The 474,493-nt window shown below is 34.9% G+C and overlaps 2 protein-coding genes, 1 long non-coding RNA gene and 1 pseudogene across 8 annotated transcripts; 2 read left to right on the top strand and 2 right to left on the bottom strand.

Moving 5' to 3' along the window:
* Positions 1 to 30,745: 30,745 nt before the first annotated feature.
* On the top strand, positions 30,746 to 63,896 carry LOC141447026 (basic helix-loop-helix ARNT-like protein 2). Its single transcript, XM_074114166.1, has 2 exons — positions 30,746 to 30,900; positions 52,093 to 63,896. Exon 2 carries the CDS (start codon positions 52,210 to 52,212, stop codon positions 54,193 to 54,195), a length of 1,986 nt encoding a protein of 661 aa, XP_073970267.1. The 5' UTR covers positions 30,746 to 30,900; positions 52,093 to 52,209; the 3' UTR covers positions 54,196 to 63,896.
* An 88,264-nt stretch (positions 63,897 to 152,160) lies between these two features.
* Positions 152,161 to 223,591, top strand: LOC141447031 (uncharacterized). 6 transcript variants are annotated; one of them, XR_012454083.1, is made up of 7 exons: positions 152,161 to 154,138; positions 154,881 to 154,947; positions 155,216 to 155,428; positions 195,744 to 195,807; positions 217,000 to 217,196; positions 221,192 to 221,350; positions 222,302 to 223,591. It is a non-coding gene; the product is annotated as an uncharacterized lncRNA (long non-coding RNA). The 6 variants fall into 6 exon arrangements; XR_012454084.1 differs by having other exon boundaries at positions 152,161 to 154,142; XR_012454085.1 differs by having other exon boundaries at positions 152,162 to 154,138; positions 154,886 to 154,947.
* Positions 223,592 to 229,756: 6,165 nt separating this feature from the next.
* LOC141447022 (death-associated protein kinase related-like) lies at positions 229,757 to 449,292 on the bottom strand. The gene is made up of 6 exons (XM_074114164.1): positions 448,581 to 449,292; positions 238,706 to 238,918; positions 237,465 to 237,603; positions 234,366 to 234,492; positions 234,000 to 234,228; positions 229,757 to 232,625 (listed from the first exon to the last, which is right to left on the bottom strand). The coding sequence occupies exons 1-6, from the start codon at positions 448,703 to 448,705 to the stop codon at positions 232,412 to 232,414; spliced, it is 1,047 nt and encodes a 348-aa protein (XP_073970265.1). The 5' UTR covers positions 448,706 to 449,292; the 3' UTR covers positions 229,757 to 232,411.
* An 11,377-nt stretch (positions 449,293 to 460,669) lies between these two features.
* LOC141447666 (U6 spliceosomal RNA) lies at positions 460,670 to 460,783 on the bottom strand (annotated as a pseudogene).
* Positions 460,784 to 474,493: the final 13,710 nt, after the last annotated feature.

The following is a 474,493-nucleotide window of genomic DNA, read 5'->3' as shown; positions in this document are numbered from 1 at the left end:
GGAAAGCGAATGCTGAACTCGAAAAGAAGAATTTACAGCCAACTTTAAAGGGTTTTAAAGCTGCACCTCCGGGTGGAGGTGGGTCAGTTCTGGTTTGGGGCTGGATGTCCGCATCAGGATTTGGAGAATTAATGTTTGTTGATGGAGTGATGGACAAAATGGTTTATAGTAATATATTAAAAAATAATTTGAAAAAAAATGCCAAAAAATTGGGTATTTTAGGGTCTTTTAAATTCTACCAAGAGAACGACCCCAAACCTACGGCTTGGGTGATACGCCAGTGACTGTTATGTAATTGCCCAAAAGTATTCCAAACCTCTCCGCAGTCTCCAGGTCTTAATCCCATTGAAGATTTATGGCAATATTTAGCCAGTGCTTTAAGTAAACGAATAATATCTAACAAAAATGAATTAAAACGATGTTTCCTGGAAGAATGGGAAAAAAACACCACCTGAATTAACCAAAAACTTGTTTCACCTATGCCTGATCGTTTGAGGGCTATTGTAAGTCAAAAAGCAATTATTAAATTATTACCAACCAATTATTAAATAGTAGGAGATTTTAAATATTGAACATTTAAACTCTAGCACTTCTGGTGTCCCAATATTTTTGAGAGCCTTATTTTACACTTTTTCAAAAAGTGCTACCTAACAGTTTGGAATTTCATCGATTTATACTTATATATAATTTCTACAGATGTTGCTAATGTTATTTAAAAAAAAAAAAATTCCAAACTTTTGTATGTTGTTTTCATTTTCCTTTTAAATCATTTTGTAATAGGTGTCCCAATATTAATGGGAGTCACTGTAAATCGTACACCATTACTTTATAGAAAACATTCAATCCTGTGACGCGCAAATGAAAGAGGAATTACGACAGATTTTAATTATTTGCCCGGCTTGCCATCTTAAGACAGAATTTCTCATGTACTTCAGCTGTCGGTTAGCTGACACAAATAAAACCTTAACTTGAATGTTTTAAAGAGATCTTACACACTACAAAGCCCATCAAATCAGCGTAAACTAAAATTTTTACTTTGATATTAATAGTCAGTTTTTTTTTTTTTTAAGATATAATGGTTGAGTAAAGAAAACTAATAGTAATAACTTATGTTAATCAAACTAACAATAATTTGAACTTTCCCTTTGGTGAAGAACTAAAATTACACAATAAGATCTAAATGCAGCACACATAAAATTGCGAAAGATCAAAAACCCTGAACTGTACTGTTGAGATTATTGTTCTTTAATGGGCAACGGATGGTTTCGTAGTCAACACTCGAAATCTATTATACATTAAACTAAATGCCTTTAATGAGGGAAAAAAGTGTGGTTATTAACATAAGAATGAGAAAATACAAACATTTACGCGAAATTAATAAAGATTTCGAATAGAAATCAATTACACGTTTAATTGAAGACATAATGACTTGCTAATGTAAAACAATATTACAGATTTCTTTGAAAATTCAACAAATTGTTGCCTTACACATATATCTTTTAAGAAAACTATTAAATACCTACGTGTTATTTTTAATTCAAAACCATTTTAATTTAAAAATAACAATTATATGTTACCAATTAAAAAAATACAAGCTAAATCGTATACGCACCACTTCAAATAAAAGAACTGAATATGTTTCTTACTTATAAGTAGCTCGCCCTAAGTGATTTCCACGTGTAAACCTAACCTTCCATTAACTTTAATGTTATAATCAGAATGCCAACTTAAAAAAATAAAATTAAACTATTAATTATTTTTAAATTTTACTCACTAAAGGGGCATTTTATCTTTTAACTATTTTACATTGTTTCTGCTTCCACTTATATTTATTTCTTTTCCGTATCTCTTTTTTTTGGCGTAATACTCGAACCCTATCTCCTTTTGCCACTACTTTAATTCTTTACTGTCTCAATTTATCGCAAATTAAGATGGCAAATTTTCCATTCTCCATCTTCTCAAATATCTGTTCTTTTTATTTCTTCCTATTAAGAAGCACATCTGTGGAAAGGGAGAGGGGAGAATTTTCTCAATTAAACGCGTTGTTTCGAACGTTTCTGTATGCCAGAATTTTACTGCATCAAAATAGCATTTTTCTTGGGAATTTCTTAAAATAAAAATTAAGTCCTACTGTACCTGTTGAATTATTTTGGTCCTGTACCAAATATATATATTTTTTAAAAAGTTTTTAAAGTTTAAAAGAATAAAATTCAAACAAATGAACAACTAATGGTTTATTTAAGGCTAAGACTTCTCGAGGATTAATAGTGTTCAGCTTTATCATTTATAATTTATGGACGTATTGCTTCTTAATTAGTCTTAAAAGAATTTCACTCATTAGGATTATTTATAGCACAGACTGTATCTCTAAATGAGGTTAACAAGAAACTGGACTGATAAGAACGTTGGAGATAATATCCAGCATACATGTCGATAATGTCGGCAGCTCTTGTAAGGAGTATGGCATCAAATAGAGATAAGTTGAAGCTTTTAAACTCAAAGAATTTTGTAATAAATTGAAATTTAGAAATAAGTTAACCAGATTGTCTCCAATTGTTGAAAAAATCTAACTTTATTGAAATTTACCACTGCAGATGCGATTGTATCTGCAATAAGTAACTGATGCAAATAACTTGTGAGGAGTGCACCAGCTGTTGGTGGCACTTCTCCAATGAATCAATTATTATTGATCTTCATCGCCAAGTAAATCATGAGACTAGCGCCGTCTGTGCCAACATTTGAGGTTTTCTGGAAATTTCAAAGATTAAAACTAGCTAATAAGAGGGAGCACTAGGTGTTTAGCACAAGTAAGGAGGTTAGAAGTAATTCTGTTCTGGAGTTAAAAGAACAAAGATTGGGTCGTCGAATAACCCTGAATGGGCAAGAACAAGGGGTTAAAATTTCACAGTACCTTCCAAGCAGAAATTCATGGCAAAGTAAGAAACGTACAGTTTAACCTCAACAGCAAATGGTTTTCCTCGCTGGAAAATGGTTACAGAATTCTTAAATGCCAGGACACCTTTCTTTAAAGTTCAGTGCTCTCACATCACCATCTTAAAGAGGAATGGATTTGCAAGATCAATGATTTGGCAAGAGAAGATAGTCACATTATTTTAGTTCTAGGTGTAGGCAACAAACTTTTTCAAGAGTAGCCGAAGAAAGAAGAGCAGATCTGCAGAGTTTACTCCAACCTCACAACCGAAGTTGGCAAAGACCCTGTCCACCCAGCTAGTCGTGACTTGTTCTAAATCCTCCTCCCCAAGAGACTCCCCCAAGCTGAAGGATTTCCTTCAAGGCATTGTCTAAGCGATTGAAAAAATCTGGACTTGAATCATAATGGTTCCTAATTCTGTGTAGAATTGGAGATATCTTCATACATTTCCCAAAAAGAGAGCTATTCCATCAGTCATGTAAGATTTAGAACCATCCATGTCTGGATAATATACCTGGATTTCGTTTCAGATTATTCTGAAACCGCAAAAATCTTAACCTGGAGGGTAGTCAAGAGCAGTGATGGCGAACATAAGACCCGCGCAAGCATTTTCACTGACCCACAATTGATAGGCAACCATTTGTTTATTTACGCGGGTTGATTTAGAATTTCTAATTGTGGTGGATAATTTATATTCTATCTGTATTTTTTTTCAATCACGCATTGACACAAAAGCAATTTAAATGCTATCTATAACCTTTAGTTTGATCATTACAGTTCTAAAACGCAAATGACGACAAATGCTTTTGTAGTATTTGAAATAAAGCAAAAGTGTTTACAAAATATCAAATAAAATGTATAATTTTACTCATATTTTGTTTGTAAAAAAAAATCGACAACCCAAAGCAAATAACCATATTTAGATTTTTCTTCAGATAAAACACACTTTTGTAAGGTTTTGTTCAGGTTATGTTTGTAAAAAGAGACTTCCATAGCACTTGTTTCGTCCCGTTTTACCCGTTAAGTCAACTGAACTTTTAAAGATGTTTTAGTTTTGAAAATATTCAGTTTAAAATTTTTAAACTTAACTCTTGTACAAAGGGCATTAGTGACCCAAGAGCTGGAACTAAAAAAAAATGAACAAAATTTGACCCACGTCTCAAAAAGTTTCGCCATTCCTGGACTAGAGCCTTACTTAGTAATAGGGCACAATACGATATCTTGTAAGATCACAAAGCGTCGTAACTGCAAACTTCACAAAATAATTATTCTATTTTTCTCTGTTCATAACAAAAATTAAAAGAATATTTAAAAATAAATATCAGTAATAAACATATTTTGTAAACAAATTAAGGTTTTCTAGACAAAAATAACTTTGTTATTTGTGTCAATACATTTTTGGAAACCCTTTCTAATTTTGAGGGCGCCATTTTCTTTTTAAGGACTAATTAACTTTGGGATGTACGTGAGGAACACTATTTACTGTTCTACGCATTACCAAGGTCAAACATTACATCTAAATACTATAAATAAATATTTATCAAACTAACTAAACCGGTTTTTTCTCAAAGTCTGTTAATATTAATAATTAATAAAATTAAACAGCTACTACTAAAGACCAGCTGTTTATTTAGGATAACTATTGCCTACTGTTTTAAACACAAATTACGAAATAACTTGGCCACATTACAGTGAAAACAACTAGTACGAACCACTCACAAGACTTTGTCTTAACTTCAGTTCTCTGCAACTGTAAGAGGCAGTATTCTAAAAACACGGAAGTTAGTTTAAAACACTTTAAGTTCCTAGAAATGACAATTTAGAGCAGAGGGGTCTGTAAACTACAGCTCGCGGATAAACATTTGGATTTTTTATTGGTTTATTCCGATTTATAAATAAATAATACAAAATAATAATAAGATTTTTTAATTAACGATCAATGCAGAAACATAATGTATCTCCGCCGCAATGAAATGTGCTTGACACTTTTCTGTAAGAACTAACCAAAACTTAACGTACGTCTAATAACAAGCTTTACGCCATAGATATCTCACTTCACCGGCTAGCTTTAATACGATAATATGAGAATGCATTCAAAACTACAGGACATTAGTTTTATGCTTTGGGACAGCTGATGCAGTAGAATTGAAAACTTCGTTATTATCAGCTGATTAGTAAATGAAATTTATGCATTAAATTGATGCGTTGATTTTGTGAATGAAATTATCAAAATTTATAAAATATTTATTTTAAATTTATTTGAATGCATTCATTCAATACTTAGGTATTCATTCATTTGAATACTTGAATGGAAGTAATGATGAATATTTTAGTAAGATTATTTATCTTACACTTTTTACACTTTTAACTTGTCTTGAAGTCGCCTTGCTTTATTTAATTTTAGACTTGATAAATAATTATATTTCTTTATCTGGCTGTTTTTAGTTCACAATAAAGGTCACATCTAATCAGCAATAGATGTGGTAAATTTAAAATATATATATGTATATATTTAATTATTATAAAAAGTAATGTGGTTTTAAATCATAATAATTAGAAGGAATTTTATACAAAGAAAGGAAATACATAAATTAGTTTTCTAACACCCAGAAGAAGAAGTACTTCAATCGTGTTTCAATTTCAAAATTGAAACTATGAAACTTTATAGAAATAATTGTGTTAATGGTTTATAGAATAGGAAAAACGGTTATCACGAACATTTACCACTCTTTCAAGATAGGTAATCTGAACTGAAATAAACAGGCGAAGCTTCGCATTCTTAAGACGAAATTAAAGAAATTAATGCAGACTATGGAGATGACGTACCTTAAAACAAGGAGGTAAGAGCAAAGACAATCGCCGTAAAAAAGTGCTTCAAAATGCGGGACACCCTACGACAGTAATGGCGAACCTATGACACGCGTGTGTCAGAGGTGATACGTGAACTCATTTTAGGTGAAACACATCAGCAGAGACAAAAAAAACTATTACGTATATAATTTTAAATAATACTTAGGCAATTTATGGAGTACTTTGTAGAAATTACTGTTTAATTTTTTGAGAATCAGGATCTGGTAAACTTTTCTTAGATCAGTGATCATAAAGTGGGCCATTTAATAAATCTTTTTTTCTACTATGGTTGCAAATATCAAAATGATGAATACTTTTATAAGTGACACGGCACCAAAGTTCAGGTTTTTCAAAATTTTAACCCGTCGAGCTTAAAAGATATGCCATCACTGTCATACGATAAACAGCCAAATAAAACTGAAGAAGTGATAGAGCAAAATACACTGCTCCACAAAAAAAGTGGCGTACTTTAAAAATGCGTTATTTTTTTTCTCTGTAACTTTTTTGTTCTACATTTTATTTTAGTTAGCAAATATAAGAAGTATAAAGTTACGTGAGGGCTAAAATAAAATAAAAAATGATCTAAAAGAAATGAAAACCTTTAATTTAACAAAAAAATACTTCTCAGCAAAATATGAGTTAAAAAAAAAATGTATTTCTTCCGATTAAAAAAAGAGAAAAAGAATTTTAGTAACGTGTATTGCTCGCATTACTGCATCCAACCTCCTCGGCATACTCCTTATTAAATTTCTCACGAAATCTTGTGTTAATTCCCCCCATATCTCCACCAGAGCACCTCGAGACTCTTCTAAGCTCCTGGGAGGATTATTTCTCCATCTTAATCCCCTACCCAGCTCATCCCAAAGATGTTCAATTGGATTTAAATCCGGGCTGCGTGCTGGCCACCTCAAAACACGAATGCTAGTGTCCTGTAGATATTGAACAACACAGGCGGCAGTGTGTGGCCGGGCATTATTTCGCATAAAAATAAAATTCTCCCCAATAAATGATGCATAGGGTATCACATATTGCTGCAAAATTTCCCTCACATACAAATCTGCATTCAAGATTGCCCTGTTGAACATGTGGAGCTCAGTCTTAGCCTCCATAGAAATCCCAGCCATCACCAGCACTGAACCACCTCCGAATGGTAGTCTACCAGAAATATTGCACGGAGCGTAGCGCTCCCCAGGCCTTCGGTAAACTGGGTAAACCCATCAGGTGCATAGAGAGTAAAACGGGACTCGTCTGAAGTGAGAACGTTTCTCCAATCGTTCTCAGACCTGTTGCGGTGTTCCCTAGCGAACTCTAGACGGGCTCTCCGATGGTCTACGGTGAGCAATGGTCCCGTGGCTTGCTTCCTAGAGCGTAAATTCATTTCAGCAAACCTTCTTCATACGGTTTTGGCACTGAGTGAAACTCCACGAACAGTTAGCAGTGTTTGAGCTGTTTCAGAAGCAATTGATGTACGATTTCTTAGAGTGTGAATTCTGATAAATCGGTCATCAAGTGCTTCTGTGGCTCTTGGTCGACCCGAACCTTGTCTGCGAGTGCAGAGGCCTGTCTCCTGGTAACAATGGATGGCTCTACGGACGGTGGTCTCAGGCAACCCTAACGTTCGAGCTGCGTACCGCTGACTCTGTCCATCCACAACTAATACAATAATACGGGCCACTTGCTCTGCTGTTATTCAGAGTTTGCAATGCTTTCAGCTTGAAAAAAGTCTAAACGCAACTATAGAGGTCAATAAATTTATTTACTGTTGAGGTAAAGTTCATGTTGTTGTTTACACAAAAAGACCGAAGGGGATTAAACGAGGAATTGCTTCTCTATTTACGTGAAACTTAGGACCTTGATTCGATTAATTGTTCCCTGACAGTTTATGAAAATAATTAAAACTAATAATCTTTACTCAAAATGTGATAAAACATAAAATAAACGCTTTTTTCAAAGTGCGCCACTTTTTTTGTGGAGCAGTTTAGTTTTTAACCCTCAACTGGGAATCGTCGAGTCAAATTTGACCCACGCGTTTTTCTTTTGTGTGGCATTTTGTAGGAATTAATTATAAACATCTCCCCTTCTCTGAATTCTCCACTTTCATCCTCACCAACAATCGACCATACAAATCAGTCGTTCTTCGAGCAGTGCAAGTAAATAAAATATAAGTTTTGGGTCAACCCTTATACAACTATGTAAAATGTTAATTATGTATACTAGAGTTTTAGAGCCAATAAAATGAAGCGTTTTATACTTTGAGTATGTGAATAAAGCTGCAAAATTTCTCACTATAAGTAACTATTCATTTTTTCAAAACATTTTTAGTAAATTGTCTGCAGAAGAATTAATATTTTGTTCGTAAAAACTATTGAATAATTCTGTCTACAAATTAAAAATATTGATTAGAATTATTATACAGTAATATTGAAGGTTTGAAAGTGCATATTCTTTCATCATATTAACGTTTTTATTAATGCGTATTAAACACAAATACCGTAATCAATTTAATAAATATGAAAGCATTACCTACATGATTATGTAAAGACGTGTCTACCTTGCATTAAAAGAAAAAAAATGCTGTCCCCTTAATTTTTGTTTGCTAAACGTTAAAACTGCATTTAGTGATGACTTTATTTTATATAAAATTTTATAATGACTAAGCAATAATACTGTGAGTACAATGGTGCTGCACTCTAGAAATAATCACTTTAAACTTTATCTAACCTTTATAAAAATTCAAATAACATTGAAAAACAAAAAGAAGGAGGGTAACTATTGACCTTAATGCTGCATAAAAAGTGAAGCCATGGTACTTAATAAGTTGAAAGTCTTAAGTCACGATATTAACACCATTTTGTACAGTAAGTCGAAAAGTTTTTAAAGTCCACCTTGCGGAGAAAATACCGTAAGATTTTTATCTGCATTAAAACTCGATTTTTATTAGAGCATTGGCTTCGTTATAAAGGACCCTGCTTAGTCGATAAACTTAACATGCAAGCTTTAGAAGTACATTGCTTTTTAGATGTGTTAATAATATAAATATTTCTTTGTTTGTTTTTAATGAGTTCATATTTTGAACACTATTCACTTAATGGAAGAAGTAAAATGAATTTTTAGTCAGGATTGTTACTCTTTACTTTTTAAAGAAGTAAGGCTTTATTTACTGTTGACTTAAAGCAGAAACCCTGACTATACTACACTATAACCTGATCAGTTCCTTCCCTTATTCGTTGACAATGATAACCTTGATTGCCGACCAATTGTCGCAGTAAATGATAACTTTTCTTTGGACTTAGCTTTTGACTAAACGTTTGGTGGATAGAAGTCGAAAACTGCAAGAAGAAGAACATTTTAAAGGGCAACACATCAATTAGTGTCAGAAAGGCTGCGGAGAGGATTGGACAGGGGGATATTTCGACTCCAGGAGATAGAAATCCAAGTCTTTCGACTCTATTTTTTTTTTTTTTTTAACTCCTTTCCCAATTTCCAAAACTTCTATCATATTGATGAAAGAGTATCTTTGGTTTGATAGCTATATGAGCAGAATAAATTATCACCTATGCAGTGGACATCGAAAGCGCTGTATGGACACCCTGGTGGAAAAAGGCCGAGGGGCAGACCGCGAATAGGATGGTTGAGCGACGTACAGGACGATTTGGAGGCTCTTGGTCAGCAGAGATGGAGAACGTCAACTAGAGACAGAGATAGGTGGAGAGCAGTTGTGGCTGAGGCTCGGGTCCTTCATGGACCGTTATAGCCCTTGAGTAAGTAAGAAAACAGTGGACTTCCATGAAAAAAGATGTCTGATTTAAGTAAGCTCCAGATTAGCTAGAAATTAGGGGCACTACTTATATTTTGAGCCTTGGCAACACTGAGTGTTGTCAGGTGCTATCCTGACGTTTCCACTTGAAAGTTTGACATTTTTGACCATAACCTTCTTCAGAACGTTTTGTTATTTGAGCGCGATTTTTGTTGTTTACAATCACTTGAAAATTGTGTCTCAGCGAAAAAATGGAATTAACTCGTGAAAATTTTCGTACAATGATTTATTACGACTTTCGACGTGGATTATCAAGACAGGAGTGCATCGATCAACTTACTTCCACTTTTGGCGATAAAGCTCCATCCTTTGCCACTTAACGAATTCAATAGTGGTCGTCGTTCGCTCACCGACGGAAGTCATGAAGGTCGTCCAAAATCAGTTGTTGTGTCAGAAAACATTGATGCTGTACAAAAACTAATAATGCAAGATCGTCATGTGACATACTTTGAGATTGAGGCAACCTTAGGCATTAATTCCACCAACATGTATAAAATATTGCATGATCATTTAGCCGTGAAAAAGGTTTGTTCTCGTTGGAACCCACATACGTGTGACAAAATCTCAAAAAGATGCTCGTGTTGATTGGTGCAAACAAATGCTTAAGAAATACAATGGCGGTGCTTCAAAAGACGTGTATAAGATTGTAACAGGTGACGAATCATGGATATACGCGTATGAGCCGGAAACTAAACAGCAGTCGATTGTATGGGTGTTTCAAGCTCATCGAAACAAATGGTCGCCTGTTTTTTTCGGAAAAACTGGTCATGTGGCAACAGTGCCTTTAGAGGAACGTAGAACGGTCAATTCTGAATGGTACGCAACCATTTGTTTACCGGAAGTCTTCGATGAAATAAGGAAAACAAACAAGCGCCGTCGGATCATTCTTCATCAAGACAATGCCAGCTGTCACACATCTCGTAGAAGTAATGCATTTAAAAATATTTACTTGTTATCGACTTTAGATAGAAAGATAATGTCCAAGTAAAAAATGCTCTAAAAATGGAAGAGTCTTCCGATATGCAGAGCTTAGTTATGTGGAGCATTAATATTTATATTTAGATTAAATATCTTACAATTGTACATCACCATTTTGGAGACCCAATTGCTTAAAAATGCTTGAAATTTTTATCAAAATCTATACAATTTAAAGCAAAGATTGACCTGGGGATTGGTCACTACCTAGACTACCATGTCAAGCACGACAGAAGCTGCAAAGATCATTTTAAACTCGTTAAGGGGATTGTATGGTGGTAAAGATACTGGATACTTTTGTTCGGAAAATAGTTGATGAATTTTTTCTCAATAAACCAGCCAATCTGAGTAAATTAAGAGGAAACTTTTCAAGTTTTCAGAAAATTCTCCGCGTAAGTGTAAATTCTTAAGAGAATAAAAAAATATTTAAAACAACTGAAAATATTTACCACACTTTTAAGTTATAGTTGTTTATTAGTCAGATTGGATCAGAAATCCTTTGCATACTTGATAAGGCTTCGCCGGTGAAGCCTTCCTCTTCTGCTTACAAGTTATTGGATCTACGTACAGTGAAATGCAATATGTCTGAACTAGAAAAACTACAGAGTATATTTTCTTTTTATAAAACTACGTAAAATTTACCACTTCTCTTGCAACGTGTGATTATTAAAGTTAAATTTCTTTAATTACAGTAATTAATATGAAATGTAATTAATTAAAACTAAGTTAAAAGTAAAGATAATTGTCAACAGAATAACTGACGCTTTATAAAATTAAAGTTTATCCAAGCTTATTACCAACTAATCAGTAAGCCATATTAATTTAAACTATTGTAATTAAAGTACATTATCTGTTTGGCCTCTTCTAAGCGGGCTCCGAGCTCTTTTTTAAAAACAGAAACAAACGATCCATATTACCTCTCGCTGGTTAAGAAATAGTTAAATTTTTTTTTCTATTAGAAAATTATCTTATTTGGCGGGACAAAATATTGCGCGTTTTGTTTGTTTATTATTTCACTTAATTGCTAACAGTTTTTTGTTGCATTGTTTATCAAATATGTTCATTAATAGATACGACTTGAAAGCTACTCCTTACGTAAATAACAATTCAATTCAGGAAATGGCGGTTGAATCTAAAGTTTAGGGGTGTTTTTTAAAAAAAGAAATAACGCTACAAATTTTGTTTCCGAAATTAACGAATTAAGCTGTTCCATTCAGTTTGTTCTTGTTAAAAATACATATTATATGTATTATATTAAAATACATATTATAAAAATACAAATTATGTTTAGGTTCAAATTTGAAAATCAGCAGAATTACAATAAATAAAAGTAAAATTGTAACGGTTTAAAGAATTATTATTAACAGAAAACTTATTATAAGTTGCGATTAAATAAAAGTGGAAATACCAGATTGCAATACTAAACTAACGGAGGTTATCTTTGTTGTAGCTGATTCCACCTGGTAACAGTGACACCGGTATAACCTGCCCCATAAATGGATATGCATCCAGCTGCGTTATTATCAAATTATAAATCCTTTATTTATTTCCCGAAGGAATAAGGCTTTTTAGATATTGATAGAAAGAAGAAGTTGATTAAAAAAATAAATATAATTCTACTGTCAGAAAGAATAATTAAAGTTATTAATAATACGTAAATTAAATTTATTAATTAAGGTGGCAGCGTTTGGGCGTGTCCTAAAGTCTACACTGATGGCTACTGCTGCTTTCTCTCGTGTAGTTTGGTTGGTCATCCTGTGTCCTGGAGAAATTTCAACTAAAAGATAATTTGGCCTGTTTTTTTTGTTTTTTTTCTTGCCAACAGAGGCGCCAAATTTTAATTTATGTGTCTACATTTTCTTGTTTGAGTCGTCAAGAATTTTTTAATTCTAACAGACCAATAACCTTCAAATTTAGAAACTTTAGTGGAATAATAGGCTATTAAATTAAATTACATCCTGAAAGAAAAAATATATATATATTTTTGGCGTTTATTCGTGCTACAATCAGCGCGTTGTCGCTATAAGTAACAATGGTAACAGAGTAACAAATGTTAAGGTAAGGAGTGGAGAAGTTACACCCAGTGGTAACACACCAAAACATTAGACTATTAATCACTCTTCACTTGAGAGGAGATCACGAGGCCACTGTCTCTTAAGGCGTCTTGTCCGGGTTGTCAGGAAGAGTTCTAGAAGAAAGATTTTGAGTTAGAGTATTTATATGAGATTGCAGGCTGAAGTGGAGTTTTCTGTATCGTGTTTTCAGCAATTTGGGTGATAAAAGGAATGTTAAGGCCAGTGTGCATAGTCCAGGTTGGGAGACATAAAATGGAGCGTTTACAGTAGTTCGAAGTATTTTAGATTGAAGGGATTGAATCCTTTGGAGATTGGAGCGTTTGGTTGAATCCCACAGCTCTATTCCATACGCCCAGATGGGTTTCAAAATAGAAGTATAAATCAGTCTTTTGTTGTCCAGAGAGAGTTTTAATCTATCGTCTAAGAGTCTTTTAAGTAGTCGATAGCGTCTGTTTAGTTCTGTTCATTTTAGTCTAGTGTGGGGGGCGCAAAAAATAAATTAATTAATTAATTTAAACAAAACTTTTCCCCTGGTACAATGCAAATTTTAGATGGTTGCAGAATTGCATTATGAGAATGAATGAAGAGAAAATGAGAAAACGAAGGGAAGGGGAAGAAAAAATTTGAATGAATATAAATGCGAATTAATCGAACTTTTATCGATTTAATTAGTATAATTTGATACTGGGAAATAAATTGGAAAAATCGTGAGTTAAAGAAAATTAAGAATAAAATACAAGGAACACTGTCTAAACACCGTAAGAAGCTCTTAGGAAGAGAAAAATCTAAGGGGCCAGCAGCTGGATTCGAACCGGTGATCTCCGCATTGGGAATCCAATATGTTAACCATTCAGCTAAACCCTTCCCTTCTTTCAATTATATTTTCCGAACCTACATCTAGTAAGCCAAAAATTTTTCGAAGTATATGATTGCATGTTTTTTTAGGGAGTTCAAAATTCAGTGTTTGTGAGTTTGTATGTGTATGTAAAATGAATGGTGTTATCGTGCGTTTCATTTCAATGTAACTACAGCTCCACACTGTGGCGTGTGTTTGTAGTTTAAGTATAGACTATAGTCCTCCGAACTTGTAAGTTAAAAAGCTGTAGCAGACTTGCTGGCGGCCAGTCACTCTCACTATGTATATATATGCTGATCTACATGGCTCTATAGCACGCTAACCTTGCTCTCGTGTGCAAGACTACGCTGTCTACATACATACATACACACGCAGACCAGTTTAAAGCAGTCTAGTGTTATATTGCAGGCTTCACGCTGCAGGAGGTGATGAATTAGAAGTAGGCTGTGACTTTACTCGTTGGTAGTATTCACGTCAACCTCTTGGGACAAACATTCACCTACGGAAAAAAGAGTTCAAATGGGGAGTAAAAAAATTAGAATTATTAAATATTGAAAGTGAGATAATAGGATATAAATACACAGGGTGTATAGCATAAGACTACCGTTACTTCGAGAGGCGATTCTGGGCTTCATTGAAAAAAATCAAACCATATAAACTATGGCTCGATTCGGCACCGTTTTATAGATATTTTTAATTTTATGTTTTTTTCAAGGTATTACTACTTTTTAGCAAACAGTTGGCCATATTTCTCAAACTATTGAAGCTACAGCAATTTTAATAAGCTCATTAGAAAGAAAGTTAAATTTCCTTTTAAATAAGCTAATTTATATTTCAAAATAATAATATCAAATATTTCACTTTGTGGCCCAAACATAAGAAATAGCAAGTTTCTAATTTTTTCCCCAAAACTTTGACTTCATTTTTTCTCAAAAATACTGTAAAAGTTTAAAACGTGCACTATTCATGAAAAACATCTACATACAAACACCTTTCGAAAGGTATACAATGCATTGGGGTTTTAAAAATTGATACAGAAATCTGTGTTTAATTGCAAAAAAGTAGGCCTCAAAACAGCGTCGGCATTATAAAAGGAATTCACCTACCATAAAAATATAATTGATCAGAATCATCATTTTTTGCAAACGTGTAATTTAATAATTAATTAATTTAAGAACTATATTCAAAAATATAAAACTTACTTTATAAATAATAAAATAAAAAGAAGAAAATGGTATATGAGTTTAAATGAGTGTTAGGTACCAATTTCGAAAAAAAGGATTTTCGTTTAACGAGTTTAGAAGTGTGTTAATTATAATAGTTAATTAAAATAGTTAATTAAAAAAATTAGCTAAATAATGTGAATAAAAAACAGATTTTCTTGAACTACACAATAAACTTTTGGAACTAGGAGGTGGTGAAAAGCTAATAAATAGAAGATTCCAAAAACCTTGGGAGGTGGCTGAGAAAAACCAAGGGTAGCCCTGAATATGATGGATATCTCAAGGGTAGGCAGGACTTTCTACAAGTTTCGTGTTATGTTCTACACTACCAATAAGGCTAATAGGCTAATAGAATCTGATAAGATAGACTTTTACTCCAATAAGCCTAGCACAAATTCTATTTTTGAAGTTAAGCGGTTAATGTGTGAGTCTATGAGTCTACAAAAAACGAGAAGCTTCAAATAAAAAAAACCCAAGCTAAAGAAGTTTGAACTGAAGCATTTAATCTTCATAGTTCACTAAACTGACTGCCAACAGATCTAAAAGCGTGTGAACATCGATCCCTCACACAGCCGAGTGTAGGGGCCCTTATTAGCACACGTGTTTATCACGTGTGATTCTTCAAAACCCAACCATTTGGTCTATCTTATACTTCGTATGTCTGTTTGTTTTTTTATACTCTCAATGTATTAAGACCCACAAGTCGGGTCTTCATTCATAACACGATATTATTATTGAATAACACGTGACTATTTTAACGGAAGGAATACTACTCTCAACTCAAAAATTTATTGTTAATAACGCAAATAGGTCTAATTGGATACCGATAGAAGTTTTTTAATTAAAAAAAAATTATAAGGTTCCATTATCACTACTGATCTTTATATCTTATTTATTTAACAAAAACTTAGCTGTGATCATGTTATTCCGTTAATTTTCGCATGTATATGTGCCGTTTTAGTTAAAGCTGGCCACTTTTAAAGGTATGGCCCGACCATTTACTAGCTATAACATAAAATAATGCGAAAATGCCTAATGCAGCTGAAATATAGCGGGCGCCATTTCGGCGGAAACCATGACCCAAAAAAATTTCAACCCTCAATATCTTTTCAATCTAAGGATCTATCCACATAAAAACTATAGCTTATAACTGAGGAAAATAAAGTGTATAAAACAGCAAAATTTCATACTAATATGTTGATTGCAGAAAGTGGTGATATAGCGGGCGCAACTTCGGCGGAAACCATGACCCAAAAAAATTTCAATCCTCAATATCTTTTCAATCTAAGGATCTATCCACATAAAAACTATAGATTATAACTGAGGAAAATAAAGTGTATAAAACAGCTAAATTTCATACTAATATGTTGATTGCAGAAAGTGGTGATATAGCGGGCGCAACTTCGGCGGAAACCATGACCCAAAAAAATTTCAACCCTCAATATCTTTTCAATCTATGAATCTATCCACATAAAAACTATAGCTTATAACTGAGGAAAATAAAGTGTATAAAACAGCAAAATTTCATACTAATATGTTGATTGCAGAAAGTGGTGATATAGCGGGCGCAACTTCGGCGAAAACCATGACCCAAAAAAATTTCAATCCTCAATATCTTTTCAATCTAAGGATCTATCCACATAAAAACTATAGCTTATAACTGAGGAAAATAAAGTGTATAAAACAGCTAAATTTCATACTAATATGTTGATTGCAGAAAGTGGTGATATAGCGGGCGCAACTTCGGCGAAAACCATGACCCAAAAAAATTTCAATCCTCAATATCTTTTCAATCTAAGGATCTATCCACATAAAAACTATAGCTTATAACTGAGGAAAATAAAGTGTATAAAACAGCTAAATTTCATACTAATATGTTGATTGCAGAAAGTGGTGATATAGCGGGCGCAACTTCGGCGGAAACCAAGACCCAAAAAAATTTCAACCCTCAATATCTTTTCAATCTATGAATCTATCCACATAAAAACTATAGCTTATAACTGAGGAAAATAAAGTGTATAAAACAGCAAAATTTCATACTAATATGTTGATTGCAGAAAGTGGTGATATAGCGGGCGCGATTTCGGCGGAAACCATGACCCAAAAAAATTTCAATCCTCAATATCTTTTCAATCTAAGGATCTATCCACATAAAAACTATAGCTTATAACTGAGGAAAATAAAGTGTATAAAACAGCTAAATTTCATACTAATATGTTGATTGCAGAAAGTGGTGATATAGCGGGCGCGATTTCGGCGGAAACCATGACCCAAAAAAATTTCAACCCACAATATCTTTTCAATCTATGGATCTATCCACATAAAAACTATAGCTTATAACTGAGGAAAATAAAGTGTATAAAACAGCAAAATTTCATACTAATATGTTGATTGCAGAAAGTGGTGATATAGCAGGCGCGATTTCGGCGGAAACCATGACCCAAAAAAATTTCAACCCACAATATCTTTTCAATCTATGGATCTATCCACATAAAAACTATAGCTTATAACTGAGGAAAATAAAGTGTATAAAACAGCAAAATTTCCTACTAATATGTTGATTGCCGAAAGTGGTGATATAGCGGGCGCGATTTCGGCGGAAACCATGACCCAAAAAAATTTCAACCCTCAATATCTTTTCAATCTATGGTTCTATCCACATAAAAACTATAGCTTATAACAGAGGAAAATAAAGTGTATAAAACAGCAAAATTTCATAATAATATGTTGATTGCAGAAAGTGGTGATATAGCAGGCGCAATTTCGGCGGAAACCATGACCCAAAAAAATTTCAACACTCAATATCTTTTCAATCTATGGATCTATCCACATAAAAACTATAGCTTATAACTGAGGAAAATAAAGTGTATAAAACAGCAAAATATCATACTAATATGTTGATTGCAGAAAGTGGTGATATAGCGGGCGCAACTTCGGCGAAAACCATGACCCAAAAAAATTTCAATCCTCAATATCTTTTCAATCTAAGGATCTATCCACATAAAAACTATAGCTTATAACTGAGGAAAATAAAGTGTATAAAACAGCTAAATTTCATACTAATATGTTGATTGCAGAAAGTGGTGATATAGCAGGCGCAACTTCGGCGGAAACCATGACCCAAAAAAATTTCAACCCTCAATATCTTTTCAATCTATGAATCTATCAACATAAAAACTATAGCTTATAACTGAGGAAAATAAAGTGTATAAAACAGCTAAATTTCATAATAATATGTTGATTGCAGAAAGTGGTGATATAGCAGGCGCAATTTCCGCGGAAACCATGACCCAAAAAAATTTCAACCCTCAATATCTTTTCAATCTATGAATCTATCAACATAAAAACTATAGCTTATAACTGAGGAAAATAAAGTGTATAAAACAGCAAAATTTCATACTAATATGTTGATTGCAGAAAGTGGTGATATAGCGGGCGCAACTTCGGCGGAAAACATGACCCAAAAAAATTTCAACCCTCAATATCTTTTCAATCTATGAATCTATCAACATAAAAACTATAGCTTATAACTGAGGAAAATAAAGTGTATAAAACAGCTAAATTTCATAATAATATGTTGATTGCAGAAAGTGGTGATATAGCAGGCGCAATTTCCGCGGAAACCATGACCCAAAAAAATTTCAACCCTCAATATCTTTTCAATCTATGAATCTATCCACATAAAAACTATAGCTTATAACTGAGGAAAATAAAGTGTATAAAACAGCAAAATTTCATACTAATATGTTTATTGCAGAAAGTGGTGATATAGCGGGCGCAACTTCGGCGAAAACCATGACCCAAAAAAATTTCAATCCTCAATATCTTTTCAATCTAAGGATCTATCCACATAAAAACTATAGCTTATAACTGAGGAAAATAAAGTGTATAAAACAGCTAAATTTCATACTAATATGTTGATTGCAGAAAGTGGTGATATAGCGGGCGCAACTTCGGCGGAAACCATGACCCAAAAAAATTTCAACCCTCAATATCTTTTCAATCTATGAATCTATCCACATAAAAACTATAGCTTATAACTGAGGAAAATAAAGTGTATAAAACAGTTAAATTTCATAATAATATGTTGATTGCAGAAAGTGGTGATATAGCAGGCGCCATTTCGGCGGAAACCATGACCCAAAAAAATTTCAACCCTCAATATCTTTTCAATCTATGAATCTATCCACATAAAAACTATAGCTTATAACTGAGGAAAATAAAGTGTATAAAACAGCAAAATTTCATACTAATATGTTTATTGCAGAAAGTGGTGATATAGCGGGCGCAACTTCGGCGAAAACCATGACCCAAAAAAATTTCAATCCTCAATATCTTTTCAATCTAAGGATCTATCCACATAAAAACTATAGCTTATAACTGAGGAAAATAAAGTGTATAAAACAGCTAAATTTCATACTAATATGTTGATTGCAGAAAGTGGTGATATAGCGGGCGCAACTTCGGCGGAAACCATGACCCAAAAAAATTTCAACCCTCAATATCTTTTCAATCTATGAATCTATCCACATAAAAACTATAGCTTATAACTGAGGAAAATAAAGTGTATAAAACAGTTAAATTTCATAATAATATGTTGATTGCAGAAAGTGGTGATATAGCAGGCGCCATTTCGGCGGAAACCATGACCCAAAAAAATTTCAACCCTCAATATCTTTTCAATCTATGAATCTATCCACATAAAAACTATAGCTTATAACTGAGGAAAATAAAGTGTATAAAACAGCAAAATTTCATACTAATATGTTGATTGCAGAAAGTGGTGATATAGCGGGCGCAACTTCGGCGAAAACCATGACCCAAAAAAATTTCAATCCTCAATATCTTTTCAATCTAAGGATCTATCCACATAAAAACTATAGCTTATAACTGAGGAAAATAAAGTGTATAAAACAGCTAAATTTCATACTAATATGTTGATTGCAGAAAGTGGTGATACAGCGGGCGCAACTTCGGCGGAAACCATGACCCAAAAAAATTTCAATCCTCAATATCTTTTCAATCTAAGGATCTATCCACATAAAAACTATAGCTTATAACTGAGGAAAATAAAGTGTATAAAACAGCTAAATTTCATACTAATATGTTGATTGCAGAAAGTGGTGATATAGCAGGCGCAACTTCGGCGGAAACCATGACCCAAAAAAATTTCAACCCTCAATATCTTTTCAATCTAAGGATCTATCCACATAAAAACTATAGCTTATAACTGAGGAAAATAAAGTGTATAAAACAGCAAAATTTCATACTAATATGTTGATTGCAGAAAGGGGTGATATAGCGGGCGCAACTTCGGCGAAAACCATGACCCAAAAAAATTTCAATCCTCAATATCTTTTCAATCTAAGGATCTATCCACATAAAAACTATAGCTTATAACTGAGGAAAATAAAGTGTATAAAACAGCTAAATTTCATACTAATATGTTGATTGCAGAAAGTGGTGATATAGCGGGCGCAACTTCGGCGGAAACCATGACCCAAAAAAATTTCAATCCTCAATATCTTTTCAATCTAAGGATCTATCCACATAAAAACTATAGCTTATAACTGAGGAAAATAAAGTGTATAAAACAGCTAAATTTCATACTAATATGTTGATTGCAGAAAGTGGTGATATAGCAGGCGCAACTTCGGCGGAAATCATGACCCAAAAAAATTTCAACCCTCAATATCTTTTCAATCTAAGGATCTATCCACATAAAAACTATAGCTTATAACTGAGGAAAATAAAGTGTATAAAACAGCAAAATTTCATACTAATATGTTGATTGCAGAAAGTGGTGATATAGCGGGCGCAACTTCGGCGAAAACCATGACCCAAAAAAATTTCAATCCTCAATATCTTTTCAATCTAAGGATCTATCCACATAAAAACTATAGCTTATAACTGAGGAAAATAAAGTGTATAAAACAGCTAAATTTCATACTAATATGTTGATTGCAGAAAGTGGTGATATAGCGGGCGCAACTTCGGCGAAAACCATGACCCAAAAAAATTTCAATCCTCAATATCTTTTAAATCTAAGGATCTATCCACATAAAAACTATAGCTTATAACTGAGGAAAATAAAGTGTATAAAACAGCTAAATTTCATACTAATATGTCGATTGCAGAAAGTGGTGATATAGCGGGCGCAACTTCGGCGGAAACCATGACCCAAAAAAATTTCAATCCTCAATATCTTTTCAATCTAAGGATCTATCCACATAAAAACTATAGCTTATAACTGAGGAAAATAAAGTGTATAAAACAGCTAAATTTCATACTAATATGTTGATTGCAGAAAGTGGTGATATAGCAGGCGCAACTTCGGCGGAAACCATGACCCAAAAAAATTTCAACCCTCAATATCTTTTCAATCTAAGGATCTATCCACATAAAAACTATAGCTTATAACTGAGGAAAATAAAGTGTATAAAACAGCAAAATTTCATACTAATATGTTGATTGCAGAAAGTGGTGATATAGCGGGCGCAACTTCGGCGAAAACCATGACCCAAAAAAATTTCAATCCTCAATATCTTTTCAATCTAAGGATCTATCCACATAAAAACTATAGCTTATAACTGAGGAAAATAAAGTGTATAAAACAGCTAAATTTCATACTAATATGTTGATTGCAGAAAGTGGTGATATAGCGGGCGCAACTTCGGCGGAAACCATGACCCAAAAAAATTTCAATCCTCAATATCTTTTCAATCTATGGATCTATCCACATAAAAACTATAGCTTATAACTGAGGAAAATAAAGTGTATAAAACAGCTAAATTTCATACTAATATGTTGATTGCAGAAAGTGGTGATATAGCGGGCGCAACTTCGGCGGAAACCATGACCCAAAAAAATTTCAATCCTCAATATCTTTTCAATCTAAGGATCTATCCACATAAAAACTATAGCTTATAACTGAGGAAAATAAAGTGTATAAAACAGCAAAATTTCATACTAATATGTTGATTGCAGAAAGTGGTGATATAGCGGGCGCAACTTCGGCGAAAACCATGACCCAAAAAAATTTCAATCCTCAATATCTTTTCAATCTAAGGATCTATCCACATAAAAACTATAGCTTATAAATGAGGAAAATAAAGTGTATAAAACAGCAAAATTTCATACTAATATGTTGATTGCAAAAAGTGGTGATATAGCGGGCGCAACTTCGGCGAAAACCATGACCCAAAAAAATTTCAATCCTCAATATCTTTTCAATCTAAGGATCTATCCACATAAAAACTATAGCTTATAACTGAGGAAAATAAAGTGTATAAAACAGCTAAATTTCATACTAATATGTTGATTGCAGAAAGTGGTGATATAGCGGACGCAATTTCGGTGGAAACCATGACCCAAAAAAATTTCAACCCACAATATCTTTTCAATCTATGGATCTATCCACATAAAAACTATAGCTTATAACTGAGGAAAATAAAGTGTATAAAACAGCAAAATTTCATACTAATATGTTGATTGCAGAAAGTGGTGATATAGCGGGCGCGATTTCGGCGGAAACCATGACCCAAAAAAATTTCAACTCACAATATCTTTTCAATCTATGGATCTATCCACATAAAAACTATAGCTTATAACTAAGGAAAATAAAGTGTATAAAACAGCAAAATTTCATACTAATATGTTGATTGCAGAAAGTGGTGATATAGCGGGCGCGATTTCGGCGGAAACCATGACCCAAAAAAATTTCAACCCACAATATCTTTTCAATCTATGGATCTATTCACATAAAAACTATAGCTTATAACTGAGGAAAATAAAGTGTATAAAACAGCAAAATTTCATACTAATATGTTGATTGCAGAAAGTGGTGATATAGCGGGCGCAACTTCGGCGGAAACCATGACCCAAAAAAATTTCAACCCTCAATATCTTTTCAATCTATGAATCTATCCACATAAATACTATAGCTTATAACTGAGGAAAATAAAGTGTATAAAACAGTTAAATTTCATAATAATATGTTGATTGCAGAAAGTGGTGATATAGCAGGCGCAATTTCGGCGGAAACCATGACCCAAAAAAATTTCAACCCTCAATATCTTTTCAATCTATGAATCTATCCACATAAAAACTATAGCTTATAACTGAGGAAAATAAAGTGTATAAAACAGCTAAATTCCATACTAATATGTTGATTGCAGAAAGTGGTGATATAGCGGGCGCAACTTCGGCGGAAACCATGACCCAAAAAAATTTCAACCCTCAATATCTTTTCAATCTATGAATCTATCCACATAAAAACTATAGCTTATAACTGAGGAAAATAAAGTGTATAAAACAGCTAAATTTCATAATAATTTGTTGATTGCAGAAAGTGGTGATATAGCAGGCGCAATTTCGGCGGAAACCATGACCCAAAAAAATTTCAACCCTCAATATCTTTTCAATCTATGAATCTATCCACATAAAAACTTTAGCTTATAACTGAGGAAAATAAAGTGTATAAAACAGCAAAATTTCATACTAATATGTTGATTGCAGAAAGTGGTGATATAGCGGACGCAATTTCGGTGGAAACCATGACCCAAAAAAATTTCAACCCACAATATCTTTTCAATCTATGGATCTATCCACATAAAAACTATAGCTTATAACTGAGGAAAATAAAGTGTATAAAACAGCAAAATTTCATACTAATATGTTGATTGCAGAAAGTGGTGATATAGCGGGCGCGATTTCGGCGGAAACCATGACCCAAAAAAATTTCAACCCACAATATCTTTTCAATCTATGGATCTATCCACATAAAAACTATAGCTTATAACTAAGGAAAATAAAGTGTATAAAACAGCAAAATTTCATACTAATATGTTGATTGCAGAAAGTGGTGATATAGCGGGTGCGATTTCGGCGGAAACCATGACCCAAAAAAATTTCAACCCACAATATCTTTTCAATCTATGGATCTATCCACATAAAAACTATAGCTTATAACTGAGGAAAATAAAGTGTATAAAACAGTTAAATTTCATAATAATATGTTGATTGCAGAAAGTGGTGATATAGCAGGCGCAATTTCGGCGGAAACCATGACCCAAAAAAATTTCAACCCTCAATATCTTTTCAATCTATGAATCTATCCACATAAAAACTATAGCTTATAACTGAGGAAAATAAAGTGTATAAAACAGCAAAATTTCATACTAATATGTTGATTGCAGAAAGTGGTGATATAGCGGGCGCAACTTCGGCGAAAACCATGACCCAAAAAAATTTCAACCCACAATATCTTTTCAATCTATGGATCTATCCACATAAAAACTATAGCATATAACTGAGGAAAATAAAGTGTATAAAACAGTTAAATTTCATACTAATATGTTGATTGCAGAAAGTGGTGATATAGCGGGCGCGATTTCGGCGGAAACCATGACCCAAAAAAATTTCAATCCTCAATATCTTTTCAATCTAAGGATCTATCCACATAAAAACTATAGCTTATAACTGAGGAAAATAAAGTGTATAAAACAGCAAAATTTCATACTAATATGTTGATTGCAGAAAGTGGTGATATAGCGGGCGCGATTTCGGCGGAAACCATGACCCAAAAAAATTTCAACCCACAATATCTTTTCAATCTATGGATCTATCCACATAAAAACTATAGCTTATAACTGAGGAAAATAAAGTGTATAAAACAGTAAAATTTCATACTAATATGTTGATTGCAGAAAGTGGTGATATAGCGGGCGCGATTTCGGCGGAAACCATGACCCAAAAAAATTTCAATCCTCAATATCTTTTCAATCTAAGGATCTATCCACATAAAAACTATAGCTTATAACTGAGGAAAATAAAGTGTATAAAACAGCAAAATTTCATACTAATATGTTGATTGCAGAAAGTGGTGATATAGCGGGCGCGATTTCGGCGGAAACCATGACCCAAAAAAATTTCAACCCACAATATCTTTTCAATCTATGGATCTATCCACATAAAAACTATAGCTTATAACTGTGGAAAATAAAGTGTATAAAACAGCAAAATTTCATACTAATATGTTGATTGCAGAATGTGGTGATATAGCGGGCGCAATTTCAGAGCGAATCATGACTAACAGCTAATCTCTACCGTTCTCGGGAAAGGTAAAATGGAATTTCTAAAAGTAAATGTCATTAATGTTAGATCATTACTACTAGCTTAATGTAGATTTTGGCACTTTCTATTCTATAAATAGTTTAAACGAAGACTATGGTTAACTTGTTGTAATTCGAAACTGAAGTGGAAAACTGCAAATATGTTACGCTACTGTTCTTGGTGATTTTATTTTATTGATTCTACTTTTCGATTTTTATTTAAATATAAAATTTAGTTAATAATTGATGTAATATCGGCGACGTATCGATGGACACGTATGTTGTCTTTTACGACTATTTACGAAAATTTGAGTTGATCTCAAATCCTGCATTAAGCAAGATGATGAGCCCAATTAGTCATAATTCAAATTCAAATAAATCATGTTATATTTCAAAAATGTTGAATCTCATAAAAAGGTATTTACTGTTATTTTAAGAATAACATTATTCTGATTTCTTTAAATTGAGAATACTTTAAATTGAAAATAAAATTAAAGAGAACCTAAATAATAATAATTAAATTTTTATTCAGCGCAATAGAGGGAGAATTGTCGAGAGAATGGTCATTCAAGAGGAGCAAACCGTTCCTTAAAGAGTACCTTGTACAGATATTTACATTTAGAGTACACCCATAGCAGAGTCATGTTAGGAAATTACAGATAATTACACAGAATATCTCGTGCTACTGCAGTAGTTAGCTGCAACCATTTGTTTACGAGCTGCTGCACTTGTATTTTGTTTGAATACAGAGTATAATGCACTTTAATTGAATACTATTTACAGACTACAATGAAATTATGATTGTTTGTAGCTTGCATTTTATTTCCTCATAGTTTTGTCATTTTATTAAGAACGATTTTAAAATAATTTTATAGCAGTATCATTCTTAATGTGCTTCAATGTACGAGGTCTGTAATAAGTAATAAGACTGATTTTTTTATTCAAAAAGAATTATAATTCTATATTGTCTCCTTCAAAATAACTTCCTTCTGAAGCCACACAGCGCTGGAGACGTTTCTTCCACTCCTCACAGCAGTGTTCGAACTCCGATACTGGAATAGCCTTCAGCTGGTCGGTTACAGCCGTTTGAATGTTTTCTACTGGTCCCAAAATGAGTTCCCTTGAGGTGATTTTTCAACTTCGGGAAGAGAAAAAAGTCACAAGGACTCAAGTCAGGCGAATAAGGAGGCTGAGGAGCCACAGGAATGTTTTTACTGGCCAAAAACTCTGGTTTATTGAAATTGCTGTGTGACAAGGAGCATTATCGTGATGCAACACCCACTTGTTCTTGATGTTTGGTCTCACACGAATGTCCCTTTTTCGAAGTTTTTCAAGAACCTCTCGGTAAAAGTGTTGATTGACCGTTTGTCCTTGAGGTAGAAACTCTTTGTGGACGATTCCGTGGATATCGGAAAAAAACAAATCAGCAAGCATTTGATCTTCGACTTCGCCATCCTTGCTTTTTTTGGGCCTTGGAGAGGTTAAAACATGTGTGGCTTCAGAAGGAAGTTATTTTGAAGGTGAAATATAGAATTGTAATTCTTTTTGAATAAAAAAAATTTAAAAAAATCAATTTCATTACTTAATTTACAGACCTCGTACGTTCGCGATACTTCGAAGTTCACAAAAATTTTCGCGTCAAACAATAAACTTTATTTAACAGTTCAAGTTTATAAATCCAATTTTTAGAGAAAACTGCGACATTAATTGTGCTATTACTGAAGATTGCTTAGTTCGTAGAATTTTTCTCACTCTGCCACAAGAGCTTGCTGATATTGCTGAAGCTGGTAAGGTGGTGGAAATAGCAATCGGTACGGTTCCATTACATTGCAGCATGTATGGTGAAGAACTGGAAAATTCAAATTAACTTGGATAAATGGATTGTCATATGTGGTCGTCGTTGGCAGTTCCTGGAGGAAATGTGAATGCACTGTAAGGGCAAGCGTTGTCCTGTTCAATCTTGACATCCTGGCCCACAATAAGACTCCGATTTAACCTCCAAGAGTCGCAGCAGTAGCATGCTTTAGCCACAGCACTGGCCATAACTCTCTTGCGGGATAATTTTCACAAAATTTTGGGTGTTTTAGCGTTTAGAATTCAATTTTGACATTGTTTAGCGTTAGAATTCATCCAGAAAACCAGCCATTCTATTCATCGGACTGCACGCTCTAATGGCAGAAACACCTTCAAAGACGTAGAAAATTAATTTAGTGGGCCACAAAACAATATTCTATACAGGGTGTATACGGAGGAGTGGTCGAAACTTCGGGAGGTGATTCAGCAGCTCAAATGCAACAAAAAATATTCTCTTCACTTTGGCCCGATTCTCAATAGTGTCCAAGATATTTGCATTTTTAACTTTTCCGTCGATATTCGCGTTTTTTTCACCATAAAAACGGCTTGTAACTTTTTTATCTTTTATCTTACAACAAATCTGCTTATTCCAAACGAAAGAGCATTAAATTTCCTATAAATTTGCTCAATCCAGAGCCTCAAAACGTTTCTTATAACAATGAAATTTTTACTTTAATGTCTAAAAAATTCGTTCTTGATGATTTTTGTTAAAATTTTCAACTGCATTTTTTTCAATTATTAATGAATCAAGGAGTCGCATAATTTCAGAAAAAGTTGCGCATTTATTGAGCTTCAAGACCACATGGATTTTTTTGGTTTTTAATAAAACCCTACCCCGAACAGAGTGGGTGTAAATGCAGAAAACTGGGATTTTGCGTAACCGACTCTTCACTACTAATTTACTCAAATGTCAATTTTTGGAGAAGGAACAAAAAGAAAAGTAACCATTTTAGTTTTTAACAATTATTATTTAATAAAACGGAAGTAAAAAATAAAGTAGCAATAAAACGCAGTAGTTGACTACAATTGTTTGTGCAACTTATTTTAATGATATAATGGAGGTTTTTTTTGATCAAAGTTAAATTTAATGCTCTTTCGTTTGGAATAAGCAGATTTGTTGTAGGATAAAGGATAGAAAAGTTACGACCCGTTTTTATGGCGAAAAACGCGAATATCGACGGAAAAGTTAAAAATGCAAATATCTTGGACACTATTGAGAATCGGGCCAAAGTGAATAGAATATTTTTTGTTGCATTTGAGCTGTTGAAACACCTCCCGAAGTTTCGACCACTCCTCCGCAAACACCCTGTATTTTATGCAGGTCTGAACAAGAAAATATCGCCTTTATCTATTGTATTTATTTGTAGGGCAATAGTTAATTCAGGCATTCAAATTTCTCTGAATACACCCTTTTATTTCCGTTATCTGGCAAAGTCTCTTGCCGAATGAGGCACTTACATACTTTCAATTTTGTGATTTGTTATATTCATAAAAAAAGGGTAATTCTGATCAAAGCTTCACAACTCCTTGCAACTGCCTCAATTTGAATAAAGGTGCCCTATATCCGGAAGTCTCCTGCACATTAATAATACTTCTATTTTTTATCAAAAAAAAAACGCTAAATAAAATTTGTACTTAACCAAAACCGCAATAACGGTAATTATGTCTTAATCCACCAGTTGTTTGGCCCTCCTAGTTTTAAAGCTACTATTTCCGATCAAGCAACAGTTGTTATTGTTCCATTGTATACATCCAAACGGGAGGGATGAAGAAGTCAAGTAACCAAACAGTGTGGTTCCCCTTCACAGCATTCTGTCCACATGATGAACCTCATTTTAAAAAACTGTAAAGGAGGGGTTACACCATTACATCATGGTGAACAATATATGAAACTTAACCCAACCAGACATGTGTTTATAGTTGAATAACCTTATCTATAACCTCTCCTTTTCCACAGCTGTAGCTCTGTTGTTTACAATAATTCTTGATCCTGACTTGAACAATCTAGTGTGGAGACTCTAATGACTTTCTCTTAGTGTCTCTTTCTCATGGTTCTAACTTGCAACACATTCGCTTGACGTAATCTTTAACAGTCTCGATTTTCTTTGACACGCCTAATTGTTAGCAAACAGAGGTGCACCCTAGAATTTATTCTAGGTAAAAATGAATCACTATTCTTTCATTTACTTTTTGAATAGATAGTTTTTTGGGAATGTGTTTTACAAAATAAATTGGGCTACACGATCTAATTAGGTTAATAAAACAATATTAATAATTCTTAAGCATATACGTTTTGGTGCAGTTCCAAGGTAGATTTAGTCTGCAATGTAAATCTGAAGGAAGAGTTGTAGTAGACATGTGGGATCAGAGGGTTGTAGTGACTGCGTAGATTTGAGTGGAGTTTTGTGAATCGAGATTGGGGCTACTTCAGAGACGAGAGGAATATTTAGATCAGAGTGTATAGTATGATTGGAGACGTAGAAGGGAGCGTTAACTATTGTTCTTAGAATTTTAGACTGTAAGGTTTGAAGTTCGGTTGATATTCGATTTTTTGGCACTTCTGTACAGCTGCATTCTGTATTGGGGCTAATAAATATCGAAACTGATGCTGCTACAGAAAAACTATGCATGCGCCAAATCCTAACGACCGACAGTTGTGCAGCGTAAAGCCTTCTCTTTCGATTGCAGCGTCTCACGTGTTTGTAGAGAAATCTATCTGACCGGAACCGTCGTTTGTGTAAGAGGTGTTAGTTTCGTTTTGCCGAAAACATGATACTACACATGTAGTAGACCAACGAATTGTCGTGAAATTTCACATGAAACTGGGTAAAACCGCTACTGAAACTTATCTTTTATTACAAAGAAATTTATGGCGATGAATGTTAATCACGTGCGCAAGTTTTTTGTGTGGTTCAAGCGTTTCCAAGATGGCTGAGAAGACGTCGGAGATGATGACCAACCAGGGTCGCCCTTCCACGTCCAAAACGGATGAAAATATCGATTATAATTAATCAAACATTACTACCGTGAGGTACTTGCTCAACTCCGTGAAAGAGTAAGGAAAAAACGACCCGTTTTGTGGAAGAACAAGTCATGGGTTCTCCATCACCTACACTGCATTGTCTGTCAAGAACAGTTTCTAGCCAAGTACAACATCCCAGTTTTAGGCCATCCGCCCTATTCGCCTGATCTGGCCCCAGGTGACTTTTATCTGGTTCCCCAAAGTGAAATCTGCATTAAAAGGAACACGATTTCAGTCCGTTGAAGCTGTGAAAGAAAAAGCGGCAACCATCATGCAGGAGCTCACAGTAAAAGACTTCCAGCACTGTTTCGAACAATGGTAAATTCGCATGGAGCGTTGTAGGGATAGAGGAGGGGTGTATATTGAAGGTGATAATAACTAATTATGTATACATTTAAAATAAAATGTTTTACAGCAATAGTCTCGTTATTTAATGGCCACACCTCGTGGAAGGTGTAGTTTTCTTTTGTTCGTCACAGTCAGTTGTGAACGTTAGTTTTTTTTATGTTTTTTAAAATTACGGTTGAAGCGAATACAATCTCAAATTCTTTAAACCACTTTCCTTACAAAATTTCAATTCTCAAATCGACCTCATCATTATATTTCTTTTTTGTCAAGGGTCGCAATGAAAAAGGTAAAAATACAAATGAATATTATTCACAATTGACCCCAAAATGTGAGTAGATATTTAACTTGTAAATATATTTTTTAATGATTAGTTTCGAGATAAATAAACTATAATTAGCACGTGGCTATTTCTGGTGGACATATAATTATTTATGACTTATTTGACAAGAGTATAATTACGAAATCTCAATAAAGTAAACAAAGAGATATAACGCTATTAGATGGTTTCTTAATTCAATAATTACTCTTTGTTATGAAGAAGATATTAAAATGGCTACATACTTAGGACGTTAAAAGTAGTAAAACCGGCCAGTTATATAATAAATAAATATGATAGTTTTTTATCAGACAAAAATACAGCACACTCTAGTGGGAACATAGAACTAAAGGAAGGATCATACTGTAAAAATAAACCCCCACTACTTGCCTTTTATACACTAACAGCGCCACCTTCGTTCTACTGATTCCACTAGCTCAGTATTGAGTGGGTTTTCGTACAATTAGTTTGCAGTCCTTATCATTTAGTAACTGCCAGCCGGGCTCTTACTACTAATTTTGTAAGTATACTATTCTGCTTTCATTTATTTTTACTTCATTTATTTTTTTTTTAAATATAAACGAAAAGCCACCATTCAATGTGATGTTGCGTAATTACTAGTAAGGATGTCAATTGGGTAAAGGTCGGACGTTTTAGTTTGGAGTGGGGATGAGTTTATATGTGTCGTGTGTTAGTAGGTAGGGGGGGGGAAATGAAATGTAAGAAACGCATGTGCAACCCATTGTAAAATGATTTGTAAAACAGGTTTGAGCGCGATATGGTTACTTAGCGTACTAACGGACATCTACTTGAAATGTATCCGGCGGGCGTTAACCTTGTGCGCACGCGCCACAACTTTACACCTTTCTAGAGAGAGAGAGAAAGAGAGAAAATGAGAGAAAAAAGGGGGAAAAACCACGCCCACTTTTAGAGCCTAATGTGGAAAATTTGACATCCCTACTTTATTTTGTGGGTGTGGGGGAGAGCTCATTTTTCAAAATTTTTTGGCCCCCCCCCCACCGTAATCTCATCAAAAAATAAAAATTACACTTCGTCCATTTTTTTTTTTTTTTTTTTCCTCGGTTAGTTTATAATCAAATCTCTCTCTTGTATTGCAACCTCCCCAAAATTTGGACATGGAAATAACCGTGATCCGTCTCAAATTCACCAAATTATCCAAAATTGAATTTATACTCTAGAAATACGAATTTTTGAGATTTTCCGAGTCTATAATTTAGCGTACCTCAAACGGAAGTAACTTGACTAGATTTTTGTCCAAATTTTTAGATACCTTATTTCCGGGAACATCCAATTTGAGAGCAGTTATGTGTATGTGGTGGTAAATATGCTTCATTCTAAATTTTCATTTTAAAATAATTTACGTTCCCGAATTTTAAATATATATATGTTATCTTTTTGAATAAAAGAGTGGCGGGTAGGTTCCCACTAAAGTGCCACCTTCCTGTAAAATGTACTGTTATACTGAGGAGGAAATATGAGTAATTAAAAATGGAGATAAAAGAAAATTAAACAGGATGTATCACATTCTTCTTCTACTTCTTCTTCAACTTCTTGTTGGGCACCGCAGTCCAAGGAGGACCTTGGCTGCCTCAATAATCTTGGTGCCATTCGTCTGTCTCTCTTGGGCCGCTCTTCCCAGTCTTTCTTAAGCCCAAATCTCCTAAATCCTGTTCAAATACTGGCCAGCCATCTCATCCGGAGCCTCCCTCTCCTTCTAGCTTCTCCTGGTTGTCCAAATAAAGGGTTTCTTGGTTGTTTATTCCTCTCCCATTCGTTCCCAGAGATCTAACCATCTGATCCATCCTTGTTTGATAAGGCCAACTAGGTCCTGGATCAGCGTAAAGATCTCTGACCTCCCTATTTTGGTTCTTATCCTCCACCTGTCCTCTTCCTGAATAGGGCCATATGTTCTTTTTAAAATTTTCCTCTTCCAGACATTAAGAAAGCGTTCATCCCTCCTTAGTAAAAGCCCACGTTTCTCGCTTCCGTACATAACAATAGTTCTCAAAATTATCTTGTAGGCATGCAAATTTGGCTTCTCTCGATAGAGTTCTAAAGCGCAACATCTTCTGTAAGAATCAGAAGCTCCTATTTCACCTGACGTAATTCTTGCTTGTATTTTCTTGCTATTATTATTATTACTATTATCACATTCCTCAGTGAACAGTTCTCGTACTTGAAAATGTCTCCTTACACTTTTCTAAAAACATTGTAGATACGGTTTCAAGCATTTATTCACCATTTTTTTTTTTTAAAAAAAAACTTATTGTCTTTTGTATTCTTGTTTATCTTTTGCCCGCCTTGTCCACTTATTTGAGGCCACAGAACACAGAGTAAGTTCGTCACTCCATCTAGTACATTGCCAACCTATTGTTCTTCCTACCGGATACCATTCAGTCGCCAGTTTGGTCAATCTAGCTTCCATGTGGCACAAAATGTCCTGCCATTGTCCTCAATTTTAGCATTTTCACTGTTAGAACAACATTTACTTCTTACTTCCGTTTTTTTACCCGTTAATTACTTAACTATTTGCTTGTATCTTTCCATTTTTATGCCAAGCATACTGTGTTCCCTACTTTCATTCTGTGCGCAGCTATTTATCTTTGTAGATTCATTTTGATCGTGGACCACGTCTGTGCCTTGTAGGTTAGACAAGAAATTACCTAAACCATTGAAAATTTTCTTCTTCGTGGTAATATGTTGGCTTGAAAGTATATTTAAATGACCAGTACTTACTCAAAAGTGACCAGTCCTTACTCAAACAAAAGTGACCAGTCCTTGCTTAAACTACGTGACCAGTACTACTACCAAACTAACATAATTCAAGCGTATATGCAGATAACTGACAAATATTTATCAATACAAGGCCAATGTTTTTTTGTATTTTTTACTTCGATCATTTATATATTATTTTCTTTCAACCAACTGTAACGATGTCCCTGGACATTTTAATAATTAATATCATAACAGAGTTAACGAGTAATTCTGGGTAAAATCGTTACAATTTCTAATATTGCTGGATTTACTATTGGGATTGCCCATATTTCGGAAGAGATGCAATTTTGTTGATAGAATCTTGAGTTCTCTAGAGAGATTTATTGCATTGTAACTTATGCACATTGCATTTCATGACTTAATACAAATAAACTGAAAATGACGTCATTATGTGTACATAGTTTTGCTATTAATAGTCAAGGCAAGCGATTGCATATTTATTTTTTTATTTTTTTTAAATGAATTTTATGCATCATTATGCACCATTGATTCACATTAATTTCACCTTTATTTTTATGCAAATTATTGTGATTGCGTTGATTTTGGGTTCCACAATATGTGTTCTATGCTACAATTTGTTTTGGTACCTCTTTATCTGCTTTTAACTGGGATCCCAATCAAAATGAATTATGACACAGTCACAGAACTGTAATTTAGGACTCATTCACCGAGAAAATATGATGGCCTGGATAAAATCAAATGTTTTGCTCAATTTGAACTACAGCAATATTGCGTCCGATAAATATATATAATTAGCATTGTTACAAAATGCTGACTGCAACAAGTGCATTTTATAAATTAGCTAAATCACAATGCACAAAAAGCAATGCTATTAATATGCGTATATTGAAATTACATAATTGTTGCTTAAGTTGCTGGTTTACACTGTAACTCAATACGAATATGGTTTTTCTATTTCTTAATATTAATTTTAAAATGACTGATTGGAATGATTATGATGGTTGATGAATGATTGTGAAACCGCTTCAAGAAGAATTTAAATCAAAAAGTATTGTTCACTCCATTCGTCTTCACGTTTGTGAATCTTCAGATTTGTTCAGTGAATATTCAAAATTCTTCACGCTAACGTTTCGAATTCTTCACTATAAAGAATTCGATGGTGCTCCAGAATGTAGCCTTTGCCCCAAAATCAGTCCATGGTTGTGAACAATGGCAGCATGTTTATGCTATCTCTAATCATCGTCTTATCCTGCAATCTTAAGGAGGGTATTTGATTATCAAAACCCATTCCTCTTTGTTAGCTTGTCCCCTTTTATGTATCTTAAAGGTTGTCCATGTATTCTCTAACCCAAAAGTGTAAATGCTGTAACTTTTAACTACATAACTTTAACTAAATTTTAATGATAAGTATTAAGCCAGAAATTTATTAAATTATTCCCGTTGATAGATACAATCCTGCCAATGAATCTCAATCACGCCTCATTTATGCCTAACCTACTTTCATTTATACTAACATTCCCGCTAGTAAATACTTGCATACTTCATTCATTCCTGGCTGGAGTACTTGATATTCCTCTCTCTTTGACAGAAGTTTAAAATCTAAATTTTATTGTACAAATTGACGCTCTTTAAAGAAGAAAATAGTTCTTCTGTAAACGGAGATTCTTTCTTCAACGTGGCGCCCTAAGTCTTGTGCTAAGCCAGCTAGTTCTCTTGCAGAACTTGTCTTCCTGCAAGAATTTGGGCTACTGTTCATCTTCTTTTTTTTTTTTGCCTTTATTTTGGCATAGGCTTTCGCCATACAGCCAGCATCGTCTAGGTGCTTATCACTAGAATATCACTCACTCTCCATTCTTACTTATAAATACATTCGCTTCACACATTCATCCCTCTACTACATACAACTATTTACATAAACCTTACAACTAATGGATGGATCAGTTCTCTATATTCCTGCCATCCTTATAGATTAACCGAAATTGAAATCACGTAATCGTTCTCTAATCATTTCCTTCCATTCATTCTAATCGGCTATAACTTTTAAATACATTCATATTTCATTGCTAGCTCTGCTTCAGATTTAAGCATATATATGTTGGTGGAGAATATTATGTCTTTGTAGCGAAATGGTGCATCTAAATACCTGTGTATATCGTCAAACATTCGTTTCCTTTCTACCACATAACGTGGACATATCACTATTATATGCTTGAAATCCTCGTTCTCATTGCAATCTACGCAAAGAGGAGAGGACCTTTTGTTGATCCTGTGAAGATACGATCCACAGGATATTACGATATTAGTGACAGTTCCCTTAAACCATGGTTGTCTAGGTAACTGATGTGCCATAGTTAAATAGAATCTATCATTACATCTATCTTGGTCCTTGCGACAATTATTTTACTGAATTTATATTCATTTCTGTGGCAGATTATTGACGGAAATTTCTATTAATTACTGGTGCATTATTGCTGGTGTTTGTGGATGCACAGGTGTTGGTGTAGTGGCTTGAAGCGTCGCTTCTTAAGTGAGAGGTCACCAGTTCGAATCCCGCTTGTAGGTACATTTTTATTTGTTAGTGGACAAAAAAATGTTTATTAGCAATGTATGAGCTTCTGCTTCAGTTTGTATCACCTAATTGGTAGTGAGGACATCAAGGCTTGGGCATACAGAAAGCGGCCGTCGCGGCGGTCTGCGAGATATGGGGACGACACACAGGACGCGATATCTTTGTTTGAGCGGTCCAGTTTGGTCGCTTTCTTCTTGAGAAGTAGTAGTGCGTTTTCTTGTTCTTTGTTTTAATTTTTATATATTGGAGTATGAGCTCGGACAAAGAGCAACTCCTTCTGCTATTAGCTTTGCAAAACAAAAAGACGAAGTTGGGTGCATGAAATTAATAAGAGAGAACAATTAGGGGAATACCACCGCTTATGTATTAAACTGGAGTCACATGAAGATAGGTTCTTCTAGTATTTTCGTATGTCGCGGGAATGAAATAAATAATGAGTAATAAAGTTTCTTAACATTGGAATCTTTATTTCGTATTACTAAGTGGCAAGGCGGTCACGTTGAAATCTGTAATTTTGTACTACCAGATCGTTGCTCGCCGCGACAGACCGCTTTCTGTGTGCCGAAGCCTTTAGGCCTTCAGGTCTAATTGTATTACACTATGTTGCATATCAACTGTGTCAAACAGAACGCGGTCTACCGCTGCGGGCTAGTCTTTGTCGCGACGACAAACGATCTGGTAGTACAAAATTACAGATTTCAACGTGACCACCTTGCCAACTTTGATCAAAAATGAGTGAAGAAATTAAAAAATTTTATTGAAAATGTGCGCAAATACAGATTTTTGTTTGACGATTCTCATGGACATTATAAAAATGTCACCGATCTTCATGTGACTCCAGTTCGATACATAAGGCGGTGGTATTCCCCTAATTGTTCTCTCTTCTTGCTGATTTCATGCACCCAACTTCGTCTTTTCTTTGCAAAGCTAATAGCAGAAGGAGTTGTTCTTCGTCCAAGCTCATACTCAATGAATAAAAATTAAAGTAAAGAACAAGAAAACGCACTACTACTTCTCAAGAAGAAAGCGACCAAACTGGACCGCTCAAACAAAGATATCGCGTCCTGTGTGTCGTTCCCATATCTCGCAGACCGCCGCGACAGACCGCTTTCTGTGTGCCCAAGCCTTTTGGTCCTATCTGAAAATAATTGGTGATTACTTTATTAGACCGGTTTACCCCGGCTTTCGAACCATGGCCTTTTTTTTCTGGTTTTAGGTTTCAAAATGGAGCCACATTTTTGGCTCACTTTCGTTAATTTTTATCGAGTCTTTTCCTAGTGCTAGTTGGAGGAGAGACACGCTCTGTTTACCTCTTACGATTAACAGAAATTACTGAATTATTTACTATGCAGTTGTGTGGAATGCAAATTGGATTTTTCCATTCGAGTTTTGGTGGATTTCAGTGCAAGAATCCGCTGAAGGTGTCCATCTTAGTCTACATTCTTAGATCATTGCCAGAAATGTTCACTAGTGCACTTACAGTGATTATGTATTGCAAAGGTAAATAACTGCATTCAATGAAAGTGGTGATGCCAGTTGCAAGCCAGATTAATTTTTTTGTTCTTTCTCTTCTTTCTTTTTTAATGACTCAGCTCAATTGGTTGAGCGGAAACTCATTAAGCAATATTTTTTTTCCCCTTTCCAAGTGAAACATGTTCATAATCTGGCCTTGAAGTAAGGTAGGGATTAATTATTCAATTCACCTTTTTAACATAATTATATTTCCTGCAGTTGTAGAGACTGTGGTGTAGGGTTATACTATGTCCTGTCCATGTTTAAAATTATACAAAAATATCAATAAAGGATCGAATTATATTAGACTACCTGGTTATTTGAAGAGAAGACAGCTTATTAATTTGTAACCACAGTTCAATAGAGATAAGCTTAAAGTGGTCAAAAAACAAAAGTTTTAATTTGTCATCTTAATAATATCCAATCGATCAACAGCGTAATAACTCTCTTATGCAATATTTTCAATTCTCATATTGTTACACAGCATTTTTATTACATTAGTAACAAATATTAAAATTTGTATTCAAGGAGAAGCGTTTCTTTTAATAACTTTTAATTACGCTGTCTTAATTTTTATTAACCAGTTTTTATAGCTTTCATAAAAGTTTAAGAAATTCAATAGTAATTATATAGTGCATAATGCAACTAGTATAATAATCGGGGGGGGGGGGGCTGCAATATTAATTTCAAACATTAATTAATTCTTTGAGCTCCATTTTGTTTAAATTTTTCCCACTTTGCTATAAATCAGTGTACGAAATTTGGCTATTAAATAACGAGACTATTGCTGTAAAACATTTTATTCGTATTTAGTTATTATCACCTTCAATATACAGCCCTCCCCTATCCCTACAACGCTCCATGCGAATTTACCATTGTTCGAAACAGTGCTGGAAGTCTTTTTCTCCGGAGCTCCTGCATGCCGCGTGCCGCTTTTTCTTTCACAGCTTCAACGGACTGAAATCGTGTTCCTTACAATGCAGATTTCACTTTGGGGAACCAGATAAAATTCACATGGGGCCAGGTCAGGCGAATAAGGCGGATGACCTAAAACTGGGATGTTGTACTTGGCTAGAAACGTCCTGGACAGACAATGCAGTGTAAGTCGGCGCGTTGTCTTGATGGAGAACCCTGTGACTTGTTCTTCCACAAATCGGGTCGTTTTTCCGTACTCTTTCTCGGAGTTGAGCAAGCACCTACCGGTAGTAATGTTCATCCGTTTTGGACATGGAAGGGCGAGCCGGGAAGTCATCATCTCCGACGTCTTCTCGGCCATCTTGGAAACGCTTTAACCACTCAAAACGCTTACGCACGTGATAAACATTCCTCGCCATAAACTTCTTTTAATAAAAGATAAGTTTCAGTAGCGGTTTTACCAAGTTTCATGTGAAATTTCACGACAATTCGTTGCTCTACTACATGGGTAGTATCAAGTTTTCGGCAAAACGGAAACTAACACCTCTTACACAAACGACGGTTCCTGTCAGACAGATTTCTCTACAAACACGTGAGACGCTGCAATCGAAAGAGAAGGCTTTACGCTACACAGCTGTCGGTCGTTAGGATTTGGCGCATGCATAGTTCTTCTGTAGCAGCATCAGTCTCGTTATTTAATAGCCACACCTCGTATGAGCCAGTTCTATCGATATTTTTAAAAAATAATTTCACCCTATTAAGGGCCTAAACTATTTCTATTTAAAATTTTTCCAAAAAATTTATTTTGATGAATATAAAAAAGAAACAACCCTTTAATTTTTCTGATCTCAAAATATCATAATTATTTTATTTTTACATATTTTGCTTTCCGGTTTCTACGTCTAATAAAATGTCTACTCCAAACTAATAATTCTACCTCTGATAATTGATTGAAAGTTCGAAACCGGATAGGGATTCGAAAAAAACAAAAACATGCGTCAGGGATAAAAGTAGCGGATTTTTAGTTAATTAGTTCGTGAAAATTTTAATTTAAATTAAGATTAGAGAAATTCGATTGCAAGGGGGGGAGATCTGCACACTCCAAAATTTTATTTTCACAAATATGCAGGAAAAACAATTATTATTTCAGAATTCTCACGAAATCTTGTGTTAATTCCTCCCATATCTCCACCAGAGCACTTCGCAACTCTTCTAAGCTCCTGGGAGGATTATTTCTCCATCTTAATCGCCTACCCAGCTCATTCCAAAGATGTTCAATTAGATTTAAATCCGGGCTGCGTGCTGGCCATCTCAGAACACGAATGCCAGTATCGTGGAGATATTGAACAACACAGGCGGCAGTGTGTGGTCGGGCATTATCTTGCATAAAAATAAAATTCTCCCCAATAAATGGTGCATAGGGTACCACATATTGCTGCAAAATTTCCCTCACATACAAATCTGCATTCAAGATTGCCCTGTTGAACACGTGGAGCTCAGTCTTAGCCTCCACAGAAATCCCAGCCCACACCAGCACTGAACCACCTCAGAATGGTAGTCTACCAGAAATATTGCACGGAGCGTAGCGCTTTCCAGGCCTTCGGTAAACCCGTCGCCTCCCATCAGGTGCATAGAGAGCAAAACGGGACTGGTCTGAAGAGAGAACGTTTCTCCAATCGTTCTCAGACCAGTTGCGGTGTTCCCTAGCAAACTCTAGTCGGGCTCTCCGATGATCTACGGTGAGCAATGGTCCTGTGGCTTGCTTCCTAGAGCGTAAATTCATTTCAGCGAACCTTCTTCGTACGGTTTCGGCACTGACTAAAACTCCACGAACAGTAAGCAGTGTTTGAGCTGTTTCAGAAGCAGTTGATGTACGATTTCTTAGAGTGTGAATTCTAATAAATCGGTCATCTAGTGCTTCTGTGGCTCTTGGTCGACCCCAACCTTGTCTACGAGTGCAGAGGCCTGTCTCCCGGTAACGATTGATGGCTCTACGAACGGTGGTCTCAGGCAACCCTAACGTTCGAGCTGCGTACCGCTGACTCCGTCCATCCTCAACTAATGCAATAATACGGGCCACTTGCTCTGCTGTAATTGAGAGTTTGCAATGCTTTCAGCTTGAAAAAAGTCGAAACGCAACTGTAGAGGTCAATAAATTTATTTACTGTTGAGGTGAAATTCACGTTGCTGTTTACACAAAAAGACCGAAGGGGATTAAACGAGGCATTGCTTCTCTATTTCCAAGAAACTTTGGACCTTGATTCGATTAATTGTTACCTGACAGTTTATGAAAACAATTAAAACTAATAATCTTTCCCCAAAATGTGATAAAACAAAAAATAAACGCTTATTTCAAAGTGCGCCACTTTTTTTGTGGAGCAGTTTATTTGTTTGTAACGTTTTTAAGTTCTAAAAGTTAGTAAGTTGCGATAGGTTATTGTCACTCCAGAAAATTTTGGAGTGTTTGATTTTATTTTTTTAAATTTAGAACTCCACTATTTGGTTGGCAGTGTGGTTGCTGCCAACGAACAGCATTCCATCTTCACAACCTCCTTACTGCATAGTCTTGTCGTCTTTTAATAGATTTCTTAGCTCTAGCGCTGGAAAAAACAAATGCACGGGCCTAAGATTTCTAGCGATCCATGTCCTCGTATTATACTATGTTCTATGTCTAAGCCAGAAAGCTAAAGCAAACCTTTTAGAAGTATGGTGGCCTTTATCATTAGTATTATTATTATTATACACATTCTGCAGCATCCCAAGCCCTCAAGTAGGCCTATCAATTTTAATAATCAACAGTTTACCCTTATTTCCTCTTTCTTTATTACAGAAGATATTGCTTTCGTTCAGAAGTTTTCGATTTTTTTTAGTTATTCGCCGGAAATACCCCTTTCAACGTCCCCTGAGTCCGGAAAATTGGGTTTTTATAAGTTGGTCTGCGCATATGAATTGGCTCATCATAATGTATTTCGACTCGATTTCATTTTACTAAAAAATAAAAACGTTTTTCAGAAATCTGCCAAACTAAAATTGTCCTTAACTAAGTAGAATTTTAGAATACTTTTTACGTAATTATAGGTAGAAAATGCTTCTTAAGGCAGTTCTGGGAATGAGGTGAATTTAAAGGCTTTTCCTTTAACGTGGCCATTTTAAGTATAATGTGCGCACAGAAAACTCACAATATTTATAAAAAATTACAAATTAACAAACTTGTAGGCACCATTTTATTGTACAATTTTCTTGATTTTTTATCGAACAAATTCTAAGTTGCATTGAAATTGCATCGCTGCAATAAATAATCGTATCTTTTTTTTATTAAAATTAATTTCCAAATTGATCCCCTCCTATTCACCATTTGGCCATCAAAACCCAAAAACTATACAGCACATAATAACCTTCATTAACATAACCTGATGGCCAAAAATTATCCTTCAACAGTCCAGCAACGGATATTAACCATGCTGCAGGAATCCCAACTTGCAGTTTTAGTGTGACAGACACAGATTGTGTAAAGATCGGAACAGTGTTTACTGGCAGGACATATTCGTCTTGACGTTCTACTGCATGATAAGGAACGGAGAAGGGAGAATGATGGTAGAAATTGCTGCCCGTCCACACTTCTTTCAAGTTTTAGGAGAGAAAAACACAAAATTATGCGGAACCCAGGATAAACGAAAGGGCATACTAAGGGTATGAAGTAGTGGCTATGCGGGTAGTTCCCTAATAGTATTCTTTTGACGACTAGCATTTGTTCCACAGAAACTAGGATTGGATCCTAAATTTGTGATCAAAATGCAAAAAGCAGTGATGTTTTATACAACATGCTGTATTGTCAGCAAATTTTTTAGGTGACCCATAATAATGTGCCATAATATTGTTATTACAAACCAGAATATCTTAAAATTAGAAAAGAAATAATATTTCAGGGAAATGGATTTGCCTCAGTGGTTAGCGAAAAATCTCGGATTCGAAACCAGCTGCTGGGCATTAGATTTTCTCTTCCCTAGGAGCTTATTACCGCTCAGTTACCTTCCGGTGATGGGAAAAAAAACTCCGGGCGCTGATGACCACAGATTTAGTCGCGCCTTAAGATTAGAAAACAAATAAATACTTTTTTAAATATTTAAAATATTATATTATTAAATAAATTATTATTTTTTGTCTTTTTAGTGGAAATAAAATATTGTGTAACACAGAGTAATGCATTTATAGAGTTTCTGGTTGATAAGAAGTGTTTGTTATCTACCAGTTTGTCCCTGAATTTCAAGCCTGTTTCCTCATTTCTTATCTTTCAGCCATAACTGGGCGGTTAAAGATTATTTGTACCCAATATTCCCATAGTGGGGAAACATGTTTTTCAACATTTTATTCTAAAAAAAAAGAAATCAAATAATTTTTTTGAAAAATCCATTGCAATTACTACGAGGGTCGTTTGAAAAGTCCGTGCAAAAATAAAAACTACTTAATTTTTTGGGGTAAACCTTTTTTATTTTTCAACATAGTCTCCTTTTAGGCTTATACACTTCGTCCAACGCTGCTCTAGTTTGTTGATCCCTTCCGAATAATAGGATTTGTCCAAGTCTGAAAAATAGCCATTCGTTTCTGCAATCACCTCCTCGTTTGAATAAAATCTTTTTCCCGCCAGCCATTTCTTCATATTGGGGAACAAATAGTAGTCCGAGGGAGCCAAGTCTGGAGAATAGGGAGGATGTGAAACGAGTTGGAACCCTATTTCCATTAATTTTGCGACCACAACTGCTGAGGTGTGAGCTGGTGCGTTGTCGTGATGGAAAAGGACTTTTTTGTGGGCCAATCGTGGGCGTTTTTCTTGCAGCTCGGTTTTCAAACGGTCCAATAACGATGAATAATATGCACCTGTAATAGTTTTACCCTTTTCCAGATAGTCGATGAGGATTATTCCTTGCGAATCCCAAAAGACAGTCGCCATAATCTTTCCGGCCGAAGAAACGGTCTTCGCCTTTTTTGGCGCAGATTCCCCCTTGGTAACCTATTGTTCAGATTGTTCTATAGTCTCAGGAGTGTAGTGATGTAAGTATTCATGTTTCATCCACAGTGACGAAACGACGCATAAAGTCCTGCGGATTCTTCTGGAACAGCTGCAAACCGTCCTTGCAACACTTCACACGATTTCGTTTTTGGTCAAGCGTGAGCAATCGCGGCACCCATCTTGCGGATAGCTTTGTCATGTCCAAATGTTGATGCAAAATATTATGTACCCGTTCATTCGAGATGCCCACAGCACTAGCAATCTCACGCACCTTCACTCTTCTGTCATCCATCACCATATCATGGATTTTATCAATGATTTCTGGAGTAGTAACCTCAACAGGGCGTCCAGAACGTTCAGCGTCACTTGTGCCCATATGGCCACTCCGAAAATTTTGAAACCACTTATAAACTGTTCTAATCGAAGGTGCAGAGTCACCATAATGTTTATCAAGCTTCTCTTTAGTCTCCTGAGGCGTTTTGCCTTTCATAAAGTAGTGTTTAAATCAACACACGAAATTCTTTTTCGTCCATTTTTTGAAAATCACTCGACTTCCTCGATTCAAACGAATGCCAAACACAAAGAAATAGACCGATCTGGCTGAAACTTGGTGTGTGTTCTTCCAAGAGATGCTACTAACTAAACATAACCTCGATACGCGCCAGTGGTGCTATCTCTCTGACTTTGCTTGGACTTTTCAAACGACCCTCGTATGTGCATTCATAAAAATTAAATTTTTCACTAAATTGGGAAGTGCACCCAATTTAAATGCACATTCTGGAGCTTGTAAATGACAACTTAAAGCTTAACTTCACCCTTTGCATCTCCTTAGTTTTACGTAAATTCCTGGTCACAAACTTGCTTACCTGTTAACGCTGCAGGTTGAGACGTTTACAAATCAATCACTTGCAGGTGCATATCCATTGATGTCTTCAACACCTCATCCACACTAGACCCAGGACACAGTTTAAAAGATTTTTACGGGGGAATAAAAAATATAATGATGTGTTTGACGGAATTATGAAAATATCCGGAACAATTTGCGTCATTTGATTCACACAGATTAGAAAGAAATCATGCCCATCTTTTAATAAAACACTACCGGATAGCACTCCCGGGGATTTTAACACTCCAGCATTCCCCCGGGGATTTTAACACTCCCGCAACTCCCTGTAACAATAAAACCAAAAAATATCAGAATTGAATTGTATTTACATTGATTTTGAGAGAACAGTTTTTTTTTTAATAAACTGAGACGCCAAATTGAAAAATCTTCTTAAGCAGATTAAAGAAAACTGCCTTTAAAAAAACATTCACAATTATATTCGATGGATATAATTAATATATCTCGTTAACAAAAACTTACAGTTTAAAAAGTTAAATATAAGGGTTGATTAAAATTTGCTGACAATACAGCATGTTGTATAAAACATCACTGCTTTTTGCATTTTGATCACAAATTTAGGATCCAATCCTAGTTTCTGTGGAACAAATGCTAGTCGTCAAAAGAATACTATTAGGGAACTACCCGCATAGCCTCTACTTCATACCCTTAGTGTGCCCTTTCGTTTATCCTGCGTTCCGCATAATTTTGTGTTTTTCTCTCATAAAACTTGAAGGAAGTGTAGACGGCCAGCAATTTCTACCATCATTCTCCCTTCTCCGTACGCCAAAAGGTACACACACAAATCAGCAAATAACCAAAATTTCATTCACATTTCAGTCATTTAGAAACGTTCGAAAGAGCTTGCTTTCTATTTAAATTTTCCTGCTTTCTATTTAAATTTTCATTAATATTGTTCAGAATTTATTAGCCGTTACAGACTCTTGTAGTACTGTATAGCATTTAACTTAGATTTTTTGTAGAATAGAATAGATTAAATTAGGGCGGCCTCAAGGCTTACGCCACTGCGACCCTTTTGGATCTTCGAGGGTCGTTTGAAAAGTCCGTGCAAAGTCAGAGAGATAGCACCACTGGCGCGTATTGAGGTTATGTTTAGTTAGTAGCATCTCTTGGAAGAACACACACCAAGTTTCAGCCAGATCGGTCTATTTCTTTGTGTTTGGCATTCGTTTGAATCGAGGAAGTCGAGTGATTTTCAAAAAATGTACGAAAAAGAATTTCGAGTGTTGATTAAACACTACTTTATGAAAGGCAAAACGCCTCAGGAGACTAAAGAGAAGCTTGATAAACATTATGGTGACTCTGCACCTTCGATTAGAACAGTTTATAAGTGGTTACAAAATTTTCGGAGTGGCCATATGGGCACAAGTGACGCTGAACGTTCTGGACGCCCTGTTGAGGTTACTACTCCAGAAATCATTGATAAAATCCATGATATGGTGATGGATGACAGAAGAGTGAAGGTGCGTGAGATTGCTAGTGCTGTGGGCATCTCGAATGAACGGGTACATAATATTTTGCATCAACATTTGGACATGACAAAGCTATCCGCAAGATGGGTGCCGCGATTGCTCACGCTTGACCAAAAACGAAATCGTGTGAAGTGTTGCAAGGACGGTTTGCAGCTGTTCCAGAAGAACCCGCAGGACTTTAAGCGACGTTTCGTCACTGTGGATGAAACATGGATACATCACTACACTCCTGAGACCAAAGAACAATCTAAACAATGGGTTACCAAGGGGGAATCTGCGCCAAAAAAGGCGAAGACCGTTCCTTCGACCGGAAAGATTATGGCGACTGTCTTTTGGGATTCGCAAGGAATAATCCTCATCGACTATCTGGAAAAGGGTAAAACTATTACAGGTGCATATTATTCATCGTCATTGGACCGTTTGAAAACCGAGCTGCAAGAAAAACGCCCACGATTGGCCCACAAAAAAGTCCTTTTCCATCACGACAACGCACCAGCTCACACCTCAGCAGTTGTGTTCGCAAAATTAATGGAAATAGGGTTCCAACTCGTTTCACATCCCCCCCCATTCTCCAGACTTGGCTCCCTCGGACTACTATTTGTTCCCCAATATGAAGAAATGGCTGGCGGGAAAAAGATTTTATTCAAACGAATAGGTGATTGCAGAAACGAATGGCTATTTTTCAGACTTGGACTAATCCTGTTATTCGGAAGGGATAAACAAACTAGAGCAGCGTTGGAGGAAGTGTATAAGCCTAAAAGGAGACTATGTTGAAAAATAAAAAAGGTTTACCCCAAAAAATTAAGTAGTTTTTATTTTTGCACGGACTTTTCAAACGACTCTCGTATTGTGGCTCCCCTCACTCTAAAGCTCGCCCTCCAGACCTGTCCTTTTGATCAGACTCTTAATTCTGGAGAGTGGCTCCTGGGTAAAGCTCACAGGCCATGGTTTTTCCTGATAAGCCTCTCACACTGACACAACAAGTGCAGTGCCGTTTCCTCTTCTTCCTGAGAGAACCTACAAAGGCTATCATCTGCCAGGCCCATGCGATGCATGTGTTTTCTCAGCCTGCAGATTTATTGTAAATTCTTTTTTTAATTTTTTTTTTTTTTAAATATTATCTTTTAAATAAAGTTGGTAGAACTAAAAATTTAAAGAAAATTGCTGAATTGTTTTTTCAAGTTATTTTAAATTGCTGAAAAATAACAGCTCAAAACTAGCATTTCCGTTGGGAGAATTTTGACCAAAACTACATTTGACTTTATTGGTTCTACGTAAACAAAATTTCAAATATGGGAAACCTGTGATTTTCCTTTTTGGATTTCCTATTGACTACAGACATACATACTGTCTCACATCCATTATCTCCGACGTCATCCATATCATCCGTTTTCCACGTGGTAAAATTATAAATTGTGATATTTGCTGTATAATGATGATTTGCTGACGTATTTTATTGATTTTAACAAAACGAAGAAAAGATTATTTAAAAAAAACACCATCGCCAACTCCACTGTTAATCAAAAACTGTATCTCCGTGCTAATCTTATCTGGAGAGCACCTATCAAAACAAATATTAATTTATATTATTATCTAAATAATAAATTATTTGCCTTTTCCGATTCATTGGTTTGTTATTTGCAATTGACGCGATTTATATATTAATTAAAAAAACATAAAGAAAAAACAAATTCCTTTATTCGTGCCTAAGGTGGAACAAAAAGTCGAAAAACAGTTAATATCTTGGTTAATTTTAGACTCTGGCCATTTTATTTTGGTGTCTGATTTATATTTTATTTTTTAACTTTTAATATTTTAATTTAAAAACCAATTTTTGTTTATATAAAATAAATCCGTACGATTTGCCGTTTATAAACTTACTTTTTCTAAATAAACATAATTTATAAAATATACGCAATTATACGAGTTAATTTTTAGTGACTAGATATCAGATAAAATGCCATAACATTTGTACATTTAGCACACATATGTCTGATACTTAAAATTTTATTAAACAATAAAACTTTAGTAAAATAAAGCTAATTATAAATTAGTGTGTACTAAAATACTCTGTAGATTGTGTAAATTATCTTTGGGAATTTCGAGTTTCGCGTTACACTTTGTTAAGAGGGATATCTTTGTATTAAATGAGGGGAGGACTTCATAAATGATTTTACGGGGGATATCTTTGTATTAAATGAGGGGAAGGCTTCATAAATGATTTTAAGGGGGATATCTATGTATTAAATGAGGGGAGGACTTCATAAATGATTTTACGGGGAATATCTTTGTATTAAATGAGGGGAGGACTTCATAAATGATTTTAAGGGGGTTATCTTTGTATTAAATGAGGGGAGGACTTCATAAATGATTTTACGGGGGATATCTTTGTATTAAATGAGGGGAGGACTTCATAAATGATTTTAAGGGGGTTATCTTTGTATTAAATGAGGGGAGGACTTCATAAATGATTTTAAGGGGGTTATCTTTGTATTAAATGAGGGGAGGACTTCATAAATGATTTTACGGGGGATATCTTTGTATTAAATGAGGGGAGGACTTCATAAATGATTTTAAGGGGGTTATCTTTGTATTAAATGAGGGGAGGACTTCATAAATGATTTTACGGAAGATATCTTTGTATTAAATGAGGGGAAGGCTTCATAAATGATTTTACGGGGGATATCTTTGTATTAAATGAGGGGAGGACTTCATAAATGATTTTAAGGGGGTTATCTTTGTATTAAATGAGGGGAGGACTTCATAAATGATTTTACGGGGGATATCTTTGTATTAAATGAGGGGAGGACTTCATAAATGATTTTAAGGGGGTTATCTTTGTATTAAATGAGGGGAGGACTTCATAAATGATTTTAAGGGGGTTATCTTTGTATTAAATGAGGGGAGGACTTCATAAATGATTTTACGGGGGATATCTTTGTATTAAATGAGGGGAGGACTTCATAAATGATTTTAAGGGGGTTATCTTTGTATTAAATGAGGGGAGGACTTCATAAATGATTTTACGGGGGATATCTTTGTATTAAATGAGGGGAAGGCTTCATAAATGATTTTACGGGGGATATCTTTGTATTAAATGAGGGGAGGACTTCATAAATGATTTTACGGGGGATATCTTTGTATTAAATGAGAGGAGGACTTCATAAATGATTTTACGGGGGATATCTTTGTATTAAATGAGGGGAGGACCATAAATGATTTTAAGGGGGATATCTTTGTATTAAATGAGGGGAGGACTTCATAAATGATTTTAAGGGGGATATCTTTGTATTAAATGAGAGGAGGACTTCATAAATGATTTTAAGGGGGATATCTTTGTATTTAATGAGGGGAGGACTTTATAAATGATTTTAAGGGGGATATCTTTGTATTAAATGAGAGTAGGACTTCATAAATGATTTTAAGGGGGTTATCTTTGTATTAAATGAGGGGAGGACTTCATAAATGATTTTACGGGGGATATCTTTGTATTAAATGAGGGGAAGGCTTCATAAATGATTTTACGGGGGATATCTTTGTATTAAATGAGGGGAGGACTTCATAAATGATTTTACGGGGGATATCTTTGTATTAAATGAGAGGAGGACTTCATAAATGATTTTACGGGGGATATCTTTGTATTAAATGAGGGGAGGACTTCATAAATGATTTTAAGGGGGATATCTTTGTATTAAATGAGGGGAGGACTTCATAAATGATTTTAAGGGGGATATCTTTGTATTAAATGAGAGGAGGACTTCATAAATGATTTTAAGGGGGATATCTTTGTATTAAATGAGAGTAGGACTTCATAAATGATTTTTCCAATTGTCCAGTTAGTGCAGTTTAATCAATTACTTAATCTGCATCAAGGTAAAGGCACTACATAAAGTTATTAGCCATCCAATGATAAACTCTTTCACAAAAGTTTGATAAAAGTCAATTGAGGAAGTCTTGAGGTTATTGGCGCCTTCAGCTGTGGTCTCTAGGATTGCCTGGGACACGATTTGTGTGGAGGGTTTTAAGGAAGAGTTTGTAACGAGCAAGGACTAGATCTTTGATGCAAGGAATATTCAGATCTTTCTGCAGGGCAAATTTTGATTTTTCACGTTTTTTGTTTTGGTTTTTTTTAGTTAAAAGTACTGGTAAACATAGATTGCTTTAATTTGATTGGAAGAGTTTGGCCATAAAAGTAAGATAGCTGAGAATGCTTTCTTTTTTTCAAAAAATTATGAATAAAGAATATAAATAATTATTATTTGCCCTTGTTCACAAATTCGTTCCCCCCAAAAAACCAAAGGAACAAAATAATGGCGCATAAATTGTCAAGAAATTTGTGAACTTTTTTAAAATATCTTTCATATTCTTAATTTAAATACAAATTTGGTTTTTATTTAAAAAATTTAGAGTTAAAAAAAAATATATATCGAGATAACAGAAGGTAAATAAAGACAACTGTTGAAACACTGCGTCTAGATTATTATTATTATTGACCTAACCTAAGTCATCCCAATTTGCCTTGATTGAGAGACAAAACGCGCAGTATTACATGCCTTCTTTTTCATAACAAGGTTATTTCAGTTTTTATTGTTGAAAACAATTCTTTATCCAGTTCGTCTTTTTATTTTTATGTTTATTGGAATTTTTTAATCCAATATATTTTATTTCGAAATTTAAATAATCTACTTTTCGTCGCAACACTCTTTTCAATCTAACTTTTTTACCAGTAGTCAATGTATCTTCTAGAATATCTTCTAGATACCGCTATCTAGAAACAGAAGATTTACTTGGAATCCTCATACACGACTAAAGAGAACAGAACTCAGCAGACGCTTCTGACAACTGTCAAGACTATTAGACAACAGATCAAGACTATGGACAATAAAAGACTTATTTATGTAGGTGTATTAAAGGGCCTTCGCCAAGGGTGTCAAACTCAATTTGAACACGGTCCAATTGGTGCTACAGACAAGATTCACGCGGTCCACATAACTTTTACAAATTTTATTAAATTTATATCCTGAAGTGGAGGATTTAATGAATATGGATAGAATAATTAAAACACTATATAATTGTATTTATAAAACGAAAATTATTTTTTTTTACCTCGAAACTTGGCAAGCGATTTCCTCGTACAAGTTTTGCTATATCTGCGATTCAAAGACTGAGAACGTAAGAGTATATTTTGGGAATTCCTACTTCTTTTGGTCTCTTAAAACGGGATCACACTTGAAGTCCACTTAGAGTGGCAGACATATCGCTTCCAAAAGCCGCCGGAACTGAATCAGCGTGTCTATACAGGCCAGACAGGTAAGACACTGGGCCAGGTGTTTACTCGTCTTCAGTAGCTAAAGGGTTAACGTGGGAGGGAATTGTGTCTTCGATAGTGCCTCGACTCCCCTAAGCGCTATTTTCTTCGTAACAACTTTTTTTTCTATTTTCATTTTTATTTCAGAACCAAGTGGGCCACAAAAAATTACCAGTTTGACACCCCTGGCCTATGCCATCGAACTTATAGGGTTCAACCAATCGATCAAATCCCCAAAGGATCAAAACCATTCACTCAGACTTAAAACATATCAAGTTGTTGAAACCCGTTACTGAAAATTCCATCATTATAAGCAGTCTCATCACAATCCACTGATATACCACCTATCTTCCAGAACATTTCCAGATTATTACTTCTAGACGTCATCGTAAAAGGATAGTGAGGCCTCGCGAGCTGCTCTACATCATAATCAATCTCAGCATCAATGAGAGTCAACAGATAGTACTTTAGAGTTTGGTACTCAGTCCTATTCTAGTCACATTCTTTCAGAACACTTCCATATAACACTCTTAGACGTTGTCTTAAAAGACACAGTAGCCTCGCCATCTCCAATGTGACGACAAGAGTCAAATAGATAGTGAAATGTTGGTTTGTTACCATTGGATAACTTCTCCACTCTGACATTATCTGAGCCTTTACTTGAACATAGACATTATACAATATCCTTGTTGCTTGTAACGCAATAAATACTTAACTAAATAAACGATAAAAAATAAAATTAGTAAACGGAACATAGCTATAATGCAGGTAATGTGATAATTGGTCACTATAGCGATTTAAAAAATAATGATGGCCATCTTGAACAAGTTTTATCAAAAAAAAATAGCAGTTCAAGCGGTCAGTTGTCAGTAAAAATTGTGACAAGATTTTCAGGAAACGGTATATCTGTAAGTTGGTTAAAGTTTCTGTACCTCTAACACTAGGTTTAGATTCTTTTTTTGAAGAAATGCAAAAATTTAGTGCCTGTTGGCACCTTAAGTGGTGGGATGGCTGTTTTTTGTGCCCCATAAGTACCCAAAACTTCCGCCTGAAGACCATTTTGTGTCCTTAATCCCTTTCAGGATTTTTTTTTTGTTTTTTTTGTTTTACTTAGTCAAAAACTTAAAATTTTTTTTCCCTCGCTTTTTCATCGCATTATTTTAAATATAATTTCTGTGTTTAAATTTTTTGGTATTATCTATTTAGAAATTAAGTAAATTTATTACTAAATAATAAAGAATATTCCTTAATTTGTTTTTACTCTCAGATATGGACGCTCCAGCATGTAAAGAAGACTTTGTATAAAGAAGACAAGGAAAAAAAAGGGCAAACTAATAAAAATCAAAGAAAAAGAAAATTAAAGGTTATTAAGGAATAATAAGAGATGGAAAACGTTCAAGTAGATTCGAAAATAATTGAGGCGCACAACGAAAATAGTAATCGAAAACGAGATAAATTAGGTATATTAACGGATTCGAAAGAAATATTAGTCGAAAAAAATAAACTAACTACAAATTTACCAATTGTAATTAATAATAATAATATTAGTAACCCAAAGGCTGTGTCAGAACCAATAAGGGATAATTTAGGAATTAACACTAATAGTGGTATTTTAGCTGAACTGAAATTATTTAATGACCATGATTTAAAATTGTTAATAAATGACGCTGATGGATTTTTATTTATTGCTAGATGTGATAATGGACGTATAATTTATGTATCTGATACAATAATGAAAATATTATATATACGGCAAGATGAATGGGTGAATACAACCTTATTCGCTCAAATACATCCGGCCGATGTGAATAAAGTTAAAGAACAGTTTGTAATTAAATTGGGTGATCAAGAGAAAGCAATTGTCCAAGAAAGAGACAATATAAGGAGAACGTTTACCTGTCGTATGAAATTACGCCCTTTAAATGGACGTGGTAAATACAAACATTTGCCAAATATAAAAAACAATCTATGTTACGCTGCTGTACATTGTAATGGATACATTAGGCAATGTCCCGTTATAAGAACAGAACAAGAGTCTGAAGAATCAAAAGAAGATGGTAGATCACCAAATGAAGATCGTTACTGTTTTGTTGGCCATATAAAGTTACAACAAACTACATCTTCAGTGCCAAATAATGTAGAACTGGACACATTTATTCAACAGTTCACATCACGTCATTCGTTTTGTGGAAATTTTATATTTGTTGATGAACGTGTTACTGCAGCTCTTGGTTATACAACGGCCGAACTGCTAGGTAAAAGTTTTTTCGACTTTTTCTATCGTGATGATTGTCGTTTTATAAAAGAGACTTTTAAATTTATACCGTCGTTGAAAGGTAAATCCATGACGGTCACTTATAGATTTTGGTCCAAGTCTGGCTATTGGGTTTGGCTGCGCATCAATATTTACGCTTTTGTTAATCCATATAATAATGAAATGGAACATATAATTTGTGACTGCACCGTACTACCACATGATGTTGGCGCTAGTATGGATAATAGATTACAATATTTTAATATGGCTTTCCATCGAGGTGGAAATAGGCAAAAAGAGCGTTCATCACAAGCAGAATCTACCATATTGTCCACAGTAGCTGATCTAGCTACAAACGATTGTGGCTTTTTATTGCCTGATCCAACTTTCAATGCAGAACTCTACGCAGAACCAATTATGAACGGTAGATCTACGCAATATAATGACTGGACGAATGCTATACCACAATTCAGCGACTGGACACTACCACAAGTAATGGAATTGTTACCACAGCAACAGGAGAATTGGCCATTTTGGACAGAGACTGGCAACGATGTTAATCCAGTATTGAACACTGAACAACAACCAGAATTATGGCAGTTTAATGAGGATAATTTATGGCAAAAACCATATTTAGACAATATATGGCCACAACAGTACTCTAATATAGAGTTCAATAGATCGAAACTAAATAACTGGAATGATTTAGAAAATTATTCAGAAAATTTTACATATTTACCAAATTCAAGATCAAATCTTGATGATTTCAACAGTAATAATCAACGTCTATGGTACGATGATCCACAATTATGGCCACAAAATTTACCACAAATAGCCCAAAATATTGATCTAAATACCATGAAATCATTGAACGAAATTGGACAATTAAGCGTAACAGATACAGTAAAATCAAATAATTTACCATGGAAATTCAACGATGACAATCTACAGTTAACAATACCACAACAATATACAACATTGCCACGTGTTGATACAACAATCAAATCAACAATAATAAGTGATCAATCAAAATTATTACAAAGATTGCCAGATCTAATTGAACAAGTTTTACATGTTGATCAACCATACAGGCATGGTGAACAGAATGAAGCTTGAAGTTAATAATAAACGTTTAATTCCACTTAATTTTGATTTTTTGTTTTTTGTTTTTATATTTTAACTTTTGAAAAGTATTTATTGTTTTACCAAATTTAGGTAAAACAATAAAAACCAGTTCCTTTCGTGCCTAAAACTTTTTTAATACCAAAATGTGTTTCAAATTTATAAGTCGCTTTTTCTTCAATTAAAAAACACACCAGCAATAATTAATAAAATCCGTCCTGTAATTTTTTTGTTTTATAATTATTATTAAACTAATATTATTTTGTAAAGAAATAATGGTAGCTGATCTCGATACTTAAGTTTTGAACAATCAATATTATCCCATAAGATTTATTGCATATTATTTTGTAATATAAATAATATGGTCAGTGTTTTCTTTTAAATACCACTAGGCTGTGTTTGGAACCAAAATCTACCCCAATGTTAACCATTTTTTATATTTAAATAAAAATAAAATTTTATATTTTATTATTATTATTTTTTATTTAATTTTTAGATTTATTTTAAATCTAAAATTTACCATGTTTAAATAATTAGTATTCTTACTAATTCTTATTTTTGTATAAGTATTATAGTCAGAAATATTTGTTTTCCTACAATAAGAGATATCATTTTATGTGTTATTTGAAAAAATGTATTTTTTCTTTATTTATTTTGGCAAATAAATAATATATATTTTTGTGTTTTCTTTTGTTTAAATTTTAGGTGTATGCTAAGTACTTTTAAATATATAATACATTTTACTTTATTTAGGTAGCCGAAATATAGTAGCATCTTAACTAGAAGATTTGTTAAGAATATCATTTTTGGGTTCTTTCACTTTCATTTATTTCTCTGCTGAATTCCATTTTTAGAAGATCTGTTAAAGTTTCTTCTCTAGTACATTTTGGGGTAAATAGATACAGACTTTACACATCTGAGTTTGAAGAAGAAGAGAGAATTCTCTGAATAATGTGCCCAATTATTTACCTAAGTCGTTATTTTTCTTAGCCCATTCAACTTTCTGAAGTATGTCTAGAAACGAACAAGACTTTAAAATCTAATTCGAATTTGGAAGGAGAGAATTTGTGTAAGAAATTAATTTTACACAAGAAATAAACAAAGGATAGTGTGGTTGGACCAAAATCAGCAGAAGAGATGATTCCAGATCAGGGCGGAGATGTAGATAATGAAAAAATTTAAACAACATTTTCTGTACCCAATTCTGTTCAGTTTAATGATACTAAAACAACCTGGTTCATAAGATGTGAACTAGTAACTATTTAGAAGGCCCTCCACAATGTGACCAGATGCGAGATATTCGCTCCAAAAAACACACGAAGGGGGAAATCTTCTTGCTACTCCTCCATCTCGATGGCAACCCGGGCTTTCACCTATGACTTCCATAGTCTCTCCATTGGCCTTTACGCTTAGATACCCTCTTTTAAAGGAGTATGGAAGTCTTAGTTGAAACCCAGGTTACCTTCCTTCCTTCCTCTTCGGCGCTACAGTCCTAAAAGGACCAGGGCCTTCTCAACCAAGGCTCTCCACTGAGATCTATCAAGAGCAACCCAGGATACCATTGTGGTAAAATGAAAGGTAACCATTTTATTACGCTCAGGTTACCTTCCTTCCTTCCTCTTCGGCGCTACAGTCCTAAAAGGACCAGGGCCTTCTCAACCAAAGCTCTCCACTGAGATCTATCAAGAGCAACCCAGGTTACCATTGTGGTAAAATGAAAGGTAACCATTTTATTACGCTCAGGTTACCCCTTCCTCATACAGTACAAAGCTTAAATCCTGCCCAAAATGTGTAGATATCACATGTTCCACATATTTTTGTTTTTAATTAAAATAAGAAATATGGGTATTGCAAGGCAATGGACAAAGTAAACTTTAAATTTAACGCAATTTACGTGCTTTTTTGGAGTTTAATTCATTTCAACAAATCGTGTTCTACATATTTTTGTTTTTAATTAAAATAAGAAATATGGGTATTGCAAGGCAATGGACAAAGTAAACTTTAAATTTAACGCAATTTACGTGCTTTTTTGGAGTTTAATTCATTTCAACAAATCGTGTTCCACATATTTTTGTTTTTAATTAAAATAAGAAATATGGGTATTGCAAGGCAATGGACAAAGTAAACTTTAAATTTAACGCAATTTACGTGCTTTTTTGGAGTTTAATTCATTTCAACAAATCGTGTTCCACATATTTTTGTTTTTAATTAAAATAAGAAATATGGGTATTGCAAGGCAATGGACAAAGTAAACTTTAAATTTAACGCATTTTACGTGCTTTTTTGGAGTTTAATTCATTTCAACAAATCGTGTTCCACATATTTTTGTTTTTAATTAAAATAAGAAATATGGGTATTGCAAGGCAATGGACAAAGCAAACTTTAAATTTAACGCAATTTACGTGCTTTTTTGGAGTTTAATTCATTTCAACAAATCGTGTTTTCTAATTTGTCCACATCCTTTGGCCCTACGTAACCCAGATGTGTAGGAGCAATGGCCAGAGAACTGCTGCTAGGTCCTTTGCTTGGGGTCAAAGGCGTGAAATGGCCAATGGATAAGATGGTCTAATGATTTCCGAAATGGCCTAAACACAATTCACAAAGTAGGCAATTCTAGGCTAGGAAACCTAAGCGAAACCTTCAGGTCTTGACAGGAAGAAAAGCTACTCTATTCCTGCGACTTCCTGGCACTCAAATATCCTTCCAAATATATGACAAAAAATTAACTTTCAATTATTTTACTGACTTCTGAAATTAAATTTCGTTGAAATACAAGACGTTTTTCATCGGTCAGACTTCTATTAGCTCAGATAAATTAACTTCATTATGAGACCAAATTAAAATATGCACATTAATCGACAATTTTTTGAATTGCTTGAAAAGGAAATTTATCGTCAAAACTTCCATTTTTATAGGAATTCAAATGCAGGTAACGTTCGAGGGGGTACCCAAAAAAAACCGGAATTATTTTTTAAAAGCTATTTATTTACAAATTTTTTACAGAACAACCTTATCCCCTTCAAAATACTCTCCATTACAACTAATACATTTGTCCCACCGGTGCTTCCACTGTTCGAAACATTTTTTGTAGTCATCTTTAGAAATGGCTGACAGCTCCTTCTTCGTTTTTTTCTTGACCTCTTCAATTTTGTCAAATCGGTGACCTTTCATGCCCTTTTTCATGCGTGGAAATAAGAAAAATTCGCACGGAGCCAGGTCAGGCGAGTAAGGTGCGTGGGGCAGCGGAACCATGCCATTTTTAGCCAAAAACTGTGTAACAGAGATGGCTGTGTGTGCAGGTGCATTGTCGTGGTGGAAGAACCAGTCTCCTGTTTGCCACAAATCGGGTCTTTTTTGGCGAACACTATTGCGCAATCTTTTCAAAACTTCCAAATACAAGGTTTGATTGACGGTCTGACCTGGGGGGACAAACTCTGAATGGACTACGCCTTTGGCATCAAAAAAGCAAATCAGCATTGTTTTGATGTTTGACTTGACTTGACGACATTTTTTTGGTCGGGGTGAAGATGACGTCTTCCATTGGCTCGACTGTTGCTTTGTTTCTGGGTCATAACCATAGCACCATGACTCATCACCAGTAATGACCTTTGACAGAAAGTCTGGATCAGATTTTTGCCGAGTAGAAAACAAAATTTCAGAGCTGCACGTTGTTCACTTAAACTTGCCATCATAAAAAACGAAAAAAGAACAAAACAGCGCTGGTAAAAACAATCACTGCAGATGAACAGAACAAGCCAGGCAGACAACACAGGCAGGACTGAACTGGCAAGGAATTGCGCTATACACGTCTAGCGGCAGAAATGCGTACTACATAAGCTCCATGCGCGGCAACGCAATTCCGGTTATTTTTGGGTACCCCCTCGTATCTTGAGCACCTAAACTAAGAAGTTGCCATCTTTGATTGGTGTATTTTATTTTATAACGGAAGTAAGTCGATGTATTCTATCTACCTTCCCTAGTCAGATAGATCTTCTAAAAGTGGTATTTCATGGATTAAATTAATTTTTTTCTCATTTAAAAAATGGTATAATTTCTGAGCCATTTTTAGGTTAAGATTCTACCATATTTTTCTTTTTTTTAAATGTTTTTATAAATACGCTAATATCTGTCTTTATAACCAAACATTCACATATCCTCTCTTTTTTCCTTTATATTAAAATCTGATTTATTTTTTATTTCTTAGTGTTTGTGTGTTATCTATGTCATATAAAGGAATAACTGAAGACTGAAAGCAATAAAATGAATAAATAGAAGGAGAATGTTACGTAAATATGAAGCAATAATAACTTCATTTTCATAATTAGTAATTATATAATAGTCTTTGTTTTTATTGAAGGGTTTTTGGGTTTTGTTTTTTGTTTTGTTTTGGTTTTTCACGAATACAGAAACAAAAAATTAAAAAAAATAATGGTGTTAGTTTGTTCATGTTTAAAGGATTTGTAATAATATTGGGAATGTGGAATTCATTTTGTAGGTAATTAAAGAGGTGGTGTCACTTTAATGGCTGAACTGTTTGTCTAACGGGCAAAGTGCTCCTGTCTTAGAAAACGCAACTTTATAAGCTCAGGTGATTGGAGAAGGCCCCACAGAGCGAACATTCTGGCTTTGTTCTTCTTTTGACATTATTCAAAACAAATATATAGCTTTTCCAAAAAACGAAGGTCGCGGGAATAGATTGGGTGAACATATTTTGTCTCGGTCTCTGTGTCTGTCTTAGTAGCGCTCCCGGGTTCTAATGTTTTGGGGGTTCAATTTTTGGAAATGGAAGAAGGCAAGTTCGAGCGGATATCCGTGAGTGACCCTTACAGTGACCATGAAGAGAATGTTTTGGCAACAATGATCTCAAACTTTACAATATCATTTAGTTATCAAGAAATAAGGACTCAATATAATGACCATTCTTCCATAACCACTGCTTAATATCTTTACAAAGAAACTAGCGACAACAATTAAATTTCTTCTTTTGCTCCCCAAGGTGATTTCGAAACGTGCAAGGAAGGTTTTTGATTAACCCAAGGAACGGATCCTGCTTCCAAGAGCTGATGCCGAAAAAGGGAATAAGTAAGAGTCTAACTGCTTGTACTTCTGGCAGAAGTAACCCCTTTTACTTCAGCTAGATTTTAGCTTTGCTCAACTTATCGTTTTTTGCGTACCCTTTTTTTGGGGGGGAATTTTCAAATTGCCAAAAAGTCTCACATCACAAACGATTTCAACTCCATCAAACATGGAAACTTTTGCTGCCACCATTGACGCGTACCCTGACCTTCCATCCTTAAGACTCTGCGGCGGTTACCTGCAAACTCGAAGGGCATTCGGCCTTGATTTGGGTCTTTGAATTTTGCCCCATCCCAGTTATTAGCGTGTTTAACCAACCATTAATGGGTGTAGACTTGGATGTACCGTAATCTTTCTAGTCTCTGGGTACCCGATATAAGAGAGTTATCATTTATTTCGCTACATGGTTTCATAGAAATTGAATTGTCCAGTCCAAGATATCCAAAGACCCATAGTCTTCCACTTGTGTGGAAATTTAAAGTAGCTGGCATTTCCCAGTCTAGAAATCTAAGCAAAATCCAATCTTTGGTACACCTCTTAATGTGACACGTAAATGAAGTGAAAAAAATCTGAGCGCGTTACGTGAAACTACTTCTTACCTGGGATAAATAAAATAATAATCAAACTTCAGAAATGAAGAACTTAAGACGTAGCCAAAAAATGCTAAAGAAGCTAGACACAAATGTGTTTTTACCTCTTAAGTTACAAAACAATTAGAGCCATCTTAAGTGTCCAACCTCCTGACACAATTTGTGCAAAATAATTTTTTCTTTTTCTTTTATAGTGGGTATTAGATTTGTAGAAATTCTTTCAGAAAGAAATAAAACAATTATTAGTCATTTTTATTATTGTATAATTAATTAATACATTTTTATTATTGTATAATTAATTAATACATTTTTATTGAATGTAATTTTATTTATGGGTTATTTATAGTTTTGTTTTGTGTGAATTTTCAGTTGAAGTCAATTAATTAGAAAAAAGAGAAGTTACGTTTATTAGTCAAAAATTTTTTGAATGCTTTGTTAATATTTTTTAGTGAAATATTTTTAATTAAAAAATGTTGAAAATAATTACTTAAATTAAAAAAAAAGGCTTCCTTGGCCACACCAGAAAATTTTACTAAATTTTTGGGACAAAGTCTCTACTTTATTAACTTTTCTAAAATGAAAACTTTGTTTATTAATCAGTTGTTCTAAAGTTAAGACTATGCCCAGAAATCTGGGATCTTATTTTGGTGTTTAGAAAACTTATTAAAACTTCAATAAGGTAAAATTATACTGGCTTGACTACCTCATTAATTAAAAAATGGTTAATTAATAAAATTACACTATTTTTTCTTGTTAATTTGTGAAAAAGGAAGTTATAATAATATGATGTAAATAGTTATTTCTGTTTTTCTTCTTTCAATTTTGGATTAGTTATTGCTAAAAAAAACAGTACAGAAATTTATATAAATTGTCTAAAATAAGCTCTAAATTTCAATTTTAGATATAGTGTCGTCGATTGTGAAAAAATTTCTTAGTAACAGATTATATTTTCAAAAAACGTTTTGGTAATCTTTGTTTGCATTTGTAGCAAGAGGCCCTTTGTCTTAGATGCATGCACTTAGATCTGATCGCTGCTGGTAACCCATTACGGGAAGTAAGAGCAATTATCTTGAATGAAATCATTTCAGTAGTACAAGCGTTTGATCATGAAATCTGAACGGTGTTGATAACTTTTAAGAGTACGTGTTACATAACTCTAAATTGCTAATACCCAAATAGTTCTAGCAGGATTTTGCCCTTCTTCAAACCAAAAAAGATTTATTGTGGCCTTCCCATTTCTTGTACAGGATGAATCCACTTCAATCTTAGATGATCTGAGAGAATTCAAAGAAGGTAATGTGTTCTTCACCAGTAATTGATAAACACTTTATCGTTTAATTTATTCAGATACCTGAATCTTCCTTAAATAATGGGCATCACAGTCAGTTAGTAGTTGAATTTGGAGACCACCCGCCATCTATCCACAGTATCTGCCAGTACCATCACGTTCTTAGACCCTACTTCTTAAGGTGCCTCTTGACTTTTTTTAATCGACTATTGTCTACGAAAAAAAGCTGTCGAATTTGTTGGCGGAATTTATATGTATTCAGGCCCGAGGCCTTCCCTAAAATCTGTTACGGTCACCCCTAAAACAGATCTTCGCCTATCCCCAGACCAGGAAGAATGGTCCCAGAGTGTCTTGTCACTCTGGAGATGGCTCCTTTCTCCATCAATACAAGGAAGCGTAAGCGATGGATTATTATTCAACTTGCAGCTTTCTATCATTTCCTAGCAATTTTTTTTACCTCTTACCGGATGTAAAAACTTTGCTTCTCTCACAACTTTTAGGCTCACCTATTTCCGTTCACTACGGATACTTTTCAACATCAACAAGATCCAATTAGTGAAGTGAAGATAAAAAAAAAAAATTGTCAGTAAGTGTTATGGTTTTCTCAGTATTTTGTATAATTTCCTACTTAGACGCGGCACACTAAATTCTATATTTAAACCTGTCGTTTTCAGCCCAAAGGTTTTCAGTTTTAAAAACAAGACGTTCTTTTCTGAAATAAATAATCTAGGAACTTGTATTTTTATGCAATTATGTGCAGTTATTTTTTCTTTGTGGAATTCTATTTCTCTTCTTAAGAAATCACCAGTTATTGGGCTTACGCTTCGGAATCCCTTCCATCGACGGAGATTTTTTTGGGTTTTATCAACGAGTTATACTTTCCTTCTACAGTCCAAATAGATGTACTGAGTTACCTACACTCATTCTTCAGCATTTCCCAAGATTCTCTACAGAAAGTCTTAAGAAGAGTGGTGGGAACCAGTACCCCAGTGGATACGCAGTTGCTATTCATGTTCTCCCCGCTTCAATTGTCCTCCCAACATATTCTGAAGAAGACCATAAGGATTAGGTAGATAATCTCCAATTTTGGAAACTACCTGGGTCCTTCAAGGAAGCCTTAGAAAGGATGGAAAACCAACAGTTAGGGATAATTGGTACAAACACACCATGAGAACTTAGTCTGACAATATTTCTGTCCAATAAGTACAAATCATACTTTATCTTGTTTTCATAAAATTTTTGTTTTTAAATTCGATATATTTGATGATGCTTATTGTATTTAACTCGAGTAAATTATATTAAAAATTGGGTTATTATTGAAAGAGCTTAATTTGCTATTATATTGTTATTTTTATTTTTTTGGAAGGTGAAAAGCAAAGAAGAATTATTTATTCAGTTACTGTATTGTTTTTCTTTATTGACTTAAATTCAGACTGATTTTGGATTGTCCTCAACTTCAGAGTTTGATAATGATTGTTTCCGTTGAGTTGTTGAGAGAAGGGATGCACTTAAAAACCAGAAAGCCCCATTTTCTGAATAATTTGTGGCAGTAAAAATTTAAAAAAGGGGCCAAAACCAAAATTCAGAATCAGCTGATCAGTTTTTAATTATTGTATTTTTTGTTTTGTTTTCAGCTAACCTTGTAAGTTTGAAAAACAGAAAATTAATAATTCTTTATATTAAGTTCAAGGGAATATTATGACGATTAGTATCAATAAAAAATTGAGATATTTATAAGACAGCTAAGAAAATTCGTTAACACAAACAAATTGTTTGAAATTTGGCATAAATCCTCTTTAACTTTACCAAATTTCTATTAAAAATTTTATTAAAGTAACTCTGACGTTGTATGCGGGGGGAGAAAAATTCTTAATTTGGGGGAATTTCGGGGAATAAATTGTGCCGAATAAATTCTTTGGTTATGAAAATGATGTTGAAATTGTTTTTTTTTAAATGTTAAACACACAGTTGCGGATTAAATTTAATTTGTAATTGAAATTTTCAATTAAACATTTAATTGAATTATTTATTTTATATAATGTAAAATTGTTTATAGTTTAAAGAACATTAAAATATATATATAAAAAAGTGATGAAAATTATTACAATTTTCGTTACAGTTACAAAGAGATATTTTTTTGTCATTAAACAGCTCGTAAAGAAAGAAATATTATGTAAAGCTTCTTCTTTGTTTCAATTAAATGAGCTTGGCTCTAATTAATTAATCAAATCCTCAAAATTAATGCCTAAATTAATGCTTAATTATTGAATTTCAATTAAATTTAGCTTTTAGCCGTCACAAACTTTAGAATAATATATATACGTCACACATTTTTAGTAATAATTATAGTATTTTCAAGAAGATGAGTATTAAGTTTAAGTATGAGGGCTGTGACAATTTCCCATATTTTTTTTTGATGTTTTCATCCTTCTTTTTTTTGAAAATATAATTAATTAATACTTAAGTTCAGTTACCAAAATATGGTAATAATATTTTATTGTTAAAAATGCAATGCCTGTTTTGATCGTATATATTTTTTTCCCCAAGTTAACTTTTGTGGAATAATAATTTTTTCGCTTCTCGAGTCAAAATGTTTTCTCTAAATAAATTTTTGAACTGTATCCTCCCCACTCTAATTAAGTTCACAATTTAATATTTATAAAATTTTAGTAAAGAATTGTATTTTTGTTTGTTATTATAATTATTATTAATATTTTATTTAATTTAATTAATTTTTTGTTTAGTGCTCAATAAAATTAATTTAAAAAAAAAATGTGGATTCTAATTTTGTTAATTCTGTGTTTTTATTTAGTTAATGATCCCTATCCTTGTAGTTTTAAATAAAATTGACAAAAAAAAAAAAAAACTCAATTAGAAGTTGTACATTCCAGATATTGGCTTCAAAAAGCTCATTTTTAGGAAAATATGAGGAGGATCAATGGATAAATGGGTCACAAGAGAAACATATCTAACTGAAAGAGAATTAACAGCTTAAAATAAGTAAATCAATCTACAAAAATAATAGAATTAAGTGGTTAATGCAATGGATTCCTAAACGGAACGCTTCAAGTTTATTTGGATAACCATAGATTTTGTTTTCTTTTAGAGGTTCCTTGTCCGGGAATCAGGTAGTACACTAAGAAGGTTCCAGTAGCTGAGTGACCTCAAGATGATGACGTCATTTATTCATAAAACGTAATAATAGAATTAAAAGAATGTTCAGTTTAAAAGGAAGCAAGACAGAAGTCCCTTAAAAGTGGGAGTAAAGGTAAGCTCCCTGCATGAAGATCATGCCAAGATATTTGGCACTTTGGCTGAGAACTACACTATAACATGCACATGCAGTTTTACAAAGCCGGCGGCTTGTGGCTAATAACAGAATAGCCTCAGTTGTAGAGGGAGTTTTTTTGTTTTTTCAAATCTACCACAATATTATTCAAAACTCGAGCAGTTTACTGTAGTAAATCCAGCAACTATGAGAATGTACGAATAATGGCCAGGTTTACACATCTTTTGGCCTTGGTAAATAACTGGAAAAATAGCTTAAGCAAGAGCACAAGAACTGATCCCATTGGGGAGATCTGCTGATATATTTTGGGGGTTATTGCAGTTAAAGGATACTACAAAATTTACGGTTGGAGAGATAGCAGTTTATTGTTTTAACGATATAGGAAAAGAAGTTTGCATTCTATTAGCCGGTCAGGTTGATCTAATAAGATCAGACTTACGTGCCATTAAGTACCAAAAATGCCTTTTTGATGTCTATCAAGATCATACCTACGAGGGTCATTTGAAAAGTCCGTGCAAAGTCAGAGAGATAGCACTACTGGCGCGTATCGAGGTTATGTTTAGTTAGTAGCATCTCTTGGAAGAACACACACCAAGTTTCAGCCAGATCGGTCTATTTCTTTGTGTTTGGCATTCGTTTGAATCGAGGAAGTCGAGTGATTTTCAAAAAATGGACGAAAAAGAATTTCGTGTGTTGATTAAACACTACTTTATGAAAGGCAAAACGCCTCAGGAGACTAAAGAGAAGCTTGATAAACATTATGGTGACTCTGCACCTTCGATTAGAACAGTTTATATGTGGTTTCAAAATTTTCGGAGTGGCCATATGGGCACAAGTGACGCTGAACGTTCTGGACGCCCTGATGAGGTTACTACTCCAGAAATCATTGATAAAATCCATGATATGGTGATGGATGACAGAAGAGTGAAGGTGCGTGAGATTGCTAGTGCTGTGGGCATCTCGAATGAACAGGTACATAATATTTTGCATCAACATTTGGACATGACAAAGCTATCCGTAAGATGGGTGCCGCGATTGCTCACGCTTGACCAAAAACGAAATCGTGTGAAGTGTTGCAAGGACGGTTTGCAGCTGTTCCAGAAGAATCCGCAGGACTTTAAGCGTCGTTTCGTCACTGTGGATGAAACATGGATACATCACTACACTCCTGAGACCAAAGAACAATCTAAACAATGGGTTACCAAGGTGGAATCTGCGCCAAAAAGGCGAAGACCGTTCCTTCGGCCGGAAAGATTATGGCGACTGTCTTTTGGGATTCGCAAGGAATAATCCTCATCGACTATCTGGAAAAGGGTAAAACTATTACAGGTGCATATTATTCATCGTTATTGGACCGTTTGAAAACCGAGCTGCAAGAAAAACGCCCACGATTGGCCCACAAAAAAGTCCTTTTCCATCACGACAACGCACCAGCTCACACCTCAGCAGTTGTGGTCGCAAAATTAATGGAAATAGGGTTCCAACTCGTTTCATATCCCCCCCATTCACCAGACTTGGCTCCCTCGGACTACTATTTGTTCCCCAACATGAAGAAATGGCTGGCGGGAAAAAGATTTTATTCAAACGAGGAGGTGATTGCAGAAACGAATGGCTATTTTTCAGACTTGGACACATCCTATTATTCGGAAGGGATCAACAAACTAGAGCAGCGTTGGACGAAGTGTATAAGCCTAAAAGGAGACTATGTTGAAAAATAAAAAAGGTTTACCCCAAAAAATTAAGTAGTTTTTATTTTTGCACGGACTTTTCAAACGACCCTCGTATATCAATGGGCGCCTAGTACGCAGAAGGTTGACCACCCTTGCTCTATTCTAAACTGTTTAGTAAACCTCTGATGCTAGATGAAGGTCTGAAACTGGGCAGGTGTACAGTAAACATGCCTGCTGCGACCTATAAAATCCGGATATAACCCAATACTGCGGACCTAACCATATTTTCAATACTTTTCAATGGTAAGTGACCGTAGAATTTTTACAACATAGGACAGTTACAGATCAATGAAATTCATTATCAAAAGTCAAATGTCAACAATCCTTTCTCAGTAAATGTTAATAAGGAAGTGTCCTTCCTTGCAAGTCGTAATGAAGCTCAAACGGAAATTGTAGGACCAAAGGTAGTCCAAGAGCCTGGTAAGGAGTATTCAAGGAAAATTATTAGAAATGATAGAATCAGGAATGAAGAGTAGATTTGCGTTGGTTGAACGCCTCAGTAAGATCATTACGGATCAAGAGTGGTAGTAGACCTGACTTAAATCCAAGTGAACTGTAACAAGCTTCTAGGAAGAAAAATTCTAAGAGCTAGCAGCTGGATTCAAACCCGGGATGTCGGGCTTAGGAATCCAGAGTACGCTAAACCACTGAGCTTCAAAAAAATGTGCTGCAAAAAATGGAGGAAAAGAAACTTAGATGGTACGGCCATAAAAAAACAGAACGTTAGATAAAAGAATGGCTAAAGAGATCCTAGATTTGGAAGCCGAAGAAAGATATGGAAGATAGGGCAGACACAAAAGGAAGAGTAGGTAGACAGCGTCCGAGGAAGCCTTCAAGGGTTGCAGACTGAAGAATAGGATATCCGGGATAGGAGTCCTGTTGGAAGTTCAAATTAAAAGAAATAGTTGGTTGATTTTTTACAGTTTAAATTATTTCATTTTATTGTTTTAATGTAAGGCGCGCCAAAATCTGAGGTTTTTTTGGTGCCCAGAGATTTTTTTTCAGTGCACTTCCGGCCTCTTGACAGTGTTTTCTCGTTACAAACAACACCGGACAGTGGAGCTATTAGATGCTCCTAGGAATAGAAAATTGTAAGGGCTAGATTCGAACCTCCGGGATTTTTGTCGTATGTATTATCGCTTGCTACATTTATTTTATTTATTTATTTATTTTTCTTTGTTATTGGCCTCTTGAGCTAGCAAATCAGCCATTTACCTTCTTCTTTCGAAGCTTCTTTAGTATTCTGAATATTTATAGAGTTATCTTGTTGTTTGTTATAAACTCAAAGAGCTCTGTGTAAATGCTGCCATCATCAGCTGCCAGAATAGTATTTAAATTGGCAGGTAAAACGGACATCCAGTCGCTATCACAGCCCTCCACAATCGTTCTCTTCCTTTAGTATTGTTAGCACCTTCCAGGATTAGATGGTTGTGGCGTCTGCTATTATTCCAGAAGTACAGGAACACTGGTGCGTTGTTTCCACCCCAATCCTGGGCTAGATGGTGCGGCAAATAATTTGAGATTAAACCTCATTCTAGTGACTCTGCTAACAAACTTCCTATTGTTGTTCTTATATCTGGAAAACCAAGGTCTTTTGGGGACACTAGATTGGATGGCTGTGTAGAATTGGCCTTTTCTAGCCTTTGACAATTCGTATATCCGCTGCCATTCTGTATAGAACTCCGCTTTTGCATAATTTTTAATATCGGAGACTACCATTGAGTATGGGAGATGCATGTTATAGGGAGATCGCTTCCTTGGCTTCATCCATCCACAATTTCATTTCCTCTCAGACCTGTGTGGCCACTTAATCCAGATTAGATTTTAGTTAAAATGAGTAAAATCTGCACATTTTGTTTTTTTTGAAACATTCATTTTCTTTCTAAATTCTTCATTTCTTACTTCTTCAAGCCATCAATATTCGTGCTGCCCATTTTTTTCATCCCATCTCGATGATGATCTAATATTTCGTCCGACCCCGTTTAAACCACCACAAAAATGTGCATATTCGAAGTAAACGGACATTGGAAATCTACACAATTATCGAGGAAGTGGGGATGAAAGGAAGTAAAAAAATTAGTTTTAGAAACGGAGACTATCTTTCAAAAATGTTGTATTCTTGATGCTAGCTTTTTAAAGCAATTAGATTTCTCTTTCTCATCAGTTAATTGAAAGATTAATCACAGAATCCATCAGCAGGATATGATTAAACTTGTTTAAAACATCATTAAGTGAATATTATTTTCAGTTCTTGTTAATTAGTAATAAATAAAAAACTAATTAAGATAAATGATTTAGTTATCAATATATTTTACAACAAATTAATGGATATTAATACAGAAATTTTTATAAAATATTGATTAGTTAGTGATATTTTATTTAAAATAGGATATTATTCAACCATAAAGACACTGTTGACCTCTTCTTCCCCTTCACTTTGTGAGTTTAAGAGAGGATGACGTTAACAAGTAAAAGGGTTATCTAGTTTATCTTCTATGTATACTGAAGATAGATGGAAAGACTTCGGACCCATGGGTCATGGTTCTGGTAATAATGGGCGACCTCCGCTCAAAGATAAAACTATACTAACTATAGATTTCATATTTATTGTATATTCTTTGATTTATTTTACATTTATCTTAGCTTTTATTACTAATTAATAATCATCTTATTGTTATAATTGATGGATTAGAAGAAAACTATGCATTTCTATGATGTCAGATGGGAAATGCAGCATTTTCTAAATTTTTTTTTTTTTGCATATTACGTAATGAGTTAGGTCTATACTGGGTGTATATGGAGGAGTGGTCGAAACTTCGGGAGATGATTCAGCAGCTCAAATGCAACAAAAAATATTCTCGTCACTTTGGCCCAATTCTCAATAGTGTCCAAGATATTTGCATTTTTAACTTTTCCGTCGATATTCGCGGTTTTCACCATAAAAACGGGGCGTAACTTTTCTATCCTTTATCCTACAACAAATCTGCTTATTCCAAACGAAAGAGCATTAAATTTCCTATAAATTTACTTAACCCAGAGCCTCAAAACGTTTCTTGTAACAATGAAATTTTTACTTTAATGCCTAAAAAATTCGTTCTCGATGAATTTTGTTAACATTTTCACAACTGCATTTTTTTCAATGGTTAATGAATCAAGGAGTCACATAATTTCAGAAAAAAAGTTGCGCATTTATTGAGCTTCAAGTCCAAATGGATTTTTTGGGGGGTTTTTAATAAAACCCTACCCCCAGAACAGAGGGGTGTAAATGCAGAAAACTGGGATTTTGCGTAACCTGTCTTTTCACTACTAATTTACTCAAATGTCAATTTTTGGAGAAGGAACAAAAAGAAAAGTAACCATTTTAGTTTAAAACAATTATTATTTAATAAAACGGAAGTAAAAAATATAGTAGCAATAAAACACAGAAGTGAAAAAGTACTATAGGGAGGTGTCTAGCTAAAATTGCTACAAAAATAGTTCGAACTATTCAAACAAGGAAGTGGGAAAGAATTGTGGCAAATTTTTAGTTTCTTGACTACAATAGTTTGTGCAACATATTTTAACTACATAATGGAGGTTTTTTTCATCAAAGTTAATTAATAATAATTCAAAACTAAAATGGTTATTTTGTTCCTTCTCCAAAAATTGACATTTGAGTAAATTAGTAGTGAAAAGTCTAAGTGAAGTTACTCAGATTCTGATTTTTCACGAAAATCTCAAAAAATAAAATGTGTTTTGATATTTCGTTTAGAGTAGTACCAACTGAGAACGACAAAATATAGTTTTACTCAAAATCATCGAAACGGAAGTGCCACTTTACTAAATTAATGTTTCAGTTTTTTGTTTTTGTTTTGGATTGTCTTAAGAACAGATATTTCCGGGATTCAAAAACTCAACTCAAGAAAATATGCTCTATTACAATATCCTTCTCTTACCAGATGAAGAAACTGTAAAAATTTATTTAAAGCTATAAAAAATAAAGATATCAATTTTAGAGGGGCAGATTAATGTTCATTTTTTATATAAAAAAAATCATAAAATATCTTTTATTACCTATTTCTGTAATTAATGTCTCTCATCACGTTTAGCTTACATTCTATTTATTTACTGCAATAAATTTAAATTATTTCACAGAGTTTTAAAGGTGTATTTAGTTCCAGAAATGGGTAGTGGGAGATTTCGTTAAAAAATAAAAGAGATTTCGAAACGTAATTTTGGGTCCATTAACATAAGAAAGAAATATGAAGCAGTTTTTTTAAATTTTTGTATATTGTGATTGATTACGGCCGGAAATGACTAGTTTTAAGGAACAGAACAGCAACGGCTAACTTCCGATTGAATACACACAAGAACTGATTACCAAGTTTTCGATCGAAGTTAAGTCATCTACAGAGCACGCTGTAAATGAGTTGGAGGATTTTGTAACAAATACTAATTAGAAAATAAGATTTTAGAGTAAAAGAAGGGATTAGCTGGGTGGTTAGTGAATACTGTATTCCATCGCGGAGTTCACAGGTTCGAATCCAGCTGCTGGCTTTCTTAGATTTTTCTCTTTCTTGGAGCTTCTTACAGCTCACTGTCCCGGTGATGGACAGTGTTGTCTGTAACGTGCGCCAATGACCATATACGTAAACATGCTTTAAATTGAGAAAATTTAATTATAATTTGAGATAAACCGTGGAAGATAAGGGAATAGAAACTTCATAGTGAGACTTCGCACTCTCTACGTGAACCAGGGAGTGACACCGGTCAGTTCAGAAGAGAGAGGTTTTTGTACAAAAGTTGAGATCAGCATGAAGAGAAAGGTTTTGTGACGTAGAAGAAGCATCTTTCTGTCGGAGTAACTCAAATTGAAATGACTACGAGTTGTTATACGTAAGGAATCATGAAGAGACGTAGAAGGAGCTTCTTTCTGACGGAGTAACTCAGATTGAAATGTCTGTATAGTTCGTATTTTTGCCGATTTTACGACTTGTTGTACGTAAGGAATGTTTAAATCAGCACGAAGATAAAGTTTTGTGACGTAGAAGGAGCATCTTTCTGTCGGAGTAACTCATATTGAAATGTCTATATAGTTCGTATGTTTCTAGGTTTTACGAGTTGTTATATGTAAGGAATCATGAAGAGACTGGTTTGTGACGTAGAAGGAGCTTCTTTCTGACGGAGTAACTCAGATTGAAATGTCTGTATAGTTCGTATGTTTCAAGGTTTTACGAGTTGTTGTACGTAAGGAATCTTGAGATCAGCTTGAAGAGACTAGTTTGTGACGTAGAAGGAGGATCTTTCTGCCGTAGTAACTCAGATTGAAATAGTAGTATATAGTTTGTTTGTATGTTTGTCGTTTGCTTTAGTTTTGAATCTCGTGTTAAATTTCTAATTTTGTACTATGAATAGCTCAAGTTTGCGCCCCAGTCTGTTCAAGGAAGACGTTCGTTATTGTAGAATACCGGAGGCAAGAGCCCCAGGCGAAGAATAAACGTGGCATTTTTGTGGATTCAATTTGTGCCTCCATTATGGACGACCGTATAGTGAGCTCTAAGAAGCTGTTGGTAAGAGAAAATTTAAGGGCCATCAGCTGGGATTCGAACCCAGAATACCTGCATGGGAATCGAGTGCGATAAGCACTAAGCTAAACTGTTTCTTTTTGTTTGAGTTGCTGATACATATCCAAAGTCCAAACGTAAAACCCATTTAAAAAAAAAAAATCGATCACAATATTCCTTCTTATCATTAATAAGTTAAAAAAAAAAACAAATATATAAATAAAAAATTAATTTATCGATAGTGAAAATAGGGAAGTTTTTTGAGATAGTGGTGGGGGGATGGAATCGAGCTGTTGTAGTATTTGGTGCCCTGAAGTCGGGACGAATGTCGCATGATTGCTGACTGTAAAGTATATTCCCCCACTCCTTATATTATATCCAGTAGTAGTAGAGGAGTTGGCCACGCCACTGCCATCATAACTGCTCTAGTCTGGCCCTCGAGACCATTGCCTTTGTTATTATTATTTTATGGAAATTATAGAATAATTATTGTATTATTATTATTTTTTATTGTTTATTTTAATAAAATAATTTTAGAGTGAAACTTTGTTGCAATATTAGTACTTAAATTCTTTTGTAATTAATTATTTCTTTTTTTGGTTAATCTTTTTGATTGCGTTTTAAAGTGCGTGAAAGAAGCGCGAGTCTTTAGCGGTCTAATCCAGAGTACGTGTGCCTTATATATCGTTATTAATTGAATGGACAAAAATGGTTTAAATCGACTAAATAGAAGAAGAAGAAGAGGAGGAACAAAACAGAAAGATTAGAGGGGAGCCACATCTAGTTAAAACAGTAAGTGACTGCGTGGTACGTATGTACGTGAAATGAAACCGACCCCATGTTGGGTTCACATTCTGTGGCCAATAGTGGGGGGGGATAGTCCACTAGTCAACTAGACAGGCGCTTTGCCGTCTAAATTTCCCCCACTACATTCAATTTTATTTCTATTTTTTTTTTTAAATACTATTTCTATTTTCAATTCTCTCTCTCTCTCTGTTTCACTGTATTTCTATCTCTTTTTAGCCTTTTTTTTCTCTCTCTCTCGTTCTTATCCTGAAGACCACAACAAGTCCTAAGGCGGGACCCTTTCAGTAGTCTTTGGGCTGGCGATCCGAGTGTTAACTAGTGCTGTGGGTGTTTAATAGTATTCCACTAATTCACTACGGTATATAGGCCTTAGTGTTATAATTCAAGTTTTCTATTTTTTAATGTCCATCGTTTAAAAGTGTTAATTTCTACAGATTTTTTTAATTTTTAATTTCTTTTGAGGGTAAGTAATTTTCTTTTTTTATCTTTTTTTTTAATTTCAATAAAAAATTAACTACAAATATATATATATATTTATATTCAATGCTTTAGCTTATTATTTATTCAGAAAATAATAATAATATTTAAAAGAAGCATGCGCTCTATCTGAAAAAAAAAAAAAATATACTGTTCCCCAAATCTATTATTGGTCAAGAGATATAGCCTCTTGCCTCCTATAGGACAGGCTAAATCTAGACACCCGTGGAATACCAAACAGGTCCCCTTAGGAGGCAAAAAAAATAAAGAAGAGATTCTGGCGCGCGGGAATTTTTCCGTCTCTTCACCATGTTGGGTGTCCCCAGACAGGACTTAGCCCCGCTACCCACGCATTCTTTTATTACTATTTAAAAAACTAATTTCTTGAAAAATAAAATAAATAAATTAGATCTAATAATACTATGTTTAATGAAAATTTCATAATTCAATATTTTATTAGTTAATTTCGTTAATAATGTATGAAAGATGGGTACAATTTTCCCCCCCCCCGCAATGATTCCAAATTTTATATCTGATTTATTTTTGAGCATTTCCCAAAAATATATTTTTATTTTACAGCTACGTATAGCGTTGAACTTTTTATTGATAATATTTCATTATAAATAGAAAATTCGGCACTACACAGTATGGTTTTCTCTATTTCACTTCCTGTAGCTTGCAATTGTGTCTATTTTTAAATTTTTTTTTCACCAGCTATACAAAATTTTGAGGTATCCCTAAAAGTAAAAGATGTTTTTAATATGGATTTTAGGCGTTATCGACTACTTAAAAGACTACTAGACCATCGTTCAAAACTTTCACTTAATAATAAACGACTGATTTACAATTCCATACTAAAACCCGCCTGGATGTACTGGTATTGAACTGTGGGGTCCAACGAAACGCTCCAATCTTCACAGAATTCAATCTCTTTAGTCTAAAATTCTCCGCATTATCGTTAAACAGCTCCATTTTACCTTTCAAATCTAACCATCCATACAGACCTGGAAATTCCCCCTTTGTAGGTCCAGGTTGCACGAACTCGCTGCAAAAGTTTTCATCAGAACTTGCACTCTCATTCCAATCCTCTTGTCCGCCATTTATCATCTCATCACTATCCAGATCATCCTCCCAGACGATTGAAACGTCAGTGGCCTCGCGATTTTCTCTCTTCTGAAGAGAGAAACTAATCCTAGAGATGACTTAGGGAGTGTTATCACTGCGGTAACTTCTCCCCTCAATTAGTGAGTTTGTAGTGGTATCAGTTATTGTCATTGTTACTTACAGCGTGCCTAGCGCTGGTGTAACTTTACAAATAAATTCAAAAAAAATATGGATTTCACCCAAGTTTCGTTTTTGGTGGGAAGAGGAATTACATTTTTTTTTTTTTTTAATAAAGTGGCTCTTTTATATTCAATACACAGATCTACTTGAAAAAACACATATTTCTGGGTATTTTGAGAGGGTTTTTTGGGGGGTAGAAAGAACGTAAAGTGAGGGATTCAAGGCATTATAAAGATTCCAATTTAATGTATATTGGCTATTAAGAATCAAATTACTGGCTGTAATGCCAAAGAATTTGAAGGAAAATCTATAGATTAGAAGTGAATTTGACCTGATCAATTTTTATTTTTCTCCCCCATAACCTTTTGTAACAGGATACGCGCCAAATTTTCATAATCTAGTTATAGCCGGAAGTAACCGTATTTTTTTTTTTGGAACCCTTCTAATTCCGAGATATATTTTTTTTTTAATCTAAATTCAAAATAAAATAAAAAAAAAAAAATCGCAGTAACTTTAAACTTCGTTTGGCTCTTACCATGGAACCCGCTATTTGTAAACTTAGCGGTCAGAAATCATGAAAAACCGGAAATTGCTTTTCACTTGCAAGGAAATTTCTATTTTTTACTATTTTTTTTTTTTTTTTTGGAGAATTCCTCTAAAATTGATTTTTCTTTTAACTTGACTTCTTAATTTCCAAAGTAATTTTGGAATTTTAACCAAATTTATTTGCAAAAAAATATTCCCAAGGAAATTCGGGATTAAAAGGGTATTTCTATGAAGAGAAGATAGATATGCCGCTAAAGTGCCATTTGATCGTAATGTATGGTTATACCATTTAATTGAATTGATTGATTGAATAATTTGTTTTTGTATGAAATTGATTTTACGTCTGTTCCTCTGTGTATGTTAAGCTCCCCCCCATTTTTGGAGTGTTCTTTCAGTGAGAGGGGGGAAGGATTTCAAATTTTTATAATTATTAGTAAGAATTTTTGGAGTTACAAAAGAAAAACAGTGAAAAGCCTTGAAAGCAAAAGTGAGAGTTCTGTGGGTGTGACCAGTTTATAAATGTGAAGGAGATATTTTTGTCCGCCTAATGGCTAAAGATAACAACCTGATAACTGTTCTTGCCCGCAGTTACTCCAAAAATACGTTGAATTTCCCCCAAAATCGTAAAAATCAAAGATAAAAGATAAAGCTCACTCTGGCAATAACTTAAAAAAAAAAATATTTTTCTTCTCGAGATTTTAGAAGAGTTTTCTGCGATAAAAATGGTACTTTACAAAAAATTCCAACTTCCCCCACTCTTTCTCTTGAAATCAAAAAACGAAAATAAAAGATTCTAACAAAACTGATAAGTTCTTATCTGAGTATTTATAATACAGGTTTTTTAGATAAACGTCATAGTTTGTTCAAGAAAATCGCCAAAAATTGAAAAAAAAACTCAATCTGAAAATTGTTATTTTCTTTGAATTTCAAATTTCGGCAACTCATTTAATTAGCCTAAATTGAAGGATGCCCCTAAAGTGGCACTTTGACTTCATAAAAATTGTCCTTAATTATATTTTTTCCTCAGAATACAATTCAAAATAATTTTAGGACTTAGGATGGAAGATTTGTGAGGAATAGGTCAAATAAAACAACTCGTCTTTTTACCAACGTTTACACAAATATATTGTCCTCTTCACGGCCTAGATATTACACATACAAAACAATTTACAGAGTCAGTAACAGGCCCTGAAGAGGACAATATATTTGTGGAAACGTTGGCAAAGAGACGAGTTGTTTTATTTGACCGATTCCTCGCAAATCTTCCATCCTAAGTTTAACAATTTACGGACACGAAACCAATATATTCATTCAAAATAATGTTTAGGTTTTTTTTTTGCATTTTTTAAGGCAACGTTATGAAGGTATCCTGAATCCCCATAGATGATTCCCAAACACGAAGCTTGATACCCATAATCCCTCATAGTCTCCATTCATCTTCTTTTAGGAAGGTAAACTTTTTACTTAGTCCTTAAGTAACATAATCCATTGATATTTTTGGCTACTTACAACAATTTAACTTTTTTAGCGACAACGTAGTCCGCTATCTTGGGTTTTATGCCGACAAAAGACTTACATGGAACCCTCATACATGACTTAAGAGAAAAGAACTCAGTAGACGCTTCTGGCACTGTAAAGACTATTAGACAACAGATCAAAACTAAGTCTAGACAACAAAAGACTTATGTAGGTGTATTTAAAGCCCGTCTGGGTCTACGGTTTTGAACTGAAGGGTTCAAACAAACGATCAAAACTACGGAGGATTCAGTTCTTGCAGTCTTAAAATTCTCCTCTCTATAGTTAACGCTCCTTTCTATGTCACCAATCAAACTATTCACGCAGACTTACTTGCAAAACTGAAGATATTAACTTACAATCTTATCACAATCCATTGATGGAACATCTTTCTTTCAGATAACATTTCTAGACAGTCTTAGAAGATAGTGGCGATCTCCTCTCTGATGGCGAGAGTCCAAAGATTAGTAAAATGTTGAAGTATTACCACTGGGTGTGTTCAGGACATTATATATTATCCTCTTGGCTTCAAACGCAGTAAATGCGTTGATTGTAACTAAATGAATGATTCATAACGTGACCGAAGTAGCACAGTCTCATCGTACCAAACGCGAAGGATACTATGTACTCCTCCGGCTCTTTTTCCTCATTTCACTGTCAGGGATTGTGCTGCAAACGACAATCCTGACAACCCAGAGGTGCATATCAGGATGCTGCTCTAACTGATTTCTACTATTTATGAGTGAACATCCAGCTGTAGTGTGCATAGCTAATTTTATTTTATTTTTTGGCTCTACACGGTATTGACAGTCCTTAGAAAGGAGTTTGATGCACCATTAATCTTTCTTCTTTTTCCGATTTTGGGGAGTATGACTGTTTCTTTTCCACCGGTGGAATAGATGGCGACATCCAGGTAATTAAACTCACTGAAGGATCGTATATTTTATGTTTCTAAGTCCCAAGTATGTCCAAATGGAGGGGACATGCGCATTTCTATACATTTCTTTTTTATTAATCAAATGAAATTTTGTAAAACTAAACGTGGGTACAAAGAGAGACTAAGTTCCAAGTAAATCGCTGGAATCGATTTCAAGAAAATTTCTGATGAAAACTTAAGAAAAGGGAGTTTTCCGCTGTACGATCACTGTACTTCCTTTTAGCTTGGAGTAAGCGGAAGTAATATTAGTTCACAAGGATTTCCCACTCATCCCATAAAAAATAACTTTAGAACTGCCCTTTGTGTATACACAAACAAAGCGCTTTTTCGTTATGATAGGTTTCGAGTTACAACTAAGTTGCATTGTTTCACATCTGCCTGTCTGTTTCACATATGCTCCTCTAGAATAACTTTTTTAACTTCTCTCTTTTTTAAAAAAATTAAAAAAAAAGAAAAAGAAAATTCTTGTGCGAACAGTGAGGACCACATTCTCCTGTTACACTTATAGTAAATTCCCCCACGAAGTAGCTAAACGTAATATAACATTTGGAATAACGGTGATTTTCTGTTTTATAAGATTTAATTCAATTTCTTAAGTCCTATGTACAGCCAAAGAGATTCGTAATTCGTAATAAAGCGGGCTAATTCTCTTTGTTCGAATATATAAACCAGGTGCCTGCATTTAAAGTGAATTGTTTGTTCGCTTACTTTGCAAACAATTATCTAGAATGTGCTTATTGGGTATTGTTGTACTTTGGAGTCTGTTCGTGGCTTGGTACTATAATTTTTTTTTTTTTTTTTTTATATCTTTTATTTGAAATTTACACCTGCACTCGTGCAGTACAATAAGTAAATATGCTGTGCGTACAATAAAAATGGCGTGGCAATCATGAATGATGATCATCCAGTGATGACCATCATTAGTCTACCAGTTGGTCGCGGGGCCAACGGCGCCTCAGCCGTCTTCGGGGGTTGGAGGGAAGTGTGGTTGAGAATAGGCTTGCAGCTAAAGGATTAGGGTGAAATGATAGTTTTTGGTGGAATGCGTTGTAGCGGGTTTTGGCAAGTTCTGGTATAAATGGGGGAATTTACTATAAGTGTAACAGGAGAATGTGGTCCTAACTGTTCGCACAAGAATTTTATTTCTAATTTTTTTAAAAAAGAGAGAAGTTTTAAAAAAGTTATTCTAGAGGAGCATATGTGAATTAAATGTTCTTTTTTCAACATGATTCATGTTAATTGAACCTTTTTTGCTTCTTTTTTATTTTCAATTTATTTTATACAGGGTGTTCATTTTAAGACGGCTCAAATGCATTTCATGCTTAAACGGTTAATCTGAGCGAAAAATGGTACAGGAAAAAATTCTTCTGCCACATATTTAAGAGATCAATATTTCTCAAGTAAAGGATCAAACTTACGTATTCCTTAATTCATCAAATAATGCACTTTACACAACTTGTGCAGCATGTACTGTGCCTTCAAAAGGTGCCTCCTCTGGCTAGCTAGCCAGTTTAGCCAGGAGGTTAACAACTGCTCACTGTATCTGAGGAGGCACCTTTGAAGGCACAGTACATGCTGCACAATCTGCGTAAAGTGCATTATTTGTTAAATTATGGAAGAAGTTTGATCCTTTACATGAAAGAAATCAGATGTAAAATTAATTTTTAGCCATTTTGTGTATGCTTGAGGACATCTAAAGCTCTTAACATTTGATTTTTCTTAGAAAAATCACTCGAAAAACAACTTATTTCCCGATATCAAGAAAAATACTAGCTTTACTGCCTTGGCAATATTTTCAGTAGAAAGGGGATGAAAAAATACATAAAAATGACCAATCGCGTGCTCTTCTTTCTCTTTGATAACAAGTTAAAAAATTGAAATATGATTAGTAAATACCAGATTTTGAAATGGCCTAGCACCTTTAATTTTAAAGATATCGAATTGCGGTTTCCGGTTTCTTTCATAACTTTTTATACTCTTTAAAACTGTGTACATGAAAATGGGGGTCAACTGCGAACCTCTTACATTTGGACGCGCGTCTGCCGCGTATGCGGGCAGGAATCTAAAATCAAGTCACATATTCTGAAACTAGAGGTGGCGGGCAACAAATTTTTCCTCTACCATTTTTCGCACAGATTAATCGTTTAAGCATGAAATGCATTTGAGTCGTCTTAAAATGAACACCCTGTATTATAATTTTATTAAGGTAACTTATCATTTATTATTTTTACGCATTGTAATCAAAGAGGAATATAAATATATTTCTTTTCAAATTTGTTTTAATTTTAGCAGTATACGAGGGTCGTTTGAAAAGTCCGTGCAAAGTCAGAGAGATAGCACCACTGGCGCGTATCGAGGTTATGTTTGAATCGAAGAAGTCGAGTGATTTTCAAAAAATGGACGAAAAAAAATTTCGTGTGTTGATTAAACACTACTTTATGAAAGGCAAAACGCCTGAGGAGACTAAAGAGAAGCTTGATAAACATTATGGTGACTCTGCACCTTCGATTAGAACAGTGGTTTCAAAATTTTCGGAGTGGCCATATGGGCACAAGTGACGCTGAACGTTCTGGACGCCCTGTTGAGGTTACTACTCCAGAAATCATTGATAAAATCCATGATGGATGACAGAAGAGTGAAGGCGCGTGAGATTGCTAGTGCTGTGGGCATCTCGAATGAACGGGTACATAATATTTTGCATCAACATTTGGACATGACAAAGCTATCCGCAAGATGGGTGCCGCGATTGCTCACGCTTGACCAAAAACGAAATCGTGTGAAGTGTTGCAAGGACGGCTTGCAGCTGTTCCAGAAGAATCCGCAGGACTTTAAGCGTCGTTTCGTCACTGTGGATGAAACATGGATACATCACTACACTCCTGAGACAAAAGAACAATCTAATAAATGGGTTACCAAGGGGGAATCTGCGCCAAAAAAGGCGAAGACCGTTCCTTCGGCCGGAAAGATTATGGCGACTGTCTTTTGGGATTCGCAAGGAATAATCCTCATCGACTATCTAGAGTAGTGTAAAACTATTACAGGTGCATATTATTCATCGTTATTGGACCGTTTGAAAACCGAGCTGCAAGAAAAACGCCCACGATTGGCCCACAAAAAAGTCCTTTTCCATCACGCACAACGCACCAGCTCACACCTCAGCAGTTGTGGTCGCAAAATTAATGGAAATAGGGTTCCATCTCGTTTCACATCCCCCCTATTCTCCAGACTTGGCTCCCTCGGACTACTATTTGTTCCCCAATATGAAGAAATTGCTGGCGGGAAATAGATTTTATTCAAACGAGGAGGTGATTGCAGAAACGAATGGCTATTTTTCAGACTTGGACAAAGCCTATTATTCGGAAGGGATCAACAAACTAGAGCAGCGTTGGGCGAAGTGTATAAGCCTAAAAGGAGACTATGTTGAAAAATAAAAAAGGTTTACCCCATTTTTGTATTTTTGCACGGACTTTTCAAACGACCCTCGTATTTGTGTAAATTATTTGTAATAAAAATAAAATACGTAATATCTATAAAAGTTATGATTCACACGGAGACAGGATATTTTTTAAAAAAAAACATTATTCACGTTTAGGGTGCCTCAAATTTTTTTATTTCCGATTTAAATTCAAATTTGAGAAACTGCTCAACTGCTACTACTTCCTGTCACGTGAAAATAAGCGGAAGTAATAAAATATAAGGCGTTTAAACTTTATCTTTAAAAAAAATTACTTTTTGACAATATTTTTAAAAATTTGATAATAATTTACAGCCAGAAATTGATAAAGAATTAAAGATAAACAAAATTAAAAATAAAAGAAGAAGCTTAGTATCGAGTGACGCCTGCAGGAACCCTGCCCAGCTTCTAAATTGGCTACAACTAGACTCTCCCCTCTACCAGCAGTAAATTCCCCTCCGATATTGTATAGAATATCGGTCCTTCCTTATTCATCTAGTTGGATTTGTTGCACGCACAGATGCACGTGCTAAATAGGTAATAAAACTAAAATCAAAAATCAAAGAGAAATGTGTTTGAAATCAAATGTAAACGGTTCTTTCTGACGTAACGGATTTCATTAAAATTCTCTATATCATATCATTAAAATAATAATAATAATAATAAAAAAGGGAAGGGATTAGCTATGAGGTTAGCATACTGGACTCCCACGCGGAGGTCCCGGGTTCGAATCCAGCAGCTGACCCTTAGATTTTCTCTTCCTAGGAGCTTCTTACAGCTCACTGTCCGGTGATGGACAGTGTTGTCTGTAACGAGAGAACACTGTCCGGAGGCCTGCAGTGCACTGGAAAAAGCTCCGGGCGCTAATGACCTCAGCTGTTGATGCGCCAAAAAAAAAAAAAAAAAAATAATAATAATAATAATAAAAAGTTAGGTATATAATTTATATATTTTATCTGCATCGAACTGTGGAGGTTCAACCAAACGCTCAAATCTGCAAAGGATCCAGTACTTGCAATCTGCAATTCTTCGCTCTACAGTAAAAGCTCCTTTCTACGTCACCCAATCAAATCATTCACAAAAACTTGAACATTCCTTTCGTGCAACACAAGTTGCTGAAAACACGTTACAGAAAATTCCATCTTAACATTCAATCACATCACAATCCCACTTGTACAACATCTTATCTTCCAGAACATTTCCAGACAACACTTCTAGGACATTCTTAAAAGACAGTGTGGCCTCGCGATCTCCTCTCTGATGAAGAGAGTCAGTAGAATTTAAGAATGCTATTGGAGTGTTACCGCTGGGTAACTTCTCCACTCTGATAAGAGTGAATGTTATTTATTGTTATTATTGTTGCTTATACGAGTGTCGTTTGAAAAGTCCGTGCAAAAATACAAAAATGGGGTAAACCTTTTTTATTTTTCAACATAGTCTCCTTTTAGGCTTATACACTTCGTCCAACGCTGCTCTAGTTTGTTGATCCCTTCCGAATAATAGGATTTGTCTAAGTCTGAAAAATAGCCATTCGTTTCTGCAATCACCTCCTCGTTTGAATAAAATCTTTTTCCCGCCAGCCATTTCTTCATATTGGGGAACAAATAGTAGTCCGAGGGAGCCAAGTCTGGAGAATAGGGGGGATGTGAAACGAGTTGGAACCCTATTTCCAATAATTTTGCGACCACAACTGCTGAGGTGTGAGCTGGTGCGTTGTGCGTGATGGAAAAGGACTTTTTTGTGGGCCAATCGTGGGCGTTTTTCTTGCAGCTCGGTTTTCAAACGGTCCAATAACGATGAATAATATGCACCTGTAATAGTTTTACCCTTTTCCAGATAGTCGATGAGGATTATTCCTTGCGAATCCCAAAAGACAGTCGCCATAATCTTTCCGGCCGAAGGAACGGTCTTCGCCTTTTTTTGGCGCAGATTCCCCCTTGGTAACCCATTGTTTAGATTATTCTTTGGTCTCAGGAGTGTAGTGATGTATCCATGTTTCATCCACAGTGACGAAACGACGCTTAAAGTCCTGCGGATTCTTCTGGAACAGCTGCAAGCCGTCCTTGCAACACTTCACACGATTTCGTTTTTGGTCAAGCGTGAGCAATCGCGGCACCCATCTTGCGGATAGCTTTGTCATGTCCAAATGTTCATGCAAAATATTATGTACCCGTTCATTCGAGATGCCCACAGCACTAGCAATCTCACGCACCTTCACTCTTCTGTCATCCATCACCATATCATGGATTCTATCAATGATTTCTGGAGTAGTAACCTCAACAGGGCGTCCAGAACGTTCAGCGTCACTTGTGCCCATATGGCCACTCCGAAAATTTTGAAACCACTTATAAACTGTTCTAATCGAAGGTGCAGAGTCACCATAATGTTTATCAAGCTTCTCTTTAGTCTCCTGAGGCGTTTTGCCTTTCATAAAGTAGTGTTTAATCAACACACGCAATTCTTTTTCGTCCATTTTTTGAAAATCACTCGACTTCCTCGATTCAAACGAATGCCAAACACAAAGAAATAGGCCGATCTGGCTGAAACTAGGTGTGTGTTCTTCCCAGAGATGCTGCTAACTAAACATAACCTCGATACGCGCCAGTAGTGCTATCTCTCTGACTTTGCACGGACTTTTCAAACGACCCTCGTAACGCAAAATGCGTTGATTGTAACTAAATGAATGAATAAAAAAAAAATTATCTAAACGTATTATAAAATAAAAATTAGTCGGTATTGTGCAATAAAGGAAATTTGGAGAAACATTCCTGTATTTAAATAAAAAGACAACCAATGCTCGTAAGACTTAAAACTGAGAAAAAACATCTTTCATTACGTAGCACAGTAAATCATCTAACTTACAATAACAACAGTTATGCCAACTTACTGCAAAACATGTAAAAAAAAAAAAAGAAAAAAAAAAGCATCTTTCTCACAATTGGCAACACTGACCTGTTCACAAACCAGAATATTTTAAAACTAACTCAGTACTCTAAGCAGTCAAGACAAAAGACACGCCAACCTTTGATGTTAAAAATGATATAATCGTCAACAAGCATGATGACCCTTGACCCTAAATCGAAAGTTTCGCCAAAAAGTAAATTCAAAATTATAACTAAAATTGGCAACAATCTTTCTTCTTTGTTCAATTTCCTTAAGTTTTGGCAGAAAACAATGCGCTTTTGCAGGTAGTTCCAGAATTTGCATATTTAAGGGCTATCTCTAGGAAAATTAAAATAAAAGTTATTGTTTCTTAAAATACTGTTACAGGTGTAGCAAACAATTTAGGATCAAACGGTTGTTTAATTGTTTCGGGTCTGTTAGATTTTTTTTGGATTTAATATTGTTCTTTACTCTTTATATACAGGGTGACCAGAGTTATATGCTCCACCCACTTTTTTTTTTAAACGGCGGGAAATTTCGAAAAAATAAAAAACTCGTATTTAATCATTTTTAGTCTAGTTTGTTTTCAGTGATTGACCCATTTTTTTAAACCCCTGTATCTCGAGATATAGCATCCAACTTTTGTTTTTCAAACGGAACGTTATATTTTTTGTTGCATATTTTTATAGTATTTGAGCTCCTAAAGAAAACAAAACAAAAATTTTTGAAATCGGTTAGGTTTTTCAAAAGTTATGGTAATTTAAAATATGAAAAACAAATTTCAGTTTATTGTCAAAATTACGTTATTTTTTTTTAAAGAATCTGTTCAAACTGGGCACAATCAACGGATAGGCAAGCCAAAGCTCTGGACTCCCACGCTCTGTAGCAGCACTTATGGTGGCGAAGTCAAGATCTAGGCAGGCTAGAGTAATTCGACATTCAGGTTGTTTTTTCTACAAACGTTTGGTGTGGAGTTTTAGGAAATCAACCAATCGGCCCATACTTCTACAGAGAGAACTTAACGGGTGCAAGGTATCCAATTTTTTTTTGAGATATTTTGCCAGTTCTGCTTGAAGATGTTCATCTACAACGTCGGCTAGATATGTATTTTCACCAAGATGGTTGCCCGGCACATAATGCGAGAATGGTTCGAGGTTACCGGGACCGAAATTTCCATGAAAAGTGCTTAGGGACTCATTGTCCCATCCAATGGCCACCTCGATTTCCGGACTTAACCCAAATGGACTATTTTTTGTGGGGATACCTAAAAAATAAAGTGTAAAGTATCTTAAATCCCGTGGCTTCAATCGATGATCTGAAACGTCGAATAACTCTAGCCTGCCTAGATCTTGACTTCGCCACCACAAGTGCTGCTACAAGCAAAACGTGGGAGTCCAGAGTTTTGGTTTGCCTATCCGTTGGTTGTGCCCAGTTTGAGCAGATTCTTTAAAAAAAATAAGTAATTTTGACAATAAACTGAAATTTGTTTTTCATATTTTAAATTACCATAACTTTTGAAAAATCTAACCGATTTCAAAAAAATTGTTTGTTTTTTTTAGGAGCTCAAATACTACAAAATTATGCAACAAAAAATATAACGTTCCATTTGAAAAACAAAAGTTGGATGCTGTATCTCGAGATACAGGGGTTTAAAAAAATGGGCCAATCACTGAAAATAAACTACACTAAAAATGATTAAATACGTGTTTTTTATTTTTTCGAAATTTCCCGCCGTTTAAAAAAAAAGTTGGTGGAGCATATAACTCTGGTCACCCTGTTTACAGCAGACGTACCTCAACATCCAAATACCATTCTTTCTACCTTTGCTGACGATACTGCAATCTTATCTCCTCATTCCGATCCTCTTATCGCTAATCGGGCTCTAGAAACACACATCAACCACTTACAGGACTGGCTTCTTAAATAGTGAATCAAAACTAACGTTACGAAATCAAAGTTTATAGTATTTACTCTCAGACGGAAAATGCTACCTCCCATTATCTTGAACCAACTGTGGACAAAGTACGCTACCTTGGGACTGCAGCTAGACAAACGGTTGACATGGAATCCCCCATACTAGATTGTAAAGACAAGAAACTAACCAACGCTACAAAACTTCTCGCCAGACTATTTGACAAACGTTCGAAACTTAACCTACATAACAAAAGACTCTTATATCCACTGTTATACGGCATCGAAGTATGGGGGATCGACTAAGCGAGTTCCAACTCACTACGCCTCCAGGCATTACAGTTAGAAATACTTCGAAATCTACTTAACGCTCCGCTCTATGTGTATCTAACCTCACTATCCATAATGATCTCAAAATTCCATTCATTACAAATCTTGCTAACACTCGTTTTCTTAAATTCATCATTCCATTCTACAGCAGCTCATCCTAACCCTCTCGTAGAACACCTATCTTCCTCCACATTACCAGAGTAATCTTCTAAGGAGATTGAAGAGAAGATGGCCTCGTGATCTTCTCTTATCGTGAGAGCAAAGCACATTACTGGAGTGACACCACTGGGTGCCTTCTCCACTCATGATTTTCTTTTATTTCTTTTTTCTTTTACCATATTTGCTTGTTGCAGTGGTAAATTACAATAAAAGATTAAACAAAACAAAAAATATTGTTCTTTAAAAAAATCAATGAAAATAATGTAACTTATAAGTATTGTGGTACTGGGTTCGATTCCCGGTCTTAGGCCTTGGATTTTATTTAATGGTTAATAAAAGAAATTTATAGTAAAGTATGTTTGCTAGTCGCCTCTGTCCACGACACCCAATTGGTAGTTGGACGTAAAGCCCGCCAAAAAAATAAATAAATAAAAATGTAACTTATAAAGGAGAGAGTTGGCCAATGTAGAAATAAGATACTTCAAGATTTTGGTCTTCAATTTATCTGGGGAAAAAAAGCTGCGATGAATCCCAAAATTGTCACCATGTGCAATAAAGAGAATCACTTTTTGATGTAGATTATTTTTGATATTAATTCCGCATTGAGGTTCCTCCAAAAATGTACGTTTTATGATAAACTTTAGAGAAATATAAGATTAATCAGAGATTGGTCTGGGTTTTTATTTAGTTTTTCTTATTCAAGAAAGTTTAGTACAGTTATTTTCAGGACATAATTTAATATACAGATTCTTTCCGATTCTTCCCCATTGTTATACTGTCTAAGAATAAAAATAAAGCAAAATAAACACTATTTCCATGATAATTACGAAAACTAAGACTACTTCCAAGACGTAAGCCAGGCCTTTGACCGTGTTTGGCATCCTGGATTACTGTTCAAACTAAAAAAGCATCTTTCCTCAACTACCTCATTCTGCGCTCCTATCTTTCAGATAGGTTCTTTCAAATTAGTACTGGCTCGGCAATCTCTCCTTTCTCCACAGTGGGGGCGGGAGTGCCGCAGTGGAGTATACTTGGCCCCGTTCTCTACACAGTATACACATCAGACATATCTGTACAACCCTCTACACTACTCTGTACATATGCAGACGACACAGCCATACTTTCCACAAGTACACATCCTACATCAGCTTCATACAAATTACAGACACACTTACATAAAATAGAATCCTGGGCAAAGAAGTGGCGGATTAAAATGAACCCACAGAAATGCCAGCATGCCACGTTTACTCTCCGGCGGGGCTCTTGTCCACCTGTCCTCTTCAACAGCAATCCTCTTCCTCATACATATCTGGTGCGCTACCTTGGGCTCTACATAGACAAGCGACTCACGTGGAACCCACACACTAGACTTAAAAGACAAGCTATGACAAAACGTGCGAAACTACTTTACAGACTTCTTGGACGACGCTCCAAATTACCTATTGAACTCAAACGATTAATATACAGTACTATCCTCAAACCAATGTGCACTTACAGGACTAGAGCTGTGGGGTTCAGCCAAACCTACAAACGTACGGACTGTACAAACATTTCAGTCAAAACTCCTCCGACAGATAGCTGACGCTCCTTTCTACGTGACTAACCTCACTCTACACAACGACCTCAACATCCCCTTCGTACACCAGTTAGCCAAGACTAAATATCAAAAATTCCATACTGCTCTCTCCACTTGCTCCAATTCTCTAGTACAGTCTCTCGCCTCCTCTGATATTCCTGACAATCCTCCTCGCCGACTGAATCACCAGTGGCCCCGCGACTTCCTCGCAGTCTGAAGGCCTAAAATAAATATCCTGTAGAAAGTGCTGCCGCTGGGCAGTTTCTTTCCTCCTGCCTTTCACGCCTCTATACTTCAATCTCCTTATTTACTTATTGTATAGTGTATTATACAGATTGTAAATGGCTAAATAAATTAAAAAAAAAAAAATGTAAAATTATAGAATTTATTAATAGTTGCCAGCAGGAATATTAAAGAAACGTTTTACAATAAGGAGGACAAAAAATAAAACCCGTTTAATGGGAATCTCAGGAGCTGGAGATATTCTAAATTTAGCGTTTTTAATGGGTGAGCGGTGATTAAAAATAAAAGCAAGAATTTCATTTTTTGTCCGGAAGGTTGAATAAATTTTTTAATAGCAGGCTATAATTTAAAGTAGGCTTCAGTGCAAGTCAGTGATCAATTAGTGTAGGTTAGATTTAATGAGTAACCTGCTTTATTTTCTCGGAGAATTTTTTTTTTTTAATCCTGATGCTGCGGAGAACCAGTCATTGGCGAATTTTACAATATAAATTAGCGATTACTTTAATTTATCTGATTCTAATTTGATTTTGACTTCACGCGCTTTGTACGAGATTCTAAATTGGTGTCAGTTTTTTTTTTTTTTGGAATTAAGTTTTCGCCTGAAGTGTATAATTTGAAATGCCTTGAGAGACAAATCGAAGCTCAATTATCTCAGTATCTACTCTGAGTAGTGCTACTGCCACAATTCGGAAGAATATGTAAGCATTATTCATAAGATTCGGGCTGAGAAATCACGAGAAAAGTAAAAGTAATGTAAAGTAATCGCCTATTTTTTCAGGCGAGCTTTACGTCCAACTACCCAAATAGGTGTCGTGGACGGAAGCGACTAGCTAACATACTTTACTGTAAATTTCTTTTATTAAACATTAAATAAAATCCAAGGCCTAAGACCGGGGAATCGAACCCTGTACCACAATACATATTAGCTTTACAGGTCATACCTCTAACCGCTCGGCTACCGTGAAATCATGAGAATGGATAAAGATCTGAACGAGTGGTTATTTACCTAAACCAAAAGAATGGGATCTCCCAAATCCCTCTTGATGCGTACACAAAATGGATCTTCAACTGTATATCTATTGTATGGATTACTTATTTATTTAGATGCATCTTAAGGTGGCACGATAGCCGAGCGAGATAGAGGCGAGACCTGCGAAGCTAATATGTGTTGTGGTACTGGGTTCGATTCCCGGTCTTAGGCCTTGGATTTTATTTAATGGTTAATATGAGTAATTTATACTAGAATTTAGGCTAGTCTCAAAAATAATTTAAACAGAAAAAAAAAACATTTTATTTAACAATCAGCTTATTTCTGGTTTCCAGATTCACAAAAGTAACAATAAAGTAATCGCCTATTTTTTGAGGCGGGGCTTAAAGGTCCAACTACCAATTAGGTGTCGTGAACGACATACTTTTCTATAAACAATTTTTTCTAACAAATAAAAAGTAGTCATACGTAGGATTTGAACTGGCGACCTCCAAGACACAAAGCCACACTCTTGACCACTAGACCAACACCTCCCACAAAAATAACAATAAATTTTTTTAGTAATTTAGGCCAATAATCATATTCAAGAGTAAGTCTGTGTTAAATTTGATAGAGTATAACCTACGCAAGTTTTGGTTTTTAGTTTAGATCGGCCTTCTTTCTTTAGATTTAGATTTTAACGGGCGGGACGGGACCTATACCCCACGGCACCGCAGCCACAAGAGGCTTATTGTGCCTTCCCCTTTTGAGTCTAGTAGATGAAACCTCCCCTTCTAAGAAGGTTGAGGGCTTTCCCTACCAGTTCCTTCTGCGCTATAATCTTCTTTGGTCTCAAAGTCCCAAAGATGTCATAGCGCAGTCTCTCGAATAACAGGTGAGAGGCCGTTTCTTCCTCTTCCTGGCACAATCTGCATAGCGGTTCCGAGCTAATAAGCCTGTAATCAGAGTGATCTGACTTTGTGGTTCTTTGTTTACACAACAAGAGCATAACACTCTTGCCGTGTTTGACCCCAGGAAGCATCACCCAGTTCTTTTCGTGTTCTCTCCAGATCCAATCTCTGAGAGCCTCACGAACTGCACCCCTAGTGATCCCCAGGACAGGCTCCGGGCCAATGAAAGGAGTGTTAGCTCCATTCCTGGCCAGTAGATCAGCTGTCTCATTCCCCTTAATCCCCACATGACCCGGCACCCATTCTAACCAAACTTTATTGTGCCTAGCCAGAAGTTCTAGGGCGTTTCTGCATTCCCAGACCAGAGAAGAGGTCATTCTGAAGGCCTTCAGCGCGGCCTGGCTGTCCGAAAAGATGCGAACCTCCCTATCCCTAAGATTCATTCGCCTACTTTCTTTGTGGAGTCCTGATGGTCTTGTTTAGAAATTTGTGGTCTTGTCTGTGAAGTCTTTTGTCGCGGGTACTTCTAGCAATTCTAGGGGTGCGTTCATTTCATATGAAAGCAAGCTGTAGGAGTTATGCAGTACATACTTTGTTCTGGTATGCTTGTGTACTAGCTAGCTTAGGAAAGCATAAAGAACAAGACATTCGGGTCGTTGTTTCTTCAACTATGAACGAAAAATGGGGCACTACATTTTCCCCCAACCCCGCACAATTTAAACATAAACTTCAATTTAAAACTTACACGCTCCAGCCAATATCAGGTTCCTAATTATTATAATTCAAAGGTGAAAACTATATTCTTTAAAAAACTATAGAGATTATTTATTAAAATGTACATGGTTGGGTTTATCTCAATTATAGTAAGTTTTAGATTTAATTTAGTAGTAAGTGTTACTAAAAATATTAAAACGTGTTGATTAAAACTACCGCCATGTTTGTCTTGAACGATTGTTTCAGCTGTGACTAGTTGACACAGGTGTCAAACAGTGGCGCCTTCTGACAGCAATTATATGGCGCTAACCGTTCTGTTTGGTAAACCTTCAATAAATTGCTCGCAAAAATAAATAAATTTACTAATACTAATAATAATTATTGTAAGTCACTTGATGAATTTTGTTCAATTAATTGTCTTCTAAAAAAGTAAATTTATATTGAAAATGATCTTTTTTTTTTTAATTTATTTCGTTATTTACAATCTGTATAATATAATATACAATAAGTAAATAGGGAGATTGAAGGATAAATGGATACGTGAAAGGCAGGAGGAAAGAAACTGCCCAGCGGTAGCACTCTCTGCAGAAGATGATCTTTAGGCCTTCAGACTGTGAGGAAGTCGCGAGGCCACTGGCGATTCAGTCGGCGATGAGTATTAGGGATGTCAGAGGAGGCGAGAGACTGTACAAGAGGATTTGAGCTAGTCGAGAGAGCAGTATGGAATTTTTGGTATTTAGTCTTGGCGAGTTGGTCTATGAAGGGAATGTTGAGGTCGTTGTGAAAAGTGAGGTTAGTCACCGTAGAAAGGAGCGTCAGCTATCTGTCGACAGGAGTTTTGATTGAAATGTCCTGTACTGTCCGTATGTTTGTAGGTTTGGCTGAACCCCACAACCATATTGAAAATGTAGTTAGATTTGGAATGGTTGATAATATTGCTGAATTTTATTCGTCATAGTTCGCTAGTTATTTGGGGTTTTTTCGTATAGCAGATCAGTTTCGAACTTTTGCCCATCATAGAGTTTCATTAATTAACTTAAACTGTATTATCGTATCACAGTACACTTGCTGAAAACATTCCGCCATTAATATTTCATTTTTTTTTGCCTTCTGAGCTTAGCAAATAGCCATGCACTTGAAGAATAAGTAGTGGGTCTACAAATAAAATAATGTGAATATCTTTTAGTTTAAAAACTTAATGTTGGCAATTATTAGTTTAAGTTAGTAAGTTACACTAATTGTACTAACTGTAGTGGAGCAAAATAAAAAAAAATCCTAAGGCAAAAACTATTTTAATAAACAAAGCACTTTTTTAAAAGAAATTTAAGAATTTTTAGCAATGACATCATCTCATTAAACGGGCCAAAGTTAATGGAGGAAGGAAACGAACAGTAAATGGCGTGGGGCTTGCTTTTTTTTCTGCGTGTAAACTGGCCCATTGTTTTCATTGTATTTTAACTGACTGACGCCCATATAGCTAAACTATGTCTTCCTGAATTTTATGGCTTACATTTCTGTTAGGAATTAATTAAAAATTAGGGTTTTTAATTAAAGAAAAAGTTTTCTAGTACTTTAGTAAGACAATTTTTTTTTTTGGGGGGGTATAATGGCTCTAGTTGTGTTTTTGGGAATATTTCAATTTATTTTGTTATATAACAGTGCAGCGATTTAAATGGCTGTGGCTAGATATTGATAAGAATGGCCACAAAATATTTGTAACTTTTCCTGTGTTGATAAACTTGCAAAGGAAGCCCACCAATATTGGGGGAAATGGCTAATTATAAATTACCACACACACCGATATCAAGTGTACAATTGCAAATGGCAGACAGATTACAGTAATGGTAATAAAGGGAGATTCTATAAAAACTATGGCAGATCAGTTATCTAGACAACCATGGTTTATAAGGGAACTGTCACTAATAAATGGGTTGTTACGACAATAAGCAGGCTGAGAGCGAACCACGCTGTGTGCGGATCGTATCTTCACAGGATCAACAAAAGGTCCTCTCTCCTCTTTGCGTAGATTGCAATGAGGAGGAGGATTTCAAACATATAATAATGATATATCCACGTTATGTGGTGGAAAGGAAACGAATATTTGACGACTTATACAGATATTTAGATGCACCATTTCGCTACGAAGACATAATATTCTCCACCAACATCTATGTGCTCAAATCTGTAGCAGAGCTAGCAATGAAATATGAATGTTACTTAAAAGTTATAGCCGATTAGAATGAATGGAAGAAAATGATTAGAGAAGGATTACGAGATTTTAATTTCGGTTAAGCTGTAAGGATGGCAGGAATATAGAGTACTGATCCATCCATTAGTTGTAGTTTATGTAAATAGTTGTACATTAGTAGAGGGATGAATGTGTGAAGCGTATGTATCTATAAGTAAGAATGGAGAGTGAGTGATATTCTAGTGATAAGCACCAAGACGATGCTGGCTGTACGGCGGAAGTCAATGCCAAAAAAAAAACAAAAAAAAAAACTTTTCCTGGCATGTAGAGAGAGATGAGGAGACGTCTTAAGATGGAAGGACAGACAGCGTCCTGGTAGTTACGGAAAAATGGAAAATAAGTGCATATGCCAGATAGATCAGCTGATTGGCAGTGGTAGCAGGTCAAGAGCATCTGTATACTCCCATTAGAAGAAGAAGGAAAAGCGTCAGATTCCACCAAATGGTTACTCGGAAAGCGGAAGTAAGCTACTTTTAGATCGAAGCAAATCAACTCACTAATTGAGGGGAGAAGTTACCCAGCGCCAACCTCTCCCTAAGTAATCTCCAGCATAAACTACTCTCTTCCGAAGAGAGGAAATTGTAAGGCCACTGGTGTGTTAATCGCCTAGGAGGATGAACTGGAAGGGGATGAGATGATAAATGGTGGACAAGAGAATTGGAATGCGAACTGTAAGTTCTGACGAAAGTTTCTGTAGTGAGTTCGAGGCAAACCGATGTACAAATGGAATTTCGGTGTGGATGCTTGGGTTTGAACCATAAAATGGAGCTTTAACGATAGTGTGGAGAATTTTTGGCTGAAGAGACTGAATTCTTTGAAGAGTTTCGTTGAACCATATAGTTCAGTACCGTTCTTCCAGGTGGGTTTTAGTATAGGTGCGCAAATCTTTAGTCTTGTTGTCTTTTAAGTGGTCGATAATGCCGCCTGTTATCCAGTCATGTGTTCGGATTCCAAGTCAATCTTTTGTCTAAAAATGCAGCCCAAGAAACGGAAAACATTAAGCAGGAGTTACATTATCTAAAATTGTTCTTTATAGGCGTGGGGACCTAATTCAACCTAGAGAACCCCGAAATAAGTTTGATGGAAATCCATAGAGGTTGGATTAGATTAGATTAAATTAGGGCGACCTCAAGGTCTACACCACTGCGACCCCCCTTTGGATCTATTGTGGCTCCCACTACTCTAGAGCTCGTCCGTTTAATCAAACTCTCAATTCTGGAGAGCGACTCCTGGGGTAAAGCTGCACAGGCCTTGGTTTTTCCTCCCCGAGAAGTAACATCCTTAGCCCAGACAAACCCTTCACACTGACACATCACGTGCAGTGCCGTTTTCTCCTCCTCTTCCTGACAGAACCTACAAAGGCTATCATCCGCCAGGCGTCCATGCGATGCATGTGTTTTCTGAGCCTGCAGAGTGGCCAGTTAATTAGCTTAGAATTATCCTTATAGCCCCACACGGCCTTGACGGAATCCATAGAGGTTGATTTCGATGAACTTTTCAAAGAACTGTTCAAAATCTGTTCTATAAACTGGTTGGATTTCCGGTTGGCTTATTTAAACTATGGCGGTAGGTTTAATCGACTAAAAACTGCACACCAAAAAAGCGTACTGTTAAAAAATAACCCAACATTGACATTATTTTTTTCCTTTTCTATTATACGTAAAGGGAAGGGATTAGCTATGAGGTTAGCATACTGAACTCCCACGCGGAGGTCCCGGGTTCGAATCCAGCAGCTGACCCTTAGATTTTCTCTTCCTAGGAGCTTCTTACAGCTCACTGTCCGGTGATGGACAGTGTTGTCTGTAAAGAGAGAACACTGTCCGGAGGCCGGCAGTGCACTGGAAAAAGCTCCGGGCGCTAATAACCTCAGCTGTTGATGCGCAAAAAAAAAAAAAAAAAAAAAAAAAAAATAGGTAAGAATTCTTATCTTGCAACAAACATAAATCGAATAGATTTCTCGATAAAACGTTGCCAGAAATAGGCAAAAACGGTATTTTATCTAAAAAAGCTTATGATCAGGTCCGATAGTGTAACCTAAAGGTAATAAAATTTGAACTTATCTCGTTTTATTCGTTATTTTTTTAAATTTTGTGTTGATCACATTGTTCTCTGACAGATATACAGGGTGTCCCCAAGCTATATGGATAACGACTTTTTCTCGGAAACTAAGATAGCTAGAAAAAAACTAAAAAATACGTGTTCCCTTAGTTTTTTGATAGAAATCCAAATTTACTTTGTAAATTTTTTTCGGTACTTCCAGAAGCGAGGTACAGGCACCAACTTCATTTTTTCAAATGAGAAGGTGCGGTTTTTAATTCAGAAATAGATTCCTCTATTTTTTTAAAGAAAAATTTACTTGAACGGTTTTTTTCTGTGAGCGATATTTTAGAAGTTATGAATGAAAACATGATTCTTATAAGGAATGTCAAAATGATAATATTATAACGGTTTTTTGATAGAATAAGAAGAAAAGTACTATTTTATTATAAATTTTACTCCTCATTAATATTACAAATCATGCTCGAAATGGCCTCCACCATTAGAGATGCATAGACATGCTCTTTCCTGCCAATTGTCCCTTACTGCCAAAGAAATAGATTCGGCTTTAACCGACTTAAAGGTATCTATTATTCTCTGCTTTAGTTCATCTACAGATGCCATCCCGACTTGATTCTGATACACCTAGATTTAGAAATGCTTTTAGATAAGCAGAAATAAGGAAAGAAAGAAAAAAGTTATGAATAATCACCTTGTTTTTCAGGTATCCCCAGAGGAAATAGTCCATAGGTGTCAAGTCCGGTGAGAGAGGTGGCCACTGAATCGCCCCCCGTGTCGATATAACACCATCAGGCATGTAAAGAGATATCTCGATAGGCAATTTGATGGGCGTGTTATATGGCGATTCAGTAGCCACCTCTCTCACCGGGCTTGACACCTATGGACTGTTTCCTTTGGGGATACCTGAAAAACAAGGTGATTATTCATAACTTTTTTCTTTCTTTCCTTATTTCTGCTTATCTAAAAGCATTTCTAAATCTAGGTGTATCAGAATCAAGTCGGGATGGCATCTGTAGATGAACTAAAGCAGAGAATAATAGATACCTTTAAGTCGGTTAAAGCCGAATCTATTTCTTTGGCAGTAAGGGGCAATTGGCAGGAAAGAGCATGTCTATGCATCTCTAATGGTGGAGGCCATTTCGAGCATGATTTGTAATATTAATGAGGAGTAAAATTTATAATAAAATAGTACTTTTCTTCTTATTCTATCAAAAAACCGTTATAATATTATCATTTTGACATTCCTTATAAGAATCATGTTTTCATTCATAACTTCTAAAATATCGCTCACAGAAAAAAACCGTCCAAGTAAATTTTTCTTTAAAAAAATAGAGGAATCTATTTCTGAATTAAAAACCGCACCTTCTCTTTTGAAAAAATGAAGTTAGTGCCTGTATCTCGCTTCTGGAAGCACCGAAAAAAATTTACAAAGTATATTTGGGTTTCTATCAAAAAACTAAGGGAACACGTATATTTTAGTTTTTTTCTAGCTATCTTAGTTTCCGAGAAAAAGTCGTTATCCATATAGCTTGGGACACCCTGTATCCATATAGCTTGGGACACCCTGTAGGTAGATATATATACCAAAAAAAAATTTAATCTACTTGTGTAATTTACTTTATAAAGGCTTTTTAATGTTTTTAAATTTAGTACTAAGTCGTAGTTTATCTCAAAAAAAAAAATTATATATCTTCTTTTAAAGAAGTTTAGTGAAACGGAGAAAAGAGATGCGGGCTGTGTATTTATTTTTTTGTAACTTTGGACTTAATGGAATTTATTAGAGTAGCCGATAATCTCTTATAAACCAGGGTTAGATATGGAGGAGCTGGTAGAGGGAGGACCAGCAAGTGGTTACTGTTGGAGGGGGATAGAGATACTTAGTTCTACTCTGGCCATTACGTGAACAGTGTGAGCCTCTAATCGCTTTTAATGAGAACTACGTGTAGACGTGGCTTTTTTTTATTATTTTAAATTAATAATGTGATGTATGCTGCTAGAGGCAGTTCTAAATATTTTAGGATTAATAAATAGAGGTGCGTCTCTTAAGAAGTGAGTTCGGCTGATTTTATTTAAATTGAATAATAGGACTGAAACTAGCTTCAACCTTTTTAGTAAGTTACTTTTTATATATATTTATTTTGGCTTTACTTTCTGTTAAAAGTCTTTTTTCATCTTTTTTTTTAATTGAATGGTATGCATGATAAGCATGAACCCAAAATTTAAATTTGATATTTCCCATAAACATTCTGCTTCCACTAGGGAAACAGGTTGCCTCAAAAAAGTGGTACCCTTCTATTGTAGAGAAGCTACAAACTATTTTAGTAAACATTCCGAGTTTAAAATAAATTAAACAAATCAATGGAAATTTTGAGAATTAATAAAGTTTTCAATTTACAAAAGTAACCTTTACACAGTAATTTACTGTGGTGAACAAATAATAAGGATTAGCTGTTGTGTGGTTAGAGTGTAATACTGGATTCCTTTGCCAGAGATCCCGGGTTCGAATCCAGCTGCTGGCACCTCAGATTTTTCTCTTCCTAGGAGCCTATTACAGCTCTCACTGTCCGGGTAAAGACAGTTTTTCTTTCTCTGTAACTTTTTTCGGCATTGCACTGAGAAAAAAAAAAAAAAAAAAAAAAAATAGCACCGGGCGCCAATGATCTAGTAGATGTTGGACGTGTCTTAATTTTTTAAAAAAAATTAATATTTATGGATGCCCCCCTCAAAGAAACCCTAGGGTACCCTGGAACGTTGCGAGGGGTTCCACAAGTGATCACTATTTGCTCACCAAAAACGCCCGTAAAATAGAAATCATCTATACAAGGAATATTTCATGTAAGAACAAGGTAGTGGACTGTCTTATTAAAATATTAGATTAATATAATATTTAAGTAAAACAATGACAATATTAATATAAATTGGATATAAAAAAGCAGTTGATTGTAAAGAATAAATATAAATTTATTATGGATAAAATAAATTCTCGAAATTCGGTAAAAGTCACGAGCTTCAAATACACCAATCAAGGCGCCTTAATTATTATGAAATTTAAAAGTTATTTATTCATAAAATGTATTCTAGAAAATAAATAAAATAAAACCTGATTCTCTACCTCCACTATACAATTGCTTTATTAAGATGTTTGTATTAAGATTAAATAAAGATACAAGAATAATTTTGGGGAATTTGAGTAGAAAAAAAGCTTTGATAAACTATGTTATCTGCTACTTAAACATGAGGTTACTTCAAGAAAGACCCTGAGCTCCAAGGGTTCCTAAAAGTGTGAAAAGGTTGAAGACCCCTGGGTGTTCAGTTTAAGATTGTAGGTTCCAGACTTTTTTTAAAGATGAAATTTGAGAAAGAAATTCTCAAAACCACAGTTTTATTAAAACTATACAATTTTATGAATTACCAACGAGTGCAATATACCAAACTTTCAAATAATTTGTAAAGAATTCCAAAAAGTATGGACGGACGTATCAAGACAAACTTCTATTTATTTTCCCTCCATTGTTAATGAGTTTTTTAGGAGACATCTCATCCGTTATATAACACTTGATGCCATTTTGTATTATTTCAAAAAAAAAACATCATAACTTCGTAATTCAACACATTAGGCTTTTGCAATTAACACTCCACTTAATTCTATAATTATAAGTTTGCCATCACTAGAAGACCTTTCCCACTGATTAAGAAGCGATCTTCTGGCATTATCCTATTATTATTATCATTTATTATCGTTTTCTTTCTTTAATTTAATAAAAACGCCGCTTTTTGCTTCTTCCCCTATATAGTAGAAGCTACAGCGATCGTCCTGGATTATCTTTTAAGAGTTTTTCATCTGCAAAATATCCTTTTTGAGGTCCTTGGAGTTACAAAAAAAAAAAAAAAAGAAAGGATTTTTAGCAAACAGGAAGTGGCCCTTTTCTGGCTCTCCTTTTCCATTTCCTTTCACATGCTCATTGCCAACTTGATCTATAACTTACAAAAAACAAGAAATCCCCAAAAATGGAGTTAAAATTAACCTTCCCTCTAATTGTACAATTTAAATATAATTTAGTGGCCACATTATAAGTGTGTTATATTAATAGTAACTAATTAAATGTATATAAAAAACGTTAATTTTTCAAGAAATTTCGTATAACGAAAGTGTTTCTTTAACTTAAAAATAATATTGAGCAAATTTTGGGGGGTTTAAGAGAATTTTTGGGTTGAAAATAATTCCAAGAAATTCAATTTAAATTTTAAATTAGAAAAAGTCATGTGAGTATTTCTCACCTGACACCTTATATATAATATATACTAAATTCTATATAATATATTATATATACTATAATAATGTTACAATTAATTCTTCAAAAGAACATGTACGTATATAAAATTGCCAAAGTTGTGTGTTTCTCAATGTTACGCCTTTTCGTGCATTTTTAGACGATCAACCCTTATACAACTGTCATACCGGACAGTTTTAAACTAAAGTTAAAGCAAAATACAGTGCAACCTCGATTAACCGGCCCTCGGTTAACCCTGGATTCGGATTAACCGGGATGATGTTGAGTCATCATAAGAACACCTGGATTGGCGCCCAAGACAAAAGTTAATTATCGGTGGCGTCAGGAAAATTTTTTTGTCTTCCTACTGTAACATAATTGTAGGCGTGGCAGTAACTCTTTTATACCTGATTTTCTTGAAGGGTCCTTGAATTTTTTTCACGATAAGGACATTCCAACCAGTGGACAAAGTTGTGCTTTTTAAATTGCGTACACTCATCACAGAGAGTGGTCGTTTGATAAAGAAAAAAAAAATCAAATAACACTTGGAAAGTATTTTTCAAAAAGTTGAACGGCGAAAAATGAAAAATTTATAAAAAAAAATAAAAAAATAATTGCCGTCTAAGATAGGAGTTGATCTCTGGGACGAAACAGTAATGTATTACTATGTAATACTGTGTATTCGGTTTAACTGGGATTTCAGTTTTCCGGGGTGGTTATAGCCGGAGGTCAGCCCGGTTAATCGGGGTTGTACTGTAATTGCCTATTTTTTTCAGCCGAGGCTTAACGTCCAACTACCAAATTAGGAGTCGTAGACGGAGGCGATCATAACTTTACTGTAAATTTCTTTTATTAACCATTAAATGACAGTTTTAAACTGTATGTATTGTCTTTTGTAGAATTAATTGTAACATTCAACTATAATAATGTGTATTAAAAAATCATTAAATTGATGTCTTTGAAATTGCCATCATGTGCCGTAATTGATTTTTAATAATTTCGTCGACTAAAGTCAAAAAAATTCTCACGTCTCGCTTATACGAAGCTTCTATTTACTTATCTTCATTTTTCTGTTAAAATAAATGCTATTGCAAATCTTTTACATTACACTGCTTAGTCCTACCTCTCTGATAATGGATGGAAATCTGTGTAACCGGGACCAGGGATACCTGCTGCGACAGGTGTTTGTTTGCATTTATGAAGCTTTTTTCTTTGCGCAGAATTCATCGCTTTGAAAAACAAATATTAGGCTACGTTTGGATGTTAATAAAACTTGATTAAGTTTCGTTTTCTTGACGGTAGTTTAAATTTAACCTGCTGTTCGTACCAATCTCGTTTTTTTTTTCTAAATCTCTCTCAGTGAATGTCATGACATTCACACATGATATTCAGGTCAAGTTTTACCAAAATTTTGCAAAACTATGTGAAGGGATAATTATTATTAATATTTTATGACTTCCTGCCCAGACAGTTCTACTTCCGCCCTGATTTCTGATAAAGAGGATATATTTCGATTGTGTACAAAATTTTCTATTTTAAGTATTGCCTAGAAATATTTGTTTTGAGTCCCCCTAAGTCCAAAATTTGGTTTTTACTAATTGGTGCATGTGCTTGGTAAGCCGAAAATCTTTATGTTTGCCCAGTATTATGAGCAGCGCATCTCAAAAAAAAAAAAAACGGAAGCAAGTTAAAATTTTATAATATCTAATTTAGGCGCTACCATTGGATCGGACAATAAACTTTTTTGGACAATATCAGCCAATCAGAGCACTACTTTCGGAATTTTTTTCCACCCTGCCACCCTGATTTTTCTCAACTTTTTCTCGCAAACGGCTCCTATATGGTTTTTCTCTTAACTCAATCGCAGTTCAAGTGATTTTATTTTACGAAATGCCCTGGATAAATTTGATTCCGACTCCGACCCATTTATTTCTGACCTTGCCGAGTCCCGCTACATCAAATTCAGCTCCAAACTTTACCTACACCATAATTCCTTAATCAGCAACCTGTCCCGCAATAACCTCCCGTCAATTCCTCCTCGCAGAATCCTGGACGAGAGATAAACAAGATCATCCTTTGTATTCAATTCATTCAGTATTTTACTTTAACCGACTTATGATGGTCATCGATGGATGGCCTTCATTCATGCCCTTCCAGTGATTTTATTTTATTTAAATTTTTATTTATTATTTTATTTTGTTTTATTGCATTTTTATTTCTATTTCATATTTATGCTGTACTTATACGTCATATTTGTTTGTTGCGTCAATGCGAATCGATCAATAAAGGAGAAACAAACAACTGGGCCAATCCTCGTAGAATCTAATCAAAACGATGAAATAACCTGGTCGATCAAAATAATTTTTTTTTGTTTTTTTCTAGTAAAAAAGGGGAAAAAACTGAAATATCCAATAAAATGATAAAAAAAGAGTCCCTATAAAAAATGGTTTTCATTAAACGATCGTAGGAACTAATGATCTAAATTTGAATAGAATTGGCTTACGGGAAGAAAGGACTATTCAGTTGTTTCGTTAGTAATATTCACTCTAAGGGCTTGGTCTAGTGGTCAAGAGCTTGGCTTTGTATCTGAGAGATCACCGGTTCGAATCCCGCGTATGTCAACTTTTTATTTGTTATAAAAATTATTTATAGTAAAGGATGAGCTTCCGCCCCACGACACCTAATTGGTAGTTGAACGTTAAGCTCCGCCCGAAAAAAATATGCGATTACATTAATTTATTAGCATCTAAATTGATTCCAATGTTTACAAATTTTGTTCTTGTTACATACATTTAGGCCAATCACTTTTTATGTTGAACATTTTATCATATAGGTAGAAGATAGGAAAGCATTATGCATTTAATCATAAACCATAATTGAAATTGTAACTTCAATCTCACACCATCTGTTATGTTAAATTATTCTAGTATATTTTTAAGCTTAGTTTGTAAGTAACTTTTTGTACAAATTTAAATTGTAATAATCTGTGTATGTGACGCTCTCATAGAATATAATTATTTTTGTAAAGAAGTTAAACTTTGACAGTAATAATTAATGGGCGTAAATTAGTAGTTCTATTCGATAGACTGCTTCAATAAGATAGCTTCTTTTCAGCTCTCTCATTACGAAAATAGTTGAACAAGCGTTTCTTTTATAGAACTATAAGACAAGCAGTTTTTTTCTTTCATTTAAGAACAAGTTTTGCTTTCGTCTTTTTTCACCGGACAGAGTTCAAAAGTTTATTTCTCTGTTGAACATCAAATTGATCTTTTGAACTGTAAAGAAATAACATTTAAACATTTTGAACTGTAAAATTTGTGCCCAAATTTATTGTTGAATTAGTTTTATTTCTTAAATATTTTGTCTGTTTTTAATTTTTTTTTAGCATTTTTGTTAGAAGAAGCTTTTTAAATTATTATTTTGGTTTAAAGAAGAATTGTGCTCAACCTATGGAAGAGAGATTATGAATCCCGCGGATCTGTTTGCATCTTACCGGGCAGCATTAGATGGGAATATTTATTTTTCTAATACTGTCAGGTAATGATGTCCTCAGGTCCACGCCAACTACGCCATCCAATTGGACAAGAGATCAGGTTTTTTTTTGTTTTGTTTCCCCTCCTCCCTTTGAAGAATGTTTGCCATTGGACAGTTATGAATTGTAAATAAGGACAATAACAGCCAAACAAAACAAGCATACTATAATGTAATAACCAATAAACACTTGTGTAAATATAGAGAGAGCCAAACTGGTTCTCATGCGAGCAGCTGGTAGATCCCGGCCGGTCTAAAGATGTGCTCCCCTCTACAATTGAATGTAATCACACATTGGATAAAACGCCAGTCTCTAAGTTCCGCTCTCAGTGCCACTTTAATTCTGTTAATTGTGTGTTCCAATATACTTTTTTTTTGACTTGTTTAGCTGTATTATCAAATATTATTTCTTTATAAATATCTAAATTTACACAGATGACTGCCTCATATTTAAGTTATTCTTCTATAATAAGAAGAATATATTTATAAACTTGCATTAAATGATTAATTTATTTTCTCTATTTCTAAATTTTGTTCAAATTCGGGAATCTTTTTCATTTTACAATGAATAAAGGGCGCCTGATTAAGACATGGTTCTGATATTCACATTTAGGCTAAATCAACAGAAAGTGTGGCTTTATTAAGGCTAATTAATCTTCCACCTAGACGTTAGCTACCTCTATAAGGAGAAAATACAATGATAGCCTATTTCAGTAAAGAGAATAACCAATTCATTACTGACTTGAAAACATCTGTAGAAGTAGTGTTAATGGTGGAAACTAAAGCAGAATCCTTCTAAAACAGAAGTAAAAAAAATCATCTCCCATCTTGGATGCCGGTATGAAGACCTACTGAACAATTAGGAAATTTCTTGCTAACAGAAGGATCTAGAAGTGGCGTAATTCCTGATGTACAACTCACCTAGAGTTGTGCTCATCAAAGTCAAAACTTCAGCAAGCATACACTCGACTGAAACACAGTTATAACCCCCCTATCAATTAACAGAAACACACTGTTAGCACAGTACTGTCCTACTCCTTAGACCTCTTTTAACCTTAGCCTGCCCAGCCTGAATTACAGCTAACAACACTCTGACGAAAAGACTACAGACTCATCAAAATAAAGTATTGTACATCGAATTGCATTGAACACCCTATGGTTTACTGGGGACATGATAAGATGGAGCTGAATCCAAAAATAGAAGCAAAAATTTATGCGTTCGTAGGTTCCAAAATGAAGAGCAACGTCTATTAAAACTCGAAAACAAGGAGCATAATCCTAGCATACCCAACTCTAACAGAGTTGGGGGCAGCCACGCTTTCGTACCTGAAGTGTGAACTATTAATTCTAAATCTAATTTTTATGTTAACCCAATTTAATAATAATTTGTTTCCATTAATTCAACAAATTTAGCTTGTTGCTAAGTTATGACTAGCAGTTGTGAATATATTAATTTAAATAAAAGTTAAATATCGTTAAAAACTGAGAGCTATTAAATAAATAAATAAAAAAGAAAAAAATGGCTGTTATATTTAATTACACCATTAAGGAAGTTCTCAAATAAATTGTTTAATAAATTAAATTTTTATTTATTACAAATTTTATTTTTTATGTCCCGTATTCAGTATCAATAACGGTGTAAGATATTAACAGTACAGCTTAAAATATATTGTCTGAATATTTTGATAAAAAGTTAAAAATTGTAATTTAAATGGTAATTTCATGGCGGAATTTCAGAATTCATCAACAATTAAGTACGAGACTACGCTATGATTACAAACAAAGAGTATGTCCTCACAAAAAATATATATACATATTATTATTATTATTTTTTTTTTTTTTTTTATGATTTAAGGCGCGTCAACATCTCAGGTTATTGGCGCCCGGAGCTTTTTTCAGTGCACTGCCGGCCTCCGGACAGTGTTCTCTCGTTACAGACAACACTGTCCATCACCGGACAGTGAGCTGTAAGAAGCTCCTAGGAAGAGAAAATCTAAGGGTCAGCTGCTGGAGTCGAACCCGGGACCTCCGCGTGGGAGTCCAGTATGCTAACCTCATAGCTAATCCCTTCCCTTCCCTTATATTATTATTATTTAGTTTGTGTGCTATAAATATACCAAGTTCAAAATAAATAAGTAGTTACTTACTATAAGAACACTTGAAAAACTGTAAAATGGATTTTGAAACGGGGATATAGTATTTCAGTATTTCCGGTTGACCAATTATCTTTAAATACAGAATTTTTGTTTTAAATTTAATCCTAATTAATGTTAAACAAGAAGTAAGTCCATATATTACAGCGAACTGGCATTCTGCTGGACTGACCCACCACCCCCTCCACCAAAAGTGACCTTAATCAAAGTATTAGAGAAAAATGTTTCCTATAAAAGTTATAGAGCTATTTGTGAGCTATAATTATACCAAGTTTGGAGAACATCCAAGAAGCGGTTTTTGAAAAAAAGGTAAAAAAGTAAAAAATCTATTCAGTAAAGTGGTATTTCCGGTGCACCTATTTTGACCAAACATTTATCGCAGCTTTCGCTGGTGACACTTGAACGAAATATCAAATTTCAAGTTTCTACGATTTTCAGTTCCAGAGATATAGTGAATTAACTCAGTACAGAACAGTAAATTCAGTCCAAACCTAAGCCATCAAAGACCGATGGGTTAGAGAACCTCAAATTAGCTGGAAAAAAGAGGAGATTTCTAAGAATTACTGAATCTCTAACCAATCCAGCCTTAGCCGTGTTGTTTTAACATCACATTTCTCTCTCTTTTCTCTCTGACAAGCCGAATGTAATCGGTTTTTGTCGGCAACTTTCGGTTCAATAGACAATTTTATTTCTAATTTAATAATTAACTCCTACTGTGCATACTCACACGACTTTTTTTTTGTATTACATACACAATTAGATTTTTTTGTAAACTGGAATTTTTACCAAATAGTCATTTGAAAACAAGGATATGCTCTTTATTTTAAAGAAAATTAGGGAATTTTAACTTTTAATAGGAATGGAGAAAAAAATTGCCAAAGCTGGGTGTTTTTTAACGTTACGCTTTTTCTGGCACTTTTTGACGCTTTACCAGTCATTAATATGTAACAAGACAAAAAACAATAAAATATTGTGAACTTACATAGATAAATGACTGATCAATCGGCCATATATTTACCCACCTGTAACAAAACAAAACTAAATGTTAGTAAAGTAATTGCCTATTTTTAACTTCTAGCTACCAATTACATTAGTAATTGAGCTCATTAAAACATATTGATGACAACAATAGAAGGTTGGGTAAAACTATTTATTCTTTTATAGATATGAGTGAGGTTATGCATTTATTTTAAAGAAAATTTTATGAAAATGAAGAAAACAAAAATTGTATTAATTTGATTATTTTCAACATTTTCACTATTCCATGCAATTTTTGATGATCAACTCTTATACAATTGGCTAAAATTAAATTATTAATTATTAAAGGTGGGGATTAACATAGTGGTATACGCTAACCACTGAGGTAACCTCCCTCTATTAATGTTTAGATCTACTATGCACAGGTCCCGGGTTCGAATCCAGCAGCTAGCGCTCTTAAATTTTCTCTTCCTAGGAACTTCTAACGACTCACTGTTCGGTGATGGACAGTTCTTGTTTTGTAATGGGAAGAACACTGCCCGGAAGTCCGGTAGTGCATGGGTAAAAGCTCCGGGATTAACATAGTGGTATACGCTAACCACTGAGGTAACCTCCCTCTATTAATGTTTAGATCTACTATACACAGGTCCCGGGTTCGAATCCAGCAGCTAGCGCTCTTAAATTTTCTCTTCCTAGGAACTTCTAACGACTCACTGTTCGGTGATGGACAGTTTTTGTTTTGTAACGGAAAGAACACTGCCCGGAAGTCCGATAGTGCATGGGTAAAAGCTCCGGGCGCCCCAATCATTGAGGCGCCTTAAAGCAGAATTTTGTTCAAATTCGAGCATCTTTTTCATTTTACAATGAAAAAAAGAAGTCTGATTATGACATGGTTCTGATATTTACATTTAGGCTGAATCAACAGAAAGTGTGGCTTTATTAAGGCTAATTAATCTTCCACCTGGACGTTAGCTACCTCTATAAGGAGACAATACAATGATAGCCTATTTCAGTAAAGAGAATAACCAATTCATTACTGACTTGCAAACATCTGTAGAAGTAGTGTTAATGGTGGAAACTAAAGCAGAATCCTTCTAAAACAGAAGTAAAAAAATCATCTCCCATCAAGGATGCCGGTATGAAGACCTGCTGAACAATGATTAAATTTCTTGCCAACAGAAGGATCTAGAAGTGGCGTTATTCCTGATGTACAACTCACCTAGAGTTGTGCTCATCAGAGCCAAAACTTCAACAAGCATACACTCGACTGAAACACAGTTATAACTCCCTATCAATTAACAGAAATACACTGTTAGCACAGTACTGTCCTACTCCTTAGACCTCTTTTAACCTTAGCCTGCCCAGCCTGAATTACAGCTAACAACACTCTGACGAAAAGACTACAGACTCATCAAAATAAAGTATTGTACATCGAATTGCATTGAACACCCTATGGTTTACTGGGGACATGATAAGATGGAGCTGAATCCAAAAATAGAAGCAAAAATTTATGCGTTCGTAGGTTCCAAAATGAAGAGCAACGTCTATTAAAACTCGAAAACAAGGAGCATAATCCTAGCATACCCAACTCTGTTAGGTATGCTAGGATTAATGTTAGGTACGCTTTCGTACCTGAAGTGTGAACTATTAATTCTAAATCTAATTTTTATGTTAACCCAATTTAATAATAATTTGTAAATAAATTTAGGAAATCCTAATAAGTTAATAAATTCCATATCTATAAAATTAATTATTTCTATTTAATAATGGCTGCACTGCCAAGAATTATGGCCGTAAAAAAAAAGTTTCGCATGCTAATTTTAGGTTACAATATTTACGTGCTTATTTCCATTTCAAAATTTAAATAAGCATACTGTTATAAAGTCTTCCGGACTAATTAAATTCAAAAGTAAATTAATTTATTATATTTTTGATGCGATTAAGGAGGTCCTGCTTTTTGATAGAGCTCAGTAAATAAATTACAATATACATATATACATAAATTTTTTGGTTTAAATCCAGTTCTGGATGAATATATTAAAATTTTCAAAATAATGTATCGATGTGGCAAGAAACCAGTCTTTTATTTAATATATTATCTACTTCACTTTTTGTATCTTTCAGTTTTAGATATTTTTTTTTGGAGCAAGAAATGATTTTTGAAAATGGCAGGTGGTTTTTTTGTTTTTTGCTTATTTATTTTTATAGTCGTATAAAATAGACAAATTTATGTTACAAGTTTTTGTAATGAGGTTATTTTTTGTTTTTGATTTTTTGTATTCCCAGCTTCTCCTCTACATCAATGCTTTAACAGCGGGAAATATGGCAAGTCTTCGTGATCTTTGCTTAGTATAAAAATTACCTTTGACATGAAATTTGTTTTATTAGTTCACCTCAACTGCATGAATCTTCTCAGAGACTGTAAGATCGGAAATTTTTGCAATTATTAAAAAAAAAAAAAATTACTGAAGTAAAAACACACTATTTTACTGTGTAATTTCATGTTAACCTACTTTTCTTCAATATGGGCCTTACACTCAATGGGAGCCAGTGGGGTGAAGGAGAAGGTGTGCTAGCGCTCAGGTAAACTGACATCCACAGAAATCAAAAGAAGAATCACGGCAGCTAACAGGTGTTATTTTGGTTTGCTAAAATACATGAAAAGTAGGCTCCTTTCTAGACAATCCAAATACACCCTTCAAAAAACCCTTATCCGTCCGGTACTTTACGAATCGTGGCTATTAAATAACGAGCCTGATACTACTACAGAAGAACTATACGTACATGCGCCAAATCCTAACGACCGACAGCTGTGCAGTGTAAAGCCTTCTCTTTCGATTGTAGCGTCTCTCACGTGTTTGTAGAGAAATCTGCCTGACCGGAACCTGAAGTGTTTGTGTAAGAGGTGTTAGTTTCGTTTCACCGAAAACATGTTACTACACATGTAGTAGAGCAACGAATTGTCGTGAAATTTCACATGAAACTTGGTAAAACCGATACTGAAACTTATCTTTTATTAAAAAGAAATTTATGGCGATGAATGTCAATCACGTGCGCATGTTTTTGAGTGGTACAAGCGTTTCCAAGATGGTCGAGAAGACGTCGGAAATGATGACCGCCCGGGTCGCCCTTCCACGTCCAAAACGGATCAAAATATCGATTATAATTAATCAACATTACTGCCGGTGAGGTGCTTGGCTCAACTCCGTGAAAGAGTAAGGAAAAAACGGACCCGATTTGATTACTGCAAGTAGGTGAAAGTGATGTTTAAGACATGAAGGAAAAACAGTTATTATTAAACAGTTAGTTATTTATAACTATAAATAACATCAATTAAAGAGTTAAAAAAATTTTTAATCTTAACGAACACCTTAATATAAGGTAACCTTGGTTAAAACTTGTCTAATTTATTATACACAATAATGCAGTCGACAATTTATGAATTACTGCACATGCACCCAACAAAATAATTTCATGTAGTGATTATTCTTTAACTTAAACCAAAAATTAATAAATAAATCCTTCGTATTATTATAATTATAATATTATTATAGATTGAAACAGTTAAATAACTTCATGGACAAAATCATAAATAAGTACCGTATTTAACCTCCATTTAAACTTTTACTTTTATAACCTTCAAAACCCAATAACATATTTAAAGATAGTTGGTATTTTGAAAAGTAAAATTTTTATTTTTATAGTCTTTGTAAACGCATCAATTTTCCCTTTTCCCTTATCTTTAAAAACCTATGCATTCACTAGACATAGGGTAAAGTCGGGTGAGATGGCCAATCGGGAGAGATGGCCAACAGCCGAAATTTAACCGAAATGTCGTCCGACGGCGCTGCGTGACCTCCCCAGTGATGAACCTTCATGTCTGACTACAGTGCGTTTATTTTGGTCTGCGTCAAAGCGTTATTAATTAACTCAGAGAATAAAAACATTATCGTCTCAACAAAAAATTTTATGATAGTTGCATATTGCGTGCTGCAGTTGTATGTGTCGAAATTTAGTGTTGTTTTCTACATATTAGGAAAGTGCAGTATACGAGGGTCGTTTGAAAAGTCCGTGCAAAGTCAGAGAGATAGCACTACTGGCGCGTATCGAGGTTATGTTTAGTTAGTAGCATCTCTTGGAAGAACACACACCAAGTTTCAGCCAGATCGGTCTATTTCTTTGTGTTTGGCATTTGTTTGAATCGAGGAAGTCGAGTGATTTTCAAAAAATGGACGAAAAAGAATTTCATGTGTTGATTAAGCACTACTTTATGAAAGGCAGAACGCCTCAGGAGACTAAAGAGAAGCTTGATAAACATTATGGTGACTCTGCACCTTCGATTAGAACAGTTTATAAGTGGTTTCAAAATTTTCGGAGTGGCCATATGGGCACAAGTGACGCTGAACGTTCTGGACGCCCTGTTGAGATTACTACTCCAGAAATCATTGATAAAATCCATGATATGGTGATGGATGACAGAAGAGTGAAGGTGCCTGAGATTGCTAGTGCTGTGGGCATCTCGAATGAACGGGTACATAATATTTTGCATCAACATTTGGACATGACAAAGCTATCCGCAAGATGCGTGCCGCGATTGCTCACGCTTGACCAAAAACGAAATCGTGTGAAGTTTTGCAAGGACGGTTTGCAGCTATTCCAGAAGAATCCGCAGGATTTTAAGCGTCGTTTCGTCACTGTGGATGAAACATGGATACATCACTACACTCCTGAGGCCAAAGAACAATCTAAACAATGGGTTACCAAGGGGGAATCTGCGCCAAAAAAGGCGAAGACCGTTCCTTCGGCCGGAAAGATTATGGCGACTGTCTTTTGGGATTCGCAAGGAATAATCCTCATCGACTATCTGGAAAAGAGTAAAACTATTACAGGTGCACATTATTCATCGTTATTGGACCGTTTGAAAACCGAGCTGCAAGAAAAACGCCCACGATTGGCCCACAAAAAAGTCCTTTTCCATCACGACAACGCACCAGCTCACACCTCAGCAGTTGTGGTCGCAAAATTAATGGAAATAGGGTTCCAACTCGTTTCACATCCCCCCTATTCTCCAGACTTGGCTCCCTCGGTCTACTATTTGTTCCCCAATATGAAGAAATGGCTGGCGGGAAAAAGATTTTATTCAAACGAGGAGGTGATTGCAGAAACGAATGGCTATTTTTCAGACTTGGACAAATCCTATTATTCGGAAGGGATCAACAAACTAGAGCAGCGTTGGACGAAGTGTATAAGCCTAAAAGGAGACTATGTTGAAAAATAAAAAAGGTTTACCCCAAAAAATTAAGTAGTTTTTATTTTTACACGGACTTTTCAAACGACCCTCGTACATTAATGAATCCTAACTTCTAAAACTGTCAAAAAGTATGCGATGAGTTATGTTTATCATAGTGGCCATCTCTCTCTAGCATTCGGGACAGATGGCCATCAAACAGTAGGGATAGATGGCCAATTATTTTTACTTTTTTTATTTTTTTGAATATATTGGTTTCGTGACCGTAAATTACTAAATTAAGGATTTAGAATTGGCGAAGAATCGGTCAAATAAAAACAAGAACTCGTCTTTTTCGCCAACGTTTCGACAAATATATTCCCTTCTTCAGGGCCTGGATATTACCAATACAAAAATACAAACAATTTAGAGAATGAGTAATATAGAAAATCAGTTAACAAAATTAACAATTAACAAAAATGTTAAACACAAAACATCGGAAAAACCAAACTTCTGTGGCGGTATCTGTGTGTATTGTTTTATAGTGTTCCATTTTTTGGGCAATTATGTTGACTACTAATTCTGTATCTATACAGGGTGAACCAGTAAGTATTGTCCATAGGCCTACTGTGTGTAGTACATCTAAAGTGGAGTTCAATGACGTATTGGCCAACTTCATATTTTCCACTGTTCTTGAGTGACGTCACTTTTAATTATTTTTTTTAAATCATTACTTTTTTCCAATAAAAATGTTATTACTCAGAAAGTTTTAGTCCGAATTCGATTCTGATAACCCGGTTAGAAAGACAGATAAATTTTCTAAAAAATGACACCATTTTGAAGCATAATTTATTCTCTAAACAGCCTCAATCTTCCTCCGAATATTGGGAAAATAAAAGTAATCGAAATTTTTAAAGAAAACTCATTAGGCCCTTATGTGATCATTATCAGACCTAGGTGCTGGCACTTTTTTGTAAAAGTTTCCTTGTCTAATGGGCTTTCAAACGGTATATCATTTTCCAGGATTCCTTTTATCTTCATATGAGAAATTACGTTTGTTTTGCAAGAAAACGTGTTCACGAGCACTCAAGAGGGTTAATTTATCAAGTTGTTTAATTCATTGAAAACTCTTCTAGATGGACCAGTAGTCAATTTTTAAAGTAGATTGTCTTAAAATAAGGAAGTCAAAGGTTACAAATAGCACTTTATATATATATATATATATATAAAACCGTGTCATCAGAATTGAATTCGGACTAAAACTTTCTGCGTAATAACATTTTTATTGGGAAAAAAAGTAATGATTTTAGAAAAAAAATTAAAGTGACGTCACTCAAGAACAGTGGAAAATATGAAGTTGGCCAATACGTCTTTGAAGTTCACTTTAGATGTACTAAACACAGTAGGCCTATGGACAATACTTACTGTATAAGGGTTCGTAAGGGTTTTGATAGAGGAAGCTCTTTAAGCTACTGCAAAAGAAGTTGGTAGCGCATCTTGATTGCACAGTTTCAGAGAAAAAAGTACCTGAGACAATGCTATCTTTTGCAAAGCAGATAAAATGATGGTATTGGCTAAACGGTTAACCTTTTCTATTTTTCTAAACTGCGTAATAGATTGATTATTTTGCTAGCTGTTAATGTAAAACTGATTGTTAATCTTTATTTTATGCATGAGGTGAATGAACTTTTCATATAACATATCTTGTTTAAATTGTGCTTTAAACAGTTATAGCATCTTGAAACATATCTTAAACGAGAGGACGAGTTTTCTGTAATCATTTCAGTAATTAAAAAAAAATAATAATAATTAAAAAAAATAATAAGCTCAGCATTTAGATGAAAAAGCTTCAAATTGAAGATTAGGTTAAGTTACTGAATTTGGAATACGAGGGGGTACCCAAAAATAACCGGAATTGCGTTGCCGCGCATGGAGCTTATGTAGTACGCATTTCTGCCGCTAGACGTGTATAGCGCAATTCCTTGCCAGTTCAGTCCTGCCTGTGTTGTCTGCCTGGCTTGTTCTGTTCATCTGCAGTGATTGTTTTTACCAGCGCTGTTTTGTTCTTTTTTCGTTTTTTATGATGGCAAGTTTAAGTGAACAACGTGCAGCTCTGAAATTTTGTTTTCTACTCGGCAAAAATGCTGCTGAAAGTGTTTTAATGTTGAAAACAGCTTACAAAGATGACGCTATGGGAAAAACTCAAGTATACGAGTGGTTTACTCGGTTTAAAAATGGCGACATGTCGATTGATGACAAACCTCGTTCTGGACGGCCATCAACTGCCCGAATCGACGAAAATGTTGAAAAAAATTCGAGAGCTGGTGTTCACAGACCGTCGACAGACAATTGATCAACTGTCAGAGAGTAGTGGGTTATCTTGGAGCTCGGTTCAGCGAATTTTAACGGAAGATTTGGGGATGAAAAGGGTTGCTGCCAAGTTTGTTCCTCGAGTTCTGACTGACAATCAAAAAGAACATCGAGTTGAAACATGTCGTGCTTTGAAACAACAGCTTGAAACTGATCCAGACTTTCTGTCAAAGGTCATTACTGGTGATGAGTCATGGTGCTATGGTTATGACCCAGAAACAAAGCAACAGTCGAGCCAATGGAAGACGTCATCTTCACCCCGACCAAAAAAATGTCGTCAAGTCAAGTCAAACATCAAAACAATGCTGATTTGCTTTTTTGATGCCAAAGGCGTAGTCCATTCAGAGTTTGTCCCCCCAGGTCAGACCGTCAATCAAACCTTGTATTTGGAAGTTTTGAAAAGATTGCGCCAATAGTGTTCGCCAAAAAAGACCCGATTTGTGGCAAACAGGAGACTGGTTCTTCCACCACGACAATGCACCTGCACACACAGCCATCTCTGTTACACAGTTTTTGGCTAAAAATGGCATGGTTCCGCTGCCCCACGCACCTTACTCGCCTGACCTGGCTCCGTGCGACTTTTTCTTATTTCCACGCATGAAAAAGGGCATGAAAGGTCACCGATTTGACAACATTGAAGAGGTCAAGAAAAAAACGAAGAAGGAGCTGTCAGCCATTTCTAAAGATGACTACAAAAAATGTTTCGAACAGTGGAAGCACCGGTGGGACAAATGTATTAGTTGTAATGGAGAGTATTTTGAAGGGGATAAGGTTGTTCTGTAAAAAATTTGTAAATAAATAGCTTTTAAAAAATAATTCCGGTTTTTTTTGGGTACCCCCTCGTACAGTCGAGCCTCCCATAAAGGGACACTCTCACTAGCGGCCACCTCCAAACAGCGGCCACTTTGCTTTCCCCCGCCAGGGTCCGTTATTGAGAGGTTCGACTGTATTTGATTAACTTGAGCTTTAGAAATTAAAATTGTCAAATTTTTGGTTTAATATTGATGATAAATGTCCTCAAAACCAGATAATATTGCTGTTGATTAGTTGCTACTGTTATTTGCATGCATTTTTATTAATTTATTAAGACCGTACAATTTATTAAGACCGTACAATTTATTAAGACCGTACAATTTATTAAGACCGTACAATTTATTAAGACCGTACAATTTATTAAGACCGTACAATTTATTAAGACCGTACAATTTATTAAGACCGTACAATTTATTAAGACCGTACAATTTATTAAGACCGTACAATTTATTAAGATCGTACAATTTATTAAGACCGTACAATTTATTAAGACCGTACAATTTATTAAGACCGTACAATTTATTAAGACCGTACAATTTATTAAGATCGTACAATTTATTAAGACCGTACAATTTATTAAGATCGTACTGTATTTAACTTTGGATCAAAAAATAAGAACTTAATGGTCGCCACGTTAACAATTTCTGCTGTAAGTAAAGTAATGGCTATTTTTGCAGGCAGGCTTCACAACGTGCAACTACAGAATTAGGTGTCGCAGATTTGAAGCGTTTAGCTGCATAAAAATACTTATATTAACCACGGTATCGGAGTGGTTAGAGGCGAGACCTGCGAAGCTAATATGTATTGTGGTACTGAGTTCGATTCCCGGCCTTGGATTTTATTTAATGGTTAATAAAAGAAATGTATAGTAAAGTACGTTTGTTAGTCGCCTCCGTCCACGACACCTAATTGGTAGTTTTTTTTTTTTTTTTTTGTATTAACCATTAAATAAAATCTAAGGCCTAGACGGGTGGGAATCGAACCTACTAAACCAACAATACAGCATAGCTTTTTCGGGTCTAGTTTCATAACCGCTCGGCTACTGTGGCACCTGTTTTCTGTTGTAATATTTATGTATTTTGTCATGAAAAGTAGTATCATCAAATCAAGACCCGCCGCTCCATAATGTATTTATGTAAAAGGCCACTTCAAGTTAACAAAATATTTAAATTCAAACTTCTTTTTATTTTTAAGAAATATATATATAGGAAAGAATTGAAACTAAAATGAGCACGAGGACACACCGCCTTGTGTATTAGTTAATAGTGTATTCAAGTCCATACATGTTGGCCCATCAATTTGTCTGTATGTTGTGTAATGTATGCGTTGTGTGATGTTTGGTATATTGTATTTAATGATATGTATAAGTTATACAGTAAAATTCAGTGTCATGACCGAGAAAGATAGCTAGCCTTATGTGTTTATGTGTGCCAGAGAGAGACAAAGATAACCTAACCTGTCCTTTTTATAAACTTATATTGATTTTTATTTCAGTGTTTTGTATTAACCATGAGGCAAACATCAGTCTGTCTGGAAAATGTATCATACAATCGCTTTTATCGGTCTACCATTTTTTTTTTTCTTTCAAACTATTACATATTTAAGTATATCCGTATATTTTTTGAAGATCTTAAAAAAAGTTTAATGTATGAAAATGTCCGCTTAAACTGTTTAAAAATAAAAAAGAAGAATAATGGAGATTTAAGCACACAGTATTTTGTTTGACCGTGAACTCTTTTCAGTATAAACAAATCAGCCTAAACTTACTCATCTTAATAAATAATAAACGGTTTAATAGTAATTCTTTTTTGATCCATTATTTGAGACGTTCGCTGCACAAATCGATTAACTCCGCTTTTTGGAAATATCTTAAATTTAAGTTTAAAAGCACTTGGTTTCAGTCCATAGCTTTTTATATTTATAATAAATTTCCCCAAATAATAAAGAATAATAACATTAAACGACAACAATTTTTGGATCATTAAATAATAAATAATTTATTTCAGAAGCCATTTTGATTAACTCTGTGCTGTAATGTAAATCGTTGCAATAATTCAACTCAAATTCAGTAGCAGTCGCTGAATGATAGCGGTAAATTTATTTGAATTTATATTATTATAAACGGAATTTTTTTTTAAAAAAAGCAATGAACATCATTTCACCGCAATTCTTAATTTTTTGTTTGTTTTATGGAGTTAATCGGGTTTTGCAGGGAACAGCTCATATAATTGAAGCAACTTCAAGATTCAATCAAAAACGTAGGCAATGATGTTTGCTTAACTTATTGGCATTATTGGAAATAAAACTATAAAACAATAAAATTTAATCAATATTATGTAGCGAAACCAAGGAGTTAAATCATGCGAGCTGGATTGCGACTCTAGGAAACAAAGTATTTGTCTACTACAATATGGAATAGACCAACTAGTTCGAGCAAACGCTTTACAGATTCAAGTTGAAATTTTCAACCATTGATGCTTATCGCAGTTAAATTTAAGTAGCCATACTTTAATTTGAAATTAAATGAGACTGCATTATTTTTGGCGCAGATTCCCCCTTGGTAACCCATTGTTTAGATTGTTCTTTGGTTTCAGGAGTGTAGTGATGTATCCATGTTTCATCCACAGTGACGAAACGACGCTTAAAGTCCTGCGGATTCTTCTGAAACAGCTGCAAACCGTCCTTGCAACACTTCACACGATTTCGTTTTTGGTCAAGCGTGAGCAATCGCGGCACCCATCTTGCGGATAGCTTTGTCATGTCCAAATGTTGATGCAAAATATTATGTACCCGTTCATTCGAGATGCCCACAGCACTAGCAATCTCACGCACCTTCACTCTTCTGTCATCCATCACCATATCATGGATTTTATCAATGATTTCTGGAGTAGTAACCTCAACAGGGCGTCCAGAACGTTCAGCGTCACTTGTGCCCATATGGCCACTCCGAAAATTTTGAAACCACTTATAAACTGTTTTAATCGAAGGTGCAGAGTCACCATAATGTTTATCAAGCTTCTCTTTAGTCTCCTGAGGCGTTTTGCCTTTCATAAAGTAGTGTTTAATCAACACACGAAATTCTTTTTCGTCCATTTTTTGAAAATCACTCGACTTCCTCGATTCAAACGAATGCCAAACACAAAGAAATAGACCGATCTGGCTGAAACTTGGTGTGTGTTCTTCCAAGAGATGCTACTAACTAAACATAACCTCGATACGCGCCAGTGGTGCTATCTCTCTGACTTTGCACGGACTTTTCAAACGACCCTCGTATATAAATATATCTATTTATATATATATATATAGAGAGAGAGAGAGAGAGAGAGAGAGATCATTTTTATGAAAAAAATATAAGTATTCGATGAGTTATTGGGTGGGGATGAATGGAGAAGGTGGTTGCATTTTTATCGATTATACTCGGCACAGTTAAATTATACTAACCGCGGGTAAAATATTTCTTTAATTACTTTTTACCTTCCGATTTGCCATCTTAAAGTAGACAATATATCCGGCAGTGGAGCCCACAGTTCGAAATAATCCCTCCCTATTGTCAAAGCACCTCCTCTTCCCAATTATTTTCAAAAAGAAGTCAGAAATTTCCGCACTTTAATTTTATTTTTGACATTAGCGGCACATTTATCACCAAGAAATGGTTCATCAGAGAGCAGTAACACTCATTTATTTAACAAATAATAATAAACTAAGGCATTTACGTAATAGACTAAAAACTAATATAAATCTCATAGTCTTAATTAATAAAATAAACTTCAGACACAACAGTTACTGTTAACGATAAGTGAGAGCCTCTATTCCCGCAATACACAGCTGTAAGCAATGCCTTGCCGATCTGATTTACTGGCAAATTCAACTGTGTTAAATGCAATCTGGGTTGGATCTGCAGTGCACTGCATAATAGACTTCCTTTTTCCTCTCATACCTAACTACCGGTTTTGTATTTTTATCCATATTTCTGAGATTGGTGCATTTTTTTTTGTTTTTTTTTTATTTTATTTCCACAAACTAGTTTTCTATTACATTTCTCCACGTTGTTTCTTGATCTAGACCAGGTCTCATGATAAACGCTTCAATTTAGAGATGGTATTCTTATGTATTTGAAAGGTAAGTGTCGTCCAAGAATCCGCTCTACAATCAACAACACTTTCATTATAGTTTTTAACAGCAACAGAAATTTATCCTTGCACCAATTGCAGAAAACGTTCAGTTGAATTAGTCTTGTTCCATCAGGAACCAGCATATGACACCATGATACTGAAGCATCCCACTTCAATTATGTTACAGCCAATCCCGTTTAGCTTGCAGTAAGTAATACTCTTCTTCAGTTATTGATGAATTATTAACTGTTAATTTAAATTATGTTTATTTTGTAAATAACGAAGTAAGAAAAACGATAGATCGGTTAGGCTAACCTATTCGTGTTTTTGTTTTTTATAAAAGCCCGTGTGTTTTATTCATTTATGAGCTGGTTAAACCGTTACATCTAAAATCTACTCGATAGATTGCAAACTCTATATTTTGGCGGAAAAATAGCTTGTTTTATTTAAGTTTCTCGTCTGTAGACGTGATCAGAAAGTAGACCTGTTGCTTTTTATTGGGATTCTAGGCTGGGATTCATGTACCAAGGAAGAAGTTTTTGATCTACTAAGGGGAGTTAGCTGGTCCCAGATAGTCGATTTCGTGAAAAATGCTTTAGCTTGTTTTTGCTGTTGTTCTTCTTCTTCTCATTGGCGTTTTGTACTAATGCAAGTGTCTATCTTTATAGTTATCCCTTTGGATAACTGCGAAAAATAACCATAAATTAGAGAAATGTAGCGTTTAATGTGTTACTGAATTACTGTTCATTATTTTTGTTGACTGATTCATACGAGGGTCGTTTGAAAAGTCCGTGCAAAGTCAGAGAGATAGCACTACTGGCGTGTATCGAGGTTATGTTTAGTTAGTAGCATCTCTTGGAAGAACACACACCAAGTTTCAGCCAGATCGGTCTATTTCTTTGTGTTTGGCATTCGTTTGAATCGAGGAAGTCGAGTGATTTTCAAAAAAATGGACGAAAAAGAATTTCGTGTGTTGATTAAACACTACTTTATGAAAGGCAAAACGCCTCAGGAGACTAAAGAGAAGCTTGATAAACATTATGGTGACTCTGCACCTTCGATTAAAACAGTTTATAAGTGGTTTCAAAATTTTCGGAGTGGCCATATGGGCACAAGTGGCGCTGAACGTTCTGGACGCCCTGTTGAGGTTACTACTCCAGAAATCATTGATAAAATCCATGATATGGTGATGGATGACAGAAGAGTGAAGGTGCGTGAGATTGCTAGTGCTGTGGGCATCTCGAATGAACGGGTACATAATATTTTGCATCAACATTTGGACATGACAAAGCTATCCGCAAGATGGGTGCCGCGATTGCTTACGCTTGACCAAAAACGAAATCGTGTGGAGTGTTGCAAGGACGGTTTGCAGCTGTTTCAGAAGAATCCGCAGGACTTTAAGCGTCGTTTCGTCACTGTGGATGAAACATGGATACATCACTACACTCCTGAGACCAAAGAACAATCTAAACAATGGGTTACCAAGGGGGAATCTGCGCCAAAAAAGGCGAAGACCGTTCCTTCGGCCGGAAAGATTATGGCGACTGTCTTTTGGGATTCGCAAGGAATAATCCTCATCGATTATCTGGAAAAGGGTAAAACTATTACAGGTGCATATTATTCATCGTTATTGGACCGTTTGGAAACCGAGCTGCTAGAAAAACGCCCACGATTGGCCCACAAAAAAGTCCTTTTCTATCACGACAACGCACCAGCTCACAACTCAGCAGTTGTGGTCGCAAAATTAATGGAAATAGGGTTCCAACTCGTTTCACATCCCCCCTATTCTCCAGACTTGGCTCCCTCGGACTACTATTTGTTCCCCAATATGAAGAAATGGCTGGCGGGAAAAAGATTTTATTCAAACGAGGAGGTGATTGCAGAAACGAATGGCTATTTTTCAGACTTGGACAAATCCTATTATTCGGAAGGGATCAACAAACTAGAGCAGCGTTGGACGAAGTGTATAAGCCTAAAAGGAGACTATGTTGAAAAATAAAAAAGGTTTACCCCAAAAAATTAAGTAGTTTTTATTTTTGCACGGACTTTTCAAATGACCCTCGTAGTTTCAATAGGATGAATAAAATAACTGCCATTTTCAGTCATATTATGCCGAGCTTTCGACCTAAGCACTGAGTCCATGGTCCATGTGCGGACAAGACAGAAGACACATCAACCTTTAATGATGTAAAATAGTACATTGTAAATTAGCCCTAAAGATGACCTAGTCCCTTGGTCGAAAGCTCCGGCATAATGAAACAATATCTGAACTGGCAGTTATTTTTTTCATCCTATTAAGTGTTACTGAATATTTTTATTTCTAATACAGTCGTACAAGTCGAGGATGATCTAGATGCCAGTGGATGGTATACAGGTTTACCGGTAGACGTCAGTTTGTCTGTAATGCAGTATTTCACTATTCTAGAGCTGCTATAACTGGGAGCAGGCCCAAGTTCCAGATACAATTAGCAGCCGCAATGGATTCAACATCACTGTGTAACATGCTGTGCTCATTTCCAGTCAAATGTTCTGGCTAGTAATTTTAGGATTCAATCTCAGTCATGTTGGGTGTAAAGTTCTGCTGTTCGCTGACGGAAATGCAAGACAGAATAACAGAAAAGAATTTGCCCTTCTTTGAACTTAAGTGAATTTCTTTTCCATTTTTTTAAAACTAAATTTTGGTTTTATATTGGTTTATCAAGTCGAAGAGAATGTGTTACTCAATTAGTTGGTAGCCGCAGTCGCATTGCCTCTTTTTTGCCAAGATGGCCGCCTTGTCGTTAAGTACAGTTATTAAGAACGATTTGATTTATTTTCCATTTATTTATTTTAATAAATAATTTTTTTCTTTTTTTTTTCATTTGAATGTATTTATTTTATTATTAAATATGTAAATTTGTATTTCTTCATTTCTGTCTCTTGTTTTCCTTTTTCTAACATATTATCATTGTATTTGCATAATTTGAATTCAATTTTATGTAATTTTATCTAATTTTCCTCATGTTAAATGAAAACAGAGACCTGGACAGACGGATGTAGTCCTGTTCTTCGAGTTGTATTATAGTTTTATAGAAGTATTATATAATCTATTTCCATTTAATTAACACATTTCTATTCTAATTAATTAAAAGAATATGATGTAGCGCAGCATCTGTTGCGTTAAACGTTCAATATGAAGATTTTTATTTTGATTTTGAGCTAATCGTTAATCAAGCCTAAACCTGCACTCAGTTTTATCACCTTTTCCAATTTAAGACCCACGTTTTTTATTTTGGTAAAACATTTAAAAAGTTTTTGAGGTAGCAAAAACGAAACTGGTATTGGAAGATCAACCAGTTGTTCAGGCATATAAATGGGTTTAAGTTATGGCCACAACATTTTGAATTTGAGCAGGTGCTCCAAAAAAAAATACAGTTTAGTTCCTGCCTTAAAAAAAAAAAAAGCAACCAGGATTTTATAAAGCCTGGGACAGAAAATGTTCTTTTTAAAAGATATAACCGAGTAGAAACTGAAAAACCAGTTCTTCTTATCCTTGGAGGACCCTGGCCTTTCTCAACGATTCATCCGCCACCATCTCTATCTTCTGCTCCTGTCTTTCATCCTCCCCACCCTCTAACCAACTCAGACCAACTTGAAAATTCATTTTAAAAAAATTGTTCGCAGCAATAAAACTGTTTCTGAATCACATTACGAATTGGTTTTGAAGAAATTGATAATTTTATAAAATTCATTTCAACAAAATATAAGCACCAACTATTATTTGTTATTACCACTATTTAATTATTTAAAAGATAGTTATAATCTAGTTTGAACTAGTTTATAGATTAGGATAACAGAAAAGATACCATATCTAAATCTATGATGGAAATTTCCATATTTTATTATTGATTTTAAAAATCTAATTAAAATAAATAATTTGTAAGATAAAATATTTTTAATCTAATATTTTATCTAAAATAAACAGTTTATTCTATTTGAGGAATAAATAGTTCACGTAATGTGTATTATTTATTAATACATGAAAGACAAGAGATCAGCTATGAGGTTAGTGTATTGGATTCCAACGCGGAGGACCCGGGTTCGAATCCAGTTGCTGACCCTTAGATTTTCTCTTCCTAGGAGCTTCTTACAGCTCACTGTCCGGTGATGGACAGTGTTGTCTGTAACGGCAGAATACTGTTCGGAGGCCGACAGTGCATTGGAAAAAGCTCCGGGCGCTAACAACCTGAGCAGTTGAGGCGCCTTAAATACCACAAAAAAGAACTACAATGAAATAAATGCGTGGAATAAACCTTATATTGTTACTTGAAGTATTTTAACTAGTGAATTGTTTGGGCCGTATTTCTCAATTTTACTGTTTTTATTTTTGTATTAAGTGAAAAACTTGTGTTTCTAACCGATCGCAGCATGTTTAATTGTATCCCTGATCGGTTTCTCACTTTGATCCATCTTCAGGGGCAGATAAATCAATTTGGTGTAGAGATTTTGACATCACTTATGTTCCCATCTCGCACAGTACTTGCAGACTAAGTGAAGGGAGATTAAAGAGTCTGTATTACGTATTATTCCAAGTTTTAAGGAATTTGTTAAGGAAACATTTTGTTTTAGGGTAGTGGAGAAGAGGACATCTTTGAACAGTTTTAATTTCTCGCCAAATAATTAAAACATTTATGATTGGTAATTTTCTCCATATGTTGGTGGTAGACCTGTTGTATAATTGACAGAGTTTCCCTTCGTTTTCATTGTTTGTAAAGTCAGAATTGAGGAATGTTTTATTTTGTAAGGTGGAAGTAAAAATTTTTGTTGCAGCTTTGGAAGTGTATTGCGAAGATTATAGTGGACAAGGTGTAAGTATTGCTAGTCCATATTACCATTTGGAATTCGTATTTGTAAACCTAGTATTTACAAAAGTCTATTTGCTTGCAAAAAAGTGTAGGATATTATATTTTCTTTTATGGAAGGAGAGGGGCTCCACATTTCAACATCACAGTTAAAATGTGCCCTATCGACCTGCAAGTTTGTGACTTTTTTTGGTTTATTCGCAGAGAAGGGGAAAGTGGTCCAAACCTACCATTAAGAAGCGCAACAAACCGAATATTTTGTTCAAACTTCCTAAACCGGGTGTCCCGAACTGAGTCATTTTTGATTTTTGAACTAGATTTCAGTGGTTTAAAAGAGAAAGTAATGTAGTAGTGAGAGAAATAACTGATAGAAGGTAGATTCAGAGTAAAGTAACACAACATTTGACACAACATTTTTAAATTAAAAAAATATAGATATGTACGTAAAGTACCAACTGTTTATTGATATAGATCTGTTAAGAAGACTTGAAAGTTGTAGAAAACAAAATAAAAAGGTTCAATAATACGATTCTGTTCAGAAAATTTAAATTCTGTTCAAATGTGCAACACGATACAGAAAAATCCACTTCAACCTGCAGTCTCATATAAATCCTCAGGCTCAAAATCTTTCTTCTAGAACTCTTCCTACTCTGCGTTTAGTATATTGATAATGTTTCAGAATCGTAATGTTGGAGTTGTATTTTACAAAAGGGGGCTCCCAAATTTAAGCAGAAAACACGCAATTATACTTATTTCATTTGGGCTAGGAAATAATTATTATTATATAAAATATTGATGAATACATGATGGTAATAATTTAACTTCAATAAATAGAATACTTTAAAAAAGTAAAGAACACACAATATGCTAGTATATTTAAGCATTTTCTTTTGGTCAACATAAATGAAGTCGAAATCTTTACATCACGCTGATTAGTCTACCTCTAATGATGGATTAAAGTATGAAACTTTGTTTTCCTATTTATAAACCGAGAATATTTTAAATGAACTGCTACAATTTAACTACCCTCTTTGATTGGGACGTAAAAAGAGCTCAGGTCAAAAACCGTATAAATAGATAAGTCGTTCGAGATTTTGCGTAGGTTGAGCCTGTATTACATGTGTTAATTTTGCATCTAATTATTTATTAGTATCTAGTTATTTACCGATTGCTTGAAAATATATTTTATTTTAACAGAAAATTTAAGTATGTATTCATAGAAATTTAATATATTTTTTTGGGGGGGGATTATAATGAAATAAATGGTTGGGTTAGATATAGTGAGGAACATATGCGATGGTAAAACATTAGCATAATGATTAAGTATGCATGGTGACATGTTTATGAGTCATGTTAAAAGGGTGAAGAGAGTGGGTTCTACAGGCAGACAGAACGAAAATGAGGTAGGTGTTATTTAGGGTGATAGTTACTGAGTCACTCACCAGACCGCAGTATGGCGAAACATTGATTCATATTGTTGTAGATTAACTATTAACAGCGGCATTATTTTTTTTTTTTTTCGATCTAACACTTCCACTGGTGGTTAGTAACTTGGTCGGTTGGTTAAACTGATAAATTCTAAGTTCTCTTTTCCCTACAATACCTAAAAGACTCAGACGAAAGATCAAAACTCTCTCTGGACAACAAAAGACTAATTTATACTACTCGTACTATTTTAAAAACCATATGGGCGTATGGAATAGAGCTGTGGGGTTCAACCAAAAGCACAAATCTCCAAAGGATTCAATCTCTTTTAAGTCTCCTACCTGACCACACACTGACCTTAACATTCCTTTTATCACACAAATCGCTAAAACACGATACAGAAAACTCCATTTCAACCTGCAGTCTCATATAAATCCTCAGGTTCAAAATCTTTCTTCACGAATTCTTCCTGATAACCCGGACAAGACGCCATAAAAGTCAGTGGCCTCATGATCTCCTCTCTAGTGAAGAGAGTGACTAACAGTCTAATGTTTTGGAGCGTTACCACTGCGGTAACTTCTCCACTCGTTTACTTCTACCTCAAAATCTTTCTTCTAGAACTCTTCCTGACCACCCAACTAGACGCCTTAGCAGACAGTGGCCGCGTGATCTCCTCTCTAGTGAAGAGAGTGACTAATAGCCTAATGTTTTGGAGTGTTACCACTGGGTAACTTCTCCACTCGTTTACTTCTACCTGCAGTCATACGCAAATTCTCTAGCTCCAAATCTTTCTTCTAGAACTCTTCTTGGCAACCCAACAAGACGCCATAAAAGTCAGTGGCCTCATGATCTCCTCTCTAGTGAAGAGAGTGACTAACAGTCTAATGTTTTGGAGTGCTACCACTGCGGTAACTTCTCCACTCGTTTACTTCTACCTCAAAATCTTTCTTCTAGAACTCTTCCTGACCACCCAACTAGACGCCTTAGGAGACAGTGGCCGCTTGATCTCCTCTCTAGTGAAGAGAGTGACTAATAGCCTAATGTTTTGGAGTGTTACCACTGGGTAACTTCTCCACTCGTTTACTTCTACCTGCAGTCATACGCAAATCCTCTAGCTCCAAATCTTACTTCTAGAACTCTTCCTGACAACCCGACAAGGCGCCTAAAAGACAGTGGCCTCATAATCTCCTCTCTAGTGAAGAGAGTGACTAACAGTCTAATGTTTTGGAGCGCTACCACTGCGGTAACTTCTCCACTCGTTTACTTCTACCTCAAAATCTTTCTTCTAGAACTCTTCCTGACCACCCAACTAGACGCCTTAGGAGACAGTGGCCGCTTGATCTCCTCTCTAGTGAAGAGAGTGACTAATAGCCTAATGTTTTGGGAGTGTTACCACTGGGTAACTTCTCCACTCGTTTACTTCTACCTGCAGTCATACGCAAATCCTCTAGCTCCAAATCTTACTTCTAGAACTCTTCTTGGCAACCCAACAAGACGCCATAAAAGTCAGTGGCCTCATGATCTCCTCTCTAGTGAAAAGAGTGACTAATTAAAACTGTCCGGCAGGACAGTTGTATAAGAGTTGATCGTCAAAAAACTGCACGAAAAAGCGTAACGTTGAAAAACACCCAACTTTGACAATTTTTTTCTCTTTTTCTATAAAAGATAAAATTCCCAAATTTTCTTTAAAATATAGGTCAAACCCTCCTTTATAAATGTAATTTTTTTGCAACAACCCAGATCTGATAGATTTTGAGAAAAAAGTTGCTGAAAATAAGCAATAGTCTAATGTTTTGGAGTGTTACGACTGCAAGGCACTTCTCCACTCGTTTATTTCTTGTTTGACGTTAAAATCTAAAATTCTCAGCTTGATTTTCTTAATAATTTACTTAATTTAAGTTAAAAAAAAATACAAAAAGTTAATGTGGAGGCAATAATTAATTATTAATTAAATTAAAAACCAAACAGTAGTCAACAATTTTTTTAAGCAAAAAAGTTCATTAATTGCAACCATTAACAAAGATAATTAAAAATAAAACGCATCAAATAATTATAATTGTGAAGACACAATATACTGGTTTGTGTATATTAATAACTAGGCGCCTTACTAACACTGAGCACAGCACGCAGGCCTTGGGATAAAAATTGCTCTGTATTCTCATGCTACAAATATTTCTCTCTTTAATGTAAACAACGAGTTTTAGATCTATTTCAGACTGTCTCGGACTTTATAGTGAAATTCAAGTAAATAATCTGCGAAGTTTTTGTAAAGTTATGACCCTAAAATTAAATATTATCTATTTTTTATTTTTTCGGAGCATCGACTGCTTCAGCCATTACTGCCCTTGATAGCCTGTTCTTTTCTCGCAAAATTTATCGCTCACGTTTGGATTCAAACATTCCAGTTGAATAGCCGTTTTTTCCCCCAACTTTCGGCATCTTTTTTCCTCAAAATCTACTAAATCTGGGTTGTTGCAAAAAAAAAAATTACAGTTATAAAGGTCAAAGTCAAAGTTGGGTGTTTTTCAACGTTACTCTTTTTCGTGCACTTTTTTTGACGATCAACCCTTATACAACTGTCCTACCAGGCAGTTTTAATACACCATTTCATTTGGTGGAACCACCAGGGCATAAGAAATTGATTCCATACTTATCCCAACCATATCAACGATACTTATTCGATGACAGTATGAGATCATGAGTATATTTAATCATTCTTTTTATATCTAAACCAATAGGGGTTATGAAAGAAAAGGGATTAGTTCAATAGTTAGCGTACTGGGTTCGAATCCAGTTGCTAGCTAGGACCGTAATGGCGAACCCATGGCACGCGTGTCAGAAGTGATACACGAATTCATTTTGGATGACTCGCATCGGCTGAGACAAAAACTTAGAATACTTGGGCGATTTGTGGAGTACTTTGAAGAGATTAAAGTATTTATTGAGAATTAAGATCTGGTAAACTTTCCTCAGATCAATGATCATGAAGTGGGTCATTTAATAAATCTTTTTTTCTGCAACCATGTAGGGAAGTTCTCATTACTCAATTAAAATCAGCTGTGTAATGCCCAACTTCCCACACTAGTGAGGGGAAATTCCCATTAGTGTCACTTTCCGCACAAGTGAGTGGAAAAACTTTATTGTGCTTCCTTGATATAAGAAGTTTTGTTATTAACATAAATATTTTCTGTAAAACTTTAATAAGCTTATTTAACGTAACTAAATAATTAAAAAACGAACATTAAAAAATAAAATAAAAATTGAAAGGAATATAGAAATAAAAATAATACTTTAATAAAGGGAAGGGATTAGCTATGAGGTTAGCATGCTGGACTCCCACGCGGAGGTCCCGGGTTCGAATCCAGCAGCTGACCCTTAGATTTTCTCTTCCTAGGAGCTTCTTACAGCTCACTGTCCGGTGATGGACAGTGTTGTCTGTAACGAGAGAACACTGTCCGGAGGCCGGCAGTGCACTGGAAAAAGCTCCGGGCGCTAATGACCTCAGCTGTTGATGCGCCAAAAAAAAAAAAAAAAAAAAAAAAAAAACTTTAATAAATAATTAGATATTTTTAATTATAACAGTTAAAAAGGTTATAGTGTTACCTTATAGAAATTCAAAATGGATTCTAGTGATTCCCGTTTAGAAAACACTCCTCCATCAATAAAAGAAACAGCAGAAAATGTAATAAGTAATGTGAATACGTAAGTAATGTAAATAATTGTAATATAACAATAAATGTTTATAATAAATAAATTACTTTTTGTAGACTGTAAAAATGAAATTTTTAATTTTTTTAGTTAATAAATGGTTGCAGAAAAAATATAATATTTAACTCTAGTGTAAAGTATTTTCCTCATACTCGGCAATTTGCACTTGCACTCGCATCGCTTCGCTCGCTCGTGCGTGCAAACCCTGCCTCGCGTGAGGAAAAGTACTACTTTCCACACTTGTTAAATAAATAACTATTTTTTTTTTTGCTATGGTTACAAATATCAAAAAAATTATGAATATTTCTACATATATGTGACGCGGCACCTGAGTTAATTTAGGGTTTTTCAAAATTTTGACACGTTAAGCTCAAAAAAATCGCTATCACTGTCCTAGGGAGCTTCTTACTGACAACACTGTCCAGTAAACGAGAGAATACTGTCACAAAAACGGCAGTTTCACTGGAAAAAAAAACTCTAGGCGCAAATAACCACAAATGTTGACGCGCCTTTTATTGATTTACTCGTATTTAATTTAATTTTTTTTAAGTGTAATTGAAATCCCTTTGGATTAAATAATATTGTTTTATATTCTTCCATTTTGTGCCATTATATTCAAAATTATCATCAATATCAATAATATTGAAAGACTGCAAAAACAGATACGAAGACGTCTGGGACTTCAAGTAGGAAGGGAATATTCAGGACATTGTGGATGGTGTGATTCCACACATAACAAGAAGAGTATTGTACTAAGGATTGTGGATTGTAGAATCTGCTTACGATTTAGGATGGAATCCTTTAGTTGAATCCTTTAGTTCAATGCTATAAGGTAGGTTTGATTAATGAAGATTCAAATAAGCGGCTTGCTTTGTAATGATAGTCTAAGATCTGTTGTATAGTTGTAGTTTTAGTTTAGTTGGTTAAGTAAAAAAAAAGATATCAGAGTGTCATCTCGGCCACAGTTTACCCAGATAAAATTCCACGCCACACTAATTCATCTAAAAGCAGATGTTAGCTTCGCAGAACAGGACTTCAACTTCTTGCTAAATTCTGCAAGAATTTCTCGCACTATTCTACGCTAGCCAACATTTTTAGTGCAATCATAAAAAAATCTTTTGGATGTTTTGGTTAACAATGTGGAAATGTAGTTTATAGCATACGTAACACTTAAAATGCACTTTTAGAGCACTTCCCAAAGTGCTTTTTCTTTTTTTTTTGCAAGTATGCAAACTTTATCCACTCACATTGTCAACCAAAACAACCTGAATATTTTATAAACTATAAAATAGTTTTATCAAAAGTATTTTTTTTTTGTTTGTAAAATATCTTTTTTGGGGGGAAAATTATTAATAATTCAAAAGGTAATTCCTTGGAAAGAGTTTCAGAGCAGAAACACTACCCCAAATTGCTCTACTCTGCCATGGAAATCACCTTCTGTCCAGAAAAAATGTGCTGTATCACCTACATATAGACAGTTCCATTAGAAACAGGTCATCTGGTTCAAGGCGATAAACCACTGATAATTACCAAAAAAAATCTAACGCAGTAGCCTCAACATTTAAATAAAAACAAAAATCTAAGATAACTAAAGAATAAAACATAATTTTCTCTGATATTTCTAAGAAATTAATTGATAATAAAATACTTTTAATGGCGACTGATTAGATTTTAAAATGTAATCAAATTTTAATTCAACTATTATTTATTTCGATTAAAGAACTCGATAACTATAATTAAAAATTAAATAAAAAAAAATATGAATCCCATTTTAAATAATAGTTATATGGTTAAAAGAAGTTATTACAAGTTTATAGATAAATTTAAATAAAAAATATGGCGCTTGTTAGTTTATTAACACTAAATCAACTAATAATATTATTACGAATATAACCTTCTTGATAACCTCTTCAATTTTTTTTGTCTGTGTTAATAATATTGTAAACACATTATCATAGATTCTATTAGAATAACTCGTTATTTAATACATTTTGTTGGAGTTCACATCTTTTATCAGTTCTTATTTTTAAACTAATGGGAAGAGATATTATTTTTAACAATTTAGATAAGAGACTTCGATGATGCCCAAAGGAGGAAGTGGCTATCAATTAGGGGAGAATAACGGAGGTCATTATTACTTCTTCTTCTTTTATCCCAAAGAGGTCATTGAATCTAAAGTCCATGTCTCACATCTAAATTATAGTAACTTGAAAGCAGGTTCTTAGATCAGGGTAGATTTCTAGATTCGAGGAAAGGTTTAGAAGAAGAAGAACTGTGAATAGAAACATATCCTGAACTTATATTGAGTTCAAGTTAGAGAGGAGATAAGAAAGAGGCGATCCAATTGCTTATACTACCACTGAATAGAAGGATCTGGCAGAGTTCGAAGACTAGCCCTTGTCGTATCTCCTATAGCTACTTCTGCTAGCCCTGTTTGGATTTCTAAGCCCTAATTTGGATTCGATAGCCTACTGAATTACCTACAACGATAAACTGATACAGTTAAAATTGAAAAAGTGGGTAGATTCTGACGTGTATACACGTCAAACCAAATCTCTATTACGGTGCGTTCGACGTGTACACTCGTTGTGAAAAATATAAAATTGCCATTAACTATAAAAACTTGAAATTTTAATAAAATACAATAAGAATATTATTTGGTGGGATGTTTCTTTTAGCTTACCAATAGAACTTTAATACGGAGGGGGTTGGAGGGAGTCAGCCAAATGATGAGTGGTTGGTCCATGTTTGGTCTCCGCATTAGAGATTGAGGAATTACGCACACAAATAGTAGCTCTCAACCCTTGTGCAATGCCGTTTTTACCTCTATTAGTCAGAGGTTCAGACCTCAGTAAGAGCATGATTTCATTTTGCACACAGAATTCAAAGCTCTTGGCGTCCCTAGTTAACTAGGAGCAATGCATAACGTGAAGCGGTGCAAGATTTTTGAATGAGCACAGAATGCTCTGGTAATCTGTAAGCCCCCAGAGATTGCAGAAAAAGTCGCTTGCAGTTGACTATTAAGACTATTGTAAACTTTTGGTTGTTTTGTCCTGCGTTCGGACTTGTATACACGTCATTGACTGATTTTAATTCCGCACACTGTGGCGGGTTTTTTTTAGAACTGAATTCCACTCTTAACTGGTTAAGAGGTTGGAAAACCAAAAGCAACTTAGGAACCTAAAAAAAAACATTTTCTGGTTTTGATAATCCAACTAATGCTAATTTTTCCCTAAACGAACATATTACCACCATAATTATCTAGCTGACTGACTGAAATATCGTTCCAACGGCTAAAGAGTTTTACCAATAAAACTGAGAAAACTCTGAATCGTAGATTTATGTGTAAATTATGAAGAAGTAGAAAATAAATTTATTATCCTGGGATATTGTCCCTAAGAATAAATACATGTGCAGTTGGAGGACCTATTAGTTTGGCCTAACTTTTAAATATTTATAAACAAAAATAAGTATTTACAAAATTGAATAATTAAAATTAATAAAATAAAAGGATACAATTATAATTTCGGAGGAAGCTAGTTGGAAAGGAGATAATTAAACAGGAGGGATTTAAAGGTGGAAAGGGTAGGAGTATGACGGACAGATGAAGGTAAGGAGTTCCAGAGAGAGGTAACGCGAACTGGAAGGATTTGTCACAGGATGAGGGAATATAGAGATCAGAGGAACGAGATCCAGTACTGCGAGAATGGTTAGAGGATTTGAACTTGAAGAATTGGGAAATATATGATGGCCTTTGAAAGGAATTTAAGGAACAGTTACGGAAAATTTTACATTTTACTTAAAGTATTGCGATCAAATTAAAATTTTCTAGAGTTTTCAGCTGATATAAGCGTTTGAAATAGTTATTTATTTAACAAGTGTGGAAAGTAGTACTTTTCCTCACACGAGGCAGGGTTTGCAAGTGCAAATTGCCGAGTGTGAGGAAAATACTTTACACTCGAGTTAAATATTATATTTTTTCTGCAACCATTAGGGTTATTAACTAAAAACAAAAAACTAAACAGGAATCACTAGAATCCAGTTTAAATTTCTATAAGGTAACACTATAACCTTTTTAACTGTTATAATTAAAAATATCTAATTATTTATTAAAGTATTATTTTTATTTCTATATTCCTTTCAATTTTTATTTTATTTTTTTAATATTCGTTTTTTAATTATTTAGATAAAATAAATTTAAATAAGCTTATTAAAGTTTTACAGAAAATATTTAATAACAAAACTTCTTATATCAAGGAAGCACAATAAAGTTTTTTCACTCACTAGTGAGGAAAGTGACACTAATGGGAATTTTTCCCCACTAGTGAGGTAAAGTTGGGCATTACATAGCTGATTTTAATTGAGTAATGAGAACATTCCTACATGGTTGCAGAAAAAAGATTTTTACCCTTGTTCTCATTTTTTTAGACATTTATATTTACCTAAGTTTATACAAGAAATTATGGACATAATTAAATTTGTGAAAAATTCGCCTACTGCCAGTAAAACACATTCTCCGTTAGCAAGTCTTGGAGCTAGCAACCTTTTTGGGTGGTTTATTTCTGAAGAAACGAGTTGAAGAATCAAACTGACAGAACTGTAGGTAGGGTAAAACCCATTTAATGACTTGGAAGATTGCAAAAGTACCTTGTAGAACTTTATAAATTTAGTTTTGATTACTTAGTAAATAGAAAGGAGTATCGGGTATTGATGTAGGGTTAGATTTGGTACAAAGAAGAAGGGCATCATTAACTTTTTTATGGTTTATTAAGGTTGAAACACTATAGTTCAGTAGCATAGGTTTCATTATCATTAAATTGATCAGCTGTAAGGTATCATTTAGTTTTGATCACCTTCTAAGTAGCAGTGATTATAGTTTAAATCGTATCTTGCCTTTTTAATCTTGTGTAGGCGTTCCTAATGAATCGTATTTCGATTAATAATCCCAAATAGCGGGTACGTGGGCAACACAGTTGGTAGAGAAGTAGCATTCAACCGGATACAATGGAGCCTAGCTACAATTCTGTCTTTCAGTTCAAGTTATGTATTGGCTTTATATTTGATTAATTTTCTGAACAGTTTTGCGGAGCATTTTGATGGGTTTTTGAAGGTTTTTGTAGTCAAAGAGTGGGATTATTTTGTGGCAAAGGGTGAAGTATTGTCAGCGAAGGTAGAAATTAGAATATTTTTGACGTTTTCCTGTAATAAAATACTTAAAGCATCTAAAGTATGGCTCATAAATAGGAATTCAATTTTTAGGAGTAAAATTTAAAGCAAATGGATTGAGCGGAAGTTGTTATTTTAATGAAATTTTTTGAATTCTTAATTGATTTTTTCAAAGCAATTTACGTCAAAAGAAAGTTCTTGTCAGTGTTGGCGCCAGATATATTTCTTAAAAAAAAAAAAAAAAAAAAAATTAATTCTGTAAAGTTGGCAGTAATGGATCAATAATTAAATACAGTAATAACAATAAAACTCGCGTGGAGCTAATAAGTGACGTAGGCTGTAACACGCCAAACAAATATAAAATTGCACTACGCTCTTTGTCCTTAAAGTTTATTACAGTGCCTTCTAAATAAAAAATATATCATGGCACTATCTGTGTGTGAAGATATAGAAGGCTTATCTGTTTATTTGTAACAAAAATTAAATGATATCAAATTGTGAAATAGCTTTTCTTAATTTTTTAATTAAAAATAAAAAAACTACGCGTATAAATGGCGACTGAACTTGAAAACTGTTGAGAAACTGTTCAAAATTGAACTGCGGGTTGTAACTTGTTGATCTTATAAGTTTAATTGCTTTAAATTTCTTTTTAGATAGCTCTTTAGATGAAATTTTTTCTGGGCTAATTGCGCTAAAATGTTTCCGTTACTTGTAAAAATATCTGATGTGAACATAGACATTCGCTGACTTATACCCACGTTGAAAGCGACATAAATTGTTTTATAAAAATATTTAATTCACTCTAATAATAACTCTCGGCAAAATCAGATGAGAAAAACTGAAACTATCTCTCCAAGAGTAATTAGAGCTCCAAATTGAAAAAATAAATTAATTGCTTTTTAGAGAAAATGCTCCGAATGTTTTTGATTTTATCTGGGACAGAGGACTGATTAAGCTTTATCAGGCAATCGTACGGAGGGCATAAGATTGAAAGCAAACACAAATTAATTTGTTGTTATTGTTGTTCAACGTCTGAGCGCGTTAAAAGTAAAGTAAAGAAGTATCGCTTATTTCTTCAGGCGGGGCTTAACCTCCAACGACCAATCAGGTAACGTAAACAGGGGGGCAGAAGCTTCTACATTTCTATAAACAATTTTTCCTAACAAATAAAAAGTAGTCATACCCGGGATTCGAACTGGTGATCTCCTGCACATAAAGCTACGCTATTGACCACTAGGGCTGGAAACATAGTGGAGCGGCGAGCAAAGCGGCGATGATAGCTGCTTCAGATCAAAGAGAGCGACGAGCAGCGAGCAAAGAGTCGCATGCACATAGTGACCGAGTTTAGTCGCGTTCTCCTTTTGACAAAACAAGATGGAGGAACTATTTTTATATGAAAATTCTTCGTTGAAACTTTGGTATTTGCAGCAGCTTAGTAGTAGGAGCTGCAGTGTACATGACATAAATAAGTCTAGAAATGAACTTGGTGAATTTCATCACTTGTACCAACAACTTCGGGAGCATCCTGGCAAGTTTCATGCGTATTTTCGATTGTCTACTCGTATATCAACATTTGATTACATACTAGCCCAGTGTAACCCCATTAATCAAAATCAAATTTTATTGTTTATGAGTAATACAGCTCATAACATGAGTTAGGCACAATATAGAAAAATTAACTATGTAGTTTATTTACTAAATACAAATCTGTGTATCCCCATTAATCCTAGCATTTACTTTAAGATAAGAAAATCAAAATAAATAAAAATAAAATAGAAATATATGCAGATAAAAAGAAATTAGTCAATTAAAAAAACACAATAATTTTATTAAATCACTACACCATGATTTGTCGTAAATTAATGTTGTTCATCTGAAAAACTGGAGTAGTACGATGCTACAGAAGAAGGATTGGAGAATTCGTTCTGATCAGAAGTAGTAGGGCGTGAAAATGTAATTTAATTTTGCCTAGTATTTAGATGAAAGTTAGCATTAAGGGATTGAGAACCAAATTAAATGTAGCAAAAATTACCTGAATTCTCCATTAACTACTAATTGTTAATTAATTTAAACTATTAATTATTAAAAACTATTGTAGTTCACAAATACTATGGCCCCACAGAGGTTTCTTTAAACAAACTAAACCAATAATGTATCAATATCCATAACCTTTGAAAAATAACCTTTACAAATTGAGCGCGATGAGAGCGAAGAAATCAAACATGTCATAACGATTCGCTCTACTCTCTAGAGATAGCGTTGCTCTATCTTCGCTTTGCTCGCCACTATGCGCGGTCCCATATGTTAACTTGTGTTTGATTTCGCCGCTTTGCTCTTCGCTATCATCGCCGCTTTGCTCGCCGCTTTGCTCGCCGCTCCACTATGTTTCCAGCCTAGACCAACACACTAGACCAACCCACAAAAATAACAATAAAAAATGAGTAAATAATGCCAATAATCATACTCAAGAATAAGGCCTTGGGCATACAGAAAGCGGTCTGTCGCGACGGGTAGCAATCCAGCGGTCTGTCGCGGCGGTCTGCGATATGAGGACGTCACACAGGACGCGATATCTTTGTTAGAGCGGTCCAGTTTGGTCGCTTTCTTCTTGAGAAGTAGTAGTGCGTTTTCTCGTTCTTTGTTTTAATTTTTATATATTGGAGTATGAGCTCGGACGAAGAGCAACTCCTTCTGCTATTAGCTTTGCAAGGTAAAAAGAAGAAAAGACGAAGTTGGGTGCATGAAATCAATAAGAAGAGAGAACAATTAGGGGAATACCACCGCCTTATGTATCGAACTGAAGTCACATGAATAAGGAACGGATTTTTATGTATTTAAAAATGCCAAATATTTAATTAAAATATGCATTTATTTTCGTCAATTATGTGGAAAATATGTGATTTTCTTAAAATATTTTCTGGAATATTTAAGTAAAATGGACATTTTTTTTATGAAAATGGATTTTTTTTTGGGGGGGGGGGCAAGTTATAATTATTTATACAAGAAAAGAACATTTTTACAATTATAAATAAGTTTGTGGAAAGGGATATCTGCTCTAACCAAAGCCCGACACAGATCTGTACTCAGAGTAGACTTACTTGATGATGGAGATGTAAGGAAGGCTTGATAAGACGTCCTCTCTTTCTTTCTGTTTTTATTCTCTATGTGCGATCCGGTGGCAATATGTTGGGTGACTCGGGATCGTTGAGAGCAAGAAACGCGCTTGTCACAAGCTGTGCAATACAAAATGTCTCCATCACTTCGAAAAAGTTCTGCTGGAAACTCGCGAAGATATTTAGCAACCAGTTGTTTGTTTGAGGCCGATGTTCGTGGCATTTCACCCAAAAAAGAATACACTAAGTGACCGAACGAAATGAATTGGCCACTTCAACGAACGAGCTGAAAGAACAGACAACGTCAGACAACTTCAAAGAACTAACAAGTGCCCGTCACTGTTTAGCAGCATTCTGTGTAAATTACAATAACCATTGTACCCACTGTGATTCACAGCCCTGCAGTCTGTGGTTCACATTTCCTGTCAACCACCTCCCAATTATGAAAATATGCCCAAAATTAAAAAATATGTACATATTTTGATTAAATATGTAGAAATATTTATTTATTTTAATCAAATATGTATAAATATGCGATAACATCCAAATATGTGGAAATATGTGAAATAAAAGTAGACTCAAACGGCTTAAAAAGTGTCAGTATGAATACTTCTAGTTGAAAAACGTCTGTAAATTGCCTAGAAAAAAATATGTAAATACATACGAATCCGTTCCCTACACATGAAGATAGGTTCTTCTAGTATTTTCGTATGTCGCTAGAATGAAATAAAAAATAAATAATAAAGTTTCTTAACATTGGAATCTTTATTTCGTATTACTAAGTGGCAAGGCGGTCACGTTGAAATCTGTAATGTTGTACTACCAGATCGTTTGTCGTCGCGACAAAGTCTAGCACGCGGCGGTAGACCGCGTTCTGTTTGACAGAGATGATGCAACATTGTTTAATACAACTAGACCGCCTCAGAGATCGTTGCCCGCCGCGACAGACCGCTTTCTGTGTTTGTTTTGTGGTTTTGTAAGGTGCGCAACAACAAGGGTCTTTTGCACCTTCACTATACTGCAGAATAGACAATTTACTACACAGCCTAATCTACACCTAGTCAATCTAATCGAAACTAACCTAGTGGTTGCCCTAACTCGTATTTCCTTCTAACCTAGCTAACTAATGTTGGGGTGGAGTACTCGATATTCCTCGCACCCCATAGAGATCTAACCTAAATTTTAAAAAACCTATTTACACAAAATTTATATATACACTCATACACTCATCTTAATAGGTACATTCACCCCAATAAATACGTAAATGCTTTCTGTGTGCTCAAGGCCTAAGTCTGTGTTAAATTTGATAGTATAACCTAGCCAGTTATAACAGTAGTAGAACACTTAGGTTCTACTGAACATAGATCGCTAGTCTAATTTGAGCACGTCAACATTTGAGCTTATTGGCGCTCAGAGCTTCTGTCAGAATGTGCTCGTCCACCGGACAGGGTTTTCTAGTCACCGTCATCACTGGACGCAGTAAGAAGCTCCTAGAAAGAGAAAAACTCGTAAGGACATCCTCCTTAATTTCGTATTTTTCATAAATGTTACTCAATGATAGAAATTAAAAAAATAAATCAAAACCATCAGGGAAGAGCTAAAATGACAGGTTAGCATGCTGGATTCCCTCGGAAGATCCCGGGTAGCGAGAGAACATTGCTTGGTGGCCGGCACTTAAAAAAAACCAATGACCTCAGACGTTGACAAAGCCTTGTTAATTGAGTTGCCAAAATGCGGCTGCAAGGAACGTAACTCGTAACTATTGTGGCACTTTAAACCCAATTCTCGGCCCAGAAATAGTTCTATATTCCCCTTAGAACTACTATGAAATGATTGATCCGAAGGTTGACTATAAAAAAAATTATGAAAGCTATTTTCTAGAGAATTGCAAAAAAGAAAAAGAAAAAACTTGAAAATTGCTGAATTTTTCAGCAATAAATAAGCTAACCTTAAATCTGAAATTTGTGGTTTTGATTTATACTGAACTATAATCGGACAGGCGCACGTACAATGTAGAAAAATTTATTAAAACCACTTCTTAGAATTCATTCTAAATGTTAATTTCCATTAAAATCAAAATCAGAAATCTGCACTATTGTTTAACTTTCTTTAACAAAAGAATAAGAGAAAATTAATAATAACAATAATAATAACAATAACAGTAACAATAACAATAATAACCATAATAATAATACTAATTATAATAACAATACTAATAATAATTAATAATACTAATAATAATAGGTAATAATATTAATAATAATAATAATAACTTGTAAAAGTTTTAAATATTATTATTTCTTTTTGTTTATCGAATTATCTTTCAGAGTTCTCATTTTATCTTATCAACAAACAACATGTCTTCTCAAGTAAGTGTCATAATTATTTAGTACCAACCATTATTGTCATACTGTTTAACACACACTCTTTACAATAACTCTCAGAAAGCTTATATCTTACTGTAGTAATTTTCCTTCTCTTTCACTCATACTCCTCATATACACGTACAGAGAGAGATAGACTGACAAACTGGTAGACAATCTTTTTGGTTACATTCAAGGACTATTTATACGTTTATTAAATTATTTAACTTATTAGAGAGAGAGAAAAGTATTATTGTTATCTTTAAATTTATTAAAATTGTCTGTTTACCCACAATTTATAATATTTTATTTACTTAGATCTTATGTGATTTGTATTTTTTTTTTTTTTTTTTTTGTAATATTTACTTTTGACTTCAAGTAGCAGAATTTTTGACAAACAGAAGTACGTGATCTTCTAAATTCAAATTGTTAGTTACAAAATCATCAGTTAAAGTTAAAACGAGTGTTTAAATTGCAAACCAGAAAAGGTAAAAAGATAATATAGAAGGGCAAAATTTTGTTTTAGGAACAGGCCATAATAATTTATTTTTAAGAAATTTACACCTGTACCTACAGGGTACAATAAGTAAATGGGATAAGTGTATAAATAAATAGCGTGGCAGACGTGAATGACGGTCATCCAGTGATGGCTGCCATTAGTCACCCAGTTGGTCACGGGGCCAACGGCGCCTCAGCCGTCTTCGAGGATTGGAGGGTAGCGTAGTTGAAGATAAGTTTGCAGCTAAAGGGTTGGGATGAAGTGAGAGTTTTTGGTGAAAATTTTTATATCGAATTTTGGCAAGTTCGGAGATGAATGGAATTTGGAGATCTGTATGCATTGTGTGTGGTTGCTAGCATAGAATGGAGCGTCTACTATGGCGGCGGAGTATTTGCGGATTGGAGTGTTTGCTGCCTATTGATGTTGGATTTTTTTAACTGTTCCGTAAAGTTCGAGTCCTGAAGTCCATATTGGTGGTGAGAAGAGCTGTATAGAGTCGTCGTTTGTTCTGTAGTGAGAGTTTTGAGCGTTTGTCGAGTAGTCTGGTCTAGAAGTTTGTATCGTTTGTTTTAGTTCGGTGCGTTTAAGTCTCGTATGGGGGTTCCCAGGTAAGTCTCTTGTTGTCTAGGTACATTCCAAGGTACCGCACATGGTCGGCTGGTGGGATAGGTGTATTATGTAAGAAGAAAGGTGGTGGAGTTTGACGTTTGAGTGTGAAGACATTTTTATAATATCAAAATTAATCTAATGCGATGTATGAAGCTGCGAGTGTTTTGATAAATAGTTCCGCCATAATTTTTGGTCCAAATTGGGGACGTAGTTATTCTTAAGAGTGAATTTAGTTGGTTCATTCGTCAATCTATTTCTGACACAGCTTTTTCTAAAGTTACATTATTGGAAAAAGTTGTTCACAAATGCCTATATGAAGTGTAATTGTTATTTTTAATTTTTTATTTTTTTTTATTTTTTTTTATGATTTAAGGCGCGTCAACATCTATGGTTATTGGCGCCCGGAGCTTTTTTCATTGCACTGCCGGCCTCCGGACAATGTTCTCTCGTTACAGACAACACTGTCCATCACCGGACAGTGAGCTGTAAGAAGCTCCTAGGAAGAGAAAATCTAAGGGTCAGCAGCTGGATTCGAACCCGGGACCTCCGCGTGGGAGATCAGTACGCTAACCGCATAGCTAATCCCTTCCCTATTTTTAATTATTATTATAAAATATGTGACAGGTCGGATTGAACCTTTCACTGGGCCGTAGTTGGCCCTATCACTGATATAGGCGATGATTCCTAAGTTTATGTGGCTGAATCGACGGAAATTGCAGCATGACACGTTTACTCTTCGTCAGGTCTCTTGTCCTTCAGGACTTCTTTGACAACAACCCTCTTCCTTGCAGAGATCTGGGGCGCTAGCTTGGGCTCTTCATGGACAAACGACTCACTTGGAACCCTCACACTAGACTTAAAAGACAAACAATGACAAAACGTGCGAAACTGCTTTACAGACTACATGGACGACGCTCCAAATTACCCATTGAACTCAAACGCTTAATATACAGTACTATTCTCAAATCTATGTGGACTTACAGGACTAGAGCTGTGGGGTTCAGCCAATACCTACAAACATACGGACTGTGCAGACATTTCAGTCAAAACTCCTGCCGACAGATAGCTGACGCTCCTTTCTACGGTGACTAACCTCACTCTTCACAACGACCTGAATCGCCAGTGGCTCCGAGTCTTTTTTGAGGTCTAAAGATCCTCGTCAATATCGATACCCTGAAGAGAGCTCTACCGTTTTGTAGTTTCTTTCCTACTGCTCTTCACCTATCATTTATATCTTCATCAGATTTACTTATTTTATGAATTGATTACACAGATTGTAAACTGCTAAAGAAACAATTGTTATTTTTAGTGCGAAAAGTTTATTTTTTTTAAAAAAGTCTATTAACTAACTTTTTACATGAATTTTTTGATAAATAAGATTCGAAACCTTAAACCATTAAAACTGCACGTAATAGACAGGTTCACTATTTCTGCAACATTATGACTTTTGCAAAAAAAAAAATTTTTTTTTAAAAAAGACTACTTGATTCTATGATATTTGCAGACTGGGCGAAAATGAACAAAGAGATGTAGTTCTATTTAAGGGCTAACACAATATTAAATTATTTGCAACAAACCAAAGATACAAAATAAAAATAGTTTATGAAGGTATAGAGAAGAAAAGAATAACAGATATAAACACTACTTCAAGGCCACCCTATACTTAAATATTGTAATAAAGGAAATATCAAGTAACCAGTGCAATAGAAATCTTCTGCCATTGTATTGTGATTTACATTCAGGCTCAGCTGATTGTTTATATAATGAAAAATAGTTTTTTTTTTTCATTTAAATTTTAATAAAAAATTACATTTTGGCCTGTTACTGTACTTTAAAAAATGGGTCATTCCATGTCAAATCAACACGGGGTCTGAACCTCACCATCTCGGATTTTCTTGAAATTTGGCACATGTCTACTATTGGTATAGACTTGGAAAAATATGAAATTTTACTGTAATATGTCAACTGGTTTATGAGTTACAGGGCTGTAAAGTTGCCAAAAATGGGCTGAAAAACAGGGAACCCCGTGTTTTTGAATTACTGTAGTAGCTTTCCTAATTGAGCTACAGACTTGGGATTGGTGTCATTTTATAGCATATATAATGCCCTTTCCTGTGATATGCGACATCATATGGGTTAGGATAATTAAAGTTTGTTAAATTTTAATTTTAATTTTTTTAAAAAGTACATATTTTAAAATTAATTCCATGAAAAGCTAGTAGTGTTATGAATCACTGGGCAAAATATTAATTTGGGACGACAATGGCTTCATTGTTAAAAAAAATTAAGACTAAAGCTCCAATCCGATTAATTCAACTCTGAATTCATGTTAATACAATAATGCTAATAATAATTCCACTAATAAGTCCAAAGTAAAACATACTGTTAAGTAATAGGATCTCTTTATTATTTTAAGCTTGAAAAGGCTTCATTTGTTTGACATGCCTCACTTTCTAGTAGGACATATGTAAGTTCTTCCAGTCAGAGTCACAGGATCAATTTTTATCAAAACATCCACTACTGAGACCCAAAGAATATCGGCATTTCTAAGATGCGAGATGATTTAGAGGGTCCAGCTGGATGAAGAAAAGTTACTTTTACTTCATCAAGTTCTTCATTTTTCTCTAAAACATATCCAAGCCACCAGTTTCTTTATAGACTACACTGATATAACCTGATATGTCGGCTAATTTTAGTTTATCAGGGAATTTTGAAACTTCCATTTCGCAAGCTTCTGAGTTCATAGAAAAGTTTTTAACCAATATTTTGGATTTACTTCAGGGAATGAAAGCATGGTATTGCTGTGTTGTTCCTTTAATAGCCAATGCTTGAGCAAACCGATTTTTTAAAAAACACTCAGATTCAACATAGTCTTCCTGGGTTGAATATGCAAAGTCTATGTTGGTGATATTTTCTACTGCCCACTCAAAAAGTTGTAGTGAAGTTTGGATTTGATTTTCATAGGGTCGTTGCAAACTGGCACGAGCTGCCAGTCTCTTTTCCGAACCCCCTACGCCAGCACAAGGCCCTTTGCCGACTTAAAACAAATTAAAGAGGCTGTTTGTTATCTCAGCCAAAGAAGACTGTTCTTGAACAAAGATATTGAATTGAATTATTTTTGTATAATTTGATTAACTGCATAATTTCATTAAAATAATGTATTATAATTAATATGATTAATTACTGTAATCATAATTATTTTTTTTTTTTTTGCGCATCAACAGCTGAGGTTATTAGCGCCCGGAGCTTTTTCCAGTGCACTGCCGGCCTCCGGACAGTGTTCTCTCGTTACAGACAACATTGTCCATCACCGGACAGTGAGCTGTAAGAAGCTCCTAGGAAGAGAAAATCTAAGGGTCAGCTGCTGGATTCGAACCCGGGACCTCCGCGTGGGAGTCCAGTATGCTAACCGCATAGCTAATCCCTTCCCTAATCATAATTATTAATTCTAAAAATGATTTCAAAATCAATATTTTAAATCTTAATAATTATGATTCATTGATTCATTATTACTATTTTCAATTTATTAATCACTTTAATTTTATTAAAATATATTTTCCACGAAAAGGAGCTTTAGACTTAATTTTTTTTAACAATGAAGCCATTGTCGTCCCAAATTAATATTTTGCCCAGTGATTCATAACACTACTAGCTTTTCATGGAATTAATTTTAAAATTTTAAAATATGTACTTTTTAAAAAATTTAAAATTTAAGTTTTAAATTTAAATTTAACAAACTTTAATTATCCTAACCCTTATGGTGTCGCATATCACTGGAAAGGGCATTATATATGCTATAAAATGACACCAATCCCAAGTCTGTAGCTCAATTAGGAAAGCTTCTACAGTAATTCAAAAACACGGGGTTCCCTGTTTTTCAGCCCATTTTTGGCAACTTTACAGCCCTGTAACTCATAAACCAGTTGACATATCACAGTAAAATTTCATATTTTTCCAAGTCTATACCAATAGTACACATGTGCCAAATTTTAAGAAAATCCGAGATGGTGAGGTCAAAAATGGCCTTTTTTTGTGTTGATTTGACATGGAATGACTCAAATGCAATAAAATTACAACAAGGAATAGAAACGTTTTTACAATTAGGCGTTAAAAGAACAAGATATTTGAGACCTATTTGTGGGCACCTAGAACTAAGCTATTTATTCAAACTAATGTTTTTTGAACAAATTTTGTATACTTTTCAATTTATTTGTGCATAAAAATAATGGTCATCCAGTGATGGCCGCCATTAGTCACCCAGTTGGTCACGGGGCTAACGGCGCCTCAGCCGTCTTCGAGGAAGATTGGCGGGTAGCGTAGTTGAATACAAGTTTGCAGCTAAAGGGTTGGGATGAAATGAGAGTTTTTGGTGAAAATTTTTATATCGGATTTTGGCAAGTTCGGAGATGAATGGAATTTGGAGATCTGTATGAATTGTGTGGTTGCTAACATAGAATGGAGCGTCTACTATGCGGCGGAGTATTTTGGATTGCAGTGTTTGTAGTCTATTGATGTTGGATTTTTTAGCTGTTCCGAAAAAGTTCGAGTCCGTAAGTCCATATTAGTGTGAGAAGAGCTGTATAGAGTCGTCGTTTGTTCTGTAGTGAGTGTTTTTGAGCGTTTGTCGAGTAGTCTGGTCTAGAAGTTTTGTATCGTTTGTTTAGTTCGGTACGTTTAAGTCTGGTATGGGGGTTCCCAGGTAAGTCTCTTGTCTAGGCACATTCCAAGGTACCGCACATGGTCCGGCTGGTGGGATAGGTGTATGATGTAAGAAGACAGGTGGTGGAGTTGGTCGTTTGAGTGTGAAGACTATGTATTTAGACTTAGTTGGGTTAATTTTTATACGCCAGTTTTCTAAACAAGTTTCTATTGAGTGAAGGTGGGACTGTAGTGAGCGTACTGCGGGGATAGGGTCAGAGTGTGTGGAGAGAATGGCAGTGTCGTCAGCGAAGGTGTAAATTGGTCAGCGAAAGGTTGCTCTTAAGTAGAGGAAACAGAATCAAATAAACAACTCTGGTGTGAACGCCGGAAGTCTGCTATCCGAATCATAGTAACGGAAGTGGAGGCCACGAAGTGTATCTCACATCTAAGGGAGCTTTCATTTTTTTATTTTTTTTTATTTTTTAAATCAATCAATTGATTAAATTTGTTCGTATTGATTTAGGTAAGAACAAAAAAACAAAATTAATTTGAATAGAAGTTATAATCCTCCATTTCTGCCAGATAAGGAAAGTGAAAGTTTCCATGTTGACCAGTAATTTCCTTTTGAGCATAATGACGTAGGAAAAGTTTGTTCTGTACTCCCCCTCTCCCCACAATGACGACCTTCTTTAGTGACGTAAACAAGGTCGAGGGTTAATCTATTGCATAAAAATTAGTATTTCCACGCCATAAGGTGTGGGTGGTTTAATTGTTTGGCTGATTAAATTGTTTTTATTCATTTTTTTGGTTAAATTTTAGAACATTCTTATTTCGGACGTTAGACAAAACAGATGCCAACAGACGCGGGCTTAACACACCTGGAGATATTGCCTACATAATAGTTAAGGGTATTAACTCCTGCATAATTTTTTAAAGCTTAACTCTATTTTAATATTAATTTTATTATAAGCGGACGATTATTCTCTATCTCCATTATACATTATTCTGTTAATTATTCTGAAATAGCACTTTAGAAGAACACATCCTAAATGCCCCCTCTCTCTGTCTCTCATACACACGCGCGGAAGTTGTTATTAATAACGAACTTTATCAGAGACAGTTTGAAATAAATGTTTTAGATCTACAATCAATTTTGTTTTCAGTGTTCCATTTTCAAAGAATTTGTTTTTTTTGCTACTACCGCCCTTTGGACATTGTTCTCTCGTTACGGACAATCCTGCCCTTCACTGGATAGTGAAAGGTAAGAAGGTATGTGAAAAATCTTAAAAAGCCAGTAGCTGGATTTGATTCCAAAATCTTCGCTTTGGATAAAATACTTTTGTTAATAAGTTCCAAGTATAGGAAGTATTTACGGTTTAAGAGAACTGTCACTAATAAATGGGCTGTTACGACAATAAGCAGGCTGAGAGCGAACCACGCGGTGTGCGGATCGTATCTACACAGGATCAACAAAAGGTCCTCTCTCCTCTTTGCGTGGATTGCAATGAGGAGGAGGATTTCAGGACATATAATAATGATATGTCCACGTTATGTGGTAGAAAGGAAACGAATGTTTGACGACATATACAGGTATTTAGATGCACCATTTCGCTACGAAGACATAATATTCTCCACCAACATCTATGTGCTTAAATCTGTAGCAGAGCTAGCAATGAAATATGAATGCATTTAAAAGTTATAGAATGAATGGAAGAAAATGATTAGAGAAGGATTACGTGATTTTAATTTCGGTTAAGCTATAAGGATGGCAGGAATATAGAGTGCTGATCCATCCATTAGTTGTAAGTATGTATGTAAATAGTTGTATATAGTAGATGGATGAATGTGTGAAGCGAATGTATTTATAAGTAAGAATGGAGAGTGAGTGATATTCTAGTGATAAGCACCTAGACGATGCTGGCTGTATGGCGGAAGCCAATGCCAAAAAAAAAGGCTAAAAAAAAAAAAGTATTAACGGGCAGATGTTGGTGTTTTGAGACCACAAAACTGGATTGGGACACCCCCAGTTCGAATCCCTTAAGTTTTGTTAAAAAATTAAATTAAACAGTCAAAATGGAGGGGAATTAGCTATACGGTTAGAGTATTGGATTCCCACGCGGAGATCCCCGGGTTCAAATCCAGCTTGCTGGCCCTTAGATTTTTCTCTTTCTAGGAGTTTCTTACAGCTCACCTATCACCGGTGATGGCTAGTGTAGTCTGTCATGTTGGAGGCCAGCAGTGTACTGAAAAAAAGCTCCGGACACACAGTAAATTATGAGCTGCCGTCCCCATCAAAGACATCTAATCGATAGCTGGACATTAAGCCTAGGCTAAAAAAAAAGGCGATTACTTTACTTGAAGTGTTTAGGGATTTCAAAAAATCGGCTATTTATACAGAAAATATAATATCGAATTATTAGCCGTTTTCATTCAATATTGTTTTGAAAGGTTAGAAAATATTTAAAAGCAGATCTTGACTACTATAAATTATTAAAAATACTAAAATATCGATTAGAATTTACATCGAATAAAGAAAATATTAATATCGATTAGGCGGTAGAGGAAAAAATAAAATTCTAAATATGAACTAGCGAACAAATGAAATCAAATTAGGTTTAAAATAGGAAGTCTTAACTGTAATTCTGACTGAAACAGAATTTCAAACCCACATACGCGCGTACTGAAAGAGAATAGTTATCAATTATTTGTTTCAGTTAATAATATTTGGTTCATATTTAGAACTGTTAATGGAATGTTTAGGAAGCAATTTTGCACGTGGGATGTAACCTAGAAGAGGATGCATATTTGTCTCAGTACACGTGGGCGTTTTATTCCTTTATAACATTTGATATTCTTTATATATCCAGACTAGTTATCTTCCAATATAGGCAACATTGAATAAAATTTAGATCTAAGATATGGTTGCCAGTGCAAGACTTGTTTTAAAATGTAAAAATAGTGTTCTAGTCTTTGGTATTTATTTATAAAATTATGTTTAATCGTTCGGGAATTTCATTCTTAAAATTATTAATATATTTATCGATTTTTGAAATTTAAATCGATTTTTGAATTTTTGTTTTATTAACTGCGTGTACAAAGGAACTATTTCGATCCTGATAATTTTTCGAAATTGAGAATCTAGGACAGAAGACCGAGAGGAAGAAATAATAGTAACCTGGGAGGTAAACTTGGAGAGAGGTTACTAGAAAGAAAGGTTAGTGATGGATTCATGGAGGGCCAAAATCCAAGTATGGTGAGGTATGGGCTGTTCTTCAGTAAGTACTTCAGGAAATCCAAGTTGAAAAAGACACGAATAAAGACGATGATGTGTAGAATCACTAATTGACTCACTAGTCAATTAAATAGCTACATGTAAAACTCTCCGGTAGGACAGTTGTATAAGGGTTGATTGTCAAAAAGTGTACGAAAAAGCGTAACGTTGAAAAACACCCAACTTTTGACAATTTTTTCCCTATATGGACAATTTTTGTCCATAGGCCTACTGTGTGTAGTACAACTAAAGTGGAGTTCAATGACATACTGGCCAACTTCACATTTTCCACTGTTCTTGAGTGACGTCACTTTAATTTTTTTTCTAAAATCATTACCTTTTTTTCCATTAAAAATGTTATTACTCAGAAAGTTTTAGTCCGAATTCGATTCTGATAACACGGTTAGAAAGACAGATAAATTTTCTAAAAATTGATACCATTTTGAAGCATAAGCTATTCTCCAAACATCCTCAATCTTCCTCCTGGATACTGGAAAAATAAAAGTAATCGAAATTTTTAAGAAAACTCATTAGGCCCTTACGTGATCATTATCAGACCTAGGTGCTGGCACTTTTTTTGTAAAAGTTTCCTTGTTTAATGGACTTTCAAACGGTATATCATTTTCCAGGATTCCTATTATCTTCGTATGAGAAATTACGTTTGTTTTGCAAGAAAACGTGTTGACGAGCACTCAACAGTGTTAGTTTATCAAGTTGTTTAATTCATTGAAAACTCTTTTAGATGGACCAATAGTCAATTTTAAAGTAGGCTGTCTTAAAATAAGAAAGTCAAAGGTTACAAATTGCACTTTAAACATTTACTTCTGATCTCTCTGAAATATTTGAGAAAATGTTAGGAAATATTTTTATAAACAAAAATTCTTTTTTTGTGTGTGTGCAATTTGTAACCTTTGACTTCCTTATTTTAAGACAATCTACTTTAAAAACTGACTACTGGTCCATCTAAAAGAGTTTTCAATGAATTAAACACAACTTGATAACTAACCGTTTGAAAGCCCATTAAACAAGGAAACTTTTATAAGTGCCAGCACCTAGGTCTGATAATGATCACGTAAGAGCCTAATGAGTTTTCTTAAAAAATTCGATTATTTTTATTTTCCCAGCATTCAGTGGAAGATTGAAGCTGTTTGGAGAATAACTTATGCTTCAAAATGGTGTCAATTTTTAGAAAATGTATCTGTCTTTCCAACCGTGTCATCAGAATCGAATTCGGACTAAAACTTTCTGAGTAATAACATTTTTATTTGAAAAAAGTAATGATTTAAAAAAAAAATAAATAAAGTGACGTCCCTCAGGAACAGTGGAAAATATGAAGTTGGCCAATCATCACTGAACTCCACTTCAGATGTACGAGGGTCGTTTGAAAAGTCCGTGCAAAGTCAGAGAGATAGCACCACTGGCGCGTATCGAGGTTATGTTTAGTTAGTAGCATCTCTTGGAAGAACACACACCAAGTTTCAGCCAGATCGGTCTATTTCTTTGTGTTTGGCATTCGTTTGAATCGAGGAAGTCGAGTGATTTTCAAAAAATGGACGAAAAAGAATTTCGTGTGTTGATTAAACACTACTTTATGAAAGGCAAAACGCCTCAGGAGACTAAAGAGAAGCTTGATAAACATTATGGTGACTCTGCACCTTCGATTAGAACAGTTTATAAGTGGTTTCAAAATTTTCGGAGTGGCCATATGGGCACAAGTGACGCTGAACGTTCTGGACGCCCTGTTGAGGTTACTACTCCAGAAATCATTGATAAAATCCATGATATGGTGATGGATGACAGAAGAGTGAAGGTGCGTGAGATTGCTAGTGCTGTGGGCATCACGAATGAACGGGTACATAATATTTTGCATCAACATTTGGACATGACAAAGCTATCCGCAAGATGGGTGCCGCGATCGCTCACGCTTGACCAAAAACGAAATCGTGTGAAGTATTGCAAGGACGGTTTGCAGCTGTTCCAGAAGAATCCGCAGGACTTTAAGCGTCGTTTCGTCACTGTGGATGAAACATGGATACATCACTACACTCCTGAGACCAAAGAATAATCTAAACAATGGGTTACCAAGGGGGAATCTGCGCCAAAAAAGGCGAAGACCGTTCCTTCGGCCGGAAAGATTATGGCGACTGTCTTTTGGGATTCGCAAGGAATAATCCTTATCGACTATCTGGAAAAGGGTAAAACTATTACAGGTGCATATTATTCATCGTTATTGGACCGTTTGAAAACCGAGCTACAAGAAAAACGCAAACGCCCACGATTGGCCCACAAAAAAGTCCTTTTCCATCACGACAACGCACTAGCTCACACCTCAGCAGTTGTGGTCGCAAAATTAATGGAAATAGGGTTCCAACTCGTTTCACATCCCCCCTATTCTCCAGACTTGGCTCCCTCGGACTACTATTTGTTCCCCAATATGAAGAAATGGCTGGCGGGAAAAAGATTTTATTCAAACGAGGAGGTGATTGCAGAAACGAATGGCTATTTTTCAGACTTGGACAAATCCTATTATTCGGAAGGGATCAACAAACTAGAGCAGCGTTGGACGAAGTGTATAAGCCTAAAAGGAGACTATGTTGAAAAATAAAAAAGGTTTGCCCCAAAAAATTAAGTAGTTTTTATTTTTGCACGTACTTTTCAAACGACCCTCGTACTTCATACAGTAGGCCTATGGACAATACTTACTGGTTCACCCTGTATAAGATAAAATTCCCAAATTTTCTTTAAAATATATATTAATAATAATAATAATAATTAATAAATAAATAAAACTGTGGATACTAACGATATCAGCTCTTGCTAGGCTTTAATTAAATAAAAAATGCTTTACACATGCCCCGATATTTAAAAAAACTCACGATATTTAAAAAATAAATTAAGAAAATATAAAAGTAATTTTATAAATACCAAAATGAGATAAGTTTTAGTATTTAAATTCAACCATAATCATAATAGATGAAATAAAATAAATAAATAAAATCTCTCCAGTTATGCAGGATGTCCTGATTGAATAGGGCACAGAGCGCGGGTCATTCATATGGAACTGGTGCAGTTCATAGATTGCTGTTGACTGGAACACACCCTCTTTGTACTAACTACTCCCTTCCACAAATTATCTTCTGTGTAAATCGGGTTTACTCTGGGTACACCTCTACCACTATTTGTTCGAATCTACTACGCTAGATTGATCAATTTTATAGCCTATTGTTTAATAATAACTACTATTACAATAGCAATAAAAGGCAAATGTAATTTTGTTTACAGTAGACTGTAATATACGGTACTTTATGATTTTAATTTTTGTAAGTGCATTTTTTTTTTTACAAATAATTATTGTAATTTTTTTGGTTGAGCTCAGAGAACCATATTGAAATGAAGAAGCTCTAAAGTTAAAACCCCTTTAACTTCTCACTACTTCAGAAAAACAATCCGGCCGGCCACCGAACAGTGCTCTCTCGTTACAGACAACTTTGTCCATCACCAGAAAGAGGAGCTGCAGGAAGCTCCTAATAAGAGGAAATCTAAGGGCTCCAGCAGCTTGAAAACAAACCCATGGATCTCCGAGTTGGAATCCCAGTATACGCTAACCACTTAGCTAATCCCCTCCCCTCGGCCGAACTGAAGTAAAGGTCGCTAGCAGAATAATGATAAGCTGTGAGGGAAACCTGAGGAAGAATATGGGAAAGAATCTGGGATTAAACCCAAGAACAGAGGCAAGAATTTCTATCATTTGAGTTTCTCTCATTATTTTTTAAAAACTTCTCTGAATTTGAAAACAAATAAAAAGTTCAATATTTTGATAATCCAATATTTCTTAATCCTCTAAGTTCATTCTTCACGGATTGATACTTTAAGTTCATTTATTTTAAGACTGCCTAACCAGGAATGAAATTAAAATAGAATAGAAAAATTCTGTATTAACACATTACAGGGGTTCTGTGCTAATGACATTTAGATAATCTTGAAATTAATAATACGAGTCAATTTAATTAATAATAATGTCAATTCTAAAAAGTAAATAAAATACATGAACTCAAATAAATTTGCAACTGACGTAATAACCAAAATAACAGTTCTGATTCCAGTATCGAAGAATAATAATAATAATAATAAATAGAAAATAATATTAAAACAGATACAATGTAATAATAATAAGTAAGGAACGGATTTTTATGTATTTAAAAATGCCAAATATTTAATTAAAATATGCATTTATTTTCGTCAATTATGTGGAAAATATGTGATTTTCTTAAAATATTTTCTGGAATATTTAAGTAAAATGGACTTTTTTTTTATGAAAATGGAATTTTTTTTGGGGGGGGGCAAGTTATAATTATTTATACAAGAAAAGAACATTTTTACAATTTATAATAATTTATTAGGAACAAAATAATTTGTTTTTACAAGTTATAATGATTTATACAACAAAGAACATTTTTACTATTTATAAAAAGATGTGTTAAATTTTCAATTTTGAAAACTTCACTCTTCGAAATTGTTTGCAACCACATGAAATTTCAAATGTTGGAACGTATAGTGACGACGATCTGGGAGTGAGATGGACTTGTAACGACTAAAATCCTTTGAAATGAGGATTTTTACGTAAGTTTGTGGAAAGGGATATCTGCTCTAACCAAAGCCCGACACAGATCTGTACTCAGAGTAGACTTACTTGATGATGGAGATGTAAGGAAGGCTTGATAGGACGTCCTCTCTTTCTTTCTGTTTTTATTCTCTATGTGCGATCCGGTGGCAATATGTTGGGTGACTTGGGATCGTTGAGAGCAAGAAACGCGCTTGTCACAAGCTGTGCAGTACAAAATGTCTCCATCGCTTCGAAAAAGTTCTGCTGGAAACTCGCGAAGATATTTAGCAACCAGTTGTTTGTTTGAGGCCGATGTTCGTGGCATTTCACCCAAAAAAGAATACACTAAGTGACCGAACGAAATGAATTGGACACTTCAACGAACGAGCTGAAAGAACAGACAACGTCAGACAACTTCAAAGTACTAACAAGTGCCCGTCACTGTTTAGCAGCATTCTGTGTAAATTACAATAACCATTGTACCCACTGTGATTCACAGCCCTACAGTCTGTGGTTCACAGTTCCTGTCAACCACCTCCCAATTATGAAAATATGCCCAAAATGAAAAATATGAAAAAATATGTACATATTTTGATTAAATATGTAGAAATATTTATTTATTTTAATCAAATATGTATAAATATGCGATAACATCCAAATATGTGGAAATATGTGAAATAAAAGTAGACTCAAACGGCTTAAAGAGTGTCAGTATGAATACTTCTAGTTGAAAAACGTCTGTAAATTGCCTAGAAAAAAATATGTAAATACATACGAATCCGTTCCCTAATAATAAGAAATAACCAAATAGTGTTACAGGAACGGAATTATTAATGGCTAATTTTTAATATTTCCTAAAATAACTGTTTTGTTTCTGTACCAAAAAAAAGACAACCTGATGATTATTTTATAGATTCACAGAAGGCAGATACATCAAAAGAGTTCACAGTTTAAGTGAAACCCTTGAACTCCTCGGGTACTGGGTGAACCGCCACCCAGAAGACTGGTACTCTAATGTTATGTAAAAATGAAAAACTAATAACTCATTTTGATTTGTGCAGCAAATGTATAAAGTAGAATTAGAGAAATTAGATGCAAAAAAAAGTCTATTTTTCTAATTAGATTTTCTTCGAACCTTATTAGAACCTCTCTCTATATTGGAGGGGATATATTTCTATCAGTTCTGGGAGCTGTGTTGTGTTGGTTGGTTAAAATGTGGTTTGGTTATCATTATTTGCAAAATGTTTACTGCTATGTTCACTTAGAATTTTAATATTAAGCAAGTTCTCAGTGACAATCAGTTACTTATTGGTCTACTTGGGTAGAGCTACCCTTTAAGTAAAGCAGTAATTGCATCAGTAACATTTCATTGATTGCTCATGAAAATATTAAATTTTTGAATAATTATTACCATTTAAATATTGTTAATAACTATTAATTCTCTTATTTTGTACATAGTGTTAACTTCAAATAATTTAGGAGCTTACTGACCTTACACTTATGGAAGATTAGATCTCAGTAGCCTTTTGCAGTCTGGTAGAAGATGGGATTGGATGATGATCAATCACAAACACTTCACTCAAAACACCCACATCTGTAATTAGAAAAAGAGAATTTCATTTATCTTTGCTGAAAAAACAGAATCAAAGTTAAAAGAAGAGGCTTCAGAGTAGAGGATTTCTTAGCCTCTTTTGGAATTTTCTCGAAGTATGTATGTACCTATATATTAAATTTTTATTTTAAGTGACTCAAAATCTCATTTTTAAATTTTATTTAAGCTCTTCTCAAGTTTTAATTTATTTTCCTGAGATACGAGACTTCAAGCAGTCACAAGTTTCTGTTTATAGCCTTGGACTCCATCCTTGGAAATCCATTTAATTTAAAATTATATTTATGTTAAATTAAAATTCATTAGCAAAAGAAGAAAAAAAAAAGATCCCACATCCTTCAATGCATTTCATAAACTGGAAATAAAAGCCGATTTAAATCATAAGTTATTATCAATTATTATTGCCAGTTTTATTATAATGTTAAATTTACTGTCCCTAATTTATATTCAATGACGTCACCATTCTTTTCTTTTTTAAACATCAGATCACCTGTTTAAAATAGAACCATAAATAATTTTACTGAAACTAAAAGAAACAATATTTAGTAGCCAACATTATCGTTCCTATAACTAAATACATTTAAATTTAATTTTTAATAAAATGTGTGACCTACTTATTTAACTTTGATAATCTTTAAAAAAAAATTAGAACTCCATTATGGCAGTTCGTAATCAGTTTACTAATTCCTTCACTATTGCCAAAAACAAATAACCTAATATTAAACCATTCTTTGAAGCTTTAACACTTGTAGCCTATTTTTAACAAGAAACATGTTTTAAAATATCTCAAATTTACTTTTCAAATTGAAAAATCAATTGCACTTACATAATTGGTACAAGATCAGTTCCTGACGTCACGAATTCACTGGCGGACAATGATGGCGGGCGTGAACCAATGGTAATTAAGGTATGCTAAATTATTATTTAATTAAAAAATTAACATAATCGAAAAACAATTATTTTATAATAATTATTCAATAATAGTAATTTGAAAAGTATTAATAATTATTGTTAATTATAAAAAATTATGCGAAAAGTTTTCACAACCAAATTTTCAAATTATATAATTATTACTATTATTATTGTTATCATCTTTTATTAAATATTTTTTAATTTAATTAAGAATATAGAAATAATTTTTGTTAATTATTTCGATTTCGTTGCATTGTTTCTAGATGTGGGCCATTCCATTACTGCTGGAGCCGCCACATTGGAAATCATTTAGGTTAATCAGTAATCTTTAAATGTGTTTTAATCAAGCTCTTAAAGTGTAATATTGTAAAGTTTGTTTAAAATATCAATACAATTAGTTTTTTTCACACTGTGGTAGTTGTTGTCAAATATAATGCTTCAGTGACTGGTGCTGTGTGCAGAAGATCACAAGATGGGTATGTAAAGATCAATTTTAAATACAGCTTCTGATTAAAAGGTTACTTTTAGTGCTCAACTATTGTTGTCTTGCCTTTTTTTTTTGCCAAGAAATTATTTTTTTGTGCGTCTTAAATGTATTGGTGGAAATGATTCAGTTGAATTAGGGCATCCAGACTTGGATGTAGAGTTACTAATTCTGTACACTGGCTTAATGAACTAAAATGGCCATAAATAAGCCAGGATTATAGAAATTTGTCGATGAATAACGTTCTCTGCTTATTATTTTTCAACATAACAAGCTAACAGATATTTATTATCTAATCAGGTTATGATTGAAAACATTAACACCTTTTCTGACCTATATTATTGAAATATTGCATGAATCGCGTTAAATTGCCCATTAGAACAATTGTCAACTTTCATGCTCTTATTCTTCACTTATACAAAATTAAGAAAATGAATGAAAAATCAAAACCAATCAAATATTTACAAAAAACACACTTCTTATGTCTGATCAAATCTTTGATTAATATTGATATAAATGAATATAAAAGCAGTTTTCTTAGCCCCATTGAAGATTTAATAAGATCTGTAGAGAAGTATTAACATTAATACCCTACAAATCATGTTTTAATCATCATCTAGCCCAATATCTGTACCCAAAAAAATATTAATAGATAAAATTTCAAATCTTTAAAATTTTCTCTGAGGGTATTTAGAAATTCTCTTTGACCCTAAGTTAAAATTTAGGAGGAACTTTCATATTGAAGAGGAGACTAGTTATGGTATCGAAACTAAGTTGTCTGAAAAAATGAATTGTTGCTGGATAACTCCAATCATCTATTCAGCCTTCGCTGTCTTCAGGAATCGTTTCAGCAGCAATCCTGTTTTACTAATTTCCAATCTGCTTTCAACATTAAGTTTGAAACATATTTCTGGAATTTATGGTGTCATCTGAAAAGGTGTCTATTACACACCTGCAATAAGGGCAGCTGTAAGTACATTTTAATTGCATATGTGCATACTTTTTGGTTATAGAGCAACCAAAAGTCTTTGGATCTATTACTGTACTTCACCTATCATTTCGAGTTGATCCTCGACAGGTCTCTCATATCATATCTCAACTCTATTCGACAATTTTGGTTAGGATCCATGCAATCCCAAGTCTCTTCTCTTAGTCAACAAAAGATTGCTCTCTTACACCATTATCTTGCAGACTTTTCGCGTCAGACTACCTCCAAAAATCGCCTCTTTTGGTCTACCATTTTACTAAGGAAGAAGATGTGAAAGCAGGTAACCATTGCTCTCTGTCTTTTAAGGTATCAAACCGCAATTGAATTTTTGGCCCAAAGATGTATTTTTTTAAAAGAATAATCCGGTAAATCTGTTTTAAAACCAATAATTATACGGCCATTAACGCTAAGACTTCTGATTTACCTAAGTAATAAAATTCAATAACGTTAACATCTTATCTGCTAATGATTTGTCATGTAGTTCGAAAAAGAAAATTGGTGACTAATCTATTACTAGAGTAAAAATAGTGGGTCGCATTTTGAAACATTGTCCCAGCATCCCTTCTATAAATAGAACTGACATTAATCTAGTGAAAGAAGATAACTTATACTCATCATTGATGATTAATGTAGATGTATTTGTCCCTATTATTTTGTATTGGTTTACTATTGGATGCGAAGAACAAAATGTAAAGTATTTTCTAACGTTTGCAAGTCAATGTCACATAACCTTTTGGAATTTGATAAATTCCTCGACCGCCTTAATCTTATTTATCTAAAATCTAAAATATATTTACTCTCGTAATCTTTATAACGTTACAGTAATCAGTATTTTTACAATAGACTAGTTTATAATGCAACAAATGAAACTAATGATCGTTTTTTTTTACTATTTCCCAGCTCTCTAAATATGCATACGTTCCAAATTCCAGATAATGCCTTTCTGGATCAGTTGTTTAGAAGCAGGAAATCATGGGGTATCAGAATCTAGACGGTTTCCATCTAATATTTATTAAAAATTATGTTAATATGCCTATGCTTGTTTAAAAGACCCAATTTAAATCTGATTATCGTATTAGCTCCCAGATAATTGGCAATCAGCTTCTGGATTCTGGCTTGTTTTCCTCTACTTTGGAAGTTATCTCATATTAAACAGTCTTCAAGTCTGGTTAACAGATCAGAAATAAGAAATTATAGATTTTTTCTTATATTAATCTGTTCTAATATACGAGGGTCGTTTGAAAAGTCCGTGCAAAAATAAAAACTACTTAATTTTTTGGGGTAAACCAAATTTTATTTTTCAACATAGTCTCCTTTTAGGCTTATACACTTCGTCCAACGCTGCTCTAGTTTGTTGATCCCTTCCGAATAATAAGATTTGTCCAAGTCTGAAAAATAGCCATTCGATTCTGCAATCACCTCCTCGTGTGAATAAAATCTTTTTCCCGCCAGCCATTTCTTCATATTGGGGAACAAATAGTAGTCCGAGGGAGCCAAGTCTGGAGAATAGGGGGGATGTGAAACGAGTTGGAACCCTATTTCCATTAATTTTGCGACCACAACTGCTGAGGTGTGAGCTGGTGCGTTGTCGTGATGGAAAAGGACTTTTTTGTGGGCCAATCGTGGGCGTTTTTCTTGCAGCTCGGTTTTCAAACGGTCCAATAAGATGAATAATATGCACCTGTAATAGTTTTACCCTTTTCCAGATAGTCGATGAGGATTATTCCTTGCGAATCCCAAAAGACAGTCGCCATAATCTTTCCGGCCAAAGGAACGGTCTTCGCCTATTTTGGCGCAGATTCCCCCTTGGTAACCCATTGTTCAGATTGTTCTTTGGTCTCAGGAGTGTAGTGATGTATCCATGTTTCATCCACAGTGACGAAACGACGCTTAAAGTCATGCGGATTCATCTGGAACAGCTGCAAACCGTCCTTGCAACACTTCACACGATTTCGTTTTTGGTCAAGCGTGAGAAAATCACTCGACTTCCTCGATTCAAACGAATGCCAAACACAAAGAAATAGACCGATCTGGCTGAAACTTGGTGTGTGTTCTTCCAAGAGATGCTACTAACTAAACATAACCTCGATACGCGCCAGTAGTGCTATCTCTCTGACTTTGCACGGACTTTTCAAACAACCCTCGTACTTAACTGTAAATTGTATTTTTTTTTTTAACATAACAAAATCAGAAGCAAATCTTGGTAATGCTTTGATTTGTTACTTGAGGAATTTATGTGACCATCCATTCTTAACCATCAAAAAAACCCTCATTTTGAAATGTAGAATGTTGATTTGGATTCTATTTTGCCCTGTACATACCACTTCTCTTGTGGCTATTCTGAATACAAGTTCTTGCAGCATGTCGTTTACTAAGTTCTTATCTGTTTACAACAGAAAATCTACTCACTGAAGTCCTGTGTAAAGTATCATATTACAATTAGTTCCATTCTGGTTCCCTTTAGACAACTCACTACTTTCTTGAAAATATTGGAAATGAAGAAGCTACAATTGATATTTTACGAGTAGGTATCTTTCAGTTCGTACTTAAACATTCTCCTAACGCTTCTAACTTGGAATCAGATCAATACAACCCAGAGCCATTTTTTAAAAATAGAAAATAAAGTACATAAAAGTCATTTCTCTATTGGGATCTGTGAATAAAAGGCATTATGTTCAACAGCAATTGTGCACCAAGTGCAATAAAAGATGGTTTGAACAGATAATAAAAATACTGGTGTGCTGTGAATATTATCAGGTGCCCAATCATGACTTGACACTTGTTTATTTTATATAGGTTTATGTTTGAAGTATTTTTTATTAGTATTTATTATTTTCTAAATTAATTTAATTAAAAAAGTAAGTTCATACAAATCAAACAATACCTGCAGAATAATTATTAGAATAGGAGAAATTAAAATAGTTAAAGCTTATGTGCTGATGCATAACAATTAAATAGCTGAGCTAGCTATTAGTTGATCTTATCACCACAGTGTGTCGCCACCTGTAAACGAATATAAATAGTAACAGTTCAATCAACCGGCCAGCCCTGCCACCAATCTAGCAACAAGATGTCGCGACTGTTCTGTCACCAGTTACATACGTACGCGCGCGTGCGAGCCCCGCACAAAATAAGCATCTGATTATTATACATTGGTTCTATGTACTTTTACCACAATTTTAAGCAGTTTCTCTTTGATTTCTTGTTTTTCTTTTCTTTTCTCTTGGAGTTTGAAACCAGTATCACCATTGTGCAGATTTTTCCGTTTTGATGTCTCCTAATTGAAACAAATTAATCAGCATATACGTCTGTCAGTTCAGAGTGAACTTTCATATTTCATGTTTGATACTTTATTCATTCGATTCTTTCTGATTCGATTCTAACTGATTCGATTCTTTAGTTATTGGAGATTTTCTTGCAAACAACTCCTATTTTCACTAAAGTTACACAATCTACACTGCCGACTTACCTTCTAACCTTAATACCTCTATTTACACCTTCGATGACGACACTGCCATTCTCTCCACACACCAGGGGCGGCTCTAGCTCGTGTAGCGCCCGTGTGCAATGAAACCCTGGCACCCCCTAGGCCTGACCCCCCCCGCTTTATAGTATAAACTTTAATTACGTGAAATAAGGTTGATTTTAAGTTGAACAAAATGGTCGAAAAAGGAGCCGATCGCGTTTGACACCGCCGCACTACCGGCGCCGCGCTGTCTGGCCGCTTCTAAACTTTAAATACGTGAAATAAGGTTTATTTCGAGTTGAAACAAAATGTTCGAAAAAGAAGCCGCCCATAGGGCGCTCGCGTTTGATAACTGCCGCCACCGCACTGGCTGGCCGCTTCTGTCATATCATTGTTGTACCATGATGGTCCAAGACGATGCTCTTAGCTGTCTCAGGGAGCGCCGCGGCGCCCCCTGAGACGGCGGCGCCCGTGTGCATTGCACACCCTGCACTATAGGTTAAGCCGCCCCTGCCACACACTCAGACCCTATCCTCGCAGTACGCTCACTACAGTCCCACCTTCACTCAATAGAAACTTGGCTAGAAAACTGGCGTATAAAAATTAACCCAAGTCTAAATACATAGTCTTCACCCTCAAAACGTCAAACTCCACCACCTGTCTTTTTACATCATACACTTATCCCACCAGCCGACCATGTGCGGTACCTTGGAATGTACCTAGGACAAGAGACTTACCTGGAACTCCCATGCGAGACTTAAACGTACCGAACTAAAACAAACGATACAAACTTCTAGACCAGACTACTCGACAAACGCTCAAAACTCACTACAGAACAAACGACGACTCTATACAGCTCTTCTTACCACCAATATGGACTTACGGACTCGAACTTTACGGAACAGCTAAAAAATCAATCAATAGACTGCAAACCCTACAATCCAAAATACTTCGCCGCATAGTAGACGCTCCATTCTATGTTAGCAACCACACACAATACATACAGATCTCCAAATTCCACTCATCTCCGAACTTGCCAAAATTCGATACAAAAATTTTCACCAAAAACTCTCACTTCATCCCAACCCTTTAGCTGCAAACTTATCTTCAACTACGCTACCCTCCAATCCTCGAAGACGGCTGAGTCGCCGTCGGCCCCGTGACCAACTGGGTGACTAATGGCGGCCATCACTGGATGACCGTCATTCACGTCTGCCACGCTATTCACATACACTTATCCCATTTACCTATTGTACCCTGTAGGTACAGGTGTAAATTCAATAAAAGGATAAATAAATAATAAAAGGAAACTAATTACTCAAAACGTTAACACATTTAAAATACATTTTATATCATACGATATTTTTTCTAGTTTGCCCAATAGTTTTGAACGATAGCGTAGTTCTTTTAATAGCATATTTATTTTATAGTAGCATATCTATTATAAAATATTAACAATTCGATTGGATGCCAAGTACTCGTTTTTGGAAATATTGTTAATATTAGTGTTTTGTAATATGGTAATTATCAGCAAAAATTAAAAATGCAATAAAGCATCATTAATTAATTAATAATTAATTAGATATCGTTTTTTTAAAACAAAAATGTTATCAGTTGCTGACAGAAACGTGGCGAGATTTACCAAACCGAGCGCCTTAATAACACGAACAGTTAAGAACTCTACGAGTTAAGTGGTACATACAACTTGTTACAAGTGTGCACTAGAATACCACCATTGCCGGGGGAGCCTCCAGGGAGAGATAGTTGTGGGGATAGAGGATATGGTCCATAGATATGGAGCGCTGTGTAGTTAAGTGTTGCACTCTAAATATAAGATAGTGTGCTGGATAGTGTTCACACTAAATAGTTTGAGGCGGTGGGGCGCGAACAGACCGATGTTGTTGTATAACTCGACGTCACCCTTCTGCCTTCTAATCACATCTCCAGATACCAGCGTATTCTTCGAGTCTCTGAATTTCAGTTTTTGTAATTTTTATTTTATAAAGTGTATGGAAAAGAAAGATAATTTCTAACTTCAGTCATAGTTTCAAGATTTAATTTGAGTTAAACTAAATTTAAGTTGTAAAGAAAGTGCCTATTTTTTCAGGCAGGCTTTACGTCCAACCACCAAATTAGGTGTAGTGGACGGAGGCGACTAGCAAACATACTTTACTGTAAATTCCTTTTATTAACCATTAAATAAAATCCAAGGCCTAAGACCGGGGAATCGAACCCAGTGCCACAATGCATATTACCTTTACAAGCAGTGATTCTCAACCACTGTGCCGCGAATGTTTTGAAGTGTACCGCCAAATTTTAGAAATGCATTCAATAAAAATTATACACGGTGTTCATTTTAAGACGGCTCAAATGCATTTCATGCTTAAATGGTTGATCTGAGCAAAAAAAATGGTAGAGGAAAAATTTATTGCCCGTCACCTCTAGTTTCAGAATATGTGACTTGATTTTAGATTCCTGTTCGCATACGCGGCTGACGAGCCACCAAAAGTGAGGGTTTGCAGTTGACCCCCATTTTCATATACACAGTTTTAAAGAGTATAAAAAGTTATAAAAGAAACCGCAGTTTGATATCTTTAAAATTAAAGGTGCTAGGCCATTTCAAAATCTGATATTTATTAATCTTATTTTAATTTTTTAACTTGTTATCAAAGAGAAACAAGAGCACGCGATAGGTCATTTTTATGTATTTTTTATAAACTTATCCAATTTCAGGCCAACTTATTGCAAATTGTAGTAACAATTTTGAACCCTTAACACTCAAGTTTAGATATTCATCTTGAATTTGTAAAAAACAAAAAGAAAAAAAAATGAGGTAAATTTTTCTGGTTTTCTTTTAAATTTTGAATTTTTGGTTCATCGATAGATCAATTAAATTTCTTATCTTCAGTTTTATTTAGATTAAATATATATTTTTTAAAAATCTTTTATTTGAATTTACTAATGCAACGATTGTTGCAACAAGCAAATATTGGTACCTGATAAAAAAAAATACGGTGAAAATCTCGAGTGGGGAAGGCACCCAGTGGTGCCACTCCAGTAACATGCTCTTGCTATAGTGCTCTCACGATAAGAGAAGATCACGATCACGAGACCATCTTCTCTTCTAATCTCCTTAGAGGATTACCTGGTAATGTGGAGAAAGATAGGTTGTTCTATGAGAGGGTTAGGATGAGCTGCTGTAGAATGGAATGATGAATTTAAGAAAACGAGTGTTAGCAAGATTTGTAATGAAAGGAATTTTGAGATCATTATGGATAGTGAGGTTAGATACACATAGAACGGAGCGTTAAGAAGTTTTCGAAGTATTTTTGGACTGTAATGTCTGGAGGTGTAGTGAGTTGGAACGCTTAGTCGATCCCCACATACTTCGATGCCGTATGACCAAATAGGTCGCAGTAACAGTAGATATAAGTGTCTTTTGTTATGTAGGTTAAGTTTAGAACGTTTGTCAAGTAGTCTGGCGAGAAGTTTTATAGCGTTGGTTAGTTTCTTGTCTTTTCAGTCTAGTCTGGGGTATTCCATGTCAACCGTTTGTCTAGGTACAGTCCAAGGTAGCGTACTTTGTCCACAGTTGGTTCAAGATGATGGGAGGTAGGATTTTCCGTCTGAGAGTAAATACTATAAACTTTGATTTCGTAACGTTGGTTTTGATTCTCCATTTGAAAAGCCAGTCCTGTAGGTGGTTGATGTGTGTTTCTAGAGTTCGGGTAGCGATAAGAGGAATTTATTATTATTATTAAATTCTATTTAAATTCTGTTGAAAAATATTTATAAAAATTTCAACAAACTTGACAGCTTCGCGACTCACTAAAAATTATTGGGAAACATTACCACAGCTACAGAGGACCTTCAAAAAATATCAAAGCAGATTGATTCAACAATGCCTTCGAAATATCGTCATGACTTCTTTCCAACAACAACAACAACAGCCATCTAAATAGGAAATAACTGGTACATAAATCATCAAATTGCAGGAGGAACGGAGCAAGGTCCACACAATCTGTTTCCCCAGCCACTCTTAGCCCATATCATTACACACCCCATTCTATGGTGGCATGGTTAACTGAGTCATATGAGGGTCAGTTGTTTACGAGACCCGCATTTAATTCAGTTTATTCTCGTGTTGAGTACCCTATATTCACCACTTGTAACTTTTTTAGCACTCAATCCCTGGGTCTCTTGCTTGCCCCATTACTAGTTATTCCACACTATTAATGACCATTATGTCCTTATTATCGTTCAATTACCGTTACTGTTCGCTCAATAAATAACTATTTGTAATTATTATTTTTTTTAATAAATTCGCTTAATTGACAAGGATTAAGTAGCAAACCTTGAATCCTCACATGTTGAGGATAAAAACATATTTATTTTAATTAATAAACTACAAAAATTAATTAATTCCATGAATAAATTTACAGCGGTTTCCCACAATAAATTATCAAACTGCAAAAGCACACTTGATGCCTTAATCCAGGGACCGACAAACTTTTTTGATCATGTACCCCTATATAATTTTTCGAAATCTCCATCGACCTCCATAAAAGTAATTTTCAGTTAATTAAAATAAAACTATCTATTAGATGTACTGTGTTGGTACATTTATTTTATGATTTTAAACATTTATTAAAGTAATTTTACATTCTGTAACAATAGTTTTATGAAAAATAAGGCGCCACGGTAGCCGAGCGCGCTAAGAGGCGAGACCTGCAAAGCTAATATGCATTGTGGTACTGGGTTCGATTCCCGGTCTTGGCCTTGGATTTTATTTAATGGTTAAATGAGAAATAGTGAAGTACGTTTGTTAGTCGTCTCCGTCCACAACACCTAAATTGGTAGTTAGACGTTAAGCCCCGCCTGAAAAAATAGGCGATTACTTCACTTTTACTTTTACTGGCTTTTCAAATGGAGAATCAAAACCAACGTTACTAAGTCTAAGTTTATAGTACTTACTCTAAGACGGAAAATCCTACCTCCTGTCATCTTGAACCAAACTCCTATACCAACTGTGGACAAAGTACGCTACCTTGGACTGTACCTAGACAAACGGTTGACATGGAATACCCCAGACTAGACTGAAAAGACAAGAAACTAACCAACGCTACAAAACTTCTCGCCAGACTACTTGACAAACGTTTGAAACTTAACCTACATAACAAAAGACTCTTATATCTAATGTTACTGCGACCCATTTGGTCATTCGCACAGAAGTATGTGGGGATCGACTAAGCGTTCCAACTGACGACGCCTCCAGGCATTACAGTCAAAAATACTTCGAAAACTTCTTAACGCTCCGTTCTATGTATCTAACCTCACTATCCATAATGACCTCAAAATTCCTTTCATTACAGATCTTGCTAACACTCGTTTCTTCAAATTTCATTCCTCTGCAGCAGCTCATCCTAACCCTCTCATAGAACTCCTATCTTCCTCCACATTACCAGAGTAATCCTCTAAGGAGGTTGAAGAGAAGATGGCCTAGTGATCTTCTCTTATCCTGAGAGCAAAGCACGTTACTGGAGTGACATCACTGGGGGCCTTCTCCACTCATGATTTTCTTCTATTTCTTTTTTCTTTTTTCCATATTTGCTTGTTGCAACAACTGTTGCAGTGGTAAATTGCAATAAAAGATGTAAAAAAAAAACTTTTATGAAAAATATCTTAATGTTGAAATTTAAATACCTTATTATTTATTAAAATAATAAGTAATTATGAATAAGTAAAGCAACTTCATTATTGCTTCTTAATTAATGAGATGGGTGTGCCTGGTGTTTCTTTGCAAGGTTCGCTATATTGGGTTCGAAATTGTTTTTCCATCGACCCCCTGGCTCAGATCGACCCCTACTTTTGCTAAATAGACCCCTGGGGGGGTCTATATAGACCACTTTGGCGACCTCTGCCTTCATCTATCGGGAACTGAATTACCAGAAGCTTTTGCTCCCCAAGTGTAGGGCGTTACCATTGGTTGTAATTAAATAGACGAACTCTTTTAAAGCTAAATTCGGTAGCTTAAATAAATTTGTGCTGTTACACGCAGTAGCGCCGCGTAGGTACTTCATCTGGGTCGGCTGTAGCTAGTAAAACTTTTGCCAAAGTAGTCCTCTGGTAAGACTCAGGCTCGTATCGTAGCCATAAAATTGCCGGTCATATAAAAACATGTTGGGAGATACCTCCCACTGTAGAAGAACTTATTATTCTTCTTAAAAGGCGCTAGAAACTCATGTAGAGACTTGGCCTCCTCAAGACGGAGCCGTCCAGGCATCTCTTTCCTGCGCAGCCATCCTACAATTTCGAAATCCCAATGTACTTGCAGCATCCTTTGCCACACTATCCTTCCAGCGCTGCTTCTCATATTTCTCATATTAACCATTAAATAAAATCTAAAGATCTAGACCGGGAATGGAACCCACTAAAACAACAATACATCTTAGCTTTGCGGGTCTTGCCTATATCCGCTCGGCTACCATGGCGCCTTAAGATCCATCTAAATAAATAAGTAAGCCAGACAATAGATAATACAGTTAAGATTCAATTTGAGGATGCATCAAGATGGTTTCGGGAGAACCCATTTTTTGGTTTAGGTAAACCAAATCTACTCGTTCAGAAAGCTTTATCCATTCTCGTGATTTCAGGCGCCACGGTAGCCGAGTGGTTAGAGGCGAGACCTGTACGAGGGTCGTTTGAAAAGTCCAAAAAAGGCGAAGACCGTTCCTTCGGCCGGAAAGATTATGGCGACTGTCTTTTGGGATTCGCAAGGAATAATCCTCATCGACTATCTGGAAAAGGGTAAAACTATTACAGGTGCATATTATTCATCGTTATTGGACCGTTTGAAAACCGAGCTGCAAGAAAAACGCCTAAGATTGGCCCACAAAAAAGTCCTTTTCCATCACGACAACGCACCCAGCTCACACCTCAGCAGTTGTGGTCGCAAAATTAATGGAAATAGGGTTCCAACTCGTTTCACATCCCCCCTATTCTCCAGACTTGGCTCCCTCGGACTACTATTTGTTCCCCAATATGAAGAAATGGCTGGCGGGAAAAAGATTTTATTCAAACGAGGAGGTGATTGCAGAAACGAATGGCTATTTTTCAGACTTGGACAAATCTTATTATTCGGAAGGGATCAACAAACTAGAGCAGCGTTGGACGTAGTGTATAAGCCTAAAAGGAGACTATGTTGAAAAATAAAAAAGGTTTACCCCAAAAAATTAAGTAGTTTTTATTTTTGCACAGACTTTTCAAACGACCCTCGTAAAGCTAATATGTATTGTGGTACTGGGTTCGATTCCCGGTCTTAGGCCTTGGATTTTAGTGGTTAATAAAAGAAATTTACAGTAAAGTATGTTAGCTAGTCGCCTCCGTCCGCGACACCTAATTGGGTAGTTGGACGTATAGCCCGCCTGAAAAAATAGGCAATTACTTTACTTTTACTTTTCTCTTGATTTCTCAGCCCGAATCTTATGAATAACGCTTACATATTCTTCCAAATTGTGACAGTAGCATTACTCAGAGTAGATACTGAGATAGTTGAGCTTCGATTTGTCTCTCAAGGCATTTCAAATTATATACTTTCGACGAAAACTTAATTCCAAAAAAAACTGACACCAATTTAGAATCTCATACAAAGCACATGAAAGTCAAAATCAAATTAGATTCAGATAAATTAAAGTTATAGCTAATTTCGTATTGTAAAAAGCCACACAATTCTGACGCTTACGAAATAGTGTTGTAAATACAATCGTAGTTTATTTTTATTACTTGAATACAAGCGCACCACGAGAGAGAGAGGCTGGGAGGAAGATAGAGGAAACAAGTATTAGGAATGCAGGCAGGTGAATACAAAAAATAAAATATTTTATAAAATAAAAAAAGTAAAATGTAACAAAAAACTAGCCTTTATAATTCCTAGCGAGTTGAATGCAATAAATATCTGACACAATCTTTAATATTGGAATTACACGTCACTTCCTTTTTGAAGAAAATTCCATTTTTTGAATTATTGAAGACACATTTGTGGAAATCAGCCTCAGTTTTAGGTAGACTGAGATTTTTTTTTTTTAAACTGGTTTTATTTTTTAGCTTCTTTCAAACTTATTCTACTTCTTCTTCTTGTCTACATTTTTGTAATCATTTCCATCTAGCTGCCTCAATTTCGTTTTTTCCCTTTTTCTGTTTACTTTGTGTCCCCAATTTAATAACAGTAATAAAATAGATCTCGACACCACCTCGTCCATGGGCTTTATCTAAATGGGAGGCTTTTATTTATTTGATCATTTTATTTTATTCAATTTTTAAAACTATCGAACGAAAATAATGGACAAGTTGACTGGAACAAGACCTACGAGGGTCGTTTGAAAAGTCCGTGCAAAAATAAAAACTACTTAATTTTTTGGGGTAAACCATTTTTATTTTTCAACATAGTCTCCTTTTAGGCTTATACACTTCGTCCAACGCTGCTCCAGTTTGTTGATCCCTTCCGAATAATAGGATTTGTCCAAGTCTGAAAAATAGCCATTCGTTTCTGCAATCACCTCCTCGTTTGAATAAAATCTTTTTCCCGCCAGCCATTTCTTCATATTGGGGAACAAATAGTAGTCCGAGGGAGCCCAAGTTTGGAGAATAGGGGGGGATGTGAAACGAGTTGGAACCCTATTTCCATTAATTTTGCGACCACAACTGCTGAGGTGTGAGTTGGTGCGTTGTCGTGATGGAAAAGGACTTTTTTGTGGTCCAATCGTGGGCGTTTTTCTTGCAGGTCGGTTTTCAAACGGTCCAATAACGATGAAAAATATGCACCTGTAATAGTTTTACCCTTTTCCAGATAGTCGATGAGGATTATTCCTTGCGAATCCCAAAAGACAGTCGCCATAATCTTTCCGGCCGAATGAACGGTCTTCGCCTTTTTTTGGCGCAGATTCCCCCTTGGTAACCCATTGTTTAGATTGTTCTTTGGTCTCAGGAGTGTAGTGATGTATCCATGTTTCATCCACAGTGACGAAACGACGCTTAAAGTCATGCGGATTCTTCTGGAACAACTGCAAACCGTCCTTGCAACACTTCACACGATTTCGTTTTTGGTCAAGCGTGAGAAAATCACTCGACTTCCTCGATTCAAACGAACGCCAAACACAAAGAAATAGACCGATCTGGCTGAAACTTGGTGTGTGTTCTTCCAAGAGATGCTACTAACTAAACATAACCTCGATACGCGCCAGTAGTGCTATCTCTCTGACTTTGCACGGACTTATCAAACGACCCTCGTAAAGCTTCTTAAAAATAGTCTCATCCAATCGAAATCTAGAAACGAATATTTTTGTTTTTGTTTTTTTTTTTAATCGAAAAAGAATATTAAGAAAACACAAAAATTTGGTGCGACTACTCGATTGACTTTTCTCGCTACTATTTTAAAGATTCTATTTCGTTAATTTTCTTTAAATTCCGAAAATTTGAGTAATATTTAATTTTTATCAACATTACACAGTTTTTAAAACCCATTCGCTGCCAACCACGAATATACTCGTTGGTTGACAGGGTGTTACGCATTGCCAGCACGAATTTACTCGTGATACTTTCAATATATTCTTTATGAATATATAGTTTTCGTGACCGCAAATTGTTAAACTTAGGATGGAAGATTTGCGAGGAATCGGTCAAATAAAACAACTCGTCTCTTTGCCAACATTTCGACAAATATATTGTCCTCTTCAGGGTCTGGATATTACAAATACAAAACAATATATACCTGCTTCTCCATTTCTGGCTCTTAGTTTCTGTAACTCAACCAATCCGCATAGCCACGTAAGTGTCAATAATTATAAAAAAAAATTATTGTATTTTACTGTTTATTTTTATATTACTGATTTTTACTGTTTTTCCTATGCTACTGACTCTGTAAATTGTTTTGTATTTGTAATATCCAGGCCCTGAAGAGGACAATATATTTGTCGAAACGTTGGCAAAAAGACGAGTTGTTTTATTTGACCGATTCCTCGCAAATCTTCCAACCTAAGTTTATATTCTTTATATTATATTATACTTTATATTATAAAGATTTGTTTAGTATTATTATTTGGAATAATGGTATTATTTGGTATAATAGCATAACAATTTGTGTGATTCATTTGTTTTTTCGCTTAAACGTGCGCCAATAAGAAAAAGGATATCGAGTCCTGTTGCATTCCCATTGCCAACCACGAGTATACTCGTGTTTGATTTTTATACATGTAAATGATTATTTATGATTTATGACAAAATATGTGTATTTATCTTGAAATAATAAAACAGATAAACAATAACACTCAAAATAGAAATGGCAAAGCGAATAACTTCGTACAATTTAGGCTTGGCAGCGAATGGGTTAACTGTACATTTCACTGAAATATAATTTTATTGGGAAGCCGATTCACAGCCACTTGCCGAGAACTGTCGCAAAAGTAATTTTTATTGGAAACGTTTTTTATAAAGAAAAAGTTAAAAAAAATCTACGTAAATATGGGGAAAAATCATTAAAAGTTGACGGAATAGCCAATGGAGCCATTTTCTTGATGGTGAATGCAATTAGGAAAGGGATCAGCTATGCGGTTAGCTTGTTGGATTCCCACTCGGAGTTCCCTGGTTCGAATCCAGCTGCTGGTCCCTAAGATTTTCTCTTCCAAGGGCTTCTTACAGCTCTCACTGACCTGGTGATGGACAATGTTGTCTGTAACGAGAGAACATCCGGCAGTGCACTGGAAAAAGCTCCGGGCGCTAATAATCTCAGATGTTGGTGCGCCTTAGATTAGTGTAGATTATCGGGGTGGGACCTATGCCCCACGGGACCGCAGCCAAAAGAGGCTTATTGTGCCTTCCCCTTTGTTGAATCTAGTAGATGAAACCTCCCCTAACTAAAGAGGTTGAGGACTTTCCCTACTAGTTCTTTAAGCGCTACTATCTCCTTTGGTCTCAACATTCCAAAGGTTTCATAGAGTAATCACTCGATTACAACGCAATCGAACAGCCAGAGAGAGGCCATTTCCTCCTCACAATTTGTTCAACGAATCCGAGCTAATAAGCCCCCACCTTGTACAGATGACTATGCCCCATATGTGTACTGTCCAAATGTATTAGGGTGTAACAGCGTAATGTTGCTCATGTTCATGTTGTTAGCCTGGGTATACCCAAGCAGGGTCACCAAGTGATGCGCCTTAAGTTATGAAAAAAAAAAAAGATTATTGAGTAAAAAGTTTCGTGTCTCTGACCGGTTTTGGACTAACAGCCATGATCAGTGCTAGATTATCAGAGCTTGGTGTACAGTTTTCGATGTCATTTATGTTTCTTTCTAGCACAACACTTGCTGATTCACACCAATACTAAATACTTCAAGTATTGGGTCCAGAAACAGTGTAGTGTGAGACGGAAACATTAAGTGAACCGGAAATGTTTATAGAAAAAGCGATTAGCCTAACTCTGATGATGGCCATAAAATGGTTGAAGACACAATAAAACACGTTAGGACCGATAAAATCAAAAATATTACCCCTCAATGCGGTCCTAATCCACATTTTAATCTTAATGTGCTTAACAATTAGCTTACTTCAAAGAAATTAGTTTATTTTAAGCTCCCTCATGAAGTAAATAAAGGGTTTACATATCTGCAAGTTTAATAATAAAGAATTAAACGTAAGGTTACTCTCTCTTTAACTTCAAATAGAGCAAGGTGTTGTTATCTTGTTCGAGTATCTAGATGGCGGATCGCTAGCCGTCGGCTTTGTTTTTACTTCCTTAAACAGACTAATTGGTACTTTAGCAGCGGCACATAAAGCTCGCAGCTTTACTTTATATAGAGCTTGCACCTATTTATCTTATTTTTAAAACTAATCTAATTATATTCTATCAGATTAATTTGTTATAATGCACCTGACGTTTTTCAAAGCAGTTTGGTAAAGGTTTTTTTCCCTTTACAGCCACTCTTGGTTAAGTCAGTGATTAATTGTTTCTTGCACCTGAAAATCAAAGAGAGGCGAATCTTTAAAGGCAGATCTTTAGTTATTTTGCTTACATAGTGACTATAACTACTTCTGTACGGCGATTGTCGAGCTAGTTTGGTTTACAGCTGTTTAGATCTGTAAAAGAAAAGTCTGATTTGGACACTACGCTTGCTTTACAGCAAATAAAAGTGAGATAAAAAGGATCTTGTAAGATTCCAAGTGGTGACCAAAATGAATGAAGTATTAGATTTAAACTTAAGTTGGCAACATCGCTTGATGTTTGAATTCACTTGAAAATGAAGGTTTTGTTCATGTCAATTTGCAGATCTTTAAAATCGAATGTCAAATTGAGAAAAATGAGCATTTTAGACAGTTCCTACTTTTTGCTTGCTCGTCATGAACGCAAGCAACGATTTTTTTTACCAAATCGTTACTGGCGACGAAGAATGGTGCCTGTATATTAACACATTACCGACCGCTCAGAGTTGCAACTGAATATAGTTGAATCATTGTCTGAATCTTCCAAATTACTCACTGAATCGCTTGAAATTATTCTACGAGTAGATCTATTTCCTGATTTGGTAATCTCCCCATCATGGATTTCAAAATTGTCTTCTGAACATTCTGATGCCCAGTATCAAGATGAAATTCATTAAAAGCGTCTTCAATATCCTGGGACATTTTATTAAGGTCTTTTATTATATTACAAAGATAAATTACAAAGTAGATAAGGAGTTGTTATGTTCAATACAAAAATTGTAAGACTAGAATTGTAGATGACTATGCTATCAACAGTGATCCAATATGGCGTATATTTGTTTGAAAATTTCATGAACCGTTTATCAGCATTGTCAAACGGGTAGATTTCCCCGATCGGTCGTGCACTGACATTTTACAAAACGGGGAGATTTTCCCGAGTAGTCGGCAATGTTGTTAATATGAAGCAGCGCAAGGAATGGCTTGGCCCCCGGTAAACAAGCGATACCACGCGTGAAACAAGATCTTCATTCGCGTAAAACGATGTTGGTGCGTATGGAGGGACTGGAAAGAGATTATACATTATGAATTGCTAGGAAGGAACCAAATGGCCAACGCTGTACGCTATGTTCAACAGTAGGAAAGACTCAACACGGCTATTCAAGAATAAAGCATGGAGTTCTTCGCCTGCCCTCATATCGCCAATATGACCAAGGAAGCCATTCAAACGTATGAAGTGCTGCCTCACCCGCCGTACTCTCCCGATTTTGGCACCATTGGATTTCCACCTTTTCCGATCTCTTTCAAATGCTATGCGCAGAGTCTCGTTCAATGCTGATGCATTATTGAGAGCTTGGTTGAATTCATTTTAAACAGATTCGAAACTGGGTGATTTCTACCAAAAGATATTGAAAATCTTGTTGAACGATAAGAAGAAGTTGTGAACAACACGAGAGAATACATTATTGATTAATGTGTGGTTAATTTTTATTGAAAAAATTACACTTTTAAAAAATTTCAAAATAACGGCGAGAACTTAGTTACCAACCTAATATTCTCCAATCCTCCGATCAATATATAGTTGTTCCATTCTTGATAATTTGCCTAAGAAGTATGCCAAGAAAATTTGTGAATTTGGAGACATGAATTTATAGTTTAGGAAAATCTTGTGTTCTTTTTTTAATGAAATCCCAATTTCGAAACTTTTACACGCTACGAAATTGGATACGACTATTTCTCTTGCGCAATTTAGAAGTTCTGAAATTGGCCAAACAAGTTCCTTTATCGTTGAATGCAGTTTACAATTACTTGAAATGAACCCACACGATTCCTTCCTTTTCATTCTCGCCTTAAGGAATCATTGTAAAATATTAAACCACATAATGAGCCTAATATTTATTGCTTAGTTGTAATACATACGTGAATTATAAATGTGAATAATTTTATAAATAATTTATATGGCAGTCTAATTAGAGAAAACTAAATATGCAAATTAAGAATATATCCATGAGACAAGTATTAATGGCGCTTACCCCCTCCTTCCTGCGTTATTCTGCATAATCTATAATATTTTCTATAATTCCAATAAATTTATTTATGTTCTCTTTTTAGCAGATTTGAATTTATTATATTCAAATATGGAGTTTGTACTCATTTATTTCAATTATAAACAATTCAATGAAGAATTCGTTTATTTGTTTTGTTTTTTTAATAACCTGTCAGACGTATGGCGATTTTGCAGTTGATGTTAATGCATTTGTTGGTAAAAAAAAAAAAAAAATGGCCGTCGCTTGACTGCAGCTAAGCATGTCTGCAACAGATTTTAACGTGGGCATCCGCTAGTGAGTTCAAGTAACTTCTCTTCTTCCCCATACCCTTCCATTGTCCTTTATTTCTTGTGGTTGTTCTGGGTACTAGTTTTGAGTGTAAGTTCTCCTATCTGCTGTCCAAATTTGGGCTGTTTTGAGGTAATTTGAGCAGCCGAGAGCCAATTATTTAGCACAGACCGATTCTACATACTCGCTACTCGGCTTACATTGTCCCTGGCGGCTAATCCATGGGTTATTCTTTCATCTACTGCCGTTAGAGTTTTTCGGCTGAAGAGATAAATAATTACTTAGGGCTAACAAATGAATCACAAGAAATGCCTTAAGTAACTACTTAGTCTGGGATTAGAATCGGGTTGATTTTTATTTTATTTTTTACCAGAAATATCCATTTTGAAGCCCTTTGGATCCGGATCAGTGGATTTTTACAAATTATTCCATAAAGGGCCCTTAATGGGATTTTGGGTTGTATAAAGTACCATTATACCTAATTATACTGTCTTACCACTTATATGATTTCTATGAGAATCAAATTTGGGGTTAAATTTCTCAAATTTAAAGAATATCGATTGATCGAAAGTGCCACATTTCTGAGTAATATTTTTTGCCTACAGAATTTGGAGATTTTTACAATTTTATTTAAAATATTATTCTCGATTAAGGGGTACCTCTGAGAAATAGCGATATGTAATTTTCCTCTAAAGTAAGGCTTCAAGCGAGGAATCGGTCAAATAAAAAAACAACTCGTCTTTTTACCAACGTTTCAAAATATATATTGTCTTCTTCAGGGCGCTTCTTCAACCAGCATAGCCACGTCCTGAAGAAGACAATATATTTGTCGAAACGTTAGCAAAAAGACGAGTTTTTTTTTTTATTTGACCGATTCCTTGAATCCTTAGTTTAATAATTTTCGGTCACGAAGCCTATATATTCATATTTCCTCCAACGTGCCATTTTTGTGTTATGTACGGTTCCATTTCTTCTTTTCTTCCTTTGGCGCTACAGCTCTTGCAGGACTTCCTTTAGCAGGAAGTTTCCAACCATATCTGTCCGTGGCTTTCCTTTTCCACTGTCTGACCGCGCATCACCTCACTTGCAGCCAATGTAACCGTTGGCCGTTCTCCAGGTCTTCTACCTCCAGGGAGACTTTCATAGACCTTTCAAAGGGACTCTTTCCATACTCATTCTTTGGTGGTGACTCAACCACTGCAACTTTCTCACTTTTATGGCAGCCACAAGTGTCTCTTTGGTCTCACTTCGACGGTACCATTATTGAGAGTTTATTGAGGCGTCACAGTAGCCGAGCGGTTAAAGGCCAGACCTGTGAAGCTAATATGTATTGTGGTACTGGGTTCGATTCCCGGTCTTTAAGTCTTGGATTTTATTTAATGGTTAATACAAGAAATTTACAGTAAAGTATGTTTGCTAGTCGCCTCCGTCCACTGTCACCTAATAGGTAGTTGGACTTAAAGTCCTGCCTGAAAAAATTGGCGATTACTTTACTTTACTTTGAGAGTTTATTGTGTTCTTAAAATTTGGAGTTGGAATTCAATTTTTCTTTATCAAAAGTGTGTCTTTACTCAAAGGGTTGTTCACTTCCTGATTTTTTTAAATAAATGGCTCCTAGAATTACATATAAATTTCGTTGGTACGTACGTTTACATTTACTTATTATTTTAAATGTTCATAATTTGAGGAGAAAGTTTAAGTTAGAAAATTGAGAATAGTCGTGTTGATGGTTCATTACAGATTTCCATTGCATTATCTAAAAGCTAGAGCTATGATATAAAGTTGAGTGTTTGAGACCCACTGTTTCAAAAAAAAAAAACCTGCACAGACCAGATTCTTATTTTTAAACTAAGTTAGTACCGCGATCACCCCCTTAAGAAGCTATCCTCATAACTTAGAGGGGGCCACTCCTTGTTGTAAATGTAAGTGAGTTGTGCGGCTAGTTTCGAACCGGTTTAGCTACCAACAACAAGGTCGCGCGTCGTTTTTGCGGTTTTAAAAAATAATTTAATAATAAATTTACATTCGTGCTTGCAGCGTGTGTTTTTTGATGGTGGAAAAAAAGAGAAAACTATGGGAGATTAGGGTTTTGTAATAAATGAAAATATTATTTTTATATTTCCGTAAAAATAAACAACAGGCTTTCTTTTTGAAACAGAATGTTCTTCAGATGAAATACATCTACCCGTTAGTGAACTGGATTCAATATTCAATTCTAAATGTCAGGCATCTCTTTCATGCTCTCTAGATAGCAGAATTTTGAAGTCCAGTTTCTTTAGATGGGATTCATTTTTGCACATCTTTATCCCTAATAGCGGAAGTAAAAAAAAACAAATTGAACTGATTTTTTTAAACTGAGTGAATTAAATATAATTAAAAAGTGTGGGAATATATTTTCTTGTAAAACATGCGTATAACTTCGCTAAGCGAAGTGCTGTAATAATTTAAAAATTTTTAGGAATTTAGCCTGGGAATAATCCGTGTAGGGGAACCACTTTGGCTGATGTAGGGCAGGAAATTTTAAGATTTTGTTCATTTTCTTTATATTTAAAATGGCTGTATCTCCGGTCTTATTAATGATAGACCTGCGATAATCTGTAGAATTATAGTACTCTTTTACCTTAACATTTGTGCAAAACTACAGCTTTCTATCTCAATTTTTGAAAAAGATATAGGGCAGGAAATTTTGAGATTTTGTTCATTTTCTTTATATTTAAAATTGCTGTATCTCCTGTCTTATTAGTGATAGACCTGCGAGAATCAGTAGAATTATAGTACTCTTTTACCTTAACATTTGTGCAAAACTACAGCTTTCTATCTCAATTTTTAAAAAAGATATAGGGCAGGAAATTTTGAGATTTTTTTCATTTTCTTTATATTTAAAATTGCTGTATCTCCTGTCTTATTAATGATAGACCTGCGAGAATCTGTAGATTTATAGTACTCTTTTACCTTAACATTTGTCCAAAACTACAGCTTTCTATCTCAATTTTTAAAAAAGATATAGGGCAGGAAATTTTGAGATTTTTTTCATTTTCTTTATATTTAAAATTGCTGTATCTCCTGTCTTATTAATGATAGACCTGCGAGAATCTGTAGATTTATAGTACTCTTTTACCTTAACATTTGTGCAAAACTACAGCTTTCTATCTCAATTTTTGAAAAAGATATAGGGCAGGAAATTTTGAGATTTTGTTCAATTTCTTTACATTTAAAATTGCTGTATCTCCGGTCTTATTAAAGATAGACCTGCGATAATCTGTACAATTAATGTACTCTTTTACCTTAACATTTGTGCAAAACTACAGCTTTCTATCTCAATTTTTGAAAAAGATATATGGCAGGAAATTTTGAGATTTTGTTCATTTTCTTTATATTTAGAATTGCTGTATCTCCGGTCTTATTAGTGATACACCTGCGTTAATCTGTAGATTTATAGTACTCTTTTACCTTAACATTTGTGCAAAATTACAGCTTTCTATCTCAATTTTTGAAAAAGATATAGGGTAGGAAATTTTGAGATTTTGTTCAATTTCTTTACATTTAAAATTGCTGTATCTCCGGTCTTATTAGTGATAGACCTGAGAGAATCTGTAGAATTATAGTACTCTTTTATCTTAACATATGTGCAAAACTACAGCTTTCTATCTCAATTTATGAAAAAGATATAGGGCATGAAATTTTGAGATTTTGTTCATTTTCTTTATATTTAAAATGGCTGTATCTCCGGTCTTATTAATGATAGACCTGCAAGATTCTGTAGAATTATAGTACTCTTTTACCTTAACATTTGTCCAAAACTACAGCTTTCTATCTCAATTTATGAAAAAGATATAGGGCATGAAATTTTGAGATTTTGTTCATTTTCTTTATATTTAAAATGGCTGTATCTCCTGTCTTTTTAGTGATAGACCTGCGAGATTCTGTAGAATTATAGTACTCTTTTACCTTAACATTTGTCCAAAACTACAGCTTTCTATCTCAATTTATGAAAAAGATATAGGGTAGGAAATTTTGAGATTTTGTTCATTTTCTTTATATTTAAAATGGCTGTATCTCCGGTCTTATTAATGATAGACCTGCGAGATTCTGTAGAATTATAGTACTCTTTTACCTTAACATTTGTCGAAAACTACAGCTTTCTATCTCAATTTATGAAAAAGATATAGGGCATGAAATTTTGAGATTTTGTTCATTTTCTTTATATTTAAAATGGCTGTATCTCCGGTCTTATTAATGATAGACCTGCGAGATTCTGTAGAATTATAGTACTCTTTTACCTTAACATTTGTCCAAAACTACAGCTTTCTATCTCAATTTATGAAAAAGATATAGGGTAGGAAATTTTGAGATTTTGTTCATTTTCTTTATATTTAAAATGGCTGTATCTCCGGTCTTATTAATGATAGACCTGCGAGATTCTGTAGAATTATAGTACTCTTTTACCTTAACATTTGTCCAAAACTACAGCTTTCTATCTCAATTTATGAAAAAGATATAGGGCATGAAATTTTGAGATTTTGTTCATTTTCTTTATATTTAAAATGGCTGTATCTCCGGTCTTATTAATGATAGACCTGCGAGATTCTGTAGAATTATAGTACTCTTTTACCTTAACATTTGTCCAAAACTACAGCTTTCTATCTCAATTTATGAAAAAGATATAGGGTATGAAATTTTGAGATTTTGTTCATTTTCTTTAAATTTAAAATGGCTGTATCTCCTGTCTTTTTAGTGATAGACCTGCGAGATTCTGTAGAATTATAGTACTCTTTTACCTTAACATTTGTCCAAAACTACAGCTTTCTATCTCAATTTATGAAAAAGATATAGGGCATGAAATTTTGAGATTTTGTTCATTTTCTTTATATTTAAAATGGCTGTATCTCCGGTCTTATTAATGATAGACCTGCGAGATTCTGTAGAATTATAGTACTCTTTTACCTTAACATTTGTCCAAAACTACAGCTTTCTATCTCAATTTTTGAAAAAGATAGGGTAGGAAATTTTGAGATTTTGTTCATTTTCTTTATATTTAAAATGGCTGTATCTCCTGTCTTATTAGTGATAGACCTGCGATAATCTGTACATTTAAAGTACTCTTTTACCTTAACATTTGTGCAGAACTACAGCTTTCTATCTCAATTTTTGAAAAAGATATAGGGTAGGAAATTTTGAGATTTAGTTCATTTTCTTTATATTTAAAATTGCTGCAACTCCTTTCTTATTAGTGATAGACCTGCGAGAATCTGTAGAATTATAGTACTTTTTTACCTTAATATTTGTGCAAAACTACAGCTTTCTATTTCAATTTTTGAAAAAGATATGAACAGGAAATTTTGAGATTTTATTCATTTTCTTTATATTTAAAATTGCTATATCTCCGGTCTTATTAATGATAGACCTGCGATAATCTGTACAAATTTATTTCTATATAAAATTGTCACTCATTATTTTTCTTCTTGTACTAAACTTGGTAACTCGCCTGACAGTCTTAGACCTAGGCTACTACACATTTTCAGGCGGGGCTTAACGTCCAACTACCAATTAGGTGACAGTGGATGGAGGCGACTAGCAAACATACTTTACTTTTAATTTCTTTTATTAACAATTAAATAAAATCCAAGGCCTAAGACCGGGGAATCGAATGCAGTAGCACAATACATATTAGCTTTACAGGTCTCGCCTCTAACTGCTCGGCTACCGTGGCGCCTAATTCATCTATATAAATAAATAAGTAAAGAAAAAATGTTTATAATAATACTCGGACCAATTCTTTATACTGGAAGTTACCAACTGACTCAAACTTGCGCTGTTCTGCATTTAACGTTGACTATACTGTCATTCTATTTACAAGCTCGGACGTCACAACAGCATCCTCTCACCTGTATGCTCATCAGCTAGAACCATGGGGGCAAAAAGTGTTGAATCGAATTTAATTCACAAAAATAAGCCAATAGATAGCTTTTACTCTACGACGTTATTATTCGAGTAAAATTTAAAATTTTGAAAAAGCTCTTTGATCTAAAATATTTTTTGTTTGAATAGATTTCTCTCCGAAGGGTCATTTTGAATACAATTCTGATCGTAGTAAATTCTTTTTAAAACTAGAATTACTTCAGGCATTCAATAATCAGTATATCTTGAATTTAATTCAATTTGAGCAGCAAGATATTTAAGATGCTAGTAGGCCACAATAGAATTTATAAATATAAATAACTTCAGTTGATGTGAGCCATAGATCTCTTGAGTAGAGGTGTTTATAAAAGATATACAGAAGGTCATTGTCATGTATAAATCGAAACGATGAATCAGTTTACGTTTATAACGAATATCGATATTTCATGTTCCGTAAATGGAAGGGCGATGCACCCCTTTAGTCTAGGCTATGTTCACTGCATACACAATAGTCTGACTTCACTAACATGTCTTAATGATCGTACATCATTTCTCAGCCTTGTAATAAGCACCTAACTGTTCAAATTATGGATCTTCTGTCACAGGTGTAAATCTTCTACAGTAATAAAATAGAAATTAATAAAATTAGTTAATATTTATTAACATGCATCATCAGAGTCATCTTTATCTTTTTAAGGGAAGAGCTTAGATCAAGATGAATTCGCGCAACTATAAAAAAACTAATTCTTTATTTTTCAAATATAAATTTATTTAAGATATTATATTTGGATATTATATTTTAAGATATTGTTTTTTTAAATTACAAAGAAAATGTTAACAATGTGTTGGAGAAAGGTTTCGGAAGTTGGAGATATATCTGTTGGTTTAGGATAAGAAGTCGAGAGTTAGGAAATGCAAAAAACAATCGATTTTGTGAAAATTATTCGGAAAAGTGAGGAACGAGGAGATTTCGGTGCAAGGTAGTGTTTAGAGACAAAGTAAGAAGAAGTAAGCGATCGACGGAGTGTTTTTTTTGATTGGAAGAATTGGATTTTGTAGATATGAGAAGCTTTGGCTGAGCCTAAGTTCTATTCAGCATGTCCAGACAGGTTTGAGTATCATGGAGTAGATTAGTCGTTTGTTGTTTAATTGAAAGTTTAGATCGCTTGTCGAGAAGTCTAGAGAGAAGTTTGAATCGTCTCAGTTCTTTCCGTTTGAGTCTAGTATGCGGATTCCATGTTAGGGGTTTGTCCATGAAGAGTCCCTAGGTAGTTAACACAATCTGTTGTGGGAAGAGGAGTGAGGTTTAGGTAAACGGGTGGAAGAATAGTTCGCCTTAGGGAGAATCTAATGTACTCGTAATTACATTTTCTTTCATTGATTTTAATTCTCCATTTCTTTAGCCAAGGCTCCGGAGATTCTAAATGGGATTGAAGGGAGCGATAGGCAAAGACCAATAGAGGATTGCCACGTCATCGGTAAAAGTAAAAAGTAAAGTATGAGGATTGTTAGGGATATCAGCCGGTATAATATTTACATGAAGTAAGTTTATTTTTTAAAGTCATGACATTATTGATCTGTAAATATTGTCGTGTAATATGGCTGGCCTACAAACATTGTTGGTCACTTTGATATCTGCGCAAATAAAAAAGCTCAGCTTGGGTGGCGGGTTCTCATGCGAACTCTCAGATCACGCGATTTTATAAAAAAAAAAAAGCTTTTTGTAAATAATAAATTAATAAAAAAAAAAAAAATTTTATTCTTTTCCAAAATTATGCATTAATTTGAATTCACCCAAATTTTGCTTGAAATAATTGCGTCTTTCTTTGGCTACATTCATATTTTTTGTTTATTTAGGTTTGGATATTCTGCAACTGCGCGGTCCGTTTATGTTCAATGCTCTTGTCTTCTTGGGTTTTTTACTGTAAAATCCACTCTTTTTAAGACAACACATATCCCACAAATGAATCCAGGAATTGTTTTTTCTAATTACGTTGCTCCATAAAGCTGTTTTAAAAACTTCTCTGGCTTTTACAATGTTAGAATCATTCTTTAAACTTTGTATTTAGATGTTTGATTGGGTAGCCGATCATTGAATACACATATTTAGCGCGTTAATTGGTTAATGTTGTGCATTAATACAATAAAATAAATTTAGATAATTCCAAATAAAACAAAAAAAGGTTTATTCTATGGAAATAATTCATTTCGTGAGTTGGAGACGTTAACAATAGAGACTGTCTTAACATAGGCTGCTCGCATTGTTCGGAGTCACGACAATTTTTAAAGAATATTATGTATATATATATAATTGCTCTAAATGGTGAAGTAAAGGACGTTATTATGATCATTAAAACTTCTAAAAAAATTATAGTATAGTATTTCTGTGATATGATATCGTTGTCATTGGTTAGTAAAAAATTACACGCTTTAAACTTCATGCTTCGTAAAAAAGTAAAGTAATGACTATTATTGTAGGCGAGGCTTTACGTCCATCTAACAAACTAGGTGTCGTGGACGGAGGCGACTTGCAAACATACTTTACTATTAATTTCACATATTAACCATTAAATAAAATGCAAAGCCAAGACCGGGAATCGAACCCTGTACCCACAATACATCTTACAAGCTTTGTGGGACTTGCCTTTGACACCTCGTCGCTCTGCATGGTGACTACCGTTTTCAGTGGAGTAATATTAAGGCTCTTTCTGAAGATGTCAGAGGAAAGGTTAATGAGAATTTGGTGGAGTTGATTGAGGTGGGTTTCTCTTAACAGTTGTGTGGACCTAAGCTGGCGGATGTAGTCACGAAGTGGGTGTGGCAATCGGGGAATGATTTAAAGTAAAGTAGTACCTATCACTGGCACGCATTACGCAAAACTACCAAACTTCTCGTATAAACCATTAAATTAAAAACTAAGGCCTCCTAGACCGGGAATCGAACCTACTAAACCAACAATACATCTTAGCTGTGCGTGTCTAGTCTCTTAACCCGCTCGGCTATTGTGGCGCCTCTCAGAAATGATTATTTCTTACTGAAAACTTCTCTCGCTGTATCTGGAACCTTCCAGATCACTTAGAGGATGAATTAGTGAAGGGTTACTGTGTAAAAACATTGCTTAATGCTTGTTATTTCTCTGAGTGATTACTAATTAATTTTATTCTGATGGAAATATAATATTGTTTTGATTCTAATTTCGTTGTCGGTGCGTAACTTCTCCCCTCAGTTTAGTAATGTCAATATTAGTGTCATCTTCTCTAATAGTGCAACTGCAGCTGGTTTAACTCTGTAAATAAATTATATGAATTAGTCGAAGTCAAATTATTTCTGAAGCCAGTGGCTTGCTCGTCTTTCAGCGCCGCATCGTTCAAAAACCGAACGTGTGCAACGCACCTAATTCAGACAGTTAACTGTTATAACCACTTTCTAGTTAGGACTCCATCAAAATTGCCAGTGTCTTTTTAAAAAAAGTCCGATTCAGTTCGAATATTTGACAAAATAATGGATTACTATTTTCTTAGTTAGAGCCAGAAAATACAATAATGTATTAATTTAAAAATAAATATACGCCAATAACATGTTTAGAAGTGATATTGGAAGTGTTAGCTTGTAAAGTGTATCCATCACGAGAACAGTTCAGACGAGATAAAGTTTGAAAAGATTGTAATCTAGTATGATTGGGGGTGTGGTAGAGGAGAAGTGCAGTGCACTGGCACACGAGCGCGCCACTGACAGACCTGCTGATATCTAATTGTAGTGACCGGCCCCCGTTTTCTCCTATCTATTTATATACCACTAACCTAGCTCTGTTATATACCAACTGCACCCTGTTCCATCTTGTTGTACAGACTCGCTAACGGTATTCTAACCAACACTTCGTACTGTTACCATTGTCATTGTAAATTGGTAGTATTATCATCACAGTGTGAGCGTATATAGTCAATCGTACCTGAAAGTTGTTATTGTAGCGTATAACCAATAGGTTTTATTTAATTGGTCTTAATTGGCTATAAAATGATTGATGAATTAGTCTCAACATCTTGGATTCTTGTTAGTTCCATTCTTGATCAAGAAAAAATCTGGCGTTTTGCGCCAATTTCTCAAAAAAAAAAAAACCACTCAAAAGTTTTTCTTTTTGAAAAGTTTTCCCGAACGTTTGGCTCTATAGAATGCATTCCACTGAATCGTACGTTTTTCTTTTTCCACTTATTTAAGGCGCATCAGCATCTGAGGTTACTGGCGCCCGGAGCTTTTTTGCAATGCACTGTAATACTAGGAGAAATTAAAAAAAAAGAAAAATTGTTGAATGATTTAGGACTCTGATGCTATATATGCAACGTATCTGCACCAAAGAATTAACACTAACCTGACTACTCGCTAATGATATAGCCAAAGGTACCAAGATCACTGATATTGCGTTAAGAAAACAAAATTAGAAAGGCAACAGTTGGTAAACCCTCAACTTTATAAGATCTAAAAGCTGTTCCATCCTTGAAAGAGATAGGCGATGTTAACTCTAAAGTAGGGTTTGCATCAAAAGTGTAGCGTTTCTAGGGTCAGATTATAAATTAAACTTCCGTAGTCATATGACACTGGTCACGGACAAGAATTTTTTTTTTAATCATTTATTGTAATTTACCACTGCAACGGTTGTTGCAACAAGCAAATATGGTAAAAGAAAAAAGAAATAGAAGAAAATCATGAGTGGAGAAGGCACCCAGTGGTGTCACTCCAGTAACGAAGTGCTTTGCTATACTGCTCTCACGATAAGTGTAGATCACGAGGCCATCTTCTCTTCAATCTCTTTGGAGGATTACCTGATAATGTAGAGAAAGATAGGTGTTCTATGAGAGGGTTAGGATGAGCTGCTGTAGAATGGAATGAAATTTGAGAAAACGAGTGTTTTAGCAAGATCTGTATTGAAAGGGATTTTGAGATTTATTATGGATAGTGGAGATTAGATACATAGAACGGAGCGTTTAAGAAGTTTTCGAAGTATTTTTGGACTGTAAAGTCTGAAGGCGTAGTGGAGTTGGAACGCTTAGTCGATCCCCATACTTCTGTGCCGTATGACCAAATAGGGTCGCAGTAACAGTAGATATAAGTGTCTTTTAAGGTTAAGTTTCGATCGTTTGTCAAGTAGACTGGCGAGAAGTTTGTAGCGTTGGTTAGTTTCTTGTACGTTACCTAGGACTGCATCTAGACAAACGGTTGACATGGACTCCCCCCAGACTAGACTGAAAAAAAAGTATTTAGAAAAATACATTAACTTGAGCATCTTTATCTTTAGAAGGCGTCCAGTACTAAAAGTGATTCTTAGCAAATATACTAAATACAGTTCATGCTAAATATAATCCGATAAGGAAATCTGAATAAATAGATGTTTTATGTATGGAATATATTTAGCTAGATAACAACTATAAAGGATACCATTCATAGAATTTATTTCTATTTGAATCTAAAAATAGAATCTCTATTTTCACGCGAATTGTTCTAATTTTATGGTTAGCTAGGTGTTTTTCTTAATTTTACTACCTCGGTACTGTTCCATTAACCTAAGCCAAGTAAAGGAAGTCAATATCCTTTCTGGATTTCCGGTGCCCAGAGGATTCATAAACGGAAACTAAAGCTGTCTTATAAGAACTCCGTATACAATCTTTTCAAGGACTTGGTCTACGCACAAGTACCGTGGAACGTTTCGCGAAAGCTTCTCTTGCCAATTTCAGATTTGGAGACTCGGTCAGAGATTTAAAGAACAGTGTCTTCCCAGTTCTTCCAGGAGTTATGCCGCTTACATTGACCCTGTTGGGTTTCTTGTCGTAGGAGATGGTTTAACCAAGATCTACTGGAAATCCGAGTGCTGGGTGCCCAACGACCGTACTAGAAGTCTTTAGAAGTCCTTTTCTTGCCTAAATTTAGGTAATCCCCGACTAGAAACTTAGCTCCAAAAGCTACTCCTTCCTACCAATCCATAATAGCACCACAGCCATACAAATCAAGCTAAAAATCTCGAACATATTGAGTAAATAATTCCTGTTGTCAAGGATATTTTCATACAATCATTTGTCCTGAAATGTTTTTTAATGAGGTGTTGGTTCTTCTCCCTTAAGGGCATCAAGTGCATTACGATCCAATATCCGACCTTAGTTAATAGTGATAAAGACTACAATATTAACATTGTTTCTCCGAACTTATTTAACAGTAAATTAAAGCGGTGGGAGATGGCAGACTTGATCCATCTACAGCTGGCTGAATACAGTTCTTTCTCGTTTAACAACTGCTTTTTATTTAAGAAAAATACACTTATTAATATACTTACAATAAAGCTCGAATTGAACCACATGGTTCAAACTGTACACTGAAATACCCCTTCTGTACACGTGTTCAAAGACCAACACGTAGAATACAACTGTTTTTGCTGGACATTCGAAGTGCTAAATCCATTTGTACTACGACCCTGTGTGGTCATCCTATACAAGTATTTCTGTTCGTTTGTATTTCCGCTTTGTAATTTGAGCATCACCGATTATGCTGATGTTGATGATTTCAATTTTTCTGTGATGGCAAATTAAAGACGTTGTAACAATAATAATGTAATAATTAGAGAAGGGATTAGATTACGCGGAGACCCAGGGTTCGAATCCAGCTGCTGGCTCTTACATTTCCTCTTTTGAGAAGCTTACTGTCCAGCGATCGACAATGTTAAGTCCACTGAAAAAAAAAAGCTTCGGGCGCCAATAACCTTAGACATTGATGCGCCTTAAAATAATAACTAAATAAATAAAATAATATTTATTTATTAATTCCATAATAACACAAAAAAAAAGTTGTTTGAACTTTGACTTAATTTTAGAACCATTTTAACGCAACTCAAAACGGCCTAAACAAATTTTTTTGAAATAAATACGATGTTAAAAGAAAATTTAAAATGCATTTTTTTTTTTAAAAAAAAAAAACATTTCTTGACAACTCATTGTCTCTGACTACCGTAAGTCGAAGGCCATTTTGGTGTCATTTATATGTTAACTACATCTTTTGGTATTTGTTTAATTCAGTCTAATATACAGGGTGAACCAGTAAGTATTGTCCATAGGCCTGCTGTGTGTAGTACATCTAAAGTGGAGTTCAATGACGTATTGGCCAACTTCATATTTTCCTCTGTTCTTGAGTGATATCACTTTAATTTTTTTTTTTTAAATCATTACTTTTTTCCAATAAAAATGTTATTTCTCAAAAAGTTTTAGTCCGATTTCGATTCTGATGACACGATTAGAAAGACAGATAAATTTTCTAGAAATTGATACCATTTCGAAGCCTAAGTTATTCTCCAAACAGCCTCAATCTTCCTCCGAATGCTGGAAAAATAAAAGTAATCGAAATTTTTAAGAAAACTCATTCGGCCCTTACGTGATCATTATCATACCTAGGTGCTGGCACTTTTTATAAAAGTTTCCTTGTTTAATGGGATTTCAAACAGGATTCCTTTTATCTTCGTATGAGAAATTACGTTTGTTTTACAAGAAAACGTGTATACGAGCACACAACAGTGTTAGTTTATCAAGTTGTTTAATTCATTAAAAACTCTTTTAGATGGACCCAGTAGTCAATATTTAAAGTAGATTGTTTTAAAATAAGGAAGTCAAAGGTTACACTTTAGATGTACACACAGTAGGCCTATGGACAATACTTACTGGTTCACCCTGTATACTCAGTCTTTTATTTTTAATCTTTAAAAAGTAGCTTCAAAAGTTGAAAAGTGTATTTTGTCAGGACTTGGCCCACAATTACGTGGGTAACATTGTAAACTGTAGACAATACGATGTCACACAGACGGGAAGCTGACATCACACGTATAAAGATTTATGGGTGGGTTAATAGTAAGAAATAAAAAGAGATAGTGTGATGGTTATATATATAGACAAGCTAGTAATCATAGGGCAGCTATTAGATTACTGCGGTAAGCGGAGGTAAAATACAACTACACTATAAGTAATAGATGGGTGCCCGAGTTGTTTCGAGCCATCTAGACTTTGGGTCGGGTAGCCTGTAATTCTGGTAATTGAACAGAAATCTAACAGCATCTATTATATGGGTCAACAATAACACGCGAGTAACTGGGGATATGAATTTTTTTTTGTTGTTGTTTTTTTTTTCTTTACTTACTATATTAAGGGATCCATTTTCTGAATTGGTAAAGGTGTGAGCAATTTTGTAATTAATGTAAAGACCGTTTGCTGTTCACTTGCTCTTATCATTCTATAAAGGAAGTCCTGCAATAGGGCAGAGTTATCGTCAACAACTATGAAGGATTTGGCCACAGTAGAACAAAGAGAAAAGAGGTTTCGAAATTGTCTTTGTCCCCTCTTTCTGTGTTCAGTATGGTCAGCACATCTCAAAATTAAAAAGTTTCCTGTAATACACAAAATCTAAAATCTGCACAATACCCACCCTTAGAATAGGGAAGAGTACAATTTGAAAAATCTATTCAATAAAGACGAAGTTCCGTTGACGATACTCTTTGATTATGGATTATTCTTTAAATTGTAATTAATATTTAACGGGAGGTAAATCCATGCATTACAGTAAATGGAACTTCAGAAGCATTGCCATCAATCCCTTCTTCCCCTCCCAAAAAAAGTGCTATACACGCAGTATTTCAGAAAAAATGTTTATAACAAAACCTGTGGTACAATTTGTGTGCTATAAGTTCATCTAGTTCAAAAGACATCAGTAGTTACTATAAGAACACTTGAAAAACTGTAAAATGGATTTTGAAACGGTGATATAGTATTTCCGGTTGACCAATTATCTTTAAATACAGAATTTTTATTTCACATTTAATCCCAATCAATGTTTAATAGGAAGTAAGTCCATATATTACAGGGAACTGGCATTCTACCGGATGTATTTCCCCTCCCTCCACCAAAAGTGCCCTTAATCGGATTATTACAGAAAAATATTTTAGATAAAAGTTATAGAGCTAATTGTGAGCTATAATTATACCAAGTTTAAAGAAAATCGGACGAGCGGTTTTTGAGAAAAAGTTAAAAAAGTGAAAAATCTATTCAGTAAAGTGGTACTTCCGGTAAAGCTATTTTGATCAAAAATTTATGGCAACTTCTGTTGGTGGTACTTGAATGAAATACCAAATTTGAAGTTTGTGTGATTTTCCGTAACTAAGATATAGAGGATAAACTGACTACAGAGAGTTAAATTCAGTCCAAATCTAAGCCATCAAAGACCGATGGGTTAGAAAACCTCAAATTAGCTGGAAAAAAGAGGAGAATTCTAAGAATTACTAAATCTCTAACCCATCCAACCTTAGCCGTGTTTTTAACATCACATTTCTCTCTCTTCTCTCTAACAAGCCGAATGCGATCGGCTTTTGTCGGCAATTTTCGGCCCAATTGACTAAATATTAACTATTTAATACTTTTAATTCCTACTGAGCACACTCTCACGACTTTTTTCTCTTGTTATTTCCAACAAGCCGAATGCGATCGGTTTTAGTCGGCAATTTTCGGTCCAATTGACTAAATATTAACTATTTAATACTTTTAATTCCTACTGAGCACACTCACACGACTTTTTTCTCTTGTTATTTCCAACAAGCCGAATGCGATCGGTTTTAGTCGGCAATTTTCGGTCCAATTGACCATAAATATTAACTTTATTTAATATTATTTCCTGCTGAGCACACTCACACGACTTTTTTTCTTTTTTCATTTGTAACAAGCCGAATGTGTTCGGTTCTTGTCGGCAATTTTCGGTCCAATTGACCGTATATATTAACTTTATTTAATATTTAACTCCTGCTGAGCACACTCACACGACTTTTTTTCTCTTTCATTTGTAACAAGCCGAATGCGATCGGTTTTTGTCGGCAATTTTCGGCCCTATTGACCTTAAATATTAACTTTATTTAATATTTAACTCCTACTTAGCACACTCACACGACTTTTTTTCTCTTTTATTTCTAACAAGCCGAATGTGATCGATTTCTGTCGGCTAAATGCAATGTATAGTGCCCCAAAGTGCCCATTCTGCGGTTACTCCTATACTTCTACTATGAAAAAACAATAGTTCACAAAGATCTTGAACAATATCGGTATCAAGCAGCTCCCTTTTACCGAAACAAAAAAACTTTTTCTTTTCTTTATTATCAGGGGAGATTAATATAATTTCAAAATAATGTACGGAAATAATAAAGAATAAATTAATTTATGTATTTTTTTTTTGCATTAAATATGTACACGCTAGGATTAAAACTGTAAGGGCCTTAAATAGGTGATATGAAACAGTTGACCCAATATTGTGAGGTCACGAAATATTTGCGTGACACTTACTAATTATTAAAAAAGTCTGTGTGCATTTTGCGCATATAAGTTTGTGGGTGTGTGTGTGTGTGTTTGTGTTTTCTCTTACATGCAGTTTTCTCATTTCTGTTTTCACTTTATTTATTTGATTTTTTTTTTTTTTTAATTTTTGGTTAATTTATTGGTACTGATTAGATTCTCGACAATTTTGGGTCACGGATTACCTAAAAACTATTTGTAATGCAGTTTTAGAAAACTGCGTATGCGATATATGATGTTTATGATGTTACTTAAACTAGGGGAGTCAGAGATTACTCTTTACTTGAAGTCAGGGGCGTATCCCAGAATTTTTTTTTTAAATTGAGGTTTTTGACGTCGCTCAGGCGTTCGACAGGGTGTGGCACGAGGGGCTACTGTTTAAGCTGAGGGAGATTCTTCCTCATACTTACTACCTCATCCTCAAATCCTACCTAAAAGATCGATATTTCAGAGTCAACTGTTGAGCAGCAGACTCTGATATCCATCTAGCTCGAGCTGGTGTTCCTCAGGGCAGTGACCTAGGTCCTCTTCTTTACTCCTTATAATACAACAGATATAACATCCTCTCCACCTTTGCTGACGATACTGCAATCTTTTCTCCTCATTCCGATCCTCTTATCGCTACACGAGCTCTACAAACACACATTACTAAATCAAAATGTATAGTATTTACTCTCAGACGTAAAATCCTACCTCCCATCATCTTGAACCAAACTCCTATACCAACTGTGGATAAAGTACGCTACCTTGGATTGCACCTAGACAAACGGTTGACATGGAATCCCCATACTAGACTGAAAAACAAGAAACTAACCAACGCTACAAAACTTCTCGCCAGACTACTTGACAAACGTTCGAAACTTAACCTACTCTTATATCTACTGTTACTGCGACCTTTTTGGTCATACGGCATCGAAGATGGGGGATCGACTAAGCGTTCCAACTCACTACGCCTCCAGACATTACAGTCCAAAAATACTTCGAAAACTTCTTAGCTCCGTTCTATGTATCTAACCTCACCATCCATAATGACCTCAAAATCCCTTTCATTACAGATCTTGCTAAAACACTCGTTTTCTCAAATTTCATTCCCTTTACTCATCCTAGCCCTCTCATAGAACACCTACCTTCCTCCACATTACCAGGTAATCCTCTAAGGAGATTGAAGAGAAGATGGCCTCGTGATTGGTCAAAGCCAAAGAAGTTCATGATTTTAAGCCACTCGTGTAACTTTACCAAAATACAGTCAGAAATAGTCTTGTGAGTGTCCACCCAAGATACATTTCCTAAACTACCATGTTTTACCTTCATCTCCCCTCTACCGATTAAGGAAAATTAATATTAAATCCATTTAACCTTACGGGGGACACCCTATTTATTTAGGTCGACTATTAAACTTACTAGGGATTGCGTGAGATAACCGAGTGGAAGGGTATCGTAGCGTATACTAGGCGCCATATTACTCCGCTCCCTAACCACGCTATACGTTACACTTCATATATATATATATATATATATATATTCAAATTTTACAGTGTACTGTTCTTGAAACCGCAAACTGTTCCATTTTGCCAGAGACTGTATTAAAATTATTTAGCTGGAGAAAAAACAAAAAAAAATACAATAAAAATGGGAAATCTCTTCCATTATGCAAAAGTTAATGTTAGTGTTGGAATTTAATTGTTTTGAAAAATAATGGCGTTCTAAGTTCTGAGAACTATTATTAGGGAAATTCTGTTGTTTTTCATTCAGAAAAATTGGTAGAAAAACAGTCCGATACGATACTACTAGTTTTCCCTTACAAATCGCCTAACTCCTCGAAAAGTTGCACTGTTCCTGACTATTATCCTGACTATAATGCAAGTCCTTTCTTTATCTACTTCCCGATCCTTTAAGGATTTTTCTTCTTTTTTATTAGAGGAACTCCGCTCGAGGAAGGATCACGATAGAAGCTTTACTAAGTCATACTATAATATTCTGGCCAATGTTATTCCCTAAGAGATCTTAGAAGCGAAAAAATCTCTGTGTAATGCACCATTTGTGAATTTGTTCACTACACAAATCGATTTTTTGGAAATATCTTAAATTTAAGTGCCGAAGCACTTGGTTCCAGACATAGCTTTTTATATTTATAGTAAATTTCCCAAATAGTAAAGATCAACCACCATTAAACGGCAATTTTTTTGGGGGCCATTGAACAAATAAATAATTTATTTCAGAAGCCATTTTGATTCAACTCCGTGCTCTGATGGAAATCGTTGCAATAATTCAACTCAAATTCAGTGACAGTCGCTGAATGATAGCAGTAAATTTATTTGAACTTATAAACTTACTTACTCTAGGGCTATAACGGTCCATGAAGGACCCGGTCCTCAGCCACCACTGCTCTCCACCTATCTCTTTCTCTGGCCGACGTTCTCCATCTCTGCTGACCAAGGGCCTCCAAATCGTCCTGTACATCGCTCAACCATCCTAGTCGGGACCTACCCCTCGGTCTTTCTCCACTACGGTGTCCATACAGCGCTTTCCTAGGACCTCTTGTCTCTTCCATCCGTTGCTAATGTCCCAGCCATCGCAGTCTACCAGACTATAATAGCGGCTACTATATATGGCTCACCGAACAGTTCAACGACCTTTCGATCATCCTGATTTTATAGCCATCTTGCGTCCTTACAGATCTGAAAATTCTTCTTAATACTTTTCTTTCCTACCTGCACAACCTTTGTTCGCCCATTTTGGTTAATACCCATGCTTCCGAACTTGAGGTAACGATTGGACGCAGTGTCGTCTGGTAGATTCTTATTTCTACTGCTCGAGACAAGCATTTCCTTTAGAAATCTGGCTGCAGCGCCCAGAGATATCTATTGTCGGCTGCGATTCTCTCACTTAGATCTTCCCAGACACTGTTATCAGAAGTTAAAACTGCCACCAAGTGCTTAAATTCTTTCACACCTTCAAAAGAGTACTCCACCACTCATAGGTACCGGAATATTCTTCTTCTCCTTGTATTGACCATGTACTTGATTTGTTAACCTCTGAACTAAATTCCTTAGCAGCCACAACCAGCTCTAGAAAAGCTAATTTTAGCTCCTGCTGCGACCTTACTATTTGGCATAAGCTATTACTTGCACCATTCTATTATAAAGATAGCCACTAAGATTGGTTGACAACCTCCTCATTATAACTCTAACACTATGTTAAACAGAATAAAAAGAATTCCAAAAAAAAAAAACAATGTACATTATTTCATCGCATTTCTCCCACTTTTTGGTTTTATGGAGTTAATGGAGTTGTCCAGTGAATGGCTCATATGATAAAGGTAGTCTGAACTCAGATCGCCGAAGACCCAGGTTAGATCCAGCTGGTTTTGCCAGATGGTCTTTTCGTGGTCTTAGAAGCCTCTTAAATATAGTACTCATCCGGTGATGGCCTAATTTTCCTTAAAATTAAGATGATCCTCAGGCTTCCGGAGGCTAAATTCACACACTCAGGATTAATGTGCTAAATTACATTAAAATTTCGTTCTTACAAAAAAAGAATTATGAAATCCTATTGCGTTTCGAATTAAAATTATAAATGAAATGTTTGCTTTTCAGCAGTATTTTTTTAATTTTTCAAAAAAAATTATATAAATTTTGTTAGTCTGTCAGTAAAAAAAAAAAAAAAAATATCTTTAGAGACTTCGCCATTAATAGAGCACACAAATCTAAACTTAAATGTGGAGCTACATTCCTGTTACTGTAACTTAGCTCCTATTGCCCACTCATCCAATCTAAAAATAGAACGCGCATATCTACAACCGGCTGTAATATCGCTTCCTAGACAGTCACGCCACAGCCTTCACAATAATTATTCTTGATCGCTCCACTATGTTGTCATTATTAACGTTGATATAACGATTCAGATAAACAATAGTTCAATGTATTCTCTGTTTTTTTTATATATAATAAGACAAGAAAGAAGATTTTAAGAAATAAGACAAGATAAACGATTGGAAATATTCCGTGATTATTTTTTTTAATTTTATTTTTTAAATATTGGTTTGGAATTATGAATAAACATCGACTTTAAGATTAACTTGCCTAGAATCAATACATTAATATTAACTAAACAAACTGGATACATCGGGTAGAGAATATGAGTTTTGAAGATTCTCATTTGAAGGACCATCAATTGCAGCAAAATTTATTTGCTGTTGTAGCTAGTTTCTCGTTGATGAGTACTTTGTGGTTACTAGTTTGATATGCTTGTGTTTTATCCCCTTGGCGATCCTTGGTCCTTCAAAGGACCTGCGGTTCCTCCACTACTCTTTACCATTGTTCCTTCTCCATCTCCTCACACCGTGTCTTCGGAAGACTTCCTCCAAATCATCCAGCCATCTTTTCCTGTAGGCGTCGTCGTGTTTCTAAGTCCTCCTACCTTTCAATAATTCTCTCAGCTGGCATCCTCTCCACATGTATCCCTGCCGCCTCAACTGATTCTATCGAATCAGAATCTATCGGAGTTCTGCAATCTTTTTGCCTCCCAGGGTCCACCCCAGGTAGGTCCCGTATATTCTTCTGAGTACTTTCTTTACCCATATATTGAACATTTTCTTTGGTAATTATTCAAGCTTCACCGGCCATAGGTGACGATTGGCCAAATTACTGTTTTATATATAAGAATCTTCGCTCAGAGTGTCAATTGTCCCTCGACTTAAGTGGCTTCTGGAGTGCAAAATAACATTTGTTTCCGATTGTTACTCTTGCTTTAATTCCTTCCATTCCCTCGGTAACGAGAGTTCCCAAATATTAAAATTGATTTAAAGAAAAAGATCTTTGGGAAGACATGCCCTCTCCAAAAGTGAAATTTTCAATGGCACGCTACTGGAATTTTTTCAAAGTGTATTTTATCCCCAGGAATATTTAAACTTTTCTTGTCATTTACAGCTATCTGACAGTAAGCCTCGATCTGTCCAATAATAGTACATTAATGCACAAGGAAAAAATTTCATCTTGAGAAAATTTATATAATTATAGGAAAAAATATGAGATTATGATTAATTATGAAATGAAAAATCAAACATCCCTGAGGTGCTTTGCAGGAGATCTTTACTTTAAAAATTTATATATGCATAAAAACTTCTGTTTTTAGCTTTATTATTTTGCGAAGTATTTTCAAAATATTGTCTGACATATCACTCACAGCATGAAGAAAATACATTCTACTTCCCGCAAAAAAAAAAAAAACGCAAAAAAATTGTGGGAAAATTTCCTTATTATAAAATAACATTGTTTGAATTAGTTTTTCTTTTTACAGGTTCTGGAATTGCAGTTTTAGCAGTGCATCCAGTGTCCTGTTTTATGCAGCCCAGGATTATGAGGTAAAAATGCATATTTTCTTGCTTGAAAAAATTGTGACAATGTTCAAAATATTTCGCTATTTTTTAAAATTCTAAAATTTAATTGAAATTACAACTGTTTATATCATAAACTATGTTATATTAACATTACGCTAATTTTTTAATTAAAATCGATAGATCCGTTTTCAAGTAAAAATTACGAGGGTCGTTTGAAAAGTCCGTGCAAAGTCAGAGAGATAGCACTACTGGCGCGTATCGAGGTTATGTTTAGTTAGTAGCATCTCTTGGAAGAACACACACCAAGTTTCAGCCAGATCGGTCTATTTCTTTGTGTTTGGCATTCGTTTGAATCGAGGAAGTCGAGTGATTTTCAAAAAATGGACGAAAAAGAATTTCGTGTGTTGATTAAACACTACTTTATGAAAGGCAAAACGCCTGAGGAGACTAAAGAGAAGCTTGATAAACATTATGGTGACTCTGCACCTTCAATTAGAACAGTTTATAAGTGGTTTCAAAATTTTCGGAGTGGCCATATGGGCACAAGTGACGCTGAACGTTCTGGACGCCCTGTTGAGGTTACTACTCCAGAAATCATTGATAAAATCCATGATATGGTGATATGATGACAGAAGAGTGAAGGTGCGTGAGATTGCTAGTGCTGTGGGCATCTCGAATGAACGGGTACATAATATTTTGCATCAACATTTGGACATGACAAAGCTATCCGCAAGATGGGTGCCGCGATTGCCCACGCTTGACCAAAAACGAAATCGTGTGAAGTGTTGCAAGGACGGTTTGCAGCTGTTCCAGAAGAATCCGCAGGACTTTAAGCGTCGTTTCGTCACTGTGGGTGAAACATGGATACATCACTACACTCCTGAGACCAAAGAACAATCTAAACAATGGGTTACCAAGGGGGAATCAGCGCCAAAAAAGGCGAAGACCGTTCCTTCGGCCGGAAAGATTATGGCGACTGTCTTTTGGGATTCGCAAGGAATAATCCTCATCGACTATCTGGAAAAGGGTAAACCTATTACAGGTGCATATTATTCATCGTTATTGGACCGTTTGAAAACCGAGCTGCAAGAAAAACGCCCACGATTGGCCCACAAAAAAGTCCTTTTCCATCACGACATCGCACCAGCTCACACCTCAGCAGTTGTGGTCGCAAAATTAATGGAAATAGGGTTCCAACTCGTTTCACATCCCCCCTATTCTCCAGACTTGGCTCCCTCGGACTACTATTTGTTCCCCAATATGAAGAAATGGCTGGCGGGAAAAAGATTTTATTCAAACGAGGAGGTGATTGCAGAAACGAATGGCTATTTTTCAGACTTGGACAAATCCTATTATTCGGAAGGGATCAACAAACTAGAGCACCGTTGGACGAAGTGTATAAGCCTAAAAGGAGACTATGTTGAAAAATAAAAAAGGTTTACCCCAAAAAATTAAGTAGTTTTTAGGTGGTACTCTAGATAAAGGTTGTACTTATTCACTGCCCTATCCTGAAAAGAATTGCTTAAAGACGCAGTTTACTATGTGAATATTAATTCAGTTTTCTCTTAAATAATTCTGGTACCAATTTTTACGAAATAGGAGAAAAAAGATTAATTTTTTTTTATATAAAGTTTATTATTTATAGTTTTAATAATAAAACAGGCAAGAAAAGGAAATAGTTTTAAACGGAATAATAGTAATATAAAAACAGTTTTGATTAGTTACGTTGTTTAGCCGGAAGTTTATAGTTTTGTACGAGTTATAGAGGAGGCGGATGTGAGTAGGCTCGATCTTCTATATATTCAGACAGACATTTATACCAATTGTCAACACTGATAACAATCTAGAAGGCTTCTTTTGTCAGCATCATTAAGACTCTTACAATTTGTGTCATCTAGGAGAACTACTAATACGTGTTTTTATTCGTGCATTTATTTTTTAAGATTCTTTTTTGGGTTTCTGTTTCCATTTTAGGGCATCAGAAAATGGATGTTTTCTTTTTTACTTTATTCACTTATTTTTTGAGGATGTAGAGCGATTCTGTCGAACTTTACTACTCAAACTCCTTTATTGCCTCAACAAAATCAAAATTTTGGTTATCTAACGAAGTGAGATATTCAGGCAAAAATTATTCAAGTCTATCACCATTAAATGATTTAAACAAAATATATCAGCTATTACCTAGCAAGAATTGTTCTTGTTATTACATATTGGCATCAAAATATACTTATAAGCGAAAAAATGTAAAATTGTAATCAATTTATGTGCAAAATTCATGCTCGTAATCTACATGATTTTCCTTAAAGCAGTTTATGAAAGAAAATTGTTTTTGATACAAATAATATGGAAAAATCTCCAAATTTTCATAGCAAAAATAGCATTTTCGCAGCGAAAATTCACATTAAAATTAAGCAGGAAATATGGCCACTGAGTGACACTTTAAAATGGAAATTAATTTCCACCTTTTTCCTCAATTTCCTTAACAAGAATTTTCCTCAGAAAATGTTTATAATGATTGTAATAAATCTTATAGACATAAATCTATATGAGATTTGGAAAAACCAGTCCATAGTCTTTAATTATTTATTATTTTATTTAAAGGTAACATTGTCAGATCTTTTTTCATCGTAATCTAATTTTTTCAAATTATATTTGGGACAATTTTGAATAATTTTTAATCTTTATCAGAAAAAGAAGTTAAGGAGAAATGCCTATTTTTTGCAGGCTCGCTTTTAAGTCCAAATACCGAATTAGGTGTCGCAGGCGGAAGCGATTTTACTATAAATTTGTCATATTAACCATTAAATAAAATCCAAAGCGTAGACCAGGGGAATCGATCCTACTAAACCAACAATACAACTTAGCTTTGCGGGTCTAGTATCTTAACCGCTCGGCTATCGTGGCGCCTGCTATTATCAGAAAATAGTTACGTCCCAAAGCTGTTGTGTATATCTTTCTCAATTTAACTTTATTTCCTAAATTATTACTTTAATATTTTTGTGGTTGTAGATTAGCATATCTTTCAATTAATTTAAAATGTTATTGAAGTAGAATAAATTGAATCGGTGACTGAAAAGGGAGATGAACCATGTTGAAACTAGACTTGCAACTTTCAGGTTACAGTTCTTTACGCAAACAATGAGCTTACGAATTCTGAATTGTAGCCATCTTTGTGAAAAATTTCGACAAATCGTGAGAATTTTGACAACAGTTTTTTTCTTTCTTTTTTTTTCAAACAGGTTTAATGTTCGATTACCAAATCAGAAATGTCGTGGACAATCGTAGAAGGAAATAATTTACTAAAATATGTAAATTTAGCAGATGTCCAAAATACTTGAACGAACATTTTTGTACCTCCAAGGTCCTAAAATCCAGGCTCTTAACCTCATCAGGAAACCGGCCGTGTTCCCTCCTGTAGTTGTAATGGCGTATAAATGTCTCCCCCTCAAAAGATCATCTTCATTTAAGTAAAACAAAAACCTCATAATTCAGCACGAATAACATCATCACTAACTTATGACGGTAATCTAATCAAGAAAACACATGACTAGAAGTTGAAATGGAAGAAACTAGTTTAAATAAATATAAGATGGAGGAAAACACAAGAAAGATTTCTAAACTAATTAAAAGATAAGAAAAATTGAATTAGTTTGTGGGGAAAGTGGTCCATCTGGTTTTAGAGGAATCTCGGCAGCATCACTGTGTACCTGTTTCACTGTCTACTCTAAATTCAAGGCTGGTAAATAAACCGGGTTCATCCTTAAGGATACATCTGCCCATACAACGCTAGTAAATAATTCTTGGACTACACACTCTCCTCAAAGAAATTATTACTTGATTTAACTGCTGGCTAAAGGCAGCTTCGACAGTCTCAGGCCAAGTTTTTGAAATTGATCTAAATCATAAAAAGAAATATATCTCTTGAAAAAGAACAATTTTGTTTTTACCAAATAGATCTCGCTGTTATTTTACTAGGAAACTATGTGAATCTTAGAATATTTATTTAACCATTTGGTTGCATCTTCAAAAATCTTCGTAACAAGAAAGTAGTTAAGTTCATCCATACCTTAAATCAGGTGGCAATTAAAACCACCAGTTTGCGTATCAAGGTTGGTTTGGAAGTGCACTAAATCTTGATAACCATATATGGTTGGTGGTAAATTTGGTTAAAAACATTAAAAAAACTTTCCGATTTGTGATTGAAAAAAATTAATCTCGACTAATTCACGACTAATGTTTAATCATGATTATTTTATTTAGTCACGCCTATGACTAATTTTATCATGATTAAATGTGACCACGATTGATTTAGTCATGACTAGTTAGTCGCGACTAATTCACGACTAATGTTTAATCATGATTATTTTATTTAGTCACGCCTACTAATTTAATTTAATCATGATTAAATGTGACCACGATTGATTTAGTCATGACTAATTATTCACGACTAATTCATGACTTATGTTAATCATGATTATTTTATTTAGTCACGCCTAAGACTAATTTTATCATGATTAAATGTGACCACGATTGATTTAGTCATGACTAGTTAGTCGCGACTAATGCACGACTAATGTTAATCATGATTATTTTATTTAGTCACGCCTAAGACTAATTTTATCATGATTAAATGTGACCACGATTGATTTAGTCATGACCAATTAGTCACGACTAATTGTTTAATCGCTATTTCAGTCATGACTGAAAATATTAGCCGCGACTCAACATTTTGCCCAACTCTTTATTCTGCTTTCCTATTTTCAAATAAGGGCTACCCTTTTTTTGGGGGGCATAAAACGTACAAAATGGTATGAAGTTATTTCCATTCAAGGGTCAGCTTTTATGTAGGACAATAAAATAGACCCTGCAAACCAATGGACACAACCAAACTAAAGAAATTTACATCATAACAGCTAGATAGATTAGATTGGACTAAACCAAGGATGAGCAACACGCGGCCCGCCAAGCATTTCTAAAATTGAATTTATTTTATCGACTTTCTCCCATCAATATATAATAAAATGGTAGTACATACTAAACCGAAATATTTTTTTATGGCGAGTTACTTGTCGACGACGTTTTTAAACATGCAATACGAACGCGCCGCGTCTGCGCGATTTTTTTTTGTGACGAGATACACACTTGTCGGTGACTTGTTCAAACATGCAATACGGACGCGATGCGTTTCGTTCGAAGTTTCGTAAATTATTAATAAGAGTTAATCTATGTGCGGCCCGCCAAAAAAAAAAAAAAAATTAAATTGATTAAAAAGGTTGCTCACCCCTGGACTAAACGATGTAGAACTCAAAAAAGATAAGACCCAGATTACGTAAGCGATAGACTTTGGCAGGAAAAAAAGGTCCTTTACGTTGTTGATGGTGATTTAGCCTAAGAAAATATTCTTTAAAACGAATTATTTGTAATATTATTTAATAAATAAAGATGATTGTAAAATCAAACATCGGCAATTAAAACAAAAAACAAAAAACAATTCCTTCGAAACTTCCATAGCTCTACAAACAGGATATGAAAGTAATAGACGAATAGAAATAAATAACTGTAATAAAAGTCTAATAAAAATAGAAGGTCGTCCGGGTCAAGTGTCCGCATGTTGCAACATGTTTGATGTCTTAGATTACCTATTAAAGACAATAAATTTAAAAGAAATGTTAATATTGCGAACTATCTAAATGCGTAATGTGTATATAATTAACTGTGATTACAGTTTTATGTAGCATTATAATATTGTAGCAATTAATCTTTTATACACTATTTTATTTAATTAAACAATTTTGTATTGTTTTATTCTATTTTTTAATTGATATAGATTGTTTCTAACTTTATTTTGCTATCATTTCTATTAGACTGAAATTTTCCCTTTTATCTAGCTAGAGATGTTACTATATTAAGTAGATAATTTTAGGCCAATTATTCTAATTCAACGTGTGAGTTTTTGCCTAGGTTTTTGAAAGAATTATATCACGATGGCCGTGGGGAAAGATATAGTTTAGAAGAAATTTGAAAGGGAATTAGATATAGAAATTAATCCTAGATAAAGAAATATCAAGATAAATATACTTTGAAAAGTATAGACACAGGTTATGGGCCGAGTCTGCTACGAAGCTACGTATACCTGGGTGTCTATGCTCACAGCTGTTCACTGTCTAGGTCGATATCCTAGATATGTTCCAACTTTTTACTTCACCAGAATCTATTTTTTATCACAATAATCTCAGTATTAAATTTTGAAATTTGGAACTTTTTTTTTATTACCGCATTAAAACAAAATTTTTCTAGAAAAGTTTTTCTTTTCCGGCGCATCAACTGCCAAAGTCATTAGCGCCTTATAGCAAAAACTTTCCTAGTTCCTTGCTGCAAAAACTTTCCTAGTTCCTTGCTGCAAAAACTTTCCTAGTTCCTTGCTGCAAAACCTGAATGATTATTATTTTTGGTTTCTGAACATTGGGGGGGGAGGGGGGGTTTCCTGAACTAAATATTTCTTTTAATTTCAGCTTGCATCAGGATCTATCTCAGATATCCTTCTCTCTTAGTCCGTAACCGTGGAGGCTTCCTAGGACGCCATCTATCCTCTTTACGTTGGGTCGGCCCTTAATTCTTCATCTCTTCGGCTTCCTGGACTAGAATTTCTTAATTCATTCTTCCATCTTCAATTTTTTTTAAAGGGCACATTTTCTGATACGTTCTATTTTTTTCTTATTTCTTCGTTTCTTGCTCTTTTAAGTCTTGATATTCGTACTTTGGTCTTCTCCATCTTGGTGGTGAGTAGCTTTTTCCTTAAAGTCTTGATCTGGTAAGCTACTTTGGACTCTTCCTAGAGAAACGACTCATGTGAAACCCATACTTAAATAGACTAGCAATGGTAAAATGTGCAAAACTTCTTTGCAGACTGCCTGGACGACGCTCCAAATTGCCCATAGAATTCATGGAATTACAGACTAGAGCTGTGGGGTTCAGCCAAACCTACAAACATAAGGACTATATAGGCCATTCCAACCACAACTACTCCCGACAGATAGTTGACGCTCCTTTCTACGTCACTCAACCTTACTCTTCACAACGACCTCAACGTTCCATTCGTTCAACTCGCCAAGGCGAGATATCACACAAGTTCCAACCTGCTCTAATCCTTGCGAACAGTCTCTCGCCTCTACTGTTATTCCCAGCAATTCAACACGCCGAATTGAATCGCCAGTGGTCTCAAGACTTCCTTGAGGTCTGAAGATCGCCATCGTCACCATCGATTTCCTGTAGAGAGTGTTACAGTTGAGTAGTTTCCCTGATACTCTTCTCCTGCACTTCATTCACCATACACCCGCTTTACTCAGATTTACTTATTGAACTTATTTACATTATTATTATTAATAAAGAACTATTGCTTTTTTATAACTTAATTTTACAAATTTTAGTTTCCCAAGTAAGATTCTTTCAAAAATGCAGAAATAATTTTGAAAAGCAGAAAATCTTTCCACGGAATTTCCCGAATACAAGTAATAGAGTGTTTATTAGTAGAGTATAACTGTAAACAAGTATTTTTTTTTATTATTCTGCGTTAATAATAACAATTGTAATAAATAATAAAAAGAAAGCAAAAATTATTAAAGTTCATAGACCTTGAACGATCCGTGTAAATCTATTTATAGAAGGCAAAAAAAAGAAACAAGCATATTTGAACTTGTTGAGAAAGACTGGGCCAGCCTAGAGTAGCTGTACAGTGACCTTGGGCCTCCAGCCTTACCTGTACAGACAGATCGCCTAACTGCTTCTAAGTATCCGCTGAAGAAAACTATTAATTTACTTTTAATTCTCAGCAATTGTGTAATCTTCATTCACTACGCGCACCAGTATTTCCGGCTAATTTGGCTCTTCAACGAGAAGTAGAAATAATTATATCCATCATTTGGACTTTTAATTTTATTAATAAGTCTGTGATTAAGTATTGTTCTTGACGGTTATCATGTTTCTCCGGCTAAAAGCAAACGTTTGTGCCAAAGTTTGGACAATGTGTAGGCTCATCAAAGGCCAAGTCTTTCATCACCATTCCACTGCTCTTTCTTTTACGTCCAGATTCTTTCTTCTCTCTTGCTCTCTTCCGATTTCCTACAACTTTTTACTTCTTCCACACAAATTCTTCTACATACTTTGCTATGTACGCCATTCTCTCTATAGATCCGCAACCAGCGAAGTTGATGTTTCTTGATGAATAGCTGCCTTCTCAACCTGTTGTTCCCCTACCTCTTCTAGTCAAACCCTACAAAATTTCTCATCTCCATTGACTGGAGATTGCCAGTGTTGTCCATAGGAATGTTATTCCCATGGGAATCCCATTAGAAACGTCCCATTGGATGGGATGGGATGGGACAGCACACATTTGTATTTCCCATGGTAGTCGATACTTGATATTGTAAAATAAATTTAGGCTAAAATTTGCAGTTGCGGAAGTGCAACAAAATAGAATTCATTCATCATCTATGTAACTGCATGGTGCTGTGAGAAGGATTTCGAGTCTAAAGAATAATTCAGGTTTTCCTAGATTTTTTAAAGGCTCTGTCTAGGTTTTCTCAATTTAACGAGCGGTAACACTGCCAGACTGGCACATTGCGCATTTAGTCCTATTTAGTAGACACTAAACGTAAACTTTCATAAATTTAATAATTTTATTTGAACTGTATTCCATATTAATATTATAATGGGAATCCCGTGGGATGGGATGAGATGGGACAGGCATAAATTGCTATGGGATGGGATGGGAAGCAAAATATGTCCCATGGACAAGCCTGGAGATTGCTCTTTACTTTTTTTGATTCGGGGCGTTCTTTTAATTCTTTCACTTCAAATATTCCTGATTTATTCAGGTTGTTATCCATATACGAGTAATTATAACTCTCCACATTCTGCAGTGTACTGCTCTCTTGAATTCTCCTTCTAATTCCATCAGTAGCTATGAATTTAGATTTCTCAGCATTTCCATACACCTTTTATTTCTTGAAACCCTGCAGCAATCTCGATATTGAAATAACTTACCATGGAAATCTAAGACGTTTAGGGAGGAGATGAAGAATAAGTTAGCTCTTGAAACTCTTTTGTAAATATCCCGAAGAAATGTTGCCCCAAGAGGATTCTAGATTCTCATCCAACACCTGGTAATTACTCAGGCTTTCCAGGAAGCCTAAGGGAAACAGGTTCTCCAGGCCCTCGCAAAAGGCATAAAATTAAAAAGGTTAGGAATAACCTGAGAAGGGTTATACACCCCCTCCAATTACGGTAATCCTTAGGCTCTCTAGGGACATCAATCGGAGAGCCGGCAGATTGGGATAAATACACGGCTTTGAAACAAGTCTCTGTAGGCCTGCTCCTAAGAGCAGCAAGAGAAAGTGACATTGTCTCTTGAAATTCTTCCGAATACTCAATATCCAAACTTTGTCATGAACACAATACCTACTCAACAAGGTATGTAGATAGTATGAAATCTATTCCAGGCTAATGAAGTTAAATATTAATTGAAATTCGAGAAAGAACTAAATGCTCTTATTGTGACGTTGATAAACACTAAACGGGATGGCTGCCAGATTAAGAGAAGGTAGAGGTGAATACGAGATGTGGCTATTAAATAACGAGACTATTGCTGTAAAACATTTTATTCGTATTTAGTTATTATCACCTTCAATATACACCCCTCCCCTATCCATAAAACGCTCCATGCGAATTTACCATTGTTCTGAAACAGTGCTGGAAGTCTTTTTCTGTGAGCTCCTGCATGACGCTTGCCGCTTTTTCTTTCACAGCTTCAACGGACTGAAATCGTGTTCCTTTTAATGCAGATTTGACTTTGGGGAACCAGATAAAAGTCACATGGGGCCAGGTTAGGCGAATAAGGCGGATGGCCTAAACCTGGGATGTTGTACTTGGTTAGAAACGTCTTGCGACAGACAATGCAGTGTGAGCCGGCGCGTTGTCAAGGATGTAAGAGCGTCAAGAAGGAAGCCCCGGGCTATAGCTTAGTACATCCATTATATGGCTAATGCTAATTAATTGCATTAATAAAAGAAATTGTGCACCAATTGGTTACCCCGAGGAATTGTAATTATTAAGTTAGCAATTCTGTCCATAGAGCGCATTGAATGTTTTCTAAGACATGTCCCTCACTTGTATTTCCAAAATTGACGAATCAAAAGATAAAATCCTTACCGGTTATTTGATTTGATTCTAAAAATAGAACATTCTTGATTGTGAGGATTGTGTAGCAGTGGAGGGGGGAGAAGTTCTCCAGTGGACAGTGGCGGTACTCCAAGGCCCGGCAAGGTGACAGTTTCGGCTGTCCATAAACCGGTCTAAAGAAGTATCTCCCAACTACAGGTACACAGAATACACGAATACACAAACACACATTGATTCAAAAATACTGGTCGTGTCTTTGACCCGAAAGCTTCCTGCGGAACAGTCGCTGTTCAGGAATCTCACCCAATATGGTCATGTAACTTGGATCGAAGATTCCATTTCTTCTTTTCACTAAATAAAACTTTTATAAAACGAAAGAAATAATGTTTTTCAGTTAAATATTTGTTGTTTTTTTTTAAATTTTAATTAATAAAATTGATGGGCGCTAATGACCAAGGCAGACGATGCGCCTCACTTTAGAAACCTATTTTTAAAAATAAATGAATTAGTAAAATCTTTTCATAAAAATTGCTCAGATTTCCATTTATCTTTATTTAATTCCAGGTAATTTCAAAATAATCAATTTTTTAAAAATCCACAAGCTCAAAATAGAGAAAGTAAAAAATAACTCGACGACCACAATTTATCCTAAACGTTTGAATTTGGGTACCCCAGATTTAATATTCATTTAAAACTTTTGAAAAACTTCAACATAAAGAATTTTAAGTTGTTCATGTATTTATGTATGTGAAAAAAGAGAGAAAAAAGATAATGTATTTGAATATATTTTAATGATTAGACACCTACTCATATGAATCTAAATTGCAGTAGATAAATCCAACAGAATCTATTTTAACAAAGAAAAATACACCTGATAGATAAGCTGGTAAATATCTCTAGTCGCCCATCACTAATGCACAATGTGTTGCTTGAATAATATATTTTGTCTATGAGAGAGTCTAGGATAACAAAATAAATAGTTCATTGTCAATAGTACAGGCTTATTATACAATATTCCAACTTCTTTTCTCAAATATTCAAAGTGAATCCTTTCTAGTTAAACAGTCTTCAGGAAAAGAAAAAGTGGTAATTTTATATTCAATGTTACTTTTGATTTTATCTATTTAAATATTATTGTCTCATTAAAAAAGAAAAGAAAAAAGCGTTCTGAATAAAACAGAGAATCGTAAACCACTTCTATGGTGGATATTAAAAGCAGCATCCATTCATCAACGTCTGTATGGGGGAACATGAATGGGAGGATTCAGCCTTATCATGGAGTAGTTCATCAGGAGTAAGCAATAGAAGAGTCTTCAAGTCTAATCGGTTCCATGACATTACAAAATCAATGCAGATTCTTAGCACTCTGACTAACAGCAATTCATCAGAGTTTGAATTAGAATAGATATGTAAATAATAGTGCATTTCTTTTTTATTTTTTTACAATTATATTTAGTCAGTTTTAAATAATTTTTAACTATTAACCGAAAGGATGGTTTAGTTATGGTTATTTATTCATGTTGGATTTACGTCCAACTACCAAATTAGATATCATTGACGGAGGCGATTAATTTCTAATATTAAACATTAAATAAAATCTAAGGCCTCTAGACCGGGATTCGAACCCACTAAACCAACTTAATATTAGCTTTGCGGGCCGCGCCTTTAACCACTCGGCTACCGTGACGCGTTTGTTTTATTAGTGTTTTGTTTTTATTGTATTCAAACCACATTTAGGTTTTTGAAAATAAATAGCTTCAAATAAAAATAAGAAATGTTTTTACAAATATCTTTATTATAATGAACCGATAAGAAAGAATGTTTTTAGAAATATCTGTATATTGTTAGGTTAATTCAACTAGTGGTTTATCAGTAGCAACTTATCCCTTCTCTTTGTATTCTATCCAAATAAACACTATCTTATTTATCATGACCTCTAGCGTCTCTAAAAGATACCTTGGTCAAGATTAATCCTATTAATTTTTATGTATAATAAATACAATAATAATTAATCGTAAATCAGTATTCACAATGCAGAAATGTAGATAAATTGAGCTAATAATATATTATTTAAATTTGAAATAATCTACATTTTATTTTATAAGTATTGAAATGAAATTAAAGATTGCTAAGAAATAAGGAAAACATGTTTATTACAATATTTGTTCAATAATAAACTTAAAATATTGAAAACAGGAAAACAGAATGAACAACCGGTTTTTATTGACGACGCACAAATAAACCTCCTGGTAAACATATAAAAATGTGTTTAATGTAAACAGTATGTACACCCTTTAGTATTTATTTAGTTTGCATACAATTTAAACTGATATTCTTGCATTATTACATATTTAGTGACCTTTTGAAGTATGATTTCTTTATCTTATTGTAACACCCCTATACTTTAATGTTGGATATTTATTAAATATTAATTTACTTTCTCTTTTTAGTGAAAGTATTAGATTAACCAGTAGTATTTAGTTAGCCGAAAATACTTGATATCTATTTTATCTAAGAAAAGCATGTAAAAGTGAAACAATAATAAATAATAACAGACGGCCAAACTTCGCCCTAATAAAACCATCTCAGAGGGTCATGACCCTAAACAGGTCAGCGTAACATTGCCACACACTTTTCTTTATAGAATATACAATTGTCAAAAAAAAAGGAAACAGTTTAGCATAAATAATGCTATTATTTATACAAACTACCAGCTAAACAATAAACCAACCACCTTATGTACAATATCAATATTCATATAATTGTCAATATTCTCAAGACCTTATGACCTCTCTACTTCCTTGAAGGTCAAAAAGTTGCTAACTCATTGTTTCATAAATAATAGAAAATAAATAATAAATTCTTAAAATAACATTTGAATAAATAGAAATGCAGATGAGGCCGTTTTCCTTTTTCTATTTACTATTATCTCTTTCAAGTGCCTTCGGCATTTCCTGCTTTCTGTTACTCTTAAGTTTTCAATTAATTGCAAAATTGCAAACTTTCTAGAATATGCAGAAGGTTTTAATTTTATATTTTGATCTCTTTAACAAAAACTTACAGTTTAAAATGTTAAGTATAAGGGTTGATTAAACGCCAAAAGGTACACAAATCAGCAAGTACCCAACATTTCATTCAAGCTTAGTTGATATATAATTTAAGTAATTTTGCTGCATTAACTTTTTCTTCACATTTTTTTAGAAATTATTAGATGTCACAGACCCTTATGCTGGCCATTTTCATCTACAAAATATTTGTTCAAGTAGCACTGTAGATTGACTGTAATATCTAGTTATTTATAATAATCAAACTATTAATTACAGGTGAAAAAGAAAAACGTTATAAAAAATAAAAAAAATTATGAGGCTAAAAAATTCAAAACCTTTTTTTAAAAAATGCTTATATCAACATACATCAATGATTTTGTTTATTTTATTTTATTTATTTTTTTAAATCGTCGGTTTAAGTTCATTCTTCGATTAAAGTAATTGTTATTTTATGTAGTAGTCAAACGTTTATAATAATAGGTAATAATTACCTGGCTTTATCGCAAATAATATAGTTTTCTTCAATTACATTCTCAATGTAGCTGTTCTTCTCACAATGTTGTATATATGTAATATAAAATAAATAAGATATGCATATTTTTAGGACAGCTAATTATTCCAGTATTTTACTATAAGTAAAATTAGGGAGACTGAATTAAATTACAATTTATTGAGAAATGAATAATTGTTGAATAATCTACTTGTTATTAACTGTGAGTTATTTGTGCTCACGAATATTTCGGTAAGACGAATTCAAGACTGAAATATTCTGTTAAATCCGTGATTCAAATTTAAACAGTAGCCGACTCTAACTTTGTTTTTCTCTACTTTAACATGAATGTATATGTGACTACTAAAAATAAAGGGCATATTAAAGATAAATCCAAAGAATAATTTGAAATGGAGTTAAAATAAAGTACCTATATTTAAAAACGAAGATATAATATACATTTTATCATGATTATAACAAAATAATATTATGAATGATCTAGCCAGCATAAGGGTCTGTGACATCTAATAATTTCTAAAAAAATGTGAAGAAAAAGTTAATGCAGCAAAATTACTTAAATTATATCAGCTAAGCATGAATGAAATGTTGGGTACTTGCTGATTTGTGTACCTTTTGGCGTTTAATCAACCCTTATACTTAACATTTTAAACTGTAAGTTTTTGTTAAAGAGATTTTTGTACCTTTTGAATAGATTTTCATTTTTGTCTATTTTACAAAGTTACTTATCTGTTTCACAGATTTTTTTTAAAATTTAGAATAAGCAATTCTATCATTATAACCTGATAAGGTGTTAAGTCGGAACTGTAACTACCATTGGAGAGATCTTTTTAAAGAATGATTATAGTTGCCATCCTCAATAACAATTTTTTTGAGAAAGCGTTTTGAATAAAATAGGAAGGTATTTGTACGTAAAAAGCAAAATTAAACTGCGATTTCAGTACTTCCTCTTAAGAGGAGTAAGAAAAATAAACTGCGATTACAGTACTTCTCCCTAAAAGGCAAAGATTTACGATTCATTAATGTAAATAGGTTCACCCATTGATAATTTTAACGATTGCAGTACTTCCTCTTAGTAGGTGCAAGAGCTTGATGGCCCTTCACAGCCAAGTAGAGGAGCTTTAACAACTTATTCGAGCTGAATTTTATCAAAATCGGACTAAGCGTTATAGAAATATTGGTAATAATAGTTTTAGAAAGGGCCTTACTTGGGTGGGGCAAACTCCCCTCCTTATGAGGCACAGCGTTCATACTTTTAAAGTGCAAATCTGTACAAAATTTCGATTCGAATGACACTTCATTCATGACAATCGGTTCACGTGTCGATAATTTGAAACGATTGCTATACTTTCCCTTAACAAGTGTAAGAGCTGATCGCCGCTTTAATGTTACGTAGAGGAGCCCTAACTCTATCATCCTACCAAATTATATCAAAATCGGGCTAAGATTTACAGAGTAATTAGTAATAATAATTTTGGAGGGGGCCTTACATAAAGGGGGCTAACTCCTCTCCTATTCTATGTACAGCGTCGAGACCCCCAAAAGGCACATCTACATAAAATTCCGAATCGAATGACACCTCATTCATGAAAATCGGTTCACGCGTTTAGGCGCTACGCAGTTTACAAAAAAGGTAACAACAACAACAACAACAACAACAAGAAGAAGAAGAAGAAGAAGAAGAACAACAACAATTTCTGAAATTGCAGTTTTTGCTCATTTTCAGCAACTTTTTTCTCAAAACCTATTAGATCTGGGTGGTTGCAAAAAAATTACAGCTATAAAGGAGGGTTTGCCCTATATTTTAAAGAAAATTTGGGAATTTTATCTTTTATAGAAAAAGAGAAAAAAATTGTCAAAGTTGGGTGTTTTTCAACGTTACGCTTTTTCGTGCAGTTTTTGACGATCAACCCTTATACAACTGTCCTACCGGACAGTTTTAATAATCTCCTTTGGACTTTCAAATAACTTAAGACGAGAAACATCAGTGGAACGTACAACGTTAACCTTTTTAATTTTATTTCCGTTCTATAGCACTCTAATTTCTAAGTTTATTACTTTTTTCTTAAATTAAAATGTGAGACAATTCTATTTTTATTTTCTTTTTATTTTTTTAACTTTTTAATTTCTCTTACCAAATTTGGGAAACCGTAGTTATACCTTTGAAACTGATTTTAGTTGTAAGATTAAGAATTAACGAAACTCACTTAACTTTACCATCCTATATAACCTATACTATTTAATGTAGAATCATTAGGTGCCTCCTCTGATACAGAGAGCAGTTGATAACCTCCTGGCTAACCTGGCATAATCTTTCCGGCCGAAGGAACGGTCTTCGCCTTTTTTGGCGCAGATTCCCCCTTGGTAACCCATTGTTTAGATTGTTCTTTGGTCTCAGGAGTGTAGTGATGTATCCATGTTTCATCCACAGTGATGAAACGACGCTTAAAGTTCTGCGGATTCTTCTGGAACAGCTGCAAACCGTCCTTGCAACACTTCACACGATTTCGTTTTTGGTCAAGCATGAGCAATCGCGGCACCCATCTTGCGGATAGCTTTGTCATGTCCAAATGTTGATGCAAAATATTATGTATCCGTTCATTCGAGATGCCCACAGCACTAGCAATCTCACGCACCTTCACTCTTCTGTCATCCATCACCATATCATGGATTTTATCAATGATTTCTGGAGTAGTAACCTCAACAGGGCGTCCAGAACACGTTCAGCGTCACTTGTGCCCATATGGCCACTCCGAAAATTTTGAAACCACTTATAAACTGTTCTAATCGAAGGTGCAGAGTCACCATAATGTTTATCAAGCTTCTCTTTAGTCTCCTGAGGCGTTTTGCCTTTCATAAAGTAGTGTTTAATCAACACACGAAATTCTTTTTCGTCCATTTTTTGAAAATCACTCGACTTCCTCGATTCAAACGAATGCCAAACACAAAGAAATAGACCGATCTGGCTGAAACTTGGCGTGTGTTCTTCCAAGAGATGCTACTAACTAAACATAACCTCGATACGTGCCAGTGGTGCTATCTCTCTGACTTTGCACAGACTTTTCAAACGACCCTCGTATTTAATAGTTGACAAAAATAATAATAAAAAGAAGATGTAAGCATGCAACAAAGGAATTAATATGCAGTCACTCTATTCACGTACAATGCATGCAATACTTCATTTTGCATGTATATTGAACATTGCTCTAAATATTTCCTGAAATAAACACAAAACGTTTTACCTACTTAAATTTTTTTTGCAAAATATGTAATAAGTCTGTCTCAACTAAAGAAAAAGTAATTGTAAACTACATTGATTGGAATAATGTCCATTTAGTGAAATATAAATTGGGAAAGCTGGCCCAATAAGATTTTCAAATTTAAGGGATTACTTATTTAGTAAACTTGCTTTTGTAAAATTATAAATCCTTTATAAAAATTAGTTGTAATAATTCTAGAGATGGTTTTTAGCTAACTTATATTTTAATTAGATTTTTCAATTTTTCACAATTATTATTTTATTAGAAATATTTTCCTTATAAAATTAACAGTTGGATGATTTCTACGGAAGTGACGATACAATGAGTATCTGTTTAACGGAAGCTTATTACTCAGTTTTAATATTATCGACAATATTTTGGGAATTTCAGATTTTGGGGAAACAAAAATAAATAAATAATTGAACTGATGAGTGTATTTAAATAGCCTGCCTCACTTACTTAAAAGAGTTAGACGCAAACAGATAGAGCGGAATGTATAGATATATAGTTAAAACTCTCAATCAAGAAGGCAGGGGCAATCTACCGTCGTTCTTGTTACCTATTTTTGGTTTTAAATAATATTAATTACAGTTTTTAGTGATAAACAAAAATAAAATCTAATGCTTTGATTGGGAATCGAATCTAAAACTACTAATAAGTCCTTCGATACCTTCGATCACCTGATGTTGGTACAGATTTTGGGTATTTCATTTTGGCACTCAGTAATTCACTCAATACCATTATAACCATTTATCCCGCAATGTTCTTATCTCTGGAATAAAGATGGGCCATTCTTTAGGAATCTTGATTCCCAATCTAACAGTACGAACATCACATTTGGATCCATTACACTTCCTGCAAAGGAAGTTGTATCCAAATGATGCGTAGGGTTTAACGAACCCACGAGTAAAAAACCCTAACTCATTAAACTAAACTATAACTTGGGCCCAGTCGGAGTTTTCAAGATAATGGCCAAGTTTTTATCTTCCACTAGATGATGGGCTTACTGGTAAAGAAGGAGCCAGCGTCAGTTTCCAGAATTAGAATCAATTATTTGACCATTTCCTGTATTTAATTCTGATTATTTACTACATAGATCTAAAGAAAACTGCTCATAATTTTATTCCTTACAAGTAAAGAATTAACTCATGTTTGCGATCACACGTGTGGAACACGTGTTCACTGTAGGATAAGTTAGTTGTTTTTTCAAACATTCCAAGGTTATACAATTTTACATTCATCTGAATGATGAAGTTGTAATGTAAATATTATTATTTTTATTTCTTATTTTACCTTCACTGGACATTAGTACTTAGCAGATATTTTATTTAAGATTTAAATTTCATACATCATTCTTAAAATTCTTTTCAATGTTGTGCTAATGATGCAAGTTTTTACGATTCAATGATTTCAGACGATGTCATTTTCAAGGATTTTGTAATAAATTAAGAATACAAAAATTCTTTGATCAACAAAGATAAATTATTTGGAATATATTAATTATTATTATTATTTATTTAGTTACAATCAACGCATTGCGTTATAAGCAACAAGGGTAACAATAAGCAACATTCACACATATCAGAGTGGAGAAGTTACCCAGCGGTTAAACTCCAATAACATTCTACGTACATTCTACTGACTCTCTTCATCAGAGAGGTGATCGCGAGGCCACACTGCCTTTTAAGACGTCTAGAAGTGTTGTCTGGAGATGATCTGAAAGATAGATGTTGTACGAGTGGATTGTGATGTGATTGAATGTTTAGATGGAATTTTCTGTATCGTGTTTTCGGCAACTTGTGTTGCACGAAAGGAATGTTCAAGTCTGTGTGCCGTGGTTTGATTAGTGACGTACGAGGGTCGTTTGAAAAGTCCGTGCAAAGTCAGAGAGATAGCACCACTGGCGCGTATCGAGGTTATGTTTAGTTAGTAGCATCTCTTGGAAGAACACACACCAAGTTTCAGCCAGATCGGTCTATTTCTTTGTGTTTGGCATTCGTTTGAATCGAGGAAGTCGAGTGATTTTCAAAAAATGGACGAAAAAGAATTTCGTGTGTTGATTAAACACTACTTTATGAAAGGCAAAACGCCTCAGGAGACTAAAGAGAAGCTTGATAAACATTATGGTGACTCTGCACCTTCGATTAGAACAATTTATAAGTGGTTTCAAAATTTTCGGAGTGGCCATATGGGCACAAGTGACGCTGAACGTTTTCTGGACGCCCTGTTGAGGTTACTACTCCAGAAATCATTGATAAAATCCATGATGGATGACAGAAGAGTGAAGGTGCGTGAGATTGCTAGTGCTATGGGCATCTCGAATGAACGGGTACATAATATTTTGCATCAACATTTGGACATGACAAAGCTATCCGCAAGATGGGTGCCGCGATTGCTCACGCTTGACCAAAAACAAATCGTGTGAAGTGTTGCTAGGACGGTTTGCAGCTGTTCCAGAAGAATCCGCAGGACTTTAAGCGTCGTTTCGTCACTGTGGGTGAAACATGGATACATCACTACACTCCTGAGACCAAAGAACAATCTAAACAATGGGTTACCAAGGGGGAATCAGCGCCAAAAAAGGCGAAGACCGTTCCTTCGGCCGGAAAGATTATGGCGACTGTCTTTTGGGATTCGCAAGGAATAATCCTCATCGACTATCTGGAAAAGGGTAAAACTATTACAGGTACATATTATTCATCGTTATTGGACCGTTTGAAAACCGAGCTGCAAGAAAAACGCCCACGATTGGCCCACAAAAATGTCCTTTTCCATCACGACAACGCACCAGCTCACACCTCAGCAGTTGTGGTCCCAAAATTAATGGAAATAGGGTTCCAACTCGTTTCACATCCCCCCTATTCACCAGACTTGGCTCCCTCGGACTACTATTTGTTCCCCAATATGAAGAAATGGCTGGCGGGAAAAATATTTTATTCAAACGAGGAGGTGATTGCAGAAACGAATGGCTATTTTTCAGACTTGGACAAATCCTATTATTCGGAAGGGATCAACAAACTAGAGCAGCGTTGGACGAAGTGTATAAGCCTAAAAGGAGACTATGTTGAAAAATAAAAAAGGTTTACCCCAAAAAATTAAGTAGTTTTTATTTTTGCACGGACTTTTCAAACGACCCTCGTAGAAAGGAACGTCAAACTATACAACGAAGAATTTTGGACTGCAAGGACCTGGATTCTTTGGATGTTTAATATTCTTACATAAATAAATCTTATTGTAGTCCAGGGTGAGTTTTGATCTGCTGTCGAGTAGTCAATATTTAATAATAATAATAAAATGTATTTAATAATATAATTCTCAGTAGAATTTCACTTTTGGGTCGAACATTTACTTTCTCAAAGAAATTTAATATTATCCACTGGATATAGATTTAAAAGTTTGAGCGGGCCTCAAGAGTGGGCCCAAAACCGATCTTTATGCCCTTAAAATTGTTCCTGTTTCACTAGTGGTTAAGAAAAGGTGGACTAAGGGAGCTAACCTCATAAAAATTTTGGGCGGGGGTTGGAATTTGTTGAGAAATGGAAAATTTGGCACCAGTTTATCTTTGATTTCTTCTCGTGTTAGGAATCTTCTAGAGAGCATGGTGGCTAGCCAAGGTATTTGGAGGAGAAAATATCTTTTTAGGGATTGGATATCGTCTTCAGTCTCAGCTCTATTCTTCTCGGTGCTTCCCATGAGTACCTGGAAGGTATATTTTTTTAGCTCTCAGTGTTTATACCTTTTTATTTTGGAGAACCAGGTGGACAAGTACAGACCATAAGAGTGGGAATTTTGGGGTTCATTTCGCAGAAATTACACTATAATTATAAAAATAAGTAAACAAATTACTTGGAAAAAAGGAAATAATCTAATTACCCATTGTTTGGTATCACCAACTGCAGTCCACAAATTGCTGCATACGTAAGCACTGAAGAATGGTGCACACATGGAATGAATTGTGTAAAAGTCGTTGGCATGTGGAGAACAAGCTCGGCGAAGTACACTCAGATATTCTCTGCAGTATGTCGACCTTCATGAAGGTCGTTTGATTTATATAAAGGTCGAAAACCTTAAATTTCTTCTTTAAGAAAAAATGCACTCATTCTCCTACTGTAACTAAATTCGTTGCAGTTTATTTTTTCTCCTCCCGAAATATGCAATTTGTAACAGTGTTCTTGTGTTTTAGACGTGCATAAAACTTTTATTTGATGATTTTTGTTATTTTTAGGAGAATGAAAAAGGAGTAGAAGAGATAGAGATGATGGTAAAAGTGGCCGAGGTCCGTAAGTGGACAGACCGCATCATCGCATTGATTAAATTAAAATGCAAACGACATCCAGTGTAGAGCTGGGTCGGGCAGATGTTACCTGGACTTCTATATATGGCCCAGGATGGCGGAGGGGATGACAACAGATCTCTAAAAAGGTGGGAGAAATTTATTTTATTTTCTGTCATAAAACTAGCCGGTCTCTTGCCACAACATCGGCCTTCAAGCCATTCTTACTAATTCTATCTATTCTTATAAACATATCTTTTTCTTTCTTTTAAAATATATAAATAGTAACGCTTCTGAAGACGTAGGATGCAATTTCGATCTACAAGCGCTTTCTTTGTAAGCTAAAGCAAGCCGTGATGAGCTAAAAATGAGTGAATGTATGTATGTATTACGTAATAGCTAGGATTATTATCCGTCACTGCCAACCTAATCACATTTTTAAAATATTTCAAATTTGAGTTATAGACCAAATAGTGATGTAGAGTCCATTTTCAAGAAAATATTATTTAACCAGTTAAGCCTAAGCGTGGAATTTAGTTTTTAAAAAATCCCCCACAGTGTGCGGAATTAAAATCAGACAATAACGTGTATACACGTCGAACGCAGGGCAAAACAACCAAACGTTTTACAACGTCGTAATAGTCACTGCAAGCAACTTTTTCTGCAATCTCTGGAGGGGCTTACAGAGCATTCTGTGCTCATTCAAAAATCTTGCACCGCTTCACGTATGCATTGCTCTAGTTACCTAGGGACGCCTAGAGCTTTTACAAGGAAGAAAAGAGCTTTAAATTCTGTGCAAAATGAAATCATGCTCGGAACTGAGGTCCTGAACCTCTATCTAAAAGGTAAAAACGGCATTGCACAAGGGTTGAGAGCTTCTATTTGTGTGCGTAATTCCCCAATCTCTAATGCGGAGACCAAACCTGTACCAACCACTTATCATTTGGCTGGCTCCCTCCATATAAAATACTTGGCAGTTCTATTGGTAAGATAAAGGAAACATCCCACCAAATAATATTCTTATTGTATTTTATTAAAATTTCAAGTTTTTATAGTTAATGGCAATTTTATATTTTTCACGAGTATACACGTCGAACGCACCGTAATGGAGATTTGGTTTGACGTGTTTACAACCAGAATTTTTAAACACTTTTTAAAATACTCGGCGAACCTCAGAAGGTGGCACTTACCGTGAAAAAACTTAGAAAATCTAGTCGATTACAATACTTCCTCTGATCAAAGTGCAAGAGACAAAGTTGAATAACCTGTAAGAGTATCTAACAAACCAGTTAAATTTTAAAAATTAAGAAAAAAAGATTGTATCTGTTCCAGAAGCTACATCGATAGAGACCAACTAACAACACAATTGGTACACCCTAAAATACTGGCTAAAATATCAACCCCGCCTCCAGGGGCGGAACTTAAAGGCGGGTGGCAGAAATATTCTGCGCAGATTCCAATGGACCACACAGCATCCAGAACTAGCCAAACCCTCATACAATCCAAGCACAAAATCTAACCGATTCGTTCAAATCACTTGAACTTACTAGTTTATTTTTGATTTTAGTTGATCGTGACTAAATATCGAACGTTTTAATTGACTTTTTCTTTAAATGAAAATAAGTATAGGGCGATCCTGACGTAGTAAGTAATCAATAAATACGAAACAAAAATTTTAGATTGAAATGATACGGGTTGTCCGCAAATGCGTTTTTTTAACTGAGTTTTTTTTCGAAAAATGGTGCTTCTATTATTTATTTATTTTTATTTTAATTTAAGGTGCGTTGAACATCTGAGAGATCATTGGGCTCCGGAGCTTTTTTCGGTGCACCGCCGGCCTCCAGATTTGGTTCTCTCCTTATAGATATCACCGGACGCTGAGCTGTAAGAAGCTCCTTGGAAGAAAAAAAGTCTAAGAACATGCAACTGGATTCGAACCCGTGATCTCCGCGTGGGAATCCAATTCGCTAACCACCTAGCTAATCTATTTCCTTATTGTTCTTTACTTCGAGTAACTGACCTGTACTCTATTAACATCAGAAGAGTGAGTCATCATCACCCAATGGTTACTATACAACCATTTTTTTGTTTAATTCAATTACTTTTTAACTTCTACAACAAAGGCTTTACGTCCAATTACCAAAATTAGGTGTCTTAGAGGGAGACTAATAGTCATCACACGTTAATACAAAAGCTCTCATAATAAAACATTAAATAAAATCCAAGACCTAGACTGCGGGAATCGAACCCAAGATCCCACCAACATTACATATTAGCTTTGCAAGTCTCTCCTCTAACCCTCTCGGCTACCATGGAACCTGTAGAGCTAATTACATAATATGTGGCAAGAAGTAAGTCGCGTAAGGATACACATCTAATTTGAACTTTTACTAAACACTCATTGGTTTAAATATTTTTATAGGGGAACCCAAGTATTATTTTATAATAGTTCTGCATTTTTTGTATTACACTTCCAATTTTTGAAGGAGGACTTTATTGCTGGAATTATTTCTTTACCATTTTTTCAATAGAACAGTAATTTTTTTTTAAAGATAAACTTTTATGATTCAGAAAATGTTTTTTGTATAAGGGATAAAAGTTATTTAATCCAACTCAATAACAGACAATAATTTAGAAGATAGAAAATTATCTAAATGAGTTTTACAACCAATGAACTTCACAAGCATTAAGCTATTGGTTTATAGAAACGCATTCTGGTAGCACACTAAGTAAATAAAGTGTTGCCTAACACCTGCATTTGAATATTAATAGAACTAGTCAATATGTTAATGACACAGAAGGCTATTAGCATTAAAAACTTAATTATAAATTTCCTCTCGCAAGTAATATAATATTTATCTTCAACATAAAATTGATAGTTTGCAGACTATATTCCATGTTATAATTGCAAAATATTGTTTTTATTATTGTAATAATTATTACTAAAAATGTGAACTCATTCTTAAATATTCAATTAATACGTGAATTGACAATGTTGAAAATGAGAAAACAGTTATTGTAAATATAGGTAATAAAACTTTATATTCATTAGTTTAGATCGAAATAAGAATTGGAATTTTGGATATGAACAGAGTTATTTACCACTCATGCAACTGATGTCGAACTAAATAATAATTAATTCTTACTAACAAAATTAAAGTTTTTAATTCCATCAACTTTTACTTTCTCCTCGAATCACTGAATACCTAGCCGTTCCACAAAAGCCTAAAACTTCCTTTCCAAGGTAATATGTTCCAGAAATTTTCTACAATCTATTAACAGCTTCTGAGTCCTTGCTAGCTTTTTAGTTAGATACTAGTTATCGTAACTGCATACTCTTCGAGCTGTATGCCTAGTATAGACGTGTATAAGATGCTGAAGCAGCATACAGCAATTTTCTTATGAGAACATTCAAACCTTTTTTATTTATAAAACGCGAAATTCAAAATTTTGTAACAGGTAAAGGCTGCGTTTTTGTTCTGGAATTAGCTAATAACGCTTATCTTACACAAAAAATATTTTGGATACTGCCAATGACCTGAATATTCTAATGTAGGCACAACATTTAAATTCTGGTCACCAATTAGTATAATTTTACCTTATGCAGCGCTTGATTGAACAGTTAATGCTATTAATATTTACTAACAGGGTGAGATAATCAATAACGATCAAGCAAATAAAGGCCCTAATCTTTAATTCTTAATAATATGTATTTCCCTTTATTTTTATCAAATGTTCCATCTCAGTTGCCTGGATTTTACTTCTATTCCTTCTGTAAGTGTCCAGAAAAACTGGCAATTCCAAGGAATATCATCTTATAGGCTGATAAGTAATCGCCTATTTTTTCAGGCGGGGCTTAACGTCCAACTACCAATTAGGTGCCGTGGACGGAGGCGATTAGCAAACATACTTTACTGTAAATTTCTTTTATTAACCATTAAATAAAATCCAAGGCCTAAAGACCGGGACTCGAACCCAGTACCACAATACGTATTAGCTTTGCAGGTCTCGCCTCTAACTGCTCGAGTACCGTGGCGCCCTTACAGACAGATATTTCCGTATAATTTTATTATCTCCCTACAGTCAAGGTTTTAATGGCACTGAATCCTTCTAATACATGTATATTTTATTTTTAATGTTTCAGAATAAAGTGTAATTAAACCTTGAAAGGATTAATTAAAATTCCTTGAAGAGATTTTTAAGAAAATTGTAGAATTGATGCTACATCGTCTTTGTGAAGGGCAGTTCAACTTTACAGTTTCCCCAAAATAACCTTGGGAAAAATGTTGCAAATAAAAAAAAGGTAACCTTTAGAATGTAAGATATAATAGTTAGAATGGAAACTAGCCTAACTGGAAGTCGAGCTTGAAGCTCTAAAGAATGAATCATTTGTGGATGCCACATGTAAAATTATTGGACGTTTATGACAAGATCTTGCATTAAAAGCAACGAAAAACTAATGGGATACCTTTAATAAAATCTTCTGACATTTTTTAATCATTTTACAAAATTAGAACTAAAAGTAATCGCCAATTTTTTCAGGGCGAGGCTTTTAACGTCCAACTACCAATTAGGTGTCGTTGACAGGGGGCAGAAGCCCATACTTTACTACAAACAATTTTTTGTAACAAATAAAAAGTAGCCCATACGCGGGATTCGAACCAGTGATCTTCCACTCACAAAGCCTACGCTCTTGACCACTAGACCAACACACGTCCTAAAAATTAGAACTAAAAGATGTACTTCTTACCTCTTTTAATGGATGCCACTTCGTAAATTGACCATTTTTTGGTCATTTCCAAAAAAACTGTTTTTTGTATGTACAAATTATGTTCTCTATTTCTGCCAAGAAAGAGAGAAAAAAATCTGATACAGAAATTCAGATCCACTCCTGATAAAATAACCACGCTGTGCCATTAACTAGTAAATATTCATAAGAGCTCTTGATGAGTTATGTTTGAGTCCCTTCCCTTTTGGGAGTAAAAAGAATAAGCTCTTTCTACTTTCAGAGGCTCCTGTTACGTGCCCCTCTTTCGTTAAAGGAGCTTTCACCACTGATTGAGTGAGAGCTCTGTCCGGACGGCGAGATTTGCGCTGAGCACATTAATGACCTCAGATAAAGAACCCTAACTTAAAATAATGCATTCTTAACTCATACTGAGATATTTAATCTGAAAAGAAATGAATATATTACTAATATATTTGGACTTAAATGCACTTTTGCTTCTTTTTCATTTTTTGTTTTATTTTTCAGGCCAAGGATTTTGGTAATACATTTTGTATATTGATTAAAAAACTCTTGGACTTTAATAATACAAATATAACAAGACAAAGGAAAATAATTTACGATTTTAAAAAATAACTCAATATTTATGGACTTCAGATTAATGAATTACCTCGCTAACTAACGGCATAAATATTGGAAAACTTTTATTAACATGGAAGTAATATTTGGAATATTTAAGGCTTGAATTCTATAAATCATGATTGAATGCATTATGGTAAAGGTGGGAGAGAGTAAACCATGTCTGGATCGATAAGTTACTTTATGGACTTGGAGGCTTTTAGCAAGAATTATGGGCCTGACCTCGTAAATTTGCCCTATTCGAGTTAAGTACTTATCTAGCTTTAGTACCATAAAGTATGAAGAGAAGGTTATACTTATACTAGAACTTAGTCAACGAAATTAGTCAATATAATTAGCTGAAATAGATTATCTTTCAAATAATGCACTAATTAAAGAAATATTTCCTTCTTATTCGAATTCGACATTATTAAAATTATTATTCGTTTACTATGATCAGAAGTGTTAAAAAAAGAAGTTAATTATGGTGTTGGGTAGGGATTTATAGCAGCTAAACAGTTTTCAAGCTGGTATAGTTTTGATATTTATAGACATCACAGAAGAACTTTATATACAAGTAAGTTCAACATTCTGAAAGCATCAAATTACCATTTGTTAGAATTATACGTTATATTTGTGGTGCTTCTAAAAGATAATCTGACTTCTTTTTTTTTTTTTGTCTTTTTGTCGTAACCTGATATCATGGCATTTTGAATTTCTTTTATGGAAGATACAAATGAATTATACTGAATTATCCTCGCTATAGTGTCTCAGATGGAAGCGAAAATTATGGTTCATTCTTGCTAACCTAATCTCTAAATTTAAATGCAATTTATTAACATATTTATTTGCTGATATGCATTATGAAAAATAACCTAATGACTATTTCCCTAATACCCCTTATTGTAAGTAATAATGCATCTAACCATCATCACTAGCAAGCTTAAACCTTGCATTGAAAATGCATAATTTGGTGATGTTATGCAGCAGAGATGAGTCCACAATGCATGGTCCTTTCTACGCTTACTGTAGAGGCGATTCTAGCTTTCATAATGGCCGTTCTGATTTTAATGAGACTTAATTAGATGTTAAATGTATTTTTGGTTTGTTTAATTTTATCAGTTTCATTGCAGGTGCTGTGTATGTATACTTTTTATTATAAACAGACGCAAAATGGAAATAAATATAAATTCAAATGCATATTTTTTTACTTAACCTTCAATAAAAAAATATTAAAATTACTATGCGATAACATTATTATCATATTTTTAATTTTTTACTCTAATATTATCATTTTAGATAAATCCAGACATTTCCTTCTTTACTGTTATTTATGGTAGGATATGTAATGGCGGCTGACTGGTAAACAGCTGATGGAGTGACGACATTTAAGAGCATGAACTGCACTTTATTTTATTTTATTTATTTATTTTTTTCCGGCCCATCTACTGCTGTGGTCATTAGCGCCTGCACTTTATTATAAATGATTGTTTTTAATTTATATGGATGCCTTAGTTTGCTTTTAAATTGATATTCAATAAGCAACAGGTAATGTAAATTATGCACCAGTAGCTAAGATCAAATCTTAGGATTGTAATTATAAAATCAAGTTAAATAATGCTTTAAAATTAAAACAGCAACATATCTTTTTACCTGATGAATTACGCCAGGGGCCTGAAATTTTGCTGACTGATGTAATTATAGATAACAATTTTGGAGTTGATAATGAGGAAGAACTTACCAACAATTAGTCAGGTAAGCAACTAACAGCTGAATCCAAACTTCCGAGGAAAAAGGCTACGACTTGATAGGGAAAACTAGGTGATAAAGTAACCTAACTTCTAATTTCTAATTTCTAACTTCATTAACAGTAAGAGAACATTGCAGTTTGCTTCATGGCAATGTCACAGATGTGATCAGTGACCAAACAAAATGTTGTAGCCACAAGCTATGCAGTTGGCAAAGTTGGTTGGTCCGGAAGGAATATTTGAACTAGACAAGTTGTTAATCATGAGGATTTTGGTGAGAGAAGGAGATTTTTGTGACGTGGAAAGGATTCGACGGAATATCATGGAAATTGATATCAGCAATTTAAGTAAATTTATTCTCAGTAGGGTAAATGTCTTCAGAGCCAGGAGTAATTTAGATCACCACCCTTCGATAATAAGGATGGAAAATATCGAAAATTACAACGGTTAGTTCCTGATGAAATTACAAGTTCTGCAAAGTGACAATACTTTCTGCAGAAAGTTAATATAAACAAGGGAATTTATTATTTTATTCATTCACAATTAGAAAACAAAAATTTTCAAAATGGGCACCAGCTCCAAAGCTGAAAAACCTTCAACCAATTTATCTTACATATTAGTTATTAAAGATTTTCTGTGAAACCCTGCATTTGAAAATAAAAAGTTGTTATATTAAGTTAACAGAAAGAAAAATGAATAAACGAACATTTTAGTCAGGACAAGGTGAGAATAACGGTTTAGGAATTTAAATATTTCAGAAGAGTATATTTCAAAAAGTGAGTGTACAGGTTAATTTTATTCCAAACAGCTTCATAGTAAATTAATTATTAACAAAGAAACAAACATTTGTGAGTTTTTCTTTCAATAAAATGTTTTAATGTCTTAACTTTTGGTAGATTCTCACTTGTAACATGTTAAACATACTATGTTCTAGAAAACTGCATATTCTCATTTTATCTTAGAAAAGCAAGCAATTCTCACCAATCTTATTCTGATATACTGACAATCAATGAAAGTAATTCAAGATTTTTCCTGTTCTCTCAAACTAACTGTAAATCAAAATTAATAATTCCTTCAGTTTTTAAAACTGCAGTAGCTAAGTCAAAATAATTAAGAAGAATATGGTAATGTATTACAAATTTCAAGTGAATCTAATCTGGATTGCCCTCAACAAGGCAACTATTTATTAGCCTTTTATATTGAAGCAGGCATATTCATATTCATACTTAACATATGCATTTGAAGAGCTACAAATTGCTCTTATTTCCTTTGCTTGTTAACATTTTCAAAGAAAACTTTAGATAGTACGAAGGGACTTAGCCCTTATCAATAATTGTTTCATTATTTAGAAATGCCCTTACTTTGTTCTCTAGGAAGGTCTGTATGACGGGACTTAGGAAAGGAGATGAAGTAAGGTTTTAAAAGTGCTGTGAACTGTGAAAATTCATTTCACTTTCATTCATACTAAAGCTCTAACTGAGCACATTGTTGTGTTCTTGCTGTGCCACTAGTAGAATATATTATTAATCCTAGTTAACGTAAAGTAACAGAAACAACAGTTTAATAAGTAAGTACTAACTTGCATACCCATAATTAACATTACTAAAGTAAAAGCACATTGCCCAGCACAAGGTAATCATAAAAAAAGTAAATGAATATTAAAACTATTCCCTGATGTTTATCATAAATGAACATTTGAAACGTGGAAAGGTCGTGGGACAATGCTATTAATTGATCACAGTGAATAATTAATTATTAAATAAATTATGCACAAGTAAAACTACTGTTTTCTTTTCATTATTAATGCTAAATTATTCATTAAAAATAATTAAATTATCAAGTAGAAACTTAATTAAAGCTATAACTTAAATTTACATGTTTTAGTTCCTGATGGTAAAGAAAAACGTGAATGTACCAAAGAAAAACATCTCTAATTTCAACTAAATATAAAATTTAATTATTCTCTATTAAAATAATAATTATTATTTTATAATATTGCAGAAAAAAGGACTTACACCCTAAATAATACAGTTTTTATAATGCTTCTTGTCAATATTTATATAATAAAAACTGTTTTTAATAAAATATTTGTAAGAAAATAACTCATTCATTAAAACTAGTTAAAATCATAATTTCTAAATAATTCTACCAGATCTTAAAAATTAGTTGTAGATTTCAGCGGTAGGCACCAGCACTGACCAGGAATAAGGGAAAAATAGTTACAAAATTGGCCACTAGGTATCAGCACTTACTGGAAATAGTAAAACGTAACCTACCTAAACTATCAATAAACATTGTTTATATTGTTTTCATTTATTTTCATCAGTAATGTCGTAAATTAGAATTAAGCTGCTGGTCAAATGAGAGATGTTTTTCTTAACATATCTTAGGTTGCAAAATATTTCAGGTTGTAATCATAAATGAAACATAAGAGAGAGTTAACTATTAACTTTTCGTGACCTTCCTCTCAGAACTTTAACAATAATGCCCAAGAAAATTATTTATAACTAGAGAGAAGCTACAAATAGATCCTGTTTAGTTAAGTTGTAGAGGAAATCGTGGGAGGGCATTTTCAAGAATGTTTTGGAAATCCATGCTGTGAAGTGGAACTTCCGGTCTGATATCTTTCTTTGGACTCAGAACTCTGGCATTCCATCATTATCTTGATATTATTGTTAGAAATAAAACCGTAAGTTATCTCTTTAAACTGAAGCTATTTAATGTAGTAAAGACCTCACCACTTCCCTGGTAGTCCTTATTCAAATTTTTGCTTTATTATTTTCTTTGTAAATTTTCTCTATTTTTGATATAATTTTATTATTATTTTTTAGCTGTAAATCCACTCGGTTTAAAGAATACACATAGCTAAAAAAGTATCTCAAATAAAGTTGAAAAATAATTACGTTAGGAGGCACTTCCGGTTTACTAATGTTCGTTGGTACAAAATTTATCCATCCTTCAAATCGTTTTTAATATAATTAAACGATATGAAGGATGTATTATATTACTGTTATAAATGACCTTAAAACGTCACTTTAAAGGGATTTAAATTTCAACAACCCAATCCTTAAAAAAAAATTCACTAATGAAATTTACCTGTTAAATATTTTAACAAAAGTTTTACGTAACACTTGTGCTAACAAGATGCTAAATTTCATAAAATTAAGTACAAATTTGACCACCAGATTGCAGCACATACTTGAAAAAAATAAAATTATAGTTAAGGAAATGACTATCAGATTACAGCACTTACTTGAAAAAGTTTAAAATGTATTTTAAAAATTGACCACCAGAGTGCAGCACTTACTTGATAAAGATTAAAATGTAATTTCAAAATTGTCCAGCAGAGTGCAGCACTTACTTGAAAAAGTTTAAATGTATTTTAAAAATTGACCACCAGAGTGCAGCACTTTCTTGAAAAGATTAAAATGTAATTTCAAAATTGACCAGCAGAGTGCAGCACTTACTTGAAAAAGATAAACATGTATTTTAAAAATTGTCCAGCAGAGTGCAGCACTTACTTGAAAAAGATAAACATGTATTTTAAAAATTGACCACCAGAGTGCAGCACTTACTTGATAAAGATTAAAATGTAATTTCAAAATTGTCCAGCAGAGTGCAGCACTTACTTGAAAAAGATAAACATGTATTTTAAAAATTGTCCAGCAGAGTGCAGCACTTACTTGAAAAAGATTAAAATGTAATTTCAAAATTGACCACTATACTGGGAAATAAGAAATGACAGTTGATTTTTTTCATTGACATTCAACTTATAACATTTCATTGAAATATAACTTTTCATTGAAACTGAAAGAATTTATAATATAATTTTATTTAATTAAACTTAATTAGCGCAGTAAAATACGTTAGAGGGTTGACAAAAACCTATAAAATAAAGTGTTTGATTAGATAGTTTCGCAGGCATTGATTTACAGTAAAAATAAATGCCCCGCCCTCCCACCCAGGCGAACAGAATTTCACTTATAACCTTAGATGAAACCAACACATTCGGGAAGAAATATTCATTTAATGCGACCATTCCAGCAAAATATAAGTTATTTCGCTTTAATTATTATAATTTTTATAAACAATAACATAATACCAAGTAAGGACAATAGTTATAATTAATAAAAACATAACACTAATTAAATAAATTAATAAAAACAATAAAATAAATAAAAATTAGCATTAGTTTAAACAACTGCTACCAGGTAGCTCTAGGTAGGATGTTAAAAGAAGATAAAACCGAAAAAGAAGATTTATTTATGCATTATTCACTTAATTTCATTATAATTATTACCGTTACCTGGTTAATATGTCATTATTAACATATTATGTTAGTATTATACTGAAATAACTTATGTTGTGTTGAGATTATTGCATTTAATGCAATGCAATTAAAAAACAAGCAAACTCCCAACTCAAGGTAATCATATCCCAGTAAGTGCTGTAACCTGGTGGTCAGTTTTAAAATTACGGTTTTATTGTTCCCAGCAAGTGCTGTATTCTGATGGCCAATTTTGTAACTACATATTTTTTTATGTTCAATTTCTATTTTCTGTTAGCTGTATTTATTGAAAACAGATTTATCATATTTTTAAATTTTTACAGCATTTTTCTTTACTTATTTTATTTTCGATTCTTTGTTTTAATTTCTTCACTAAATTATTCATAAATCTGAACATTTTTTTGCTGAAATGTTTTATCTTATCTGTTGCGATTAAATCTTTCCAATATGTTAATTCAGGAAAATATACTTTTCATTAACAATTGTAATATTGAAGACAACAGTTTGGTTAACTTTTAAGTTTAAAGTACTTAACTTAATCTATGGGAAGTGGCACTTTCTTACAGGGATGATTGTTGCTTTTCACTCTCTCGTAAACATCTCTGATGATTTTCATTGCATTTGAAATAACTTTTTTTTTACGAGTCAAGAAATAACTTCTTTAAAAAAATCTTTCCGGAAGGTTTTAAACAAATTCAATTGTGGAAGAAGTCTAAGATAGGGGAAGATATTAGTGGTTTAAGTAAGAACTTAAGGTTCTTAGCAAAATAAATATAATAATAAATAATCAAATAATTTAATTTATTTATAAAAACAGAATTGGGTTGATTGTGTGAACAGGCTATAAACTTCTCCTTTACTTAACCTTAGACGCCTTGTAAGTGCTGGAACCTGGTGGTCATATTCAGAACTACACTTTCTTATTTTTAGTTAATGATGTTTACTTGCTGTTCATAGTGTTGAAATACTTTTTATTTACTATTATTATTATTTCCCCCAAAGTTAGTGCATAGTTCTTGTATCGTAATTTCAATAGTGCATATTTAGTAAATAATTTAATTAAAGATCTTTTCTATTTTATAGGAATTTTCTTGGGTATAACTTTCATTTAAGAAATTGATTGAAACTAAGTTTCAACAGTTAAAATTAGTGCTGTTCCAGCTTTGAAATAAGATATACTGAGATTCCGACTTCTCTTTAGGGCTTATTTATGCGATAAGAATAACTTATTCTTTAACTTTTCATAAATTGAAACAGATTATGCCTGAAATTCACTAGAAAACAATCAAATTTAGAAAAAAGGTTAAGTCACTCAACTAAACTACAAAGTATTTTTCTAAACAACATTTTAATTATGAACATTTATCCAAATTAACTTTCAATAATATTTAAATATATCCATATATATGCTATTAACATATATAATAATAAACAATCTTGTTTGTTTAAAGTAGAAAATAATTAGATTATGCAGTATATATATATATATATAAAAGGCACAAAACAAAAGATTTCAACAATATAATTTAGGACTTCCAAAACATTTCTATTTTGTATAATCACTTAAGGCATCATGTTTATTATTATTATTTTTTTTTTTTTTATATATAAAAGAAAACCATTTTTAATTATATAATTATTTATTTGAGAATAAAAATAAATTAAGTGCACTTATTTTGAATTGTTTATTTTAAATAGCGAGGAATCTCAAATTCCTTTTTCTTTATTTTTACTTTAGAAATCACATTAAAAAATATTGATATTTCGTATCTCACCACGGGTGCGTACCTAATTCTAATTATTATTTTTAAATACTTTAAAAGAAAAGCCCAAACATATACTTTCCTTTTATATAATAAAATTTGATTGGAAAGTAAAGAAGACAAAAAAATAAAAATTATTTACAAGGGGGAAAAAAAAAGTATTTTTATAATATAATACTAATTAATAATACTAAAACAAGAAATAATACAATATTTATATATGTAACATTATACATTGGTGTTGTATTATTGTAATGTTCAAGCAGAGGATATTTTTTAAATTCAAAGGGGAACCAGTTTTAGACGGAATATTGCCCATTTTTTCGTTTATTATTTTAAATTGTTGCCAGAAATAATTTTTACGTTTAAATAGGTATCGTAGAACTAAAATACTGTGCGGCATATTTCAAGGAGTATAAATCGCTAGAATGGATTATGCTGTAAAGGAATCCACGAATATTCGGGAGTTGATTGTCACACAGACGTTAACTCTTTATTTTGAATCATTACTTAGATTACTTTGAATCTGTTTCAGGTTCTCATTTTCTTCGTTCACCAGACTGCAACCTAAAGCCAATAACTATTTCCTAAATTAATCGTACTGTTATAATTACAACAGAAATTTCAGAAAAAAACTGTGAAGAAGCTATAGTTAAAATGTATTGTTAAATTCAAAATCCCACAATTTTGCTCCCAGGGCTTTTGGTTGCAAAAATAATAATAATAAAATAAATACCATTTTCCAAAGAAAATAAAATTCGTCTAACTGAGATCTTTTCATTTTTGCAGTATACTTCCATCTTTAATAAGCTAGCACAGAATAATTTCTTTGCTTATACTGTGTGAATTTAGTTGAAAATATTTTTTTTAACTGTTCCATTATTACCAGTAAAAGTGGCTTCATTTCGTAGCTAAGTATTAGGTAAAGCAATAATTGTGGCCAGATCGACTTTTTTTCCTCGTCACCATCATCGAAATTGTACGATACGAAGTAGCTATAGCGAGGACGAGCATTAGACGATCCCAATGAACCATTATTGCGTAACAGATTCGTTTTTAATGCAACTGAGTCTATCTTGATGCGGTAAACGCATAAGCATATCAATTATTTTATCAGTAAAACTCAGGTTGATGCAGATACATATGTCTTTAGACAACATCCTGACTATGGTTTACAAAAAAAAAAAAAAGACCTAGATGAATATGATGTCCAAGATCTGGATAAGTGCTAACCAAAAAGAAAAGTAGCAAATGGATTGAAACGTATCTCAGATATTTTCCAAAAAGCTTATAATTGATCTGCTATCTAAATATAACAAAACTTTAGTATTCTCAAATTCTGTAATCTAAAAAATTTAACGAAGTCATTAAAACTACAAAAGAAAAAAAAAAAATAAGTAAATTTCAGCGTATATTGGCGTCAAAATTTGGACTAAAATGATATTGCATTTTATGCATATTTAATTCAATATTTAAAGACATTTAAGTCAACTGACAGTTATTCATACAGATTGAAATTTAAGATTTGATTTTTTTTTTAAAAAAAGGTAATCAAAAAAAATCTATTTCTTAGAACATGTTGAAGGCTCAGTTGGTAGCACATAACCTCTTTGGTCTCTTTACCCCACAAAATCAATAGAAATAGAAAAAAATCAAAGACATGAATTGAATTTCTATTACTCAATTTAAGTAAAGTAGTAACAGATTTGGTTTAGCTTCTTTGGTTGTGTAATACAAAAATTTCCCTTTATTTATTTTATATAATTAATTAATCTTAACATTTTCCCCAAAATTAATTAACTTGTTGGAGTAAAAAATAAAATTTAAATTTGGAAAAAGACAAAACAATACACCAACACCAGTAACGTAACATGTTTTTAAAAACAAATCAAGAAAATAACAGCAAGTTAGGTACATTGATTGATTGTTTTTATATAAAGTTAACACCTAGTTGAGTAGTACACAAATAGCTGCCAAATAATAAACACATGTATCATTTAGTTAAAACCAAAAATATTATGAGCTTTTAGCTCACAATAAATTGATTCAAAACTATTTTAAGTATAATCTGAGCAGGGCAAAATTAAAATCAAAAGAAAATAACAAGAATGAATTAAAAAAAATACAATCAACAGAGGTATACATTAACAATTAAAGTAGTTTTTTAAAAAAAAAAATGAAAATGATTATTTTTGTAGTTTTTTTTCTTTTTTTAATATTTTCAACAAATAATACCCCTATCGTGGGTTATTTCAACAACAGGCGATGACGTAATATCATGGTGACATGATCCTGTAGATCCACATTTTGTACAACATGTTAAACATAGTTGATATTGTGTCACGTTTGTTGAAGTTGGTGGGACGCAAGTGGATACACCAATTGTTCCGTTCAGCCATGGATGGCATAAACATTCTTGTACGCTCATTCTACACCTGTAAATTTATAGGTTTATTAAATTAATTAAATTATTTAGGAAATTATATACACAAAACAAATATTTGATAGAACAATGTTCAGAACATTACCTATCTAATAACAAAAGTTTTATTATGACAAGAAATAAATGAAATTATTATGAAAATTCAACTATTTAAAATGGGATAAATAAAAACAAAACCTGTTCAACTAATAAATAATTTGTTATAATAAGATTAGTCGATAATAACTTGTGCTATACACTAACACAGAACACATTTTAATAAATAAATCCTAACTAAATAATGTTAGTACTATTGATTTGTTTTATTGACATTTGTTGACATTAATCAAACTTTCCACCTATAGACGAAGTTATATCTTCAGGTTATATTTGTTAGCAAGCATTTACTTAATGTTTACAAAATTAAAGTTTATATCTTTTATCTAGTGCTGATAAACTAACTTCGCGCATTAGTTTTGGTTTCATAATTTAAACTATACTTTTGCTTATTTAACCTATACTAATTTAAACCAAAAATATTATTAGTTTTTAATATTTATTAATATTATTAGTTAAACTAATATTTAATATTTTTAAAATATACTGTTTGTTTTATTTTTTTCTCATGGTAATTTTTGTTTAATGATTAAAAGCGCGTCAACATTTGAAGTTATTGGCGCCCGGAGCTTTTTTCTGAGCACTGCCAGCCACCGGACAGTGTTCTCTCGTTACATACAACACTGTTCCATCACCGGACAGTAAGAGCTGCAAGAATCTCCGAGAAAGAGAAAATCTAAGTGGCCAGCAGCTGGATTCGAACCCGGGATCTCCCGTGTGGGAATCCAATACGCTAACCATGTAGCTAATTCCTCTTCAGTTTTCATGGTAAATAACTTAAAAACAGTTATATTAATCTCAACTATTCCATAGGTTTGGCGGTTTTATATAACCACATAGTTTTTAAACATAATGTTAAGTATTGTTTCATTTTTAGTTGATTGCCTCTTCTACCTTAAGGTGTACAGCCTTTACAAAAGGATCACCTGAGGTTCTTCGGTTACTTTTAATCTGCTAATTTCTGGGGATGTGAGGGATTAGGCTACAGTCCCTCAGCGTAGTAGGGAGCTGCCACCTTTAGGCCTTAACTCCTGCCTTTAAAGCTATCCTAGAAGGGTCGCTTCCTAGGAAAGCTAGCCCTAGGTTGGGTTTAAACCTATGCACTTTACAATATTAATCCTAAATTTTGTTAAACTCAAATGTAATGTTTTCTAAAAAATATGTTTTCACAGCTTCTAAAGAAAAACAGCGAAAATCAGATTTAAATTTGCAATTAATTCATTTTCTGTCACTGGTTAAATAAACAAGAAAATATTTAAATGAAATTTACCTCGGATCTGTAGTTAATGTAGACCTGATGAAATGTATAGCTTGTGGTGAAACACCATCAAATAGTTCCGTTGGAAATGTGAGCGCACATTGTGATATGTTACAGAATGTTTGTTGTTTTGTGTCGCCGGCGAACGGTGAATAACCACTCAATAATACATAAGCAAGAACTCCAACCGACCAAACATCTGTAGCCAATGATATTGGCTCGTAACTCAGTACTTCGGGTGCTGCGAAAATAAAAACAAACAAATAAATTAATTGTTTAAATACTCCACTAATTTAAAACCAATTTCAGACAAAACAAAATTAAAAATGCTTTAATAATTAAATAAGACAATAATATTTTTAGTTTTGGACAACTTGCCAACATAATCAGGCGTTCCTAATATTTCTCTAACTTCAACTCCATCTTGTATTACTCTTGAAATTCCAAAATCACAAAGAACTATGTCCGTATCTGGATAGTCTCTCATCAAAAGCATATTCTGTGGCTGTTGAAAACAATTATTATAACATTATTGACTAATTTTCTATTCGAATTGGAATTTTTTAATTAATATTTGTATAGGTCTAAGCATTATAATAATAGATTTAAGTAATTTATTGCGTTGGTGCTACATTAAAAGGCTGCATCCCATTCTTTAAGAGAAATGTGGATAATTATTCTCTCTCTTAAAGAATGGGAAAAGTTTATAAGAAATATCCAGGTTCTTCCAGTTTCGCCAGAAATTAAATATTTTACAGTGTCACATCAGGAATTGGACGCTCCCATAACAATAGAAGATTTAATGCTAAGTATCAAAATGAGCAAAACCAATAAGGCCCCGGGTTGTGATAGCATTATAAATGAATCCCTCAAATACTTGCCTTCAAAATGGACACATTATTTGTTGAATATTTTTAATAAAATTTTAGAAGAAGAAAGTATACCGAATAGTTGGGGAAAGATAAAGTTAAAGATGTTCTTCAAGAAAGGTGATCCTTCCGATCCCCTCAATTATAGAGGTATTTCATTAATTAACTCCGTAGTTAAAATATTTACGCAAATTATTTACAATAGGCTGAGTAAATGGGCACAAGATCAAATGCTGCTCCCAGAGGAGCAAATGGGGTTTCGACCGGGAAGGGGGTGTAGAGATGCCATTTTTACTCTTTCTGCAACGATTAATCTACAATTGAGATTAAAAAGGAGAAAAGTTTTTTGTATTTTTGTAGATTTCCGCCGGGCGTTTGACTCTGTGTCACACCCAAAATTGTGGGCAAAATTGCACTCATTTGGATTTGATGGTAAGTGCATGAGGAGTATTCGAGATCTTTATGAGAAGGCTTACTTTAAGGTTGATATTGGTGGATGGACCTCAAATGAAATTAAAGTTAGCCAGGGGGTTCTCCAAGGGGATAAATTGAGCCCGCTCTTATTTGCGCTCTTCATTTCAGATATTACTGAATATTTTGAGAGGAACGGTGCGAAGGGTTTAAGCATAAGCTCGGATAGAGAGATAAATCTCCTTCTCTATGCGGACGATTTAGTAATTTTAGCCTGGTCATGGTCGGATGCTCAAAAGAAATTGAACATTTTGGAGAAGTATTGTAGTGAAAATTTGTTGGAAGTAAATATCTCTAAAACTATGGTAGTCCCCTTTCACAGAGGTAAGCTGGGTAATCTGCATGATTTTTGTTACAATAAATGTAAACTGCCACTGACAAATTCCTTTAATTATTTAGGTGTAACCTTCGCATCTTCAGCCAAGTTTAGAAAAGCTGCTGATACATTGCACTGTAGAGGAATGATGGCTATTCCCCAAGTGAGAAAATTGATTTACATGGGGAAACCGGAGACCTGGGAAAGCAGATGTCGCCTATTTGATGCCCTTGTTAGGAGCATTGTGTTGTACTGTTGCGAGATATGGGCGCTTAATTATGTGGAAAAAATTGAGAGGGTACAATTATATTTTTTTAAATCTCTCTTTTTACTCTCGCGCTCTACTCCTGACTATTATGTCAGATTGGAAATGGGGAGAAATCATATTCAGGTACAAGTCTTTAAGCAGGCTCTCTCCTGGTGGCTACATATCTTGGAAATGGAGGAAAACCGATTGCCAAATATTTGCTACAAAAGATTGTGTGAATTTTCTTATAATAATAATATTCCTTTCAATTGGGTTGATTCTCTTAAGAACTTTCTATATGCTATCGGTGCTATGGATATTTGGGACTCACAGAATTCTAATCTTATAAAAAGTGAAATGAATAACTTAGTAATTAAAATGAATAATCACTTACATAGCCGGGACATAGAGAAGGTAATAAATTCTCAATATAACCCTCTATATAGAGTAATATGTAATTACAATTTGAAAAACCCAATTTTACAAATTAAATGTAATCTAACATTTCTACAGTTTGTTATTCAATTAAGATTGGCGGGAGAGAAATATATCAGATTCTATATAAAAGATAAAAAGTATGTATTTAACTCTGCAGATGTTTGCCCATTGTGTATGAGAGAGACTGATAACTTAATACATTTTTATTTATGCTGTAGATTGTATGCTGATTTACGAACTAAATATATTAACAAACATATTGGAGATCATTTACAATTCCCACCTGAAGTGAAATGGGAAAAGCTATTGATGGTTGAATCCTTCCAGAAAATTAAGGATTTATTTATTTATACTAAGGATTGCTTAAAACTGAGAAATGATTATTTAAACCAGCAGTCGATTGTATAAATAGGGTTTTGAAAAGTTTATTTGTAATGGATGGGCAATTTTTTTTTGGTAATTCTATCACTATTTTTATTTTTATATATATATTTTTTATTAGTACTATTATTTTTATTTTTATTTTTATTTTATAGTTTATTTTTTATTTTATAATATTTTTATTAGTTTTTCAGATACTTTCTCTGAATCCTCTAAGGATATTTATCATGGATAGTTTCTCATCAAGTATTTTGTTTATTTATATTTTGTTTTATTCTGCATATGTAATAATTTGCATTTCTAAAAGAGAGAAATAATTTAAGTTAAAAGATTTCCATTAAATAAATATTATTATTTTTATTTTTATATACATACATTAATACTTTGTACTTTTATATTATATTTTTCATAAGCTATATAATATTAATCTTTTTATGTAAGTTTTTTTTTTTTTTTGAATATTTTATGTAATCTCTGTTCAAGCAAGACTCCTTGTCATAAGTATGCATTTACTTTAGACAAATAAATAAATAAATAAAAAAAAGGCTGCATCAATGGGTTTAAATCATGATGCTAAATCGTGGCCAATAGCAAAACTGAACTGGTCGCTCCAAATTACAGCTCAGAACCTCTTGTTACATCATACTTCTTCAACTTATCACCTTCACATATAAACATTTAACCTTCACCTTGGGAAACATTTAAAGCTAAAAAAAAGCGCGAAGACCCCCAAAACCAACAACAAAGAACTTTACCTTGAGATCAAGATGGGCAATATTTTGCTCATGAAGAAATGATAGTGCTTCCAAAACTTGTTTCATAACTTCTATAGCTTCAGCTTCTTCAAGGCCATCTTGTAGATCAACTACCCTTTGGAGTTCGCCGCCTGCAGCGCTGTAAACAGCCATATAGAACAAGAATTTAAGTGATTTAAAAATAATTTGAGAAAAATGTACAGTAGCTAAATTCTTTACTCATCTCGCTGGTTAATCTAAAAAATAATAGCAAAACACTTCTACTTTGAAGGCAAAAAAACATTATGTTGATAGGGGTCGTGTGTGCTGGTCTAGTGGTCAAGAAAGTGGCTTTGTGAGTGGAAGATCGCCAGGTCGAATCCCGGCTAAGGACTACTTTTTATTTGTCAGTAAAAATTGTTTACAGTAAAGTACGAGCTTCCGCCCCCCGTCCGCGACACCTAATTGGTAGTTGGACGTTAAGTCTCGTCTGAAAAAATAGGCGATTACTTTACTTTATGTTAATAGCAGCACTTCAATAATACTAAGGCATTTATTTCAAAACTTTCTCTAGAACAGAATCTGATTCAACTTTAATTTCCAAGTTATTGTGTAAAAGCAGACTTCGGCTTGCCAATTTTCGAGTTGATTGTCTGACCGACTTTATAACCTTTGGTGGTGGAGGATATAACCTCTCTCGTCGGCATTGGTGGTCTTGGGTAGTGGTTATATCCAACTGGAGGCTCCAGCCAAGGGTTTCCTTGGTGGAGAGACTTCTTCACAGAACTTCTTGAAGGGCACTGGCTGGGAGGAAGGGTATGTTAGCACTGCTTGATTGCGGCTAAAAGAACTATCTCGCTTTAGTCAAACTGGACAGTAAAAAAGAAATATGTCTCTAAAAGTTTGAAAATACTTCTTCCGTTATAACTGAAAACTTGGCGTGCCGCGGATGGAAAAAAGACATACGCCGAACATTGGATCGCACGGCCATGTTTTTAAATTGGGTTTGATAATTTTAATTGATTGCCACGCAAAAATTAATATGTTTACATAAGTATGAGTAAACATCTATTTAATTTAATATTCAGAACAGAATCTGAATAAATTATACATTTTCCTAATACAAGAACACTTTTATTAAAATTTATTTACGTAAAGAACACTGTGTAAAATAAATATGCATAAATTTTGCTATAGTTATTACAAAATAAATAATCAATATTAAAACTAATAAAAGAAAAATCCAAAGATAAAATACTAACAGCTCCAAAACTAGTGCCATTTCTGTCGGAGTTTCATAGACTTCCAATAGTTTAACTATTCTTGTAGCTTTATCGGCCAATCTGAGTACGGCCACTTCGTGCAATATCTCCTGTCGTTGGTCCATTGATCTTCTACGCTTTCTTATAAATTTACCAGCGTACGCTACACCTGTCACTTTGTGAACTAGTCGCCGTACTGCGGCAAATTTACCCCTGAAAGTAGAACAGAAATACAGATTTTATTAGGTGACGTCTAGGTCTATATTCAGAGTATAATGCTCTCCTTTAGCAAGGGACCTCAGTTTCTGAACATGCTAGAATCTAGAGAGGACTAGCGAAATGAGTAACCTAGGCAGTGGATACCTGCAGCATTATTTTCAAAATTTTTACTATCAGTTTTCTGATCGTACTTCCTTAATTGAGAAAAGAGATTTTGCTAACAGGGCTATATCCTTAGAATTAATTGGAAAAGCATTCCATTACGTTCGTTTCCCCTATTTCCAACTTAAGGCGCGCCAATATCTGAGGGTCATTGGCGCCCGGAGCTTTTTTTTCCAGTGCATTATCCAGTCTATCATCGTACCGTACAATGAGCTGTAAGTAGCTCCTAGAAAAAGAAAATCCAGTCGCCGGTAACTAGTTTCAAACCCAGGATCTCGGTGTGGCAATCCAGTAAGCTAATCACTGAGCTAACCACTCTTTCACTTTTTTTATTAAATCAATTAATATCAACTAGCTAGACATAGTATTTTCTTTCGCAATATTACCTAACACTAATTAACAAGTCCTCCTCAAGAATACTGAAGGAAAACACAATGACGCAATATCATTTCATTCTTATGAGTCAAAATTTGTGAAAGAATAGTTTTAAAAGTGGTAACAAAATAAAAATTAATTCAAATATTAGAATAAAGGTTGAGCACAGACTGGATATTCATTTAGGTGGAGACTGTCACGAACAGATAAGATATGAAACATTACACGCTGTAAATAATTCAGCTTTAAAGCATGAGAACCTCATAAATTAAAATATTAAATATATATATATATATATATATATATATATATATATATAATAAAAATAAAAACTAGAAAAATACTTATTTAAATATTGCGTAAAAATATTGTATGGTGCGTAGCTCACTAACATTATAAAGATAATTTCCGGACTGGCTTGAAAACAAAAACACGTCACGAAAAATGGCCTAAACATAGACTGACATCTTTTTTAGGACAGCCAAGCTGCACTGAAGGCCCTTACTTCCTTCAGAACTACTGGCTCGGCACAATAAAGTTCGGGTAGAATGCCAGGTCCTGTGGGGATCAAGGGGAATGGAACAGCCAATCAGCTGGACAGGAACGGAGCTAGCACTCCTTTCATTGGCTCGGAACCTTTCCAGAGGATCACCAAGGGTGTGCAGTTCGTGTGGCTGTCAGAGATTGGTTCTGGAGAGAGCACGAAAAATTAAACACGGCAAGAGCTGTGTAAACAAAGAACCAAAGAGGCTCTGTCTGGGCTTGGATAGAAATCAGATTACCCTGAACGCAGGCCTATTGACTGGTTATGGTAGGTTCAAGAAGCATTTGTACAAGGTGGGGGCTTATTAGCTCGGAACCGTTGTGTGCAGATTGTATCAGGAAGAGGAAGAAATGACCTCTCACTTGTTCGTCGTGCGTTGCAATCGAGCGGCTGCGCTACCGATATCTTTGGAACTTTGAGGCTTAAGGAGATTGTTGCGCGAAAGGAACTGAAAGGAAAAGTCCTCAACCTTTTTAGAAGGGGAGGTAGGTTTCCTCTATTAGACTCAAAAGGGGAAAGCACAGTAAGCCACTTGTGGCTGCGGAGCCGTGGGGTTTAGGTAACTGTCCTGCTTTCTAATCTAATCTAGACTGAGACATCATGGACAAACCGTAAAGCCTGATGGAAATCAGGAGTGCATCAATTTGGGTTTAGCGGAAACCATTGGCTGTCACGATATTTCAGATACCTCTCACTCATTTGAAGCTAAATGGAGTTCCTCAGGGGTCTTAAGTGAATGTAGGGGGTAAATTTCTAGCTTTGTCGAATAATAATAAATATGTATGTCGTCTGTAATGAGAGAAACACTGACCAAGAGCCGTCCTTGCATAGCAAAAATGCCCCGGGCACCAATGATTTTCCTCGTGGACGCGCGCCATAAATTACCAAAAATAGAATGAAATATACAATATATATACAAAAACCTGTTTCAAGCTTACAACTGTTTCCGTAACCTCAGTGAATACTTGGATCCCTGTTCATTTTCGGACTTCTATCCATTATCAAAGATTGACTCAGCAAATGTAGAGGTGAAGACGAATTCTCTACACCAAACTTGATTATACCTTTTATAATAGATGTTAAAAATCCGAAACCATACAGGAGTACAATACAAAACGCCAGGCTAAGTAGGATAGAATCCAGCATTGCCAAAATAACCATATCCACACAAATACGAGTAACGTTTACAAGAGCAGAAGAATCTTTAAGAATAGTACCACCCATAAAGAAAAAGGACTAATTCCAAAAATACCTCTAGTTTTTTCTATTCTAGAATCTGAGCGGCTTGGCTCCAAGAAAAGGTTAAGGTGGCTCGGCCAGAATAGCATATCTTCGCTCCTTTAAAAGGTCAAGCTACAGCTTTTAATACACTTTGTGCCGTTGGCCGCTACCGTATTGGCTTAACTAAAATAATATTCTTAAATGGACAAGAAAACATTTAAAATAGCTTATCTTTTTATAGTTGAAAGCATAAATATAGTAGAAACTAAAATGTAACTTAACTTACAAACGCTTATTTTGGTAAAGATAGAAAGTTATCTTTTATTTCGTTTATAAAAGGAGTTATAAATATTATATAGATAGGGGAATGGATTGGCTATGCGGTCAGAGTATTGTGTTCCCACGCGGAGGTCCCGGGTTCGAATCCAGCTGCTGGTCCCTTAAATTTTCTCTCCATAGGAGCTTCCTTACAGCTGTCCGGTATCAGGAGAACACTGGCCGAAGACCGGTAGTGCACTTAAAAAAAAAGCTTCAAGCACCAATAACCACAGATGATGACATGCCTTTATCATTAAAAAATAAAAATAAAACTTAATATTTAGTGGGTGTTTTTTCTAGTTTTTAAAATCGATTTATGACTTGGAAATAGAAAGACTAGTAACCAATGTTCTGTGGCAACGTTAGACCGAAAGTATCATATACTAACGGTACCCTAGATTCTACGTCTAAATAAATTACTTCTCCTTTTCAAAAATTAATATTAATAAAAAATTATTAACAAGGAAGCGACTTCATTTTTTTGTTTTACAAAGAAAGAAAATAACACTGGAATTAGATTCCCAGACTTGTCTTAACTTATAATTGATCAATATTTAAAATAATAATTATTAAAAGTGAGATTAAGTTGGTAGCGATTATTTTGCGAAGTAATCTGAGGGAGGAAAAAAATGCTTATATCCTAATACAGGTTTTTAAGCTTAACACTTTGATTAAGTCAAAGCGCTAATTATCTTGTTTTCAGTTTAGTATAAAAAGAAACGTCACTTCCTGGTAACTCTAGAATTCTTATTAAAATGCTTATGTCCGACTAAATACTTTTTTGTATCTTGTAGTATAAAAAAAGGATAAGAGTATAGCTTTGGCATCCGAAGTTAATTTCAATGATGGTTTTGGTTTTTTTCGACCGTTGTTGATGGATGATTTTTTTGGGGAATATCGAGGTGCGGTCTTAAATAAATACAATTTTTTTTGCTTTATACCAACGTTTCGGTAATTTTTACTACCTTCTTCAGGGTATTATAAAAAAAGTTTGCGGAGTTTAATGTAGAGCTGTATCATCATAACTGTTGAACCTCAACAGTTGAACATCATCAGTTATGATGTAGCTCATAGCTCGTAGCTCGAAGTTAACTTTTTCATTTCGTCAGTAGACATCAAACTTAATGTGAGTTAAATTAACTTTGCTCTAATACAAAGTAGGGACATTACATTTAGTAACTAGTAAATTAAGTTCTTCGGCAAAGTCCAAAAGATGATCGTGTGTTTAATGCTTAATATTATCTGCCGCTATTATTTGTAATAGTCTCGCTTCATGTCCGCTTATCATCCAATATTGAAGGTTCATTCATTTGTATGGAACTGCAAATGTTAACCCAGTGGATGTATCTAATATTCGGCCAAGTATTTCACAACGATAGCAAATTTAATTATATCCTTCATGATTAGGTCGCTGGACACCGTTGGTCCGCAATTTTCTCTTTGTAGGACGTTGTGATCTGTCAATAAATGTTCGAAGTATTTGGCTAAATTGTTTGTTCTAATACCGCAAATACTGGATAAAATTTTGACAGTAGCAAATGCTTGGTTAGAGTCACTTGAAATTGCTGTTTTATATTTTATATGAAAGTGTTCTTTAACGACCAATTATAAAACACAATCAAGAAGGCCTTGTGAAGTCACTTGATTATAACCATAACAGTGTAAAAACCTTCTCAGTTTAAGTTTAGGGGACTATCTTATAATACTTACAAATTTTTCACCAGCTTTTTTTGGTGCTGTGGGATTCCCTCCACCATTACTGCGACTTGTTCTCATTATTCTCTAAATTAGCCCAAGAATCCGAACAAGAAATAACAAAACTTCTCGACTAAATTTTTCTAAACAGTTCCAATATCTGACTTCATTGGAAGTTGTTATTGGTTCTGTGAACAGCCCGGCTGATTACCCGGATAATATCCTGGAATTAATTTAATTCGCTTCCTTCAGCTTTTTTTTTAATCCTTAATTAATCCTTCCGCTAAGTATCAAGATTTCCTGAAATTGGTCGATATCCTCTAGAACAAAAAAGTATCTAGCAGTTTATTACAGGCGGTAAAAAAAGTCCCTTAATAGTTTGCCTCTTACAAATTACTTTTTGAAAGTTGGTGACCTACATGTTTTTAAAATTATCGAAACGGTAATTTTCTTTATACACATTTTGAAAATTTACATTCTCATAAAGAAAACTTCCTCATTAAATTTGTCCATAATTTTTATCTTGACTGATAAATAATTATTTAATTTAACTTTCTGAGAACTTCTTCAAGTTTTTTTTTATAAATAATAATAAAAAATGCACTCTTAAAAGAGATAATGAAACTACAGTAGCCCCAAGTCAAATAGATAATGCAACCTAATAACAATTAAAGGTCCTTGCTTGATAACAACTTCATAAAGTGAAAATACTGTAACAATAAATAATCTATTTATCTGCCAAATGAATTATTAGGTTGGTTTTTGAAATAAGTTGTTTAATAAGGGTAATAATATGTACGTATATATATTTTTCTTTATCTTTAAATTGTCCAATGGCAAAGTCATTGGTAAAGAATTTATAGGTTACTAGGACACCAATTTAATTCCAATCAAAATTATATTGCTATTATTATTTTTTAGCGTGTGCTAATATAAAGGGAGAAATTAGCTACCAAATTATTAAATCTTTTGGCATCTAATTACAATTTAAAATAGGGTTGCCACCATTACAGTAATAGTTACACTAATGTGGACACCAATTTCATACGAACTCTGCCAAAGATAAACCCCAAAATATCTGTACAAAACCGAGACTAACCAAAATTTCTGAAATCCCCAAGAACTAATTCCACTTCCTTCTTCCTTTTTGTTATGTTTGGTCTCTTGAAGAGGATCAAGTTTTTTTACGATCTAGTTATAGAGGAAATAACCGAATACTGCCTTACATACATCTAGAGTAAATATTTTGACCCAGACATCCTCTAATTTAATTAGTGATGACCCATAAAGTTAAGAAGACGTCAGGATAAACCTGTGCCAGGATAAACCTACGCAGAATCTTTGTAACCCCAAATTACGTACTCAAATTATTATTCATTTTTTATTTATATATAATTTTTTTTTTTAACTTCATTACTTTATTACCTCATTGGGAGTCATTCATATGAGTTTATTTTATCTTTTAAGGACATCTTTTACGTTAAAATCACCTTACAGCAAGGGCAAAAAAAAAACATTGCTTAAGTCTAGGTGAATATCTGCTCTGTACTAATAGATTGTGAAAAATGAATTACAAAATCATGAACTAAGGTCAACAGTTTACAATGTTATAATAATACTACAGAAGTATGTATAATATCTTGCACATTTGTTCTATATTGTCTAATAATATATTGTATGATTTCACAATTTACTGACCTTGAATGTATGCATTATTATTAGAGAATACATATTTTATTGAATCATTGTTTTTAAAAAATCCGTAAAAAAATAGCTTTATAAAATACCAGTGGCTTATTCTTCGTGAATGCAAGTTTGCATATTCCATTTCATTTTGATTAATTTCATTAATGGCATTTTTTTCATTGAATGTAGCAATAAAAAATAGTATTACTTCTAAATTTAAAATGACTTTCATATCTTCAGATAAGAACATATTGAATCAAAATCTAAGTTTACAAGTTGCTTTAAAATCAATAGACCTATCTCCAATCAAAAGCTGCTGACTGGATGCAATTTAAATTTAAAAAAAAACCCAGGAGCTTTTAAAATGTATTAATTGTTCTGCAAACACAATTTACTCGTAGTACGAGGGTCGTTTGAAAAGTCCGTGCAAAGTCAGAGAGATAGCACTACTGGCGCGTATCGAGGTTATGTTTAGTTAGTAGCATCTCTTGGAAGAACACACACCAAGTTTCAGCCAGATCGGTCTATTTCTTTGTGTTTGGCATTCGTTTGAATTGAGGAAGTCCGAGTGATTTTCAAAAAAATGGACGAAAAAGAATTTCGTGTGTTGATTAAACACTACTTTATGAAAGGCAAATCGCCTGAGGAGACTAAAGAGAAGCTTGATAAACATTATGGTGACTCTGCACCTTCGATTAGAACAGTTTATAAGTGGTTTCAAAATTTTCGGAGTGGTCACAAGTGACGCTGAACGTTCTGGACGCCCTGTTGAGGTTACTACTCCAGAAATCATTGATAAAATCCATGATATGGTGATGGATGACAGAAGAGTGAAGGTGCGTGAGATTGCTAGTGCTGTGGGCATCTCGAATGAACGGGTACATAATATTTTGCATCAACATTTGGACATGACAAAGCTATCCGCAAGATGGGTGCCGCGATTGCTCACGCTTGACCAAAAACGAAATCGTGTGAAGTGTTGCAAGGACGGTTTGCAGCTGATCCAGAAGAATCCGCAGGACTTTAAGCGTCGTTTCGTCACTGTGGATGAAACATGGATACATCACTACACTCCTGAGACCAAAGAACAATCTAAACAATGGGTTACCAAGGGGGAATCTGCGCCAAAAAAGGCGAAGACCGTTCCTTCGGCCGGAAAGATTATGGCGACTGTCTTTTGGGATTCGCGAGGAATAATCCTCATCGACTATCTGGAAAAGGGTAAAACTATTACAGGTGCATATTATTCATCGTTATTGGACCGTTTGAAAACCGAGCTGCAAGAAAAACGCCCACGATTGGCCCACAAAAAAGTCCTTTTCCATCACGACAACACACCAGCTCACACCTCAGCAGTTGTGGTCGCAAAATTAATGGAAATAGGGTTCCAACTCGTTTCACATCCCCCCTATTCTCCAGACTTGGCTCCCTCAGACTATTATTTGTTCCCCAATATGAAGAAATGGCTGGCGGGAAAAAGATTTTATTCAAACGAAGAGGTGATTGCAGAAACGAATGGCTATTTTTCAGACTTGGACAAATCCTATTATTCGGAAGGGATCAACAAACTAGAGCAGCGTTGGACGAAGTGTATAAGCCTAAAAGGAGACTATGTTGAAAAATAAAAAAGGTTTACCCCAAAAAATTAAGTAGTTTTTATTTTTGCACGGACTTTTCAAACGACCCTCGTAAATGTTCGGAGTTTTGAAGAAAATTTTTGTTAGTTAGAACCCTTAAGAGTTTCCAAAATTAGTAATTTTTGAACGAATTTTTTTTTCCTAGTTTGTTAAAAATGGACTTTCTATTTTTTCCCTAAATTCATAATTAAAATGAAATAAAAATACACGTTTTTCTGACTGGTTATTCAACCAGGTTAATTTGCAAATCATTATGCAAACTATTCTTTTATCTTATCCAAAATTATTCTTTTTATTATTTTATCTTATATTTGTGCCTGTATTTACTTGTAGTTTTGTGTTCACAAAGTTTTTTAGTTCAAGATAATGGTGAGACATTCTTTAAAGTAGAGTTCAAGATATTTTATACAAATATTTTACGCATCAAATTCTATTTGGAAGTTTAATGGTACATTTTGCAGAAGATTTAAATTTAAAAACTTCGTAGCACACAATTTGAAGTTGCATGTCTTGGATCTAGATTGAGGATTCGATTCCTGGATAGTATTCTATCAGATCTAAGGGGCTCCTAAGAAAGAAATAAATCTTGCTCACAACTATAGAGTCTCTCAAACTTTGTAAATCAATACTTCACTTAATATCATGGTGACAATACCTGATGAAAATACTTCTAAATTCAGTATATTACCACAGAATGGAGTAACAGAATCCAAATAAGAAATTTAAAGGCAAAAAAGAGAAAGATCTATCTTGAGGCAGATTGCTCCGGACTGGGGCCTAACTTTCTAGACTGGAAACAAAGTCATTTATGCCAAGGTTAAAGCACAATTATTGCTGAGTAGCGGCGTAGAACGTTAAAAAGTGCATGCGCCCCACATCCGACAAAAGACAACGCGGTCGAGTGTTAAATAAATAATAAAGAAAAAAAATATATTGATAAGTCACTGGTGTTTAAAAATATTCAGGTTACTTCACAATGGAAGGTCTTCTATTTCCTTTATGAACATAAAAAGGTACTGGTTTTAATACCTATCCACACTTCCTGAACGATAAGAGATAGTTTTAAATAATGTAGCTGTAAAAATCAGACAAGAAAGTTACGATATGCATTTTTATTAAAACTGTCCGGTAGGACAGTTGTACGAGTTATACTTGTACTCGTATAAGGTTGATCATCAAAAACTTCACATAAAAGCGTAACGTTGAAAAACACCCAACTTTGACAATTTTTTTCTCTTTTTCTATAAAAGATAAAATTCCCAAATTTTCTTTAAAATATAGGGCAAAACCTCCTTTATAACTGTAATTTTTTTTTGCAACAACTGTAATAGGGCGGCCTCAAGACCTACGCCACTGCGACCCCTTTGGATCTATTGTGGCTCCCCAACTTGAGAGCTCGTCCTCCAGACCTGTCCGTTTAATCAGACTCTTAATTCTGGAGAGCGACTCTTGGGTAAAGCTCACAGGCCTTGGTTTTTCCTCCCCGAGAAGTAACATCCTTAGCCACACGAGCCCCTCACAATGACACAACACATGCAGTGCCGTTTCCTCCTCTTCCTGACCAGAGGCTAGCCATCTGCCAGGCCCATGCAATGCATGTGTTTTCTGAGCCTGCAGTGGCCCATTTAATAAGCCTACAATTATCCTTATAGCCTCCACGGCCTTGACGGATTAAATCTGCAGTCAGCTTTGGCGAATAGCCCTTAATGAACTTCTTCGCCTGTCTCTGCCCTGTGGTGGCACGCCACCACTTCTGAGACCTAGTCTGCACCCATAGTTTAATGGCCGCAGTCTTTAGACACTTGGAGACCCCAGTATAGGGCTCCAGGCCAACGAAGTGTCCCGCAGAGCCTTTCCGGGGCAATAAATCTGCCACTTCGTTTCCTTAATGACCTGAATGACCAGGTACCCAAACCAGAAAGACCTTATTTTGGTCAGTGATTTTCGAGGAGAGGTAAGTCGAGGTTGTCCTGGTGTTTCTTGTTCGTTTTACTATTACAGAGGCCAACGGCTCCAGGCGAAGCTGGTGTAGGAGTAATATCAGCCTGATGACCTCTTTGTAGTGGAGGAGTTTGCTGTAGTCCATCTTCGAATCTCGACTGGAAGCAGTAGTAGTTTAGTCAGTTTACCAGAATTCACTTTGCCCTGAACGTGTGAAGCGAAGGATATCACGAGACCAGAACATTGATATGTAAGATATGTAAAACGCTTCTATTATTTCGTGGAACACCTTCTATTCAACTTTGGCACAAAAAAATTGAAATTTCACTCAAAGAATGAAATCAATCCCTTACAGAAAATTGAATCTTTAACATATCCATCAATTTGCAAATTCCGCCACTATTAGTATTCCTTTATTTATTATTAAATAATAAAGATCAAGCATTATAAATATGCATACTGTAAACCAGATATTTTATATAAACAGATATTTACGTAAACGAGAAAAACAAAAAAAAGATTTATGCACTGAATACAACAACTGTAATAGTAAAATCCTTTCACCCATGACGCCCTAACCATTTGTTATGACGTAACCGGAAATACATGTTCTCCAGTGGCGATGGTAAGCAAGCCGCCGGAACAGACATAGTAACTAATAATTAACAGGATGTAATTATGCGTTTGTTCGCACATATGCATGCCTTATTCATTTCAGAGAGTCTGTGGTTTCTAGTATCTTTTCAATTTAGTTTTTAGGAACTAAATAAAAATTGTTTTTAATTAATTGAGATTAAAATTAGTACTTTAAATTTAAAAATCTTCACAGAAAGAGAGGATAAGAAATTACTTTATTTAACAAGTGAATTTAACACATTATTATTTTTCTTTTTTACTAGTGAATTAGAAAAAAAGTATTTTGAGAAAGTTCAGGACGAAGAGAGCAAAACCAGTCATCAAATTTAGTCGAGAAAGGAACAAATGACGATGTTACCACTAATTGCCAGCATTTGAATGCATCCCAATCAGACTTCAATCAATAAAAGATTTAAATATTTATATTTTAAATCAAATGGCGAATCAAAACTAAGGTTATGAAATCAAAATATATAGGTATTTACTCTAAGACGAAAAATCCTACCTCCCAACTTCATGAACCACAAACTTCTGTACCAACTGTGGACAAAGTACGCTACCTTGGACTGCACCTAGACAAACGGTTGACATGGAATACCTCAGACTAGACTGAAAAGACAAGAAACTAACCAACGCTACAAAACTTCTCGCCAGACTACTTGAGACAATCGATCGAAACTCAATCTAAATAACAGAAGACTCTTTATACCTATTGTTACTGCGACCTATTTGGTCCTTACGGCATCGAAGTATGGGAGATCGACTAAACGTTCCAACTCCACTACGCCTCCAGACTTTATAGTCAAAAAATACTTCGAAAACTTCTTAAACGCTCCGTTCTATGTATTTAACCTCACCATTCATAATGACCTCAAAATCCCTTTCATTACAGATCTTGCTAAAACTCCGTTTCTTAAAATTTCATTCCCTTTACAGCAGCTCATCCTAATCATTTAATTGAACACTTATCTTCTTCCACATTACCAGGTAATCCTCAAAGGAGATTGAAGAGAAGATGGCCCTGCGATCTACTCTCCTCATAAGAGCAGTATATTGCATCTATTCACGTTAATGGAGTGTCGCTACTGAGTGCCTTCTCCAATCTACATTCACGACATTATATTGCATCATATTTGCTTATTGCAGCAATCGTTGCAGTTGCAAATTTCAATAAAAAGATATATACAACAAAAAATATTTTAAAAATGAGCTCGCCTGATTGCAATTTTGAATCCTTTTTTTTGGGGGGGGGGGGGCATTAAAGTGAAATTTGAATATCACTATTTATGCCCAAGAAAGCAGATATCTTGTCAGTTACACTATCCTAAATTATGGGTAACTTGTCTAATTTGTCAGAAAATCTTTTATACTTGCAGTTACTTCTTCTCATCTAAAAGATTTATTCAAAAAAATCGGGGGTAGCAAGTAATTTACCAAGATTTTGATTTTTTTGTATTTAGAGAAAAATATACCCAAGTGCAAAACTAAAATTATATTAATATCTCATCTTAGACAATAGTCAGGGCGTGAGCCCGTTGGACAGATATTTCAGCCGTCTTAACACACCTCTCCATTCTTTTGTTTTGAATAAAACAATGTCGGAACCTATCTCAAGGTAATCTACTAATATCTTTATCTAGATAATTTTTTTTATCATTTTCCTACTAATTTATGTTACTACGTTAATAAAAATAATACAACAATAATTATTGGGCAGTCCGGAAAATAATGCAGAATTATGTTTTTAAAAGAAAAAAAATATAAATTAATGATTTATAACTGTTTTTATTAATCAAAATAGTCTCCATTACTTTCTACACATTTCTGCCAACGTGTGGGTAACTTTTCCCAAACCCTCTGTATAGAATTTGGAATCCTTAGAATTTATAAATTCAGAAAACGCATTTTCTAATGTTCTTTGGTCAATAAATTTTTTATTTTGTAAATAGCGGTCCAGGTGTCTAAAAAAAAAGTGGTAATCAGTAGGCTCGAGGTCTCCGGTGAGTAGGGCGGGTGTGGCAGAGTCTCATAGCCAAGCTCCAACAATTTTCCGGGAAGTCAAACGTGAGATATGTGGCCGAGCGTTGTCATGCAACAGAATGGGCCTCCCTTTCGACTGACTAAAGATGGCTTCATTATTGCCAATTTCTGATGCATTACGTCAATTTGGTTACAATACGATTAGGCATTGATGGTTTCTGCCAGGATTCAAGCAGCTGTAATGAATCAGACCAAATGAAGCCTACCAAACAGTGTAACCATCACCTTTTTTTTTTGATGATTTGGGGGCTTAGGAAAATTTGTCGTGCTGCTTCTCCCTTGTTAAGGCACTGTACAGAGCCTCTGCTGTTGTCGTAGAGGATCCACTTTTCATCGCAAGTCACAATTCTGGACAGAGAAAGGATCGCTGTTGTTTCGGCAAAGAAGTGCAGCACAAATTTCATACCGCTGATCTTTTTGGCGGTCGTTTAATGTGTGGAGGAACCCAACTTTCAAGCTTTTACACCTTCTCAATTGCCTTGAGATGGTCATCGACGGTTGATTTGCTGACTTCCGAGTTTCCCTGCCAGTTCTCGAACAGTTGTTCTGGGATTTTCTTCTCCACCAAAGCTCGGAGAACAACAGTCATCAAGGGCAGAACTTCTTCCATGGCCGTTCTTTGTCTTCAAGGCTCAAATCTCTGGAACCACCGTTGAATAGTACACTCACTTATACTGCCTTCGGTCTCAGACATCGTTGATATTTCTGGCCGTTTGGGCCCCGTTCCGGCCGAATTTGAACTCGTAAAACAAAATTATGCGAAATCTTGCTTTGACAACTTAGTAAAGACTGAATTATTTCCAAGTAGCAAAATGTTACAGAGGTAAACCCACATTTTTGTTTGAAAGAGGATATAAGTGTTTACATTTATAAAAGTCAAAAGTCCAACAAACATAAACAGTTTACTATTTGGAGGGGTATTTTTAAAAAAAACATAAAATCCTGCATTATTTTCCGGAAAACCCAATACAAAAAATATAACTACACTCGAACTGTCAACTTCCCCAATGTTGTTACCAAAGAAAAGGTTACAGAAAATCATAATTTTCTAGGCTAGCTAACCCGATAAGATGGGACAATAGATTATCCAAACTATTTTCATATCCTTACTGCTCCCAGGATAAAAGGAAACTTCATGTTTGGCACAACTCCACTTCCTCTAAACCATATTACCTTTTCCACAAATTCCTGTTCAACTTGTAACAAAATCTGTGAAATTTATCCCACCGGAACAAAAATGCAATTACATAAAAATTATTGGAACGTCCAAACATTTAAACTGAACATTCAAAACTTCTCCAACCAGCGGACACTAAATCTAAATAATTCCGCTCGAATTCTGAAAAAACCAGCGTTCGTACATATACCTAACATGTATACATAAGTTATTATTGCATAATGGTTACATTAGTATTACAATAAGAGCTTACATAAATACTCTGCAATCAATCAAATATTACTGCGTACATAATCGTTTACTAGAGTATAAAGTCTGTTTAAGAATGACTTAAAAACATTTACTATAGGCTTTAATAGTTTTGATTGATTGTAGCATTGCAAGTGATTGTAGATAATTTCAATGAAGTGAAAAAGGCAAACAATCTAATCATTCACAAAAAATATCAATGAATGGAAGTCATTTTTTAAAGAATGGAATAGCTATTTACGAATAACAAGAAAATGATAATATTTCCTGAATTAGAATCTTTATCGTGTAAACAATTCCATCGTCTAACCTAAATTCAATCAAGAAGTATTGTATAATGAAAGCGTAAAAAATGAAGAAAGGTACATGAACTTGTCGCTATTTAGAATTGTTCAAACACACGAGAGACTGCCAAGTTGTTATTACGATAATACGTTTTGAGTTCCCATTTTGAAAAAGGCAATAGAATCTATTTTCGTAATATTTCTAAGAAGGATGAGAGCTCTTAATTGTTGTTTTAAATGTAAGTGGACTGCTCCAATTAAATCTGGATAAATCAAATGCTAAATAAACAAAATGGAGTTATTAATAGGTTTTAGAATTATTTAGGTCGTATAACTAGGCTTTCTTGCACTAATTATTTATTTTTAAAACAGAGAAGTGGATCTATTTTTGTGACAGAAATAAGCGCCACCAATTTAAATTTTGAAAATTATTTTACTGGTGACATATTTTCTGATATAAATTTATTTAGATACCCAAATAAACTGAATTTCGGGATAGGCGTTGGTCTAACAGCCCCAGCGGGCGAAATCACGAAAGAAGGATTTTAGAGCAGGCTTTAGAAAAGGCTGCTCCAGCTGAGAAACACAAAGCTTTCGAAATTAGGGAATAGGTCATCTTCAAGGCTTATCTGCAGGGACTCTAAACTGTCTCCAGAGAATAAACTCCTGCTGTACAAGGTAGTGGTTAGGCCTAATGTTACTTTATGCTTGTCCCTCCTGGAGTCTGAAATGTCGATCTAATATCAAAATAAATTCCTCAGGCTAGTGACAACTTCCCCCCCCCCGCTACAGACCGTATTATGACTTACACTCTAACACCAACATGGACTATGTAGAACACTACATCAAGTACCTCGCTGCTGGTTACTTCAGTAGTCTCAACCTCCTCTGCAGACTAATAGAGGACTATAGTTTGGACACGGTGCACAGGACAGGAGAGTTAAGGACTCCCTGAAATAGAACTTTCCTTGGAGGCTGAGGGTTTTTCATTGTTTTTCCCCTCATTACTTACTTTTATACTATATTCTGTAACAATTCATGTAATTAGCTGGAGGTTATAGTATTTATATACTGGCATTCTTATGTGCATACGAGGTCTGTAAATTAAGTAATGAGACTGATTTTTTTAAATGTTTTTATTCAAAAAGAATTACAATTCTATATTGTCACCTTCAAAATAACTTCCTTCTGAAGCCACACAGCACTGGAGACGTTTCTTCCACTCCTCATAGCAGTGCTTGAACTCCGATACTGGAATAGCCTTCAGCTGGTCGGTTACAGCCTTGAGGTAGAAACTTTGTGGACGATTCCGTGGATAACCCAAACCAAACATCAAGAATTAGTGGGTGTTGCATCACGATAATGCTCCTTGTCACACAGCAATTTCAATAAACCAGAGTTTTTGGCCAGTAAAAAAACATTCCTGTGGCTCCTCAGCCTCCTTATTCGCCTGACTTGAGTTCTTGTGACTTTTTTTCTCTTCCCGAAGTCTGAAAAATCACGGTGCAAGGGAACTCATTTTGGGACAGTCGAAAACATTTAAACGGCTGTAACCTGACCAGCTGAAGGCTATTCCAGTATCGGAGTTCGAGCACTGCTATGAGGAGTGGAAGAAACGTCTCCAGCGCTGTGTGGCTTCAGAAGGAAGTTATTTTGAAGGTGACAATATAGAATTGTAATTCTTTTTGAATAAAAAAAATTAAAATAATCAGTCTCATTACTTAATTTACAGACCTCGTATGTATATACTTTCAATTGTTAAATAAATTTGTATCTATTTATCTATCTTCAGGGCTTATACGTACTATTTACAATTTTAATGTTTTTTTTCACATTTTATATGTAAGCTTAAGGTGTCTTCTGTCCTAGTTTACTTAAGCACTGTTGAGACAAACCAAACATTTAAAAAGCGAATCAAAAGCTTACAATAACAACGTAAAAAATATAGTAATTTGCCAATAATATAAGCAAAATATTATTAACTACATTCCTTTGGTAAAACATATTACTCTAATTAGTAAATAATAAAGTATGACCAAACAAAATGGCGTGGAGCTCTAAGGTACGAATTCCCCAAGATGGAATGTTAGCATTATCGTCCATTTACATATTATACGAAGTGGGGAGAAGTTGGAATATAGTACAATTATTGCGAAATAGATTTATTACCATTAAGATAAGAACAATGAACTGACAAGCATTTTTCTAATAAAAGGCGTGAGAGAAATTGCTTTAGACAGATGACATTAACGCGACCTTTCTTTTTTTGTAAATGTTTTATAAAGCTTGAACTTATGATTCTTCTGGTAATGGAAAATATTTGGAATATTGAGGTATTGATAGAACCATAACCAGGCAGCCATGACCTTTTTGGTAAATATCACTCGACTTTCTGAACAATCTTTCAGTTACATTTGTAACAATAAAATGGACGGCCCAGAAATAGCTGTAGAATTAATTGGCTATAGAATTTATTGTGGAAGTAAGACTGTGTTATTTATTATCTCTCAGCATCCACTTGGTTCATCAGCTAAAGATGAACAAGTGGCCCAAAATCCTTTTCATTAAATACGAGGGGGTACCCAAAAAAAACCGGAATTATTTTTTAAAAGCTATTTATTTACAAATTTTTTACAGAACAACCTTATCCCCTTCAAAATACTCTCCATTACAACTAATACATTTGTCCCACCGGTGCTTCCACTGTTCGAAACATTTTTTGTAGTCATCTTTAGAAATGGCTGACAGCTCCTTCTTCGTTTTTTTCTTGACCTCTTCAATGTTGTCAAATCGGTGACCTTTCATGCGTGGAAACAAGAAAAAGTCGCACGGAGCCAGGTCAGGCGAGTAAGGTGCGTGGGGCAGCGGAACCATGCCATTTTTAGCCAAAAACTGTGTAACAGAGATGGCTGTGTGTGCAGGTGCATTGTCGTGGTGGAAGAACCAGTCTCCTGTTTGCCACAAATCGGGTCTTTTTTGGCGAACACTATTGCGCAATCTTTTCAAAACTTCCAAATACAAGGTTTGATTGACGGTCTGACCTGGGGGGAGGGGGACAAACTCTGAATGGACTACGCCTTTGGCATCAAAAAAGCAAATCAGCATTGTTTTGATGTTTGACTTGACTTGACATTTTTTTGGTCGGGGTGAAGATGCGTCTTCCATTGGCTCGACTGTTGCTTTGTTTCTGGGTCATAACCATAGCACCATGACTCATCACCAGTAATGACCTTTGACAGAAAGTCTGGATCAGTTTCAAGCTGTTGTTTCAAAGTACGACATGTTTCAACTCGATGTTCTTTTTGATTGTCAGTCAGAACTCGAGGAACAAACTTGGCAGCAACCCTTTTCATCCACAAATCTTCCGTTAAAATTCGCTGAACCGAGCTCCAAGATAACCCACTACTCTCTGACAGTTGATCAATTGTCTGTCGACGGTCTGTGAACACCAGCTCTCGAATTTTTTCAACATTTTCGTCGATTCGGACAGTTGATGGACGTCCAGAACGAGGTTTGTCATCAATCGACATGTCGCCATTTTTAAACCGAGTAAACCACTCATATACTTGAGTTTTTCCCATAGCGTCATCTTTGTAAGCTGTTTTCAACATTAAAACACTTTCAGCAGCATTTTTGCCGAGTAGAAAACAAAATTTCAGAGCTGCACGTTGTTCACTTAAACTTGCCATCATAAAAAACGAAAAAAGAACAAAACAGCGCTGGTAAAAACAATCACTGCAGATGAACAGAACAAGCCAGGCAGACAACACAGACAGGACTGAACTGGCAAGGAATTGCGCTATACACGTCTAGCGGCAGAAATGCGTACTACATAAGCTCCATGCGCGGCAACGCAATTCCGGTTATTTTTGGGTACCCCCTCGTACGTTTAAAAAAAAAAATGTAAAAGTAATGGCTACTTTAACAGACGGAATTCACGTTCAAATTATTTGTGGCGGACGGAGACGACTAGAAAACTTACTTAAATATTAATTTCTCACATTACCCGTTAAATAAAATCCATACCCAAGACTGGGAATCGAACCCAGTACCATCCTCTAACCTCTCGGCTACCGTGGCACCTAAATAAACTAGATGAACCCGGGAACTCCGCGTGCGAACTGTGCTAATCACTTACGAACAGTTATTGCAATAGAAAAATTAAACTTTTGTGTAGTAACAGTAAAATTTATAATGAGGGTAGACCATCATCTTTTTTCTCCTTTTTCCTAATTATACCACCAGCATGCGGGTACCAAAGACATCTACTACTGGAAAAGAAGTGAATGCAATAACAAATAACTTGAAACTAACGAATTTAGAGAAGAAGGTGGATTAGAAAAATAAAAAGACAGAAATCAGTTTTACAAATTAGAAAAAGAGATTGAGGCAATGGAAGAATGGGAAAGAATTCGTCTTTGATGAAAGCACTGAATAATTCTTGGGGTGTTGTAAGGAGTCGGTAGAGGATTATTCTTCAATGTTGGAATTTTTATCAACACGTTTATTTGGTAGCCCCTGAAGAAGAACGTTTATGGCCTTCAAGTTACTTCAAAGTCGATGGAAAGAAGTATATTCTAAACTTTAAACGAAGGGATGAAGTAAGAGATGAAGATTGGACGGTATAATGAAAGAAGTAAAGATTTTGAAATGGAACTGGGTGCAACATATAGACAAATAGAATGACAGACGATGAGATATAGAAGGAAAAGTGGAGGACAGTTTTTTAAGATGGGCAGATGGATTGAAGACAGTTGGAGGCACCAACTGGAGAAAGACGGCACAAGATACAGAATCTATAGAAGACACTAGGAGAAGTCTTCAGTCCAGAAATGGATCTAGCTTCCAAAAAATTATCTTTCAACAATCATTTTTTTAAAATTTAATTTAACTAATTAAATTTTTAATGTCAAATATTTATTCTATATCCAAAGTTCAAACAAAGACTTATTTATTTACTATCCCACCCTCCCGTAGGGGGCAGTGGATTAGCCACTTCTTCAGGGTACTTGGCGTCCCTGCGGGTATAGCCAGCCTAACAACATGAACATGAGCAACATACACTGTAACACCCCAATACATTTACACAGTACACATAGGGTATAGTCATTTGCACAAGGTGGGGGGCTTATTAGCTGGGAACCGTTGTGCAAATTGTGTCCAGGATGGGGAGGAGACGGCCTCTAACTGGCTGTTCTTATAGAGCGGTTGCGCTATGAAACCTTTGGATCTTTAAGACCAAAGGAGATAGTAGCTCAAAAAGAACTAGTAGGGAAAGTCCTCAACCTTCTTAGTAGGGGAGGTTTCACTTGCTAGATCCAAAAGGGAGCTGCCACAATAAGCCTCTTTTGGCTACGGTGCCGTGGGGCATAGGAACCACCCCGATAATCTAATCTAATCTAATCTACTATCCTACCTTTAAAATATAAAAGAACAGCAACGTAAAATGGTTATCTTAAAGCCTAATCTACACACCAGAATTCGCTTGCAACGTTTACAGCAGTCAGTTAGCCGGATGGAAACTAAATTGAAATTTATTAAAAACTAGAAATCCCACAAATATTTTAACCATTTTGGTAAAAACACTTTTAGGACATCAAGAATATATTTTTTTTATAAAAAAGGATTTTTTAATTTCAAAAAATTACGCATAATCACAATAGTTTTTTAGACAATAAGTAAACATGTAATTGTCTTAAATCTTCAAAGATTTTTTTTAAGGCTTCTCATGAAGTCAGATATCTTTATTTAAGAAAGAAATAGGTACTAAGGACTTTGAACTTTATTCCAATCTACTAGCAAAACAAATCCCCGACAAACATGGGCATAGAACTAAAATAACCTAAGATCTCATCATTCTTGAACTTCAACAAATAAATAACATAACGAAGTAAATATATACGCTTGTATATTTTAGTAAAAATACAGAAAACAGCCAATGGCAATTTAATTTTACCTTTTTTTATTTTCATCACAAAGTTTTAGCTGACTGTCCGTCAATCATGCTGTTAAACATGTTATTTTCATGGTGAAGTAAAACATGTGCCGACAACCAATCATGGCCAAATGTTTCTACTCATTTCATTTAGTGGAATTCTTCAGTTCATTTTATGCTAACTTTATATTATTTTTGCGCTTTTTTTTTGTCTCAACTATCTTTAGTTTTTGAATTATTATTAGTTTTTGATGACATTAATCCAAAGAAGAAAGGGAAGAATAATTATGACGTAAATCAGCAATAATCCTTCAATAAAATTAATTAAGAAAATTATTTGTCATTATTGCTACAAAATGTTGACTGTAATTAGTGGGCTAGATCTTAATTGTTGTACCAAATATGGGGACTCCACGATACGCAGCTACAGGGTACCAGTACCCGCATTTACCCGCATTTTTTTTGGAGGTTAAAGTTGGAAAAAAAGTTGTCATTGTAATAATAGAAGCGAGAGCAAGTCTTACAGGGCACAGGGCCTCTTTTTTCCAGGACGATGTCCTGACGATCCTCCTAGGCTATGGCCTTGACATTTGCTCTAGTGAATAAATGGCACTAAAACTATCAGATCTTATGCCGATGACAGGGCAATTCTCTCTCCTCATAAAGACCCCGGTCCTTGCTTATCGCTCCTTTCAATCCCATATAGACTCTCTGGAGCTTTGGCTAAAGAAATGGAGAATTAAAATCAATGAAAGCAAATGTAATCACTAAGGATTCAAGATTGGCGAGGAATCGGTCAAATAAAAAACAACTCGTCTTTTTGCCAACGTTTCGACAAATATATTGTCCTCTTCAGGGCGTGGCTATGCGGGTTGGTTGAGTTACAGAAACTACCCTGAAGAGGACAATATATATGTCGAAACGTTGGCAAAAAGTTGTTTTTTATTTGACCGATTATTTGAAACCTTAGTTTAATAATTTACGATCACGAAGCCTATATATTCAAATGTAATTACATTACATTCTCCCTAAGGCGAACTATTCTTCCACCCGTTTACCTAAAGCTCACTCCTCTTCCGCAACAGATTGTGTTAACTACCTAGGAACTCTTCATCCTACCTAGGGAATCCACAGACTAGACTCAAACGGAAAGAGCTGAACAGACGATTTAAACTTTTCTCTAGACTTCTCAACAAGCGATCTAAACTCTTACTACAGAATAAACGACTTATCTACATTATGATACTGAAACCTGCCTGGACTTACGGAATGGAACTTTGGGGCCCAGCCAAAGCTTCTAATATCTACATGAATCCAATACTTCCAGCCAAAAACACTCCGTTGAATCGCAAATGCTCCTTACTATGTACTCTAACTCTACCTTCCTAGATTTCCTGGTTCCCTATGTTTCAGAAGCTGCAAGATCCTGTGACATTAAACTCCACACTTCAATCACCTCACATCCTAATCCACTAGTATCTTAACTTACTACTCTACGAACTAGTATTTTTCCACCCGTTTACTTAAACCTCACTCCTCTTCCCACAACAGATTGTGGTTAGTACCTAGGACTCTTCATGGACAAACGCCTAACCTGCAATCCACATACTAGACTCAAACAAAAAGAAAGGAACAGACGATTCAAACTTCTCTCTAGACTTCTCGACAAGCGATATAAACTCTCACTACAGAATAAACGACTTATCTATACTATGATACTGAAACCTGTCTGGACTTATGGAATGGAACTTTGGGGCTCAGCCAAAGCTTCTAATATCTATAAAATCCAATACTTCCAGCCAAAAACACCTCACATCCTAATCCACTAGTATCCTAACTTACTACTCCACCAGGAAATCCTCCCAGGCGGTTAAAGTGCAGATGGCCAAGCGATCTTCTAAATGAAGTGCCAGTGTACAATAGTGAACTGTACCACTTCGGGAGTTTCACCAATGGGTGAATTCACCCCTCATGTTATTCATGTACTTATCTATTATCATGTTGTACGATATGTATCAGCTGCACTTATTGCAGAAATATACTGCAGTTGTGAAAATAAATAAAGTAAAAAAAGAAAAAATCACTTATATTAATAAGTTTAATGGGTCCATGTATTCTAAAGTATACTACTCACTCATTAGAGCAAATATTCTACCATTTTGATTGTTTATACTTGAAAGATTTCAATACATAAGACGTTGTTAAACGAACATCGTTAATCATTAGGACAAAGTTATATATTAGAGCAATTTCTTTGTCCTCAGATTATCTCTTCTTTTTTTGAATTGGTTTTTTAATATTTTTAATATTAGTTTCAGACTCTTTATTTATTTATTTTTTATAGAAACCACTCAGTTACAGCCTACACAAGTGAACTTATTTGGAGAATGGACATTAATCTAAGAAGTCTTAGATGTGTTAGGTGTAATTATCCAGGTGTGCAGCTTGGTGGACCACAAATGGTGATCACTAACTCTATCTACAGTTTCTTTTCAAAACACTTCACAACTGAAAGAGTCGGTGAATGATTTGAAAGGCAAATGAATGAAAGGATCAGTTTTTTGAATGGATTCAATTAAACAAGAATAAAACTTAAGAAATTTTTGAATTAAAGAACAGCTGGGTGTACAGGTTGTTATTTAAATTAAAATGCTAAAAAAAACAAATGGAGAATTATATTTAAAAAGCAATTAAACTTAAATTTATGATGTATCATCAATATTTTGAATTTTGAACAGTTTTTTACTAAAATGAATGAATAAATAAGAAACAAGACGTTTTAATCACCTTAAATTTGTAACTGTTTAATTTCGAAAAAAGGAGTGTTGTCATTTTTGAAATGGAGGTTTCACCAGATATATTAGTTCGTTTTAAGGTCCCTCCAAAATAAAATAAAAAAGATATTTAAAGCGCATGCTCCGTTTGTTTGTATGTAGATTTAATGCAATACGAGGTCTGTAAATTAAGTAATGAGACTGATTTTTTTAAATTTTTTTATTCAAAAAGAATTACAATTCTATATTGTCACCTTCAAAATAACTTCCTTCTGAAGCCACACAGCGCTGGAGACGTTTCTTCCACTCCTCATAGCAGTGCTCGAACTCCGATACTAGAATAACCTTCAGCTGGTCAGGTTACAGCCGTTTGAATGCTTTCGACTGTCCCAAAATGAGTTCCCTTGAGGTGATTTTTCAACTTCGGGAAGAGAAAAAAAAGTCACAAGGACTCAAGACAGGCGAATAAGGAGGCTGAGGAGCCACAGGAATGTTTTTACTGGCCAAAAACTCTGGTTTATTGAAATTGCTGTGTGACAAGGAGCATTATCGTGATGAAACACCCACTTGTTCTTGATGTTTGGTTTGGGTTATCCACAGAATCGTCCACATAGTTTCTACCTCAAGGACTGTTTCAAACGGCTGTAACCGACCAGCTGAAGGCTATTCCAGTATCGGAGTTCAAGCACTGCTATGAGGAGTGGAAGAAACGTCTCCAGCGCTGTGTGGCTTCAGAAGGAAGTTATTTTGAAAGTGACAATATAGAATTGTAATTCTTTTTGAATAAAATCATTTAAAAAAATCAGTCTCATTACTTAATTTACAGACCTTGTACCTAAAAACCAAAATTAGCTGGATTATTATTATGCGTTAATCTCTGTTACTCGATTTATCTTGGGTAGCCATTTACGCCAGTAAATAAATTTTAAAATTTTAAGATAGCAAGGCGCTATAAAGAGGTATCTGATGATTATGTTATGGAATCAAGCGCCAAGCTCGTCAGAGCGAAGCAGCTGTTATGGGGACACTGTTTCTTATGTGAACACACCGCTGCAAACTGTTTTGCAGCTGCAAAAGCGACCCTCGACTTGTACCAGACAGCAACTAATATATATATATATATATATAGCATTGTCTAGGCCTTCGCTCGCCCCACTCCAAATACCTTCTTCGTCCACAAAACATGGAGACACATAATTCTACAACACTTACAACCCAAAGAGGTTGCCTCATTGCCAAGGCTAATCTAGTTCATAGGCTTGGCAATGGGCAACCTATCTGCTATACTAACCTCCACCTACCTACCTCGTTCTATCGCCCCCCATATTCTAAAATATCACGTATCCTATAAACATAAAACTCCGCTGATGTGTGTAAAATTTTATGCGGATATAAATAGTGACCATAATCACAGACTTAGAGGGGGAGACATGTGGTTACAAGATTCTTGACAAGATATAAAGGCGCCTGTCTTTACACTTCATGCTAAGGAATGTCAAAATCGGCACGACTTATTTTTTTTTATCCCTACTCTAAAGTGGCTATTCTGTTTGAATACTGGCCAAAATTGGCTAAATCATAATTTACTTCAACCAGATCGTCGCTACTGGTTCATTTCTTCTTCGCTACGAATGAGACTAAAAATAATTTTTTTAATTTTTTTATTTTGTAATTTACAATCTGTATACATTGTAAACAATCAGTAAATATTGAGAGAGTGATGAACTGGTGCGGGAGGAGAGCAGGAGGAGAGAAACTACCCAGCGGTAGCACTCTCTATAGGAGAGAGCAGAATGTGTGGAGGACAGAGTGATGAACTGGTGCGGGAGGAGAGCAGGAGGAGAGAAACTATCCAGCGGTAGCACTCTCTATAGGAGAGAGCAGAATGTGTGGAGGAGAGGATGATGAACTGGTACGGGAGGAGAGAAACTATCCAGCGGTAGCACTCTCTATAGGAGAGAGGTGAATGTGTGGAGGAGAGAGTGATGAACTGGTGCGGGAGGAGAGCAGGAGGAGAGAAACTATCCAGCGGTAGCACTCTCTATAGGAGAGAGCAGAATGTGTGGAGGAGAGGGTGATGAACTGGTGCGGGAGGAGAGCAGGAGGAGAGAAACTATCCAGCGGTAGCACTCTCTATAGGAGAGAGGAGAATGTGTGGAGGAGAGGGCGATGAACTGGTGCGGGAGGATAGCAGGAGGAGAGAAACTATCCAGCGGTAGCACTCTCTATAGGAGAGAGGAGAATGTATGGAGGAGAGGGTGATGAACTGGCGCGGGAGGAGAGCAGGAGCAGAGAAACTATCCAGCGGTAGCACTCTCTATAGGAGAGAGGAGAATGTGTGGAGGAGAGGGTGATGAACTGGTGCGGGAGGAGAGCAGGAGGAGAGAAACTATCCAGCGGTAGCACTATCTATAGAAGAGAGCAGAATGTGTGGAGGACAGAGTGATGAACTGGTGCGGGAGGAGAGCAGGAGGAGAGGAACTATCCAGCGGTAGCACTCTCTATAGGAGAGAGGAGAATGTGAGGAGGAGAGAGAGGAGAGATAGGAGAATAATGACGTTTAGGCCTTCAGACCTCAAGGAAGTCGCGGGGCCACTGGCGATTTAGTCGGCGAGGAGTATTGTTAGGGATGTCAGAGGAAGCGAGAAACAAGAGCATTAGAACTAGTCGAAAGAGTAGTATGAACTTTTGATATTTAGTCTTGGCGAGTTGGTCTATGAAGGGAATGTTGAGGTCGTTGTGAAGAGTGAGGTTAATCACCGTAGAAAGGAGCGTCAACTATCTGATGGAGTAATTTTGACTGAAATGTCTGTACAGTCCGTATGTTTGTAGGTTTGGCTGAACCCCACCGCTCTAGTCCGTAAGTCCACATAGGTTTGAGGATAGTACTGTATAAAAAGCGTTTGAGTTCTATGGGCAATTTGAAGCGTCGTCCAAGAAGTCTGTACAGCAGTTTCGCACGTTTTGTCATTGCTTGTCTTTTAAGTCCAGTGTGTGGGTTCCACGTAAGTCGTTTGTCTATGTAGAGCCCAAGGTAGCGCACCAGATGAGTACAAGGAAGAGGATTGCTGTTGAAGTGGACAGGTGGACAGGAGCTCCGCCGGAGAGTAAACGTGGCATGCTGACATTTCTGTGGGTTCATTTTAACCATCCACTTCTTTGCCCAGGATTCTATTTTGTGTAAGTGTGTCCTGTAACTTGTATGAAGCTGATGTAGGATGTGTACTTGTAGCTAGTATGGCTGTGTCGTCTGCATATGCACAGGTATGTCTGATGTGTATACTGTGTAGAGAACGGGGCCAAGTATACTCCCCTGCGGCACCCCCGCCCCCACTGTGGAGAAAGAAGAGATTGCTAAGCCGGTACTAACTTGAAAGAACCTATCTGAAAGATAGGAGCGCAAAATAAGAGGGAAGAAAATAAAAATTAGTCGCGAATAATAACAAGAACTTCTTCCACTTATACGAGTTCTCTTTGTCTTGTAGTTCTCTCGTAGTTCTCTTTGTCCTGAGAATCAAGAAGGTAGAGGCAGTCTCTGGTATATTCCACGGCTAGCTCTTCAAGCTGAGTTCGGCCAAGACTCAAGAGAAAATAAGGCTTTCCAATGCGATGTCTGTAAGGCAACTGAGTCCTGTTACTTGCGACAAAGTGAACACTTAACTTCGATATGGACAAGTACTGTTTGCAGTGAGAAAATTAAATAAAATTAACTCTGTTTTCATGATTTGTAGGGAAACGCATTGATTTATGTCAAATTATTTATTGTCTTGGATTCGTCTTTTTTATTTTTGCCTTTTTTTTGGCATTGGCTTTCGCCATACAGCCAGTATCGTCTAGGTGCTTATCACTAGAATATCACTCACTCTCCATTCTTACTTATAAATACATTCGCTTCACACATTCATCCCTCTACTATATACAACTATTTACATAAACCTTACAACTAATGGATGGATCAGTACTCTATATTCCTGCCATCCTTATAGCTTAACCGAAATTAAAATCACGTAATCCTTCTCTAATCATTTTCTTCCATTCATTCTAATTCGGCTATAACTTTTAAATAACTCGTACATTCATATTTCATTGTAGCTCTGCTACAGATTTAAGCACGAAGCTGGAGAATATTATGTCTTCGTAGCGAAATGATGCATATAGTAAAAGTTGTCAAACATTTGTTTCCTTTCTACCACATAACGTGGACATATCATTATTATATGTCCTGAAATCCTCCTCCTCATTGCAATCTACGCAGAGGAGGAGAGGGACCTTTTGTTGATCCTGTGAAGATACGATCCGCACACCGCGTGGTTCGCTCTCTGCCTGCTTATTGTCGTAACAACCCATTTATTAGTGACAGTTCCCTTATAATCCATGGTTGTCTAGGTAACTGATCAGCCATAGTTTTATAGAATCTCCCTTTATTACTTACTGTAATCTGTCTGCCATTTTTGTAGTGCTGCTTTTGCAATTATGCACTTGATATCGGTGTGTGGAAATTTATAATTAGCCATTTCCCTGCTATTGGTCTCGTCTTGTTACGATTCCCTAGATTTTTAGCTTCCGCCTTAGTTTTTCTAGCATTACTTCATAGAAGTCTTTGCTCAGTTCTTCAATTTCAGCTTTTGAAACTTTGTCCGAAGATGGAAGTAAACATGAAATTGTTATTCAACCACAAGATAGTGGGGAGAATCAAATTTAGGGGTTTCGTAAGGGACATTGATTGGCCATTAACTTCTACTTCTCCCTTTTTTCTATGGCAGTTTGACGTTAAATGTAACTCACAATACAAAAAAATACACTTTTTGTTTCAAAAAAGATAGATAAATAAGTGAGAAATAGTAAATATTTCTTGAAAAGGAAATATTTTAGTTTCTTAATTTGAAAATGAGCTTGCAATCTCCTCTCTGACTATGAGAAGCCGATTAGAGACAAATAATTGTCACAGATCTAGTTTATAAAAGTTTTGTTCTGGTGACACAGCGAAAGGCTGTCTGAATTCCAGTTAAGAGCAGTTACCAAATAAAATATTAACAACGGAAGGATCAACAGAACAGAATAGAATTGAATCGTGTTTGCGTGTTATGAAATACAATAAATGTAATTATTTTCAATTCAATAAATTGAAAATTACGTGAAATTAACATTTATAATTGTATTCAAATATTCTAATTCTTATACCAGCAATATTTGTTGGTTTAACAGTAAGGCGATTAAGAGAAGTACACATCCGCTAAGCCGTGAGATTGAAACTGTTGGGAATAAGAACATGAGAACTGAATCAGCCAATCCAAACTATACAATTGGTTAACTAAAAATGGTTACAGGAACCAATCTATGCAAGGGAAAAATGTAAAAACAAAAAACTTTAATAATATAAGGAAACAGTTGAAAGTGCATTGTTGTAAATCATGCAACAATTCTACCCTATATTATGCATGCATTTATTATATTATATTAAAGGTAATAATAAAACGAATTCAATTGGAACGATTTCGCAAGTTTCAGGACTATTACTAAGATAAATGGGGGCAAATCATGGGTCTGACACTGGATTAAGAGATTATCCAGAAATTTCTGGGGAGATATGAGGTTTAGTTTGGGAATAAAAATAAATTAAACGGTCATATTACTTTCGCTTAAATGAGAAAGTTAAGACTGATGCTGCGATGATCTCATGACTACAAAAAAAGAAAATCTAAGAATAAAAATTAACAGATGTTTAAATTGAAAATTGATTAAAATTAAACTCCACCTGGAATTACAAATAATTACTGTTATTAATTTGTATGAAAGAGAATTAATTAAAGACATGGAAGATATTTTATTAAAGCGAAAAATGAAATCCGCTAGCTAATTACTAGTTTTTATGTATTGTAGCTTCTAAATTAATATTTTGTAATTGAATTAAGGATTCATTGTTTTAGAATTTTCATTGTTTGCAAATAAATTAACGTGTAGGCTAAGTAATGGCGAAAAAAGATAGTATGGAATTCAAGTAAGATTAATTTAGATCCTAGCTTTTTAAGACTGTAGGTACACGATATTTTTCTGTTTTGAAAAAAAAGTATATTTTGGGTTGGCTCAGCCTCATAGCCTAAGCTATGAGGTCGCCAAAGTGGTCTATATGGACCCCCAGGGGTCTATTTAACAAAATTAGGGGTCGATCTGAGTCAGGGGGTGTCGAAGGAAAAACAACGAACCCAATATAGCGGAACCTTGCAAAGGAAACACTAGGCACACCTATCTCATTAATTAAGAAGCAATACTGTAGTTACTCTACTTATTATTTTTACTTATTTACAGACGACAGATCAAACCTCTCTCTGGACAACAAAAGACTAATTTATACTTCTATTTTGAAACCCATCTGGGCGTATGGAATAGAGCTGTGAGGCTCGACCAAACGCTCCAATCTCCGAAAGGATTCAATCTCTACAATCTAAAATACTTCGAACTATCGTAAACGCTCCATTTTATGTCTCCCAACCTGGACTATACACACTGACCTTAACATTCCTTTTGTCATACAAGTTGCTAAAACAAGATACAGAAAACTCCACTTCAACCTGCAATCTCATATAAATCCTCTAGCTCAAAAATCTTTCTTCTAGAACTCTTCCTGACAACCCGGACAAGACGCCTTTAAAAGACAGTGGCCTCGTGATCTCCTCTCCAGTGAAGAGAGTGGCTAATCATATCTAATATTTGGGAGTGTTAACACTGGGTAACTTCTCCACTCGTTACTTATCATTTGTTACTCAGTTATCACTGTTACCTATAGCGCTAACGCGCTGATTGTAGCATAAATAAATGAAAAAAAAAAACTTATTTATAATTACATATTTAATAAATATTAAGGTATTTAAATTTCAACATTAAGATATTTTTCATAAAACTATTGTTACACAGTATTCTCCAATTTCTTTATCTAAGCGATCTAATCTATAATACTTTATTAAATTACTAACTGAAAAATACTTTTATGAAGGTCGATGGAGATTTCGAAAAATTATATTTGGGGTCCATGATCAAAAAAATGTTTGGCAACCCCTGGACCTACAGCGGAAGCTTAAGACCACTGCCAACCATTTGTATACTGGTTTTAATAATTTAATATAAGAACGAACAAATTTAGATGGCACGGTAGCCGAGTGGTTAAGAGAGTAGACCCGCAAAACTAAGATGTATTGCTGGTTAAGTAGGTTCGATTCCCCGGTCTAGGTCTTAGATTTTATTTAATGGTTAATATGAGAAATTATCAGTAAAGTACAATTTGCTAGCCGTCTACGTCCACGATACCTAATTTGGTAGTTGGGATATAAAGCCTGCTTTAAATAAAACGAACAATTTTATGAGAAAAATTGGCAGGAAGGAACATACTTCCTGAATTTCAAACGCCGTAAAGCAAAATAAATGAATTTAGATTTTTTAAAACAAAAATAAATGACTCAACTCTAGAGCCGATATATGTGTATATAACTGTTTCCTATTAATAAATATAGAACTTATACTTTATATAATGTTAATAAAGTAAAGATAAAATTGTGTTATCTATGTCTAGAACATAAATTCGCCTCATTTCCTGTGTAATAAATTGACATGATAAAATACAAGTAGACGGGTGTTTATTTAATAAGTAATCTAAAATTGTTTACTTATTTTTTCATAAATTTTAATCTAAATATATACAAGCTTAATTATATTTCTCCCTAAATACATTTACGAGTATACACAATTTTGGCCTGCACGTTCCTTAAACGTTTAATAAGATACTAAAGTAAATACAAAATCAATTTGGAACCTTAACCTACGAGTTAAACCAACCATTAAATGGAATACCACCTTTGGCTTAAGTATCCACCGAGGTGATGCCAAAAAAAACAAAAAAAAAACACCGATTCTTTGGACTCACTGCCAAGCATAAAATCCATAACTGCTGGAGAGCTCGAAACTTTACTCTCCATTTGAATTATTTTTAGAATAAAAACATTAAAAATATAAATTTTTTTGGTCTCTATTTTATGTGCATTAACTGTTCTAAAGAGAAGAATTGTGTTTGTAAAAATTGGAGTGGCTAAATTTAACAAGCAAGAAAAATATAATGTGTACACTAAGGGAAAGAGATTAGGTTAGCGATTACTGGATTCCAGCTGGAATCCAGCTGCTGGCCCCTTAGATTTTTTTATTTTTCTAGGAGCTTCTTACAGGTCACTGTCCAGTGTTCTCGGTAACGAGAGACCACTGTCCGGTGACTGGCTTTACGCTGGTAAAAGGCTCAGGGGTGCCAATAACCTCAGATGTTGACGTGCCACAAATACGAAAAAAGGAAGGTCACAAACACGTCTATCTCTAACGATTTATTCTCGAAATAAACTAACTTTATGTAACTTCGAACTCTAAAGCTACTTCATTATTATTAACACAGTCTAGTCTAGAATATACGAGGATTATTCCAAAAAAAATACACAAACATATTTGGTGAAGGCAACGGATTAATGGGACTGAAACTTTAGTCTTAGTAAGCAACTTTGTGAAGAATGTCAGTCAGCTATTCGATTAAAATATTTACGCAAACATAACCTTTAAGGTTTCTTAGTTACGTAACCTTTAAGGTCTTTGATGGGCAAAAAAATTAGAGGAAGAGAAAGGGAAAATAAACTGAAATTGGGCTGAAAAGAGCTCCAAAAAACAAGTTAGCAGTTTTGGACTTAAGGTTATTTTAACAGTAACATTTTAAGAATACATTTTACTAGGAATAGATCTTAAAATACTTAAAGGAAGAGTGAAAAAAAAAGGTTGATGGACTTGCGATGAATGTTTATTTTCTGTAGCTCAAGCTACAGGAGAGGTAATGATGCTATTTACCTTTTCGGAATGTTTAGTAAGATCAAACGAAGAGGCAGAAGGTGTATAAATAGAGCAGATTCAAATGAAGATCAATGCCAAACTATGTGGCAGGGATAAGCGAGCATGAGTTCTCAGGTGCATCTGTTTTGATCTCGGCGAGATGCTTAATGAATGCACCAAGTATGCTTCATGAATGCGGCCCGCGGCCTATAATAATACCGATGTTTAAAATAAAATAAAATGCTTTTAATAGTGAAGTTCTTGATATCTAAAATTAGACTTTTTTTTTTTTGTAGAACCGCTTGGAAGAGGTATGCTTAGCAAATGGAGAGCATTAGACTGTAATCTTAATGCACTAAAGATAAAGCGACTAACACGGTCGGTCAGTTAGACATCCTGTTGGGACGGAGCAAAGAACTGTGCAGCTCTGTCCCAATCAGTCTAAAAGAATGTGCTCTTAGGCTATATAGGGCGCAACGATTCTCTCTCTGCTGGATTTAAGACACCCAAGGGAAGTTTTGAATCATCTATTCCACACTATATATATATAGCATTATATCTAAAATGGGGGGAGGTCCTGCAACTAACGGCTGCTCCCCAAACATTCCTGCAGCTCACACACAAATCACTAAATATAGAGGGCGCAGGCTCCCTTCGAGCACCGTTGTTTATTTTTGTATTAACCTAAACCACTTCGTTGCATCTCCACCATCTCACCAAGTCGTCTTCCAATTTATAATTACCCAGAGTGAAATTCTTTTACTGTGGGGGTAGCGGGTATATTTATAAATAAGTATCTATGAATCACTAGATTGGAACGTAAAACTAGGACGTTAGAGGCAGCTGTTTGCTTTTATTGTCATATTGCTACAACAAATAGAAGTTAGAAACAACCACAAGTTAGTAGCTATATTTTTAAGTTAGAGCCACATATCTTTGAAATGGTTACAAGATCATTGTAACTTGGCGGCACCTCGAGATTCGATAAACTACGGAGAGTTCCAGAAAATTGCACCGCTTTAGACTAAAACAAGAGGAGCTTTATTAAGCTAAACATTTTACGCTAATACTTATTAGAATAATTTGAGACAATAGATATTTAGGATTAAACTAACGAGACCGCCAAGTTAGGAGCTTTGAATACTGCTTCGGTTGCTTGGTCCCCTGGTCATTCTGGGATTCCGGGTAACGAACTTGCTGATCAAAACAGCAAAGGAAGGAGCTGCGATGATAACAATGACTCCTATCGACCTGTTGTAGAAGAGAGGTGGAGCAGTGGATTTTTGAAGGAACATCGGAAACGGTGGAGATCTTCCCGAGCTGACTGCCATCAGGCTAAAAAAATTCTTGGCCTGCCAAAAACGGCTATAGTTGGTTTTAGCAGGTCCCGGATCTGCCAGTTGGTTCAGGTGTTGAGTGGACATGCGAATTTAGCGTACCATCTTTTCAAATGCGGCCTTACCCAGTCGCCAATTTGCGCTGGCTGTGGTGAGTCCAATGAAACTTTGCGGCACTTTGTAGGAGGTGTGTCCAGTTTATTCTAAAACTAGATTTCTCGTCTTCGGGAGGTCAAATGTCTCCCTTTCGGAGATGGTGGCATCTGGTAATCGTAACCAGAACTCTCTAGGTTTATTCCAGTGCACTGGGCGATTGAGTCGCCATGCTCCCTAGTGTCCTGTTACTACTTTATTAGTTTATTATATTAGCATCTGGCAACTTTTAGCCGGATCTGTTGTTCTAAAGCCCCGTTATCTCTTATGAGATGAGGGGTGGGCGAGGAACAATGGGCATTTTGGATTGCCTCCGTTCCTCCCCCTTTCTGGTGGAACCGCCCTTCCAATACAATCTACAATCTCCCAACGTTTTGACAAATTTAATTGTCTTCCTCAAGGTGTGATTTTGTGAGTTGCTTGTGAGTAACAATAAATTTGACGAAACGTTGGCGTAAAGACGGAGTTGATTTCTTATTAATTTGTCCGAATACTCCATAGTTTCAATCTGAACTATTCAATACTTTGCGGTCACTAAAATATAATACAAATTCCATGATAAGACAATAGATTAAATTTTGCACTAAGCGAAACTGATTAAAATTAAAACACAATATTCCATAAAACTTGTAATTTTCACAAAATAATATTTATTTATTTTTACTTTTTTGAAATCCTAGGTTGTCTAGAATAACCAAACAAATCATGGCACTTTCCTTCAACAGACCCATCTGTTGGTGCCTTTAGCGAGAAAAGAATAAGGAAACTGAATAATCTAAACCAAAAAGGTGATAATTTGGATTTTCTCTGGATTTTAGAACTAAACCTAGATGACTGCCTTTGATAGCAAAACGTCAATATTGATGTTAACTTCAATTTTTTTAGTTACGTTAGTCATCAATATCTGAGAGATCGGAGAAGAACATTCATCAAAGAAATCTGAGATGCAAAACCCTAAACTTAAATAAGTTGCAGTAAAACTATAGAAGAATATAGTGAATGTTAAAGTAAGTTGATTTACTTACAGACACGTAAATGACACGCCATATTTACCTGCACAGAAAAACAAAATTGTTATTTAATAATAATAATGAATAACAAAAAGATGTAAAAGAGAGATAGTTGCAATAAAAGTCAAATATATTAAATAAATCAATTTGTATGTAAGTCCACCATTTTTTTATAATTTTTTCATTTCGTGTTTCTTATATTTATTTTCAATTAGCAACTTAATTTATTTTATCCGTTTTTTAATAAATACGCATTAAATTTTTAATAAAGACCTGAATTAAGGCAATAAATTTGCTGAAACGTTGGTAAATAAAGACTTATTTAAACTTAGAAATTATCAAAAAAAATAATAATAAAAACTGAGCGAGAAAGAGGGTTACAGAAGAAAGCTCGCATGTCCAAGTCGAGAATGAAAGCAATGTTGATTGTCTTCTTTGACAAGAACGTTGTTGTCCACTCGGAATTTGTGCCTGAAGGACAGACAGTCAATGGTGCCTTCTACGTGGAAGTGTTAAAAAGATTGACCAGAAATTTCCGCCAATTGGAAGCTCCACTACGACAATGCGCCATCTTCACACCTGCATCGTGGTTACCGATCACTTGACAAAAAAAATGGCATCATAACAATTCCACAGCCGCCTCCCTACAGCCCCGACCTTGCCCCCAGCAGACTTTTTCCTCTTCCCCAAAGTGAAAACCGCCCTCAAAGGGCGCCACCACGGGACCTTGGATGATGTTAAAAGGGCTTGCACGCATGCTCATGCAGGATGTTTCGGTTGGTGACTTCCAGGGAGCCTATGAAACGTGGAAACGTCGCCTGCAGAAGTGTGTTCATTGCTCAAGGAGCATATTTTGAAGACTACTAAAGTTTTGTAGCGATATCTCTAATAAATTATTTTTTGTGGACTTATTCTCATTACTTAAAATACACACCCTGTAGCTTAATGGTTTAAGTTCTTAAGACACGCTTTCATGCCATAGATAGTATTGCCGGTTACGAGAGAACACTATCTGGAAGCCTGCAGAAGAAGAGGAAGTAAAAAGCTCCAGGCATCAATGAACCCAAATATTTGCGTTCTCATAAAATGTATAATGTAATTACATGTATAATAATATTTATACATTTAAACTGGCCTCAACTGGTGAGCCACCCATTTTTAATTAGCTCACATAAAATCCATATAAGTAAAGACAAAGCTCCATATTAACGTAACAAATACCCCAATTTAAGATGCTGATACAAGTTATTTACCCTATTTTAAAATGCAAGATTGTGGTGGTAGTACAAAATAAAAATGAGTCACTTTTAAATTCACTTTTTATAGCTCAGTAAAATTTGAGTGGGTGGAAAAGAGATACTTTCGAGGTCGAATACTTTGTAAGGACGGACAACTCAATGGTGAATCATTTTTATCGAATATTTTCTTCTTTATATTTTACTATCATGAATGTTGTTCATAAAAAGGTAACGGGTGCTTTTACTAAAAAGCCATATGTTTACATTCTATGGTTTCAAGTTTGGAAGGGGGAAGGAACAATAATTCCAAGGATAAGTGACCTTATTGGCTCTTTCACAACAATTATTTCAGAGGAGAGTGGATTACATTTTCTTATGAAGAATATGACGCTATAAAGGCTGTGTAATTTGTAATTTCAATTAAAAAAGTACAATTACAAAAGACACGTTTTTATTAGCTTATACCTTTGCAACCATTTATTCGAGCATAAAACAGAAAATGGAGAAATGATTCGAGAAAACTAGGATTCAGAACTAAAATAAATAAAGTAAATTAGAGAAAACACGAAGATAATAAACTAGACCTATTTTCAGGGAGGATATTTGATTTTGATTGGGTAGCCGGAGGTTGAAACTTCAAGGTTTACAAGACTATACGAAAGCCAAATGCGTTTAAGACTAAATACCAAAAAAACTTTAAAAAAATGATTCAGCATTGTAACATCATAAGTCGAAATATTAAAAATTAATTACTACATGACTTGACTGTTTACGACAATCTGAAATAGAAGCAACTGCTTACTGGTCTGTCAAAACACAACGAGAGACAAAAAGTATTTTTTAGAATGAATTACACTTTTAATGCCGAACAATTAAACAATCTGTCACAAATGATTTTAGAGCACCATTACCAAAATAAAATACCAGTCAAAACAAAATAATGTAATAAATTTAGAAGAAATATAAATAAAACTTTTTATAATAATAATAAAAATTACACATCTAGCTGGCCGCCATCCAAAATGATACATTGTTTATACGAGGAGTTACGAAATAAAATTGGATAACGTTTATAATATTTTAGAGGAGCCATTTTTGGACGTTGCCAATCAGATATCTAAAAAGCAAAACTGACTTGACTTTCATTCATGACCTTTTGAAAAATAAATAAAATAACCTTACAAAATTTTTGTTGTACGAGGGTCGTTTGAAAAGTCCGTGCAAAAATAAAAACTACTTAATTTTTTGGGGTAAACCTTTTTTATTTTTCAACATAGCCTCCTTTTAGGCTTATACACTTCGTCCAACGCTGCTCTAGTTTGTTGATTCCTTCCGAATAATAGGATTTGTCCAAGTCTGAAAAATAGCCATTCGTTTCTGCAATCACCTCCTCGTTTGAATAAAATCTTTTTCCCGCCAGCCATTTCTTCATATTGGGGAACAAATAGTAGTCCGAGGGAGCCAAGTCTGGAGAATAGGGGGGAATGTGAAACGAGTTGGAACCTTATTTCCATTAATTTTGCGATAGATAGTATTGCCGGTTACGAGAGAACACTATCTGGAAGCCTGCAGAAGAAGAGGAAGTAAAAAGCTCCAGGCATCAATGAACCCATGAATGCTGAGGTGTGAGCTGGTGCCTTGTCGTGATGGAAAAGGACTTTTTTCTGGGCCAATCGTGGGCGTTTTTCTTGCAGCTCGGTTTTCAAACGGTCCAATAACGATGAATAATATGCACCTGTAATAGTTTTACCCTTTTCCAGATAGTCGATGAGGATTATTTCTTGCGAATCCCAAAAGACAGTCGCCATAATCTTTCCGGCCGAAGGAACGGTCTTCGCCTTTTTTGGCGCAGATTCCCCCTTGGTAAACCATTGTTTAGATTGTTCTTCGGTCGGATGCAAAATATTATGTACCCGTTCATTCGAGATGCCCACAGCACTAGCAATCTCATGCACCTTCATTCTTCTGTCATCCATCACCATATCATGGATTTTATCAATGATTTCTGGAGTAGTAACCTCAACAGGGCGTCCAGAACGTTCAGCGTCACTTGTGCCCATATGGTCACTCCGAAAATTTTGAAACCACTTATAAACTGTTCTAATCGAAGGTGCAGAGTCACCATAATGTTTATCAAGCTTCTCTTTAGTCTCCTGAGGCGTTTTGCCTTTCATAAACTAGTGTTTAATCAACACACGAAATTCTTTTTCGTCCATTTTTTGAAAATCACTCGACTTCCTCGATTCAAACGAATGCCAAACACAAAGAAATAGACCGATCTGGCTGAAACTTGGTGTGTGTTCTTCCAAGAGATGCTACTAACTAAACATAACCTCGATACGCGCCAGTGGTGCTATCTCTCTGACTTTGCACGGACTTTTCAAACGACCCTCGTATGTCTATACAAAGGTTAGAGATTCAGAGTGACGAAATAATCTTTCAAAAAATGTGTTAGTGAATTTTCTCATAAAGTTTAACTATTTTTAAATATGATTGCTTTAAAATTGCAAGAAAGACTCCAGATTATGGCCATACTCAACTTAGCGAATGGATATCTGGATGAGAATGTGAAAAATCAGATGTGTAATATTAAGTAATTGTTTTCTGCAATCGTTTCAGTTAACTTAGAAGATAAACTCTAAACTTGCGACAAAGGCTACTCACTGAAGGTTAGGTAGGTAACAGTGAATGGAACCTATTTAGATTAACTTGATTTAGGTAAATATTCATTACTATAACTTGAAATAATGTCACCTCATCTTGACGTTAGACGAGGATCATCTAAGATAGATTTCTTTTAGGTTACAGAACACTGGTGTCTGAATAATTTAAAAAATATATTGCAAACTTATAGATTTTAATTTAAAGTAATTTATATTAATACAAAATTAAGCAATTTAGTCAATTTATTTAAATCATTTTGTTTTAAAACTTAAAATTTACTGCATCTGAATAGTGCTCTCTCGTTGAAGACAACACTATTTTACACCACTAGTGAACTGTAAGAAGCTTTCAGAAAGAGATTTTAAGAACAGGCAGCTGGAATTCGAATCTACGCATGGGAATCCAAGTGCACCGACCACTGAATTAATTTTATTAATGCAAAATATACAGTATGCAACATTCACACTGTTGGTAATAATTTAAATAAAAAGCCTTTTAAAGATGAATGTCCACGAGGTTGGATAGAAAACAAACGGCATTTCTGCGTGTAAAGAGTCATCGTGTCCACGATAATGGTGGTCTCAAAGCAAAATATAAGACACTGAGCTCCAATCTGACTAAAACTGCAGGATGTGAAAATTATATTCAGATAAAGCAGGATCCGGAAGCATCAATGCTTCTTGAAATTCAATTAACAAGACGCGTGTTCTTTAAAAATACTGACAGTTTAGAATACCTAAAAGAAAATAATAACAAGTTACGAGGGTCGATTGAAAAGTCCGTGCAAAGTCAGAGAGATAGCACCACTGGCGCGTATCGAGGTTATGTTTAGTTAGTAGCATCTCTTGGAAGAACACACACCAAGTTTCAGCCAGATCGGTCTATTTCTTTGTGTTTGGCATTCGTTTGAATCGAGGAAGTCGAGTGATTTTCAAAAAATGGACGAAAAAGAATTTCGTGTGTTGATTAAACACTACTTTATGAAAGGCAAAACGCCTCAGGAGACTAAAGAGAAGCTTGATAAACATTATGGTGACTCTGCACCTTCGATTAGAACAGTTTATAAGTGGTTTCAAAATGTTTGGAGTGACCATATGGGCACATGTGACGCTGAACGTTCTGGACGCCCTGTTGAGGTTACTACTCCAGAAATCATTGATAAAATCCATGATATGGTGATGGATGACAGAAGAGTGAAGGTGCGTGAGATTGCTAGTGCTGTGGGCATCTCGAATGAACGGGTACATAATATTTTGCATCAACATTTGGACATGACAAAGCTATCCGCAAGATGGGTGCCGCGATTGCTCACGTTTGACCAAAAACGAAATCGTGTGAAGTGTTGCAAGGACGGTTTGCAGCTGTTCCAGAAGAATCCGCAGGACTTTAAGCGTCGTTTCGTCACTGTGGATGAAACATGGATACATCACTACACTCCTGAGACCAAAGAACAATCTAAACAATGGGTTACCAAGGGGGAATCTGCGCCAAAAAAGGCGAAGACCGTTCCTTCGGCCGGAAAGATTATGGCGACTGTCTTTTGGGATTCGCAAGGAATAATCCTCATCGACTATCTGGAAAAGGGTAAAACTATTACAGGTGCATATTATTCATCGTTATTGGACCGTTTGAAAACCGAGCTGCAAGAAAAACGCCCACGATTGGCTCACAAAAAAGTCCTTTTCCATCACGACAACGCACCAGCTCACACCTCAGTAGTTGTGGACGCAAAATTAATGGAAATAGGGTTCCAACTCGTTTCACATCCCCCCTATTCTCCAGACTTGGCTCCCTCGGACTACTATTTGTTCCCCAATATGAAGAAATGGCTGGCGGGAAAAAGATTTTATTCAAACGCGGAGGTGATTGCAGAAACGAATGGCTATTTTTCAGACTTGGACAAATCCTATTATTCGGAAGGGATCAACAAACTAGAGCAGCGTTGGACGAAGTGTATAGGCCTAAAAGGAGACTATGTTGAAAAATAAAAAAGGTTTACCCCCCAAAAATTAAGTAGTTTTTATTTTTGCACGGACTTTTCAAACGACCCTCGTAGCTTTCAGCTAATATTTTTTGTAAACTGAATAAAATAAAACAGATATATCTCGTAAAATAAGCAGCTGTACCCAGTTAGGTAACTGCTAACATTTGCTTCCAATTATAAACTAAACAATTTAAAATATTTCAAGGGTACATTCAACATGAAAATGTGATCAAACTCGTTGCCAATAAGAATAAAAGAGCCTAGACAAAAAAATAATAATAATCGAATTAATTTTATAGTTTTAAACGAAAAATAAAGTATTTTTCGGGAGCCACTGCTTTCTAGGACGGGTGGGTCTGTGACGGGATTGGCTCCCTGGCACGTACGTGAATGGGTGGCGTGAATGTAAATAGGTTTAGGATTGGAAATGAGTGAGAGGAATATAGATTACTCCACTCGTAGGAATATGTAGGAATATATTCATTAGGATGAATGTATTTATTAGGTTGTACGTAATTTATTAGGATGAATGGATGTATTAGGTTGAATGTAGTTATTAGGCCGAATGTATTTATTAGGGTGAATGTATACATTGGGATGAATGTACATATTCATTAGGATGAAGGCGCCACGGTAGCTAAGCGGTTAGAGGCGAGACCTGTTAAGCTAAAATGTATTGTGATACTGGATTCGATTCCCGGTCTTAGGCCTTGCATTTTAATTAATGGTTAATAAAAGAAATTTACAGTAAAGTATGTTTGCTAGTTGCCTCCATCCACGACACCTAATTGGTAGTTGCGACGAAAAGATCGCCTGAAAAAAATAGTAATTATTAGGATGAATGTAATGAATGTAGTACAGGGTGGGGCAAAAGGTATGAACCGGTTTTAAAGGGGTGTAAAACAAAAACAATTCAACTTACAGAAATTATGTTTATATTGTTTAATTCAGTACAGAATCTAGTTTTTTACATTCAAGTTTGAAAGATGATATCACGTAGGTGGCAGCCGTCAGCCGCGATGCACTCTTGAAGGCGAATTCTGAAGTTTTCAACCGCTCTTCTGCACATTTCTGATGGCTATTGCCGTAACTTCCTCTCTGATTCTGTCCTTAAGTTCTTCCTGGGTATGTGGACGATGTTTAAAAACTTTTTCCTTTATGTACCCCCAAAGAAAAAAATCACAAATGCTCAAATCTGGGCAATACCCATCGAAATGTGCAGAAGAGCGGTTGATAACTTCAGAATTCGCCTTCAAGAGTGCATCGCGGCTGACGGCCGTCACCTACGTGATATCATCTTTCAAACCTAATGTAAAAAACTAGATTCTGTACTGAATTAAACAATATAAACATAATTTCTGTAAGTTGAATTGTTTTTGTTTTACATCCCTTTAAAACCGGTTCATACATTTTGCCCCACCCTGTATTAAACCTTGTTGTAAATAGGTGATTTTAAAATTTAGGTTAGACCTGTACGGGGTGCAAGGAATATCGAGTACTCCAACCGCGACATTAGGTTAGAAGGAAAGACGCGTTAGAGCCATCAATAGGTTAGTTTCGACTAGATTAGATGTTGGTGTAGATTAGACTGTAGAGTACAGTATCTATTCTCCGATATAGTTCAGGTGCAAAGGACCCGTGACGCGCACCTTTTTAAATAAAAAAAGAAATACTATTTTTACAAATATTTTGTCATCCTGACAAATCGATAAAAAGTGTTTGAAATTTTTATGGATAAATGCCAGGACAGGTACCAAATGGATAATTACCGCATTCCTTTATAGAAATGAGGCGGCGCCTAACAACTTTTTCTCTTAAATATAGTTAGTCCCAACATGACTTGTGTTCTGAATGCACAGCTAAACGTTGCCAAATTTATTTAGTGCGTTAGTCTGTTGGATAGTCTCTTTTATAAATTAGTTTTTGTGTTTGTTTTTCTTTTTGGTCGCTTAGCAAAACTTTGTAAAATAAGTACAAATATTTTGGAATTCTGTAATCTAAAGTACTTGGCAAAGATCTTTGATATTAAAATAAAAACGCCTCTCTGATTTTGCATTTGCTTCCTAATTAGTGAACGTTTTAATGGAATGGCCAGTTTAGTAGATGTGTAAATAAACTATAAGAAAATTAAAGTAAAGGACAGACGAAATTTTGAACACTTCGTGGCAATCCGACATCAGTAAAGTGTGGTGCTCTAGAAAGATGTAACTTCGAAGTTTCCTTACTTTATCCGACTTTTTCCCAGCTTCTAAGGTTGTCGTCTAAAACAAACGCGTCTACTCCACCAATAAGACATTCCAAAGCTGTCTAGAACGTCCTCTTCTTCTTCTTCTTCTTCTTCTTCATCTCAGGAATCCACTCCTACACCCAGCTAAACCACCTTGTTGGGCTCATTCTCTTAACATGGCCAAACCAAACCAATTTCCTCCTCATTTGCCTCTCCCGAACATCCTCGACCACTCTCTCACCGTCTCATTTGTTCACCCTGTCCAATCGGGTTTTATGGACGGACCTACTCCAGAAATCCTCTTCGAAGTTGAGAGGTCAATATAGCTTGGATAAGAAAGAAGATGCTTCGTTTCTTAAGCAAACAAACGTAAAAGATGAAAATGTAGTTTAGTCAGCAGCGCTGAATAATGTAGCTAATTTTATCTCTCCTAGCTCTAGCAAGCCAGTTTTTTTGAATCCCTCGCTGGATTCAGACTTTCATCCATCTTTAAAAGTGGATTAATCCAGTTTGGTGCAGAGAATTAGACTTCAACTGGTTCTGTTTAACACTCAGTAAGTGAAGTGAGATACAAAAAAAAAAAAAAAACAAAGTTAAGGTCAAATTCTTTACACCAAATTGGATTAATCAACTTCTGGTAATGGATCTACTCGTAAGTTCGAAACCAGCCAGGGACACAAAACAAAAGATAAAAAAACGTGCTTGCTACGTCACATAAAGTAAGCGTAAAATAGTTTTGAATAAATAACTGTGGAGAAGATAAGTCAAATTTTCTTCGTAACCTAAAAAGGGATAAAATTCTGAACTTTTTTGGGGTTAGCAGGATAAAGAAAACCACAGGCTCCGCTAAATATAATAGCAAAGCAACGTAATATTGACATGAAGGTCTGGATCTACCAGAATGGGAGAGAGTTCATCGCCGAGGGCTATTTCAAAGAACAATTGGAGTATAGAGAAATGGTATTTAAGAGGAACAACCTTCCTGCAATTGAGTGTGGACTCGAATACTCCTAGGCTAACAGAATGGAGGGCTCGTTCCATAGTCAGGATTGGTGTAATTCTCAATCACACATGTTTTTATCTGGCTGAGAGGTTGGAGATAGGAGTCAGGCGATAAATGTGGGCGTTATTTAAAAAACAAGAAGTGAATAACAATGAACAAGAAAATTAAAATCTTCAAAAATATGAAATATTTTCGTAATAACTTTAGTAAAAAAATTCAACTCTTTTATAACATTTAAAATTACTAATGTACCTAACTAATGTAAATGCTTACTAAGAATAAATCACATTAAGCTGTAACCTCTTCCAGAAATAAGAGAAATGTTTGACTTCCCAGTTGACCATCTTGGGAGAAAAAAAAGCACTAGGTGTTAGATATGGCCAGCCAAAAACAGTGTTGAGATATTTTTAATCCATTTGCAAAGATGAGAGTATCTAGCAGCATCCCTCTAAGAATAACTTCATAAAAAAACCTTTATAAATTATAATATTAATAAAGCTATTAGGCAAACAGAAACGCCGAGCAGTTATGCGGGCTAGAGGCCAAGGGGATGGTCACTGTGGAGGCCAGCTAAGTCCTTAACTGTCTCTGGCATTTACCTTTTTATTTTTTAGGAGATGAATGTTCCGTAACTAGCGACCCACACGGCTAATGTTTAAATATTATAATGAGGTAATTTAATAGAACAAAGTTAGTGATGCCAAGTGAGTGCGAAGGTAACGAGAATGAATAATGATTGAAGCTGTAAGGAAGCTGTTCTAAGAATGAAGTATTTTTATTCTCTGTGTATAGAGTCCAAAGTATTACAGAATTCAAAAATTGAAGAAGACCTCTTTTTTGGAGGGGTACAAGGTCAAAAAGAATTATTTGTGGAAGAAAGGGAAGAGTTATGAGCTACAGCGGAACAGGTGCAAGAAGAGAATAGACGTACTTACGACCTGAAGCGGAAGCCGACAACTATTTACAAGGTTGAAGATATAATGGCGGTTCGGAGGACCCAATTTGGTCAAATGTCCAAACTGGACAGTTTGTTTTTAGGACCTTATAAGGTTGTTAAGATCAAGAGAAAAGATCGGTACGAGGTACAGAGAATAGGAGATGGTGAAGGTGTCAAGTCAACCAGTACAAATGTAGACAATATGAAGAACTGGAAGGACTGAAAAGTTCGAGGTGAACGATATTCAGGATGGCCGATCTGTAGAATAGTAATTTGTGGAGGCACCATGATGTTTCATACAAAATATTTATTTGGTTGGCAATGGCGATGAAATTCTTTTGTCTGTATTACCCAAGACGTTTTTTCTTCAGTTAAATTTTGTGTATACAACAAAAAGGTGTAAGAGTGTTAAAGAAGGTGTTTAAGAAATATATTATTGTCTTTTCAATGGTTTCTTAGCTAACGAATTTTCAAAATACAGTTAACTTTAAAATCATCTCCTTTCAAGAAAACCTAGCAAAAACTTGGTCAAGTAAAACAAAAGTACGAAAACGCTAAATGTGCCCAATTTGGGCAAAAACTAGCATCTCCTCTGTCCCAGCAACAATTTCATATTTTGTGTTCCTCAAACTAGGGAACGGTGAGTCTAACAAAAATCTAGTACCATTGCTGTCGCTAAGACAAACCACAGTAGCCTGACTTATCTGCAGCAGGTATAGATAAACTTTTGAAGAAATCCAAATAAGAAAAGGAACTCTTAAAAGTAAATCAACCAAACCGAAGAGTTTAAGGAACGTCTCTACCGAAAAATGTTAGCACTACTAGATCTAAACATTCTTCTAGTACAGCGTTTCCCATCCTGTGGTACGTGAGTTGCTGGTTGGTGGTACGCGAAAAATAATCAATAATAGCGGACATAAAAATTTAAAAAAAAAAATTAAATTATAAAAATATTTTTTTTTTTTGCGTTTATTTTTGCTACAAACAGCGCGTTAGCGCTATAAGTAACAGTGATATCAGGGTAACAACAAATAACAGAAGAATACGAGTGGAGAAGTTATCCAGTGGTAACACTCCAAAACAGGCTACTAGTCGCTCTCTTCACTTGAGAGGAGATCACGAGGCCACTGTCTCTTAAGGCGTCTTGTCGGGTTGTCAGGAAGAGTTCTAGAAGAAAGATTTTTAGCTAGAGGATTTATATGAGATTGCAGGCTGAAGTGGAGTTTTCGGTATCTTGTTTTAGCGACTTGTGTGACAAAAGGAATGTTAAGGTCAGTGTGTATAGTCAAGTTGGAGACATAAAAAGGAGCGTTTACAATAGTTCGAAGAATTTTAGATTGTAGAGATTGAATCCTTTGAAGATTGGAGCGTTTGTTTGAACCCCACAGCTCTATTCCATACGCCCAGATGGGTTTTAAAATAGCTGTATAAATTAGTCTTTTGTTGTCCAGAGAGAGTTTTGATCTGTCGTCTAAGAGTCTTTTAAGTAGTCGATAGCGTCTGTTCAGTTCTGTTCTTTTAAGTCTAGTGTGGGGGTTCAAACCGCCTTCTATTAAGAAAATTTGATAGAATTATCGTGTGACAGAACTTAAATGATAACTATGTAAAAATCTGCTTAAAGAGACTGGATTGTAATGAGTAAGCTCTATCCAAGCAACATTAAATTTAATTGGTACTTACAGGTAGTTGAATGCTTAAAAGAAATTAATTTAGAAGATTTGGGCACAAATATAATAATCCTAAGGAAGAACTTGGTAAATTAATTAATAATTTTGAAGAGAAAAATATGTACGCAATTTTTAATTATTTAAAACTAAGATCTTTCACTTAACAAAGTTTATAAAGTGGACATGAACTTGAACTCCTTTGTAACAGATACATTGTATCTCTGCACAAATAAACGATAATAATAATAAAATAACACACTCGGAATAACAAATTTCACGAAATACAATCATTTTTAAGAAGTGGTACAATTTAGCATGATGTACTACCAAGTGGTACTCGAGCCAAAAAAAGGTTGGGAAACGCTGTTCTAGTAAGAAAAGCCGTTAGCTGTTGGACAGTTTTCAACCAAAGACATAACAACTTCTTCCAAATGGTATAACAAATGGTTGGTAACCAAAAAAGACTCACAGTGGTTAAGAAATGTGAACATATTTTACTATCTCTGTTGTATCTGAAGTACAACGTAAAGTGAAGTAGAAATCTCTACACAAAACTGATTAGTGTACTTCTAATGATGGATTTAAGTCCAAAACCGGTCAGGGTAAAGAATTCGATTTCTTTTAAATACGAGGGTCGTTTGAAAATTCCGTGCAAAGTCAGAGAGATAGCACCACTGGCGCGTATCGAGGTTATGTTTAGCATCTCTTGGAAGAACACACACCAAGTTTCAGCCAGATCAGTCTATTTCTTTATGTTTGGCATTCGTTTGAATCGAGGAAGTCGAGTGATTTTCAAAAAATGGACGAAAAAGAATATGTGTGTTGATTAAACACTACTTTATGAAATGCAAAACGCCTCAGGAGACTAAAGAGAAGCTTGATAAACATTATGGTGACTCTGCACCTTCGATTAGAACAGTTTATAAGTGGTTTCAAAATTTTCGGAGTGGCCATATGGGCACAAGTGACGCTGAACGTTCTGGACGCCCTGTTGAGGTTACTACTCCAGAAATCATTGATAAAATCCATGATATGGTGATGGATGACAAAAGAGTGAAGGTGCGCGAGATTGCTAGTGCTGTGGGCATCTCGAATGAACGGGTACATAATATTTCGCATCAACATTTGGACATGACAAAGCTATCCGCAAGATGGGTGCCGCGATTGCTCACGCTTGACCAAAAACGAAATCGTGTGAAGTGTTGCAAGGACGGTTTGCAGCTGTTCCAGAAGAATCCGCAGGACTTTAAGCGTCGTTTCGTCACTGTGGATGAAACATGGATACATCACTACACTCCTGAGACCAAAGAACAATCTAAACAATGGGTTACCAAGGGGGAATCTGCGCCAAAAAAGGCGAAGACCGTTCCTTCGGCCGGAAAGATTATGGCGACTGTCTTTTGGGATTCGCAAGGAATAATCCTTATCGACTATCTGGAAAAGGGTAAAACTATTACAGGTGCATATTATTCATCGCTATTGGACCGTTTGAAAACCGAGCTGCTAGAAAAACGCCCACGATTGGCCCACAAAAAAGTCCTTTTCCATCACGACAACGCACCAGCTCACACCTCAGCAGTTGTGGTCGCAAAATTAATGGAAATAGGGTTCCAACTCGTTTCACATCCCCCCTATTCTCCAGACTTGGCTCCCTCGGACTACTATTTGTTCCCCAATATGAAGAAATGGCTGGCGGGAAAAAGATTTTATTCAAACGAGGTGATTGCAGAAACGAATGGCTATTTTTCAGACTTGGACAAATCCTATTATTCGGAAGGGATCAACAAACTAGAGCAGCGTTGGACGAAGTGTATAAACCTAAAAGGAGACTATGTTGAAAAATAAAAAAGGTTTACCCCAAAAAATTAAGTAGTTTTTATTTTTGCACGGACTTTTCAAACGACCCTCGTATATGACTCAGTCAGCGAGCGTTGAATCGATATAAACATAGAGCTATCCAGAGTTTATGATAAACAGGTTATTGACGTAGATAAAATATTACAAAAAAAATCAGTTCTATGAAAGCAAGACTTAAGACCCGCTTATCTTGCTTCATAGTTCTAAAAGTAATTTTATTTATTTTGATGAACCCCCAGCTGTTGTCAGACAATATAATCAAGTGCGTAGGCTGTATAAGATATAAAGCCGGCCTTGGAAGTTGGCAAGGAAATCCAGAGGCGAGACGAGTCCATAAGACGAGTGTAGGAAGGCGGTAGATCTATATAGATAGGACAATATAATTATCATTCTACTGCGAGTAAAGGCAGAGAAAACAACTAAAAGAACAACAAACCAGAACAACCAAATGGTGTAGGCTGATAATGGTTAAGCCGTTTTAATTATAAGACTTACTTTATGGCTGGTCGATTGTTTAAATTGTAATTGGTATAACAGGGAATTATTGGTTTATTAATAATAGTTAAAAGATGAGGAAATTTGTTTAGCTATTAATTTGTGGACACGAGCGGAAAAAGAAGGCTGAAGGGCTAATTAGAATAAAAGATAGAATTACTGGCTAAGAGTTTATTGGATAGCTATTAACACGTAACTTAGGAACGCGGCTCCTAAATGAATTGGCTGAACTGAATTAAGAGTAGAGTAACATCGTTAATTCTGCGAGAAGAATGAATAAGAACAGACCAGTGGTTTGGTTGTCCTTATACAGGATGTTCAGCATAAGACTACGGTAACTTCGGGAGGCGATTCTGGGCATCATTTGCAACAAAAAAATTCATATTAACTATGGCTCGATTCGGCTCCGTTTTATAGATATTTTTAATTTAACATTTTTTCAAGGTATTACTACTTTTTAGCAAACAGTTGCTTATATTTCTCAAACTATTAAAGCTAAAGCGATTTCAATCAGCTCATTAGAAAGAAGGTTAAATTTCCTTTTAAATAAGCTAATTTGTATTCCAAAATAATAATATTAAGTATTTTACTTTGTGACCCAAACATAAGAAATAGCAAGTTTCTAATTTTTTCCAAAAACTTTGACTTCATTTTACTCAAAAACATTTTATATGAAAAAACCGTGCACTATTCAGGAAAAACATCTACATACGATCATCTTTCGAAGGGTTACAATAATTGGGGTTATGTTATAAATTGATGCAGGAATCTGTGATTAATTGCAAAAAAGTAGGCCTCAAAACAGCGTCGGCGTTATGAAAGTAATTCACCTACCATAAGAATATAACTGATCAGAATTTGTAAATGTGATGTGGTCCGCATGAATCTTGCCTGTAGCACTAATTGGCCCGTATTTAAATTGAGTTTGACACCGTCTGCTCTGATGCTTGGACAGCTTCCATTGTTCTGAACCTACCTAGGCTTTAACCCCTTAAACCTTTCACAACCACTTTTTTAATTTCCTAATTCTAAGACACTTGAAATAAAAAAAAAAAAAATAATAAATAAATAACTCCCCATTGCGTAACCCAAAACACAGAGCTCAATATTTCTATCGTCAAACTTCTTGGCCAAAACTATTTACCACAGATTCCACAATAAGCTCCTATCACTTGCAAATCCTGTAGCACAAGCTTTTGCCTTAAACTACCTCCCTTGAATCCCATAAAGACGCTTACAGCGCCAGTGTCCCAGCTAGCTAATGACTAATCATTAGTGAACGATTTCTTAAGTTCATCAAGCCAATGTATTCACATTAAATTCACCATATTTACTTGTCCATGACTAGAGTGTGAGTTGCACGAAGCTCCTACAAAGATAAGGACCTGCAGCTGGATTCGAACCCAGGATCTCCCCGCGTGGGAATCCTGTATGCTAACAACTGAGCTAATCTCTCACCCCCCTTTTTTCAAAATTTGTATTAATTATTAACAGTTTTTAATATTATAAAAACTTAGATTTCTGGTTTAGGTACACTTACAACCCTTGGGACCCTTGGACACAGGATGAACAACATGCACATTCTCAAACTTTAAGAACTATAGTTCTAACACTATCATCATCACCATAGCTGCTACTAAGCTTGTTTTGAAACATAAATCAATTTACCTATGCACCAAAAAACATGTACGTGACCATCGCTTAGATCACGTGAACAACAAAACACTAGACAAATATGTATACATTGTCATTGAGAGCAGCTAGATCTATTTCATTATCAACCATTATATAACTAGAAATAGATGAACCGTGAACCATCTTCTTTCATAGGTGAACTAGGAACTTCCTTTACTAACAGCTGCATCTCATTCTTTCCATTACTATTCTACTTCTTTTACGTCGTAACAGTAAACTCGTCTCTAATTCATGGACCTTTTTTTTCAAGTTTAATTTCATTTTAAGATGAAAGAAACGTTTAAACAAAAAAAGAAGACAAATTTAACAATCCGCTTCACCTGGCGATTAGCTAATATCTTCGGTTAAAATAAAATTAAATATAAAGCAATACTAAAAAGAAAAGCGGGTCACCACATCTACTGTTACGTCATTACAGACTTACGTCCACTGTCAGAAGTATGAAATTACGTTATTTCACTTTGCTAAATACCAAGGTGTGAATAATAATAATTTTTTTCAAGAAACCACAAAAGCTCCATGAAAATTAAAATTTTTTTAAAGAATAATCTTGTTTTAATTTGGAAATTATTGGTACCCGGAGCGTTTTCCCAACGCACAGCCGGCCTCTGGATAGTGTTCACTCGTTAAAACACTCTTCTAACCGCACAGTGATCTGCGAAAGAAGCTACTAGCAAGAGAAGGACCAGCATGCTTTGGAATACAATACGCAAAACATTTAGCGCCAGTGATGGCAAACCTATGAACCCCGAGGGCCAGACACTGACCCACGCAAGCTTTTTCACTGACCCACACAATTGCTAGGCAACCATTTGTTTGTTTACGCTGGTTGATTTAGATTTTCTAATTGAGGTGGATAATTTATATTCTATCTGTATTTTTTTTCAATCACGCATTGACACAAAAGCAATTTAAATGCTATCTATAACCTTTAGTTTGATCATTACAGTACTAAAAAGCAAATGACGACAAATACTTTTGTAGTATTTGAAATAAAGCAAAAGTGTTTACAAAAAAATCGACAACCCAAAGCAAATAACCATATTTAGATTTTTCTTCAGATAAAACACACTTTTGTAAGGTTTTGTTCAGTTATGTTTGTAAAAAGAGACTTCCATAGCACTTGTTTAGTCTCGTTTTACCCGTTAAGCCAACTGAATTTTAAAGATGTTTAGTTTTGAAAATATTCAGTTTAAAATTTTTAAACTTAACTCTTGGGCAAATGGACTTAAGTGACCCAAGCGCTAGTACTAAAAAAACAATGAACAAAATTTGACCCACGTCTCAAAAAGGTTCGCCATCCCTGATCTAGCCAATCCTTTGCCTCTAATTATTACTATATTCTCTTTAAATGTAGTTTCTGTAGTCCACACCCTCTAGGACTAGTATTAAATAATATTACCTCTTTTCAGGAACCTCTTACAGCTAACTCTATGGCGACAGTGATGTTTGTAACGGCGACAACAAAAAGTACGACCTCCAATTTTTGACTCGCCTTAAAAAATTTAAACCAAATGAGAGCACCTTTTACATTGGAACCACTTGAACATTTTAACAAACAAATATTGGTGCCAAATTAAAATTATAGCATGTATGTGTGTTAAAGGTTGTATTAAATTTCTTTGCACAATTAATATTTCATAAAATAATAATACTCAAGCACGAGTCTGTGTCAGAATGTCAGAAGGAATCAAATTGAGTATTTATAATAAAGTAATTTATGCCCTAGTTTCGCAATTTACTTTTAGATTACAAAGGCAGTGTATTTATCATCTATGGAGCGTGAAAATATTCAGACAAGCCACTAAAATGTGTCGCTTATTTTGCAGCAATGCGGGAGAATTCGTTCCCTCTCGGATTATTAATATTACAGGTTTGTTACAGGTTATTTTATTTCAATTCCTCTTTCAATTAAGAAATTTCTCGGTGTTGTAATTTTTATTTAAGAAATTAAAAAAAAAAAAAAAAAAATTAACTTGAAATGGAGCCAATAGCTATACTTTAGAATTATATGTTCTCAAAAATACCCAGTTCGGATTTTGTGAGAACTGTTATTATGTGCAGGTAAGATGAATTAATTTTTTTTTTTTAACATAGGTTTAATTTAATTAGTGTGAATTATAGAGGGGCAAAGTCTTAACGTTGCACAAAGCCCCAGTGGGGGTCCCCATAAATGTCTGTATATTCCACCAGTAATGGGTTCGCTGCACCCCTAAAAAAAAACTGCACACATCGACTGTAAATATTGTAGAGGCCAGTATAAGTATTGTTAGGCTGGGTACCAGCAGGGATGCCGAGATTCCTGGAGAGATGTCTAGTCTTTATCCAAAGCGATAGAGGAGATAGGACTAAGGTTTAAAGTTCAAAGCCAATTTCAAAAAAAAAAATTCTTACAATTTAAGTATCTGAAAAGCCGGATCCATTTTCTGTAATCGATTCAGTTTCCTTTCGAAATGTGTTTTTACCAATAAAGAATTTTTACTAAATGTTATTTAGCTTTAATTAAGGTTCTCTGGACTAAAAAACACCTACTCAATCTACGAAAACACCGAATTACTTTTTAAAGTATTTACTGCTCTTGTAATCCCCTAATTTAAGATGAAGACAAGATCTACGTCATTGGCTCCTGGAGCTTTTTCTAGAGCACTATCAGCTCTCTTTGTATAAAAGACCACACTGTTCCATTACCGGGACAGTTAGCTATAAGAAGCTGCTAGAAAGAGAAAATCTAAATGTCCAGCAGCCTAGATTTGAACCCGGCATTTCCACATCGGAATGCAATACTCAGCTAACCACGGAGCCTTATCTCTTCCCCTAACATATTTACTTTATACTAAAAATGATTATTTAGTAGATTCCAACGGAAATCCTACATTGCCAAAATCTGTGTGCCTCTAGTGGGGAGCACTTACAACAAATTTCAAATATTCGAACTATCTGTGACTTTTCATTTTGGAGTAATCATGGATAAAAATTCGCACTATTGTAATCAGACGCTGCACACAAACGGAAATAACATCTGTCGGTAAGGCACTATAAGGAACTAGATTCATAAATATTAAATTTAACCATTATCTGTAGCTTGTAACTATATACGAGGGTCGTTTAAAAAGTCCGTGCAAAAATAAAAACTACTTAATTTTTTGGGGTAAACCTTTTTTATTTTTCAACATAGTCTCCTTTTAGGCTTATACACTTCGTCCAACGCTGCTCTAGTTTGTTGATCCCTTCCGAATAATAGGATTTGTCCAAGTCTGAAAAATAGCCATTCGTTTCTGCAATCACCTCCTCGTTTGAATAAAATCTTTTTCCCGCCAGCCATTTCTTCATATTGGGGAACAAATAGTAGTCCGAGGGAGCCAAGTCTGGAGAATAGGGGGATGTGAAACGAGTTGGAACCCTATTTCCCTTAATTTTGCGACCACAACTGCTGGGGTGTGAGCTGGTGCGTTGTCGTGATGGATAGGGACTTTTTTGTGGGCCAATCGTGGGCGTTTTTCTTGCAGCTCGGTTTTCAAACGGTCCAATAACGATGAATAATATGCACCTGTAATAGTTTTACCCTTTTCCAGATAGTCGATGAGGATTATTCCTTGCGAATCCCAAAAGACAGTCGCCATAATCTTTCCGGCCGAAGGAACGGTCTTCGCCTTTTTTGGCGCAGATTCCCCCTTGGTAACCCATTGTTTAGATTGTTCTTTTGTCTCAGGAGTGTAGTGTTGTATCCATGTTTCATCCACAGTGACGAAACGACGCTTAAAGTCCTGCAGATTCTTCTGGAACAGCTGCAAACCGTCCTTGCAACACTTCACACGATTTCGTTTTTGGTCAAGCGTGAGCAATCGCGGCACCCATCTTGCGGATAGCTTTGTCATGTCCAAATGTTGATGCAAAATATTATGTACCCGTTCATTCGAGATGCCCACAGCACTAGCAATCTCACGCACCTTCACTCTTCTGTCATCCATCACCATATCATGGATTTTATCAATGATTTCTGGAGTAGTAACCTCAACAGGGCGTCCAGAACGTTCAGCGTCACTTGTGCCCATATGGCCACTCCAAACATTTTGAAACCACTTATAAACTGTTCTAATCGAAGGTGCAGAGTCACCATAATGTTTATCAAGCTTCTCTTTAGTCTCATGAGGCGTTTTGCCTTTCATAAAGTAGTGCTTAATCAACACATGAAATTCTTTTTCGTCCATTTTTTGAAAATCACTCGACTTCCTCGATTCAAACGAATGCCAAACACAAAGAAATAGACCGATCTGGCTGAAACTTGGTGTGTGTTCTTCCAAGAGATGCTACTAACTAAACATAACCTCGATACGCGCCAGAGGTGCTATCTCTCTGACTTTGCACGGACTTTTCAAACGACCCTCGTAAAAGGCAGTTGCAAAATAGATAACCTCTCTTTGTAATTACCAAAGAGAGTAAAGAAAAATTTGTTAAAAATGCATTTATTTACATAATTATCTAATAATCGAATAACTTGTTTTTTTCTTTTATAATATTAAAACAAAAAATTAAATTTATTGGGAATGTAAAGTTGACTGTTACAATTTGTCTTTCTTTTTCTAAGTTTTTATTCTTCTACTAATCATTGAGGAGCATTGCGAAGTCAAAATTTTGAAATAGTTTATAGTGATAGGGCTGCCTGTAAAAGAGGTATTTGACCCTTAGACTCTTTCGTTGCAAGTTCATCAAAGTTTTTTTTATTAATTAACCCTCAATCTCAGGAATTTGCAACAATCCAGAAGATTCTAAACCAGTGGGTCCCAAAGTGGTTCCTACGGACCCCCAGGGGTCCCCGGTATCATTCAGGGGGTCCGCATGGAAAATTAAAATTGATTTGGGGGTCCCCTTAAACAACGTCAGGGGGTCTGCGCAAGGTTCAATATAAAATAATAAAACTGTGATCCATTTTTATTATTATGGAAATTAGAAACTAACAAGGTGACCAATTAGATTTAATCAAAACTAAAAGCGTTACATCTGCGTTTATTGCGAAACTTTTTCTGTAAAAACAAAACTTGGGAAGAGGAGAACGTTCTCAGTTTCCAAATCTTTCGAAATTGCAAAATAGAGATGAAGATTTGCTTGCTCACTGTCGAACACTTAACGGCTCTTCATGCAGACCTAAACCAAAGATTACTCGAGGGGATTTGCGGTAGCTACTCACTAACATTGAGCCGGATATAAATACACTCATGACATCTCATCACGTTCATCCTAATTATAAATTTTTTTAAAGTTTATTTTAAACAAAAGTTATAATTTCAATAAATACTTCTTCAACAAAATGTTTTTTTAAATTTGTAATTTTTATACTATGCATTTATGTAGCTTTTTCACTTGGGGGTCCGTGGGCAAGTTTTGACTATAAAAAGGGGGGTCCATGGGCAAGTTTTGACTATAAAAAGGGGGGTCCATGGGCAAGTTTTGACTATAAAAAGGGGTTCATGGGTCAAAAAAGTTTGGGAACCACTGTTCTAAACCATTCTTCTACGGGAAGGCATCCTTTTAGTAAATTGAATCACCTTCTTAGTGCTGATCACCTATCATGATCAGAAGACGCTAAAACTGAGAGATTTAACTATAAATTTACCTCCAACTTCTAAAAACCCACCTTGGCGTCTCAGGTCACTTATTTTTAGTTTAACAATCACAATATCTAATTTTTTTATAATTCAGAAAAAGGTAATTTCCCGCAAATAGGAACACACAGATGTGCTCGTAATTATTTGCAAGTTGACATAATTGTATCAGCCATTATGGTCTAATGGTAAATAATGAGTCATTGTATTGCGTTTAATATTACGATACTTCGCCGTATTAGATTGTGAGTGACCTTTAAAAGTAAATAAATTTCATTATATTTCCTACGTAGGAAGATGGTAAATTTAAATTGTGCTCACTTCTAAATCTTATTTTTAATTTAGCGCCTCATTTAAACCAATCCTCAAGGTATATTTCTCTCTATTTTTTTTTGGAAACGCCCAATTTCTAAACCTAATCAATTTCTAGGGATAGAAATTTTTAATTTTGTTAAACTTAAAATAGTAACAATAATAATATTTAGCAAGTCAAGTGCTAAATGACTTTAGTGGAAGTGAGAATTGGGAAAAATTCACTTGCAATTTTGTTCGCGCCACGTTAATTTTTTGTTTTCTAAATTTGGACATCGACTCAGGAAAAGCGAGTCACAAAAATATAACAAATAAGCGGGTAGTCCATTTTTAAGACTATCGTTCAGAACAATAAGACTATAAGCACGTGTGGGATTTTTTTTTTTAAATAATTAAGACAAACTTCAGACAATTTTAGCTCTTATAACTTTGAGAGATTTGCTTCAATTAATTTGTAAATTTTTAAAAATTCAAGATGACCTAGACTAAAATAATGGCAGAACTTACATGGTAGGGTCTTTGAAAAAGAAAGTATTGTTAATAATAAACATATCCTCGCACTACCAATACCTAGATTATTAGGCTGCAGATTCATTAGGGACACTTTGAAAAGAATCATTTGAGAAACAAATCTTAAATAAAAGAGATAAGATTAAATAGAAGCAATCTCATTTTATCTAAACAAAAAATTAGTTGTATCCAATTAACAACCTTTTTAGGCATGAATTTGCGCTCTCATTAGTGGCTCTGATATGGCACGAAGATGTTTTTAAGGAGGTTATGAGGCGATAGAAGTAGCTCTTCGGATAGTCTCGGAGATGCTTTATGGAGATTATGGGTGATAGGAGTAGCTCGGATATGACACGAAGATGTTTTTAAGGAGGTTATGAGGTTATGAAAAAGTGAGTGACTCTGATATGTCTCGGAGATGATTCACGGAAGTTAGTGTATGGCTCTGATAAGTCTCGAAGTTGCTTTACGGAGCTTAATGTGAGACAGGAGTTGGGCTCTGATAAGTTCTTCATTTTATATGGAGGTTATATTCTGTAATAGATATGTGCAGCTATCTGCCACTGCCCACTTGATTGAATTTTTTATGATCTGATTATACATTGGTTTTTCATTTGTGAGATTAGCGTATTGGACTCCCATGCGGAGGATCCGGGTACGAATCCGGCTGCTGACTCTTAGATTTTCTGTTTCTAGGAGCTTCTTACACCTCACTGTCTCTTGTCATCTCTGTAGCGAGAGAAAACTATCAGGATGCCGGCAGTAAACTGAAAACAGCTCTGGGCGCCAATAACCTCAGATATTGACGCGCCTTAAGTCATAAATAATAATAATAATAATATAAGGAGGGAAGGGATTAGCTATGATGTTAGCATACTGGACTCCCACGCGGAGGTCCCGGGTTCGAATCCAGCAGCTGACCCTTAGATTTTCTCTTCCTAGGAGCTTCTTACAGCTCACTGTCCGGTGATGGACAGTGTTGTCTGTAACGAGAGAACACTGTCCGGAGGCCGGCAGTGCACTGAAAAAAGCTCCGGGCGCCAATAACCTTAGATGTTGACGCGTATTAAATCAGAAATAAAAAATAATAATATAAGGGAAGGGATTAGCTATGAGGTTAGCATACTGGACTCCCACGCGGAGGTCCCGGGTTCGAATCCAGCAGCTGACCCTTAGATTTTCTCTTCCTAGGTGCTTCTTACAGCTCACTGTCCGGTGATGGACAGTGTTGTCTGTAACGAGAGAACACTGTCCGGAGGCCGGCAGTGCACTGGAAAAAGCTCCGGGCGCTAATGACCTCAGCTGTTGATGCGCCCCCCCCCCAAAAAAAATAGTAATAATAATAGCAATAAGAAGGAGCGAACAACTCCACTATGACCTTCTACTTCTTGCTGGGGTCTCTATAATAATCACCAGGTATGTACGAATGGATGATGAACGGAAGTGGCAATAACCTAAAGGTCAAGGCCAAACGGTGCTTTTCCTTCTCAGTGCTGATGTTATTATCGTTAGGTTGCATTATGTCGTCGTTAGCGTAACACATCAACTTTATCTAATTAGTTTATTACCACGGAATCGTATTTTTTCAGTCGTTAACTGGAAGGTATCTATCTATAAAACTGTAGTTTATTGGCTGGAGTCGAGACTCAACTGTTGCACGCTGCTACAACTAAAGTTAATGTCCAAGCAGTGGTTTAAATGTGTGTATACAGGGTGTATACGGAGGAGTGGTCGAAACTTCGTGAGGTGATTCAGCAGCTCAAATGCAACAAAAAAATATTCGATTTGCTTCAAGTTAAGTCCAAGATATTTGTTTTTCAATTATAAATATGCAAATTTATAGGAAATTTAATGCTCTTTCGTTTGGAATAAGCAGATTTGTTGTAGGATAAAGGATAGAAAAGTTACGGCCGTTTTTATGGTGAAAAAAAACGCGAATATCGACGGAAAAGTTAAAAATGTTAAATATCTTGGACACTATTGAGAATCAGAGCATAGAGAATAGAATATTTTTTGTTGGATTTGAGCTGCTGAATCACCTCCCGAAGTTTCGACCACTCCTCCGTATACACCCTGTATACGTAAATAATCGAATTGTCACTAATTCTTGTGTAAAGTTTGTGTTACCGAGATGTTTGCTAAATTGATGTCGCCTACATACATTTATATAACAAGTTAATTGGGCGTAATTAATAATTAACTGTAGATAATGCTTTGTTTTTGTACCAAAAGAAAGGGAGAACCAAAAATTCTGATGAAAGAACCCAAGCTCGAACCTGAAGGCTAAATAGAAAATCAGGAATATTTTTTTAAGGTTTGTATAAAATTCATGTGTCTTCGATGTAATAATGTAAATACAAAAAAAAAAACCTGTAAGGTTAAAAACGTTCGGTTACCCTTTTAATAGAAACCATCTTAAGAAAAACCACTATTTTTCAAGGTAAACTGGCAAATATTGAGTAGGATGTTGTTAATAATGAAATTACGTCAATTTATCAATTTGTTCTAATTTTCTTATATTCTTTTTAAACTGTACGAAAATTTTAAAAAATTTAATTATTGTAAGGTCCTCCTTGGTAATTGAAGGAAGAAATAAAAATTAATTGTACCAAATTTATGGTTTCAAAATGCCACGATCTTTAATACTTAAGTGTCTATTATTGTACGCAATAATGGAAGAAATACTTTTTAAGCATTCTTGAGAAGCGACGTAGTATTTCTAGCAGTAGGGCATTGTTCCGAATGGGATCATGCCCTTCAAAATGTGAAAACAAGTATTTTTTAAATTGCAATTCAATGAAATAAATACTTTGGTACTTCTAAGATTCATTATGTAATAAAAAAGGACGGACTTTGATTAATAAAAACCAAGAGTTAATTCAGACTCTTGTTTTTTTACAGCTACACATTTAATAATAGTTTTAGTGCTTTATAGGCACCACGATAGCCGAGCGGTTAAGATACTAGACCCGCAAAACTAAGATGTATTGTTGGTTTAGTAGGTTCAATTCCCCCAATCTAGACCTTGTATTTTATTTAATGGTTTATATGAGAAATTAACAGTAAAGTACGTTTGCTAGTCACCTCTATCCACTACATCTAATTTGGTAGTTGAACGTAAAGACCGCCTGAAAAAAATAGGTATTACAAAAAATGTAAAATTTATATGTTGTGGCAGAACCTTAAATTTAAAGTGAACTCACACACTTTGGCCTATCCTCGAACGCGATGCTTTTTCTTGAATGAGAACACGAAGCGGAAAATTACAAAAAATCAAAATAAATCCCCAATTTCTAGAAAACTGATGTAGTTTATTTAATCAACAATTCTTTGAAAGATGAATGAGCAACAATTTAGTTGCATACAATTCTTAACACAATGTTAGCAACAATCACGTAATTACAAGGAAATTTTATAATTGAAATGTTGGAAAATGCTTTTCGTCTTAAAAGCGAAACGTTTTATTCCAACTGAATAAAAAATATTTAAAAGCGGGAACTACAAACAATGATCTGATGATGTAGATATACATATATATATAACGCTCGCCCACTCATCCTTGAAAAGAACGTCAAGGATGTCTATCTAAGTCAATTATATGATTCCACAAACATTAATCATCAATAACATAATCATAGTTACGATTCAATCAAAACATTATTTCAGCCTCTGCAAGTATCTTCAAAATAAATCAGAAACTGATTTAATTTTATTAAATTTATAACCAAAAGTGGATTGTTATTGCTTGAAAACGGGGCATCCGGGGTTTACCCCCAATGAAATCATCCCAATTTCCAAGAGATAGTTTGATTAATTTTGCTTTTTAAAGCAGCACCAGTGATTGGCAACCTTGCCCCAGATAAGTAACTAGGATGTCTCCTCTTCCGTCCATGGTACGAGCGACAGACTGTTCGATTTGCATGATCAGCATAATCCAAAAACGAAAAAAAAAATCACCGTTACAAATATTATTTAATATCTGATTTAGGCTGGAAACATAGTGGAGCGGCGAGCAAAGCGGCGATGATAGCGAAGAGCAAAGCAGCAAAAACAAACCCAAGTAAACATATGGGACCTCGCATAGTGGCTAGCAAAGCGAAGATAGAGCAACGCTATCTATAGTGATTGTTTTCGCCGCTTTGCTCGCCGCTCCACTATGTTTCCAGTCTTAAGGTGCCACCACCAGATTCGTCACAAGAAGCTTTTAGTCAAGGTCAACCTACCGGAAATGGCAATTAACTGAAAAAGATACCAATAGTTTTTGAAGAATACTTACTGCACATCACGAGATGTGTTTCCCTTAAGAGTACTGTTAATTTTATTTTATAATGATAATAATAATAATAATAATACAATAAGGGGAGGGAAGGGATTAGCTATGTGGTTAGCATACTGGACTCCCACGCGGAGGTCCCGGGTTCGAATCCAGCAGCTGACCCTTCGATTTTCTCTTCCTAGGAGCTTCTTACAGCTCACTGTCCGGTGATGGACAGTGTTGTCTGTAACGAGAGAACACTGTCCGGAGGCCGGCAGTGCACTGGAAAAAGCTCCGAGCGCTAATAACCTCAGCTGTTGATGCGCCAAAAAGGAAAAAAAAAAAAAAAAAAAATACAATAAGGGAAGGGATTAGCTATGAGGTTAGCGTATTGGATTCCCACGCGGTGGTACCGGGTTCGAATCCAGCTGACCCTTAGATTTTCTCTTCGCAGAAGCTTCTTTACAGCTCAATGTCCGGTGATGGACAGTGTTGTCTGTAACGAGAGAACAATGTCCGGAGGCCGGTAGTGCACTGAATAAAGCTCCGGGCGCCAATAACCTCAAATGATGACGCGCCTTGAATCATTAAAAAAATAATAACAATAATAATAAAACTAGGAGAAAGATTTTACACCTTCAGGCTTATTTCTTTTCAAAAACTCAAACCTACATAAACTTTACTGACAAAAATTACAGTTTCGAAAAACTTCAAATCAAAATTGGCTTACTAATTTACAGCTTTCATTTGCAAAACTTTGATTATTTTTTCAGCGACTATATTAAGCCGTTTGAAAATGAAGTATACTTCAACTGTTAACTTTCTTCATTATAAACTATTTTGTATTCAGACTGTAATATTTGCAAGTCTAATTTAGTATGTGAATGTTTCCGCTACGTCGAACGTACTTCCGTTTCTTATTCCCTTTTATCTTACTATTTAATGTTTTAATCTATTCGAAAGTTTCAATACAACTTCTATGACTAATACAGTCACTGAAATATGTATTAAGTAATAATAATGGAAATTATATTTAGATAATTTAAAAAAAAACAAAAAAACACTGATTTTCACGATAATAGCAAGCCCGGAAAATGTTTTTGAATCACGGATCAAGAATAAGAAAGATTTAAATAAAACATTTAAATTACACACACAAATATATTGTAATCCCTCCAACAATCCCCTCTAAGACTCCCAATATGACGGTTTTGTTTGTTGTTTTTCACCAATTGGGCCTGTTATATACGCTTATACAGACAGATCTGTACTAGGTTGAGCCCTGCAAAGGCGTACGGAACTGACGCCTAATTCGGCCAAACTACCCACTCATACGAGGGTCGTTTAAAAAGTCCGTGCAAAAATAAAAACTACTTAATTTTTTGGGGTAAACCTTTTTTATTTTTCAACATAGTCTCCTTTTAGGCTTATAAACTTCGTCCAACGTTGCTCTAGTTTGTTGATCCCTTCCGAATAATAGGATTTGTCCAAGTCTGAAAAATAGCCATTCGTTTCTGCAATCACCTCCTCGTTTGAATAAAATCTTTTTCCCGCTAGCCATTTCTTCATATTGGGGAACAAATAGTAGTCCAAGGGAGCCAAGTCTGGAGAATAGGGGGGGATGTGAAACGAGTTGGAACCCTATTTCCATTAATTTTGCGACCACAACTGCTGAGGTGTGAGCTGGTGCGTTGTCGTGATGGAAAAGGACTTTTTTTTTTGGGCCAATCGTGGGCGTTTTTCTTGCAGCTCGGTTTTCAAGCGGTCCAATAACGATGAATAATATGCACCTGTAATAGTTTTACCCTTTTCCAGATAGTCGATGAGGATTATTCCTTGCGAATCCCTAAAGACAGTCGCCATAATCTTACCGGCCGATGGAACGGTCTTCGCCTTTTTTGCCGCAGATTCCCCCTTGGTAAACCCATTGTTTAGATTGTTCTTTGGTCTCAGGAGTGTAGTGATGTATCCATGTTTCATCCACAGTGACGAAACGACGCTTAAAGTCCTGCGGATTCTTCTGGAACAGCTGCAAACCGTCCTTGTAATACTTCACACGATTTCGTTTTTGGTCAAGCGTGAGCAATCGCGGCACCCATCTTGCGGATAGCTTTGTCATGTCCAAATGTTGATGCAAAATATTATGTACCCGTTCATTCGAGATGCCCACAGCACTAGCAATCTCACGCACCTTCACTCTTCTGTCATCCATCACCATATCATGGATTTTATCAATGATTTCTGGAGTAGTAACCTCAACAGGGAGTGCAGAACGTTCAGCGTCACTTGTGCCCATATGGCCACTCCCAAAATTTTGAAACCACTTATAAACTGTTCTAATCGAAAGTGCAGAGTCACCATAATGTTTATCAAGCTTCTCTTTAGTCTCCTGAGGCGTTTTGCCTTTCATAAAGTAGTGTTTAATCAACACATGAAATTCTTTTTCGTCCATTTTTTGAAAATCACTCGACTTCCTCGATTCAAACGAATGCCAAACACAAAGAAATAGACCGATCTGGCTGAAACTTGGTGTGTGTTCTTCCAAGAGATGCTACTAACTAAACATAACCTCGATACGCGCCAGTGGTGCTATCTCTCTGACTTTGCACGGACTTTCCAAACGACCCTCGTATGTTGCGACTAAAGAAGTGAATACCAAGTCTAGAAATACAATGAAAGAACATCGTAATTCTTTCACCATCATTTTGAGTTGAAAAACAAAAAAAAAATGCTGACTATTTGATTTACTCAAATTCCTTTTAAACTAGAGTTCCAAACACAAAAGTGACGTAACATACAATTATTGAAACTTCCCAAGCTTAAAAAATTCAAGGATAATTCGCCTAGCAACCGACAAAAGAAATAGATACTAGAGAAATCTGTTTTAAAAAGAATCCCCCAGAGGAAAGATGATTCCGAAAGAAATATTCTAAAAATGAAGAGATTAATAAAGGCATAAATAAAATTTACAAAATAAGATTAGCGATGACACTAATCTACTGAAATAAATTTTAGAATTAAAATCTTTCAAAACTTTCTCTAAATGTTGATGGTGACAATTCTTTTTCAAAAATAAAACTAAGAATAAAATACGTATAATTAACAGAAAATAGAATAATAATAAAAAAATTAGAAGGTTTTAAAAAGATGTACTTTCTCTTTTTAGGAACAGAGAACTCAGACGGAACATAATATGGCTGAGATTACATAATCAAGGAGCTCTTCCTTAAAGTAGGAAAACTAGATACGGGAAACTGACAATATTAAAACTTACATTAGTTAATAAATTTATGAAATCCTTTGAAAGAAAAGAAAACAAATTATATGTATCAAAAATTGTATTACCATTTCTAAATTTTGTATTTAAATTTCCCAGGCGAAGCTTTACAATTTTTATTTCAAAAATTTTCTAAGAGATTTTGTCGGAGGATGGGAAATGATTTCCTTGTTTGCATTCCAAGGTGTTTAAAAATGTTGATGTGTGAGTAAAAATAGAAATTGTTTTGTAATTTAGGGAATTTAAGGAAAATGTACGGGATTCGACTACCAAAACAGCGCAGTACTTTTTTGCTAGCTCAAGGTAAGGAAATCTAAAGACAAGGACAGAAATATTACCTGGATAATGGGTGTTGGGAAGTGGATGGGAGGTGAAGGAGAATTAAAGATGGTGAGGCAAGGCACCAAAACAGGGACATGAACAGGAAGGAGTTCTTGAAGAAGGAGAACAGCCATCCTAGTTAGAGGACGGCAAAGAAATCCGTTTTGGGTAATTATAATCCTGGAACAGTTCTGAAGCTATTCTCGGCCGGGACAAAGCTGAGCCTGGAGTTCTCTCACAGGGTATTGTTGACTGGAGAAGGTATATGAAAACTATTAGATCAGAAATACTAAATAAACGCAGAATGGTTGGCGTCCTTAAAGAGGAACGGTACGAATAACTGAACAGGTCTTCAGGTGCTGAAGAAAGACCTAACCATCCAGAAATCTTCTTAGATCTTAGGTTTTCTTGGATATCTTGGGCTTGAAACGGGATGCTATAGGGACTCCGCCCAGAACCTGGAGAGTAAGAGAGCCTAATAAATGCTAAAAGCAGCTAAGTGCTCTGTTAAACCCCCTGGGGGAATAGGCTAGAATTTTTGAGAATTTCAAAAAAAAAAAAAAGTCGAGTTATAGATTGATGCACAATCCAAGGCGGCTACTGGGAGGTCCTTTTCCATCACGGCAACGCACCAGCTCACACCTCAGCAGTTGTGGTCGCAAAATTAATGGAAATAGGGTTCCAACTCATTTCACATGCCCCCTATTCTCCAGACTTGGCTCCCTCGGACTACTATTTGTTCCCCAATATGAAGAAATGGCTGGCGGGAAAAAGATTTTATTCAAACGAGGAGGTGATTGCAGAAACGAATGGCTATTTTTCAGATTTGGACAAATCCTATTATTCGGAAGGGATCAACAAACTAGAGCAGCGTTGGACGAAGTGTATAAGCCTAAAAGGAGACTATGTTGAAAAATAAAAAAGGTTTACCCCCAAAAATTAAGTAGTTTTTATTTTTGCACGGACTTTTCAAACGACTCTCGTAATAAAGCAATAGTAAATTACTAATATTTCATTGTGTTAACTGCAATAAATTTCCCAGCAGTATTGAGTTAACACATTCAATGTTTCAGATATTAATAAGCAAAAATGTGGAATGAACACAAAGACAACTTCTTCATAAGACTATTTTCAAGGTTACCTTTCTTCTTAAACAAAAAACTGTGGTTGCCCCCAAAAAAGTAGATAGGCACTAAAAAAGGCAATAAGACATAAAAATAAATTTTAAAAGCTTAAAAGACAAGGAATATTACAACAGTCGAAATGCATCTTTACTACCTAACTGCAGCTAAATTAAAATCATGGTTATACTTTCACCAGTTTTATGTAGTAGTAGTGAAAGTAGTAAAAATATACTATATACCTAAATTTTTAAATTTTTTTTTTAACAGGTTGCTTTTTAATATGCAGGTCATAATGTCAGCATGATATGCAATTTAGAGTTATCTAAAATTATAAACTATTCCTGTTAAAGAAATGTGAGAAACAAGCGTGAAAACTTTCAAAGAATTATAAATATGCAATTTTATCTGAAAATAAATTAAAAAAAAAAAAAATGCACCACTCATATACTTGGAACAGGTCAAGACCTGAATGCATCACTACGTTAACCTTCAAAATGCATCTCTTAAATTATAATTAAGGATTATAATTTCTCTTCATTTCTTTTTAGAGATCAGCTAGAATTTTCTTAAGATACATTTTTTGATCTACTACAAATGCTGGTGGAGAATACATTTACCGTAAGAATGAGAGATTTAAAAGTATTTTTTTAAAAAAGGGGGAAATGAACTAAATAAATCATATCCCCCCAAAAAAATTAAGTTGCTGACAATGTTTCAAGTCTAATCAATTTTAAAGAAAACCCCCAGAAAAATTATAATTCTTCTCTTGCTACAGAAAAAGCAATGACTAATCAACTTGGACCCATAACAACTTGCTCCATCATTAATCGTAGAAGAAGAAGAAGTAGAAGAAAATTACATAACTCCCAAAGGATATGAGTGAAGATAGATGGACTTTTTGCATGACCGTATAATAAGACACGTAAATAGACATGGCAGCAGCGCTATGGGGGGAAAATAAGATGTCATAAGAACGCCGTGTCTGTTGATTACATGGTGGTCATAAGAATGGAATCTCTGTCAAAAAAAAAAAAATATATAAAAGATCTAGCTGGCTGTTTTACCATCAAGGTTTTGGATCAAGAGATATGTTGCATTTGGTTCCCATCAATAATATGCAGATAGTATGCAATTTTTATTGTTTTACACTGTTACGGATCCCACTAAACTCCTTTTTGAATTCAATATTATTTAAACGCTAATATTCAACGAGAATTTTTTGAAAAAGCCACAAATCTATAACAGCTTTACGTGAATTTATAACATTTTTGAGGGAGGTTTTAAAGGTTATTTCTTTAGTCAGTACAAACTGCAAAAACTAGAGACCGATCTGCAAGAAAATGGTCTCGCGATGAGCTATAGAATAAAGGTACTTTGAAAATCTGTAAACATTGATGGTTCGTTAGATAAAGCAGGGGATGTCAAACTGGTAATTTCTTGAGGCCCACGATGTACTGAAATAAAATGGAAAATACAAAAAAAAAAAAAAATTATTATGAAGAAAAATACCCTACCCTGTTACCCTGATACCCTGTTATGGGAGATTGCGGCAATACCCTACAGACCAATTCCTTGTTAAACCCCTTTAACTACTGAAGACCGAGTATACTGACGTGGCCCAGTGACTTACCTGGAGGCCACTGTGCTTGTAGCAACGCGGTGACTACTTTCGGCGACTTTTAGAAGCGACATGTCTGCCACTCACAGTGGGAATTCCAGAATGATTTGGTTTTTTTAAAAGGACGAAGTAGGAATTCCCCAAAATATATTCTTATTTAGGGTGAGAAATACCCCAAAAAAATGTTTGCTGTACAAATTTCGTGTTATTTTTGGAGTACGCACTTGTGTGAGCGACCATTTCCGTCTATGAAATCAAATAAAACGGCATACAGATCAAGATTGACTGGATAAACATCTATCTGCCTTAATGAAGATTGTCTGTGCTCAGTCTCTGAGTCCAGATATTGGAAAACTAGGAAACATTTTGTAAATATGTTTGTGGCCCACGTGAATCTTGCCTGTTGCACCAAGTGGCTCGTGGTTTAAATTGTGTTTGACACTTCTGAGATAAAGGATACGCAACTTTATCTTCATTTATTTAATTTAAGGCGCATAAAAATCTGAGGTTAAAGGCGCCCGGAGCTTTTTCAGTGCACTACCGCTTTTGAAAACAAAACTCAATTTCTCCATACTTTTTTTAAGCTCAAAGTAAATGCTCTCTCTATTAAGCTCAATCAAAATAGTAGAACTCAAACTTTGTGCACCAATGTCAAGCTTTGTTACAGAGCACAGCAATAGAAAACTTTACAATTGTTCAAATTGAGCTGTTCAATACTCAAGAAATGACCATTAGGAAACAATCCACACTCAATATAGACACATAAAAAAATTCCTAAACTGGATTTTCAGCATCGATAGTGAAGTTCAGTGGCTTCATATCGAAAACTGAAATATGACAAGGTGCTGAATCTAATTAACCTGTAGTCACGCTCCTAGTGGAATTTTAAAGAATCTATATCTCCATTATTCGTGGACGAAAAAAAGAATACTGCGCGGTTAGATTTTTAATAAAAACATTAAATAAAATGTAAAATCGTGAGAAGTGAATGTATTTTGTATAAAATAGAAATGAAAACATCAAAATTGAAAATATTGCGAAGACTCTGGGAATAACTGTTGAAGGATAAATATATTATATACATGTGAGGAGATACAGTGTCTTAGTGTGGGCAGTGATCACCGCGGGATATCCTGTTTCCATCAGTGGGACATTACACAGAGAAGAGGGACTATCATGCAGTCACGAAATCTCCCTGGCAGGCCAGGCCCCTGTAAATTACTTTCACAGTCGGCCTTCTTCCAGCGAAAGTACGAGAGTATATATACGGTACAAATAGTGTCCCCGTTTAATTTTGTAAAGGTGCAAACGAATTTGCAATAAATCAGTGTAATAAACGTGCAGTTATGGTAAATATAAACGTGGCGAGCGTTAAAATTTTTTAAAAAAAATGAACATAATTTACACATATTCAATCATAAAAATTGACATGAGATTTGTATTCTAGTATCTCGGTCTTCACATTGCTTTCAAAAAATATCTCCTCGAGAGAAATAGAGACCCCCCCCCCCAATTTATGATCATGCAATCTTGACGTAGAAGTTTCAACTGTCCACAGTGTATTGGACCGGATATTGTAGCGTTTGTAGACGATAGAAGCATAAAAAAAATATGAAAAGCAAAATCCAATTTTCAGCCTATCAGTAATATCATAAAGTTAACATCAAAATCCTGTGACATATCGGACAAAGAAAATAAAAAAATATACATAATAAATTATAAAAGGCGCCATGGTAGCCGAGCGGTTAAGAGGTGATACCTGCAAAGCTGATATACATTGTGGTACTGGGTTCGATTCCCGGTCTTAGGTCTTGGATTTTATTTAATGGTTAATAAAAGAAATTTACAGTAAAGTATGTTTGCTAGTCGCCTCCGTCCACGACACCTAATTGGTAGTTAGACGTTAAGCCCCGCCTGAAAAAATAGGCGATTACTTTACTTTATATAGTGATGAAAAAATAGCAGTATTTCGAATTAATTTCAGGAAAATCAAAAGCAGAACCAAACATTTAATACCGATCTCACTCAGTTTATAGGCAGACAGGATAAAAGATACACCGTCCTTATATTGTAATAACTTAAAAATAGTATATTAAAACTGTCCGGTAGGGCGGCACTTGTAATATGGGTTAGATTAGACTAGGGCCACTACGCCACTGCGACCCCTTTGGATCTATTGTGGCTCCCAAACTTTAGAGCTCGCCCTCCAGACCCGTCCGTTTAATCAGACTCTTAATACTGGAGAGCGACTCTTGGGTAAAGCTCACAGGGCCTTGGTTTTTCCTTCCCGAGAAGTTACATCCTTAGCCAGGACAAGCCCCTCACACTGACACAACACGTGCAGTGCCGTTTCCTCCTTTTCCTGACAGGAACCTACAAAGGATATCATCTGCCAGGCCCATGCGATGCATGTGCTTTCTGAGCCAGCAGAGTGGCCCAGTTAATTTAGTCCTACAATAGTCCTTATAGTCCCACGGCCTTGGCGGATTAATTCTGCAGTCAGCCTCGGCGAATAGCCTCTTATGAACTCCTTCGCCTGTCTCTGCCCCCGTGGTGGCAAGCCACCACTCCTGAGACCTACTCTGCACCCATAAGTTAATGGTCACAGTCTTCACACACTTCGGAACCCCAAATCAGGGCTCCAGGCCAACGAAGTGTCCCGCAGAGCCTTCCCGGGCCAATAAATCTGCCGCTTCGTTTCCCTTAGTAATATGGGTTGATCGTCAAAAACTGCACGAAAAAGCGTAACGTTGAAAAACACACAACTTTGACAATTGTTTTCTCTTTTTCTATAAAAGATAAAATTCTCAAATTTTCTTTATAATATAGGCCAAATCCTCCTTTATAACTGTAATTTTTTTACAACAATCCAGATCTAATAGATTTCGAGAAAAAAGATGCCAAAAATGAGCAAAAACGGCATTTTCAATAAGCCCAGAAGATGACCTAGTCCCTAACTCGGTAAAATAAACAAATATCATGACTGAAATTGGCATTATTCTTCTCTTCCTAAGTATTTGAAAATAAGTACAGAATATTATAATCATTAACAATAAATGTAATCCAAACAATGAAATGGCATAATATCTGATGAAAGGGAAGATTCAAAATCAATTGCGACAGAAAAAATGTATTTTAAAAGGGACCTTTCACGTCATCACTGGAACACTTCAAACCATTACGTAAACTTTATTTTTACACTTATTTTTCAACGACTAAATGAACTATGTCGTAATATAAAGTTTAAAGAAAAAAATAAAAAGTATATATGATCGAGTGTTTTGGAATTAGCGTGGTTAAGATGTTGAAATACTTCAATCAAGAGAACCTGTTGTACTCTTTACATTGCAATCATCGTTCCATCATTACGAATAAAACAGCCGATTACCAATGATGATGATACGCAGCACTTAGCTGCTAACATCTGAATAGGTTCATAAGTTTATATTTTCTTCTATGTACGAGGTGTGGCTATTAAATAACGAGACTGATGCTGCTACAGAAGAACTATGCATGCGCAAAAATCCTAACGACCGACAGCTGTACAGCGTAAAGCCTTCTCTTTCGATTGCAGTAGAGAAATCAGTCTGACCGGAACCGTCGTTTGTGTAAGAGGTTGTTAGTTTCGTTTTGCCGAAAACATGATACTACACATGTAGTAGAGCAACGAATTATCGTGAAATTTCACATGATACTTGGTAAAACCGCTACTGAAACTTATCTTTTATTAAAAGAAGTTTATGGCAATGAATGTTAATCGTATACTGATGTTTGACTATGTTAAAAACGTTAAATAGGAAATCTAGACTTATTAAATTAGGCAAGGCGAAATAAGGGAGCCTTTATTTTTTGGATTTCTGAATCTTTGGAATCCTGGGTTATGGAAAAAGATGAAGAGTTTAGGGAAGGTCAAGCTCTTTTCAACTGTTAGCAGGTCCACTGCCAGCGTTATCGGTTTCTGGCAGTTAAGAGGGTAACCAGAATCGATTACTGAGAATTTTAAAATAATAATGATGGTCAAAAAGGAAAGGATTAGGCTTAGCGGTTAGCGTATTCTGGATTCCAATGCGTAGTAGTTCGAATCCAGGATCTGGCCCCTTGGATTTCCTCTACCTAAGAGTTTCTGACAGCTCACTGATGGACAATGTTGTCTGTAACGAGAGACAACCGTTGCCGCAAAAAAAAAAAAAAGCTGTGGGCGCCAATGATCTCAGATAGATGTTGATGCGCGTTAAAAAAAAAAAGTAATAATGGACAAGAAATGGCGTTCAACTTAACTCTTTAAAAGGGAAATAGATTTATGCAGAAGGGTTAAGCCTGAGGTCTCCTTTCAGACTGTTCAATGGAGTAGGTTGTCTCCTTTAGATGTGAATTACAGATGTTAAAGAATAACAAAACCTTTGATAGTTAGAAGTCAATATATTTCGAAAGTTCATTAAAACTGTCCGGTAGGACAGTTGTATAAGGGTTGATCGTCAAAAAACTGCACGAAAAAGCGTAACGATGAAAAACACTCAACTTTGACAATTTTTTTCTCTTTTTCTATTAAAGATAAAATTCCCAAATTTTCTTTAAATTATAGGGCAAATCCTCCTTTATGACTGATTTTTTTTTTTTTGCAACAACATAGATTAAATAGATTTCGAGAAATACGTTGCTGAAAATGGGCAAAAACTGCTTTTTCAAAAATTGGTTCTTGTTTTGTTACCTTTTCTTGTTGTTACCTTTTTTTTAAACTGCGTAGCGCCTAAACGCGCGAACCGATTTTCATTAATGAGGTGTCATTCGATTCGGAATTTTATGTAGATGTACCTTTTGGGGGACTCGACGCTGTACATCGAATGTGAGAGGAGTTAGCCCCATGTATGTGAGGCCCCCTCCAAAATTACTAATTATTACTAATAACTCTGTAAATATTCGCCCGATTTTAATAGATTAAAGGGGAAAGAACTAACGCAGAAGAGGGTGTCCTCCCAAATTTTTTCTTTCCAATTTCTGTAAAAATATAATTTAATTTTCTTTAAAAAATTCACCTAATTACTCCACAAGAAATTTTATAAGGAGATTGCCAATTGTCTCGATAACTTTTTGAATTTAAACATCATAGAAAAACAAACGAATTAGAAATCGTAATTTTTATTTTTGTAAATATGAAAAAATATGATTATGAATGAAATATAACCAGTTGTAAGGTTAAACGCTGACGTCAACTGAGAAAGGTCAAAGCAAAGGAATGTTAATTACTGCATTAAAGTGTTCTTATCTGGACGCAATTAAATTAGTGCCGACCTTGGTCTGAACTGTTTCATTTTACGCTAATATTTGAAACAAATCTATTGTAAAAGTAAAGTAATTGCCTATTTTTTTAAGGTGGACTTTACGTCCAACTACCAATTAGGTGACAGTGGACAGAGGCGACTAGTAAACATAATTTACTGTAAATTTCTTTTATTAACCATTAAATAAAATCCAAGGCCTAAGACCGGGGAATCGAACCCAAGTACCATAATACATATTAGCTTCGCAGGTCTCGCCTCTAACCGCTCGGCTACCGTGGCTGCCTCAAATCTATTTAATTTTTCATAAATTTAACATAATTAACACGTTCATTATTATCATTTCATTGTTTCAAAATTAGCCACAGATCCTTCCGAATATGAAAGAATTTAACACGAACTCTTTTCAACAAGTGAGGAGAAAATATGAATTGATCAGATACGTCAGATGACGAGCTCTCGTTGGAGGGGTAATACTTTGGGAAAAAATCACTTCCTCCACTTTTTTAAGCAACGAAAGGGAAACCTGCATTTAACCCAAAATTGAGTTTTACGAATAACATCTTTGTTCTTAATTCGTAGCCCCTAAACATGAGGGCTAGAAACAAAAAATGTAATGCATAGGTTATGTAAGGTTAAGACAATATTATAGTTTTAATTTTAATTTTTAATTGGAGTTTTTATAATTAAAAATCATTGGGAATGAAAGTAAATATTTATAAATTCCTATACGAAGGTGGCCACTTCCTTGTCTCTTAGTAAAGACTTAGTACTACAACTATAATTTACCCGATTTCAAAACGTGGCTCTCAGGAGTCTTTAATAGGTGTACATCCGGTTGATAAGTAAAAAAAAATATACGATACGAAGAATCTGGTGGAAGAGGGTAGTAAAGGGTAAAAAGAGATTCAGAAAATGTCGCACTTTCCTTAATTTACACAAATTAATTATTTGCACTCATAAAAATTACATAAATCAGTAGAAAACTTATGACAAAATAAAACTAAATTAATGCAAGCAATATTAACAAAAAATAAATAAATAAGTTAATTTGATACAGAGTATCATTAATAATTTTAATCGAAAAATGGAATATAATAAAAAATGACGTAATTTGTAATAAAATAAATAAATAAAATAAAAATTGACTTAAGGACCGCATCGTAATTTATATTTAAGGTGTTTTATTTATATTGTGATTGAAGTTGATGAGACATTCGTTAAAATAATGGTGAGTGGGCTGTGAGATAAAGAAAACTAAGTGGTTATATTTTTAAAGTTGGTAACATTAAAAGTACTCAATCCTTTTTTATAATAAATAACTAAATAAGTACAAAATAAAAATTAATAATATTAGAATCACTCTAAATGTGGTTTCACAAATAAATAAATAAAAAAATCGAATATTTAGATTAGATGGGACCCCAATTACTGTAATTAGTACGCTTAGATAATGGGGCGAGTGTTGGTCTAGTGGTCAAGAGAGTGGCTTTGAGAGATGGAGGTTCTCAGATCGAATCCCGCGTATGGCTACTTTTTATTTGTTAGAAAAAATTGTTTATAGCAAAGTATGAGCTTCTGTCCCCCGTACACGACACCTAATTGGTAGTTAGACGTTGAGCTCCGCTTGAAAAAAATAGGCGATTACTTTAATAATTAATAAAATAATATGACAATTAATTAATACTAATTAATAAATAAAAGCTTTTTGACAAAAATCAGTTTAATAATAATAAATAAATCAGTTTAATAATCCCCATTATAGAACGGATATTATTCTCGTAAACTGTTAAGTTTTCATTAAATTTCAACGTTTAGTTCTAAAACTTTTATGCGAAAAACTTCCTTAAAAAAATGTTAAAATTAAGAAAACGTCGTGCCAGAGTTCATGCCAGATTTCTTATTCGAGAAATTTGGAGTTTTTAAAAAAGAAGTAAACAAAAAAACATGTCTACACAGGAAGGGGGACAATTTTTTGAAATTCAAGGGACCTAAAAAGGCGTATTTCAGGTGAAACACTTAATTTAAAAAAATAAATAAATAATCTATTAGTAATAGTTCTTTAAATATGAGTAATAAGTACAAGTAAAAAGCATCATTACCGTATAGAAGTGAAAGAGTCCTCAAATTGAATATTGGAAAAGATAGGGCTGGATCTTTTTCCATCCAATATATTGGTAAATTTGGACATTAGAAGCCGCCAATAGTAGCTGTGGATACCAATATGTTGGTTTTTCTAGCTCTCATAATAAATAATGGTTAATGTGCAAACAAGACCACAAAAACTATAAATAAATTATATAATAAATAGTATTGAATTTAGAAACTCTATAGAAGGATTAACGTGGAAGTATAAGTAAACACAGTTTCCCAGAGTAATAGCCGATAAAAATCAAAGCCTCCATGTAGATTTTATTATCCAAAAAACAAAAAACAAAAACTATCAAACAAGAATATAAAATGGCGAGGTATAAATTACAGCTTCAACAACTTGTCAAAAGATGGAACTTGGTCTGCTAACAAACAGTTCAACAAGAGATTGTGTGGGAGTTAATACTAGCTAATAACAACAGTAATCCTTGGGCTAAGGGGGTGCATGTTATTGAACAATGACAAAGAAACTGAATTATTTCACAACATTGCAGTTTTTCAAATATTCCACAATATCCAAGGATATGGATTCGTTTAACGTGCTGCCTCTCCTCCAAAAAAAATATGGATAACAGTAGAGAAATGCGTAGAATAATGAGAGATTGGCAAAAACTAATAAGAAAAAAACAATATTATTAGTAAATGAAGGCCAATCTAATAATTGTGTAGTCTTTAGAATAGATAAGTTTGAAACAAAACCAAAAATGCTTCTTTTGTTTAATAAAAGGCTGTCAGTCAACTTTATTAGCTAATATAATGACCTAATGATTGGAGTAAGGGATAAATTACCTACCTGGTGAGGCAACAAATTACTTTATGAGGTAATCCTTTGATTAGATGTTTTAAATACAATAAAGAGGTCATTACTGCGATTATAATGAGGAGGTCAAAGGGTATATTTAATAAGGCACCTCAAGACTAAAAAACTATCTCTGTTTTTTTGAAATAAACAAGGTTATTCAACGTAAGGAATATTACCATAGAACGATTATATGCTTGAATACCCTAAAATGGATTTTTCATCTCTACTGAAGTTTTCAATCCATTTTAAACAATACTGTTGCTGGAATGAATCTTTCAGGGTGTCCCACAAAGAAAAGAGAGATAATCCAGTTCTGGGTTCAGACTATGGCAGGTGGAGAGGGAAAAAATAGTTTGTTATATCATGTCTAATCGCATTGCAATAATTTGCTTGCAATTATAATTTACATAAATACTGGTGGATCTGGCATAAAAGGAGAAGATGTCACCAAATAGATCTAGAAGTCCTAATAATAAATGGGTAAATTATATTTATAAATAAATGAATAATATAAATATAATACGAGGGTCGTTTGAAAAGTCCGTGCAAAGTCAGAGAGATAGCACCACTGGCGCGTATCGAGGTTATGTTTAGTTAGTAGCATCTCTTGGAAGAACACACACCAAGTTTCAGCCAGATCGGTCTATTTCTTTGTGTTTGGCATTCGTTTGAATCGAGGAAGTCGAGTGATTTTCAAAAAATGGAGGAAGAAGAATTTCGTGTGTTGATTAAACACTACTTTATGAAAGGCAAAACGCCTCAGGTGACTAAAGAGAAGCTTGATAAACATTATGGTGACTCTGCACCTTCGATTAGAACCGTTTATAAGTGGTTTCAAAATTTTGGGAGTGGCCATATGGGCACAAGTGACGCATAACGTTCTGGACGCCCTGTTTAGGTTACTACTCCAGAAATCATTGATAAAATCCATGATATGGTGATGGATGACAGAAGAGTGAAGGTGCGTGAGATTGCTAGTGCTGTGGGCATCTCGAATGAACGGGTACATAATATTTTGCATCAACATTTGGACATGACAAAGCTATCCGCCAGATGGGTGCCGCGATTGCTCACGCTTGACCAAAAACGAAATCGTGTGAAGTGTTGCAAGGACGGTTTGCAGCTGTTCCAGAAGAATCCGCAGGACTTTAAGCGTCGTTCCGTCACTGTGGATGAAACATGGATACATCACTACACTCCTGAGACCAAAGAACAATCTAAACAATGGGTTACCAAGGGGGAATCTGCGCCAAAAAAGGCGAAGACCGTTCCTTCGGCCGGAAAGATTATGGCGACTGTCTTTTGGGATTCGCAAGGAATAATCCTCATCGACTATCTGGAAAAGGGTAAAACTATTACAGGTGCATATTATTCATCGTTATTGGACCGTTTGAAAACCGAGCTGCAAGAAAAACGCCCACGATTGGCCCACAAAAAAGTCCTTTTCCATCACGACAACGCACCAGCTCACACCTCAGCAGTTGTGGTCGCAAAATTAATGGAAATAGGGTTCCAACTCGTTTCACATCCCCCCTATTCTCCAGACTTGGCTCCCTCGGACTACTACTTGTTCCCCAATATGAAGAAATGGCTGGCGGGAAAAAGATTTTATTCAAACGAGGAGGTGATTGCAGAAACGAATGACTATTTTTCAGACTTGGACAAATCCTATTATTCGGAAGGGATCAACAAACTAGAGCAGCGTTGGACGAAGTGTATAAGCCTAAAAGGAGACTATGTTGAAAAATAAAAAAGGTTTACCCCAAAAAATTAAGTAGTTATTTTTGCACGGACTTTTCAAACGACCCTCGTATTTATCTATCGATATAACTGAAAAAGCTTCAAACAATCGTGCAGAATTTAGAATTTGATTTTTTCCTCGGATATACAAACTTTAGGTCGCCTTTTTACGAAATCAAACCATAAAAATTTGAACTCTTCTAAATGCCTTTTTTTTAAACAAAAACAAAAATTTAAATTATTTCCATTCTCACTGATTTAAAATGATTTCAAATTGTTATATAATAAGGTAACACAATTTCCTTACTACTAACGCAAAGCTTTAAAACAAGATCTATTTTTTTGTGCTTAGCCTTCAGTGAAAGGCTAATTATGAACTAGAACTAACAAGGAAGGAGAAATCCTATTGGATCGACACAATAAGCTCTAGGGAGGAAATTGGGGTAGTTCAAAGAAAAAAAATCCAAATCTTACAAAGAAAAAGTAGACTCTAGTCAATAACAAATTACTTACAAAGACAACGCATGATCAAAGTGCTAAATCATGGTGCAGGAGATCTTGTTTGAAGCAAAGCCTGGGAACAATAATTAGGCAGGAAGTCCTAAAAAAATTGCTAAGGAAAACTACCTAGGGAAGGGCCTTCCAATAACGGAAAGTTGAAGCTGAGGGTATGGCAAAAGATGCATCCGGAAGATCAAAGCCACAGTATAAAAACAAATCTAAATACCTCAAGGAAGTATTCTCGGACCGCTTCTCTATACTGTGTACACATCTGACCTACCAACTGACTCAAACACACTGCTCTGCACTTACGCTGACGATACTGCTATTCTCTCTTCTAACTCAGACGCCACTACAGCTTCCTCAAATCTACAATCTCATCTACACAAACTAGAACCCTGGGCCAAAAAGTGGAGAGTCAAATTCAATACTCAAAAGTGCGAACAGATAACTTTTACTCTGCGTCGTAATTCTTGTCCTACTTTAAATTTTAACTCAATTCCTCTTCCTTCTGCTAACTTAGTTCGCTACCTTGGGATGTACATTGACGAAAGATTTACGTGGAATCCACACACTAAACTGAAAAGACTCGAACTCAACCGACGAAACAAATTACTACTGCGACTAATTGGCAGACAATCTAAGCTGCCACTGGAACATAAAAGACTAATATACAACAGCGTACTCAAACCGATCTGGACTTACGGACTTGAGCTGTGGGGTTCAACCAAACATTCCAATTCACAAAAAATACTGTCCTTCCAATCAAAAATTTTCCGACAGATTACGAATTCTCCATTTTATGTCTCTAACTCCACCCTCCATAACGATCTCAAAATCTCATACATAACTGACGAATCTAAATCTAAGTATAGAAAATTCTTTGACTCTCTTCCATTCTGTACCAATCCTCTTGTTCTAAATCTCGCCTCCACAACGATTCCAGATTGTCCTCCACGACGATTGAAACACTGTTGGCCTCGCGACCAGCTTCAATAGTACAAGAAACTCCAGCGAGAGTGTTGCCGGTGGGCAGCTTCTCTCCTTAAGTTGATCCAGTCATGAAGACTTCTTTTATCGTATTCACTTATTACGAATTTTATTCTTTGTAAATTGTGAATAGCAAATAAATTAAAAATATATATATATATATGTAAAAAGTTATTTCGCTAAAGTCTGCACAGGTAAAAAATGTCAAGTGTCAACACTTTTCCGGAACTCAAGAAACCTCAAAAACGGATACTACTTGTTAAAACTCAAAATGAAAATCTACAGGAAAAGAATGGCTTCTCTAAGTAGGGTAAAAGGAAGTTACAGATAACTGAACAAAAAGATTGTTGGAAAATGAAATAGAAGGGCTCTAGATACGAAAAGTTTGTGATAATTTAAGCAACAAAAACAATAAATTCAAGAAAAGAAGACATATTTCGCGCCCTTTAAGATGCCGGCGGTGTTCTCTTTTAAAAAAATAAAAATAAAACGACAAGAACCGAAAAAAAATAAAGGTAATCAATCTGACAGCACCAAAAACATAAAAATATTAGATTTCGAGATTTAGAAAGATAATAAATAAATAGATCGATACCAATAACAAAAATCGATGAAGAAAGAAAATAGAAAACCTTGTAGACCACGCAATGTCACGGCAAAGGCGGGGCAGACCCCCCACGCCAAGGTCATCTACACGCCATCAAGGTCCGCGCTCCAAGACGCTAACCGCTAACACCTTCTTATATTAGCAGCTTTATTATCTTTCGATACAATCTATAGTATGGATTAATTTCTCAACTTCAATGATTGGTGTCCAAAAAAGTAAATAATAATAATAAAAAAAAAATTAAGTTGTAATTAATTTAGACAGTAATTTAAACAGCGTGTTCGTTTAAACAGTCTTTTTGTAATTTTAGAATTCAAGTAAAAGGAACAGTCTATTAAAACCTATTACATCATGCGGGGATTAAATGTCCCAAGTGCCAAATTTGGTGACGTAGTCAGGGAGGTGCGGGTCCATATTAATATTTTCCAAACAAATTTAAAAAAAACAAGCTATATGCGGGATTTAATCTTGGGATTTCCCATTTACTAGTCTACACTCGTAACTACAACAGAAAGTTTTATTAGAATCTCTACCTTTAGAGATAAGGTATATTCTAATAATAAGTTAGATGTGTACAACTTAAAATACGAACATTTATTGAGCGAATTAAGTGTTAACACTTCCTTCGACTTGATAAAGGTACCGGAAAAGAGGAGAACCGCGGCCTTCGAAGATTACATTTCTTCCCATTATCCGGGCTCATATCGTTTATTTACAGATGGGTCCAAAATCAATAATAAAGTCGGAAGTGCTGTGTATGATCCGGTTCGGAACTATTTTACGATAATTAAATTAGAAGATGAGGCGTCCATCTATACAGCGGAGCTAATTGCTATTTTAACGGCTTTAAAATATATTTATTCGTTGTCGGAGAAAAAATATACCATTATTAGTGACAGCCAGAGTGCGTTGTGTAAATTATCACATATACACAACCAGTCTGCAGGAATGAATCACATTATCGCAGAGATTGTAGAAACTATTGCCATTTTTAAAGAGAAGGGAGTCTGCATTAATTTTTTGTGGGTAAGGGGTCATTGTGGTATAAAAAAGAATGAAATTGTTGATACACTTGCAAAGGAAGCCACCAATAGTGGGGAAATGGCTAGTTATAAATTACCACACACCGATATCAAGGGTATAATTGCAAAAGCAGCACTACAAAAATGGCAGACAGATTACAATAATGGTGATAAAGGTAGATTCTATAAAACTATGGCAGATCAGTTACCTAGACAACCATGGTTTAAGGGAACTGTCACTAATAAATGGGTTGTTACGACAATAAGCAGGCTGAGAGCGAACCACGCGGTGTGCGGATCGTATCTACACAGGATCAACAAAAGGTCCTCTCCTCTTTGCGTAGATTGCAATGAGGAGGAGGATTTCAAACATGTAATAATGATATGTCCACGTTATGTAGTAGAAAGGAAACGCATGTTTGACGATATATACAGGTATTTAGATGCACCATTTCGCTACGAAGACATTATATTCTCCACCAACATTTATGTGCTTAAGTCGATAGCAGAGCTAGCAATGAAATATGAATGTATTGTATTTAAAAGCTATAGCCGAATTAGAATGAATGGAAGAAAATGCTTAGAGAAGGATTACGTGATTTTAATTTTGGTTAAGCTCGTAGAAGGATGGCAGGAGCACAGAGTGCTGCTCCATCCATTAGCAGTAGTTTATGTAAATAGCGGTATATAGTAGAGGGATGAATGTGTGAAGCGAATGTATTTGTAGGTAAGAATGGAGAGTGAGTGATATACTAGTGATAAGCACCTAGACGATGCTGGCTGTATGGCGGAAGCCAATGCCAAAAAACAAAAATAAAAAAAAATTAAAAAAAAACTACAACAGCCTCTTAATATCAAATAATTACTTTTTACTTTCATTTTCATAAATAAAACCACGTGGAATGGACTTCTGTCTGGACTAAATAAAATTAAATAGAAATAGTATAAAGTCACGGCCAAACTGTGAATTAGGAGTAAAGACTGAATTCTTGTTTTTGTACCAATTCCAGTAAAGAACAATAACAGCACAAAAGACCTTACCAACCTTACATCTAACAATGCAAAAAATATTATAATTATCAACAAGCATAAGCCCTGAAGATGTCCCAAGTTCCTAGATCGAAAGCTTGGCAAAAAATTAATTAAAAAGTAATGACTGAAATTGGCAATACTGTTTCTTCCTTTTAGATTAATGAGTTCACCAAAAACTAGTAAACAATGCTATAAAATTCATCCACATTGCATTTTAATAATGCATCCACAGATTGCATAATAAAATCACTTTTAGTTAAGGACCTTGGAAAGAGTGTTTAGTTACAGATATGGTGGACTTTACAGCTCTTCCCTTACTTATTTATATGTTTTGAATAAAATCATAGTGAGCTCATAGTGAATTAAAAATTGAATTACCAAAATTTGGACGAAGAAAAAAATATTTGGAGTCATTTTCTACAAAAAGTGGTGAAAAAACAACGAGAGAACCACAAACTCTTTTTGAAAGATTTCCATCGGTTAACCGTTATAAAAAAAGAAGAAGAAGAGAATTCTATGTATTTTTGCTTTCAACAATGCTGTAACACATACAATCTGTAAAGAAATAACAGAATTCAATGAGAGGTCATTAAAATCCGTTAGAGAGAAGAATCGCTCATGCCAAACTAGATCCTCATTAGAGGCCACAACTAGTTAAATAGAATGTACAAAAGATTTTACTACTTAGCAATTGTTTTCAAAATAGAATTAACCGTAATTAATATTCAAATGCTAACAATTAATCAAAGTGGAGACATATCCTTGAGAAAGAAACACAATGAAACACAATCCAAAGATGTTGTACGTAAGATAAAATTAAAAGATGTTTATCAGTTATTTTTCTAACAATTATTTTTACTTTTATCCGGAAATAGTTGGGAATTAAGATCGAGAGAAAATAGTAAAACTAAACTCTAAGACAGCACTAATTATATAAAAAGTTTCATTGATTACAACAGATTGTCGACCAACTTTAATTAAGCTTAAATGACTGTGAACTAAGTGTATAAACTTACCTAGGTAAACCATTCATAGAAATGAATATAGTAATTGTAATGACAATTGTAATTGTAATGACAATTGTAATTGTAATGACGTCCTTACCTGGAAAAGAAAAGAAATTATTAATTGAAATGTGTTTACACTTCTTACACATTGAGAAAAGAAAATATAGTTTATTCAAAGGAAATCAAACAATGACCAGCATTATCAAAAGCTCGTGGCTCAGATATCAGAACTATTGAACTATTTCATGTAGCAGCCATTGCAATCTAATTAAAAAGGGCGTGGCAGCTAAGGGGCGTAGTCGCGGCCATGAAAGTTGCAGCTTCTGATTGGCTAATATAACCGCCCATATTTTTACCCTTCTACTTCTTCACATTCTGATTGGTTAATTGTTTTAACTATAATTATTTCATAGAAAAATAAGGTTTAGATTTTTTAAAGTAATTTTTCCCCCATAGGCATTTGTTAAACTAACAGATTAATAATAATAATAATAATAATAATAATAATAGCCTTTATTACCAATTCAAATTACACACAAGCATATAATTCAACATTTTAAATTAATTTATATATATATACAAACAGTAAATTAAATTCAAAAAGAGATGTTTTATAAAACGAAAAAATTTTTGCCTGAAATAAACTTAAAATAAAAATAACTAAAATAACTTTTGAACTGAAATTTTACACTGAATATATGATTGAAATTAAAAATAATTGAAAAGAATAAGCACAAAATAATATTGGTAACTAGGCCCATCTTAGGGCAAAGGCCTCTCCTTGTTTCTTCCATCCAGATTTGTTTTGAGCCGCTCTGCTCCACAGTACCCCACAAAATTTCTCCAGATCATCCTTCCATCTCAAGAACTGCCTCCCTCTTTTCCTTGGTCTGTCTAACGGTATCCATTCAGTGACTCTCCTTGCCCAGTTCATCTCGCTCATCCTAGCCACGTGTCCAGCCCAATTCCATTTCAGCAATAAAGCTGCTTCTACTACATCCGTCATCCCAGTTTGCCTTCTAATTTCGGAGTTCCTAATTTTCTGAGCTCTTTGAATACCCAACATGCTTAAACTAACAGATTATGGCATTAAAAATTTTACATTAAAATATCAGTTTAACTGTCATCAAATTCATTGATTTATCTCATTTATGGCTAAGGAAAACAGAAAATGAGGTAGATTTGCATTGTTTTAGGGCAAAAAGAAGGTAAAACAGCAATCTGTTTAGATGTGGGCCAAAAGAAGTAGACCACCATATTGTTATTGAATAAAAATGATTGGTAGTTCATTGCTGGGTATTATCAAATCCGAGCAATGGTGGTAATCGACTCGGACAGTAAACCCTTTAGTGAACACCCTAATTTCTCAGCTATCTATATACGATATCTACCAGAGAACTTGATGAACCTAATCTCCAACACTCTAGCAGTCCTCGGGATCAATGAGAGTAGCCTCTTTGTTCTCTCTAAACTCTAGGCCATCATCAAAGACTTAAGCAACTTAAATAACTATCAAAGCCAGGATTATTGATTGCATCGAGTACACAACTAACTCAAAAACTAGGTTGATCCTGTAAAGGAGTTTGTGGAGCAATTGACAGCGGAATCTTAACTTAAGAAGGTTAACACGAATGCAATACTGGCTCCTACTAAGAGGAGAGATATAAAGAAATGTTGTTATTCCATATCTCTTGATTGAAGTCTGATTTATTTGGGGATTAGGGCACAGCATCCTGATGGGCCGCAGTGTGATCTAATCAAAATTGGAAGAATTTCACCTGAAAAGAAGTACAAAATTACACAAATAGATGGAAAATAAAGAGAGATAGAATGAAGAAGATACAAATAATATAGTGGGCGAGGCCAGGATGTGACTACCAGTTTGTTTCCCGTCTAGACGGTACACCATTCACCCGATGCATCCAGTAATTGTTACGAGCAACATTAATATAATGCACCATACAATTACTGTTAATACACAGCAGGCGTTCCACCCTCTGGTTTTGTGGTTTCCAAGTTGAATGGGTATTTCGTTTAGGTATTTGAACGCCAAAGTCCCCTCAATGAAGAATACACACCTAAAGTATTGATTTGTAGATAAACTTTATTATTAAATATTTACTTTTTCAACTTCATAACAGTTTAGGGTTCGCAAAGAATGGGACAAGGATAAAATATGCAGGATAAAAGGATAGAAAAAGATGCAGCTAACCGAAGAACAACAAGATGATGATGAAAAATTGCGATATTTTCTTGAATCATCAATAACGCCACAAAATTCGATGAAATGCTCCTCATCCGGCATTTTCTTATTCCAAATATTAACTCATAATTTTGTGTACCTAGCATTTTTTTTTTTAGAAAAAAGAGAGAATTTGAACAATATCTTCTTCTTTTTCAAAGTGTACGTCTTGCAGCATCATTGACAAACCTTAAAAAATTCGTTTGACACCCTTGTATTCCTAAATCAAAACTGGGTCTCTGGATAAAAATATTTTATTAGCAACTCTCAGGGAATGAGAAACACCACTTTTACTAAATTGAACGTTCCAAAATTTGTCAACTAAATTATTCAAAAAAAAAAAGACTGTGTGTTCACTCCAAATATTTTTTCATTTTATGAAAGATACCAATTATAGAAATTACATTTACACGTGATTTCTCAATACATTATTTCATAACACTCCATAAATTATCGTAAACATTACAAAGTAAATAACAGCTCCACCCTTGATATTATACCAATGAAGTACCTTTAATAATAATACAAGAACAAATAATTACGTAATTTTCTTATTAGAATTGGTACGGTAATTAATGGTTAGCTACTAAGCAGGTTGAGCGAATCAAATTGTAATTACAATTATGATAATAAAAAAAATATATATATAATAACAATTAAACTTTTACCTTTCATCTGAATAAACAAAGATTTAGGTCAAATCTAATAATTAGTTACGTACATTTTTTGTATTTATATCAAGAACAATTTCAATTAATATGAAAATGTATTTATAAAACCGTGTAATTGTAGTTGTAGGTATAAATTTTTTGTATTAATGGCTCTTTTTATACCATGAATAATGATCGTTATAAGTGTAATTTCGCATTATATTACGTCAATTGGAATTACGTAAGCCTGTTTAAAAAAATAAGTTTGAAACTTTAACATGGTGATAATCTTGTGGTCGATAAGGGCTGAGTGTTTGAACACTAAAACACAAAAAATCAAATTAAATTTATGTCACCAGCAAGATATGACACCCAATATATTTATATTTTTCAGTGTATCGGATGCACTGCTATCTCGTAAAGGTTGTTGGGCCAGTAATATATTATCTAAAAAATTAATTGTAAAACCAAAGGCAACTCAATCTTGTAGAAATCATTATAATTCTGATGAAGTTTGTTTTTTTTTCATTGATTATATTTTAATTTTATTCATTTAATAGTTTAAATAAATATGAGAGAAAAAAATTTAAATATAAATGCTTTATTAAAGGATATAACGTCAATTTGTTTTGATTTATATATAATAAAGGTTATAAACTCAGAGACAAACTGTGGAATATTCGACGTTATACTATAAATAGTATTCGTCGGTATTCCTGCGCTCCAATAATAATGAATGATTTAGAGGAAGAAGTAGAAGGAGACGGTCAAGGCATTAAGAGTAGTTAGGGAGTCGACCGAAATTTAAAAAACGTAGGGAGGGGGGGAGGCCAGTCCGTCTGTCTATACGCCGCGTGTTTGCAAACTATAAATGAAGATCGGGTCATTCACAGAATGGAAGGAACATATGCTGCACACAGCGCCTTCTAGAACATAAAAAACTGACATTGACTCATCGTACACAAATGAGCACGGCCCCATTTTTGTAGCAGAGTTCGTTTATATCGCTGATTACTCAGGAAATGTTACTTTTTATTTTGATTTCTTTATTTTTTTGCTGTGACTTCTAAAAAACATCGATTTTTCATGTTGGGAGCCCAGTTGGAATAGTTTACATTTACTTACGATACAATTAATTACTCTCAGAGATTGGATTTGGAGGGAGCATGAGCACGAGAAGAACTAGGTGATGTCTCCTGGCATTAAACACAGCAACACTACAATATTATGCCTTGGCTGTGTAAACAAAGAACCAAAGAATTCCTTGTGTTTGGATAAAAATTTACGGGGCATGGTAGGTTCAGGAAGCATCTGTACAAGGTGGGAACTTATTAGCTCGGAACCGTTGTGTGCAGATTGTGTCGCAATCGAGCGGCGACGCTTGAAACCTTAGGCTCTAAGAGACCAAAGGAGATAGTAGCGCAAGAACTGGTTCTTCCTTAGTTGGGGAGGTGTCGTCTTCTAGATCCAAAGGGGAGGGCACAATAAGCCTCTTGTGGCTGCGGTGCCGTGAGGTTTAGGTACCGTCCCGTTTCTAATTATTTCAAGTTAATGAGTTAATAAGTTTAAGCTTAAAAATCTGCCAAAATACAGACCCAATTGGTGTAGAAAAAGAGTTAAGAATTCCCTCAAAATATTCTAGGTTAGGTGATTTAATTTTTGCAATCGATTCTTAAGATGTCTTTTTCGAGTGCAGTTAACAGGTGTAGCCAAAAAAATATAGAAATACAGACGGTAGTCAAGGCAGTCGATTAATATTAACTAGAATATGTGGCAGAGGGTATAGATTATAGATTCGCAAGCAAAGAACATGAATTCAAATCCAACTGTTGGCATTTAGATTTTTCTATTTCTAAGAGCTGGTTATACATTACTGCCCGGTTGTCTGAAACGAGAGAACACTGTAACGGAAGCCGAGAATGCATTGGAAAAAGCCACGGACTTTCACGGAAAAAAAAAACTGTCTCGACAACCCATGCAAATCTGACAAACAGAGATACAAATTAGAATAACAAACGCTAATCGATGTTCCCAGAATTGAATATCTGAGTCTGGCGATGTACTGAATTCCTATTCAAACTATTCGATGATGAAGATTGTAGACTAAGAGGCTCCAGGTAGTGGAATTGAAAGAATACAAAGATTAAAGTGTAAAACAACTCGTAAGAGTTAAGAATTTCATGCAACTATTCAAATTTGAGAGCTATGAATGTAGATAATAAGACTACGTGGTCAATATGGCCTCAAAAAATGGAGAATTATTCATTTAGGTGTTTTTAAGATCCACTTATTATTACCAAATAACCTTTTTTCCCCAAGATATCTTTTTTCTCGAACAGAATCTTTTTTTTTAATGACTAATAATTTTTTTTAATATTTTTTTCTGGCTAAATACATGCAGATTGAACTACAGTCTCCGGTAAATTTATTTTAGGGGAGTTCTACGACAGAAATGAAGCTGGATACTCGCTTTTCAACCATAAATAGGTTGGTAACGTTAGTTTAGGTAACTTACTCTCCTCAAAGCAGTTCCAAATCAATCGAATTGAAAACAAAGTCTAGGAAAGTACGCTAGGTTAGTTAAAACAACGTAAAATAAACATCTAGAGAAGAAAAGACAAACTATGTTCATTCCGAAGGCCTAAAATAGAATTAATGTCAAAAGGACCCCATAGATAATTTACCTTAATTCAGTGGGCATGAAACAGAGCTAGAAACCAATGCATTGTAGAGAATAAACCCACAACAATCACCGCCTACGGCAATGGCGCCGTTAAGCACTGACCAGAAATCCTATGATAAAAACCATTCTGTCGTAAAGAAAACCACAATGTGTTACTATTCAAATCATAACTCATGACGTATAACATCATAAATCAGACACAAATCCATCATCTATAACACAGTCGGAGTGGAGGGGATAGGAATTATTTCACACTGCCCACTTAGCTGTCCCATTTTAAAAAGGTCCATTTAAAGATTTTCCAACGCAGGGCGTAGGAAGTCGAAGATAAAGTTGATTGTCAAAAGATTCTGAGTTAAACAGTGAAATTATTTGGGCGCAGACAGTCTGCATAAGATTGTCAAGTTAAAAAAGTAAAATATGATATCAAATCATTTTAGTGAAACAATAGGCAACACATCAGAAATCTTGAATCTAAAAATGAAGAATACACTGAATCAAAAATTTGAAATAGTTTCAGGATAATTGTTCTTAATAAAAGAAGATGAAAAAAATTATCTGAGACTTTCAAATCAATATACTTAGATGTGACAAAGGTCAAATTGCAATATCTAGCAATTTCAACAGAGCCCAAAAAGTGATTTCTATCAACTGGTCTATAAAATATCTACATTGTGACTCCAAAGAGGTTTCCAAATTTCTGAATCATGGCGTCGCATTTACTCGGAAAATTGAAATTGAAATTTCGTCCCGTATCCCCACAGAATCTGCAAGAACCTTCAAATTCTAGATCTAGCCTCTTTTGGTGCCCTCTAAGTCGATAGTGCTCCCTGTGGTTAACCTATCAGTTTACCGAATTAAACATTATTCAGGCCCAAGGCACGCCTTAGATTCTTATCTGTTACGATTAAAATCTCCCATGCAGATCTGACCACTTCCTTCCCTAACCATTGCTTACTCCAGTTCTGACCTTGTATAGAAAGCTCAAGCGCCTAGCCTCTTAGTTCCAAATACCCATAACCGGATAACTGTGTTACATCTGCCCAAAATTCAATGAGTTTTCTAAGGTACACCCAGACTAACTTTCAAGTTGATCAAACACAATGTGTTCAGGAACTTTAGCCGCTTGGATATCGAAAAGGATGACAATCTACCGATCCCTGTTAACCGTTGACCAAGTGGACGCGGCGGATTCCCGCTTGGAGCATGTAAAAGAAAGTTCCTCATGCCAAGGTTCCGGAATTCCTGGGTTTTCTTGACCCAAAAACAGCCCCAGTACCATCCGATGTTCTCGATTCATCTATCTAAGTCTTCTCCGCGAAAACAACAGTAATAAACAAATATATCACACTTATTCAGTGGAAATTCTGAAATGTGGGTATCTTATGTGGTCACAAAATCTGATGGAAATAGATCTAGAGAAGCTGAAACGGTACCCAACATCATTCTTTGCATGCACCTATGTTTTACGATGAAATGACGTCATCAATTATTTGTGACATCACTAAAAGAGAGACAGTCAAGGACGGCTAGATTTCTAGTTAAATTTCTAGTCCATTTCCGCTGTTCTCTTTTTCTATGTATGCCTAGTCTAGGCTAGAGCAACCCAGCCACAATAAGCTTTGATCAGAAATCAAAAGAAAGGTCATTCAACAGAAATGACACACAGAAGGACTGACTCCTTGCTTACTTATAACATCATAACCGAGGTCACCGAAGTCGACAATGAATTTCAAAATAAATAAACCACAAGAATTGTTAAAATGAAAATATAACAAAAACAAAATTAGAGGACAATCAACTGGGTCAATGTTTGACGTTTTTTCATGTTCAACCTACGATGGTTTTTATTTTCAAGAAATACCACAAAATCTACGAGGGTCGTTTGAAAAGTCCGTGCAAAAATAAAAACTACTTAATTTTTTGGGGTAAACCTTTTTTATTTTTCAACATAGTCTCCTTTTAGGCTTATACACTTCGTCCAACGCTGCTCTAGTTTGTTGATCCCTTCCGAATAATAGGATTTGTCCAAGTCTGAAAAATAGCCATTCGTTTCTGCAATCACCTCCTCGTTTGAATAAAATCTTTTTCCCGCCAGCCATCTCTTCATATTGGGGAACAAATAGTAGTCCGAGGGAGCCAAGTCTGGAGAATAGGGGGGATGTGAAACGAGTTGGAACCCTATTTCCATTAATTTTGCGACCACAACTGCTGAGGTGTGAGCTGGTGCGTTGTCGTGATGGAAAAGGACTTTTTTGTGGGCCAATCGTGGGCGTTTTTCTTGCAGCTCGGTTTTCAAACGGTCCAATAACGATGAATAATATGCACCTGTAATAGTTTTACCCTTTTCCAGATAGTCGATGAGGATTATTCCTTGCGAATCCCAAAAGACAGTCGCCATAATCTTTCCGGCCGAAAGAACGGTCTTCGCCTTTTTTGGCGCAGATTCCCCCTTTGGTAACCCATTGTTTAGATTGTTCTTTGGTCTCAGGAGTGTAGTGATGTATCCATGTTTCATCCACAGTGACGAAACGACGCTTAAAGTCCTGCGGATTCTTCTGGAACAGCTGCAAACCGTCCTTGCAACACTTCACACGATTTCGTTTTTGGTCAAGCGTGAGCAATCGCGGCACCCATCTTGCGGATAGCTTTGTCATGTCCAAATGTTTATGCAAAATATTATGTACCCGTTCATTCGAGATGCCCATAGCACTAGCAATCTCACGCACCTTCACTCTTCTGTCATCCATCACCATATCATGGATTTTATCAATGATTTCTGGAGTAGTAACCTCAACAGGGCGTCCAGAACGTTCAGCGTCACTTGTGCCCATATGGCCTCTCCGAAAATTTTGAAACCACTTATAAACTGTTCTAATCGAAGGTGCAGGCAGAGTCACCATAATGTTTATCAAGCTTCTCTTTAGTCTCCTGTGGCGTTTTGCCTTCCATAAAGTAGTGTTGAATCAACGCACGAAATTCTTTTTCGTCCATTTTTTGAAAATCACTCGACTTCCTCGATTCAAACGAATGCCAAATACAAAGAAATAGACCGATCTGGCTGAAACTTGGTGTGTGTTCTTCCAAGAGATGCTACTAACTAAACATAACCTCGATACGCACCAGTAGTGCTATCTCTCGTGACTTTGCACGGACTTTTCAAACGACCCTCGTAAAGCATTAAAACAATTTCTTAACCAAAATTTAATTTCAGAATACTGTTTCTAAAAAGTTAGTTGCGTTTTCGTATTGCCAATGAAGATTTTGCTTACCTCTCCCCATGCAGGATGCGTTCAAATGCAAGTTATCAGAAAAAAGAAATATGTAAAACCTACAGCCGGACCAACGTTACGTCCGAGTAACGACGTAAAAAATAATCCAAAAACAAAATTATTAATCCAGAAAAAATAATTAATAAAATCAGCAATAATTTTTCTTCCTTCTCGATTAATGGATCTAGTCACCAATAAAAAAACAAAGAGCAGTAAATTTTGTAAAGAAATTCAAAGATGATATTGTAAGAAGGAGTCAGGATGCATGTGTTCTAAATAAATTCCAACAGTGCTGACTAAATAAGGTTTCCTGTCTTTTTGTGTAGGCGCGATTCTTATTTGAAAGAAGCGGGAACCACTTTCCATTTCAATGGGACCAACTCTTCTATAAAAGTTAAAATTCTGCGCGAGATTCATTCGTATCTATTGCAAAGTCTATAAAATGGGTTGTCACATACACGACTTAATTATAAACTTTAATTTATTTTTAAAAATTTTCAATTTCAGTTTTAAAGTTCAGTTTCATTTAAAAAAAATCAGCTTTCCCCTAAACAAAGTGCAATATTTTATTTAGCAAAAACTAAAAAATAGAAATGCAATTAATAAACAAAACAAACATCCCATTCCCAATTATTTAAAATTATTTTAAAGTGAACTAAACCAAAAATACAAATAACTCTAATAAGTTTTCATTATGTACTAAAATGTTAAATTGTTGTAAACTTAAAAGATTTTTTTGGGTTGTCAGCAGAACAGCTGACCAAATCTGGAACACTAAATAATTTGATCTCGTTTTTTTTTTAAAAAAAAAAAAGGGGGGGGAAAGCACTTAGTTTATAAAAGTTTTGGGCCAACAGTGCTCCAAGAAGTTCTGAAAGAAGGCCCAGCAGTCAGCGATCATGGCTCTCTGAGAAAAAGAGAGTCAGGAAGATGGAACCAACAGTCAGAGGACAATCATTCCTAGTGGCGGGGTAATCCTATAAGGCGATTGAAGAGAAGATGGTGGGCCTCGTGATCAACTCTTTTATCATGAGAGCAGTGTTCACGATAATGGAGTGGTACCACTGGGTGCCTGTGTTGTTATGTAACCAAAAATTTACTTGTTGCAATAAACTTGATGCAGTTGTAAAATTTCGATAAGTTTACAGAAAAGGGTTAGCTCACTGGTTTACTGGATTCCAACGAGGAGATCCTGGGTTCGAATCCAGCAGCAGGCACTTGGAATTTTCCCTTCCTAGAAGCTTCTTACAGCTGGCCACTGCAATCTCAGAAAACACTTGCACTGCATGAGCCTGGCGGATGATAGCCTTTATAGGTTCTGTCTTGAAGAGGAGGAAACGGCAGTCTGCACGTGTTGTGTCAGTGTGAGGGGCTTGTCTGGTGCTAGGGATGTTACTTCTCGGGGAGGCACAAAACCAAGGCCTGGTGAGCTCTCCAGAATTAAGAGCCTGATTAAACGGACGAGCTCTAGAGTAGTGGGAGCCACAATAGATCCAAAGGGGGTCGCAGTGGTATAGGCCTTGAGGCCGCCCTACTAGAATCTCACCCTATCTTCTTACAGCTCACTGTCTGGTGTTGCCTATAACGAGAGAATACGGTCCCGGAGGTGGCCAATGCGCTGGAAAAAGCTCCGGGCGCCAATAACCTCAGATGTTAACGCGCCTTAAAATAGAACAGAAAAAACTGTGGCTGTGTCATGGACACGGCCGTGTGTTGTACGTGAATACGTTTACGGTAACGGGTTTTATTTTTTATATAAAATATTTTTATTTATGTATTTAGGATGAAATCAAGGAAACAAATCGACGATCGAACACAATCTATGCCTATACAGTCCGTTGTCGATGTAGAAACGATTTCATCATCCACTTGCATAATTTCAACCGCCCCAGCTGCAGATGTACTGATACTGTCGTTGATCCGCTCGGCCGCATTCATTCTTTTACGTTCCCGGCACAGCTTGACTCGGTCATATGGTGTTTTATTATTACCATTCGATTGTTCTTGAGAAGCCCTTTCCAACCGTATACGATCTCTGTATTTGGTTTTGGCTTTTCGACGCGTATAGGCCGACATTATATATTTTTGATAATATTTTTTTATTCTAACACCTCATTATATTCACTGTCACTATTTTACACTAATGTTTTATATACAATCGATAGATTGTGACGACACAGCTGACGATTAAAACTACGAACATCGTAGCTTTTCCGAGTCAAAAGTTATACAAATTGCAAATCTCGATACGCAGCAAAATGATCTCAAAATGGCGGCGCTTCTCCCTTATCACAGTCACAGTCCTCGCTTATCATAATGAATTCTTTGATCCTTTAGGGTACGTTCACAACGGAGCTGTGAGCATAGATGATAGCGGAGATGATAGCAGTGATGCATCAGCGCTTATAGAATAACCTAGTACATTCTTATGTGAGCGTGCACAACGAAGCTTCGACTAGTGACACATACGCGCTGCTATAAACGAGCATAGATGTTAGAATTGAATTTTTCATTTTTCTGCTAGCTGAACTCCAGTATCGGAGCTTCAAAATGGAGGTAGAAAAATTAATTAGTGCTGTCTTTACTCATTATTTTTGGTTATTATTTTATTATTTACTTTTAAACAATATTTTGTTTTTTAAATCGTGCTTACATTTATTTTTATGTGTATTTATTTGTTTTTCCTCAATATAACCTTACCTCAGAGTTATCACTAGTTTTTCTTCTAGAGTTATAGGATTTCCATGACAATTTTTCCTACGTTTTCTTAATTTTGACCTTATTTTTTCTAAAATTTAGTCAAATGTGGTTGGACCCATCCTCACATATTCAAAAAAACGATCCGGATAATTTCTAAGTTCCTTATATAAATAGTGAAATTCGCCCAAAGTACTTCGTTTTTTATTTATGGTATGTACATGATATTTTCTACATCTTTTTTTTTTTAAATATACCATTTCGTTGCTGGTGAACATAAAAACTCTTCTTCACTACTCGACATGTTGCATGTATCACAGCTCCGTTGTGCACACTAATCAGCGATTATATTTTACTCTATCAGTTATCATCTCTGCTATCATCTATACTCACAGCTCCGTTGTAAACGTACCCTTAGCTATCCAGTGGTCTAATTTAATTTTGGATGTAGACGATAGATTCGAAACTATAATGCCAAACTGTATCTCCCGATTTTGTTATCATTAGGTTTTTTGAATTGCCTCCATATGATAGCAAATTTAAAGTCGTATTCACGTCAAAATAAAGACAAAAATTAGGTTACCCTAACAGAACCGCCATATCAACTCACTGACAAAACTGACCAGCCGGATATACATTACTTTAGCTGCAACTTATGAATCCCTCTCATAAAAACAAACGGATAATTCCAAAAGAAAATAAGCAAATTAAAGCACACTTAAAAAAATACTAAAAAAATGGCTGATGAAATATTAATACGTCATGTTATTTGAAGATAACATCACTTGCGTGAGGCAACGAATTTATTAGGTTATTGTTTAGTGTACTTTTTCTATTTTTCATTGTATATCCAGTTTCAAAAAAATAAAATTGTTTTCTATTTCTTGAATGTTATCTTAATTTTAGATCACTTCCATTATTACTCCCTAGTTCATTGTTTTCATCTGTTTGGTTTAAGTTAATTGGTGCTAACAACCATCTGTAAGAGTGTTGTGAAAACAACAAAAAAAATCAGATATCTTTAGTCGAGAGATCATTTCTAAGTACATCACAATGGCGAATTGGGAAATAGCTAGAAATCTAGATCTATTTACAATTGCTTAAGGTACAGTTTTCACAACCAAAAAAGTCGATGACCTATTTTGTAAATATAGATTTTTTAAAAATATCTCTTACTTCTCATCAGCGCATGAAAAACGGAAGTGATCAGCATAAATAGAGATCGATAATTCACAGGATGTTCTAATTAAAATTTGGTTTTAGATGCCAACAGGAGGCAGAGTAATCAAGCATCGAACAAAATTCACCGACTGGTTAAGCACTTCACTAAACCTTCTTTTTTTTCAATTTTTGTTTTCTTAAATTGTAAGTTAAAAAAAAAAATCTACCAAGCACATACTATCTTATACTCAAATCCTATCTCTCTGACCGATTCTTCCTAGTAACTCAAGGCTCTTCTCGATCATCTATTTTTCCTGTCCTTGCTGGTGTACCACAAGGTAGCGTCTTAGCTCCTCTTCTCTACACAATCTTTACAGCCGACTTACCTTCAAATCCCAACACCTCCATATACACCTTCGCTGACGACACTGCCATTCTCTCCACACATACTGATCCTGTCTTCGCTATCCGCTCTCTACAATCTCACCTTCACTCACTAGAACCCTGGCTACAAAAATGGCGAATAAAAATCAACCCAAACAAATCCAAACACATAGTCTTCACACTCAATCGAACAACTCTTGGACCTGTCTTCTTATATAACACTCCTATCCCACCAGCCGACCATGTGCGGTACCTTGGACTGTACCTAGACAAAAGACTAACTTGGAACCCTCATACGAGACTTAAACGGGCTGAATTACACAACGATACAAACTCCTTGCTAGACTACTGGACAAACGCTCAAAACTAACACTACAGAACAAGCGTCGACTGTACACTTCCCTTCTTGCTCCAATATGGACTTCCGGACTTGAACTTTACGGGACAGCTAAACGATCTAACATCAACAGATTACAAACACTCCAATCTAAAATACTCCGCCGCATTGTAAACGCTCCCTTTTATGTCAGTAACCACTCCATACACACAGACCTCAACATTCCATTTATACCAGAACTTGCCAAAACCCGCTACAACACATTCCACCAAAAACTATCATTTCACCCTAATCCTTTAGCTGCAAACCTATTCTCAACCACACTTCCCTCCAACCCCCGAAGACGGCTGAGGCGCCGTTGGCCCCGTGACCAACTGGTAGACTAATGATGGTCATCACTGGATGATCATCATTCATGATTGCCACGCCATTTTTATTGTTCGCCCAGCATATTTACTTATTGTACTGTACGAGTGCAGGTGTAAATTTCAAATAAAAGATATATAAAAAAAAAAAAAATATATATATGAATTATAAATAAATTTTGGTACAAAAAAATCGGGTGTGTTCACACTTCATTTTTTGGGGGAGGTAGGGAATTCCGGAAGTAACGGCTTCAATAATTTTAAATGTAGCTCAAAAATATTTACGAAAAACAATTTTTGTCCGGAAAATTCATTTTTTGGGAAGGAGTACGAGCATTCTGCAAGGTGTGACGTCAGACTTCCCACTGAAATATTATTTGTGTTATAATCTAGGATTCTAAAGTCGCTTAAAAATATTTATTAATAAAAGAATCAGATTCAAATGGAACAAAATTTTGTGAACTGGTAAGTAGAAAATCCAAATTGTGTGTTTTTGCTGAACAATTTCTTATTTCTGGCTAATTAATGTCAGTTGTGCTTGGTTACAATGACGTATTCACAGTTGTTGTAAAATGGCTACGCCACAGCACAAAAGCTTTTGTATTTTTGAGCTTGCGAAGTGTAATTCCGTGATTACAGTGCAAAGACGTTTCCAGTTGAGGTACCAAATTGATCCTCCGAATGGATGGAACATTCGCAGATGGTACCGTCACAGTTTGTTGACACAGGTTGTGTATGTAAAGGAAAGAGTCCTGGCCGCCCTCGTGTATATGAAGAAAATGTCGCACGGATTCAAGCTGCTTACCAACGTAGCCCTTCAAAATCAACACGTCGTGCCAGTCGGGAATTCCAGTTGCCTAAAACAACAGTTTGGCGTGTTTTGAGACGCAGGTTAGTTATGAAGCCGTACAAGTTACAGCTGTTACAGGCTCTGAATAATGATGACAAACATAAATGTGTGGAATTTAGTGGCCAGATTCAGGATGTTATTGACAACGATAACAATTTCTCAGAACGGATCGTGTTCAGTGATGAAGCATGTTTTCACCTTAGTGGGAAGGTGAACAAACAGAATGTTAGAATTTGGGACCTACAGAACCCACATGCGCAAATCGAACATTTTTGAGATTCACCTAAAGTGAATGTGTTTTGTGCTATATCCTGCTCAACTGTTTACGGCCCTTTTTTCTTTGATGGAAACACGGTTAACGGTCCGCAGTATCTTCATATGTCGCAAAACTGGTTGTTTCCGAGGCTGAACAAGGACAACCTCATTTTTCAACAAGACGGGGCACCCCCCTCACTGGAGTCGTCAAGTTCGTCAGTTTCTGAATGAAACTCTTCCGAACCGTTGGACGTCAAGGAGCTGACGACTTAGCACTTTTCAGCTGGCCTCCACGGATTTGACGCCGTGTGATTTCTTCCTGTGGGGTTTCATCAAGGACACCGTCTATGTTCCTCCACTACCGCAGAACCTCGATGAGTTGAAGAACCGGATCCGTACTGCCATTACATCAGTGACACCGGACATGCTTAGTCGAGTATGGCAGGAATTTGAGTATCGGTGTGATGTTGTTCGTGTCGCTGGTGGAGGACATATTGAACATCTGTAATCTAAACTAGAGAGTTTCATAAATATGTGTCCCAAGTTCCATAGTTGTATGTCTTACAGTTTATTAAATATATCAGTTTGAAATACGTATATTCTTTTTGGTCCGCCCTGTACTTTGCATTCAAATTGGGTCCAGATTGGAGAATCGAACCTATAGTAACATACATCTAATACAATCAATACATCTAACCTTTGCGGGCATTGCCTACCTATCACTTATCCGAAAAGAACTAAATATTAATAAGAACGGACATAACATAGACTAACCACAATTTTAACTTCCCCCTTCTACAGGAAGTCAAAGAAAGCAAATAACCTAATGACCTATTTGTTTAAAAAAAAAAATCTTCACTTCATTTTAATGACTATTTAAAATAATAATAATATTTGTAGTATATTTATATTTTAAATAAATGTTTATAAACAAAAAAAATTAAGCGACAATAACGTACATAGAAACAACATGTTGGCAATGCCACTTAATCTAGGAAGGATTTACTCATAGAAATGGCCAGCAGTTAAGTCTTAAACCGAGAATTCTAAACGTTTTATAGAATACTTGATGCTACGACCTGCTTTCTAATTGCTGTAATTAAGATCTTTAAAATGCCGTCTTTTAATTAATTAGAGACGTTAAGATTTTTATTATAATTGGAAGATTACAAATAATGTGTTTGCTTATAAGCAAAAAAAAAAAAAAAAAAAACTGCAATTTGCAGTAATATAAATTTTTAAAAAAATATTGTTCATGTTTTTGGTGAATCGATTAATTAATCGAAAATGTAGAAAGATTACTGCCAGTTCCAGTCAGAATTTTTTTCTACCAAAATTTCGACTTATTGACCTCAACTCTCAAGATAAAGCCTAAAAACCTAGTCCCATGATGGCAAAAAATAATTAAAAAATGATATTCATTATTAAAGTATTAATGACTCATATGTTAACGAATTTAATCAAGAAAACCTACAAAGTTGTACCCAAAGAATGGGTTTTGAAATATTTCATCTGACCGGAAAGTCTGCTTAAACAATTTTGCGAACTCTAATCAAAAAAGTGGTACATTTGGGTAACAGATTTTCTTCAAATATGAAATCGTATTAACGTATTAATTTGTCTATCTTGAGAACGGAGCGGAGAAAAATCAAAACGGAAAAATCAAAATAGAAAACATGAAGGTTTTTTGAGAATAGGGAAGGAGCCGTATAGAATTAAGTGAAGAATAAGTGAAGAAAAGGTGGACTAAGTCAGGAAGTTCAAATATCTAGGAGCGCATCTAAGTAAGAATGGATGCATGTGTATGAGGAAATTAAGGAAAGAACGGTTGCAGCTGGAAGGGTGCTTAGCGCGGTCTGGAAAGGCTTCATCTGATCCAGAGAAGTATCAGAAGATGTCAGTCTATAGGTCGACATTTCTCCCCCAATACTCACATACTCAACCTGGACATTGACTAAGAAACACAATAGTAAAATACAAGGCAATTAAGATGAGATATCTGATGAAGATAGAGCAGAAGACGAGATAAGATTCGTAACGCCGCAATGTGGACCTGCTTGAATACATAGCCAACAGAAGAAGGTAATAAAAGAGAATAGGCTACGTTGGTTGGATGGAATCCGGCTGAATGGCTAGAATGGCCATATAAGTGGATGGACCGGAGAAGAAGAGGTGGTAAAAGAGGCGTGCGAGAAAAGAGTGTTTGGAACGACAAAGGAAAGCTTTGGCAGAGGACATAAAGGGTTAGAGGAAGAATTACAAGAAGAAGGGAGCCCCACACCGTTAAGACGGAAGAAGTATGACGTCAATAATGATGATTTCATCACTTAACCAGTTAAGCGTGGAATTTAGTTTTTAAAAAACCCTCCACAGTGTGCGGAATTAAAATCAAGACAATGACGTGTATACACGTCGAACGCAGGGCAAAACAATCAAAAGTTTACAACGTCATAATAAGTCACTTTTTCGCAATCTCTGGGAGCTTACAGATTACAGAGCATTCTGTGCTCTTTCAAAATCTTGCACCACTTCACGTATGCATTGCCCTAGTTAACAAGAGACGCAAGAGCTTTTACAAGGAAGAGAAGAGCTTTGAATTCTGTGCAAAATGAAATCATGCTCGTACTGAGGTTTGAACCTCTATCTAAAAGGTAAAAACGGGCATTGCACAAGGGTTGAGAGCTTCTATTTGTGTGCGTAATTCCCAATCTCTAATGCGGAGACCAAACATGTACCAACCACTTATCATTTGGCTGGCTCCACCATCCCCATCCGTATAAAATACTTGGCAGTTCTATTGGTAAGATAAAGGAAACATCCCACCAAATAATTCTATTAAAATTTCGAGTATTTACAGTTAATGGCAATTTTATATTTTTCTCAACGAGTATACACTCGAACGCACCGTAATAGAGATTTGATTTGACGTATATACATACGAGTACGCATCAAACACACTTAACTGGTTAATTCAACACATATGTTGCTCTGCTTATAATACGAAAAATAAAATAATGTTAATAAAACTCTTAACGAAATCTAAGACCGGCAAACTTGAAATTTTTGGCCCATAGATTCCGCTAGGTTCTCAGGAAAGAATCGAGTTTCTACGAGAGAAAACTCTAAATTGAGAATCTACACGATCTTAATTGCTTTTCTTACTATAACAGAGAGTATGGATCTAACACTCCTTTCATCGGTCCGGAGCCTGTCCTGGGGATCACCAGGGGTGTGCAGTTCGTGCGGCTCTCAGAGATTGGATCTGGGAGGAAGCACGAAAAGAACTGGGTGATGTGTACTGGGGTTAAGCACAGCAAGACTATGATGCCTTGGCTGTGTAAGCAAAAAAGTCAAAGTGACTCTGTGCTTGGGTAGAAATCAGATTACTCTGATTACAGGCCTATTCACGGGTTCATGAAGCATCCTGTACAAGGTGGAGGCTCATTAGCGTCGCAATCGAGCGTTTACGCTATGAAGCCTTTGGAACGTTGAGCCCAAAGAAGATAGTAGCGCAAAAAGAACTAATAGAGAAAGTCCTCAATCTCTTTAGGAAGGGAGGGTTCGCTTACTAGAACTAAGAAGGGGCTGGCACAATAAGTCTTTTGTGGCTGCGGTGCCGTGGGGCATAGGTCCCGTCCCGTCTATTATCTTATCTTATCTTACTAGAACAGAGACTGTACATACGAGGGTCGTTTGAAAAGTCCGTGCAAAAATAAAAACTACATAAATTTTGGGGGTAAACCTTTTTTATTTTTCAACATAGTCTCCTTTTAGGCTTTTACACTTCGTCCAACGCTGCTCTAGTTTGTTGATCCCTTCCGAATAATAGGATTTGTCCAAGTCTGAAAATAGCCATTCGTTTCCGCAATCACCTCCTCGTTTGAATAAAATCTTTTTCCCGCCAGCCATTTCTTCATATTGGGGAACAAATAGTAGTCCGAGGGAGCCAAGTCTGGAGAATAGGGGGGATGTAAAACGTGTTGGAACCCTATTTCCATTAATTTTGCGACCACAACTGCTGAGGTGTGAGCTGGTGCGTTGTCGTGATGGAAAAGGACTTTTTTGTGGGCCAATCGTGGGCGTTTTTCTTGCAGCTCGGTTTTTAAACGGTCCAATAACGATGAATAATATGCATCTGTAATAGTTTTACCCTTTTCCAGATAGTCGATGAGGATTATTCCTTGCGAATCCTAAAAGACAGTCGCCATAATCTTTCCGGCCGAAGGAATGGTCTTCGCCTTTTTTGGCGCAGATTCCCCCTTGATAACCCATTGTTTAGATTGTTCTTTGGTCTCAGGAGTGTAGTGATGTATCCATGTTTCATCCACAGTGACGAAACGACGCTTAAAGTCCTGCGGATTCTTCTGGAACAGCTGCAAACCGTCCTTGCAACACTTCACACGATTTCGTTTTTGGTCAAGCGTGAGCAATCGCGGCACCCATCTTGCGGATAGCTTTGTCATGTCCAAATGTTGATGCAAAATATTATGTACTCGTTCATAAGAGATGCCCACAGCACTAGCAATCTCACGCACCTTCACTCTTCTGTCATCCATCACCATATCATGGATTTTATCAATGATTTCTGGAGTAGTAACCTCAACAGGGCGTCCAGAACGTTCAGCGTCACTTGTGCCCATATGGCCACTCCGAAAATTTTGAAACCACTTATAAACTGTTCTAATCGAAGGTGCAGAGTCACCATAATGTTTATCAAGCTTCTCTTTAGTCTCCTGAGGCGTTTTGCCTTTCATAAAGTAGTGTTTAATCAACACACGAAATTCTTTTTCGTCCATTTTTTGAAAATCACTCGACTTCCTCGATTCAAACGAATGCCAAACACAAAGAAATATACCGATCGGGCTGAAACTTGGTGTGTGTTCTTCCAAGAGATGCTACTAACTAAACATAACCTCGATACGCGCCAGTGGTGCTATCTCTCTGACTTTGCACTGACTTTTCAAACGACCCTCGTAGTTTATATTAATAAAAATTACGAGTTAAATTTATTCATCAGTTAAAATATTGTAAGAATTTTCCGATCCTTGATTAGGAAAATAAAGAGGAAATAGCCAATAGCAAAAAGGAACTGTATCTTAATTTCCTGAATTTCCCTTTACATAATTCAGGTTTTTACTCACCAAATTATACAACAATAATACCGGTGATGAAACTACTAATTTTCTAATCACAAATAGTATCTAATTAATCCTCCTCACATAATCTATCATATGTATTATCTAATTGTTACCTTTGGTCCGGGAAGCAAATTTTATAGGTTAACGCATTTTTTAGTTTATATAATTTCTCGGTTGGCTGCGCCTAAGAAGTTAAAAATACTGCTGTCTTATGTAACGTATCCAATAATAATAAAATAAATAAATAATACTTTCGGTATTTATTAATTTTTATATTTTGAAAAAAACTCAGATATCAAAAATTTGACCTGTTTCCAACGATTCCTGAAACTAAGAAAAGAGATAAGGTAACCGGTAACCTAGCCTGGGAATATTTTAATTCCAGAAAAATTTTGAATGCGAATCAACTCGTTTTTTGCATTTGAAGGTTCCATAGAATTGAATCGTTAAGAATAGAATGAACGTTAGAAAAATACTAAATTCAGACTGTGACGTAAGAGCTTTTAGATACGTGAAAGTAATACTTAAATTTTGATAATAATCTCGTTGGATTCTCAAAATAAATCTCCCCACCGCTTCCTGTTTGATTAGTATGCCATTTCCTTTTACAGGACTATCCTAGAGTTTACCTTTCTAATGTGCCTTGTATTATGAAGGCATTGCAAAAAGAAATTATATAGTTATGCTGAATATACAGGGTGATCCATTAAAAACGCACCAATCGCTAATAACTTTTTAGGAAAGAGGAATTTCGAAAAAACCCACGAAGTAAACTATATGTTTGTTTTTTTTGGTCTAGTTTTCAAATTTTTCACCCCCAATGCTGTATCTTCATTTTTGGCGGAGATACGGGCAAAAACCCGATTGGGGTTTCATAAGGACCACTGGTTTTGACATTGATTATGAAAAATACATAAAAAAAAACTGTGAAAAATGACGTTAACCCCGTTTCGATATCCCTAATATTAATTGAGATATTTATGATCAAAGTTACAATTTTATCTATTCGTGATCGGTTTTCAATATTAATTTTCCATTTTTAAGATTATGATTTTTAAAGTAATAAGAATGACTGCATACGCTGGATTCGAACTGGGGACCGCCCACTTACAAAACCTGTATTTCTGGTGGAGAATTAATATTGAAAACCGTTCACGAATAGATAAAATTGTAACTTTGATCTTAAATATCTCAACTAATATTGGGGATATCCTTACAGGGTTAACGTCATTTTTCACAGTTTTTTATGTAGTTATCATAGTCATTGTCAAAACCAGTGGTCCTAATGAAACCCCAATCGGGTTTTTGCCCGTAACTTCACCAAAATCGAAGATTGGGGTTGAAAAATTTGAAAACTAGACCAAAAAACACATAGTTTACTTCGTGAGTTTTTACGAAATTCCGCTTTCCTAAAAAGTTATTAGCGATTGGTGCGTTTTAAATGGATCACCCTGTACATTGTTCACCTGCCCCCCAGACATACTTCAATATTTGATTGGTTAGGATCGCGGTAGAATGAATTTTTTCCCCTAAAACCCTGAAGAATGAACGCCATCATTCAGAAGAAAAAAACATAAGAAGTACGACGTAGACTTGATGGTAAGTTATTGATGGATAGCACAGCAATGAAGGTTTCTGAAAACTTCAAGGAACAAATCAATGGAGAGCATTAATAAAAGAATAAATTTAAGGATTTGATTGAACAAAAAAAATAAACTTTCAAAAGAAATCACGATAGCCGAGAGGTTAAAGGCGAGGCCTACAGATATAAAATGTTCTGTGGTACTAGGATCGATTCCCCGGACTAGGTTTTATAAATTTTATTTAATGCTTCTTCTTCTTCATAGGTGCTCTTGCCTAACTTCTTTCTTGGTTAGCCCAACCCCCAATCTGGAGGACCAGGGGGATTTGATTTTGGGGGTTCCCTTCACCACAGCAATTAGCCTTGTCCGCCCCACGTAGGTAACCCAGGGTGCAACGCGCGGAGGCGATCTACCCTATACCCCAATTTAATGCTTAATATGAGTAATTAATAGTAAAGTACGTTCTTTTATTTCATCCATCGTCTTAGCTAAATAATCAGTAGAGATTTCGACTTCATTTAATTTCATTTCAGTATTGCACTAACTCTTAAGATATAGTTACAGTCGGTTAATAGGGACATCCTACTACATATTCTCAGCAGTAGCAGTGACTATATCCCCTTGAACCCCTATTCCATCTTTTATTCTAATCTAACTAATTGTTGGAGAGAGACTGAGTGATCAAAAATACCAATTCTCGCCATAAACTTCATAGAGAAGGGCAAAAGAGCAAAAGTTGATGGCAAGATAAAATTTGATGAGATTGGTAGACCGGGAGACAACAGCATTGGTGAACGTTCAATAAAAAAAGAAAGACCTTGAATTAAATTTCATCAAACTGATCTGAGGAAATTGAGAGATTTGCAAACAACTCTGGGACCTTACTTCACCTCATCATGAGGGTCATTTCGGGTAGGTTTAAGCAACAGTATACAGTGCTACCATGATTGCCAGATCTTAAGGTTATTTTTCAAAATATTTTTTGATCAAAAAAGAAATAAGAGGCTACATGTTTAGATTAAAGGTTTTGTAAGTATGTTCGTGATTTACCTCTTATTCAGGACCTGGGTCAGTTCATTTATAATAACTAAAGTTTGAACTTTTAACATTTTCTTAGAAACATAGTAACATTAAATACCAACAGATAATAGCCCCAACTACCTCTGTACCCCCAAAAAACTGTTTAAACGCTTGTTTTGTAATATTTACTGATTGCGAGAGGACGAAAGTAACGAGAACTGACCTTGATAGCTAACTTTTTTTTATAAAAATCAATTTTATTGATTATTCCCAATTCATTTATAAGAAATCCATCTTCAGATAAGAAAACTTTAGTAAAGAAATGGGAAAAATGGTTAGAAAACACTCGTGAATTTTGTTTACTAAATTTCACACTATAAACAGTAAATTTTCCTTCAAATATATAGTTTTATCTAAATTAAATTGAAGAAAATATAAATTCGAATAATGACTAAGAACTGAACTTCCAACACTCCAAGTCCACCACTCTTACAAAACTTGATCTTCATATATACCAGGGTCGTTTGAAAAGTCCGTGCAAAAATAAAAACTACTTAATTTTTTGGGGTAAACCTTTTTTATTTTTCAACATAGTCTCCTTTTAGGCTTACACACTTCGTCCAACGCTGCTCTAGTTTGTTGATCCCTTCCGAATAATAGGATTTGTCCAAGTCTGAAAAACAGCCATTCGTTTCTGCAATCACCTCCTAGTTTGAATAAAATCTTTTTCCTGCCAGCCATTTCTTCATATTGGGGAACAAATAGTAGTCCGAGGGAGCCAAGTCTGGAGAATAGGGGGGATGTGAAACGAGTTGGAACCCTATTTCCATTAATTTTGCGACCACAACTGCTGAGGTGTGAGCTGGTGCGTTGTCGTGATGGAAAAGGACTTTTTTGTGGGCCAATCGTGGGCGTTTTTCTTGCAGCTCGGTTTTCAAACGGTCCAATAACGATGAATAATATGCACCTGTAATAGTTTTACCCTTTTCCAGATAGTCGATGAGGATTATTTCTTGCGAATCCCAAAAGACAGTCGCCATAATCTTTCCGGCCGAAGGAACGGTCTTCGCCTTTTTTGGCGCAGATTCCCCCTTGGTATCCCATTGTTTAGATTGTTCTTTGGTCTCTGGAGTGTAGTGATGTATCCATGTTTCATCCACAGTGACGAAAGTCCTGCGGATTCTTCTGGAACAGCTGCAAACCGTCCTTGCAAGACTTCACACAATTTTGTTTTTGGTCAAGCGTGAGCAATCGCGGCACCCATCTTGCGGATAGCTTTGTCATGTACAAATGTTGATGCAAAATATTATGTACCCGTTCATTCGAGATGCCCACAGCACTAGCAATCTCACGCACCTTCACTCTTCTGTCATCCATCACCATAACATGGATTTTATCAATGATTTCTGGAGTAGTAACCTCAACAGGGCGTCCAGAACGTTCAGCGTCACTTGTGCCCATATGGCCACTCCGAAAATTTTGAAACCACTTATAAACTGTTCTAATCGAAGGTGCAGAGTCACCATAATGTTTATCAAGCTTCTCTTTAGTCTCCTGAGGCGTTTTGCCTTTCATAAAGTAGTGTTTAATCAACACACGAAATTCTTTTACGTCCATTTTTTTGAGAATGCCAAACACAAAGAAATAGACCGATCTGGCTGAAACTTGGTGTGTGTACTTCCAAGAGATGCTACTAACTAAACATAACCTCGATACGTGCCAGTGGTGCTATCTCTCTGACTTTGCACGGACTTTTCAAACGACCCTCGTATAAGTCATAGATAAAATTGGTCGAACTTCACAACAAACAACGTCACCTATTCTAGGAAAATAATATTTAAAATAAACGTTCTAAGCGATTACGTGGGAAAATAAAGCTGAGCGTTAAAAAAAAAAGAGTTGTTTTTCAGAAAATTCGAAAAAGTAAAAAAAACAAACTCAAAACACTACTAAAACAAAAACAAAAACTCTGATTAACCTATTCTATATATCTATTATTTTTAAATTTCCAATTACAAATATGAATATCTAGGTTTCGTGACCGTAAATTATTGAACTAAGGATTCAAGATTGGCGAGGAATCGGTCCAAATAAAAACAACCACTCGTCTTTTTGCCAACGTTTCGACAAATATATTGTCTTCTTCAGGAACTGGATATTACAAATACAAAAATACAAATAATTTAGAGAATCAGTAACATAGAAAATCAGTAATATAAAACTAAAAATAATTCAATAGTCATAATACAAAATAAATAAAATAAAGTACAATAATTTTTTTATAATTATTTTATTTTATTTATTTTGTATTATGACTTTATAAATAAATAAAATAAAGTACAATAATTTTTTTATAATTATTTTATTTTATTTATTTTGTATTATGACTTTATAAATAAATAAAATAAAGTACAATAATTTTTTTATAATTATTTTATTTTATTTATTTTGAATTATGACTTTATAAATAAATAAAATAAAGTACAATAATTTTTTTATAATTATTTTATTTTATTTATTTTGTATTATGACTTTATAAATAAATAAAATAAAGTACAATAATTTTTTTATAATTATTTTATTTTATTTATTTTGTATTATGGACTTTATAAATAAATAAAATAAAGTACAATAATTTTTTTATAATTATTTTATTTTATTTATTTTGTATTATGACTTTATAAATAAATAAAATAAAGTACAATATTTTTTTTATAATTATTTTATTTTATTTATTTTGTATTATGACTATTGAATTATTTTTAGTTTTATGTTACTGATTTTCTATGTTACTGATTCTCTAAATTATTTGTATTTTTGTATTTGTAATATCCAGTTCCTGAAGAAGACAATATATTTGTCGAAACGTTGGCAAAAAAGACGAGTTGTTGTTTTTATTTGGACCGATTCCTCGCCAATCTTGTGAATCCTTAGTTCATCTAATTACAGAAAGACATAATTTTCTCAGACAATCTATAACAAAATAGTAAATTGGTCCAAAAATAGCAGATAAAAAGGGAGCTCAATTCAACAGTGACCCAGAATCCCGTTGATATTATTTTTGAAAATCTCTGCAAACTGGAAGAGACAATAATAATAATGTTTTATTCCAGAAAAACAATACATATCACCAAAAAATAAAAAGAAACTGAACATTTCTTGCTATGGATCAAATGCGTCAGCAGAGTTGCAAAAAAAGATATAGAATTTAAAATTAATCATAATTAAATTCTCTAATTAACATAGATCTATCTATAGGAGAGTGCATCTTTTAAATATTTACATAATGCTTGCCAATCTAAACCATTCAAATAACTGATTTTTTAAAAAACTAGGCTACTATAGAATCTTTAGCAGCGAATAGGCATTTTGACTTGCAATACAGAGAAGTGTGTTCCTAAAGAATCGTCTCATGATTCGCGCTTTAAAAAACTAGGCTACTATAGAATCTTTAGCAACGAATAGGCATTTTGACTTGCAATACAGAGAAGTGTGTTCCTAATGAATCGCCTCATGATTCGCGCTTTAAAAAACTAGGCTACTATAAAATCTGTAGCAACGAATAGGCATTTTGACTTGCAATACAGAGAAGTGTTCCTAAAGAATCGCCTCATACTTTGCGTTTGTCAAGTTCAATGTACAGCTACGAGTATATCATCATAACTTTTTTTTTTTTATAATACCCTGAAGAAGGTAGTAAACATTACCGAAACGATGGTATAAAGCAAAAAAAGTTGTTTTTATTTAAGACCGCACCTCGATATTCACCAAAAATCATCTATCAACATCTAACGGTCGAAAAAAACCAAAAATCATTCAAATAACTACAAAATTCACTTTAATTGTGGGTACCTTTATTAAAAATTATTTTTTCGACAATATTTTAAAATTTGACAAACCGCAATAAGGTGGGTTACATTTTCTATTTGATTAAAATTGCATAAAGAGCAAAACTGACATAACTCCAGTTTAAAAAGGCCTGCAATTTAAGTAGAACAGTTCGCAACGAGTTTTTTTAAAATCAACTTCACATCACTGAATGGCAAAGAATCAAAATGATTACAGTTCATAAATTAATTTGGGACACAATCCATGAAAAACTCCATTTCTTTGATTTTTCTATTGCCTTTTGTTTTTAATCTTCAATACAATTCAACAACTTATCTAAGTTCTTTCTTCCATTCAGAAGCTATATTCTCGTTATCTGATACATTAATTTGGTAATGGAACTGAAAGAGATAATCTACAGATCAACTTGGCACTGAGAGTACCTCCAGCCAAATAAGGCTCAAGGTTCCAGCTAATCGCACCCTTTAGTGAAAGCAGCTATGACGAAGTTTAAAGCTAAGAACACTAATTCACGCAAGAATACTTCCTGCATAAAATAATAAATTGAAACACAGTTTTAATTTAAAAGTCTAATACAAAAAACATTAAAAGAAAAAGAAAATCAATAGAACAGATAGCAATGCAATTAAGGTTCTAATTGAAATACCGTAAATGGTTGATTTGCCTTATAGAGATAAAAAAGAAATACATATATTTATTTACGTAACCACACAGAATAGACAACATTAAAACGCGACGGACAGAGCAATGGAGTTATTATACAAGAATGTGTAAATAAGACTATAGTCTACTCATACGACCTTGGTGTATTGTTGATTATTTTTCTTTCCATATAATTGTTAGACATGAAAAAGTCTAGTACCCAATACAAGTCTGTTACAAAAAGGAGTTATTCAAAAATTTGAAATTAAACTTTTTGTGGGACCTAGAACTAACGGAAAACCAAAAGATTCAGATACTACTTATATTTTTGGTCCAATTTACTAGAACTGCCTTAAATTATAATAATCCCGTCATTTGATTAAAATACACATAAAAAGATACCACTAATAACAGACTATATTAAAGCTAAAATTTAATGTCGATTTGGGTGATTAAAAACGCTGCAGGCCAATATATCTACTCGTTGCTACAATCTGATAATCGCTGGGTCTTAGTCAGGCAAGGTATGAGGCGTTTCATTAGGAACACTTCTCAGTATTGCAAGTCAAAATGCCTATTCGTTGCTAAAGATTCTATAGTAGCCTAGTTTTATAAAGCGCGAATCATGAGGCGATTCATTAGGAACACTTCTCTGTATTGTAAGTCAAAATGCCTATTCGTTGCTAAAGATTCTATAGTAGCCTAGTTTTATAAAGCGCGAATCATGAGGCGATTCATTAGGAACACTTCTCTTTATCGGAAGTCAAAATGCCTATATGTCGTTGCTAAAGCTCCTAAAATTGCAGAGTTTTTACCACACAAAACGTGAGCCGATTTATTACAAATTATTATTGTAAAATTCAAGACAAAATGCCAACTCGTTTGAAGTAAAATCGTTATTAACACCCTTCCTTGGAACCCAAATGATGCATATTCTGAGACAGATTCAAAAGTGTAAATCTAAAATGAAAATTTTCATTTAATTTTGAATTTCCATAATGTCAATAATACTTTTAAAAGTTAAAACCATATCTTTTTTTTGGTTTTTCATTCTTAAGAAATGTTTGGACAAATCCATTACAGTTCTCTATAGGGTGAAACCTTACAAGACTGATATGGTCATTAATCAAAACAACGCGAACTTAATGGTGTATTCACTAAAATGTAATTTACTAGTTTCAAAGGGTAATTTATCAAAATGTAAACAATTGTTTCTAATGTTAGCTAATTATTAGCGACAAAATCTTTAGTTTGGGACATTCTCACTGAATAGAATTTCTAAACCATTTTGGGTCGCCCAATCATTTCGCTACATAATTAATAGGTTTTCATTGCCACAAATCTGTCCTAGACTAGAATTGGTGAAATGGAATGGACACCATTAAAGCTACTATGGTTCATTGATTTAATTGATTTTGTTTATTAAAAATAAATTTTAAGAAAAACATCAGTACCGACCTTCAGGAGATAGCTGCCAAAATACAAATTTGAAATCTAGAATCTACTTTTTAAAATTCTTTTTGGAGAGAAAAGTGTAAAATAAAATTTAAATTTATGTCATTACAGTTAGCAATCTAAATTTGAGTATACCGCATGAAAAAACGCAAGCAATCTTACTGCGTAATTGCTCATCCGGTAAGCGTTTTTGTCCCAATTTATAATTGTAGCAATGCAGTGAAGGTCCTTATCAAATTCTAGCAAATAAAGAAGGGAAAGTGAAAGACCCAGCTATGAACTGATGTCGGCATAAGTTTCTCTCTAGATGAACAGAAACATGGCCAGAAGTTAGCCACTGTTATGTACAACACATTTTAAGAATTTTAAAACAAAACGAGAAGATAAAGAAAACCAGATATTTTGTTGGTTACAGCATAATCTCAATAAAGATCATCTGGTATGTTGAAACACGTTAGAACGCTAATTGATTTCCCAAAAAAATTTTTGAAAGTGTCCTAGAAAAGAAAAAAAAAAAGTTGGTGAGGAACTAAAAAACCAAAGACTTTGGCCCAGTTCACAAACAGTCTTTCGTTGGTAAGAGCCACAAACCTTTATAGACCTGATATCAAACCGGTTCTACTTTAAATAAATATCTAAAAACATTAAAAATTATATTCTTCCAAATATTAATGAAAGCCTAAAGTTACCTTTATGATTTCAATCTTTCTTAAATTAATTAAAAATAATAATAAAAATATTTAAATATTCTAAAATGTCAGCAATAAGATAGGTTCCTTAACCAATAAGGTTTGAAGGAGAAATTAATTTTGTATAACAAAAGAAAATTAATAACTACAAAAAAAAGTTGAGAAGGGATTAGCTGAGTGGTTAACGAATACTGGAATCATAGGTTCGAATCCAGCTACAGGGCTCTCAGATTTTTCTCTTTTAGGCTGGAAACATAGTGGAGCGGCGGGCAAAGCGGCGATGATAGCGAAGAGCAAAGCGGCGAAATCAAACACAAGTAAACATATGGGACCGCGCATAGTGGCGAGCAAAGCGAAGATAGAGCAACGCTATCTCTAGAGAGTAGAGCGAAGCGTTATGACATGTTTGATTTCTTCGCTCTCATCGCGCTCAATTTGTAAAGGTTATTTTTCAAAGGTTATGGATATTGATACATTTATTGGTTTAGTTTGTTTAAAGATACCTCTGTGGGGCCATAGTATTTGTGAAGCTACAATAGTTTTTAATAATTAATAGTTTAAATTAATTAACAATTAGTAGTTAATGGAGAATTCAGGTAATTTTTGCTACATTTAATTTGGTTCTCAATCCCTTAATGCTAACTTTCATCTAAATACTAGGCAAAATTAAATTACATTTTCACGTCCTACTACTTCTGATCAGGACGAATTCTCCAATCCTTCTTCTGTAGCGTCGTACTACTCCAGTTTTTCAGATGAACAACATTAATTTACGACAAATCATGGAGTAGTAATTTAATAAAATTATTGTGTTTTTTTAATTGACTAATTTCTTTTTATCTGCATATATTTCTATTTTATTTTTATTTATTTTGATTTTCTAACCTTAAAGTAACTGCTAGGATTAATGGGGTTACACAGATTTGTATTTAGTAAATAACCTAAATAGTTAATTTTTCTATATTGTGCCTAACTCATGTTATGAGCTGTATTACTCAAAAACAATAAAATTTGATTTTGATTAATGGGGTTACACTGGGCTAATATGTAATCAAATGTTGATATAGACATTCGAAAATACGCATGCAACTTGCCAGGATGCTCCCGAAGTTGTTGGTACAAGTGATGAAATTCACCAAGTTCATTTCTAAACTTATTTATGTCATGAACACTGCAGCTCCTACTACTAAGCTGCTGCAAATACCAAAGATTCAACGAAGAATTTTCATATAAAAATAGTTCCTCCATCTTGTTTTGTCAAAAGGAGAACGCGACTAAGCTCGTCACTATGTGCATGCGAATCTTTGCTCGCTGCTCGTCGCTCTCTTTGATCTGAAGTAGCTATCATCGCAGCTTTGCCCGCCGCTCCACTATGTTTCCAGCCTAAAGGAGCTTCTTGCAGCTTCTTTGTCTTTAACTAGAGGAACAAAAAAGCACTGAAAAAAGCTCATGGCGTCAATAACCTCAGATGTTGGGCTCTTCTTAAATACAAAATAATAACTACACAAATATGTAAAAATTAAATAGGACGTAACATGAGACACGAAGTCGTAGGTGGTGGTCTGAGATTGTACGAGTAAGAAGACGCGATGCCAAAGCAGATGGCTACAGATCTTATCCCCAATTTGCCAAATAAAGAGATGGCAATACCTTAGCTTAGAACTACTACCACAGGTCTTTCAAAAGACTCCCAAAAATTGATAGAAGGAGGGAAAAATCGTCTCTTAAGTAAAATTAAGAGGAAATACGAGTTCAGGAAGAAAGGCTTGCATAATTAGAATTTAATATTACTCTCAAATTTAGTAACTAAACCTAAAACGGATTAAATTTTTAATAGACTTGGATGCTGTAATTGATCCAAGGATGAAAACTATAAGATTATATAACTCATGAGTGTGAATAGAAGGAAGATCAACGAAATCTGCCTACTCAAAGGGCTCTCTTCCTTCTTCTCCAAATAAGGGTGGTAGGGAATAATACCTGAAGATCCCTTAATAGCGCTGTTGACATACTTGAAAAACCATTGGTTTTTCTAAAATTATTTAAAGAACATAACTCCTAGCATCTTTTTTCTTTAACTCTAATTTATAACTGCCTATTGGCAACAAGTAAATCGGATTACAATATATAAATAAAAATGGCTGGAAAGATTTGATTGAGGGCCATCCAACGATAACCATCAAGAGTCGACTAAGACAGGATGCCGTTGAAGTGAATTCGAAGGATGCCCTATTTCTATCATGCGATCAGGTGATCGCGAGGCCATCGACGCTTTAGTCTTTGGCGAGGATACGAGGGAAGAGTAGTCTGGGATAGATTGTTTATGAGTGGGTTGAAGTGTTGGGAAAGTTTGGAATGAAATTTGGTTGTAACGGGATTTGGCTAGATCCTGGACAAATGGGACTTTTAGGTCAGTGTGGATGGTGTGATTGATTACTTAGAAAGGAGCGTTAAGGATTGTGCGTAGGATTTTAGATTGAAGGGATTGGATGCGGTTGAGATTGGAACGCTTTGCAGAACCGTACAGTTCAAGTCCGTGTGTCCAGATTGGGGCTAGTAGAGCTGTGTAGATTTTCCTTTTGTTGGTTTAAGAGACAATTTGGAGCGTTTGTCGAGAAGTCTTTTGGTCACTCGGTAACGTAAGTAAAGTTCCCGTCGCTTGAGTCGAGTAAAAGTCCAAGATATCTCACTTTATCTGCCGGAGGAATAGGAATGTGGTTCAGTTAAACTGGCTGGAGTACCTTGTGATTGAGGGTAAAGGTTATTTAATGAGATTTAGACTCGTTGACCTTTATTCTCCATTTGCGAAACCATGGTTCGAGGATATAAAGAAGAGACTGGATGGATCGCACTGCGTTCACTGGATCTGAATTATGGGATAGGATGGCCGTATCATCGGCATACGAATAAATTGTAGTGTTCGGATGGAGCGGAAGATCAGCCGTATACCGGGTATAGAGAAGTGGAGCGAGAATACTTCCTCCTACCCTCTTTAACTTATGTTTTCTAGAGTTTTTGGGAACCGTAAAGATAAAATATGAAATAAAAGTTCTTTGGACAGAATTTTGGAGTTCAAAACGTCAAACCTGGTGATCTAACAAAGGGTCCTTCAACGGAAAAAAGGACATATTGTATGTAAAAGAGAAAATTAAAGTTTGTTAAATTTTCATTTACATTTTTTGTCTAATTACTTTTGAGTCAATTTACTTAATTATTAAGTTTGGGTTCAATCGTTTATTCATTTTACGCTTTAAAAGAATAATGTGCCAATCAGTCACAGGATTTTTGATCCAGGACTAATAATCAATTCCTTTATTTCTAATTAGGAACATTCGTTTGGTAAACTTCCTCTTTGTCATAAGTTCAAGCGCCTGGGAACGGTTTAAGTATGGAGAACAGAGTACGCAGCACCGAGCATATATTTGGCGCATCTTCCACTAATAATCAATCACAGAGACACCCTCCTCTAACTCCCTCTAGCAGGAAAAAATGCAACATGCCCTATAAAAGAATATACTTGGAAAAAACTTACAAAGGAAAGTTGGTACTTCCGGAAAACTTACCTGAAACAGAAAATATTTAATTAGTAAAGAGATATAGGTATTATTTTTTTTATTACTTTAAGGCGCGTCAACACCTAAGGTTATTGGCGCCATGAAAATTCAGTGCTTTTTTGATCTCTAGTTAAAGGTAACACTGCTCTCCACCGAGAAAATGAGCTGCTATAAAGAGAAAATCTAAAGGCCCTCAGCTGGATTCGAACCTAGGATCTCCGCATGGAAATCAAGCACGCTAACCACTGAACTAAGGAAAAACAAAAAAAAAATCAAACAAACAAGTAGAGATAAAACAAATTCTTTGAACAAGGAAGCGAGAGGATAAAATATTAACGTTAAAAAGTTATAGTAAATTTCCACAGCTGACTGTATTACTCATATACTTGGTATCTGAAAATGCAACAAAGAGTGGGGGGAAAATATGAATTATGTCCCACTCGCCTTATGTATGTGGTAGGGAGAGGTTCTATATATTTATTGTCTTTTATGATTAGTATAACCTTGTCGTGATAGTAAATATTTTTGCAATGTAGAATACATCGCCGTGGAGCGTTTATTTGTTTAAAAAATTATTCATTTCAAATTGCGTTGTAAACTTCTCTTTTTTAAAGATATATGATAATTGGTTCTATGTTCTCAGGGTGGGAAAATTTTTAATAATAATTTAGCAGTTTACAGGAATAATACAAGATGAAATAGCTAGATCCTGTAAAGTTCTGGAATGCTAAGATGTATGAAGGGCAGGAGATTAAGGATTATTGAGGACATTCAGGTCTTTCAGAACGAGGAAGACAGGAAAGGCGAAGAGGTTGGCTATCATACCAAAGATCCTAGGGAAGAACTCTTTCCCTTACTGTCCCGCTCAGACTATCCCAATAAACTTAAATAATAAAATAAATAATAATAAATAAACAGCTCACTGTCCGGTGATGGGCAGTGTTGTCTGTAACGAGAGAACACTGTCCGGAGGCCGGCAGTACACTGAAAAAAGCTCCGGGCGCTAATAACCTTAGATGTTGACGCGCCTTAAATCATTTTTAAAAAAATAATAATAATAAATAAAAAATACAAAAAACTTAGTAACCACAGAGTAACCACAATAAATTTTGGAAACGCTAATGAGGTACTTTGCTGTTTGAATCGACCCCTCGCTCCAAATACAAATACTTTAAAATAAATTTTTGCCTTCGAATATACAATTATATAATTCAATCACATATTTTATGTAAGATCTTAAGCAAATACTTGAATACCAAACTACTCGTGCAGATTTTGTGACCGGATATAACAATTACTTACCTTTGTAACATTAATCTCGTCGTGAAGGTGACGAAGTAATTTATATAAAATATAAATAAGGATTAAAAAAAAAAATAATAATCAAATAATAAATATGTAGTTCGCACAGCGTTAGTTGTTTGGAAATAATAGTGAAAGTAGAGGCGAGGTTGTATTTTATTCGTTCAGATAAATATCTTGATTACAAAATAAATATTATAATAATGCAACAACAACCGCTACAATAAATAATGCAAAAAAAACTTATTTGCAACAATAAATAAAAACTCCCACAGGTCAGAGAAAAACTTACAAAATGCAGGTCAAAATCCCAATACTCCGTGCAAGTGTTGCAATGTGATGACAGACATAGTCTTTCATTCATTTTCTCTTATTTTTTTAAAAACATTAATGGCTGTTGATTTGGTTTTTGACGTGAATACGTCTTTAAATTTGCTATCATATGGAGGCAATTCAAAAAAAACCTAATGATAACAAAATCGGGGGATACAGTTTGGCGTTATAGTTTCGAATCTATCGTCTACATCCAAAATTAAATTAGACCACTGGATAGTTAAAGGATCAAAGAATTCATTACGATAAGCGAGGACTGTGACGCATCGCGCGCGTTGGAGGGGAAAGTGCCGCCATTTTGAGATCATTTTGCTGCGTACCGAGATTTGCAATTTACTATAACTTTTGACTCGGAGAAGCTACGATATTCGTTTAAGTTTTAATCGTCAGCTGTCGTCACAATCTATCGATTGTATATAAAACATTAGTGTAAAATAGTGACAGTGAATATAATGAGGTGTTAGATTAAAAAAATATTATCAAAAATATATAATGTCGGCATATACGTATCGAAAAGCCAAAAACCAAATACAGAGATCGTATACGGTTGGAAAGGGCTTCTCAAGAACAATCGAATGGCAATAATAAAACACCATATGACCGAGTCAAGCTGTGCCGGAAACGTAAAAGAATGAATGCGGCTGAGCGGATCAACGACAGTGTCAGTACATCTGCAGCTGGGGCGGTGGAAATTATACAAGTGGATGATAAAATCGCTTCTACATCGACAACGGACTGTATAGGCATAGATTGTGTTCGATCGTCGATTTGTTTCCTTGATTTCATCCTAAATATATACATAAATAAAAATATTTTATATAAAAATATAACCCGTTACGTAAACGTATTCACGTACAACATACGGCCGAGTTCATGACACAGCCACACGTTAATTTTTTGTTTTGTTTTATTTTTAAATCAGAAGCTTAAGTGGTTTTGAGCTTACAAAAGATTGGAACTACAACAAAAATCTTTATAGCAAATAAAAAACTTGGGACGTTCTTTTAAGTATACGAAGAGTAACCTTAATATGGAAAAGAATTGGTATGTCCTCTAGTTTTTTGTTCTCACATCAATCAGCTTTCTCCCGAATAGTTCTATGAAAGGGGTAGATATAGCAGCACCCTACGCATGTTGGTCTAGTGGTCAAGAGCGTAGGCTTTGTGAGTGGAAGATCACTGGTTCGAATCCCGCGTATGGCTACTTTTTATTTGTTAGAAAAAAATTGTTTACAGTAAAGTATGTGTTTCCGTCCTCCGTCCACGTTACCTAATTGGACGTAAAGCTCCGCCTGAAAAAAATTGGGCGATTACTTTACTTATAACCAAAAAGCACCCAATCGCTAATCTTGGAAGTTGAGGAGTTCAAAATGTGGTAGCTGAATGAAATCCTGCCTAAAAACAGTCAACATTCACCAGACTATATCCTTTACCAGCTACTTTTCAGCTAACCTTCCCGCTACATAGAGAGGCCTTGAAACGTGTACCACCTCCCACAAACTAATGAAGTCTTCAAGAATACAGCATCTCTGTACTTAAATACAAGTATATGACGGTGTTACCTAGCCAGTATAAGTTCTCGACGGTTATCAGTTCAGGCTTAAAATACAGTTAAGCTTCATGATTACTCGTAAGGATTGAGCAAGCATCTGTAGATAAAATCGCCTTGGATTTTATTTAAAGATTAATATGAGAAATTTATAGTAAAGTAGGTTTGCTAGTAACCTTTGTCCACGAAAACTAATTAGGGAATTGGACTTAAGACCCGCAAAAAAAAAAAAAAAAAAAGTAGGCATTACTTCACTTTTACTTTTTTACAGATTAAATCAATCACTGATGATGGAGGAAAGTTCGGAACAGTGCTACCAATAATACAGAACAAAAAACAAGAACAGATAAAATCACCGAAAACAATGAATCTTTGGTAATAACAACTACAAATCAAAAGTTACAACTAGAAAATGGTTTTCAGATTTCCACACTTTCATTTATGCTAAGTACAAAATTAAAGCATTACGCTTGCCATCTAATAAACTTTCAACGCAATATACCGGAATTGTAATTATTAATAATAATAACGTTACATGTGACCTTAAATAATAGTTTGAGGTTAACGTTTCTTTTTTTTAATTGTTCACATTGTTCATTCATATTTTGCATTCATATAATTACTAGTTCTCTTAATTAATTTCTTTGCTTCTAAATTTTATTGCTTTTGTTCTTGCTTCATAAATTTTTTTAATTATAGATATTTTTATCAATTAACATTCTCCCTTTTATCATAAACATAATCATATTGATATTTTGAAAGAGATAAAAGGATGATCACTACTAAAATAAACATTTGACTTTTAACGTGAACTGATCAGTAAATATGGGGAATGAAAGGTTATCGACTTTATAACGTCAGTAATTAACCTTATGATTTTTTTTATCTAATCTATCATTTTGAAATACGGGCTCTAAACTAGTCAGGGCTGTTAAAACAAAATGTGATCCAAATATTTGGCAATCTGTCAAGATACAGTTTAGATTTATGAATGAGAAAGACTTGTTTGTTCAGGGTCTTACTAAAATTGGTGGTAAAAAAATACATTAAAATATTCTCAGAGAATGAATGATGCTAGCTGAGGACACTTCACTTGCTAAGTATAAAAATAACATCCCCTCAGTTGGTGTTAAGAATTTAGAGACCGTTATTGCACTTTAGTTAGTATTTGTCACCAATCTTCTCGTCAAATTTCTGGAATATTTGTTCCGCAAGAATCACAACTAAACAGAATGGTTCCCAATTAATTTTTTTTTTTTTTTTAAGATAAATCGCTAAGTAGGTAATTGATCCAATATTAACTTTGACTTTATTTAAGTAAATTCAAATTTAAATAACTATTTTGCCTATATATTTCTGTGTGCCTAAATTTAACACGTTCCGTACAATGTGTACCACCGGTGGTACACGTTAAGATTGATGCTGCTACAGAAGAACTATACATGCACCAAATCCTAACGACCGACAGCTGTGCAGTATAAAGCCTTCTCTTTCGATTGCAGCGTCTCACGGGTTTGTAGAGAAATCTGTCTGACCGAAACCGTCGTTTGTGTAAGAGGTGTTAGTTTCGTTTTGCCGAAAACATGATAAACTACACATGTAGTAGAGCAACGAATTGTCGTGAAATTTCACATGAAATAGGGTAAAACCGCTACTGAAACTTATCTTTTATTAAAAAAAGTTTATGGCGATGAATGTTTATCACGTGCGCAAGTTTCTGAGTGGTTCAAGAGTTTCCAAGATGGCCGAGAAGACGTCGGAGATGATGACCGCCCGGGTCGCCCTTCCACGTCTAAAACGGATGAAAATATCGATTATAATTAATCAACATTACTACCGTGAGGTGCTTGCTCAACTCCATGAAAGAGTAAGGAAAAAACGACCCGATTTGTGGAAGAACAAGTTACGGGGTTCTCCATCAAGACTACGGCGCCGGCTCACACTGCATTGTCTGTCAAGAACAGTTTCTAGCCAAGTACAACATCCCAGTTTTAGGCCATTCGCCTTATTCGCCTGACATGGCCTCATATGACTTTTATCTGTTCCCCAAAGTGAAATATGCATTAAAAGGAACACGATTTCAGTCTGTTGAAGCTGTGAAAGAAAAAGTGGCACGCGTCATACAGGAGCTCACGGAAAAAGACTTCGAGCACTGTTTCGAACAATGGTAAATTCGCATGGAGCGATGTAGGGATAGGGGAGGGGTGTATATTGAAGGTGATAATAACTAAATATGTATACATTTAAAATAAAATGTTTTACAGCATCAGTCTCGTTATTTAATAGCCACACCTTGAACATAGTTACATTATATGTACGATACAATAATTGATAAATTACATTAAATAATGGATTTTGTTAAAGCAAGGGAGGCGTAAAGACGACTTTTTCGGGCAATTGCTGCAAAACGTCATCACTCAACGTCATAAACGTCATAGTTTTTTTTTTTTCTTGCTACTTCAGAACTCTAAACAAGAAAAATACTTATCGATTGATGATGTAAATGAAATATTGTGTGATAATACGAGGTGTGTTCAAAAAGTAACGGGAATTTTCGTTTTTTGAAAAAAATATTTATTTATTCATCTACATTAATATTGTCGCCTTCAAAGTAGTCCCCTTCGCATACAATACACTTGTGCCAGCGCTTTTTCCAATCCTCGAAACACTTCTGAAACTCGATCTTTGTGATAGCTTTCAGCTCTTTCAGCGATTCGCCTTTAATGTCATCTATGCTTGTAAAACGACGGCCTTTTAATGTTCTCTTTATGTTTGGAAACAGAAAAAAGTCACATGGAGCCATGTCTGGCGAATATGGAGGCTGGGGCATCGTTAAAGTTTTGTTTTTGGCCAAAAATTCACGAACAAGCAATGAAGTGTGAGCAGGTGCATTATCGTGGTGCAAAATCCATGAATTGTTTTGCCACAAATCCGGGCGTTTTTTTCGGATTGCTTCACGCAAACGGCGTTGAACTTGTAGGTAGTACTCCTTATTGATTGTTTGACCTTGTGGCAAGAATTCATGAAGCACTATGCCATTAAAATCGAAGAACACAGGGAGCATAACCTTCACATTCGACCGCACTTGTCAAGCCTTTTTCGGTCTTGGCGATCCAGAATGCCTCCACTGGGACGATTGAGCCTTAGTTTCGACATCATATCCGTAAACCCATGTTTCGTCACCTGTTATAACACGTTTCAGTAGATCCGCATCGTTGTCGACTTCATTGAGTGACTCTTGAGCAACTTCCATTCTCCGCTGTTTTTGTTCGAAATTCAACAATTTTGGAACAAATTTTGCTGCCACACGTTTCATACCCAAAACATCCGAAAAAATTTCATGGCATGAGCCAATTGATATGGCAACATCATCAGCGACTTCTCTGATTGTGATTCGGCGATCGTTCATAACCATTTCTTTCACTTTTTTCACGTTTTCATCGGTTGTTGATGTGCTTGGACGTCCAGGTCGTTCGTCATCTTCAACGTTTTCGCGGCCATCTTGGAAACGCTTATACCACTCGTAAATCCTTGTTTTACTCATAGCAGACTCACCATATGCCTTTATTAACATTTCACACACTTTATTTCATTTTTTACGCAAAATTTAATACAAATTCTTTGATCCATTTTTTTTAACAAACAAAAATCGCCAAGCTCGAAAAACACGTCTAACCTTAACGGCTGCCACTTAAGAAGTAAACAATGAATATTACTGAAAATTTTATCGTACTTCAGGGGCATGTGTACCAACATAATAAAAAAAAAATTTTACAATCAGACTCTCCAAACCCGCGAAATTTAAAAATTCCCGTTACTTTTTGAACACACCTCGTATATCAACCTTTAGTGTCAAAATATCAAATGGCCTGGACGACAATTCAGACAAAAATGGCTTGGCACGTAACTTGTTAACCAGTTAAGCGTGGAATTCAGTTTTTTAAAAAAAACCCACAGTGTGCGGAATTAAAATCAGGCAATGATGTGTATACACAGTCGAACGCAGCAGGACAAAACAACCAAAAGTTTACAACGTCTTAATATAGTCACTGCAAGCGACTTTTTCTGCAATCTCTCTGGGGCTTACAGATTACAAAGCATTCTATGCTCATTCCAAAATCTTGCACCGCTTCACGTATTTATTGCTCTAGTTAACTAGGGACGCAAGAGCTTTTACAAGGAAGAAATGAGCTTTGAATTCTCGAGCAAAATGAAATCATGCTCGGACTGAGGTCCTGAACCTCTATCTAAGAGGTAAAAACGGCATTGCCCAAAGGTTGAGAGCTCCTATTTTTGTGCGTAATTCCCCCAACTCTAATGCGGAGACCAAACATGTACTAACCACTTATCCTTTGGCTGGCTCCACCCCATTTGTATAGAGGTACTTAGCAGTTCTATTGGTAAGAAGAGTTGAGTCCAACTGATATATTACCGTTAAATGCTTAAGATAAAATTTACTATCTGACTTATAACAGTTATACCCAGGTGTTTGGATAACCCAGAAATGTTAGTAATATAAGGGAATGGCACACTAGGAATGCAACCTTTTCCTCATAAACTTAGCCGATGTACCAAGAGGAGCTAGTGTAAGGCACCATTATTCAATACCTGGAGCTCCACTCAACTTTGCCGGTGAAGGTTCAGTTTGGATGGACCCTGGCAGCTGGAAAAACCGCCTGCCCAAAAAAAGTAATGTAATTATATTAATTAATTTAATAGTACCTTTGCTAAGGGCATTAGCGCTTTAAATATTGTTAAAAAACAATAAAAAATATTATGTGTTATAACTTTGAGAATAAAAGTGGTCTGAGTGTTCACACTATATTCCTTAGTTTAATCAACAAACTGCTCCACGTATCAAAAGAGAAAGTAACCAATATAAAAGTAAATAAAAAGAAATTTAAATTCCTTCTCCACATTCTCAGAGAGATTCCTGACTCTCGCCCAAAATAAACGACCAAATCAAATGCTATTTAACTAAACGATAGAGAATATTAAAGTAATTATGATAAATGACGAATCCTCGTGTTGCATCCATATTCTGAAATGATTTTTTTTTTTTTCCCCTCTAGTTTTAACAGAAACAATTAATAACCCACTATTTGAAAGTTGACATGTTTACTAAAAATAATTTAACCTTCGTACAAATATTTCTTTCGTGTCAAGTCTACAATTTAGTCTAAAACTATCATTAGTTCGTTAACTTTTGACCAACAAAAAGAAGTAGTTAACATTCCGTCCTGGTTTTTAATAATTGATTTGTAAGCAAAAATAAAATTTTTGTCTTTAGAAATGAACTAGTAAAAAATTGACATTTTGTTTATTGAAGAGTAATTATACATACGAGGGTCGTTTGAAAAGTCCGTGCAAAGTCGGAGAGATAGCACTCACTACTGGCGCGTATCGAGGTTATGTTTAGTAAGTAGCATCTCTTGGAAGAACACACACCAAGTTTCAGCCAGATCGGTCTATTTCTTTGTGTTTGGAATTCGTTTGAATCGAGGAAGTCGAGTGATTTTCAAAAAATGGACGAAAAAGAATTTCGTGTATTGATTAAACACTACTTTATGAAAGGCAAAACGCCTCAGGAGACTAAAGAGAAGCTTGATAAACATTATGGTGACTCTGCACCTTCGATTAGAACAGTTTATAAGTGGTTTCAAAATTTTCGGAGTGGCCATATGGGCACAAGTGACGCTGAACGTTCTGGACGCCCTGTTGAGGTTACTACTCCAGAAATCATTGATAAAATCCATGATATGGTGATGGATGACAGAAGAGTGAAGGTGCGTGAGATTGCTAGTGCTGTGGGCATCTCGAATGAACGGGTACATAATATTTTGCATCAACATTTGGACATGACAAAGCTATCCGCAAGATGGGTGCCGCGATTGCTCACGCTTGACCAAAAACGAAATCGTGTGAAGTGTTGCAAGGACGGTTTGCAGCTGTTCCAGAAGAATCCGCAGGACTTTAAGCGTCGTTTCGTCACTGTGGATGAAACATGTATACATCACTACACTCCTGAAACCAAAGAACAATCTAAACAATGGGTTACCAAGGGGGAATCTGCGCCAAAAAAGGCGAAGACCGTTCCTTCGGCCGGAAAGATTATGGCGACTGTCTTTTGGGATTCGCAAGGAATAATCCTCATCGACTATCTGGAAAAGGGTAAAACTATTACAGGTGCATATTATTCATCGTTATTGGACCGTTTGAAAACCGAGCTGCAAGAAAAACGCCCACGATTGGCCCACAAAAAAGTCCTTTTCCATCACGACAACGCACCAGCTCACACCTCAGCAGTTGTGGTCGCAAAATTAATGGAAATAGGGTTCCAACTCGTTTCACATCCCCCCTATTCTCCAGACTTGGCTCCCTCGGACTACTATTTGTTTCCCAATATGAAGAAATGGCTGGCGGGAAAAAGATTTTATTCAAACGAGGAGGTGATTGCAGAAACGAATGGCTATTTTTCAGACTTGGACAAATCGTATTATTCGGAAGGGATCAACAAACTAGAGCAGCGTTGGACGAAGTGTATAAGCCTAAAAGGAGACTATGTTGAAAAATAAAAAAGGTTTACCCCAAAAAATTAAGTAGTTTTTATTTTTGCACGGACTTTTCAAACGACCCTCGTATATACAGGGTGTTCATGTTAAGACGGCTCAAATGCATTTCATGCTTAAACGGTTAACGGTTAACCATTGAGAAAATGCAGTTGAAAATTTTAACAAAAATCATCGAGAACGAAATTTTTAGACATTCAAGTAAAAATTTCATTGTTATAAGAATCGTTTTGAGGCTCAGTATTGAGCAAATTGATAGGAAATTTAATGCTCTTTCGTTTGGAATAAGCAGATTTGTTGTAGGATAAAGGATAGAAAAGTTACGGCCGTTTTTATGGTGGAAAACGCGAATATCGACGGAAAAGTTAAAAATGTTAAATATCTTGGGACACTATTGAGAATCGGGACAAAGTGAATAGAATATTTTTTGTTGCATTTGAGCTGCTGAATCACCTCCCGAAGTTTGGACCACTTCTCCGTATACACTCTGTATATGTACAGGGTGTTCATTGTAAGACGGCTCAAATGCATTTCATGCTTAAACGGTTGATCTGAGCAAAAAATGGTAGAGGAAAAATTTTGTTGCCCGTCACCTCTAGTTTCAGAATATGTGACTTGATTTTAGATTCCTGCCCGCATACGCGGCTGACGCACGACCAAAAGTGAGGGTTCGCAGTTGACACCCATTTTCATATATACAGTTTTCAAAGAGTATAAAAAGTTATGAAAGAAACCGGAAACCGCAATTAGATATCTTAAAAATTAAAGGTGCTAGGCCATTTCAAAATCTGGATATTTATTAATCATATTTCAATTTTTTAACTTGTTATCAAAGAGAAAGAAGAGCACGCGATAGGTCATTTTTATGTATTTTTTCATCCTCTTTTTACTGAAAATATTGCCAAGGCAGTAAAGCTAGTATTTTTCTTGATATCGGGAAATAAGTCGTTTTCCGAGTGATTTTTCTAAGAAAAATCAAATGATAAGAGCTTTAGATGTGATTCGCGTGAGATTTACAGTTCGCTAACTACTGAGCTAGTTTCCTCCATTATTTTTTAATAAAAGTAATTAAATGAAATAAACAGTAAATAATAAGAATATAAATAAGATGTCTAGACTAGGCGTCAGAAACTGTTATACAAATTAACGTTGAAAAGATTTTTATTACGAACACAATAGCTACTACTAAAATACGCGTCTAGCGAACTAAGGAGGCCAACAAATGGATGAAAACGCTTACATACAAATGTTTACAGTAACAAGTTACTGCAAAATACGAGAGGTTATATGTATGTATACACAATTTAGAAACCAAAAGCTGTCTTATCATCAAGTTCGTCGTACCATTATCTTGTAACTGTATATATAAATAAAGACACAATGATGATTGTGATTGTGTACGTGATTTTACAGCGTTTGTAAATTGTACTTGATAATCAACAACAATTATTCCATGATTTCCGTATGTATTATAGAAACATTAAAATTATCGTACAATTGTTCGGGAGTAATCATCCAATAACAAATTAGGATATAGTGGTAGACATTCAAGGGAGAGGAAGTACATTTTAATCTAGACGTGTACAAACTAGATTTAGTGAAAAACTACAATAAATAGGTCATAAAATGGCTAATTACAAGCCTAAATAAATATAAACATTCTCTCATCGAAATATAAGCAATTAAATTTAATGTCTTTGATTTTGTCGTTTGTAGCACGCATGTTTAATTGTGTCCCTAACTGGTTTTGGGCTTTAATTTGTTATTAGTTTAGTGTAGAGATTTCGACATCATTTACGTTACCGTCTAGCTCTACACTATCTTATGTATCTGTAGATACATAAGATAGTGTACTACGCTGAAAATCTTTAAACTAAACTCATTAATCTATAATTAGAAGATAAATAAAAGCCCGTAACCGGTCAGGGATACAATGTACATGTGTGCTGCATCAGATAAAATCAAAGATACGTGAAGCCAAACAGCGCTGGAGACGTTTCTTCCACTCCTCATAGCAGTGCTCGAGCTCTGATACTGGGGAATAGCTTTCAGCTGGTCGGTTACAGCCGTTTGAATGTTTTCGACTGTCCCAAAATGAGTTCCCTTGAGGTGATTTTTCAACTTCGGGAAGAGAAAAAAAGTGACAAGGACTCAAGTCAGGCGAATAAGGAGGCTGATGAGCCACTGGAATGTTTTTACTGGCCAAAAACTCTGGTTTATTGAAATTGCTGTGTGACAAGGAGCATTATCGTGATGCAACACCCACTTGATGTTTGGTCTCACACGAATGACCCTTTTTCCAAGTTTTGAAAACACTTTTACCGAGAGAAGTTGAAAAATCACCTCAAGGGAACTCATTTTGGGACAGTCGAAAACATTCAAACGGCTGTAACCGACCAGCTGAAGGCTATTCCAGAATCGGAGTTCGAGCACTGCTATGAGGAGTGGAAGAAACGTCTCCAGCGCTATGTGGCTTCAGAAGGAAGTTATTTTGAAGGTGATAATATAGAATTGTAATTCTTTTTGAATAAAAAAATTTAAAAAAAATCAGTCTCATTACTTAATTTACAGACCTCGTATTATCCAGTGCTGCCAACCTAACCATATTTTCAAACAATTTATGCTTAAAAAATAGTTGACGTCGATATTATACGATATATTATAACCATTAAAAGTTGTTAAAACAATTCAGAAAAAAAATTAAGATTTAAAAAATTAGTATGTTTCCAAACTATATATTATATATTTAAACAAATAAATGAACATAATTGTTACGAAGTCGGCCTTCCAATTCAGAAGAATATGAGAGGCCCCCCCACACATTCACAAATCATCCTATTTTGAATGATATGATGACTTTCAAGGTTATGACCTTTCTTAAGTGACCTTACAGAATTCAACTTGCACTTGCATTATTATTTAGAACATACAAAACGATATATTCTCTCTTTGTCTTGTTTAGACACATATCTCTCATTTCACTGAAATAGACTACTGAAAAAGTTATTGATTGCCAATATAATTAAATCTTGTATTGATAGTGATTAAAAATCAAAAAATTTTAAAGAACTGGTGGTGTTTGAACTGAAGGAAATTCTAGTCGAGGACGTGGAATTGTCAGGAATTTTAGGAACAACGAGTCACTTGTATGAAAGCATTGGATCATTGAGAGAGTGCTTTTAACGCTATATTGTCTTGGCAATCTGTTTTTCGTAAGAAACATTGGGATAGAATGAACATTGGGATTTAAAACTTTGTATGGTGCGTATATTTGTAGACTTTGCTAAACTATCACAGCTCTAGGAGAACAGATAAATAGAACAAACAAATAGTAAAACAGAATTCCTAACAGATATCAATAAAAGCCCAGACTTAGAGCTGAAAGGCCGTATAACTTGAAGAAAAGATTCGAAGAAGATTTAAAGCGAAGGGTAATTAAAAAATTAAGGAATTTATTTTTAATTTGATTCATTTGTTTTCATTTTTTAAACCGCGCCATTGATTTGGCATAACTATTTTCAGGGTTGCTTTAATCCTGATTAGAAACGATGAACCTCATTTAATAAGCGCGAGCGTGATTCAAAAAAACCAGTCGACTGACTGAATACAAGGCTCAGGCAAGTAAATAATAAAATTTAAAAAAATAATAACGAAAAGGGGGAAAAAAATACGAAGCTCTTGTCAAGATCCACCACTAAAAAACAAAAAAACAAAAAATACCCATATCTAAATTCCCAATCTCAACCTAAGAGCTTGCCAAAAAGAAAACTAATAAAAACAATCAGGATGCCATTAATCTCAGGAGCTAAGATCTCTTGACTACTTGAATGTTTCACTAATAATAATAATAAAAAAAAAGAACAAGCTACGCTACAGTAGAGAAGAGTTGAAATGGCACACCTTCAACTCTAATTTGGCGAACATCTAAAGGTGCGGTCTTATTTTATTGCGTAGGAGTTAGCAACTAATACACTGAACTATAACTCTTCAAACACAATTACTATGACAAACGATTCGTGAATATCTTAGAAAAAATAAATAAGATAAAATAAATTATATTCAAGTTTTTTGAATATCTCCAGCTGTGTTTATGGTCGTACAAAATTTATTACAATAAAGTGTAATACAGTAGGAGCAGATTTATTTACATTTATTGTATTGTAAATGGGGCAACGGTGAGGGAGAAGGTGGATTATAGAATAAAAAATAAAAATTACATAAATGGCTCCCCGGTGAGCCACAAAATGTAAAAGAAAAAAAGTAGCCTAAGGAGCAAACCAGAATCAATTAAAAAAACGACAATAGTGAAATTCAAAAATGTTTATGGTTATATACCTCGTAGTAAAACTACGTAACATATAACAAAATGATTGCTTAATAACTACTTTTAAACATTGTTATAAGATAGAAATTATTTTTCCAAAAGCTTTATTGTCATGTGCGATGGCGCCACTAAACCCAATTTTCAGTTTCGAGTTACACTGACAACATAGATACCCTCAGAGAGTAAGTGAGATTTGTAAAAAGAACCACCTAAAACCAGCCTACAATCCTAAATTGAAAATTTGAGAATTCACTCACCTAGAATGGGTAAGAGAATTTTTTTATATATATTTTTACTTATTTTGAGAGTTACAGCAGCGCTAGTTGCACTATCCAGTAACAATGACAATTATATTGAGATTCACTAACTGAAGGGGAGAAGATTACTCAGTGGTAACCTCTACCTAAGTCGTCTCCAGAATTAGCTACTCTCTGCATAAGAGAGAAAACTTTCCAGGATGATCTGGAAGGTGGAAGGAGATGATAAATAGGGTGCAGGAATGAAACTGTGAGGCTATGATGAATGTTTTTATGGCAAGTTCAAGGGCAACCTGACGTATAAACGGAAGAATTTTTATGAGAATGGTTAGATTTGGAGCAAGTTAACGATAGTAACAGAGAATTTTCGATTGAATAAATTGAATTCGTTGAAGATTGGAGCGTATCGTTGAAGCCCATAGTTTAGTACCGTACGAATTGTAAATCAGTCGTATGTTATTAAGTGAATGATTAATTCTTGGTCATAATCGAGTGGCACTCGATAGTAGAATGAGGCGCCACTGTAGCCGAGCGGTTAGAGACGAGACCTGCAAAGATAATATGTATTGTGGTACTGGGTTCGATTCCCCGGTCTTAGTCCTTGGATTTTATTTAATGGTTAATAAAAGAAATTTACAGCAAAGTATGTTTGCTAGTCGCCTCCGTCCACGACAACTAATTGGTAGTTGGACGTTAAGCCACGCCTGAAAAAATAGGCGATTACTTTACTTTACTTATAGTCGAGTGTCTTTTAACTTCAGTTCATTTAAGTCGTGTGTGCAGGTTCAAAGTCAGTCTTTTGTCTAAATAAAGCCCAAGATAACGGACAACATTGGCAGGAGAAATAGGAAATGAGTCACAGAAGATCGGAGGAAGAGTGATGTAGGCGGAGACTGAAAAGAAATGTTTTGAGATTTGGTTTCATTTTCCAGTTATTTTTTTATACCATTCCTCAGGAGAAAAGAAGATGGATTTGGAGCTTTCTCTATTTCAAATAGTGAGGAGAAAATCGTTGCATCATCCGTTTAAGATAAAAGGACAGTTTCCGGTTAGGAATACCAACGATCTTTCTGAAGTTCTGACAGGAAATGACAGTTTGAAACTGTCGATCATCTAGTCCAGGGGTGGCCAACTTTTCTGTATATAAGATCTAAATTTTATCTTAAAAGTGTGTCGCGATCGACTTGTTGTCATAGGCGTAGTCTAAGGGGTGAAGAAGGGGTGTGAAATGCATACTATGTTTATACACTGTGTTTCAGTATAAGGTGCATTCCAGCGAGGTATGGGTAGATAAGTAAAATATATTATTTTTTAAATCACTTATTAAGTTTTCGAGATATAGGCTCACGAAGAAAATAAATTTCCAGTTGTTGTACCTACTATTTGTTCGTAAATATGAAAAAGTTGTTATAAAAATGCACAGTATGGCTGATAATTTGATTTCAATATTTCACTTTCGCGTTTCTTTTTGGGGGGCCAGGAAAATTTATCATGAAAGAATTCCCAGAATGCATTAAACTATTGCTCGAAAGTTTTGTCTTTTACAATCGCTTCAAAGTCCATGGTACAAGGAATTCCAACCCAGACATTGCGAGCGATCGACGATCGATCAAAACTGGCCTCGTGATCGACCGGTCGATCACGATCGACTTGTTGGCCACCCCTGATCTAGTCGACCGTTGGGAGACAAACGCCATTCGCAAGTCTGACCCAAATGATCAGCACAAATCATTAGAACTCACTAATTTGTTCTGATTCTCGAACAATCCAAAATGAGCGGGAACTTGCTATTCGTAATTAGCTAGTAATAAAATCAATGCGGGCAAATAAATTTAATAAAAGTTATTTCCTTAATAATGGCCACGAATAATAATAAAAACATTTATTCTTTCTGCACATTTAATTACAGTATCATAGAACTAGAACTAATTATGATTTATCATAAAATAAAATATATAATAAGTTCATTAGCGATAGTATAATTAATAATATAAGGTTGTAGGGAAAGGTTTTTTTTAAAAAAAGGGTGCCGTGTACACGGTGATGAAGTCAGCCACCCATGACGTCTTGGATTGCATTCTTAATGAACTAGTTTAGCGCCGAGGAGAACAATGACCTCATCCGTCGGCCATATGTATCATATCCCACTTTATGACACAACACATTTTGTTAGCCAATCGGTAATCATCGCCCTCATTGGTGCTAATTCGGTGATGTCACTAACCTAACTAGAATGTCATGATTCTGTTAATAGTATTGGACTAGTTATCTATAAAATTCTGGCTATTACCAATACAATTTATATATTATATTGTAAACAGTAAAAAGTATTAAATACAGAAAGAATATTAACTAAACGGAGTCAGTTAAACATGAAGTTTAAATTTTGGATCATTAAATAAAATGAAAAACAAAAAAGACTAATACAGACGATAAACGCCCTTGGGTTTCGAAATAGCAGATCGCTCAGAAAGCATTAAAAAAATAAACGAATCACTTCAACAGGCTCACTGAAGCGGAGATTAAATAATTGAGCACAAAAGAAGATTTTTGGTTTTAGATAACATTGTTTTGAATCTGAATATAGTATTAGTATATAGTTCTTAAAGGATAATTTCATGGTAATAAAGGGAGATTCTATAAAACTATGGCAGATCAGTTACCTAGACAACCATGGTTTAAGGGATGGTCACTAATAAATGGATTGTAACAATAAGCAGGCTGAGAGCGAACCACGCGGTGTGTGTGGATCGAATCTTCACAGGATCAACAAAAGGACCTCTCCTCTTTGCGTAGATTGCAATGAGGAGGAGGATTTCAAACATATAATAATGGATATGTCCACGTTATGTAGTAGAATGGAAACGAATATTTGACTACTTATACAGGTATTTAGATGCACCATTTCGCTACGAAGGCATAATATTCTCCACTAACATCTATGTGCTTAAATCTGTAGCATAGCTAGCAATGAAATATGAATGTATTTAAAAGTTATAGCCGATTAGAATGAACGGAAGAAAATGATTAGAGAAGGATTACGGTGATTTTAATTTCGGTTAAGCTACGAGGGTCGTTTGAAAATTCCGTGCAAAGTCAGAGAGATAGCACCACTGGCGCGTATCGAGGTTAGTTAGTAGCATCTCTTGGAAGAACACACACCAAGTTTCAGCCAGATCGGTCTATTTCTTTGTATTTGGCATTCGTTTGAATCGAGGAAGTCGAGTGATTTTCAAAAAATGGACAAAAAAGAATTTCGTGTGTTGATTAAACACTACTTTATGAAAGGCAAAACGCCTCAGGAGACTAAAGAGAAGCTTGATAAACATTATGGTGACTCTGCACCTTCGATTAGAACAGTTTATAAGTGGTTTCAAAATTTTCGGAGTGGCCATATGGGCACAAGTGACGCTGAACGTTCTGGACGCCCTGTTGAGGCTACAACTCCAGAAATCATTGATAAAATCCATGATACGGTGATGGATGACAGAAGAGTGAAGGTGCGTGAGATTGCTAGTGCTATGGGCATCTCGAATGAACGGGTACATAATATTTTGCATCAACATTTGGACATGACAAAGCTATCCGCAAGATGGGTGCCGCGATTGCTCACGCTTGATCAAAAACGAAATCGTGTGAAGTGTTGCAAGGACGGTTTGCAGCTGTTCCAGAAGAATCCTTTAAGAAAACTTTAAGCGACGTTTCGTCACTGTGGGTGAAACATGGATACATCACTACACTCCTGAGACCAAAGAACAATCTAAACAATGGGTTACCAAGGGGGAATCTGCACCAAAAAAGGCGAAGACCTTTACCTTTCCTTCGGCCGGAAAGATTATGGCGACTGTCTTTTGGGATTCGCAAGGAATAATCCTCATCGACTATCTGGAAAAGGGTAAAACTATTACAGGTGCATATTATTCATCGTTATTGGACCGTTTGAAAACCGAGCTGCAAGAAAAACGCCCACGATTGGCCCACAAAAAAGTCCTTTCCCATCACGACAACGCACCAGCTCACACCTCAGCAGTTGTGGTCGCAAAATTAATGGAAATAGGGTTCCAACTCGTTTCGCATCCCCCCTATTCTCCAGACTATGTTAAAAAATAAAAAAGGTCTACCCCAAAATATTAAGTAGTTTTTATTTTTGCACGGACTTTTCAAACGACCCTCGTATAAGGATGGCAGGAATATAGAGTACTGATCCATCCATTAGTTTGTATGTAAATAGTAGTATATAGTAGAGGGATGAATGAGTGAAGCGAATGTATTTATAAGTGAGAATGGAGAGTGAGTGATATTCTAGTGATAAGCACCTAGACGATGCTGGCTGTATGGCGAAAGCCAATTCCAAGAAAAGGCAACAAAAAAAAGAAAAAAGGATAATTAGAAACTTTTAGATTGTGGTTCAAAGATATACAGAAAATCCGACAGACAAATATTCGATGATAGGCTGCTCAGAAAGAAGACTGTTCTGGGAGAAGCCAGACTTAAGGGTTGACCTCGTTTATAAGATGGCTGGACAATGCAGAGGCTGATCCTTACACATATCTATTAGTTTACAAAAATGGAGGCTAATAGAAAGAAGTAACAGACTTAATTAGTTCTTCTAGTTCGGATTCTGGACAAATCTTGGACACGGAAATGAATATCAAACCAAAACAAAATATGTTATGAAATATACGCGAACATTCTCAGATTTTTATCGATAACTCAATTTCGTGAATTTGTCACTAACACTTATACCTTCACGTACAAGTTGCAATTAGGAAAGTAATAAACAAAAATTTAAATAAACAATAAAAATAATCGCTAAGATCTCATGATTAAAATATATCATATATTTCGATTGTATTTCATTGTACATATTTTTATCACGATGTTACAACGATAATCAGTCACAAATTGTTAAAAAGATCACGTCCGTGACCTTAATTTAACAAAATAACCTTGAAACTATAAAATATTTATGATTGTTCGTGCGAGGATAGATTTTTAAACAAAATGTATTAATACGAAGAATAAAAGAAAGTAAAAACGTTTGCAATAATATTTAATTTATTATTTTGATAAGGTCTTCTAAGAAAGAAATTGTTTAAAAAAAAATTTAGCGTTAATTTATGAAAGTATAACAAATAAAGGTCACATAGAAAACGATAAACGTTTAAAGATTTTCATCACGTTCGTTCGTTCGTTCGATCGTTACTTAGAAAGGCAGTGGAAAAAATTAAAACAAAAACAAAATTCAGCAAAAAAGTTATTAAAACTGTCCGGTAGGACAGTTGTATAAGGGTTGATCGTCAAAAAACTGCACGAAAAAGCGTAACGTTGAAAAACACCCAACTTTGACAATTTTTTTCTCTTTTTCTATAAAAGATAAAATTCCCAAATTTTCTTTAAATCTTACTCCAAACCCTCCTTTATAACTGTAATTTTTTTCAACAACCCAGATCTAATAGGTTTTGAGAAAAAAGTTGCCGAAAATGAGCAAAAACGGCTTTTTCAAAAAATGTTCTTGTTCTTGTTCTTGTTGTTGTTACCTTTTTTGTAAACGACGTAGCGCCTAGACGCGGGAACCGATTTTCATGAATGAGGTGTCATTCGATTCGGAATTTTATGTAGATGTGCCTTTTGGGGGTCTCGACCCTGTACATCGAATGGGAGAGGAGTTAGCCCTCTTTATGTAAGGCCCCCTTAAAAGTTATTATTACTAATTACTCTGTAAATTTTGGCCCGATTTTGATAAAATTTGGTAGGATGATAGAGTTAGGGCACCCGTACGTAACATTAAAGCGGCTATCAGCTCTTACACTTGTTAAGGGAAAGTATAGCGATCGTTTCAAATTATCGACACGTGAACCGATTTTCATGAATAAAGTGTCATTCGAATCGAAATTTTGTATAGATTTACACTTTAAAAGCCTCGACGTTATGCCTCATAAGGAAGGGAGTTTGCCCCACCTAAGTAAGGCCCTTTCTAAAACTATTATTACCAATATTTCTATAACGCTTAGTCCGATTTTGATAAAATATAAATACTGTAGCGATGTTATTAATAATTGGCGCCACAGTAGCCTAGTGGTTATAAGGCTAGGACTCGCAAAGTTAAGGTGTTTTGTTGGTTTGTGGGTTCGATTCTCGGTCTAGGCCAGGGATGGCGAACCTTTTTGAGACGTGGGTTAAATTTTGATAATTTTTTGTTTTTTAGTACTAGCTCTTGGGTCACTAATGCCCATTTGCACAAGAGTTGTTTTACAAATTTTAAACTGAATATTTTCAAAGCTAAACATCTTTAAAATTCAGTTAGCTTAACGGGTAAAACGGGGACGAAACAAGTGCTATGGAAGTCTCTTTTTACAAACATAACTGAACAAACCTTACAGAAGGGTTATTTGCTTTGGTTTGTCCATTTTTTTAACAAACAAAATATGAGTAAAATTATACATTTTATTTGATATTTTGTAAACAACTTTTCTTTTATTTCAAATGCTACAAAAAGCATTTATCGTCATTTGTGTTTTAGAACTGTAATGATCAAACTAAAGGTTTTTTAGATAGCATTTAAATTGCTTTTTTGTCAATGCGTGATTGACAAAAAAATACAGATAGAATATAAATTATACACACAATTAGAAAATCTAAATCAACCCGCGTAAACAAACAAATGGTTGCCTAGCAATTTTGTGGGTCAGTGTCTGGCCCGCGGGTCATAGGTTTGCCATTACTGGTCTAGGCCTTGGATTTTTTTTATTTAATGGTTGATATTATAAGGAATTAGTAGTAAAGTATGTTTTGCTAGAAGCCTCCGTCCACGACATCTACTTTGGGTAGATTAGAGTTGTTGAAAGAATAAAGACTTGGCTTTACTAAGCGATTAATTTACACCCGCTGTCTGGAATAATAGTTCTTCTCCCTAAACATTAACGAAAGGTACCCTCAGATTGGTCGATTTTCGGGAAAGACCTAAATTCCCATTCTTTAAGAGAGGGTAGGCCTTTCTCCAACAATCAACATTCACGAAGGCTTTTTAGGGAAGTCAAAAGCCCTTCTAAAGCCCTTATTTACTCGTATTAAAAGATAGACCGAGGAGTGCTCCGATTTTGACACTGTCATTCACAGTGCCAGTCAACCTTCAACATTGGTAGCATTGACTTCGGCTGGCAGTAGCCACAAGAAAACGTGTAACAGTCTGGGATATCTAGTACAGTTTTTTTTTTTTTTTTAATTCCTCTTCAAACACTACATTAACTACTGAAAACTCAAAACGCGACTCCCTAGCTTATCAAAGTCACTGATAAAGGCACACATCTGTTTAGCAATTAGTTAAAAAGTAATTTTCGAAATTGAAAATAAATAGAGCCCCAAACAGAATTATTCCAAACCAAAAATTGATTCCTTCATTTTTTAAAGAAATAACAATTGTTAACAATAATAATATTATTAATAATAATTTCTATAAGGAAAAGGAAATTATTGAATTAAGTTTAAAAATAAGATGCAAAAGGCTAAGAAAATATGAGAGTCCAAATAATATGATCGCCGCAATGTGAACCAAGTAAAAAAATGAAAATTAAAAAACTAGAAATTCAAGTATTCAAATTCTTAGCTGCACACTGCAGCAGCCAATCTAAAAGTCTATAAAAGTTATATTGTCCAAGTCACAAAATGGACGTAAAAATGTGTTTTTTTTAATTTAAAAAACAAAAACTAGTACTGGTTATAGACACCAAGAAATACGCGATGGAATGTGGTCCAGCCCAGCTGCAGCATAATAATACTTGGTTTAGAAAAAAACAAAAAAAAAAGCACAGATACTTTGGGTGTGTATGTGTAAAAAGATGGTAGTGAGATTGGTCCATTCATGACCAAGAGTCTGTTGGTATCTGAAAGGGAAGATAGAATACCATTGTGAACATGTCGTCATCAAGTAGACGGTAATGAAAACACCTGCATTGTCTTGGACAGGTGTAAGGAGCGATTTAATTGCCAACACTGATTAGCTAACGTCATTTTTGCTTTATTTACTTATTTTACAAAAAGTAATTTTCCATTAAAAAAAAATCTTTCAAAGCTGACCTTTCAAAAAAGCCTAAACAGCCTAGGCTGATAATTTTATGATTAAATTAGAATGATATCTCCGTGAAGAAATGCAAAGAAAATGGAGGAGTATCGCTACAGTCAGCCTAGTGTATAAGAAAAGATGTGCACAATATTGGAATAACTGCGGAGTCTAACCTTTCAAGAACTGGAGATACGACTCTCTTAGTGCTAATAAACATCAGAGGATGATGATCTGTGGACAGCTATCGATGCAAACTGAGACAAAGCAGATCCTCAATGGACCAGATATTTAACAAGAAGGATATATTGGAAAAATTCTTAACTTTCTGCGACTGCAATGGCATATAACCAAGTTATCTGCCTACAGAACTGATTAAATGTATGAAAGGTATGCGCATTACCGTTAAAATTGATCAGAGTGGTGAGAATTAGCTATAGTAAATCCGCTGCAAAGTTGTGGTTTAAGAAGAGATAGATTCCATCGGAATCCAACAGGCACCTAATAGTTAGAACAAATCCTTGGGATTACAGTTAGAACAGGTCTGTCTAATTAGTTCAACTCCGAATTGACGAACTCTTGCGTTTTACACCAGCCTTTTACACTGACAATTTTTGTAGCATCAGATTTCTTCTTCTATCTGGACAATAATCTATAAAGCCATCCTCTCTACCCGGCTCATGCAATGCGATAAGTTTCTTTCGTATGTTTTAAGCACAACATCTAAAATCATTGGTACATCCATCACCGGACGATGAACTGCAAGAATCTAAAGACCAGCAGCTGGATTCGAACCCGGAAGAATCTCCATGTTGGAATATTCAGCTAACTACTGGGGCTGATTACTTCCCTGCTATAATAATTTTTGTAGTTACTATTCATTATTTTTGGTGACTGATTCTTAATACGATAAGATGAAAAAAATAACTGCCAGTTCCAGTCATGATATATTTTTTATTATGCCGAGCTTTCGACCTAGGAACTAGATCATCTTCAGGGCTGTGGAACATATTTTCAGTGTGTAAATAATTTTATTAAAATGAATATGTACAATGTAACGAAATTTACAAACACAAAGATACTTCAATCAGAAACCAATACACAAAAAAGGAAAGTACTAGAAATGATGTAACATATCAAAGACAGAAAACAGTCTAAATTTCAAAACTGACACCAACAATTTAAACAACATATAACGCCACCTTACTACAAAAATACTTGACAATTGGCAACACTGACTTCCTCACAACCAAATACATAAAACCGATCACACTCAGGGACATACGAGGGTCGTTTGAAAAGTGGGTGCAAAAATAAAAACTACTTTTTGGGGTAAACCTTTTTTATTTTTCAACATAGTCTCATTTTAGGCTTATACACTTCGTCCAACGCTGCTCTAGTTTGTTGATCCCTTCCGAATAATAGGATTTGTCCAAGTCTGAGAAATAGCCATTCGTTTCTGCAATCACCTCCTCGTTTGAATAAAATCTTTTTCCCGCCAGCCATTTCTTCATATTGGGGAACAAATAGTAGTCCGAGGGAGCCAAGTCTGGAGAATAGGGGGGATGTGAAACGAGTTGGAACCCTATTTCCATTAATTTTGCGACCACAACTGCTGAGGTGTGAGCTGGTGCGTTGTCGTGATGGAAAAGGACTTTTTTGTGGGCCAATCGTGGGCGTTTTTCTTGCAGCTCGGTTTTCAAACGGTCCAATAACGATGAATAATATGCACCTGTAATAGTTTTACCCTTTTCCAGATAGTCGATGAGGATTATTCCTTGCGAATCCCAAAAGACAGTCGCCATAATCTTTCCGGCCGAAGGAACGGTCTTCGCCTTTTTTGGCGCAGATTCCCCCTTGGTAACCCATTGTTTAGATTGTTCTTTGGTCTCAGGAGTGTAGTGATGTATCCATGTTTCATCCACAGTGACGAAACGACGCTTAAAGTCCTGCGGATTCTTCTGGAACAGCTGCAAACCGTCCTTGCAACACTTCACACGATTTCGTTTTTGGTCAAGCGTGAGCAATCGCGGCACCCATCTTGCGGATAGCTTTGTCATGTCTAAATGTTGATGCAAAATATTATGTACCCGTTCATTCGAGATGCCCACAGCACTAGCAATCTCACGCACCTTCACTCTTCTGTCATCCATCACCATATCATGGATTTTATCAATGATTTCTGGAGTAGTAACCTCAACAGGGCGTCCAGAACGTTCAGCGTCACTTGTGCCCATATGGCCACTCCGAAAATTTTGAAACCACTTATAAACTGTTCTAATCGAAGGTGCAGAGTCACCATAATGTTTATCAAGCTTCTCTTTAGTCTCCTTTAGCGTTTTGCCTTTCATAAAGTAGTGTTTAATCAACACACGAAATTCTTTTTCGTCCATTTTTTGAAAATCACTCGACTTCCTCGATTCAAACGAATGCCAAACACAAAGAAATAGACCGATCTGGCTGAAACTTGGTGTAGTCCCTAGGGCAGAAAGCTCCGCACAAAATAAATAAATACAAAATCTGACTGAAATTGGCAGTTATTTTTTCCTCCCACATAATTTTTTGTAGTTATCAGTTATTTTATTTTCATTCTACGTAAACACTTGTCCTGGTTGTTCACCAGTTTTTAAGAACGTATATACTTAAATGTTTACGATACGACCTGAGGATGTTTATAGATCCATACAAAAATAATCAAACCCACAGAGTTTCTGTGTGCTTTAGAAGGTTACAAAAAGTATTAATATCAATTATTTGAAAGTAATGTTGGCAAAATTTTTGTCCATCTTTAAATATTAAATTCCGTTTTTAAAATTTTATAAAAATTGATTTAAAAAATAAAATCTAAATAAATTTTATGGTTGGTATTTTTTTTCTAATTAATGAAGCAAAATGAATGTTGGATAGTTTTTAATTTAAATTTAGAAAACCAATTTAAGGATGGATAAAGCAAATAATGGATTACAGTTTCAAGATCCACAGAAATAAATTTAGAATAAAACAGCAATCAGGAGAAAGTAGTTCAAAATGTCACGATGTGGAAATTGAATAAACAAATTGGTATCATATTTACAGTTACATTATTAAAATTGATAATGTGTCACACCTATAGCAGGGAAAAAAAATGATTCGAACATTATTTCACAATCCTTCTGTCTTTTCCTTTTTTTGACTATCTCGATGAAAAATTAATTTCTATACGAACAGGAGACCCCCTCGAGGGAGGCCTAGCCCAATGTAATGATATCATAACGCTGTAATGGAGCATTCTTTGTATATCTTTCGTCATGTGCGTATATAATTTATACGCTATGTTTATTAGGCTAGGAATGCACCCCCAAAAAATGCTGAAGTGAAAGTTTGGATGAAGAAGGAATATGAAAAAATGTTTTATCAAATTGGCGTGGATTTTTCTGTTTTTCAAAATAGCTGTCAACTGCAAGGGTAAAACGATAAAGCACCTAGCATTTCTGAAAAACATAAAGCAATTCCAATTTCAAAAAACAAAAAACGAAAATATTGGGGGGGGGGGTAGAAAATTAACTAGGACGCCTCAAAATCAAAAAAAGGAAATCACAACTTTATACAAAAAAAAATTTCTTATTTGATTCTATCCGTTAAAATGCAATTAGTACAGCAATTAAAATGTGCAATTAATAACCAAACATATGTTCATTAAAGTTAATTAAAGAACCGCAAACGGAATTCTTTGAAATAGAATATAGTCGAATACCGGAATATAAGAATCCACATAAAATAATCAAGCAGTCAGTAAGTTTCCTTTATATTCGTTGCATATTAACTTCAAATTATGCAACTTTAATTGGTTTTCCAAAAGTGGTAATTAGGATTAGGCTGGCAAAGTTAACGGATAATCTTTTTTGTTTTAAATATTCGAGAGTAGAAAACAATTCTTTTAAATTGTTGTCTGTAATGTTCAATTTTGTTGAATTTAACAACTCATATTCCAATTTTTGATAAATTTTCTTTATATTTGGAGTCCTTATTAAATTAAGATCAATAAAAATATGGCCGATGATTTCCTGTAGACTGAAGAAGTTGAAGAACAAAACCAAACAAGCAGGCCCGAAAGAACACTACCAGAGATGATACAAAAATAATCAAACCCACAGAGTTTCTGTGTGCTTTAGAAGGTTACAAAAAGTATTAATATCAATTATTTGAAATTAATGTTGGCAAAATTTTTGTCCATCTTTAAATATTAAATTCCGTTTTTAAAATTTTATAAAAATTGATTTAAAAAATAAAATCTAAATAAATTTTATGGTTGGTATTTTTTTTCTAATTAATGAAGCAAAATGAATGTTGGATAGTTTTTAATTTAAATTTAGAAAACCAATTTAAGGATGGATAAAGCAAATAATGGTTGAAAATCAGACGAATCAGACGTTCAGGGAAATATCAGCTAGAATATTTAGCTCAAAATCCAGCATTCAATCAATTCCAATTCAAATTTGGAATACCACTTATACAGGGTGAACCAGTAAGTAATGTCCACAGTACTGTGTGTAGTACATCTGAAGTGGACTTCAAAGACGTATTGGCCAACTTCATATTTTCCACTGTTCTTGAGTGACTGCAATAAAAATGTTATTACTCAGAAAGTTTTAGTCCGAATTCGATTTAGATGACACGGTTAGAAAGACAGATAAATTTTCTAAAAACTGACACCATTTCGAAGCATAAGTTATTCTCCATACAGCCTCAATCTTCCACCGAATGCTGGAAAAATAAAAGTAATCGAAATTTTTAAAGAAAACTCATTAGGCCCTTGCGTGATCATTATCAGACCTACATAAAATATTTAAAATATTTCCTAACATTTTCTCAAATATTTCAGTGAGATCAGAAGTAAATGTTTAAAGTGCAATTTGTAACCTTTGACTTCCTTATTTTAGGCCAATCTACCTTAGTAATTGACTACTGGTCCATCTAAAAGAGTTTTCAATGAATTAAACAACTTGATAAACTAACACTGTTGAGTGCTCGTCAACACGTTTTCTTGCCAAACAAACGTAATTTCTCATACGAAGATAAAAGGAATCCTGGAAAATGATATACCGTTTGAAAGCCCATTAGACAAGGAAACTTTTATAAGTGCCAGCACCTAGGTCTGATAATGATCACATAAGGGCCTAATGAGTTTTCTCAAAAATTTCGATTACTTTTATTTTTCCTGTATTCAGAGGAAGATTGAGGCTGTTTGGAGAATAACTTATGCTTCGAAATGGTGTCAATTTTTAGAAAATTTATCTGTCTTTCTAACCATGTCATCAGAATCGAATTCGGACTAAAACTTTCTGAGTAATAACATTTTTATTGCAAAAAAGTAATGATTTTAGAAAAAAAAATTAAAGTGACTTCACTTAAGAACAGTGGAAAATATGAAGTTGGCCAATACGTCATTGAACTCCACTTTAGATGTACTACACACAGTAGGTCTATGGACAAAACTTACTGGCTCATCCTGTATATTCAACTCTTATTTGTAATAGAAAGATAACGAGACATTTAAATGACTCTTTAAAAGGAAAAGATTGCAATGAGGAGGAGGATTTCAAACATGTAATAATGATATGTCCACGTTATGTGGTAGAAAGGAAACGAATGTTTGACGATATATACAGGTATTTAGATGCACCATTTCGCTACGAAGACATAATATTCTCCACCAACATTTATGTGCTTAAACCTGTAGCAGAGCTAGCAATGAAATATGAATGCATTTAAAAGTTACAGAATGAATGCAAGAAAATGATTACAGAAGGATTACGTGATTTTAATTTCGGTTAAGCTATAAGGATGGCAGGAGCATAGAGTACTGATCCATCCATTAGCTGTAAGTTTGTATGTAAATAGCAGTATATAGTAGAATGATGAATGTGTGAAGCGAATGTATTTGTAGGTAAGAATGGAGAGTGAGTGATATTCTAGTGATAAGCACCTAGACGATGCTGGCTGTATGGCGGAAGCCAATGCCAAAAAAAAAAAGGAAACCTGAACCGCATTTTGCTGTCAGAACTTCCGAAAGAATCCTAGTTCCGGGAGTATGTTCCGTATAAAAGTTAAAGATCAACAAGTGTACAATGAGGTGTTTAAAGGGAATCGATGGAGTCATTTTCTAGATTCGGTTATTTCCATTGACGATCGATTGACTGATGACTGGGAAAAGCAACACAATCCTGGTCACGACGTGTTCCAGAGCAAATACATCGCTTAACAAGTATAGCATAGTATCTCTCCTAAAAGTGGCTAGTCTACTGGTTATTGGTGTTATTTCGCATCAAGTAATCACAGAGAGAACACATGATCTGAAGCCACCTAAATAATATGTTTCTTTTAAAAAAAAACTTTAAACAATCCCTAGACGCGATTAAGCTAAACGCAGTGTATAATACAGCGATGAGGAAACAACTTGGTAATTGTCTAGATAAGCCAACGTTGAATAGAAGAAGAAATTGTGCACCACCGCACTTGGCAGAGTGGCTAAGTCCATAGTTTGTGCCTAGTGATGATTGGCTAGCATCCATTCTTTCAAAATGATTGTTATTATTATAGTGTCGGCTAGTATCTTGTGATTTTTGAATATTACAATCGCCTGGTGATTGAGTCGTGTCTTTGGTCCTGACTATACTGTTCTCTTGACTGTAGTTTATAAGTTATAGTTAGTTTGATGATATATATTAAGATTATTTTCTGCAGCTGAACTCTAAATATCCAAATCATAGGCCAGCTATATATATTTAGAGCGCGGGTTTTGTAAAAGAATCTCTCTTTTTAAGTGAAAATCTCTAGGTAAAGCTTGATTATTTTGGAAATCCAGTGACCCAAGTTGGTGTTTAATAATCAATATTAATTTTTCTACTTTCTCCTAACAATATGGCTTTTCCATTACACTTTTCTGGACTGTTATTAAGACTCGTAAGATATTCTTTTGCCTTCTCGAATTTAGAGTGAAAAAAATGTAATATACGAATAAAGGATTATTATTAATAATAATTATATTAAAACTGTCCGGTAGGACAGTTGTACAAGGGTTGATCGTCAAAAACTGCACGAAAAAGCTTAACGCTGAAAAACACCCAACTTTGACAATTTTTTTCTCTTTTTCTATAAAAGATAAAATTCCCAAATTTTCTTTAAAATAAAAGGCAAATCCTTCTTTATAACTGTAATTTTTTTGTAACAACCCAGATCTAATAGGTTTTGAGAAAAAAGTTACCGAAAATGAGCAAAAACGGCTTTTTCAAAAAATGTTCTCGTTCTTCTTCTTCTTGTTACCTTTTTTGTAAACAACGTAGCGCGTGAACCGATTTTCATGAATGAGGTGTCATTCGATTCGGAATTTTATGTAGATGTGCCTTTTGGGGGTCTCGACGCTGTACATCGAATGGAAGGGGAGTTAGCCCCCTTTATGTAAGGCCCCCTCCAAAATTATTATTACTAATTACTCTGTAAATCTTGGCCCGATTTTGATAAAATTTGGTAGGATGATAGGGATAAGGCTCCCCTACGTAATATTCAAGCGGCGATCAGCTCTTACACTTGTTAAGGGGAAGTATAAAAAATATTATTATCAAGTTAATGCAGTAAAATTTCTTAAATGATATCAATGAAGTATTAATGATATGTTGGGTACTTACTGATTTGTGTACCTTTTGGCGTTTAATCAACCCTTATACTTAACTTTTTAAACTGTAAGTTTTTGTTAAAGAGATAATTACTTAAAAATAGATTTTGCGGAAATTTTGTCTTTCTTAAATAAACAAAGAAAGAAGATATTTCGGTCGGCATTAGTTAGATTTTAGGCTCCAGAATTCGCACTATTTTCTTCATCAATTATTCCATCAAAAATTGAAATTTAATTTTTTTTATTTACAAATACATCGACCTCTCAACCCGCTCGGCTACCGTGGCGCCTTTTGAGGAGCTGCTGACCCTTAGACTTTGTCTTCCTAGGAGCTTCTTACAGCTCACTGTCCGGTGATGGACAGTGTTGTCTGTAACGAGAGAACACTGTCCGGAGGCCGGCAGTGCACTGGAAAAAGCTCCGGGCGCTAATAACCTCAGCTGTTGACGCGCCTTAAATCATTTAAAAAAAAAAAATACGTCGAAATACAGCGAGAGGTTAGAGGCGAGATCTTGTAAAGTTAATATGTATTGTGGTACTGGGTTCGATTCCCGGTCTTAGGCCTTGGATTTTATTTAATGGTTAATACAAGAAATTTACAGTAAAGTTTTTTTGCTAGTCGCCTCCATCCATTGTCACCTAATTGGTAGTTGGGCGTAAAGCCTGCCTGGAAAAATAGGCAATAACTTTACTAGGAGCAATAGGCTTTACAACAGCATCAATAGTGTTTCTGATCAACTGCCTTTGTTATCTACACGAATAAATTATAGAATTTGTCTTTAAATTAACGTTCATCCAGGCATCATTGCTGGTGTCAGGCGAATTTCTAAAGCAACCGTCCAGTCCCAGATGTCGAAGTAATCCTACGATCGGGGGAGTATATCAAGGTTTCTAAGGAGGATATACGAGGGTCGTTTGAAAAGTCCGTGCAAAGTCAGAGAGATAGCACCATTGGCGCGTATCGAGGTTATGTTTAGTTAGTAGCATCTCTTGGAAGAACACACACCAAGTTTCAGCCAGATCGGTCTATTACTTTGTGTTTGGCATTCGTTTGAATCGAGGAAGTCGAGTGATTTTCAAAAAATGGACGAAAAAGAATTTCGTGTGTTGATTAAACACTATATGAAAAGCAAAACGCCTCAGGAGACTAAAGAGAAGCTTGATAAACATTATGGTGACTCTGCACCTTCGATTAGAACAGTTTATAAGTGGTTTCAAAATTTTTGGAGTGGCCATATGGGCACAAGTGACGCTGAACGTTCTGGACGCCCTGTTGAAGTTACTACTCCAGAAATCATTGAAAAATCCATAATATGGTGATGGATGACAGAAGAGTGAAGGTGCGTGAGATTACTAGTGCTGTGGGTATCTCGAATGAACGGGTACATAATATTTTGCATCAACATTTGGACATGACAAAGCTATCCGCAAGATGGGTGCCGCGATTGCTCACGCTTGACCAAAAACGAAATCGTGTGAAGTGTTGCAAGAACGGTTTGCAGCTGTTCCAGAAGAATCCGCAGGACTTTAAGTGTCGTTTCGTCACTGTGGATGAAACATGGATACATCACTACACTCCTGAGACCAAAGAACAATCTAAACAATGGGTTACAAGGAGGAATCTGCGCCAAAAAAGGCGAAGACCGTTCCTTCGGCCGGAAAGATTATGGCGACTGTCTTTTGGGATTCGCAAGGAATAATCCTCATCGACTATCTGGAAAAGGTGCATATTATTCATCGTTATTGGACCGTTTGAAAACCGAGCTGCAAGAAAAACGCCCACGATTGGCCCACAAAAAAGTCCTTTACCATCACGACAACGCACCAGCTCACACCTCAGCAGTTGTGGTCGCAAAATTAATGGAAATAGGGTTCCAACTCGTTTCACATCCCCCCTATTCTCCAGACTTGGCTCCCTCGGACTACTATTTGTTCCCCAATATGAAGAAATGGCTGGCGGGAAAAAGATTTTATTCAAACGAGGAGGTGATTGCAGAAACGAATGGCTATTTTTCAGACTTGGACAAATCCTATTATTCGGAAGGGATCAACAAACTAGAGCAGCGTTGGACGAAGTGTATAAGCCTAAAAGGAGACTATGTTGAAAAATAAAAAAGGTTTACCCCCAAAAATTAAGTAGTTTTTATTTTTGCACGGACTTTTCAAACGACCCTCGTAGCTAGAGCTGAATATTGCATTAAAGCTATAAATATTACTATTATATAGAAATGTAAGTTATACGACGTCGAGCAAGTGAGAATATTGTTTGTAAAGGGTGTTAAGTTTCGTTTTATATAAATATATATATGCCTTTAGAAATAGATGCATGTGCACCAGTATATGAGTGTGGTAGTATTTCAAAACGTGTGAAGATATGAAGTGACGTTGTGATTGCCAGTCGGCTGGGTCAAGGACAATGTACAAGGTTAGATCATTCTATAATAATTATAATTAATTGTTGTTGAACACTAGTAGCAGTTAAGTGAATGCAACGATATTATTAAAAGGGCAACAATTAATATAAGTTTTAAACGGTTTTTTAATCACTTAGTGTGATGCATTTATAAAATAGTATAAAGTATTTTTCAAGCAGGATTTACGTTCAACTACCAAATCAGGTGTAGTAGACGGAGTTGACTAGCAAACTGTACTTTACTACAAACTTCTCATATTAAATATTAAATAAAATCCAAGGCCTAGAGCCTTGGGAATCGAACCCACGAAACAGTGCTTCTTAAACTATTGGTGGCGACCCCTCGGGTTCATTAATTCACTTATTAACATTTTAGTAACAAGTAAATAGAAAAATAAACAAGTTTTTTTGGTTTACATCAGTAACTGGCGAACGTTCAGCAAGTCGTGGGGATAAATGTTGTAGTAATCCTATCAAAGATACCTTGGCAAATGAAGTGTAAGTTCGTTGTTCTGTGACAGTGCACTTTTCAATGGAGTTTAGGGTTCGCCCAATTGCACAGTGTCTATTAATCTTTCAAATACACGGTAAAATGTTAATGGCTATAAAGTTCTACGTTTCATACGAATTCAAAATATCCTCATTTATTCACCAATAAAATGACTTTTTAGTTCGTTTTACGTAATTTGCTTAATAAATATTAATTTAAATTAAACATTTTGTGAATTCATTCCATTTTCCTATGTCAAAGAAGCGAATAATAATCAATATTCTAATACGCCACTTTAGAGTGAAGCGTAATGCCACATTTTCCTAACAAATTCACCAATAAAATCAGTTCTCGAACAATATTTTCGCAAAGTAGGGGATAGGGGGCTCCTTTGAACAGTTTTAATTTCTCGCCAAATATTTAAAACATTTATGATTGGTAATTTTCTCCATATGTTGTGGTAGACCTGTTGTATAATTGACAGAGTTTCCCTTCGTTTTCATTGTTTGTAAAGTCAGAATTGAGGAATGTTGTATTTTGTAAGGTGGAAGTCAAATTTTTGTTGCATCTTTGGAAGTGTATTGCGAAGATTGTAGTGGACAAAGTGCAAGTATTGTTAGTCCATATTACCATTTGGAATTCGTATTTTTAAATCTAGTATTTACAAAAGTTTGTTTGCTTGAAAAAAATGTTGGATATTATATTTTCTTTTATGGAAGGAGAGGGGGCACATTTCAACATCACAGTTAAAATGTGCCCTACCGACCTGCAAGTTTGTGACTTTTTTTTTGTTTAATCGCAGAGAAGGGGAAAGTGGTCCGAACCTACATTAAGAAGCGCAACAAACCGAATATTTTGTTCAAACTTCCTAAACCCATCACACTTCGGGTACAACATCCCCGAACTGAGTCATTCTTGATTTTTGAACTAGATTTCAGTGGTTTAAAAGAGAAAGTAATGTAGTAGTGAGAGAAATAACTGATAGAAGGTAGATTCAGAGTAAAGTAATATCATTTCTTTCTATTTTATATTGTGTTCAAAGCTACCCCACCAGTGGGACAGATATTAACATTTGGCACAAAGTTTTTAAATTAAAAAAATATAGATATGTACGTAAAGTACCAACTGTTTATTGATATACTTGAAAGTTGTAGAAAACAAAATAAAAAGGTTCAATAATACGATTCTGGTGCACTCTGTAACAGGAAATGTAGATTCTGTTCAAATGTGCCGCCTCTCCCATAATACATCATATTAGAAGTAATTGTGGAGGATTACTTAAGAATACTTCCACCAGTCTTAAATAGAGCGGGTCACGAGAAATGGATATCATGCTAAATGACCATGTTATAACCACCCTATGAATTCTGAACAATACAAAAAATATAAAAGGAATGATTAGCACACTGGAAACACACGCGAAGATACCAAGGTTTGAATCCAGTTGCTGGCTCTTAAGATTTTCTTTTCTTAGAGAGTTTCTCACAGCTCACAGTTCAGTGATGGACAGAGAAACAAGAGAATATAAACCAGAGACCGGCAAGATACTCCAAGAGTCAATAACCTCAGATATTGACTCCGCCTCAATTTAACAAAATAATGAAATAATGGAATTCACTTTCGCTAGAAAACATTTAGCAGAATTCTCAAAACCAGTTCAGTTCTAATAAAATACGTACCATTCAATAAATTTGATAGATATTATTACTTACAAAATGTTGTAGATAAAAGCAATAACTTCGTTGATCAATTCACTGATATTTTTGAGAAAAAAATATGAGATTTTTTTCCCGTTAAAAAAATTAAATAAACACATTTTGGAAACACTATAATATAGGAAATCCGGTTACGTCACAACATTAGCGGATGTTTTGTCCGGAAACATGAGATACTAAATATGGCCACTTGTACTAAATAACACTTGTGATTATAATAATAGGAAATGGCAACCTTATTGTATTATTCATGAGTTTACGTACATTATTTAAATAAATACACGCACGCGCAATAAAGGTTTTACGGAGAATTATTTAAATTAAAATTTGTTGAAATGTATATATTCATTTTTTAATTTTCAATGCAAGGAAAAATGCATTAATAACTTTTAACTGGAATAATCTCATTTCAACGTTGAGCTGCATCCATTATCGCCAATTATTGGCACATAATTATATAAAAACGGTGAATTCGAAGCAGGATAATCGGGTTCGTAACTTTGACTCAAACTTTCACTTCAACCAGTTATAATCAAAAGCCAGGAATCTGCAATTTTTACATTTAATAATAGTATTTATGTTAATTGCGAGAGTAAGATAAGATTGGACATATCGCCATTAAAAAACAAAATTCCTTACAGTAATCTGTATCAGTACGAGGGTCGTTTGAAAAGTCCGTGCAAAGTCAGAGAGATAGCACTACTGGCGCGTATCGAGGTTATGTTTAGTTAGTAGCATCTCTTGGAAGAACACACACCAAGTTTCAGCCAGATCGGTCTATTTCTTTGTGTTTGGCATTCGTTTGAATCGAGATTTTCAAAAAATGGACGAAAAAGAATTTCGTGTGTTGATTAAACACTACTTTATGAAAGGCAAAACGCCTCAGGAGACTAAAGAGAAGCTTGATAAACATTATGGTGACTCTGCACCTTCGATTAGAACAGTTTATAAGTGGTTTCAAAATTTTCGCATTGGCCATATGGGCACAAGTGACGCTGAACATTCTGGACGCCCTGTTGAGGTTACTACTCCAGAAATCATTGATAAAATCCATGAAATGGTGATGGATGACAGAAGAGTGAAGGTGCGTGAGATTGCTAGTGCTGTGGGCATCTCGAATGAACGGGTACATAATATTTTGCATCAACATTTGGACATGACAAAGCTATCCGCAAGATGGGTGCCGCGATTGCTCACGCTTGACCAAATACGAAATCGTGTGAAGTGTTGCAAGGACGGTTTGCAGCTGTTCCAGAAGAATCCGTAGGACTTTAAGCGTCGTTTCGTCACTGTGGATGAAACATGGATACATCACTACACTCCTGAGACCAAAGAACAATCTAAACAATGGGTTACCAAGGGGGAATCTGCGCCAAAAAAGGCGAAGACCGTTCCTTCGGCCGGAAAGATTATGGCGACTGTCTTTTGGGATTCGCAAGGAATAATCCTCATCGACTATCTGGAAAAGGGTAAAACTATTACAGGTGCATATTATTCATCGTTATTGGACCGTTTGAAAACCGAGCTGCAAGAAAAACGCCCACGATTGGCCCACAAAAAGTCCTTTTCCATCACGACAACGCACCAGCTCACACCTCAGCAGTTGTGGTCGCAAAATTAATGGAAATAGGGTTCCAACTCGTTTCGCATCCCCCCTATTCTCCAGACTTGGCTCCCTCGGACTACTATTTGTTCCCCAATATGAAGAAATGGCTGGCGTGAAAAAGATTTTATTCAAACGAGGAGGTGATTGCAGAAACGAATGGCTATTTTTCAGACTTGGACAAATCCTATTATTCGGAAGGGATCAACAAACTAGAGCAGCGTTGGACGAAGTGTATAAGCCTAAAAGGAGACTATGTTGAAAAATAAAAAAGGTTTACCCCAAAAAATTAAGTAGTTTTTATTTTTGCACGGACTTTTCAAACGACCCTCGTATTTTCAAAAACTAAATAATTTTTTTAAGAAAATTGATCATTTTTCAAAAGCAACGACCTCACGTAAAAGGAAGAAGACCTTAAAGAATTTTGTGTACAGACCTAATTCCGTTCTAGCCTTACGTTTCGGGTCCATTTGTGACCCTTCTTCTTTAGAGTTGTTGTAAAAACAACTTGTTAACAAACCGCAATCTGCCGTTATGTTAGAAGCGGCCCGGTCTATCACGAACATCTAACTCTTTTCCCTCATTTTTATCAATAGGTTTTTTTATGAAAACATATTTATTTGGGAAAATTTGGTTAGAACCGCAATGTTGGGATCAATCAAGGGATCATCTTTGCAAAAGATATTGTTAATAAATACACACGAAATGTACTGGATATTGCGCAAAAAACAGTCGCTATTGGTCAATTATAAGAGGGTCCAATATTAATGATGATAACGCCCGATACTACTGCATGAAAACGCTTTATACCAGTGCATGATAACGCTTGAAACTAATGCATGAAAACGCTTGATTCTACTGCATGAAAACGCTTGGTACTATTGCATGTCAACGCCCGATCACACATCTAACAAATCACCTCAATAAAAAGTAAAGTAATCGCCTATTTTTTCAGGCGGGGCTTAACGTCCAACTACCAAATTAGGTGTCGTGGACGGAGGCGACTAACAAACATACTTTACTATAAATGTCTTTTAGTAAGCATTAAATAAAATCCAAGGCCTAAGACTGGGGAATCGAACCCAGTACCACAATACATACTAGCTTCGCAGGTCTCGCCTCTAACCACTCGGCTACCGTGGCGCCCTCACCTCCAAAAATTGACTGGAGATTGAATTTTGTCTCGCCAACATACTCTCCAGACCTCTTAACAAAGGATTTATGGATTTTCCAAACATCTGCATATAATTTTCTAATTGGTAGAATCTTTACTATTAAGAACCAAGCATTTGAATATACACCGCTGGGACAGCTAAACAATCCAATCTCCTTCGCATTTAATCCCCTACAATCCAGAATTCTAAGGACTATAAGTAAATGCCCCGTTTTATGTTTTCAACCTAAAATCCATATAGACCTAAAACATTCCTGTTCGAATCCAATCTAGCCCAATCCCGTTGTAATAAATTTCATGGCAAATTATCTGCCAACTTCAATCCAATGCACTCCCTCAATTCCAGAAATATGACATTATATAAACATTCAATTGCATATGCTATTAATCATATGCAGTTATTACAATTTCAGGAGCCATTAAATTCAAGTTATTCTACGTTAAATATATTATGCAATTCCAGTTCATGGTTACAATTAATTGAATTGCATCACCAATTAGAATTAAAAAAATTAAATAAAATAAAACTATCTTATCTATCAAGGAATTTGTGCTAATCAGATTATCGTAATCTATCTAGCTTTTTATTGCAACACTAATTACATATAATTAATTAAACAAATCTTTACTAAATAATGGCGCCCCTTAATATGGCTTAGAATCATTAAAACGGTTGGTAATAAAATAACTACAGCAGCACATCGATAACACAGGATAATGCATCATCTTAACTGCATCTACTCTAAAGCGCCAGATGTAATACCAATTAATGATAGTTCTAATGTAATTACAGTTAACTGTAGAAGTACATTAAATGATGTTATTTAGGACATAACCTTTAGGAGAGTCTACTTAAAGAATAGTTACGAGGGTCGTTTGAAAAGTCCGTGCAAAAATAAAAACTACTTAATTTTTGGGGGTAAACCTTTTTTATTTTTCAACATAGTCTCCTTTTAGGCTTATACACTTCGTCCAACGCTGCTCTAGTTTGTTGATCCTTTCCGAATAATAGGATTTGTCCAAGTCTGAAAAATAGCCATTCGTTTCTGCAATCACCACCTCGTTTGAATAAAATCTTTTTCCCGCCAGCCATTTCTTCATATTGGGGAACAAATAGTAGTCCGAGGGAGCCAAGTCTGGAGAATAGGGGGGATGCGAAACGAGTTGGAACCCTATTTCCATTAATTTTGCGACCACAACTGCTGAGGTGTGAGCTGGTGCGTTGTCGTGATGGAAAAGGACTTTTTTGTGGGCCAATCGTGGGCGTTTTTCTTGCAGCTCGATTTTCAAACGGTCCAACAACGATGAATAATATGCACCTGTAATAGTTTTACCCTTTTCCAGATAGTCGATGAGGATTATTCCTTGCGAATCCCAAAAGACAGTCGCCATAATCTTTCCGGCCGAAGGAACGGTCTTCGCCTTTTTTGGCGCAGATTCCCCCTTGGTAACCCATTGTTTAGATTGTTCTTTGGTCTCAGGAGTGTAGTGATGTATCCATGTTTCATCCACAGTGACGAAACGACGCTTAAAGTCCTGCGGATTCTTCTGGAACAGCTGCAAACCGTCCTTGCAACACTTCACACGATTTCGTTTTTGGTCAAGCGTGAGCAATCGCGGCACCCATCTTGCGGATAGCTTTGTCATGTCCAAATGTTGATGCAAAATATTATGTACCCGTTCATTCGAGATACCCACAGCACTAGTAATCTCACGCACCTTCACTCTTCTGTCATCCATCACCGTATCATGGATTTTCTCAATTATTTCTGGAGTAGTAACCTCAACAGGGCGTCCAGAATGTTCAGCGTCACTTGTGCCCATATGGCCACTCCGAAAATTTTGAAACCACTTATAAACTGTTCTAATCGAAGGTGCAGAGTCACCATAATGTTTATCAAGCTTCTCTTTAGTCTCCTGAGGCGTTTTGCCTTTCATAAAGTAGTGTTTAATCAACACACGAAATTCTTTTTCGTCCATTTTTTGAAAATCACTCGACTTCCTCGATTCAAACGAATGCCAAACACAAAGAAATAGACCGATCTGGCTGAAACTTGGTGTGTGTTCTTCCAAGAGATGCTACTAACTAAACATAACCTCGATACGCGCCAGTGGTGCTATCTCTCTGACTTTGCACGGAATTTTCAAACGACCCTCGTAGCTTCTCCAACAGGAGTAATAAATTTTGGCCAAGTAGATGTGAGCTAAATGTAACCTGTATGGGTTCTCTGAAACCCCCCCAAAAAAAATTTGGACACAACCAGTTCTACACTGAAATACTTCTACATCAAGATACCAAACGAAGTGGCTACTTCACAGTCTTAAGAGTCTAAGCCACTCCATTTAATGGAAATTAAAAATGAAATTAAACATGCAATAATATAGTTAAATAAAAACTCACAGTCCTGATGATTCAGTTTAAAAGACTTACCTGAAACAAAGTGAAACATAAAATGCATTAATTGTTTTTCTTAAAATAAACTTTGTTGAGAAAAAGACTAACTGTCGTTTCAGCCATCACATTTTCATTTATTTATTGATTTTTTTATTTTATTTTAACATGTTAAATGTTTAGTTCGTATCGGAAGGTTTTACAGACATCCGGTTACCAAGATTCTTTTCTTTCTTTTCGAGACAAGAAAGATAGCAGAAATGTCGAGAAATTATCAAAAAAGTAAATAATTAGAATAAAAGGAAATCTTTTAGAAAATTAAAAAACAAGTCAGCTAAAAATAAACCAAAAATTTAACAATAAACCAAAGAATGAATTAACTCATACGAATAAGTCAAAAGTTGCATAAAAAATATAAAAAAATAATAATAAAAAAAACTAACTGCATCTGTTTACAGTTTTGTACGAAGTATCTCAGTAAAAGAGATGCAAGAGTCGAGGACAAATCTGACAATATTTCATTCAGTAAAAACTAGTTGCATTTTTTACAACTTCATTCCCCCATACAGGTTTTGTCCCCCACGTGAGATAAAAAACAATTATATTAAACTATAACTAACGCTGAGTTATTAATTACAGTATATTTTTTTTAAATTAAAATAATTATTAATCGTAAATAAAATAAAAATTGGCCGAACATGTGGGCACATTTAAAATGAAGCTTGCAACACATTTTACGTCACCAAATCTCATTTTAATATTTTTTTACCAGTTAAGCGTGGAATTTAGTTTTTTTTTTTAAAAAAAAAAACCACAGTGTGCGGAATTAAAATCAGACAAAGACGTGCATACACGTCGAACGCAGGGCAAAACAACAAAAAGTTTTACAACGTCATAATAGTCACTGCAAGCGACTATTTCTGCAATCTCTGGGGGCTTGAGATTACAGAGCTGCTCATTCAAAAAATCTTGCACCGCTTCACGTATGCATTGCTCCTAGTTAACTAGAGACGCAAGAGCGTTTTACCAAGGAAGTAAAGAGCTTTGGAATTCTGTGCAAAATGAAATCATGCTCGTACTGAGAGTTCTGAACCTCTATCTAAGAGGTAAAAACGGGCATTGCACAAGGGTTGAGAGCTTCTATTTGTGTGCGTAATTCCCCAATCTCTAATGCGGAGACCAAACATGTACCAACCACTTATCATTTGGCTGATACAAATACTTGGCAGTTCTATTGGTAATATGTAGGGGTAGTGAACCCCCAACACTCATCCACTCTAGCCAGAGAGAGAGAGACAGCCCCCTTGGCACACAGAGAGGGGAGGCTCGGGAATGTATATAAAAACGAGAGAAAAGTCAAAGGGAGCATCGGGATCCTGTTCAAAGTCTTACACTTTAATTGTACACATCGTTTTAGCCACGTCAGTCAGTCTGTTCTGTTCTTGTAGTGTAAAGTATACAGTCATTGGCAGTCAGTCATATAAATACATAATATCTTATACCGATACAAAAGTGTTATTTATCCATCAACGTCTACAACCAACATCTCCTCAAAAACCATTACATAAGATATAGGAAACATCCTACCAAATAAGATTCTTATTGTATTTTATTAAAATTTCGAGTTTTTATCGTTATTGGCAATTTTATATTTTTCACAACTAGTATACATGTCGAACGCACCGTAAACAGAGATTTGATTTGACGTGTATAGACATGTCCTTGCATTTTCACTTTTTTTTAGGAGCTTCTTGCTAAGTAAGTAAAGCTAACTCAGTGGATCGATGATGGGTAAAAGCTACTCAGCGTTGAGAAGCCAATAAATTAAACAAAAGATAACAAAAAATTCACTTAATTATTTATTTTTTACTGATTCAAGGCGCTCTCAACTACTTAGGTTATTTGCGCTCAGAGCTTTTTTCAGTGCACTGCCGTCCTCCGGACAATGTTCTCTAGTTACAGATAACACTGTCCATCACCTGAGCTGTAAGTAGCTCCTTTAGGAGATTAGACACGATAGTCAACAGGCTTACTAGGGCCATGTCATGTATGGACCGATTTTTCACCAAGTGGAAAATAAAAATTAACCCCTTAAAAACAGAGGCTATCCTTTTCACTAAGCGCAGGCCGATCTTGTATCGGACATGTCCACTTCGGGGGACGGATTGTGCCCGTGGGCTGCCACTATCAGATATCTAGGGTTATTACTGGATCGTGGGCTGACCTTTAACCCCCCCCCCCACATAGAGGATAGAGTCAATAAAGGGGAAGGCAGCCTTCGAGTGTAATTCCCGCTGTTCTGCAGGGACTCTAAACTGTCTCCAGAGAATAAACTCTTGCTGTACAAGGTAGTGGTTAGGCCTATGCTACTTTATGCTTGTCTCTCCTGAAGTTTGGACATGTCGATCCAATATCGCCTCGCTGCAAATAATCCAAAATAAATTCCTAAGGCTTGTGACAACTTCCGCCCGCTACACGCGTATTATAGACTTACACTCTAACACCAACATTGACTATGTAGAACACTACATCAAGTACCTCGCTACTGGTTTCTTCAGCAAATGCGAATCCAGTCACAACCACCTCTGCAGACTAATAGAGGACTATAGTGTGGACTCGGAGCACAGGCACAGGAGAGTTAGGGACTCCCTGAAATAAAATATTACTGAAAGCTAGGGGTTTGTTGTAAGAAACTATGTCTGGAGGTTATAGTATTTAACTCTGTATATATGTAGATGTAAAATAAATTTTTTTATCTATCTATCTATCTAAGTAGCTCCTAGAAAGAGAAAATCTAAAGGGCCATGCAGCTGGATTCGAACCCGGGCCAATCCCTTCCCTAATTTCCCGGTATCTCCTTTAATTTCAAAAAAAATCTAAGTGTAAAGACTCGCAAGACTTTTTTTATTACAATATACGTAATTAAATCGCCTTAAAAGTTAGAATTTGCTATAAGAAGATAATTATTTGTCTTCAATTGATGTAATATGATTATTATGGTAATAAAATATTATCGTTGAAAGAAAGGTGACGTCACAGGTGTCTCAGAACCAAAATATATTTCCAGAGATGAATGATTCAAACCAAAAGTAATCGTCACACCTTTTTGGATGCTGCGTAAAAGTTTCCCTGTAAATCGTACTAAGGTGTGCGCTGCTATTCCTTATTGCTCGGAATTTTGATTAAATTTAAAAAAAAAAAAAATCACACCTCACAGCATCCCCCACCCTTGGAATCATTCTTTCAAGAAACTGGGGAAAATATTACGTACATTAATTGATTTCTAGTTAATTCATCAAGGATTTCTTCCCGCTCCTAATTACAGGTTAATTATGCAATTTAAATAAAAAAAGCTATCAACAGCTCCCAAACACCACACCACGTGACCTGCCTTCAAAGAACTCTCCGACACAACATTCCTTCTATATATCCCGCCCACTTCATGTACTTAGTCGGTCGGTCTTAGTTTGTGTAAAAAGTGATTTACATAAATCTAATTTACATAATCCGATGTTGCTTTTAATATTCTCTGCTGAGAGTTTCCAGTAGCTTTAGAGTTGCTATAATAAAAAATGAAGCAATAAAGCGCATATTTGTGTAACATTTATTTAGTATTTTCTGTGGAAAGATCTGTCATAAAGGTGGCGCGATCTTTTTTTAGCCATCTCTACGCATTAAATGGGATGAACTAAGTGCGTAGGTGGAATAGACGAATTTTGCATTTTGATGAACATTAAGTGGCGGATTACTGAATTATTATTATTTTTTTTTTAAATCAAGTCACTGTGACTTTTATTGGGTTTTAAAATAACCTATTCACATTAAGACCATTCTCTACAAATTCATTTTATTTTAGGGGACCAGGTGAACATACCAAAATTTGAAATCTGCACGAATGCCTTCAGGGGAGAGGCGAGCACCTTTGAACAGGGGCACCTTTGAACAGTTTTAATTTCTCGCCAAATATTTACAACATTTATGATTGGTAATTTTCTCCATATTTTGTGGTAGATCTGTTGTATAATTGACAGAGTTTCAATTCGTTTTCATTGTTTGTAGAAGTCAAAATTGATTGATTTATTTCAGGGGTCCCCAAACTTTTTACACAGGGGGCCAGTTCACTGTCCCTCAGACCGTTGGAGGGCCGGACTATAAAACAAACTATTTTAAAGTAAAAAAAAACAAAACGGGAACAAATAGAATATTTCAAATGAAGAACAAGTAAATTTAAATCACCAAACTGCCCAGTATTTCTATGGGAATTATGGACCTGCTTTTGGCTAATGAGATGGTCCAATCTCCGCTTTGGTTATAGTGCTTTGCCTTTCTTCCCACTTCTGCTGTTATTTTACACTGTTTTCGGAGCCGTGACGTGTCCGTCCCGCGTCATCGGAAGTAGTACTGTACATGAGTGACACATCGCTTTGCGGCACCGCCACATATAGTGCTCCCATCTCACTGACCAACCAATGAAAAAGATGCCCCTTCCGGAAGTAGCGACGGGGGCCGGATAAATGTCCTCAGGGGGCCGCATGTGGCCGGCGGGCTGTAGTTTGGGGATCGCTGTTTTATTTTGTAAGGTGGAAGGTGAAATTTTTTGTTGCAGCTTTGTGAAATGTACTGTGAAGATTGTAGTGGACAAGGTGTAAGTTTATTGGTCCATATTAACATTTGGAATTCGTATTTTAAAATCTAAAATTTACAAAAGTCTATTTGCTTGCAAAAAGTCTTGAATATTATATTTTCTCTTATGGACAAGTGTGTGACATAGTTTGTTTAATCGCAGAGAAGGGGAAAGTGGTCCGAACCTACATTAAGAAGCGCAACAAACTGAATATTTTGTTCAAACTTCCTAAACCCATCATCACTTAGGGTACAACATCCCCGAACTGAGTCATTCTTGATTTTTGAACTAGAATTTCAGTGGTTTAAAAGAGAAAGTAATGTAGTAGTGAGAGAAATAACTGATAGAAGGTAGATTCAGAGTAAAGTAATAACATTTCTTCCTATTTACTCTTTAACAAAAACTTACAGTTTAAAATGTTAAGTATAAGGGTTGATTAAACGCCAAAAGGTACACAAATCAGCTAGTACCCAACATTTCATTCATGCTTAGCTGATATAATTTAAGTAATTTTGCTGCATTAACTTTTTCTTTACATTTTTTTAGAAATTATTAGATGTCACTTTGCCTTATGCTGGCCATTTTCATCTACAAAATATTTGTTCAAGTAGCACTGTAGATTGGCTGTAATATCTAGTTATTTATAATAATCAAACTATTAATTACAGGTTAAAAAGAAAAACGTTATAAAAAATAAAAATATGAGGCTAAAAAATTCAAAACCTTTATTTAAAAAATGCTTATATCAACATACATCAATGATTTTGTTTATTTCATTTATTTATTTTATTTTATTTATTTTTTTAAATCGTCGGTTTAAGTTCATTCTTCGATTAAAGTAATTGTTATTTTATGTAGTAGTCAAACGTTTATAATAATAGGTAATAATTATCTGGCTTTATCGCAAATAATATAGTTTTCTTCAATTACACTCTCAATGTAGCTGTTCTTCTCACAATGTTGTGTATATGTAATATAAAATAAATAAGATATGCATATTTTTAGGACAGCTAATTATTCCAGTATTTTACTATAAGTAAAATTAGGGGGACTAAATTAAATTACAATTGAGAAATGAATAAATAATGTTGAATAATCTACTTGTTATTAACTGTGAGTTATTTGTGCTCACGAATATTTCGGTAAGACGAATTCAAGACTAAAATATTCTGTTAAATTCGTGATTCAAATTTAAACAGTAGCTGACTCTAACTTTGTTTTTCTCTACTTTAACATGCATGTATATGTGACTACTAAGAATAAAGGGCATATTAAAGATAAATCCAAAGAATAATTTGAAATGGAGTTAAAATAAAGTACCTATTTAAAAACGAAGATATAATATACATTTTATCATAATTATAACAAAATAATATTATGAATGATGTGGCCAGCATAAGGGTCTGTGACATCTAATAATTTCTAAAAAAAATGTGAAGAAAAAGTTAATGCAGCAAAATTACTTAAATTATATCAGCTAAGCATGAATGAAATGTTGGGTACTAGCTGATTTGTGTACCTTTTGGCGTTTAATCAACCCTTATACTTAACATTTTAAACTGTAAGTTTTTGTTAAAGAGATTTTTGTACCTTTTGGATAGATTTTCATTTTTGTCTATTTTGCAAAGTTACATATCTGCTTTACAATTTGGAATAAGCAATTCTATCATTATAACCTGATAAGGTGGTAAGTCGGAATTATATTGTGTTCAAAGGTACCCCACCAGTGGGGCAGATATTAACATTTGACACAACATTTTTAAATTAAAAAAATATAGATATGTACGTAAAGTACCAACTGTTTATTGATATAGATCTGTTAAGAAGACTTGAAAGTTGTAGAAAACAAAATAAAAAGGTTCAATAATACGATTCTGGTGCACTCTGTAACAGAAAATGTAAATTCTGTTCAAATGTGCCGCCTCTCCGCTACTGAAAAGTAAGAGAAACAATAATGATGAAAATAAATAGAATTAGTTTGTTCAAAAACATGCCCAGACAACAATAACAACAACAAAGAACCTCCCACAATCAACAAACATTTCGTTATTAATTTAGATTTATTAAGCATTGTCATAGTGTAAAGGAAGTATTATTGTTTCAATAGAAAACGAAGCGTGAGTTCAAGTGGCGAGAAGAGAGATGGAATTAGGCCTTTAACATGGACGTTTCTGGTTGGTCCCCCCGCTTAGATAGAAATTGGTTTCATTGCCGATCTAGCTCAGTTAGGAGTAGAAAAGGGACCAGACTATTTAGAGCAATGATTGTTACTATTTATCGCTTACAGTTAGCTAAGCATTTTAATTAATTGACAATAAACAAAGCGCAATTATTTGGTCTCTATCACAGTAAGTTCAGGATTTTGAACCCAATACCAGGAAACATCCTGAAGAATCTCCTTTTCTTTGGGGGCAAGATCGTTCCATTCCTCCCCAAAAAAATGATCAAAATAAAGTAATTTTGCAACCAAATTGCAACTTGCTTTTAAAAGTGCAGTAAATTTTTCAACTCCTTAAGTTTAAATCCTCCATCCATTCCCGTAATACTAGATCTCGCTCATCTGATCACTATATTCCCTCTCACCGTACCTCATCCTTTGACAAGTCCTTCCTAATACGTGCTACCTCTCTCTGGAACTCCTTACCATCATCTGTTCGCCATGCTCCTACCCTATCTATCTTTAAATCCCTTCTATTCAGCTTCCTCCGGAATTTTAATTCTTTAATTTATTTCCTTAATTTCTGCTGTTATTTTTATTTTCACTTTTTGTAAATACTTATTTAATTTTCTGTTTAATCACAGGCCAAACTATTAGGGCCTCTATTTGTACCTGTGTTTATTCTTAGGGGACAATTGTCCTAGAATAATAAATTTCTGTTCTATTCTATTCTATTGTATTCTAAATGACGCTTATGGTCTAACGTTTTATTACAATTTTCGGCCAAACTTTTAAGAATATTGTCAGAATAAAATGAACGGACCCACAAAGATTTAGAGTAAAAAATAAATAAATAGCTAAATTAGTGATTTTGTATGGGGAAACATAAGTTAAGCCGAAATCTCTAATCACTAAAGTGCTTGATCTACCTCTGATAATGGATGAAGATTCCAATAAAACATGCCTCTTATACAACCAGAAAAAATGGCAGATAAATTGCTCTTAATTCTTAGTTTCTGCTACAACTGGATGTGGAGAGGAAGTTTATACCATGGTACCGAATATTCAATATTAACTTCACACCGGAAATACACATATTAAGTTGAGCTTAATATAGTTCTAAAGCTCATTTCCGGGTCAGTTCTTTTTTTTATGATTTAAGGCGCACCAACATCTGAGGTTATTGGCGCCCGAAACGTTTTTTTTTTTTTCAGTGCACTGCCGGCCTCTGGGCAGTGTTCTCTTGTTAGAGGCAGCACTGCCCATCACCAGGTCAGCGAGAGCTGTAAAAAAGCTCCTAAGAAGAGAAAATTTAAAGGGCCTAGCAGCTGGATTCGAACCCAGGACCTCCACATGGGAATCTATTACGCTAATTGCATAGCTAATTCCGCTCCTTTGGTCAGTTCATGGTTCTATAACTTATACACAAAAATAAGAAGCATATTATTCGCTTTGGCACCTGTAAGTTAATTCTATCCAGGCTTTTCGCAAAACGAGAATTGGATTAGCCTCCTGCTCAGGAATCTAGGCTTCCTGCAGAGGCTACTGTAGCCTAACAGCTGTTGCATGAAAAAATAGTTGATCAGTGTACTATTATTACGAGTATTAGCATGTCAACAAAACTCTAGCTTAGTTCAATCTAAGTGAATTTGAAACCCATGCTTAAAAATGGTTGGTACGTACAGTAATAACATAATATGCGAACTGAAAATTTTCAGGCAGAAGGTGCACTCGAAAATCGTAATAAAAGGTAATCGCCTATTATTTTTTTCAAGCGAGGCTTAACGTCCAACTACCAATTAGGTGTTGTGGACGGGAGGCGGAAGCTCATACTTTACTATAAACAATTTTATCTGACAAATAAAAAGTAGTCATACGCGGAATTCGAACTGGCAATCTCCTGCACACAAAGCCACGCTCTTGACCACTAGACCAAACACCCGGCCCAAGTAAAATTATTTATAAATGATATCAATTCATTACAAAGTTTTCTAAAAGTGTTTTTAATATGTTCTGTAAGGATACAATAGAAAAAATTGCTCACAGGCGGTTTGTTAAAATGCTCAGAAAGTTCCAATATTAAGAGAAATCAGTTTAGAAAAGATGGAGGAAAAAAATAAATAATTAAGAATTTTCAAACAACTTTAACCAGCTAAAATTACAAGCGGAAGTATGAATATGTTGGGAACTTGCTGATTTAGGCACCACTTGTCGTTTAATCAACTCCTTTGTACTTAACTTTTTAAACTGTAAGTCTTTTTTAAGAAAGATGTTTTCTGAGATTAGAATAAAATTTGACTCTTAGAGAAAAAAAAATATTTGAAGTAAGAGAAATAATAGAGTTCAACAACAGATCTGTTCAGATGCCTCGACAAAAGATAGAAATTATTCATGAATAAAAATGGCACCCAGTACAATACGACATTACCGGAACTATATAATTTGTTACCAACAGATAACAATGTAAGAAAAAGAACTCCGTTAGCTATAGCTTGCAAAGAAATGGCCAGCTTTTATGATTGCATTGTTGTAATAATAATAACAAAAATTGTGTCATATTTGTCATGGATTTGGAAAGTAGGATTTCCTCGCTATTCCAGGTGTTCCATCCCCTTTCAGAAGAGTTGGAAGTAAAAAAATAAATATAACTGAATGAGGACAGAGTCGAAGAGATGGCGTGACTCTCTCCGTACAGGCTGAAGAATGGAGATGAAGACTTCTCTTTCTCTACAGCTTTCTTCCAGGCGCCGAGAGAAGAACCAACGTCTCCCTACTATTAGCTGGTGATTACCCCGTGCAAGTATCTTGGTCAACCATGACTAGGACACACAGCTTCCAAAACTAGCTTAGTTTCACCTACTTCTTCACCCAGAAGATACAAATTCTAACTACCAAAAACAATATGTAATTAGTCGAAGAACATTAAGATTTTTTCTTTGTTTTTTTTAATATTTTATAAAGAGAAAGTCAAGTTCCTGGGTTAGGCTATTAATACTAACCAATAACTGCCTCAAAATACTTCAGGCTGCAATTGTGTTGGAGAATTTAATAATAATCATATTTATTTTATTCGCACAAAATATATTAAAGGAAAAATATAGTTAAGTTCGCGATGCTGAATGTTATCGATGATTTCATCCGCTAGAGCTCTCGATTTTGTTTTTTGGTGTTCCAGACCGGTTATTCAACTCAAGACAAATTGTTCACGTAAGTTATATGTGCCCATTTCTTTTTTACAATAAGTTTGATTATATCCTCCTTAATCGGGAGAATTAAAAAATTCTAATAACTTATCTTTTATCTAAGTGGCTAAACCATTAACAAAACAATAATTAAGAACTCGTACCTTCTCGGCTCCTCGTAAAATTGAGTAATTCTAGGAACCGGTGGGTTTATTTGTTTCGTTTTCCTTAATAATAATAATAATAATGATAATAATAAGTAACATGTTGGCTACTTAAAAGGTTTCAATTTTAGGAAATTGTGGAAAAGAGCTGGCTTTTTGTCAAAAGTATCCAATTGAGAGCACTGATTAAGTATGGAACCCTTCCAACATTAAAAGAAAATTAAGCTAGAAATGAGAGAAATGCATTTATTATAATTCGATTAAAGTCTAATTGTGTTGTATCTCATAGCTGAGGGATTCAACTTAATAAAATAACTGAATTTGTAAACAACTTAATGAAAAAAATCTATGAAATGATTTAATTGGCAACAGGTTGTTAGCAACAAGTGGGTAAGATTACAAACAATACAGGAGAAACAATGGTTTAGAAGATTTGAATGAGAAATATGTTACCATGAATAGAAAATAGAAGTATGAATACCGGTACTACTTGAAAAATCAATGAAATAAAAAGTCACATGATTAAAGTTTTCAATAAAACCAAATAAAGTCAAGTATTTGTTTGACTCATAGCTGGATTCCAATAGAAATGGTTCGATTTATTACGTTAAATAAGTAAACAGGCTTGATGGCATTAAAGTAAAAATGGCATGAAGCTCCAGCGCTCCTGTCGGTAATTATGAGAAACTCATGCAATAGTTATAACAAAATTACAATCTAAAAATTTTGGGAACAAAAAACCCACTAAATGAACAATTATTATCAATCGCAAAGTATAAGTTCAAAGAATGCATCAAAGATAATTTTCAAAGAACTTAAATCAACTATTAACACTTTAATCTTCGAACAAAACCACAAGCTATGCTATCCACTTGTAGCCCCAAAATAAACTTTAAAAGTTACATTTGAATGATAAATGATTCAAATTCATTCAAGGATCATACAAATTTAATTTAAATTTACTAATAATATTAAATTCATGCTTAAATCCTACCTTGTTTAAAGAAAATATAAGTCAGGCTGGGTCTTAACTAAGTATCTCTCTTTTTGCACCAAATTAAACCACAAACCACAATATTAGCACCAAAACAGAACCTTCACACCACTAACAGTAACTTAAATCCAATTAATATCAAACACAATTTCACTTTAACACTAATTAATATTCATTAATAAAAAAAAATCAAGTTAATAAAGAACGTTAACTAAGCAAGTAAAAGATGGACGCCGGTAACTGGCCAGACCAGCTGGTAAATAAATCATATCTAAGCAGAGTGACCAACTTAACTTTAACAATTGAAATATTTATATATATGGGTGTAAGTAGCTAACATAAACAAAATTATTCGATGAAGTGGCATTCTGTGTTATTTCTTCAAACTTCTGCAGTGCGTATATTTACAATTGTTTGTCTCCTCTTTAAATATCAATACTTTTTCTTTTCTTTTGTTATTATTTATTATTTTTAAATTACTTATATCCAAACAAAGAAGATTATTGCAGTAATTAAAGTAATAAAACAAAATTCTGACATGAACACTAATATGACCTTTTTTGAATATTTTTATTTTTATTTTTACATAAGTAAATTATCTTTTAATTCAATTTGTAATTGAAACTTGCAATATATTTTGTACATGATTACTGCTAATTAATGCTAATAAATAAACAGTTTAATTTGCTAACGAATCATTTTTTATTGCTCATGTCAAAAAACTATCACAATTATAATCTAAATTTTTTTTATACAAACTAATATTATTATAACAAAGATTATTTTACTTGACATTAACTATTTAAGCATCTTCGTGTCTTAATTTTAGATACTACGATATTTTTCTGATGTATCGTCTACTTCATACATATAATGTCCATCGACATCTACTATGTAGGAATCTTTCTTCAGCTTGGACGATTCTTTTCGAAACTCTAAGGGCTGTTTCTTTTATTAGGCTATAATTACACTCTGCCCAGATTTTCTACGAATCCTCTATATTTGTAGCAGTGCCCTTCCACTATAAAAACCTTCTTCTTCGTAAAATTAAGAAGGTTACTCTGTATGAAAGGAAATATTCAAATAAGTTTGAAGCCATAGTTGATGTAAACAAGCATCCAGATTTATTAAAGCCTTTAGTAACGCTAATTCCCCACACCGGAAGTAGAGAAGGAGGGTGAATTGAGCTCGGCATAGGGAACCCGGATCTAACTCTTGATTGCAACAAGCCTGGGGCACTGAACACACTAACACACACACTCTCATACCAAATTATACACAAAATGTTGAGATTTTTACTCCTATCAATAAATATAATTTCTATTCTTGTGTTATTTAATACATAACCATGAGATTTGTTCTTCCCTAAACAAAAACTCTATATTATTAATTAATAGTTTCTATCATTTTTCAAATTAATTTTAGATAATTAATTGATTTTATTCTTCAAACTACTTTTATTTGCAAAAATCTAATGTAAATACTCCTTCGACCTTTTATTACCGCATTAGAATAATTAAAACTGTCCCATTAGTACAAACAAAACTAATGGAATTTTTTTTATTGCAGATTGAGGTTATGCCAGTCAGAGAAGGAATATTCAGATCATCATGAATGGTTCGGTTGCTCGCCAAAATAATGGTTGATTGCCAAAAACTTAACGTTAAAAAACACCCAACTTTGACAATTTTTTACTCTAATTCTATAAAAGATAAAATACCCAATTTTTTTTTTAAATATAGGGCAAATCCTCCTTTATAACTGTAATTTTTCTGCAACCTAGATCTGTTGTTATTTTGTGCACAGATCTAAAAAGGTAGAAGATATAAAGGGTTGAAAAATTTTTGTGTCATGAAATTCTGTAAAATTATGGCCGTTCTATAACTCCCACTGTGAACCACGTATTCGTATGAAATTTTGTTCTCTTGTACACTTTGTTTTTCTCAATTATAAACTATAGTTATTTTGTGCACAGATCAATAAATGTAGAAGATATAAAGGGTTGAAAATTTTTTGGGTCATTAAATTCTGTAAAATTATGGCCGTTCTATAACTCCCACTGTGAACCACGTATTCGTATGAAATTTTGTTCACTTGTACACTTTGTTTCTCTCAATTATAAACTATAGTTATTTTGTGCACAGATCAATAAATGTAGAAGATATGAAGGGTTGAAAATTTTTTGGGTCATGAAATTCTGTAAAATTATGGCCGTTCTATAACTCCCACAGTGAACCACGTATTCGTATGAAATTTTGTTCACTTGTACACTTTGTTTTTCTCAATTATAAACTATAGTTATTTTGTGCACAGATCAATAAAAGTAGAGGATATGAAGGGTTGAAAATTTTTTGGGTCATGAAATTCTGTAAAATTATGGCCGTTCTATAACTCCCACAGTGAAGCACGTATTCGTATGAAATTTTGTTCTCTTGTACACATTGTTTTTCTCAATTATAAACTATAGTTATTTTGTGCACAGATCAATAAATGTAGAAGATATAAAAGGTTGAAAATTTTTTGGGTCATGAAATTCTGTAAAATTATGGCCGTTCTATAACTCCCACAGTGAACCACGTATTCGTATGAAATTTTGTTCTCTTGTACACTTTGTTTTTCTCAATTATAAACTATAGTTATTTTGTGCACAGACCAATAAATGTAGAAGATATGAAGGGTTGAAAATTTTTTGGGTCATGAAATTCTGTAAAATTATGGCCGTTCTATAACTCCCACTGTGAACCACGTATTCGTATGAAATTTTGTTCTCTTGTACACTTTGTTTTTCTCAATTATAAACTATAGTTAATTTGTGCACAGATCAATAAATGTAGAAGATATAAAGGGTTGAAAATTTTTTGGGTCATGAAATTCTGTAAATTTATGGCCGTTCTATATCTCCCATTGTGAACCACGTATTCGTACAAAATTTTGTTCTCTTGTACAATTTGTTTTTCTCAATTATAAACTATATTTATTTTGTGCACAGATCTAAAAAGGTAGAAGATATAAAGGGTTGAAATTTTTTTGGGTCATGAAATTCTGTAAAATTATGGCCGTTCTATATCTCCCCCTGTGAACCACGTATTGGTATGGAATTGTGTTCTCTTATACACTTTGTTTTTCTCAACTATAAACTATAGCTATTTTGTGCACAGATCTAAAAAGGTAGAAGATATAAAGGGTTGAAAATTTTTTGGGTCATGAAATTCTGTAAAATTATGGCCGTTCTATATCTCCAACCGTGAACCACGTATTAGTATGAAATTTTGTTCTCTTGTACACATTGTTTTTCCCAATTATAAACTATAGTTATTTTGTGCACAGTTCAATAAATGTAGAAGATATGAAGGGTTGAAAATTTTTTGGGTCATGAAATTCTGTAAAATTATGGCCGTTCTATAACTCCCACTGTGAACCACGTATTCGTATGAAATTTTGTTCTCTTGTTCACTTTGTTTTTCTCAATTATAAACTATAGTTATTTTGTGCACAGATCAATAAATGTAGAAGATATGAAGGGTTGAAAATTTTTTGGGTCATGAAATTCTGTAAAATTATGGCCGTTCTATAACTCCCACAGTGAAGCACGTATTCGTATGAAATTTTGTTCACTTGTACACTTTGTTTTTCTCAATTATAAACTATAGTTATTTTGGGCACAGATCAATAAATGTAGAAGATATGAAGGGTTGAAAAATTTTTGGGTCATGAAATTCTGTAAAATTATGGCCGTTCTATAACTCCCACAGTGAACCACGTATTCGTATGAAATTTTGTTCACTTGTAAACTTTGTTTTTCTCAATTATAAACTATAGTTATTTTGTGCAAAGCTCAATAAATGTAGAAGATATGAAGGGTTGAAAATTTTTTGGGTCATGAAATTCTGTAAAATTATGGCCGTTCTATAACTCCCACAGTGAACCACGTATTCGTATGAAATTTTGTTCACTCGTACACTTTGTTTTTCTCAATTATAAACTATAGTTATTTTGTGCACAGATCAATAAATGTAGAGGATATGAAGGGTTGAAAAGTTTTTGGGTCATGAAATTCTGTAAAATTATGGCCGTTCTATAACTCCCACAGTGAAGCACGTATTCGTATGAAATTTTGTTCTGTTGTACACTTTGTTTTTCTCAATTATAAACTATAGTTATTTTGTGCAAAGATCAATAAATGTAGAAGATATGAAGGGTTGAAAATTTTTTGGGTCATGAAATTCTGTAAAATTATGGCCGTTCTACAAATCCCACAGTGAACCACGTATTCGTATGAAATTTTGTTCACTTGTACACTTTGTTTTTCTCAATTATAAGCTATAGTTATTTTGTGCACAGATCAATAAATGTAGAGGATATGAAGGGTTGAAAAGTTTTTGGGTCATGAAATTCTGTAAAATTATGGCCGTTCTATAACTCCCACTGTGAAGCACGTATTCGTATGAAATTTTGTTCTCTTGTACACTTCGTTTTTCTCAATTATAAACTATAGTTATTTTGTGCACAGATCAATAAATGTAGAAGATATGAAGGGTTGAAAATTTTTTGGGTCATGAAATTCTGTAAAATTATGGCCGTTCTATAACTCCCACTGTGAAGCACGTATTCGTATGAAATTTTGTTCACTTGTACACTTTGTTTTTCTCCATTATAAACTATAGTTATTTTGTGCACAGATCAATAAATGTAGAAGATATGAAGGGTTGAAAATTTTTTGGGTCATGAAATTCTGTAAAATTATGGCCGTTCTATAACTCCCACAGTGAACCACGTATTCGTATGAAATTTTGTTCTCTTGTACACTTTGTTTTTCTCAATTATAAACTATAGTTATTTTGTGCACAGACCAATAAATGTAGAAGATATGAAGGGTTGAAAATTTTTTGGGTCATGAAATTCTGTAAAATTATGGCCGTTCTATATCTCCCATTGTGAACCACGTATTCGTACAAAATTTTGTTCTCTTGTACACATTGTTTTTCCCAATTATAAACTATAGTTATTTTGTGCACAGATCTATAATTTTAGAAGATATAAAGGGTTGAAAATTTTTTGGGTCATGAAATTCTGTAAAATTATGGCCGTTCTATAACTCCCACAGTGAACCACGTATTCGTATGAAATTTTGTTCTCTTGTACACTTTGTTTTTCTCAATTATAAACTATAGTTATTTTGTGCACAGATCAATAAATGAAGAAGATATGAAGGGTTGAAAATTTTTTGGGTCATGAAATTCTGTAAAATTATGGCCGTTCTATAACTCCCACTGTGAACCACGTATTCGTATGAAATTTTGTTCTCTTGTACACTTTGTTTTTCTCAATTATAAACTATAGTTATTTTGTGCACAGATCAATAAATGTAGAAGATATGAAGGGTTGAAAATTTTTTGGGTCATGAAATTCTGTAAAATTATGGCCGTTCTATAACTCCCACAGTGAAGCACGTATTCGTATGAAATTTTGTTCACTTGTACACTTTGTTTTTCTCAATTATAAACTATAGTTATTTTGGGCACAGATCAATAAATGTAGAAGATATGAAGGGTTGAAAAATTTTTGGGTCATGAAATTCTGTAAAATTATGGCCGTTCTATAACTCCCACAGTGAACCACGTATTCGTATGAAATTTTGTTCACTTGTACATTTTGTTTTTCTCAATTATAAACTATAGTTATTTTGTGCAAAGCTCAATAAATGTAGAAGATATGAAGGGTTGAAAATTTTTTGGCTCATGAAATTCTGTAAAATTATGGCCGTTCTATAACTCCCACAGTGAACCACGTATTCGTATGAAATTTGGTTCACTTGTACACTTTGTTTTTCTCAATTATAAACTATAGTTATTTTGTGCACAGATCTATAAATATAGAAGATATAAAGGGTTGAAAAGTTTTTGGGTCATGAAATTCTGTAAAATTATGGCCGTTCTATATCTCCCACTATGAACCACGTATTCGTATGAAATTTTGTTCTCTTGTACACTTTGTTTTTCTCAATTATAAACTATAGTTATTTTGTGCACAGATCTAAAAAGGTAGAAGATATAAAGGGTTGAAAATTTTTTGGGTCATGAAATTCTGTAAAATGGCCGTTCTATATCTCCCCCTGTGAACCACGTATTGGTATGGAATTGTGTTCTCTTATACACTTTGTTTTTCTCAATTATAAACTATAGCTATTTTGTGCACAGATCTAAAAAGGTAGAAGATATAAAGGGTTGAAAATTTTTTGGGTCATGAAATTCTGTAAAATTATGGCCGTTCTATATCTCCAACCGTGAACCACGTATTAGTATGAAATTTTGTTCTCTTGTACACATTGTTTTTCCCAATTATAAACTATAGTTATTTTGTGCACAGATCTATAATTTTAGAAGATATAAAGCAGTGGTTCTTAACCGGTGTTCCGCGAATATGGTCTAAGTGTTCCGCGAAATTTCAATTTTAAATGTGTTGAAATTTAGAAACTTAGGAAAGATACGAAATCCAAAAATTGTTCCATTTTTTTAATTTGAATTTGATTTTAAGTTCCTGCTAAATACCGAATTTCAAATTATTTAATGTTAGTGTTCCGCGAGAAAAATATGTACATATAATTGTGTTCCGCGTCTATGAAAAGTTCAAAAACCACTGGCCTAAACGCTTGAACCGATTTTCATGAATGAGGTGTCATTCGATTCGGAATTCCATGTATATGCGCGTTTTGGGAAGGTTCTCGACGCTGTACATCCTATGGAAGGGGAGTTTGCCCCAAAGTACGTAAAGCCCTCCACTAAAACTATAATTACTAATAATAACTCTTGTAAATCTTAGCCTTAATGATTAGCGTCCTTCAAAATGTTTAGTTACCCTGGGGACTTCGTGGTTATTGGGTTAAAAAAACAATAAGTGAATTGTTTCTTTAGTAAATGATCGGTCTATAAATTTCGTTATACCCGCTTCCATTATAATGTAAACCAAAATGACCGCAATTACTGTTAGAGAGAGATGGAGATGACAACCACAAAATTACCTTGACATAAACTCTAATATGTATGTGCAACACTGTAAAGCCTAAATTACCTTCACATTTTGTCGGTATGTTTGTCGATTGTAGTGTTACAAGTTAGTTCCTAACAGGATGTTGGGTAAATGTAATGAATGATATAACCATATTGTACATTCTAGTGGTGGATAATTTGGTTGGTTGTTCAATAGCTGTTTCTCTCTTCGGCTGACAGGATGCTGTAGAAGAGATTTGCGTCAATAAAAAGGACTAAGTATCCTATATATCAGACCGACCATAACCTAATTAGCCATGTTCTTCAAGATGGTGCCTTTAATAGAAGTTTTTGAGATAGTATTTATTTACGACCAATATAACTACGTTAAATACTATAAGAGATGAAAAAATTAAGTTAAATGCATCAGCTGCATTTTAAGAAATAAAACTAAAATTCTGGTGTAAAACAATCTAAACTTTTACTAACACCAAGTTCTATCCAAAAACGTTTTTATCAAACTTCCCAACATTTTCGGTATTAATTTTATACTTATCAAAATTAAACAGTTTAACCTTATATTATTTAACAAAAACTTACAGTTTAAAAAGTTAAGTATAAGAGTTGCGTATAAGTATAAACATTGCAATTTATGTCAGTTATAGAAAACTCCTTTCTCTACAATTGGTTAAAGATTTCATTAAAATCGAAACAATACGAAGAGAGATATAGAGGTTTGAAATTTTAACGATTTACAAAACCTCCAAAATTTAACCTTCTATATCTCAATAACTATCATCACTAAAACATTGCTATTTATGTCAGTTATAGAGTAGACTTTTCTCTACAACTGGGTAATGTTTTCATTAAAATCAGAACAATACGAAGAGAGATATAGAGGTTTGAAATTTTAACGATTTACAAAACCTCCAAAATTTAACCTTCTATATATCAATAACTATCATCACTAAAACCTTGCTATTTATGTCAGTTTTAGAGAACTCTTTTCTCTACAATTGGGTAAAGATTTCATTAAAATCGAAACAATACGAAAAGAGATATAGAGGTTTGAAATTTTAACGATTTACAAAACCTCCAAAATATAACCTTCTATATCTCAATAACTATCATCACTAAAACATTGCTATTTATGTCAGTTACAGAGAACTCTTTTCTCTACAATTGGGTAAAGATTTCATTAAAATCGAAACAATACGAAAAGAGATATAGAGGTTTGAAATTTTAACGATTTACAAAACCTCCAAAATATAACCTTCTATATCTCAATAACTATCATCACTAAACATTGCTATTTATGTCAGTTTTAGAGAACTCTTTTCTCTACAATTGGATAAAGATTTCATTAAAATCGAAACAATACGAGGAGAGATATAGAGGTTTGAAATTTTAACGATTTATAAAACCTCCAAAATATAACCTTCTATATCTCAATAACTATCATCACTAAAACATTGCAATTTATGTCAGTTTTAGAGAACTCTTTTCTCTACAATTGGATAAAGATTTCATTAAAATCGAAACAATACGAGGAGAGATATAGAGGTTTGAAATTTTAACGATTTATAAAACCTCCAAGATTTAACCTTCTAGTATTTGAAGTAACTTATTAAGTCGGAACCGTAACTATTGGAGAGATCTTTAGTGATCTTTATTTCTTAGAGTTGCCGCCCCAAAGTTAATCAGTTTTCTCGGGAAAATGTTTCGGCTTTTAAAACTGGTTTTTAGAACCCAACAAACCCTAATTAAAACCAATTTTCCAAGAAAAACCCAATAAAGAATCATGGTTATCATTACAAAAAAAAATACTTTCCCACAGAAAATCAGCATTACCAATATAAATTACTAAAAATACTACCAACTCCCAATTTCTAGAATGAGCACAATAGTTTCTCTAGGTGGCAGTTGTATTATTCCCGTTCGATCAACCAATAAAGATGGAGGCGAAAAAAAAATACAAGTATTGTAAAAAGGAACATCTCATTATGGTGGGCAAAATATTTTCTCCGTATTATGGATCAGAATATGTGGGTATAGCATTGCCGTTATTAAGTTCAAAATTACCGTAACGTCGGAGTTTTCATTGTTTGCCCTTTGTGCAAAAAAATGGAAAAAGAAAAAAAATAGAGTTCTTTATAGTGTGCAATGGTGACAAGTTTCTTTTATTTACTAAAATTGTGTTATCAACCGAAAAATATATGTTACATTTTTTTGTTTACCTCAATAAAATAAAGAAAGTGTGCCATTACGAGAAGAATGTAACTAAATAATACTAAAAAAATAAATAAATGTAGCTCAGATTGCAGTTTCTAGTTACGAAGCCACTGTCCTGCTTTCTGGGATGAAAACTAGACGAGGAATTTGGATCAGAATTGCACATCGCTGGCTTAAAAGAGAAAAGCTTAAATAAAATGATAATACGACTTAAAGAGAAGTAGCGATGGCAACCGAAAAAACAAAAGAAGCCATTACGTGATGAGACTCCTCTTAAGTAACGGGCTGTGGTGATTGGCTAAGGGCGGGAAGAGAAAAGAATGGGTTTGACGTAATTAAGATGAAACTAAATTCAGCTGTAAACCACTGGCACGACATTTTATCAAGGTTGTAAATTATAAATTCTTTTTCGAATACCAAACAATTAGGTTACATTTAATTATTACCAATACAGTAGACTCTGAGAAATCCGGATCGGCCTAGTCCGGACTCTGGGTAGTCCGGATCGATGATCTTGAATTGATGTGACAAAGTTAATGGAAATGATGCTAATGACTGAATGAATAATGGCGATTAAAATGAAATAACAGTCATCGATATAATTAAAATGGTGACAAATGAAGAAAGCTTTGAAGAAGAAGAACTAACCGAGAACCAGGCAAATCTTATCCCACATTCAGAAGGGTTTAAAATGCTAGACGGAGCGCTAGAGTACGTGGGTCGTTTGAAAAGTCCGTGCAAAAATAAAAACTACTTAATTTTTTGGGGTAAACCTTTTTTATTTTTCAACATAGTCTCCTTTTAGGCTTATACACTTCGTCCAACGCTGCTCTAGTTTGTTGATCCCTTCCGAATAATAGGATTTGTCCAAGTCTGAAAAATAGCCATTCGTTTCTGCAATCACCTCCTCGTTTGAATAAAATCTTTTTCCCGCCAGCCATTTCTTCATATTGGGGAACAAATAGTAGTCCGAGGGAGCCAAGTCTGTAGAATAGGGGGGATGTGAAACGAGTTGGAACCCTATTTCCATTAATTTTGCGACCACAACTGCTGAGGTGTGAGCTGGTGCGTTGTCGTGATGGAAAAGGACTTTTTTGTGGGCCAATCGTGGGCGTTTTTCTTGCAGCTCGGTTTTCAAACGGTCCAATAACGATGAATAATATGCACCTGTAATAGTTTTACCCTTTTCCAGATAGTCGATGAGGATTATTCCTTGCGAATCCCAAAAGACAGTCGCCATAATCTTTCCGGCCGAAGGAACGGTCTTCGCCTTTTTTGGCGCAGATTCCCCCTTGGTAACCCATTGTTTAGATTGTTCTTTGGTCTCAGGAGTGTAGTGATGTATCCATGTTTCATCCACAGTGACGAAACGACGCTTAAAGTCCTGCGGATTCTTCTGGAACAGCTGCAAACCGTCCTTGCTACACTTCACACGATTTCGTTTTTGGTCAAGCGTGAGCAATCGCGGCACCCATCTTGCGGATAGCTTTGTCATGTCCAAATGTTGATGCAAAATATTATGTACCCGTTCATTCGAGATGCCCACAGCACTAGCAATCTCACGCACCTTCACTCTTCTGTCATCCATCACCATATCATGGATTTTATCAATGATTTCTGGAGTAGTAACCTCAACAGGGCGTCCAGAACGTTCAGCGTCACTTGTGCCCATATGGCCACTCCGAAAATTTTGAAACCACTTATAAACTGTTCTAATCGAAGGTGCAGAGTCACCATAATGTTTATCAAGCTTCTCTTTAGTCTCCTGAGGCGTTTTGCTTTTCATATAGTGTTTAATCAAAACACGAAATTCTTTTTCGTCCATTTTTTGAAAATCACTCGACTTCCTCGATTCAAACGAATGCCAAACACAAAAAAATAGACCGATCTGGCTGAAACTTGGTGTGTGTTCTTCCAAGAGATGCTACTAACTAAACATAACCTCGTTACGCGCCAGTGGTGCTATCTCTCTGACTTTGCACGGACTTTTCAAAAGACCCTCGTACATTACTCAACAAGAAGGAATATCCGCAGCCGACATTATGTGTTTGAGGAAGTTTGAGGGACATTGCGGCCAGGCAACGAGCTAAAACTGTAAAGCAGACCAGAGCATTAAGGACTTCTTCAAAAGATAACTTGTAAACAATAATTATTTTCACTCCTGTGTTTTACTATGTATTATGTATTATTCATTCCGGTGTTTTATTAATTACAGTACTACTGTACAATATAATACAGAACCGCAGTTTACTGTTAATAAACGTTAACACATACAGTATTGTCATAATTGTTCGTCATAAAGACGGAAATCATCAGTCATGCCAACCTCCGGGAAATCCGGATTTGTTTGAAATTTAAAGTGGCCACACAAAAATTGGGGGGTATTGAAGGGGTTTAGGGGGGGTGGCGATGGCTGATTTGTGTTTTTCTAATATTTTTAAACTAAAATCAAAACCTATCTTCTATACTACATCGATTATTTCGTTAATTTTGGGGCTACAGAAAGCCAATCCCGCAATTGTACCCTAGATTATGGTCGATTGTTTAACGATTTTTGTTATATAGCATTCCCATCGCCGTATTTGTGTGAACGTGGATCTAATGCTGTGGCAACACTGCTAACTATAAAGAGAAATCGGTTGCATGTTACCGAACGCGGTGACCCAACGGCTGTTTTTGAGTATATTAGAGCCTGATATTAACCGAACTTGTTAAAAATCTTCAGATTCATCCTTCACATCAGATTAGTTTAAAAAAATTTATGATTGTTTTAATTTGAATAATTTTTTTTAAAATATTATTTATTAAGTTGCGTTTTATTGCTCTCATTAGAACAGTCTCATTTAAAATGTAAGTTCGAACTCAGAAACAGGATAAGACTCATATAGTGCGCTATAATTAAATTAAAGTAATGATGGCGATTGTGATTATGAAGATTAATCTAATTGGTAGTTGGACGTCAGCAAAAATAAATAAATAAATAGGCGATTACTTTTTGAAAATTCCGAATCAGCCATTCTTTATCGCACCGTTTTACTTAACTTTTTGAACTGTAAGTTTTTTTTGTTTAAGGATATTTTTGTATTTTTCCCGTCTTCCTTGATTTGAACAAATCTAATCATAAATAATATTCGGATATTGAGCATTATTTGGGATGATTTACGCCGGTTAGTCGAGTTCTGGGGGATCACCATGGGTGCAGTTCTTGTGGCTTTCAGAGATTGGATCTGGAGCGAACATGAAAAGAACTGGGTGGCGCTTTCTGGGGTAAAACATGGCAAGAGTATTACGCCCTGGCTGTGTAAACAAAGAGCCAAAGAGACTCTGGGCTTGGGCAGAAATCAGATTATTCTGGTTACAGGCCTATTCACGGAGCAAGGTAGGTTCAGGAAGTACCTGCACAAGATAGGGCTTATTAGCTCGGAACCCTTGTGCAGATTGTGCCAGGAAGAGGAGGAAACGGCCTCTCATTTGCTATTCGATTGCGTTGCAATATCGAGAGACTGCGCTACGATATCTTCGGGAACTTTGAGGCCAAAGGAGATTGTAGCGTAGAAGGAACTGGTAGGGAAAGTCCTCAACCTCTTTAGAAGGGGAGGTTTCATCTTCTAGACTTAAGTCCCGTCCCTCCTTTTCAAAATCTAAAATCTAAAACCACGCCGTTAGAGAAGATAAAATTCTTGTATTAAAACCTTATGGTTTTAGTCGCCCAAGTACACATACTTTTGGCAATAATGTCTTAGATTTAGAAGAATCACAAATCCAATCAATATTTTTTCTTTATCATTCTAACAAAATAATTATCTTCAAATCTAAAATCTACACGATTGTAACATTGTAGCTATTTCTTGACAAATATTGTAAGAAAACGTTCCCCACTCAAAAAAATAATTACAAAAAAAGAGGAAACATTTGTAAAAAAAAATTAGAAAACGACCTCTGAACGACTCTCTGTGGAATCTCATACTAACTGACTCATACACACGCACACGCAACGGAGAGAGAGAGAGAGAGGACGATAAACGCTGCGGTTATAAGCTTAAGTGGAAGTTAAAATAGTTGGAGAAAACCTGTCAGAGCTGGCGGCCTCTGGTTGGCCCGGAGACCCACATTTCTCCATTTAAACGCTAGCAGCAACTTGTTTATGTAAAAGTGTTGGGGAAAGGAAGAGAGAATATGTCGTCCGTTTGACTTCCTACTTTCGCGAACATCATATGAATGCGCTAAATTTTTTATTTGTAAAGGAAAAAGTATAATTGAAAATGTCGAGATTGTTTTTATTAAATGTTATCCCCAAAAAAAGAACTCCCACCTTCAAAAACGCAAGTACTGCTAAAGACGTAATAATTGGCAGCTCATTAAATTAAGAACACCTGGAAGACATTAATCAGCTGACAATCTTGGCCTTGAGTAGGACGAATTATTGACCACTATTCTCGCTTTCTTTACAGAGTTGCAAAAAAAAAAAAAAAAAAAAATGCGACGACTAAATGCGTAGGCAATCATTCACTCAATGATCTTTAATTGTCTAGAATGCATAATATTACTTAAGTCTTCGTCAACAATCAATGAATAAGTATATACCTTCAAAATATATATATTAAATATTAAAGGAAAAACATTTCTAGAAGCCGCCACAATAGCCGAGCGGTTAAGAGACTGGACCTGTACAACTTAGTAGTTTGGTTTCATAGATTCGATTCTCGGTCTAGTCCTTAGTCTTTTTTTAATTACCTAAATCTACAGTAAGAGAAAGTCTATAAATTAGAACTCATAAAGCAACCGGATCTCGTGACTACATTACTTGGAGAACCGTTATCTCTCATCCAAGATTTAATAGTTACGCCGTGAATTTAGAAGAAAATTATAAATTATTAAAGGACCAGTTAATATTAAAATTTGCCGCTATAATTTGTTACGTCTTAATTTCTAAGTAGCTTAAAAACACCGCTGGATTATATAGACTAATATGATAAAAACTGTATCATTAGCGATGATAATGATATTATAATATTAAGAGAAATGTGGATCACCGTGTCAGCATCCTTCTCCTGATTAATAAGAGGTGATCATGATCCTGTCGCACAAGTAGGTCTGATGATCTTTTTTCTAACTAAGTCATTAAAACAAAAGTTATCTTTCCGGTTAAACCAAAATGTATAGCGTAAAAATAATAAAATCTATGCATCTCTTAATAATAATAATTAACAAAATCAAAAAACAAAAACAAAATAAAGGAAAATAACTAAGTTGTCTCCCTGTAATATAGCCCCAAATTGATGACCAATAAATTCAAAATTATAATTTATAAGGCGGTAATAGCTTAATATTGAGAAAGTCTTCATAACTCTTCTCCGCCTGGAGGAACTAATGGAAGAAGGAAGAAGTCAGATAAGTTAAGCCCTGGAGAGAGCTCTTATCGGGCATTTATAACCGAGGCTTGCCTATAATGATGGGTTTTTTCACATGGAGCACTTTCTACACGCCTAGAACAAGATTCTTTGGAGAGACAGAGGAGACTCGCAATTCACCCACTGCAATGGTGCTGGTTCAGAGAAGATTTAGGCTCCTAGACGGGTTCCAACTGTTTGGTGTGGATAATATTCTCGCGCAGATTCTGAGCTTCATCAATAAAACAATACAGGTGGCAGTGCACAAGTAAATTTAAGCAATTTTATCATAACTAACAAAATATTTAATCAATTAAGCGTGGAATTTAGTTTAAAAAAAAAAAACCCACAGTGTGCGGAATTAAAATCAGACAATGACGTGTATACACGTCGAACGCAGGGCAAAACAACCAAAAGTTTGCAAACGTAATAATAGTCACTGCAAGCGACTTTTTCTGCAATCTCTCTGGGGGCTTACAGATTACAAAGCATTCTGTGCTCATTCAAAAATCTTGCACCGCTGCACGTATGCATTGCTCCTCGTTAACTAGGGTCGCAAGGAAGAAAAGAGCTTTGGATACTGTGCTCAAAATGAAATCATGCTCGTACTGAGGTCTGAATCTCTATCTAAGAGGTAAAAACGGCATTGCACAAGGGTTGAGAGCTTCTATATTTGTGTGCGTAATTCCCCAATCTCTAATGCGGAGACCAAACATTTGGCTGGCTCCCACCGCAGTGCTATTGGTAAGATAAAATCAAATAATAATCTTATTGCATTTTATTAAAATTTCGAATTTTTATAGTTAATGACAATTTTATATTTTTCACAACGAGTATATACACGTCAAACACACTTAACAGGTTAAAGAACATACTCTTTACTTTGAAAGAATTATCGATAATTATAATTAGAATATTCTAAAAGCTGCCCTTTTCTCCAAGCCATTATCACTAATCTACTAGTCTAAGTAGAATTTCAGATATTACAATTTTAAATTTTCCCAAGTTTCTATGAAACAAAATTGCTTTAAACATGGAAAAAAAGTAACTTGAATGAAATTAATTTAGCAAGCATGATTAAAGTAACAAAAAAGGACTATTAACTAGCCAATATGGCTAAACAAGGAATGTTTCTAACTAGTTATATTCGAACTTTAAAGTCCTTTAATAGTAATATGCAAATTTGAAATTTCTCCGTGACTTGGCAGTACAGATATGGACGCAGGCAAGAAGAAGGCAGAAGAAGAAGAAGAACAAAGAATGCTAACCACACAACAAACTGCCTGGAGGAGGTCAAGACTATACTCTCCTGGTATCAATCACACTATCCCAAAAAGACTTTACAAATCTTCATCTTGCAAAAAAAAAAAAGGAAGAGCTCCTCAAAGAAATTCTTTGTATCAGGAGAAGGTTAATGTCCTCTTGGAGTTCACCTTGGCTTCGAAGAGATTTAAAGGTAGCTAATTTTTTTTGTTTTAAAGAGTCTTTGACCAGCTTAATGGATGATTGAATCTGAACTTATTTAAGATTCGTAACAGAACAGAAGATTTCTGCAAAAGTAAACGCAGCGAAACACGAGTACGAATGAAATTCTTTCAGTTAACCATTTCATCAAAAATTTAAGAGAATTGAATTTCATAATTTAATTATAAATAATGAACTTTTTTATTTTAATTTGTTTATTTAAAAAAAAAATTAAAAAAATCGAGGCTAAGGAAACAGTGTAGGAGGTAACAAGTTTGAAGTGTTGTTTATTAATAAAAGGCATGGCGCCGAATTAGGTATCTTCATATTACAAGGACATAAACTTTGCTCGCGAGTAACTGGAATGAATAAAATTAAATAAAAAGCAACCACATAAATAATTACAAAACAAAAGAACGTTGACTAGAACACTAATGATAAGAATTTTTATGCATACAAATATATACATGTATCTTTATTATTATTATTATTATACTATTGTTTACAATCGATTTATTTACACAATAATTTTTTTTTTAGTGTTGTCAACACTTAATAAATTTACATATGTAGGTCATTCTATTTCGTTTTGTCGTAATTCAAATAATAATTATTGTATTTTAAGAGAAATATCTCAACTCAGGATGGTTAAATTTAAACTTTGGTGTGAGAATTTTCACAAATTTCTCTTAAAGTGAGGGTGCAGTGATTGAAATGAAGGCGCCACGATAGCCGAGCGGGTTAAGAGGCGAGACCTGCGAAGCTTATATGTATTGTGGTACTGGGTTCGATTCCCGGTCTTTAGGCCTTGGATTTTATTTAATGTGTTAATATGAAAAATTTATAGTAAAGTATGTTTGTTAGTCGCCTCCGTCCACGACACCTAATTTGGTAGTGGGAAGTTAAGCCCCGCCTGAAAAAATAGGCGATTACTTTACTTTACAGTAATTGAAATGGTTCTGACACTTGTGATGAAGGTAGCTTGCTTATTAAGGCGAAGCTGGCTGGAGCAGAAATAAGTAAGGAAACTGAACAAACTAGTGGCCCATTCTGTCGACACAGAAAGATCTATGGCGATGTTGAGGAAAGCAAGTGCCACTTCTGGTGCCCAGGTAGAAGAAGAAGGAGGATTGACAAATGGTTCATTCAATACGTGTAATAACCTAATTGGATATCGGAGACGACTAGCGATCTTTATGTTATCATAAATTTCTCATATTAACCATTAAATAAAAACCAAGGATTAGACCGGGGATCGAACCCACTAAACCAACAATACATCTTAACATTGCGCGCCAAGTATCTTAACCGCTCGGCTATCGTGGCGCCTAACATCAACTGATATATACAGTATCTTCATAAAACCTTCTTGTAAACCATGGTCATCTAGTTTTTCATTCGCCTGGCACAAGTTTTACAATAATCAGCTTTATATCCTCAAAACTTTTTTTTGTTTAGTCGAACACAGCTTTCCCGCCATCGCATTTACGCCTTTACCCGCGGCTTCTGGTTCCCGCCAAACTTCTGTAGACTCGCATCTATAACCTTCGCTGTGCTTCATCTTATTTTTTTTTTTTTTTTCAGGCTACCAGACAGTGTATCTCTAGTTCATCGGCAAGAGGAAGGAGCAACAACTGCCTTCCTGTATCCTTCAATCTCTTCAGGATCAGTTTTTCTTCATCTACAGCTTCAGGGGTTGTCTCGGTGTTCTTTTTCTTCATCCCATTTATGGCCTTGACCCCCACATTGTGCCCAACCTTGATGAAGTGGTGGAACTTACGCACCAAGGACACTAGAGACTAAAATACTCGCATCTCCGTACCTGGATGGAGGCGTCCTCCGGGCCGGATATTCTTCTGGTACTTCATTCTAAGGTCGGCGGAAATGTGTCATCTTAACCACCAGAGGAGAATATCCATTCTCTATTGCTAACTTGAATTATTTTACCATAAATTTGGCACCCTGATGTTTTTTTTCAGTTTAATGTCAGCAACATCAAAGGGAGGTACACAAAAATCGTTCTCACTAATATTTGTGTATGTATACAGCATAAGTTATTGGGGGTAAAACCAGAGAAAAAGTAGCTAACAACTACCGTTTTAATTGATGAATACGTGTACGTATATTGCCAACCATTGCCAGAATTTATAAGCATTACGTGATTTTTTGGTGGAGTCAGTACAATGTAGTTGTGTTATTAGACGTGATTGCCTGCCGGGACATCAAGAGAAGCCAAAAAAAAAGTGGCTAATTCACTTCCTCTTCAGGATGGTGTGCTGGAAATCACTTTTTTGATTCATTACCTTTTTTGTCATTATAACGCCAAGATAGCGGAACTCTACTCCGGGAAGTGGTATTCAGTCAAATTTGGCCGAAGAACAAAAAAAACTTAGCCGCGGGGTTGAAGTTTGTAAAATTTTTATTTTTTTACTTTGAAAAATCTCACTTAAATTAGAATACCGCAATAGAGCCTCTAGGTTGCACTGCGTAAGCTTTTTCTGGCCAACACATGAAAAAAAAAAATATAATAAAATGCTATGAACATTTACACACTAGCGAAGCTTTTGTCCTTTGGCCAAACTTCACTCAATACCAATACTCCTTAGATTTAGTGAGCAAGCTTGCCAAGTTCGTGACCAACATAAAATAAAAGACTGGAACTTAACCAAAGCAGGACACAACGATCGACAGCAAAAAGACGATGAAAATAAGAAATAAATAACTGATTTTTAAAGCATTGCATTCAAAAACTAAATTGGCCACAAGGACTAGAAACTTTGGGTTTCGCTCAAACCTATCAAAAAGTTCAACCTTTCCAATCCAAAATTCTTAGTCAAAACAGAATAGCAGAAATCAATAATCAAAATTCCTGAATTCTCTTCCTCTCTGCTATAATCCAATTAATGCCAGAAATCGAGCTTTTAAATACTTCGAGCTGGTGGCCGTTGGTTCCGCAATTTCCTCCAAGATTATTATCGTAGCCTGACATTTCGGCAGATGTTTTACCATTGGGTAATCTGATCTTTATGCGCACAATACAAACTGCTCCACAAAAAAAGTGGCAGTGAAATAAGCGTTTATTTTTTGTTTTATCACATTTTGGGGAAAGATTATTAGTTTTAATTATTTTCATAAACGGTCAGGTAACAATTAATCGAATCAAGGTCCAAAGTTTCTTGGAAATAGAGAAGCAATGCCTCGTTTAATTCCCTTCGGTCTTTTTGTGTAAAGAACAACGTGAACTTTACTTCAACAGTAAATAAATTTATTGACCTCTACAGTTGCTTTTCGACTCTTTTCAAGCTGAAAGCTTTGCAAACTCTCAATTACAGCAGAGCCAGTGGCCCGTATTATTGCATTAGTTGAGGATGGACGGAGTCAGCGGTACGCAGCACGAACGTTAGGGTTGCCTGAGACCACCGTCCGTAGAGCCATCCATCGTTACCGGGAGACAGGCCTCTGCACTCGCAGACAAGGTTCGGGTGGACCAAGAGCCACAGAAGCACTAGATGACCGATTTATTAGAATTCACACTCTAAGAAATCGTACATCAACTGCTTCTGAAACTGCTCAAACACTGTTTACTGTTCGTGGAGTTTCAGTCAGTGCCGAAACTGTACGAAGAAGGCTCGCTGAAATGAATTTACGCCTTAGGAAGCAAGCCATAGGACCATTGCTCACCGTAGACCATCGGAAAGCCCGTCTAGAGTTCGCTAGGGAACACCGCAACTGTCTGAGAACGATTGTAAAAACATTCCCTTTTCAGACGAGTCCCGTTTTGCTCTCTACGCACCTGATGGGAGGCGACGGGTTTACCGAAGGCCTGGAAAGCGCTACGCTCCGTGCAATATTTCTGGTAGACTACCATTCTGAGGTGGTTCAGTGCTGGGATTTCTATGGAGGCTAAGACTGAGCTCCACGTGTTCAACAGGGCAATCTTGAATGCAGATTTGTATGTGAGGGAAATTTTGCAGCAATATGTGATACCCTATGCACCATTTATTGGGGAGAATTTTATTTTTATGCAAGATAATGCCCGACCACACACTGCCGCCTGTGTTGTTCAATATCTCCACGATACTGGCATTCGTGTTCTGAGATGGCCAGCACGCAGCCCGGATTTAAATCCAATCGAACATCTTTGGGATGAGCTGGGTAGACGATTAAGATGGAGAAATAATCCTCCCAGGAGCTTAGAAGAGTTGCGAGGTGCGCTGGTGGTGATATGGGAGGAATTAACACAAGATTTCGTGAGAAACTTAATAAGGAGTATGCCGAGGAGGTTGGATGCAGTTATGCGAGCAATACACGTTACTAAAATTCTTTTTCTCTTTTTTTACGGGAGAAATGCATTTTTTTTCAAACTCATATTTTGCTGAGAAGTACTTTTTTTGTTAAATTAAAGGTTTTTATTACTTTTAAATCATTATTTATTTTATTTTAGCCTTCCCGTAACTTTATACTTCTTATATTTGCTAACTAAAATAAAATGTAGAATAAAAAAGTTACAGAGAAAAAAAATAACGCATTTTTAAAGTGCGCCACTTTTCTTGTGGAGCAGTGTATAAGTAAAGTAATCGCCTATATATTCAGTTGAGTCTTAACATCTAACTACCTAAAATTAGGAGCCGTAGACGGCAGCGACTAGCAAACATACTTTACTGTAAATTTCTTTTATTAACCATTAAATAAAATCCAAGACCTAAGACCGGGAATCGAACCCAGTGCCACAATATTCATATTAGCTTTACAGGTCTCGCCTCTAACCGCTCGGCTACCGTTGCGCCTGACTTTTTTCCTAATAAATAAAAATTAGTTCAACACCGGGATTCGAACCAGTGATCTTTCCATTACAAATCCACTCTTCGTAACCACTAGACCAACACTATCCCCTGCAAAGATCCTATTTAATCATTCATTCATACTGAGTGTAAAATATTAAATGAATACAAAAATATAAAATTACAATAAACACGGCCACCACAGGGGAAAGCCGATTAAGACTTTGCCCTTGTGCTCATTATTAATCAGATAGAAATTAATGTTTTTGGACATAATCATGCATGTATGGACATGCAACAAACATATTGCGAAGTAGTTAGCTTCAAAGCTCCTTTTTTTACCGACATTATAGGTCATTTAAGACAATTTTTTATAAACAGGACTACCTCCAATCTGTTTATTATTTTTTTAAATATATATTTAATCATAAATTATGTTAATGAACACTGTTTCCGTTAAATGTTTCAGATAGTATCTTTATTTTGAATACTAAGTGATTTTTTTGAGTTAAAATTTCAATTATATTTTCTTGTAAGTTTAACAAAAAAAGAGTTTTGAGTTTCTATTCTTACAAGGAACTGCACTAATTGTAAGTTCCATTTTTAATGGGTCTTTTTAAAGAGATTTTTGGTATATATACATAACTGAGACTTGGTTTTATTACAGTTTGTATCGTATACATTTTATAGCTGACATGTGTGCTTCTAAAGAGACTCTGTCTTCTTTCAATAAGCTTCTAAATAACCATCTCTGTTTAGCATTTCTTAAACATTCAAATACTTTTAAAAGACTTTATAGCTGCTACATATGCTCTAAGTTGATAGCCCAAGTTCTATAGTTTTATCCCATGCACGTGCTGGGTTTACGGCGTAAAATTAAAAAGATAAGTCTAGAATTGAATGAAAGTTCCATTTTATGTTGTCCTGATACACATTTCTTTAGGAGTTAAAATTCTTTAAACTCATTTAAAACTATAGGGATAATAGCCGACATCGAAGAGAAAATTTAAGAACTTTTAAACACACGGAGGAAAGAGGAGTCAGCGAAAAAGGTTATGACAATCAATATCGCTGAGAAGGAGTGCATGGTGGTCCCTAGAACTGAGAGAAAAAGCGAGAATACCAATTGGGTGACGAATAATAGACAAGGATTCCTTGTTTCAAGGCATCTGGAGGGCGCTAAGTGAGTTGGGGATGAAATTAATGCTAGAAGTGGCTCTCTGGGAGCAAAATGTTCTCTGCTGTAAACAAAAACATTTAAAAAAAATACTGTCCAAAGAAACGTAAATGGCAGTTTACCAATTGAATTTCATCCCAATACAGTACAACCTCGATTAACCGGCCCTCGGTTAACCAGGATTCAGATTAACCGGAATCATGTTGAGTCATCATAAGTACACCTGGATCGGCGCTGAAACAAAAGTTAATTTCCGGTGGCGACACGAAAATTTTTTGTCTTCCAATGTAACATAATTGTAGGCGTGGCAGCAACTCTTTTATACCTGATTTTCTTGAAGGGTCATTATGTATGTATGTATGTATATAAAAAATAAAGAAAAGGATTGCCGTCTAAGATAGGAGTTGATCTCTGGGACGAAATGGCTTTTTAATTTACATATTTTCACATAGGCATCTTTCTGATGAGCCTACCTATGCACCCGTATAATACATACATACTTATATACATGTACATTCATAGGTACAAATGTACTTTGTAATACTGTGTATTCGGTTTAACCGGGATTTCAGTTTTCCGGGGTGGGTATAGCCGGAGGTCAGCCCGGTTAATCGAGGTTGTACTGTACTTTCATATAGAAGCGAATCCTGGGCCTACTGATTGGAGTCACCTCCAGGCTATGGATTCCTGAGCAATCAATATTGCTAAAAAGAAGTGCATGGTGGTCTCTAGAACTGAGAAAAAAAGCGAGAATACTAAACGAACGTATAGACAAAGAAAGCCAGGATCCATTAGAGCCAATCAAAAGAGCTACGCTCAAAAGCAAACCCTTCATTCAAATAATTGACAGAGTGAGCGGCTAAGATGGTAAGGACAAGTAAATAGAATGGAGGATACCCAGAAAAAACAAAGGAAAACCATAGAGTCAAGAATGGTTGGAAGAAGACCCCAAGCGATTAGAGTTCCTGTAAAGATAACCACTAAAATATACTGAAAAATAAAGAAGTGGAATGATTGAAACCAAGAGAATGTCCAGAGTTAGAGCAAACTGGCGCTCTTGGTGTAAAAACCAAGATGCTGAATATCTAAGTAAGTTGAACTAACATACATAAAAAAATGCATCGCGTAAAAAATCGGATTGGCACTTTGCAAGAAAGGCCTAAAGTGCAAGGAACATCAAAAAGAAAGCCAAATAAAATCCATATTCTAAATAAAAGTAATGTTTAAAATAAACTCGACCTCTAAATATCAGGAACAGATCTAGAGAGTTAAAAATGGGGCTATAACCAATAAGATCTAACTGCATCGTTCGCAGAAACCACTAACAGCATCCGTCACAGAATACTTTTCTTTACCACCTTAAGATAACCTGACTGTTAACAGCAGAAAAGGCAACTTCTGTTGGTTCCAAATATATTTTAACTTTTTGTGTTAATAAAAATGTGTAAATATTAAATTTCCAGTCTATTTGACCAGCAGCTTCGCCTTCTTACTCACAGCATGATGAGAGATTTAAAAAAAAAGACACAACTTTGTTGTCTAAAGTTAGCTGCGTATCCAATATCTTTGTGACTACTGCATTTAAAACGGAGATATTTGGTTATAATATAGTAATAATCTACAATTGAGCAAAATTTCATGTTGATCTAATTGATAGATACAGAAATACTGAGTCTTGAATTTTGAACGAAATGAAACTAGCCCAAAGTTCAATACCTTATATTTCTGTAACTAATGCATTTAAAACGGAGATATTTGGTTCTAATATAGAGTTAGTAATAATCTACAATTGAGCAAAATTTCATGTTGATCTAATTGATAGATACAGAAATACTGAGTCTTGAATTTTGAACGAAATGAAACTAGCCCAAAGTTCAATACCTTATATTTCTGTAACTAATGCATTTAAAACGGAGATATTTGGTTCTAATATGGACGTAGTACTGGTCTATAATTGAGCAAAATTTCATGTTGATCTAAGCAATAGATAGGGAAATATTGAGACTTGAATTTTGAACGAAATGAAACTAGCCCAAAGTTCAATACCTTATATTTCTGTAACTATTGCATTTAAATCGGAGATATTTGGTTCTAATATAGAGGTAATAATAGTCTGTAATTGTAAAGTTAATTAGGAATTACATTTTTTTGGTGTTGTATCAACAATTTGGAAATTAAAACCTCGAAACTAAAACTTTAGAAAAAAAATTTAGAAATTAAAATAGATACAGCTTTCACCGAGTCCTAAATATAGTAATAAGCAATCATCATAGAGGAAAGTTTTATTTTCAATTGTCAAGATGATTTGATAATAATAGTGGCATGATACTGGTGGAAGAACTTTAAATCAACATTAAATATTGATCAAAGGGGGGGCCTCAAAAAAAACATTTATGTATCATTTATGTCAACAACTTGTTTGGATTTGTCTAACAGGTGAAAGTTGCCATCTCTTAAAATGAAGGAATATCGGAAATATTATCTAAACATTCTAAGACCTAATTTGTGTACTTGTGTTGTTACGCTCGCCTGTTGTAAAGTTCCCTTTGGAGCTTACATAACTAAACTTCCAATCTATGCAAGCACTAATTTAAAAAATACTTTTGATGGAGCTTCAAACTCCTCTTAAGCTTTAAGAGTTTTTTTACTAGATCCATAAATCCATTTGCGTAACAGTTTTTTTTAAAAAAAAGCCTGTTTCAAGCGAAAATTGAAATAAATACAGAGAATGAGAGAGATAATAAAGGAAAAGTCATTGCCAGTGTTTTTCAGGCGGGGCTTAACGCCCAACAACCAATGAAATAAAAGTGGGCGGGGGGCGGAACCTCATACATTACTATAAACAATGTTTTCTAACCAATAAAAAGTCGCCATACGCGAGATTCGAACTGCGAATCTACCAATTACAAATGTTCAATTTGTTCATGACCACTAGACTAAAACACCCACCCCAATAGAGATTGGATAAAGAAATACAACTCTAACGCCGTTTTGACAACTGATACACACGAAACTGGTTTAGTTATCATCTTAATCTTGATTCGCACACCACTTTCTAAAATCGACTGTCTCTCGATCATGTTAATAATTTATCAAAACATACAATTAATACACCTCAAAACATATTTATAATTGACACGTCCCATCAAATAAATCATTATTCAATGTCAGATGGTATTTAAAGTGGAATCAAGATAAGGATTAATGATACTGCAAAATGGGGAAGCTGCTCTATAATATAATAATTAGAGATAAGAAAAGATTTAGAAAAACTGGTTCATTTTAATAATTTGCATATTTAGGACAACAGGGAGTCAGTCGAACGGATATATTTTTATTTTTTAATAAATTATTACTAGCCCAATATAATTTTATTAAATATTACTGCTAAATAGAATCATTTTACGTTGTAGCAAAAGATTTCTTACATTTTTAAAGTCATAACACACCAATCACTTAAATAGTACTCAAATTAATCTGATATGTCTAAAATCAGAACAATATTCAAATCTCTTTGTTAACATCTACACGTGTTACTCTTACAGTAGTTTATTATTGGAAATTACTAGAAAATTATCAATTTTACTAAAAAGATAGTTGTCTTCAATAATATTCGTGTTCACTTTAAAAGAACCATTATCGACTTTGAACATCGATAAAAATACATATATTGGGTCCCGCAAGGCAGAATTCTTGGCCGTTCCATCCTTTATACAGTACGCACAGCGGACATTCTATCTTCTTCCTTATGTAGGACAACTCTGCCATTCTTTCTCCTCACAGCGACCCCAATAATGGAAACCTCTAATCCCATCTCAGATCCTTGTTAGAAGTAGGGTTTCAAAAAAGGGAAAAATTCAGAGTAATGTAACAAAAACCCAAAATATTACTTTCTCCCTCCGTCACATCTCTCCCCTTCAAAATTACTACTACCTTGGGGGGCTGTTCATCGACTAAAGACTAAATTAGAACCCCTCACATACGACTAAAAAGAACTAAACTTAACAGAACGACTACTGAGTAGACTACTTGGCCACAGATCCAGTCTCTCAACGAACTACAAACAACGTATCAATACGTACCATTTTAAAAACCTACCAGGATCTACGGTACAGAAGTTAAGGGCTCAAGTAAAGTTTCCAACCTCTCAATTCCTTCAATCCAAAATCTACCGTACAATACCTGAACCTTCCTTTCACGTCTCCAATTTAACCATCCACTGAGACCTAGATATTCTTTTCGTCAATCTAGTAGCCCAATCCCGTTACACGGGTCATTCGTGTGAGACCAAACATCAAGAACAAGTGGGTGTTACATCACGATAATGTGCTCCTTGTCACACAGCAATTTCAATAAACCAGAGTTTTTGGCCAGTAAAAACATTCCTGTGGCTCCTCAGCCTCCTTATTCGCCTGACTTGAGTACTTGTGACTTTTTTTTCTCTTCCCGAAGTTGAAAAATCACCTCAAGGGAACTCATTTTGGGGACAGTCGAAAACATTCAAACGGCTGTAACCGACCAGCTGAAGGCTATTCCAGTATCGGAGTTCGTGCACTGCTATGAGGAGTGGAAGAAACGCCTCCAGCGCTGTGTGGCTTCAGAAGGTGACAATATAGAATTGTAATTCTTTTTGAATAAAAAAAAATCAGACTCATTACTTAATTTACAGACCTCGTAAGAACATAAGTCGATTTTTTTGGTTTTTAGGGTTACTGGATAGACAGACAAACAGGTAGACACTTAAAAGACCAACAAATACAAACATACTCGGCTTAAAACACCGTTTTAAACTTTTATTTTATAAAATTAAAATTAAAATTATTTTGTAATCAGGGAAGAAATATGTAAATATTAAATTATGTAACCGTATACACATTTAATTTAGGGACATACGAGGGGGTACCAAAAAATAACCGGAATTGCGTTGCCGCGCATGGAGCTTATGTAGTACGCATTTCTGCCGCTAGACGTGTATAGCGTAATTCCTTGCCAGTTCAGTCCTGCCTGTGTTGTCTGCCTGGCTTGTTCTGTTCATCTGCAGTGATTGTTTTTACCAGCGCTGTTTTGTTCTTTTTTCGTTTTTTATGATGGCAAGTTTAAGTGAACAACGTGCAGCTCTGAAATTTTGTTTTCTACTCGGCAAAAATGCTGCTGAAAGTGTTTTAATGTTGAAAACAGCTTACAAAGATGACGCTATGGGAAAAACTCAAGTATACGAGTGGTTTACTCGGTTTAAAAATGGCGACATGTCGATTGATGACAAACCTCGTTCTGGACGTCCATCAACTGCCCGAATCGACGAAAATGTTGAAAAAATTCGGGAGCTGGAGTTCACAGACCGTCGACAGACAATTGATCAACTGTCAGAGAGTAGTGGGTTATCTTGGAGCTCGGTTCAGCGAATTTTAACGGAAGATTTGGGGATGAAAAGGGTTGCTGCCAAGTTTGTTCCTCGAGTTCTGACTGACAATCAAAAAGAACATCGAGTTGAAACATGTCGTGCTTTGAAACAACAGCTTGAAACTGATCCAGACTTTCTGTCAAAGGACATTACTGGTGATGAGTCATGGTGCTATGGTTATGACCCAGAAACAAAGCAACAGTCGAGCCAATGGAAGACGTCATCTTCACCCCGACCAAAAAAATGTCGTCAAGTCAAACATCAAAACAATGCTGATTTGCTTTTTTGATGCCAAAGGCGTAGTCCATTCAGAGTTTGTCCCCCCCCCCCAGGTCAGACCGTCAATCAAACCTTGTATTTGGAAGTTTTGAAAAGATTGCGCAATAGTGTTCGCCAAAAAAGACCCGATTTGTGGCAAACAGGAGACTGGTTCTTCCACCACGACAATGCACCTGCACACACAGCCATCTCTGTTACACAGTTTTTGGCTAAAAATGGCATGGTTCCGCTGCCCCACGCACCTTACTCGCCTGACCTGGCTCCGTGCGACTTTTTCTTATTTCCACGCATGAAAAAGGGCATGGAAGGTCACCGATTTCACAACACTGAAGAGGTCAAGAAAAAAACGAAGAAGGAGCTGTCAGCCATTTCTAAAGATGACTACAAAAAATGTTTCGAACAGTGGAAGCACCGGTGGGACAAATGTATTAGTTGTAATGGAGAGTATTTTGAAGGGGATAAGGTTGTTCTGTAAAAAAATTGTAAATAAATAGCTTTTAAAAAATAATTCCGGTTTTTTTTGGGTACCCCCTCGTACAAACCTTAAAATTCAGAATTTTTGTTAAAAGCAGTAATGGGAATGCAAATAAATTAAACTAAAATCAAAGGTATTACGAGTAATAAAATAAACTTACATTTTATTGGGATAACCAAACTTGGTGACTTACCTGAAACAAAGAAAACCATATAAATATCTAGTGGTTAAAACAAATAGAAATTCTGTTAAAATGAAAAATTTAACTTAAAGCCACTTCTTTTGTATCGACTTGAGTTTATTTGGTTATTTATGAATGAAAGAAAAAAACATAGAAATTGGCATAAAATATATTAAAAAGTTTCGCCACTTTTGGTGGCAAGACAATCGAAATCTATTTTTGTCGAGGTGAGAGGGATTGGCTCCATTTTTCATATCTAACATTGGACGTGCGCCTCCACTTTCATCCTGTGTTCATGCAGAGGGATAACTTACCAATCCAGACGACCATCCATTATACCAATCTCCTCAATAATTCATGTTCTACTGAAGATGCCATACTCTGATAATGATATTCTGCTTTTAAAGTAAGAAACTTCACGGTTGTTACTTTTTATTTTTTGGATAAAGTAGTACCTTTCTAAAAACCTTTAGGGTAAGAATATTTAGAAAGGTAATAACACGATTATTGTAATGGTGTGAACCAGTTGGTGCATGTTTAAGTGAACAATCTAGAGAGGTAAGAAATTGGTCCAACCCAGTAGCAAGACTTTTAAAGTATTTGAAGATATAGGATAAAGAATTGTGGAAAAACAGAAAAATACTTTTGTAGATTCGGAGGATTTTAAAAAACAAATGAAAAACTTTTTTTTTTTTTTTTTAAATTTAAGGCACAACAACAACTGAGGTCCATAGGCACTGCCGGCCTTCGGGCAGCTGCAAGAAGCTTCTAAGAAGAGATATTCTAAGAGCTAGCAGCTGGATTTGAACCGAGGATCTCAGCGAAAGAATTCAGATTGCGATAACCGCTGAGCTGATGCCTTGTCTTTGGAAATCTTATTTTTATTTTTTAAATGTATTCATTGAAACTGCACAAAACTGCATCTAGTAAATTGCATTGTTTATTTATCTCGTAACAAGAGAGAGCCATACTGGAAGGGTTAGCCTAATACTATCTAATACGAGGTGTGGGCCATTAAATAACGAGACTATTGCTGTAAAACATTTTATTTTAAATTTGTACATATTTAGTTATTATCACCTTTAATATACACCCGTCCCCTATCCCTAAAACGCTCCATGCAAATTTACCATTGTTCGAAACAGTGGTGGAAGTCTTTTTCTGTCAGCTCCTGCATGATGCGTGCCGCTTTTTCTTTCGCAGCTTCAACAAAATCATTTTCCTTTTAATGCAGATTTGATTTTGGGGAACAGATGGAAGTCACATCAGGGCCAGGGTCAGGCGAATAAGGCGGATGGCCTATAACTGGGATGAAACGTCTTGGCAGACAATGCTGTGTGACCCGGCGCGTTGTCTTGATGGAGAACCCCGTGACTTGGTTCTTCCGCAAATCGGATCGTTTTTCCCTTATTCTTTCACGGTAGTTGAACAAGCATCTCACAATAGTAATGTTGAATAATTATAATCGATATTTTCATCCGTTTTGGACGTAGAAGGGCGACCCGGGCGGTCATCGTCTCCGACGTCTTAACGGCCATCACGGAAACGCTTGAACCACTCAAAAAACTCGCGCACGTGATTAACATTCATAGCCATAAACTTCTTTTAATAAAAGATAAGTTTCAGTAGCGGTTTTACCAAGTATCATGTGAAATTTCACGAGACAATTCGTTGCTCTACTACAATGTGCAGTATCATCTTTTCGGCAAAAAGAAACTAACACCTCTTACCCAAACAACGGTTCCAGTCAGACAGATTTCTCTACAAACATGTGAGACGCTGCAATCGAAAGAGAAGAAGCTTTATGCTGCACAGCTGTTGGTCGTTAGGATTTGGCACATGCATAGTTCTTCTGTAGCAGCATCAGTCTCGTTATTTAATAGCCACACCTCGTACTGCACTATCTAATATTAGATAATACACGCTTCAAGCAAGTGTGATAAGAGCAAAAGTTGAGCGCAAAAATGAAGCAGTTGTCCACTAACAATCCTCCGAGATATTTACAAGAACTGAGCAATGAGAAATATGCAGGCGATAGGTTGTAAATGAGATGAATGTATTTAAAAGTAGAGTTGTTGGAGATGAGAGTAATTAGTAGAATAATTGCACGAAAATTTAACTGTGGGAGAAAAGGCAAGAGATATTTTACGTATTGACCAAAAATCAGATCACTTTCATTCTATCAGTAGCTAGTTCCCTTGGTCACCGACGTTTGTTTAAAGAAGTAAATAACAAATTTCAATTACAGAACATAAATTACATAAAGAGCAATTACTACACTTTCCAAGCGTAGAAAAAGAGAAACAGAATTTCCCAACGTAATCAAATACCACCGATGATCTAAGCATCTGAATCCAACCGGATTAAAAAATTGTTGGATAATAATCGACATGATCTTAAGCGTGGTTATTACATTAAAGCGCATAAAATGGTAAAACGATTAGGTTAACTGAATTAACGATGTTCAGCACAGAAATTGTTACGTCAGAACTCATAGTTTTGTTGCAGAACAATGATTACTGCAATTCCATTGCTGCAATGGGTAATTTGCTAAATAAGAGTTTTGATTCAATGCAATTTAAGATATATTAATAATTTTCGCTAATTTATAACACAACATTATTGCTGAAGTCGTAATTGCATTTTATTTTTAGGTAAAAGAAATTTAAACAGGACAGCTGTCGATCCCATAAAGCGATGTTATTCCATAGCTGTTCCTTAACCCTATAGTGCATCGTGTTGCATATCTGCTACATAATCTTTAGCTTTGTGCCGGAGAACTCTCTTGGATTTCATTTGAATTAAAATATGATGAATATATGCCACAACATGTCTAGTGTCAGTTTATAAAAGGTTTATGTCGGTTCTAGAAAGTAATGAGCTAATATAAAGCCAGTAAGTGAAAAATAGTCAACACGACCGTAGACTGTGGTAAAGACCGCGCAGAAATTACCGTTCTTGTGCCTATTTTATTGAAAATTAACATTTTTAAAAATTTTACGTGCATGGGAAAGTTAGTATTTATCTATTATTACTTTATAAATTTGATAACAATTTTTGCTTAGACCAAAAATTGAAAATAATTAGTGTTGCATATATGCAACATCATGTTATGAGATAATATGTCTTCTAACTTTGTACACTGATGTCTGATAATATCAATTCCGTAATTTTGCTGGAAGTTAGTACTATATTAGTACATCTTCTGTCCACAATTTATAGCATAGAACCGAAAGATAAAATTAGACGATTTGACAGGCTAAGCAAGGAAGTTGATTGCCCGAACGTAATATATGCAAAAAGAGTACAGAAAGGAACTTGGTGAGACCTTGTGTAAAATAGGCAGATCCATGGCGCCTAAAAGAGGAAGGCCATCTCCTTCACTAGACGATACTTTGAGGAGAAAAAATTCTGCATCAGCGAGACCACCAGCTAGCGTCAGAAAAGATGGATTAGACCATTGGCCCTTATGGGATGTGAAACGAAATATATGTAAATTAATTGGTTGCACGGGTTATTCTTATTCAAAGTGCAAGAAATGCAATTTAAATTTTTGTTTCAACAAAGACAAAAACTGTTTTTATAATTATCATAACCAATAAACTTTTTTCCCCATAAATTTTACATTTGATAATCCCATCCTCATTTTACAACAAAATCAATTTTTTAACATGATGTTGCATATATGATACATAACATAAATTTCACTTTCCTGAAAATTACAAGCGACTAATATTTTTTCGCTGTTTCATATCAAAATATAATTTAAAAAAAAATAAATTTGAAAGAAATAAAAAAATCATGCATTAGAGGGTTAAACTGGACAAGGAATATCAAAAACTACTGCGCACTTTATAGCACGTATTAGCTCTCCCGCTCCCGCCAAAAAGGTAGTTGGGGCTCGGCGGCCCAATAGAGTAACTTTCTATCGTAATTGTATAATAATCTATCCACCTACTTGGCTGCCTTATCCTCCTCCCATATCGTAGAGACTACCGTTAAACTAAATTAATATTCGCCATTTATTTTCATAGTTTTTGCGCAACTCATAAATGATTTACGCGTAGGATTATTATTTTTTTGTTTTGTTTTGTTTTTTAAATTACCGACTTTTAACGTTTCACATTTGCTTGTACTTCTGGTATAAAATTGATTGTTCACTTTAAATTGCTTTTGTTTTGACGCTGCTACCTATATAATCAAAAACTGCTATTTCCTCATTGGATTTGGACTCTATATCTAATCTATCTAATTTTGTGCTACACTCGGAAACAAAAACATTTTTAAATAACATTTCTGATGTAGCATTTTTGAAGGTCCTTGAAATGATTGAACTTTAGATTCACTTATTGTGCTTTTTGTAAGTTTTAGTAAAAATAAATAAAATAAAACATTGAATAAATACGAAGAATTTGGAAATTATAATTATATTCGACCAATACTCCTGCGTACAGCCCCAGCTGGTCTCACACGTGTGCTACCAATTACAATAAAGTACAGACAATACACAATAAATGCCTGAGATTGATTGGTTCATTTCCCAGATGGACGCCCAAATTCACGCGGTCCACTACTGTTTATTGTCTTCTAGAAAAATTTGTCACTACGTGTTACAATAGTCTAATGCCCTAATATAAGTTCTCCTGGCCATAAAAAATACAAACATAAGCGCTTTAAGCAATTTTTTTGTCGTAAATCCTGTATCAAGCTAAGGTTTTTTATTTTTTCCCCCTTAATATGGAACTTTGGGGCTCAGCCACAGCTACAAAATATCTACAGAATCTAGATCCTTGCAAAATATAAAAAACTAACCCTCTATCGCACCACTAAACGCTCCTTTACTTTGTTTCTAACTCTTATCTTGTACTAAGATTTCCTTAATTCCTGGATGTTACTGAAGTTGCAGCTACAAACTAGAAAACGTTAAGATAAATTACCGGATGAAATACTTCCACAAATACGTAGACAACAAAATGGTAATCAGATTAAGTGAGTGATGATAGATCAAGATTTCTGTTAGTGCCACTTCTATCGGCCATCATGGATACTGTTAGTAGGTTGCATTCCTTTCTGTAGTATGACCATGAAATCGGCGAACAACGCACGTAACGTTCCAGGAAATATCTCCTCTCCTCAGAGTGGAGTGTAGCCTCTACGTCAGATAAAAACTAATTCAGGTCAACAGACGGTTAGGTTATCTTGTAATTTCTGTTTCAAATTAAGAAAACTGAAGGAAGGGATCAGCTGAAGGAAAGAGACAGCTTCAGGGATTAGCTGAGTGGTTAGCTGGAGGAAAGTGGCAGCTTCAGGGATTATCTGAGTGGTTAGCTGGAGGAAAGTGGCAGCTTCAGGGATTAGCTGAGTGGTTAGCTGAAGGAAAGAGACAGCTTCAGAGATTATCTGAGTGGTTAGCTGGAGGAAAGTGGCAGCTTCAGGGATTAGCTGAGTGGTTAGCTGGAGGAAAGTGGCAGCTTCAGGGATTAGCTGAGTGGTTAGCTGGAGGAAAGTGGCAGCTTCAGGGATTAGCTGAGTGGTTAGCTGGAGGAAAGTGGCAGCTTCAGGGATTAGCTGAGTGGTTAGCTGGAGGAAAGTGGCAGCTTCAGGGATTAGCTGAGTGGTTAGCTGGAGGAAAGTGGCAGCTTCAGGGATTATCTGAGTGGTTAGCTGGAGGAAAGTGGCAGCTTCAGGGATTAGCTGAGTGGTTAGCTGGAGGAAAGAGACAGCTTCAGGGATTAGCTGAGTGGTTAGCTGGAGGAAAGTGGCAGCTTCAGGGATTATCTGAGTGGTTAGCTGGAGGAAAGTGGCAGCTTCAGGGATTAGCTGAGTGGTTAGCTGGAGGAAAGTGGCAGCTTCAGGGATTAGCTGAGTGGTTAGCTGGAGGAAAGTGGCAGCTTCAGGGATTAGCTGAGTGGTTAGCTGTAGGAAAGAGACAGGTTCAGAGATCAATATTTGAAAGGACTGAGAAGAAGCCATACAAATTGTAAATCCTCCAAATAAATATGTAGGAGTATCCTATCCTACCAATTTTATGATTTCTAATAATTAGAAACCTCCTTAATAATAAACGATCTTTTATTGCTAATATTCCATCCGCCAATTAACGATTACATTAAAAGCCACAGTTGCAAAAGAGAAAAATAAAATTAAAATGTATTATAACAAAATATTAAATAATGTCCTTGGCATATAACATAATCAGAAATAAAATACTTTTAACTGATAAGGAAAAAAAAAAAAAAATTTAAAGTCATAAAAACGACCGCATTAAGTTCTGTAAATAAGTATATATTTCATGAAGGTTACCGCTATGATAGTATTTAGAAACAAAAGAAACAGGACTATAGTATATCTCGCGGAAAATAAATACAAAATTTTGTCTTAAAATAGCTTCTTTTTTTTCTCTCAAAAAAATGAAATGTGACATTTAATTTAAATTAATACCAGGAATTAGATCCGACTAAAAATAAAATTAAAAATAATTTTGAAATGTCATCGAAGCAAATATTTAAGCTCAAAAGAAAGAGGCAAATAATTTTTACACCCAACGAATGAATTATTTACATAAAAAAAAAAAGTTCAAATTCTTCGGCTGAAAACAATCAAATTGTAAATATAAAATTCGTGTTCAATATTTTTATATTTTGGCTACCTATAACGGAATGGCGGCTATAAAGTTTGTATTAGAGGCTACGAGGGTCGTTTGAAAAGTCCGTGCAAAGTCAGAGAGATAGCACCACTGGCGCGTATCGAGGTTATGTTTAGTTAGTAGCATCTCTTGGAAGAACACACACCAAGTTTCAGCCAGATCGGTCTATTTCTTTGTGTTTGGCATTCGTTTGAATCGAGGAAGTCGAGTGATTTTCAAAAAATGGACGAAAAAGAATTTCATATATTGATTAAACACTACTTTATGAAAGGCAAAACGCCTCAGGAGACTAAAGAGAAGCTTGATAAACATTATGGTGACTCTGCACCTTCGATTAGAACAGTTTATAAGTGGTTTCAAAATTTTCGGAGTGGCCATATGGGCACAAGTGACGCTGAACGTTCTGGACGCCCTGTTGAGGTTACTACTCCAGAAATCATTGATAAAATCCATGATATGGTGATGGATGACAGAAGAGTGAAGGTGCGTGAGATTGCTAGTGCTGTGGGCATCTCGAATGAACGGGTACATAATATTTTGCATCAACATTTGGATATGACAAAGCTATCCGCAAGATGGGTGCCGCGATTGCTCACGCTTGACCAAAAACGAAATCGTGTGAAGTGTTGCAAGGACGGTTTGCAGCTGTTCCAGAAGAATCCGCAGGACTTTAAGCGTCGTTTCGTCACTGTGGATGAAACATGGATACATCACTACACTCCTGAGACCAAAGAACAATCTAAACAATGGGTTACCAAGGGGGAATCTGCGCCAAAAAAGGCGAAGACCGTTCCTTCGGCCGGAAAGATTATGGCGACTGTCTTTTGGGATTCGCAAGGAATAATCCTCATCGACTATCTGGAAAAGGGTAAAACTATTACAGGTGCATATTATTCATCGTTATTGGACCGTTTGAAAACCGAGCTGCAAGAAAAACGCCCACGATTGGCCCACAAAAAAGTCCTTTTCCATCACGACAACGCACCAACTCACACCTCAGCAGTTGTGGTCGCAAAATTAATGGAAATAGGGTTCCAACTCGTTTCACATCCCCCCTATTCTCCAGACTTGGCTCCCTCGGACTACTATTTGTTCCCCAATATGAAGAAATGGCTGGCGGGAAAAAGATTTTATTCAAACGAGGAGGTGATTGCAGAAACGAATGGCTATTTTTCAGACTTGGACAAATCCTATTATTCGGAAGGGATCAACAAACTAGAGCAGCGTTGGACGAAGTGTATAAGCCTAAAAGGAGACTATGTTGAAAAATAAAAAAAGGTTTACCCCAAAAAATTAAGTAGTTTTTATTTTTGCACGGACTTTTCAAACGACCCTCGTACAATAAACCGTACAATGATAAAAGTAAAGAGAATTTATTACTAATATAGGCGCCACGGTAGCCGAGCGGTTAAGAGGCGAGACCTGCAAAGCTAATATGGATTGTGGTACTGGGTTCGATTCCCGGTCTTTATCTTGGATTTTATTTAATAGTTAATAAAAGAAATTTACAGTAAAGTATGTTTGCTAGTCGCCTCTGTCCACTGTCACCTAATTGGTAGTTGTAATATTAGTAGCAATGTATAATTACATTATAAGCTTCATTACATAGTATAAAGGAAACTTTAGGATGCGAAGGAGAGAGCATGCAAGAGAAAATATGGAAAAACTTGCAGCTGGAGTAGAAGGATATGTTTGATTCTTTTGGATCTGAAGGATGTCGCGATAGTCGTGGGTTAGGATGAGAATCTAGAGTTGGAAATGAGTTTCAGCTGAGTGTACAGAGATAATGGATAGCTAGCTCTTCGGTAGTGAGTTGATTTTAATTCATCGAGGAGTTTTTGCCGAAAGGTTGACAGCAATTTGCTCTGTGTTATCCTGGGAGTTTCTTGGATTATTACTACAACAGGTCAGGCGTTGAGTGACATCAGCCAGATGACCACTTTGTAGAGGAGTTTGTTCTATACTGTCCATCTTCGTGTCTCGTTAGAGTAAAGGGAAATAGTAGTCATTGTAGTCAGTTTACCGGAGTTCACTTTGTTGCCTAAAGATAAGTCAAGATATTTGACGTGGTTAGACCACAGGATCAGAGTAAAGTATGTAGTTAAATAGTAACGCCTATTTTTCCAGGCCGGCTTTACGTCCAACTACCAAATTAGGTGCCGTGGACGGAGGTGATTAGCAAACATATTTTACTATAAAGTTCTCATATTAAACATTAAATAAAATCCAAGGCGTCTAGACTGGGAATGGATCCCAGTACCAAAATACATATTAGCTCTACAGGTCTTGCCTTTAACCGCTCGGCTATCGTGGCGCTTATGTCGTCAAATATATGAATGGTATAACTAACAAGCTTCAACTGTAAATGAGCTAAAAATTCTACTCATTCGAAATCTAGGTCTTTTCCCCATTCAATCTTTCATTCATAGCTTCGTCATTTTTAATAAAAGATTTAATTTGCAACCCTTCTTTCAGCTAATATTTTTAAGAAGCAACAGCATTGCCTTTAGCTCGGAAAATTTAAATTTAAGTCCCATGTTTGCGAAATAACCTTGTTTGGTTAATTTTAAATTAGGAACATAAAAAAAGCTAAACATTATTTTAAGCTCAAGGTAAATGCTACCAGACAATCGGTCTGAAAAGGGATGGTTAATTTAACTAATTAAATATAATGGAGACTCTCTAAATCTTTGAAAGATTTATATCCAAAAAGAGAGTAAATACTTTATTAATAAACGTATAATCAATTTTTAAAAAAATGAAATAATTTCAAAAATTCGTATTAAAAATTGAATTTTATATCAGCTACAAAATTTTGTACAAGATCTTTTTTTAAAAAAATTAAAACTCCAACCACTTGCCAAGCAAGTCTCATTTGGAAAAAAAATAAGTACTTTAAGAAATAAAGGCAAGTATTTCCAGTTATTCTCGTTTTACAGCCTTAAAGTATTACTTCTGCAAGATTTTGTTTCCCCCTTAAATAATAAAAATATCAGGCAATAAAAATGAGTTTATCATGTCACTGAATTATTTATTTCTAATGAAACGAGATGAACTGCGGCGAATTTTCGGCCTAGTACGCGTGGGACAGGAATGGAGAAATCACGGACGAATCAGGAGCTGTAGGTAATGTTTAAAATAAATTAGATGTGGTTAAATTCATGAAATTGGGCTAGACTTCAGTGGGCTGGGCATGTGGTTAGAATGAGGGACGAGGGACATCCCAAAGAAGGTGACGGATGAGCACCTCCATGGAGTTAGCGAGATATGGGAGGCCGAAGCTGCGCTGGGCAGACGGCGTTGCAAAGTCGTTGTTGAATATCGCCAACTGGAGAGCGCCAGCAAAGAGTAGAACTGACTGGCGCCGGAAACTGGTTGAGGAGGCCAAGACTCAACAATGAGTTGTAGCGCCATTGGATTGATTGGATTGAAACGAGATAAAGCGTCAAGACAACAGAACTTTAAACATGATCTGCAGAAGTATTGTGGGCGTCATGAGAAAGTGTTCAGGTTATTTGCAGGAAGTGCGCCGTGAATCTGTGAAGAAATTAGCCAGCCTCCTGTCACCGGAACGTAACCATTAAATTAGACTCAGAGGGTGGCTAGCTGGGCCAGAGGCTACAGTCAAAAGAGGCTATTAGGTGGAAAACTCTATCCTATTAGATTTTTCTCACTTTGGCATTGATCTCCTGAAGACCACATATCCCCCAACAACAGGGATGGCGAACCTTTTTGAGACGTGGATCAAATTTTGTTCATTTTTTTTTTTAGTACTAGCTCTTGGGTCACTAATGCCCATTTGCACAAGAGTTAAGTTTAAAAATTTTAAACTGAATATTTTCAAAACTAAACATCTTTAAAATTCAGTTGGCTTAACGGGTAAAACGGGACGAAACAAGTGCTATGGAAGTCTCTTTTTTACATACACAACTGAACAAAACCTTACAAAAGTGTGTTTTATCTAAAGAAAAATCTAAATATGGTTATTTGCTTTGGGTTGTCGATTTTTTTTAACAAACAAAATATGAGTAAAATTATACATTTTATTTGATATTTTGTAAACACTTTTGCTTTATTTCAAATACTACAAAAGCATTTGTCGTCATTTGCGTTTTAGAACTGTAATGATCAAACTAAAGGTTATAGATAGCATTTAAATTGCTTTTGTGTCAATGCGTGACTGAAAAAAATACAGATAAAATATAAATTATCCACCTCAATTAGAAAATCTAAATCAACCAGCGTAAACAAACCAATGGTTGCCAAGCAATTGTGAGTCAGTGTTTGACCCGCGGGCCAGAGGTTCGCCATCATAATGTGACAGAATAAAAGAGTCCGTTACTTACTCATTCTGTCCTTATCTGAGAAAAGACTCTTTGCTTCTGCGCCAATCATGCCAATAAATGCCCAACAAGGGCCTTCAGTGGCTGTTGAAACCGGCCATTACGAGGTGTTACGCCATTTTGCCTTGATAAGCAAAGGCTAATTGAAAGAATTACAAGCCTTAAGGCCATAGGCTTGGCCTTAAGTTACTAGAATTCCACTGAAAAAGCTCAAAGAGTTGAGCTCTCACTCGTGTTCTTCTATTCACCGGACACGAAGTCAGTTGGACGACAATGAATTTAGAGCTACATCTGTTGATTCCATCTACAGATAGCATACATGTTTACTGTACCACTGACCAGTTTCGGAAGTAGATAATTCAGTTTAGTGTAGAGATATCTACGTTTCCATCACTCAACTTACTGAGCGAACGATATTATCTAGGGCTCGCCAAATTTTCTTTGAGTTACACAATAGACAAAGAGGCAAATTTATAAAAACCACCTCTTTTTTGGGGGGGAGGAGGGACTCTGGAGTTCGCAAAACAAATATTTCCCTTTATCTAGTTTACCTAGTGAAAGTAGAAATAATTGTAATTTATTAAACCAATTTTGGTGCAAACCCCCCACAATTTATTATTATTTTTACGTAATAAGTTTATAATTTCAAAGTTTCATGAGAGGATATAGTAAATTATATATCCAAATTACGTTACTCCTACCATAATAATGAACTAAATAAATAAATAAGGAAGTAGGAACTGATTCAGCGGAAACTACTATTATCAAAATGCAATTGTTGATATTAAAAAAAAATAAAATAAACCATTTCCTATAGCTTACTGCTATCTTTTGCGCAAATAAATAAACATAAAATGTAATAGTATGGGAAAATAACAATTAAAATAAAGATTTGACGAAGTAAGAATATAATAGGAGGTAATTTTAGTAAGTGATTAAAGAATAACCGAGATAACCTTGGAGACAAAAAAGAATGCATTACAGATGTTATTTTCTTTTATCTCGGTTTTTGGCTGCAAGAAGAAACAAGATAGTTCCTGGTGCATAGAGAAGAAGGTTGAAGAATAAGGATCGAAGTAATTTGATTTCTGATAAAAAAAAAAAAAGGATATTAAGAGTCTATCACCTGCACTTTAATGTTAATTAGAAACAGAGAAATAAAACAAAAAATTACAGTTATAATTATTATTTAAAGGTCTGACAAATTAAGATATACCATAATTAGACACGTCCCAGGCTTCTATTGTTACAACACTTAGTGTTACCTCCAAACACGGAAGCAATTTATTTAGAATTGCAGAGCTAAACATGAGCCCTCTCTAGAAGCGTCTTAGCTGTCTTGAATGGCATTTTGAAAACTATGAATTTTGTAAGCGTTCACAGCTGAAAAGCTCACTGGGTGAAGTCTTACGATTTCACGGACATAACGGGTCGTAAATTGTATAGGGCAGAGAGGGTTAAAGTTTTTGTTTAAAAAAACTTAGAGATGTTAACAATTTTAACAGTAAGAGGAGAAATGGCCAAGGAAACCAGAATGACAGTCTCCTTTGCCCTGCTACTAAGAGGAGAAGTGAACAAGTAAACCAAAATGACAGTCCTTTGCCCTACTACTAAGAGGAGAAATGAGCAAGAAAACGAGAATGGCAGTCCTTTGTCCTGCTACTAAGAGGAGAAATGAGCAAGAAAACCAAAATGACAGCCCTTTGTTCTGTTACCAAGCTTTTGAATTTCTTGATTCTGCGAGCACTACAACAGCGAATCAAGATCAATTAACAGATCAGGTCGAAATCATCTTCAAGGTGCAGTGATTATGCTTTCTAAGACCCATCATATAAAAAACACTTTAATCAAAAAAGACATTTTAAATAGAAGCATCAGCCACATAGGGAGTCAATGGAGGTGACGAGTTTTTTGGCAGACAACTCAGAGGAAAGAGGATTTAACTTGGTTAGATAACATTAAACGAAGTACAACAGGTAGATCGTGAAGGTCATCCTGAAGTGCTTCGTAGATGAAGCCTACGCATATTTTGTTAAAAAAAAAGTTTTCACTTTATTAGTGTGAGTGACAAAGAACAGGTGGGCGCCAATACAGCGCCAGCAAAAATGATTTATGGCTACTTTCAATTTTTTAATGGCCAGCCAGCAATAAACTGTCTTTTAATTCACTGTCTGGAGCACGGTTAAGACACTTATACAATCCCACCCGTTCGCCTCATCAATTTCTAAGCCACTAATTACGAATTGCTCAGTCACGATTTAGAGGATGCATATAATTCTAGAACGGTAAAGCACGTGTGAGAGGGGAAAAATTAGGTTTTGAAAGAATAGAACATGAACAGGTGGTCTGACAAATTTTTAGATTAGATAAGTAGGATAAACTTTAGTCTAAAATTGGTTTTTAGTTTTCATTATTTTACCTGAAAAGCTTCAATTTTAGAGCGGAAAAACAATATGTGGCAGAGAAGTAAATAAACTAAATCGACTGGTGGGAAAGAAAGCCTTTTTTAAAAAAACCAAACACAAAAAGGGGAGCAGCCACAATCAGGTACACTTTTGGCAGTTGGATCTGGGAAACAGAATCCAACCCATATTCTACAGGATCTGGGATAATCTTAACGGGATAACTAAAGATTAAATATTCGATCAAAAGTGTACATTACAATCAGAAAATTAATATCTTCCACACAACAAATACAATAGAATAGGTAATGTTAGCGTGCCGCACGAATAAAAATGAAAATATATATATATATATATATATATATATACATCTTGCATTATGAAAGAAATATATATATATATAACATTGAAAATGATTTATCACAAACATAATAAATAATATCTTCAGAAACACAAACAGTAAATAAAATCACAAACATTTTATAATATCACAAATCAAATAAATAACAAAACACAACTCAAGATGGCTGTTGCTTATAACAAAGGCTTTATTATGGTTAGAATAACTTTACTTGGACAAGGTATCGATTAAATAAACCTATAATTCTAATGTTAATTTCAAAGGCAAGAAGTCTCAAATCAAGAAAATGGGAGTGGTTATAAATTCTGGGTTTTACAAAAAAAAAAAATTAATAGCCTCTAGTCAAACTTGCTATGTAAGAAATTTGTAACTGAACATATCTTACAAGCAACTTATCTTTAAAATATTATTTTTCACGAGAAGCCACGGTAGCCGAGCGTTTAGAAACAATGCCCGCAAGGCAAAAAAAAAACTGAAAATGTATTGGGGTTTAGTGGGTTCGATTCCAGGTCTCCTAGGCTTTGGTTTTTATTTAATGGTAAATATCAGAAATTTATAGTTGAGTTCGCTTGTACACCTCCGTAAAAGGCACCTAATTTAGGTAGTTGGACGTAAAGCCCGCATGAAAAAAATAGGCATTACTTTATTTTTCATTGCATGAACAAATTCAAAATTTCATGAATGAAGTAAAAGAAAAATAATCTATTTCCTTATTTTGACAGGTTTCGAAATCTATTTATCGTCATAAATGTTTATAATTTTGTAGCTTTCTTTATATTTCCACTTGGAAAGTTTTATCACACATTACACTTGACAACTGACTTTATTCTGGTGTCAGCAAGTGTGATGATGAAACTTGGTTAATAAAACTCAATATTTACTGATAAATCAATCACTGTTGATGGATTAAGATCCGAAAGACATAATAAATAAGGAAAACATGTCAACTGAGTCAGACAAAAGCAACAATACAAATTATTTTTCTATTACTTCACTTTTAAGTGAAAAGCCTATTTAGTGTCAAAACACCATGAATTCATCAATACTATTCCAAAGGACCTTTTTACATCTATAACTGCTAAAACAATTAATTAAATCAAGAACAACTAAAATTCACTTTGAAGTAAAAATGATTTTAACAAATTTGCAAAGTAAATTCAGAACTGTAAAGCTGTTAGCCAAGGAAGTTTCACTATGCAGACAATATAAGCCCAAAAAAAGCTATTAAAACTTGTAGATTAATCTACAGACATTGACCACAAACATTCCATAAGCCAAAAAATAATTAAATATAACTGCATTCTGTTAGTTTTACTGGGTATAACCAAAGTAAGTTTGATGTAAACACGAATGCACATTATTAAAGTTAGATTTGGTTTTGAATTTTGTAAATGGAAAAAGGCAGACTAAGTTAATCACTTTTTATTTCTTAGTGATTTTAACTATTTTGAAAATATGTGACCGCCAAACCCCTTTTACAGTTAATTAAGTGGGACTACTGGTTATCCATAACCAAGGTTAACACTAATAATAGATAAATTTAAATTTTAAGTAAAATGTTTTAAATTTGGACATTACGAGGCCTGAAGCGATAAAATATAAGACTTCAGGTAAAACATGCCATGAACATTAGTAAAATCACAGGTAAGTAAAAAAAACTGCCAGTTTACAAATGGTAACCTTCTCTTGATGATTTTGACTTGAAAAGCTGGCCAAACAACTTTTACAAACCTAATTGTTTCTAATAAAAATGAAATTCTTCAAGCAAACTAATGTTTCCTTTTTAAATTTACAAAAACTGCAGTTAATATTTTAGTTTCTTACCTTGCAAAAGGAGTGTGTTCAACATCGTAGACATCAGTAATCGGCTCATACTTAATAAGTGATTTCAATGTTTCCTCGTCAATAAACAGTAGACCACTGTTGGTTTTGTTAGAAGTATTTTTCATGTTTTCAAAAATTAAAGTTTAATAAAATATACAGATATAAATAATAAAATTATTTTCCGGTTTAAGTTACTTATTAAATATGTCACTGCTAAAAAAAAAAATTATTTAGCAACTAATCCAGTACAAGCAAATCAATTATATTTAGATGATGGTACAGATGTTTTTATAGAAAAAACGACTTTTTCCAAGTGACATCTCCGGTTAAAATGAAATTAAGTTTTGCTTATGTTTACTTTTAGTATTTGACACCTGTTATACACGTGGAATTAATTAAAATATTTTTTAAACAAAAAAAAATAAATCACAGCACAAACGACACAATCACTTAACAATTTAAGTTATTAATTTTGACCGGGTTTTTCAAAATTGTTCGGTAACAAAAATTATTACTGATATCGTACGAAAAATAAACACTACGAAGCGAATGAAAACACCGACCGTTACAACAGCAATTGGAGAGCACAATGGCGGTAGAAGACCGTGCAATAACAACACTAGTGGTGTCTGGGAGAGAGGGAATTAGTAACGTTTCTTTTAGTTATTTTTATAGATGCCAGCGCTATCTTGTGACGGTTAATGTAATTAAAGTATTTTTTTAAAGAGGATTTTTACATTTTTTTTGTATTCTGAGGAAATAGTTATTTAAAAATTTAGACATGCTAGAGAAATTCAATTCTTACGTTAAATTGATTGTATTTTGTTTTATCTTAAATTAATATAATATTGCTTTATTATATAGAAGCTAATGCAGTTAATACATTGTGCAATATGCTGCATCGGATTAATTTTTTACTGTATTCCCTCGAAAGCTAAGCAAAAGAATTTACAGTTAATATATTTAATAAATATGGTTATATTTTAAATTTGAATTTGGTAATTTATCGTAAAGAAAATATATTTATTTAGTTTATTCTTAAATATCCGATAAAAGAAGGTTATTTCCATTTGGAGTTGACTTTGTCTTACATTTAACACTAGGTTTATGTTTGAGGTACAAATAATATTTTACAGGCTTTTTTTTTGCTTTAAATGTTAATTGCTTATTTATATTTATATTAGTAAAAAAAATAAGACATGTATTTGTTAGCCTGAGTACCAAATTTGGACTGCTGGAATTTAAGAAATTCCATATCAAAAGAAAGGCTTTGGCAATGCTTTCTATTCCAAAAAAGAGGCTTCATCTTAAAAATCAAAGACGAATGGATTTTCTCTTTAAGAAAGCGTGCGTGCTTTGATAAAGTTGGATTGAGTGTTAAAGCCTCACCTAAGCTATATTGCCTCAGTGTTTGAAATAGCAGGGCAAAAACTTAATCATTTTTATAGGCCTTCAACCTTCACATTTTTTTAGAGACCAGCCGAAACCAGAACCAACATCTAGTAATTTATTTGATGCCATTAACTTGTTATCTTTCAAGATAAGAAACTAACTAATTTTCTAATCGAAATTTTATTTATCTTCTCCATGTTTTGCACAAAGTATGGGTTAGTACTTCGTTAAAAGCGTCAGGATTCCCGATTAACAGTTGACTTCTTACAGGTTCACCTTAAACCATTTGGGAAAATTATGTTCGATGACCACCCATTAACCTGTCTAGTTAATTATCAGCAATACAAACGTTAATTTAATTATAATTATGCGAAATAGTACAAAAAACAGGAGCCCAGGCTTTGGCAAGTTAATTGAAAAACTGAAGACGAATGGTTGAACCATAGTCCTACAGTGGTTACCCTTTCTTTGCACCATTAGGATACGTTCACAACGGAACTGTGAGTATAGATTATAGCAGAGATGATAACTGATAGAGTAAAATATAATCGCTGATTATGTGCTCAACGGAGCTGTGATACATGCAACATGTCCGAGTAGTGAAGAAGAGTTTTTATGTTCAGCAGCAACAAAATGGTATATTTAAAAAAAAAAAAGCCCTTTAGAAAATATCATGTACATCCCATAAATAAAAAACGAAGTACTTTGGGTGAATTTCACCATTTATATAAGGAACTTAGAAATTTATCCGGATCGTTTTTTTTAATATGTGAAGATGGGTCCACCCACATTCGACTATATTTTAGAAAAAATAAGGTCAAAATTAAGAAAACGGTGGAAAAATTGTCATGGAAATCCTATAACCATAGAAGAAAAACTAGTGATTGCTCTTAGGTAAGTAATGGTTTTATTGAGAAAAAACAAATAAATACACATGAAAATAAATGTAAGCACGATTTAAAAAACAAAATATTGTTTAAAAATAAATAATAAAATAATAACAAAAAATAATGCCGTTTTTCACCAAAGGTCTTGAAAAACAGAGGTATTTTGAACTGCAGTCAAATTTGAAGCTCCGATACTGGAGTTCAGCTAGCAGAAAAATAAAATATTTAATTCTATCATCTTTGCTCGTTTATACCAGCGCGTATGAGTCACTAGTCGCAGCTGCGTTGTGCACGTTCACATTCGAATGTATTATGTTTTTCTTTAAGCGCTGATGCATCACTCCTATCATCTATGCTCACAGCTCCGTTGTAAACGTACCCTTAGAAATAATAAAAAAGCCAACGAAAGATCCAGCTGAATCTATAGTCTTCGAGTACTTAAGAAGAATAAAAATACAAAAACAAAAAACTATGTCCAGATAGCAAGCTCTCTGGAAATTAATGGAACGCTTGGAGCTGTAAGGATTTCTCGTGCCCCTAACAAGATGTTTATTAATGTTCCAATACCAACTCTTAACGAGTCATGATTTCTAATATAATAACAGTCATATTTCCATCTTATTAGTATTGAACAAACCTCGATTTTTCCTGTTTTTGAAGAGATAGATTTGAGGGGTAGCCACCTCTAAGTGTATAGCGATGATAATAATAATAGTTTTAGTTCTGAACCAGCTTCATGACACAAAGTTTTTTATCTAGGCTAAATTACGTTAAACAGATAACCAATGATGAAACATAATAAAAACATACACTGTTATGATCATGTTTTAATGTTGAAATAATAATTCAACCTGTACAAGAATTACCTTTCACAGAATCAACCAACATCCCAACGTTTTACTCAATATGAAGATTACTTTACTAGATACGAGAAACAAAACAATGAATATTACAAGAATTACCGATATCCAATGATAAATTGAATAAAAAATGTTCTAAGAGATAATTGTTATAAAATAAAAAATTATGTAACTCATGAATACACCACTTCAGGTCAAACTTAAGAAGGCCAACTAAAAGCCATTGAGTTGTAGTTGATAAATACACCGCTAGAAAGCGCGCGCTGTACTTTTGACGAGCTAAAAGAAAACTAACGGTTATTCTCAAATGCAGCCTGCTAACTTATTATTAGCAGAGTAAATATAAAAATTATTATTTTAAAAATATTATTATTATTATTACCATTTCACAATCTATATTTTACTTCATAATTTACTACTTCGAACTTGAGTTTTCACTTAAAAAATCAGGCAAGAGGTCCTTCGCAGGAATCTCCAACTTTATATTAAGTTTGTATCGAGAAAAACCCTCCGGGAAATTTATAAATATCCAACTAACCACTTTCTTTCTTACTGGGAATTTCAGCAGTTAATTTAGTTATACATAATAATATTACATAAGTTCAAATTCGTCCGTCAAGAGTATTAATGTACTGTATAGAAATTGCTTGCTACAGAAAGTTCTCGAATTATTGCCTAAAGCAATAATTATGGAAAAATAATGGTCTATATTTTGAGAAGTAACATGAATGTAATTAAGGAATTGTAAAATAGTAAGGTGGAAAAAAATTACATACTTTTGTAGTTCACCAATAAAAAGAAGTATCATATAAATTAAAACAAAAATGGAACTCTCGAGTTATGACAACCTGCAAGAAAGAAATTATTTGGCTAAATATCTACAATTACCTTAAAATTAATATTAAAAAATAAAATAAAAAGTTAAACGCCCAAAAAAAGAAGAAAAAAGTTGAACTAAATGGGCATTCATGCAAAAATAGAAATACCAATTATTTAACCATTTTATTTCTATTATATTTTGTGTAAAGGTTTTTGAAAGGAAAAAAAATAGAACTTAATTATTAACATAGCTATTAATTGAATACCCATAATAAGGACTTCAACTCTCCGATCTTACAGCAGAGAAATGCGGAACAATGCTTTGCCCAACCTCTTGTGTTTATTAAGTCCGTTAAAATGAAATTAAATTAGAGTCCATGGTAAAATTACAAGTTTATTGTAAAATAATGTTCTTGTTTAATTGGCATTTATGTTATAAATCTTGTATATAACTTTTAATTAAGATGTATCTTAATTAAATTTAGAAGTTCAGCAACCAATCTTGAATAGAAAGGTAATGAATGATTTTTGATAAATATTTGTAACTTCTTTCGGCCATCTTGCTGTTAAAACTAAATAACTAAATAAAGGAACTACACAAATAACTGCTGCTTTTTCTGTGTCTCTCAATTTTTTTGAATAAAGAATGTAATACCTAAAATCAATTTTGAACTGTTAAAAAAAAATTCCTATTATGTCCAAGAAGCTCCACAAAATATGTGTAAACAATTAACTATTTCTGCATTTAAGGAAATGAAGTTATTCTTGAATATTTATTATACGAATTTAACTAAACATTATTCAGTACATAAATTTCAGCGTTCTTGTTTCTGAAAATAAGGATGGAAATGCATTTAGAATCCTTCGCTTATTCATGTCTAATTAAATTAATTATTTATAATCATCCACAAATTCTTGATGGACTATTAAAGGAAGACTATATAAGGGCATTCCCCGTTTATACTCATTCAAACACATTTAATAACCAGTTTAAAGGTGTGGCATGATTTTCTGTAAAAATGATCTAAACAGCAATGCTCATCAAGTTAAATAAATATTTAAATCTAATACAGATGTTGGAACTTCAAAAATGCTGGCCATGTTGTAAGAGCGCATACATCTCGTACTAAATAATCTTCTTCTTCTTTGTCTTCGCTCTTATGCCTTTCAGCGTCGAGTTTTAGGCCTTTAACCAACGGATGTACTCTTCCCTGTTGTTTGCCAATTTTCGGGTAGAAGACCTAGTCTGACCTCGCTTTAGTGCCAATCACCCGATGTACTCCAAATAGCCCAATCTTGGTCTGCAGCCTTCAGATTTGGCCTCCATCAAGCACCTAATCTTCTCCTCACCGTTTCTCCTGCAGACATGGCCAAACCACCCCAACTGCCGATTCCTCCAACTTGGTTACGAAGGGTTGTACCTCTAAGCTGCACCTTTATTGTTTCATTTCTAATTTTATCTCGCTTAGTTTTCTTTTTGACCCGCCGGAGAAATCTCATTTCGTCAGCCGTAACCTGGCTTGCATGCTTATCCAGCATAGTCCACGATTCTGCCCCATATGAAGAAGAGGTAAGTAGACGGTCTTGAAGACGGTCATTTTCACTTTTTTGCTTATCTCTCTTTTACCGACCACAGTATTCCTGATCAGACCGTAGGCATTATTGGCCATAGTAATTATATGATTCGTAAAATAAAAGTCACAGTGTTATTATTTTTCAATAAATCACCAGCTAGACTTCGATTGCTAACCAATCTTTCTTAATTCCCTTGTAAAACCAGTTGTGCAAAAGCAATACAAAGAAGACTAATTGCAGTTATTTCCACTTAGAAAACATCTTTTGCAAATGTAAAGGCTTTTCAAGCGATGATGATTCAAAATTGGCAGCTGTCCTCAAAACAAAATGCAATAAAAGCAGAATATATAATGATAATAGTACAAAATGTTTATTCATTAAACAAATTAAAGCATTATGCATCGAAATTAATTGAATATAAGAAAAATAATTTTAAAAACATGTAATGCATTCCAGAACTAAAAACAAATAGATTCTTCATTTACGAATTCAGAAAGTTATTACCAAAATTGTAAACTAAATAAATAGTAAATTTAATAAATAAAACAAAATGGCACAAAGAATATTTTTACATTTAAAAGATACAATTTACTATTCGAATGAAATATTTCTAAAAAATTTAGATTTTATGCGAGATAATTGACGATAGTAACTCCTACTACACAAGATAAATTGTTCTCATCAGACATTAAAGGCCAGATCCAACACCTAAATATGCTACCTCTAGTCCTTAACTCATTCATCATTCAAAATACATTACTCATAACGCCACTGCTACAGTTCTAGCAATTTATGTTTTATTCACATTGTCCAAATAAAAAAGAAGCACTACCTTAAAAGGTAGAACTGATATGAATTTATATTTCTCATAAAATTGTTTATTTTTGAGTCATAAAATTAAGAACAGTATTGCTTTTTTTAAATGAAAACTTTAAACAACCTGAGATAAGAATATCTTGCGCAGTTTCCATCTATTATGCCATAAAACCTGATCATTGATATTTATTATAGACTTACAGGCAGTGGCACTTATTTAACAGTAGATATACATTTTTTAGTTTGTGCATTCTAACACTGGTCTGGTTTTGGGACTTTAGAGGCGGAAGTTACCCTTTAATCACACTAACTAGGCTTCAATTTCCAATTTTTCTCATTGTATTTGCATTTCTACCTTCGAATAACATCGACCCTGCTTGTACATTCTAACACTGGTCCGCTTTTGAGACATTAGGGACGGAAGTTACCCTTTAATCACACTAACTAGGCTTCAATTTCCAATTTTTCAGATTGTATTTGCATTTCTACCTTCGAATAAGATCGACCCTCTTTGTACATTTTAACACTGGTCTGCTTTTGAGACATTAGGGACGGAAGTTACCTTTTAATCACACTAACTAGGCTTCGATTTCCACTTTTACTCATTGTATTTGCACTTCTACCATCAAATAAGGGCGACCCTGTTTGTACATTTTAACACTGGTCTGCTTTTGAGACATTAGGGACGGAAGTTACCTTTTAATCACACTAAATAGGCTTCAATTTCCACTTTTTACCATTTTATTTGCACTTCTATCTTCAAATAAGGGCGACCCTGTTTGTACATTCTATTCGTGGCCTGGTTTTGGGACTATAGAAACGGATGTTATCTTTTAATCACACTAACTAGGCTTCAATTTCCACTTTTTACCATTTTATTTGCACTTCTATCTTCAAATAAGGGCGACCCTGTTTGTACATTCTATTCGTGGCCTGGTTTTGGGACTATAGAGACGGATGTTATCTTTTAATCACACTAACTAGGCTTCAATTTCCACTTTTTACCATTTTATTTGCACTTCTATCTTCAAATAAGGGCGACCCTGTTTGTACATTCTATTCGTGGCCTGGTTTTGGGACTATAGAGACGGATGTTATCTTTTAATCACACTAAATAGGCTTCAATTTCCACTTTTTACCATTTTATTTGCACTTCTATCTTCAAATAAGGGCGACCCTGTTTGTACATTCTATTCGTGGCCTGGTTTTGGGACTATAGAGACGGATGTTATCTTTTAATCACACTAAATAGGCTTCAATTTCCACTTTTTACCATTTTATTTGCACTTCTATCTTCAAATAAGGGCGACCCTGTTTGTACATTCTATTCGTGGCCTGGTTTTGGGACTATAGAGACGGATGTTATCTTTTAATCACACTAACTAGGCTTCAATTTCCACTTTTTAACCTTTTTTTCTATTTCTATTTCCATATTATGTTGTCTTTCTCGCACCCTTAAGTAACTTTGATCTTGGTTCGCCAAGATTCTTCGTTGTAAACAGAACTTTTTTTATTAAACTCGATGCATCTTTTAAGCCTGTGCAATGCTCTTTAAATTAATTTGAAGTTTGCTGAATAACTGCAACATATTTGGTGATAGAAATTCAATATCTGGTAGTAGATAAGGATGCGACTGGAATTGAATATATCTGTTTTAAGATAGAATCAATCTTGTTTTCACATAGTTTTCAATAAAAGATTAAAGAAAGAAGATCCAGTGTGCAGCAGCCATATTGTGTGTGACTATATGTAGGCTTTATAGCCACCAGCAATACACTGATGATGACACTCACTATTCTACAAATAGAATTTGAACAGTGCAATCTCTTTTTTACCTTCCACTTTTGGATGTAGCATTTTCTTAGCTCAATCCTCTCTCTTTTTCACTTTCTCTCTCTAGATGGAGAAAATTACTTTTATCGAAAAGGCTTCCTTGTGTGTACAGAACTTAACGACAGACACTGCTAGCCAGCACTAGATTATATCTTTCAGTTTCAGTCTATTTTAGTGTCTATATTCTTGTAAGTCAATCTCTTCAACGATTTAACAGGAAGTGAAACAAATTTAAGCTTTTCAAAATAATTTTCTCACTTGTGGCTATAAAAAAAATATATTGTTTCAGAAAACTGAGGTTAAAAATAGGAAAGGCGACTTTCGGACAAAATTATTATATTCAAACTGTGAATTTAGGTAACTTAATTCTTCGTTTTTTTACTTTTTGAAAAAGGAGATTTCGTTTTCCTTTGCAGAATTTTGAAAAGTAGTTTTCGCCTAAATAATGGTCTGAAGTTTGATCAATTTAGGATCCTTGGAACAAATGTTTTTTTATTTTTAAAACAATATCTGGCTCAATCACTGGACATTTATTGACCATCCTTCTCAACGTTCTAAATAACAAGTTGCCTTCAAACTCGTAATTTAAAAACATATTTGTTAACGTTATATAGTTTATATTCCGTAATGTGAATACTTACTTCTACGTAGTTAAGGGATTCGCTTTGGATATTTTAGCAATAAATATAACCCATGCTAATGCTCCAGAATTGTAGAAAAAGCAATACTGTAAGGAGGCTTTTATTTTTAGACGTACCCCAGGCCTTCGATATTATTTGGCATCCTGTAGTATTATTTAAATGTAAAAAGGGTCTTTCTTCAACATAATTCCTCATTCAGCAATCCTGTCTTTTAGAAAGATTTTTTCCAGTAAGCACTGGGCCAACAATCTCTCCTTTCTGAACAGTGAGGGCGGTAGTGCCGTAGGGTATACGTAAGTATACTTGGCCATCAGCCATCACAATCATCATCAATATACCCTAAAGAGTGTGATACTGATTGCTAGTTTTACTCCTTCTTCTCATCTAGCACCATTTACATCTTCACCACACACATATTTACTTTCCAAGAGGTTTCTAGATTGAGTACATATCGAGCGAATAATCTGGTAACTATTTGGATACTTTTATGAATCTCTATCTACAGCAAGGAATCAGCATTGAGGAATTACCAATTCCCGGCTTCTACTCATGATTCCCTCTTAATGCTCACCAGTTGTTAAAAGGAAGGACATCTTCATTTTCCGGCTCTTTAATTCTGTGATTTTTTTTTCCTGATTCATTGTTTTCTTGTCACCTTTATTCCCCTCCTTGATTCCTCTTAATGATATCTACAAAGGGAAAACTCTGATCCTTTTCGGAAAACTGATTTTCTTTTTTTTTTATTGAACTCCGGAAACCATGAAAAGTATGTTTCCGTTTTATCGAACAAAAAATTTGACACAATCTTAGAACTTACTCTTATTTAGTAAAAAATGCAACTAAAAAGACCTTATCATAAAATATTCTTTGGTCCTTTGCAACCTCCACGAGTATTTTGTACTTTATTCACCCTTTTAGTTCATTTCACCATAAACAGAGTCTAAGAAAATTCATTGCAAAATTTACTTTCATAAATAAAAATTTATAGAAATTCTTATAATTATTCTCCATTTTGGGTCAGAGAACTGTTCTATTTGTAAATACCAATTGACAGAAAATTTAAAACATTATTTGACAGAATGCCCTTTGTACGAACCTTTAAGATTGCAGTATCTGGCAAAATATTTGAATGGAGTGAACGACAAAGTAGCTAAAATAACGAAATTTTAACAGCCAGCATCGTCTAGGTGCTTATCACTAGAATATCACTCACTCTCCATTCTTACCTACAAATACATTCGCTTCACACATTCATCATTCTACTATATACCGCTATTTACATAAACTACTGCTAATGGATGGAGCAGCACTCTGTGCTCCTGCCATCCTTATAGCTTATCCTAAATTAAAATCACGTAATCCTTCTCTAATCATTTTCTTCCATTCATTCTACAACTTTTAAATACATTCATATTTCATTGCTAGCTCTGCTATCGACTTAAGCACATAAATGTTGGTGGAGAATATAATGTCTTCGTAGCGAAATGGTGTATCTAAATACCTGTATATGTCGTCAAACATTCGTTTCCTTTCTACCACATAACGTGGACATATCATTATTATATGTTTGAAATCCTCCTCCTCATTGCAATCTACGCAAAGAGGAGAGGACCTTAATTATTTTACATGTGTTATATATTTTATTTACCTACTTATTTATTATTTCTTTTGGAAATTGAGGGAAAAAATTAATTTTTTTGTATATAATTATTAAACCAAACTCCTTTATATGAGATATGTATCTTGAAACAAATAAATTATGTCTACTGTGTCGTATGTTTATGTCTGATTCTCCATTTTACTTCTAGTTAGCATAAAACTTAATTACGCCTCATAAGCAGATGATGCATAATGCTTATGAACGCTATTTACTTTATATATAAGTATAAAGAAAATATCTCCTTTTACTGCATACTGCATTATATTAGCGAAGTGCATTTACTTCTTATTTCATGAGTAAAGTTTCTTTGTTTTTACTACTAGACTAATTAGTTTGAATTTCTCAACGTTTACACCTTTGTGCAGGAGTTTCCATCCGTTTTTCGCAAACTTTCAAATTATTAATGATAAATATATAATAAAATATGAAATTTAATTTCTAAAATTTAAAACAAATAGGTTGAGAGAAACTGCTACTTAATTGCAGTTTTTGTTTTATTAGAGATATTTTTGCACCAAAAAAATGCATAAATAAATAATAATTTTCACAATAAAAGCATTGATGATAAATAAAACTAGATAAATTCTTTGTATGTATGAACAAAAAAGCAAACAACAAACAAAAATACCACTTACAAACAATCAGGATAAAGATACAAAATAAATTATGAGTCGACAATTCTCTGATTCTTTAATCTACCACCTACTTATTCCTAAGCGCGTGGAGATTTTTCCTCAAGAGAAACACTGTTCCTGCAGCCTCCTTTACCAACTGTTCTTACCTTAAAACCTTTTGTCATCCATATTTTTCATTTTCCTTTGAGAAAATTTCCACTAAAAATCGAATAGAATGGAAAAAATAGGAACGTTGACAATTGCCTCGACTTTAATTGTTAGTTGAAATTTCTATTTTCAACTTCTGCTGAACTCTACTGGGTGTTTGCATGATTCAGTGTATTATCTGTAGGGACCAAATTATTGCTCCCGAGCAAAAGATCAATGTCTGAATTCTTCAAGAAAGCAAGGCAAGCAATGCATTTCTTTAAATTCTCTTTATTAATTATCAGGAAACTGATAAGTATAGTTTGTCACCGACAGAATTCATTTCACAACGTTTACAAATTAAAAGTTCCCTCCAAATCATTTATCTAGAAAGCAATGTCTAGAAAGAGCACGTAATCTAACAATTATTTGAAAACTATTCCGAATTTGCTCTATCTGAAAGATTAAATGTGATCCTCTTCTTGTCATTTAGTATTTAATCTTGTTTTCTCCTCAAATTTATTCTGAACTCCCTGTTGTAATTGTATGCAGTTTTAGTGCATTAAACTCTAGAAGTACACCTATTTATTACTCAAAGTAGTATAATAATATCTTTGATTTTCTTCAGCATTGTGCGTTTAACCAAATTTTTTAACAGTCCTAATAATGGTGGATTTTTGTACGAATATTAGAAAATATACGCCCAATTCCTTCCAAGTCTGTTTTGTTTCTAGACCAGTATTTATAATAATATTGATAAACTATCAAAATGGCAGTAATTTTATACTGTCAACCAATAGAAAATAAATAAAATACATGAGCATATATTTCTGATGACAGTCTCTAAAAATGTGAAACAATTTAAGATTTTGCGAGAAATACTTGCGTTAGGACCACGCTAATCTTCTCTGTATCTTTCTGATTCTACTTTGAATCGATCACTTTGGAAGAAAATCGATAGTACCATTTTCCAAAAAGAGACTTTCCATGCGGGACCCCATTCCCCCCCCAAAAAAAATAACTCTTTTCCGGCATTTTTTCTAAAAACTAGTTTTTTTGAGGCCCTCAAAAACGATATTTTACTGATAAAAACTCAGTTTCTGAAATTTGGGACACAATCTAATCGTTGTACTCGCTTAACCTAGCAGAGAAAGCAAACAAAATATAGCACAAATTTAGTTATCCATTACTTTCAATTACACAAACTTATTGTAACCTTACTTTCGGTTGTAATTATAAAAACATTAAGGGTTTATTGCCTCAGATTTACCAGTGCGGTGGAGGGAATTAGAATGGGGCAAAAAAAAAATAGCAAATGTAAATTAGCATAATTATATTCCACAGAATGTAGGTCATATGTCTCATAAATTATTTAAATAAGACAGAGAAACGGAAGAGATTTATTCAAGCTTCATCTTGTCAATTTGTACCGCAATTACAAATTAAGTTAAGTAAATTAAACCAAATTTACTGTCAGTGGTGGCTTCATAGTCTGTTTTTAAATTGAAAACTTGCGTAAAATGAATATGATTTGCGAATGAAGGCTCAGAATACAACCCCAGATAATCTATTGTTTTGCCTGAATCCTGATCTGAATGATTAACAACTAAGCATAAGTATTTACGTCAGACAAGACTAAGTAGTTATTTCATTTACTTCAGGACATGACGTCAACATGGTAAACTGAGCGTGTAAGTGGTCTCGTATAAGTGCCCAGCTGTAAGGTTTTTACGGCTGTAGAACTACAGTTCTGTTAACACTAGATCTGAATAGTTTGCAATCATAAATTACGCGCACACAGGATTTGGTGGCCAAAAATTTCCACTAAAATTGTGCTTTGGGTGCTTCTTATCTCCGCCCCCAAAAAAACTACTCGTAGATCCGCTTTCCGTTCACTGGGTTCATCTGGAACAAGAAGACAAAATACTTTAGTTGTAGAATAAGGTTTTTGTTGCCCATTACTGTTAATTTTAACTTTTTTTTTGCCAGCGTTAAATAAGAACACATTACATCGATTTTTTGTAATGCTGAACGCAAACCAAAACATGTAAATGCTCGTGCAAAAACAAACACCTAAAAACGTGGTTTCATCTTAAATTTCTTGACAAACACAGGTCCCCATTTTCATTACCTGTGCTCAAAAAAAATAATGGGGTTATTTATTTCATTTTGTGAAATGTAAAGGAAATTATAAAGCTAATAAGTATTGTGGTACTGGGTTCGATTCCCGGTCTTTAGGCCTTGAATTTTATTTAATTGTTAATAAAAGAAATTTACAGTAAAGTATGTTTGCTAGTCGCCTCCGTCCACGACACCTAATTGGTAGTTGGACGTAAAGACCCGCCTTAAAAAATAGGCGATTACTTTGCTATAAAGGAAATTACTGTATTAAAGAAAGTGTTTCAAATATATTAAAAAGAAAATAAATAAATAACATCCTTCCGACGACACGTGGGAAATTTAATGAAATAGTAACACACGTGTGTGCACGAGATATATTACAGCATTTTTAAGGTTTCTTGCCAAATTACAAGCAATTCGATTAGACTTCCATCATATTTCTTCTGCGTAATTCTAATGCTAAGAAATATTATACGGCAAAAACTTAGCTATTCATGTATAAATCTTGAAATATATGCTTAGAACATCAGTGATTTTACATCATCCCTCTTTGAGAAGGGTTTTCTTCTGAGCATCTCTTGCCCTTTGCAAGAAATAAACAATTAAATAGCAATGACATCAGCCTAATTATTATTATTAAAAAGCCATTAAATAATAATAATTAAATGCCAATCAATGAAAGCATTTTAAAGCACCATTGTTATGTGTAAAATTTGAACACACTGCTGGAAGCCGGTTTAAAGTGATGTGGCAAGGTGTAAATTCTCTGCGGTTTAAGCAGGGTTTTGGCGTACTAATTCCGTAACGCCTGGAGTTACTAGTAAACTTCTACTCCAGGGATTTAAACTGGGATTAATCTATGGAAAATCAGCTTCGCTGTGTATAAAATTTGCAAATTATAAATTTGAAGCGTTTAATTAATATTTAATTTGTAATAAATGATATTTATTTGTACTGCAGACGTAAAATAATATTGAGAATTATTAAATTTTTTTTTTTTTTTTTTTGGCGCATCAACAGCTGAGGTCATTAGCGCCCGGAGCTTTTTCCAGTGCACTGCCGGCCTCCGGACAGTGTTCTCTCGTTACAGACAACACTGTCCATCACCGGACAGTGAGCTGTAAGAAGCTCCTAGGAAGAGAAAATCTAAGGGTCAGCTGCTGGATTCGAACCCGGGACCTCCGCGTGGGAGTCCAGTATGCTAACCTCATAGCTAATCCCTTCCCTAATTATTAAATTAAAACTGTACTTTTAACTCAGTAAGTGAAGGCAGCAGTTACTCTATTTAACAAGCGAATTTCAGTCAATTTACTCAATGATTTCTAAACGAATATTTACCTACTAATGATTTCTAGTTTCAAAATGAATTTGAAGTATACAATAATCAAAAGTATAATTAAATTTTCTAAACATACGAGGTGTGGCTATTAAATAACGAGACTATTGCTGTAAAACATTTTATTTTAAATTTATACATATTTAGTTATCATCACCTTCAATATACACCCATCCCCTACAACTCTCCATGCGAATTTACCATTGTTCGAAATAGTGCTGGAGGTCTTTTTCTGTGAGCTCCTGCATGACGCGTGCCGCTTTTTCTTTCACAGCTTCAACGAACTGACATCGTGTTCCTTTTAATGCAGATTTGACTTTGGGGTTACAGATAAAAGTCACATGGGGCCCAGGTCAGGCGAGTAAGGCGGATGGCCCTGGCTAGAAAGGTCTTGACAGACAATGCAGTGTGAGCCGGTGCGTTGTCTTGATGGAGAACCCCGTGACTTGGTTCTTCCACAAATCGGGTCGTTTTTTGTTTTACTCTTTCACGGAGTTGAGCAAGCACCTCACCGGTAGTAATGTTGATTAATTATAATTGATATTTTTTATCCGTTTTGGACGTGGAAGGGCTACCCGTGTGGTCATCATCTCCAACGTCTTCTCGGCCATCTTGGAAACGCTTGAACCACTCAAAAAACTCGCGCACGTGATGAATATTCATCGCCATAAACTTCTTTTAATAAAAGATAAGTTTCAGTAGCGGTTTTACCAAGTATCATGTGAAATTTCACGACAATTCGTTGCTCTACTACATGTGTAGTATCATGTTTTCGGCAAAACGAAACTAACACCTCTTACACAAACGACGGTTCCGATCAGACAGATTTCTCTACAAACATGAGAGAGACGCTGCAATCGAAAGAGAAGGCTTTACGCTGCACAGCTGTCGGTCGTTAGGATTTGGCGCATGCATAGTTCTTCTGTAGCAGCATCAGTCTCGTTATTTAATAGCCACACCTTGTAGATGTTTCTATGTCTAAAAATCAAATATCTGGCTTTTCTCAAACTTCAAATTTTCTCTTTACCAAACTTCAAACTCAGAATTTTCTCCAAACATCGAACTAATTAAGTCATTTTTCATTCTTTTCACTTAAGAAAGAACCAATGCACCCTTTATCATAAGTTTTCAATTTTTCTTTTCAATCATAAACAAGGAAGTAATGTAAGAACTTATTATTCAGAGGCACTGGGTTCGAATTTTCAGCTGTATAAAACTTTTATTAACAACATCAAGAATAAGAAAAAGTATTTGTTAGACTTGCGCTTTAATTATCATTAAAAAGCTCTGGAATGAGCCAAAAACTTTTCCAAGCAAACTTTTCATCAAGAAAGCAACTTTTTTTTAATAAGTTCATTAATAACTTTAAAAAAAAAATTCAACTTTTTTCAAAAAGTTATGAAGACTTTTTCGAACCGTGCTCTACAATCTTCTAAGCAATATAATGATTCGTACAAATGGTACGTGATTCTCAGCAGGCGATTTCTCATGCCTACTGCCTTTGTTGCTACCAAATTCGTATCTTTGTTTCCGGCTAACGGCCCGAACAAGAATAAAAATTTCACGTCAAACCAAATCTCTGTTACGTGTATACACCGTTGTGAAAAATATAAAATTTCCATTAACAGTAAAAACTCGAAATTTTAAGAAAATACAATAAGAAAATTATTTGGTGGGATGTTTCCTTTATCTTACCAATAGAACTGCTAAGTATTATATTCGGAGGGGACTGGAGGAAGTCAGCCAAATGATAAGTGGTTGGTCCATGTTTGGTCTCCGCATTAGAGACTGGGGAATTAGGCACACAAACAGAAGCTCTCAACCCTTGTGCAATGCCGTTTTTACCTCTTAGATAGAGGTTCAGGACCTCAGTAAGAGCATGATTTCATTTTGCACACAGAATTCAAAGCTCTTTTCTTCCTTGTAAAAGCTCTTGGCGTCCCTAGTTAACTAGAGCAATGCATTATGTGAAGCGGTGCAAGATTTTGAATGAGCACAGAATGCTCTGTAATCTCAAGCCCCCTAGAGATTGCAGAAAAAGTGCTTGCAGTGACTATTACGACGTTGTAAAACGTTTGGTTGTTTTGCCCTGCGTTCGACGTGTATACTCACGTCATTGTCTGATTTTAATTCCGCACACTGTGGGGGGTGTTTTTTAAAACTAAATTCCACGCTTAATTGGTTAAAACTGGTAGTGATATCTTCTAATGTGAGCAGACAACCCAATGTTTGGGAGCCCATGAGCTCTATCTAATATTACAAGATAGGATTTTTAGGGGCATGATCTTGGAAGGTGTACTAATAATAAACATGATTCTTTAAGGCGCTACAGTAGCCGAGCGGTTAGAGGCGAGACCTGTAAAGCTAATATGTATTGTGGTACTGGGTTCGATTCCCCGATCTCAGGCCTTGGATTTTATTTAAAGGTTAATAAAAGAATTTTACAGTAAAGTATGTTTGCTAGTCGCCTCCGTTCACGACACCTAATTAGGTAGTTGGACGTAAAGCTCGCCTTAAAAAATAGGCGATTACTTTACACGATCCTGTTTAATTTTGGCCATCTAAGTTTGAACTTTAGGAGAAATTTCTCATCTACAATTTAAGAAATGGAAACGCTGTATGCACACAACATATTCTTTTTATTTATTATATTTAGCAGTTAATAGTTTTCTTTAAAAGCAGTCTACATAGTTTAACGTATTACTGAGACTTTTTCGTTTTAATGAATAGGCTTTTAAAATTGTTTTCTTCACTCGTATGGAATTTTCATTTAGGAAAATATGCTTGAAAATGTGTGGTAGAGGAATAGCAATGAGGTCAATCGTTTATAGTTATGACGTAATGGGCTAATATGGGTGGTTGATGCAGGAATCCCTAGACTGTCTAATAAAAGGGTCATTAAACTTTGGTTATAAAAATTAAATTTGCTTGGCCTATTATACGTTTTGAGGTTATCCAAAATAAGGGAAAAAAATGTTACTCCTCAAAAATATCACGTCACTTAGTGCGTCCAGAAAAGATTTTGGTTATAATCACAGAAACCTGATTAAGTAAAACTTTTAACAGAGAGAATTTCCCAGTATTCCCAAAAATATCATCTAAGATTTTCACTAAACTAGTATTATAACTTATACTATAACTTATATTTGTATCCTTGTCCAAGAAGTTCATTTTAGGAGAATTTTAGGGTAGAACTGTGTTTAAAAGGTTCACACTAAAACGTCATTTCACGGTAATGTTTGCAACCTTTTACTACCGTAGTATTACTAGGTTGTAACCTTGGTACGCCAACACACTTAGAGCATTAGAGTATACGTCTTATCTTAATGAAATTAAATTTTTAATACCCCTAAATACTTCTAACCAGGTTAATATGAGATGCTTATATGATGCGCTTTTGTTAGCCAATAAAGTTGAATCCCAAAATTAATTTCTTTTATTTAGGAGTTTTTCTATTTAAAATCAGAACGGTTTTATTGTAGATAAACCCGTCTTAAGTCTTGACCTATTTTCTTTTTTTTCTTTAAACCAGTGGTTTCCAACCTTCTTTTCGCCTGGTACCTCTAAAGGAATTTCACTGGTACCTCAAACCTCCTGCAGCTCAAGGAAAATATAACAAACAAAAATCACAACCCAAGATGTGAAATATACTCTTAAAATGAAAACGAATAAGATGTTTTCTAACAAACTCCATGAATATCTTAATCATGAAACATAAAAATATGAAAAATATTTCAATAATAATAATAATATCCTATTATTTACCTGGACTTTTCTTACAACCCAGGTTGGGGACCCCTGTTTTAAACATTATATTTGCGTAATTCCTTATTTTTCTTTTAAAAAATTTGAGAAATATTGATTTTATATTAGTTCAGTGATGACAGTTCCTCAGGATGAGTTGTAGAACTTGCGGCACTCTGGATGAGCTCTGTAGACTGTCGATAGTCCAGGATGTTGATTAGGTTGATTGGTAGGAATCATTGAGAAACATTCTGTGATCTCTAAAGCATCTGGATTACCTTTCTGGACATTGAGGTTTAAGGAGATGCTGATCTCCTCTTTCTCTTCTTTGGCAATGGCTTTCGTCATACAGCCAGTATCACGTTAGGTGCTTACTAACACTTATTCGAATACATTCTCTCAATAAATTACATTCACCCCAATAACTAGAATCTATGTACAAATACGCAACAATTTCTACATCAATTCCTACAATAAACTATATACACATATTCAAAAATCCATATGGTCTTTGTAAGTGCGTAGGGCTTACACCCAGATGCAGAGAGGAAAGAGAGCGTAAACGCAGTTTAAGAATCGATAAGTGACCGAGGTTGACACCGCGACAAAGTAACGCAAATAAGATAGATGAAATACTTAAAAGAAATATAGAAAAGAGAAGGGTAAGAATGCACTTACCTTTGAGGCAATATGGATGAAGGTACTCAGTCTCAGCTTGATGATGAAGGTGATGCTGTTGAGGGGATGGCAAAGAAAGAAAACGGAAGAAAGGTGTGTGCTTGTTTGAATGTGTATTGAGTGTGTGTGTGTGTGTGTGTGTGTGTGTGTTTTCAGCACAGAGATGCGTAGGAGGAAGTAAGGGCCAAATAGGCGGAAACAGACCAGAAGTGATCCGTAGATGGCTAGCGGTACAAGGGAAGGCGAAGCAGGTATTGAGCCCAGAAGTGCGAGAAGCGGCCGGTGATGATGTGTTGAAGCGGAAGTGCGGTAACAGTACTTGAAGCGAACAGCTGGAGCTTGCAGGCAGAACAGTGCTGTTGAGCGGGGCAATATCCAGAACGGCGGAAGCGACTAGAGGCGTTTTAAAGCAGGTATAGAGGCACATACAAACTTACTCTATCCGTGTCAAAGGCGTACTGAACTGCAGGACGGAAAAACCCCACGGTTAAGAGAGAATAGAGAAGGGGAAGGTTGAAACCATGGGAACTGAGAAATAAACAAAACCACAAAATAGCAGAAAAATAAGATATTGGCGGCGACAACAAAGGAAAGATTAACGAAAAATAACGCGTACTACGAGAATTGGAATAAGGAGAGAGAGATAGAGCAATAGAAAAAGGCGAGATGGAGAACTGTCAAACGGTACCGCCGAGAAAGGATGGTACGCGGCTTAACAGTCTTGATAAAGATACACAAGTTTTTCTGTAAATAGGTGAGACTCCTGGATTGATTGAAAAAATACAGTTGCAAATTTTAACAAAAATCATCGATAACGAATTTTTTAGACATTAAAGTAAAAATTTCAGGCTCTGAGTAAAACATATTTATAGGAAATTTAATGCTCTTTCGTTTGGAATAACCAGATTTGTTGTAGGATAAAGGATAGAAAAGTTACGGCCGTTTTTATGGTGAAAAAACGCGAATATCGACGGAAAAGTTAAAAATGCAAATATCTTGGACACTATTGAGAATCGGGCCAAAGTGAAGAGAATATTTTTTGTAGCATTTAGGCTGCTGAATCACCTCCCGTGAACACCCACACAACTATTTATACAACTATTTACATACAAACTTACAACTAATGGATGGATCAGTACACTATATATTCCTGCCATCCTTACAGCTTAACCGAAATTAAAATCACGTAATCCTTCTCTAATCATTTTCTTCCATTCATTCTAATCGGCTATAACTTTTAAATACATTCATATTTCTTTGCTAGCTCTACTACAGATTTAAGCACATAGATGTTGCTGGAGAATAATGTGTCTTCGTAGCGAAAGGGTGCATCTAAATACCTGTATATATCGTCAAACATTCGTTTCCTTTCTACTACATAACGTTGGACATATCATTATTATATTGTCCTGAAATCCTCCACCTCATTGCAATCTACGCAAAGAGGAGAGAGGACCTTTTGTTGATCCTGTGAAGATACGATCCACAAACAGCGTGATTTGCTCTCAGCCTGCTTGCAGATCCTCAAACTAAATTGTTAGTGAGGCGAAATAGGAAACTTCAATCTATCTTTTTTGACGGATTGTTTAGATTGTAAGCAACTAGTTGTAGGATATTTGTTAGGAATAGAATAATAATGAAGCAATTTAGGCAGTTTCATCCTTTAAGACTGTTGCTCAATTGGTTCGATTAGCTATGGGGATCAGATGATGTAGCAGTGGGACTGAATTTTCATCTTAAACTCAGTCTAATTCTGTAAATACGAGGGTCGTTTGAAAAGTCCGTGCAAAAATAAAAACTACTTAATTTTTTGGGGTAAACCTTTTTTATTTTTCAACATAGTCTCCTTTTAGGCTTATACACTTCGTCCAACGCTGTTCTAGTTTGTTGATCCCTTCCGAATAATAGGATTTGTCCAAGTCTGAAAAATAGCCATTCGTTTCTGCAATCATCTCCTCGTTTGAATAAAATCTTTTTCCCGCCAGCCATTTCTTCATATTGGGGAACAAATAGTAGTCCGAGGGAGCCAAGTCTGGAGAATAGGGGGGATGTGAAACGAGTTGGAACCCTATTTCCATTAATTTTGCGACCACAACTGCTGAGGTGTGAGCTGGTGCGTTGTCGTGATGGAAAAGGACTTTTTTGTGGGACAATCGTGGGCGTTTTTCTTGCAGCTCGGTTTTCAAACGGTCCAATAACGATGAATAATATGCACCTGTAATAGTTTTACCCTTTTCCAGATAGTCGATGAGGATTATTCCTTGCGAATCCCAAAAGACAGTCGCCATAATCTTTCCGGCCGTAGGAACGGTCTTCGCCCATATGCCCACTCCGAAAATTTTGAAACCACTTATAAACTGTTCTAATCGAAGGTGCAGAGTCACCATAATGTTTATCAAGCTTCTCTTTAGTCTCCTCAGGCGTTTTGCCTTTCATAAAGTAGTGTTTAATCAACACACGAAATTCTTTTTCGTCCATTTTTTGAAAATCACTCGACTTCCTCGATTCAAACGAATGCCAAACACAAAGAAATAGACCGATCTGGCTGAAACTTGGTGAGTGTTCTTCCAAGAGATGCTACTAACTAAACATAACCTCGATACGCGCCAGTGGTGCTATCTCTCTGACTTTGCACGGACTTTTCAAACGACCCTCGTATTATTCTTTAGGGTTATCACATGGTCTCAGATGGGTTTTAGATATCGTATTATCCCTCTGACAAATAATAATAATTACCTATTGATTTGTTAAACCAAAGCTGTTGGCTTAATCATTTTATATGCATTATTAATATTACTGGCCATATTTATACAGTTAAATAATATAAAGGAATTTGCGCGAAAAAAAATTATATAATGTCTCATTTATCAAAAGTTGATCGAAATAAACTTTATTTAGAGAAATTAACTGCCGTTTATTCTTTTAATTGAAGGCATTATTAGACACCGACTAGTCTGAACATGCATGGCTGTAGAAAAGAATAATAAATTGAGCGTTTTACCCTTAATTTAATTTATTATCAGCATGTAACTCATTAATAAAAAAAAGGTGGTAATTAATCTTGAAAAACGACTGTAAAAAAACAGCGGATGTAGCATCGTCATTCTCATTTTTTTGTAGCATCAAACCTGGCATAATTAATTATGTGCGAAATGATCGCGTAACTGGGTCAGTTTTTTTTTAAAAATATCTTTTTATATAAATGTACAATTAATTGTTCCTTGTACCTGAATTTATGGCTAGTATGGTATTAATTATTGTTTAGAGAGTTTCTTTTTTCTTTGTTTATTCTTGGCCTTCTTCCGCCAAGTTTGGTTTTTCCAATGTCATTTATACATTTTAGTCAAAAAGATTTTCAAAGATAAATGGAGTATTAATGGTAAATAGGGTCAACGTAATTAGGGTAACTCCTAGGGTTGGTGGAAGGGTTTTCAAGAAAGAAAAAGGTGTGCCATTCAGGAAGACAAACCATTTGCCAACAGGATATTCCAGGAGACAGATTACCTTTAGGGTGCAGCATCAGCAGTTCTACTGGGAGAGAGGAGGTTAGGTAAAGAACGAGGAAGGCCTTCCACCGCCTTCAATCAGTTCCAATAGCTTTTCCCTTGGTCCTTCAGTTTCCTGCCCATTGATTGGCAAAGATCCACCGTTTTTATATAATACAATCCCTCTCTTAACAAACTATTCGCTATTATTTCTTACACCATAAATTTTAATTGTTTATTATTACTTTTTGTATGGTAAAAAAACTTTATAGGAATATTGCCAAATATTATTTTGTCTTTATTTTCTTAGGATCATTACTGACAATAGAGATATTTAAACAATGGTACGAAGAGTGGTGTATGGGGATAAGCTGAGTGGTTAGCGAATACTGGATTCCAATGCGGATATCGTGAGTTCGAATCCAGCTTTATGATTGAAATTTTAAAAGTTTAAAAAAACACATTTTAAGAAACAGCGTTCACTTCAAAATTATACCAATTCACTTTAAAGGTACCATCGAAGAATCTATTAATTCTATTCAGTACGACACTTAACGGTCCACCGATTTTTCTCCATTTTTTTTTGAAGTTTGGTTCTACATTTAATCTATATTATATTTAATTGGTGATATCCGGCACATAGCTCAGAATTTGGCAATTCAGAAGTTAGCCCAACAACTCCTGGTGCCCTTATTCGATTATTTTTCGAAAAATTGATGCATTTAAAACTACTTATTGCGCCATAATTGTAAAGTAGTAAAGAAGTAATAAAGTAGTACTGATTCAATGAAATGGCTCCTTCGAGTCCGTGATATTTTGAAATTAAATTAATGACACAACTCCGTTGGAAAATAATAATAATAAAGTTAAGAGGGAAAGGGATTAGCTATGCGGTTTGCTTACTGGACACCCACGCGGAGATCCCGGGTTCGAATCCAGCAGCTGACCCTTAGATTTTCTCTTCCTAGGAGCTTTTAACAGCTCACTGTCCGGTGTTGTGGACAGTGTTGTCTGTAACGAGAGAACACTGTCCGGAGGCCGGCAGTGCACTGAAAAAAGCTCCGGGCGCCAATAACAAATAACCGGAAGCCAATAGATGTTGAAGCGCCTTAAATGATAATAAATAAATAACGTTACAAAAAATTAATTTTTTCTGCAACCATGTAGGGAAGTTCTCATTACTCAATTAAAATCAGCTGTGTAATGCCCAACTTCCCACACTAGTGGGGGGAAATTCCCATTAGTGTCACTTTCCGCACTAGTGTGTGGAAAAACTTTATTGTGCTTCCTTGATATAAGAAGTTTTGTTATTAACATAAATATTTTCTGTAAAACTCTAATAAGCTTATTTAAATAATTAAAAAACGAATATTAAAAAATAAAATAAAAATTGAAAGGAATATAGAAATAAAAATAATACTTTAATAAATAATTAGATATTTTTAATTATAACAGTTAAAAAGGTTATAGTGTTATCTTATAGAAGTGTAAAATGGATTCTAGTGATGCCTGTTTAGAAAACACTCCTCCATCAATAAAAGAAACAGCAGAAAATGTAATAAGTAATGTAAATACGTAAGTAATGTAAATAATTGTAATATAACAATAAATGTTTATAATAAATAAATTACTTTTTGTAGACTGTAAAAATGAAATTTTTAATTTTTTTAGTTAATAAATGGTTGCAGAAAAAATATAATATTTAACTCGAGTGTTAAGTATTTTCCTCACACTCGGCAATTTGCACTTGCACTCGCCTCGCTTCGCTCGCTCGTGCGTGCAAACCCTGCCTCGCGTGAGGAAAAGTACTACTTTCCACACTTGTTAAATAAATAACTATTTATCAACAGTGAATAATTAATTTAAACCAGGAAAATTAACTTGTGTCCCACTAATCATTTTGCTAAATATTTTTTGCACAAGAAGTGGCAACGCTATTGATATTTTGAGTACATTAACTTTTTGTTGGCTAAAAAGTAAGTTATAATTGTCTAGCGGGATTTTTACAATTATTTGATAAGTGTTGGCTTGACTGTTCCGGTTAAATTTATACGTCACTAATTATAGAATTTTGTTGTATTAGTTTCGTTATTTTGTTGTTTTTTTTAGATTAGTTTAGATTTGATTTTGGTGATGCTGTAAGGGCAAATTCACGGCGATCTTAAAGGTCTATTCTGTTAAACAGTGTTAAGTTTTATGGCAATATTTTTAGTTAATGCTACACCATGTTATTGTTATGTTAAAGTTGTGTAGAAATTAGCTGTAATTAGTGGTATAACATAATAGTTTTAGACATAAATTTAAAAAAATAAATTGTGTTTGTACTCAGATTGATGAGGGTATTTTCGTTGAAAACTGAAAACTAAATACCAAAAAATTTGGGCTCGATCGCGGTACCACTTTCTCTCACCTGGAGAGAGTTAAAAGAGTAAATCTCAGTTAACGCCAAGAAAATAGAGAAATCCAGTTAAATGTAGTCTGGTATTTCTTGTTGATTGGCCCCCATTTAAATCCTAATTTTGCCACATTAAATTACCTTTAGGGATTTTGTTTTATTTAAATAGACTAATTAGTTACTTTGCATTTAATTAACGTTATTTCATTTTAATTAAGAGGTTTGACTTTATTACAGTCCATTACTAAAGCGTTTAAAGGTCTCTCTCTCTGTTCATGGGAACAATAAGTTTCAATGTCGTCTGAATATAAGAGCACTTTACCAAAGTGTGGGTGGTACAGAGGAATGTAGGGGTTAGAAACAGAAAGCTAATTACTGTGACCAGCTAAGGCCAATTTCCTTATCTGCAACCTGTGGAGATTTGGAATATTGAGGAATTAAATTCAGTGTAATAATAAATTAACCTGACTAGGATTGTGCACACAGGGTAGCCAGCAATTTGAGGTTACCATTGCAAAAATAATGAATTCTCGTCTAGTTTTACTGCACATACTGAGATTTCTGCTTCATACGTTTAATTACTAAGCTAGAGGTGCAATGTACAAGCAGGGTACCTTGAATTTGAAGTTGAAATTGATTTTAATATAGGATTTAAATGAAGCATGTATATTTTATTGAATAATACTAAAATATCTTTCTTTAAAAGATACTATTTGTTGCCCCGACTTTGTATTTTTCTTTTTATAAATTATACTACAGTACGCAACGTAACTTTTGCTAATGTGTTACCGCTAGATTGTTCATAACCTAACTGCTTCTTTATCTGAAGTTATTGTTGAGCTTTTTTTCACTGCTCTGCCAGTCTCCAGAAATTGTTCTTTCTTCACAGACTGCCTTTTAACGGACAGTT

This window comes from Rhodnius prolixus, unplaced genomic scaffold, assembly GCF_049639745.1.
Source record: "Rhodnius prolixus isolate KJV_2025 unplaced genomic scaffold, Rpr scaffold_7, whole genome shotgun sequence".
In the NCBI taxonomy this organism is placed as follows: Eukaryota; Metazoa; Arthropoda; class Insecta; order Hemiptera; family Reduviidae; genus Rhodnius; species Rhodnius prolixus.
Note: the sequence above shows the minus strand (reverse complement) of the source record. Positions and strands in the feature narration are given on the sequence as shown.

Bases quoted from the DNA above. Each gene is read 5' to 3' on its own strand.
- LOC141447022 (XM_074114164.1), bottom strand. From the start codon at position 448,705: ATGAAAAATACTTCTAACAAAACCAACAGTGGTCTACTGTTTATTGAC. The intron at 238,919-448,580 runs GTAAGAAACTAA...TTCTACTTTCAG, and splicing joins GAACACACTCCTTTTGCAAG to GGGTAAATTTGCCGCAGTAC. The intron at 232,626-233,999 runs GTAAATTTCATT...ATAAATTTACAG, and splicing joins ACATTAACTACAGATCCGAG to GTGTAGAATGAGCGTACAAG.
- LOC141447026 (XM_074114166.1), top strand. From the start codon at position 52,210: ATGGAAAACGTTCAAGTAGATTCGAAAATAATTGAGGCGCACAACGAA.